Source organism: Mirounga angustirostris, unplaced genomic scaffold, assembly GCF_029215605.1.
Source record: "Mirounga angustirostris isolate CCGP_5_RB_7025 unplaced genomic scaffold, mMirAng1.0.hap1 SCAF_7, whole genome shotgun sequence".
Lineage (NCBI taxonomy): Eukaryota > Metazoa > Chordata > Mammalia > Carnivora > Phocidae > Mirounga > Mirounga angustirostris.
In genome coordinates, this window is record NW_026991715.1 from 86041047 (window position 1) to 86617762 (window position 576716).

The 576716-nt window shown below is 39.2% G+C and overlaps 1 protein-coding gene and 1 long non-coding RNA gene across 2 annotated transcripts; one reads left to right on the plus strand and one right to left on the minus strand.

The window, feature by feature from the left end:
• Positions 1–31181: 31181 nt before the first annotated feature.
• LOC129046483 (uncharacterized) lies at positions 31182–195555 on the minus strand. Its single transcript, XR_008507929.2, has 3 exons — positions 194771–195555; positions 186035–186221; positions 31182–31364 (listed from the first exon to the last, which is right to left on the minus strand). It is a non-coding gene; the product is annotated as an uncharacterized LOC129046483 (long non-coding RNA).
• Positions 195556–195754: 199 nt separating this feature from the next.
• MAN2A1 (mannosidase alpha class 2A member 1) lies at positions 195755–362703 on the plus strand. Its single transcript, XM_064596459.1, has 22 exons — positions 195755–196466; positions 219300–219557; positions 221888–222032; positions 235789–235960; positions 255603–255730; positions 264279–264452; positions 267200–267386; positions 271692–271869; positions 277692–277894; positions 280939–281121; positions 285443–285557; positions 286761–286828; positions 315129–315294; positions 316620–316838; positions 317605–317727; positions 321257–321371; positions 334519–334652; positions 337462–337603; positions 340298–340428; positions 347818–348012; positions 358219–358329; positions 359914–362703. The coding sequence occupies exons 1-22, from the start codon at positions 196332–196334 to the stop codon at positions 360064–360066; spliced, it is 3435 nt and encodes a 1144-aa protein (XP_064452529.1). The 5' UTR covers positions 195755–196331; the 3' UTR covers positions 360067–362703.
• Positions 362704–576716: the final 214013 nt, after the last annotated feature.

A 576716-nucleotide genomic window follows, 5' to 3' on the forward strand; every position in this document is an offset into this window, starting at 1 on the left:
ATTAGTTAATGATATATTACTATTTCTGATCCTGTCAGAAAATAGTAATATACCTTTTCCTCTTCCTGTCATGCATACTTCTAAATAAACTTACAGTTCACTCTAGATTTAATTGGACTTTATAGAGATAGTTATGATACATGTATAATAAAATAAACAATACTAAGTCCTAACTATAATTCTCGCTGATCCCCAGCAATACCCTTCATATACCCAAGTCTCCCACGCTATTCTAATCATATGTTCTACCTTCACTGCTTTCCATTACTTTCTTTCCTGGAAAAAGTATTAACCCCTTGTTTATCCAGGCTTAAAACACTAAATTTTTCTTCTCTGCCTTTCTTCCCTTTCCAGGTACCAATTGCTGCATAACAAACCACCCTAAAATTTGTTCGCTTAAGCCCACAACAATCATTTACTAATATTCTGTTAATTGCTCATAATGTGCAATTTGGGTACAACCCAACAGGGACTGCTTTTCTCTGCTCCACCTGGTGTCAGCGGGCATTGCCGAAGATAGCTCATTCTTGCAAGACAGCACTGGCTGCAGACTCGGAGCTTACCGGTCAGTTGGGGGCCTTTGTTTCTCTCCATGTCAACCTCTTCACAGCGTTTCTTGGGACTTCTTCACAGCACAGAAGCTGACTAACAAAAAGGAGTGGTCCAAGAGGCCTAGGAGGAAGCCGTAAGACTTCTTATGACCTATAGCCCCACCAGTATCAGAATGCTACTACCTTTGCCACATTGATCAAGTAAGTCACTAAGACCACTGGGAGTCACGGCAAGCAGAAAGAGTCTATGGAAAGAGTGGCAAAGAATTTGAAGACATTTCTAATCTACCACGTCCTATATGTTTATCCAAGTTCCGCTGAAATCGACCATCATGGCATCTCTCACATCCATTTCTCATGCTTTCAGCCACCCAAATCCTCTTGTGCAGAGCAGGCAAAAACATCTGCATTGGCAATGCCAATGGATCAGGAAGGAGATGATGTGGGACCCTTGCAGCAATGTGGTGGCCTCCGAACAGCCGCGGAGGCAGCTTTGATCATGTTGAGGCATGGGAGACATTACAGGGAAAAGACATTTTCAACAGAGGTCTCTACCATTGTCATTTTCATCTGTGTTCTTATAATCCTCTTTAAAATCACTTGCTAAATTCTCCCTTCTACTCTGTGGAGTGATTTTCAAAAACTGTATGTGGGTATTTATAAAGAAAAAAAAGTGGAGACACATTTGTAGATTCTTTGTTTTTTGGGGTTTTTTTTGTTTTTTGTTTTTTTTAAGTATCTGGGCTACTGAAAACAAGTTTTCCTCCTCTTGGAGTTCTAGAAAGGAAGGGAAGATTAATGCTGATTGAATTTATTAAATTCATTTGTGGTCAATGTATGATAGTTGAATTTCATTTTTTAATGTGCTATAGATATGTTACTCACTGCATAATCAAAGTAGATGGAAGCCTCATGCTCATTTTATAAGATGTGAAGTGTGATTTTTACTCTAAATTATTATGGACGTATCTCATTGTCAACCTTTGTTTTTATGGTAAGGTAGCAAGCAATAGCTACAGTTTATTTGTTTTTGTGTCCCCTTATTTAGGACTATGACCCTCTGTTACGACACTAGTCTTAAGAGGGAAATGATCTGTGTTACCATAGATCCCTATATGGTGTGGTTTCCAGGAATGCATTGTGGACATAAACAAGGACTGCCTGTACTGTTCCAGGAAACGGAAACGAAACAAACCAGCACTTGAGTGAACACTGAAATGTACCCCACAAACAAACACTGGATCAGAGTGCAAGACAAATAATGATTCTAACGGAACTTGGGAAAGAGCACTAAATGGGATTTAATATATTGCTCCCTAACTGATCTCTGTTTATGACTCTATAGGGGGCTAATTATTTTCCTTAATACTGTGGCAAAAAGAACCAGAGGGGACAGGAAGAGCAAGAGCAATTTGGCTCTCAGTGAATTCTCAATAAATGTTGAACTTCACTGAGACCAATTTAATACTTTTAAATGTAATAGAATGTTATTTATACAAATGACTTTTGAGCAGTATTTTCAAGTTTGAATTGGGTAGATAACTTCCTAAATTGATCAACTTATATCCAATTATTTTAGGAAAACATGACTGGAGCACACGTGTTCATTTTATTTAAATTTTACTTCCATTTGGGTCCATTTTAAAATCTGAAAACCTTAAAACTTTTAAACACTTATTTTTATTCTTTTTATTTTTATTTATTTACTTATTTTTTAAGATTTATTTATTTATTTGAGAGAGAGTACACAAATGGGGGGGCAGGCAGAGGGAGAGGGAGAAGCAGTCTCCCCACCAAGTAGGGAGCCCGACAATGTGGGGCTCGATCCCAGGACCCCAGGATCATGACCTGAGCTGAAGGCAGATGCTTAACTGACTGAGCCACCCAGGCGTCCCTAAACACTTATTTTTATTTAATATGCTGTGTTTACAATGCAATGCTAAGTGAAAACATTATAACTAAACTATATTTTCCAAATTTTCTACAATAATCTGAAAAATATTGTAAATAATTAATTCCATGGGCAACTCTTAGAATATATCTAACTGGCAAATTTGACCCAGAGTTGATCCTTACTTAGCATACCATATAAACCAGGAGCTGCGACATCCGTCTCCTCTTCTTCTAAACCTCAGCCACAGTTAAAGATCCATGTATTTTTCTAGCAGGTGGATATTTCCTAAAAGCAATTTTTTTCAAAGAAAGGAAAATGTTATCTCTTTCACACGAGCACTTTCTCCTTTACTGATTTTCATATTTCCTCCTTTTCTTACAAACTTCCAAGATGGGGAACAAAGTTGACATTTATATTTTGAAATTTTCTCTGGATCAGGTAAAAAAGCATGTGAATTGCATGATTTTGAAGAACCATGAGACAGTGGATAGATGCTTTAGGGTGTAGATATGTAGGGAGGGATAAAAATGTCTGTCTTGCTTCTCATAAAATATAAATGATTCACTAAAATTTTCCTCGCATTACTTCACAGTAACTGGGGTATAATTTATGGGATGCTGAAAGTAGAAAAGTTCTTGCACTTTGGTGGAGACTGATAACAGCATGGGAGAAGTGGCTCTTGCCATTTGATCCAGGATCCTGGAGAGCTATGGCTAAGATTTTTTTTTCCTGTTTATTCAGTGTATAATTTGGTATGATTATTTGTAAATCGAAGCCCGAAACTTATTACCTAAAAATGGTGTGTAGTGAAGGGAGCTTGGGTGGCTCAGTCGGTTAAGCGTCTGTGTTTGGGTCAGGTCATGATCCCAGAGTCTTGCTTGGGATCGAGCCCCGCATCAGGCTCCCTGCTCAGTGGGGTGTCTGCTTCTCCCTCTCTCTCTCTGCCACTCTCTCTCGGTGTCAAATAAATAAATAAAATCTTTTAAAAAAATGACGTGTAGTGGATATGAAGGAGAAAGAAGTGTGAAATAGAAGAATCTGGTCAGCAGATATGTATCTTTGTTGAACAAAGGGTATGAATATAATTTCTTTTTCTTGGCTGGCCTAGGGTAGCTGCAAGATGAATGGCTCTGATAGCCAAACAGATGACAGAAAATACACTTAAAAAAAAATCTTCCAATGATATTATAGGGCTCAGGTAACATAATGTTAATAGTCCACATGACTCTAGATATAGAAATACCACTGGTTCTCAAAAGGAAAAACTAAAATGAAAATTCTATTTCCTGCGAGAAAGTGCTAGAAGAAATCATTAAAAAAAACAAAACAAAACAAAAAAGGGGTTCCTGGCTGGCTCAGGCAGTAGAGCATGCAACTCTCAATCTTCGGTCATGAGTTTGAGTCCCACATTGGGCATATAGATTACTGTAAAAAATTTTAAAAACAATTAAAATATAGAACCCACTTCGCTATTTTTTATTAATATTGCTCCCTGAAAACAAAAATAAGATAGTATTGCACAAATGACTATAAAACTGTGAGGCCATTAGAAGTAGCTGAACTGACATGTTAGAATGTTTTTATTTCCTTAAAAACAAAACTTGAAAAAAAAAACAAAAATAAAACTAAGCTAGAATGTTGGAGCAAAAAGTTTTTTTCAAGTTATGGCACATTTTAAGTATATAATGAATACCCATATACTTGCTACTTAACTTTATCAAATCTCAACATTTTCCCTATTTGTTTTGTAAGAGAAATGATAGAGTTGAAGTTTCCTGTGTCTTTCCTTCGACCCTCTCCAGAAATAACATGATAGTGAACTTGATGCTTATTTCCAAGAATTTCTTTATTATTTGATAAATAAATAAATATCCATATACAACTTGTCATGTTTTTAAACTTTATATAAATTGTGAAATAATGTAACACTATAAAAACCATACTTACTTATCCATTCAACTATTTCAGAACATTTAGTTGTTTCCAAATCTTTGCTGTTACAAAAGATGTTGCCTCTGTTATATATCTAGAAGTGGAATTGCTGGGTTGTAGAATATGAGCATTTTGAATCTTCCTTAATATTGACAAATTGCCTTTGAGAATGATGACAAGTTCCATTCTGCCAGTAGTGTACAGGAGTTCCAGTTTCTACCCATTATCAGAAAGCTTAGAGTTAACAGATATTTAAATTTTCATCAGCGTGACAGGTGACTTTGTAGTTTTAAGTTGTACTCTTTTAATAATAGTGAACTTAAACACCTTTTCCTATGTTTATTGGCCATGTAGCTTTCTTGCACTGTGAATGGATTGTTCATTTTTCTATTAGATTATTCATTTAAAAAATTTACCTGTAGGAAGTACATATGTATTTATTTCTATATTGCATGTATCTGGGTCCAGGGCTTGTCTTTTCTCCTTGTGATATTTTGAAACACAAATGTCAATTTTTGTTTTGTGCTTTGGTATCTTATATGAGAAATTCTTATCCTGAGATTAAAACAAACAAACAAACCCACAAACACTTTATTTTCTTCTTACAGTTTTAAAGCTGTGGTTGAAAATACCTAGGTCCTTAGTTGTCCTGAAATTTGTTTTGGCTCATGTGAGATTAAGATTTAATTTTGTTTAAATTTAGTGTTTTCCCACATGAATAACCAACTCTGTCTTTGATTTTTGGGATGCCACCATGGATTTTTTTTTTCTTGGATTTCTAATTCATTTCATTAGTCAAATAAGGCAAGTTATTCCCCACCTCCATATTGTTCTTCTTAAAACTCTATTTTAAATCATGTGTTATTATATATGAATTATATGGATTATTATTTTTGGGTTTAATATTCACTCGTTAATTTATACAAGCAACTGTATTGGTATTTTGACTGGAATTGTCTGTTTTTTGGAATTGTATTTAATACATAGATTAATCTGGAGAAACCAACATTTGTATATTATTTAGTCTTTCCATCCATGAACATTGTATATCTCTTCATTTATTTCAGGACTTTTTAATGCTGTTTAATAATGTTTGACAGTTTTCTATATAAAGGCCTTGCACATCTTTTGTTAGAGTTATTCCTGAGTACTTTATACCTTTTGTACTTATAGTGAATGGGATAATCTCATATATTATGTTTTCCAAGTGGTTATTGTGAGTATACACATAGTAATGCACTTGATTTTTGTATGCTCATCTTGAGAAGAAAGTTTTAAGGCCAAGTTGCAATATTTACTAGCATAAATTTTTATTAAATAAATTTGACATTCATTCCAATTCAGCTAAAGTCATGGTTATCTAAAGATGAGTTAGTAATTACCTGCATAGGGGGAAAAAAAAAAAAAAAAAACCTGTCTAGGAGTGCTGACTAAAACATTGTGGATTTATTGCTTTAAGACTATTAAATGTTAACGGATCCAGTTTGGTAATGACTTAATGACTCCATCTAGTGGTAGCTTGAAGTTCTAAGTGTATTGGCAAATGCACTTCCAGGTTTTACTGGATAGCTACTTGTGTTTAAAATATGATAATAATCAATATCCTTGTTGGAAATGTCAAGAAACAGCAAGGATTAATTTGACACATCAAAATTAATTATGCATGTTGTCTTAAGTGCTGTTGACGTCTAGATTAGAATGAGGTATGTTATGGAGAATATTATGTACAACCTCCCATGCTGGAGCCAAATTGTATATATATAGATTTAATTTTATCATAGGTCATGTTCGAATCACGTTTTTTTTTTTTTTTTTAAAGATTTATTTATTTATTTGAGAGAGCGAGAATGAGAGAGAGTGCATGACAGGGAGTAGGGTCAGAGGGAGAAGCAGGCTCCTCGCTGAGCAGGGAGCCCAATGCGGGACTCAATCCCGGGAATCCAAGATCGTGACCTGAGCCGAAGGCAGTTGCTTAACCAACTGAGCCACCCAGGCGCCCTTGAATCACGTTTTAAAAATAACACCAACAGCTGGCCAGAGTCAACCCATATGACCCAATGAGGACTAATTTATAAAGTTAAGGGCCCTTTAAAATTAGAATTAGTTTTATATTTTACTAGTTCGAACTTTTTCTTTATGTAAGAAATAACAAAAATTTATGCACTGGGACAACTTGGTAATCATTTGAAGAAAGTATATTTAATTCTAAAATAAACTCAAGATGTATTTAAAATTTATATGCACACAAAAAGTTTTTTTTTTAATATTTTACTTATTTTTTATTTATTTATTTATTTAGAGAGCACATGAGTGGGGGGAGGGGCAGAAGGAAAGGGAGAGAGAATCTCAAACAGACGCAGTGGAGCGTGGAGCCTGACACGGGCCTATATCCCATGAACCTGAGATCATGACCTGAGCCGAAACCAAGAGTTGGATGCTTCATTGATTGAGCCACCCAGGCATCCCCACAACAAGGTTTTAAAAGTGTAATATTAAAGCTTACTTAATTTTGAAGTGGGGAAGACCTTTCTAATGATAGACGGAAACTCTAAGAGTCAAGGGTAATTAAAAACTTCTGTAGGCCAATAAAAAAAATTAAATTAAAACAACAGTGGCATATCTTTGGTAAAAATTTAGAAGTAATGATGCCCTGTGTTAATACAGGTTAAGAGTGAAGACATCAAGAATAGGCTTTATTATATTGCTAGTTGAGAATATACTTGGAATAAACTTTCTCAAGGGAGATTTGGCAATGCTATCAAAAGCCTTACAATATGCATAGTCTTGGCCCCAGAAATTCAGAATAAGTATAGGCATGCAACAAAGAAATGATTACAAGAACATTCTTTATAGCACTATTTAAAATATTTAAAAATTATAAAAAATATAAATGTCCATCAGTAGGAGAACTGGGAAACTAATTATTAGAGGATATACTTACTGTAGAATTCTATGCTATTATTAACCCTAATGCTATAGAATAATATTTAAAGACACTTAAAATATTTTTACATATTTAATTATGTAATTACACAATTAAGAGGAAAGTTATTCTCAGAATATAGTAAATGAAAAGCAGAGAGTACAAATCAGTATATTTTCATTTTTTACAGTATTTGTTTTTGTTCTTATGCAAAAAACAGAATTGAAATTCAAGAGGGTTTATATTCTGAATTGTGATGTTATGGGCTGCATGTTTGTGTCCCCCCCAAGATGTATATGTTAAAGCCCTAACCTCCAATGTGATGGTATTTGGAGATGGGACATTGGAGTAACTGGGGCTAGATGAGGTCATTGTAAGAAGAGACACCAGAAAGCCTGTTCTCTCTCCATCATGTGAAGACACTGTGAGAAGAAGGCAGCCATCTAAACTAAGGGGAGAGGGCTGACCAGGAACCAAGTTGGTCAGCACCTTGATAATGGGATTTCTGGTCTCCAGAACTGTGAGAAAATAAATTTCTGTTGTTAACCCACCCAGTCTGTGGTATTTTGTTACAGCAGCCCAAGCAGACTAATAATACATAAGAGGTGATAAGATTTTCTTTTCTTCCTTTTCCTAATTATCTGTATTTCCAAATTTTTTTCCACTGAGCATACTATATTTGTAATTTTAAAAGGTATTATAAAATATATTAAATAGGATTAGAGGAAATTTCCAATGCATACAGATTATTCAGAGAGAAACTCATCATTAGTAAAATCAGTTATTCAAACCTGGTTTGTGATTACCTTGCCATATCTTCACTAATTCTCTTCATACACTAATTATTTGGCCTACAATTAGATTTAACAAAACAGACTGAATCTTTTCTTAGCTATGAATGTCAAAGATTGATAAGGTTTCTAAATATACCACTGAAAAAATTTTATTTTCTTCCCAAATAACTACTCTACAGTTATTATTTGGGAACATTGACCATTTTAATCATTATATTTCCAATTAGAGTGAGTAATTAGCATTCTGTCTTGAATCACATGCCTAATAATGGTGAAATTCTTTATTTTCTTTGCATTACAAGGCATTTTCTAATTATCTTACCCATCCATCCTATTTTTCTCCTATGCCGTCAAATTTCTAAGAAACAGTGGTACTCCTTTCTATTTTGTTACAATTATATACAACCAAAAACCAGAGGTGAGGTCATGAGTTCTTCCACTGTATCTAGTACACACATACATGCACACCTACACACACACACACACACACACGCTCTCTCTCACCCACACTTCTATCAGTTTTATTTTTATCATCTCAATATCCCCTGCTAACACTGGGTATATGCTGGTATGCTGGGGAGGGGAGAAATGAAGGAAGTAGGGCTACATATTTGAAGAATGGCAAATTTTCTTTGTGGCAGCAAAAGGTTTGAAAAATCCTGGGATCTGAGGAATAAGGAGTCCATCTCCAGAGAGCTGAGAACTTGGCAGCAAGAAATTTCTCCTCTGGGACAGAAATCCACAATCAGTGTAGAGAGAACACTCAAAATGCTTAACCCTGTGATATACATTCATCACTTGAGCTACCTGACAGCTTTGAGCACTCTCCTTGCATTGCGATAATTTCCCACATTATATGTCTCACCTTCCCAAAGAGGAAGCCAAAAACTTGCAATCTCAGACTCCCTGAAGAAGGGGGCAGGCATGTGACCTAGCTTCCTCTAACCAGAGGAACTATCCTTTGGAGACAGATCTGGAGAGAGCATGTGAGGAAGCAGTTGCACCTCGGTTTGGGGGCAGGCCAGGTGGGGGAGGGATTCATTTCTTGCGCGCAGGGAATGGCAGTGCTTTTGGAATCCAGTTCTGAGCAGCACTGGTGCCAAGTGTCAGTGGTGTTTCTGCCAGAAAAGGAGTGGTTGACCATTGCTCATGGATGTTCAGATTTATTGTTGGATCCTCTGGCCCTGCCAGATATTCTGCAAACTGCCTAATATCCTTGCATCAATTCCTTTTCTGCTCAAATTTGCAGACGTGGATTCTGAAGATTGCAATTAAGCATTTTGCCCAATATATTATCCCAATCATAACACTCTCTCCCTCCTCAAAGCAAAACAAAACAAAACAAAGCCAAACCCTAGTAAAATTTCACTGTCCATTTTTTAATTACTACCAAGACCAACCAGATTTGTAGATATTCATTTGAAAATTTTAAATGTAAATCAGTGCTATTTATTTATTTACAGAGCTTTAGTAACTAAAAAAAAAAAAAAAGAAAGAAAGAAAGAAAAAAAGAAAAAACAAACCCAAAAAACAAGAAACAAAAACTCCAAAAAACTTTTTGGCCAAAGCCTCTTCTGTCTCTCTGCAGTGATCAGCAGCATTCTTTCTTCCTGTTGTCTTGATTCCAAGGATTCAAACAGAACCTGTGAAGTTGACAACTTCCTCCTTAACATATGTTTGATTTCTGCAAAACCTCTATTCATTTACTGGGTGCTTAACCACTTATTTCCCCGAAATTCTACTTCATATTGCATGCAATGTTGACTATCACATGAAAAACCTAGGGATCAGCCCGTGAAAATCTTCAGTGTAAACATAAACACCAGTAGGTGAGTGTTTTTACTAGGAGAAATGTGTATCCTGGGTGAAGGGCGAAAAGGACACAGCGGGAATCAACCAAAATACATTCCCACATGCAAGGGCTGTAATTAGTTAGAGACCACTGCATTCAACAATAGGTGAGCATCAGATTCAAGTGGTTGAAGTTAGATTTTTTCCCCAGCTTTACTGAGTTACATTTGGCATAAAACACTGCAAAAGTTTAAGGTGTCCAACATATTGATGTAATAAACATTTATATTGCAAAATGTAAAATTGGAATTTAAAGAGATTGTGGGTACCTAGTAAATATTTCATCATATGTTAGAGTAGTTATATCTCAAAAATAATTTTTATTTTCCACTTGGAATACTATACTACATAAACATTTATATTTTATGAGGGTTATTTTTAGCTAAAATTTATTGGACATTTAGTATCAGCCAGCACTAAGACTTTGTATCCTGTAACTCATTTATTCATCCTGACAGCATGAGGCAGATATTGTTAACCCTATTTTAGAGACAAAGTGATTTCCAGAGAGGTTAATTAATTATCCAAGGTAATACAACTACTAAATGACAGAGGCGGCACTCGTCTCTAGGTCTGTTAGACACCCAAACTTCCTATGCTGAATTATGAAGTCTATGCAGCAACACTGAAATATTGCTTGTGGCCTTATATTAAATGCCAAAAGAAGAGTAGAAGATTGTATACACGTTATGATGGAACAATGTGAAATGTTATACAAATATGGACAAAGGCTTGGAAGAAAGCATATGTCATTCGTCGCTTGCTTTTGTGTCCAAGAAGCTAAGAGAATCAGGAAATACACCTTAAACAAACAAACAAACAAACAAAAAGATCAAGTGTGTGTATGGGTGTTTATGCACAATTTTTAATGGGAAAAGGAAAAGGGGTCAGGAAACTTGAACCCATTTACTAAACACGTAGAATACATAGCTTCAGATCTCACAGACTGTTTTCTATGCAGTTGGGTACTGGGATTACTGGAGTTTTGTTTTTCCCAGTATTTTTTCTCCAAAGTTCTTGAAAGCTGCTATATTGCTTTTATAATAAAAAGAGAGATAAGAATAAGCCATGCACAGAAGCAGAAAGGTTCAGGATTTCAGCCCCTGAGAAGCGCTGTTAGTAAAGGCTGAGGAAACCGGGGTCAGTCCCACCCCCTGCCTCCAGGGCAACTGCTAAACTGCCCTCAGCCAAAGCCAGGTTTGGATTGAGAGTCCATTAGGTCACTGAGCAAACAGCTTTAAAAGTTCGTGCTGTCTCATTGATAATCAGGGACCTGCAGGAAGGTAAACATGTCCATGTTCCAAGAAGAGAAACATGTTATCCTAGGATCCTAGGGATGAACCCTTCTATGATTGTTGAGAAATTGGCAGTGTTTTTAAAATCAGTGATTGACAATCTCTTTACCTGTGGGGTTCCTCATGGTGCCTCACATCTAACAGACTGGCTTCCAGGACTAATGCATCACAAAGTTCTGCCACACGAACAGCAGCCTGTGCCCTCTTACTTTCTAATGGGTGAACAACAGAAAAAGAAATACACAGGTGAAATGTAAAGGCAGCTCAGAGAAGGGAGGGATGAAGGATCAGAGGAGACTCCCTGAAGTTAGGCCATGAGAGAGAATATGAACACCTGGGGAATGGGGTAAAGAAAGCTATTCTGAATGAAGAAAGAATAAACGGAGAGCAAAGACTCAGACAAAAGATAGTTCAAGGCAAGTGTTCCTCTGAAGCTTCGTCTATTGATGATAATCATAATTACCTGGAGTCTCAAAAAATGAGGATATTAGATGCCATATCGTCAGTTACAGATAGCTGATCCTTGCCTTCTAGTAGCTAATGCTCTTCAATAAACATAGTCAGGTCTACTTGGAAGAACGAACAGATATAAGCCTTAAAGTATTCATACTGCCTTAATAGGGTCAATGTTTTGGCTTGTGCTTTGAGAAAGGAAAACGGCGGCATCATTCAGTAGTTCAAGATAGTTTAGCTTGGAAGGAACAGAAAAATAGAGACAAACTGGATCACTGGCATCAACAGGCTAAGCGCATCCAGGAGTGGCCAGGGCTGAAGAACAGCTACCCACAAGGGGATATGGTATCCAGACTCCAAGATGCACCCAAGGCTCCCTGCCTTCTGCTGTTCACACTCTTGACATACTGTACAAGTGTTGGTCTGTGTGACCAATGAAACACCACAGAAGTAACAATATGTCACTTTTGAGATTAGGTTATAGAAGACAATGTAGCTTCTGCCTTGGTCTCTCTAGCTTTCTTGGATCACTTGTTTTGGGGAAAACCTGCTCACACATCATGAACCGTCCTTTGAAAAGATCCACATGGTGAGGAACTGAAATGTGCTGACAGCCACATGAGTGAGCTTGGAAATGATTCTGCACCCCTGGTTAGCAGCCTGAATTTGTGGAGACCTCATGAGAGACCTTGCGCCAGAACCACAAAGCTAAGCTACTTCTGCATTCTTGGCCCTCAGAAATTATGGGATAATAAATTTTTGTCATCTAAAGGTGCTAAATTTGAGAATAATTTGTTACATAACAATATGTAACTAATACCAGAGGAATGGTGGACACCACAGGCTCCTACAGGGAGGACATTCACGGAAGTCATGTGATAGAGAGGAGCAGGCAAGGCCCCAGAGCGGAGCATAATTTAGGGAGTCAGTGGGAGCAGGGAGAAGTGTGGGACTGACAAATCTGGTTCTATAACCTCAAAGATGGCTTGTTAAATGGATGAACTTATGTGCCCTAACTTCCCTTACAAACCTCTTAACCAAAGACCTACTATGGATCTTCTACCAGATTTTAAGGAGTGTCAGTTTTCTGTTGTTTCAGACTCTCAATTATAAACCAAAAGTCAGGTGACCTCAGAGATTCATACTCTCGAATGCCTGTCCTTGGCAGCAGCACCCCTGGAAGCAGGTGTGTGAGTGGCTCTGAAGTGAATCCTGACTACTTTATCTGAGCACAACTAGAGGTTCTCACTGGTGATTCTGGAGTTCCTACAGGGACTCAGACCTCCTTTTCATACCTAACATGTAGAGTAGCTAACATTTTAAATGGCTGTGCTACTGACCCTCTGCTAAACATCTCATATGAATTTTGTTATTAATGTTTATGACAGTCTTGTTACATAGCATGGTAATTCTCATTTTAGACATGAGGAAGTGGAGGCAAGAAAGGTTATACATTGTCCAGGGCTATATGGTTCTTAAGTGGCAGAGTTAAGGCTAGATGTGATTGGTCAGGCTGATGTTATTGTGCATGATCTTAACTACCATGCTGTTGATGCCTGGAGGAAGATTTCACCACCTGTAGATGTCCTGCTTTTAGATATGCAGCATGTTTTGGAAGATGTTTGATTCCTCACACAGAACCCCTCCTTCTTTCTGACTGATTGCAATATTCAAGCTAAGCAACCCAGAATTCACCTTTATCAAATCCACAGCTTAAAGCATTCTACTAAAAGAGAATAGTAAGTACTTCATTAAAAAAAAAAAAAAAACATAAGTGGGGAGAAAAATGGCTTTCTTATCAATGTCTAAATTTCTTACACCTCATCTAAAATTACATACTATGCTGTACCTCTTCACGCTCTTTCCCACTGCTGTTGGCTTTATGATAGAATGCTTTAATTTGCTCCACATATAATATCTTTGTACCACTGTTTTCTGTAATTTATACCACATGCTGTCCACTTTCTTGTACTATTTTATTCAGGAAAGCACTTTGGAAATCAGTTTATATGAAAGATGTTATTTAAAATGAAGTTGTATTGCAAGATACATTATTATAATTTCCTTCTTGCTTTGGTCCTGCTTCATCTTACACAGTTGCCTGATGTTTGATGCAGTGCTGAAATCTAAATGGGAAGAGTGTTTGGAATTGATGCTCATGTATTACTTATTTAATCTGCTGCCAGAGTGATCCACTGTTGAGTTTTCTGTTTTCAATCTCTTCCGAGGCCTGCTCTAACATCCATCTTACTTGTTTCTTGGAGAAAATCTGTATTATGTATATTGTTATAAGTGCAGTAAAAGTGGGCAAGTTATTTTGTTTTTTGGGATATGTCATAGGATACAACTTAACACTGAACAATTATGGGTAGTAGAAAAATTTGTCAGACCTCAATCATTCAGGGATAATTGCCTTAGGGCTCTGTTTCTGTTCTTTTTCCATTCTGTCCTTTTGTCTTTCATTCATTCCAATGTTTTACTTTAGCATTTTGAGAAATTAGACACAGAGGAAGAAAAATTGAACTGGTCACTTGAATGACTTTTTGGCAGCTCTTGATAAAGACACAACACCAAAAAAAGAAAAGATTACTTTGAGGACAAATGTGAAGCTGGTGCCTGAAATTTGCATGCTTTCTTAGATTTGTAATTCTCTGGATTTGAGTATACATATTAATCATATTTCAGTTACTGAATAAATATTGCCTATTTTGCTAGGAGGGCTATGTTAATAGTGAATAACAATAAAGATAACAATAATGTTATTATTTACAAGAAAAAAGACATTCTAATGTCTTTTTGGTAGAAAAGAGATACGCTAATAAGGTAGACAGTGCACAGGATTTTTCTGGGTTATCATTCTTCTGTTCCCTTGCTCCAGTCTCTAAGTGTTTAAACCTACCCTGTGGTTTAAGGCTTAAGGCCCCCTCCCTGCTCTGACTCCTAGAGCACTTTGTGGTGCTTTTCTGGCAGTGGATGTTTATAGATTATGCCCAAACCACAGCATGCACTCTTTGAGGGTTGACAGAGGTTTTGGTGATCTTTTGTTCTTTCCACCCCACTTGTGGAAAGGAGGTGTCAGAAAGTACTTTAAAAACCAGATTTTATTTTTTATTCCAAATATTATACAATTTATTAATAAAATACTATTGACATGCAAATAACTATAGATTCTCCCAGTTAGTCCTTGAAGTCAGGCAAGATAGAACTGGAGGAGGTCTTAGACCTCCTCCAACCAAAACACAGATTTCCTGGTAAGGCAGTGGTTTAGAGGTCTTGGGTGGAGACCTGCATCTCACATTTATTGTCAGCATGATCTTGGGCAAGCCATTGACCAACTCTGATTTTAAATTTTCTCTACTAAAAAAAAAAATAGAAATGTTTACCTTATACAGTTACTGTGAACATGAAATGAGGTGATGGATGCAGAGTGCTCTGTAAAAGTGGAAGCTCTCCATCAGTGTTAGTTCAAGAAACTAGTACTTCAAGAAGGTAAGGGACCACTCCAGGGTGTATTTGCCAGTTGGTAGCAGAGCCAGGTTTCTTGAGGTGGTACAGCATAATTAAGTAAGAACTAAATGTGGAGTGAGAAGGAAGGTATATTTCAAGCAGATCTTAGTTTTGCTTGGAACGTCCCCAGAATATCCTTTCCCCTTTGGTTGATGCTAACTTGAAATATAACAATTGAAGTTGAGAGTTTTGAAAAATAAAACTGACATCCAGGTACTATTACTCTTTGGCCTCACTTGGTTCGCGATAGGTAGACTGGGGATGATAGCTTAGACAGAGCATTGTGTCTATCGAAGCAGGTAATGCATGTGGAGGTATTTTGGTAAACAGTAAGGAGCTATGTAAATGTCATTATTATGGCCTCCTGCTTCCTGCATATAACTTTATATTGCTTTTCTCACATCAGGAAGAAGAAAAATAATTCTCATGCAAATTGCACATTAAGTCACCAGAAGAGCCTCGTATAAAAGTTTTGGGGAAATAACATTGATTTTTTTCCCCCCAGGATGATGAGGCCATTAAATCTTCTTTTCATGATACCCATTTCATTTTTCAAAAATTCTTTATTTTATTCTTTTATTTTTCTCTCAAAGACCATTACTGTATGTTTGTTATTATGTTTTGGTCTTGCCCTGTCTCCTACTGTTAATCATTTTTTCTGTTTCCTGTCACTAATCTGTACCATATACTCTTTTTTTATCCTACCACCTGAGCAACTCTTTCCCTCCCTCCACACCCACCAAACTTGCGGTGTCTTATAAATAAGTGCTCTGAATGAAGACAAATTCTTTCAGGACTTCTTCAGTTGCCCTTTGGGAAAATGGCTGAGATTCTGAAACTTGTGTTTCTCTTTAAGAGAATTATAATAAAAGAAAACTGTCCGGGATCGTAACTCTTACTCCTCCCCAATTTATGGAGCTCCCTCTGCAGAAGGAAAGAATCCATAAAGAATCTCAAATAAACACCTAATAAAAGAAATTTAGCTCACATTAAAATACTAGAATACCAGATGGTGGAGTTTAAGTATTATTCAACTACTGTTTATCCTACCCAGTGCTCATTTTAAATTCAACATTTTTGAGAATTATTCATGGAGCCACGGTTGTATTTCATGCAGATAACAAGGCTTAGTTTGGAGTGAATTACCAGAATGCACCCATAATTTCCATACTTCCTTGGTTATTGTTAATTTGGATTGCAACTACTAGTTAAAGTTGAGAGGATTTCGAAAGCAAATTGACAACAAGCTATCGTGGACAATAATTTGTTCAGCAATCTGCGGGGAGGGCAAATCATTAAATTTTACAGGGTGGAGGAACTCACCAAAGAATGTGATGTTCCATCTGCCAAAGCTGAAAAACACAACTGTTTGATGAGTGTGTTTCTTCCTCTGTAGCAGCCTGCCCACTGAGCAGGCAATTATTCTTGCTTTTATCTAATGGCTGTGGCGTAACTTTTAAGTGAAAGTAAAATGCAATTTCATCTTCCAACACCTCCCCAGGTGAATGGATAAAAGATCAACAGAGCTGTCTCTAACACAGCACACCTCCCTGTGTAAAGTCAAAGGGCCCTATGAATTGATCACTAGGACACACATGACAAGTGTAGATTACTGGACACCTCCCATGTCTGGTTCCCACCATACATTTGTATTTTATTCACCTTGTGTTAGGGAAAATGACAAGCTTTCCTCCTCCAAGTCATTAAAAAAAATATTAGGATACCTTTTAAAAGAACAACATCCATTCCAATGCTAAAAGCTCATGCTTTGACAGCTTGAAGAGTTTCCATCCCACATTTAAAATTAATCTTTGAACAAAAAAAGTTAAATTCAATATGACACATCCCCAATGCCTAAAAAAGCTTTTACATGGGAAAACAGGGCTTAAAAATCTCTTTCTAATTTTATCATTGAATTTTCCAAGTTTTGAGATCAACTGAAATTGAAGGGACTTTGCTAACAGTCATCCTACACGTCATCATTACTGCTCCCTATTGTTGAGCACTTACTATGGGCTAGCACACTATGCTGGGAGCTTCACACCTGTGGTCTCATTTAACTCCTACAATGAACCTGCAAGGGCTTCTCATTTCATAAATGAGGAATTCCAACTTGACATTGTCTGATTTCAGGGCTCATCCTTTGATCTATAACAGCATACTTCCTCCTTGAGGATAGTAGACATGAAATTATATATGAAAGTTAGTATTTACATTTTCTTTTCTTTTCTATTTTTTAAGAGATTTTATTTATTTGAGAGAGAGAGAGAGCAAGCACAAGCGGTGGGGAGGGGCAGAGAGAGAGGGAGAAGCAGGATCCCCAATGAACAGGGAGCCCAATACAGGGTTCAATCTCAGGACCCTGAGATCATGACCTGAGCCGAAGGCAGACACTTAACTGACTGAGCCACCCAGGCGCCCCAGTACTTACATTTTAAAAGTGACATCACAGAGAGGAAAGCACACTTTATTTTTTAAAAAGCTTAATGGCAAGTTTACCTTGGGTGCATTTTTATGCCAAACCCCACTCCTGTACCATTTGCGACACTATGGGGAACATGTAAATAGTAACACACTCCCATGGAAAAGCATATACTTTATGCCTTCATTGAATGGCTCCTTACGTTCTCTCTAAGCATAAAGTTATTCATTTGTAAGAGGAATGATTATAGTACCTACATCATGTTGGGAGGTAATTCTCTATGAGTGTCTTGCATTTCTGTGGGACCTGCCAGCAGAGGCACTGACTGCCTTTGTCCTGGCCTGTTTGTTCAAGGATGTCTGTACAGGAAACAGCCTCAGAAGATAGGGATAGAAGCAAAGAGTGGCACGATTGCTGTTTATTTTGAAATACTCAGTTTCCCTGGGGCGCCTGGGTGGCTCAGTCAGTTAAGCGGCTGCCTTCGGCTCAGGTCATGATCCCAGGGTCCTGGGATCGAGCCCCGCATCGGGCTCCCTGCTCGGCGGGGAGTCTGCTTCTCCCTCTCCCTCTGCCTCTCCATACTGCTCCTACTCTCTCTCTCTCTCTCTCTCTCTGTATCTCTCTGTCTCAAATGAATAAATTAAAAAAAAATTGAAATACTCAGTTTCTCTAAATTCAGAGTTCCTCTCCTATAATGCAACCCACTGTGTGTGCATGTGTCACCTGACTTTCTTTCTGTTGCCCTGTGGGCTTATAGAATTGGCCCAAGAAAATGCTGATATTCTGGTTTCTGCTCCTTCTGTGGGTGATAAAGTCCTTCATCTCTGACCCAAGAATCTTACGTCTTCTGCCAGCATCCACAAAACTGTGGCAGGCCATCTTGTTAGCTTGCAAGCAGAGTGACATCTCAAACCCTTCATAATGCTTGATACCTCATAGAGCTGTGACAATTAAATGAGGCAATAGGTGTAGAAAACTTGGTGACTGGCACATAGAAAGTATTAAATACATATTGGGTATTGATGGTATTACTGACTCAGAAGAAAACAGCACATCATTGGTTCATTAATAATTTAGGTATTTTGATATTTTATATGAATTAGTTTCAAATTGCTTTTTTATGTGATAAGCTAATAGTAACATTCTTTTATATATGCTATAGTTAACTCAGTTGGGACTCTTGGAGGGTCAAGTCAATTCTGCAAAGATAGGGTTGATGGATTTTTTGCCTCTAAAGGCTAGGGCAGTTGGTACAGAAATAACTGTGAAGGAATATTTTCCTACACTAAAAAGTGTAACTTAAATATAGGTCTCACAATATTATAATTGAACATTGGGAGAAAATAAACAAACCAATCATACAAATGGCATTTAATAGTCCACCAAAGTTTAATGACTCAAAAACCCCAAAGCCCATGGTTCTTTATGTACATGATCTGAGGAACCCTGAAAATATGATTTTTAAACATCTGTGAACCATATAACTTACTGGTGCAAAAATGAGTTAAGAAATACAAATGAGGGGCACCTGGGTGACTCAGTCACTTAAGTGACCAACTCTTGATTTCGGTTCAGGTCGTGGTCTCAGGGTCATGAGATCAAGACCTGCATTGGTTCTGCGCTGGGCATGGAGCCTGCTTAGGATTCTCTCTCCCTCTCCCTCTGTCCCTTTCCCCCTAAAAAAAGAAAGAAATACAAATGATAATGTAGCTCTGATAACTATGAAATCCGTCTGGAATTCCTTCTGTTTCTCTTCACAATTGATCTCTTTATTTTAGCTCTGCCCTTGAATTACTGAAAAAAGGAAGGTTTTGTTTTGTTTTTTAGTACTAATGACAAATTGTTTCACTCCTTATGACCCTTTCATGGTGCATCTGGTTTTACATGTTATATCTTTAGCAGTTTGAAGATTCTCTACTTTACGATTACCCTAACAGCCACCAATTACTTATGACTTTTGTTGTCACTGGTAGAGTTCTTCTATCTGTGGGTTACATTTACCTTTTCTCCAAAAGTGAGCTGTTTAGTGGGTGAAATTTAAGGAGAAATAGGACATTTGAATAATTTCAAAGTATCTCTTACCATAAGTAAATAAATACTTAATTACAAAGGGAGAAATAGTAGATGTGTGGGTGGGGACATTTGGCAGACACAGCCTAGATCAAGATTAACATCAACAATATATGATGTATTCACATCATGTACTCCCTGGAATGGCACAGTGATGACGGGCAGGCCACTTTTGTGGTATTCTTTCTAATGATGCATAATCTCAGTCTAAGCATGAGAAAACATTAAACAAACCTAACTTGGGGAACATTCTACAAAATAACTGACCAGTTATTCTTCCAAAACCTCAAGGTAATAAAAGACAACAAAAGACAGAGGAAATGTTAAAGATTGGAACAGACTAAAGATTTGACAGACAAAATGCAGTGTGGAATCCTGAGTTAGATCCTGGAATGTAAAATAAAAGGATATTAGTAGAAAAACTGGTGTAATCTGAATAAAGTCTGTAGTTAATTGCATTGTATCAGTGGTGATTTCTTGGTTTAGAGATAAGTACTCTTATCTCTTCAGGTTATGTAAGGTGTTAACATTAAGGGAAGCTAAATGAAGTGTACATGTGGACTCTGTACATTATTTTTCAACTCTTCTAGAAGCCTAAAATTACCTTAAAATAAAAAAGATTTTTTTTTGAAAAGAAAAAGTGAGTTATTTTTTAACCATTATGATAAAACCCTGGTTTTATTTTCCATGCTAGGAAATGAAGTTAAAAGGTGAAAGAATACAACAGATTATTCTTCATAAGAAGAATAATTATGTAATAGCATGGAGACACAGGATAAAATAAGGTCATTTATGGAAGACAGTCAGAAAAATGCATCACTTTATTTTGTTCTTTTAATGTGTAGGTGGGTGTATAGACATAGTTTGTCTCCCCAAATAGATTTTAAGACCTCCTACTCTATTTTCTCACTGTCTGGCTCAGATTTTATACATACTAGATGTTCAAAGAATGTTTGTTTTGGTTGTTGAGAATGATAACCAGTGCTCTCTGCTGGCTCAGATCTCATGCACTTTTTTTTCTGGGTGCTGAATATTGGCTGTATTGACTTTACAGTTGCATATTCAATATAAGGTCTGAGCTAACAATTTTTCTAAAAGAAAAAAAATTTTTCTTTTACTTCCAATTCACAATTTCTTTCAGCATTACCATTATATACACTTAAGAGGATGGCGTAAAACATTTTCTTTACCTAGTGACAAGAAAAATGTTTCATTTCCACTACTCAGTTATTTTGAATGTTCATGTTAATGAATTAAGGGTTGAAGTGGATAGGTGGGGTTTTTATGTTTATAGTGATGTTTTTGAGAAATTGGAAAAAATATGCAAATTATATTGATGTTCATACAAAGGAATCCTTATTCTGCTACCATCTCCTCCTTCAGATGTATTTTTTTCTTGAAACTCCAACAGTTTTTCATCATTTCTCATCACAAGACATTTTTTAAGGATATTCTGTCCATGTCACTACAACAGAGAGGGACAAAGACACGTGGCCCCTGACTTCAGGATTTTTTATAATTGAGACAATTTGGTGTCCCACCAAATTCTTCAGCATCCCCTTCTGAGACTATAATTGTGAAACAGTCTCCCGTATCAATCTGTCACTGATATCTAAAATTTCACCACTGAAATTTCATTCTGTAGTTGCCTCCTATTCAAATACAACCAAAACTTAAAAAGGCGATACACTGTGAATTATACTATTAAATACCTTCATTCTGTGGTTGCCTCCTATTCAAATACAACCAAAACTTAAAAAGGCAATACACTGTGAATTATACTATTAAATTCCTTCTAACTTAAAAAGGCAATACAATGTGAATTATACTATTAAATTCCAGCTAACATGGTAGCTGGCTGAAAGTCAATCTGAATAGGAAGAACTCAGAAAAGAGTGGGCAACAAGAAGCGAGTAGAAAGTGGGGAGGGTAGGCTAAAAGGGGTTTTAGAATTAATAAGACCCAAGGTTACATTTTGGCTTTTCCATTTACTAACTGGTTACCTTTGGATATATTGCTTCCTCTCTTTTTGCTCAGTTCCTCCATGTGTTAAAGTGGAAGTAGTTAGCTCACTTCCCTGAAATGTGTCCGATTTCAGTGAGCTGACAAATGTGAACACACCTAGGACAGCACCAGAACTGAAGCAGGTGATGAAGGATCTCTATTTTTTTCTTTTTAACTGAAGACAAACTTTGTCCTCTCCCTCATTTTGACTAACTCGGAGGTCTCCACACCACCCACAGAAGCTTAAATACAGGACCAGAGGCATCCTTCGAGCGCATCTCTTCACGAGTTTGGATCTTAGAGACAGAGTTCTGAGTGTGCAGCCTGCCATTGCTCTGCCTATGCAGAAAGCAAGTAAAACAGCTGCTCTCTCCTTCCCACCAAGGTGTGAGCTCATTTTCTTCCAACAGCCCTCTAGGCTGGCTTGACCTGGAAAGCAGTCAAGTTGGATGATGGAAAGAAGTTATCAATGACAGAAGAAAGTCTGTGTGACCCAGAGCTTAGGGAGGAGACCCAGATGATCACTAAGGATGACTTCAGTTGGGGGGGCCAGGCAAGGTGAAACTCAAGGGCTTCCAAGAGGCTGAAGAGATTTATGGGGAGGAGAGTCCTATTTTCAGTGTCTTTGGGGGAGATAATTGGTTTTTTCCATGGACCTGATATAGGTCATCTGACTTCCAAGCACCTCCTTCTTGATGTGGGAAGGTAAAAGTCAGGCTTCTGTTTGTCCTGCCTTGGTGCAAACACCATGAACACCCATCTCAATTTTGAGAACAATTTCTGAATAGCACTCTCTTAGCAGCTGAAGCTTTTCTTGAGAGCCACTTTTAGAATCCAATTTTGCTCTTTTTCAGTAAAAGGACAATTAAAAACAGCAACAAAAAGCAATGCTTATTTTTCTCTGAGGCTTTTCACTGAGGTTTACTTTATTCATCTGTTTTTATATATTTACTTCAATTTTGTCTCATTATGTAAAACAACACTAACCAGCATGCACTTCTGTCATCATCTGAGTGTTCTCTTCTTTTGGGATTTCTTTTAATGAGTATCACCTCTGAATAATATGAAAAAATAACCACCAAATTGAAGAAGCCATCAGAAGAAGCCCCATGTTATCTTCCATTTGTCTTCTATAATAGTTGTTCTCTATGCTTACGAGTGAGGATATGTCTGTGTTTCAAAGCCTGTTGGCAATGTACACAGTCAGTGTTATTACTTATTACATATTATTTTGACTCAAACAGCATTACCCAGCTTGATCACTGACCTTATTTACCAGGTACTAATACAAATTGACTTTTTCTTGATGTTTTGGGGAATACAAAAGATGGATTTTTAGGGAGTGATCTCCAAGCTCAGAGTTTATAATCTATGAGTAGAAGTAGGATACCTAGTAAGAAATTTAAATGTTTCAAAAAATCAAGTTTTGTCAATTTTGAACATATTCAAAAGTATGGAATGTGGGGTGCTGATGAGTCAGTCAGAGAGAAATTGGTAATAACAAGAGTTTTTAAAAATATACATTCTCCCTTTTCTAGAAATTCTACTTCTAGAAATTAAAATAACTTCTAGAAATTGAAATTCTTCTTCCATTGGAATAATTAGGTGTGAACATAAATTCATGTATAGGTTATTCACTACAATGTTATTTATAAAAACAAATTATGGAAAACATTAAGCTACACCTGGCAATAAATTATTGTACATTTGTTGAAAACTATGAAGCCATTAAAATGATAGTGACAATTATATTTAATGATCAGGGGAGATCAGGCCTGTCACTGCCTCCACCCCTCTTTACTCTCCTTTTCCTGTCAGTTTTTATTTGTAGTAAGGTCGATCATTTACAACATTGGGAGATTCTACTAGTTGTAAACTAGTTTGCTATGAAACACAGCAAAACTCCAACTTTTGTCCTCCCCAGAATTAACCACTTTCATCCCTTTCACCTGATTGTGTTGTCATTTAGCTTCCTGATGATAGTAGCATTCTTTGTTGCTACTTCTCAATTTTTTAGTTTCTGGCATTGTTAACTGACTCCCCATTACAGAAGATGAGAAAATATATCTCTTTCTCTCCTTCCTCCCTTCCCTCTCCACATATGCAGAGTCCTCTCATTTCCTTCTCCTCCAGTAGAATTATATTGTAATTTTGGTTAAATTAATATTACATATTAATACATTGTTATGACTACATACATTCTATTTCTAGCTGAAACATAGTGTAAACTATGAGCACCATTCTTTGCCTGCACAACATTTTGTTTTCCCTGGAGTTACAAGTGTTTTCATTTGCTTCATTTTTTTTTTTATGTGTGTAATCATTGTTCAACCTCTCTTCCACAATTGTCTAAATCTTCTCTCAAGAGTCTTCCTGAAAACTCTTCTCCTGAGTTTTCATTTCTGACTATAATATTTTTCATTTGTAAAAGCTCTTCTTTGTAATCTGAATGAATTGAATCTTTATTATAGCATCCTGTTCTTGCTTTTGCTTGCATGATCTCTCATTTCTGTAGATATTACTGCTGTTCTGTTTTTATTTTTAGGTTTCCTTTTTCCTGCACAGTCTCTGTTATCTCCAAGTTGCTTTAAATCTGTTTGTTTTGGTTTCTGTTTTTCAAATTAGATGCTGGCTTCCAATGTCTAATAACTCCTGGTTGTCTTCTATTATTGTTGTCTTCTTATATTTTATAAGATTTTAGATATAATTATATATGCATATATATATTATTGTCTTCTCGCAAGGACATATATTATCTTTTCATAGTTTCTAGTACTGAGTTGATTAATATGTCTTATGGATTGTGAATTTCATTGTAGGGTCATCAGGTTGGGCTATTTACTTGACAAGTTTCTGAAGTCAGCATCTTTAGAACTTACTCTTGTGTTGATATTGTTTTCAAGACCTTTAATTTCTTCTCTGGATGGTGAAAGCCTAGCTACAAGCATATGGGGAACTGAGTGGGGGAAGATGGCAAAATTTATTGAATTGTCCAATTTTTGATATAGTACTCATACCCTCAACTTTTTCTTTTTGTTCCCAGAGACCTCTATCTTACACATTTTAGAAAATAAACCTCCAGTCCTCAATAAACATAATGGATGTCTATTCAGAAATCTTTTTTTAAAAAATTTTATTTATTTATTTATCAGAGAGAGAGAGAGCACAAGCAGGGGGAGCGGCGGGCAGAGGGGGAAGCAGGCTCCCCACTGAGCAAGAAGCCCAATGCAGGGCTCTACCCCAGGACCCTGGGATCATGACCTGAGCCAAAGGCAGATGCTTAACCAACTGAGCCACTCAGGTGTCCCTATTCAGAAATCTTATATAAGAACAGAATTTGTCCAGGCATGTGTGTCTATAGTCTTGTCACATTCTGGGGAAAAACGTGCTTCAGAATTCCTAAGAGCAAATAATAGTTTAATAAGAGTAACGAAATTATGAAGCATCAAACCTACACATCAATCATAATGGTTTATATTCCAAACATAGAAAGTGTGAACAGCCAACTTCAAATTAGAAGGAAGTGAGGATGGGTATTGAGGCCCTTGCTTTCTCAGTACTCAATCCTGAGCATCCTATCCTTTTAAGAGAAGGTGGCCCAGTGTAACACGCCTCCCAAGAGCAGAATGCCTCCGTGTAAATTATATTCAATGGTCTACATTGCAGTGTGCTTCTACCCATATCACTTAGGTAACTTGGAATGCCTTTTCAGACTACCTCTCTGAGATCAAGGTGAACTTTAAGGTAAAAATACATACTTGCTTTCACTACTAAGGTAAAATTCATCCCTGGCATTCATCTACAGTGGCAGTGTCCCTAAAGCACTTTGTTCAACAGAATATTCTTTTCCTAGGGTCCTATTTATAAAGACATCAAAGAGTGGAGGGAAAAACATTTCTTTTCAACCATAGTGTGAGGCTTCTTTCATGTTCTAAAAGATCTTAACTTTTATTTGGGTTTGAGTATGGTTTTCTTTCTGATGACATCTGACATTTGAATAGGTCTTGTTCATAAAATATAAGCCACCTTCCATTTGACTAACTGGGGATGATTAATTTAATCAATCAGGCTTTCTAACATTTTTCCCTGTGAATTAAGTTTGGAACTTTGAAAAATATGAAACAATCAAGTACTGTTATTTGAAATAGATACAGTGTGTCATGCTGCAGTTTGGTTTATAATGGGAGATTAAAACTCATTACTGTAAATTATAGGAGTTTCCTGGCTGGCCTTCATTAACCATCTGGCTTTAAACATTGATTTGTGGTTACATACATTATTTTTAGGGAAGAGCACCTGATCTATCGAAAACATTTGTTTCATCTTGTTCTACATATTTTTAAAAGGGCATGATTCTCAGTGTTGTTAAAATCTCTTAGATCCTATTGTATCTTCATCTTTGACTTATAATCATATATAATTTATCCAAAGAAAATGCCAGTCACGTTATCAAGTCTTGGTCCTATATGCTTCTTTTCCTCAAGAAATTTTCTAAGTAGTGTAATAGGAAAAGAGAGTAGATGGAAGACAAATCTAATCCTATAGATTTCCATTCCAATGTAGTGAAAAATTTTATATACTTTCAGGACTTGGATGTTGAGGTACTTTAAGTTAGAGGATACTGAAATCATTCATTCATTAATTTAGTCAGCAAATGTTCACTGAGAACCTTTTAGGGAATAGGTGCTGAAAATGCTGGAGATACAACAGTAAATAACAAGGCTCCTCCTCCATGTAGCTGGACAACAAACACAGGAAAGGACAAATCATCTATAGATAAGAGTATGAAGGAGACAAATTGGACTCTGTAATAGAAAAAAATTAGGGGAGGAAGGCTACTTTAGATTTGGCGGTGAAGAAAAACCTCTCTGAAAATACAAGAACTGAGACCACGTGAACAACCAATAGAAGAAACTTCCCGGTAGAAGAGGCAATGAATTCCAAGGACCTCAGTCTGTAAAGAGCTTGATGTGGTGTGGGACAGAAAAGAGGCCTCTATGTTTAGAGCACCGTTAGTGCCAGCAGTTAGCGGTAGGGATGAGGTGGGAAGTGCTGGCAGGAATCAGATCCTATAAGGCCATGATAAGGAGTCTGGGTTTAATTTTCATTGTGACTTACATTTAAAAAATATTATTATGACTATGATGTAGAAAAACAATTTTAGGGTTGCCTGGGTGGCTCAGTCAGTTGAGCATCCCACTCTTGTTTTGGCTCAGGTCATGATCTCAGGGTCCTGGAATCAAGTCCTACGTTATAGGGCTCCCACCTCAGCGGGGAGTCTGCTGCTCTTTCCCTCTCACTCTGCCCTTCCCGCCACTTGCGCTTTCTCTCTCTCTCTCCAATAAATAAATAAATCTTAAAAAAACTCACAACTTTAGGAAGGTGAGAGTTAAAAGATAGAAACAACTTAGAAGGCAGTATAAGAGGCAAAGTGGCAGACAATGATAACCCAGCCTAGGGTAATGACTTGCAGATGGAAAGGGATAGACAGGTGTGTGGTTTTAGAAGGCGGTCAGGATAACATACTGATACACTGGATGTGAATAGTCAGGCAAGAATGGGAAGCAAAGATGGCTTCTAGGATTTTGGATTGAACCAATGAATGGATAAAGGTGCCATTTACTGAGATGGGGAATTCTGCCAGAGGAAAAAATGAGTGTACCAGGAATTCATTTTTTAACAAGATAAATTTTGAGGTGTCTATTAGGCTCTAAGATGAAAACAGTAGAAGGAAATTGAATATGTATTTTGAGGGGTATAAATGGATCAAGATAAATGAAGATGACCCAGGGAAGAGTGTAGACCAAGAGAAGAAGGCCCAGAATAAGTACTGCATTGGTGATGTTCCAGGAAGGAAACAAAAATCATGATAATTAGGATTACAGTTGACTCTTGAACAATTCAGGGGTTAGAGGTGTCCATCCCTGTGTAGTTGAAAATCCACTTTTAACTTCTGACTCCCCATAAACTTAACTACAAATAGCCTACTGTTGACCAGAAGCCTTATTGATAAGACAATCAATCAACACATATTTTGTATGTTATACATATTATATACTATATTCTTACAGCCAAGTAAGCTAGAGAACAGAAAATATTATTACGAAATGATAAGGAAGGAAGAATATATATACAGTAATGTACTGTATTTATCAAAAAAAATCTGCTTGTAAGTGTATTCATGTTCAAATGAGTGGTGTTCGAGGGCTAGCTGTATAGGGAACTGGTTATGCAGAAGCTGGAAGGCTGAAAGAGCAAAAGGAAGATGCTGAGGTGCCTCGAAACTAATGACCATAGGAAGCAGCTATTACCCTCAAGCTTGGAGGCCTTAGGGAAGAGGCACTTAACCAGAACCTTTGAGCTAGGAGGAGGGACCCTACAGATCTAGTGGTTGGGCTTCTGGGAGAAAACTCCACTCAGCAGGTGCTTGAACCCTGGAGGAGGCGCAGAGCCCAGTGGGCTCTCCCAGGGCACAGGAGGAGTAGCACAGTTGGTAAGGAGATCCCGTGTGCCCCCTACAAGGACTGCCAAGGGTCTCAGCTTGGCTGCTACTAGGCAGCTTGGTGAGAAAGGAACTCTGAGTGCTGGAAGAAGGTGGAAGTTGTAGCCAATTATTATTGTGGGCTATCATTGAAGATTGCTCACAGGAAATAGAAAAGAGGAGATAAACCCCTCCTCCTCTCCTAGCTGCTTCCAGTATTCCTCTGGTAACCCCATTGGTAGAACCTAATAGGAAGCCAATTGGCAAGGACATCTTGGAGATATAGTTTGAGTAATCCCAATGCACCAATAGAGAAGGTAGGCTTGGAGCTGAGAAATAGCTTCTGATTATTCCTTGATTTTCAGTGTGAGGTGACAATTCTGCTTTCACAGCAGGTAATGCAGTTCTTGCATGAATATAAAGTGAAGGCTGTTAAGGAAGCATTATCATACTGACTATCCTGCAAGAGCAAAGTAACACCTCCCTATCTATCGGCAGACCTAGGTCAGGCATGGTGTCTCACCTAGTTTTTCTGCCATGCTGAAACCAGAACATGAGTTTCTTACCTGATCCTCCTCTGGAAGAACTGGCCTAACATTTTCCTGGGCACTTTCCAGAAATATTTTTTGCATATATGGGAATCTTCTTTATTCACACATTTATTCAACATTTATTAAGAACCTACTCTCTGGGGGCACCTGGGCAGCTCAGTCGGTTAAGCATCTGCCTTTGGCTCAGGTCATGATCCCAGGGTCCTGGGATCAAGCCCCGCAATTGGGCTCCCTGCTCAGCAGGGAGTTTGCTTCTCCCTCTTCCTCTGCCCCTCTCCCCGCTCACTCTCTCTCTCTCAAATAATTAAAATCTTAAAAAACCTACTCTCTGTATTTGGCACAGCTCTAAATATTGGAGGCATAAGGATGAACATGACAAAATTCCTGTTCTTTTGGACCTTACATCCTAATTAGTTGAAGTGTGTGCAAGAGGGAAGGGTTGGTGATAAACCTATAGAACAATTTTTTAAAATGAGATGTTTTTAAGTAGTGCTATGTCCTATGAAGAAAATCAACCTGGGTAACTCAACACAAGTGATGGAGTTGGGGCACTGTAGCTATTACAGACTCCATTTCACAAACATGTTAGTAATATCACACAGTTCCCAGCAAAAGAGGCTGATTCCGCCAGTGAGATATGGCTACTAGCAGGTCGAAGTTCTCTCTAAAGAGGAGGGATTTGCAATAAAACCTAAAAGATGTGCAGAAGCCAGCCATGGGAAAGTCGTAAGACATTCAGACAGAAGAGATAGCAAGTACAAAGGCCCTGAGGTTGAAATAAGTCCAGCTTCTCTGAGAGCCTATCTCTCTTATCAGGGGGGAAAAGCCTGAGGGCAGTGAATGAGGAAGAGTGGCAGAATATCCCAGTACCCCCATTACTTCCTTTAGCAAAATATCTTGGAAATCAGTCTGTATCAGAACACCCCTCTTCTTAATGACTGCATGATATCCTATTGTACAGGCATAAGCATTTTACTATTGTCAGATGTTTAGATTGCCTGCATTCTTTTGTTCTTCCAAACAGTATTTGTGCTTTAATAAATATCATTGTACATAAGGTTTTGCAGTTTAGGGTGATTATATCTGTAAGAAAGCCCTAGAGATGTGTGTGCATTATAACTTTTGCTATGTTCACTTTATATTTTGGTAGGTATGTCCAAACAGACTTCTAAAAATTTTATCAATTTCCATTTCCACCAACAATAATGCCTTCACCCTCATCCATCCACTGAACCTTAAAATGTTCGGGTCTTAATCAGTCACATGAAAATGGTATCTCACTATAGTTTTAGTTTGTCTTATTTTCTTTGTTAGCGAGACCTAATTTATTTTCATGTGTTTAAAAGTCACTTGCTTTTCATGTATATGTGAATTCTCAGCTCATGTTTTTAGCCAATTTCCACTGGGTTACTAAGTTTATTTCTGTAATGACTTCACTACTGGTTGTCTCCTCCAGCCAAGCCATAGGGTTAGTGATTATGCCCATGAATGGGAAAGAGCAATGAAGATCCTTATCCTCGCTTACCACTCCCAGCCCAGTACACTATTACCTTTGCTACCAGTCAACAAATTGTTGTGGTAACTTTGGATTCTTCCCTGTACTCTGGGCTAGGAAGGTGAAACAGAATATTTCTAGTGGAGGGGTGGGGGTGGGAGCCAAGATTCTACCTCTCTATTCCCCCACCACCTCCAGGTTCTAAATCTTTGGCACAGAGCTGAGAAACATCCCCCACCTACAAGGTATTCTGAGAAAATCCAAATGTGATCACAGAGACTTCTTCCCAGTTCCATGTATTTCTCTTCCCTGACACAAATGGCAGAAGTTCTTGGTGGTAATTTGTCTCATGCTTGTACTTATGGCTGGATGAACATGTGAGAATGTTTCTATTATGCGCTCAATGTAGTTATAGCCATGAGTAATAGAATACAAATATGTTAATCAGAAGAACCAAGAAGAGTATAATATAGTATAGTACCTGTCTCAAAATCCTTCTGCATCACTCCCCTCTCCCCAGTTGACTTCCCTATTCAAACACACATACACAATTTTGTATACATAATGGAATCTATGTTTGCCATGATTTAAAAACAGTAATCAGAGAGACATTTTTCTCACCAGAAATGATTAAACAAAGATGCGTAATTCTGGAGATCAAATAATCACACATATGGAGTATTTTTCCATAGTGGAGACCCTCCCCCACCCCAGTTGATGTCATTGTAAATAAGCAGGTAGTCTCAGGTTTACCTAAATCCATTCCCATTTTCCCAAACTACAGATCGTATATGCTCTATCATATGAACTTGTGCAGAGAATCTGATAGGGATGAAAAGAACCTTTATAAAAAGGTAAAAAGTCATCTTTAGGGATTTCAAAGGCTTCCTTTAGAAATACTTTAATTTTAGGGCCTCTGCAACAAGATAGTCATGCTCTAAAATTTAGAATTACTAAGTGTTAATTATAATATAATTTACTCTTACAAGTTCTCCATTTTATTTCTTGCCTGTGTCTTACCTTTAATTAATGTTTCTCTTTGAGCTAGGAGAGCAGTAATTTTCTTGGCTGTTTTTTCACTAAGAGATTTGTTATTCTTTCCACATCTTGATCTTTAGCTTCGTAGTCTACTAAGAGAAACCTAAAAAAAAAGTGTTCAGAGTCAAATACAGGGATTCTACATTCTGAAATACTGTTAAAATATTGTCAATCTCAGAACTTCCCTGAGTCAGTGCTGAACAATATTTTCTATTTCCCTCTATGACTAGCATTAATTCATTCATCCATTTGTTCATTTATATATCTATTCATCCAACAAAGTTGTTGGCTTTCTATGAAGGCATTTCATTTATAGGAGAGATGTGGGAATGAATAAGTGTAATATAAGTGGTTTATTCTATTCCAACCTCAAACTGGCCCTGTAAGTTAGTGCTATGGTCTGAATGTTTGTGTCTCCCCGCCCCTCCCACAAATTCATATGTTGAAATCCTAACCACTGAAGATGATAGAATCAGGAAGTCAGGCCTTTGGGAAGTAGTTAGTTCACAAGGATGAAACCTCATGAATAGGACTGGTGACTTATAAAAGGGGCTCCAGAGAGCTCTTTAGCTCCTTCTTCCAGGTGAGAACACAATGAGAAGTCTGTGACATGGAAGAAGGACCTCATCTGACCATACTGGCACCATGATCTTGGACTTCCAGCCTTCAGAACTGTGATAAATAAATTTCTGTTATTTATCAGCCACCCAGTCTGTGGTATTTTGTTGTGGCTTAGTCTTGAATAGACTAAGACAATTAAGTAAGACATATGTTGTTACTCTTACTTGATAGATAAAGAAATGGAGGGTTATATGATGATTAAGTAAATTGTCCAGGGCCCTACAAATAATAAGTGTAGGACCAAAATACAAACCTAATTTTATAATTTCAAATCTGCATCTTTCTCATTGCCATGCCACATGGTGCAAATGTCCTTCCTTCAGAAGTTTCTGGAGGCAGAACTGCTGATATGGCTCCCTTACTGACCCTTGCCTTCTGTGTCATGAATCATGAAATATGTTCAGAAACAAATTCACTAAATAGACTAATATTATATTCCCTTTATCTATTAATAACAGAAAGACAAACTCATACTATACCCCAAAGTTTTCTATAGCTATGCTTCAGCAATAGCAACTTTAAAATCCAATTAAGTCCCATGCATGGAGGAATCAGACTCGTCCCTCAAGGCAAAGTAACACACATCTTCCCAATGATGTTATCTCTACCACACATTTTCCTTTCTTGCAACAACCCAAATTATCATGGCGTTCCATGCAGAGCCAAATTTTAATATACAGCAAGCCAAGTTGTGATAAGCTTGAGAAAGAGATAAAGCTAGGTGTGTATCACTGGCATAACAATACAAGCTGACTACTTAGGAATGATTTACCCAAAGGCAGAACTTAAAACATGGTAGAGAGGCCAGGCCTGGGTAAGGAGAAACACACACAGTTACAGTAATTGTAAACAAATAACATAAGGATTGGAGGGACTTCACACTGTACCTTCTGACTTCTGGGGTGATATAGGATATGATCTAGAACTAGACAAAAAGAGACTTCCACATCCTGGATGTCATTGGTCACATTACTCCAGCTAGACCACTGAGACTCAATTTTGGGACTTTCGTTAGGACCACCGGGGGAAAAAAAAATCCCTCCTTTTTATTCCTCCCTTATTCCTTCTTTCCTCCCTCCCTCCCCCCACTCCCTCCCTGCCTCCCTTCCTTTCTTGATTTGAAGCTGGGAGTATTTAAGGCTCTATAGAGTTTGTAAGGTCCACAGCACTGAAAACACCTAAGAGTTAATCCAATACAGAGAAAATCTGAGTAAAGGAATGGAGGAAAACTGAATCCCAATATTGTGTCAAACCCTGGACCCGGCCATGCCTGAAGTGAGAGCTACATACTACCTAGATAATTAAGTCAATAATTCCTTTTGTTGTTCTCTCTCTCTTGCTCTATTTCTTTTTACAGCACTTTGATGTGTGTTCCTGTCACTTACTTGATAGATAAAGAAGCTACTAAGAGTTCTAATTCAGGAAAACAGCAATCAACTTTTTTTCCAGTGATTTTGTGTATCTTTGTCCAAAAATTATAGGTTATTAGGGACAGTGACCATTTAGCCCCATAAATCCTTAGCTGTGCCGTCCACAAGATTCAACCTTGCCCCTTTCTTTGGTTTTTAGTGAACAACTGAAATATGTTTTGAGGAAACTATAGCCTAGAATGATTTAAAATTTTATTTCTTTTTTTTTTTTAAGATTTTATTTATTTATTTCACAGAGAGAGACACAGCGAGAGAGGGAACACAAGCAGGGGGAGTGGGAGAGGGAGAAGCAGGCTTCCCGCAGAGCAGGGAGCCCGATGCAGGGCTCCATCCCAGGATCCTGGGATCATGACCTGAGCCGAAGGCAGATGCTTAACGACTGAGCCACCCAGGCACCCCTAAAATTTTATTTCTTAATGAAAAGTAAATTCTATTATGAAATCCTGAGACCAGAAACAGTTAAATGCTTGCAAAGTTAATGGCATTTTCGGTTGCTGTAATAAAGTGCAATCCTTTATTTTAAAGATCACAGCCATTTAAAATGATCCAATAAACATGGTGCACTGACTTCATCACAACACTCTAGTCTCTTCCTCATAATCTCTTTCATCCTGCTTGTTTCCCTTGAAAAAACACTTTGGGTTTCAGGGAGATTTCATGAGTAAGTAGTTCTGTTTTGCATGGTTTACTTAATATTTAGAGCTGGAAAGAGAAGCATTGTTCCTAAAAGTAAAGGTCTGAAATCCCCAGGGTAGAAACACTTTCTTTTTTTTTTTTTTTAATGTTTTATTTATTCATGAGAGTCAGAGAGAGAGAGAGAGAGGCAGAGGGAGAAGCAGGCTCCCCACCTAGCAGGGAGCCCGATGCGGGACTCAATCCCAGGACCCCAGGATCACGACCTGAGCCGAAGGCAGACGCTTAACCATCTGAGCCACCCAGGCGCCCCTAGAAACACTTTCTAATTGGCTTTTCTTTTGCTCTTTATTCATTCACTCATTACTTCCTTCAACAGCAAGAACAAGAGAATTTTTCAGGAGCTGCAGACTCAATACACACAGCTTAGCAAGACATGTTCTCACTGTCTATAGGCAGAGAGGGCTGAGCAAGCCAAATATTAGAGGGCTTTTTGTTTTCCTTACTCTAAAAGTCTCAGTGATATTTTTATTGTTTTCATTTGAAAACTCCTAGCCCCCAAATGATAGACTGAATTTTGGGCAAGCAGTTTAAAGCAGAAACTAGTTTGCAAGTTAAAAACAGTTTACCCCTGAACAGTATGAGGGTTAAGGGCACCCATCCCCCACACAGTTGAAAAATCCTCAGAAATTTTGACTCCCCCAAAACTTAACTACTTAATAATCTACTGTTGAGAGGAAGCTTTATCAATAATATAAACAGTTGATTAACACATATTTTTATGTTATATGTATTATATACTGTCTTCTTATAATAAAGTAAGCTAGACAAAAGAAAAAGTTAGATAATCATATTAGAAAAATCATAAGGAAGAGAAAATACATTTACTGTGCTGTACTGTATTTTCCAAAAAAAATCCACATATAAGTGGACCTGCACAGTTCAAACCTGTGCTGTTCAAGGGACAACTGTATATTGATTTATCTGGTTTGGGTGACATATAAACATATATCTAATATTGCCCTGATGGGTAGGCTAAGTTTTAAAATAAAATAAAAAAACACTTTAATATTTTTTTAAAGTAAATGTGTTACCTATGGTAAATGCTAAAAGAGGTAGTAAGAAAACCACTTGTTAGGCACTAATGTGCTAAGTACTTTTATAAGTTTTTTCAATTAATATTCAGAACATTCTGTGAGGTTGGCACAGTTATCCCAAGGAACCATCCTGTTCTCTTGCTGCCCGCAGGCAGGCCCCATCCTCTGAGGCAGTTGTGAGGGCCGGGAGGGCCCTCTAGGAGGCCTGCATGTTCCAGACTCCTACAAGCAGGCACCAGGAAGGTGGGCACCCCCCACTTCCCAAGGTCCAGGACTCCTGATTTCTGGGGTTTCCTCCCGAGCAGCAGTGTGATTAGACTAGGTGGCAAAATGTAGATGTGCAACTACCTGATCTATTACTTACCTCTGCCTCTCACCAAACTCAGCCCTAAGAAGCCTCAGGTCATTAGTACCAGTTGCTCTCCCAGGGCTCAAGAACATGGTAACCTTTCCTGCATCATCATATTTTCCATCTTGACATATATCTTTGTGTATGACCTCATTCCCTTCCAAACTCTCTCCCAGATAATTCTTAGGGCAAAATGAATACAATTATAAGGAATCGTTTTCCTTGTAATGTTATCATGTTAAAGCATAGATCCTATTGTCAGGAGAGCTGATGTAGAGTATAATTATGTACTTTTGACCAAGACCTTTATTTCTATCTGGCCATAGACCCACTTTGCTCCTGAGATTTCCCATTGTGTGGTTAAAAGAATGCTGATCATATCATAGTTCTGCCTCATTCTTTTCTTGTCTTTGTCTCTCTCTGTGTTGATCTATGCAGTTCCTCTCCTTTAGTAGATAAACTGCTATTTCTACTAGTTAGCCCTAGTTATCTTCCTATACTACAGATGACTCCTCTGAGCTCTCTCAATAATTCTCATTTTACAAATGAAGACAATGACATTCAGAGAAGTTAGTTACATTGCAAGTAACACTAGGGCAAAGATTTGAATATAAAACTATTTGATTCCAAAGCCCATATGCTTTACTTCATACTCTATGGCTCCTCTCACGATTGCATCATTTGTGATTGACTTAGAAAATTAAATTGTAAGGGAATGGACTTTTGGATTATTTAACATGAATTATCCCCTATGGCCAATTATCCTGCTTTTGAACATTTTCAACAACATATAAATAAAATGTACATGTTCATACATTATAATATTTTTCATTATTATTATTTCACTTACAGACATCCAAAATTGATTTATTTTCTCCCCAGATTTTTAGTAAGAATCAATCATTTCATATAGTCTTGCAATTTTTAAGAAAATTATGCTGTTTTTACAAAAATCTTGTGGAAGATATTTTCCAGAGGAGAAAAATGAAGTGGTAAATAATATACAAGGTTAACTTCAGTTTCTTCAAAATAACTTCTGCCCTTGGTTCAATTTGTATAATCTTATTGGTGTTGGTATGTGTAAATACAACTATTGATGAAGTTCCTATGCCAGGTTCAAAGTGGCCAATAATTAGAGTTAGCACTACAAGTTGAGAATATTTCCTATGTTATCTACATTTTGAAGTTTCGCTTATGGTTTATTTTCTGCAAAGTTCTTCTTACTTTGATGGACAGGATTTTATTTTATTTGAGGGATTTTAGGATAATCTAATCTTATAAATGATTATTATTTTGTACCATATAAAAGAATATATCCTTGAACTTCTGTTTCTTTTAGGTGAAAGTTATTGCTAAAGTAGTTCTCAAGTTCTCAAAGTCAATAAACAGGATGTGTATCAATGTTAGTTATTGTCAATTATCTCCACCAAGTCTTGTTTTATTTCTAATTTATGCAGTTAATCAGACTGACCTGCTGGCAAACCAAACTGTGGAAGAACGTAGTTCTATTCATTCACTTACTACTCATTCATCCAAATGATCTGAGCACCTACTATGGTTTGGGCACCATGCTGGATCCTGAGAATAAAATAGCACACACGACAAAGTCTCTGCCCTCATGGAGTCCAGTTAGGAAGACAGATGACAAGCTAGTAAGCAAATATCTCACCCACTGCTTCCCACCTTGGAGTTGTAGAGGAGAACTTGAGAAGCAAAAACTGGTGAAAATAAAAGCTAAAAGTCCAAGAATCTAAACTGTCAGGGTCTGATTAGTTCGTGCTTCAAAAATATGGCCTTTGACACATATTACTGAATCTTGGCCTTAGCCCTTTTGATGTTTCATCAAAATAGCATTGTCTACTTTGCCTTGCCCAACAGAGTGGCAAACCTGACCCAGTTAAGATCAAGAAGCAGGCAAAATCGGCATTATGTATTTATTTGCTCATTCCAACAAACATGTTTCAGTTTTGTGAAACCCTTTTGGAAGGCAAGGGTTGTTGTAAATATTAGAAATTGTGCAGAGAAGGACTTCTGCTTCGGAGCAGTATAGTACTAATAACAGTAGGTCAATATTCTTACTCGAACAAATGGAAAATATTACAAAAATCATTTTCAGAAGTATCGGAGAGAGGTGAAAGCAATGAAGGCTAAGTGAACCAAATGTCTGGAGAGAGAGAGTGATCTGAGGTGATCTGATGATAACCAGCTGTTTTTCTCCTATGGCATTGGTCAGTTTGGGGAATGCACTGATGCTTGGGCTTGAGCAAGGCAGAGAGGCTCTGCAGGAAGAAGAGCAACCAGTAAAGCTTCTGGTAATCTTGGGGAGCACTAAAAACTTGAGAAGCCTCAACTATATGCCTGGTTCTCCCCAGAGTATGGGAATCTCCCACAGTCTCCCAGAGCTTAGAAAATAAATTTTCAGCAGGTAAGAGGTTTATCTCAAACACATGGCCAGTCTTCTGCTGAAGACATTTGTCAAATATTGAACTTGCATGTGACAGGCAAACAACAAGTAAGCTGAAAACTTCTGAAAAGCAGAAATATATCTCCTGCAGCCTTTCAGTACTGAAGAGGCCCAAAACCACCATGCCTCCAGTGAAAAGCCTGGGATAGCCTGGTGCCAGACCTGTGATTAAACCAGAAGTAGATTGAATCTTACTAAAATGTTACCCCAGTCTACTTCCTGATTGGATATATGTGATTAGGCCCCATTCTCTGCCTAATAGAGGCATATTAGTCTGCGTGGGATGCCATGACAAAGTACTGTAGACTGACTGGGTAGTTTATATAAACAAAAATTTATTTCTCACAGATCCAGAGGCTGAGAGTACAAGATCCAGCTTCTGGCCAATTCGATTTCTGGTGAGAATTTTCTTCCTGGCTTGCTGGTGATCTCCTTCCTACTGTGCCCTTATATGGCCTTTCCTTAGTACATGAGATCACGGGGAGAAGGGGGAGGGTTCTTTCTTATAAGGGCACTAATCCTTTCAGATTAAGGCCCCACTTTTGGACCTCATTTAATCTTGATTACTTTCTTAGAGACCCCAATTCTAAATACAATCACATTGGGAGTTACACTTCAGTATATGAATTTTGGGAGGACACAGTTCATCCATAGCAGGAGTAGAAGGAGAAAATTTTTCTTGTGGAATATAATAATATCTGGAACATCTATGGGTCTTTTATACACAGTATCCTATCTACAATCAAGAGTTACTACACGTGCGAAGAGGCAAGGTCATATGACCAATAATCAAGAGGGAAAAAAACAACAGAAGCAAATACACAGATGATCCACATAATTGAAGTTAGCAGATAAGAACTTCAAAACCACAATAACTGGGGACTTCTGGGTGGCTGAAAATACTGACAGCTGCCTAACTACTTTCCTCCTGATATTTTTTCCTCAAATGATTCCAAACAATAAGATAGGATATGTAAATCAACATAAAACAATATTCTCAGCATAACCTGAAGACAGAGAATGCCAAAACTTTAAAATGACTGTGACTAGAAAGAGAAAAGTCACCACATCCCAGTGCATGATCTCTCATTCTCTGGCTCAACCCCTACACTGTCACAAGGCTGAGTGAGCAAAAGCAGACTGAGAAATGCTCCAGGAAATCCAAAAAAGGAAAACTAGCAAGAGGGCTTAAGGTTCATCAGAAACTGCCATCAAAGAGACAAAGTTCGCCCTCTATATGATAATATGGTAACAGTGTCCAGACAGAGCATAACATGGACTTAGGGAAAGGACTTCAGAGTATGTGTGATTAGAAGGATCAAGAGTTACTAAAAGGGTATCATTCAAAACATATTGTTTAAGGGGGAAAAAAAAGAAAAAGGAAAGGGGAAGCACCCTGTAATTGGGTTGTGAAGGCAAAAAGAAGCAAATGGTGAAAAACTGAGCATCCTGCAAGATTGAGGAGAAATGCAACACTGAAGGACTTACAGCTCTTCCTCTAACTACTAAAACAAATCATCAGAATAACTTCTAAAGTATATGGACCTTGCTATATAGCTAGAAGATACAGCCATTAAGTGAGGAATCTTATAAATCACCTCAATACCATAAAAAATGAAAAGAAATATCATCAAATTCATACAGAGCCATTGCACAAAATGAGGTAAATTTTTACATATACCAACTGAGTAAGAACCCACCTCCCACGAGAAGCAGAAGAAATTTTAAAGTCAACACTCCAAACAGAATCATATATACTCACTCAAGCATTCGAAGATATAAGAAAACCATTTAAGTCAGAAATTCAAACATGAAGAACAGAAAAGGATGAGAATTGGAAGAAATAGAGAGTTGACTGAATTCAGGAAGGAAATGGATGAAAAAGACAAAAATATCCAAAAACTAAAAATGATACATTATAAAGTGGCCAAGGGAGAAGAGACTCACATAAAAATTTAATAGGCATAGAAGAGAGGAAAATAAATAAGAGAATAAAGTAAAAAGAAAGTAAAAATGGTCAGATAGAAAGTAATGGGCATGGAAGGAAGGCAAATGACAGCACAAAAAAAGAGAACTACAAAACCAATATCCTCTTAGTGATGATACAAAATACTAAATAAATATTAGTGAGCAGAATCTAATACCACATTAAAAAATATGCCATGAGCATATAGAATTTATCCTAAGAATGCAAGGTTTTAAGAAATTAAGAAATCTATTAGTATATGATACAAAGAAATTTAAAAATCACATGGTCATTTTCATTGATACTGAAAAAAACCTATTTTGAAATAAAAAACCCATTCACAATAAAAACACTCAAAAATAGGAAGTAAGGAATACTCTCTCAACAGGATCAAGTTTGTATGTGTGTGTACAGAGGGAAAGGAGAGAGAGAGAGTATACACCTTTCATATAAGAAAATAGGGAATATGAGAAACTATACGTGCATCTTCTAATTTCTGCAAAAAAAAAGGAAGTATAATTCTAATGTTAAAGAAACTGGTTACCTCTGAGGAGGTGCAGTGTGGAAAGGGAGTAGAAAGAATGGAGAACTGATACTTCCGCAAGTAGACCTTCATGTATAGCTCTGTACTGGAACCCAAGGCCAGACAGTTGGTTCAGCATAACATGAGGCCAACATCCAGGTTTTCTCCAGGTTTGGACATGGGAGGCCAGCAGAGATACCATATTCATTCCTTACTTTTGTGATTTTACATACCAACTATATCTCTTCATTTATAAAACAGCATGTAGTTCACTGGCTAGATTTTTTAACCTTAAAATAACTAATACCCCATTTAGAGCAATGGTTAAAAACAAAATCAATGTTAAGTACCAGATGAATACTTTTATTTCTAATCTGTCAATTATGAGTTTATAACTATTCCTTTTTGACAACTACCATGCACTTTTCACCGCTCTGGATAATCCAACAAATTCTTAGCAGGCTGACTTTGTATGGGGGTTAATGCAGGTTCCCCAGCCTCTCTGAGTACTAACTGCTCTTAATTACATTCAGTTTGTGATGAGGTAATGGGAGAAGGAAGAGGGGAAGATGGGGAACTCCTCTACCCTACATTTCATCTTTTGTCTGGGCCAAGCAGTTGCTCAGTTCAGGAGCCTTCTCTTTTCATTTGCCACGGCTTCCATTTTGCATTATTTGCTACAAGGACACGTGACCACCATAAGTCCTATGTCCTGATTATTCTGGTGTAACTCTATTTAAATTTTTTGGTTTTAATTTAAGCTTCTAATGTTACTTAGCCTTGTTTCCTTGGTATAAGCAAATGAATTAGAGCTGAATTCGAATTGTGACACTTGCTTACAGACTTCAGTTTAGTTTTGTTGACTGTTTCCTTTGCTGTGCAGAAGCTTTTTATCTTGATGAAGTCCCAAAAGTGCATTTTTCCTTTTGCTTCCTTTGCCTTTAGAGAAGTGTCTTGAAAGAAGTTACTGTGGCCAATGTTGAAGAGGTACTGCCTATGTTCTCTAGGATTTTGATGGATTCCTGTCTCACATTTAGGTGTTTCATCCATTTTGAGTTTATCTTTGTGTATGTTGTAAGAGAATGGTCCAGTCTCATTCTTCTGCATGTGGCTGTCCAATTTTCCCAGCACCATTTACTGAAGAGACTGTCTTTTTTCCATTGGATATTTTTTCCTGATTTGTCAAAGATTAGTTGACCATAGAGTTGAGGGTCCATTTCTGGGATCTCTATATTATTGCATTGATTTATGTGTCTGTTTTTGTGCTAATACCATGCTGTCTTGATGATTATAACTTTGTAATAGAGCTGGTAAAGCCTGCGGACAGACATTGCGATGTCCGCAGCTTTAGTTTTCTTTTTCAACATTCCCTGGTGATTCAGGGTCTTTTCTGGTTCCATACAAACTTTAGGATTGTTTGTTCCAGCTCTGTGAAAAATTCCAGTGGTGTTTTGATAGGGATGGCATTGAAAGTGTAGATTGCTCTGGGCAGCATAGACATTTTAATAATGTTTATTCTTCCAATCCATGAGCATGGAATATTTTTCCATCCCTTTGTATCTTCTTCAATTTCTTTCATAAGTGTTCTATAGTTTCTAAAGTATAGATCCTTTACCTCTTTTGTTAGGCTTATTCCGAGGTATCTTATGGTTTTTGGTGCTATTGTAAATGGAATTAATTCCTTAATTTCTCTTTCTTCAGTTACATTGTTAGTGTATAGAAATGCAACTGATTTCTGTGCATTGATTTTGTATCCTGCCATGTTGCTGAATTGCTGTATGAGTTCTAGTAATTTGGAGGTGGATTCTTTTGAGTTTTCCACACAAAGTATCATGTCATCTGCAAAGAGGGAGAGTTTGATTTCTTCTTTGCCAATTTGAATGGCTTTTATTCTTTTTGTTATCTGATAGCTGAGGCTAGGACTTCTAGTCCTCTGCTGAACAATAATGGTGAGAGTGGGCATCCTTGTCGTATTCCTGACCTTAAGGAAAAAGCTCTCAGTTTTCCCCCATTGAGAATGATATTCGCTGTGGGCTTTTCATAGATGGCTTTTATGATATTGAGGTATGTTCCCTCTATCCCTATACTCTGAAGAGATTTCATAAGGAAAGGATGCTGTATTTTGTCAAATGCTTTTTCTGCATCAATTGAGAGGATCATGGTTCTTGTCTTTTCTTTTATTAATGTGCTCTATCATGTTGATTGATTTCCGAATGTTGAACCACCCTTGCAGCCCAGGAATAAATCCCACCTGATCATGGTGAATAATCCTTTTAAAGTACTCTTGGATCCTACTGGCAAGGATCTTGTTGAGTATTTTGGCATCCATGTTCATCAGGGATATTGGTCTGTAATTCTCCTTGTTGATGGGGTCTTTGATTTTGGGATCAGGGTAATGCTGGCCTCATAGAACAAGTTTGGAAGTTTTCCTTCCATTTCTATTTTTTGGAACAGCTTCAATAGAATAGGTATGATTTCGGGGCACCTGGGTGGCTCAGTCATTAAGCGTCTGCTTTTGGCTCACGTCATGATCCCAGGGTCCTGGGGTCGAGCCCCGCATCGGGCACCCTGCTCAGTGGAGAGCCTGCTTCTCCCTCTGCCTCTCCCTCTGCCTGCCTCTCTGCCTACTTGTGCTCTCTGTCAAAAAAAAGAAAAAAGAATAGGTATGATTTCTTCTTTAAATGTTTGGTAGAATTCTCCTGGGAAGCCCTGGACTCTTGTTTTTTGTTTTTGTTTTTGTTTTTTTAAAGATTTTATTTATTTATTTGAGAAAGAGAATGAAAGAGAGCACAAGAGGGGGGAGGGTCAGAGGGAGAAGCGGACTCCCCACTGAGCAGGGAGCCTGATGTGGGACTCGATCCTGGGACTCCAGGATCATGACCTGAGCCAAAGGCAGTCGCTTAACCAACTGAGCCACCCAGGCGCCCCTGGACTCTTGTTTTTTGGGAGGTTTTTGATGACTGCTTCAATTTCCTTACTGGTTATTGGTCTGTTCAGATTGTCTATTTCTTCCTGTTTCAGTCTTGGTAGTGTGTAAGTTTCCAGGAATGCATCCATTTCTTCCAGATTGCTTAATTTTTTGGCAAATAGTTGCTGTTAATAATTTCTAATAATTGTTTCTATTTCCTTGGTATTAGTTGTGATCTCTCCCCTTTCATTCACGATTTTATTAATTTGGGTCCTTTCTCTTTTCTTTTGGATAAGTCTGGCCAGAGGTTTATCGGTCTTATTAATTCTCTCAAAGAATCAGCTTCTAGTTTCATTGATATGTTCTACTGTTTTTCTGGTTTCTAGTTCACTGATTTCTGCTCTAATATTTATTATTTCTCTTCTCCTGCTTGGTTTAGGCTTTATTTGCTGTTCTTTCTCCAGGTCCTTTAGGTATAAGGTTAGCTTGTGCTTTTGGGATTTTTCTAAGTTTTTTTAAAACTTTATTTATTTATTTATTTATTTATTTATTTATTTATTTATTTATTTATTTATTTATTTATTTTATTATGTTATGTTAGTCACCATACAATACATCATTAGTTTTTGATGTAGTGATCCACGATTCATTGTTTTCATATAATACCCAGTGCTCCACGCAGTACGTGCCCTCCTTAATACCCACCACTGGGCTAACCCATCCCGCCACCCCCCTCCCCTCTAAAACCCTCAGATTGTTTCTCAGAGTCCATAGTCTCTCATGGTTCGTCTACCCCTCCGATTTCCCCCCCACTTCATTTTTCCCTTACTTCTCCTAATGTCCTCCATGCTATTCCTTACATTCCACAAATAAGTGAAACCATATGATAATTGACTTTCTCTGCTTGATTTATTTCACTTAACATAATCTCCTCCAGTCCATCCATGTTGATGTAAAAGTTGGGTATTCATCCCTTTTGATGGCTGAGTAATATTCCATTGTATATATGGACCACATCTTCTTTATCCATTAGTCTGTTAAAGGGTATCTCAGCTCTTTCCATAGTTTGGCTATTGCAGACATTGCTGCTATGAACATTGGGGTGCATATGGCCCTTCTTTTCACTACATCTGTGTCTTTGGGGGTAAATACCCAGTAGTGCAATTGCTGGGTCATAGGATAGCTCTATTTTTAATTTTTTGAGGAACCTCCACACTGTACCAGCTTGCATTCCCACCAACAGTGTAAGAGGGTTCTCCTTTCTCCACAACCTCTCCAACATTTGTTGTTTCTTGCCTTGTCAATTTTTGCCATTCTAACTGGTGTAAGGTGGTATCTCAATGTGGTTTTGATTTGAATTTCCCTGATGGCTAAGGAGATGAACATTTTCTCATATGTCTGTTAGCCATTTGTATGTCTTCTTCAGAGAAGTGTCTGTTCATGTCTTCTGCCCATTTTTTGACTTGATTATTTGTATTTTGGGTGTTGAGTTTGAGAAGTTCTTTACAGATCTTGGATACCAGCCCTTTATCTGTAGTGTCATTTACAAATATCTTCTCCCATTCTGTGGGTAGCCTCTTTGTTTTGTTGACTGTTTCCTTTGCTGTGCAGAAGCTTTTTATCTTGATAAAGTCCAAAAGTTCATTTTTGCTTTTGTTTCACTAGCCTTTGGAGATGTATCTTGAAAGAAGTTGCTGTGGCCGATGCCAAAGAGGTTACTGCCTATGTTCTCCTCTAGGATTTTGATGGATTCCTGTCTCACATTGAGGTCCTTCAACCATTTTGAGTTTATCTTTGTGTATGGTGTTAGAGAATGGTCGAGTTTCATTCTTCTGCATGTGGCTGTCCAATTTTCCCAGCCCATTTATTGAAGAGACTTTTTTCTATTGCATATTTTTTCCTGCTTTGTCGAAGATTATTTGACCATAGAGTTGAGAGTCCATATCTGGGTTCTCTATTCTGTTCCATTGGTCTATATGTCTATTTATGTGCCAGTACCATGCTGTCTTGGTGATTATGGCTTTGTAATATAGCTTGAAATCGGGCAACGTGATGCCCCCAGCTTTATTTTTCTTTTTCAACATTTCCTTGGCGATTTGTGGTCTTTTCTGATTCCATACAAATTTTAGGATTGTTTGTTCCAGCACTTTGAAAAATGTCATTGGAATTTTGATTGGGATGGCACTGAAGGTATAGATCGCTCTGGGTAGCATAGACATTTTAACAATGTTTATTCTTCCGATACATGAACATGGAATGTTTTTCCATCTTTTTGTGTCTTCTTCAATTTCTTTCATGAGTGTTCTGCAGTTCCTAGAGTATAGGTCCTTTACCTCTTTGGTTAGATTTATTCTGAGGTATCTTATGGTTTTTGGTGCTATTGTAAATGGAATCATTTCTCTAATTTCTCTTTCTACAGTTGCATTGTTAGTGTATAAGAAAGCAACTGATTTCTGTGCATTGATTTTGTATCCTGCCACATTACTGAATTACTGTCTGAGTTTAGTAATTTGGGGGTGGAGTCTTTTGGGTTTTCCACATAAAGTATCACATCATCTGCAAAGAGGGAGTTTGACTTCTTCTTTGCCAATTTGAATACCTTTTATTTCTTTTTGTTGTCTGATTGCTGTTGCTAGGACTTCTAGCACTATGTTGAACAATAGTGGTGAGAGTGGGCATCCTCGATGTGTTCCTGAGCTTAAGGAAAAGGCTCTTAGGTTTTCCCCATTAAGGATGATATTCGCTGTGGGTTTTTCATAGATGGATTTTATGGACTTGGGGAATGTTCCCTCTATCCCTCTACTCTGAAGAGTTTTCATCAGGAAAGGCTGCTGTATTTTGTCAAATGCTTTTTCTGCATCAATTGAGAGGACCATATGGTTCTTCTCCCTCCTCTTATTAATGTGTTCTATCACATTGATTGATTTGCGAATGTTGAGCCACCCTTGCATCCCGGGGATAAACCCTGCTTGGTCATGGTGGATGATCCTTTTAACATATTGCTGGATCCTATTAGCTAGGATTTTCTTGAGGATTTTGGAATCCATATTCATCAGGGATATTAGTCTGAAATTCTCATTTTTGATGGGGTCTTTGCCTGGTTTGGGGATTAAGATGATGCTGGCCTCATAGAATGAGTCTGGAAGCTTTCTTTCTGTTGCTATTTTTTGAAACAGCTTCAGGAGAATAGGCATTATTTCTTTAAATGGTAGAATTCCTCAGGGAATCCATCAGGCCCTGGACTCTTGTTTTTTGGGAAGTTTTTGATCACTGCTTCAATCTCATTACTGGTTATTGGCCTATTCAGATTGTTAATTACTTCCTGTTTCAGTCTTGGCAGTTCATAGGTTTCCTGGAAGGCATCCATTTCATCTGGATTGCTCAGTTTCGTGGCATATAGTTGTTGATAATAATTTCTAATAATTGTTTCTATCTCCTTGGTGTTAGTCATGATCTCTCCCCTTTCATTCATAATTTTATTAATTTGGGTCCTTTCTCTTTTCTTTTGGATAAGTCTGGCCAGTGGTTTATGGATCTTATTAATTCTTTCAAAGAACCAACTTCTAGTTTCGTTGATCTGATCTACTGTGTTTCTGGTTTCCAATTCATTGATCTCTGCTCTAATCTTAATTATTTCTCTTCTAATGTGTGGCTTAGGCATTGTTGCTTTTTTAGTTCTTTAAGGTGTAGAGTTGGTGAATTTGGGATTTTTCTATTTTTTTGAGTGAGGCTTGGATGCTTATGTATTTCCCCCTTAGGACCACCTTTGCAGTATCCCATAGGTTTTGGACCGATGTGTTTTCATTCTCATTGGTTTCCCTGAATTGTTTAAGTTCTTTGATTTCCTGGTTGACCCAAACATTCTTGAGCAGAGTGGTCTTTAGCTTCCAAGTGTTTGAATTTCTTCCAAATTTTTTCTTGTGATTGAGTTCCAGTTTTAAAGCATTATGGCCTGAGAATATGCAGGGAATAATCTCAGTCTTTTGGTATTGGCTGAGACCTGATTTGTGACCCAGTATGTGGTCTATTCTGGAGAAAGTGTCATGTGCGCTCAAAGAAGAATGTGTATTCTCTTGTTTTAGGGTGGAATGTTCTGTATATATCTATGAGGTCCATTCGGTCCAGTGTGTCATTCAAAGCTCTTGTTTCTTTGTTGGTTTTCTGCTTAGATGATCTGTCTATTGCTGAGAGTGAAGTATTGAGGTCTCCTACTATTAACATATTGTTATCAATATGTCTCTTTATTTTGGTTAACAGCTGGTTTATGTCGTTGGCTGCTCCCATGTTGGGGGCATAGATATTTACAATTGTTAGATCTTCTTGTTGGATAGACCCTTTAAGAATGATATAGTGTCCTTCTGTGTCTCTAACTACAGTCTTTAGTTTAAAATCTAATTAGTCTGATGTAAGAATTGCTACCCCAGCTTTCTTTTGAGGTCTTTTGGCATGGAAGATGGATCTCCATCCCTTCACCTTCAATCTGGATGTATCTTTAGGCTCAAAATGAGTCTCTTGTAGACAGCATATGGATGGGTCCTGCTTTTTATCCAATCTGCAACCCTGTGCCATTTTATGGGAGCATTTAGGCCATTCATGTTGAGAGGGATTTTTGAAAGATATAAATTTATTGTCATCATGTTGCCTGTGAAGTCCTTGTTTCTATAGATTGTCTCTGTAAATTTCTGTTCTATATCACCCTTGGGGTCTTTCTCCTTTTATAGAACCCCCCCTTAATATTTCTTGCAGGGCCGGCTTAGTGGTCACATATTCTTTCATTTCTGCCGGTCTTGGAAGCTCTGCATCTCTCCATCCATTCTAAATGACAGCCTTGCTGGGTAAAGTATTCTTGGCTGCATGCTCTTCTTATTTAGTACCCTGAATATGTCTTGCCAGGCCCTTCTGGCTTGCCAGGTCTCTGTGGATAGGTCTGACGTTATTCTGATGTTCCTCCCTCTGTTTGTAAGGAGTCTCTTCCGCCTAACTGCCCTTAAGATGGTTTCCTTGGTTCTAAGATTTGCGAATTTTACTATTACATGCCGGGGCTTTGGCCTGTTTTCCTTGATCTTGGGAGGGGTCCTCTCTGCCTCTAGGACATGAATGCTTGTTTCATTCCCCAGATTAGGGAAGTTCTCAGCTATGATTTGCTCAAATAAATCTTCTAGTCCTCTCTCTCCACCCCCTCAGGGATTCCAATAATTCTGACATTGGAACATTTCATGGTGTCACTTATTTCTGTGATTCTATTTTCATGGATTCTGAGTTGTTTTTCCCTGACCTCCTTTTTTCCCTTTTTATCTATTAAGTGGTCTTCCAGGTCACTAATTCCTTCTTTTGCCTTGCTTACCCTAGATGTTAGATCATCTAGATTAGATTGGATCTCATTGATAGCATTTTTAAGTTCTGCCAATTCAGCTTTCATTTCTGCCCTTAGAGACTCTATGTTGCCATTAATCGATTTCTCCATTCTAGCTATTGTCTTCACAATTGCTAGCCTGAATTCCATCTCTGACGTCTTGGTTACATCTGAATCCATTTGTAAATCTGTGGCATAAGTCTTAATCTCTGAGTCTTTCCTATTTTGGGGGTTCCTCCACCTAGTCATTCTGTTGAGGGGTGGTTGAGGGAATGTATAGAGTCCAAATTATTGACCACAACCTAAGCAAGATGCACCTGTTTTCTAGGGACCTTAGGGTTGCTGGCCTCTTGTTTTCTCAGGCTGTCTTCTGGGGGAGGGGCTTGCCGCTCTGTTACTCAGGCAACTCTGTTTGGGCAGAGTTGCCCTGCCCCCTGTGGGGGGGATGCGCTCAGTGAAAACCAGTTTTGGGGGGCTTTTGTTCTCTGGCGGCTTTCCCTCGTGGCTTTCCATGTCTCTTCTGAGAGAGCAGAAGAGACGGTTCCAACCCTCTGCCTCAGAGCAGAGAGATTGCAGTCTGTTCCTCAGTGAGCTCTCCCGGCCACACTCTCTCCATTTTTGTCTGTCCTGCTATAAACTGCAGGATCCGGGGTTGTGCGCCCCTCCGCAGTGCTCCCAATCCTCACCTCCAGGTCGGGGCACATCTCTTCCCTTTGTGATTCTAAAACCGCCAGCTGCCCCCAGTTTGCATGCGCAGCCTCGCCGCTCCGGTTTCCATCTGGGGGGTTGTCCTAAAGTCCTTTCCCTGCAGCTACCAGTCTGCAAGTCTGTGTCCTGTCCCCAGCGCGGGAGGCTATCACTCACCGGCAGTGTAGGATCCCATCAGCCAGGCTCCCTCCCCCTGCCATTTATTCTCCGATATCTGCCCATGGAATCACGGCTCCCCACTTCGTACCTTGAAATCAACCGCCTGCAATATTCTGTTTGTAGAGATCCAGATCTATCTTCTTGCATATCTGGCTGATTTTGTGGGTGTTCAGAGTGGTCTGGTAGATATCCAGCTCAATTCCTGGGAACTGTTGGAATAGGGTCCCCTACTCCTCCACCATCTTTTCCCCCCTCTCCAGATTTTTCTAAGTTTTTGAGAGAGGCTTGGATGCCTATGTATTTCCCTTTTAGGACTGCCTTTGCAGTATCCCATAGGTTTTGAACTGATGTGTTTTCATTCTCATTAGTTTCAATGAATTGTTTAAGTTCTTTGATTTCCTGGTTGACCCAAACATTCTTAAGCAAAGGTGTCTTTAGCTTCCAAGTGTTGAATTTCTTCCAAATTTTTTCTTGTGATTAAGTTCCAGTTTTAAAGCATTATGGTCTGAGTATATGAAGAGAATAATCTCAATCTGTTGGTATTGATTGAGACCTGATTTGTGACCCAGTATGTGGTCTATTCTGGAGAAAGTTTCATGTGTGCTCGAGAAGAATGAGTATTCTGTTGTTTTTGGATGGAATGTTCTGTATATATCTACAAAGCCCATCTGGTCCAATGTGTCATTCAAAGCTCTTGTTTCTTTGTTGATCTTCTGCTTAGATGATCTGTCCATTGCTGTTAGTGGAGTGTTGAAGTCTCCTACTATAAATGTATTCTTATCAATATGTTTCTTTATTTTGGTTATTAATTGGTTTATATAATTGGCTGCTCCCATGTTGGAGGCATAGATATTTACAATTGTTAGATCTTGTTGGATACACCCTTTAAGTATGATATAGTGTTCCTCTACATCTGTTACTACAGTCTTTGGTTTAAAATCTAATTTGTCTGATATGAGGATTGCTACCCCAGCTTTTGTTTGAGGTCCACTAGTGTGGTAAATAGTTCTCCATCCCCTCACTTTCAATCTGGAGGTGTCTTTAGGTTCAAAATGAATCTCTTGTAGACAGCACATGGATGGGTCCTGCTTTTTTATCCAATCTGGAAACCCTGTGTCTTTTCATGGGAGCATTCAGCCCATTTACATTCAGAGTAACTATTGAAGGATATGAATTTAGTGCCATTGTATTGTCTGCAAAGTCCCTGTTTCTGTAGATTTTCTCTGTTTCTTTCTGATCTATGTGACTCTTGGGGTCTCTCTTCACTTACAGAATCCCCATTAATATTTTTTACAGGGCTGGCTTGGTGGTCTCATATTCTTTCAGTTTCTGCCTGTCCTGGGAGCTCTTTATCTCTCCATCCATTCTAAATGACAGCCTTGCTTTATAAAGTGTTCTTGTCTGCATGTTATTCTCATTTAGTACCATGAATATGTCTTACCAGCCCTTTCTGGTTTGCCAGGTTTCTGTGGACAGGTCTGATGTTATTCTGATGTTCCTCCCTCCATATGTAAGGAATCCCTCTCCCTAGCTACTCTTAGGATAGTTTCTTTGGTTGTAAAATTTGCAAGCTTCATTATGATATATCAGGGTGTTGATCTATTTTTATTGATTTTGGGAGGGGTCCTCTCTGCCTCTTGGACTTGAATGCTTTTTTCCTTCCCCAGATTAGGGAAATTCTCAGCTATGATTTGCTCAAATATACCTTCTAGCTCTCTCTCTCTCTCCACCCCCTCAGGGTTCCCAATAATTCGGACATTGGAATGTTTCATGGTGTTATTAATCTCTCTAATCCTTTTTTTTTTCATGTGCTACTAGCTGCCTATCTCTGTATTCCTCAACTTCCTTCCTTTCCATCAGCTTATCTTCTAGATCACTGATTCTCTCTTCTGCCTCATTTACTCTGACTGTTAGAGTATCCAGTTTAGACTGCATCTCATTCATAGCATTTTTTAGTTTGGCCTGTTTAGATCTCATTTCTGCCCTTAGAGTTTCTATATTATCACTAATACTTTTTTCAAGCTTAGCTATTGACTTTATGATTGCTATCCTGAATCTATCTCTGACATCTTGCTTATATCCATATCCATTAGTTCTGTGGCAGAGGACATTGTCTTTGGTTCTTTTCTTTGTTGAGAGTTCCTCCTTCTAGTCATTCTGTTGAGGGATGGTTGAGTGAGTGAGCAGAGTCCAAAATAGCAACCACAACTCAAGCAAGATAAACCCTAGCAAAATCTGGAGTGGTCAGAAGCCACCACTGAAAAACAAAGCCAAAATGAAACACAGGAATAAAATTAAAAAATTAAAAAAAGAAAAAGAAAAAAGGGGGAAGGGGGATTATAATCTCTCAGTGTGCAAAAGCAGGGTGTTCCAGTTGTTCCTGGGTGTATTTTGGTCTGTGTGTTAGAGGACGCTACATCACAAAATTGCAAGGAAAGTAAAACTTGTATATATATATAAAGATAAAATTGAATAGAGTGAAAAAAGGACTAAAACGATGCATATATCTATAAAAAATATAGGTGTGAAAAAATACAAGTTAAAAAGTGATTACGAAATATAAGTTGATATAATAAACATCTAGTTAAAATGAGAAAAGGGTAAAAAGAAAATAAAACAGAGAGGGGCGCCTGGGTGGCTCAGTTGGTTAAGCAACTGCCTTCGGCTCAGGTCATGATCCTGGAGTCCCGGGATCGAGTCCCGCATCGGGCTCCCTGCTCGGCAGGGAGTCTGCTTCTCCCTCTGACCCTCCTCCCTCTCATGCTCTCTGTCTCTCATTCTCTCTCTCTCAAATAAATAAAAATAAAATCTTTAAAAAAAAAAAAAGAAAAGAAAACAGAGAAAAAGTATAAGAAAAAGAAAAAAAAAGAAAAGGGACTTTTATCTGAAAAATAAAGAAGTTGTGAGTCAACACCTGGAGCTCAATATACTATTTGACACTGGTATTGGGATTTTACAGTCTTATGGGATCCATAGGATTGTTGTTCACCTGTTCTTCCAGCCTGTCTTCTTGGGGAGGGTCCTGCTATGCTGTTTCTCAGGTACCCTGCCTGGGTAGAGTTGCTTCACCCCCTGTCAGGGGCTGGGCTCAGTGGAAACCAGTCCTCTGTGTGGTTTTTTTTTCCCTGGAGGCTTTTCATGCCTCTTCCAAGGATCACAGCAAAAATCACCGCACTCAAACCCCTGGCCCAGAGCAGAAAAATCGCAGTCTGTCCTCTGTAATAAACCCTCCAGGACAGTTTTCACTTCCGAATGAGCCGCCAAAAACCATAGCCTCCCTTGGTGTGCGCCCATTGCAACCCTCTCAGAGGTAGTCCTAGGGGCCCGAGAGTGCCACTGCCCTTTGTGATTATAAAACCCCAAGCGGCCAAGGGCTTGCACCCACAACCAAACCTCCTGAATCATGTCTGGGTGCCACTCTAATGTCCTTTCCAGGCCACTACCACCCTTCATGTTTTTCTTGATCGGGTGCATGTTCCAGACTTTTTCAATCTTCTCAGGAAAAGAGCGAGTATAGACCGGCTTCGCTCGCAGTTTATGGCAATTTGAGCTGAGTCCCTTCCTGGCTCGCTAACCCTAACCTGCTTCCTAGCTCCACTGCTCAGGCACTCTGCTGGTTCAGGCTCCCCCTTATGGTCTGTGGCTGTTTGTATCCCAAGACCACAATGCCCTTCCTAGAATTCTGCCTTTTCATTTCCAGAGCCCCTTTCAGAGAGGGATGTCTCTCACTACAGCAGATTTCTAAGGGTCCCAATTTTGTACTCTGGTGTTATATCACTTTCCAGGAGCCAGCTTATGGAGGTTCCCTCCCCCTTCTGTTTATCTTCTGATATTTCCCTGCAAATTCATGACTCTGCACATCCTACCTTGCAAAAAGCAATCACTTTTCTGCTTGTAGAGATTCAGATATATATTCCTACATCTCAAGCTGATTTTGTGGGTGTTCAAAATGGTTTGATAGATATCCAGCTAAATTCAGGGGACCAGTTGAAACAGAGTCCCCTACTCCTTGGCCATCTGGCCTCTCTCCAGTTTGCTAGTATTTTATTGAGAATTTTTGCATCCATGTTCATCAGGGATACTGGTTTGTAGTTCTCTTTTTTAGTGGAACCTTTATCTGGTTTTGGTATCAGGGAAATGCTGGCCTCATAAAATGAATTTGGAAGTTTTCCTTCCATTTCTATTTTTTGGAATAGTTTGAGAAGAATAGGTATTTACTCTTCTTTAAATGTTTGGTAGAATTCCCCTGGGAAGCCATCTGGTCCTGGATTTTTGTTTTTTTGGGAGATTTTTGATTAGTGATTCAATTTCTTTGCTGGTTATTGGTCTATCCAAGTTTTCTATTTCTTCCTGTTTCAGTTTTGGTAGTTTATATGTTTCTAGGAATTTATCCATTTCTTCCAGGTTGTCCAATTTGTTGGCATATCGTTTTTCATAATATTCTCTTATAATTGTATTTCTGTGCTGTTGGTTGTATTTCTCCTTTCTCTCATTTATGATTTTATTTATTTGGGCCCTTTCTCCTTTCCTTTTCTTAAGTCTCAATAGGGGGTTATCAATTTTATTAAAATTTTCAAAGAATCAGCTCCTGGTTTCATTGATCTGTTCTATTGTTTTTTTAGTTTCTATATCATTTATTTCTGTTCTAATCTTTATTATTTCCCTTCTGCTGGCTTTAGGTTTCATTTACTGTTCTTTTTCTGGCTTCTTTAGGTGTTAAGGTTAGGTTGTTTATTTGGGGCTTTTCCTGCTTCTTAAGGTAGGCCTGTATTGCTATATACTTCCCTCTTAGGACCACTTTTGCTCTATCCCAGAGGTTTTGGATCATTGTGTTTTCATTTTCATTTCTTGCCATGAATTTTTTTATTTCTTCTTTGATTTTCTGGTTGGCCCATTCATTGTTCAGTAGCACATTGTTTAATCTCCATGTATTTCTGGTCTTTCCAATTTTTTTCTTGTGGTTGACTTCAAGTTTCATAGTGTTGTGTTCAGAAAATATGCATAATATGATTTCATTCTTTTTGTACTTGTTGAGGCCTGATTTGTGACCTAGAATGTGATCTAATCTGGAGAATGTCCCATGTGCACTTGAAAACAATGTGTGTTCTGCTGCTTTAGGATGGAATGTTCTGAATATATCTCTAAGTCTATCTGGTCCAGTGTGCCATTCAAAGCCATTGTTTCCTCATTGGTTTTCTGCTTAGATGATTTGTCCACTGATTTAAGTGGGGTGTTAAAGTCCCCTACTATTATTGTATTATTATCAATGAATTCCTTTATGTTTGGTATTGTTTTATATATTTGAGTGCTCCCATGTTGGCGACATAAATATTTACAATTGTTAGATCTTCTTGTTGGATTGTTCCATTATGATATAGTGCCCTTCATCTATTGTTACAGTCTTTGGTTTAAAGTCTAGTTTGTCTGACATAAGTATTGTTACTCTGGCTTTCTTTTGACATCCATTTACATGATAAATTTTCTTCATTCCCTCACTTCCAATCTGCAGGTGTCTTTAGGTCTAAAATAAGTCTCTTGTGGGCAGCATATAGATGGGTCCTGTTTTTTTATCCACTCTGACACCCTGTCTTTTGATTGGAATGTTTAGTCCATTTACATTCAGAGTAATTATTGATAGATATATATTTGGTGCCATTTTATTAGTTGTTTTGTCCTTGTTTCTGGAGATTTTCTCTGTTCCTTTCCTGTCTTTGTCACTTTTGGTCTTTCCTTTCCACTCAGTGTCCCTTTTAACATTTCTTACAGGGCTGGTTTAGTGGTCATGAACTCCTTCAGTTTTTGTTTTTCTGGAAAATCTTTATCTCTCCTTCTATTCTGAATGATAGTCTTGCTGGATAGAATATTCTTGGCTGCACATTTTTCCCATTCAGCATGTTGAATATATCATGCCTCTCCCTTCTGGCTTGCCAAGTTTCTGTTGAGAGATCTGCAGTTAGCCTTATGGGTCTTTCCTTGTAAGTTAGGGATTTCTTTTGTCTTGCTGCTTTTAAGATCTTTATCACTATATTTTGCAAATTTAATTACAATGAGTCCTTATAGTTCATGATTCTACTTGTCACCACCTTCTGAATCAGTGTCTGGAACAGGCTTATCAGCTTAGCCATGCTTATGTATTGTGTCTGTGCACTGGCCTCAGGGGCAACTAGAAAAATGTCTCTCAGGTGATTTCATCTTCTCTGAGGGGAGTTGAACCCTGGCTTATAAGATGGGGGTCTCCCAAAATAAAAGGGGCTCGGGTACTGGTTGGTCAAAAAATGACAAAAGCACACCACAGAATGTTAGGAGATGCAGTAATCATTGCATGAGAGAATGGCATGATGTTCCATGACCAGACTAGTTGGGTTAATGCTCTTTTCTGGTCTTTCTTCCAGCTATGCCACCTCTGTTCTTTACCTTCACCTCACTTAAACCTCAGTCCTTAGGCAGCTTCTTTCTCTTCTCACTCACAGGTGTACAGATAGTCCCTGATTTGCAATGATTCGACTTACGATTTTTTGACTTTACATGGGAAGTCATTCATATTCAGTAGAAACTGTACTTTGATTTTTGAATTTTGACCTTTTCCCAAGCTAGGGATATTTGGTAAGATCCTCTCTTATGCCGGGCTCCCAGTCATCCACATGATCACAAGGATAAATAGCCCATACCTTTACAACTGCTCTGTACCCATACAGCCATTCTGTTTTCTACTTTCAGTACAGTATTCAATAAAGTACATGACATATTCAACATGTTTATAAAGGCTTTATGTTAGATGATTTTGCAGAACTATAGGCTTAGGTAAGTGTTCTGAGCATGTTTCAGGTAACATAGGCTAAGCTATGATGTCTGGTAGGTTAGGTGTATTAAATGCATTTTCAACTAACAATATTTTCCACTTATGATGGGTTTATTGGGAGGTAATCCAATCTTAAGTTGAGGAAGATCTGTATAATGTTATGTTAGTGAGAGTAATGGCATTAGGCTAAGGATAATCTTGAATCTCCTCTAATTTATTAAAGGAAAAGGCAAATCAACTCAAGTTTGGTATGCATTATTATTAGCAAATATATTGTTGATTTTGATACATCATGAGTCATGACACCATAATGAAAGCATATTTTAGGCCAAATAGTATCAGAAAAACATTCTGCTCAAAATGTGCAGGTTGGAGGTAGTTCTATAAACAACATTAATGCTCAACCAAGGCCTCACTGAGTTTTGCTATGTCCTCTTTCCCTTCTTTACTTTCTGTTGAGTACCAAAGGCTATGCTATTACTAATATTACTTTGGTGTTGTGTCCACTTACATTTCTAGTATCTTTCTACATAATCTTCAATCAATTCTAAATAATTACAAATTTAAATACAACTTTAACTAGCCAACATTAATTGCTGCTTTCCTCAATTACAATCCTTCCCAAATGATTAAGTCCATAGGCTCGTTAATGTACAGTGCTTTCAATTCTAGCCTATTATGTCAATTACAAATCATTTTGTGATGTCTGGTGGAGCTGATTTTTGAGTTGTGCTATCACCTTATTAGCTTTTATCCTGTTAATGACCCTGCTGCCACAATTCTGACATCATTCAATATAAACGAGCTCTGCCTCCATGGCTTACCAGTGGAGTAGCTTGTGTATGTGTGCGTGTGTGTGCGTGTGTGTGTGTGTGGTGCGTGTGTGTGTGTTTGTTTCCCTTCAGGTAAAACCAAACAAAACAAAAAACCCTGAACACCTACTGCTTTGCTAATATCCCAGGTGTCTCCTATTTAATGGTTAAGTTGAGTGTACTGCCAGAGACTGATTGGTGCCTTCAACACGCTGGGGGAAATTCCACAGTATTTGCCATTGGCTCTCACCTTCAGAAAGATAAAGACATTTGTCTAAATTTAACACAGAGATCCCATGAGTACTCCTACCTCCAATTTGAGCCAGTTTCCTCCGTTTTTGACTTATATTCTCTGATACAGTTTAAATTTCTCCTTTTCACTGTAACGGTTTTTGGTACCTCATTCTGAACCCCCATTACCAATCCTTTTTTCCCCATGACTCTGCCTTGCATGGTGGATGAAGTGGACATCAGTAGAGCATGCCCACTACCATTCTAGGATGTCCTGTGACTCTGCCTATCCCCAGGTTTTATTACACCTAGTGGGAGAGATGCCACACCATCTCTCAATGCATTAATAGTGCTAATCTGGAGGAATTTGAAGTGCATCACCTCTGTCTTTTCTCATTTTCCTTTTGACAGTGTTTCTAAAGTATACAAAATGAAGAAAAGGGAATCAACAGAAGAAAATGCAAGTTGCTTATATAATCCTTAGGCTACATATTACAAGTCCCAAATAAAGGGGGACCTAGATGCATATTTTTGAAATTTAAGTTGTTCCTGTTTGCTTTAAAAACTTTAAAATTTATTAAATTTCCATATGTCAGGCATAATGCTATATTATTTCTGAATATACAATATAATGTAATATATTACAATGTAATATATTAATAGGAAATATATGATATACTAAATACACACACATATATAACACATATGCTGAACACACACTCATATATGTAATTTACTTCTTACAACAACTCTATGGTATAAGGATTATGGGAAATAGAAATTATCTGGTTTGAAGCAATCAATTTTACTGCCTAAAAAATTGGTCCCTAATTTGTATTTGATATTTGTGTCTAAATTACTCCTATAGGTTTTATTCTTCGAGATCCCCTAAAGGAATTGAATAATGTTAGGTGACCTACTAGAATGGCAGTTCTGCTTCTGGTAGCAGAAAATTAGGCTAGAATCCTCCAGAGATTTGACAGCAAAATTAGCAGCAAAGGGTATAAAAGCAGCAACTAATTCTGCTAGAAAATGAACAGAAGGGGAAGCACTAATCTTATTAGCAGTTATGTCATCAGTCAAAACAGCAAGAATGTAGGAATGAAGACTCTTTAAAAGAGTCCCTGTTTCTCCTCTTCTTTTAAGACCAATGGCAGGATAAAGAGTAATGGTAGCAAATAAAATTTAAAAGAGGTGAAAAGGCAGAGTTGTATGATTGTTCTGTCATATAATTCTACAAGAACTGTCCATGGCTCAAGAGTGACCTTGGGCATGGACAGCACTGACTGCCCAGATGCCACAAGCAGTTGTCACTGTGTTCAAATTATGCTGAAAGCTTTGAAGAATATTTCCTTTGTGTAGGGTTAGCCTGAGTGGGTAGGCTAATGGATTCAAATATGAAAGACATGTACCAAGCCCCAGTATTCTTTAGAGAAGGCAGTCTGCCTTGGGCTGGCCCAGCCCACACAGTCCAGAGGCCATGAAAATGTACCATCAACCATGGGGGTGTGTTCTGTTCATTGACCTCTATTCATAAAGACTATATGATTGGGTATGTGGCCCAGCAGGTGGGTCAGTGGGGGCACTTCATCTCTTCTTTAATTCAGTATAAGGTTATGAGTCAAAAAAACCCTAGAATTTGATGAGAAACCCACTTTTCTTAAAAGGGACCCAAAAACTATTTTTTAAAAAAGATGATCTCACACTTTACTAGTATGGTAGACCTAATCCTAGACTATGGCTAACTGGTCAAACTGTTTGTTTACATTGAACTATTCCCCCCAGTATGAATTGACCTGAATTTTATTCCTAGCTTTTAAGGTCTCTGGTCTTTCATCTATAAATTCTCCAAGTCTCCTTCCAGTGTTGACATTCAGATTTTGTGATTAATCAAGTCAGACTCACAGTAACTGGAACAGTTAAAACACTTAGATACAAGTGTTTATATGGAGACTTGTAAGCACATTTAAAAAATGGCACTTCTGAGTCACCAAATCCCATGACATTAACTTAATTTCTAACTAGACACAATCTCTGGTGAATTGATAACAGGGGCAATATGAAATTCACAATACAATCACTTTACCATTTTCACATTCATTGTTGAACCGATAAAATTTCATTTTCTTAAAACCTGTATGGTTGTTGATTTTTCCTGAACACAACTAAGGAATTCTAAGTATCAATATAGTAATTCAGGCTGAATGACAAAACAGTCTCATAGGATACCTTTCAAAGAAAACTGTGGTAAAGCCAGAGGTAGTTCTGGAGGTGAACAAATCCCCATCTTGCACTGTGCTTGGCACTAGAGAGCTCAAAAATGTATTTCTCTCCCCTCCTCTGCATTGTCTAGTTAATCAGAGAAAATCATGGGCTAAATCTTGAATTCTCCATAAAGCTACTCTGCTAAGGAAGTTTGCTCCAGTTTTTCAAGCCAAGGTGTGGAGACTGGGCTCCTATATTGGCCTACAATTGGTTTGTATCTTCTCCATATCCACTCCTATTTTATTTGATTTTTTAAATAATACCTTGATTTTCTTTCTGGGAACCATTCTTTGCAGACTCTTGGCCTACTGAAATTTAGGTGGCTGGTGCCAAGATGGACCCATGCCTGGCTAACCAGTAAATTCAAACACAATGATTCTTACCTCAGGTTACCTGGAACTCATTGACCCATAGACTTAGTGGTAATGTAATTTTATAGCCTCCATTTCTTAACAGCCAACAGAATTCTAGCCCTCTTATTTTAGAGTAAAGTCCTTTGCTTTCCACACGGCAAATTCCATTTCATGTGGTCACAGTACCACCAGTGTCATGGCATTTTTCATAGACAATAAGAGTCCCGTACTTGCCTACTGCTTTGATTTCTGAGCTCCCCTCAGGATAAAACACTATTGATTTTGAAGGTCAAAAAGGCTAATGCTTGGAAAAGAATACCAAGAAATATGCAGTTGGGGCAGAGCTAGCAGAAAGTGAATGGAAAATAAGAATAACCTTTTATTCACCCAAGAGAAGGGTGGAGAACTTTTCCTAGAAGAAAGAAGAGAAGAAAACATAATCATCTATAAAAGCCCACAGCACTGCTGTGAAATAGGAAGCATTAGCTGCTGTCATGTGTACACCATATTACTGAAAAAGAAAAAAGAACATTGAGTGGCAGACAAATATTCTTCTAGACCTCTCTTTCTTTTTTTTACATTTAAAAAATTTTATTATGTTATGTTAATCACCATACATTACATCATTAGTTTTTGATGCAGTGTTCCATGATTCATCGTCTGCGTATAACACCCAGTGCTCCATTCAGTATATGCCCTCTCTAATAGACCTCTCTTTCTTAAGAGAGGTTGTATAGCATAATGATCAAGGTCATAGACTCTAGGGTCAAACTGCCTAGTTCCAAGTCCCACTATGGGCATTTACTAGCTGGGTTATCTTGAGCAAGTTACTTGACTTCTCTGTGCCTCAGTTTCCTCATCTGTAAAGTGGAGATTATGACTATCACATAGGTTTGTTTTGTTTTGTTTTTAAGGAATTACTACAAGCAAAATGCTAACAGCAGTGCTAGGGATTTAATAAATGCTAATTTTATTCTTGTCAGGTAGCACTGAGTCCTCTTACTGGCTCTTTATATTCTCAAGTTTCAGGACCACTTCACAGCTCTTAGATCTATATCTCCATCTCACCCCACCTCAGGTCCTCCTCTCAGCTACCATGTTTCTGACAGTGCTGCCTTCATCTTCAAGTCTAAACTCAAAAGTTTCCATTCATCCCAAGTGTTCTTCCCAGTGTGATGAATCAAAGAGGGGTAATTTTACCAGATTCCAACCCAGGCAGAAGCTAGGGGATAGAGACATGTCCCATAACAATTAACAGTTGTGTGACTTTGGGAACGTTCTTGTGCTTTTTTTGTCTATAAAGTGGGTATAATTCCTCTGGTTGAGTCTATGCAGGACTGATGTTGGAGTCAGTTCCTTATAAGAAGTCCTCCTGGTATGGGGCTGCAGAAGTCAATGAGTTAGTGGATTCCTAAACTGTGAACTCACTGAGGTGAGGGCCATACCTTCCTGTTCACCATTGACTCTCCAGGCCCCACCAAATGGTTGATACTGAAATATATATTTGTTGAATATATGAATAAGTGGTTTAAAGATAAAAGAAACTTCAGGTCTAGAGATGACAATTATTTAATTGCCACAAGGCTAGTCAATCACAGGGATTACCCCTAATAACCACTTTTCAGTGGGCAAAAAATCAGGCCATATCAATTTCTAGGTCTCTAATATTGCTAATCCCAATTACTAAGTTGCCCCAAGTGAAAGCCACATGTATATGTTTATAATAATGCTTTCTTTTTAGTCTGTCCAGCTTTTTTATATCATGGATTAATTCTGCATGAAGGCATAGGCTTTTTATTTATTTCTTTTCATAGAAGTTCATTAAAAAAAAGGTAATTGAAATTGCTTGCATTGGGTTTAGTAACAAACCATGAAATCTTTTGGGGGTCATCCCATGAGTGCTTTTCTAATAGTTCTTTTCTTGGGCAGTCACATAGAGAAAAACATACTGTCTTTATGTGTTACATTTTTCTCTGTCTTTAATTTATTGGTAAATTTAGAACAACTTTTGGCAATGCTGACCACAGGTAATATTTGTAAAGCAAGATTGAGGTCTCATTAACCACTATATCATGAATTTACATTAGGTTTAGGAAATCTTATGAACATTTACAACATTTAGTTTTTCAATAACTTGCTAGAAGGAAGATATTGAATAATTAGTTAAGATATCAATGAAAACAGATTCAGTTTATTACTAAGGAAATAGTTGCTATACTCTCTCAGAGCAAACCCCTGTCTCCTGTCGTCTTTACAGTGTTCAACCTCTAGCATGTGAATCTGAGAACCAGGCTGCTGACGACTGGAATTGGGAAGATGGGGGCAACAAGCTGAGCATTTGGAGGGACATTCATTTTTTTTCAGCATTGGGTTTTAAAATCAATTTCCATAACTCTTAGAAGTAAATCAAAATTGAGTTTTATTCAGGGCAGGAAGTGATACAACTTATAAGCTTATCATCAATTAACTTGACTTTGGGATAATTTTCTTTTTGAGAACTTTTCTTTAAAAACAATGTCCCTGGCTTATTAAAAAGATAGCAAAAATAAGTTCTTTTGTAAGTCTCGGAGCATCTCAAATTCAGTTTGGTTTTGTGAAATTCAGAGAAGGGCTCCATTTACTGTGAAGTTGTGCCTATGCACAATGCCACAAACCAGGCAAAGAACTGCAAAATACTCTTATTTGCATAAATATGACTAACTTGGGCACCCCATTCCTCCATTGAACAATATTAAATACAAACTCAGTGCTTCCAGTCCCTGTAAAACATAGAAGAAAAGGCAGGAACCAGAATATTGATCTTATGTGATCCCAGTTTGATTTCCTACTGAATGTATAATTAAAGTCCAAAGTATGCAATACATAATTGCAATATTTATTCCTTCATCTCACACTTATTAAACTCTTACCATGAGAAAAGCACTGAAGTAAGGGCATGAGAGCAAGAATAAAATCCAATCTCCACCTTCAAGGTTATATAGCAATTACTTGGTGTACAGAAACAGTGTAAAACAAACAAACAATATTAGCCTGAATTACCAGATCACTAAATCCCTTCTTTATGCCTTCTGTTTACATACAGTCCAAGTGGTAAGAGCTGTTGCATTGTCTGAGCAGCCTTCCAATTATGTACTGGGGCTCTTCGAGTTCAGTACTGTTTACTAGGTTTCTCTTCATGGTGTGCCTGCTCTGCTGATATCCACCAGGGGCTTGCCCAAAAGAAGTTCAACTATCCTTTTAAAAAATAGTCTTTGGTCTCCAAGAAGCCCAGGCAGTCTGGGTCTCTTTGGCAGAAATCCTAGCTATGGCCTCCAGCCTTGGCCACATGCCTGATCACAGGCTTCTTAACTCCTCTGCACTCAGCCCACAGCTTACGAGCCACATCATTTTGCTTCTTACTTCCCTTTTGGCCCTGGCTGGCCCTGGCAAAGAACCTGTGCTGTGTTCTGTATCATTGTACTATTGTCCACAGCATGTCTGCCTTTAGCCCAGCTCCTTCAGCTGTCCTGATGCAGTGTTTGGGATGGTGGGATTGGAAGAGCATGGTTCGGGGATCAGACAAGAGGTCTGACCCATCTCTGTTGTTTATAAAAGCTGTGTGATCTTGAACAAAATAGTTAACCTCCCCAAACTTTAAAACATCCACTTTAACATAGATAATAGTTTTTAACTCCATCTGATTGTTATGAGAATTAAATGAGCCAATGTAGGTAAAATACTCAGCACAAAATTATGCTATATGCACATGAGTTAGCCCATTTCCTTCTCTTCCAGACCTTCACTTTAATTAGCCAATCTCCACACATGTGTGCCTGAACAATTTACCAGCTTAGCTCTGAATACTTATTTACTACATTTGTCAGCCAGGCTTCTTCAGGCCCTCCGTGGAGAGACCCAGGTCCCTTCCCTATTGCCAGTCAGGGAAGAGGGCAACTTCCATTACCAATGCAGTGTCCATGAAATAAAGTGTTTCTCATGCATCACTTTCTGAGCACAGTCAGGGATGGTTCTAATGAAGGGATGATGCATATTGGAATGAAAATTTTAGCTTAGACCAAGCCCTGATACACCTCAAGAACCTGCTGGAAAAGGCCAAGCCATGAGAAAAGGTTGTCTTTATTTTCTTTGGGTCCTCATCCTATTTCTCACAGCTAGTGTGACGTTGTGCTTGGCTGAGCCAATTCTAGAGCCAGACAGCCTGGGTTCAAATCTTGATTTTGCCACCTGTTAGCTGATGACTTTGAGTGATTTAATTTCCCACTTCTGTTTCCTCATTTGTAGTACAAGGATAGTATCTACCTCATAGGGTCATTCCAAGAGTCACAGAGTTCAGATTGACAAGCTGCTTAGAACAATGCCTGGGACATAGCAAAGACTTCGCATTTTAAAAAACAGAACAAATTTAAAAATGGAAGGTATTGAAACTGTGTCCCCAAAATATGAAAAGCACATGCATACACTGTTCTTTCCTTTTGCCTTAATTGAACCTCAGAAAGCTCTATTGGAGCAACTCACAAAAATTCTGCAGGATCCTACTCTTGCTATGTTTGCTCAAAACTGCACTGATCTGTGAATACAGCCTCAGTATGAGCTGCCAGTGCTTCCATTGGTATATGAAGGATGAGGGCTTCATCAAGTTAATGGATCATCCAAGACCTGGTTAAAGAAATAGTGCTACAGCAAAAGAAACAGTCAACAAAACCAAAAGGCAACCGACAGGATGGGAGAAGATATTTGCAAATGACATATCAGATAAAGGGTTAGTATCCAAAATCTATAAAGAACTTATCAAACTCAACACCCAAAGAACAAATGATCCAATCAAGAAATGGGCAGAAGACATGAACAGACATTTTTCCAAAGACATCCAAATGGCCAATAGACACATGAAAAAGTGCTCAACATTGCTCGGCATCAGGGAAATCCAAATCAAAACTTCAATGAGATACCACCTCACACCAGTCAGAATGGCTAAAATTAACAAGTCAGGAAATGACAGATGTTGGTGCGGATGCAGAGAAAGGGGAACCCTCCTACACTGTTGGTGGGAATGCAAGCTGGTGCAGCCACTCTGGAAAACAGTGGAGGTTCCTCAAAAAGTTGAAAATAGAGCTACCATACGACCCAGCAATTGCACTACTGGGTATTTACCCCAAAGATACAAATGTAGGGATCTGAAGGGGTATGTGCACCCCGATGTTTATAGCAGAAAAGTCCACAAAAGCCATACTATGGAAAGAGCCATGATGTCCATCGACAGATGAATGGATAAAGAAGATGTGTGTGTGTGTGTGTGTGTATACAATGGAATATTATGCAGCCATCAAAAGGAATGAAATCTTGCCATTTGCAACGACGTGGATGGAACTGGAGGGTATTATGCTGAGCGAAATAAGTCAATCAGAGAAAGACATGTATCATATGATCTCACTGATATGAGGAATTCTTAATCTCAGGAAACAAACTGAAGGTTGCTGGAGTGGTGGGGTGTGAGAGGGATGGGGTAGCTGGGTGATACACATTGGGAAGGGCATGTGCTATGGCGAGCACTGTGAATTGTGCAAGACTGTTGAATCACAGACCTATACCTCTGAAACAAATAATACATTATATGTTAAAAAAAAAAAAAGAAAAGAATAGTAGGAAGGGAAAAATGAAGTGTGGGAAAATGGAGGGGGAGATGAACCATGAGAGACTATGGACTCTGAGAAACAAACTGAGGGTTCTAGAGGGGAGGGGGGTGGGGGGATGGGTTAGTGCTAGCTCTTTGTATATAAAAGTTATCAAAAACCCTTTAAAAATATTTACTTACAGAAGGGGGATGGGCAGAGGGGGAGGGAGAGAGAGTCTTAAGCAGACTCTGTGCTCAGCATAGAGCCCATCGTGGGGCTCGATCTCATGACCCTGAAATCACTACCTGAGTTGAACCAAGAGTCTGACGCTTAACTGACTGTGCCACCTAAGTGTCCCTAAAAGTTTTTTAAAAAATCTTTAAAATAAAAATATTACCCTCTCCCAGGGCAATGCTTGGACCCATGACTGTTTTCTCTGTGTCCCCTTGAAGAATATGTTCTGTCAGTAACAACTATTTCTCAAAGCCCCCTGTTCAGGAGCCTTCTGACATGCTACTTTCCATGATCTTTGCAACAGGTGAGCCTTCTCCCATTTAGTTTACTTTGTCTCCTAAGTTCCTTTTACTTAATGTAGTGAGGAAGCCTTACCATGAAACCAGGCACAAGCCAGGTCTTGGGCTACACACATGAACTTGGTTATCCTGAAGCTTTTAATTTTGAGAACAAGAACCATATTTTCTTTGTTTTGTATCTCTGATGCTAGATCTGGTAAAATGGTTTTCACTTAAATGGACACTTGATCAACTTGTTAGACTGAAAGAACAGTTAACAGGGAGCCAGGAGAGCAGGACTCTGCTGGTAACAAGACTGTATCCTCTTGGATAAGTGACTTACATGTGGGGTGAATTCTGATTCCTTTCTTGTGCGACATTGGAGTTATCCTATGTTGCCTTAAAAACCCCTGCATCCTCAAACTGTCACTAAATAGTGTTTGTGAGAGTTGAAGATAATTGCAGGCAAGTACTTAATGTTAGGTGTCTTTTAAGTAAGGGTGTAGGACTTTAAAAATAAGATAAACCACCCATAATATCTCTGAAAGGAACACAGAAGTTTCTAGATCAGTTTCATAGGTTGCTTTTGAGTTATTGTAACTTCAGTGTTTCGATTTTTGTTTCAAAACTAGAAATATAACAATGAAAAAAGAGTTAAGGTGACACAAGGCAAAGGACAGAGTTAACATTGTGTCTTTTAAAACTGCTGATGTGAAGTTTTAGTTTCTCCTTTATAAATATTTGGTGACAAAGTCTCTTTTCCTCTTGAGTGAGGTAAATATGCCACTCATCCAAAAATGACTACACAGGGGGTGAAATTATCCATAAAACTTAGCTCAGTATGAGTCTGAAGTAATGACTTCCAAGGGCAATTAGGCTTATGAATCCAGGTTCTCCGCAAACTGTATGTATTTGCATTTACAGTTTAATTTGTATATATTAAAGGACTGATGATTGAAAAAAAAGAATATGTTGTCTAAATCATGTTTCTATGAGGAAAAAAAAAAAAAACCCACAACAGCCTAAATCCTATCACAGTAAATTTATTGAATGCAAAATGTGAAGGAAAATATATTATAGGTCCAATACTTCCTTATATCAATATTTAAAGTTGGGTTACAACCATACAGACTTTTAAGATCCCAAAAGATGATTTCATTAAAAAGCTGCCATTTTGCAGAAGTCTAGAGAAAATAAGTGATCTTCCCAAGGACACTTCATGAATTAGCTGGAATTCTAACACTCTTCTTTGGTAAATTAATCCCACAGGTTGTATACTCTGTATATGGAGCAAATGGACAGTGTATCTGTTATTTATCTTTTAAAGATACTCAGTTTAGAAAGCTCTCATACTTTATGAACTTTTCTTGTAGCCATTTATCTTAGTCAAGCTGCTCCTTATTAAACTAAATCCTTCATTTCTTCTTATGACTTAAACATTACTTTTGCCTTTAAGAGCTCTCCTTTTCTACCTTCTTCTCTTTTTCTTTTTCTGTATCTTGTATAAAACTTACCTTCACTCACTTTACTTATAATCTCACTAGAGTTGGTTCAACTGTCAGTGCAGTCCTGACAAGCTCTATAACATCTTCATTCAGGATTCTTAGAAGGATTTTATTTTCAATTTTGAAAGCTGGTGCATGTGCATTCATATCTGGTGTTTCTTATTTCAATTATTTTTGAGCTGCTATCAAAGATTTAATGTTGACTGTGGAAACTTTATCTCTTTTGTCTGACACTTTGAAGACAAATTCCCTCATCCTGGGTCATCATAGGAACTACACTATTAAGTCCTGGATGGAATGCTAGATATTACTTGACAGATTTGTTTGCTAGTGGTAGCCCTTCTGAGGGCATAAGGAGGTGGGGAGATAAACACATAAAATGACTGAAGGAGAAAGTAATTAAATTTTTGATGCTACTTAGGCAAAGAAAGTTGTTACATTAAGCTGGTGCAGATGGTTAAGTATCAACTTCTCTTGTTCTAAGTTGGTAAAACACATTCTCCCAGAAATATCAGAGAGGGAATCACTCTTCTTTACCCTAGCTTCTGCAGGGAAATGAAGTCATTTCCTACATCTGTGTGAACCTATAGTTTATAATGTCTCAGCTCCCGATACAGGCTAAGTGGTCCAAAAGAAAGTTAATCTTTGAGACTCTGACTAAATAATATGGTTCTAGAACAGTCAATGTCAAAAAGTTGATAGGGAGAAGTTCTGCTTCTGACAATGTCAGACCAGCTTCTATCATAGCAACCCTCCCATTGACTAAAGTTTACGAAAGCTGAGTAGAGAAAATGTTTGAAGGCATCCAAGAGCTCCCCCAAACTTTCTCTCCCTGCTTGAGGGGCTATGAGGCAGAAGAGAAGAGAAGCACAGAAAGAGTCTAACATTTGGTTGAACATTTCTCTGGAGCCATTTGTTGATTTATAAACAATGGCTGGAATGAAGAGAAGCTAAGTAGAGCTTTTGGCAGGCTCACAAGGCTGATGAGACAAACATTTGGGCTTAAAATCCACCAAAGAGGAGAGCCAATAAAAACGTTAGGCTTTTGGGGCGCCTGGGTGGCTCAGTTGGTTGGGCGACTGCCTTCGGCTCAGGTCATGATCCTGGAGTCCCTGGATCGAGTCCTGCATCGGGCTCCCTGCTCGGCAGGGAGTCTGCTTCTCCCTCTAACCCTCCCCTCTCTCATGTACTCTCTCTCTCATTCTCACTCTCTCAAATAAATAAATAAATCTTAAAAAACAAACAAACAAAAAAAACCTCTAGGCTTTTAATGCCCCCCCATGAAGCCTTAAACTTTGGGGGTAAACAAGAAATATACCTGCTCTCACAAAAACTGAAACCAAGATTTGAGTCATCTAAATCCCTAATTAGATTAAAGTGTCTGCCTCTAACCTAATTGCCTGAGAGAAGCTGAAGTATATTCTCTCTAGAAGGAAGGTGACATCATCCAGAGCCTCAAATTATCTCTAAAATCTTTCAAAAACAATGTCTGGAATTTAATTTTAAAATTACCAAGAAAAAAATATAGAATAAAGTCTTTTGAGCTTAAGTTAGGCAAATATTTCTTAGCTATGATATCAAAAGCACAATCCATCCAAGAATAAATTGATATATTAGAAATGCTCAAAACTGAGGCCTCCTACTCTTTGAAAGATGCAGTGAAGAGAATGAAAAGAGAAGCTATACAATGAGGGAAAATATTTGTAAATAAAATTTCTGATTAAAAAACTTGTATCCAGAATATGTAAAGAACTTTCAAAACTCAATAATAAGAACACAAACTATCCAATTAAAAAATGGGCATAAGATTTTAAAGGAGACCTCATCAATGACAATACATAGATAACAACTAAGCACATGAAAAATACTCAACATCATTAGTCATTAGGGAAATAAAGTTAAAATCACAATGAGATACCACACACACTAGTTATAATGGGGAAAGAAAAAAGACAAAACCAAATTCTTCCAAGGCTGTGTGAAGCTACTAATACTCATATATTGCTGGTAGGGATAAAAAATGGTACAACCACTTGAGGAAATAAAAAGCTTGCAATGTCTTATAAAATTACATATACACTTAAAATAAGACCTAGCAATCGTACTCCTATTTATTTCCTCAAATCAAATGAAAATATATGTTCACACAAAAACCTGTATGTGAGGGATGCCTGGGTGGCTCAGTTGGTTAAGCATCTGCTTTTAGCTCAGGTCATGATCCCAGGGTCCTGGGATCGAGTCCCGCATCAGGCTCCTTGCTCAGCAGGGAACCTGCTTCTCCCTCTGCCTGCTGCTCCCCCTGCTTGTGCATGCATGCTCTCTCTCTCTCTCTCTCTGACAAATATAAATAAAATATTAAAAAGAGAAAATAAAATACATAGTCAATTTCTTAAAAAAAAAAACCTGTATGTGAATGTTTATAGTGGCTTTATTTATAATCACCAAAAACTAAAGACAACCAAATATCCTTCAACTGGGGAATGGATAAATAAACTATAGTGCAATGGAAACTAACTAGCAACAGAAAAGAACAATCTAGTCACACTCACAACATGGCTAACTCTCAAATGCATTATGCTAAGGTAAAGAAGCCAGTCTCAAAAGGCTACATGCCATGTGATTCTATGACATTCCAAAAAAGGCAACACTATAGGGACAGAAACCAGGCCAGTTGTGATAAAAGAAGGTTTTGACAAAGGAACAGGGGCAATATGGGAGGATGGTGGAACTGAGCTAAATGTAGATATGGTGGTGGTTACATGATTTTACACGTTTGTTAAAACTCTTAGAACTGGACTTTCAATTCTGGGAATATGGAGTAAACATATTTTTCACTAATAACAATTAAAAACTCTGGGCTTTACACATAAAACAAACATAAGAAGACTAAAAGGTGAAGAAAAGCAGGCAGACTACCTAGGGACCTTGGGCCCCAAGGTATAACACCAGAAGACTGTGATAAGTTATGTGTATATAATGTAATACCTAGAGCAACCACTTAAAAAGCTACAGAGATATGCTTAAAAATACTTCAGTTAAATCAAAATGAAGCTTTAAAAAATGTTCAAGTAAAAAAAAAATGCTCAAGTAACACACAGGGAGACAGGAAAAAGAGAAACAAAAAACATAGTGATTATATAGAAAACAAAAAGTAAAAAGGTAAACCTAACTTCTAATATATCAATGATTACATTAAATATAAATGGTGTAGATACACCCATTAAAAGACAGAGATTATTCAAGTGGATTACAAAACATGACTCCTATGTTATCTACAAGAAACTCACTTCAAATACAGTAATATAGGCAGGTTAAAAGAGAAAAGGATGAAAAATATATAATGCAAACATTAATAAAAAGAAAACAGGAATAGCTATGTTAATATCAGGTAAAACAGACTTCAGAGTAAAGAACATTTAGAGAGACAGAGAGGGGTATTGCATAATGATAAAAAGGTCAATCCACCAAGAAGACAGAGCAATCATAAATGATATGAAGAGATATTTCACCAAAAAGAATATAGAATGGAAAATAAGCACCTAAAAATCATTCAACATTATAAGCTATTAGGGAAATGCAAATTATAATCATGGGATATCATTATATATCTATTGGAATGGCAAAAACAAAAATATAGTGACAGCATATAAATGTTGGTAAGGATACAGAGAAACTGGATCATTCATTCATTGCTGGTGCATACACTGAACAGTATAATCAAAAAGTGAAAAAAACAAACCCACAACCACAAAAGGAGACTTTATCACACATCTTTCAGTAACAGATGGAAGAAGCATACAAAAGTTAGCAAGAATATGGGCAATTTAACAACATGATTTATAAAATTGAGCTTAATGATATATCTAGGAAACTCTACCCCAAAACTGCAGAATATAAATTATGTTCTATTGATTTTGGATTCTTTACAAAATGAGCTACCCTGGACCATAAAGTATGCTTCTACAAATTTCAAAGGACATAATACTGAGCATATTCTCTGACTACAGTGATAAGCTAAAAAAAAAATCTACCTCAAAAATATAAAATCACCAAATGCCCAGAAATTTAAAGTATATTTACATATAATTCACTGGTTAAAGATAAGATGACAAAAATTAAAAAATATTTTGGATTGAGATATAAAATAGAGCATACCAAATCTTGTAGAATACAGCTAAAACTTATATTTAAAGGGAAATTCATAGCTTTTTGTGCATTATTGCAATGAAGTTAAGATTGAATATCAATGATTTAAGTACCTCAAAAGGTAAAGAAAAAGAAAAAACACCAAAGATAATCCCAAAAAGTAGAAGGAACAAATAATATATAAAAGTGCAAAAAAAAAAAAAAAGAATAGCAACAAATGCAATAATGAGAATAAACAAATGTAAAAGTTGGTCCTTTTAAAAAGGTTAATAAGAAAGATAAACCACTGGCAAGAATGATGAGAGAGAGAAAAAGATGCAGAGAGAGGGAGAGAGAATTTTGAATACCACTTGTAGAAATGGTGAAATCATTACAGATTAATCATTTGTTACAAACACATTAGAGGATCAACAACTTCTTGCCAGTAAATTGAAAAATCAAATAAAGTGGGAAAATTGACAGAAAAACAGAACTTTTCCAAAAATAATGTAAGAAGAAATAGAATTTATGAATATTCCTATATCTGATTTAATTAATTAAATTTCTATTTAAAAACCATCCCCAAGAAAATGCCAGTCAGAGATGGCTCCACTAATAAATTCTTCTAAACATCAAAGGACAAAGTAATTTTAATCTTACATAAACACTTCCAAAAAACAGAAAACAAGAGTCAATTTATTTTTTGAGGCCAGCATAATCCCGAGAGCAAAATCCTATATGAATATTACAAAAAAGAAAAATTACATCAATCTCTTTCATGAACATAGATACCAAATAATCCTAAACAAAATGCTAACAAACCAAATTCACTGATATATAAGAGGAGCCATAGAGTATGATTAAGAATATAAGTTTGGTCTAGTTATTCAAAATCCATCAGTATAATTAATTACATTAATAGAGCAAAGGAGAAAGATAATATAATACTTAATAGATGAATCAAAAACATTTGATGAGATTCAATACCCATTCATAATAAAAACTCAGCAAAAGAGGAATAGAAAGGAACTTCCTTAAACAAAGTTTATCTACCAAAAAAGCCTTCAGGTAGCATAATAAATAGTGAAAGAGAAAAATCATTTCCCTGAAGTTGGGAATGAGGCAAGGACATCTGCTACCAATACTCATATTAAGCATTGTCTTAGAGGTCTTACCTTGGGCAACAAGTCAAGAAAAATAAGTAAAGGATGTCAGGATTGGGAAAGAAACTATCATTATTCACAGTCAATATGATTATATGCACAATGAAAATCCAAAAGAATCTATAGATACACTATTAGAATGAATAAGCGTATATAGCAGTTTCTTAATACTAGAGCAGTATGCAAAAACCATTTGTATTTCTATATCTAAGTAGCAAGAAATTAGAATATAAAATTTTAAATAATATTTAAAGTAGCATAAAAATTCAAAGACCTAAAAATAAATCGAATGACAGATGTACTTCTGGGCACACACACACACACACACACATACACACTAAAACATTATTTAGAAAAAATAAATATGATGTAAATAAATGTAGGGATTCATCACATTCAAGCATTAGAAACCACAATATTGTAAAGATGTATATATTCTCCATCTTGTCTTCAGATTCAACGCCATTTGAACCCAAATTTATTTTTTTTGGTAATTTTTTTTGGGGGGTGAAAATTAGCAAACATCTTCTAAAATACAGGTGGAAATATAAAGGGCCTATGATAGCCATGACAATCTTGAAGAAGGCTAAAATTGGAGGACTTAAGTGAGCAAATGTCAGTAATTAGGTGAGTGTGCTACTAGTGCAAGGATAAATAGATAAATATGTGGCCATCTAATTTAGTACAAAGTTATCAATGTATGGTAATGGGGGGAAATAATCTTTTCAATAAATAGTGGTAAGTCAATGGATAGCTCTGAGAAAATGAGTCTTTACCTCCACCTCACATCTTACAAATAATAAACTCAAGATGGGTGATTGGTCTAAATGAGAAAGTTAAAAAAGAAGTTTTAGGATGATAATATAGAGAAAAATACTTTTATGACTTTGAGGGAGGCAAAGTCTTAAACAGGGCAGCAAAAATGGCGTCATAAAAGAAAAGATTGGTAAACTTGACTATATTAGCATAAAATTATGTTCATCAAAGGAAACCATTAAGAGAATAAAATGAACTCACAGAATGGGAGAATATATTTGCAGTACATAAAAACAAAGAAGGATTTGTAAGAGGATATATAAAGAAGTCCTACATTTCAAAATACAGACAAACCAATTTTAAGAAATGGACAAAACCTGAAACAGGTAATTCACAAAAGAGGTTATATAAATATGGAAAACTGTTTTGCAGCAGCTCAGTAAAGCTGAACAATTGCACATCCTGACTCAAATTCAATTCCTAGATATGTGCCTAACAGAAACACATAAATATGCAGGCTAAAAACATAGGCAAAAACAGTAACAGCATTATTCATAATAGTCCGAACCCAAGATAACCTCAATGTCCATCAACAGATTAGATAAATATATTGTAGTATATTTACATAAAGAAATTTTATGCTACGATAACAGATCTGTACCTCTGAAACAAATAATACAATATATGTTTAAAAAAAAGAAGAAGATAGCAGGAGGGGAAGAATGAAGGGGGGGAAATCGGAGGGGGAGACGAACCATGAGAGACGATGGACTCTGAAAAACAAAATGAGGGTTCTGGAGGGGAGGGGGGTGGGAGGATGGGTTAGCCTGGTGATGGGTATTAAAGAGGGCACGTTCTGCATGGAGCACTGGGTGTTATATGCAAACAATGAATCATGGAACACTACATCAAAAACTAATGATGTAATGTATGGTGATTAACGTAACAATAAAAAAAAGAACACATGATGTTCTGTGTAACAACATAGATTAATCCCACAAGCATAACGTTAAGGGGAAAACACACAAAAGAGTAACTACTATCTAATTCCATTTATATAAAATTTGAAAACGACTAATCTGTGTTATCACAATTCTGAATAGTAGCTATCTTTGAGGTGTCAAGGGGTTGGTGACTAGTAGGGAGTACAAGGGTTGTTTCTGTTTGTGCAGAGAAGGGTCTGTTTCTTGATATGGGGGGTAGTTACAAGGGTGTGTTCATACTATAGAAATTAATCAAACTGAATATTTATGATTTTTACATGCCATCTATGTGTGTATTCAATAGAAGTTTGTTTGAATGAGACTAATGGGAGACCTAGGTAGAAGCACTTCCCAATTAAAGGAATAGCAAAACAGTGAGGTTATTTTCCATTTTTAAAATCCAAATGATAAATAGCATCATCTAGATAAATTAATTAACACAAACAGACCACCTTATAGTATATATTACTTCTTTCATAGGAAAGGCAGGTTGTAAGTTAATAGCACATTATTGGAAAATACTTTTTAATATTTACAGTGATTACATTTCCTTTGTTCTTTATTGTGTCTCTTAAATTGTATTTAAGGAAGTGGCAGCTATTTCCTTGGGAACACTATGCTCTTTAAAAAAACTTAGGTATTTCTTGTTCAATTACATTTGTGCCACTACTGAAAGGGCCCCAGTAGATAAAACTTTACAGTGTCCCATATAGATAAAGTGTTTGCTTTGTTACAAGACAAAACAAATGTATTGGCAGATTTTGCAATTAGGCTTTAAATGTCCCTAAAATTAGTGGAAATTTTCAACAACTAGTTAGAAATAAATTATAAGAATTGAATGTAAAGATAGGAATAAAGACAGTGTAAAGAGGTCTTGAAGGATAAAAGAAAAAATTAACTAGGAAGAGATGATTTCTGTCATTTTCTAAAATTTCAAAAAATACATTTTTATTCTAGAAAACTTAGAAAATATATGGAGATATAAAAAAGAAAAGTCATTCATGATCCTACTACCCAGAGAGAAAAACCCACCCTATTCTTACCATTTATTTTCTGAGTCTGTATTTCAGTAGGCTTTTACTGTATTGTAACAAGTTTCTGTCCCATGTTCCCATCTTGTTATATATTGTCCTATATTTAATGATTTTTAATTCTCCATAGAATCAACTTGTGTGATTTTTTTTTTTAAACACAGAAATCTGGATCTTATTCCCAGCTACTGATGTGACTCTCCTCGGAGAGACCCAGGCATGGGTATTTTGAAAAAGTTTCACAGCTGATCTCAATGCAGAGTCAAGGTTGAGACTACCATTTTGACTATTCTTCTCCCTTTTATATAGATGCATAGGGTTCATCATATGCATGTACCATGATCTATTTAACTTGTTCCCTGTATTACCTGACATTTATGTTACCTTTTTTGGAGGGGGTGGGGGAAGAGTATTATAAATAATCTTATGGTGAATATCTGTGGATACATCTCTGATTATTTCCTAAGATTAGATTCTTAGTAGTAAAATTGTTGGTTCAGTTTCACTGTTGATTGCTGCATCAACATCTAGAAATATTTTGGCAAGTTATTCTAGCACCAGCATAGTATGAGATTTCCTGTCTCCTTGCACCATCATCAAATAATAAAAATTATAATTTTAAAACATTTTGGCCAATTTTATCATTTTGATGTATGCATTGGTTTATCAGTTAAGTTGAGCACTTTTTAGCAGTGAATTGCTTCTTTACAGCAGAAGCAATGCTTACATGGAATAAGACTTGAGGAAAAGCCTGAAGTTTTAAAGTAGAAATGAAAATGACTTGATATTCAATGTTCCAGATCAGGAACCAAAGCAAAACTTAGAGTTTTTATTGTGAAATCTAGAGTTATCCTAAATACGTTTTTTTTTTTAATTAAAGTTAATAGAAAAAAATCAAAGCACTCAAAGAAAATTATAACTTCCTAGTATATTCAACTGTGAATCAATGTCTATAAATGCACTTTGTGGATTATCTGTAAAAAATTAAAATCCAGGGGCGCCTGGATTGCTCAGTTTGGTTAAGTGTTTGCCTTCAGCTTAGGTCATGATCCCTGGGCCCTAGGATCCAGCCCCAGGTTGGGCTCCCTGTTCAGCGTGAGTCTGCTTCTCCCTTTCCCTTTGCCACTCTTCCTACTTGTGCTCTCTAGTGCTCTCTCTCTCAAATATAATAAATAAAATCTTTTTTTAATTTTAAAAGATTAAAAAAATTAAAATCCAAATGTATATCTGGACCATCATTTCATCTCATTCCCTATCTAAACATTTACTGAACACTGTATCAGTTGGAGTTCTAACAGGAGACAGAATACACATATTAAGCATAAATTTGAGGAGGGTTTACTTACAAAGGGCTTTTACAAAGATATGGGTAGGGTAGAAGGGACCAGTAACGGATAACATAGGAACCAGGGCTGGCATGAGCAGGGCTGCTCCATTCCCAATCCTGGACAAAGACAGGGTTAGTTATAGGGTACACCATCCTGAGAGATCAGTGATCTTTGGGAGAATAACCCAGCCAGTCCACAGTGGTCCACAACCACTTCATAGCAAAGATTCTAGAAAATAAATTCCCTGCACAACCTCACCTACATTCTTCAACATCATCCCCCACCATTCTCTCCCCAGCTTTTTGCATGCTGCATTTCCTCATTGTAGTCAGATCTCTGGCCAAGTGTTACCTCCTTAGAGAAGCCTTCCCTGATGTGCAAAGTAACCAGAACAGCCCTGTTCTCCCTCTCCCAACTCTTTATCCTGCTTTCCTTTACCGTATAATCCTTATTACCACCTGATACAGTACCTTTGTTTGCTTATTTCTCCACTGATTGCCCCCATCATCAGAAGGCAAGCTTTATGAGGGCATGAACTTTGTCTACATCATCTGTATCTTCAGGGCTTAGAACTGTGTCTGGCTCGTGGTAGGTTCTCAGTATTTTTCATCTTTGAGGAAATGCATAGTAAACTGCCATCGACAAAACAAAACAAACAAACAAAAAAACCCAAAAAACCTCCCAAACCCCTCATGAAATGTCATCATTATAACTGTGTAAATACACACATATTTTTGGATTATCCCATTTTCACTCAATTGCCTTTATTAGCACAAATAACTCATTTTGTATCTTAATTATATTTCCTGTGGATTTTACCTCCAATAAGTATTTCTAACCTGACCACTTCTGTCGTTACTGACATCATTCTAGACTAAACTACTATCTCCTGCTTGAACAAATACAATAGCCAATTGTTCTCCCTGTTCTTATCTTTCCTCTTTCAATCTTTGCATACAAAGCAGCCAAAGCAGGCTTTTAAAAATCTGGTATTTCTCCACTGCTTAAAAACTTCAAATGCTTCCTTCAGCTCTCCTGAAAGAATTGAACGCGTTTAGCCTAACCTAGAAGGACCTGCTTAATCTCACTCACCTGCTCCTCTCTAGTCAATCCTTTTCGTATAATGCTGTGGCCACACGTTTCTGTTTCTCAAACACCCCGAGCTTTACATCTACACGTCTCTACTACCTGCAACTACTCATTCCCCATGCCCTTCCTCTCTAACTTCTACTGTCTTTACATCTCACCTTAAAAGTGCCTTCTTCAGGAAGGGCTTCCCTGGTCTTGATTGAGCCCCTCTATCATAAGCTCCTATAGCACTTGGTAATTTTACTTCTTAAGATTTTTACAATTGTAGCTATATCATTATTTGTGCAACAAATTGTGTAGTCTGTCTTCCCCACTAGATCGTAAACTCCCTAGAGGTGGAGCTCGCCTATTTTCTTCCTGCTGTCTCCAACAACTAAAATAATGTCTGGAACGTACTCACTTAATTTTAGAGTTTCTCTTTTGAATGCATAATAGGGTTTATCTCCTTAAAATTCTTTCCTTTAAAGATGATTCAAAATGTAGTTTCCTTATATGTGAAACTGGCATTTAAAATTCAAGCCCGTGTATCAACTGCTTCTATTTTCTAGCACGGCAATTCTTATTAATAGACCTAGAATAAACATTTTCAAAAAATTCATGAATATCCCTTAATGGGAAACTTATTCTTCATGCATGTCCAGTTAAATTCTTGGCTCCTCAGGATAAGGGATGGGGGCATATGGCCCATGTCTCCGCACAAAGCAAAAATACGCTAGATAAAGCAACATTATTTTTCTTAAGGAATTCTTCTGTCATCCTAATGTCAGATGGTGATATTAGACAATTTTCCTGGTTGAAATGGGGTTCTGAACTTTATGGCTAGTGAGAAGGGGTTCCAAGGGCTGCTGCTAGCTCATGTAACTCCTTAGTGCCTTGGAAAATGGCACCCCTGCTCAGGATACTTTAATTCCACCTGTTAGCAACTGTTGTAACATGCTACTGATTTTGTTGAAATTTTACTGCCAGAATTGTTGTAATCAGTACACAAATCTGTAACACCCACAGTGTGAATAGTGTGTTATCACTGTACCTGCCCAAATTTCATGGTCGCCCTGGGAGGTGTACCAGATGTGGAATACAACACTAAAAACATGTTATCCATTGCATACTTGTGCAGTGGTTTTTCTTCACCAGTGAGTCAAAAGCACAGTAAATGTAAAAAATCTTTCTTTATGCTCATTGGGATTTTTCTGACGAAAGACAGTAGCCATATAGATAGGCCTTAAATATTTGATTTCTCTGTTCTCATTTCTTCTCAAACCCCATCAGTTTTGCTCAATTCCATTTTGCTCCACGTCACTGACTGATCTCTTACTTCACTTCTAGGATAGACCTAAATTCACTCTTTAAATTCATCCCAGAGGGCTTCATCTTTTCTGCCTTAAAGAAACGACAACAAACAACTCAAGTAGTCTCCTGGATAACTTAACAGTAAAATGCAATTAAATTTGAAAGTAGTTGCTTTGTTGGTATGAAGTTTTTCAGTTGCAATGAATTTTATCCTTTCATCCAGCATTTCTTAAAGTGGTTTTCTGTAGGATGATGGAAAAAATACTCGATAATGTAAAAATTAGGAAACTGCTGGTTCAGCACATTTAACATGTTTTGGAAGTTTTCTTATTTTTTTTTTTCATAGGTTTTACCTAGACCTTTAATTAAGTTAACGTGTTTGTGGATTTGAAGTGTTTTAAAACTTAGTTAAGCACGAATCCCTTGAAGCACCTGCTAACAAAACCTTGAAAAAAGTTGTGGAGAACGCAGGTTTGGGAAATGCTTTATTTTTTATTTATTTATTTTTAAATGATTTTTTTTTAAAGATTTTATTTATTTATTTATTTGAGAGAGAGAGAGAGAAACAGCATGAGAGGGGATAGGGTCAGAGGGAGAAGCAGGCTCCCTGCTGAGCCGGGAGCCCGATGTGGGACTCGATCCCAGGACTCCAGGATCATGACCTGAGCCGAAGGCAGTCGCTTAACCAACTGAGCCACCCAGGCGCCCTGGGAAATGCTTTATTGATAGTCCATTTTTGTGTGCTCTTGGCAAGCAGCCTACTGAAGTGGAAAGGCACTGCCTGACAACTAGGGGACCTGGTTTCCAGGCCTTCTTTCTGTTAAGTAGTTATATATCTTGGGCAATAAACTAAATTGTTCTAGGTCTAGTTTTCTTCTTTGCTGACTATCTGTTTAAAAATGTGGCAAGTCACTATTCTTATTATTCAGCAGTATATTAGTTTCCCAGGGATGCCATAACAAAGTACCAAAAACTGGGCAGCTTAAAGTAACAGAAATGTATCATCTCAGTTTTAGAGGCTGGAAGTCTGAAATCAAGGTACTGGCAGGGCCATGCTCTCTGACAGCTCTAGGGAAGAATCTTGCCTTGCCTTTTCTGGTTTCTGCTGTTTGCAGGCAATCCTTGGTGTTTCTTGGCTTAGAGATGCATCACTTTCACACGGCCATCTTTTCCTATGCGTCTTCACATCTTCTTCTTTCTGTGGGTATCTGTCTTTGTGTCCAAATTTTCCCTTGTTTATAAGGACACTAGTCATATTGGATTACATCTCACCTTAATGACTTAATTTTAACTTGATTACCTCTGTAGAGACCCTATTTCCAAATATTACATTTTGAGATACTACAGGTTAGGACGTCAATGATATCCTTTTGGGGGGACAATTCAACCCATAAGAAGCAGCCATAAACAAAATTTGTTTTTTTTCATCTGAGACACATTAAATTTACAGATTGTTGTCATTAGAAATTACACTTGCTCCCCAACTCTATGCTCCTTGCTATAGCCAGCTTCCATTTGTCTGCTTTGCCTATTTCTGGGCTAGCCTAACACTTTGCTGTATAACATATGGCCCCTGGACCAGCAGCATCATCTAGGAGCCTGTCAGAAATGGAGGCTGGTAGGCCTCATCTCAGACCTCTGGAGCCAGAATCTGCATTTTCAAAGATCCCCAGGGGATTCTATATGCACATTAAGTTTTGGAAGCACTGTTTTAAAGAATTAACTCCCATGAGATCAGTGGACTCCTAAAGGTGAAGCAGGAAATTGCCTCGTAAACCTCCTTGGACCCTGAAAAGAAGGAACCTGGATCTCCAGTTATGTTCCTTCTGCCTTACTTCTTCGTTGTCATCTGCTCCCCTGAGCTGTCCTGATGGTGTGGACCCCAGTTCATGCCATCTGGTTTCACTCCTGTCCTGGTATCCATCTTCCTCATTAGTGCTTTCTAAGTCTGTCCCCTTTCCTGGCTACCTTGCTCTATAGTCCACTGCCTCAGCGTCCCCATGCTGTAAATATAAGTGTCAGTGCACCTGGAGTAGAAGGCATCACAAAGCATGTCAAAGACTATCAAACAGACCTATCATTGTATCCTAAAATGGCAAAGACCTATCATTGTAACCATCCTCATTAGTTTCACAATGTGTATGATATCTCTTTCCCCCATTACTAATATAATCCACAAAACTAAAACAGAAGCTGCCCACCAGCTGGGCAAGTGTGTGATGTAAAGCAAAATCAAAATATTATGATATTGAAGTTATAAAAGTATGTATGTAATTATGCTGGCTTTGTTTTGCATTGGATTCTCTCCGAGGTAGAAAACGAAATCGCCTTCCTTCAGTAAAAAAGTAAAGTTCCATTTATTATAGGATACCATTTGTAACAGAAGTTTCAGTTAAATAAAAATCAAAGTGGCACAAAAGCAATCAATAAGCGATAGGAGGGAGACATGCCACTTTTATTTTATGCGTAAATTCTAATTCACTAATAAAAGGAAAAAAGGAAGACTAAATTTATTATACTTCATCATTACTTAAGTAAAGTGTTATTTTTAATAAAATTTTAGGATAAATTTCCAACTTCTCTTTTTTAGAAATTAATTTGGATCATTAAGATTTTATTACCTATTTATGAAAAGACATTTTTTTCTATTGTTATTAACATGTGAATCTTTATGTTTCAGAGTGGATTTTTTTTTTAACTAGGAATACTTATCATCCTTTTTTCCCTATTTTTTAGACAAAGCCAAATAATGTCTTATACTTAAAGGTATGCTGCCCTATCTATATGCAATCACATGAAATTGTTGAGCTTTATTTTAAAATTCTCTATCTGGTTGTTTTTCCCCAAGTCAATTTTGTTTTGAATGTGGGCAATATTTAAAATGGAGCTGTTTTCCTGAAACTCGATCATTAACAATCCTTATCAATGACATACAGTTAGATTGAGATGTTGATATCTAAATGGGAAACATTCAACAACAAATAACTATCTTTTTTATATAGTTTGTGTCATGCTCTTCCATTAAATGTGTTTTGGCTAGGCATACTAGAAAGAAAACATTTATGACCAGGGAAGTGCATGCACTGAAAACCAGAGCAGGCTGGAAGGAGACTGACATTTTACACTGAAAAGGCAAAGATTGACTCAGATGAGATAGAATTGGAGCTCAGTGTTACTTGTTCTGCTAGTAAATCACTTATATGGCTCTCGGCACTTAATTAACCTCTTTGGACCTCATTTTCTGTCTATACAGATAGGCTTCCACTTATGACAGGAAGGTGCTTTTGATATGAAATATGGAAATGAGCTAAATGAAAACAATTTTGGTAAAAATACTTTCCTATTCATTTATTTAGTCATTAAACAAACAGATTGAACACCTATCTATTTCCAGGCAACATCTCTGACTTGAGGAGCTAACTCATAATCTCAGGTATATATCATACACTTGGAACTGAGGGCAGTGCAGGGCAGGAGAAAAATCTTATGATACACAACTGGAAGGACCAGGCTACTCTTACTAGCTGGGTGAACCTTGGTACATCACTGAACTCTTCCACCTTAGTTTTCTCATCTGAAAAAATGAAATAATATTCTCACCTGCCTGGGAAAGAGAACTATAAATTGAAAGTGCTATATAATCATTAGTTGTTATTATTTTTATTAATTTGTAGAAACTTAAAATGTGCAAAACTATGTTACCAAATTGTCAACTAAAAGAATGACTGTAGCACTTTAAACTTTATCTTATAGTTAAAAAGGTACAGGCTGGAAATGAGAATTATTGTAAACACACTGCACATAAAATATGATATGGAAATCCATAATTGTAATTTCTCAATTCCAACACAGAATTTGATATAAATCTGGGCAATCACTCATCGCTTAACTACAAAGCCCTTTCAGATGAAAGGTTCTCTGTGAACTCAAAGTAATATTGTTGACAAGGTTTTATCGTCAACTCTCAATCCACAGACAGGGTGGCTAGCCCCTGAATAATATCTGTTCTCTTCGGTAGGTGCAATTATTTTGCATGAATATTGCTTCAACAGGAGTAAGGATCTATCTGCTTTTGCAGGCTGAGATAAGCTTCTACATCTGGAGAGGTCAGCTGTATGCTCTAAACGAGCCCTTACTGACTGTGGTTGGGCAAGGAAGGGGATACCTAGGAAAGAGATTTGTAAGTGAAATGGAAAGAAGGGATGGAGAAGCTTTGAAACCGAAGGGGTGTCCCATGTGAGAGGTTAGAGGAATTACCAAACCACAGGTCACGATCCAATAGCAACCTTGTACAGATCTCATCTCCTCTTTGCTCCTTGGTTTTCTAACATTAGTGAAACATTAGTAACAATAGATCATCCAGAGAAGTAAATGAAATGACAGGTAAGCACCGAGCACAGTACCTGCTACATAATAGGCACCCTATAAGATAACTATTCTTTTCCTCTCCTTCTTTCTCCTCCTTCTTCTTTATCATCATCATCATCATCATCATCATCATCATCATCATCATCATAATTATCATCTTATTCTTCTTCCTCCAGTATCAAATGGTTTGGAGCTGCCCTCCTTCCAGAATTCTGTGGTTAAAACTGTGCCTGTAGCCAATTTTTCTTGCTGCCAGGATGATGGCTTTAATTAATGTTCTAAATCTCTCAGAGATAATAATCTCATGTTATTTGTTACCTACTGAGTCTTTAAGGCTCTCTGAGCCTTTTCCCTATCTTTCATAGGGAAGCATGTGGCCATTTTTTCCTCTCTCCCTTTAATACATGAAATTATTAGCAACATTCATGACTCTGTTTCCCCTGTCATGAACTGTTTATGTGTCTTTGCATGATTTTAATGTTATTCCACCTTCTCAAGCTTGCCATTTATTATGAATGAAATTTCTACCTTTTGTAACCAGCCTGTATCTTCCTAATTTGAATTTCTTTTGGAATCGTTCTTCAATCAGCCCCAGATTTTTCTTTATGACATTTAAATACAACAGAGCACAGCTTTTATTTTTTCTTTTAACATTTAGAAAAAGATGTTTCTTGTAGAAGCTAGTGATTTAATAAAATATTTGCATTTTATTTAAGAAGTATTTGTCTACGCCATCCTTCTGTACTCTCATAATTAAGAGGTGATTATGAATTTCCCACTATTTACATTTTTATTAATTATAGAAATTATAGAAAATAGTCTATGTTGTCATTATTGTGTTCCTGCTAGAATAAAAAGTAAAATTGTGAAAGAATAAAGGATTTTTATGCAGGAAAAGGATTTTAGTAATTACAAGCTTATTTATGGTTGAGAATCTATTAAAAAATAAAGTGAAGCTGTATAAAAGAAAAAATCTAAGCAAGAAAGTTAGACATTAATCTGCACATTATAATTATAACTTAAATACCAATATATCCAGTGGCTTTATCTGAAAATATGAGTACTGTTTTCTATAGATAAGGTGGCTGTAATAATTAAGAATATTTATTTTGCTGTAGAATTCTGCAGTTCGAATGCTAAAAAAGAAAACCCAGGTATCATAATGTTCCTTCCAGAATCTTTTCTTGCAGGATATTTAGAGATAATTCTCTGAAAAGAGTAAAATCAAATTATATGCAAAGAAGAATAGAATGTTAGACTGTTGAGGAAAGACGTCTCATTGAGAAAGCATTTGTGAGGGTCTTGGCTGCACTTTGAGGGGAAATTTTTAAATTACAGTGTATAGGTGGATGGTCGTTACCACAAGAATAGTCAGTCACTGAGAAATATGAGCTAAAGAGAGGGAATTTCTTGGAGTCATTTACTGAAGTCAATACCATTTAACCTTAAAAATTAAGATAATCCAGGATTTATTCACCAGCTTATGAGTGGTAAGGATTGTATGATTGAAAGCATGGTTAGTATAGTAATGTTATTAGCAGTAATTGTTAATTATAAAAAAGAAAATAACACAATTAGTTTTCAAGATATTATTTTCTCCAGTCATGAAATAGATAAATACAAGGCAATCTTACCATATACAAAAATTTCCAGATAATCATGGGACCCCCCCCCAAATTCAAGCAAAAGGATAAGGGAGAAAGGATGTTTGCAATATAGACAGCAAATAACGAAAGTGGTTAACCATTGCTTAGAGCCTACTGCATGATGTAAAATGATAGCCTATCACAAAAATCCTAGGATGTCAGCGCTATTATTGTTCCTATTTTACAGAATGAGAAAACTGAGGTAGAGAGAAGTACTGTAACTTGCTCAATGTCACACATCCAGTTAATGACAGATACGGGATTTGAATTCTGGCAGCTTACACTCAGAAACCAGACCCTTAAATTCTACAGCATACTGTTTTCCAGGGAGCAAAATTCCAAAAAACTATTCATTCTGAAAAAGATAAATGTTTAGATGTTGGTTCACAACATAAAGCATTTTCTATAACATACTCAGTTCAGTTAACAGCATTAACAATTTTATTTTAAGAAATCCCAGTTCACATTAATTAGATTTGGTTGTTCAATAGTCTTTGCTGAATGTCTCCAGCCTGGGGTCACACCATGATTATTGTGTAGAGCAGTAATGAATGTTCAGGCCACCTGGAAGAACCAGTATACAGAGAAAATTTCAGGCCTTGCCTGGAAAAAGTCTTCCCATATCATCTGGGACTGGGTGGTCCCAGATGGCAACTATCCTGCTGTGCTTCTACATGGGGCCAAATCTCCACTGAGATCAGGAATCTATACAATCAGTCACTATATCGTCAGCTGACTCAATTTTGCTTAAAAAATTTTAAAAAATGATCTGGCACGACAAAATGTCCAAATGAAGTGACTCAACACTATTATTAAAGATCCAGGTTCTTTCTCTTTTGTCACTCTGCCATGCATAGTGAATTGGCTTTGTCTTGTCATAAGATAGGAGTTATAGCTAATCTGATAATGTCCAGAGAAAGAGAAAACCATCTTTTCTAGAAGACCTTTTCTCATGGTTTATTACTAGATCACATGTTTACTCTAGGCCAATCACTGGCAAGGGGAAAGGAGCTGCTATGATTGGCTGACAGAAGCCCTATAACTGGGGAAAGGACCTCTCCCTTTAGTCAGTTGGAAGAAGGATGGACACTCAAACACCATGATCTGTCAGCAAAGAAAAGGGAAAAGGATCATGGATGGGCCACCAACAGTGTGCACTAAAGAAAGATTGATTGCTCACTTTGAGACTGTTCACCTGTAAGTTAAAAAGAAAAAAAACCCCTACCTTCAGTTCCGAAAGATATATTCATAACCCTGTCCATCTTTCTGGTTATGAGAAAGGTTCACTGGTGTTTCCTGCATTCGGAGACATTTTTTATGTTGCCAGCTCTAATTTAACCCCAAGTTCTCTAACTTTGCAGGAAAAATATTTTGTAAATATGACACTCGAATACAGAAAGCAGAAGCAGGATGCACTGACTAATACCTCGGTAACTGAAGTGGGAGAGAAGAACCTGAAGTCACTCAGTAGATGGGTGAAATAACTCTGTAATGGATTGTCTTCCTTTCCCAGGTAAGTTCAAAATCTTATTCCAGGTAGGGACATGAGAATAGTGGAAAAAGCATAGAGTTTGGGATTTCCAGGACTCAAGTTCACGTCCATTTTTGTCTAGGTGTGTGTTCTTAACTGACACTCGATTAATTTCCCTTTCTCCATCAGTAAAATAGGAATAATGAAAATCTATGACAGGTTTGCCATGAAGCTCAAATGAGATATTATTTATAAAAGGCCTTCATCACTTAGGAATTCTGTACTTTCAGTTACAAGTAACAGAAAAATCAAAATTCCAACACTTTAAACAAAGAGGAGTTCATTTCTTTTTCTCATTACAAGACATCTGCAGGTAGATAGGCAGCTCCATGACATCAGTGTCTCAGGATCTTTTTATCTTTCTGTTCTAGCTTCCTTAGCAAGTCAACTAATTGCTTCATGGTCACAACATGGCAGCTGGATCTCTAGATATCACTACGAAGTTCCAGGCAGAAAGAAGTATGCATGAACTTTGTCCATTCCTTTCCTCTCAGAACTCTCTCAGCAGACTTTCACTTATATCTTATAGTCTCCAGACCTGGGTGACAGGGCTATGTCTATCTGCAAAGGAGGCTAGAAAAGCATCTGGTTTTTCAGCCTCTATAGTAGCAGAGAGCCAGGGAGAGAAGGAGGTTGGATAAGATAACAGTATCTGCCACAAGCATTTTGTAAAGTGAAAACTCTGGTTAAATGTTTAGTTGAAAGTTTCCTGGAAGTAAATCAGTCACTAAATACATGATGGATGAGAAATAGTAGAACAAATAATAGTAAGAGAAGGTTAAAATGTTAGCTTAGAAGGATGCCTAGTTTCTGTCAACATCACTGTGGTAAACACCACTAGGTCAAAATTGTTACCTCCCTCACAGGAAGACATATCCAAAACAAGCCTCCAAATGAAATGCTACAGAAAGCATGGATTAACTGGGCACCATTCCCTACTCTTATCATCATGTTTTACAAGCAGATGAAATCATCTGTGCCCTTTCCCACCCCCTGTTTAGTATTTGTCAGTAGAATGGAGTGTCAAAAAGGACTTACACCGCCTAAAACATTTAGAAATTAAAATAGTGTGCTAAGGTACCATGACCTTTTCAGTATGCTAGATTTTCAATTGTTCAGCATCCCTTATTCTTTTTCCTGACTCTTCTTTATGGGAGAAAAAGGTGAATTGGCACCTAAAGTATGGAGTACTCACAGGAACAAAACAGCACATCATTAAAACAATTCAGAGGAAATCCTGCACTGCTTCAGAGTGGCAGGGGAACAAAAGAGGGTAATTTCATTAATTGTGATGAGGCTGGGGGAATGGATTTAGAAACTTGCCTTACCAATTTTCCTCTAGTGTGCTTTATAGGTGCCCTGGTCTGCATGCAAACATCTATTCGTGTTCAAAATGTGACCCTTTCTATTCCAAAGAATAAAAACTAATAAATCCCCCGATGGTATTGCTAGTCTGCTTTTCTGAAGGAAAATGGTTGCTTCAGTGTCATTGTGGTTCCATGACATCTCTTGGAAGAAGCTGTCTGGGGATGCTCAAGCCCCTCCTCTGGGTTTCCCTAGCACTCTACAGGTGCTCCCATGTAGAAATTAGCACATGGTATTCCAAGTTTCTGTTCACTCAGTTGGTCTCCCAGATGATTCTGATATTCCTGGAGGGCACTTAGCACATGCCTGGCATACAGGAGGAATTCATGAAATGTTTGCTGAATAAATGCCACCCTGTGTCAAGGAGCAGGCCAAATCTGCAAGCAGAGGCTTTCTCTCCTGCTCATTAAAGGTTCTCCATCTCAGAAGAGCCTTTAGGAAACAGCAAGCATGTTCTATGTATGCCTGGTTTTGCCACCATTTTCAAGTTTGATCCCGAAGTTGACTTTGGTACAGTTCTCTCTATACTGCAGAAAATTGGGATGACTACCTAAGAGTTCCACAGATGCTAATAGCTCTATAGCCACTCTGTTATCTTTCTTACAATGAAAGAGGATACAAGGTGTCATTCTCAGATAATACTGGTAATTTTAGAAATCAAAATAAAATTTAGAAATCCAGTGTCTTACACTTGTATTTTTATCCTTCTCTTTCTTGATTCATTCCAGAGAGGGGTAGCTCCAGAAACTGAGAGCCAAGGATGGTTAGAAAGAGCCAGTCTTTTAAAAGGTCTTTGCATATTCACCATAGCTAGATATCTGAGCAGAGCAGGTACTGGTATATGAGACTGTATGTATTTAGGAGGGGGGAGAAAACACTATTTTTCTATCTGATTCTGTTAAATAAGAAAAGGGAGATGGGTAAGAAATAGCACGTGTGGCAGGGAATGATAAAGCATGTTATACTGGCTAAGAGTGAGGCCTCTGGAGTGGAAGGATCCAAGTTCAAATCCCATATCTGCAACAGTGGCTTTGTGACCATGGTCACTTAACTTCTCTGATCCTTAGTTTCCATATCCAGAGAATGGGGGATAATGATAGTATTTACATCACATGAAGTTGTTAGGAGAATGAGATGTAATGTATAGGGTTTGGCAATTGATAGTTTCTCAGTAAGCATTAGCTATGTGACAATGACCTGCCATTGCTCTTCTTAGGAGGTTGAACATTTAAAGGAAGTACAACGGTCAGGAGACCTGAGTTATAGACTCAAATCTGTGACAAACTATAGACACAATGCTGGGCAATTCTTAGGGCTTTAGTTTTCTCATCTAATAAATGAGAAGGATATGGGTGAATTATCTCCTACCTGATTATTCTGGAGTCTCTGGTTTCTAGAAACCAGTGCAAAACAATCTCAACACTTTTCTAAGTATGTTCCATGAGATTGGATATAGCACAGATCAGTTTCCTGGGAGCATCTCTCAACAGGTACAGGCTTCAAGTCTGCATGAGGTCCATGCCCACAAAAAAGGAATGTGTATTTCCAAAGCACAGCTATTAGTCCTGTCTGCCAGCCCACAAATGAGCACGAAAGACATTGAAAACAACTGTCCTAGCTGGCTCCAACCCCTCCACAGTCCTGAGAGCCACTATTTTTGGGTTCCTGAACCCAGTTCCAACATGAGTGTGTGTGGGGGGGGAGGCTTCCCACACAACACCAAGCAATTTTTAGACACCAGCAGGTTGTCTGAGAATTCAACTCAATTCTGACATTATTAATCCAGAGATAGCATCAGATTCCACAGGTTAAAGATTCAGTCCTACAAGACTCCCTATGCCCTACCTTCAGACACCAGTCCCAAGCCCAAGGTTATTATTTGTACTCCTGATGTTCTGACTATAAATCAGAAGCTCCCCAGAACTCCTTCTCAGGTTCAATCAATGAGCTAAAGCAGCTTACAGAACTGAGGGAAACATATGTACTAGTTTATTAAAGAATATGACAAAGGATACAGACGAACATCCAGATGGAAGAGATGCATAGGGCAAGGAATGTGGGAGGGGGTACACATAACTCCTAGCTCCTCCACATGTTCAACAACCAGGAAGCTCTTAAACTCAGTTCTTTTGGGTTTTTATGGAGGCTTCATTACATAGGTGTGACTGACTAAAACATCGGGCATTGGCAACTGATTCAACCTCCAGATGCTCTCCCTTCCAGACCTTCTCCCTTCTAGAGTTTGAGACAGGACTAAAAGTTCCAACCCTCTAATCAGGTGGTTGATTCTCCTGGCAACTGGCCCCCATCTTTAGGTTCTTTTAAAAAGTAGCCTCATTAACATAACAAAAGATATTTTAATCATTCTTATCACTTAGGAAATTCCAAGGGTTTTAGGAGCCCTGCCAGAAATGAGGATGAAAACCAAATAGATACACAAATTTCTTATTATAAATCACACTATCACAGCCACTTAATTCCTTCCAGACTCAAATGCCTCTTTTCCTTCGTCACTATCCAGGGACACCTTTCTGGTCATGCTTCACCTCCTAATCCTTATTCTATAAATCCAATCTCCCATTCTCCTCCTCCAAACTATTTCCTTGAGCCCTTTATAGCTCCTTTTCCATGGCCTTGAACCACCCACCTCCCTCCATCCTCAACTTCTTCAGGCAACCTTTCCTCAGTATTTTTACCTCCACTGACATTTGGCTTATAATCACCAAATCACCTTATAATACCACTTGTACTGCAACCTTTTGAGTGGAAGCTGCTTTTACTCTCCCACACCTGTGTAGCTCAGGATTGGGAAGGAGAGTCTGCGTCTAGTCCCATACAAATGAAAACTCTTGCCTCTATGAAGCTCCTGACAACTAGACACAATCTCTGTCTATGGCTTCCCATCACTCATTAATGGGTGATTTTGGCAAATAGTTCACGGGTCTCCCCCTCTACCCCAATTCCTGTCACCATTCTGCAGAATTCAAATGTGTATGTGGCTGCCTTGTCCAGTACACAGTTCTCAGGTCCAGGACTTGTGTATGCATGAACATCTCCTTCTCTCCAGCTGAGTCACTCAGTTCCATTTTCAGATCTTGTACCTTGTCATGACCTGAAATTTTGCCACTTCAGAAATTTCTAATTAAACCATCCTATGCTTCAATCACAACTCCTTGTTTTTTAAGATTCACTATATTTACTTTCTCTATAATTGGTCATCTACTTTATCAAAACAGCCAGCCCCTTGACCCATCTACTTTCTCTTTACTCACAGGCCTTTTCCTGCTTGACCTCTCTCCCAGTCAAGCTTTAAATTTCATGGTCCACAGTTTAAATCATTCTCTTGAGAAAATCCTAAGTACTTTTGTTGCAACCACCTGACAAAATCCGCATCCCAGATGAATTTACTATCTGCTGTCCGTGTCTATTCTTGAGCTGTTCAACACAGCTGTAGAAAAAAAATGATACAACCAGACAAACTGATATCAGCATAAACCCATGCTTTCAATCAATCAGGATAGACTAGGTTATGCTGTGGTAACAAACAAAATGAAACAAGATGAAGGAAAGCAAAACATCAACAACAAATCTCAAACATCAAGGGCTAGATACAGTTTATTTCTTGCCTCTGCTGTAAGTCCAGAATGGGTTGGCAGAGGTTCTGCTCACCTTGGTCATTCAGGGACTCAAGGGAATGGAGGGTCCATCTGAGCTGATGCTTCCATGGTCATTGTAACAGAGGCAAGGGGACATGGTGATAAATGCACTGGCTTTGAAAGGCTTCCATTCATCTTATATTGACCAAAGGAATTCAGGTGGTCATACCTGAGTTTAAGGGTCTGGAGAAGTGCAATCTTACCATGTGCCAGGAGGGAGAAAAAGCAAATATGAGTATTTATGACTGGCTAGTGACTGCCACAGTTATCAATCTCAGCTGCTCCTGATATTCTTAATGTTTCTCCAATTAGCTTGCTTTCTTCACCGCAAGGATTTTTTTTAAGGTTTTTATTTAAATTCCAGTTAGTTAACATACAGTGTAATATTAGTTTTAGGTGTACAATATAGTGTTCACACTTCCATACAACGCCTGGTGCTCAACACAACTTCCTTTATTCTATTCAGCCTCTGACCCTGCCTCATTCTCGTGCTCCCACAACTGTATATGGAGAGAAACAAGACTGGTCCTAGGACAGTGCTTGTGGAAATCTATCATCTCTAGTTTTCTCATCATTAACACTGAAATAGTAACAACTAGCAAGCTTACTTTAAGGCCAAGGAAGTGTAAAAATTAACTGAGAATGTATGTGCAAGTACTATGAAAAGTTAAACATTATATTTTGTATTGTAAGATATTATTATTATTTCAGAATACATAATATGCAAAAAAGCAAAAGGGGGATATTAGTATTACAATGATTTAGAATTTAAGTTCCATGTGGGCTGCCTTCTTTTGTTTGTTCACTGATGTATTCCCAATGCCTACAGTGTCCAACACATATTTGGCACTCAATAATTATTATTGAACAAATTTTTATAAAATATGTGATCTTATTAGTAAGATAGCATTGCTATTGTAGGATGTTATATTTAATTTTTTTTTCTAGTTGTGTTGAGAAGTAATTGACATACATTACTGTGTAAGTTTAAGGCATACAGCATGATGGTTTGATTCACATATTTTGTAAAATGATTATGGATGTTAAGTATTTTTTTTATCTAAGTTCATATACTAGGAACTATTACCTAGTTCTGTATACAATTGGATATTTTTTCTTTATCAACTATAAAATTAGGACAGTGTGTTGGGAAGTGTAGGGGACTGGTTATCTCAAATAAATTAGATCTAAAGTCTTATCTAAAGGCATTTTGGAAATAAAATTTTGCTTGTTCAATTTTCCATATTCTAAATGCTGTTCAAATTCATATGAGTTTTGCATGTGCATAATAAAATATTGTCATTATTATAAATTTAAAATGCATTATTTAACATACGGGAAACACTTGCCAAAACTGTTTTCATTATATTTTAGACAAGGCCAATACATTGTTTGATGTATGCCATGATAATTTAACAGGAAATATTTACAACTGATTTTTTTTTTCATTAACTGGATGCAACTCAATATTTACGCAGTAAATTAGTCATTTTTTAGCTTATATAAAATAATTCTTCATTTTTTAAAGTTACATTATATAGCAGTAGTACACATGACTAGATATGCAGTTATTATTTATTTGGTTTCCCTTATAAATACACTGCTTGCTAATATTTTTTAAAAACAACTATTTTTGAGTTACTAATCTTTGAAAACATAAGTCTGGGCAATTTTTTTCAACTTGCAAAATTCAAAAGGCCCATTTTTCCTTTTGTTGAAAACTTTTTTCATACATTATGGTTCTCTCTGAATGGACATTTAAGGCAAAGTGACCACCATAAATGAGCAGCCTTCCTGAGAAGTCACATCCAAGAGTGACAGCCACAGAACTGCTTGGTTATTACAGCAGAACTTTGTGCCTCATTGTCACTTAGGCCACAGATGTCAAGTCAGTTGGATTTATTTTGTTGCCAAATTCCCAAGAATCTCAGGATTCTCCCACTTCCCCACTGTTGCACAGAGATCATTGAGATGCTCCATTACACCTGCTGAGGGCAGCATTGATTATATCTCTTGACCAAATTCTCCTTATCAAAATGATCTCTTATGTTCTCTACCCTTACACCTTAGGAGATATCTTGATACTCATTAATAAGCAAAATCAAATTAAGCTGTTAATGAACACTTGATGCATTTCCCTTTAGTAACTCAAAACATGCCTAAGCATCTACCATGTGCAAGGCTCTGGGGTGTATATAAAAGGAGTAAGAAAAAGATTTCTTTAAGGATATCTACCTGTAGATTTAGGCAATATACAATTTTATTAGATTTTAAAAATTGAACTAAAGGTAACCAAAATTTAATGAGAAGATGTTATGGGTCAGTCATTGTCCTGGGATCTATGTATACACAAGTGAATAAGACTCATTCTGTGCCCTCAAGGAACTCATGGAACTATGGGGCATAAATGGCAAATTGGTGCCTGTAGGTCCATTCCTGCCTGTAGATTCCTTCTGGTTTTGATTGACACAGTGCTTTAGCAAATTTGAGACTAAACTTGAAATTGAGATTTCACATAAAAATCGGACTTTCCAGTTTCTACAGAAAAATCATAAGATCTGCCATCACTAGTCCCACATTCCTGGCACACTCCCCCAACAGCCTCCTCATTTTGACAGGGTATGAGTTTTCCAGTTGCCACAGTCCCCACCAGTCCCTCCTTCTTCCTGACACAGAGGTTGAGTCTTAGTGGCCATTTATCAATGAATTTCAAAAAACACTAGAGAAATATTTTTAAACCTATGCCTGTATCAAAAGTGGAAAATGAAAGGTCCAAAGGACCATGTTTTAAGAAAAATGGAAGGGAGCATATTCCTTTAAAGAAGTAAAAATAATCCAAGGTATTTGATGTGCAACTAGTAGGCCTTTGTCATTCATTTAAGTCACCTGCTTTACCTCCTTATGCATTTGGATTTGGGGCCCCTGGTTTAGGGGATATCAGTATAAAGTACAAGATGGGAGAAAGAGAAGAAATTATATGAGATTATGAGAAGGAGGGAGAGTGATAATTAGTGGGAAATCCAGAAAGGCTTCAATTAGATGGTGGCATTGTGGGTAGGGTAGTAGAGATCACTCAGAGAGAAGCATCATTTTGAAAAAAGTCCTGAACGAACCATGAGAGACGATGGACTCTGAAAATCAAACAGGGTTCTAGAGGGGAGGGGGGTGGGAGGATGGGTTAGCCTGGTGGTGGGTATTGAGGAGGGCACATTCTGCATGGAGCACTGGGTGTTATGCACAAACAATGAATCATGGAACACTTCATCTAAAACTAATGATGTAATGTATGGGGATTAACATAAGAATAAAAAAATTTAAAAAAAAAAGAAAGAAAAAAGTCCTGAAGGCAGGACAGCATTTAGTGAATATTAACGAAATAAATGGTAGTCAAAGTAAGCAGCCATGGAGTGGGGAGCGGTAAATGGGTGATAATACTGAAATTGTAAGATCTGATGCATAAAATATGTTTTTGGGGGCTTTAGGGAGACTAATGTTGAGTATCTCTTATCCTTCTGATAGCACTATCCTATAACCATCATAGATCATTTTTATTATATTTTTCAGGCCACCCTTGAATAAGGCTGAAATACCACTCCATTTTTGGGTGGTGCCAGCATACAAGGCAGAATCATCTCAAAATCAGGCCCAAATTGTGTCTTTATCGGCCAACTGATCATCAAGAATTCACCCAAGGACAGTAGGTGTGGGTCAAGGAAGAGATGACAAAGCAGAAGGACTAGGTGCCATGGAAATCAGAGCCAACTACTCATGTAGCTCATCTGTTTTCAAGGCTTTCTTGAACATGTTCTTGTTTATACTACTTCCACTTGATTATGGAGTGCTTCTGCCCATGCCCAAGTTTGTGACTCTGTGAATTTCACAATTTCCAGTATGTGGTGGGCAGCTCAGGTTATATGGTTGGTTGATGGACCATGTTTAGTTATTCAGTTTCTATTGGGCCCAGTTTTACTCCAAGAGTTATTTCTCAAAAGGAGAATTATCTGTGGAAGAGAACATGGTTTCACTTTACAACCCCAGGGTTGCATTGCTATTCTCTTATTTGGATTTGTTGGAGGCTTAATATAGCACTTCTACTTGCAACAAGTGTTCTTTATGGTTTGATATAAAGAAGAAAGCATTTGCCAGATCAATAGTGGCATACCTGATGCCAGAGGAAGAATTAATTTGCTCCAGAAAAAAATAGCACGTTTGAGGCAGTAATTGTAACTGGCGTCACAACCTGATTAAGTTTATGGTAATCTACTGTTTTTCTCCAAAATTCATCTTTCTTCTGCACAAGACAAATAAAGGAGGTTTATATGAATGTGATAGGAATTGCTACCCCTGTATCTTTCAAGCTTTTAGTGATGATATTAATCTCTGAAAGTCTCCCAGGATTGTAGAATTATTACTAATTTAATATTTTGATAGAAAGGGACAGTTCCAGGGGCTTCCTTTTGGCCCTTCCTATCATAATAAGCTCTCACTTCAAGGGTCAGGAGGTGAAGTCTGATCAGTTGCCAAATATGTTTTTGGAAAGGGGAAAAAAAACCCCCACAAAGCTAGCTTTACAGATCCCGTGGGCCCTGTGAGAGATGGATTCAAGCCAAAACTCCATTTATTATTTGACATCCCTAAGTCCTCACTCTAACTGGTGAATCCTAAAATTTGGGGGTTAATTTCAGAGCCAGTGTCCAAAAATCTGCAACTGTCTGGCTATTTTCCTTTCCCCAGGGTATATGATCATCCTGATGAATTGATACATTTCCTTTTGGGAAAAATTAGAAGGAAATTTTATAGTATTTTCTTGTTGTAGTCTCATTGGGTCCTTCCTCAAAAGGTCTTAGTCTCCCCTTCTTGTAAGGGACCCTGTTAACTAGCTTAGGCCTGAGAACTGATGAGTCGATGACTTTCTACTGTGGCTATTTAGTTCAGATATCTGTCCTATAGATTTAATTTTTTTAATTTTACAAATGAACCAAGACTTTATTAGGTTGACAATCCATTTAAGTTCCAGAGACACTGTGATCAGAAAGTTATTGCCAAAGATCTCTGTAGATAAAATCATTTAGATTAGGACTCTGGCCTGTTGTCCAGTACAATAATCTTGTCTGCCTGGTGGCTAAGTGCTGTCAGTTGGCCTCTGCAACTCCTGGTAGCCCTTCTGAATAGTGTTATATTATACTTCATTCCTAATCTGAAAAGTGAAAAATTGTCAAGGATGCTGGTGCTCCCCTCACTAATATATTCCTCAATGCCTTCATAAAGGGCGTGTCCTCTGGGCTCTCCTTAGGGCCATGGTAAGGGGTGGATGAGCCAGTCACATATGACTGATCCATGCCAACAATTTTATCTTTCTAATCCTTTGCATTTCTTCTTACTGCATCAATTTCACTTAATGAAGGCCACCGTTGGGTCCTCGTTTTAGTTAGCTAATCAAGCAAAACTCTTTATAGGGCTGTTCCCAGCCACTCAAACTAATCACTGAATCTAGAACCTATGATAGCTGTACCCATATTAACAAATTATGTCTCTTCTCTTGTCTATAACCATTAGATTCCATTCCCACTAATGTTTTCCAGGTTTCTGATATCCTCCAAGGGTCTGTTGAGCTCTGACTCTAGTTACAAATCCGGAGGCAAATAAGGGGTGGAGGTGGACCATGAAGAGAATTTGCATCCTTGTGAAAAGTAATTGTATTGGGTTCTTTAAGTTAGGGAAAGTTAATATTCTCAAACAGGGAAGAGAGGCAGCTGAGTGGGATTTAGGAGTTCAGGATTCTTAGAGTCACTGGAATCCACTCAAATGTCCTCATTCCAATTTTTGCTCTTTCCTAATCAATGCCCTCTTTTACATAAGAGACATGGCAAGTTTGTGAATTCCATTTGGGTTATAATTATGCAAATTACAGGATAAAAAAATTTATACATTATCCATATGGCTATAAGAGTATTTTTAGGACAATCTTAGAAGCTCTCTGGTTATCTGACTGTGCTTTGAGCTAAGACTTTGAAATCTTAACCTTTTATTTAGAAGTAGCCAACCCATACCATAGTCTTTACAATCCTTTTTTCCTCTTAAAATTCTATTGTAATAATTAGTAGTCTCTCAAAAGCTTTTCTACAGTAAGTACTTCATTCCAGAAAACTATACATAATTATTTTGCTACTGCTTTCTATGGACTACTAGTATCCCATTTTTCATTGTCATTGAAGTCTTCTTAACTGCTTTCCAATCTAAGGAAGTCAGATAACTGATCCCAGATTCCTGTCTTTGAGTTTGTGTGTCCTGGAATCAATTCTGGAACCAAACACTGTTATCAGTCAGGATTTTGCCAGGAAAGCACTCACCTCTCTAGTTTATAGAGGAAGGGATGATTAAATACAAAGGGAATTACAAACTTATAAAGCTATTGGGAAGACTGGGGCAATTAATGTTCATGGAAACATACTGCTGGCTTTGAGGAAATTTGGAAACCCAGGAATCAGAGTCAGTAACTGGTGATTACAGCTGCTTCCAGTACCAAGGTAAGTAATTCACAAGAGCTCACCCAGAAGCATCATGTAAACTTCATGTTTGCTGTCAAACCAGCCACTGCTGGGGAAGAATAATGGCTGTCCTCTGCTCTGCCTTCCAAATTTTGTGCAAGATGCCTTTTACTGGCAGAATCTAAGCAAGGCAGTGAGGGACCTGAAGCAATGTATTTTCCAGGCTTCCAGACCCTACTATATAGGGAAGAATTTGGGAGGCTGGAATCGCACTGAGTACAACAATCAACATTTGGCACAGTATATGACTATCAACTTCTCAAAGATATTTAAAATGTGGCAACAACAAATAGCATATAAACAATATTGTCTTTCCAATAGGTAGAAGATTATGGTTTTCCCATGATGTTTCTGTTTTTTCCTCACATTTCGAAACCACCTATTTTGAGGTTTTAAGATGAGACTAAGTAAGATGAGACTAAGTAGGTAAAAGACCTTAGACAGTGATTAGGGAGGGAGCTTTTAAGAAGGTCAGAGAGAAAAGCCTAAGAGTAGCTACAATATGAGAGCTTTGGATGGGAGGGGAAAATGACTTTTAGAAGCATTGCTGTGAATTATCTGATTACTTCATGGTGCTTGAGAAACACAAATAGGGGATTTTAGTTATTTTGAAATTCCGTTGGTTGCTGAATTTTGTTTGTATGTTTGTTTACAGCAGAGATTCCACAGATCCCTGGTGATCCCTGAGAGTCTTTCAGGGGGTTCTGTGAGATAAGATTATTTTTGTAACAATATAAAGACATTACTTGACTTTTTCACCATGATGAAATTTCTACTGATGTGCAAAAGCAATAGTGGGTAAAACCTCTGGCAACTGAGCAAGAATCAAAGCAGTGGTACCAAGCCAGGTGTACTAGTCTAAGTCTGCTGTTCTTCACAACCATGCACTTGCATCATAAAAATAAAATTAAAATGTCATTTTCATTTAATAATATCCTAGATGAAGTAGTGAAAATTTTATTTTATTAAGTCTTAATTCTTGAGTATACATCATTTTAATATTCTCCATGACAATACGAAAAGTACATATATAAAGTGCTTCTGCTGCATACCAAAGTATGATGCTGTCTTGAGGAAAGGCACTTCTGTCAATGAGTTGTGAGCAACTAGTCAGTGTTTTTCACAGAACACTATCTTTACTTGAAAGTACAACTAACAGACAAACTATCATTATTCAGACTCAAGTCTGAATAATGATCTGATCTTTAAAATGAATAAGATGAACCTGTCACTTCAAGGAAAATAATTTACCTGTATGTTGCCAATGATAAAACCCAAGGTTTCAAATAAAAATTAACATTTTGGAAAACTGGTACCTATGCTATGAGCTTGAAAGCTACCCAATATTCAAAGACTTTCCTAATGAGATTGTTGGTGTTGTTATGTATGTGATGTTTTTGTATTTGATAATGAGACGTGTCAACATTTGAAAGATTTGCATAACTCAGTGAACCAATATTTTCCAAATGATCAATACATGATGTTATAAAATCGTGCATGGGCTAAAGATCCCATTGAAATGCAAGACAGACCAGTGGATTTTAACTATTGATATAGTTGCCAATGCCACCTTGCAACTCATCTTAAGTACTTATCACTTGTTGAGTTTTGGTGTGGTATCATAGAAGAATATCCACAACCATCTGAAAAGGCTACTAAAATATTTCTTCCTTTTCAACCATATATCTGTATGAGGCTGGATTTTCTTTGTATATTTTAACCAAAGCAACACACTGCAATGGTGAATGGAGAATCCAGATGTCTTATTAAACCAGACATTAAAGAGATGTGCAAAATGTGAAACAATGCCATTATACTTACTAATTTTAACTGTATTTTAATACAGCTATTTTAATTAAAATATGTATTTATAGTAACATGCCATAGGTTTATCATTGTTATTTTAAATAAGTTCATAATCATTTTTGATCATTATTGTTTATATTATTATTTGATACACATTTGCCTCAAAAAGAGGCAAAAAGGAAGGCAAGGACAACCATAAGTATAAGTGGTTGACATTTGTCTTAATGGTATAGGAGTGCTCTCTTCTCCTCTCTCAATTACTTGATAATTGATACTGAGCATGAGATGACAGGTTATCTTTCTCAGGGGTATTTTATAAGTTAAGAGGAGATTCTTAATGATAAAAAACTATATTTTTTCAAATAATTTTTAAAAATTTAAGTGTAGGTGACACAATATTACATTATTTTCAGGTGTACAACATAGTGATTCAACTGCTCTCTACATTATGCTATGCCCACCACAAGTGTAGCTGCCATCTGTCACCATGCAATGCTATTTCAATATCATTGACTATATTCCCTATGCTTGTGTCTTTTATTCCTGTGACTTACTCATTCCATACCTAGAAGCCTACATCTCCCCCTCCCCTTCACCCATTTTGCCCAGCTCCCACCCCTTAAAAATGTCTCTTTTATTTTTGAACAGGATAAATAAGAGTAGATATAACTCACATAGACAAAAGATTCCTGGGGTCCTTCAATAAGTTTTTAGTGTAAAGGAGCCCCGAGACTAAAAAGCTTGAGAATCATTGTCTTACAGCAACACCACTCTAAGACTAAGCCAAATAGACTATGGCATTACATATCTTACCTAAAATATTGAAGTACATTTGTGTATAAGTTCTTCCCTTATGTTAATGTGTGTTTCACAGACTTATTGGTATAAAAAAGAACCTAGGATACTTCAAAACTTACTACTGATTTCTTTTTTAAAAAAATACATTGGGTCAGGGACGCCTGGGTGGCTTAGTTGATTAAGCGTCTGCCTTTGGCTCAGGTCATGATCCCAGAGTCCTGGGATCGAGCCCTGCATCAGGCTCTTTGCTCATCAGGAAGCCTGCTTCTCCCTCTCCCACTCCCCTCCCCCTGCTTGTGCTCCCTCTCTCTCTGACAAATAAATAAATAAAATCTTTAAAAAAATACTTGGGTCATGTCATATATACAAATTAATTTAGGAATTATGAACAGTAAGGCAGAGTGGGAAAGTATCTGACTTTAAAGCCAAATATAAACTTAAATCCTAGTTCAGCCACTGCTTTACTGTATTATCTTATACTTTTATACTCATGTTTAAATATACTTTTATTTAATCTCTTAGTTTTAATTTCCTTATTAAAAAATAAAGTTAATAATACAGACATTTCTTTATTTTAAAATAAAGATAACAACAGACCTCTGTGACTGGGAAGCAGAATTATGTTTAGATATTACTTAAAATATAGGCTAAAGTTCTGTAAGAATGAGACCAAAAATTACAGCAGTTGAAACAAGATAGTTTTTTTCTATCTCTGCTAAAAGTCTAGTCAGTCCAGAATAACCATATATTTCTGCACACAGAGAGTCAGAAGCCCAGGTACTTTTCATTGTGTTGCTTTTCCATTAGCTGGGTTCTTGTTGAATATGCATGGCCTAGCTAGTTTATGGACACATCTGCATTCCATTCAGTAGAAAAAGGGGGAGAGAGAGGTAATCTAGGATAAGAAATTTTTATTCAAGTGATACAGAAGTTGCACATGTCATTCTGCCCACAGTTCTTTTGAAAAGAACGTAGTCACATGGCTACCTACCTTTAGGGTGGGCTGAGAAATAGTCTCAAGGTGGGAAACCATGTGCTTCTCTGAAAATCCATTACCACCGAAGAAGGAGAGACTACATTGAGAAACATCTATCAGTCTGCCATAGCTAATGTATGTTAAATACCTTGTATAGTACCTACTAATTCATAGGTGCTCAGCAACTGGTATCTATTTTTATTTTAATACTATACACAAGTATATGCTTTGTCAAATAAGTTAAAAGGCTAACAGAATGGTCTTCCGAGAGAGCTTTTCAGCAAAGCCAGATTTTTAAGTGGAAGAATGTTTGGTACAAATATGCTTTTCTTGGTTTAATATGAAGGCTCCTAGATTCAGGTTGCACTTCTTCCACATTGCTGCGATGTCAGAAATTTTTACCATTAGGATCTAATTTCTTTGAATACACTGGGAGTGAATAATACATTGTTATTATGAGGTATTACTATCTGAGGATAAATTTATTAATTTCTTATCTCCTGTCCCACTCCTCTGTCTCTTTTGCTGTATTATAAAAATCTAGAAGAATTGATATGGAGAAGCAAAAATGTCCTAGTTGGGTACGAGAAGAGAGGAAACTAAGCAAGGAAAGCCAAAAACCTTCATTATAAAATCAGGGCAAATACCTGTCGGGATAAATGAGGGGCATAATTGATGAGTTTTAGTAGGAAAGGGAGCGAGTGTGGTTCTGACTCAGGGCCCAGCCCCGAGAGGGTATGTCTTTGTGAAAATGTAAGAGCATTAGGTGCTCCTGAGGGGAAGAAGGCAACAAAAAGGGGCACAAGAAGTGCTGATATCAAAGCAGCTATTTCACAATTTTTCCCAAGGCCAACCATACTTCAGAGACATGGCTGCAGCTTCATTTAGGTAGAGACAAATAAGGTATATGAAAACTCTCAGGGCTTCAAGCTTTTAAAAAGTTCGGTGCAATTTCTGGGCTTTTCAGTTATTTAATCAAGACAAGCAAGAGGGTTATAAATGCAACAACTTTGTGATTGAGATTAATGTGCTCAGAAGTTAACTCTTGCCTTCACAGGCAACTGAGAAGTGAACACTAGACATTAAACAGTCTCTAAATTAAATCTGCCTGATTGGTGGCCTAGAACAAAACATGGCTCCTGGAATTTAGCCTTTTCATGGTTGGCATCAGAGCTGGATTAAATCGTGGCCAGTTAGGACATTACCAACAGTTGCAATCTGTAAAGAGTGATGGAGCGTCACTAATAATGTAACAAAATGGGTAAACATGATGTGTTTTTTAACCAGAATTCCTTTTAGAATTTACTAGAAGAAATAGTTTGAGTGTGTTATATAGGGTTGATGTTAAACCAGCCAAAGAGTTTTGCTTAGAACTCTTTCTGTCTTCATTTAAGCCTACACCTCAAAAGCTGAGAATAACATAATAGGTTATAGGTGTCCAGTTGTGCTTACATTTCAAAATGAAGTGCTAAGCCAGCATGCAAAGAAGGTTGATCAATTTTGCAGGCTCAGGCAAACATCTGAGGATATAAACAGGTTTGAGTTGAAGATGTTGGACAAGAGGGGATTTTTTGGAGGAAGTTGTTGGAGTATTATGGTTATCCCATCAGTGGCAGTGTTGGTAGTGGTAGGGTGTGCTTGTATCTACCTCGAGGAAGAGGAGCTTCAGGAAAACTACTTAGAAAATTTGACTTACATTCCTGAGGTTTGTAGCGAACAGACTGGAAGAGTATAAAGATGAGAGATTATAGATGGTTTGCTGCTGTCAAGTGGTTAAACATTCTCTAAGCAGCAGCAGGTGGGTAAGAGTCACAGGGTCATTATGGAAACTGCTAGGTAGGCTTGCTACACTTCCAGAGATTTGGCTGGCAATGTGACAGTGAGCCCAGATGGATTCAGGTAGATTTTTACTACATGGCAAAAGCAAGGTCACCATGATGTCAGCTCCCATTTCTCTCTCCCACAGGACAAGGGTGGAGATGACACCAAATATGAGGAGTGGTAAGAGTAGTAGCCAGTCTGCTGCTAAGAAGCCAACTCTAAACTATAGCCAAGAAGTTTTATAGACTTACATAGAAGCCTACATCTGTACCAAAAGGAGGAAGGGGAGAAGTGGGTGGAAAGCCCTGCACTTAGCAGAAATTAGGAAGGTGGATGAGAAACGGTCTTGTGGTCTTGTGGCAGTCTCTCACAAGACAGGAAGGCAGATGAGAAACTGCATTGGGCAGCTCTTCACAAGCCTGCTTATCTCCCCCTTGCTCTGGGAGGAATAACAGGGCATTTAGCCAAGTCTTGAATCAGACTGGTCAAGCCTTGCTATGTGGCCTACACAGAGAACAAGGCTGTCAGGGTGCTGTAGTAAAGCTGTCTCCCAAGTCAGCCTTGATATGTTGGATAAAAGAAGGCTGCATTAGGAGTGGCTGCTTTGGATTGTGCCTTAAAAGACAGACTGGAGGATGGATACAACCCCAACAGTGGGACTACTATATTGGAAGGATGTTTCTTTTTTAAAGATTTTATTTATCTACTTGAGAGAGAGAGAGATAGCAGGAGAGAGCATGAGCGGGGGTGGGGGGAGGGGTGGGGGCAGGAAGAGGGAGAAGCAGGCTCCCTGCTCTGTGGGGCTCAATCCCAGGACCCCAGATCATGACCTAAGCCAAAGGCAGACGCTTAACCGACAGAGCCACCCAGGTGCCCCTGGAAGGAAATTTTAATTACTGATATTGTGCTTTGCCTAGAAGTTCCTGGAGGACTTTTAAAAAACATTATCTACAAATGAACATAAATGCTAAGATTTCATCCACTGGCAAGGAAGGAACTAGCCCACAGGAAGGATTTAAGGGACAGTGAGGAAAAGAATTACACTGTTTTCTCTTTGTATCATATTGGGCTCTAGTTTTTTTACTATCAAAGCTATATCAAGAAGTATGCATGAATAATAGCAGATGGTGACTTAAAAACCTAGGTGGGTATCCCTCTGCTTCGTGGGGGATGCAAGTCTGGGCTGGAATTGAATTGCTTAAAGAAATAGAGGAAGGACTGAGGCTGCCCCCCTCCTTTTCTACCCCCTCAACTCAAATAAAATAATATTTAAGAAATATAGATTTGAAGGCATGCCAAATTATTAGTCCGTTTGTGACAGCACATAAATTGGTCCAACCCTGGACCACTTCCTAGTTAGACTAAGAATCAGTCCAGTCTCAATGGAGGTAAATCTAAGTGGAATAGATTTGCAATAACAAGAGGTGGAACACTTCCTTTTCCAAGCCTCGCTGCCTTTACGAACAATTCACTTGGGCTTTCAAGAGCTCACTAGAGAATAGTATTGTCTTCCTGGATAGGCCACAGTTCCAATACAGAGATGGTTTATGTTTTATCATTAGGACAGACCCAGCAAGTTTAGTATCCAGAAAGTTTCAGTGTTTTTGAAAATATGAAACAACTTTTGTATATAACTGCAGGTTTCATATGAAGATACGGTTAACATGCTTTCAAAAGATAATTTTTTTAAACAAAGAGAAGAATTTGTTATAATCAGACACCATTCAATGGTTCTTAGCTCTGAAAAACTTGTCCCTAGGGAAACACTGGTGGATGATTCATGACTGAATGAGAACTAGAGCATTAGACCACTAAAAATAGTGCTTAAGGTAAGTTTCAAAAGATCTTGTCATTGTTCTAGTGACCAATCAGAATGTTATTCTCTTCATTTCATATAGCCAATATAAATATTCAACCTTTGTTTTCTAAATGCCAAGACTAATACACCTCTAAACAAATAGATGGTGGCACTCAGATTTCATAGAATGAAAGAACTAAAAAGAGCCTGGTGTAATTTTTTGGTTCATCCAAGTGAATGTCCCTAAATCAGGAATTTTCATGTATTTTGGGGACATCCTACACTTAATTCAGAGAATCAGAAAGGGCATTTTTAAATACCCACACTTAGTTTAACTAACTTTAAAGTGATGTGCTTTAATATACACTTAGCAAGATGATCAGGTGTAATAAAATAAAGCAAATAGTGAAGGTATCTTCCGTCCAAAAGGTTGGGTCTTAGCACCCAAAACCTGTCAGAGTAGAAAGTTGTCTACATATAGTTTTCAGAAATGGAGAGCCGATAGGTTCACTCAGCAACCCATTTCAGTAATGTATTCCATGTATGTTGGATAAGCAGATAATCCCCATGATAGATATTTTGTCTAGTGTCCCAAGTACTAAATGAAAGAGACATCATGTATTTCATATGAATATGATGGAGATAAATAGAATTTTGTTTAGAGTAGAATGACTCAAGGCAACTACCACATTCTTATAACTGGGGGTGAATGGGGCAGGATGGTGATGGTTGGACAAGGGGCAGGTAAAAGGGTTCCCATCAACTTGTGCTCACAAAGGTAGAGTTTTCTACACATAACATCCATTCAAAACTTACACACTACTACTAAAGCAAAACTCAAGAGAATCCCTTCCTTTCCTTATCTCTAATGTCAAATATTGCCTATGTGTTCCTTTCAAGGGTGTCCTTGGTGCTAATTTAAATATTACTGTTCCTATGTGTTCCTACCTGGATAGTTGGTTCTGGATCCACACCCACTTGGATAGCTCAGGACCTCTTCCCACTTGGAAACAATGACAAAGATAAGCACAAAGAATCATACGGACCTCTCCCCAAATAAAGGCTGTTCCTCATTGTCACTGCAAGGTGTTTGTAATCCATCTTATCACCTATCATCATACTCACAGTCTTGGTACAGTCCCAGCTGTATTTCTCCAGGGATCCTGTGGGTTTCCCTGTTGAATCTTCCTTAGATGTTTACATTCTGCTCTCTGCACCAAACCCTCATAGAACTGTCCTCCGACTTCCAAAAGAAATGCAAACTCACTATCATGATTTTTGGAGTTTCCCTGAATATCTGTGGGATCGCAGGAAAGGATCACTTTGTACACCACACAGCATTTTAGTGCCATCTGTCTGGACCCCTGGGTTGCTTCTGCTTTCTCAGCCTTTCTTCTTTTTTTTTTTTAATTTTTATTTTTTTAAAGATTTTATTTATTTATTCATGAGAGAGAGAGAGAGAGAGGCAGAGGGAGAAGCAGACTTCCCACAGAGTGGGGAGCCCGATGCGGGACTCGATCCCAGGACTCCGGGACCATGACCTGAGCCGAAGGCAGACGCTTAACCATCTGAGCCACCCAGGCGCCCTCAGCCTTTCTTCTAGTTGTCATTGGCTGCCTTTTCAAAGCCTGTGTTACTGCCATGTGATACTCTCTGTCCAGCATGGAGCCCCCAGGTTAGTTGTAGAATCCTTCAGACCCGTTTTGGCTTATTCTCAATACCCCTTTCTTTTGTTAATAGTGCCTAGATTTTCCTTCTCATACCCACTGCATGCCATTTTGGGCAAACTGTCAATCAAAGTGCCCTGGAGTCCCTGGTAGAAGGGCCTTAGGACCTAAGCTGGCTAATCAGCTGTTCTACCCCAGGATTTGAATCACCTGGAGCTGATTCATCCACACAGTTGCAGCCCCAAGAAACTGCTTATTTTCTTTCTAAAGCCTTTCCTTCAATTCTTTCACCTATGCCACTTATTTCTTTTCTACTTAAATCACTAGAGCTGCAACCAAAGGGTCCCAAGTGATACCAAAATATTGTCTACTTTCTTGCCTCAATTGCCTTAGAAAAAGCATTTTTTTCTGGAATTCTGGTAAATATTTTTTTCAACTTGTTATATAAATACTGCAAAAATTCTCACAGTTTCCAAATCTTGTAGGTCTTTTTCTTTCTTTCTTTCTTTCTTTCTTTCTTTCTTTCTTTCTTTCTTTCTTTCTTTCTTTCTTTCTTTCTTTCTTTCTTTTTCTTCTTTCTTTCTTTTAAAGAAGGGTAAGAAGAGAGAGAAAGCTCTTTCAACTATTTCTGATGGATTTTTCAGGGGCACAAGGGAAGGTCTGAAGTTGATACACAAACTACAGGCCAATACACTTAAAGTAGCCCACAAAGGCTTTAGTATTTGTCCAATATGGGCTGAGATGTGCAACTGAGATGTGTTCTAAAGGCATAATTCACTGAATGATGGAAAGATTTTTCTGGAAGTTAAACAGTGGTCTGAATGTAATTATTCTTTTATTTGAAGACTTAGACTGCTGGCACTCATTGTGGTGTATAGTCTTCCTATTTGTCATGTGATTAATCAGAACAACTTAACTGTACCTTCTACTCAGCTAGGAAAATGTATTGTTAATATGTTAAATATTTTATTGTCCTAGATTTCTTTCTATATAACTAGAACTCTGAGTAGAAATTATCAATCAGGTTAACAATCAGGAAAATCAAGTTCAAAGAAAATATTATGCAGTTCTCATCAAATGATCATCCAGTGTTTCTTGCAAATGTTAGAATTCTAAGCCAGAGTTTCATTTGGTCTTGCATCGAAAATAGAGAAATTTAACAGTATTGTTGGTCTGGCAGGTATCTTTAAGAAAATATTTCAGAGAAAAGAGATGTTTAGGAGACAAATATTTACATATGAGATATGGTTAGATGTAAATGGTGAGATAGTTATGAGATGGAGCAGGTTATTTGTGTTTTCACATATGGTAAAAGGCACACTATGAGGAAAAATTATTATATAAAGTATGATGTTCTCAATAAAAATGGAAATTTCTTTGAACTATACTTTAAGTTGGTCTGATATTGTCATTGATTATTTTGACTACAACAGAAGTGAGTTTTTCCGACTTAAGGCATTCTAAAGTGGTCTATAGGTTGCCATGGAAACTCCCCAAAATGTATTCTTACACCATTTGGGGGGCATTTCCGCTGTACCGGATTGACAAGTGCCTGATAGAGAAAGACTGTTCAGTTGGTGCCTTACCAGAGTAGTTTTGGATTGGACCTCAGAGGAAAAGATAATTATTAGAATGTATATGTTACATTGCATTTTCCAAACTCTTTTAGATACTCGGGTTTGGCATTCCTTACATTTATGAAGTAGGTCAGTATTATGATTGCCCTCTTTATTTAGCTAAGAAAACAATGAATTGTGGGCCTAGAAAGCAATTTTAGGCAGGGCTATAATTAAGCCATCAGGAATAAATCGTCCAGCATTTTATTCTGAGAAATTTCTAGCTTATTCACAACATCCTTGCTGAAAATAATTTTCCTTTATTCTTCAGTCTATATCTTTCCAAGTAAAATTCAAGTACATTTATTAACAACAATAACAATAAATAATATGATTTCCATGTATTGAACAGTGGGTATGTGCTAAGTACTAAACTCTTTTTGTACATTACATTACTTTTTCTCTCACAGAGTTCTGTGAAGTAGTTGTTATTGCCATTTACAGAAGAGGAATCTGACTCTGAGAGGTTAATTAACTTGTCCAAGTTCTCTATTAAGTGACAGACGTAGAATTTGAAATCAGATCTGTTTGACTCCTAAGCTTGAGTGCTTAATCATTTTGCCACACTTCCTGTTGCCATTTTACATTTACACCTAACATGCATTTGTTTTGCCCAGTGCTGTAGAAGTATTATATATGTAAACATGCTTTCGAAGTAGTAGTGACTAAAAAAACAGAAGTTCTGGGGTCAGAGAGCTTTGGGTTCAAACCGAGACATAAGTGGTTTGTAGCTACTGCTCTCTGATTATTGGAAGGATTTCATGAGATCCGATGACAATGCCAGCCTCAGGGCTTGGTGCAGGGCCATAGAAGAGGCAGTCAACCCATTCCAACTCTCACAAAGAAGAGTTATTCTCACCTGATCCATTCCCCTCACTTCAAGTAGTTAGCATTTCCAAAATGCAAATGAACATTCATTCACTCACTCCTTCATTCCTTCACTCAAAAAATGCTTACTGAATTCTTCCTCTCAGACACTGTCTTAAGTGCTGCTGATATAATAGTTAGTACAGACAAAACTCTAGCTCCTTTAGTGCCATTTTCCTTCAAAGATCCCGCATTACTTACAGGATAATATTCACATCCCTTATCAGGGAACGATTAGTCATTGTTGACTAGGCCTCTCTAATGGAGGGGTTACCATAGCGTCTGAAGGGAACAGGAGGCCTGCGCTCACCATAGCACATACCTCTGTGAATTGTGTAAGACTGCTGAATCACAGACCTGTACCTCTGAAACAAATAATACATTATATGTTAAAAAAAAGAAGAAGAAGAAGAAGAAGATAGCAGGAGGGGAAGAATGAAGGGAGGGAAATCGGAGGGGGAGACGAACCATGAGAGACGATGGACTCTGAGAAACAAACTGAGGGTTCTAGAGGGGAGGGGGGTGGGAGGATGGATTAGCCTGGTGATGAGTATTAAAGAGGGCACGTTCTGCATGGAGCACTGGGTGTTATACGCGAACACCAAATCATGGAGCACTACATCAAAAACTAATGATATAATGTATGGTGATTAACATAACATAATAGAAAAAAAAGAAAGAAAGAAATAGGAGGCCTGCAATGATGGGAGAAGCTAGGGAGGATGTGATAGACCTGTAAAGAAGACAAGAGACTGAAGGCCCTGCAGGACCATGGACTGCACTTCAGGAAGTGTGGATTCTGGCTCCAGCCGGGAGCTCTGTGTAAGTCCTTCTCTTCTCTGCCTTGGCTCCCTATGACTTTCTAAGCACCACGAGGGCAGGATTGTGGCACTCTTACCTGTGTATCCCTACTGCCTGTGCCTGTCCTGGCACATCGTAAGAGTTTAATAAATGTTCCAACACAACAGTCCTAAGCATCTGTAGAAATTTAAGTTTCTAAATCCACTTTGGGAAAGATTTTTCTCTTCCGCAAATGAGGCTATATAGATCCTTGCAACACGAAATGTGGCCCACCGATTCACAGCATTGGCTATACCTGGGAACTAGTTCAAAACAAAGAATCCCAGGCCTCACCCAGAATAACTGATTCTGAGTCTGCTTTTTAACAAGATCCTCAGGTAATTTGCATGCACATTAACGTCTGAGATGCAATGCACCAGATAATTTTTATAACTGATTAATAATTTTAAGGTAAAATATAAGCAACTCTATAATACTACTCCAGTAGTACCTGCTATTTTCATACAAATATCATGGGACAAATGTAAGGCCAGGGCCTCAATAAGCTGCAACAGGATAGACTCTGAAATCCTGTGAACCGCCGTGGAAATTTTGGCACCCAAGAGAGAAGGACTTTATAGCTCCTGACAAAGTTAGGAGGCTGTGAACAGAACATATTGCATTTGTCAACCTGGAAACATTAAAGAAAGTTTGTTCTTTTGTGCATTCATTTAGCAATAAGGTAAGGCTTGCCAGCTAGATTTATTGGGATATTGGATTTTATGTTTCTTGTATCGAATAATATTTTTGACATTGTTTATGTCTAAATAAATCTGTCTTCTATTTTACATCACCCTGTTGTATTGCTGCTTACAGATAAAGGGTTCAGGTAGCATAATTTGCTTTGCCCTTGGGATACACTGCCATACATTAAAACCCAATCACATGGTGACTACAGCAGAGAATTTCAATGTATTCTGAAAAGCTGCACAGAAATGGTGAATGAATAAAACTCAATGAGAAGATGTGGTTTCTGGTCTTGCTTTATCTAGTCTGTGTCTGGCAGGCACTGATTATCAGCAGATTCAAGCTCAAAGATGGTAATTTCATTGTAAAATCTATGCCCTAAATGTCCTACATATGATCTAGTCCTTGCAAACAGCCGCTTTGTAACACCCATGGCTTTATGCCCATCAATATCTATATGATTTTTATTATTTTTATGGTGTGTGTGTGTGTGTGTGTGTGTATACAAGACTTGAACCAGTAAGCAATAGCAAAAACACAAAAATACAATCAGATTAGAGTTTAAAAATAACTTAAAAATTTTGCAAAGGAAATAGTGACTATTGTATGGTATGTTAATGTAGGCCCTTCTTCGTGCTTATAAAAGTAGAAATGTACTGTCATTTTGAGCAGGCAGGATAAAATATGTCCATTTGTGTTACAGTCTTTATCCATTAGTCTGCTTTATGATTTGATTTCATGTTTTCATTGTTCCAAAGCAATTTTCCAGATTGAATCTTAAAAGGATTATAAACCACAAAAGTCACTTTAAATTCTACATGGAGTTAATACACCTACTGCAATTCTGTGCATTTGTCTTTTAAAATTTTATAAAGAAATTTGTTGACACTTTCCCTTTCACTGGTTTCTTACAATATATTTTGTGTGAAAATTTGTCAAACACTGATGCCTATCTTATTTGATGTTTTAAAACATGCTAGCCAATCAGCATAATTTCAAATGTCAAATATGATAGTTTTAAATTTTTTCTACATTAAAATACTTGTACATGTATTTGATACCTTATCTTCATTCCCTCTGATAATATATTTTCAAGGATGTTTTTCTCTATTTTTGTTAACATTTTAAGAATCTGTATGGCATGACAGTAACGGCTTAAGGGGAAGATAAGATTTCTTTCTTTTTCGGAGTGTGCTACTGTGATGTGTAGGAACTAAAGCCCAGCTAGTTTTTCTTCCCTAGTTCCATGCTGGCTTATTGTAACCGGACAAGGTAACATTTGTTGTAAGGTGTATGTAACCTAACGTTAACCGTGTGCTCTAAAGTGTTTAGCTACCAAGTGGATTCCTTAGTAAGACCAAATTTTTTTTGTCACTGAAGTGTTCTGAGCTATACCTTGATGTTTAAAAGAGAACTGTTGGTTAATACGACTCTCACCATCTAGGATCTACTTTTTAAATCTTCTATCCCCTGTAGTTATCAACTGCATGTACCAGGCCTCTAGAAACTAGTAGTTAAACTGAACCAACTGGATGGGAGTAACTATGTATAGGGCTTGTTTTCCAAAGAAGAGCGTTGTTTAGAGTAGTGAAATTCTAAGCCTATTTAGGCATGTTGTAAAGCTGTTCAAGAAGTAACTCAGTAAGTTCTGTAAGTGGAAATGTAGTGCTCAAGTCACATTCTGCTTTAAAAGGTTGTAACAAATACAAACAAATTTAAAAAAATACTACCTCAAACTGAAATCATTTGGTGATGCAACATAAATAAATAAAAGCTTAAGTTCAGAAAATAGTCATTGGAGATTGTTGGGTTTTTTTTCTTTTTTTTCTCTCCTGGGTCTCTCTGTCTGACAAAAGGATGGTTTTATCTTTCCTTTCCACTCTAAAAAGGACCCACAGTTGATAGCATTGGGGAATGTAACAGATCAGCCTTCTTAGCACCTCTGAAAGAATCTATGTTTGAAATGGAAGGAGGAAAATAAGAGTAATGAATCCTTCTATCTAGAGAAATAAGAGCAAGTGTAATAGTTCTTCAGCAGACCCAAAACATTTAGGCAAGTTGGCGAAGAGAGGCACTAATTTTTCCATTAGAAATTTAGCCTTTTCAGGGAGTCTGGGTAGCGCAGTCAGTAAGTTTCTGACTCTTGGTTTCAGCTCAGGTTGTGATCTCAGGGTTGCGAGATAGAGCCCCTCAAGGAGCCCTGTGTCGGGCTCTATGCTCAGTGCAGTGTCTGCTTGATATTCTCTTCTCCTTCTGCCCACACCCCCCCCAAATAAATAAATAAATCTTAAAAAAAAGAAATGTAGCCTTTTCAAAAAGAAACGAGTAGTTGCTGGTATCTCCTTCAATTATTCTCCTTTTCATAATTCAAGTATAGGAAATGGTTCTTACTTTTTGTCTGAGATCCCAGTGTAAGAGCTCAGACCAGGTATACCAGGAGGATTCAGCCATGCCCAGGAAGCAAGTGGATTTCTCAGAAGTAATAGAGGTGCCTCATGGGAATAACATCAATGGGAATAGGTGAAGAACAGAAGCTTCATGGGAAGGAATTCACTCGAAGGAATAAGAATTAAAGGAGACACATCACCTCTAAAGACAAATTTTACTTGAAATAGTTCATGTGTGTCATCCAGCTTTTCCTCTGGCCCTGCATCCACTCCTTTCTATTCTTGGGATTCGTTAAATTTGCAGAATAGCCCAGAAAGCACGAGATAGCCCTGCTTCTGACCTATGGTACAGAGGGGCACACAAATGGAGTATAAGGTATTTTATCCTCTTCAGCGAGACTAGTATTGGGTGATGGTGAGGTATGAAATAGACCACTGGCTATGAGTTCAAAGTAGCAACAAACTCTGCCTTTGTTGTAGACAAAGGTCATGTCATGTAGCCACTGTTAGAGGTAGATGAGGCCAACAGAGCTTCTGTCTCATTTTAGAGCTACATGTTTACATCTCTTACCTGATAGTCAGTTTGTTGAATATAGAGATATAATGAATTAGATAAATATTCAATCTGCACTAATATTTTACATGAGGAATAGGTGGACTTTAAGCATGACCAGTCCATTATAGATTTCTTTTATACTCTATTACCCTTGGAAAGAAACTTATCAGGAATAGTGTTAATTTATTTGTGATTTTACTGGCTTGCATTTAGCTTTCAACTCAAAAGATAGCAACCAGCCTTAGGCAAAATGTAGACACCTGGTTATCGATACAGTATTTGCACATTAAAACTGCTGTGAGAGTCAGGGTTGGTAGAAATGATCTGTAGCTAAAAGTTAAAGATTTCCAGCAGAGTAAAACAGAGTTGTGATCTATCCTCCTCCCTCTCCTTCTTTTTAACTTTTAATTATCTAACACCACTTTTGGAGGGGTTTACTGTAGTCCATGTAAGAGGGTACACTTCTCTCTGTTAATATTGGGGACAAGAAATTATCAATTTCCAAATTAACACTCCAGTTGCCTGACACATGCTGGAAGTGGGCTTTTACCCTTTCTTGGAATAGGTGATTCCAATTCTTCCAGTCTCTCTGATGGCCTTTTTCACACCAGTGCTACTAATGGTATCCAAATAAATCCCAACAGATTACATGACTAAAGAGGCAATGTTTGGGACATGATTACCCAATTAAGTATTTTTACTTGATAAAAGGTCTCTCTAAATAGGAAAAACTGAGCTTATTTTGTACTTTGGATTTGTACCTACTAAAAAATACATTGTTTTTATCAGACACTAATCCAGGAACAGAATATACCTCGGTTGCTTAGAAAGAAAAAAGAAAGAAAAAAAAAGAAAGAAAAAGGTAAAATTTGGGCAGTTGTAAAAATAACCTTTTTGATGAGTTTCCACAAAATATATTAACAAAATTTTTCTAGAAATGTGAATATTTGGTCAAAATCTTGAATTTACTACTCACTTTCCTATATTCCCACACTGTTCTACACATGTTCACAATTCAAAATTGCCCTTTCTCCACAGGACAAACATAAGGGTATTCAATTTTTTCACTTCCTGGTATGGATAGTGAGTTGACCAAACGTGAAGATCTGCCAGGATCATGCAATTGCCCTTCACACTTCTCTCATTCTCCATTGCCCAGCTGCCAGTATGAGAGCTAATGCCAACATGCCAGTCCCGGGAATACTGAGAGGCAAGTCTCTGCAAGTAGGGAGACGGTGAAGAGAGTTGCTCCTACCCAGGACACTCAGGAGAGCATGTGGTTGGCACCCACAGTTAGGACACCTGAGCTCACTTTGTTTTGTAAGGTGGACTTCAAGAGGAGCCAGTTCACATTAATGTAAGAACGTCATTCTTTACCAATTAGCAGTGGCCGCATTTCATTTAGCATTTGAGAACAAGTTTGTAAATATCTTCCAGGAGGCAGAAGCATGTACTACAGAATTCTCCATGGCAGAAACCACTGAATAGACAACAATTTGATATCCATCTCCTAGAGGCATCATCATGCTCGGCCTTGTTCAGGGCTAGATGGCTCTCAAAATAGTATTTCAGTAGAGGTAGCATTTTAGAGCTAGGATGGGAAGGATGCTAGATCTTATTTGGTTCTATCTCCTTATTTCACATCTGAAGAAACTGAAGTCCACAGAGGCTGTCTATGTGCTGAGAATTAAATAAGATAATTCAAGTAGGTTGCTTACTGCACTGCCTAACACATAAGTGTTCAACAAATATTGTTAGTGTGGTGATCCTTAATTTGCTTTCTCTTTGGTGCGCCTGGGTGGCTCAGTCATTAAGTGTCTACCTTCGGTTCAGGTCATGATCCCAGGATCCTGGGATCGAGCCCCACATCGGGCTCCCTGCTCCGTGGGAAGCCTGCTTCTCCCTCTCCCACTCCCCCTGCTTGTGTTCCCTCTCTCTCTGTCTCTCCCTCTGTCAAAAAATTTAAAAAAAAATTTGCTTTCTCTTTAAACATACATCATATATATATATATATATAAAATGAACTTCTTTTAGATCTAGTCAGTTACATGGATGTATCACTATTTTTTAAATAGTTATCAATTGATGGACATTTAGGTTATTTCTAATTTTTTTTCCTTTTCAAACAATGTGCAACAAACAATCTTAAATATGTATCTTTCCAAACACATGTATTATTTCCTATAGGTTATATCTGAGAAGTGGTATTGTCAATTGTGTACATTTAGATTTTAAAAACTATTGCCAATATTTTTCTAGGGCTATTTTACTAATCTCTACTCCATCAACCACATATAGGAAGATCTCCCCACGACCTTGCCTGCACTGGCTATGATTAGCCATTTAAAGTAGAGGGTTAAAAAAATGATGATTTATTATTGTTTTAATTTGCATTTTTACTATTAAGATAGAGCCTCTTTCCATGTTTGTGCAAACATTTGCATTTTTCTGTTTATTTCCTACCATATCATTTGCTTATTTTTCCACGGAGTGTCTTTTTCTTATTGATTTGTAGAAGTTATTTATTCAACAAATTCTAATTGAGTGTCTGTATGTGCCATATGTTGTTCTTGCACTGAGGATATAGCAGTGAACAATGGTTACCATTTATTGAACACTTAAAATAAGCCAACATCAAGCTAAGTGATTCTCACAAAAATACTATGAGCTGAGTAATGTTGTTATCCCCTTTGGGCCATTAAACTGAGATTTGGAGAGGTTATATGACTTGTCTGGGGTCATGTAGTTTGTAAATGGCAGAGCGAGAATGTCAACCCAAGGTTGATTAAATTTCTTCAGGATACCAGGAACTCTGGATGAGGATAGACCCAAGAACTTAGCCAGAGGGAAGGTGGCCTGGGAGACAAAGTTCCCTGCAGCACAAGTACCTCAGTTTAAAATGCATTCTAAGAACCATTAGGGAGTAATGCTGAGGATGGCCAATTAAGGACATTAACTCTTTGTTACAAGTGTCACAAATATTTCCCCCAGTTCTGCTGCTTGCGAAGGGTTTTTGGAGTTCTTGAAAAATTTTAGCACAGATGAAATTAAAAGATTATGTCATCATATCTGTCAGTTATTTTCCTTCATAGTTCTGGATTTTGTTTCTTATTTGGAAAGGTATCTCCCAAATACAGATTTTCAAAATTTATCTAATATTTCATTTTAATACTTTATGACTTTGATTTTTATTCTTGGATATTTAATTCATATGGCATTTATTTTGGGGCTGAATGTAACCTCAAATAATCCAAATAAACCTTTCTCTAAGTAGAAATGAACTTCGTCTCATTCACTGCCTTTATTACTTGTAGTCGTTAATTTATTTGTTGCTTAAAGGATTTCAGGTAGAGAGAAGGATATATAAAGGGATTAATAAAAAGTATACTTGAAAGGATTTTGATATTTCAGTTGCTTTTGAGATTTTAATGTGTCTTTCTATAGCTGGGCACACTAGTGAGCAAATGTAGAAAGGGCCAACAATCAGCAACAGGTTGATTTCTTCTTGGACCAGTATGGTGGAAGAGAAAGAATTTGGACTTTGGGATCAGACAACCTGAATTTAAATCCTACTTACATTACTTATTAGCCCAGTGACTTTTAGCAATTATTTAAGCTCTATGAAATTCACTGTCCTTGTCTGCAAAAAGGGAGTGAGAAATATCTAACTTGTAAAATATCCACCTTATTGATCACCTTAAAGGTTAAGATAATGTATGTGGGTGGTGGGGAGATCCATTCAGTACTTGGCCAATAATTGGTTCTCAATAAATACTAGTTTTAGTTATGTTTACTATATTTATTGTCATGTTACATGTGATTCAGAAATTTGTCTCCTAATCTACCTGATGTCCTTGACATTAGACAAGAACATCAATGATTATATACTTAATCAAATAAATGGTTTCATACATACATTTCTCTTTTAAGTGATGGAAAAATCTATAACACCTTAAAAGTTCTGGTGCTGTGAACAATTAGCCTAGTTGACATGCATGTAACAAATGTTAAGGGAGGAACCCATTAGAAGAGGGACATCAGTTAAGTGGTGAAGAAGGAAACAAACACCTTAGGGGAATAAAACACATTCTAGATCATATTGTTAATTTCTTAAGTAACTCCCAGAGATCCATACTAAAGCTAAATGCAAAAGACCACATCCCAGGCATTCAACAGATTATACCTAATGGTGGGAGGCTATATTATTTGTCATTTAAATGGAAATAATCAGAGTACATTTGAGGAGAAATGGTGGGGGGTTTCCACTTTCACCAAATGTAGAATAACAGAAACAAGAATTACTCTCCCACATGAAACAAAAAAAAGGGACAAAATATATGAAATGATGGTTTGCAAGACTCTAGATATAAGGCAACAAAGGGTAGTAATGCTTGAAAGATGGGAATCAAATAGGTGAGCCCTAGAATTGCCTCAGCTTAATGCCTTAAAGGTGTTTTCAGGCTGTTGTGCAGGGAGAGGAAACCCAATTAGATACCTGTGGCTCCCTGGAGTCAAAGAGATGGAGCTGGGTATCCAGAGACATCAAGGTAACTGGTGGTCACAGGACTGAGTATCAGAGAAGGAAGAGCTGCATAGAGCAAAAACTCTAGTGATACACAGAGGGTCTGCCTCAGTTGAAGTCTGAGCAGAGCATGTGTGTGCAAAACTACCTGAGTTAAGAGAAAGAAACAAAAAATATTAGTGGCAACTGCCTGATGCTCACACAGGGCTGGGGATAATGTCTGTTCTTACCAGATTGGAAAACCTCATGGTTTTCATGGGGAACTAAATACAGTACACAGAAAATTTGGCCTCAGTAGTAGAAAACAAATATCCCTAGACTGAACATTATTCTAGATCTGTCTAAGAAATATTAAAAGCAAGATATGAAAGGATAAAATTATTTCCAAATAACTACATTCCAGAGTAAAGCTCGAGAGTATTTGTAGGCATACAAAAATATCCAGCATCCAAAAAGGTAAAATTCACAAGATCTGGCATATATAAAAAATTACCAGACATGCAAAGAAACAGGAAAATATGAACCATAATAAGGAGAAAAATTAATCCACCTAAATTGACAGAGAACAGACACAGATGCTAGAATTAGCAGATAAGGACATTAAAACAGGTATAACAGTATGACATATGTTCAAAAAGATAAGACATAAAAAAGACCCAAATCAAAATTCTAGAGATTATAACTACAATGTGTAAAATAGAAAATATACTAGATGGGATTATTGGCAGATTAAACATTGAAACAGAAAAGACTAGTGAACTTCAAGTCACAGCAACAGAAACTATCTAATATGAAACATAGAGAAAGGAGAATTTTTTAAAACAGGAGCAGAGTATCACTGACCTCTGAACAACTTCAAGCAGTCATATACTGTATAATTGGAGTCCTGAAGGTGAGCGTGGAGGACAAAAGTTTTTGAGGAAAAAAGGGCTGAAAAATTTTTAAATTGGATGAAAACTGTAAATCCATAGATCTAAGAAATTCAGTGAAACTTAGACACAAGAAACATGAAGAAAACAACTAGAGAAAGCAGCCAGAGAAAGAAGTTATGTTACATACAGTAGAACAAAGATAAAGATGACTGAGTTCTCACTGGAAATAATGCAAATGAGAAGACAGTGGAGCAACATATTTGAAGTACTAAAAGAAAAAAACTATCATCCTAGAGTTGTATGGTCAGGGACAACAAGTTTTCAAAAAACAAAGGCAAAATAATATTATTTTCAGACATACAAAGGCTAAAAGCCTTCATCAGCAGACATACTCTTACAAGAAATTTTAAAGACAGCACCCAGGTATATGGAACTAAAGATGTACAAAAAGGAATAACACTAGAAATGATTATTACATGAGCAAATATTTAAAATTTATTTCTTTATTATTTATAATCCCCTTAAAAGAGTAATTGACTGTTTAAGCAAAAATAATTACAAAGTAGTGTGTAGCTTATAACATGAGAAGTAAAATGTGTGAAAACTATAGCACAGAGACCAGAAAGGAAGAAATGAAAGTGAGCTGTTGAGAGGTTCTCATAACACATGTGAAGTGGTATAATGCCAATGGAAAGTAGACTGTGACAAGTTAAAGATGGATACTATAAACCCTAAGGGAACCACTAAAATAACAAAACAGAGAGTTACAGCTAATAATACAACTAAGGAGATAAACTGGAATCATAAAAAAATTAAATAATCTACAATAAGGCAGAAAAAGAGGAAAAGAGAACAAAGAAGAGGTGGGAAAAATTGAAAACCAATAGTAAGACGATATATATAAACCTAACCATATCAATAATCACATTAAATGCGAATGATCTAAATATCCAATTAAAAGGCAAAGATTGTTAGACCCAAATAAATGTCGCCTATGAGAAACTTATTTTATATATAACAACACACATAGATTAAATGTAAAAGTATGGAAAGAGACATACCAAGATAAGACTAAACAAAGAAAAGCTGGAGTAACTACTACCTACTATACTACTATTCATTAATAACAAGTAAAGCAGATTTCAGAGCACCAAAATACTAGCTGGGATAAAAAGATCATTTTGTAATAATAAACGGGTCAGTTTGAGATCACCTGACAGTCCTAAACATTAATGAATCTAATAACAGTGTCCAATATATGAAGCAGAAACTTATAAAACTTCAAGGTAAAATAGAAAAATCCACAGAGTAGATATATTTTTTAAATTATTTTTTATTTTTAAGTAGGCTCCAATGCAGGACTTGAACTCACAACCCTGAGATTACCTGGGTTGAGATCAAGAGTTGGACGCTTAACTGACTGAGCCATTCAGGTACCCTTATAATAGATAAAATTGTGATACCTCTTTCTCAGTAATTGATGGAACAGGAGGACAAAATACAAGTATTCAAAATATTTGAAAAACAGTATATTACCCAACGTGACCTGATTGATATTTGTAGAACAGTAAGATACACATTCTTTTCAAGTGCACACAGGACATATAGACCATATCCTGGGCTATAAAATAAGTCCCCATAAAGTTAGAAAGGATTCAAGTAATACAAAGTGTATTCTTTGACCACAGTGTAATTATATGAGAAAGCAAAATATCTCTGGAAAGTTACCCAAATATTTGGAATTAAATAAGACACTTCTAACTAACCTATGGGCCAGGGGCGCCTGGGTGGCGCAGTCGTTAAGCGTCTCTGCCTTCTGCTCAGGTCATGATCCAGGGTCCTGGGATCAAGTCCCACATCAGGCTCCCCGCTCCGCGGAAGCCTGCTTCTCCCTCTCCCACTCCCCCTGCTTGTGTTCCCTCTCTCTCTCTGTCTCTCTCTGTCAAATAAATAAAATCTTTAAAAATAAATAAATAAATAAATAAATAACCTATGGACCAAAGAAGAAATCAAAAGGGAAATTAGGAAGGTTTTTGAACCAAATGAGAAAGGAAAAAGGAAGACATTTTAATTTGTGCAATGCCATTTACAGGGATATTTATACCACCATTAATCATCTATGTTATAAAAGAGAAGTATAAGGTGATGGATGTTAATTAGACTTGTTGTGGTGATCACTTTGCAGTATATACCAATATTGAATCATTATGTTGTATACCTGAAACCAACATAATGTTATATCAATTGTATCTCAATTTTTAAAAATTTAAAAATTATAAAAGAGAAAAGATCTCAAATTAATGACCTCAAGTTTTACCTTAAGAAGACTAGAAAAAGAAGACTGATTAAATCTCAAAGGAAACAGAAGAAAGGATATAATAAAGATCAGAGCAGAAATCAATAAAATAGAAAACCAAAAATGATAGGAAAAAAATAACTGAAATCATAAGCCATTATTTTTTAGAAAAGAACAATAAAATTGATAAATCTCTAACCCCATTAATCAGGATTAAAAGAATATAATCAATGAGTACCAATTACAAATACCAGAAATGAAAGAGAAGCCACCATCACAGATTCTGTAAATATTAAAAGAATAATAAGGGAATATTATAAACAATTTTATGCCAATAAACTAAGAAACTTAGATAAGACAGACAAATTCCTTGAAAGACAAGGCATTCCTTTAGCCAAGGAAAAACACATAACCTGCATAGACCTATATTTATTAAAGAAAAGAAGAAATAGATTGGGTAATTAAAAACCTTCCCCACCCTGCCCCCTTGTAACTTCAGTTCCAAATGGCTTGACTGGTAAATTCTTCCAAATATGTAAGAAGAAATAATGCCAAGTCTGTAAAAACTCTTCCAGAAAACCGAAGAGGAGGTAATTCTTGCCAATTCATTCTATGAGGCAGCACATGATTTTGATACTAAAACCAAAGACATTGCAAGAAAAGAAAACTGCAAACCCACACCCCTCATGAATATATATGCAAAAATTCTAAACATAATTGTAGCAAATCAAATCCAACAACAGATAAAAAGAATAATATATCACTTTCAAGTACAGTTTACCCGGGAATGCAAGCTTGGTTTAGCATTCAAACATCAATGTGTCTTTTTAATGAACTTATTTTGTGTCACCTCAATAGACGCAGAAAAAGTATTTGACAAAATCCAACATCTATTCCTGATAAAAATTCTTAACAAACAAGAGGTAGAAAAAAGCTTCCTTTAAAGGGCATCTACGAAAAAAAATTCACAGCTAAGGGTGAAAGACTGAATGCTTTCCCACCAAGATCAAAAACAAGACAAGGATATCTCCTCTCACCACTCCTATTCAATATAATACTGGAGATCCTAGACAGCGCAAGAAAAAAAAAATGTGTTTAAGTATATACTGCATGATTCTATTTATACAAAGTTCTAAATCAGTGATTGCCCAGGATTCTGCCTGAGACCATGTGAAGTAGGAGGGAGGGATTACAAAGGGACCTAAGAAAAATTTAGGGGGTGATGGACATGACAAGTTCATTACCTTGATTGTGAGGATGGTTTCACAGATGTCTGTGTATGTCAAAGTTATAAAATTGTATGCGTAAGTTACATGCAGTTTACTGTATATCAATTATACTTCAATAAAGCTGTTAAAAAAAATAAAGGGATGGACAAAGAGGAAAAAAGAGAAAGGGTTATAAATTCAAGGATCAGAGTATGGGGCAAGCTACTGGGGTGGTCTGGATTAGGAAACAGAAATGAATTTATTTATTAATAAGCCAGATTGTCTCCAGTGTCTAAGTAATTCTCTAATAGGAAGTTAGGTGTATAGGGTTGAACATTATCTTTTTCTAGTCATCAGGGTGCCATTTAGTGGCTCTCTAGAAAACCAGCTATAATTGCAGTAATGCAGTAATTGCTCAGAGCGGAGCCAGTGACTCCCTGAGGACTCAGCACAGCTCTCAAGACTTAGAGCATCTGACGCTCAGCCAGAGGTCTGGGCAACATGCAGAGACAGTGACAGGGAATCTTCAACATCCCGTCCTAGGGAGAACCTGGCCTAACCCAAAAGTATCACCAATTTCCCAGGTTTTCCCCTGTATCTGGACCCTTCCTAAGTCGGCCCACTAGGCAGAATTAGCAAAAGTGAGGGAGGTGGCAACAGCAGTTCTCACTGATCAACATTTACTGAGCACCTGTTCTGTCCCAGCTGCTGTGCTCAGAGCTTAGAGTGCAGCCCCTTCTGCACAGGCCCAGGACCACAGCTAGAGTCTGTGCTGTGGCTTCTGAAGCAGAACATACTCCTTATCATAGCTGTCTCTAGGCACTCTGTGAAACTTTTCTTAGCCAGGTCTTTCCCAAGGTTAAAATATGGAAATAAGTACCAAACTTATCACCTTATCTCAGTAAATCTTACCCATTAAACTTGACTTTGTGGCTATCTGTGTGTGTGTGTTTTAGATATCAACTACTGGGTTCTTCCATGAGTCAGACACTGTTCTACAAACCTTATGTGGAGGCGCCTGGCTGGCTCAGTCAGTGGAGCATGCAACTCTTGATCTTGGGGTCATGAGTTCGAGTCCCATGTTGGGTGTAGAGTTTACTTAAAAAAAATAGTAAAAATAAAAACTTTATGTGGATTAACACATGTAATCCATGTAACAACCCTGTGGGGTAGGTGGTATTACTATCTTCATTTAAAGATGAGAAAATTGAGGCATAGAGGGGTTAAGTAACTTGTCCAACTTTTCAGTTAGTAACAAATGAGGAAGCCAGGATTTGAACCCTGGTGTTTTACACATGAGCCCCTGCTCAGTTGATCACAAACTATTACAGCTGAGTGAGGGTGAGGACATGATTGGTTGTGAGCCAATCTACTTTCCAAGTGAAAAACATTCTGTTGTGTGGTCACAGATGCCTTAAAATGTTTGCTTGTTGGTGACAAGCAGTATCAAGTGAAAGAGACAGAATGGCTCATTGTAAAGCTGTTCTGACGATTTGGAAAACAGCCCCACTGCTCAGTGAGGGCCAACATTGCCATCTCACCCAGAGGGCCTGGGTTGTCCTCCCTCTCATCTCTGCCCAGACTTTGCCCCTGCAAGGAGTGGGGGCTGCAAGGTCAGTGGGAAAGGCAGGCACTGGGGCATCAGCCAGTGGAGAATTGCTGCCCATTGCCTAAAGCTGCTGGAGAGAAACGGGATGGAGCTGAGCCTTGTTCTCAGAGGCTCTAAGGGAGGAAGACACAGGAATCAGATTTTAAAACATAAGAAAGAATTAGAAGGAAATGCTCCAATATTTCAAGAGCAAGTTTGTCTAGTTGGTAGTATTATGGTTATTAAGGATTTTTCCCTCTATATGTTTGTATTTTCCATACTTACTAACTAAAACCTATAGTTAATTAAATAACCTTTAAAAATATAAATGATAGAAAAATATAAGTAAGCATTTTCTGGCAGAGCTGCCAAAAGACAGAATAGGCTAGAAATATCAACAGCAGGACTTAGGAAACACACACACACACGCACACATGTGGTTAACTAGGAGGGATAAAGTTTGAATGGGCCCCATCAGAAGTAATGAGATTTCTTTCACAGGAGATAGTCACACATAGGTCAAATGACCTCTTGATGGGGATACACGAGAGAAGATTCAAGTATCTGCTTGGGGAGTCAGTCTAGGACCCTGCTACCCAAAATGAGGTCCATGAACTGGCCACAGGCATCTGCTGGGAGCTTTGTTAGAAATGGAGAATCTCCGGTCCTTACCCCAAGCCACAAGAATCACCTGAGAAGTATTTAAGTATTTGGCCTGGCTCAAACCTGGGGGCTTCCTATCCTATAGTGCTTGCCAGGGGCCATATTTAGGAACCCCCAGACTAGATGACCTTTCAGAGCTCTTCCAAGCTGAAGAGACTAAGAATCTCAGCTTCCCAACCTCAGTGGGCCATGCCCTAAGAACCAGTTCTTACTCCTACCCTAAATGCCAGAATTCTGCCAGCCCTAGCCACCTTGGGCATCCTCTGCTCTTGGGGCATATTTGGGGCTTTGATCCTTGTTAGGCAGACCATCTAGCCTCTACTCTCCTGGCAACATTTACTGTCTTCTCCTCTTGCTCCATCTCTCTGTCTGTGCCAGCCCCTCACTCATGGGCTTACTCATGACTTCCCTTTGTACGTTTAGTTCTACCTCAGTCCCATCTTGCAATCTTATTGGGGCAGGAGTGAGAGCTACAAGCTTAGCCCCAAGGTCTGGGGGAAGGTCTGGAGGTGTCTAGTTACATCTCCCACCTAGTTCGTGATATTGGAGGGGGTTACCCTACTACTAATCAGAGAGTCATAGCGGTGACCTATGAATACTTGTATTGCCCCTTAAAGTGGAGCAAGTGCTAACCTACCTTCTCTCTTATTGGCCCATATGACTGTTCCTGTGTCTGGTCCTGAGTTCTGATTGATTCCTTTTCTTGGTCTTCCCCAAAAATCTCTCCAGAACCCAAAGTAAACTAGTCATATTGGAGCACCCATCCTGCACTGGAAACTTTTATTTGTTATCACATTTAATCTTTGCCCTCACATTAAGGAAAAGTTATTAATGGCCCCATTTTGCAGATGAGAAAAATCAAGGCCTAGTAAGATGAAGGAACATGTTCAATATTGTACAACCAGCAAGAGGTAGAAATTTGACCCCAGAGCTGCCTGATTCCAAATTTCTATGTTCATTCCATTGTCCCATCCACCAACCTAAATTCCTGTTGGCAGCTGGATGACTTGGACACCTACCAGTTCTTGCCAGTCTAGCTCCACGGATTTAGACAATCCTGTGTAACAAGATGGAGACATTTTTGTCTGCCAAAATTCCAAGGCTGGGGGACTGTGAAGGACAAAGCAACCTGCTGGGGCCATGAGGTCACACGTCAGAGTTCAGGCTTCAGAAAGCTGCAGAGTATGACACAGCAGTTCTAGTAGAAGAGAAGGACTAGAATGGCTAGAGAACAGGAAGCTGGCAGGTGGTTACACCCTTCATGGAGCTTGTCATCTATCTCTCTCACTGGATTAGAAATTCTAGGAAGATAGGAATTTTGTCTTTCTATCACTGCTATACCTAAAGCACTTATGACAGCAACTAAAACATAGTAGGGACTCAAGAAATGAATGGATGTGGTTGTCCCTTGCCCTCCACAAATATCCAATAAAACTACAAAAATTATGATGTACTCTGTGTGATTGGATTTCTTGAGAAAGTTGATGAGGGATGAGGTATTGCACGCAGGTTAGAGCCATGGTTTGCTGAGACATGGATGCAAAGGAGTAGAGATAGAGAGAGCCATAAAAAATAAGTCTGGAGATGTATAGTAGTTGTGTGGTGGGTCCTCAATAATCCCTAGTTGTGAGGGTGGATATTTGAGGAAAGTTTACCTAAATCTCAGACAATAGGAAACCCCCAAATGACTCCTGAAAGACCTCAAAGAGACAAATGCTCCAGATGATGACTATATCCTTCCTAACTTTTAAATACCAAAAAACATCCTCCCCCTGCATGTATACTGGGCAAATACCAAAAGTTTCCAATATGGGGACAGAAGCAATTTTCACTTAGGAACTAGGTCTCAGTTTCCCTGTTGTCCCTACTGATGCCCATTCTTCAGAAAGGCTAATTTAGGTTAATGGCTGCCTAACTCTAGTCCATAGGGTCTCGTACTCAAATTCATGTTGTCCTTGGGGACCCACAATATTTTGAGCCCAAAGAATCCAGGACTATGACACAGACCCTTATTCTCCTATGGCTTTTGTCTTGGCTCCCACAGTCCTGATTGATGGCCTATCTGCCTCATCTGCTGCCCACAGCTGGGTTACAAAGTAACCCAGGGCTCAGGGGCACAGGCTGCAGATCTTTCTCGCCCATCTTCCATCTTATCTCACAATCATCAGTGCACCAGGCTTGCCCTTCCCCAGGTCTGTGAGTGGCTGGTGCCACCCCCCGCATATTCTTCACACTTTCTACGCATACACTTAGCATGGGCTCGATAAATGTGGCTGACTGAGGAGATGCTGGATCACTCTGATTTTTAAAGTCCTGTTGGGCAGCAGTTGTTATCACTTAACCTGACTCTAGGTAGGAGAATCCTGAAAGGATGGTGAAAGCTCTAAATTTCCTTAGTTATGTTTCTGCATAATTTTTGTGCTATTCAGAGTTTTTTTCTGCACCAGAGGTTCTACTCTCACTTAAATTTGGAGAGACCTCAGTAAAAAAAAAACAAAAAAACAAGGTAATAGAAACACATTCCAGAGAAGACTAGAAAGATAGTCCACGGCTTTGAAAAAGGAGAGAAATCATTGTCTTTTTTTTTTCCTTCTTATATCCTATATAATAGGCACACAGTGATGACAAGCAATAGCAATGTTAATGAGATTAGGTGTAAACGATTAACTATTGTGGACTATTACTATGGTTATTGTGATTTGCATAGCTCTACTGTTGATGCCTAGCAATTAAAAGATTCAAACTAGATTTTAACCATAAGGTACTGGGTATTAAGGAAAAAAGGCACATACAGGAAAGCAGTAAAGAGCAACTGAGTTTTTAAATTATGGAAGGTCTTTGAACAGGTGTGCTTTCTGAGGAGCTATGCAGAATTTACATGTGGGTAGGTGCTCGCAAGCATGGCAATGTGGCGGAGGGTCTTCGTGATAATAAACTGTAGAGTGCACTGAACACTGTTCTTCCTATTGCAGACAGAAGGGGGAGATTCCTGTCCTCAACCTGCATCATCCTCATCCTCCATCTCCTGGCACCCCATGACTACTCTGAAATGCTCTCTTCCCAATTTTCTCTTTCTTACCTTCCCAATTTGCTCTTTCCATCCCTGCTGCCCCCCTTCCTTTCTCTCATCCTTGAAATACAGCTGCTTTCCACACTATTCTCAGCCCTCTGTTCGTTTCTTAATATACCTTCGCTTAGAGACCTTACTCACTCTCAAGGGGTCAGCTACCATTTCTGAGCTGCTAACTCCCAGACCTTTATTTCCTCCCCTAGTGCATCTTTCCAAGCAAGGGCACACATTGCCTACCTGATTTTCTACTTCATTTCCAAATGATGCATCACTTAAAGCTCAGGATGCTTGAACTTTGTCCAAGCTAAGTTCCTTTTCCCAAAGTCTCTCTTTCCAAGTACGGTATCACCATTCCCTTAATTCCCAGCTGTCCCTCACCCTCCATATCTAATCAGTCATCAAATGGCATGCCTTTGATCTCCACAATTCTTTCATCTAGCCCATATATTTATGCCCATTTGCCACTGCCAGAGTTTGGGAGCTTAATCGTTTTCTGGACTATTAAAATGGCCTCTTAATTGATCTTCCTGCCCTTAATCTCATACTGCCTCATTCCAACCTAAAATCTGCTGTCAAATTAATTTTTTTCAAATACTTCTGGGATTGTTTCATTTCAATCGGGATTGTTTCAGTTCTTATGGCTCTTCATCATTCATTGTCTAAAGAATAACTCATGCAATCATTCATTGAACAAATATTTACTGAGCACCTAATATGTGCCATGTTGGGATTAGGCAGTGAGCAATATGGAAAAGATTCTTGTTTTTGTGGCTTTTGAGAAGGTAGGCAGTAAACAAGCAAATAAATAAGATAATTTGGTGCTATGAAGGAAATGAAATGTGGTAATGGTAGAGAGTGAGTTGCTGGATAGAAAGGGAATTGCTTTCACAAGTTGGTCAAGGTAGACTTTTTAGAAGAAATGACTTTGATTGAAGACCTACATAATGAGTAGGACCTCAGCATCTGGAGATCTGGGGGGAAAGCATTCTGAGTAGGGAAAACAGCAAGTACAAAGGACCTCAGGAGGGAAGGTGAATTATTTGTCATTCTTGGCCTTTCCCATGTTGAGCCAAGATAGCTTCTTAGTCTAATCTCATATAACAACTCCACATGATTCTCAGGTTCCAGCCAAATCATCCTTCATACTGTTCTCCAAACATGCTTTTGTGTTCCTGCCTCCATTTTTCCCTTTCATGTGGAAAGCCCTGCTCTTTCCTATGACTATTGAAATCCAGCAAAAACCCAGTTAGAGGCCATCCCTTCTGTGAAAGCATCATTGATCACCCCCCCAGCAAAAGTCCAGTTTTTCCTCATTGAAATCTTATTGCACATGTTGGTACCTCTTGTGTCTTACTTGCCACATCCAGATGGTGCTAAAGGAGGCTGCATTCCTAGAAAAGGCATGTGATTTGAAGTACATAAGATGAATCTGAATTTTCTCATGGAGACTGTGTCATGATGATGGTTATTCTCCCAGTCAAGGACTTGATCATTGGAATATAGAGAAATGTTCTGAAATAATAAATTTGAGGAACTCTAGTAAATCCATATGCTATCTCAGAGCTATTCAAACTTTATTTTTAAGCTCCCTGATAATATATACCCACATTTTCTACTCTATAAAGCATAAAAGCAGAATCAGTTTCGTTGAATCAGGGAAAGGAGACCCAGGAGCCATCCTGCTCAGATTCTTTGCCCTCTGCAAGAAGGATCCTCCATCTCTACCCCTCACCTCCACCCTCTGAGTCCCTGAGAACTTTGTGGAACCCTAGGGCTTCAGGAGTCTGATTCAATGATGCACAATCTTACCCAACATAAAGCATATATAAATCAATTCAATTACCCTCATATTTTAATTTTCTTTAGAAGAAATTTAATGGAGGCTTATACTCCCATCTATATATCTATATCTCTACCTGTGTCTACCTACCTATTGCTTAGAAAGGCAGCTGAAATGGATATTAATTACTTTGATCATAGTAAATATTTCACAACATACACATATGTCAAATCATCAAGTTGTGCATCTTAAGTATATATAATAAGGGGAAAAAAAGAACAAAAAGGCACTTAATACATGGATAGTGTAGATAGTGGCTGCTGTTGTTTCCACTGTTGTCATTGTTATTATTCCACAGGCTATGGCCGTAAGATACGAGGCTTTGGGCTGCAACCATCTTGCTGCCTCAAGGGAAGCCAGCCAGAGGGTGAGGCCAGCACAGAAAACAGTGAAGCCCAAGAGTCGGAGAACTGAGCCCAAAGACATGATCTGAGTCTCTGGACTAAGCCCTGCCTGAAGCCAACCTTATCCCTAGACTTTCAAAGATGTGAGCTGATGAATTCCCTTTCTTATGCAATTCCCTTAGGGTTGTATTTGTTATTATCTGGAGGGAAAAGATTCCTTATTGGCTCACTGTTTTTTGGTGGCAAAGGAATAAACAACATTTTGAATACAAATGTGGGAACCAGGTGATCTTCTAGACTCTGTTAGTCAGATTTGTGTGTCATTATGACCTTATAGATACGTATGACAGGTTTGTCCCCTTTGGATGTGGAAACTGAGGCTAACAGGGATGAAGTGATTTTCCTAAGGCCTAAAGCTAGTCAGGGGTGGATGTGAATCATCCACCCTCTGACGCCAAGGCCCGTTTTCTTCGGCCACAACTTTTACCTCTCCCCAAAGGAGGAAGAACAGATAAGACCCCGAAGGATAAGTGCTCCTTATTTAGGTACCTGAAAAGAACTTGGAATGAAATTTAAATCTTCCTGATTTCGATACTGCCTCTGTATCATACAATAAGACTCAATTCCAGGGACAAATGCTAGTTAGCAATCAAATGTTTGGAGAATCAATAATCTAATTTTTAGAAAAGGAATTAATGCCATATTTAAATTTTTAGGCTCAGATCTCATTTTCTTAGAGCTACCTTAAGCCAGCTGAGCATTAAAAATAGAAAAGATTATGAAATTAGTGTGCAGGAGTTTTTTCCTTTCTTTTTCCCCTTCCTACTTTTAACCCCAGGCTCTGGGTGGGTGGCAATCCTAATTAGGAAATGATTACCTTTCAATTAATTGTAGATGGCCACAGTCATACTAAAGGTTGTAATCCACAGCTCAATATTAGTACCTTGGGCCAAAATTTTATGTTGGCAAATGTTCCTGTGGTGAATTGTGATTGTCCTGTTTTTAATAGTTATTTTCCTTCTGCTCTCTATAGAATTAACCTCTTATGAATCCACTCATAAACTGTTAGAAAGAAATTTTAATTGTGAAGAAAATTATATGGATTCTGAGCTACTTCATGACACGTACTCTGCACATACAATTCTCTACATGATGATGGAGGGCCCTCGTTTGAGAGCAAAGCTCTGCCCATTACACTGGGTTGAAGGCTGCTAGTGATAAGGAGGGAAGTTTGTGGTAATTCAAACCTTTCCATGAAAAATCTCCAGGATTTCTGCCACTATAGTTTTGCAATTCATTATTCCTGCTGTCACTTGTAATACTTCATTTTTACAAAAAGCACAAGTTGCAAACTCTCGTCCATTGCTAGTATAAATTCTTTACCCCACAATATTCCTAGTGAGGAAAAGATTATTAAGGTTGGTTTCCGAAATACAAAGATCATGAAACAAAACATAAAGATAACTTTAAAAGTAATAATTTATAAAAAGAAGTATTGATAGGTGCATTTTTCTAGGATGTGTAATTAATCTTCCAGCTCACCTCTCCTGATTATGTTTGGTGTTAATTTTATCTATGTTTGTTGTTTAAAAGAATTGATTTTGCATAAAAAGGCAACAGAAGAGGAAGAACTCTGTCCCTGAAGTTGCTTTGGGGCATTTATTTGGAGATACATCGGATAACACTTTTAGCAACTAGTTAAGGTATGTTTTTACCATAATCAAAATTCTTTCCTCCTTCAGCGCAAAGGAGGGCTTGTGGCAGCGGAAACCTTGGAGAGGGTTTCTGGGATACTTTGTACCACTTTCTTACCTAGCGTTTAGGACAAAGAATGTCACTTCGCCGTGAAGCCTTTGGAAGAGGGAGACCTAAGGAATTGTCAGCCTTCCCCCTTCTCTGTTGAAGCTTATACCAGAGAGGTGGCACACTGGATGCAGCATTGTGCTTTGGACGCCATTCCAGCGCAAATAAGAAAATGGCATGGTTTTACCATAACCCATTATGCATGTTCACCAAAAGCCAACTTGCCGTGCAAACTGTACAAAAAGGTCTTTGGGCAATCCATTAGAAAAGGTAACTGAAGGTAAATTTGTTAAGTCGTGCTCCCTGGACTCTCCTATTAGGCCAACTCCTCTGTCTGTCAAACAAATGTGTCCACATCTCTGTAATCTGGCCCGTCTGCCTCATCCAGGGAGGGGAGCAGTTTGGAAAGTCAGATGGCCTTCTTTCCTGGACAGTGGATTGGTTGATACTTCATGGCTTGCCTTGACTTCCTCTACCTTCTACTCTGGAAGCACAGTCTGTCTGTAGACCAGAGATAGGCTATGGAAGGGCCTCTAACATGGTGGTTTATCCCTTCCCTCCGCCAGGCCAACATAACAAAGAATCCCTTAAACTATTCTTAGTTCTTCCCCTTAGATTCAAGTAATATAATCTACTGGACATAATCACATTGTGGTAGGTGTCTCTAGTCTGCTTAACTTGTCCCCATGCCTCGTCTATAGGCATGGGCACACATTTCTAACCTTCTGGAGAGCTGTACATGTCGACTCTCTATCGGTTGTTGGCAAATTCTCCATAGAGTCCCTCATTTATATTCTTTTAACCCCTTCTCCACTCCCCAGCCCAAGTGTCTGCTTCCTCTCCTTCCCCGTTGTGTTTTTTTGGCATTAGGTTTAGTCATTCTTAACACAAGATAGAGTGGAAGGGACACACAGGATCTAGACCCTGGAGGGGGAGTGGGTTATCAAGTCACCTGAAGCTGAAATATCTTTCCAAAAATCTTATTTTTCACACTGTGAAGGTCACACAGACTTTTTCTTCCCCCCAGCTACTTCCAGGCTATCTTAGCACATGAATATATATCTCTGTACATGTCCAATTAGCATAGTGACCATCTTTGCATATTTCTGCTGCTATTCTGTAAGTGTTCCTATCTATTTTCATTTGTAACTGTCCCATTTTCTTGCCCGTGTATTTTTTTTCCCTCCATTAGATTTCACACATCTAAAAAGAAGAGGCCGTATCTTCTATTTCACTTTAATACCCTAAATTCTCTACAAAGAGCCTTAATGGACGCTCTTGGCTGCCTGATATGACTTAACAAATAGCTTTGAATCTGCTGGTGCCCTGGGCTTTGCACAGGAAGCTTGTCACATGGAGGTGCCCCCTTTGACCTTGAGCAAAGCTCTAAATCTTAGTCAGCTGAGTGTTTTCCTTTTATCATAAAAATACCACTGCCAAGGAGTTGTGGCCCAACACAGACTCAGGAATCAAACCCCAAATCTGACCCCACTGTTGCTGTTGAGAAAAAAAGGAATGCAAGTCACACCCTGGACACTGGCTTTCTAGCTCTAGGGAAACTGTGTGTAATGAATAGTTCCGCTGACATAGATTCGACCACTCTCTTCCTCTGTGAAGAGAATGCTTGCCTGACAGGCTCCTGATGAAATGCTTTTTGTCCCTTTCTTGTATTCTAAAAAATAAAACCAAGGCCATTCGCAGAATAATGACATCAAAATAACACTAGGCTTGTGAATGAGCATAATGAATGCAGAGAAAATTGCTGGCAATTAAGTCTGAAACACTGTCCTTGTCTTTCTAGGCATAGCAACGCCTTTCCCAAACAGCTTTCTTCCTCCTCCATCCTGCCCAGGTTTTTTGAGGACATTTAGACATTCGGTCATTTTAGCCTTTGCTATGCTTTTTCCTTCTGATTTGTTGAGGAGCTTGTTGTTTGCTCTTTTAGTGTTACAACTCCTTTCATGTATTGGGATTTTCAAGGAGGATGTGAATGATCCCAGGGAGGACAATGTTTCGAAAGCTCCTAAACTGAGATAATGATGACACTAGGGTGAACCAGTAAACAAAGAGCAAAAACTAAGCTCAGGTTTTAGGGAAAACTGGCATTCAAAACTTGATACAAAGATCTGAGGTCAATCAGGCACTCAGAAACCCAACATGGGTTATAGTCAGTGTCAGGCGATGAGGAATACAGGTCAAGATACAAATGGCCTCAGGTTTGATGATGGGGGATATTGGATTGGATGTTTTATTTTGACTGATTATATTTTGTAACTAAAGTGGCAAATGATGGACTTTATTGGTTATCAGATAAGCACAGTTAAGGAAAGTTGGAGACACATTTCTTTGACTTTGTCTTTGGATGAGGCTCTTGAGCTTCACTGGCTGTTAATCCATGAAAAGTGATGGATACCTAGAGTTATAATTTTCTTTTTTGTTTAGAAGAGCATTGTCTTCTCTCCTCCAAATTCCCCTTTTAATTTCAATATAACTACCTCTCCCTTGCTTACGTGTAATCTTAAAGGGAAATTCAGCATCTATTTATGAGAATCAGTTCCCCCAGTAAGGAGGAAATTCAGACTTACTCTATGTTATTGAAGGCCAGAGAGAAGGAGTCCTTTTATAACACTAATCTTGAATCTACTTTAAACCTCATTGCTATTTTTTTCAATGTATGCTGATATCCCTTGACCTACCTTGAATTATTATTTTTTGTTTCCATGCCCTTACCTACTTTGACGTGAATATCTGTGCTTTTCATATCTTTTGATGCCCCTAATGTCTGAAATCATACTGAGAATCTTTACAATTTAATAAACAGAGAAGTACGATATATTTACCCTGTCGCTGTAGATACTCAGGTCTATCTCACAAAGAAAATGAATTCATCTCTAAGGTTCAGGGCTTCCCAACTGCTTCAAAGTCATGCACTCATATGCATTGATGTGAATATGTATATATACATACAGGGCTTAAGAAATAGAATCCCCTGTGCACTGCTACAGCTGGGTTCTGGACTAGTGAAAACGCAGCTGGGAATTCTTTTCAACTCATAATGGGCTCTACTCCAAGCTTCAACCATCACACTGCTTGTTTTAAAACACTTATTCAACTCCTAGGGAACATACAAATTCCTGCAGGGAGTAGTGGGGAAAGAAGAAGGCACAATCCTGCCTGCCAAGGTCTAGAGGGCATGAGCCAACCTCTCATAAGGGATGAGTTAGAGCAGAAGAAAGAGTCTGGCATTTTCTTCATTTGTTCCACATTGTACTCTGGCAGTAGCTAAAGTCAATACCAAAAGTTGGTTGACAGTAAAGGTGGGGTGGGGGGGAGAAAGGTAGTTTTGATTATTTGGTATTAATAATGACATCCCAAATATTTTCCACTACATTTCCTTTTAAAAGAAAAGATTCAATTGAGAAAGAACAGTTAAGGGGCGCCTGGGTGGCTCAGTTGGTTAAGTGTCTGCCTTCAGCTCAGGTCATGATCCCAGGGTCCTGGAATCCAGCCCTGTGTTGTTGGAGTCTGCTTCTCTATCTCCCTCTTCAACCCCCACCCCCCTGCTTGTGCTCTCTCTTTCTCAAATAAATAAATAAAATCTATTTAAAAAAAAAAAGAACAGTTAAGTTAGTTTGAAAAGTTCCCTTTTAAAGGGAACAAAAATTTCAAATACAATAAGAGTTAAGTAAATCCTATGCAGAAACCAACACACACAAACATCAGGCTTTTGAACAAATTCCTATTCTTAGAAAGGCAAAATGTTCTCAGGATAGTAAGGGATTCGTCCACAAAATGTCCTTTCCCTCCCTAATGTATTCTGTTTAATTATGAAAGCAGATGTCAGAAGGGGTTTATAAATGTTAATTTTTGCTCTGGATACTTCAGCTTCTATCTACCCAGGTCTCTCTTCTTTTCTGTCCATGCCTGGAGTCATTGGTCAGTCATATACTCACAGCTTTTTAGGGGACAGCAGCCAAATTGGGCAGTGTGCATGTGGATATACACATAAAATTCAAGTATTATTGTCAGCACTAAACTTTGAAAGGATGAGAAACTGGCTCCAGGCCCTGTCATGACTTGCAATTGGTCTGTTGATGCATAAACTTTGGTTGGAGAAAATAGGTCCTCTGACAATAATTCTGAACATTAATTTTAAGTGCTCTCCCACAGATTTATTTAACTTCCAAAAATACCATGCTTCAAATTAATGGTCCATTTGTTTGAACAGAATGGATGCAAAAACGGTGAAGATGATACTCCAATTCTCAGCTCAGAGGCAGGGCACCTGGTTACCTGCTAGGTTATCCAGGGAAGGGGAGAAGAATGTGAACAGAAGTTAGCATCAACATTCTTCACCCCAGAAACAGAGAACTGCAAGTAACTGAATCAAGACAAGTGGTAACACTTTTTAAAACATAAAAAAAGATGTGTTTAAAGTTATCTTTTGCTAAATTTACCTTCTAATGACTTTGCAGAGTTTATTTTTGAGAAATTGTCTCCCCTATTCTCCCTGCTCTCCAAAATTGAACAGCTTATGCTAAGAGCATCCGTTTCCTTATTGTGATTTAGGAGTTATCTTTGATAACAAAACTGTCCCTTATTCATTCACTCAACAAATATTTATGAGTGCAAATTACTGGGCAGCTTCTGTGGCATATGTTAATGAAACAACAGGGAGTGCATTAAGACCCAGTCCCTGCCCCTACAGGAACTTAGAATCCTGAGGAGAAAGACAAGATAAGAGATGACTGCAATAGAGAAGGATAAAGATCACTGTGATGGTTAATAGGGTACTTGGGAACACATGGGAGGGAAACCCAACCCAGACACTCGGGTATATTCTGGAGGAATAGATGGGTAGACTAAGACCAGAAGAATCAGGAGTTATGGGAAAGGAGTTCAAAGTTGGAGTATGTGGGAGAATTTTTCAGGAAGACAATGTGCTCAGTCATGGATGGCAGTGAGGAGTGAGTTTCCCATTAACCAGAGCAGCCAAATTCCAATCATTGTTTTTGTTCACATTCTCCAATGTAAGAGAGGTCAATAATGAATATTTCTACAGAGTAGGTAAATATGGAAAATGACTTGGTTTTGAACTTGTACCCATGGAGGTAGGCACACCAGGGGGCCATTTTGCCTTAGAATGGGATTTCATGTAAGAATATTACTTGCTTGTTCTTGTGACTGTTTTTGATAACTGGCAATAATAGCCTGTAACTTTACTTTTGAATGGTACATACATTCATGTGGTTGATAATTCAAAAAGAACCAAAAGCAACATCATAATATATATAACGGGATAATGGGTGCTGCTTTTGGTTCTTTTTGAAATATATATATATATATATAATATATATAACATATATATAAAAATATATATAAATATATATATAAAATTCTATACATATATATTGTGTATGTGTGTGCATGTATATATGCACCCTTATTTCCTCAATAGTAGATGAAGATCATTCTTAATTGGTAAATTAAACAATCCCTCATGTTTTTGTAATGGTTTCATAGTGTTCAGTTTTATGGATATACCATATAATGGTACTACTATATAGACATATAGGTTTATCCAAATTTTGATCTTACAAATAATTCTGTGGCAGTAACCTTGTACATTCCTGCAGGTTAAATTTCTAGAAGGTGACTTGCTGGATCAAATGTTATGTGAATTGTAATTTTGTTTGATATTGACTAACTGTCATCCATAGAGCTATGTCAACTTATACTCTCATCAGTAATGTACAAGAGTCCATGTTTCCCCACAATCTGCATAATATTTGGATATTTACCAATATGGTAGATTTTTAAAATGACCTATCAGATTAATTTTAGTTTGCATTTTTTCTTATTATAAGCGAAGTTGAGCATTTTCCTTCTTTTCTAAAGAGCTACCTATATGTCTTTTTTGGGAACTGTCTTACATAACCTTTGATCCCATTTCTACTATGTTTTGAATTTTCTACCCATTCAAGGAGCTCTTTATATAAGGAGACATGAAATGTATGGCACACAGTTTTCTTTTACACTGCTTAGTGTGGGTCTAAATACTTTTGGGGCCCAAACTTATTTTAGGTTACACCCCAGTGTAGTAAATGGGGTCTTAAGCACCAATTCAAGTGATCTAGGGAATTCAAAAATGCTTCCTAAGAAATATGCTGACTTGGATTTCAGATACTCCCACCCTTCTACATAAAGGAGAATATGACTTATTTTCATCATAAAATATCCTTACCCACTATTCAACTACATGGTTTTCAAAGCCAATGAGTTAGCAGTGACAAGATCATTTCATTCAGGCCCTCCTAAGGAAGTAGAAATTTGGTGGGCTTAATACCAGCTCCCATGAGGAGCTGTTTGAAGGTAATGTCCTCAAAGTGTGAGGTACGATAAGGTGTAGGGGCAACGCTATCTGATTGTTCCTCTAGCATCGTATTCTAAGTTCTGTCTGTGTGTCATTTGAAGACCTCAGGACTATTCACTAAAACCATAGCCCTATAATCCCTTTAAGAACTGCCTTCATTGCAGTGATAGTTTCATGGGTATATACTTACCTCTAAACACATCAAGTTGTATACATTAGAACATACAGGATTTTGCATGTTAATTATACCTCAATAATGCTTCAATAACATAGTTTTTTAAAAGCTGCCTTTACTTTGTCATCAAGCATGAGAATTTCTCTCAGAATCTGTGCCAGGAAAAATTCTGTTTCCTAAAGCACTAATTTGTTTCTTCCTTTTAGGGAACTAAAGTTTGAATTCTACCCCCACCCCAAATCTCTTCTATTTAAATGCCTTAAATTACTGTTCTTGCTATTTATGATTATTTTAATTTTTTGTGGAGGAGGGGTGATCCAACTAACTAATAACCAACCAATTTCATCAGCATTTCTCAACCCAATTTGTACATTAAAATCTTGAGAGATTCAACACCTCCCCATGACCCAGACAATTCAATCAGAATATCTGGGAGTGGGTCTATTTAGAAGCTGCCCCGGTGATTCTGAAGCTCTGTGAGGCTGGAGGACATGTGAACTAACTAAACTTAGGTAAAGCTGTATAAGCAGAATAGAAACTGCCCAGTGACATCATTATTTCCATTCTCTGTGCGATTAGTAAAACTAATAGCAAATAGGTGTTGAAGTAACACTCATAAGTTTGAAATGATATTGGGGGTGGAGAACTGGTCTCTCTCTTTCTCTCATTCACTCTGGAGTGCTGGAAAGGAAGATTCATGCAAAATTTTTCTATAAAACAAGAACATTTCCTAGAAAATCTGACTGAAGAGTTAATATTGTCCTGGGCTTTTTGAGGTGGGATTTTGTCATTTCACCCTCCCAATTGGGAAAGCTCATTAAAGGCAAGGATCATGTCTTAACAGCTTTGTATACTCGGTGTCTTATGTCTTGCCAGGCATATAGTCTGTACTTAACAAATGCTTGTGAAAGGAAAAAGGAATTAAGTTTACAATTGTTGCAATTACCCAGGAATATATTGAACATTCCGTAACTGTTTTGTCATTTTATGCTGCATTTAATCACTTAACAATAGAAAGCCTGTTATGAAAATGAACTGGTCTTTAAAAATCACCTAAGTAAATATCCTATGAAACAGACATTAAGGTATATATACACAGAATAAAGACAGTCTCAGTAACTGTGTTGTATACTCCATCCCACTCCATATATGTATTTATCTGTTTTATCTTGTTCTCATCACTTTTATGTTCATTTCTGTAGGAAGAAAGTGAATCAGTGTGGGAGGAAGGCTTTCAGAAAGAAAGAGATGTGGGTGGAAAGAGATGCGGGAAAGGAAAAACAAAAGGAGAGGGATAAAGAGAAAGGAACAAAAGTATGAAGTAAGAATTAGTTCTACACCATATGCAATTAATAGGTGAAAAGTTGAAAATAACGTTCATGAAATTTTTCTATAGTTATTGTCCCTTCAGATAGAGATCAGGGATGGGGTGAAGAGAGCAAGAATGTAGTAAAGGGGCCTTGACCTATAGAAAGGGAGCCCAAATCAACAACACAGATAGCATATCATTTAAATCCACTTCCCCTGGCATTATGGCTCCACAGCCCACCCCATCTCTACTAATTCAGGAGAAGTTCACTGAGTACTTAATATTTGCAAGACATGGTGCTTATGTGAATATGAAGAATATATCAAGATGATTGCAACAGGAATTCTGTCCTCAGAGATCTTATGTTTGTAACTTCAACTATAATTTAAAATAAAAAGTAATATTTGTCATAAAAGGTACAGATACAATGGAATTGTATAAGAGGGATAGATTCTCCACTGAGAATTAGCAACCTTTTTGATATTTCCTTTTCAAAGTGGTATTATCTCTAAGTGTCTTCACTTCCTAGAATCAATCTATTGTGCCTAAAAGGAAGTAACACATTATCCTGAAGTTATGGATAAGGTACCTCCCAATTCCTGAATTCCACATAATTATCATTAAATAGTGTTTTCTAGGTGGCCAGATATGTATGTCATAGCTCTAGACTGTTAAACACACAGCCCTTGTCTTTAGGGAGTGGATAACCTCTGTAGGACATCAAACAATATATGAACATACCATGTACTGTATATATGATGGTGTCCCCTGATTATTTATAGGAAACGAAGTAAGAACTGACATGGACATCTTTAGAGGTTCTTCCAATCAATTGGAGTATAATACAGGAGAGTTAGAGCCAGGCTTGACACCAAAGGAAATCTTACAAAAGAGTTGGGATTCAGTTGATGCAAAGGATGGAATGGAACTAACTTCAAAGTACCAGAGTACCCCAGTAAATGAAATAAGATGTGAAGGCTCATGTTCAGGGGGGGATGAAAAAGAAGGACCCCCTTTTTTAAATCCTAGATTGAAATAACATTTGATATATTTGTAGAATGTATAATTTTGTCATTTATCATTAATGATAGACTTGGAAAGGGCTACTGTGGGGCGCATCTTAGGATTGCACTAAGAGAAATTTGGGAGCTGAGAGGAGCCTGTTATTTTGATATGTGGCAATCATCTTTTCTCATTATCTGAAAGAAACAGACATCTGTGGCCAGTCCGATAGGAAACACTGATTCTGAAGTGGAAAAGGCCAGGACCTAGAGGTATTCAACTCGTCAAGTTCTATGCTTAGGTACTTGCTTGCTTTTCACTTGGTTTCAAGTGAAAAATTCCTTTTGAAAAGAAAAGAAAGAAGAAGGAGAAGAAGGAGGAGGAGGAGGGGGGTGAGGGGGAGGATGGGGAGGAGGGGGAGGAGGGGGAGGGGGAGGAGGAGGGGGAGGAGGGGGAGGAGGAGGGGGGAGGAGGAGGGGGGAGGAAGAGGAGGAGGAGAAGGAGGAGAAGAAGTGCTTCTGTTTCAGCAAACCGATGGTCTGAAGATTGATGGATGGATCTCATTTCAGCCAGTTCATCCAGGGAGCAAGATATGGCACTCAAGGTATACAAAGCTGGATGACTGGAAGAAGAGGCAAGGACACTGAGTCTATCTTTGCCAAGTGGCCAACACTAAGCTGATCTGAGCTAAGAGAGGGAGGAAAAGCCTAAGAGGAGCAGTTAGAGGTGACTGGTTCATTGGAGCACATTGGTCAAGGACTTAAGGCTGACATAGTAGGGAGGTGCAAGTGGGCTCTGTGGAGTTATTGTTAAGGAGAAAAGCAACATGGTCAAGGGCGGGGGGAGACATCCTCTTGGCAGCAGCATGAACCTTTACGAAGCAGTCTACTAAGGCAGAGCATGCAAATCCTGTGAACTGCTGCCACAGATCTGGCTGAGCTGGCTCCTAGCACTCCATATTGTACATGTCATTGTCAATTTGGTAAACCAGGTGGTGACTGTAGCCACCATTTCAGGGGCTCATAAAGTGAAACTGCATTATAATTTCAGCAGTGTTAAGAAAAACTGAAGGTTTCAACAAAACGAAACCCTGGAACTATAGATATGAAGCTCTATCTCCCCTGAAAACAGCTTTATAACATATAAAACCAACCTTGCTTTCTGCAATTAAATCAGGACAAGATAAATGTGTCTATTCCTTGATGTAGCGGCCTTGGAGCATCTAAATGGAAACACTCTAACAAAAGTTTATCTCAAATACTGACCAAAACCTTAGTCCTGGCTGCAGTGAGAATGGTGAGCAACAGCCCCAAGCATTCAGTCTTATCAAAAAAGAAACTTCTGTGTCAAAATTTGGCAATGAAGAGATCGGGATGAATTGTGAGAACTGTGGGATGAGGAAAATACAATAACATCTGGACTGAGCCCCTCCCCTCACTATCTCAGAGAAGTTATTTCTGATCTCTTAGTCAAAAGGTCTTCTGAAGACCTCCTGATGCCTCCATCAACCCATCTATAGTGGCTGGGAGATGAATAGGTTGGTCTCCAATCTTTCCTTCCCTGAGAGCCGCATGAAAGAGAAGGGACATCACTGTACTTCTCACACTGGAACTGAGCTCTTTAAGAATAAATCCCTTTTTAATCCCTAAAAGAAAGGAAAAAAAAATCTTTCAGCAGCCATAAAGGAAATCCTAAGATGTGCTCAGAAAGAAAGGCACTCCTAAAAAAAAAAAAAAAAAAAAAAAAAAAGAAAGGCACTCCTAAGAAATGCACCTCTTAGCACTAACACAACACCATCAACATGGATGGAAACCTGATTGCAATTCCCACGAAGCGTTTTCCATTTCCACAAGAATCATGATGTTTCCAAGCTTTGCCTCCCATAATGACTGTATTCCACAAATTTCAGGCCCAATTCACATGCATATCCCACTCCCACCCTGTCCCCTCAGCAGGGAACTAAGGATTGATTGATCCTTATTTCAGTCAGTATAGTCAGGGGACAAGATGGCACTTGAAGAACAGAAGCAAACAATCATCAAGCCATCTTAATCTAAAAGAAGCTATTAAATTGGGATCAGCAGGGTAGTCATTTTCACGTCCACAAAAATCATTTAGCGTCTTTATTTACTGAAGGGGAAAGCCAGAATAGAAATTGACACTGTAAATTTACACTGAAATTCAGCAGTCAAAAATGGAATTCAATCGCTAAATTCATTTCCTGTTGTTCACGTTGGCTTAGAAATACCACCTTGTACTATTGCTGGGAAAAGCCATCTCTTTAAAAAACAGCTACTGTTCTTAGACTTCAGAAACTCACCCAGCCATATGTCAATGGCATGGACTTTCCAGTAAGTCTCTGTTTGAGTTGGTCTCAGTTTGAGTCTCTGACTCATAAGCTATTAGCTATATGACCTTGGGCAAGTTATACGCCTCTCAACATCTCAGATTTTTCATCTGTAAAAAGGCAGTTTCTTCCTACGTGTGTTGGGAGGAGAAATTCAGATAATGGTTATAGACAGTGGTATCTGGTACTGGGAAAGGGCTCCATAAATGTAGATGTTAGTAGTAGTACTGCTCAGTTTCTCAGGCCAAGGATACGTAAAGTAGGCAGCATTGGCCAGGGCCGAAATATTCAATTTACCTTCAGTTTTGTTTTGCTTGTTCCACTTTCTGAGAATGAAAGGACATTAGTGAGGTTTTTGAAAAAATGGATACAATTTTTTTTTCTGTATGCAACTGCTACCCTCTTTGTTTGGCCATGAACACACTACCACTGTGAATAATGAAAATTCTATAATGTTTCACTCAACTTCTGCCTCTTGGCAGCCATGACCAAAATCACCCTGCAGCTGTCATTTACAACAGGGATCCCCAGCCAGTCACTCGCAGCTACCCTGCTGTGAGGGGCAGCTGCTCAAGAGTATTTCAAGCAGGAAAGTGACAGAGCCAGATGCTATCAGGAATTCCTCAGTGAGGTCAGAGCATTAGAAAACAGTAAGCCTTGGCCCCCCAAAAGGATGGGGACTCCTGCTTCCAACCCATGCCAGGCGACTAACCATATGATCTTCCTGAGATCTTGTTAATTACAACAAAGGCCCAGCTACTTTACAGTGTTTGGAGATCTACAAAATTAGGAGGAAACTGGTGAAGCACAATGATAAAGTTTCAAGGGAAGGTGATCTGTTACAACAATCCTTTAAACCTTCCCTGTAGGAGTTCAGAATTTTAAAATGCAATTATGTAAGTGATAATAACGCATAATTTGAACTTGCATACAACTCCTTCAAATACATAATACATAATTCTCTCCTTAAAATGCTCTGAATTCAATAGCCTATTTGGGAAGTCTAAGATCTTAATGTTTCTCTCGAATTCTTCCCCCACTAGAATGGGAAAGATGTTCAGAAAAACATTTTTCATTTGTTGTTTGAGAAATGCTAGTTTCTTGGGCCACCAACAGGTGTTACACAAAATGTGTGTCCAAATTTATCTGAGTAATATAAAATTTAATAGGATTCCTTATCACCAAACCTCCAGAGCTTTTAATATGCTGATGTACACTGTGTATAACATTTCAAAAAATATGTTTTATGAGGGGGGTCTGGGGAGGCTTAAAGGGGAGTGGAGTGAAACAGCTACAGGAATGTGTTTTCTCTGCAGCATATTTTGGGAAATAAATGTAGCCTCAGACTATAAGCATCTTGAGAACAGGGGCAATATTTCATTTTTCTTTTTTACTCCTAGACCCTAGCACAATGCCTGGCAAAGCATTAGTTAAATGAATTAATAAATGCTAAGGCGATTCTTCATATTTGTTGATAAATACTTATGCAACAAGGAGGAGAAAATAGTTTCAGGTCAGGCCAAAAGAATTGATGCTAAGATGTGTCACCTGATGAAGGTCACAATCAATTTTATAGCAAAATTAAGTAAATTAAGTGATATTAGAGTAAATATAGACTAATTCAGAAAAGAAAAAAGACACTGATATGTCAAGGAATGAGAACATAGTCACATATCTAGTAGAACAGAGAAATTAATACAGGAAATTCAATAAAGGATGATTTTTGCAAATGAGTTTTATAGGATATTGTCTTCTACCTGCCTATGTTCTGTTGATGGGAAAGAGAGACCTAAAAGTCTGCCTTGCCCTAAGGTAGGATACCTTCTTGTTCATCTTCTCTTATTCCACCTGCAGCACACAAAAAAGTTGAAGCAGTCTCTGCAGGTGTGATTGCCCTATAATCCCTAGTGAATAGATGCCAGTGGGAGGAGAGCAAACAGTCTGAAGGAGGTACATTTCTCCATCCTAGCCTCCCTTTTATGTCCTGACACACAACAGGGCCCACACCACACACCTGGTCACTGCTGCCCTGTCTGCAGCTCTTCCCTAACCCACATGGCAGTGTGAAGACCATCTGGACCACTGCTTGAAGGCAGTGTGGATAATGAGTGCCCCATAGAGTAGCTGCAGAAATGATAACGAACACCAAATCAGCTGCCAGGGTGCAAGCTGCCAAACCTAGCACCTGCTTCCCAGAGAGACTTTACGGGGATGCTGGAGAGAAGAGCTGAGGACCTGCTTATACCTGGCAGGATACCTGATACACCAGGAGTTACAATTTTTCACCTATCAGTTGGGGGAAAAGACCAAACAGTTTGATAATCAACTATGCTCACTCATTTTCTCAAAACTGCATATTGTTTATTCTGAGACTAGGCTGGTCAAGAGTTTTTGGTAGGCTGATAAATTATCAGCATCTTGTGTTGAAGGCAAAAAGGTGTTATTTGGGTAAAGTAAGATACTTAAGTTGCAATTCTTCAGTGTACAAAAATACCTTTAAATTTCTGGCAGAATATCTATAATATCTCCTTTTCCTATGCCAGCAGCTGCTGCATTTTAGGTGCTTTCCTAGGGATTCCATGTGGCCAAAAAATACAATTACTTTTCAGTTACTTCAGAAAACTTTTTTTTTTTTTTAAAGATTTTATATATTTATTTGACAGAGACAGAGAGAGCAGGAACACAAGCAGGGGGAGTGGGAGAGGGAGAAACAGGCCTCCTGCCGGGCAGGGAGCCCAACGTGGGACTCGATCCCAGGACCCTGGGATCATGACCTGAGCCGAAGGCAGACGCTTAACGACTGAGCCACCCAGGTGCCCGACTTCAGAAAACTTTTAAACAAACTGTTGGAAAATGTCAGAATCCGAAATAAGAATCTGCAAAGAAACTTGTTTCAATCACATCCATTTTGGCGGCAAGGTGCAAGCTTGGTGATTCCATCTTGACAGATTGTGTTTCATTTGCCTTGTAAGCACCGTGTAATTTATGTCTAGGGTTGAATTCTATCAGTGGAAATCTGAGCTCTGTGGGATTTGCTGTCGGACTGCTCTCTGTGTGTAAGTTACCATGTAAGGCCTAGGATCTGTCTTCTGGTCGAGCCTACTGTTCTGTTAGATTAGCAGCATACAGAATGGTAAGGACAGTCAAATCTCCAAACTGATCTCATATAATTACAAAGTAACAGTGGGCATTAGGGACTTCTAGCAAACCTTTATAATTTCCGATATGACTGTAGACTTCTATTTTAAAACTGGAAGACCACTGTCCTTAGTAAAGCAAAGGGCTATGCTTAAAGAACCAGGTGGTCCCAAGCCCTTAGCTGGTCTCTAAAAAGGAAGAGAAAACAGATTAAGTGCCTATCACATGTGATTGATGTGATTTCAAATGATCACCTTGATGATCCTATTTAATAATCACAAACCCCTGAAATGTTGGAATTATTCTTCCCATTTTCCAAGATGGAATATTCAGATGCTAAGAAATTCATTCATGTGACATAAGTCATACAACCAATGTATTATGTGGCAGAGCCAGAATTTGAAGCCAGATCGGTCTAAATGCAAAGTCCAGGCTCTTTCCACTAAATGACCAAAAAAGACTACATTAATTTGGTCAGTTCATTAAGATGGTATTTGAGATGCTTTTGAGCTATTCTGTTCAATAGAAAGTTATCAGCACAGTTTACTGACTTTCTTACTATCCACACCTCTAACTGTGGACCAGGCAAGGGGAGAAAGCGTACAGGACTGTTTTTGTGCCCACAATTCTAGTACACCTTGAAGTGCACTGGGATGGAATTTAGGCAGCCTCCACAGAAGACCACCTTAAGGCAGATTCCCCATTAGCATTGGGAAAATGTGGCCCATTCAGGTGAAGCCCATCTTCATCTTCCATTCTATGCCACAGTGAAATGGGATGGATTTCTTTCAGTCCCACTGGTGCTCACCATGACCTGTCTCTCCCACCAACTGCCCTGCTGAGCTTCCAAGAACATGGACTGCTTAATTTCACTATCAGGGGAAAGCAAACACGAGTTGCGAGGGAAGAATATGTCCTTCTTTTCCCCTTGGAGCCCCTGGAGATTAACGGTGTACAGTCTTCAAAACAAGCCCAAGACCATACTGGCAGAACCTGAAGCTCATATCACGCTTGAGCCTGGGGCATCCTGCCAGAGGAGAAACTTGAAACATCTTAGAAGAAAGTAAACAGGATATAGTGATTCATTAACTCACACTTTGTCTCACAAACAACAATTGTTACTCAGCTGTACCTGGACCAGTTTAGTAAGAAATACAGTACACCCTTTTAAAGAACATCTCGGCACTCTGACATTTCTACCATCCTTTATTAAAGTATTTATTTATGACAGTTACTATGTGCTAGTAGGCACTGTTTCAAGTACTCAGTGGATATGCAACAATGAAAAAAACAATGAATAATCACTGAAAGATATTCATGAAAAGAAAGTAATACAAATTTGAGTGCATGCTTTAATCACAACTACCTAAGACGCATATACATCAAGCTAAAGAATGCAGTAACAGATATACAACTGAAAATAATTATATCGGTATCCAGTTGATTTTTAATTTTTTTTTCAAAATTTTCTTTAATATTGGTTTATACTGAGTTTATAATTTAAAGAAAGCACAAAAATAGGAAAATAAGTTAGACAGCAGAGTTAAGTTGTTTGAGCTGTGTTTTCGTGGGTCTCTTAGGGTTTTTTCCTAATTTTAATTGGGAACTTAAATTCCTTGAGTATTAAAGCTCAATGTCATTTGGGATAAGGGTTGGAGATGGTGTGGCAATAAATCTATAAAGAGAAAAATCTAGCTTCTAAAAGAAGCACCTACTAAATCTTGATGCTCATTTGTTATGCTGTCAAACTGTAATTCCCAATGACAGGAAGGGAGAAAAGGAAAGGAATTAGATCCTATAAGCAAGAATTAAAAAACAGGGTTATGAATTAAAGTATATTCACATATACTCTTGTCCAAGGGAATTTATTTGAGATATAATTTTAGAACTATCATAGTTTGCCCAAAATATCCTATAATGTATTGTTTCAGAAGAGCCTGTGTATGTTAGTTGTACTATTTAGCCAGTTGAACATTTAGTAGACATCACTGGCGAATAGATGGTGACAAACTATTGCTCTGTAATATTAATACATTAATGTCACAGTGAAACTATGCTTTCTCTCCTTCTCTCCTCACCACCATCTTTTCACCTGTCTGAATATTAGTTTCTATTATAGAGATGGATCATCCTTGAGGTGACCAAGCTAAATCTTTATAATCACATCCAGATTGTTGCCTTTTTTTGGGGGGGGGGGTCATTATTTATCCAGTAAATGTCTTAGAGTACTGAGTCTTAATTATACGTTCTGTATTAAAGAAAGAATTAAATATATCATTACCACTAATTCATGTGACCAATGTCTCATTAGGAATTTGCAACATTTTCTGATTACCAAATAAATAATTTCCAATTGAGCAAGTCTTCAGGAACTTTGATGCAGTACCAAACATCACTTGTCATGTTTTTTCTTCTTTAGGTGAGCAAAAAGTTTTGTACTATCACTGAAAAGCAATCTGGTGGTTCACTTTACTGCATCTAGAAAGAATTCAGCCTCATACCGTGGTTAAAAAATAAAAAATAAGTAAAATATACAAAACGAGAAGAATCTCCATGAGTAATTTCACACATGCTGCTAAGTACTGCGGAGTATTGCCAAGACTAGCCTTTAATCTCTATGGGAGCCAAAACAGCTGTAAACTCTTATTTGCTGTCAAATGTCTTTTTCAGGGTTATTAGCAAAGATAGGAGATAAGAAATCCTTCCAAGTTCCCTTACTTTATTTTTTGACCTGTTTTTCTTATCATTACCACTTTATAACTGCTGATAGCTTAAAATGTGCATATTTCACCAGGCCCAAGCAAAATTATGAAGTGGGATTCATGAGGCTTTGAATTTTTTTTTTTTTAAGATTTTATTTATTTGACAGAAAGAGAGAGAGAGCAGGAACACAAGCAGAGGGAGTGGGAGAGGGAGAAGCAGGCTTCCCGCTGAGCAGGGAGCCTGATGTGGGGCTCGATCCCAGCACCCTGGGATCATGACCTGAGCTGAAGGCAGACGCTTAACGACTGAGCCACCCAGGCGCCCCGAGGCTTTGAATTTCTTAGTGTTTTCCTCACTCTGCTTTCTAGGTTTGCACCTACATTTCCTTCCAGCAAGTTTCTGGCCCCCTGAACCCCTGGCAGCTCCTGCCCTCTGTCCAAACCACTTAGTAACAATTTTAAGGACATATTCTCAGCAAAATGCAGACCAGTGTGATCTACCGACCCACATTCATGGGTCATCACATTACTTCTCTCAAGTAAGGCTCTTACATGAAAAACTGGACCGAAAAGAGTAAAGCTAAGCTGGGGAGAAATCACACTTACTAAAGTTGTCCATCTCCTGAGCGGGGGTCCACTTGTAGATCATTAGCAGACTCCTAGTGAGCTCTAGCTTTTCACTAGAGCTCCCCAGATATGCTTGGCTGTATTATTGGATTCCCTTGCCCTCACTTCTGTCACTCTGGGCAAAAACAAAAACCCACATTACCCTACAGTTTGCCAACCTTGCTGCTATCCTCCTAATGCTGGAAACACCCTCCTAATTTTAAAACCCTTTCGAACTTGTAAGGAGTAAGTCCCACTGTTAAATGTGGGAGGGTAGGGTGGGTGAGGTGGGGGCTAGTATCTCCACAGCCTGGAGAGCGGACTGTTAAATTTTCGGGAATTTTGAGAACCAATTGACATCACCTTGGCAGTTTACAATCAGCCACAGGTGGAACTATTTACACCATGACCCGACAAATGCTACACAAATTAGCTGTCCCCACCCCCAGCTGGTGTGGGAAGAGCCAGGATTGGCAGGAATAATAAGCAGTGGTAATATTTCCTCATCACACCATAAACTCCGAGTATCTAGCTGTTATATATTTACGTTGTTCACTCTTATATCCCCCTTGCCTGGCATGTTAGGTCTTCACTAAGTATTGAATGAATGAATGAATGAGTGAGCTGGAGACAGAAGAGATTTTTTATACAGTAAGTACATATTCTGGTCTTTGTTGAAATGTCAAAAAAGTCTAGGCCCATTCCCCCTTGGCCCCTCTTTGACTATCTATTTAGAAGTGCTTTTTTAAAAAAATTTTTTAGTATGTTCAGTTAGCCAACATACATCATTAGTTTTTGATGTAGTGTTCAGTGATTGATTAGTTGCATAAAGCACCCAGTGCTCATCACAACACGTGCCCTCCTTAATACCCATCACCTGGGTACACCATCCTCCCCCCACCCCCCCTTCTGTAACCCTCAGTTTATTTCCCGGACTCCAGAGACTCTCATAGTTTGTCTCCCTCTCTGATTTCTTCCCATTCAGTTTTCCCTCATTTACCCTATGGTCTTCCATGCTATTCCTTATGTTCCACATATGAGTGAAACCATACGATAATTGTCTTTCTCTGCTTGACTTATTTCACTTAGCATAATCCCCTCCAGTTCCATTCATGTCAATGCAAATGGTGGGTATTCATCTTTTCTGGTGGCTGAGTCATATTCCATTGTATATATGAATCACATCTTTATCCATTCATCTACTGAAGGATATCTCAGCTCCTTCCACAGTTTGGCTATTATGGACATTGCTGCTATGAACATTGGGGTGCACGTGCCCCTTCTTTTCACTACATCTGTATCTTTGGGGTAAATACCTAATAGTGCAATTGCTAGGTTGTAGGATAGCTCTATCTTTAACATCTTGAGGAACCTCCATACTGTTTTCCAGAGTGGCTGTACCAGCTTGCATTCCCACCAACAGTGTAAGAGGGTTCCCCTTTCTCTACATCCTCGCCAACATTTGTTGTTTCCCACCTTGTTAGTTTTTGCCATTCTAACTGGCGTAAGATGGTATCTCATTGTGGTTTTGATTTGTATTTCCCTGCTGGCTAGTGATGTTGAACATTTTTTCATGTGTCTGTTAGCCATTTGTATGTCTTCTTTGGAGAAGTGTCTTTTCATGTCTTCTGACATTTCTTGACTGGATTATTTGTTTTCTGGGTGTTGAGTTTGAGAAGTTCTTTATAGATCTTGGATACCAGCCCTTTATCTGTAATGTCATTTGCAAATATCTTCTCCCATTCTATGGGTTGCCTTAGTTTTGTTGACTGTTTCCTTTGCTGTGCAGAAGCTTTTTATCTTGATGAAGTCCCAAAAGTTCATTTTTGCTTTTGTTTCCCTTGCCTTTCGAGACATATCTTTTTTTTGGAGATGTGTCTTGAAAGAGGTTGCTGCCTAGTTCTCCTCTAGGATTTTGATGGATTCCTGTCTCACATGAGGTCTTTCATCCATTTTGAGTTTATCTTTGTGTATGGTATAAGAGAATTGTCCAGTTTCATTCTTTTGCAAGTGGCTGTCCAATTTTCCCAGCACCATTTATTGAAGAGACTTTTTTCCATTGGATATTTTTTCCTGATTTGTAGAAGTTTAGTTGACCATAGAGTTGAGGGTCCATTTCTGGGGTCTCTATTCTGTTCCATTGATCTATGTGTCTGTTTTTGTGCCAATACCATGCTGTCTTGATGATCACACCTTTGTAATAGAGCTTGAAGTCAGGCATTGTGATGCCCCCAGCTTTGGCTTTCTTTTTCAACATTCCCCTGGCGATTTGGGGTCTTTTCTGGTTCCATACAGATTTTAGGATTGTTTGTTCCAGCTCTGTGAAAAATGCCAATGGTGTTTTGATAGGGATGGCATTGAAAGTGTAGATTGCTCTGGGCAGCATAGACATTTTAATAATGTTTATTCTTCCAATCTATGAGTATGGAATGTCTTCCATCTCTTTGTGTCTTCCTCAATTTAATAAGTTTTGTAGTTTCTAAAGTATAGATCCTTTACCTTTTTGGTTAGGTTTATTCCTAGGTATCTTATGGTTTTTGGTGCTATTGTAAATGGAATCAATTCCTTAATTTCTCCTTCTTCAGTTACATTGTTAGTGTATAGAAATGCAACTGATTTCTGTGCATTGATTTTGTATCCTGCCATGTTGCTGAATTGCTATGTGAGTTCTAGTAATTTGAGTTTTCCATATAAAGTATCATGTCATCTGTGAAGAGAGAGTTTGACTTCTTCTTTGCCAATTTGAATGCCTTTTATTTCTTTTTGTTGTCTGATTGCTGAGGCTAGGACTTCTAATACTATGTTGAACAATAATGGTGAGAGTGGGCATCCCTGTTGTGTTCCTGACCTTAAGGAAAAAGCTCTCAGTTTTTCCCCATTGAGAATGATTTTTGCTGTGGGCTTAAAAGTTCTTATGGTAATTGCCTCCTAGCCTATTCATCCTGTCACTTTTATTCTTGGAACTGGAGTTCACCATTTGCTCTACCCCCTACCTCACACCCATTACCTCACCCATTTCTTTCTGTCACATAATTTCATGGATATCCTACATAATATGTTCAAAAAAGTCAGGAAGAAAGAATAAAAGAACATTAACTGTCTTAGTCTGTTCAAGCTGCTATAATAAATTACCAGAAACTGAGTGGCTTATAAACAACAGACATTATTTCTCACAGTTCTGGAGGCTGGGAAGTCCAAGAGCAAGGCACCAGCAGATTTGTTGTCTTATGAGACCCCGACTCCTGGTTCATAAGCTGCCATCTCACTGTGTCTTCACATGGCAGAAGGGGAAAGAGAACCATGAAGGGTCTCTTTGATAAGGGCACTAACCCTATGCATAAGGGCTCTACCCTCATGACCTAATCACCTCCCAAAGGCCCCATCTCCTAATGCTATCACATTGGGGATTACATTTTAACATACAGATTTGCGGGGGACATAAACATTTACTCCATAACATTAACTTGTCAGGAAACCTGCCTACTAGCCTCAGATCAGTTGTATGATATCTGTATAACCTCAGGAGAACATGTAACTCTTAAATCTTTGGTGTTTTCATGTGTAAGTGAGAATGTTATTACTGCTATACTTATTTCAATGAGTTCATGATGATCAAATAAGATGATGCATGTAACAAGGCTTTGTAAACTGTAAAATGCTCTAGAAATGTAAATTTTTGTTAAAGGTAGCCAGATGCAATGAAGTAATCGCTGACTTCAGAGACAGACAGAATTAGATTTGAAATCCATCTCTGCATTTCCTACCTTTTTGACCTTAAGCAAGACTTTTAACTTTCCTAAGCCTGTTTCCTCATCCATAAAATGGGAAAAATGACATCTAACAGGATTATTGTCAGGCTTAAATGAAATCATGTAAAAAAGGGCCTATCACAGTGTCCCAATAATGTCTCCTTCCTTTTCCAATTTCCTAGCTCAAATGTCTTTGGGATGATATTATTATCATTGTCATTAGTCCATCATTAAGGTTTCCCTGTTCTTAAGGGAGAACAATTTATATTTTACTGGTTAAGGGGAAAGCTATGGTGCCAGATCCCCTGGCTTCAAATCTTGCCTCTGCTACTTGCTAAGTCTGTGACCTGAGCAAATCACCAAACTTCTCTGGGCCTCCACTGTTTTTCTACTTATTATAGTACCTACCTGGCATGATCAAGCATCCCAGCTTACCTGAGAATAAGGAGGTCCCTGGGACACAGGGATTTTCATTGTGTAACCAAGAAAGTCCCAAGCAACTGGTGATGAGCTGGTCACCTCCATAACGACCTCACAGGACTATGATAAGAATGAAGGGAGCTGTAAGTGTGAAATACTTAGAACAGTGGCTTGCAAGGAGTAGGTATTAAGTAGGATCTTTAGTTATCACACTTATTTCTCCAGCTATATTCCTTTGGTTCAAAAGTTGAATAGTGAGATTTAAGGGCACAGTGACAAACTGTGGTAGAGAGGGTCAGGAATAGAAAGCTGGAGTACAGCTGCCTGCCCAGGCCTGCTGCTGACAATGTTCTGAAATGTCCTCAGCTTCACAGGGTGAGTGGCAAAGGGGGGTGGCATGTCAACCACTGACCAGTGACTGTCCTTCTGATCACTCTGAACTTGCTGCTTGAAGGGAGGAGAGAGGTCAGGGAAGAAAACAACTACCTGACTGTTGGATGCTTCTGTGAAGACTGACCAGGGCCTGGAGGGTGAGGGGAAGTGAAGCCAGGGAAGGGTTTCAGTCCTGCTTTCCCTATCCTGGCTCCAGACAGGGCCAGCAGAGGGCCTGGACTGTATTTTTGATGCTGTCCTTTGGACACTATTGTGGTGACTTGACGTGTTAATTCTGAGCTTCTCTCTGGGTCTGAAATCAGGCTGCCTGGGTTCCTGTGTGCCTCTGCCTCTGCTTGGTGGGTGACTTCAGATAAGCTATTTAACTTCTAAGTTCCTTCATCTGTGAAACATATAATAACAGGATCAACACCATGAAAATGTTGTGAGAATTAAATGAGATAATCCCTGTGATGAACTTTGCTCACCGGCATATGGGAAACTCTCCATAGTTACTCCCCTCAGTGCCCATTTATATACGGGGTTGCTGAGGGGAAAAGATGACTCTGAGGTGTTGTTTCATTGTTATGCTTATTATCTGCAGATACTAAAGGCTTCTCTTTAGCTAACTAAACTTACACATATTTATTCACTCAGTCTTAACATATCTCTGAAATTAGAATGTTAAAACTATGACTAAATATTTTTCTAGGCCTAATGCTACTTGAGATGGAAATCATGTGTGGTTTCTCCACCTTGTTAGAGTTTGTTTGCTTTTTGTCAATAACCAGTAAGAATTTAAAATCTGTGCTTCTGAAAACTGGTTCCAGGAATTAGGTTTTAGTGTGTCATCAGTTCTCCCAGAAAGAATGCCAGAAATGAACATCAAACAATAAAGTTATATCTTGCATGTTTAATTGCTTATATGTTTACTCAAATCACTTTTCATACTGATCAAATTCCCAATCCCCACTCTTATTAATGTTTCAGAAGCAGTTTTAACTGTGATAAGGAAGTCAAACAATGCCTGAAATTCCTGCTTCTACTTTTCCTTCCTTCGTGCTCTACTGGGTTTGGCTGTTTGGCATTCTCTAGTGTTTTTCCATGTGGAAGATCTTGCTCTTGGAAGCACGACACGAGGCAAGTCTTTCTCCTTCAGACAGACTGGTGCTGGCAGAATTCCGTGCGCTCCTCCCTCTCCCACCTCCTCTGTACATAAGGGGACCCACTAAGGGTCCCTAGTAAAGCTCCCGGGCCCAGACCCTATCACCAGGAGTAGCCCTCTGCCCTCTCCTCTCACATACTCCTACTCTTAAATAAAAGGCCTTCAGGTCATATCACTGGTGGTGGGGGGGTGGGTTGTGAATCACAAAGGGAAAAAATCTTCTGCCCTTAGGCTGCATGGTCTTCCCAGAATTCACGGATTTGCATTGTTAATTTGATGTTTCAGTATATATAGCCAAGAAAGAAAATATTAAGTTTATATATTATGACCCTTGACAAACTGTACCCTCTGAGTAAATGTAGCTAAAAATATATTTTAAAGGTAATGTTTTTTTTAAGATTTTTATTTATTTATTTGACAGAGAAAGACACAGCGAGAGAGGAACACAAGCAGGGGGAGTGGGAGAGGGAGAAGCAGGCTTCCTGCCGAGCAGGGAGCCCAATGCGGGGCTCGATCCCAGGGCCCTGGGATCATGACCTGAGCCGAAGGCAGACGCTTAATGACTGAGCCACCCAGGCGCCCCAAGTAATTTTAATAATCATTCCCATTTCTGCTAAGTCTCTGAATTTCTTCTAGTCCTAGAGATGTTCAACCTGTGGTTTGGAGGTCAAAGATTGTTTACCTCTGAAGTTTATGGTATCTATTTTAAAACTGGATCCACTCATCAAACAGTAGACCAAAAACCCGTGTGGGTGTTACTCTATGTATATTAAACCTAAGTTTTAAAATAAGGGGAGAAAAGTCCCAGAACAGTTAATTTAGGACCTCTTGGTGATGGGGCCTGAATATGAATATATTATTCAAAATGCTCCAGGTGATTCTTATGTGCAACTAGGGAGGAGAAACATTACCTTTTAATATAGGAAGGCCAAGGGTAGTTTGGGTACAGGGTTTGGGGCATATTGGCATCTCCTAATATTGAACTCCTACCCTCTATCTCTAATAGTATGCTACAGAAGAGTCAATAACGCCATTCTCTTCTAAGCTGGTTGGGACCCCTCACCCTTTCTCACCTAGACCTTTTAGAACCTTAAGTATGAGTTTGTGAAGGGTATTTACAGTATTGTTACCTGGTAGCAATGACCCCAGATTATCTTTCCTCATTCATTCCCACAGAATGGACATTTGCCTTATTGTGAGATATAAAAATGTACTGAAAAGTTGAACTTACCCTGTTCCTTTAATCAGGGACTAAAATTCCTATTTTTAATCTCAGTATAATTAGTTTGCATCTCTCCTTTTCTTTGCCCTGTTCCCCTTTCTTGTCAGCCACAGAAGCACTGCTCCATGGTACACTTAGAACTAAGAAAAAACTGGGGCGCCCGGGTGGCTCAGTCGATCGAGCATCCGGCTCTTGATTTGGGCTCAGGTCATGATTCCAGGGTTATGGGATCGAGCCTCACATGGGCTCTGTGCTCAGTGGGGAGTCTGCTTGGGTTTCTCTCTCTCCCCCTCTCCTTCTGCCCCTCCCTCCACTCTCTCTCTCAAGTAAATAAAATCTTTAAAAAAAAAAAGAAGTAAGAAAAAAACTGAATTTCACACAGGAAAGAATGAACATGCCCACCATAGACCATAAAAAACATGACTGGCAGCTTCCTGGCCCAGTCCAGAAACCAGAGTGTGGCTTGCACCGAAAAGGACAGAGTAACTTTCATCTCTTCCCTCTGTACCCTACTGGCAGAAGGTTTTTGAAAAAATGACACTGATCATACCATGTCCTTGATCAGAATTTTCCCATGGTCCCACTGGTTGCAGGATAAAGTACAGCCTTCACATTCCACCGCTAAATGGCCTTACTCCTCAGGTCCACAGCTACTAATTCTAGCCTTATTTTCCACTATTTATCAGCACTACTCCTCGCTCTTCCTGAACAAATTCTTCCCTTTCCACTCCTTTTCCTTCCCTGTCCCTTATCCTTGGAATACCCTCCCTCCCATTCAACCAAACCTCCAAGTGACCTCTTCCTTTCCTAAAAGTATAAGACTATGTTCCTATGTTCTTATACTTCCTTTCCTAAAAGTATAAGACAAAGCAGTGCTATGTGGTATTTCTCTACCACTGAAAAGAAAAGACATTTTCCCACCAGAATGAGTATGGGCTTTGAACTAAGACAGATTCACATTAAAATCCCATGACCTTCAGCAAGTTTTGTTATTCTTTACCAAAAAAAAAAAAAAAAAGGAATGATAATAATACTTCTGGGGGAGGATTGCTGTAAGAATTATATGAGATCACATGTGAATGTACTTAGATGATCAATACATATTTAGCTTCCCTTTACCACTCAAATAGCAGTGGTCTCTTTTGGGGTTTTTGAGAGCATGTCTTACTGTCTCTATAACAGCATAGGGTCCTTGAAAACAAGAGCTTTTTCTTAAACTTATTTGAATATTCTTTAACACTTGCACACAGAAAGCCCTCCATAAATATTTTTGATGGCTGAATAAATAAATAAATGTATTTTCTGATCCTCTGTTGGGTAAAAGTTAATGGAGAGAGATGTGGAGGAAAGAGCGAGCCTACTTAAAATAAGTGTCCTGACAAATGTTATGATGATTAGCATTAATGATAATTATGGAAAATGCATTAAATAACATATCCAGGGCGCCTGGGTGGCTCAGTTGGTTAAGCGACTGCCTTCGGCTCAGGTCATGATCCTGGAGTCCCGGGATTGAGTCCCGCATCGGGCTCCCTGCTTGGCAGGGAGTCTGCTTCTCCCTCTGACCCTCCTCCCTCTCATGCTCTCTGTCTCTCATTCTCTCTGTCTCAAATAAATAAATAAAATCTTTAAAAAAAAATAAATAAATAAATAAATAACATATCCAGTCAAATCCTAGCCTATCTAGGCTTCATGGGTATGGACATGAGGATTTTAACTTCACAAAGAACCATTAAGCTTCTGTTCCATACAACAGCAAAGAGGTACCCAGTATCACACAAAAATAAATTCACTGACATTTGATGTCCTTACAGTTGCGATATAAAGAATAAAATAGGCTCTTACAGTTGCCTATTTAAAACTTGCCTTTAATAAACTGCCTACTACTGTGTAGTCCAGATGTCTATTTAGTATATCAATGTAAAGAAATGCTTTAAATTCCAGGAAAATAGGGAGGAGGCACACAAAAGGGATGCTTTATGGAAAGTCCAGGCAGGCTTGGTGTTTCTTTCAGAACAAGGATAAAACACATTTTTTTAAAAATGATTCTGTATATAGGAAGGATGTTGCTTCACTATGAGATGAAGAACTGTTTGACAAAGAGATGATGCCAGAAGGTTTCTATTCCTTGGGAGAAATAGCTTTGCCCTCTCTCAAGAGAGAAAGAAAGAGGAACTAGATGTGATGCTTTTGAGTGTTTACTGCTAACACTGCTAAAAAAAATTCATAGTCTTATTAGATGACAGAAGAACAGACTCAGTTTTGTACTGCAAGGAAGGAACAAGCCACTTATTGATGTTTAGGATCCATCAAGACTTGCAGGTACATTGAGACTCTTGACAGATGACCTTGAAACAAAGCAGTGCTATGTGGTATTTCTCTACCACCGAAAAGACATTTTTGACAGCTGAGAAATGGTGACCAGATCTTGAAGTCATTGTTTTTCTCTTAAAGGTATTTGAAATATAAAACTTAAGAGAGAGGTTACATCTTTGCTGGGCTTTTCAAGAGCCTAAGGTGATATCAAGATCCCGCAGATAAACAACGACTTCTCATCATTAAGTTTTTAAGAAAAAAAATTATAAGATTTAGTGAGGATTAAATTTAGAGCACAGTTTAACAAATGCCTCACAATTTCACACGGACAGGTATTTATGCAGTTGGATCTTTCTTGCCATATCTAATACTGATGGGAAAAATACAGGTTCACATAAAAATTCCTTGATGTAAATGTATGATAATAGTATCATTGCTCTTCCCCCAGCTAATGCTCTATTGGGTAATCAGTATGACCAAACTTAAACAATGCTGCATTTTATAAGCACCTTCAGGATGTGTTTTACCTAGTTTATTCTTTCAAGTGTCAAATAACCATTTTAAAAGAGGGAAAATCACTGTTCATATTAATGATTGATATTATAGATAATCAATGACATATGATTATTTTTCTAATAGGTTAGATTTAGAGTGGAAAGGAAAACTGAAGGGAAACAAAAGAATAAAATTCTAGGTTCTATCACTCTCACCAAGATACAAAACATTTAATGAGAATCAAGTTATAGGGGCACCTGGCCATCTCAGTCAGTTAAGTTTCTGACTTTGGCTCAGGCCATGATCTCAGGGTCCTGGGATCAAACTCTGGGTCAGACTCCTGGTAGGGCTCCTGGTAGGGCCCCAGGTCAGGCTCCCCACTCAGCGGGGAGTTTGCTTGTCCCTCTCCCTTTCTCTGCCCCTCCCCCAGCTCATTCTCTCTCTCTCAAATAATTAAAAAAAAAAGAATCAAGTTATAAACAGTAATGTTAACTGTTATCTTTATTACCAAATATGACTGTTAAAGTTAGAGACTTTTTCCTGTTTCTTTCTAACATAAGCCTGACCATGAGATATAGCTGAAGAAAAATATCCTACAATATCTTACTATCTTACGGAAAGAAAGCTTTTGCTGACACCATTTAAGAAATGGGTACCCTTTCTAAAGCATAAGCTATGCTTCTGAACTTTTACCTTGTAATGTGCAAGTAAACAGACTTAGTAAAAAGACAGAATATAAAATGGGAATTCATATTTTAATGTTACTCTCTTATATATTTTTCTTCAATCACATAGCTATAATTTTGAGGCCATATTGTTTCCCTAATCAATAAAAGTGAAGGTGGAAAGATTTTTGAAAAATGTTATACCCAGAACTGATCAAAATGTATTGGTCTTTGTTTCACTTTAATTATCCCAAATCAACACCTTTGTCTAGAAGTTTCTATATATTTTTTATCCTTTTAATCTCCCAGGTACTCTAATTGCTTCCACATTGTAAAGAATGAACATTGTCATGACAACTAAGAGGAAACTTTGCCACCAGAAGTTTTTCAAAATACAGTGAAATACTTACTGTTGGGCTTTCTAGTGTTGGCTGAGATTATAAAAATGTGCTTTGTGCCACCCACCTCAATCTAGATCAAAGTATTTTGTCTGCTTACATCAGGAAAAGAGTGTTTGCTTTTAATTTTTGTGTGGGTTTAGTTGAATATATTTTTGTTACAGTAATGGTACATGGAAGGAAAGAATGTTTAAAGCAATAAAACCTAATTTTCATGGGTAGGGAAGGTGTTGAAAATGCAGTGGAATAAGCATGCAACTGGTCTTAAAGGACATGGAGCTTCAAAAACATATACCAAGTTATAAAAAATGGGCAAGGCTAAACAATAGGGTCTAGATTTGCACTCTTGGGTGATAAAACTATAAAGCAAGGCAGGGGATAATTATAAAAGTCAGGGTAGTGACTGCTTTGGGAGGATGGAATGGCTGAGGTTGAGACAATTCATATGGACAGGCTTCTAAGGTGACCTGGGAGGTGGTTACAAGGGTGTTAGTCTTATGATAATTCATTAAGCTATACATTGATCTAGCTTTCTGTATCTGTGTTTTATTTTACAATAGTTTTTTTTTTTAAATGTAAGGGTATGCAGCTTTATTTTATTTTTTGCAGGTTTAGGTTAAGAGCATAACTGTAAGCTATTTATAATTTGGAAGAGTTTTTTTGGACTTAAAACAATACCTCTTCTGTGGCACATCTCAGAATTGCACAGAGAAGGTTACAGTTCAAAGAGAAAGATCAAGAAGAAATACCATAAAGAGAAGGAAAAACCCAATTATTTGAAAATAAAATTTTAATATAGAATTGCCTTTAAATTATTATTATTCAGTGTAATGATTTTTTTCAAAGAGATACATACTGAAGTATTTATAAGTGAAATGATATAATATCTGAGATTTGCCACAAAAATGATCCAGTGGGATGGCATATGAAAAGTGGGGTTACAGGTGAAATCAGAGTGCCTGCATGTTGATAATTGCTGAAGCTATATGATGGGTGCATGGGGGATTATTATATATTGTTCTCTACTTTTGTCTATGTTTGAACACTTTTATAGTAAAAAAGTTTCAAAAGTAAAGTAAATTCTAAGGTATACAGTGAGAGCATACATACTTTATAAAATACCTTCAGACAACTGTAGTCTATATGGAGTTTGTACCATGCCAATTTTATATAACTGAATATAACTATTTATAAAAATTCAAACAGAACTATTTTAGAGATTAGCCCTTCATTTGGGACTAGTTCAATTACAAATTAGCGATTTAAAATAATTGCAATTCAATGGCTCTATAACTGAAATGAAATAAACCCAGGTATATGAGCAGGTGGGGAGGTTGGTGTTTCAGGCATTCAGAGAATCACAGCATTATTGCTAACCCACAATGAGGACAGCAAGAGAGACGTGAGCAAAGGCAACTGTGCACAATTAAAATGAAGTAGAGAACTGAATTAATTCCTGACATAAAGAGGGGAGAACCGGAGGACAGAGATTATTTCTAAAGAAATTGCTTTTTTTCTTCTCAAGATATTATACCTGTTCCATGGAAATCAAATCAAAGTAGTTTGTTTTCTCTTACATACTGTCATTTACTTTAACATAAAATGTTAAAGCTATAAATAAATTTGCTATAACTCACAATCCTATATTCTTCCTGTTAAAATTTTGTTCATTCTTGAGCTAACAGCTCCTCAATATAAGAAAAAGCATCTTCTCCTGGATCAAGATAGTACTCATAGCCAGCTTTTTTAGCTGCTTTCCTAATTACTGCCATTTTCTCTACAGATCAGTGTCCTCTAAAGGACAGAAAAATAGTTCACTAAAAGAACACCCATTCCTAAACAGTAATCTTTTCAGATGAAAAAACCCTTTTCTCAGAGCATCTTTCCCAGACATACAAAGCACATAAACAAGTCCTAGAAAACAAACAAACAAAAAAACCCTTTAATTTGGAAATAATTTCAAACTTATATAAAGATAAAAAGAATATTACAGAAAATACCAATATTCATTTTACCCAGTTTCATCTATTGTTAGTTTTTTACTCTATATGCTTTATCATTTGTTCTATATTATCTATCTATATACAGTGTATGTGCATATATATTTTTCCATGAATAATTTAAAATAATGTGTATACATCAGGCTGTTTCCCCCTAAATACTTCAGTGTATATTTCATAATATTAGGGACTTTTTTTAAAAACATCAATAACCACAATGTAGTTTTCAACTTCAGTAAATACAACAGTGAAACAATACTTTTACCTAGTCTACCATCCATATGTCCATTTTGTCCACTAACACAATAGCATCTTAGTAATGTTTCGTTCCCTCCAGAATAGGATCCAGTCTAGGATCAAATATTGCATTTAGTTATCAGCCTTTCACTGGAAAACTTCCACAGGCTTTGTGTGACTTTCATGTTATTAATTTTTTTTTTTTTGAAATATACAAAAATATACACTGTTTCTCATTTGGGCTTCCTCATCATTTAATTCAGGTTATACATTACTGGCCAGAATATTGGATAAGCAATGTTGTATCCTTTTCAAGATATCACATCTGGAAGCACATGATGTCTATTTGCTCTTCATTGGTGACGTGAATTTTGATTAAATGGTGAAGGTGTCCTGGTATTTGTGTACTACATAGTTACTATGTTTTCCCTTATAACTAACAATCAACCTATGGGAAATTTCTTGAAGACTATGCAAATATCCTGCTCCCCATCAAAATTAGCCCTATATTTAGAATCCATTGCACATTATACTGTAAGCAAGAGCCCTTCCTCTCCCTTATCCATTTATCTTATTCTCAGTATGAACATGTAGATTCCTAGCTTATAATTAATTTATAATTCATGATTGGACTCAGTTATTTTGGCATTAACATTGTCCCAATTTGGCCAGTGTTAGACCCTTCGAACTAGCCTCTATCATTTTTTAAAATCACTTCCTTTATTTCTGGCACAACAAAACGTTGTAGGTTCATTTTGTACCTTTTCTGCTCCAGTCTTCTGGTATTTCTCTAAGAAGCCCTGGTTCCTTTTGAGAAAAGAATATTAGACACCGAAATATGCATGCTCAGTGTACTCCTCTGAGGCCTCTCTGCTTGGCCACCCTCTCACTGCCTCTTCACATGGTCACTCCTCTGCTCACTCATCCTCCTGCTGTCTCTCTGTGTGTCCTCATCTCCTCTTCTTACAAGGACATCAGTGAGACTGGACCAGCGCCCACCCTAATGGGCTCATTTTAACTTAGTTAGCCCATAAAGATCCTACCTAGTCTTAGGTACTAGGGGCTAGGGCTTTACCATAAGAATTTTGAGGAAACACAAATCAGCCCATTATAGCTTCCAATGTTTCATTTTGTAAAGATAGGTAGGTATGTGAATGAATGCTTTCTTGTTTCTTACACAAATGGTAGCATAGTATTTATATTCTTTTGCGCTTTTCTGGCTTTACTCTTCTCAAAGGCATTTTTATGAAACACAGTTTTGAATTTTAGTATCCATTATGTAACATCTGTTACATATGTTCAATAGATTTCCAGGAATTTTTATGCATTTACAATGACTGCATGGATTTTAGCCTCATAGAAACTGTGCTTGGGACTAGAGAGCAGGGAGTCATTTTGGATGTTTGGTCTACCAAGGGGTCTTGTGAAACAATAATAACTAGGTGCAATAGCTTAATCCATTAAGGCAGATATGAAATAATTAAATCGCAGAATTGTTGTGATTGTAGCCAGGCAGTATTTGATAGTGTGACAAAAGAAGGAGTATTGTAGCCAGTGATTCTTGCTCAGAAGGAGAATCTTTTTCAGGTATGAATGAATATTTTCTGTCCAAAAGTCAGCATGGTCTGTATAATCCTTCTTACTATCACCACACAGCAAAGAGAGAGACAATATAGAAATAAAAAAGACATCCCTCAACCCCATCCCCACCCCCAAAATATCCTACAGATTAAATTTGGATTGGTACAATAGCAAATTAGGAAAAGCAGTAGCTCACGCAATAGAAATGTAGTTGCTAAAGACCTTATACCTAAAGTCTAAACATACATGATTAATACACAGAGACTAAATTATCTTTGCAAAGGAAACTATCTGGCATAGTAAAAAGTGTACATGGGTTTTAGTCAAGTGTCATTGGCCACCCAGCCAAACCACCTTTAGGTGTTTGGAGAATCTGCCACTGTGTGTATGAGTCTAGTGGAAGTCAGGACCGAGATTCCCATGATGGAATAAAAAATAAAGAAGCTTCGGGCGCCTGGGTGGCTCAGTCATTAAGTGTCTGCCTTCGGCTCAGGTCATGATCCCGGGGTCCTGGGATCGAGTCCCACATCGGGCTCCCTGCTTGGCAGGAAGCCTGCTTCTCGCTCTCCCACTCCCCCTGCTTGTGTTCCTGCTCTCACTATCTCTTTCTGTCAAATAAATAAAATCTTAAAAACAAAAAATAAAGAAGCTTCTTCACTACTACGGACTGAATTGTATCTCCCCCAAAGTTGATGTGTTGAAGCCCTAATCTCCAATGTAACTGTATTTGAAGACAGGGTCTTTAGGAGGTAATTAAGGTTAAACGACATCAGAGTGGGGCTCTAATCTAATGGAACTGGTGGCCTTATGAGAAAAGGAAGAGAGAATGAGAGAGAGAGCGAGAGAGAAGGAGGTCTATCCTGGCCCACAAGAAGAGGTCATAAGAGGCTAAAGTGAGATGGTAGCTGCCTACAAGCTGTCTACAATCCAGGAAGAAAGGTCTCACCAGAACCTCAATCAGCTGAACCTTGATCTTGGACTTCTAGTCTCCAGAACTGTGAGAAGTAAATTTGTGTTGTTTAAGCTACCCAGCCTGTGGTATTTTGTAACATCTGCTTACATATGTTCAATAGCTGAGCTGACTAATATACTTGCTCAGACCAGGAGATGCTCTCCATCTTCAGATGCTCTCCTTCTGGAGCAAAGGATGTAGAAAAGGCACAGATGTAGAAATCTCATGTTTAGGGGAGCCTGGGTGGCTCAGTCGGTTAAGTGTCTGCCTTCGGCTCAGGTCATGATCCTGGAGTCCCAGGATTGAGTCCCACATCGGGCTCCTGGCTCAGCAGGGGGTCTGCTTCTCCCTCTGACCCTCTCCCCTCTCATGCTCTCTCTCACTCTCTCTCTCAAATAAATAATCTTTAAAAAAATAAAAAAGAAAGCTCATGTTGATGCCACAGCAGTGACAGAATTCTAACCAGACCCTTCCCCTGGCATTTAAAAATTTGTTATTTATTACATGTGCCACATATAAACACAACTATGCAAAAATGCAGAAATGTAATCATATACGCCAAGTGTGCTTTTCAGTTTTTTGTTGTCCTTGATTCTATCATCCCTTATGCTGCCCTTTGCCCCACCCCAGCCAAACACTTCTGGTGACAACCTAGACTATATCCTTCCATGTTTTTCTCTGTATCATGTAGTCATACGTGGACAAATACATATTCATATTCATATATATATGAATATGTAGGCTCTGTGATGTTTTATCAAGATGGGATCATATTATAGATACTTTCTTGCATCTCGCTTTTCTTACTCAGCAACTCCTTATGGAAATCTCTCCAAACAATCAGTGAGAGCTCAATTCATCTTTATTAATGGCTGCATTATATTCCATTAAATGCATCATAATTTATTCAGCCATTCTCCTTGATGGCCATTCACTGTGTCCATTTTATTTTCTATTATGAACAAGTGGCATGACTTGGGCTAAACTTCTGACTGCCTAGCCTCTTCCTGTGTTCCTCCAATAAGTTTTGGGCCCACTTCTCCAGCATAATATGACATATTTTTTAAAGGGAAAAAAATAATAAAGGGAAAAAGTATATATATGTAATTTCTGGAAGGATATTCATAGACACTGTGAGGTCTCTGATATTCTTCCAGTAGGTTACTGTTGTGCTTATGTTAAGCAGAGTCAGAATCTATCATTTGCAACCCAGAAACCTAAATGGTACAACAGTATTCTCATCTTATTTTTTGTATTATCCATTATTATTTGTAATTATTATTATTTATCAATTACTAACCATGTGCCCTCTTTGAGCCCTTACTTCCTTGTAGAATTATAAGAATCTGGTAAGTACATGCAATGTGGTTGGTACAGTGATCGATATATGCTAGGTTCTCAGTAAACGGTAACAAGAATCATCATTAATAGTAAGCTACTAATAACACTTTAAGGATATGAAAGAGGATGAGTGGAAGATAGGCAAGAAGGTGAGGGTCCAAATGGGACCAGGCTCAAGTCTTCACCCCTCTTTTAATGAGAAGGATTTGGGGTTATTGAGAGAACTATATAGTATTTGTATGTCTAGTTACCTATTTATGATCTCATATACTAATTCCACAGTCTGGATTCAGACATTCTTATTTTGCCTTTTGCATTGTCACTACAAAGTTTTATGTTACAAGAATCCCTTGTGATATTAACATAAATACTGAGAGGAGTGAGTAGACACATCTGATGACCACAGGCACGATTTGGCCCAGAATGGGTACTGCAAGGAAGCAGCTCCTATTACCCCAATGCCTATCCTTTGCAAGTGCCACATGTTAAATTACCATGTGACACACTCCAAAAATGTATCTATCCCTTTGAATGTTTCTTTACCATGTAAGGGTATAGTTGCAGCAGCTATTGCAATGAAAAGAATGTCTACATTTAGATGTCGATATTTTAGGTGGGTCATGAAATTAAATTTCCCTTCAGTAGTGAGCATATGTTGACAGTGCATGGCAGAGCTGTGTGTGTGCGTGAGTGTGGTTAGGAAGAAGGGAAGAAGCCTTCTGTCTTTTAGATGCATATTCATAGGGAAACTCATAAAGTTCTTTGAGAAAAGTTCCATTTATATATTTGATTCTTGATAATTAAAGCAATTGACTTTTTGAAAAAAAATCATTAGTTTCACAGTTTTCCTTATAATTTAGTGCTGTTAACACATGGCAACTAATGTGTTTAAGGTATTATTTAACATTTATTTTCTGGTTGTTCTATTTTAGAATTGTTAAATAAATTTATTTTCATTGAAAATTATTTCTCTCACCTTTTTGGACCAAATAATGATTTCCCTTTATTAAGCTTTCAATTGTTTCTTTGATATATTTGCCATTTGCCATTAATTATCCTTGCAATTTTTCATTAACTTTTTTTTTCAGTTTTAAACTAGTTTACTATTATGGTAATTCATGCTCAGGGCTAAAAATTCAAACAATATGATGGTGTATAAACTGAAAAGCACAAATATACTTCTCACCACAGTCTCATTCTAGAGGTAGTCACTATTTACAATCTCTTGTGTACCCTTCCAGAAATAATTTTATGTGTATGTAATTTCCCTTTAGAAGGGATATGTAACTTTCTTAAAAAGATTTTATTATTTATTTATGTATTTATTTATTTAGAGTACATGAGCGGGGGGAGGGGCAGAGGGAGAAGGAGAGAGAAAATAATCTTAAACAGACTCTGCGCAGGGTGCAGAGCCCAATGTGGGGTTCGATCTCACAATCCTGAGATCATGACCCGAGCCAAAATCAAGAGTCCGATGCTTAACTGACTGAGCCACCCAGGTGCCCCAGAAAGGATATGTATATGATGCTATTATATAACTAGAATTTTTATTTAATAGCTATCTTGAGTACCTTTCCATGTCTTGACTATCTATGTATATTATATATCCTCATTGGATATCACATATTCACATATTCATGTGATTTCTGTAAAATATTTATATACATTATATACATTTGGTGCATGTATGTTATTTTCATAGCTGATTAGTATTCTATTGCATTGGATGTATTATAAATTTTAATTTTCAACTTACATTTAAAGTATTTTGAGGGTTTTTTTGTTGTTGTTAGATTACTTTTAACAAATGATTGACATCAATTCAATTGTCCATCTTATTATTGAGTCATGGACATCAACTGATCAGAGGAAAGACTTGAAATTCACCAATATCCAACCCATGCCAGCCCTGTCAGAACAATAATTCCTATTGTGCTTCTCTAGCAGTATTTTGGAAACCAGTTAACTAAGCAATAACCTTCCTAGAAGCATTACTTTTGTCAGTAAAAGTCACTTACACTTTCATTTCTGGGTGAGAGTTTGCTAAGATTTAAGGAAGTTGATTATTTTAATGGTCAAGTATATAATTTTCTTTCTGATGACAATGAATGCTTACCAGAAAGGTGATGGATCAGTAAGATCTCAACTGAGCCTGTATACATTGCCTAATTGTTCATGTGATTCCCATAAGAAATGCAATAATAACAGCAAGATAATTCAGGGTGAAAAAGGGAATTCAAAAGTTCTCCTACGATATGTACCAAGTGCTTCCCATTTATCTCATTTATTTCTTGGAGTTTTTTGTTGTTACTGCTTTTGAGATTTCAGTAAATCTTTTAAAAGATTTATTTATTTATTTATTTATTTATTTATTTATTTATTTATTGAGGTGGAGAGGGGCAGAGGGAGAGAATTGTCAAGCAGATTCCCTGCTGAACATGGAGCCCGATGCGGGGCTTAATCTCAAGACCCATAAGATCATGACCTGAGCCAAAACCAAGAGTTGGACTCTCAACCAACTGAGCCACCCAGGCGCCCCTTTAACAATTTTTTTTAATTGCCATTGATTTCTTACTTTTCTATTAATGGATAGATTTCTCTCTTTTGGTTGATAACCCCATTTTGAGGTACCTACAAACATTAAGCTAACAGTGAATACAAATAAAGAATACAAATAATTTTATCTTTAAGTTTCTGAGTTTTCTTTTTCCTTGTCTCATTTCATGAATGGCTTCAATTTTATAACGAGTCCCTTTTTCACATTTTGATTGTTTATTTCTATTTATTTTGAAGTCATCACTATTGCAGATATCCCACAATGCATGTATTACCTGAATTCCTTTTATTCTCTTTTTTTATTTCTTACTTTATCCCTTTTCTGTGATATAAGTGATTCCTGATGCAGGATATTCCTGTGCCTTTTTGAATTAACCCAGCCATTACACATTCTCTAGTCACTTCTCTATTTTACTATCAGCTCTGAAATATGCATTATCTTTTGTTTCTTGACTATTCCTCCATTCCTCTGCAGCAACATGTGAAAATCCTTGGGCTGTGGGGGGAAGAAAGATATGCCACCAATACAAAAAAATGTATTTTATTTAGATTGACTGTAGATTTTCAAGGTATTTTCTTCTTTGTGTTCCCTGTACTTTAGAATAAGGCCTGATACTCAGTAGGCAATCGATAATTGCTCACCAGGGCATTTATGTGCTTTTTGAATAGATCCAAACTGCTATAAGTGTAACTGCAAAATTATGTTTGGTGATGGAAAAAATCAAAAAAGAATATAGAAAAATAATAATTAATGTGTTAGGGTGGAGGAGTAGCAGGTGCTTTGCTGCTTATTTTTATTGTTTGGTATTACTATACTGCTGATAGAACAATAAAAATTTCTGTTAGAGTTCATCTGTTACAGGTCTGTGTTTGAATTCAGCATTCCCTCTTCTTTTACCAATGACAGAGCACACTGTGGCCTGTCTCTGACTCACCCTCAACATATTTTGATACAGTAAAATTTAACTGAAAAGAGCATCCAGATTGGTGTTAAGGGTAATGATAAAAATAAAAGCCAATATTGCGTATTCACCCATAGGCCAAGTATAATATTTAGCACATTGCTTGTAGCACCTCATTTAATCCTCTTGACATCATTAGGAGGGAGTATTATCATTGTCTCTATTTTACAGATAAGGAAGAAGAAACTCTGAGAAATCAAAGAACTTATTTGGGAATACCCAGTATCCTGGGTCTATCTCCAAAGTCCTAGAGTAACTATAGTTACTAGAGTAACTATAATGGAGCCTGATATGAGCAGTTTGGAAAGGGGAGCTGGTAGGCACATCTACTTTGCTCCAAAAGGGCTTAATGGGGTTGATTGACTATTCTTTGTTCAAGGGTTGTAGTTGCTATGTCAGCATTTGTTTACCCAAAACCCAGATAAATCAGAATATAAGTGAAGTACAAATAGGGTAGACCCATGAAGGGAATTATTTGCATGAAAGACAAAGGTATGGGCTGGGGAAATAAAATAAATAAATAAGGAAAATAATAACCACATTCTTATTCTCAGTAATAAAAGAGTCAAGACTGCAGGTTTCACTCACTTTCAGGCTCATCATTCAGCATCAGAGGAAAGTGTCTGTTCAGATCTGTAACAGTCCCTGGGGTTCGAGGCCAATGGTGTTACCAGCAAGAACGAAGGGGCTCTTTTGCACCATCTCACTAGCTTTGAGAACACCATTTCCTGAGCCACATTAAAGATGACATATGGACCAAGGGGTAAAGTGTGGGCAAGGGACCCCCTACATTGTAGCCTTAAGAGTTTTGTTGCAGGAAACCAAAGCAAGCAAGAAAAAAAAAATGGAGATGACTCCTTTCCTGAGTCATCATGTGAGATATCCCTAGTGTTCCTTATTGGGCTATTTCCAGTGTTCAGAACTACCTTCCATTCCTCACTGCCCTTCTGACTGCTTCCCAGAGTCACGCCCCACTGGATGAGGGTCAGCCCTACCAGAATGCACTGCACTATACCCAAGGAACTGCAATATTTTATCATTTTTGTTATTAAATATTGTTGCTCTATAAAGATAGTGAACTCTTCAAAGGACAAGGACAATATTATTTTTTGTCCCTTCAGGAGGGCTTAGCAAAATGTTGGCCATAGAGCAAGCAGTTGATAATTCCTCATTAACCTAATTTGACATTAGTTTGGTTCTTATTGTAAGTAACTCAAAACTTTACAAGGTTGCTGAAAGGTATAAATGAAAAGAAGAAATCCCTCCTTCCTGGCTATCACCAAGGACAACATTGCTTAGAAAGGATTAAAGCGTTTTATATCTCTCCCAACCATTTCCCTAAGAAGCAAAGCCAAGCCTGTAATGCTGATTAACAATGTTAATGTTCTTCTGTAGGCGGACAGGCAACTCAGAGGCTTGCTTCGCACCTTCCCCCTCTTCCTTAGATAGAATGACTTAACTCCTCTAATTTTCAGAAAGAACAGGAGAGGAAGAAAGAGACTGAGACTTATTTACAGCTATGTAGACTCTACCTGGTATACACATATCCTACAGGAATTTAGGAAGCAGTGAACTTTAAACTGTAACAACAACAATCTAGTTTAACCCTGTCTACCGTATCAGAATAAATTAGGAACCAAGAACCGAAAAGAGACTTGATGCTTTAGGCCATTTAAGGGCCTTTTTGCTGAAGTCAGTGAAGTTTCAGTATCAGAAATAGCTGCAGCCTCTAGATCACAGTGACTATAAGAAAAATAAAATAGCACAACACACCTGGCAGATTATAGTCTTTCAGTTCAGTTGTTTATTTATACGTTACCATGTACTTTCTTGACTAGGAGACGCTGTCTCTCTTGAAAACATTTTATGGCCAGACCTTAATCCACTGCCCGATTTCCCTGGTGATGACTGGGTGTTCATTAGCTTGTTTGCCTCTTGATGGAAATTAAATGGTGGGATGACTTGTGCTTACAACTAAGTTTAATAGAGCCTATTTATCCATGGCAACAAGGAGTGAGCACTGGTCCAGGAGTCAATAAGTTTTAGCCTAATTCCTTTCTGACTTTTGGCAAAAACCTCATCTCTTTGGGCCCCGTTTCCTTACCTTACCCATAAACGAGCAGGTTGGGCTAGATGTCTTAGAAGATCCAGCCCAACTCTGATGTCTTTGCTATCATCTCTGAGAGAGTGGGGTGTGACACAGAGGTATCCATCCAACTGAAAACCAGAAGACATGGCTTGAAGTCCCTGCCTTGCCACTTAGTAGCTCGTTAAACTCTTCTGAACCTTAGTTTCTTTCATCTGTAAGGATCCATTCCAGTTCTAAATTCCACAATATTCAAGATATTGCTTATCGAGTCTGAAAAATCACAAACATAAGATCTCAGAAATTACCTTTAGGATTCTCATACTGCAACATACTGTAGCACATAAACAACCCAATTTGATCATCAACCACCAGCATTTATTGTGCAAGCAAAAGGTTTATCATCACCGCCTTGCAGGCGTGAGAGGATGCATATTTTCAAACACCATTCAGTAGAGGTGGCTTTACTTGCCCTGTCGTAACTGAATTTTAAATCACTGTTAGTACTTAGCACTAATTACCACCATGCTGTCTGGTTTTCACGAGGTTAAACACTGTGTCAGGTTGATAAGTTATGTATTTTTAACAGTCTAGATTGCCTGCTTTCTATAGAATGGTGCCACTGGCAAACAGCCAAACAGATTGGTACCTTCATATGATTGGCCATTGGAAAGCTACATGCCCATTGAGGTGCTTATGTAGCCTGCTTCCTGTAGTATGTCCCACTTTAGGGTCTGGCCAACTCATTTCCTTCCTCTTTCAGGAAATAAAGTATCATTTTTCGTACCAGCTTGATTCTGGACCAGGCGGTTGTCTGAGCTGTGAGTGTGCTGAGCAGAGAAGGGCTGCTTCCAAAGAGGTATCTGTAAGATGCAGACGGGGCTTGCATTGCTCTGAGGCGCTGACTTTGTGCTCATCATTCTCCATTCTCTTACTGGCTTTCCTGTAAAAGCCAGAAAGAGAAGTGCTGGCTGCCAAAGATGGTTTGAATCTTTATCTGGCAGATGCCAAAGTCAAAGAGGGAGGAAAAGAGATAGACTGTAACATTTACTGAGCACCTCCTATTGTTGCCAGTCACTGTTTAACTCATTCAATGCTCATGAAGTGACATTGGACATGATGGAATCCACAAGCCCAAACAACGTGGTCAGCACTCTGTCTCCATCTCCCAGCTCTCCTTTTCCCTGTTTGGCTGTTCTCACGTGGGCTCTCTTCGTGCAGTAGCAAGATGGCCACCAGGAGCCCGACTCTCATGTCCTCTTAGCTTTGCAAGCCCATGGAAGGAAGACTTCTCCTTCCCCCATCTGTACAGCAATCTTGGGGAGATTCAGATTGGCCTTATTCTGTCACATGGTCATGATTGAACCAATCACCCCTCTGAGGCATGGCAAGCCTGTTCAGGAATCAGCACGGTACAGTGGTGGCCAGCCCCAGCGTAGAATGGGGGAGAGATTTCTGTAAGGAACCAAAAGAAGAGGAGTGGCAACCCTTGTTAGAAAATCTCTGTCTGTCAAATAGCTACCCCAGACCACTGCAATGAGCTACGAAGGATAATGCTGGTTGAGTTGTCACTTTGAATGCTTCCTCTAGAAGAACTGAATCAAGAACCAAAAGGGAAAGTTAAGAGCCATATACCAAGTCTCAGTGCACACATGTATTACTATACATTTATCAGACAAGCTACATAAATCTTTTTTCATCTTTTTTTCCCTTTTTTCATCTTTTGATGACTCTTGTGCAGAAATGGCAGTTAGCTTTCTCTTGGATACGTATGCAGTCATCTAGATTTAAAGGCATATGGTCTATCTTGGATCGTTTACAGATTGCAAGATGGCTCCGAAGCCAAACTTGCTGCTTATTTCATGCCCTGCACATTTAATTACCGCTTGATGTGAATGAAGCATTTTATCCGAAGATACGTGCTGCTGAAATTTTCGCTGGGTTGAGTCATAAAACAGTTTTCAACAGATTGAGGCAATCTTAGAAGGAAGTTTGTGGAGAAAGTTGGCTTGAACTATCCCACTGTAAATCATAAATGTTTTGAATCAGTCTGATCACTGCTAGATAAGATGACAAATACAAGTGATCCTAGTTTAGTACTTTTCTAGAAAATTCTAAGGCTAAAAAGCAAAATTACTCTATTGGGGTTAGTCAGTATTGGTAAATGGTTAACTATTAACAGGTAGGTTCTGAAAGAAGGAGGGAATTTCCCCCAGCCACTTCCTTTTTTGGGTTACACTTTAGTTTGGCACAAACTAATTTTTCTGCAGTACAAGTTGTTTTAGTTCTACTCTTTGGCTTTTCTTCCATGTCTTCATGTGAGTTCAACCATCCCTCAAACTGGTCTTCTTAGGTGGTACTAGCCTGGGCACGGAAGAAGCAGTAACTGGGGAAACTGTATAACCTGGTGTTTCAGCAGAAGAAGAGCTCATGAGTTCAGGTGGTTCTGTCTCATGGGTTGCTCTACCAACTTCTAATTATTTAAGCATAAATGTAAGGAAATATCCAGGCTTATGGTGAGGACTGGGTAAAACAATCCTAGTAAACTGCCACAGTATCTGGCCACTGTCCTTCATATCAAGTGGCTACTGCATCATTGTTCACATTCAAGGCTCCTGTCTGTGCACATTCTTCGTATTGAAGCACTTGAGTGGTAAGGGGTAGTTACTGGCCACTTCCGGCTCCTGTATACCTCCTCTGCACAAGCCTCCACTTTTTGCTTCTCTGCTGCCTTCCCTCCATGCAATATAACTCGGTCAAAATACGAAGAAAAAAAAAGATTTTATCCAGGCTCTGATTCTGAGAAACAGACTGGAGAAAGTAATTTTTTTTACTTCTTTAAACTCCTCTAAAGCACAGCATGCTCTCTCCCTGCTTCTGAGTCTTCACGCAGGCTGTTCCTTCAGTGAGGAACACTTTTCCTCTTGTATTTGGTTCATGAGCCTTCTCACAGTCAAGACCTTAGTTTACCTTCCTTTCTCTCCAGAAAGCTTTGCCTGACTCCTGCCCCGAAGCCAGGGTTCGATGCTGCATCTACTAGGTCTTCTCTGCCTCCTAGCACTTTAGACTCCCTTACCATAGCAGTGTTCACAGCAGTGTTTACCTCGGGTGACTGACTCTGGTAGAGACTGCAAGTTCTAGGAAGGGCAGAGATCATGTCTGCCTCATTGATCCATATTGATCATTGTGCTCTTGGCACCTAGCACAGTGCCTGGCCAAGAATAGGCACTCGATAAATGTCCCTTCCTTGGAAACACATGTCAGTTCCTTTTCTGGAAGGGGCTCAAGGATCATTTGCTCTTTTGTATTTCCTCAGTTATCTGTCTCCTGGAGCAGCGCTGCTATTATGGTGGAAATGTCCAATGGCTGTGCTGGCTAGCAAAGTAGCCACTAGCCACATGCCACTATTGAATGTGGGAAATGTGTCTAGTGTGACTGAGGAGCTTACATTAGTTTAATTTAAGTAGCCGTATGTGCTATCGTTTCAGCCAGCACAGTCCAAGAGCCTGTTTTTTTTTTTTTTAATATTCTTTTTTTTTTTTAAGGTTTTTATTTATTTATTTGACAGAGAGAGACACAGCGAGAGAGGGAACACAAGCAGGAGGAGTGGGAGAGGGAGAAGCAGGCTTCCCACTGAGCAGGGAGCCCGATGCGGGGCTTGGTCCCAGGACCCCGGGATCATGACCTGAGCCGGAGGCAGACGCTTAACGACTGAGCCACCCAGGCGCCCTGAGCCTGAGGTTTTATTAAAGGTTTCTTTCCAGGAGCTGTAACTTGAGGAATTTTCACTTTTTGGGAAGATGGAATTGTCACAAATCCAGAAGACTGGAAATAGCACCAAAGTTTATTTAATGTTTGGAAACAAGTTCCCAAATAACACATAACGTTGCATAACTTGTTGGGTGATGTAAGCATCTGAGTTTTTGGCGAAGCAGCACAGTGTCTGGGTTAGCATGCCTCTCTGGTACCTCATAGCTGTGTGATTCGGGCAACTCACTTGACATATTTGCCTATCAATTTTCTTATCTATAAAATGGAGGTGATCAGTTTCTCCCTCAAATTGTGTTAAGTGACAGTGTGTGTATATGTGAGTGTGAGTGTGTAATAAAGTGTTTAGTATAGTGCCTGGCACATAGTATGTTCTCAAAAATGCTAATCACCATGACTGATTATTCTATTCTTCCATTTCTAAATCAGCATGGCATTTAGATATACAGAGGTATATGTATATGTGTCTATATACCCCCCGCCCCAAATATACCCACTGCCTTTGCTTCGTGTAAGTTTTGATCAGGCAGAATAGGCATGTGAGTGTGAAGTGCTAGGAGAAGATTAGAGAATATGTGTGATAGAGTGTTAACCTGGACCATTATTAGGGAAGGTGACTCATTTTAGAAAGGTAAAATATCTTGAAATGTTATTTCTTTTTTTTCTTTTTTTTTTCTTTTTTCTTTTTTTGATATTCATTGACTTTTTTTTTATTCTTATGTTAATCCCCATACATTACATCATTAGTTTTAGATGAAGTGTTCCATGATTCATTGTTTGTGCATAACACCCTTGAAATGTTATTTCTAAAGAGCAACAAAGTTTGAAGTGGGAGTAGAATTACTGCCTGCAGAAAGGCTTTGTTGCCAACATTTCTATGTTGCTCCATTTGTGTTCAACTGTCCAGGTTGCCCTTTTGCCATCCTCCCAATAGGCAAAATGTTGAGTGGGTAGCTGCCTTGTACCATGCACCAAATGGACTGAAATGAGCTGAAGCATTGAGTCCAAAATCCAACCTTCAAAAGAGTTTTACTACTCAAATCAGTGTGCTATACAATGTTTGTGTGTTCTTAGTGTCCCTTTGCTCCATTATTAGGAAACAATGTAAGCAAGGGTGGGAGACAGAAAGTTTCTAGAATTGGTAGCTGATTTGCAAGCCCGAGGAGTCTGCATGAAAGGCAGCAGTAAAAGTCAGTCATCAGCTCTGATATTTATAGTGAGGGGGAGGAAAGAAAGAAGAGAAAGCCATGAAATGTTATCAGCAAGTCAGAGAAATAAAGCTATTCAATATAACTCATACCTTACTACCTCTTCTTCATTTTTTTTTTTTTAAAGATTTTATTTATTTATTTGAGAGAGAGAGAATGAGAGAGAGTGAGTACATGAGAGGGGGGAGGGTCAGAGGGAGAAGCAGACTCCCCGCCGAGCAGGGAGCCCGATGCGGGACTCGATCCCGGGACTCCAGGATCATGACCTGAGCCGAAGGCAGTTGCTTAACCAACTGAGCCACCCAGGCGCCCCCCTCTTCTTCATTTTTTAAAAAAATTTATGTATGCTGTATATGTGGGGTCTTTTTTTTTTTTTTTTTTTTAAGAAATGGAAACAAGAAACTGTCCTCCCTCTGATCAATGGTGTGTGGTAAGTTACTATATTCTTTTGATACAAGAAATTGAAATGAACTAACCATAAATGCAGAATGAGGAGATCTAAAGAGCAATATGAGGCTTCCTTTGTTGTTTTCTTTGCTTTAATTTTATGTCAGAAGTTGAGGAATCACAATGAATTTCAAATAACCTGCCTGGTCCCAATACCAAACTGTTGCATACTATTTTGCAACTTGAGATGCATCTTAAAAACTATCTTTTAAAATACATTTGGTAGGGTGAGAAGACAGAAAAAAACAGAGTTCTCACATGATATTAGAAGAATATCTAGCAGCTTGCAAATTAGGAACAATACAATATTGTACAAACAGCAAGCATTCATTTTATTGTCAATATTCACAAACAAAAAAATAGCAATAGTCTCAGAGGCTATGAAAACTGTTGAAACCACTGAAATGCCACAGAATTGGGGAGTTTTAACATGCCCCCATGAATTGTCACTATTGGAAGTCCAGAATTATCTGGACTTAATGCTTGTTTTTGTAACTTGGATTTATTATTATACTGGGAGATTAAACCATGGTGTTTGGAATTCTAATTGACCCTCCACGCTTGGAGATTATACTACCTTATACTACTGAGCAACTGGAAAGCAGGTAAGCATTTTGGGGGAAATATGCTCAAATATTTGACCAAACTCCCCTTTAAATGTCTTCTTGGGTCTCTGAAAGGCATTCGTCTTAGAACTGAAACTGCTCCTTGGATTAGAATGAGGTCCCTTTGGGAAGGCTTATAAAAGAATTTGCTTTTGCAAGGCCACTGGGTTCCCACTGCAATTAACCAAACCAGCGGCAGGAACAGAACTTAAGAGTCTGAAGGAAGAGTAGCTCTCTCTGCGTGTTATTTTGCATGTGAGAGAACTGGAACCCCAGAGGTTGGAGGCCTTGCCCAGCCCACACAGTAGTCAGGGGTAAGGCTGGTCCCAGAATGGCACTTTCTAATGCTCATCTAGTATTCCTTTGACCACAGCATGCTCCCTGGAATTCTATGGTATCCAGCATCTACTCCAATGCCTGGCACACAGCAGGCTCACAATAAATGTGTATTGACTAACTGAATGGCCTGAGAGCCTTATATTTTCAAGAAATCATTTTAAATTAGTTAAAAGTGCTGAATAAATCTGGTTTTGGGAGACACTAGCCAAATGCTAATGAGACTATTATGAACAAGAAGAGGGGGTAATTGGCGGCTCGGTCAGTAAAGCATGCCTTGATCTCAGGGTCATGAGTTCAAGCCCCACATTGGGCCTAGAGCTCACGTTAAAAAAAAAAAAAAAAGAGGGGCTACTGAATAAAAGAAACAGGAGGAAATAATTAAACTGTAGCCTATAGTAACAGGTGAAACTTACCTCATGATGGAGAGGGGCTGGGAAAGGTGGTAACTTGTGACTATATCAGAAGCATTAAAACATTCTTGGCTATGATGCAGAAAAACATAGTGTGAGATTCCTTTCCTTTCTGCTGCTATTCAAACAGCAGGTGTGTGCTCAGAATGGTTCTTTTAGAGAAAACAGGGTGAAATTTTGACATCAAAAGGTCTTGAGATAACCACAGTAATGAGAATGACCACTGGGGAAAGAGCATCCCTCTTTTGGACTGAATTAGAATATATCTATTTTGAGCATTTTTATTCAAAAAAATGGAAATTTTGCTTAATTTCCATTTATCCTGTTCTAAGTTTACCAACCCTGCAAAGCAGAGGTATGATTGATCTTAAAATGTCAATCTCTCACCTAAGGAGAGGAAGAAAAGATTTATTTAAAGAATAAAATGTCATAGGGGTTCTTAGGAGAAAAGCTCCTCGGTTTGGATTTTGTCTTGACAGCCAGCCTTCCAAGTGAGTAATTTTGCCTCTCCATCCATCTTGTAGCAGCTCCCCAGATAGCTATGAGTGCAGACATCCACATGAGCAAATGTTTGCATGTTTTAGGCTCCTTTTTGGCAGTTCATCTACCTGGGCACTGACTTTCAGGAAAGAGTTCTTGTTACCAAAAGAAAAAAGTCCTCAGAACTTTGGGAAGATAATAAAACTCTACTCTTGAATACACTCATACCAATAAAAACTCATCCACTAGGCTGGGTTTGGGATAAAGGAGCTAGAACTCAATGTCTTTGGTTTAGTCCTAGGGGATTCAGGCAGCCAGTGAAACCTACAATTTGGAGAGCTCACCTGAGTACAGTTTAAAGTATGAGTGGGTATCAAAAATGTGAATGGATTCATCAGAGGGCCTGAAGAATTCTCAGCATCTAGATGCAGTCTGCACTCTGAAGGTTTAATATATGCATTATGCTGTATATCCATCATTTACAGCTGTGCCTGCCTGGCACATCAGAGGTATTTGATGATTATTTTGTTAAAATAATTCAGCATTAAAATTAGAGAAAATCTCCCACTGGTTTAGATATGGACAGAAATTTATATTGCTTATTAAAATGTAGCCATTATTTCATGACCCTGGGAACTAAAAATAAAACAAGCAAAAAATGAATTGAAAAACACCTTGAGGTGTTGTCTAAATTGGCCTTCTGTTTCAGAAAAAAAAGTCTTATTCAAGTCACTCTAGATTAATGAATTCTATTACTGAAGATCCTTAGATGGAGAATGGCAGTATATAAAAGTCCAGTGACTGGTGCCTTGGTTTTCTTTGTGTGAGGGCAAATTCTGTATTTCCCAGATGATGGGCAGATTAATGGTACTCCTTGTCATTGCTCTGACTGGCTGTAGGGATCTCTAGTCATCCTGACAGCCTGGAAAACTAGGTTCCTCTCCTCATCCTTGCAGTCATTACAGAGGAGCAAAAGGCAGAAAGAAGAATCCCCCTCATAGCAGAAAATCAGACCAAGGAAGAACCACTCTAAAGATAAGAATCTACAGCCTGCTCTCACTCTTAGGGAGCCTGAGGAAGGAGCCAGTCTCTCTAAGGACCACCAGGCTGCCAGAACAGAAGTCTCATTTGTCCTTTTAAAGATGGGGAGGGAGAAAGGGCATAGGTGAGAACACAGCTGTAGTTGGCTATTCTGAAACAATTTGGAGAGTACGGCTCTAAGAAAGAAAAAAAGGGAAAGGGAGCCTACTATGGCCTGAATGTTCGTGTCTCCCCATAATTCATATGTTGAAATCCTAAGCCCTAAAGGTAGGGCCTTTGGTAGGTGTTTAGGTCATGAGGGTACAGCCCTCATGAATGGGATTAGTGCTCTTATAAAAGAGAGCCCCCTTGCTCCTTCCACCATGTGAAGACAAAGAAAAAATAAGAAGTCTGCAACCTGGAAGAGGGCCCTCACCCAACCTTGATGGCACCCTGATCTCAGATTTCCAACCTGTTCGTCTGTGAGCCATAAATTTCTGTAGTTTATAAGTGACCTAGTCTGTGGTATTTTGTTGTAGCAGCCTGAACTAAGATACGGCCCAACTAAGAATATTCCTCATTAATTTTCTAAAGAGTTAGTCCACCAGGAAGCCAACTATTCTTACTTTCCAGATAAGGCAAGTTTCATTCATTTATTTATTCAAATTCAGTAAATAAATATAGTAGTTCAGACCAATATTATGGATTGGCTTGGTAAATACCTCTCTGCTTCTTAGCAGAGAATCGAGCAAGAAATTTACATGTGACTTAAGACTGTTCTAAGTAACTTTTTTTTTAAAGTTTATTTACTTAAGTAATCTCTACACCCCAACTCATGACCCCAAGATCAAGAGCCACACACTCTTCCGACAGAGCCAGCCACGCACCCCATAGACTGTTCTAAATAATCTGTAGGTTACATAGTTCCGTGCTTATGGTCTAAACATATCAAGGACAAAAGGAATTATCTCAAAATAAAATCACCCTTCAAAAATTATTAAAGAGATCTGGAAGATGTTAAATTGAAGCTTAACATCAAGTCAGGGTCTGAATATACCAGAACTGCTATGTCTTAACAAATTTACTCCCCTAGGGGCAACATAATATACATAAAACTGAAAATGCACAGGCCTGCCGTTTGCCAATGGCTGTAGGGAAATACTCTAATATATTTGAAATCTGCCAAGAAAACAGTTTACCCTTTCAGTTATGTCTCATTTTATGTTTTTGAATTTTTAATAAGTTTTATTGATTCTTGTTGACCATTTTTCTATGACACACTGAGAAAATTGTTTTAGAATTTTCTCTCTAAACACCCTCCATAAAATTTAATTATATTGCTTTTCATTTGTATAGTTCTTGGATGCTATTTTCCCCACTTTGTGTCAATGACTCATCATAGGAAAAAAAAAGGTTCCCATCCATTCCTTACTTGGTATCTATATGACTGTAAGGGAAGACATTGGTTTTATCCACAAACTACTGTAGCCAGATTGTTGCAGAAATATGAATTAATTAATGCAGAACTGATGTAACACTGTTACCAGGAACCAAAGAGTTAAATTCAGGATCCAAGGTAATTCCTATAAATGAAAGTGTTTGGTATTTGTGTCTGAATCATGGTGGCGTATTAAAGTGTAAGAGGGAGGGTGGGATGGAGAGACAGAAAACCTCACCACAGCACATGGAAGTTTCTCCTTAGGAGAGCCTTGTGGCTCATTGTGCCTGTCAAGTAGGCTAATGTGCCTGTAAATTTCCTCTGACAGAAAACACATCACAGCAGCACCACCAGAAAACAACACAACCAAACTGTGGAAGACTGAAAGCCCAGCGCTTTCAAGGGTGATCAGAATGTAACAGAGTAAAAAAATACAGTGCATTGAAAATAAACAAAGGCTGGGAAGAAATGAGATCACTTTCTAAGAAAAAAGCATTTATCATTTATAGGCCAAAGGAAATGCTTCTCCCACAGCCATTTTTTATGTATTATTTGGCAGTCTCAGTTCAAGGTCAAAAATATCAGAGGGCAAAAGAAATAGGACTCAAGATTTAAGATTTGTCATGACTGGCTTTGTAATTGCATAAATATTAAATATGTAGAAATAATTGTAAGCACATTATCTCCACATCTCCCCATGTTGCTTTAATTTTTAATGTAATCTTTTATCCGCGTTTTCCTCAGCTGGCTGTGGATTTGTGATTTGCATAGCTAGAATGATCTGGTGCCATCAATTTAGTAATGAAGTCACTCATTGAGCAGAAGAGGCTTCTAAAGATTATACAAAGCTGTAGGAAAGAAGGGTGTGGAAATGAAATTTTATGTTTCAGGTAAATGGGAAGTTTATTTTACAGCACATTTTCCCATTGTACATCTATAATGGCCACTTTAAAATAAATTTGGAAAACAGAGAAGAGGGGGGACAAAGCATCCACATTTTCATCATCCTAACTTATTGGTGTTGTATATTCTGGTCTTTTATACCTATGCACATATATTTTTAACACAGATGTAATCACTATGTGTGTGTTTATAAAATTTTGTATTCTCCTTTTTTCTCTTATTAACATAGTTATCATAACTATAACTTTTATGATTGTAAAATAATAATAAAAAGAAAAGTCCATAATTTACTCAGCCACTCAGTTTCTGGTGTCTAGCATAGCAGAATGGTTAAGCAGCTGACACTGCAGCCAGATGAATCAAATACCAGCTCTGCCACCTAACTGTGTGGATCTGGACAGGTTAGTGAAGGCTGCATCTCAGTTTGCTCATCTATGAAATGGGGATAATAACAGTGCCTCCATGAGAGTGTTCTGGTAAGAGTTAAAGGAAATAATCCATGAAAAGCACCTAGCCTGGCTCTATTATACAGGAAGGACTAAAACAAAGTGTTATTGAAAACAAGAAAGTCAAATACATTACAGTATGTTTCAAAATTAACAAAAAAAAGTTTCAGTCCTACAGAGTCTCCTGAGACCTTGCCATCACCCCACAAGTTCCCTTGTGCCTTTTACTAGTAACAACTCCCCACCTCCACTGCTAACCAGATTTTGATCGTTAACATTTCCTCACTTTGCTTCATGCTTAACATATGTTTCCTGAAAAATATAGCTGTTTGGCCTCTTACTGAACTTGATGTAAATGGCATCTGTCTGTCTCTCCCTCTCTCTCTCCTTCTCTCACACACACATATTCACATACACAATATCATTCTGTATTTAGGAGGCATATAATCCAAGGCTTGATTTTGTTGTGATGAAGAAAGGTTTGGACAGGGAGCCAGAGAGCTTGGCTTCTAATCCAGTCTCCATGAGATCCCAGGCAAATCTTTTTGCTTCCCTGGGGACTCCATGTAAAATGTGTGCATGTGCTAAGTGTCTCTGAAGCTTTGGAGTACTAAATTGTTAAGCCTTTCCTATTTGAGTACTGTGTTGGCATATGAGAAACCAGAGCCAAAGAGAATCCAGAGAAAGACCTGGGGCCTGCTGGAAATAAGCCTCCTCTTCCCCAAAATCATGCCAGTAATAGTGTCAGCAAACAAAAGACTATAAAAAAAATGAAAGTGATGATCCTACACCACAAATAATTTTCTCTTCTCTGATATGTGCACATTTAGATATATTATTGGCCTTAGTGATCATGTGCATGGACATTTTCCCCAAGATAAGTCATAACCATAAAGATTTTAATGTCAGGAGTTTGGAGATCAAATAAATAATTACATATTATAGGTTTTCCTGGACAGAGTCAGTTTTAAACATCTTCACTGATTCTAAGTATTTCTTTTATGTATTTCTGTATTTGCGTCTGGATTTCTCCCAATACTGCCCGTAGTAAATACTGCAGGTTGGCTCACTTAATGTCCATTCCACCCTCAGCTTCTGGCGTCTTTCATAATGCAGAGACTGGAAGCTTACAACAGTTTCTAGACTTCTTTGCACCTAGAGCTATGGATATGAATTAGGTCTGCAATTAGATATATTCATGCAAGATTTAGAAAACATAAGAGAAGTTGGGCCATCTCCCTGACCACTCTTGGCTGTATTTCCCTAATAATTAAAGTCACTGAAACATTTTTCTGAAGCAGTGTTCCATGGCCCATTATTCAGCCCCCTGAAAGACAATAAGCAGTTGGGACAGCAGTAGCTTTCTGGCTCTGCCTGCTATCATAGGGTTATGTTACTGATACTCATATTCTAAAAGTCCTCAGCAGTCATAGCTCCGCCAATAGGTCAACTCTGTATTGTACTGGAATCATTGATTTTCAGAGGCTCTGTCACTCACTTCTCCAACCCTGATCATTCATTTTTGTAAGCACCCTCTATTAAATACTTTCCTTCGTGAAAATACCTAAAATTATTTCTATTTGTTTACACTGAACCCTGACTGATATACATCCTAATTGTTACTTTAGAAAATCTGTTCACAAGGTATAAAGTATCATAACTGTAGAATGCTGTATTGAAAAGAGAAGTTTCGAACCAAGAAAAAACAAGCTATACCATTTAGTATCTATGTGTCCTAACATGTTGTCTAACTTCTCTGTATCCATGTCCTTTCTAAATAAAATAGATACTAACATACTAATCTTACAGAGTTGTAAGAATTAAATGAGGCAGCACAGGTAAAGCACCTAGCATACACTGGTCATTCATTATATAGAGTTTATTTCTTTCTATCCCCATATTGGACTTTCTTGAGTAATTAAGATGATTAGTAAAATAATTTTGGGGGAAATTCTCTTTAAAGGACTTATAAAAAAACACACTCTTATAGGAACATAAAGATTCACAAAGACAAGAGGAATAGCTTTAAATGCCATTCAAGAGCAAACAGACTTCTATTATGAACCAGAGCAATCCATTATGAGTACTACCAATTCACCCCAACTAGTGGCTCAAGGCCCAAATAATCATTAATTCATTCAATGAATATTTATTAAGCATTGACATTGCTAGACATGACTTTATTCATTAAGATACAGTGATAAATCAAAAGGTCCCCAACTTCCAGGAGCTTGCATTCTACTGGAAGAGACAGACATAAAGTAAGTCAATAAATAATTTCAAATAGTGAGAAACACTATGAAGAAAAGGCACTCTTCCTTTAGCTCTCTTTCCCTTACCTTCTCAGAAGTTTATTATGTTACTTGACTCATCCTCATTCTTAGCTTCATGGAAGGGAAAGCATAAGGAGGTGAAGATTATGCCAACAGTGTCATGATTCTCTTAGGCAGACGAGTAGTTTCAGGATCTGTGAAGGGTCTGGGGCCTGTCACTGTTTCATGGATGCCAGAAGAAAACACGAGATGCCTGGATTAGAGACAAAAAAGCATGTCAAAGCAGCATAAGCATGATATTGGTGTTTCCCATATCTCCCAAATCCCAGAGGGTCTAAAGGAAGGGGTCCATATGGGTGCCATACACATAGCGGATTTCTGTCATAGGCCAAAGAATACCGAACTTGGAGAATTTACTGCTTTTATAGTGTTTGGTAAGCAAGCCTGCTCTTGGTTTGGGAGAAGATACTACTTGGTTGCTCAAGGTTGCTCACTGCAAACACAATCCTGAAATTGACCCAAGTAAAGAGTAGCCAGGGGTCTTGCACTCTTGGCACACACAGAAATAATGTGTAGAGGTGCTCATGGCCCAACGGATAGGAGATAAAGTGATTGCACCCTCCAACCTCTATAGTTTTATGCAATTATAAGTATAAAATTTTCTTAAGTTCTTAACCCCTTCCAAACCTTAATCTTAGATATGATGTAGTTAGGCAACTGAAGAGTTCAGTCAGACTTAGAATAGCAGTTGGCACGGGAAGAAATAAATTTTCCAGTTTTACCAAATATAACCTGAGGCTCTTGTATAGACATAGACCCTCTCATCATCAGAAGAATGGAGCCAGACCTCATACCTTCCAGAAACCTCACCCCAGGCTCTATTCCTGTTCAAGATTACATTGATTGCCCATTTTAACAAACCTCAGATGCAAAAATCTATTTCTGTAGGTAGGGAAAATAGTGTATGTTCCTACCCCAAGCACTCCTCACATGGCCATTGTTCTTGCATTCTGATGCAAATGGCTCTTGCTAGATCATCCTCACAGCTCTCTTTTCTTGGGCTCTCAAGCCATGGATCAATACCAGGGAGAGAAAATTGTAGACTTCCTCCATGACATATCAGTGCTGTCCAAATTATCCATGTGAACTCCATTATCCACTTCCTGTAATGATTATTTCAAATGTTCTCTACCCTACTCACTTCTTCATGGGACCGTTCTTCCCCTTTCCCAGAGAAAATGGAAAGTAACTGGGGAATGCTCTCTCCGTATGTCATTTGTTACCTCTTGTAATCCTACAGCACATGCTGAAAAATAGCCATTACTATCCCAATGTGGCATGTTGGAAAATGGAGCTTTGGAGATATATAACTTTCCTAAAGTCACAAAAGCTATGTGTCCTGGAGAAGGAACCAGATTGAATCTTTATGATATGGGCCCTGCCCCCATGCAGCTTCCAGATAAGGTAAAATAAAACTTCTCGTTTTTTTAAGTGTTAGTGTAAAAAGTTCTAGCCTCCTAAGCCACAGAAACATGTGCACTATAGAGAATGTTTGCTTTTACTTTTCCTAGATACATTTTCTCATATCATAATGATTAGATCTGTAGCTGTTTGTTTCCCTAATGACAGAGCTAATTGCTCTGATCCAAAGGGCGAATAAAACTCTTATCATCCCCAAAGCAAAATATTATATCCTGGGATAGGCACCTAGGTTAGTTCTGAAGGTGCTGGGGAGACTGGAGTGTTATTTTTATAGTTATTTAAATTCCAACTTGGAATGAGGCCCTAGAGCTTAGAAACATCTGGAGTAAGGAGGAGAGACTTTCAGGAGATGAGGAGGAACAGTTGCATCCTTTATCTTTATAAACACAGAAAAATCACTTCTTGTCCCTTGTCTATAGAGTATCTGGCCACTCATGTAGAAAAATTTTCATTGGCTTTCATAATATCACCCCAAGGGTAAGATCTGGAGCAAGGTGGGAGAGTGGAGCATGCAGTTCTTATTTATTCTGGGGTAGTAAGAAATCTGCCTCTGATCCAGAACATCTCATATGCTCATTCAAGGTAAAATGAATAAAGACAAATATTTAAAACACAATACTAGGGGCACCTGGGTGACTCAGTCAATTGAGCATCTAACTCTTGATTTCGGCTCAGGTCATGGTCTCAGGGTTGTGAGACAGAGTCCCGTGTTGGGCTCTGCGCTCAGCAGGAAGTCTGCTTGGGATTCTCTTTCTCCTCTCCCTCTGCCCCTCCCCCTGATTGCATGCATGCTCTGTCTCTCTGAAATAAACAAAATCTTCAAAAAAAATCCCACAATACTAGACATTTCAGAGAAGGGATAAGAACACAAATGCTTCCAGACCATGAAACAAATAGTTATAACAAATACCTGGTAATATTTGAAGAGATATAGTGTTTGAGCTTCTTTGTGTAGAATGAGTAGAAGTTTGCTGGTGGACAAGGCTGCTGAAAAGCATTCTAAACATAAAGAATTGTACCAAGGATCTGAGGTGCACCTTTGTTCAAGTTGTTATAATATTGGGCCTTTCTTCAAGGTACTTTATTTCCATATATCACAAAATTGTCATATTAATTTCATTAGAATAAGATATTCTACTGCCATCTTCCAGAAGATAGTTCTAATAACAAATTGACAATATCAGCAATACATACAGCATGTCTTAAAGATGTTCTATGTATGGTTTGTACAACCATACCCAGTGGCCCTGTCTGCTTGGCTCAACAGGAAGAAAGCAAATTGTTCAACATGACTAGCGTGAGGACTGTGTGTGAAAGTGCAGGAGTAGGGGAATAGGCTGGATAGAAAGGCAGAGGTCAGAATTTGAAGAAATTTAGGGTTCATACTAATGTGATTAGAATTAGATGTGAAAGTGCTGGGAAACTACTGATGGATTTTAGGCAAGAACTAATGGAACTGACATTTTCATAAACCTAGAGCATAGAGCATTGGAAAAGTGGCAAAAGTAGGGTAAGATTAGTCGGGAGACCTGGTAAGAGACCAGAAGACCACAGGAGCTCTATGATAAGAAAGGATAGGGAGAAGGCTGATTTCTTTGGCCTCAGAGGGACTGGAGGCGGGGGGCGGGGGGGGGGGGGGTCTTCTTCCTGTCCAGAGTGATTCTCTCCTCCAGAGCTATTGGTCCCCATCACTGTACCTTCTTCTCTACCACCTTGATCTTTCACTTAACTCTTCTTTTTCCTGTGTCTTCAATCTCTCTCTCCACTTGTTCCAACCCTGCAGGCTTTGGTTGCCCTAATATGCCAAAGTCTTGATTCTGCTCCCCCTGTTTTTCTGCACAAGTATTTCCCCCTGTATTAGAATGGCTTTACTCACTCTTCAGATTAGGAAAATACTACCCTTCTAACAAGTGGTTGAATAGCCCCTAAGCAGCAGTGTGGTAGCTAATAGAGCCACAAGGATCACTACTGAAGCTACTAGGTTGGCTTACCACACTTGCAGAGATTCAGCCAGTAAGATGACAATAGGCTCAACTGGATTAAGGTAATTTATTACTTATACAGCAAAAATAGTATCAGCATGGTGTCACCTGCCCACATCTCTAGTCCCACAGGATGATACTGAACTGGAAGGACCTAATGAGAGAGACAGGAGTGATGAGTTGATCTGTTCCTGAGAAGCCATCTAAACTATAGTCTGACAGTTTCTAGATTAACACAGAAGCTTGAAGCTTTAATTGAAGCCGGGTGAAGTAAGATGGAAAGTCCTATGCCCTGCTGAAACTAGGGAGCTTGATGAGAAATGGTTTGATAGAAGTCTGCTGCTCATAAGAAGCTTATCTCCTCTTGGTCATGGAGGAATTGCAGGGCATTCCACCAAGACTGATCAGAAGTGCCTTTGTGGCTTATGTGAAGACGTGGAAGGTCATGTGGTGGCCGGGCTGTACCCCAATAACTCCACCTCTGACCTTTCATGTATTGAAGTAAGAATTATTTTCAGGAGTTTAGGACACCCATGAGATTACCTAATTAATTGTAGTGATTGATTATAGGGGCTTGGACCAAATATTTTCCATTCATTTTAGGCCACAGCAGATGAAAGTGACCGTGACTATGACTCCTATCAAGATGGTCAGGCTAACTTGAAGGATAAATTGTAAAAAGGCTCCACATCCAGAGCCAAGATGGTTAAGTATGTTTCAGGTGTTGTTGAGATTGACCTGAGAAAGCCACACTGCTTTCTAAGGTAGAAGATAATTGTTCCACCTTTCCTGATTCATTAATCTAAGTGCAGTAATAGGTGTTGGCATTTGAATATATTCTCCCTTGAATGCCCAGCAGGAGGTCCAGGGCAACATGATTGTTTATTATCATTTGCATTAGAGATTTTACACTGGTTTATGTTTGTCAGGCAAGTATAGGTCTGATGTCCACATAAGTACCCTACTGGGGGCATAAACTGTATTAGGAGTATAAGTGCCATTTATGACAACAAGGGTGGGTCAATTTTGTGTCCCTTATGGTGGACAAACTCCTTGTTTAAAGCTAAATAATCTCCTGCAAAGCAGGCTGCAGTGCTGCTTCTGCAGAGGACAATCTGGCTATGAGAGCCAACCAGCCTAGCCCTTATTGTATAGACTGTTCCAGGTGAACTAGAGTCTGCTAATACAGAAGTTTGTAGTGACTTCGGTCATGGCATTTTGCTGACATGGGGGTCAAGGTTTAATTCTTCAGTGTCTGAAGGAAAAGCTGTTAAGTTTTTGTCAGCAGGGTCAGGAGGGAATGATAGATGTAGCAATCAGTTAAATTCAGCAGTGGTGCTGGTCTGGAAAAAGCATACAAGAGAACTTTTTTCTTAGATGATAGGGAGAGACCACAAGGGAGTAGGCTTGTCGGGGGGGACATATTAATATCCAGAAAGTTAATCTTGTTCTGTCATCTCAGGTGGAGGTCATCTATCTGAAAGGGCAACAGTTTTTAAAGTCTAAAAACTAAGGATCTAAGTCCTAACATCTAGGACTCTAGGATTTAAGTTAAAAATGGGTTTTCAAAGATTTATTTATTTATTTATTTAAAAAAAGAATGGGTATTCAAGTTTACAAAGGCATTCTGAGATGATAGACCAGGCCAGGTGTCCTATAAGTGAGAGGCAAGAGAGGCTTAATGATTCTTTCCCCAACCCCTGACTTCCCAGGGTTTAGAGTATTCCTCTCCTACCAGCTGGGCTCTTCATTTCCTTCCATAGCCACATGATTGGTATAACCAGTCTCTGCAGCAATCACTTTATTCTTTTTTCCAATCCTCATCATTTCTAACCCACACCATTTGCTCAGATTCATCTCTCAGTGGTTTTTTGTTTGTTTGTTTGTTTTGTTTTGTATAGCTTGTAGCATCCTAGAACTTGTCCCACCCTAAAGGTGGGGACTTGCCAGGACCACTTTAGAGTTATCATCTCATACTCATGATTTTCTTCTGTGCTCTAGTTCAAATATATCTTACCAAGGCATCTGAAATACCTGCTACTTCCAGTTCATCAGGTCCAACTAGCATAATGTTGTCATTATGAACTACCAGAATGAACCAGTGTGATGTTTTGTGGAATGTCAAGAGGATCAACATTTCTGTAGACTACATTAAGGAGAACTGATGTGCCCCTGAGGTAACCATGTGAAGGTATACCATTGGCTCTGTTAGGTAATAGCCAACTGCTTCTGCTGGTTTTTATAAATAAGTATAGAGAAAATGGCATTAGCAAAATCAGTAGCTGTGTAACAAGTACCAGGTGCTGTGTTGATTTGTTCCAGCAAAAATACTGCACCTGGAACAGTGGGCCCAACTGGAATTACCTCCTGGTTAAGTTTACAGTAATCCACATTTTTCAAGATCCATATGACTTTTACACTGGCCAAACTGGTGGGTTAAATGGGAATGTGATAGATATCACCACCCCTGCTTCTTTCAAGTCCTTTCTGGTGGTATTGTTTCTGGTTTATGATCTTGAAAGATAGTGAAAATTCCAGGAGCGTCCCACTTGGCCTTCCTACTATAAAGGCACCCACCTCATGGGTTAAAAAGCCAATGTGGGGATACTGTCAGTTTTAGAATTGAGAAAATAACCACAAATTTCGTGTGTGAATCAAATGAACTAATAGAACCAACATGAGCTAAGACTTCATCTAACTACTGACCAAGGTAAACTTTAACTTTGGTTGGAGCATAAAAGTGGCATTTTGTAGTCTTAGGGATTAGTATCAGTTCAGATCCAGTGTCTAGTAAATCTCAAAAGATCTGCATATTTCCTTTCCTCCAGTGTACTGTCACTCTAGTAGGTGGCTACACAGCTCTTTGGGCAAGGCTTGGGCGAACATTTAAAATGTGTTTCGTAGCAATGGTGCAGGTCCTTCCTTTAAAAAAAAAAGAATTGGTAAAATTATGTATTTTATATAATGTATTTAATCTAACCCATTATATCCAAAATATCATTTCCAAATATAAGCAATATGAAACATTGATATATTTTACTTTTAACAATTAAAAAATAGATGTTTATTATGACATTGTCCATAATGGCAAAAATCTGAACATGATCTGAGGGGTCCATCAATGGTACTACTGCTGTGATCTGTGCAAAGTCCCTCCTGAAGGAGATGCTCCTTCAGTCAAGGGCTTCTGGGTCTGTGAACTGGTTTAGGTCTGAATACCGCGTGAGAGGCTGTGATTGTCCACTCTGCTGACTCAAGTTAAATTTTACCTACCTTAGAGCTATTATAAATAACAAGCAGTACTCTATTAGGCTGGCTATGTACTTTGTTCCTAGGGCATCTCTGTGGACTAAGGCATCTGATTGCCTATACACACCTGCTGCCCTTTAAGGCAAATGTACCTACATCATATTTGGTGGTGCCCTCTGCTATTCTCAGGTCCTGTAATCTCCAGTGAAATCCAGAAGCCCATCTCAGTGGTGGCATCCTCTGTAGTCATACATGGCCTACAGAGGGGAACATCCATACAGATTTTCAAAGATGCATGTCTTCCTCTCACTAATTTATTTCTCAATTTTTCAGTGAAGGGAGTGTCTCTGGGCCTTTGATGGAATGCAGTTGAGGATGGGTATGCAGGTAGTATATGGTAAATCCAGTATAACATTTCCCTAAGTCTTTGGATTCCCTGTTCCACATGTCTGGGAAACTTGGGCACCTCAACCTCACAAATTGGGTCCAGATTTCCATCAATCAACCAAATAAGCTGTTAGAACCACCTCTAGCTGCATAAGCTGAAACATATAATTAACACCATAATAATAAATTTGGCTCAATACAGTGTTCTACAGTGTCCTCCTTAGTCTAACACCCTGAGAAGCCACTCCCAAACATGTTCTCCAGTTCTCTATGTATCAACAAGGTAAGTCATTTCTTCTGCCCATGTGTCAGTTTTGGTGTTTAAGTTATTGCTTCCTTCTCCACAGTGTGCACCTATCCCCCAGAAGCATGCTGAGATTTGACCCTACTTAAGAGTATAGTGGCAATAGAGGGTGATTGTGGTGGGTTTTGAGGAGAATGTGAATTCTCTCTCAGGGGATTGTCCCAGGTGAGGTTGTCACAAAGTTTTCAAGCAGAAGAAGCCCACCTCCTCAGACAAGGGAGGGCAACCTACTTCCACTGGTAAGAGAGGCCCAGAGTGACTTAATGGTTCAAGATTGCCAGTTTCATCTGGGTCCAACCCATTCTGAGTTTTGAAGTCCTATTATTTAATCATCAATACCCTTTTACATGAGAAAGTTGGCACATCTGTGAATTCAACACAAGCTGTAATTCAGTAACCCGAAAATTAAAATTTTGTGTTTGATTTTCAGAAGTACCATTTTTGTTGCTACAATAAGAGCCTCTTTTAGAATTGCTATGGAAGCTCTCTGGTTCTCGTGCCATACCTTTGATTTGTGTTTGTCATTTCTCTTTGTAAGTATTCAAAGGAACTCAAAAGAATCCATCTCACACCACAGTCCTTATAGTCACCTTACAGCCTTAACAGTCAAGTGTCATTGCCACTTGGGCCCCCCCTCAAGGCACATGCTTCAGTTGGCACTTCATCACAATCAGCCACAGGCAATTGATTAATTGGAACGCCCTGTGTGCCATGAATCACTAGAATCTTATTTCCCTTTGGCAAAGAGTTCAGCACTGAGCTCAAGCCAAAGGCCCAATCAAACCAAATTCCTAACCCCATCTTTCCAAGGCCATCTCTTGGGGTTATAGGTAAAGCTTAATACAAGTAAAAAAGCTTAAGTGAAACAATTATAAACTATAACAGAGAATTAATGAGAGATTCACTAGTGGAAAGACAACCCTAGGGAATATACGGATAGCAGTTATAAGGAGCTAACCTCATAACTAATCCCTGGGCTGGGAGCTTTAGTTTCCCAAGAAGGCTCCCCACCCCCTCCTGACTTTATTGGAGAGGGAGGAGTCCTCTCACTCTGGCTCGCTGAATGGCAGAGAAGTAACACGTGCAGAAATATGTCCTGTGGAATTTACTACAAATCTTGTCTCTAGAGAGCCTGGAAAGCTGTTCATGGGGTAGTGGCTCACCTTACCACCTCTACTACAGAACCACTAGAGTTAAGGCGGGGGGGGGGGGGCGGGGGGGAAACTTCTGACCTCCCAAGCATTATTGGAATTTGGCACTGGAGAAAGCCAGGTACGCTGCAAGCGCCTGCCTACACACACACCAAAACCGGCAAGACAAACCCTTTTCTTCCTGTAATGTCTCTTCAGCGCCCTCTACCGACAAAGCTTCAGCGGCTGCTGGCAAAGGAAAACTTACTTAAAAGGGCCCAGATCCATTTTCACAGTGCAGTCAAAAAGGGCGGATTTGGAACAGCGCGGCAATAGAGCAATAACCTGCACAAGCATCACTTCTCAGGCTCCACTCAGAGACTCTGTAGCCAGAGGTCGTTTGGCAGTCTCCTTTCCCTCCGTTTCACCAAGAAATCACCAAAAGCAACAGAGGAGAAGATGAGTCTGAACAGAATGCAAAGGCCCTTTCTCTATTTCTACAGCTCCTCACCGAGTTGACATCCCAGGCACGCCAGGCCCGGTCCTCAAGGACAGGAAACCTGGGCAGCGAAAAGGAAGTGGGGAGAGAGCTCAGCCCCTGTGGAACCGGAGTGCTGGCGCTGGCAGGCCTCTGAAGGCCTCACCTCCACCTAGGCTGCCATCCGGTTCACAAAAGCCGTCTGAGGTCTTCTCCGCCTGGGCGCAGGGAGACGGGCGCGGAGCGGGCCCGATGGGCGGCGCACTGTGATTGGTCGCCGGAGGCCCCGCCCCCGCCCCGGCGCGTCGAGAGAGGGCGGGGCCAGCCGCCTGTTCGGCTCCGGCTGCGGGCGCCTATTGACCCAGCAGCCGCGGCGCCGCGGCTGTCTCCTTCTGCTCGTGGCGGGCGGTGTAGGCGCGCCGAGTGGCGCTGGAGAACCGGTGCTTCCCTTCGCAGCTGCCGCCGCCATCTCCGCATTTGCGGGGCGGGAAGGAGGGAGGGGACTCGCGGCTGCAGCTGGAGCGGGCTTCTCTCCGGGGACGCTCCTCTCCCTGCTCTCCTTTTCCTCCTCCGCGCGCCGCCGCCGCCCGCCCCCTGCGCCCTCCTCGCGCAGCCCGGGTCCGGGAGGGGAGAGGAAGGGGCGCTGGGGGGCGGGAGAGGCCGGCGGGCGGGCGCGCGCTCGGAGGAAACTCCTGCCGGATCCGTTCGTCCCCGCGCCCAGGGTGCACCCCGGCCCGGCCTCGGCGGCGGCGGCGGCGACGGCGGCACCGGCGGCAGCAGGAAGGCGCTCTAGCGGGGGCGGCGCCGCGGGGGCGGATCCGGCCGTCCCGGCGCTAAGTTGTGGGGCCCGGCTCCTCCCGACCTGGTTCCTTTCCCCTGGGCTGTTCGGACCCAGCTCTGTGCTGTCGACCCCAGAGCCGCTGATCCCGCACCTCCTGGGTGAGGGGGACACGCCTGCCCTCGTCGAGAAAACTTTTCCTGCTGACTCGGTCGAGGCGGCGGTGGCAGGAAGTCCGGACAGCGACCTCTTCTCCGCCTGCCCTGCGCCTGCCGGGTGCGGGCGCTGAGCTCGAGATCAAGTTTGCGGGGGCCCCTTCCGGGCTGCAGGCGGGTCCCGCCTGAGGAGGGACGCCCGACCCCAGGGAAGGCGGTGGGCCCGGGCGAAGGCCGAGGGCGTGTGGTGGCGCCGGAGACAAGGTGCGGAGTGCGGTCGGGATCCGCAGCCGCAGCCAAAAACGCAGAGAGCAGGAGCCCCGGAGCAGGGAGCCTCCGGCGGCCGCCTGCAGGAGTCCACAGTCAGCCTCCTTCTTCGGTGAGGACAGTGTCCTGGCCCCGAGTCTATCGAGGAAAAATGAAGTTAAGCCGCCAGTTCACCGTGTTTGGCAGCGCGATCTTCTGTGTGGTGATCTTCTCGCTCTACCTGATGCTGGACCGGGGTCACTTAGACTACCCCAAGAGCCCGCGCCGCGAGGGCTCCTTTCCCCAGGTGAGCTCCGGCGTGGGGCTCCACGAGGGTAGGCGTGGGGGCCCGCAGTTCCCCGCTGCTTCGCGACCTCTCCCTCTTGCCGACCCTCTGCGCCGGGGCAGGGCGAGGCCGAACCGGAGGAGGATCCGAGCCTCCCCCAGCTGGGGCTCTGCAGCGTTGGGACGGCGGTGACCGCGACCCGGGAGCCTCCTCCTCCCGGGCGCGCCGAGTTAACAAAGTGCCGGGCGGCATGCGGTGGCGGGATCGCGCTCAGGGGCAGTGGCCATGTTCCCGCACTCGCATTCGGGCCTGTTTGGGTGGCCTCGGGCACCTGCCGACTGGAGAACCGGCGCAGCGCCCGATTACCGCTGTTGGGCAGCCCCTCGGCCCACACAGGGTTAAGCTGCACAGACCCCCTGAGCGCCCCCAGTCGCGGAAATTGATCAAACAGATCCCATCTGGTCTGTTTTTTTCACCCCACTGTCTCTCGAGAAACAAGCAAAAGTTTATTACGTGTTGCAAACCTCTTAGATGTGAATCTGTAGGGTTGATTTTAGTGTCGTCATTCTTCAGCTATTACATAGGGTTTGTTTGGAGCAGACGTGGGAGCCCAGTAGGGAAGCGCGTGTTATACTCCAGCCGGAAGCTGTGGGGCGCTCAGTCCTGCGCCCAGTGGTCAAATTCTCCATCGAGTTGGGAAACCACCCGTCTTAAGTCTTTTATATAAAGTTACTAAAAATAAGCAAACAGACACTTGGCTGTGTTTGGAAAGATGCCGTGCCGCGTGTGAGATTTGTTTCAAGTTCTTTGCCCATGACCTGTACTCTTCAGAAATTTTAGTAAAACTGGGTGTTGTGTAGTAACTAACCTCTAAAGAATGAAATTGCAGAACTCAAAACCGAGACAAGCTGATCTAACAACTACTTGACTCAGAGATATTGAACAAGTTGACGGAGTTTTTCTTCCTTTTGTGACAGTGTAAGTGACCAGAGAGTATCCTTGCTATTTGTTCTTGTGCTAAGACAAAAGGCTTGAATTTAATTGAAATTAAGCTACTAACTTTACCAGAATTCGGAAAGTGAAAAAAAGACCTCTTTGTGGATGCTGTCATCAATACAGAGCCTTCAAAATATTTTGCAGGTGAAAGGTGTTAAAAATATTGTTGTAAACGTGTGTCAAAAATTTTTAAAAGCTTTTTCTCTTAATATGATGGAGGAAATATAGTGAGATAAGCAGTATGGAATGTCTTTAAATCTTGACTTTAGAGTTTGTCCAGTGCTTGTTGATGAGACTGCATAAAAGTTTAAAGTGGGGTAAACCCTCTGAAGCCATAGCAAAAGGAGTTCTAAGCCCTGCTTAACATGTTGCATAATTTGGTGGCTAAACTTGCTGTGATTTCCCCCCCATCACATTTCCAGAATTTTCTTCGTTACAGGAAAAATCATAAAAGCTGATACATTTTACTTAAGCTGTTATCTTGGATAATATCCTTTGGCTTTGGCTTGATAATCACTTGAAATGATTTATGCAAACATCTGGGGCTGGGGTTCTTTGGCAACCTTGACATTTTACTGTTTCTAAAGAAGTGAGTGACTCATTCAGTTACTGGGAAATTTTAGGCAAAGTTAATTCCAGTATTTTAATATCCAGCCTTAGTCCTCCTCAGGGGGCTTAAGTTCTGCATAGAGCAGAATGCATTTGATGGAAAGTGACAGTGGCTGCTGGAAGAGAAGGCTCTTGTCTGTATTCTGTTTTGTGTGCAAGGGGAGAGGATTTGGAAGGTGGAGCTTTTTATGCTTAAGGTTGACATTCTCAGATTTTCAGGACTGGATTTTCGGTTCAGGAAGAAAGCACTTTTTTGCTGATTTAGTTTTGGAGAGCCACTGAATCCCCAAACAGGTGGACAGAATAAGCACTCTGTAAACCTAACTCTTACATGCCTGACATCAACCTTGTGTGTCTTACAGGACAAACCTGATCCCCACCACCCGGTAGACGAGGAAACTGAGGCACAGAGAGATTAACTTGCCCAAAGTCGCACAGCTAAAAGCTGAGATATGAACAGGTGGCCTTTGGAGTCTAGGCTTTCAGCCACTGTATTTATTTATTTTAAGATTTTATTTACTTATTTGACAGAGAGAGAGAGATAGCGAGAGCAGGAACACAAGCAGGGGGAACGGGAGAGGGAGAAGCAGGCTTCCCACCGAGCAGGGAGCCCGATTCGGGGCTCAGTCCCAGGACCCTGGGACCATGACCTGAGCCAAAGACAGACGCTTAACGACTGAGCCACCCAGGCGCCCCTCAGCCACTTTACTATACTCTTAGTAAATCTTTGCCTACTTTTTAGGTCCCAGTCTGCCTACGGAAAAGATCTGGTGTGGAAGATAGAACATGTTGCTCTGTGGTTCCTTAGCTTATCGCCTTTTTTTTTTTAAGGAACTTTCATTATGAAGCTCTAACGGATGTGCTCCTTTTTCTGAAATGTTTAACATTTGAGATTTATACCTCTCCCAGAATGTCTCGTCGCTCACTTTAGAGCTAAACATTGTAGTGAAAACCATTATGCAGCACAGCATCCAGCCTTTTGAGTTGGTTTTTATTTTTTTATTACTTCTAAATCCCGTGTAAACTTTAATTTGGTGAGAACACCACACAACAAAACTAGCTTGCAATATATTCGGTGAATTTGAAGCAAGCTAGTCCATCACTGTATATCATTTTTGGTGTCTAGTAGAATGATTTATCTAGAAAGGGATTGATTTCCGCTGAATTTTAGTTTAGGATTTAGGATTTTAGTTTAAGTCAATGTGGAACCTTCAGTATTATATATGGTCTAGCTGGTAAGCAGGATACGTTGTAAAGCCATCCTAGATTGAGAGCAGCCTGTTTGCTGTTATTCTGGCTTTCATTCTTTTCCCTTCCTCCTACAAGTCTGTGTTTTTCACCACTTGGCCAGACTCTGGGGTGGCAGTAGGCCCAACTCTGGGTGCTCCTGTTTTTCCCCACCCTGGAGGAACAGCCTACTCCTGACATAGTCTTTGGAAGGCTTTTCCCTTTGCTCCTCGGAGGAATTCCTTTGAGGCTTGGAGGCAACAGGCAGCCTTGTCTGTGTTAGCTTCTGTGTATATTTCAGGGTTAATAAATCTCAGCTAGAAAAATTAATAAAAATTACACTGCAGTTGAGAGGCTGACCAGGGCCTAATTCCCTAAAGATGCTTTGAGGTAATATAAGAAACTGAATAGATGGAAAAGAGAGACATTGTTAAGGTCCTGAAATTCTTCATCACTTCTTATAAGCAGATTTCACAAGTTGTTTATTGTCTACATTGAGTGTAATAGATCTCTTATTAATGTCTTAAGTTTGGATCTGCAGAATTAATAAATCAGATCTTGTATAACAGATGATCAATTTTTAAATAGTGTAGACTGTGACCATAGGGATTAGTATTAACTCTTAGAAGTGTCTTCAGAGATTGGAACTCTGATAGAAAATGTGAAAGTGAAGTTCAGACTTCATCTTTGCCAAGATAACAATTACCAAGCAAGAAAGTGAGAATGTCTTTAAGATATTTGATTAAAAGACTTTGGACTGTGGAGACTTTTATGCCTTTTGGAATTTTTTTTTTAGAGGTGGGGAGGGGTAAATGGAGGGAGAGGGAGAAAGAAAATCTTAAGCAGGTTCTGTGCCCAGTGCAGAGCCTGACACTGGGCTTGATCTCACAACCCTGAGATCATGACCTAAGCCGAAATCAAGAGACGGTCGCTTAATGGACTGTCCCATCTAGGCCTTTTGGATTTTAACTTTCATTGTGAATAAACACATATAAAAATATGCTTAAATGTTTTACACCTTTAGTACTTTTTAAAGAGTCCATAGTTGATGCTTAATAAAAGTTGACTTTAGTCTTCCAGTTGTTTTTTCTTGCTTTCAGAAATCTGAGAATCTTAAGAATGATATATAGAAAAACATGCTCTTCCTTGCTTCTCCATACTCTAGTGCACTCCATAAACTATAGCACTTGTCACTGGAGTTTGGGCAGGTGTGTGTAAGGGAGTTAGTTTCATTGTGGAGGGTGTAATGTTTGAGATCTGTGACTTTGGCAAGTGATCGAACTCTGACAGTGGTGGCAAGCAGGCATTGAGGAGGAAGGCAAGAACATGGAAGCATCTGGAGAGGCTAGTGTCCACCACCCCCTCTTGAGGTCAGCAATTCTTCAGGACCCCTGCCCAGCGTATTTCACCAAGACCCAAGCTCACGTCCTATACACCAACTGTGACAAGAATGCATCTAGTCTGAAGGCTTACGTTTATTATTATTATTATTTTAAAGATTTTATTTATTTATTTGACAGGAACACAAGCAGGGGCAAAGGGAGAGGGAGAAGCAGGCCTCCCGCAGAGCAGGGAGCCCGATGCGGGGCTCGATCCCAGGACACTGGGATCATGACCTGAGCCGAAGGCAGACGCTTAACGGCTGAGCCACCCAGGCGCCCCGTTGTCTGAAGTTTTCTTAAATAAGCTTTATTTCTGTTAATTCTGATGATTCGAGTTATTGCATTTTGTATTCCTTCTTGAGAAAAAGCAGGAACAGAAACTGGAAAATAAAGTGGACGGGATTTCCCTCTTGTTCAATTCATTTTGTTTTAAATAGCCTTTTTTAGAGAAAGGACGATGGAAGTGGGGTAGGAAAAGAATGAAGTTCTTGGCAGATGTTCTCCTTCCTTCCCTTTTGTCCCCAAGGTCTCTGGTCTTGAACTCTGCCTAACTCAGCTAACTGTGGGCCAAATCTGGCCTACCACCTGGTTTTGTGGGGCCACAAGCTAAGAATGGTTCTCATGTTTTCAACTGGTTAAATATTTCATGACGGGGCCACACTCATTTCTCTACAAATCGTCTCTGGCTGCTTGTACCACAAGAGTTGAGCAGAGCTGAGTAGTAGCCACAGAAACTCTCTGGCCCACAAAGCCTAAAATATTTGCTGTCTGGTCCTGGACTGAAAAAGTTTGCCAGTCTCAGATTTAAACTGTATTTCTCTATTATTAACGTTAGAGGCAAATAGTGTGGTTAGATCCGTTGAAGCAGAGGCGTGTATTGAAAACAAAATTCTTGTCACCTGGTTATTAGATAAGCATTAGTGAAACTTAGTTTGTGTTTTGAGAGTGTGGTTTAAAACTGGTGTTATATACATGTTTCATAGATTTCCAAGTATCCTTGGGGAGCCTCTGTGCTGGAGCATGGACATGCTTGACATGTTTAATTTATTTCCCTTCTATCACCTGCAGGCTTCCCACTACAGGACTGCTCTGGGATGGAGGGTTCTGGGGCACGAACTCTGCAAAATTGATCTATAGTCTCAAGATTGAAAACCATGACTTTATTGCATTTTGGATTGGCTGTAATTCACAGATGGGCTGAATTCTGAGCCTAATCAGACAGCTTGGTTAGTTAGGGTTGTGGAAGGAGAGCCTGGGTCCATCAAGGATGGAACTTGGCAGTCCTCTCTGGGACCCTGAAGGCTACTCAGCTTGGAGGCAGGGAACTACCAGGATGTCTGCAGGGGCACTGGACTGCTACTCATCGAAGAGTAATTAATTTCTGCTAATTTTGATCCTTCTTCATGCTTCCTGAAGATTATGTGTGACTTTCTTCATTCCTTTTGGCACAGGCCACCACCCCATTTGTGTCCTCAGAGATTTTACTAGCATCATTAAATTGCAGTACACTTAGTCCGAACAAAAATGAGTGTAATGAGTCTCATTGAGTGGTGTTGCAGTTTTTAAGTATTTTTTTTCCATTTTTAAATGTATGCATTTCAGCATTTTTCACATGTGTGTGGTTTTCTCACTGGCTTCCTTTGCAGGTAGTCACCTTTGGGAGTCAAGAGAAATGAAATGCCTTTTCCAAGGGCAGAGCAGGCACCAGATGTGACCTAGTCCCACCAGTGAACCTCATTGTCCTGAATCAGGAGCCTTGAGAGCCGGGGAATTTGCCAGTGATTTTTTTTTTTTTTTTTTTTTCTTTTAAACGTGTTTTCTTCCAGGACTGATTGTTTTGTGATGGGAAGCTCTCCTCCTTCAGGGTGAGGCTGTACTTTGGGGCTGAAGACAGACTTTGCAGCAATTCACCCCTGTTCCTTCATACCACAAGTATGAAAAACTGTGGGATTTGTGGGTCCTGGCCTTTGTGGTAACATTTTTACCTGTAGAACATTAGAAGATGGAAGCCAGAGAATAGGAGTTATTCTTAGAATTACTTTCTCCCTAAAAAAGTTCCGAATTTGCATTTTGAGACTCTATGGAGGTAGTCATTCTCTTAATAGTCACCAGCTTAGAAAAGTCTAAGATGACTAAGATGACCCTAGAAAAGTCATAATATGAGAAAGTCAGATATAGAATTTTAAAGTAGGGAGGGTCCTTCCAGATCAGATAATTTAGTCTTTGATTTTTCAGAGAAGGACACTGAGACACATAAACTGGGTTTCATCAGTTTGCCCTGGGTCCCCTAACCTAGCATACCCAGGGTATGCATCCTGGCCTGTAATTCAGTGCTTTCTGTTGTTCTTATTCGGTATATATTTGAGAATTACTTTGTGTTAGGTACTGTGGAAATTACAATAGATGTACTAGATAATGTTTCTTGCTTTGCAAGAGCATCTTAGTTATTTGAGGCGGTGCAACTGTCATTTGAAACAATCAGAGACAGCTGAGTGTTACTTAATTACTCATTAAAAGAGTTAATGTTAAAAAGTTAGAATAGTGTTTGGCACGTAGTACGTGTTCAGTAAATGCTAGTTATTGCCAGTGAACAGATTTATGGAGTAACCATTGTGTACCAGGTATTTTTGTAGGTTCTGGGGATATAGGAGCTAAGAATAAAATAAAATAAGAGTCCATGACCTTAATTCTTATTCTTGGTATAAGGGCGGAGGCCTTAAAGGAAATTCAGCACAAAGTTCTGGTAGTGGCCTGGCTCAAGTTGACTAAAGGACCTGGGGCCAGAGTTCGGCTTTTCTGATTGGGTAGGACTTTGAAGGGAGAAAGAATATTCCTAGTGTGGAATATCGAGCTTAAGGCTTGGGTCATGAAGGAGCCTGGCACCATGAGAAGAGGTGAGGAGATTGGTTTGACTTGGAATCTTTGGTGCATGTAAGTAGTTGGGAAAACATGGTAGGTAGTTTGGGATCAGATTGTTAATTGCCCTGGGAGTCAGTCTGAGAAGTTATATGAGTCAGATGATAGTGAGCCATTCAATTCAAAGTTATTGAGTATGTTAGGAAGCTGCTTGAGAAAAGTCATGCTGGAGAATTAATTTCATAGAAAATTTTAGACCTGGAAGGGGAGCTAAGAGTATTCAATCTAGATTATTCTGGTAGCAGTGTGTAGGAAGACTCAGAAGCAGGAAGGCAGCTGAGAATCTGTTTAAGGTAATACAGACATAAGGCACTAAATCCCTATACCAGTATCGAAATGGCTAGAATCAAGAGGAGGAGGAAAATGTGCAGATATTTTGTAAAAGAAGCATCAGGGCTTTTTAACAGATTTTTATAAAGGGTAATGATGGGTGTGACTTGAATGAGACAGTTTTTCCCACCTTTTTCATTTGGGGCATTTGGAGAATTAGCTTATACCCTTTGCAGAAAGGGATAGTTTGGAAGATAACCTGGTTTGGGGAACCAACCTCAGGTTCATGTATAATTAGCCAAGTGGGCTGCAGTGCCTGAGTGAGAGGTGAAGGGAGATGCTGATCTGGTAGTCATCAGCATAGTTGGAGTGGATGAGCTCACTCGGGACTGTGCTTTGTGAGAAGAGAGCAGACAGCCAAGGAACATTTCTTACAGCCAAAAGCTGCGCTTCTCGTATTAAGATGATTGTGTAGCAGATGCTAATAAAATGAAGCAGCTTGTATTCAAATTGTCAGAAACCAGCTCATTGATCAGCATACCTAAGAAAAGATAAGACTATCATAAGGAAGGATTTCAAAGAAGAATTTCAGTAGGAAACTAAAAAAGACCCTTCTCATTTTGGACCCAAATTACAGAGTGAAATGATTTTTTTTCTAGGTTATAAGAACAGAAAATAGATTACTCGGTGTGTGTGAGAGAGAGAGAGAGAGAGAGAGAGAGGGAGAGATGAAGAGAGATGGATTTATTAAAGATCAAAAGGCAACACTTGAAAAAGGGGCTTCATAGCTCAAGGTTGTTTTGAAGATCAGACAGATTTCTGAGTACCCTCAAACTGCCTCTTGTTGATAGTAAAGAAGAGCCCTTCCTTTTTGATTAGTGGCTGACCACACCCCCCCAAACTGAAGAGATAAGAACTGTCTATGGCCCAAGGCCAACTTTTGAAAACTTGTAGGGCCCAGTGACAACAACACTTAAAATACAGGATATTTCTTACAACTTTTAGGGAAAAGATCTAACCAATAATTGTTGAAGAGGAAGAAAAAAAGACTTAAGAAGAACCCGAGAAATTTGTATCCTTAACTCATCTTTATAGCTGATTGTATGATACTTAGAAATCTGTTTTCATTATATTTTTACATATCCTATTGTGCCTTACTATTATGTTTATTGCTTCTGTGGTGTTTACCATGCCCCATCTTGCTCTTGTAGATTGAATGGTTCAGATGGACTTTTATAAAGTCTGTAGGAAAGGATTTGTGAAATTTGAGAGTCTTTGCTGCTTGAAATGAGAAGTTAGGAAATTCAGAATTTATAATAATTCCGATGGAGCTTGCCTAGACACTTCCTTTCTCCTGTCTGTAAGGAATAGAATGGCTTTTTCAGGAAGTAATTAGTATAAATAACATAGGAGGTAGCCTGATTATCTACTTAAAATTTAGCACTGTCTTCAGAGGACCCCAAAACTTTTCTGTATGAAAAACAATCTTAGATATGTCAGTTGCATTTATTTTAATAGGCTAACACTGTTTAGGTTGATTTGCTTTTTCCACTACCAACAATTGTTCTCTTTTTACATTAATGTGTTTCTGAAAATTACTTGGGTAAACGTATGTTGATGGAACTTTTATCGTCAGATCCTAAAATACGATATATGCCATTCATCCATGCAGAATGAGTTTAGGTGGTATAAATAGTACATAATAACAACCCTTGTGCATAAGGGCAGGCATATCTCAAAAAATGTAAGATTAGCAACATAGACCAGCAGCCATAGACCAGATGACATAAGACAGCATGACCCTGGTTCCCTGAGAATTGTTGCCCTCTGAAAGCCTATCCTGTGAACGTTCATGCATGTTCTTGGGTGGGATACACTGTTGACTATCTCAGAGTGCTATATAGAAGAATAGAAGTACATTAAAAATATGTCATAGAAGTAAAATTAGCACGGTTTTCAAAAAAATAATTTGCAAAAAAAAAAAAAAATACAAAGAAGGGAAATGTTCCACAGAACAGTTTGGGAAGTGCTGGGTTAAAGAATTTTGTTAGTCAACACCTAATTTGCTTAGCACCACTTAATTGCAGTTATTAAATGTATTTGAAAGTTGTGAAGCTGCACTGTGTGAAAATAGTTTTGAATCGAAACATAGTGTGCTTACAAGCCCTTGTTCTAATAATTGTTTTAAAAAAGATGGCTGTTTTGCAGCATCTCGATTTATACACAATAGCGTGGTGTCCAAAACGTGGCCTCAGCTGGACGTGGTTTTTGTGCAGCTGCATTGGGGTGGTGCGGGTGGGGGCCTCATAGTTCTAATCTCAGTTTACATCTGGAAACTCGTAGGGTGGGGACGGAGCTGTGTCCTGGAACCTGGACACAGCGCCAGCAACTGGAGTCCTGACCACATTTTCAGAGGTGGCGAGAGGATGGGGTTCACAAAGGTAGGGAAAACTGGCGTGGCCTGTTGTCACTCTAGGTCAGGGCTGGGAGGCACAGTGATTCTGACAGTTGCAGAGCGGTTATCCAGGGGCAGCGTCTGAGTGCTGAGCGTTCCCTGCCAGGGCAGGGCATGGTGAGCTTGAAGTCCCAGCTCTTCCCTTCACCGTCTCTTGGCACACTTGTTGTATACCTGCATCTGAGTAGCCTCTACTGACGTCACACGGAGGCAGGTGTGAGATTGATGAGTACTGATTTGCCAAGGCAAAGCCATCGCTCCCATGTTTTGGCTAGCTGTTATGTAATTAAGTGCTCTTTGTGCTCATATGGTGAGTACATTATTTCTTTGAACGGACCAATGGAAGCACAAAGGCAATTAATACCTTGGAAGAGATTCAGGCATGATAAGCTTCAGGTCTGGAAAACACCCTTAAAAGGTCATTTGTCACTGTGGTTTGTGGCTTGTTACAACTTGGTAGTGTTATATGCATGACTGTGGCCAGGGCCTCAGCTCACACTCTTTTTGGCCTCAGCACTACACATCTGAAGGGGTGGAGTGGTCACTTGAGGGTTTTCTTGTCATTTTATGAAACCAAAATGCCTTCCTGTTAAGTGCCTGCAATCTGACTGAATATAAATAGCAGGATTTTTCGTATAGTCGAGTAGCGGCTGCCTGACTTGGAGCTACTGCAGTAACGGTGACACCCCTGCTGGAAATAAGGCTCTTTTACCAAATCACTGTTTTTATATTTAGCTTTCATACAGTGGTTCTTACCCGGGGATGTGTGAGAATTGCCTGGTGAGCCTTTTACAATTATTAAAGGCAGATCTGTGCGCTCTCTGTAGGTAATCCCCATTTGTCGCCACAGCTTTAAATTCATATTTGCACTGACCACTCAAATAGAGATTCTCCTGACTTAGAAACGTAACGTCTCTACCCGACGCCACCGTTGAGCTGCCTGATAGTTCCAAAACAGAACCTTTGCCCCTCCCTCTGCTCCTTTCCAGGGACTCACTCCTGATTTCCCTACAATGCCACCCATCTTCCCAGTTGCCGCAGTAAAAAAAACCCAAAAACCGCAAAGGCTATTTTTCTTCTTTCCCTGTACCTCCCTTTCCTAGCTTATCTGTCCTGTCCCATCCTTTTGCTTTCCTCCACCGCCTTGGTCCAAGCCACCACAGCATTGACTCCCGATTGCCCCACCATAGCTCCAAAGTATCCTTAAAACCCTTTTTATTCATTCACCCTAAACGTGTCCAAGGTGAAGATGTTGATGTTTCTTTCCTGGAAAAATATTTTTAACTATTAAGTTTTTTCCTACCTCCTCTGTTCAAAGATAGGTGTAGAGCCTCGTGAGACCAAAACATGCCCCTGGGAGCCAGGTTGTAGAGTCACACGCTCTCACCTCTCATTGCTCCATTGCAGGGGCTCTCAGCTGCTGAGGCTCACAGCTCTCCCGACTCTTCTGATGGGGATTTGGACAGACTTCCTCTAAGAGGGCCAGCCAGTGGAAGCTTTATTTATATAGGGTCAGCTCTTTACTGCATTTATTAGTTTCCTATTGTTGCTGTCACAAAGCACACAAAGTGGCTTAAAACAAGAAAAATATGTATCTTCCAGTTCTGGGGATCAGAAGTTTGAAATGGGTCTTATTGGACTAAAACCAAGATGTTGGCACAGCTGTCTCTCTTGCGGAGGCTTTAGGGGAGAATCCATTGCCTCATCTTTTCCAACTTCTAGAGGCTGCCTGCATTCCTTGGTTCCAGGCCCCCTCCAGCATGGCATCACTCTGACCACCTCTTTCTTCTTTGTATCTTCTTTGACTCTGATTTCCATCTCCCCTATTTCCCTTATAAGGACCCATGCGATTACATTGGGCCTGTCAATATTCTAGGACAGTCTCCCTATCTTAAAACCCTTAAGTTAATCACATCGGCAAAGTTCCTTTTGCCAGGTAAAGTAACAGAGTCACAGGTTTCAGGGATTAGAACCTGAACATCATTGGGGTGGCCATCATTCTGCCTACCACACCAGGCACTATTTAAACTGATTAGTATGTGCTCACTAATTTAACACTCATAACCACGTTATGGGTGAGGTATTATTCATTACAGATGAGGAAACTGAGACACAGGAAAGTTATGTAACTTGCCCAAGGTTTCATTGGGGTAGTGGAGCTGTAATTCATATTTGGCTTGGCTTCATTTTTTATCTTATTTTATTTTCCAGCTTTATTGAGATATAATTGACGTAGAACGTTGTATTAAGTTTAAAGTGTACAGTATGTTGATTTGATAACACTTACATATTACAAAATGATTATTACCATAGTGTTAGCTAATACCTTCATCACGTCACATAATTACCATTTCTTTGTTATGATGAGAACATTTAAGATGTACTCTCTTAGCAACTTTATGTAATACAGTATTAACTATAATCATCATGCTGTACATTAGATTCCCAGAACTCACTTACCTTATCATTGGAAGGGTTTTCTGTGGGTTTTTTTTTTTTGATAGAAGTTTTTACCCTTTCATCAGCATCTCTGTTTCTCTCCCAACCTCTACCATTCTGTTGTTTCTTTGATTTCAACGTTTTTAGATTCCTCATGTAAGTGATATCATATAGTATGTGACTTTTTCTGTCTGACTTATTTCACTTAGTGTATCCTTAAGATCCATCTGTGTTGTCATAAATGGAAGATTTAATTTTTTATGGCTGAACAGTATTCCACTGTGTGTGTGTGTGTGTGTGTGTGTGTGTTTGTATGCATACATCTACTTGCAAAGAGTATCTCTTTCCATCCCTTCACTTTGGGTTTATGTGTGTCTTTTAAAGCTGAAGTGAGTCTTTTATGGACAGCATACAGCTAGGTCTTGTTTTTTGATTTTTGTTTTTTTTAAAGCTATCCAGCCACTCTTTGTCTTTTGAGTGGAGAATTCAGTCCATTTACATTTAAAGTAATTATTATTATTTTTTAAGATTTTATTTATTTGCGAGAGAGAGAGAATGAGAGACAGAGAGCATGAGAGGGAGGAGGGTCAGAGGGAGAAGCAGACTCCCTGCTGAGCAGGGAGCCTGATGTGGGACTCGATCCTGGGACTCCAGGATCATGACCTGAGCCGAAGGCAGTCGCTTAACCAACTGAGTCACCCAGGCGCCCCATTTAAAATAATTATTGATAGGTAAGAACTTAATGTCATTTTATTAATTGTCATCTGGCTTTTTTGTAGTTTCCATGTTCCTTTCTTCCTCTCTTGCTGCCTTCCTTTGTGACTTGGTGATTTTCCATAGTGGTATGCTTTGATTCTCTTCTCTTTATCTTGTGTGAATCTGCTGTAGTTTTCTGCTTTGTGGTTACCATGACACGTACATAGAACATTTTATAGATATAACGGTGTATTTTATAATAACTTTGATCACATACAAAAAGCTTACCCTTTTACTCTTTTACCCTCCCTTTTATGTTTTTGATGTCACAACTTACCTTTTTCTATTGTGTATCCATTAACAAATTACTGTAGGGCGCCTGGGTGGCTCAGTTGGTTAAGCGACTGCCTTCGGCTCAGGTCATGATCCTGGAGTCCCGGGATCGAGTCCCACATAGGGCTCCCTGCTCAGCGGGGGGTCTGCTTCTCCCTCTGATCCTCTTCCCTCTCATGCTCTCTGTGTCTCATTCTCTCTCTCTCAAATAAATAAATAAAATCTTAAAAAAAAAACAAACAACAAATTACTGTAGTTGTAGTTATTTTTAATACTCTTGTCCTTTAACCATTTTACTGTAGAATTAAATGGCTAACACTCCACCATATTAAAGTATTATTTTGAATTTGACTGTATATTTAACTTTTACCAGTGGGTTTTATATTTTCATAGATTTTCATGTTACTAATGAGTGTGTTTTATTTTAGCTTGAACTGTTTTCTGCTTTCCTTGTAAGGCAGGTGCTGTGGTGATGAATTCCACCTTAGCCTTTGTCTGTCTGGGGAAATCTGTATGCTCTTGTAACTCTGAACATCTTTAGAACATTATTTTGAATTATTTGTTGGGCAATAGCTATATTTCCATTTTGGGGGGACCAGTTCCTGGAGGTTTACTGTATTCTTTTGGTAGAGTCATGTTTTCCTGAGTCTTAGTGACTCCTATAAATTTGCACAGGTGTTTATGCTTTTGAAGAAGCAGTCACCTCTTCCAGACTTTATGGACTGACTTTGCTAAGGGAAGCCTTTCACCTGTGCGGGAGAGGGGACGTTGGAGCATGCTAGTGATCCCAGCATGTCCTCAGGTCTAGCGCCTGTGACTCCAGTTCTAGTGGTGCGGGGCACCAAGTGCAGGGGCATGTGGCAGCATCTCTTTTGAGGGTGGCACGATGTCTCTTTGGCTCAGGTTGCTGGGGTCCATAGCTTTGACAACTGTGTGGTCCTTGGCAAATGCTCCAGGGTGTCAGCAGTGGCTGCAAGGGCTGCTTGTGTCCTCATTGGCACCTCCAGGCCCGGTGGCTAGGAGCTGGGGCAGACAGCAGTGGTGGCCAAAGCTGGTTGTGTGCACCTACTCAGCTGTAAAGGCCTGTGTAGTGGCAGGGGCTAGTTGCACAAATACATGTAGTGGTGGGATCCAAGGCAGGCAGCAAAGGCTGGGGCCGACTGTGGGTGCACTGGTTGTTGATGGTATTACCATGACTGCTCATTCTCACCATGGGCACACAGCAGTGGAGGCTGGTGGTGGAGGTCAAGCAGGGGATGTGTAGTTGCGCAGCTGGAGTGTCTGATGCCAGGTGAGCATGATGGTGCAGGCTAGTGACAGAAGACAGGACCTCATCCATGTTCACAAGCAGCTGTGGAGGCCCTGGCTATTGGCTTGCTCTCCTGTCGCTGCAGTCTCTTCCTGAACGTGTGCAGGCAGTGGAGGCTGGTGACAAGTGGCAGGTTGGCAACCTGCAAGTGCATAGCTCGAGGGGCTAGCTCCATGGCAGTGGGGATCAGCCACTGGGATCTGGGCTGGAGTCTTGCACTTGAGCAGCCACAGAGGCCTGGGCTGGCTGCTGGCGTGGTTCCTAGGTTCCAGAGGGGCTGAGTGGGGAGAGAACAGGACGGCCACAGGTTGGTGGCATCAACAAATGTCAATACAAGGGGTGGGTGAAAACTGGTAAAATCTGCAGGGATTCCATGGCAGCTGTGCTGGCCATTGGTTCCTTCACTGGTGAAAGCTGCTGGGTTTGTCTGTAGAGCGGGTCGCTGAGAACCATTCTTGTTCGTGCTGTGTGGCTACCATTGGTAGCGCCTGCTTTTCTTCCTTGTTCCTAGTTGTCTCTGTGTGTCCCTTTGTGTGGTGCTCCCAGCGGCAGGGGAACCTGTTTTATCCTGCTCTTCTTTCCTAGCAAAGGTAACTCTTTCTGGCTGGGGAGTTCCCTCTTGGCATTGAGCCTTGCCGGCCTGGGGGATGGGATGATGCCGGCAAAATGAAGCAGTCTTTTTTTTTTTTCTGTGTGGTTATTTTCAGGTTTTTTGTCCCACTGTGTTGCTGAAGTTTTGTAAGTAGACTCCAGAGCTGTCCCACAGCTGTTTTTGTTCATGGATAGCTGTTTCATTGTTGATCTTTGTGGAAGGATGGAGGTTGGGTCTCCTTGCAGCCATTTTGATGACATTACTCTTGGCTTGGCTTTAGGGTCTGTTCTTCATCACAGTTGCTCCCTGGAAAGTGGTACCCTTTGAAGTGATTTTAGAAAGCCAGGGGCGTCTGGGTGGCTCCGTCGGTTAAGCGTCTCGTCTGCCTTCGGCTCAGGTCATGATCATGGGGTCCTGGGATCGAGCCCTGTGTAGGGCTCCCTGCTCAGTGGGGAGCCTGCTTCTGCCTCTGCCTCTCCCCCTGCTTGTGTTCTCTCTGTCTCTCTCTCACTCTCTCTCTCAAATAAGTAAATAAAATCTTTAAAAAAAAACCCAAAGTGATTTTTAGAAAGCCATACTTTTATTGTAGCAGCAGAAGAGTAACGTCTTCTTGAATGCCTACCTGGTGGCAGGCCTTGTGCAAGTTCTTTTCAGCCATTCCAAGCAATGGGTATTAGCACTGCATTTTGCCCATAAAAGAAACTGAGGCCCAGAAAAGTTAAGTTACTTCCTCAAGGTCACAGTGCTGCTAGTAAGTGCCAGACCTAGGATTAGAACCCACATAGTCTGACCCAGAGCTCTTGTGCTTAACCATCTAGCTAAACTGCTTTTATCTTTTTCTGGTAAGAGGAGTTATTAAAAATAAAGATAATCATTATTTGCAGTTATTAAAAATAAAAATGTGAGGTATAATATCCTAAAGCATGAAATGGAGGAGTATGGTACAAGGATGATTAAGAGATTTAATATCCACTTAAGCAGATTATCCAAGGGTGCAGGTTTGTGATTTATGTCACCCTCTAGGGTAGTGTGGGGGTGATTTGCCAAATGGCTTCTTGGCTGGTATATCTTAGATATTTCACTGACATGCATGAAGTTGGAGATGTAGGTCCCAAACCTGAATGATCACCAGAGTCACTTGTGGAACATAACATTGTAGTTTCTGTGGCCCTTTCCAAGATTCCAGGGTGGATCCCCAGGATTTGTAATTTTTTTTTAAAGATTTATTTATTAGAATGCACACACGCATGCAGGGAAAGGGGCAGAGGGAGAGAATCTTCAAGCAGATGCCCCCGCTGAGCATGGAGCTCGACTGAGGCCTGATCTCACGACCCTGAGATTATGACCTGAGCCGAAACCAAGAATCTTACGCTTAACCTACTGAGCCACCCAGGCACTCCTGGGATTTGTAGTTTTGAGCAGCCTTTCAGATGCTTCTGATGGTTACTATTAGAGCCTTTTACCCAGTCACATTGGTACATGGTGGGCACATTTTATGACAGAATCCAGGTCCAGAGAGATCTTGATTTGATGGAGTGATACACTGAATTTAACAACATCAAGAAGGGGGAAAAGAAAGCATGGATGACAGGTGGTATGGAGCTAGAGTTTCAGACGTATATACACATATGTATTCCAGTAAAATTTTGTTTCTTTTGAATCTTGCCATTGGTGATTATATTATAAACAATAATTCATCTATCGTTCTCTTAACTAGAAAACTTGATTTGGTTGAGTGAAGATCTTTTATCACTACTGTGGTAGGAAGAATTTCAGAATCAGCCTCAGGTTCTTTTACCAAACCCTCTTCATCCCCTGCATCAGTTGAAATTAGAGCCCAGTGAACCCTGATTACTGAGAGTAGTGAACGTTGAAACTTTTGGTTGGACTGTACAGAGTCCGTAATCTTCGCCTGCCCTGGAAGAGGAGCCGCATATTCTGCCCTACTCACAAGGTCATGATTGTCACTTTGTGGCCAAACAGCTCAATTTCTGTATCATTTCCCTCTCAGTCAGTGAAGATCACCCTATAATTTAGGACTTTCCTTCTCATTCTTACCTACTTTTTGGGTCACAGAGAAGATTTTTGTGAATTTTCTTTCTTAAAAAAATTGCTAGAGTGTTTTATTTTTATTCATATTATTTTGGTGTAAGCTGTGTGCCAAAAAATGACATTTAATACTTTCTTGTCTTAGAAAAAAAAGTTTCATGTTTTTTTTTCCTCCCCCCCCGCCCCCCAGTAAATATTTGCAGTTCTTTTGTGCATGAGGCATTGTGCTAAGCATCAGGGTACAGTGATGAATAAAACAGCTGTGGTGCCTGTTCTCAATATAGAGGTTCATTTAGTGATGAAGATGGAGAAACAATACATGAATAAATAGGTAAAAAACAGCTATGGAAGAAGCAAAAAATAGAGAATAACCTGAGAAGGCCTATTTTCGGTAGGATGGCTAGGGAAGGCTGCGCTGAGGTAATGTTTCAGGTGAGATTTGAAACGCTGTATAAAGGGAGAACATGTATGAAGGTCTTGAGATGGGTTGAGGAGGAACTGGCTTACAACTGAGATGAGATCAGGGTGAAGCTACTTTGGGGGAGGGATAGATGCAGGTGTTTATTGATTGTAGTAGAAGTGCAGTGAGAAACTAGCACTGGATTGTTAGAAGGATAACGCATCTGTGTGGGGCATGGTTGAAGGGTGTAAGCTGAGCACTGGGAAATTAGTTAAGAGGCTGCTGTGTACTAGGCAGGAGAGGTTGCTGGAGGCTTGGATCAGTGTGGTTGCAGCTGAGAGGGAGAGACGTAGAATGATTCAACAAGTATTTTAGAGGTAGTAAGGAAAGAGCTTGCAGGTAGGTTGGATGTATGAACACGGTGAGGAAGGAAGAAGAATCAGTTATGCCACCAAGATTTTGGGAGTGACCAACTAGATGGAGATTAAAGCTACTTACTGAAGATTTGAGGATTGTAGAAGGCTTTTTTGGGGAGGGTATCTTTTGGACATAAGTTTGAAACCAAGTTGAGGAGTGGAATAGTTGTTAGGACAGATGGGTTTGTTTTTCAGAGAAGAGGCTTCAGCTGTGGATAGAAATATAAATGAGACATCAGTACAAAAAAAATGGAATTTAAACCCTGGAGTGGATGAGATAATTTAAGATAGTATAGGGAAGGCAGAGGGCTCAGGTGTTAACCTTGAGGCAGGCACTCTGTCATGTAGATGCTGGGGGGAGAAGGAGACTGATAAACAGGAGGCAGGAGGAACCCCAAGAACATGCAGGGCTGGGAGTAAGTGAAGAAAATGTTGCCAGGAGGAAGAAGTGGTCTAGTATGCTAGATGCTCCTTGAGATGATGAGTAAGGGGAGGACAGTGTTTGCTTATCATGATTAACAACATGGAAGCCTTTGGGGAGTTTTGCAGGAGTTTGGTGGGCAGATGCTGATTGGAATAGGCAGATGAGGGAATGGAGTTTATAAGGAAGGGGGGTGATGAGCACAGACTGTTGATAATGTCTGTATGTCTGTGAAGGCGTTGGGGCCCGGGAAGGGAATCGTGGGGCTAAGGGAAGCATTGGAGTTTGATTTGATGTTTTAGATGGGATATCATGTTAAGTTGAACCATAGGAAATTGGTGAATTTTACTATTTTGATTTATGAGAATGACAAATTTCATATAGCTTGACCTGAAGTTACACGTTACACAATTGAGAATGAGTTACTTTTAAAAAGGGAGTTTGATGAAGCAGTGTTGAGAGAGTTTTAACCAAAAGAATACCAGCCTTTGAGCTGTTGAGAGAGATGGGTTTGGAGCTCACCAGTTAAGTGTTGGCCTTTGAAGTGGGGAATGGGAAGGCATGCATTTTTTTTTTTTCTACTCTAACAGGAAGGAAGATGCTGATGTGCAGATTCAGCCGAGCTTGAGTGATCACAGTGATGCCAATTCCAGCAGCTAGTGCTTACTTGGGGCAAATAATTATGTCATAAGCTTTCAGATTTAGCTGTAGGTGTACATTGATTTTGTTCGTAGGACTGAGTGGGTTCTGATCCTGTTTTGCCTGTAGTAGGCTCTAAATTTTCTCTCTCAAAAGTCATTTGTATGAGTGATATTTTTTTTTTGCTCAATTTTTCTCTTTCATCAAAAGCAAAGTAAATCAAATATCATGATTTCCTTCTCCACTCCTCCACCGTGCAACACCATGGCCTCCCCATAGAACTGATTAGCAAATCAAAGAATAAAATGGTTTTCTCACAAATGATTTTCTTACCCTACAGAAAATTGTCTTTTTCAGTATTACTCTCAGTATTCCTTGACTTGTCAGTGTAATTGAAACATTATCTATGATTTCTGTTACTTTAATGCAGACTACAAGCATATCCTTTTAAGGCCATACCACTCTTCTCTGTCGTATATACAAAATTTGCTTATGAGGTGTGTATATTTCAAGAATTTCAGCCGTTTGAGGGGAGATTTTATTCCACTGCATAATGTAGTAAGAAAAATTATTTTCATTAGACCATTCTGCTGACATATCCCCAGACCACAATTTTCTCCATGGAATTAGTAATTCGGTATAGAATTCCAGGTACTGATCATTAATTGTATCTTTAAAGCTACAATGAGATCGAAAGTCATCTTCGGTGCCTGCCGGATTGTTTTTCTCAAAACATCTCTCTCCTGTAGTGTTTATTTTGAATAATGCTCTCATCCATGGGTTATGGGACTAAGGCCATTGTAAGAATATTCCTGGATAGAGCCCTCTTCTTTCTCAGTGTGTGCTTGTTGAACTGTATGCATGGCTCCAAAATTATCTTCTCCTGATACAGAAAGGTCTGGAGAAATGCAGGCACCCCTGTATTAATTTGTACACTGCAAGTTTATCAGATGATAAAACCGGCAGCATCTTAAAAGCTCTAGGGTGCTGGTATTTTAGACTAAGTTTTACTTTATGGAGGAGGGTAGCTTTACTAGAGGCAAGACAAGTCAACATGTTCTAATTCTGCTTGGAATCAGAGGAACTTGATTTACTGTTGTTACCTGCTGTGGTAGAAATTGCAAGCATCACTGAAGTAGACTTGTATCTTCAGTATTGGAAATATTCAACAGAATTCATCAGAAGTGATTTCAAAAAGCTGTGGTCTCGGTGTTTTGATAATAAGTGAAGAAAAGTTTTTCCCTTATTTCAGACAGCCTTTGATAGCATGTCTGTTTAGAAAAATAAATTTAGATGAGTTAGCTGCATGCCTGACTCTCGTATATTTTAAGCTTCTTTGGGTGAGCTTTGGGTCATGCCAAGGGGACTCACTTTGGCCTTTCTGCTGAGAACCACTCAACCAGCATCAATGTCTGCTGATGAAGAAGGGTTTGTAGTATGATACTGCTCAATAGCTTTGCTGACCTGGAATCTACATGGTTCAACCAGCTCCTCTTTGAGCCCTGAACTGGTGTTGCACTGATGCATCCTGTTTCCTTTGCTGTGCCGTGTCTAGTCATGAACTGATGCAGGTTCTCTCTTGCTTTTCACTAGAGGAAATGGGGCTTGTCTTACAGGATGAGTTCTGTGTTAAAACCTTGTACTTCCGGCTTCTGTATAATATGCTGATAAATACACTTCAGAGTTCTACCTCTTGGAGACCTAGCATGCCACCCCAGAGGAGATAGTTGGCTTATAGGACTGCGGTTTTGACACACAGGGTCTGTGTCTGTCCCATGCCTGTAAGTAGGCCTGGGAGAGCATCTTTCAGGTGTGTGGAGGCCGTCTTAATGTTTCTTTTCTCTAGCTTTGGATATTTGTCCCCAGTGTCATCTTTTCTCCCACCTCCCTCCTCCCCACAAAGATAATGGCCTGCTGACTTGCTTCTAATTTTGGATACTTCTTTTCTCATTCCAAGATACCTTCTCTAGCCCCTTCAGACCTCTGTCAGTTTCCCACAGTTTGCTCCAGGGGGCTTCCCCTGATAGACACCAGTCTGCTGACCTCTCCCCTCCCCTTGTTGAACTGGCCTCTAACCCGGAAGTAGAGTCCCTTTTCCCTCCTGGCTTCCCTATTACAAAGTCAGCAGCTATTCATAACAGACGAAAGAAGAATATAAATACCCATGACCAGTTTTTACCATCTTGATTATGGTCTTCCACAATTTTTTTTTCCAAAAGGATGATACCAAATTACTATTTTTTTATGCATGCTTTTTAAACTTTTTCTCTACTGTATCTTCTGAAAGTACCTTCCCATATATTTCTGTTTTTTTTTTTTTTAATTAACATAATACATTATTTGTTTCAGGGGTACAGGTCTGTGATTCACATATTTCTGTTTTTAAGGAATTAATATTTCTAAATTTTCAGTGACTGAAAACATTTCCATGATATAGATGTACCATTTGACCAGTTCTTTACCTTTGGACATTCAGGTGTTTTTTTTCCCTTCCTCTTTCTTACTGTCTTCCTGTTACTTCATTCCTTCTTCTTTCTGTCTTCCTGTTATTTACTGGTGGTAGAACTTTTGTTTTTGGGTGTCCAGAGTTATTTGTTCGCTGGGCATAGAGTTATTTTATTAAACCCTAGTGTGGACTTCGGGTAGGCTGTTGCTTGTGAGAGTGCCACTTTTTGTGTTCAGGTATGGACCCATATCTTATGTGTATCTGTCTTCCCAGCATGTAGCATTTGCCTGGTACAGTGGGTGCTCACTAAGAATTATTGTTGAGTTCCAGAAATATAAGGGCCATGGGACAAATATTTAAGTATTTACCACGTATTTAAGGCCCTATATATAGGATGAACAAGACAAAGATTGTCCTTGCTCTCATAAGCTGAAATATTATTCTCTACAACAAGGTTTATGTTATAAAGATGACAAGCCTCTTAATGTGAGGATCAATTAAAAAACCTTAAAGTTGGGGCACCTGGGTGGCTCAGTCGGTTAAGGGTCTGCCTTCAGCTTAGGTTGTGATCCCAGGGTCCTGGGATCAAGCCCCACATCAGGCTCCCTACCCCTCCCCCTCCACTCCTGCTCTGTCTCTAGCTTTCTCTCTGTCAAATAAATAAAATCTTTAAAAAAAAAAAAAAACCCTTAAAGTCACACAATGTAGGAGAAGCAGTCTACGTGACCTATAGCGTGGTTACTTTTCATGCATGTGGCTAATTGAGGGTTGACTAATTGATTTTCCTGTAGATGATATTTCTTATTTAGGATTGTCCACTAGGGTTACTACAATGGAATGATTTTTTTCAGGTGCATACTTTTTGACCCTTTCAAGTAACTAGAATCAGTTAACTAAAATTTAAAATTTCATACTTGAACATAATATGTTATACTTAGCTATTATAGAGAACTCAACAGATCTTTTAGGATTGGGTTTGGGGGCAATAGGAAATATATCCCAAAATATTTTTGGTTTTTCTCTTGCACATTTTAAAATATGATTAAACAAAGATTGCAGCCACGGAGATTTTTTGTTGTAAATTGGTGTTTCAACACTGCCAGCCGTCCACGCTTTTTGTGGTCCCACTTATAAAAGTGGAAAGTGAAGGGTGAGTGGCTGCCCTCTTGGGCAGGCACATAATTTGAAAAAAAAATGTGTGTGCCCCAGCAGAGCTATATTAGAGTTTCATATAGCTGCCTTTTTCTTTTTTATTGTAGGGCCAGCTCTCAATGTTGCAAGAAAAAATAGACCATTTGGAGCGTTTGCTAGCTGAGAATAATGAGATCATCTCAAACATTAGAGACTCGGTCATCAATTTGAGTGAGTCTGTGGAGGATGGTCCAAAAAGTTCACAAGGCAATTTCAGCCAAGATGCTGGCGCACCTCTTCTGCCATCAAAACAGTTGTCCCTTGTAGTGGACCCTGAAGACTGTTCGTTTGCTTTGCAAAGTGGAAGTCGGAATTCAGATGTGCAGGTAATGTATGCATTCGTTAATGATCATTGGGATTTCCTTGCTTTTCTTTCTTTTTTGATCTGGTGTCTGCTTTAACTTAGTAAGTTGCTTAAACTCTGGATTCTAGTTTCTGTTTTTGTAAAGTGACTGGATTAGTCACATGACCATTAAAGTTGTTTTTAGTGATAAAATTCTGTAATTCTTTATTTCCCTAATTATTTTTTTTTTATTATTTTATACTTTGTGATTATGGCCTTTTTGTATGCTTTTTAGGTCTTATTTTGTCTAGTAGATGAAGACTTTTAGAGGTTTAAATTTGACCAAAGAGATTTTCTTATCTTCCTATTAAGAGTATAAGAAAAGCCTTATTCTTACTATATATCTTTTATACATTATAGGTTTCACACAATGTAGGGTTCGATACCTTCTGCTGAATATCTCTTTGTGAGAGAGGGAAGGGAAATATTCTAGAGCTGTGCTGTTCAGTATGAAAGTCACTGTCCACGTGTGGCTCCTGAGCACTTGAAATGTGGCTAGTTTGAATTGAGATGTGTTCTAAGTGTTGAAGACTTACTATGAAAACGAATACAAAATACTTTGTTTCATTTTACATATATGTGGAGATAATATTATGAGTGTATTGGATTAATTTAATTAATTAATTTAAAAAAATTACGGATTTGCCTTGCATTCTGTTTCTCTTGGATAGCGCTTTTCTAGAGGGTGGTGGAGTTGTAAACTAGGATAAGAAAGGACTTCTGCTTTTCTTAAATTTAAGGTGTGTCAAATGTGCTCTGTTCTGCCAGTTAGCAGAGAGCTGTGTTTAACCTGTACCTTAGACCTGAGCTCAAACTTGGTGACGAGTCTGTACTCGTCAATTAATTTAATTTAATTTAATTTAATTTTGTTGGACAAAATGGGTTGGCTCTGGCCTTGCTTTGGAGTAGATGTTTCTACTAACTTCTGGGGACAGAGAATGTGATAGGATCTTGAAGCCCGTGGCTCACAGACCAAGCCAGCAGCTGGAGACAGAGTTGGCCAAGCCTTGTGCCCATAATCTTATCAACTAGTGTGTGGTCAGGTTCCCACACTATCAGGATTCTGTGCTGTGAAGGTATATCTATTTTTGTGAGTCTTGGCTTTGTATAGGTTTTAAATAAGTACCTTTTAAAGGAGAACAACAAAACTCTTTTTGGAGGGGGTTGTTAAATCTGGGCTGGACAGAAACAGCCGTATTGCTGAAGAACTCCAGAAGGCAGGCTGAACGAGGCAGTGGGGTACAGGGCGAGCTGCAGGGCCGGAGAAAGAACCAGAAGGAATAACAGAGACTGTTAACACATCCTCCTTTCCAGCTGGTTCCCTTTATTGACTCATCCTTGGGAGCATTTTATTTATTAAAGTCATACATTCTGAAGTGAGAGATATGTTGTTGCCTTAAAATACTTTGCATTCACTTTTTACATAATTTGCTCGGTATCTTTAAGTTCTTTTGTAACCCGCTTATATATTTTATAATATATAGTGATTTTTATGTAATTAAAATTTTATATATAATTTTTACATAATTTAAATTTTACCAAAGTCAAATTTTGGTAAAATCAGTTTTGTGTTCTTTGTCACATTTAGTATTATAGAGGATATGAAAAATACCAGCTTTTAGGTTTTTTTTTTTCTGCAATATTTTTTCCTTTGTGTCCAAAAAGATTATTACCTCGGACTACTACATTGGAAACATAGAGAGCATTTGAACATTTAAAAATTTCCATTTTTACATGATTATGCCTCATTGACTCAGTTGTAGTTTTAGTTTTAGAATGAAAAAGGTGAACATAACATTTGCTAAATGAAGGAACAGCTGTAGATGCATTTCCATTCAGATACAGATTTTAAAATATATGTGATTAATTGTAAAATAAAGACAACTCAAAGTAAAAAAAATCATCAGTATTGCTTGTGAAAATGCTGAAATATTTGGTCATAATCACATTTCATCAAGAAATTTTTTCTTTGCTGTTTAGTTCCTATCAGTTTCCACTAAAATGTATTAGAAGAAAAGCAGGGCAAGAAGGAATTGAATGAAATTATTTTTCATTAGAAGCAGATGGAGGAGGGGCTTATTTATCAGGATAGTTAAGTAACACAGTAGCATTTTAAGAATTTGAATGGTAATTAAATGTTTTCTGCCTTAAACTGTTCAGTTAATGTCTACAGAAATAGTTTTATCTAGTAAAATACATACACAGTGACTAGCTTTGAGCAAATATTTTCCAACATTAAGTTCAAATTAAAAATGGTAATACATGGTTAAATTTACTCTTTTTTCCCCTATATTTTGTCTTTTGTATTTTTAGATGTTGGATGTTTACAGTCTAATTCCTTTTGACAATCCAGATGGTGGAGTTTGGAAACAAGGATTTGACATTAGCTATTTATTTAATGAATGGGACTCTAAGCCCCTTCAAGTCTTTGTGGTGCCTCATTCCCATAATGACCCAGGTAAAATTTACACTTCAAAAAAACTACAGGTTATTAAGCCCCTGTACACACAGAGTATTTTAATGAGAATCTGGTAGAGCTGATTTCTCAAGTTTTTGAGACACTATTTGCTGACTTGTTCCAGCAACGTATTCCTTTTATTTTGAGTTTTTATCAATTTATGTGCATTCATGGATAGTACTTGTGCGATGTGAAATAGTAATAAACACAAGAAGGTCTTTGTTTTGGGGATGAAAAGTTGAATTCACTTAAGGTGCTGACTGTTCATCGTAGTTACTTCTTGTAAAATACTGCGTGGGAGAATTATTATTTTGTGTTCATAAACTGTGCACTAAAAAATGCAGAATTCTCATGGGAACGTTTGAATCTTTAAAATGGAAAAGCAGTGTAAAGTGGTTAAGAGCCTTGGTCAGGTGGACATGAGTGTGGAGTCCCAACCCCATGGTGTGAGACAACTTTAGGCAAGTTACAGAATGTGAAAGTAAGTATTTTCGCGGGTAGAATCGGAATAAAGTATCTACTTTATAAGATGAGTTGTAAAAGCGTGATGCATGGCCCCGGTAACTCCTGTCATTATCATTATTGTTATTATTTCATATGACAGCTTTTGTTATTTATTGGGGCTGGAGACCTTTTCCTCCAAGGTAAGGGAAAATTGCTAAAATTACAGTGGGAAATATGATTCAATGTATAGATTTGTTAGTGTGAGTACACTGGCACAGAGTAAATACTTCATGAATTCTGTTGCAGAATTTTTTGGGGAATGTACTTCAAAAGGCTTCCTTTGAGGACTGACTTACGCTTCTATTTGTTACTTTTCTCAATTTTTCCATTTCATCATTACTAATCAGAGGCACCATTATTCACCTAGTACTTTGAAGGTTTTTTTCTTTACTCCCAGCATTCATTTATCTCTGACTTATATCCTTTCCCATTGATTTATTGGCATATGTTCCCTTCTGTTTCTAAGACAGTAGAACTTGTTGCTTTAGGTCTGGACACATGATTTGGTGAAGTTGTGTGTGTCTGTGTGTGCGTACACACGTGTGCTGCTTTGGATGTGAAAGGTACTCGGACAGTTTGGATGCTGAAATGTTTGAATTTCCATAAAACTTCAAAATTCAGTATGTACAGAGGTCTGAAATATGTGAAATCAATATTATTTTGGAAATTTGTGATGAGCATATGTCACACCAGCTTCTGACTTGGTTTCTCTGTCTTTGGTCTTAATGTCTTTATCTTTTCTTACAAATACCCATCCATCTTATTAACCTTTCCTCTTAAATGTTTTGCATCTTCTTCCTCCTTAATCTTAGCCTGTCCCTTCAAATCCAAACTCCGATGGCCAGGCATCATGGAAAGACTGCAGGGATCTGGAGCCAGGCAGAATGAGGCAGGCATCCTGGCTTGGCTGTATACTGGCCCCAAGTCCTTTGGGCACATTTGTGTGTCTGTCAAATGCAGATCATATGGTAGATCATCTTAAAGCAGGAGTTAGTTATCAAGTAAATACAAAAGGTGATGAAAATCACACATAATTAAAATTCCTTTAGCTATTTACTTACTTGTATGCCAGATTAAATAGTACATTTGCATGTAGGGTATGTGTACTGAAAAACAGGTCTTTGTTTATATCTAGACTTACAGTGAGGTGAGGTGCTCACACTTGATACGTGGGATCTGAGTTTGCCTGTAGGACTACAGATGATTGATTTTCTCTGTAAATCTCATTCACTCTGAAATATTCCCTTATTGAGTGAAATGGTGGCAGAGCCCCTGTAGTATTTAAATTGTTCTCTCCTTTCTTCTCTGCCAGTTCATTTCTTGTCTCTTAATTGGGTGTGTGATGTGATTCCATTGTATCCAGTTTCTTATAGGGTCGTCAATACACTTTGCAGTATGTCTTGCAAGTCCTCATGTGAACCCATTTCTCCAACCTTTTAGATTTTTTAAAGACTTTTATTGTCTCTTCCCCTTTTCTGCCATCCTCAGTTTCCACCAGTCTCATTTCTTGTAATTCTAGAACACGCACGCTTAACTGTAATAATAAAATCTGTGGTTTACCAGGCAGTGTGCCAAATGTTTTATAAACATTGAGTGCTCAAAACAACCCTAGAAGGTGAGTGCCACTATTCCTGATGAAGGCGTTACCAACTTGTCAGACTTCCAGGGGCAGTAAGTGGCACCACAAGAATTCCTTGTTACTTTACCTGGACCTCCCACCTGAGTACACTCAAGGGACAGAGAACATGTGCCTCCTGTTCAGTCTGTCTCATTGCCTAGCCCAACACGTGGCATATAGTAATCGCTAAATAAGAGACGAGGCCTTCCTGACCTGTCTCCATGCCCCTCTGAAGCTTCTTGAACCTTCCATACTTGCACACAGGCAGAGATGTCAACGTTTACAGCACTTCTGCCTTGTCTCCTCACTAGAATGCAAGCTCAGTGAGGGCTCACACTTTGTCTTATAACCAGCAGGTCACTAATGCCCAGAAGAGTCAGCAGCACATGGTACTGACTCATTCGGTTCAATAAAATAGTGAACCAGGGAATGTGATTCTGCAGACTCAGATGAAACATTGGACCTTGACATTCACATTTCTTTAGCTTCCCTCCATCTCTTCTTCCTGTTGTCTTATTTCTGTTCCTTAAAAAAAAAAATATTTAAAATGTGCTTTGTAATTTTAAATACAAACAGCAGATGATATGAAGCTCTTCAAGGGCAGGGATTACCTATGCCTTTGAGATTTTGTTTGTTTGCCCTAGGGGTTCCCGCTGTAGTTAATGTGTTGTTCCGTGGGGAGATTTCTCTAATCATTGGTCCTGACTGCTCTAAGTGAATCTGTCTGTTGGTATCTTAGCAACCAGAGTTGAGTCTTTTTGTCTTAGTAAAAGATGTTAATGACCCTTACCCTCAGGCCCTCCTCCACTTGAGGAAGAAATAATAGTCTGACACTGACCTTTTATTTTTTTATTTTTTAAAGATTTTATTTATTTATTTGACAAAGAGACAGTGAGAGAGGGAACACAAGCAGGGGAAGTGGGAGAGGGAGAATCAGGCTTCCTGCCGAGCAGGGAGCCCGATGTGGGGCTCGATTCCAGGACCCGGCGGATTATGACCCTAGCCAAAGGCAGATGCTTAATGACTGAGCCACCCAGGCTCCCCCATGGACTTTTTGAAAGCGAAAGCGATAGCGATTTTTGCTACCAAGCAAAATAGAGAACAGAACCGCTGGCTTTTCTTGATAATTTTCACCGCTCCTTCACAAAAGTAGAGTTTAGGTAAGCTAAATTATTCTGTGAAGAAGTAAATCATTCAGATCATGAAGAAACCTCTTTTTCAGTGGAAGAAAAGAGATAAGTGTGTGCGCAAACATTCCAAGTCAAAATGTGACTCTGTAATGGGAAATCTTTGTATAATACTCCTAAATGAATGTGCAGTTAGGCGGTTTACTTTCTAAATGAGATTTATAGAGATTTGTTTGCATTTTCTGCAGCAACAGTTTAAAACAAACTTTAGCTTAGTGGTTTGTTTCATCGGAGTTTTGTCTGTTGGGGATAGGAATGTTTGAAATAGACTTATGAAAGATTCCTATATTGAGTTCCCTAACTTTAAGAATTCTGTTGCTGTGTTTTTATATATGTAGGTGTTTTTCTTTTTGGATCGAGTTCTGATATCTCACAAGACAGATAAATTTCAAATTATGTTTCGTATTTTAATTCCTAATCATGCCTTCTTCCAGTCTATGAGGACATGTAACAATTGTCATACAGTATTTTGTATGGTTTACATGAGTTAAAATTGGAAAGGAATTGTTAAGTAAATGCTGATAACTTTGTACTGTTACACTTTTGAAAAGTTTTGAATCATAGACCATGAAATTAAATGTTAGTTGATTGATACATGTTCATGTTATATTTAATAAGCTGATTAAAACAGCACCTTTGTATCTACAATCTTAATTCTTTCCTTCCCACTACTTAAACTGCCGAAATATTTAGTTAATTTTCCTTCAAAAAAGTCACAGTGTATAGAGAGTAGATAAGGTATACTAAATGGAAAGTTGGACCGCATATTGTTAGTTAAGCAATTTGTAAGATGAACATTAGAAAATAATCCCCCATGTGGTATGACTCTGAATCAGAGAGAGACCTAGGCACAAGAGCCACAGTGGAAAATCATTTTATTTTGTGCATTTGCAGTTGTTTTACAGAGTTTTTATTGATTCAAATGAGTGAGTAGGATTTTTCACTTTTTTTTTAAATTAAGGAAACAGAATTTTGCATTTAGCATTATATGATAATTTGAAATGAGTGTATGTACCCTTATTCTTTTTTTTTTTTTTTTGAAGATTTATTTATTTTAGAGAGAGTGGTATAAGTGGGATGAGGGGAGAGGGAGAGAGAATCCCAGCAGACTCCCTGCTGAGCGCAGAGCCGGACTTGGGGCTCAGTCTCACGACCCTGAGATCACAACCTGAGCCAAAATTAAGAGTCACCCTTAATCGTCTGAACCATGTAGGTGCCCCTGTGTGCCCTTTTTCTTAAAAAAAAAAAAAAAAAAAAAGCGAGAGAGAACAAAAACGTGAGGAAATCGCAGTGTGGCATTATTTTAAAGGTTTTCTGCTCATGTATTGTTCAGCACAATCAGAAGAAAAGAGTTCTGGTCAGCCATAGTTGGGTAACACCCAGATGGGTGAAAGCAGGGGAAACTTGCAACTCCATCTGCCAAAGGAACCTGCTGAGTGGAAGGAGATGGTCAGGAGAGGGCCATGTGTTTGTGGGCACAGTTTGCGGAGCACTTTGTTCTGTTTAATAATTGAGGGATAAAATGAGTTCTTCGGTTTTGGCCACTGTGATGGGAAATTTGAGTTTCTGGAGCTAAAATGCATGAGGAAGAACTGAGTGAGAACTGGTATTCATTGCCTGTCTTGTATCAGGGGAGTGTTTAGTGTGTGTTGCTTCATGTAATCCATTCTGCAACCCTTAAAACTGGTAAATTAAACCCCATTTACCAGGTGAAGACAGTGAGGCTAGGGTCGGTATACTAATGTCTTCGAGATCCATCAGTTATAAATTGGCACAGGATGGCGAATTAAAGCTCAGATTTGCCTAATTCTGAGATCTCTGTTCTTTCTACTTACCATGCTGCTTCTCAAGATATTTTATTTAGTTCAAATGATTTTCTTGCTTTATGGGCGTTAACTAATTTGACACATTTATCTGAACCTTGGGTTGTTAATAGAGTTGCCAGATTTTTTTTTTAAAGATTTTATTTGTGGGCGCCTGGGTGGCTCAGTTGGTTAAGCGACTGCCTTCGGCTCAGGTTATGATCCTGGAGTCCCGGGATCGAGTCCCACGTCGGGCTCCCTGCTCATCAGGGAGTCTGCCTCTCTCTCTGACCCTCCCCCCTCTCATGCTCTCTCTCTCTATCTCATTCTCTCTCTCAAATAAATAAACAAAATCTTAAAAAAAAAAAAGATTTTATTTGTGGGCGCCTAGGTGGCTCAGTTGGTTAAGCGACTGCCTTCGGCTCAGGTCATGATCCTGGAGTCCCGGGATCGAGTTCTGCATCGGGGTCCCTGCTCGGCAGGGAGTCTGCTTCTCCCTCTGACCCTCCCCCCTCTCATGTGCTCTCTCTCATTCTCTCTCAAATAAATAAATAAAATCTTTATAAAAAAAAGATTTTATTTATTTATTTTAGAGAGTGCTCGAGCAGGGGGAGGGGCAGAGGGAGAGAGAGAAAATCCCAAGCCGAATCCCCGCTGAGCGCAGATCCTGACTCAGGGCTTGATCTCTCAGGACCCTGAGATCATGACCTGAGCCAAAACCAAGAGTCCGATGCTTCACCGACTTTTCCATCCAGGAGCCCCTTGAGTTGTCAGATTTAACTTTATAAAAAAAAATGTAAGTTAAGTTTACATTTCCAATAAACAATAATTTTTTTAGTGTGTGTTCCAAATATCATATGGAACACACAGTAAACATTTATTCATTATTTATCTGAAATTCAAATTTAACTTGGCATCCTGTATTTTATCTGGCAATCTTAATTAAGAAAATATTGGCATTAAGAGTTAAATGTTTACACAGCACTTTAGAATTATCTTTTTAAGCGATCTCTAAAATTGGTGTATTGAGGTTCTTTTTCAGAGGGAGAGTGCTGATCGTTGCGGCTCTCACTGGACTGCATTCCTTAGGAGCATATATATCAAGTAGCACCTAGAGATGTAGGTGATCATCAGACATGTCCCCACCCTCCTATTTTGGTTACTTTTGTCTGTCTGTCCAGTCTGGGTGCTTCAGAGCTCACCGATGTGCCAGTTATACAAATAATTGCTACTGCTTATGAGACTTTACTGTGTTTTCAGGCACTGTTCTCTTCACGTATTAAATCCATTACTGCTCTCAGCCACTTTATGACAAAAGTCCTATTATTACCCTTATTTCACAGATGAGAAAACTGAGGCAGAAGAGAGTCCAAGTAATGTGTTGGTGGCAGGGCTGGGCTTGAACCCAAGCTCTGGACTCGGACTTGTAACCACTATTTAATATTGTTTCTGGAAGGTAATACTTCTGAAACCACAGGCAGAGCTTCTAGGAAGAAGGTCTTCTAAGTGTTTCCGTGTTAGATGTCATCCACTTTAGTATGATTAATCATATAAAACATTTTATGAACTATCTTGCAAAAGTAGACACCTCACCACACTGTTTCCCATCCTTTTTTCCTTCTGGTCTATCCTTATTGAAATGGATGTTCCTGTCCTTAAATACTACTTGAGTACATGAGATGGTGAGTGGTTTTCCTCATTGCTGCATATTTTACAATTAGCAAGTCATTTAGAAGCAGTATTTTCCAGCTTTTGAATGGTTTCTTTTAGAAACTGATAATTTGCCCCACATTTGCCCTGACTGTAAGGCTAAATAGCCTCATATCCTAAGAGTAACTCCTCGAAGGAAGTCACTTTTACTTTTACTTCTAATGGTTTCTTTCATATTATAGACACTTTTCATTTTTTCAGACCACTAAGCCCTGTTTGGGGAAGACGTAGTAGGCCTAAAGTGTCCTACTCAGTGTGAATTGATGCTCATGGATGGAGTCCTTAACAAGGGAGGGAAGTAACTTTAGCCCAGATTTAGAAATTATTGTGGAGGTTGATCTCACAATGGCAGGTGTCAAATATCGAGGTATGCAGGTCTTTTAAAGGGCATTTAGAAAAGCAATATAGTAAGGGGTCACAATTGGACATTATACATACAGCTGCAGGGTGAACAAAACCCCAGCTGTCCTAACGGTAATGCAGATGGCTCCCGTGGTGTGGGATAGAATTTCCAGTGAGGGCATCTTACATGGGTTCAAAAAGTGCTGTATCTCAAACAGCTTCGTGGACGTGAAGCTGATATGCTTTGAAAACTATTAGATGACACTGAATCACCTGGGAAAAAGGTGAGGTGATTCTGGAAACCTGAGTTCAGAAGCATTTATAGGATTCAGCAGGCTTCTAGGTTTCCAAAGACTCACAGGTCTTTGGAAAACCTCAGCTTCATCTTTGAGTCTCTCTCTCGTCTCTCGGGAGCTTCAGTCAGTTAGCATCTTCTCTTCATTTTGCCTCCTTGGTGTCATAAACGTTTTCCAGCAAAATTTTTGCAGTGGCCTCATTTCCTGTTTTCTACTTTACCATCTTCGTCTATCCTTTACACTCACAGCACACTCATTTTTGAAAGCACAGATCAAAAGACCTTAACTTCCTTCCTCCTAATTTTCAGCAAGAATCAAAAACAGTTTAGAAGATTTTCGGTGATCTGACCCCCACTTCTGTTTTTATTTCTCTCTGTACTCCCAGTGTGTAAGCTGCCACGCAGCCATACCCACCTGCCTTCTCCCTGAAACTGACACAGACCTTTGTGGTTTTGTGTGTTTTCCACATGCTCTTCCTTCTGTTTGGGAACTACCACCTTTTTCCTCTATCCAGATGATGACTATTCTAAGAATCTCTCTTCTGTCCTCCTGGTAGGAATCCACCACTTCTATATTCCCACGGCATTTCGCTCATATTTCCACTGTGGAATCTGTTTTCATTGATTAGCTTTATTGCTTTGCCTTATTAGAGGCTTGGTTTGTGTTTGAATGAATAAACTGGAACAAGACGTTGGTGAAAACTCTTTCACAGTTTATCAGGGCAGGGGGAAACAAGCTTGACTTATAATGGAAATGTTGGAATTAAAATTAATCAGCAGCGGATTTGAGTTATGATAATACCAGTTAAGATGGTGCGTGATACCTTAAGTGTAAGAGTGGCTATTGCAGTCAACTATGGAAGGATTTGACAAGTGATGGAAGAAACCTGTTGATCATATGTTGATAGACAATAACTTCATTACTAAAATAAAGAAGCTTTCTTATTTTATAAACCTTTATATTTGTCTCTTAATTTGAGACTATTATGTTAAAACAGAAGTAACCTGAAGCTTAAGTTATAGTTTTTACATGTTTATTATCTGGATATAATTATTTTTGATTCAAAATTTACTATGCTCTCTTAACATTCAGTACCTATTTAACTTTGAGTAGAATAAATGTAGTCATTAAAAAAATCATTATTGTAGCAGTTAAAATCACAACAGTGTAGCAATGATTTGAGGGGATGTGTGTTTTATTTATTTTTTATTTATTTTTATTTATTTATTTTTTAAAGAATTTATTTATTTGAGAGAGAGAGTGAGAGAGAGAAAGAGCACAAGAGGGGGGAGCGGGAGAGGGAGAAGCAGACTCCCGCTGAGCAGGGAGTCCGATGCGGGACTCGATCCCGGGACTCCAGGATCATGACCTGAGCCGAAGGCAGTCGCTTAACCAACTGAGCCACCCAGGCGCCCCCGAGGGGATGTGTGTTTTAAATTATCTTAGGGCTGACAGAGCTTTTTTAAATATAAAATAGAACCTTAAAAGATAATGACCAAAGATTATTAGGTTAGCATCAGAACAGACAATGAATGCATTAGAGCTAATTGTGTATGTGTGCAATGTCTTTTCCTTTTGGTTTCATTTCCAGTTGGAGTAATAAATTCGTATTTATATTTCATATACCTTTTTTCCCCTATCCTTTTGGCCGTGCATTTCATTCATCTATCACATACTTACTGAATTCTTGATGGTGTAGGCTTCATACTAGGTGCTGGCTTCATGAGAATTCAATGCTTTGAAGTTCGGGTTATAGGTTCTCAAATTTGTAGGAATTGGGGCAGAAATACCTGGAGGCCCTCAGGCCCTTTGTATAAACATTTAAAAGTTATAAATCAAACTGATACATTGCTAAATAAGGATAGGTCTTTTCATCCTGCCTTGAGAAATAGCACCATTATCAGGAAGGCCATGTGTGGGTTGAGATCGATCAGGCTCCAGTTCTCTACTGGAATGTGTTGGTGCATGTGGGAAGAGCCAGCCTATAGTAGCCCAGCCCTGTCTCCCAGAAATGGCCCTGTCCTAAACCAGGCCCTCCTTTGCAGACACCCCAGCACTCTTCCCACACCCCTGCAAACTGCATTCCCCCTGCCCATTGCTCAGGCTAGGGAGGTTACCACCTGCAGGTCGACTTCCCTATAGAAAAACCTATAGAAGGCCCTTGGTGGGCTCTAGAAACTGGCTTGAGGCTGTTTGAACACAGATTTCTGGGCCCTGGTACTCAGAAGGGCAGGTCAGGGCAAGTCAGGGCAGGCTCTGGGTGGGCAGGTTCTTTGCTTTGGGAATTTATTGTGTGAAAAGAATGTGGTCAGAGGACAAATAGGAAGATCCCTCAAGTGACCAGGGCTCAGGAAGGGATCCCCTTGCCCAAGTGCTAAATTGGTGCTGTGTATGCCCTTGAACCAAATAAAACTGAGTGTTCCTTGAGAGGATCAGAGTGCCACAAAGTCTTTAGATTTTGAAGCAAGATCAAGAGTCAAATTTTAAAAAATAGTGTTTTGTCAGTGAACAATTACGAGGTGCTTAATTGTTCACAAGCATTAAAAATAAGCATTGGGTTGTCAACTTTATTAGGCTTTATATTTTAAAACTTAAAATTTTTTATGATAAAATAGTGATAGCAAACTTGGAGTTATGCCTGCTTTAAAGAACTTCTAATTATGTATTCTTTGTTTTAGATATTTCCCCACTTACTTAAAAATGGTGACTAGCTGTTTTATGGGTTAAAGTGTTGTTAGAGGGGAAAAAGAGTAAATGGAAAGGTATTCTTCGTGCTATTCTAGCCCTGGTTCAATTTCCAAGTGTATTCAAGGGAAAGAAAAAGGCTGTGAATTGACCACTTAAGTAAATCAGTTTGCAACTCAATGTCCTAGGATTATTAAATCCAGAGGTAGGAATATAATTTTATGTCACAAAAAATCATCCCATACAACTTTTCATAAAATACTGTCTTTCTGATTGGTCTTATGTTAATATACAATTGTAGTTTTACAGTAATTGAGGAAAAGAAAGAGCCAATTCAGTGTAAAAGGGAATACTTGATTATTGTATAAGAGCAATAAAAGCTAATTTACTGTTATATTACTCCATATTGAAAGCTGCAAGAGGCTATCTTTTAGTTCATTCTTCATTAATTGTGTTATATTGTAGTGATATTAGTATCTATTATAGATGAGTTTTATGGAAGGCTTTTAAGTTGACATCTCAGCATGTATTTTGGCTCACGTAAATATCTTTGACATATTTTCTGCATGATTGTTGAAGGGCAAATGAAGTGTTGAAGGCAACATGGATTAATCAGTCACTGTGATTTCTTTATGAAAACTCCTATGATAAACTATTCTTTGAAAGGGTCTTAGCTAATAACAAATTATAACTGATGAAAACAAGTAATTGTACTTAAAAAAGAAAAAAAACCCTGTTACTTATTCAGCTTCATAAAGACAGTTTCTTCTAAATTTGCTTTCTATGCTAGATTACTAGAGTTTTATTATTAAATTAATTTTGGAGTCATTCCATTGTTAATAGCTCTTTTCTTTTATTGAGTTAATAGCCAAATAATTAGGGCTTAGTTTTGACCTTTGTTAAAATTTAGGTAAAACACCTATGTGTGATGTCTTAAAGACAATAATTTGCACAGAGCCATTTCAGGAATTTACATGGTCCTCACTGCACATGTATAATAAGAGCATGATGCAGAAGGAGAGGTCACTTCCAAACATTTGATTTTAGCTCAGTCTTGCAATATGGAGGTAGATACATGTTAAATTAAATATTATAATGGTCCTTGGTAAAATAAATTCTCCCCACAGTGCAATCTTTGTTTTTCGGATGGTAATAACACTGATTTTTTCTAGGGCTAAATTAGTTTGCTAGGGTTGCCATCCCAAAGTACTACAGACTGGGTGGCTTAAGCAACAGAAATTTATTTCCTTACAGTTATGGAAGCTGCAAGTCCAAAATCAAGGTGTCAGCAGTGTTGGTTTCTTCTGAAGGCCTCTCATCTTGGCTTGCAGATAGCCCTCTGTCTTCGCCTGGTCTTCCCTCTGTGTATGTCTGTGTCCTAATTGCTTTTTCTTGTAAGGACATATTGGATTAGGGCCCACCTTCATGACCTTATTATACCTTAATCACCTCTTGAAAGACCCTGTCTCCAGATACAGTTGCATTCTGAGGTATTGAGGTTTAGGATTTCAACATAGGAATTTTGAGGGGACACAATTCAGCCCTTAATAGGGGCATAGAATGAATTCTTTGCAAACCAAAGTTTTGGGTTACCAATATGTTTAAGATGTGGAACAGTTTATTTAAATGTTTTAAATAAATGTGCCCTTTTCAAAATTTAGTTGTTAGAAATATCTTTTATTTCCTCTTTTACCTGTTTTGATTGTAGAGATGGGGAAGGGTCCATTAAAGACTGATGAAGGTGATAATAATAATAGCAACTAACATTTATCAAGTCCTGTGTTATATCCTGGACTCTGGTCTGAGCACTTGATGTTTTTTTGTCTTGGATGTTGGCATGGTCAGCATTAGCAGCGAGTTGGAGCATGCTAGGGGTAGGTTGGCTTTTCTTTGCTTGTCCTTGGGAATCCAGATGTGGATCTTGGCTTTGCGGTCTGGGGCAGGAGTCCCAAGTTTGTACCTTTGCCAAGCAAGATGGGATTCTTTGCAAACCACTATTTCATGAGCTATCTTTGAATTTTCTATATATATAGGCTTTTTATTTAAACATGGAAAAGTTAAACTATCCATGTAGTATTCTTTGGTGACTTTAAAAATAACTTAAAGGTGTCCCAGATCAAGAAAGTCCTCGTAAAGAATATTTTACACTGAATTCCTCTTTGGCTTCTGGCTTCATACCTGTTGCTTTGTACATGCTCACTAAATAACTATGGAATGAATGAATAGATTTTAGTTAAAGCAAAAGGGAGAAATACAGAGTGTCAGTGCCCTTTTCAGAAGCTCATATTTACATTGTCAAAATAGTTGCATTGTCTTCTCTGCCCTAGCACATTTTATTATCTTCCAGCTAATACAGTATATTTCAGATATTAATTATAAACAAAAGAACTAACCAGTTGACCCCTTAATAGTTTAGTCTCCTCACATGTTTGAGGTTTGGAAAAAATAGAGCAGTAGTTTAGCCTGGATGTATAGAAACTCCTATCTCTCTATAAGATTTCATGGATAAGAGGTTGTTCTTTGGAAGGTCCACGTGGCCAATAGATAGCTGGGTATGATTTTGCCTCAGCAGCTCATCATGTTGCTTTAATGCTCTGCCAGATAGGGCTATGTTTGGACCTATGGGTCTTGTTAAAAATGTTTCTTTATAGGGATGGGGCACCTGGGTGGCTCAGTCAGTTAAGCGTCTGCCTTCAGCTCAGGTCATGATCCCAGGGTCCTGGATTCGAGTCCCGTGTCAGGCTCCCTGTTCAGCGGGGCGTCTGCTTCTCCCTCTGCCTGCCACTCCCCCTGCTTGTGCTCTCTTTCTCTCTCTCTGTCAAATAAATAGAATCTTATAAAAAGATGTTTCTTTATAGTGAAATTGCAAATATCTTTAGATAAAACTTCCAGGATATTTGAGAAAAGTCTGAGAACTAAGTCCTCAGTATCTACAATTTTCTTTTGAAAAAGACTTGACATACATGTATATACACTTGTGTTGTTTGATTAGTGTCAGTTTGTGCTTCCAAAAAATGGAATAATTTACAGCCTTTGGAAACTAATGCCCGTTCTTGGCAGAATTCTACTTCTCTGTATTCATAATAGTGCTATTAATTACCTTACTGCTTTGCTGCTGACTTTTAGATATAGTTTATACTTTTCTTTTTCTTAATTTAACTTACTAAAATGGGTAGGGAGTTTCAGATGTGGTATGAAGGGATACAGTTTTCATTACATTATGAGTAGTACTGCCAGCTTGTTAACGCTGTTCAGATTTTTAGAATTAAAGCAAATTCCTTAAATTAGAGATAAATTATAAATAATTGAATTCAATACTATAATTACTAAGCATAAATAAATGCTTTTGGGCCTCAGGTCATTTTTCTCATTTTTTCCCTCATTTCTATCTGAATTTGTGCAGTTTTCAGAGTGTTTTGTCATTAGTGACTTTTTGAGTTTCGTATCCATTGAAATGGAATTTCACCACTTGAAACATTTCTGAAATTTTTAAATGTGTCTTAATATGAATGAAACATCTAAGGGTATCCAAAGGTGATGCAATGGAATGTGACTGAGTTGAAGTCAGACATATGAATCAGACCTTTGTTGTATATTTGTGTCTTGATTTAGGTTGGTTGAAGACTTTTGATGACTACTTTAGAGAGATGACTCAGTATATTTTTAATAACATGGTCATCAAGCTGAAAGAAGACTCACGGAGAAAATTTATGTGGTCTGAGATTTCTTACCTTTCAAAGTGGTGGGATACTATAGATAAGCCGAAGAAGGATGCTGTTAAAAGGTTTGTTTTAAAACTGTTTTTTTGTTTATTTTTTTGTTTTTGCAATTTGGTAATATTAAACATTAATTATACAGTGAAACAAGACTTGAATTTTTAGAAGGTAAAAATTCTTAGCCTTATATCTGAAACTAAAATATTTCTTCACATCCTTTTTTCCCTGATTCTAGTTCATCTCTGAAAAAGTGACTTGAAACTTTTCTGTTGAAGTTCTTATGTTCCAACTTTGTCCCGGAGATTGAATTATTAGGTCAAAGGGGCTTAATATTTTAAATGGTTTTTGAAGCATATAATCAAAGTGACCCTTGGAAAGATTGTTTCAGAGTATTCTTCTATCTTCCATATAGAATTGTACCAATGTCTCTGCCTAGTTGGCCACCAGTATAATTTTTTTCTAAAACTTTGACCAATTCGATGGTTGAAATATTTTAATTTGGATTTTTGATTACTGATAATGTTGCATATTTTCTCAGTGTGGTATGATGAGAGAATCTGTTCCCTATGTGTCCCTCCCTTCTGCTCCCAAGAGTTTAAGGATTATCATAGCATGAATTGCTTTCTTTTATTTATTTAATATCACATATATAGCACTTACTGTTTTAATGCCTGTTCTGAGCACTTCACAAATGATAACTGATAATCCTCGCAGCAGTCCTGTGAAGTAGGTACAATGACTGTCCTCGTTTTACAGATAAAGACACTGGTTGTCCGGGGTCACCCAGCTGGGACGCGCCTCGCTGGCGTGCCATCCGGGGCCGCCTGTCCAGCCCCACAGGCTCTTCCCTCCCATGCTGTGCTCTGCTGCTGCCCTAAGATGTAAATTGTCTGTTTTTTTTCCTACTTATTTGAAGTGCCATCTTTGTTGTATTTAAATATGCATTGATTTCTGGGTTTTCTGACCTCTTTCATGGACTTTTCTGCTTGACTCTGATTGTCGTGGCTTTAAGATCTGTTTCATTAATGGGCAATTTAAATCTCCCTTTGTCTTTCTTTGCTGAAAAATTCTTTTAATGAGTGACCACTTAATTTTCCCAAGGAGCTTTAGAATTAATTTGTTAAATTCTTCCTACCGTATCAAAAAAGAAAAGGATTTTGATGGAAATTGACACAAACTAATTTAAAGATAATTTGGAGGGATTTGGTTTTCCATCATTATCCATCAGACCTTTTTTTTTTTTTTTCTTGATAGGGCACAGCATTCAAAAACTTTGCTAGTGATACACACACACACGCACGCACACACACAGAAGAGATGGGAACCTAATAAAGATGCTGGTAGAGATTTATGTATGTTAGGTGGTTAGAAATAACATAAATGCTACAATAAAAGACCTGAAGTTTATACTTGTAGACGTGGATGTCAGAAAGAGTACAGATTTTGAGTTAGTGCAAAATGGTAGAAAGTGGGTTATCTGAAATCTGACAGGAAGTTTTTTGGCATATGTGGATGATTGTGAACACAGAGAGTGAATTGAAGTAGCTGGTAGACCTTGGAGGGTGTGTGTGTGTGTGTGTGTGTGTGTGTGTGTGTCTTGTGTATCCCTATGTGGCTGGGTTCAACTGGGTGCAGTTTTCTGCCTTCTTCACTTCTGTTTCTCAGGGACAAAATTTCACTTAAGCAATACAAAATTTGCTCCCTGATATAATCATTCACTTTGGAATAAATTTTTGTTTTTGAAACAAGCATTTATAGCAGAAATGACTATACCTATTTTTTTTGCCACTGTTCCCCTGTCAGCTCCCTTTTATTTTTAGGGATTTTATTACTTTTTAAATTTAGTACATAAGGGTTTGTGCCCGATCTTTGCTTACTAGCTCATTCGGTCATGCATTCTGCAACTGCCCCAATGGATATCTCCAATGGGGCAAGAGCGACGAGGTTTGGGTACTCGTGAGCTGAGTATTTCTTTTTCTTGATCATAAATTCTGACTCTCATCACTGACAAATAATTATCTTTTCTCCTTTTAATAACTAAAATTACTATAACTACCACTCACTTGTAGTTTGTTTGGATTTGCCTGATCTCTGTGCCCTTTTTACATTAGAGGGAATTCATTTAGAACAGTAGTTCAAATGGTTAGGCCCTGGAATGAGGCTACCTGGGTTCAAATTCTGGCAACTCCCATCTATTGTGTGAACTTTGGGCAAATTATCTAACCTCTCTGTGTCTCATTTTCTTTGTCTAGTGAGGATAATATTGGGACCTATTTTATTTGGTTTTTATGAAGATTGAATGAATACAAATAAATGCTTAGCCCAATGCCTGGCATATTTTAAGTCCTTAATAAATATTAAAAGCTCTTGTTATTTTAGTTTTTGTCACTTTGAGTCTTTCTCTTGGACACTCAGTGTAGAACTTTAGTTCCGAAGTCATCCTTTTTTTTTTTCTTTTAATAAAAGAATTTAACTGTAAAATATATGCTTTCTTTCTTAAAAAAGCTTTTTAATGTATTGCTTCAGTGAAGATAACCTTCCCCTCCACTTCCCCGCTCAGACATTTTTAGGATTTTTAAAATTTTATCCATGAAATTCTAAATTTTGACCGTGTATCTAGGTATAACTTATTATTAAACTTTCCATCTGTCAATTCAAACATATCTTCGGCTTATGTGTTCTGCCCTTACTATATACTGTTTTTATTTTCTCTGGGGATTAAATTTTCTAGTTATTGAGTCTCACTTATCCACATGCATTTTTGATTTCTTTGTTATATTTACTGTGTTTGGGAGATTTTTCTTCAGGGTTTTAAAGATTTTCTTAAAGATTTTTCTTAAGGGTTCTTTTTTTCCCCCACTTCAGATTCAGTTCTTTGAGGGTATGAAACATGTTCTTTTCTGGCTTTGGTTTTAACTGTTTTTGTTTGCTTGTTTGTTTTTTACCCCTCAGTTCTGCATTCTTTATATGGTACCCTGTAAGTCCAAGTATTTTTGTCCTTTTTATTCATCCTTGAACAATAACAGATGTATATACACCTAGAATTTGTCCCAAAACAGAGAGTGTAACTGGCCTCGATTCCTTCCTGTTCTAACTAAATACTTTGTTTCCTTGTTGTGGGTGTTAGTTCATATTGACTGGCCAGCGTCCATTCCCCCTGGTTTCCTTTTGGGAAATGGCCTCTCACACATGTCAGATCCTCCATCTTCCAGCCTCAGGTCAGACAGGCCAGCTATGACCTGAGCTCGGCTAATCAGTGTATTACTGCCCAGCATTCTGAGTCGTTAGAAAGTGAAACGAGGGTGGACAAAAGGAAGCAAGGGAGGCAGACGTAGAGGGAAGGTTGCAGGTCATCCCTCACAGCCCTGGTGCGTTCATAAGACTCTTCCTGTCCTGGGACATGGTCCCTGTGATCCCTGTAGCATGTCCTCTCATTTTCTTCCAGCCCTTCGTTAAGCTTGGACTTATAGTCCTCAGTTTTGTGTGTCCAGGAGAGTCTCCCAGTGCATTTCCTCTCTGGAGTCGGCAGGTGTTGATGGCAAACAAGAAAGCTAGCTGATCTATTCCCCCTCAGATCCTTTGTTGGAGAGCTGGATTCTGAAAGATTGCATGAGCATCAGGGACCCAGCAGCTGGAGAATATGTCCCTGTCATGAAAAGGAGTGGCCGAGGGGAAGAGAGTAGCTGGGGCTGTGGGAAGATGGGGAGATTTATGAAGTGTTTGTTCTCTGCTGGGTGAAGCTGCGGAGGCCAGGATTAGCTTTCTCCATTCAGCTTTCTCTTTTGTGACGTGTAAGCCAAGTAAGAGCTTTGGCCTGTCTGAAGGTCCTGCTTCACAAGAGTATAGGAGACTAGAGTCCAGCTACCTCCGAAGGAAAGTGGGCTTGCTGCCTGCTGCTTTTTGTAAGGTGAGGCCATGCTTGTTTCCTCCCAGGATGGCTGCATTAGGGAGCTACCCTCTGCAGCAGTAAGGACCTTGGGGTTGAGAGGCTTCTCTGTAGGATGAGCTCTCAAAGAGCCCTCAGGTTGAAGTATGGAGATAGTGATTAGTGTCTGTCCCAAGATACAGCTTTGCTTCAGTCCTTGGCCCTCCAAATTAGGGGCTGTTGCCCAAATCTCTCAGAGTCCTTTCTCTTTATGATTTGAGACTCCATGTTGATTTTTCTTGTAGGATGATGGCAAGTCAGTACTTGAATTATTTTAGTTTCATCTATGTAGTATCTGTCAGAACCGCCGCCAATTTTATAGCATGAGGATAGTCCCCTTCTCCTTATTCTAGCTGGGTGCATATCTCTCTCCCTTTTTCTGCTCTGTTGGCCATTTTACTTACGTTGAGCTGTATGAAATTGCCGGTATTTCACCATTTTTGATGTACAAAAATATCAATTTCATGGGATTCAACCTAAGATTAAGGATAGAAAATGGTAAGATGTGGTAAGGAGTGGGAATACAAATGAGAATCTAATGCTCAATTCATTGTCTTAAACTTCTTTTGACAGATGCTATTTTGGCAGTGGGAAATATTCTGGAATATAGGCCTGATCTTGATGATACCATTTTGCTTGAAGAAAATATTGTTTTTGTTTGTTTGTTCTTTTTGTTTTGTTTTGTTTTAAGATTTTATATTTATTTGAGGGAGAGATAGAGCACAAATGGAGGGGCAGAGGGAGAGGGACAAGCAGACCCCTCTGCTGAGTGGGGAGCCTGACAAGCTCAATCCCAGAACCCTGAGATCATGACCTGAACCAAAGTCAGACGCTTAACTGATTGAGCCACCTAGGAGTCCCAAAGAAAACATTGTTTTTTATAGCAAAGTTAAGGCAAATGAATTTTGTTTCTGGTCAAGCTTTGTCAGAGTTTTCTCCCTTCTTGGCATCATCATACACTTTTATTCACTTATTACATTTATCTGTGGAATTAGGGTCATAGCATTTTTTCCCCTACTTACTTAAACATAACATTCTTAGTATTTCTTGCCTAAATGTATGTTTTGGGGAAAAATTAATAGATGTACAGGTGTGCTTTCAGTATTTAAAATTCTGAGCTTGTACTAAGTGGTGTTAACTGATAGAATTTTTTTGACTGCTAGTATAATGCTTATGCAGTGGCTTATTTTTTCCTTTTTGAAGATGAGTCTATGGATTCTATGTCTGTACCTAAATTTGCAAGCTATCTATTGCAGAACAGAACCTGTTAATTCCAGCAGAGTTCCATGTAAGCTTTTATTGTCCCTGAAGAATACCAATTGATTGTGGGAACTTAACAGAAACATAACTCAAATGATCCCCATAATCTATTCTAGCAGTGACTTGTTTGATTCTCACCCCCTGTGGCAGCAGTCTTCAGCTCTATAAGCTTTTAAAAATGAGAATCTAGTTAACTAAAGGGAGATCCATGCAAACAACATCTAGCCTTTTGTGTGTGTGTGTGTGTGTGTGTGTGTGATTCAAAGTAATTTAATCAATTATAGTCATGGTGCCTACTTGTAACACATATCCAGTGGATTTAAAAGAAACTTCCTCCCATTAAATAATCAACACATTTTCTGTCTAGGCTTGTTTTATTTTTGAAAATGACTAGGATGTTAACATTCTTTTTACTTTTTAGGCTTCATATTTGAATATTCTTCAGCTAAATGCAGTTAAATACTGCATGATGTTTATAATACATCAAAATGTGAATCCTTATTCAGAATCAAGCAGCTGAAACATTAACCTTAGCATTTCTTTTGACTAGCACCCAGCATATTACATACTTATTTTTTTCTCTCTGGGCACTGAGACACTGAAACAGTTTTTACGGTGCATGTGCTCTTGCTGTTGAGACTGGTGTTCAGTGAAGAAGCTTAATGAGTTGTTGGAACCTAGAACAGTTTGTGTTCACCGAAGTCTTGACCAGCTTCTGTGTGGATATTTTGGTATGAAATAAGGCTTCATATGTGTGTGGGGAGGAAAGGTATCATCAGTGAATGGTTATTGAAGTGATGGTTAATGAAAATATTTTATCTTCAACACATTGCTGGGTTTCATTGCTTTGCCAAGAATGCACAATCTTTTTTTTTTTTTTTTTTTTAAGATTATTTGTTTGAGAGAGAGCGCATGCATGAGAGAGAGAGCACTAGCTGGAAGGGGGAAGGGGCAGAAGGAGAGGGAGAAGCAGGCTCCCCGTTGAGCAGGGAGCCCAATGTGGGACTTGATCCCAGGACCCCAGGATCATGACTGAGCTGAAGGCAGATGTTTAACAGACTGAGCCACTCAGGTGCCCCAAGAATGGAAAATTTCTAATCTGTCATTCTCTTACATCTTTTTTCTTAGGTTTATATTTAAGTGAACCTTGTACCCTATTTTCTTAACTATCTGTTTGCTTATTGAAATCAGAGAAATGGGGGCACCTGGGTGGCTCAGTTGGTTAAGCGGCTGCCTTCGGCTCAGGTCATGATCCTGGGGTCCTGGGATCGAGCCCCACATCCGGCTCCCTGCTCAGTGGAGAGCCTGCTTCTCCCTCTCCCTCTGCCTGCCTGCCGCTCCCCCTGCTTGTGCTCTCTCACTATCTCTCTGTCAAATAAATAAATAAAATCTTTTTAAAAAAAAAAGAAATCAGAGAAATGGTTGAGATCACTTTCTTAAATAATACAAATCCAAACTTATTGATGTGCATTTCAGGTTTCACTATAAAAATGTACTTTTAAAGTTCTCATACAGGTTAATTTATTATACATTTTATACAGGTCAAATTTTACGGTACTTGACCGAAGGCTGCTGTGAAATTTGCAGAGCAATAAGAAGTTACAGTGTGTCTTGTGATGTTCAGAGTAAATTGCAGATTTGGATTGAGTTTAGAGGCTAAAGATACATAGCATTTAATCAAAGGAATCAAAGCAATTCACCGGTGTCTAAAATAATTTTAGTTCTCATAGTTGAAGCAGCAGCATATGTGTATTTGAAGAAGTATGTATTTCACCCCACTTCCTCCACTCCCAGTTTATTTCCAATGAGGCAGCTTTGTGCAGCTTCCACCCCTCAGCCACTTCGGCTGCTGGCTTCTGTCTACCTCATGGATACTGGCACAAGCCATGAGGGACTTCTCAGCTGCTCCATCCACTGGATGTTGGCGCCGTCCCCCTGAAGGCTTTCTTTGCAGCATCAACACTGACCACTTCACTGTCCTTGAAATTCTTTCTTTTTTGTCTTCTCTGACCCAGAGCTGTTTGTCTCCTGTTTCTCTTCCTGCCTTGCTGAGCATGCCTTTTTCATCCCCTCAATTTCCTCCTCTGCTCACTTCCTCCATGTCCCTTTCTCGCCTGTGGGGTCGTACCCCTTGCTTCTCCTCTTCATCCTGCAGGCTCATCCACACTGTTATTTTAATTACTAGGTGTTTGGGCTGCTTCCAGATCTAGAGTGCCAACCTCAACTTCTTTTTTCCCTATTTAATGACAATAGTAACAGCTAACACTTCCTGAGTGCTTAACGTATACCAGGCATGTTGTAAGCACTTACATGTATTTATCCAGTCAGTCCTATAGCTTTCTTAGGAGTTAAGATGAGTTGAGTTTCCTTATGAGGAAACTGAGGCAGGGGTGTAAAGGAACGCACCTAAGATTCTCCAGCTAGTGAATAGGTCATGAAGACCAGAGCCAGGCAGCCTGGCCCCAGAATCAGTGCTGTTAAGTATTGTGTGCTCTGCCTTTTCCATCTGCCATTCAGACCAAATCCAGTCAGTCCCCTACGCCTTGTCACTTACTCCTCTTTAGTATTTCTGTGCTCTGGACCCCAGTTCCAGGCCCATTACTCTGTGTTTCCTGCTATTATGAAAACCTCCAGCTGGTCTTCCTGTGTCTAGCTCTGTCTCTTCCAGGTGTCCTCCATTTCTCCCACAGAGTTAGGTTTCTAATGTATCATTCTGTACATGTCACTTCTTGACTTTAAAACACTTCAGTGATGCTTCAGTGTCAAAAGGTACAGACCCATCTCTTGTCTGGCACACACTGGCTCTTGCTCTGATTCCTCCCTACTTGTCCATCCTTCCCTCTGATCACTTCCTGCCTCACAGTCTATTCTTAGCCCTGCTGAGCTGCGTGGGTGTCCTCAGACACATGTTATTTCTTGTTTAGGAATTTGCCCATGAGTTGAGCTTAGAATTTTTTTTTTCCTTTTGTGCAATGGATAATCTCAGTCTTATTCATTTTTCAAGACTCAGCTGAAATATTACCTTATTTCTGAAGCCTTCCCTTATTTACTCCATCATTCATTCAACAAATACTGTGCTAGACTCCGGGGATACAGGAGATGAGGAAGACAGACCTGATAGTAGCAAAAGAAACAGTCAACAAAACCAAAAGACAACCAACAGAATGGGAAAAGATATTTGCAAATGACATATCAGATAAAGGGCTAGTATCCAAAATGTATAAAGAACTTATCAAACTCAACACCCAAAGAACAAATGATCCAGTCAAGAAATGGGCAGAAGACATGAACAGACATTTTTCCAAAGAAGATATCCAGATGGCCAACAGACACATGAAAAAATGCTCAACATTGCTTGGCATCAGGGAAATCCAAATCAAAACCTCAATGAGATACCACTTCACACCAGTCAGAATGGCTAAAATTAACAAGTCAGGAAAAGACAGATGTTGGAGGAGATGTGGAGAAAGGGAACCCTCCTACACTGTTGGTGGGAATGCAAGCTGGTGCAGCCACTCTGGAAAACAGTATGGAGGTTCCTCAAAAAGTTGAAAATAGAGCTGCCTTATGACCCAGCAATTGCACTGTTGGGTATTTACCCCAAAGATACGAATGTAGGGATCCAAAGGGGTACGTGCACCCCAGTGTTTATAGCAGCAGTGTCCACAATAGCCAAACTGTGGCAAGAGTCAAGATGTCCATCGACAGATGAATGGATAAAGAAGTGGTGTATATATATACAATGGAATATTATGCAGCCATCAAAAGGAATGAGATCTTGCCATTCGCAATGACGTGGATGGAACCGGAGGGTATTATGCTAAGCGAAATAAGTCAATCAGAGAAAGATAATTATATGATCTCACTGATATGAGGAATTCTTAATCTCAGGAAACAAACTGAGGGTTGCTGGAGTAGTGGGGGGTGGGAGGGATGGAGTGGCTGGGTGATAGACATTGGGGATGTATGTGCTATGGTGAGTGCTGTGAATTGTGTAAGACTGTTGAATCACAGAGCTGTACCTCTAACAAATAATACATTGTATGTTTAAAAAAAAAAAAAGGCAGGAAGGGAAAAATGAAGGGGGGAAACCGTAGGGGGAGATGAACCATGAGAGACTATGGACTCTGAGAAACAAACTGAGGGTTCTAGGGGGGAGCGAGGTGGGGGGATGTGTTAGCCTGGTGATGGGTATTAAAGAGGGCACGTACTAAATGGAGCACCGGGTGTTACATGCAAACAATGAATCATGGAACACTACATCAAAAACTAATGATGTAATTTTGGTGATTAACATAACATAATAAAATAAAAAATAAAAATAAATAAAATAATAAAATAAGGGAAAAAAACATAGTATCACAATAAAGTGTTTGCTTCTATGGAAGCAAGAAGGGTGTCTTGGGAGGCTTCCTGAAGCAGGTGGTATTCAGGCTGAAACCTGAAAGGGGTTATAATTAGCCAGTTACGTAGGGGGTGGGGAAGGAATTCCAGGTTATGAGAGCAGAATTGTGATTATGGGCCAGGGATTATTAGCAAGAGCTTGGCATGTTCAAACACCCAGAAGAAGTTTATGAGGCTTCAGCAGTGAGGAGGAAGGTGTGTGTGCTCGGGCTGGTTAATGTCTGGTCATCAAGGAGATGCAGATTATAACTACTACAAGATTCTATCCCAAACCCTTTAGAATAGCTACAATCAAAAAGCCTGACAACACCAAGAGTTGACAAGAATGTGCAGCAACTGGAACTCTCATATTGCTAGTGGGGATATAAAATGGGACAATTGCTTTCTGAAAAGCCACCAAAGTTTTCCAAAGTAACACATACATAATGAGACCTAGGAGCCCCCTGCTAGGAATTTACCTAAGAGAAATAAAAACATGCTCACAAAAAGACTTGTTTAGACATTTTCATGGTGATTTCACACTGGAAACAGTTCAAATGTCCATCAGCAAGATAATAGATGAAAAAAGGCATATTCGTGCAGTGGAATTACTGCTCAGCAGTGAAAAAGAATGAATTACTGAAATACATGGTAAGATGGATGAATCTAATAAACATGTTAAGCAAAAAAAGCCTGACAGAATAATAAATATTGTGTAATTTTACTTTATGAAGTCTAAGAGTAGCTAAACCTATCTATTATGATAGAAATGAAGTAAGAATGTCTTTCTTTTTTGGAGCAGTTGAGGCGGGAGATAATTGGAAAGGGGCATGAAGGAACTCTCTGAGTTAATGGAAATAGTCCATATCTTGTTTTTGGTGGTGATTACAGGGGTATAAACACTTGTCAAAACTGATCAAACCAAACACACGTGTATTGTGTGTTGATATCTCAAAAGTCCTTTAAATACAGTACAGCCATAAACATGATGATAGCTCTGTTTATTAACATGGAACGGTGTGCATTGGTATAGTATTAAGTAAAAGAAGGTCAAAAACTGTGCCTACCATAACCCCTTATGCATTTATAGCAAGATAGTGAATAAATTTTTGAATTTTATTCTTTAATCTCATATATATTTTGATTCATTATGAATGAGCATTTTATTAATTTGTTTTGGAAAATGATAGAATGAAGTAATATTCCCTATACAGTGAAATATTTAAAGACGATCCTCTTTTTTTTTCTTTTCTTTTTTCTTAAAGATTTTATTTATTTATTTGAGACAGAGAGAATGAGAGAGACAGAGAGCACATGAGAGGGGGGAGGGTCAGAGGGAGAAGCAGGCTCCCTGCCGAGCAGGGAGCCCGATGCGGGACTCGATCCAGGGACTCCAGGATCATGACCTGAGCCGAAGGCAGTCGCTTAACCAACTGAGCCACCCAGGCACCCTTGTTTTCTTTTTTCTTAAGTTTTTGTTTAAATTCCAGTTAACATACACTGTAATATTAGTTTCAGGTGCGCAATATAATGGTTCAACACTTACGTGCAACACAGAGTGCTCATCACAAGTGCATTTCTTAATCCCCATCACTTATTTCACCCATCCCTCCACCCTCCTCCCCTCTGGTAACCAGCAGTTTATTCTCTATAGTTAAGAGTCTCGTTCTTGGTTTGCCTCTCTCTCTTCCCCCTCCCATGATCGTTTGTTTTGTTTTGTGTCTTAAATTCCACACATGAGTGAAATCGTGTCATATTTGTCTTTCTCTAACTTACTTCGCTTAGCATGATACGCTCTGACTCTATCCTCGTCATTGCAAATGGCAAGATTTCATTCTTTTTTATGGCTAATATTCCATTATGTATATATATACATATATATATGACGGCTTTATCCATTAGTCAGTGGACATTCAGGGTCTTTCCATAATTTGGCTGTTGTTGATAATAGTGCTGTAAACTTTGGGGTACATGTATCCCTTTGAATTAGTATTTTTGTATCCTTTGGGTAAATGCCTAGTGCAGTGCTGGGTTGTAGGGTAGTCCTATTTTTAACTTTTTGAGGATACTCCATACTGTTATGCAAACTGCACCAGTTTGCATAAAGAATATCCTCTTATTAAAACTTAACAGAAATGGGGGTCCTTGGGTGGCTCAGTCAGTTAAGCATCTGCCTTCGCCTCGGGTCATGATCCCAGGGTCCTGGGCCCGTGTCAGGCTTCCTGCTCAGTGGGGAGTCTGCTTCTCCCGCTCCCTCTCCCTCTTCCCCCGCTCATGCTCTCTACCCCCCTTCTCTCTCTCTTGCTCACATCAATAAAATCTTAAAAAAAAAAATGATTAATTGAGCCATCTAATATTGGAAATATTCTTAAATAACATTTCATGATTATTTTATGCTATAGCTATGTTAGTTTTCAATGTTTAGGAGAAATCGGTATAATATTTATAGTTTAGAAAAAATTTTTCATTTAATTAATGTGTTAATGTAAGTCCCAAGTGTATAAAGGGTACACAGTGAAAGGTAAGAGATGAACCACTCTTGTCTCTTTGCCATCTAGTTCTTCCCACAGAATGCAGCTGCTGTGAACTCTATTATAGATATACAGGAAAACATATGTACATATACCTGTGTGCAAATACATGTTTATTATGCAAATGATAGCATGGCATGCACATTGTGCTGATCTTTTTCTGAATGAGTCTTTTTTTATTGTAAAATATTCATAACGTAAAACTTAGCATCTTACTGATTTTATTTGTACCATTTGATTGCATTAAGTACATTCACATTGCTGTGCAGTCATAACTATCATCTGTCTCTAGAACTTTTTCATGATCTCAAACTGTAACCGTACCTGTTACACAATAACTTGCCATTCACCTTCCCCGTCCTGCCTCTGGCATCACCATTCTACTTTCTGTTTCTGTAAGTTTGACTACTTTAGGTACCTCATATGAATGGAATAATACGTGTCTTATTGTGTCTCGCTTTGATTTCACTTAGCATAAAGTCTTCAGGGTTCATCCATGCTGAAGCATGTATCAGAATTCTCTTCCTTTTTTAAGGCTGAATAATGATATTTTATTGCATGAATATACCACATTTTACTTATCCATTCATCCATCATTGGACATTTGGGTTGTTTCTATCTTTTGGCTATTGTGAATAATACTGCTGTGAACATAGGTGTTCAAATATCTGTTCAAGTCCCAGCTTTTAATTCTTTTGTGTGTATATCCAGAAGTGGAATTGCTGGATCATGTAGTAATTCTGTGTTTGAATTTTTGCAGGACCCCTCATGTTTTCCACAGCAACTGTACCCCTTTACATTGCCACCCACAATGTTCAATAGCTCTGCATCCTTGACACCTATTTGCTGTTTTTTTTTTTAATCTAATTTCCATCCTAATGGATATTGTACCATGCTTTTCAATCTTAATATATCTTGGAGAACCTTTCAGGAAAGAAGAGCCCTTCTTTTTAAAGACAGTATAAAAATCTACTTTTTTGACTCTTCCCAGTGGGTGACCATGTAGTTTTATTTCTGGTCTTTTGTGAATGCATGGAATGTATCTTTATATTTAGTGTGTATAATGCTTCTTTTTATTTTTATACTTTATTTTTTGACTTAATTTGAATGAACATGTATAAAAGTGTATATGCATTTTACAATTTGATAGTTACTGCCAGAAATGTGTAACAATACCGATTTCCATACATCTTTGACCTCATAGTATGTTACACAACTTTTTGATCTTTCCAATATGATAAATAAAAGTGACATCTTGAAGTTTTAATTTGCATTTCCTTATGAGTGAGGCTAAATTTCTTTTCATTTTTGGGAGGCCATCATTTCTGAAATATATGCTGCATATTCTTTGTTCACTTGTCTTTTGAGTTATTGGTATCCTTTTTAATAGGAACCCTGAGTGTTAAATGGTGAGGAAACTAGGTGTGACTCCTGCCCTCACGGAGCTTACAGTCTATGGAGGGAGAAAGACAGTAAACATATAGTGTGTAATTAAGTTTTGTGATAAATGTTATAAAAGGAAAGTTTTGGGCTTTATGACAGATAACTGTATAGGTGGCTGAGCTTTAGACGAGATGTGGTGGCTAGGAAAGGCTCCAGGTGGATCCACAAGAGCCGGTGAGGCAGGTGTTGGGAGGGAAAAGATGCCAGGCAGAGAGCGCGTGGACAGTGAAATGAAAGGAGTGTGGCTGGAATGAAGTGAGGAAGGAATGATGAGAGAACACATTTGCCATCTGTCCCTCACGTTCTAAATCTTTATATAATTTATTTTAGAAAGAGAGAATGTGTGAGCAGGGGGAGGGGCAGAAGGAGGGGGAGAGAGAGAGAATCTGTAGTAGACTCTGCACTGAGATCAGAGCCTGACCTGGGTCTCGATCTCGCCACCCTGAGATCATGACCTGAGCTGAAACCCAAGTCAGATGCTCAGCCAGCTGTGCCACCCAGGCGCCCCCTCGTGTACTATAGTTTTAAAGACAGGCGTCAACAATATTCAGAAGTATACGATGAATATCCCCAATTAGTATTCTATGAGGGGTCTTAAAACAGGTTTTATTTTTGTTCTCATATATTAGGTACTTCCCATGAAAGGCGTATGAATCAGGCACATGATAAGCAAATGTTTTTAGGCTATTAATTGATTTGTTGGGAGCCTCCATCTTTTGAATTTTCCACGTAACTAAATTTTTATTTAAGAATGAATCCCTGTACATCATCTTATATTATTTCATATTTCCCCAGATGTGTGATTACAAATTCAATTTGTTTTCTCATGTGAAATTAATTTGTGGTTCTTTGAAGCTGGCTAAATGATGCATTTTTTACTACTAAGTTATCTGTAACCATTTCCGCATTAGGGAAAAAAGCTCTTTGAGTCTATCTTTCTATGTGTGACCAAGTTCCAAATGTGTGATGAGTCTACAGAGGGGAAAAAGTGACACTCAGAGAAAATGATTTGCAGCTTTGTGTGGTCAGCAAGGACATTCTTAAGTGTAAATTCTGCATCTTAGGCAAATTGAGCTGTGACAGATATGCTAAGCCTAATTTTGATCGGTTATTTTGTTAAGCTTATTATACCAAATTCCTAGGCAATGAAATAGTAGAAACAGAAATGTGTAATGCTGTTACCAGTGGTTACAAGTCAGCCATTTGAAAAAGTGAAACAGGAGTGTTGTTAATGTTGAAGTTAGTGCCTGGTTTCCTATTTTCTGTATGTCTATATTCTTCTCTTTCCCTCCCTTTCCCTGTCTTTTCACTTTTGTTTCTAGATCTCATGTTTATTAGGAAATACAAGGAAAAGTGTACATGCAAAAATTTTGCCAGAAGCCAGTCTCTTGGCAGAAACGATGAATAGATCCGATGGAGTGGGCATGTCTTTTTCGATTTTGTATTCCTCTGGGCCAGAGAGATAGCTCAGTTTTGCTTGTTGAGCACTAAGTGCATGGACATTGGAAGCACCTGTATTCTAAGTGACTTTTTCTGTAGCTGTAGGTACTTCCCATTGCTTGATTTTTAAAAAAAAAAAAATCAAAGTCTCAAATATACAGTTGCGGTCTGTCTTAATTTTATTTTCATCATGTTGCTAACAGTGGCAATTTATAAATATATAAATAATATATACTTAATATATAATATATATTTAATATATATTTATTTTATATATTATATATAAATAATATATATATAAATTAAAAAGCCACCTTTTTGTAGGCTACCATAGCCTTTCTATTATTGCTTATAAATATTTTTCTAAGTCTTTCCTGAGGTGGTGTTTCTGTAGACTGGCAGTTCTACTTTTTGTACTTGTTACTAAATGATGAAGATCATTGCTGTGTTTCTCAATCATCAGGTTAATGTTTTCCTCGTGTTTCTTTGGACCTTTTTTGTTTTTCTGTCATTCATGAGATACTTAACTGCATATATTCTAGAATACAGGCATATACATGGGAATTTTGTGCCCTTCTCTCTTCTGCAACTGCTGTGTGTGGGTTTCTGGTTTGGTTTGGTTTTGGTTTTGGGGAGTGTTTTTGCCTAACACAGTGAATATTTAATATAAGACCACACCTTCCTGCCTCTAGGAGTCTTCCAGTTTATCATCTGGTTTTCACCATTCTTATGTATAGACTAGGAAAACCAGGCAGTTCAGTGGAATAGGAGTACTCACCAACCTGATTGTTTGGCCAGGTGTCTAGTCATTGTTATATTGCTTCGTACTTCATATCATGTTTTTTTGTTGGTTTTTTTTTCCGTTTGGTTTTTCTTCTGCTTGGTTAGAGACACTATCCTACGAAAAGCTAAAACCTGTGTCCTTTCTGGCCTGCGACTGTGACATTCATGCCTGTTGTGACCTATTCATATAGTTTTTCTTAAAAACCTATATGAGCATGCTCTTTCAAAGTATCAGTCTTTTGGCTTATATGACATAATAACTTGGCTTTCTTACAAGTTTGTTTTAAATCCCTCTGAGTGAAGCTTTTATAAATAAAACTATATCCCATTCTTTTCCAGTAATGTAATTTGCTATTTTAATCATATAAATATTTAAAAAATTTATTTCTCAGCTTTATATTCTGGCCCACCAATGTGTCCTTTTCTGAGTAAGTCGCAATTACATGGTAGCTTTTTAACTGTAAAAATGCCTTTTACCAAGTGGGAGCGTAGGTTGCACCTCATTACTGTTTTCTAGAATGTTTCAGGCTGTTTGCACAAATTTATTCTTTTTATCTTTCACATTTCTTATTGCCTCTATTTCCTTTTATATTTTCCTTCTGCTTGGTCCTTGACTCTCCTTTTGATTGTTTTCTCCTCACCTCCTAGCTTCTCTGTTTCCTCTTTGTTTTAGTCCCTCCAAGCTTAATTTTTCTATCAGCCTCTTTTCTTGAACTTTTTATCTTCGGTTAGCTCCTTTGGGGTGTCTCACCATCCTATCGGACAGCCTTATCCAAATTTATATTTATGATCCCAAAGTGACCTCCCTTCTCACCTCCACTGTGTGTGTCACACTACGGTGCCGTTAGACACCAGGAATTAACACCCAAGACATACGTGCTTTCGTCCTTTGTTCTATTGCCAGTCATTGCCCAATTCCCATGGATGATTTTTCATGAGACACCTCCTTTCTCTCCTTCCTCTTCCATATTTCCTACCACTTTCATATTTTTTAAAAAGATTTTATTTATTTCTCTGAGAGAGAGAGAGCAAGCAAGCAAGCAGGAGCAATGGGAGAGGGGCAGAGGGAGAAGCAGACTCCCCTATGAGCAGGGAGCCCGACACGGTGCTTGATCCCAGGACCCTGAGGTCATGACCTGAGCCGAAGACGGACACTCATCTGACTGAGCCACCCGGGCGCCCCACCACTTTCATATTCTGGGTCGTACCACCTCACACCCAGATTGTTCAGACCCCTTTCCACCTGGCCCCTTTCTGTCCAGTTTATTTTGCATATGTCTGTGAGCTTCATCTAATCTAAAACTTTCTGTCAATACTGACTTTGAGCCGAGAGTCTCGTTCAGTCATTCATCATTTATCTCACAACTGTCAGAATGCCCCTTACATGCCACACACACTTCTCAGTGCTGGGTGTGGATAAGTGAGCAAAACAGCAGGTGCTAGGGCGCCTGGGTGGCTCAGTTGGTTAAGCGACTGCCTTCGGCTCAGGTCATGATCCTGGAGCCCCTGGATCGAGTCCCGCATCGGGCTCCCTGCTCGGCAGGGAGTCTGCTTCTCCCTCTGACCCTCCCCCCTCTCATGTGCTCTCTCTCATTCTCTCTCTCTCAAATAAATAAATAAAATCTTTAAAAAAAAAAAAAACCAAAAACAAAAACAGCAGGTGCTAGTCCCTGCTCTCTGGGAGCTTACATTCTGCTCTCATGGTGGGTGGGGTTGAGGAGGGAGAGGGAGGAGACATACATGGAAACGGAACAAGGTAATTCTGGTTGGTGATAAATGCTATCGTGTGAGAGTGTGGTAGTATGGTGGGAGAACTGATTTAGGTTGGGTGCTCAGGGAGACTTCTCTGGGCAGGTTTTATTTGGGCTGAGACATGAGGACACCTGGGACCAATCAGTTTGGGAAAAATAGGAGAGAAGAAAATAAGTAGGTAAAAAAGATCGTGGAAAACATTTTAATGCATGGGAGGCTTTTCATGCCTTCCCAAAATTGACAAGTCAGTCTTTAAGATAACCATTGCATTCGAATAAGAACTCAATACTGATCACAGACATCTGGGGCATCATGGGGAGGAGGAAGGGATAGATTGTTTATAAATGGACCTGGGGAAATTAGTTAATGTATATAGTAGGTATGATTCTTTGCTCACTTAGCTGTTTCTTGGAGTCCATTCATGCCTGGGGATAGGGATCATGTAGCAAAATAAAACTGAGATGAGAAATTCCATCATTGGAGTGTTTTTTTTTTTAATTTTAATTTTTAGACTTCTTAATCTGTAATTTCTATTAACTGTTCAGAAGCAGCAAAGACTTTGTTTTGACCAATTTATTTCTGAAATTTTCCAAAAGATCTCTTTACTGGAGTGCTGAGATAAGGAGCCACGTTTCTATATTGATGGCCAGAGTTTAAATCCCAGATCTGTCCTGACGTCTCAGGCTTCCACGTACTGGTCATAAGACTTAAGAGCTGGGTCTGGGCCAAGGCCTCCAGAGTGTGGCTAAATCTGGCAATCACCAGAAAGATAAGAAAGAGAACTGACTGGAAGCAGTTTGACAGTAAGAATAGGATAAAATAGCCTTGGATTTAGTTGTGTTCTTAAAGAAATGTGGGGTTTTTTTGTTTGTTTGTTTTTGGAGATTCCCAGTTTGTATATTGTTAAGTTCTTGATTTGGGCCTCTGAGAATCTAAGGTTTGACTGGACATTTGGGTTTTTTTAGACACTATAATGAGCCATCATAGTGTCCATGTGAAATTATGTTAGTTGGTGATTCCCATGGCAATACAGGATTAAATTAACATTTAAAAATTTTATACAAGGAATTATTCATTCATTTTTAAAATTTGTGTCCATTATCCACTCTCTCACTGGTTGTATGGTTATGCATATGTTTGAGTAAATCAGATGTTGTGTTAATGTAGTGGATTCTGTTATAGGCTTTGTAGGAAAACGTTTATCTTCTATGCCTCTGGGCTGCTTCAACAAAATTTGGCTTGGTACTCGGCTGTTCAGGGTAGGTATCCGGTGATGTGTATCCTTATTAAAGCTGCTTTTCTTTCTGGAATTCTACACAATTTCTCAAGCCATCTTACTGCAGACTGACAAGTCTATGGCATTTAAGGTGTTTGCTTAAATTCTTGACCTCTATACTTCCTCAGGTACTTCTTCAAATTTTTAATAGTCTGCGATTTTGGTTTTTTTTTGGAGGAAGGGATCTTCTTGTAACAATTCAGTTGTTCCAGGGGTGGGGAATCTAGTTACCTTGTATGGCATTATGGCAAAGGAGTACCCAATGGACAGATAATGGTAATGTTAGAGCTTTTCACTCAGTAATGTAAAATAAACTATATAGACACATTTTAACTGAATCTGGAGCAAAGTGCTTTATAATGTTTTCTGTATTCCCAGAGGCATATGTTATTTACTGGCTTTACCTTTATTATTACTACTTTTGTGTAGTTTGCATGATTAACTTACCATTGTCAGAAGGACTAAAATAAATATTGATATTCAATATAGGTATATTGAAACAAATATCATGCTTAAAACGACAGCCCTCCAGTAAACATTCAGGACATACTGCAAGTAAAGCACTTTGCTAGGTGCTTTGTAAGATTCAGAAATAAATCAGATGTGTCTCCTGACATCAGGATCTTTGAAGTTGTCTGGGAGATTATAACCTTATGAAAAGGAACTTCCAAAGTGACCTGCAGAGGCTTTGCCTAGGAAGGAAGGGTCACACACACACGCTTCACTAAGGATGTTTTATCACCAGGGCCCCAAAGTTGAAATTTATTCCCTGGTTTAAAAAACTTTTTTAGTAACTCATGTAAGTAATGGTTATACTTGCTTAAGGGCTGTCCCTGATGTTTACGCTATTTTAAATCTTTTATTTGAACTTTTCTTGTATATGTTATTGTAAACTCCTATATTTATTTTCTCTCTAGTTTGCTACAGAATGGTCAGTTTGAAATTGTGACAGGTGGCTGGGTTATGCCTGATGAAGCTGCTCCACATTATTTTGCCTTAATTGACCAACTAATTGAAGGACATCAGTGGCTGGAAAAAAATCTAGGTATGTATTGACGTCTTTCTCCTTCATTTGGACTACTTTGGGCAATTAATTTTGGGGAACATGAGATGAGGCTCTATTTTATTTTTTTAAATAACTGATTTTCCCAGTATTTTTTTTATCCTTCATTAATTTATGATGTTTCCTCCATCATAAGCTAAGTTGCATAAATATAATGTCACTTTTAGTGTCATCTACTTTGTAATCTATTATTTTGTGTACTGTTTTTATTAATTTTTAGAATAATTTTCTTCTAACAGTATCCCATTGGGATTTTAATTTTATATTAGTTAAGACTGTTGGTTAGAAGAGGCAAAAACCTAATTTACTTGCCAAAGAAAAAGAAGAACGAAAGGAAGGTATTAGTTTTGTCATTGAGAATTCAAGAGGTACGGTAGGTTCAGGTAAAGTTGGATTATATTGTTTGGACACTATCTCTTTTGGCTCTGCTTGCTTGCTTGCTTATTTATTTATTTATGAGAGAGATAGAGGGTGGGGGAGGGGCAGAGGGAAAGGGAAAGAGAGAATCTGAAGCAGTCTCCATGCCCAGCATGGAGCCCTACTCGGGGCTTGATCTCACAACCCTGAGATCATAACCTCAGCTGAAATCAAGAATCGGATGTTCAGTCGACTGAGCCACCCAGGCTCCACTTGGCTCTGCTTATTTTTGCATGGCCTTAGTCTTCTCCTGGTTCTCTTCACATGGTGAGTAAGAGGGCCATAGGCAACTAGGATTCTCATCTTCCCAGTCAAATCAGTAGAAGTTTTTCTTAATGTCTTACCTAATTGTCTCACTTTGGATTAAGTGCATAACTCTGAGCCAGTTTCTGTGGCCAGAGGTATAGGGGCTGAAATCATCAAGCCCTAGTCAGTTTATTGGAAATGGTCATGCGGGAGAGGGGTTTGTGGAAGGCATGGTCCGCTCCACTGGAACCATGTGAATAGGTCCTCCATGGGAAAGAGGGATCTTGTTACCACAAGACATGGGGAAGAGGACGCTGCCCTGATAAAACCAGGTGTTCACTACAACTGGTAAGAACATGGGACTCATTTAAATCTTTGCAGTACCTAGTATTTGCATCCTGCAATGTGGTATGTAATTCTTTTCAAATATTTCATATCTGAGTACAATTTTGTAGCATTTAGGAAATCCAGGTCCCCAGACACCAGCCAAGGGCAAACCTTCCAAGCAAGACCTTTCTAAAGATAGCCCTTTCAGACCTCCTGTGTTATCTCTTTTTTGTGTACAGGCGTGATATCTGCAGCTTATTCTAATAACAACAACAATCACACCAATGATATGGCAAAAGAAAAAGTAAAGCAAATATGTTAATAATTGGTAAATCTGGTGGAGGAGTTTATGGGAGTTCTTCATATTTTTCTTAAACCTTTTCTTTTAAGTTTGAATTATTCCAAAATATAAAGAAAGAATGAATGGGGATGGCAGGGATTTTATCTCTAACACAGAAAAAAATTTTAAATAGGAAAAAAATAGAAATGCCAAGAAGTAAGTCCAATAAAAACATCTATCCTTACCACACAGATACTGTGGAATTGTTTCACTGTGTTTAAACTGTGTAAAAACAATGTAGTTTATGCTAATCACAGATGCTACTGTGATCATGTATTGAGTTCTTTTCCTTCTGGAAGTCCAGAATCTTAATATGTACTGCTAGGCTGAGGATGCCTCCATGACCAGCCCCCAACAAATACCCTGAACGCTGAGTCTCTTCAGGAACTTCCTTGTTTGATAGCATTTCACTTTTGTCACAGTTGTTTCAGTTGTTGTCACAACATGGAGGGATTGAACCCATCCTTTGTGACTCCATAGGGAAAGGACTGTTAGAAGCTTGTGCTTGGTTTCCCGTGGACACTGTGCCCCCTGTGCCTTTTCCCTTTGTGGATTTTGCATTGTGTCCTTTCACTGTAATAAGTCATAGCTGTGAGTATGACCATATGCCGAGTCCTGTACATTTTCTTAACAGCTCACTAAATGGGGGTGGCAGACTTAGGGACCCCCTACACAGTGCCACTTTTCTTAAATAATTATGTTCTAAACCAGGAATATTTCTTTTATAAACTTCAGTTTGGGGATTTTTTTCTTTATGTTTAGCTTTTATTGACATATAAGTTCTATGCAGTGCAACATGCAAATCTTAACTATAGAGTTCAAGTTTTGGCAAATATATATACCCAGTTAAGCCACTTTTTCATCACCCCCGAAAGTTCCCTCATCCTCCTCAACTCTCCTGCAGCCAACTGCTCTCTGATTTCTATCACTGTAGATTATTTTTGCCTGTTTCAGAACTTCGTATATATGGACTGACTCCTTTGGATCCATCAGTTTTTGCTCAGCATAAATTTTCTTCTTAAAATTGTATTGTCTCCAATATCATAAAATTTATCCACCTAAAGTATACAACTCAGTAGTTTTTAGTCTGTTCACAGAGTTGTGCAACCGTTGCCACCCTCTATTAGAACATTTTCAACATCCCCAAAAGAAATCTCTTACCCATTAATAGTCACACTCCTTTCTTGACTCCACCCTTCCCTGCCCCAGGCCCATGCCACCACCAATCTACTTTTTTTTTTTTTTTAAGATGTATTCATGTATTTTAGAGACGGGGGGGGGGGGGGCAGAGGAAGGGCAGAGGGAGAGAGAGAATCCAAGTAAGACTCCCCACTGAGTACAGAGCCTGACATGGGGCTCAATCTCAGGACCCTAAGATCATGACCTGAGCCTAAATAAGAGTTGGACGCTTAACCGACTAATCACTCAGGAGCCCTCTCACCTGCTTTTTGTGTGGATGGATTTGACTCTTCTGGACATTTTACATACACCGAATCATACAATATGGCCTTTGTAACTGGCTTCTTTTACTTGGCACGATGTTTTCAAGTTCATTCATGTTGTAGCATGTATCAGTGCTTCATTCCTTTTTATAGCTGAATAATACTATTTTGTTTGGAAAGACCACAGTTGTTTCTCCTTTTTTCAGTTGCTAGACATTTAGAGTGTTCCCCTTTTTGGCTACTGTGAATAATGCTGCTATACACACTTGTGTAAGGTTTTGTTTGTTTGTTTTTTGTTTTTTTTTTCCCCAGCAAATATATTTTTTTAATTTAAATTCAATTAGTTAACATATAGTGTAGTATTAGTTTCAGGGGTAGAATTTAGTGATTCATCACTTGCATATAACACCCAGTGCTCATTACATCGAGTGCCCTCCTTAATGACCACTGTCCAATTACCCCATCCCCCTACCCCACACTAGCGTAAGTTTTCGTGAGGACATAGGTTTTCATTTCTTCTGAGTTTATACCTAGGAATGGAATTGCTGGGTCATATGGTAGCTCTGTGTTTAGCATTTTGAGGAGCTGCCTAATTGTTTTCCATAATGGCTGCACCATTTTACATTCCCCCCCAGCAATGTATGAGATTTCTAATTCCTCTACATGTGCAACATTTGTTATTGTCTTTTTTATTTTACCCATGCTAGTGTGTATGAAATGGTCCCTCATTGTGGCTTTGACTTGCATTTCCCTAAAGACTAATGATGTTAAACGTTTTTTCATGTGTGTATTGGCTATTTATATATCTTCTTTGGAGAAATGTCTGTTCAAATTATTTGGCTATTTTTACATTTGGGTTCTTTGTCTTTTTATTGTTGACTTGTAAGAGTTCTTTGTATATTCTTGACGCTAGTTTCTTGTCAGACAATGATTTGCCAATACTTTTTTCCATTCTGTGGGTTGTTTTTCAGTTTCATGAAGGTGTCCTCTGATGCACAAAAGCTTTGATTTTGATGAAGTCCATTTTAGTTTTTCTTTTGTCACTTGTGTTTTGATGTCACAGCTAAGAAACCATTGTCTCACCTAAGGTCATAGGATTTACTTTGTGGTTTTTACCTAGGAACTTTATGGTTTTTAGCTCTTACATTTAGATAATGGACACATTTGAGAAATGGAATATCTTTTTGTAGCTTTGGCTGCATTTTGTAAATTCATGTTCTGTTTTGTTTTTTAAGCAATTTAGAACAACAGCATGTTGTTTTGGATACTTTATATTTGGTCATGGAATGCTTTTTAAATTGTTTTTTGTTAATTTCTGCTTTTGTGACCTGTTATGCAAATATGATCATTATAAACCTTCTGAAGTTTGAGTTATTAAGATTATCTTTTGCCCAAAATATCATAAACTTTTTGAAGTTTGAGTTACCAACATTGTCTTTTGCCCAAAATACCTGTTTTTCTAACTGTTCCCTGACTTCTCTTAAGCTTTAATATTAAATGTACTTGGAATAATCCAGTGACTAATTATATTATTCATATTACTTCTCTTCTAATTTTTAAGTCTGTTAGGTTTGTCAAAAATTGAGGGGTGTATTTTATTCTTTTTAATGACCATTTCTTGTCATTTTTCCTAACAATTTTTACTTTATTATGTATTTTGATGATCTTGCTTGATGGCACAAAATCTTTTTCATGATCTTTCCTGGTATTATTGGCAGACATACCCTTTATAAAACTTTGGCGCTTTTTTATGCTGCGCTTTTACCTAAATTTGCCCCTTACCCCTTTTAAAACAGTACTTACCATACCAAGGAAAACCCTAGTGGGATACTGGGGTCCTTTCTAGGTCTCTGCCTAGCTCTCACCTCCTTTCATGTCAGAGTTTTAAAAAATATGGTTTACATTCTTCCTTTTCTGTATCATCACCTCCCAGGGACTCTTAAGTCCACTGCAGCTAGGTTGCTGCTCCTGTGGATCATGTGAGTTTGATAGGGAAAACATCCCTAACGTTGCTAAAATCTGACATCACTGTAGAATTTGATGGTGATTTTTACTCTCACTTGTAAGCTAATTCCGCCCTTGTTATTTGGGACATTGCAATCCTTTATTATTTTATAACTTAATTTTGATATAATTTCAAACTTATAAAAAGCTGCATGACAGCTGGGAAGGGCTCTTTCATATGTCCTGTACTTAGATTCATAATGCATGTTTTTCTGAACTATTTGACAGTAAGTTGGAGGCATCTTCTTTCTTTATCTTCCAATACTTCATTGTGTGTTTTCTAAGAAAATAAGGACATTTTCTTCTTAATCTCAGGAAACAAACTGAGGGTTGCTGGAGTGGTAGGGGGTGGGAGGGATGGGGTGGCTGGGTGATAGACTTTGGGGAGGGTATGTGCTATGGTGAGTGCTGTGAATTGTGTAAGACTGTTGAATCACAGACCTGTACCTCTGAAACAAATAATACATTATATGTCAAAATAAAAGAAGATAGCAGGAAGGGAAAAATGAAGGGGGGGAAATGGAGGGGGAGACGAACCAGGAGAGACTATGGACTCTGAGAAACAAACTGAGGGTTCTAGAGGGGAGGGGGTGGGGGGATGGGTTAACCTGGTGATGGGTATTAAAGAGGGCACGTATTGAATGGAGCACTGGGTGTTATACGCAAACAATGAATGATGGAACACTACATCAAAAACTGATGATATAATGTATGGTGATTAACATAACAAAATTTAAAAAAGTTAAATTAAAAAAAAAGGACATTTTCTTATATAACCAGAAGAAAGTTATCAAATCCAGAATGTTAGCAGTGATATAATGCTGTAATCAAATTCATAGGCTATATTCAAATTCTCAATAGCATTTTTTTTTTTTTTAATAAAAGGTGCTTTTTTTTTTCCCTTGAAGTCCAGGATCCAACCATGCTCATGTGTTGCATTTAGTTATCACATCTCTTCAGTCTCCTTTAATCTGGAACAGCTAGCTCCTCAGCCTTTTTAAAAAATTTCTTGACCTTGATATTTTTGAGGAGTGCAGGACTTTGTTGTAGGAAGTCCTTTTATTTGAGTATGTCCATTTCCTCACGATTAGCTTCAGGTTGTTTTTCCTTCCTTCCCTCCCTCCTTCTTTCCCTCCTTCCTGCTTTCCTTCCTTCCCTCCCTTCTTCCCCCCTTCCTAACCTAAACCAATCTACTTTTTTTCTTTTTAAAGATTTTATTTATTTGTCAGAGAGATAGAGAGCACAAGCAGGGGGGGAGTGGCAGGGAGAGGGAGAAGCAGGCCCCCCGCTGAGCAGGGAGCCTGATGTGGGACTCGATCCCAGGATCCTGGGATCATGACCTGAGCTGAAGGCAGTCGCTTAACCGACTGAGCCACCCAGGTGCCCCTAAACCAATCTACTTCTTTTGCTCGAATATCACTGCAGTGATGTTCTGTTGGCCTCAGTGCATCCTGTCAGGAGGCACATGATGTCTCCCTGTTCTAATACTGGTGCTGCTAGCCTTGGTCAGTTGCTTAATTTGGGTCTCTTAAGTTTCTTTGCTGTACTGTTACATCTTTCTTCTTTAATTAATAACTTATTTGTGGGGGACACATTGAGATTAGCTAAATATCCTGTTCCTCATCAAACTTGCCTGTTGTACTTTTAGGATCCATTGATGGTTTTCTAATTCTGTCATTCCTTCTATAATTATTAGTTGGCATTCTACTGAAAGGAATATACCTTTCCTTTTTGTTTTCCTTTATTTCCTATTTCTTTTTTTATTTTCTTTTTATTTAGGGCTCATGGAGCTTGTGGCTTCTTATTTTATTCAATGGGTTATAACCCAGTACTGTCATTGTTTATTTTGATGCCCCAATTGTCACACATTTGGATAGTGGAAGCCCCTACAGGCTGTCTCCTGAGTTATTTTAATATGTTCCTATGATTCTTTGACCATTTCTTTACTTTATGCTGTAAGTATATGTTCCAGGCTTTTTTTGTATTTTCCCAGCCACCGTCCTGGGATGAGCCATTTCTTTAAGGTTATTTTTAATAGAGCATAGTGTTTAGAAGTCATCATCTAGAAGCTAAGGTGTGCTCATTGGTCCTGAGGTGTTACTGTATCTAGGCCCTCCTGGGGCAGAGCTAGAAAATGGGTGTGGGTGTGGGTGTGGGTGTGTGTTACAAAACTGTAAGTTAGTGCTGATACCTCCTATTTCAAGTCAGGGTTCTAAAGTACATTCTCTCTCCCACATTTACATATTTGGTAGTTCCTTAACAGTGTGAACCCTGGCTCCCTGGTCTTAATTTGCTCAACCTTAGAATACATGAAAAGTAGTTCCAGAATTGTTAAACCATACCACCACAAAAAACCAAAAATACTAAATTGAGTGTGATTCAGTGAAACAACTGACAGCACAGAAATATGAGCTAAATTGGGTGGCTCAGTCAGTTAAGCATCTGCCTTTGGCCCAGGGTCCTGTGTTCAAGTTCTGTATCAGGCTCCCTGCTCAGCAGGGAGTCTGCTTCACCCTTTACCCCTCCCCCCTGCTCGTGATCTCTCCCTCTCTCTCTCTCTCAAATAAAATATTTTTAAAAAAGGTTTCTTTACAGTTTTTAGAGGTGAATTACATATGTGAAACGCAAAAATATGTGATCAGTTCTTTGAGTTTTGACACATATTCTTGGTCCTCTGAGAGTTCTGACTTTTTCTCCTCAGTCTCCTTTGCTGGCTTCCCAGCTCTGTGTTCATCTTCAAGATTGTTCTACAGAGTTCTTCCCTCCCCTCCATATTCTGATACTCTGTGTTACACCTATTTGCATGATATTCTGTGCAGTCAGGATCAAGATAAACTCATTTTTGTAATCCTAGAACCTCTCATAGTCTAGGTATATGGAAGTGCTAACCAGGTGTTTGAAAAAAATGCGCATAGTAATACTACGTCTATAGATTTCTATAGGTTGCATGTACAAGTTTGCTTTTGAGTATCCTGAATAAATAAAAGATCAGATTTGTATAATGCCAGATGACTAGTCTTCTTTCATTAATTCCAGTCTTTACATTTATTATGTTTATTTTTTACATTGTACCCTATGTGAAATTGAGCTATATCTTTAGTCAATGGCTCTTAACAGTTGCTGTTAGTCAGTTGTGGAAAATTCCATTAATCCTTTCTGGGTAGAGAGAAAGTACCAGCATTATATTATATTACAATTTTATTATATTTCACTAAGATTTAATGAAATATGGTGCAGTTATTTTGGTCACTTCTGCTACTGTATAAAAAGATGATTTGAAGCTATTGTGAGGTATGAAAGACAGCCTGAAAATTCCTTAACATTGGGATTGAGGAGTCCAGGTTGAAATAAGTTAGCTTACTTTTCCTTATTACATAGCAAGTTGCTGGGTTATCCACCTCAAAGGAAAACAAGACTGTGAGGTCTTAGAAGGATGGGGGCTAGGTCCTGTTTGTTTCTCTAGCTCCATTAAATGGCAGGAGCTTTCTAGTATCTATGAGATGGCAGAGTGCTGATTTCAGTGCCAGTTGATTAACCTCTAGTGCGATTCCTCTGCCTGGGAAGAAGACATGGCAGCGGCAGCATCCTCCCGTCTGGGAGCCCTGCTGGGAACGTATGCTAAAGGGGAATGCTGGGCAGATGCTTTGTCCTCAGACCCAGAATACCATAGAACTCTGATGGCTCTGAATGGATTGTGACTTCTTTTCGTTTCATTATCAATTTAAAAAATAACACTTATTTTCTTTATCGACAGGAGTGAAACCTCGGTCCGGTTGGTCTATTGATCCTTTTGGACATTCACCAACAATGGCTTATCTCCTCAAACGCGCCGGATTTTCTCACATGCTTATTCAGAGAGTTCATTATGCAGTTAAAAAACATTTTGCATTGCATAAAACGCTGGAATTTTTTTGGAGACAGAATTGGGGTACGTAGGGTGTGATGAAAGTGGAAGATCTCACTTGACCTAGATGTTATTTCATAAGGGTTATGAACTCCTCCTGTTACGGGCTTTATTCAGAGTGTCAGTCTTGATAATTAGGTTGCTTCAAGATACACGTTCTTACGATTTTTTTCCCAGTGTATTGGTGTTAAGATTCTCTTAAGCAGTGGTGAGGATATTTATCTATAGAACACTGTGGATTCTTTTTTATGCCTAAAGGAAGTAAATAAATGTAAGGAATTAGTCTTTTGCAAATAATGCTTTTACATGCTTCTGTTTTGAAAAGGACTTGTTTTATCACAAAGTTGAACATGTGTGAGAACTTATATCCAGTCCTTTATTTCACATTCAGCCTGTGTTTCCTCCTTCTGTCTTTCCTGTCTCTGCATCTAGTAAGAATTGCCTTTTAAACCATTAATCCTGTCCTCCTGAACAGCCCTCCTATTACCTGTCCTGCTTGTTTTCACGCTGTATTCTGTGGGTGCACAGGTGTTCCCAAGGTCATACTTCTACAGCTCTTTGCTGAGGGGTGGGAAGGAGACAAGATTTAGGCTTCTTGAGAGGTTTTTGCCTTTCCCAACCCCCATTTAATTCAGAATACCTTATTATTTCTTTTTCTTTATTGAGTTCTTTATTCTGGGCCATGCATTGTACTGTATGCTTTGTATCTGCTCTCTCACTAGATCTTTATCCTTTATCTTCTCTTCTCTCATTATCCCTTTTAAATGGTGAAGAAATGGATGCTTAGAGCTGTGAAGCCTTTTGCCAAAGTCGTACAGGTAGTAGGTACAGAGGCGAGATCTGAATCCAGCTTTGTGTAGTTCAGAAGCCCAGGCTTTTAAGCCCCTGCCATTCACTGCTTTCCCGGTACTGGGCTTTCAGTAAGATTTCATCCACAAAAAGGGTTTCGTTGCTAAAACAATGTTCAGAAATTACTGCATTGCATCATACTTGTTTTTCTGTGTAAGTTAGATCCCCCCTTAAGTGTTTTCAAAAAATCGTTTGTGAATCTAGACAGTAACTTCCTGTTACGTACTGCTGTTTTTTCAATAAGGAAAGAAATTAACTATATAATTTTTTATTCTGGAAATTAAAACCTGTAGGGAAAACGAGAACTTGTAGGGGGTTATATCCTGTATAGTTTGATCAAATGCAAAGAGCATATTAATTAAAAAAAAGGGATTGTTAATTTGAAGAGGCCCTACGTAACAGTATTGCCTACATTCAAATTGCCCAAAAATACCAGTCAGCAAGAAAGTACTGAGTACTTTTATGTACTTAATACCATGCTTGGAAGAAATACAGAAAACTTCCTTGCCTATCAGGAAATTATAGTCTTAATTTGATGAAAGACAAGACCAACAGCAGCAGATAAACTGAAACGTGTAAATGAGCTGCTAAATAGTATGGGTGAGGCGAAGGGGTGGGGCTGTTGAGTGTCTGATCTACGGGAGAAGGGAAGAAGAGTTGTCACTGAGGGCCTCTGTGCGGTTAGCAAGCATTAGTGACCAGCATCCGTGATGTCACACTCGAGTGTGATTCAGTGAAGCAACTGACAGCACAAAAATATACAAATTATAAAAGCTTTAAATTTTGGAAAAGAGCTGGTAATTAACTAAATGGAGTATGAGATAGAACTGGAATATGTTAGCACTTACCAGATAGATTTGAACATGTTGCTTCAAAATTATGTTTTGGAACTCATTTGAGCTTCTTTGTGTGTTCTGGTTCTTCATGAAGGAGGTATTTTCATTTTTTAAAACGTGCGTGTTGCTTTTTTGTTTTCGTTGTTGTGTCTGTCTTTGTCATAAAAGCAGCACATAACCCATTGCTGAAAAGTAGAAATCCACACTTTATAAATAAAGAGGGAGAGGTATTTTCAGGTCAGGAGCCTAAAGGGTAACCATTTTTAACCCTTGCTCAAGTCCTCCATCACTGGGTGGTAGGCTTCTGACCTCTCAAGGGCAGTGATAACAACACTTGCTGGCATTGGGGATTTAATTAAAGACAGTTCTGCATCAGGAACCAGTGCTCCCTTTCAATATATTTTTTGTTTGCTTCGTTTTTATTCTTGGGTTTTTTTTGTTTGTTTGTTTGTTTGTTTTGGTTTTAAGAAGTACTTCCCCTTGTCCTGTGCTGCTTTCTTGGTGAAAAGTCCCAGTGGCTCTTCATTGGTGAACAACGGGGAGACTCTGTGAACTCTTCCGGTTGCCCTTTCTTCTCCTCACAGCGAGAAATAGATAGGAATTTGCCCAGCATTCTCACAAACCTCCCTACTTCTTCCTTTCCTCCTTTTATTCTCTTCCTCTCTCCTTCTCTCCTTTCCTCTGCGGCTAGTGTCATGGTCTTCCCCAGTGTGTCCCGTTACTGATGTGGGAACAGATGTGGCAAGGAGCTGGCAGCCAGGGATGGACACAGCCCATATTTTTGGATGAGCCAGGGATAACTTTTGCTTCTGTTCGTTTGTATCTTTCCAGGCCAGCATACGCTGGTCCGTGATGGGTCTCTGCTCAGTTTAGATAGAGGAGGTAGAGAGAGACTGAGATGTGAGTCTCTTCCTTCAGGCTGGTGGTCTTTAAATGCCACTGGAGTTTATGTATGAGTAGTAGTTAAGTAGGTTGTAGATTTAGGGTGGAGCTTGCATTATATATGTAGAAAGTACTGGCATTTTGAACAGTTTTGGGAAAACACAATTTATAAATCCAGGTTTGTCTGTTGGCTCTTTATTTTAGATCTGGGATCTGGCACAGATATTTTTTGCCACATGATGCCTTTCTACAGCTATGACATCCCTCATACGTGCGGACCTGATCCTAAAATATGCTGCCAGTTTGATTTTAAACGGCTTCCCGGAGGCAGATTTGGTTGTCCCTGGGGAGTCCCCCCAGAAACAATACATCTTGGAAATGTCCAAAAGAGGTATGAAAATATGCATTTCATTAAGACAGCATCTTGAGCAAAGCAACAACTCTGCTGCTCTTTGCTAAAGGGTTCAGTAGCCAACATTATCCATGCTCAAGGTACTTATTCAACCAGATCTAAAGCAACTTAAAAATGCAGAGCTTTGACTGTGCCTTTTATGTGTTATAACTTAATGGAAAATGAACAACAGTTGATCAATATACAATGGAGAACCTATAACAGTCTGTTATTACCCTCTCCTTTGCCCTCATTATAAAAGCCTTCTGCTGCTTTTGATTGATCTCACATACTTTAGTTGATAATAAAACTTCTGGTCTCTATTGTATACATTGGTAAGAAAAGCAACCCAACTGCAAAAACAGGTTTATTGAAATGGAACACATAAAGAGTATAATTATCTGTTCTTTTAATACAATTTCAATAATAGTGGATGCTGCCCAGCTCTGATGAATACACTCTTTCGATCATTCTGATATTTTTGACTTACAGACAATTTTTAATTAGGAATATTTATACTTAAAGATAATTACTTAAATAAAAAAGGGATGAATCATTTTTTTAGGAAGAAAATTATGCTCATGACGGAAGCATCTCATTACCTATACTTGTCATTTGTTTGCTTTTAAAGTTTAATTTCTTCACTTAAAAATTACTGGTGTATAATGCCTTTAAATAAAACATTGTGTTGCAATATAAACCACTCACCTCTGGCAGAAAAATGATACAGGCTTTTATTTTATTTTTTTAGATCGATCGTGTTATTTATTAAACACATGAGGAGATTTTTGAGAGTGAGGGGGGTAGCTATAAACAGTTAAAGTAGGATGACAGCCATAAATTCTGCAAACCACAACATTCATTAACTGTTTTTAAGACCCTGGAATTTCTGGTTTCTGAAAACCTACTCTGCCTAGGTTCTTGTACATGTTATCCTTAAAAAATTTTCAATAACATGATGGCAACACGAGTGTAGGAATATTTTTAAACTCATCATATTGTGTACACTAATTGTATAACAATAATTATGTGCAATTTTTTTTGCCATTTCTAAGTTTGATGGTTTTTGGGAACTCCACGCTCGTGTGAATTGCTAAGAAGAAGCCAGGCATCCTGCGTTCCACAGGAGGGTTAAATGGGCAAGGATGAGGCAGGTCGGTAGTTACCAAGCATGGCTGCCCACATTACCCAGGGAGCTTTCAAAAAATCTCCAGCCCAACAAAATGAGAATAGGGTGCCAACATAACCATGCCCCCAGGTGGTTTTGAAGCACAATGATAAAGCCTTTTAAATAAAGTAAGATCTTTGCACTGTGCACTATCAAGTCTATTTATTTTAAAAATTGCTTCTTTAAAAACTGGAAGGAGAAGGTGAGATTGAGTCTCTGCCTTGAGTCAGTCCTTGTGGCCATAAAATATTTCATTGAGGGTCCCTCACTCTGGCACACACAAAAGTATTTTAACATGGCAGCCTTCTTGAAGCCTTAAATCGCTTCCAGCAAAATCTGATTTTTATAGTTCTTTTGAAAAACTGTCCCAAGATTAGGGATCAACCTGGTTTCATTTTATTGGTTCCTACAGCAGTGAAGATCAGTGAGGAAGAGTGAATAGCGTGCTTTCTGGGCTTAGGTTAGTTAGGCGGAGGAGAATAATCCAGTGTATTATGTGGCAAAAGGTATAGAGCTAGGCAGCATACGCTGTTCTGTAGCTCAGGGGGTCAGAGATAGGGAATTTCTTTGAAGGTAACCAGATGCTTTAACTGGGGACTCCCAGTGCACCAAAGACCTTGTGAGGCTCCTCTTTTTCTTTTCTTGGGTGTTGCTGAGAGTACCTGTTTAAAGTGCATTATTGGAGGGGGGAAGCTATTTTGTGTAATCCTTTTGCTGTGTCCCATCTGACACTACAAAGATTGCCCCCCAGGAACATACCTTGTGCTCAGTCAGTTCCAGTGAATCTGCAAGTGATTTCCAGGCACCTGGGGGCATAGAGATGAAAGAGTCTATTTAATACTTATGTAGATTTTTTAAAAAACTTCTTATAATTCTTGAAATCTTTACTGGTTACTTCACATCCAGATATCACCGTCCTTTTTACTTTGTGATTAATGGAGAGCAAACACGGGCATTCCAGCTTAGTGGCACTTGATTTTTAATACCCTAAAGAAAATGAAATTTAACTACAATTTACAGGTGATAAAATTGGTACTGTTTAGTTCAGCAGGTTCCTCTACTTCGCAAATAAAGAGGTACCATTCTTTATCACGTTGAGTTTTTGTTCTCATACAACGTATTTTACATATGATGGTGATTTATGTGTCAAATGATACAGGATGTTCTAGGAAATTTTTTTTTTTCTTGGTTCTAGTTAAGTTGACATTTCTAACCTGGTAGGAATGAAGAGCAGATTGCTGCTGCACATCTTCAAGTGTGATATTGGTCATTTCATTTGGCATTAGTGTACAATGTATTTAGTGAATATCCACTCTCTACCAGGTAGTATAGATTGGTCTCTTGAATTCCGTGTTGACACCTTCTGAGCAGGAGCTTGGGAGTTAGGACAGATGCTGAATGGAAGACTCACATTTAATGTTTGTGATTCTTTCCTCTTACGTGTCATATGCATATACACACAAGATATGGTATATCTAGTAGTAAACCTTGGCATTCATTTAAATGATCACTTATCCTTTTCTGTGCTGGTTGCCTAGGGGAATCTGATTGGATGCTCAGTCACAGTGTATCTTTCTCATATCTGATTTATATGTTTGGTTTTTTTCTCTTATTTTTCTTTCTATTTGATTAATCTCATTAGACATGTATTTTTTAAATTATAACTAATAATCCAAGGTTATTTTTGGTTAAGTGTGGAATATTAGTAAATTATTAGTAAAAATTAAGTACTCTACTGAACGCTAATCTCAGAAAACTATGTTATGTAAGAACATTATGGTTATATTTTACTCACCAAGTTATTGAATTTTGCTAATAATTTAATATTTGCAAAGCAGTTTCAGAGACTATCAGTATAAAAAGATCATGTGAATTTCTAAATTTAGTTAAATGTTTTTAATTCTATAAAATACTTCGTTCCATTATTGATGGTCTTTGAGTTTCTTTCGTAAGTTTTTATATTGTGAATTGGAACTTCTCGATAACCCTAGAAATGAAAATTGGAATACTGGGTAAAAAGCACATTAGTCATTTATCACTGATTTCTTAAGCTTGGCATTACAAACATAGAGAACTATTCTGAGTTCTTCATCCGCTTATTTAATTTCATTTTTATAAGCCATTCCTCTTAAATACTTTGTATTCCTAGACTTCCTCAAATGGTACCCCAGTTCAGCATTCAGCAGTTCAACCCCAAAGGTTTTCTGCAGAATACTAGAATAATATGAAATATAAAAACACATCAGCACATTTAGTATTTAGCTGACCTTTGGACTCATGGGTTAGATCTGAGGAAGGTAGAAATCAAAAAAGCTATTTGATCTCCAAAACTTTATCTGTTGATCAGCCCTGAGAAGGACACTGACAGATATCCAGTTTATTGATGGCAGGTGTTAAGTGAGTTGTTTTTCTTCCTTTTGAAGAGGAAATCAGGTTCTATAATTGGTTTCATTCAAACTATTAATTTTTTTATGTGTAATCAGGCAAGTTTAGATCAAATTAGAGAAAGGCATCTTGAGTCAAAGCCAACTTCAAAGTTTATATAGATAAGAAATCCCTATTGTCTTCTTGGACTAAATTATTTTAAAATACAGGCAATCTGGGATCCAGTGTCTATGGCCGGGCTTCAGGAGGCCATTGATGTTCCCAGTAATTTTATGTCAAAGTTGGTATGTGACTTTATTTCTCTAAGGATAATCCATTGGAAAACTGTGGGTTTTTCTTTCTGGTAAGAATTTATGAATATATTTTTTAAAAGATTTATTTATCCATTTTAGAGAGAAAGAGCAGAGGGGAGGGGCAGAAGGAGAGCGAGAAAGAATCCCAAGCAGACTCTGCGCTGAGCACAGGACCTAATGCGGGGCTTGATTTCATGACTTAAGAGACCATGACTGAGCCAAAACCAAAAGCCTGGATGCTCAACCAACTGCGCCACCCAGGCACCCCAAAATTTATGAATGTTTTAAGTGGATAATGAAAATTAGTATAGTAGTTTTAAAAAATCTGCCTTATAAATCATACTAACCTAGAATACAGGTAAAATATACAACAATTTCTTTTAACATAATACACTTTTTAATGAGTTGCCCCATTGTCCTTTTCTTAGTACTATTCTTATTTTCCTTTTTCTTTTGTAGGGCTGAGATGCTTCTAGATCAGTACCGAAAGAAGTCAAAGCTCTTCCGTACTACAGTTGTCCTGGCCCCACTAGGAGATGATTTTCGCTACTGTGAACGCATAGAATGGGATCATCAGTATAAGAATTATCAGCTGCTTTTTGATTATATGAATTCTCATCCTGAGTATAATGTTAAGGTAATTTGAAAATATTTAATTATGATACTGTATTTGAAGTTGAGCCTTCATTATTAAATGAGGCTAAAACACAACAGCCTTAGTTTCTTTGTCCCACATCCCAATATTTCCTAGAATATGTAGTTTGTATGTAAGAGTGTAGTTCTTAAAGAGGAAAATTATCTAGTACTATAGTTGCATTTCTGAAGTTGTCCCTTTCCCCCCATTCCTACAGCATTAAAGAGACTTTACTTTTATGTAGTTGTAAATATGCACCTACTAAGTTGTGATCTTCAGTTTTCAGTGATATCCTGTTTTTCTACCAGCATCAAAAGTTTGTTTCTCTGACGGCTGCATCCTTGTGATTTTAGTAATGTGACGGGCAATGCAGATGAACGTGTCATGAATTTTGCAAATGAATGTCTTGTGTCCAGAGAATACACTAGCATTCTTTCTTAGTTGAGAAGACTTCCAAAATTAATCATTTACCTGTAGTTCTTTCTCTTTTTTTTTTCCCCCTTTTGGAAAATTTTGAATGTACCCTAAAGTTTTGAGAACAACTTAAGTACCCTTCCCCTGACGCCCGCCTCCCCATATCCATAGCTCAGCTACCACATTGATCAACTCGAGGTCACTCTCACTTCAGCTGTGCCTCACTGTCCTCTCTCACCCTCTCCCAGGGATTATTTTGGAGGAAATAGTAGTCATGTAGTTTCATCTGTAACCATTTCAGTATGTATCTAAATGATAAGGACTCTGTTTAAAAATGCAATCATAATGCCACTATTATACTAAAAAATTAACAATAATTCAATATTATCATATATCCAGATAGATTCAGATTTTCCTGATCACATACAGGCATTTTTTTTTAAGCATATGTTTCATGAGTCAGGATTCAAACAAGAGTCCTATATTAGACCCTATATGAGAAAATTACCCAATGTGTTTATTATATTCACATACTAACCTATGAGACAGTAGAATATTTGTGGAAATACTACAGAAAGGAAGAGATGTTACTGTTTAGGAAATTAGAAAGCTGATGATAGGTCACATTTTATGTAGGGAGAATTCAAGTTTATTAAGTAAATGTAAATAATATTAAATAGTTAAATAAACTTAAATAAATTGCCAGGTGTATTCAAGATACTTACAACTGAATTTCTACCAAATTATGAACTTTAGGTCTATGTTTAAATCATCTCTATAATCTCCTCAAAGATGAAGCTGATACACAAACATTTACTTAAGGGATGGCATATGCAGATGGGTATTTTATCCCTAAGTACATCTTCCTAGTGAATGGTTTTGAGATCCATAAAAGGATCTACCACTCATTCTAAAGAATTAAAGTACTGATTTTTGTATTTTATCTATTTCCTTCTTTGCCCAGTAGGGCAATTTGTAAAGTCACTTTAAAAAGCATCCAACTCTTGATTTTGGTTCAGGTCATGGTCTCAGGGTCACATACTTAAGATTTCCTTCTTGTATCATTTCAAAAGAAAAAACACTAACCATGATGATAGAAGGGAAAAGAAGGTTACTTTTGTAAGATTTGGCAATGATTTGAATGAGCGGGGGTGGGGGGCAGAGGAAGGGGAGAGAGAGACTCTCAAGCAGACTCTGTACTGAGTGCGGAGCCCAATGTGAAGCTCATTCTCATGACCCTGAGATCATGACCTGAACCAAAATCAAGAGTTGGATGCTTAACCAACTGAGCCATCCAGGCGCCCCACAGTATATTCATTTTTAATACTGTATATTATCTTTAATATCCATTTGATAAATACATCACGATTTGTCCATTGTATTATTGATGGACATTTGGGTTGTTTCCAGTTTTTGTGTATTACAAATAAAGCCATTTTGAATATTTTGTGCATGTTTTTATATACATGTATGTAAATTTATGTGGGTATAAATGGGATAGAAATTTTTGGTCACTGGGTATGCACATGTTCAACTTCAGTAGATATTGCCAAATGGTATCCCAAAATAGATGCACTAGTCGTTGCATTGTATGACAATTTCAGTTGCTGTACTTCCTTACTCAGATTTTTTGTTAGGATTTTTTTTTCATTTTTATTTTTTTATGATCGATATGATGGTTTTATTTTATATTTCCCTGGTAGTTAATGAGTTGAACCTCTTTTCATAAGTTTATTGCCATTTAGGTATCCTCTTTTGTGAAGTGACTATTTAAATCTTTTGATGACTTTTCCTTAAATTGGGTTGTCTGTTTATTTTGTACCATTTATAACTCTTTTATATATTTTGGTTTGAGTCTTCCTTCAGATAAAAGTTATGCAAATATTATCTCCCACTATGTGAGCCTGTTTTTTAATTTCTTTCTTAATGCTGTCTTTTGATAAACAGAAATTCTTTGTTTTAATTAAATCTAGTATAACAGTATTTTCCTTTCCATGTCATGTTCTGCTTAAGAAATTTTTGTTTATACCCCATAATTATGAAAATACGCTTCCTATGAAGCTGTCCTCCAGAAGCTTTATTGTTTTACCTTCAATATTTAGGTCTGTAATCTGTTTGGAATTGATTTTTTTGTGAATTGTATGAAGACAGGGATCAAGGTGCATTTTTGCCCATATGGGTATCTACCACCATTTATTGAAAAGACCAGTGTGCCCACTTTACTGCAGCATCATCTTTTTCATTAATTTTGAGTGAAACTATTTGTGTGGCTCTTGTATAGACTCTATTCAATTTTGTCTATTTAGTCTCAGACTGTCTTAATTACTATAGTTTTAGAATGGATCTTAATTTCTGATAGCATAAGTCTTCTAATTTTGTTTTCTTTCTCAAGATTACATTGGTTTTCTTTATAGTTCTGTATAGGTTTAAGATCAATTTTTAAATTTCTACCAAAAAAAGTTGGAATTTTGATTGGCATTGCATTGAACCTATAGATCAATTTGAGTACCGTTAACTTCTTTACAAATATTAGGCCATCCATGAATGTGGTATATTCCATGTATAAAAATACAGTTGACTTTTGCATTCTAACCTTGTACCCAGTAACCTTCATGCATTTCCTTTCTTTCTGGAATTTTTGTCACTCAAGTGTTGGCTGCTTTGATTGTCCTTAGATACCTTCAAACAAAAGCTTTTTTTCTCTCTGTGGTTTATCTAGTATCTGTTCTCTGTAGGATGTTTGAAGTTATTTTGTCCAAGCCAGAAGCTTCAGTTTATTATTTTCTTTTAATGAAAGGAAAAACCCAAGTAAGCAATTGAATTTAGATGGCTAAAAAATTGACATTGTACCAACCAAGCCAGTCAGTTTCCCATTGGTCATCACTTATTTAACAATTTATGTATTTTTCTCATATGTTGCTCTGATAGAGGAGTTTGATTATGTTTAAGATTAAGGTTATGTTAAAGATATAATTTGTTGCCTTTTGAAGTAAAAAACATCTACTTTTTTTTTTGGTTATTTGGAATACGTACTTTGAGCTACCAAGAGACTATAGAAAAATTCACTCTTAAATAATTTCTTTTGAAACTACTCTAGGATAGATACAGGATTATATATCAGTCCTTTGAGATTGAATTAAGTTTGTGAGAATGCTCACCAGGCTACTTAAATGAACTTTGCCTGGGGCAATTGCCAAGAAGGAAATACTTTCATCTTGGCTAATACCAAAAATTAGTTACAATATTCTAAAAGGGTATACTTTGTTGTTAATATTAACTCTGTAGCATGCCACAGTTCCCTAAAATCTGAAACTGAAGGGAATTTTTGTTATCTCATAGAAATCCCTTTTTATATAGATGAGAAAGTGAGTCAGAAATTTAGATTGTTGAATATTTTTGTACTTTTATCAGTATACTTCCCTGAGCTTGTCTGTACTATTGGGCCTGAAGTTAATGCTGTATTTCTTTGCATTTGTGACCCTCATGGTTATACACACACACACACACTTATATTCTGCTTCTTAGAATGTGTTAAGTGAGTAATAAATAACACTTAATTTTTGAGTACTTACTATTTGCTATTAACGTTTTCTTTTAGAGAGAGAGAGAGCATGCACTTTGGGGGTGCGGGGGCGTGGGGATGGGGAAAGGGAGAGAGAGAATCTTAAGCAGGCTCCATGCCCAGCACAGAGCCCAATGTGGGGCTTGATCTTATGACCCTGAGATCATGACCTGAGCTGGAACCAAGAGTCAGGTGCTTAACCAACTGGGCCATCCAGGCACCCTTGCTATTAACTTTTTAAAGTGCTTCACTTTAGTTAACTTATTTAATTCTCTGAACATTTTCTGGTAGGTACTATAATTATCCCCATTAGAGATGAGGAAACTGAGGCACAAATATATTAACTTGCCCAAGATACATTGTATTTGGTGAAGCCAAGATAAGACTAGGTAATATTGTTGAAAATTGCTTTTCTGTGATGTAAACATAAGGATTTAGAAATAATTATCTATTTTGCTGTTATAAAATTTATTGTGTCACAGGTACATGATAACTTCTATTTGTCTTACTAATATCATCATGTTTCCAGCTGAAATTTTGCCTTTGCAATAGAAAAATGATAGCTAAAACTTAGACCATTATTTCCCAGTTGTGTTTCTAAGCATTTTACTTAGAACCCTATTAGCTGTAACACAGACACAGAGACAATATATAAATATGCTCAAAACCACATTGTTAGGTAAATGGTAGAGATGGAATTCAAACCAATGCTATCTGGATCCAGGTTCTGTGCTGTTCTTAACCACTCTTCTAGAGTGCTACTCACTGTTTTTAACTACTCTTTTTTTTTTTTTCTTAAGATTTTATTTATTTGACAGAGACACAGCTAGAGAGAGAACACAAGAAGGGGGAGTGGGAGAGGGAGAAGCAGGCTTCCTGCAGAGCAGGGAGCCCGATGTGGGGCTTGATCCCAGGACCCTGGGACCATGACCTGAGCCGAAGGCAGATGCTTAATGACTGAGCCACCCAGGCGCCCCTGTTTTTAACTGCTCTTAATTATTTTTCTGCCACATTGAATCAAAGTAGCTTTTAGTATCTGTTTGTGTGTGTGTGTGTATCTGTGTGTGGTAGGAAACAACAAAAATAGCATCTTAATATTCAAAGAAATATATTCCCTGTTAAATTCTCTGTTTATCTCTAAAAACACTGCCTTTTAATATCTGTTTACATGGTGTGGTATAATACTTCTTTTTTCCTTTGATTTATGGAATAGCTTGGGCTCATAAAAATGGATTTATGTTCTGGTAATTTAAATCATTAGTCAAAAGACCTTTTCATTTGAGCAGTCAACCTTGCAGTTCTTGTCACTCTTTGTGTTTTACTTCTATTCAATGTTACCTGCTGGTAGAGAAAGTCCATTTTTTTAATGACCTGCTGTTCTTAAAGTCTCCCTTATGAGAGCTCAAGCAAGGGGGATGGGGAGGCCAGGGGAGTGTATGTGCATATGACATATGAAAATACTTAATGGTTAACCAAACTGTATGTAAATGTTTTATTTTTGCTGCTTCCTCCCATCTTTTATTCATCTCTGAATTATTCTATTCCCTGACCCTTGCACACTTTGAAATTCTGGAGATTGGTAAGGTGTTTTCAGATCCACAGATTTGTATATCTCAGTAGTTCTTCTAACCCCTTAGGGGTGTAAGTTTTATTTTAGTTTAATTTGGGACCTGATGCAAGTGAAAGAGCTACTGTATATTTTTCCCCCTGCTTTTGAGTTTTGTAAAATCTGAGCTAGAATTTCATCTTAACTGGAAAGCGCATCTTAAATATTTACTGTTAACTTTTCCTTTTAGTGCTAGAAGTAATTTTAAGGTAGAGATGAATAAGTGTCACTTTTTTTTATTAGATACAGTTTGGGACTTTATCAGATTATTTTGATGCACTGGATAAAGAAGATGTAACCATTAGAAAGAATAGCCAATCCATGTTCCCTGTTCTAAGTGGAGATTTTTTCACTTATGCTGACCGAGACGATCATTACTGGAGCGGCTACTTTACATCCAGACCCTTCTACAAACGAATGGATAGGATATTGGAATCCCATCTAAGGTACAAAATTTACGTTTAGAAAGCTACATTAATTATTCACCTTTTTTATGTGATCATAGCACATAGCATAGCATAGAGTTTTGCATAATATACAACATGTATGCAGTATTGGGATGTGTTTAATGTAATTGTGAAATTTTAATGCAATCAGAGCTATGTCTCCAGTGCATAATCAGATTATTATATGGGCTTTTGTTCTGAAAAAAGCAGTTTATCTGATTAGACTTTCTCCTGTATCTTATGTTTTATATGTTTCTAATTAATTACTGGTATTGTTTGCACACCGTGATAATATCCAGTGGCATTGTTATGTGTGTCTGCAGGTCAGTAGCCAGACAGACTAAATTGCTGGAAACAAGCAAGGGTCACAAGGAACAAATAGGGCCTCTCTGTGGCTAAAATGTGGGCCTCAAAGTACACAATCTAAAACTAATGTATTTTATATGTGGGAGAACTTCAGAGGCTCCACCTCAGTTCTTATTTATTGAAACATATTTCTATAGGTGTGATTCTCTGCTTAGAAGAGCAAAACTTGAAAGAGATGAGAACTGATGGCGGCAGAGTGATTGGCTGAAAAAGCATAGTGACAGGGAGAAGGCAGAAAAGTCAGGAGAAAACAAAAACGCTCTAACCAGCGTTGTCCAGTAGAACTTTCAGTCACTGTCCAACAGAACTTTCTGCAGTGGTAGAAATCTTCTGTTTCTGTTTTCTGCACTGTTTAGTATGGCCACTTGCCACATGTAAGTGTTGAGCACTTGAAATGTGACCAGTGTGGCTGAGGAAGTGAATTCTTAATTTCCTTTAATTTGAGTTGATTTAAATGTAAATAAATAATCACACGTGGCTAGTAGCTATCTTTGTGGGTCCTGTTACTTTTTGGTAAGGATGAACCACCCTGGGGGCTCCTGGGGCTCTTTCTATGTGTGTGTAGCGTGGGAGCTTAATTCATTTTCATGATGAGTTCACTTTCAGCTTAGTTCAGATCATGAATTCATGATGATTAATTTTCATGATGAATCTCAGTATTAAAAATAAAAAGTCATGTTATATCTACCTTCTTCTGTGTACTGGTAGAAATAGTACATTTTGGAAAGCCCTTTTATAAAGATCATGAATTTCTCCCAGAGTTGTACTTTGGTATAGTAGTGTGTTTTTTTTTATTTTTACTGTTTCGTGCTGTCAGCATTATTTCAAAAGCCTGATCTTTGCCTTTTTTTTGGGGATATTCACAAATGTGCCAGATGGATACATATTCCTGTATTTGTAATAAAATAGTATTTCTATATTAGAGAGATTGATGCATTCTTGCCCAATAGAATATTAATTCTCTATTATGTTACTCTAAACTACCTATGATAAAAACAGAGAAAGTACTAAGTAATGTAGAGATTCTTTTGGACTATTGCACTTTTTTAAAAGTGTCAACTATTTTTTAGTGACAAAGAGTTACAAATATTGATTCAATTTTAATTTATTGAACATATTTAAGGTGAAGTACTTAGTGTGAGTAATAATATATTTTGAAAATTCTGCTTTAAAATAAAATGGCAAAAAACCATATAATAATGACAAATTTCAAAATGTAATCAACTTACTTGAAAATAAGTTTATTGTCTGATTATAGATATTTCATCTTGATGCTCATTTGTAAAACATTTGGATAGGATAGAAGAGTATAAAGAAGAAAATATTTTTTAAACCCCCTTTTTACATTTTGGGATATCTATATGTATAGGTACTCTTTGCAAAGCCAGGAATATGTGCTATGGGTATAGATGAACATATATACACAATTTCTTTAATTCAAACTTAGTGTTTCTCCTGCCATGAATTTTAGAAAGATTAGAATTTAAAGGCAGAGATTATTTAGTATCTTCTAATTATTTCAAAATTTAAAACAATTCTTTTTTTTTTTTAAGTACTTTAAATTTATCCTTTTCCTTATATTGTGATACATTTTCAAGCTGCCTTGGTTTTCTCTCCATCCTTCTTAATATGTTTGGCATAAAGAACCTTCTTAAACTTTTTACTTCATCAAGCCATCTCTCTTTTTTTTTAAAGATTTTATTTATTTATTTTTAAAGATTTTATTTATTTATTTGACAGAGAGAGACACAGAGAGAGAGGGAACACAGCAGGGGGAGTGGGAGAGGGAGAAGCAGACTCCCCGTGGAGCAGGGAGCCCCATGTGGGGCTCGATCCCAGGATCCTGGGACCATGACCTCAGCTGAAGGCAGACGCTTAACGACTGAGCCACCCAGGCACCCCAAGCCATATCTCTTTTTAAAGAACTTTTTCGAAACCTGTCTTGAACCATATCCTCTGATGAAAAAAATAAAGCATGAAAATGATAAGTCCCCATATTCTTGCTCAGAAACTACTCGTAAGCCAAAGTGTTTTTTCTTTAAAATAAATGAGAAGCGACAGCATATGTTTTATCACCTTTCAGTTTATATTGTTACTTTCCCTCTAGTTGTTGAATGTTCTCATTCAGCACAGAGACTAGCTGTTGTCACTGAGCTGTCAGGCCATCGCTTTCTGCCTCTCCTTCACTGTTAGTCTCCCACTCATGTGACCATTTCTGCACCGTCTCTCCTTTAATGTATGTATGTGAGAGTGAATGGCTTTCTGGTGATGAAGTTCCTGGTATGTGTCTGGGCTGATCTTGGAGAGGAGAAAGGGCAGCAACCATTATCCACTTTTTACTGCTGTTTCGAGCTTTTTTTTTTTTTTTTTTCACTATGTTATACATAAGTACACCTATCTCGCTGCCAGTGGGTACTGGCTTCTTTCCAGGACCATCTAGAACAAGGGTCCTTTATATCAATTTAGACATGATGTTCTCTGATGATTGATAATCTAGATATATTAGATGGATACCTAGATGGTTTTATAGGAATGTTTATTATCAATATCTTTTTTATCAATTGTGCTGAAATGTGGATTTTTTAAAAAACGCATTTAAAAATTGTATCAGTACCACATATTTTAAATAGTAAATGTTTGTTTTGAAATAAGAATTAATGACTGTTTTATACAATTAGGGCTGCTGAAATTCTTTACTATTTCGCCCTGAAACAAGCTCAGAAATACAAGATAAGTAAATTTCTTTCATCATCCCATTACATGGCACTGACAGAAGCCAGAAGAAATTTGGGACTGTTTCAACATCATGATGCTATCACAGGAACTGCAAAGGATTGGGTGGTTGTGGATTATGGTACCAGGTAATATAATTATTAAAAAGTGATTATAAAACAATTTTTTTTAATTTTGGGTCATAGGCTTATATCTTTGATGAAATTGTTAATGTACATCAGACCATATCAATAATGACATCCCTTATAAGTATTGCTATAGAAAAACAACATCAATATTCAAAGCATTTTTCAAGAATTCTATTGAGAATGTACTAGCTGTCCTAACTTTTTATTGCAGTGCATTTCTGCAAATGGAGTAGTAAAACATTATTATAAAGCTGATTCTGTTTTCTCCCAAGTATAATGTGGTAATTGGGGTTACCTTGTTGACCAGGGATTTGGTATCAAATAAATCATAGCTATAATCCAAGGAGATAAAGAGCCATACTTGATTGTATAGCAGTTTAATTTCATCCTATTTCATATCCAGTTGTTCTCAGCCTAGAGGATAGCCAGGAAGTAGAAGAACTTAGAAACTTTGACATATATAGATGATATAAGGAATTGGGATGAGAAGGGTTGGCCTAGGTATTGATATCAAAGCCATCTTCAACTCTTAGAAGGTCTGTGAGATGAGTGAGGGAGGGGAAGCTCAGTTATTTTCACATTGCAGGATTGGAAACAGTGAGTACAGGCTTTAGCTCAGAACAGCAGGAGACTTTGTAAATAGTGCTTCCCAATAATCAAAAGGCTTACCTTTTGTGATAGTGAGATTTCCATCATCATCATGCCCTAGTTTGGGTAACCATTCATTAGGATCATTGTAGAGGAGATTCCCATGTTGGGGAAGGAGTTTTGACTATTGTTTCATTATGGCTTAGTTATTTATTTATTCCAGATTTTTTTCCTATCAATAATGGTGTACTTCAATAATATTTTAAAATTGTTAAAGTGTGCTCTGATTTTCTTATAATACAGATTTAAGAAGTGAATCTCTTTTTTTAATAAATGCTCCCTCCCATATGTTAAAAGTGTATACAACATATAAAGTCAACATTACAGATTGATCCACAACTGATATCACTAATCATTATAAGTGTTAATTAAAATTTTAGTTATAGTATTTTGACTGCCTTTCTAGATATTTGAAAAACAAATTCTTGAGGTTTCATTAGTTGACTTGAATCCTTGAAAATATATTCATGGTAGCATCTTGAATATCTTCTCAGTTTTCTTGTGGCAAATGTATTTGGCATCTGTTGAGGTTGAGCTGGGCTTAAAATGGAAAACATTCATTGGCTGATAATGATAATTGGTTTTTCTCCCACAGAAGGCATTTTTTAAAATAAGGTCAGATCCTCCATTTTTTTCCTTTTCACCTGCTCCTGTCTTCTTGGTTTATTGAGTTTAAAAGTGAGGCTTATATTCAGAAAAGAGTTCCTAAGGGGAAATGAAGAAGTCATTCTCCTATACTGTCTACCTGCTCTCTCTCTGGCTGCCATATTGAAAGAGACTTGAGTACAGGTCATTGAGTTTTTGCAACTGAACATTTTCTATCTCATAACCTTTCCAGAAGGGCTGTCATTAGTTCCTCCATATGTTTGGTTATGCTTTTAGCTTATAAAAACATCACCATACAAAATTGCATCTTAGAGAAAAAAGACAATAATTCTCAAATTATACTTGACATTTGTAAATTTGCTTTGCGAGCACTTCGCACTTCATTGAGAAGTCATACACAATTATCAAGTCATTAGCATAGACATTTTAAGTAGGAAATTTCAAAACACAAGTTAGAGAGTTATAAACAAAGAGGCAGCTAGCATTGGGTGCTCTCTTGTTCTTAGACTGTTGACTGTTTATTCAAATGTTGGCAGAAGTGTCCCTGTGAACAAGTGTATGAGTTAAGGATTGCATTTGGCTGCTAGTAATAACAACTTAACTGAATAAATCCTATCCTACTTATTTTTATGCCACGTGGAAGAAGTCTGCAGGTCCCCAGTTCAGGTATAGCAGCTCTACAGTGCCGACAGGGGTCCAGACCCTTCTAGCTTTCTCTTCTGCCATCTAAAGGTGATTCTTACTTAGAGTACTGCTCTCAACAGTAGATTGAATGTTTATATAATTATCACCTGGAGAGCAAGAATACATCATGGCTATTTGAAGGTTAATTCTAATCATGGCATGAAAAAATGAATTAGAGGGGGACAGTGTTTGTGATGGATGTTCAGCCTAAAAGTGGATAATGGGGCTATGTGCAAGAGAAGAAATGGTAATGAGATCAGTTACAGAAATATTTAGAATTCTGCCTATTTCTATGTTGTAGGTAAGGTAGGTAGGAGAAAAAAATGAACAAAGGGTAAGTATGAGGGCCCATATGTATAGATCAAACTTCACTGACAAACATGATAGTATCTGCCTGAAACAGTAGTAATGATACCAGAGTAGAAAACTGTGATTTCTAAGTGATGGTCCGGTTCAGTGATAATAAAATACGGGCATGTTAGAAAATTAGAGGCTCTGGGAAATCCCACAATGATGAATTGTTGAAACATTAAAATTTTGCTTTACCCAATGTTTCCCAAACTTATTTACTGTGTTTAGTCTTGTTTTGCTTTAAACAGAATGGCTTTATGCATCCTGAGAAAGCATTTGGGGAATACACTACCAGTACTTAGTGCTTACCTCGTTAGAAGATTGTGCATGTGCCTTTAGGATACAAACATTGATGTGTGGCATTCCCTCAGTTTAAGCTCCAGTGCACTGTAATACATATAAGGTTTTAGCTGATGGAGAACATGACTTTTTTTTTTTTTTTTAAGATTTTATTTATTTATTTCACAGAGAAAGAGACAGTGAGAGAGGGAACACAAGCAGGGGGAGTGGGAGAGGGAGAAGCAGGCTTCCCGCTGAGCAGGGAGCCTGATGCGGGGCTCGATCCCAGGACCCTGGGATCATGACCTGAGCCGAAGTCAGACGCTTAACGACTGAGCCACCCAGGCGCCCCTTCTTTTTTTTTTTTTTTTTTTTTAAGATTTTATTTATTTATTTCACAGAGAGAGAGACAGTGAGAGAGGGAACACAAGCAGGGGGAGTAGAACATGACTTTTATTCTTCAGGTTCTGACAGCCTAATAAAGATAGCCATGTAGATAAAAATAAACTTAAATCGAGGGGCTTGTTCCTATAACTGAATTGTAGTCATTCATATTGTCTTTTAGTCTGGTGAAAACACTTGTTATCACCTAGGAAAACATTTGAATAGACTAAGAAACTTAGCTGGATGATGGCCTGAACTCACATGCAGAAGACTTTAACACTATGTATGTATAACACATTTGCATAGTTAATTAACTTACTGATTGTGATCACTTACATCTTTGAAAGTAATCTCAGTGCTCTGCAAAAAGAAGTTATTTTTAATTCTCTTAAACATTTTTTTGTCGTTGCATGCCAACAAAAATGTTCTTAACATGTAGGTCCAAAATTGCGTCCTGTATTGGGGAAAATAATATAATCACTCTATAAACATAATAGATTCAATGGCTGATTGAAAGCATGTTTAGCCAAGTTTTTCGACAGATTTCTGCAGTGGCTTTACTTAGGGTTACCTGTTCTATAAAGCTTTAAAGAAACAAGATGGAACTTGAAAAAAAAAAACCTTCAAATTCTTTTCCCACGTGTAGTGCTTCAGCAATAGTTGATACTGTACCAAGATTATATTCCAGAATTGATCTTGAGTAGGTTGATTCATACGCATCTCTTTGGTTCCTCAGACATAAAAGTACAATTGGAATACAATTAACAATTTTAATGACCAAGAAAAGTAACAAGGAGAAAGACAATTTCATTATCCAGACCTGTGAAAACTTTCTCTTTTTTTGAACAAGAACATGAAACTAAAATCAACAAAATATTTATTTGAAGTTTTCAGGAATTTGAGTTTTTTGAAGTATGTATACTGAACGAATATTCTTGTGAGTGACAGTTAATCTCATGCTTTCTTTTGCTGTTTCAACATTTGTTAAAGAATTTTCTAAAGTAAAGGACCAAATCACTTTTTTGGTAACAAAGCCTTAAAGCTATTGGAGTGATCATGTTGAATATTCTTAGTATTTGGCATGATACTTGTAGAAAGTATCGGTAGTTTGATTAAGCTTACACGTTTCAGATGTATACAGAAAGTTTTCTATTTTAAATGAATCCTTATTAGTGAAATCTTTTGACTAACCTTTTTTTCCTAAGTACTTAGTTCTGGGCAAAGAAGAGTCAGTTCCTTATAGCTTCATTATAGGTTTCACTTTGTGAATACAGGATGATGGTGGTTTGGCCATTATTAAAGAAACTGAAAATATTGTATACTGATGTTTGAATTGCTTCTCAGACCAGTAAAAATTTTTGGTTCACAGACTCTTTCATTCATTAACAAATTTGAAGAAGATAATTGGATATTCTGCACTACTTCTTATTTTGAAGGACAAAAACTCGTACAACTCTTACTCTTTTGATAACCTCCTAGACATGGTTAGTTGCTACCTTTTATATTATCATAAAAATGTGTGATTCTTTTGTTCTTGATTCAGAAAAGGGGGTGAGAAGCTGAAAAGAAACCTTGAAAAATAGTGATTTCCTTATACATGATTTGAAAGAATTTGTATCATTTTATATGAAATACCTATGTGTTCTTCTTTCCTGTAAGTGTGTCTGCATTTGATTTATGGTGTATATTTTGTTCTGACTAAATCTAAGCATGAAAACTAATGAACTTCATTATGTGGAACATACAGCTTTGAGAACACTATTAAGATGATACTGTAAGGTAACTAGATGTTGTAATTAGTTATTTTGCTTGGCTTTAATTAGAACCCCTGAATTGTCTTCTGGTTTCAGGATGAGCCCATGGAGCGCTGTGAGCAGTGCTCAGATGTGTGTAACAGCAGAGGAGCAGTTGAGGAATTAAAGACTAGCTATTAGCCCCACCTCTGTACCTGATTGCATGGGCCTGAAAAAGTTGCTTAACATCTGTGAGCCCTCATTCATTTATCTGTTAGATGGGATGATTCCTGCCTTGGCTTGTATCGTGGTTAGGATCAGGGGAGCCAATAAAACAGAACATACTCTGAGAGGAAGAATATACTCTTCAGCAGCAAGGAAGAACAATGGGAAAAAATGGGGGATTGCAAACCTCTTTAGACTTCGATTTGGCAACTCAGATGTTTTAAAACTGTAATATTTTATCATTAGAGTCTATTGTGAGTCATAGGCTTTGAAATTTTACATGTAATTGGAACTTACACATCTGGAATCAGAGATAGTAAGTTCAGTATTTTCATATACTGATGTTTGCAATCAAATTATGGTTACATATTTTCATGTTGAAGTAAAAAATCCAATAAATGGACATACATTGCTTAAGGATATGAAACCTATGATACAAAGGTAAAATAGTGAAACTTTTTGCAAAATGATCTTTAGAACTTTGATTTACTTGGTTCCTAATTGGACTCTAGTAGTCCGTGTAACACATGCCATACTGAAGTCTAAAGACACACCCATAAAAATGCACACACACAAGAATTACTTATTTTGAACTTTGATGGACCTTTATGTAGCTAGAAGGAGGACACCATTGTGTCCTTTTTAGGATTTTTGTAAGTACTATTACATAGCTAGTTTTGAAACTTAAGTTTTAAAAGTAAAATAAAAAATTTTTGTTTATTTTTACAGGATTTGAAACAAAACTCACAAGGTTCTCTACCACAAAAAACTGTAATAACACTGAGTGCAGAGCCAAGGTAAATACATAATTTCTCATACACTTTGCTGCTGTTCTGACTTGACTTTTTTGCTTTTCATGTTTCTTTTCCCTAGCCAGGATATACTTTGAGGCAGTATTTTGTTTAATAAATTTATTAATTTAAAAAAATTTTTTGAAGAAATGGATTTTTCTCCCATGACTGTCATGTTCAATGTTAATAGTTAACACAGTGTTTGATACATTAATTGCTGAATGAACAATTATAACAATATTTTTTTACAGATATTTGGTATGGGATCATAAATATGATTTATGATTATGTTTTTTCTTAACCCTTTGTTAACTTATCTTTTCATTGATCCCTGATCCCATTTTTAAAATGAAGGAAGAAACTTAATTATGAAAAGTTCCTACTATAAATTGTTTACTAGATAACTGTCATTGTGCTGGCCAGACTGTCTCATTTTGGCATTGTGGATTTATGTTAAGGCAAATGGGAAGGGTGTTCAGTTGACCTGAAAATGGGGTGATTAATTGGTGGCTGCCTCTGATTTATAAAGAAATGTTTTGTGTTTTTATTGGTAATCATTTAACCAAGTCTTCTGTTTTAAATGACCAAATATCACTAGGTCAGTACCCACTATCCCCAGATACACAGTATATTCTTATATAATATAACTTTTTGCTATCTAAATTGAGAAATTTAGTATGTACAAATTGTAGGATAAAAAAATAATTGTAAAGGATAATTCATGATTTTAGGTATTCTTTATTAGAATTATTTTAAAATAAATGGAATCAAAGTATTACAGAAAATTTACAATTGCTAATAAAATTGACATTTTGGTTACTCAGAAAATAAAGCCTTAGTTTGCTAAATCTCTTTAGGAAGTAGAGACTTAAAAATGTATACAGCTCATACCTTAGAACAAGAAGACAGGTATTTTTTAGTAACACTGAAGTATCACTAAAGTAATGGTAAAGAAATCCTACATTTCTTTCTTTTGGCCAGAAAAAGAAGGGATTAACTGGAAAAGACAGTTTAAGTCTCAACTTTGAAGTCCTGTTGCAGGCTTAACAGCTTTCAGGTTGCCAAGTCATAAGAGAGTAATGATACTCCCATTACAAAATGTTTTCTTTTGTCTTAAAATATGTAATATTTTGATGTAGTTGAGGTTGTATGGCTGTTCCTTAAATATTTTGCGCCTAATAAACTCTGGTATTAGGCATAATCCCCCTTTTTCTATTTTGGTAGGGGAAGATCTTTGTTTCTGCTGACTGTAAGAATGCCTTATGCTTGCTATAAGTAATTTATGCCCCTTCCCCACCCCATTAGTCTTCCTCTGGGTGAATGGTAGGGTGGGTGGGATAGAGCCCTAATGGGTTACAAACCCTATGGCTTTTCTTCTTCCTCTATTGTCCTTGCTTTAGCCAGGAGTAAGTGGTATTTTAGCTCTACTTATGCTGGAGGAAGAAAGGAGATCCAGGTGTATTAACTAAGAAGAAATATATTTTGAGCTTTAATATTGAGGAGTTTTAATTATACATCAACGTAAATAGCATTTTTGAGACTATTAGTAAAATGATTGCTTTCTGATATTTCCTTTTAAACAGTTTGTATTTAAATAGTGTTCTCATCTTAATATTACTCCTTCACAGTTCTTTTCTACCAAATGTCAGTGCTACTACTGTTTCTGTAGTTAGGTGAATTGGGAATACTTAGGATTGTCAAGTTCTTATTTGTATCTTTATTATTTGTTTTGTACTTGAGGACCTCATGAATAGAACTACTTATACTTCTGGTTTTAAAATCTATATTTTACTTGTTAGCCACAAATAATCTGAACTGATCTCTCAACAAAATCAGAGAAGAATGGAGGAATGACAGTGGCCTTTAAAATGGAAATTTCATAGTTTTATTTAGCAGATACTGAAAGTGATATCATTGCACTTCTCAGTCTTGAAGTTGAAAGTTTCAGGAGTATGGTCATGAGTCTTTCTCATGTTCTTCATGAGTCCCTATATAATGATCTAAGGCTTAGCATTATTTTGGCGATAAGAATAATTCTTGTTTGAGCAACAATTTATTAATCTAAATAAAACATGCATTCTCAGTGAGAGAGACATCCTCCTTAGGAGGGTAAAAATTGGTTCTTGGGGAGTTTGAAAAAAAGTATTTTTTTAAATATATAAAGCTTAAAAATAGTACTCAATAGTACAATAACAGATATACTTTTAAGTGTTGTATTAAAATTGTATGGGGGGATGATTAACAAAAAATGTCTAAAGAGTCTTTAAGGAGTTATGTGAAAAGTCTGAGAAATACTGATCTAACTCACACAATTTCATAGCTATTTTTTTTTTTTAAGTTTTTATTTATTTGACAGAGAGAGACACAGCAAGACAGGGAACACAAGCAGAGAGAGTGGGAGAGGGAGAAGCAGGCCTCCCGCTGAGCAGGGAGCCCGATGTGGGGCTCGATCCCAGGACCCTGGGATCACGACCCAAGCCAAAGGCGGACACTTAATGACTGAGCCAGCCAGGCGCCCCTAACTCACACAATTTCAATAATACATGTAAATGAATTTGATCATGCTGTTTGGCAACATTAGTTATAGCTATAACCTAACATAAGTTAGTTTGGGAGTCTTTAAAAAGGAGTGGCTAATCTGCTCATGGGGATGTGGTACATATCTGTGAGCCTGATTGAGTTCACAAGGTTGGGTAAGCTCTGTAGTATATGCATTCATAGTCTTTATGTGGAAAGAAGGTATAATTGAGAGTTAAAAGTTAGGGCACCCTGAACAAGTCATAAATTTTCTAGCCTTAAATAATCCTTTAATGTACCGAGGTATTTCTTTTCCTCCAAGGCCCAATTGTAAAAAAAAAACTGTAGTACAAAGATTTACAGGATTAGGGACGTGGAGGACATAGAGGATGGAAGGTAAACTCCTAGGACAGGCAGGGATTTCAGTCTTCTTTCAGTGTTTAGTACTTGAGGCAGGATGGAAGCAAATATCACCGCAGCACAGGACGCCAAATCATGTGTTTTGACAACGTGTGAAGGAACTTTTTTTTTTAAATGTGGATAATTTGAAATGCCACGGAGTATACAACTAAAATCTGAAACTTCTGTAAATCTGAAAATTTAATTTTTCAAGTAGAAAACTTTTAGTTTGAGAGCAATTTATTCAAACCCATTACAAATTTACCATTAAGTGCTTTTAATGTTTAACAAGGCGTTTATTGGTAAGGGATTTTTGGCCAGAAAAAAGAAGGGATTAACTTCAAATGAAACCACCAACCATGTGGAGACACAAAAGAAGTCCTTGTTTTCGGGGCTTGGGTGACTTTAGAGTATCAAACAGATATTAAAAGTACTCAGTTCCAGAAAAGGCACTCAGTACCTCCATTGTCATGTGCTTGTTGTAATGGTTCTTCCTGGATGGCTGCCCAGCACCTCTAATTTAATTTCCTCTTGTTTTCTCCATGTGTGCTTTCTTTTTGGATCCTAATCTTTATTAATAGCATCATTCTCTTTTTGGTTGTCTAGGTGCTGAAAAATAGTCTTTATATGGAAAGCAGGTACAATTAAGAGTTAAGAGTTAGGACACCCTGAACAAGTCATAAATTTTCTAGCCTCTAGAACCCACTTTGACTTCTACCTTTTCTTGTTCTTTTAAGTTTCATCAGCTGGAAAGTGTTTTGGATTTTCCCCTCTGCTCACCTCTGACATTCTTCGTCTCCTGTCTTCCTATTACTTTCTGGTTTTAAGGCCTCTATTATGATTTTTTTTTTAAATGTTTTACTTGAACTACTGCAATGACTTCCTGCTCTTCTGTCTTCAGTTTCTCTCTGCCCCTAATTTATTGCATGTAGTTGTCACAGGAATCTACCCATAGCGGAACGCAAGAAAGACACCTGGGTGGAAGCAGCAAGGCTTCTAGGACCTAGCCTCAGAACTCCTAGAAGGTCCTTTCCACTACATTCTTAGTGAAGCAAGTCACTAGCGTCAGCCAAGATTCAGGGGGAGGGAATTATTCTCCATTACTTGAAGGGAATGATGGCAGTCATCTTTGGAGACGGTCTACCACAGTTTATCCACTGGCCACTACAATTCACATACAATTCACCATGTGCACAATATTCCACCTCCTCCCGTGATGCCAAAGTGCCATCCCATTATGGTACTGGCCTCAAATTTTCATCTAAATCAGATCCAAAATGACTCAATCATGTAACTGGGAATTGATGTTTTCTTATTTCTCTCAGTATAATAATTATTTGAAGTTAGTTCTGCTAGACTGTAAACTCCTTGACAGTAGGAACTATTTCTTTTATTTATTTCTCCCACCATGCCTGTGGAATTGCAGTCAACATAGTAAGAATTGAATAAAGACTTGTTGAAATACAATTAATTACTGATTGAAGAGACTATTAAACTTCAGACACCAGATATGCGTAGACATTCTATGTGAAGATGTGGTATCCTGGTATATCTTCTCTCCAAATAGTTCTTTCATCTAGTATTTGGAGTTTGGATGCCAGAGGGCTTCTGAATACACTAAATAATACTACAAGCAAAAATAAATAACAACTCAAAGCTTTGAATTTGCTCAACATTTGGACAACTGTTCATTGGAGATTATAGAGTTTCATACCATGGGACCTGAAAAATTTTAGGTTGCCTCTCAGCATCATTGCATTCTTACAGAATTACCTTTGTTGAGATTGCTTTCTTGAAGGCTCTTTAGAATGGGTGGGTTCAAAAGATACTCCCAAATATCTAAATGAGTTGACTTGATCAGATGACTTTTTTTCTTTTTTAGATTTTATTTAAATTGAAGTTAGTTAACATACAGTTTATTATTAGTTTCAGAGGTAGTATTTAGTGATTGATCAGTTGCCTATAACACCCAATGCTCATTACATCAAGTGTCCTCTTTAATGCCCATCACACAGTTACCCCATCCCCCCCACGTCCCCTCCAGCAACCCTCAGTTTGTTCCCGGTAGTTAAGCATCTCTTGTGACTTGCCTCCTTCTCTGTTTTTATCTTATTTTATTTTTCCTTCCCTTCCCCTATGTTCATCAGTTTTGTTTCTTAAATTCTAGATATTAGTAAAATCATGGTATTTGTCTTTCTCTGACTAACTTATTTCACTTAGCGTAATACACTCTAGTTCCATCCACATTGTTGCAAATGGCAAGATTTCATTCTTTTTGATGGCTGAGTAATATTCCACTGTGTGTGTATGTATGTATATATACATACACATCTTCTTTATTCATTCATCAGTGAGTGGACATTGGGGCTCTTTCCGTGTTTTGGGTACTGTGGACATTGCTGATCAGATCAGTTTTTACACACAAGACTTTCTGTTGTTGCTGACTTAGAGTATTTGCCTGATTCTGCATTTTGTGTTTTTAATGTTGTTATCACAAACCATTCTTCTCACAGTAATTATCTATTAGTGTAATGGAATTCAAGACTTTAAATCATTTTTTCATCTGTTACCATATCATCAGTGTATTTTTAGACCAAATCACACTGTATCTAATCTTCCTACCAGTTGTTTAAACGTAAGTTTTAAATGAAGTAACCAAATTCACAGCTGTACAGTTATTGTTTGGAGTGGAATTTCTAGGGAAATAGAATTCTCACCATTCAGATTCTGGCAGTGTTATTTATTATAATATAGACCTGGTAGAGTCATTTATAGCTCAAGAACTGAGCTGAGATTCCGCTACTTGAACGAAAGTGGTTCTAATCTGAGCACGTGGCGTCTCCTGAGAGAGCTGTGAACGTCACGATGCACCTTACTTTGTACCTGGTGGTTTTTCTTGGGGGAGCTGGAACAGTGTTAGCAGTGATAACTGTGATGAGTAGTGTAAGAACTGTGCTTTATTGCTCATGGATCGTAACAGTGTGAGCTCAAATCTTGTCATGCACTAGAAAACTAGTACAGAAATGTCTTCACATTAGTTAGCAGAAAAACAAATGTACAAAGTCACAGAGATTGAGGGTTTCTGTCCTTGATAATGAAGGGCTGCCTTTTAACATTATCCCAAGGGAATTTAAAGTAATAATAGAATACATGATTTGACTAGGATTTGACACTCTGGATCCTCTGCAGGTTCTGTTATTATGAGAGACTTTAGAACTTTTCTTTTAATGGGGCAATTGTTAACTGAGAGTACTGGAGATTCTTAAAAATAAAAAACTGAGTTCTAGTCTAGTAGAGGTCTGTCTGGGTATTAATAGCATAGTCTATTTAAGAGTTAATGCTCATTACTGGTTTTGAAGGCGTTCCTAAACTCTCCTCTGAGATGCTTTTTTGTTTAAGTATTTCTTGCTTGTGAAAGGTGTTTGTGTGTTTTCATCTATGTTGCATCTGAGTTACATTTTATTCATTTTGACTTGTTTCAAGATATAGATTGACCGGTTCTCCAATTGTCCAGAAACACGTTTCAGCCTGTGTGTAATGTGGGATATTTTTAGAAAGGATGTCTCACCCAAAAGACTTGAGTAGAATATAGTACATTACTTTAAGTAACCAAAAACTTCCTAGGGAGTTGGAGATACTTTCAACATGATATATTAGTTAATTTTATGTTATAACTAGTTTTAGAGCAATCATGTCTGGATCACAACATCAAATAATCTTATCTGGTGTTTGCCATTCTAAATCAGTCATTCGCAGGCTTGTCTTTTGCCTGACTTTTTTCAAGGAGATATAAAGGTCTCTGGGGGAGAGAATAGAAAAGGCCCTACCTTTCCCACAACAGTCTCCCTACCCTTAACATTTCTATTTATTTTATGATATCAGAAATGATGAGTATTAATTCCAGAAATACTGTTTCAGCCTTACATTGACTTAGATGAATAACACCTATTCTATGAAAAAACAAAAAAGTTGACACTTTGTTTTATGTGATGGCAGACTAGGGACTCTGAGACTGACTCTCTCAATTTCCTATTAAAACTCATGAAAACAAAGATGATGATCAACAATCAGAGGAACACCAAATCTTGGTTTGACAGTCAGCCTATTGCCACAATTTAAGATATCCACAAACTATAAAGTTGATCAACTGGACTGGAAAATACAATTACTCACTGACCAGTGGTAAACAGTTAGAAATAATAGCTACATTGCAGGTCTCTAGAAGCAGGTGTGGAGATTGATTCCTTTTCCTTTTTATAATGTCTACCCCCAAAGCTTTGAAATTTGTGTACCTACCACCTAGAACAGAGAACTAATATTTTAATACAGGGACAGGGCTACTTTTTGAGGCTGTTAAGGAGATAAAGTAACTATTCTTTTCATTCTCTCTTCCTAAGATTTCTGTTAACCAATCTCCATTTAATTGGCCAACTAGATCAACTGATTCACTCCATTCCTTTTCTGTGCCCATGATAGCCTGACCTTGTCCCTAACAGGCCACTAGCTAGGGAAACTGGTACAATTCTCTCCCTCTGGTCTTTCCGTTGAATTGTATGATTATCATGAAACAATTATTTATTCCCAGATCAGTTGTTCTTGTTATTTTTCTTACACAATTTGATTAATTTTTATTGAACTGATGAATTATACAAAAGATTGGTTTTTTTTAAATGAAGTTGGGTTCTTTAGAAATTTTCAACAAATGTGAGTCACTGGTGAGATGCCTAAAAAAAATTGGGAAGAAGTCATAAAGATGTAGAAGCAGTCTGTACTCATATGGCTTAATATTTTTTCAAGTGGTGAAATTCTTGGTCTGCTTTAGAAAAACCTAATCTGGAAACCATACATGATTAATCACATGCATGGTTATGCAGAAAATATGACACAGGACTCCAGTTAGTGGTCCCATAGTTAAACCAGAAGCTTTGCTCTTAATATCAATAGATTAGGAAATGTTATATATATAAGTATATATAAAACATATATGAAAACATGAATTATTAAGTCATATGTGTGTAACTTAAAATTGTACTACTTAAACTTTAACTTTCAAGTCAACTTTATCTCTTTCAGTTAATAGGTCTATTGCCAGCCTTAATCACACTTAAAAGAGGGCTTCCATTGTGTCTGTATTTCACAACCAATTTGGAGACCGAATCTGACAGAAATAAAATAGGCAGGTGCAGCCACTCTGGAAAACAGTATGGAGGTTCTTCAAAAAGTTGAAAATAGAGCTGCCGTACGACCCAGCAATTGCACTACTGGGTATTTACCCCAAAGATACAAATGAGGTGATCCGAAGGGGTACGTGCACCCGGATGTTTATAGCAGCAGTGTCCACAATAACCAAACTATGGAAGGAGCCAAGATGTCCATCAATAGATGAATGGTTAAAGAAGAAATGGTATATATATGTGTGTGTGTGTGTGTGTGTGTGTGTATACACACACACACATATACACACATACACACACACACAATGGAATATTATGCAGCCATCAAAAAAAAATATCTTGCCATTTGCAACGACGTGGATGGAACCAGAGGGTATTATGCTAAGCGAAATAAGTCAATCAGAGAAAGACATGTATCATATGATCTCACTGATATGAGGAATTCTTAATCTCAGGAAACAAACTGAGGTTTGCTGGAGTGGTGAGGGGTGGGAGGGATGGGGGGCTGGGTGATAGACATTGTGGAGGGTATGTGCTATGGTGAGCGCTGTGAATTGTGTAAGGCTGTTGAATCACAGACCTGTACCTCTGGAACAAATAATACATTATATGTTAAAAAAAGAGAGAGAGAGAAAAGATAGAGGGAAGGGCAAAATGAAGGGGGAGGGGGGAACCGGAGGGGGAGATGAACCATGAGAGACTATGGACTCTAAGAAACAAACTGAGGGTTCTAGAGGGGAGGGGGGTGGGAGAATGGGTTAGCCTGGTGATGGGTATTAAAGAGGGCACGTACTGAATGGAGCACTGGATGTTAATATGCAAATAATGAATCGTGGAATGCTACATCAAAAACTAATGATGTAATGTATGGTGATTAACATTACATAATGAAATAAAAAAAAAAAGAAATAAAATAGGCAGAAACAAGTGGGGAACTGATGGTAGAGCACTGACCTAGGGAAGTATCCGTTCAAGGAAATTACTATTGACAGTGGCATGGGCCAGAAGGATACCCATGATAGTCTTTGCTGAAGAAAGAATCCCTCCATTTGTTCACCAGAGTTGGCATAAAACAATGAATATACAGGCATAGCCACCTTGGATGGTAGCCCTTTGGACCTTTGCAATCAGGCTGGCTCTATGCATGTGGACTTACATTCCTTATTATATATTTTATATATTATATAACTTACTCTTCTCCATCACTGCATTTTTCTTCCCCTCCTTTAGGCATTATTAACAAACTGGTTATTTAATTTATTTATTTCTTGCTGTCTGTCTCCCTTGCTAAAATATTAGCTCCATGATGGCAGGGAACTACCTTGCTTTTGAATCCCTTGCCAAATACTCATCAAATAAACTAACTCTAGGTAAGAGAGGGGCTTTAATGCCAAAATAAAGACCAAGAGTACCTTTAGCATACACAGGGTCTGGATATCTGCTTCTGTGAGGGTAAGTAAAGGGAAAGTTATCCTAGCAAACCTTTGCAAAGGCTCTACAGAACGACAGAAAGTAGCGCTACATGAAGACTCAGAAGAACAATTTACCTTTTAAAATGATTTATTACAGAGACCAGGAAAACATTACAAAAAAACCTCTTTGGAGTTCTCAAAAAATTTGAGTCATGATCTCTAAGAAATCTGAAATGGGAAACAAAGAGCCGAGATGAAAAACTGGTGAGATGATACGGGGAAGGGACAAAAGGGAAGGTTATTGGTGGGGGCGCGATGAGTGAGCATCTTTACAAGTGATACTGAAGAGTGAGGCCGACATTGTGAAAGAGTGTCCAGTGACATGAAAGAAAAAAACCCATGAGATGCTTTGCAAGAATGCAGAGAAAAGGAAGAGGAGTGGAAACAACAGGAGAGAAGATGATTGGTATGCAGGATAAGATTTTAACAAAAGACAGTGATTTTCTTCAGGAGAAAAAAATGGAGCAGAGACAATGATCAAAGACAGAACTGATGAAAAGTTTTCTGAGCTGAGAAGGTCTGACTTTATAGATAAAAGGGTTAAGTTCTGGGTAATACAAATGAAAAGAGGGTCACTCCTGTTATGTCTTGGTAACTTAGTCCAATTAAAAGGAAAGGGACATATTGTAGAAGTACCCAAGCAGAAAGATATATACTGTGTAATATGGAACAAAAGCTAAACAGACTTAGGTTTCTTCTCTGTAATGAGAAGACTATAGAGTTTTTAAATCATTTTATACTCACAGTTATCTTTTATATGTGAAAGCAACAAAAAAAGACATTTTCAAATATGAAAACACAAAATGAACCATGGGTACTCTTCTTTCTGAATATTTTCTTGATAAAGTCAACTCAGCTGACTAATATTTGAATCAAAAGTAAGAAGGCCTTGAAAATAATGAGACATCGTGAAATGCAGATCATGACTGGAAATTTGGTTACCGGAACTGAAGCTAGGTATGTACTGTAGAAAAAGCTACAGGAATATAGATCTGTGACTTCAGATTATGTTAACATCTAAAAGAGGTGGAGAGTCAAGAGCATATAAGAGATCTTAAATAAGTAATTGTTTTGCCTCAGGAAGATTTAAAAGATAAAAGCTCCTGGTGAGAGTGATATTTCCTACTCAGTTGCCTTCATTTATTGTCCATGTACTGGTGACTCACCACATCCATATCTCTTCTGAGAAAAGTTTGCCAAGTTCTGCCCACAGGCCAGATAGGTAGCTCCATCGGGATGGTCCACCTGTACCTCCATTTCAGTGCGTATAAAACTGAACTCCTGGGGCGCCTGGGTGCCTCAGTCATTAAGCGTCTGCCTTGGGCTCAGGTCATGATCCCAAGGTCCTGGGATCAAGCCCCACATTGGGCTCCCTGCTCAGCAGGAAGCCTGCTTCTCCCTCTCCCTCTGCTTGTGTGTGTGTGTGTGTGTGTGTGCTCTCTCTCTGTCAAATAAATAAAATCTTTTTTTAAAAAATTTTTTTAAATTAAAAATAAAACCGGATTCCTACTCTCTACTCAAATATTCTGTGGTCCTGAGCTCCTTAATAAAATTTCAGCAGCATCATCCAGTTACCTGGGCCTCAATTTTTGAGTGATCATGTATTCCAGTTTTTCATTAGTGTCCCCTTCAGTCCCTGCTCATCTCTGTCTCTTTCACTTTCTCCTTGTACCCAAACAAATACCAGGTCTTTTCATTCTACTTCCTAAACGTATCACAGTTTTGTCCGCTTCTCCTTAACTTCAGTACCAGTGCCCTCCTTTAGGTTGCTACTGTCTCTCCCCTGAGTGATGGCGACACTCCTGTAACAGGTGTCCGTCCCTCCCTCATACATTTGTTGGAGGAATTAAATAAGGTTACGTATATGAATTTTATAGTGTAGAATCTGGTACTTAGTAGGCATTTAACGGATACTAGCCATGATGTTTCAGCTGCTCAAAACTCTTCTTTTGTCCACTGCCCTAAGGCTAAACTTACAGACTCTTTAACTTGAATTATGTGTCTACATTTTGGTTTCTCTAGCATCGTCTTTCACATTACCCCAGCCTGCACTCTGTGTTTCAGCCCTTCAACTATCAATTCTCTTAACATACCATGTTCTCTTACTTCTAGACCTTTGCTGCCTGGAAACAAAACAAAAACCCCCTACCAGCACATCCCCAGGCGCGCACGCACACACACACACACACTCTCTTTGCCTGATTGACCCCTGGTTATCGTTTAGGACTCAGCTTAAGTGTTACATTCTCTGGAAACTTTTTCCAGTATACTTGAGTCATATTAGGTGTCGTTCTTGTATGCTCCCATGGGACTGTGTGTCTAACCACTGTTGTCCCACATAGCACATGTATAATATTCCTATGAAGATGCTTGCTATAAACCCCGTGAAGGCATAGGTTGGGTCTTATTCATCATTCTTACATGACACCTAGCAGTCTGTCTAGAAAGTAACCCAGTAATACGTGCCAGGAGCATTCAAACTAGGCATTGCACTGGAAAAAATCGATCCTGTGTAGAGATGAAGAGAACTGTGGGCAAAACCTTTCTCTCAGCTTTATCATCTGAAAAAATACTTTAAAAGACTTAAATGTTCAATAATAACCATCGAGGAATTGGTCAAATAAACTATGTTCATAAAATTCTATATAAAGTTAAAGAAGATGCCTGTGCTAGCATGTATTTTGTAATAAAGAGCATAGGATTGGTAAATTCTGAGGCTTAGCTTAAGTTTTTATGAAATCTGCCTTTCACATTCCATGGAGAAAATAAAGAAGACTCGCCTGAATTAAAGAAGTTATGAATGGTTGAATGAAATAAGAAGTACTTGGTATACAAGAGATGTTTGCTGATTGATCATTAAAAATTGTGGTAGAGAAGGTGACAATTATGAGAAGTTACGTGTAGTAATTGATAGGCAGTTAAGGACAGATTTAAAACTAAGCATCCCTCTGAGGAAAAGTATGTTTGTAGTGATCAATCTTTATGGGAAAATTTTTGCTTTAGGAGAATCATCTTGCATTCAGTATTACCTTCTTTTAAGATCAATAGGAGTTTTGGGTACTTCAGTATAATTTGTTGTGGGTATAGTGTTTCGCTTCAGATTGCATTCAACTGCATGTAACAAAAAGCGTGCTACATTGGCTTCCCAAGAAACCAAGTTTCAAAGTAGTAGGTAGTCCAGGCCTTGTGATGTGTTCCATGAGGTCATGAAAGGACCAGGCCCCTTTTACCTCTCAGCTCTGCATTAGCCTGTGGTGGTTCTCATGGTTTCAAGATTGTGCCTGGTTCTCCAGACATTGCATTGTGTTCCAGCCAGGAAGGGGTAGGAGGAGCAAAGGATGAAAGTTATACCACTTGAGTCTGCTGACTTTTATTAAATTGAGGATACAATAATTTTCTGGGAAGCTCCACTTGCTGAATTCTAATTATATTTCATTGGCCAGAACTGTGTCACGTAGCCACAAGCATGGAGAATCAAGGGCTTTTTTTTTTTTTTTTTTTTTTTTTTTAAAGCTACGATTACTGTCTTCCTGAGTAAAATTGAGTTTCTGTCAGGAAAGGAGAATATGGGAATGGCTATTGGGTAGGCAACTAGCATTATCTACTCATTAGGTTCATTAACTAGACGACTCAGGCCAGCTACCATATTTTCTGATCATGGACTACTCTTCCCTGCCCTCTTCCTCTCAGACTGGAGTTGTATTCTGCACACTGTGGAAACAGGTCTGTGCTGAATAAATCAGTCCTGGATGCTAGAAGCTTCTTAAAATCCTGTTCTCAAGACTCTCCTACCAGTTAGGTAGTAAAATCATATCTAACACAATTATTAAAGAAACAGATTTTCCATTTATTCTAAAACCAAAACATAATTAGATATTATAAAATTAAGAATTGGGATAGAGATAAAGTAAAAGCATATATGTCCTGTTGGGATTTGGGGTATTCATATATAAAGAAAATATTCTTAAATGTTTACTGTTTCTTAGTGACCTATTTAGGGTCATGTTAAAAGATACTTATTCCTTGGTTCAGATAGTCAGCCATTCAGTGACAGATTTATTTTGTGTTCCTGCCTTTGTCGCACTGTGCTGGGATATGTTCATGTTCTCCTTCCCCTTTCATTTCTTGTGTTTTTTTGTTTTTTTGTTTTTTGTTTTTTTCTTTTTCTTTCTTGTTCAGAACCACAGATAGGGTGTCTTCTATAAGAAGTCTATGCCTTGGACTGCTTGTATAGCCTACCTTTAAATAAAATCCTCAATCCTTTACCTGAAATCTTTTGTGAATTCAGAATTTTTATTTTCTAGGAACATAATATGCATATATGGCATATTATTACATAAATATTTCAGTCTGGGACAGGGCTCATTAAATAATTTAAAATTTCTGAATATTAAGATCAAGTGGAATAAATAATTTTATGTGGCTTCATGTCAGTTCAGTTTAGGTTTTGCCACCAAATGAGTTTTGAAAAAACCTGATTTTCAGAATTTTTCAGATTTTGCAGATAGAGACTGTAGAGCTATATAATAAAGGTTTGGAAGAATTATGAAATAATTAGTTTAAAGTAATTAGCAAATTCCCTAATAAAGGCACAGTACAGGAGAAAGCACCATAACTCTTCTGACTTGCATTGGATTGTTACTAGCATCATGCTTAAGTGCCTCAACTTTTCCTCTTTGTCCATCTTCCCATCCCTTCCAAAAATTGAAAAATGTCTGTCTTTCAAGAAATTTTTGCAAGTCAAGTGGTGCTGACTTTTCACCCTCTGTACCACATTCCCGAAGCACAGAGGTATTTAAGTGCTAACTTTTCTTCTTTATAAGAGTCCTTTCCTTGATTCTGCTTGTCTACTAGTGTTCTAGCTTCTTGAATATTCATTAGGCTTCCTCGTTATCAGAATTAAAAAAGAAATTCTTACTCCTTTCTTGCACCTCCTGAAAAAATACTTTTTATGGTTTTGTGTTAGGCAGTTTAAAGTTTATGATAGGCAGCTTTAAATAATATAACTATATTTATTATATATACATTTTTACTGTCACTTAGAAGTTTGAAGAAAATATTTATCAGTAGGCTACCATCATTCTCACATACTGATTTCTGAAAGATTTACAACGTGGTCAGAGTTTGTCTCCTTAGTGCTTTCAGGGCATGATATCTTAAATCATTCTTTTCATTAATTTTATGTGAACTTGAAAAGAATCTTCCTTCCCAGGCCCTTATAATTAGTCTACTGTGATTTTGTTCCTAGGTACAAAATTATTTTAGATTTTATTAGCTTTAGATTTTATCTGTGGAAGTGGCTGAACAGACTGCATTTAAAATGATAGTTTTAAGTTTTATTTCTTGAAAAGCAATGGCAAAGTAGTTATGTGTTCAGTGAACACCTGCTAAATTGCCTGGTTAGTCTGTGTTTTAATTGCCTTTTTATTGTTTATACTTTAAATCAAACTTTCTTAACTAGCTGTGTGGTTCTAGTTTGTTGTCAGATTATTATACAGTGAATTAAGTTTATACAAGGTGTTTTAGTTGTGTGGTTTGTCTAATGAAATCAAAGCGATTTTGTTTGTTGCTTCCAACATCTTGCAATTACCTCATCAAGGATCATAATTGGGAGAGTGCAGAAGATGGAGAGGAAAAATGTGTGCCCTCTGTGTGTTGGATTATGATGAGATATTTTGTTACACTGTGAAGGCAGAGTTAGCATGGGGACTACCAACTGTAATCTGGGAAGGATTATAATCATTTCCAGTTATGATATTTGGAAATGCATAACTTGGTAGAACCTAAGAAAAACTTGGGAAAGGAGATGAGATAGTGGCAAAGAAAAGCTGACGTTAGTTTTGCTGTATCTGCCAGGTAATGCAAATCTTGAATGATCCTCTTCTGTTATTGCTGTAGTGCCAGAGGTTTTCCCCCCGTTAGTTGGAACTGTGTAATGCACCATGAAAGAGAGAAAGTAAATATCTGGACTACGAGTCATTTTTAAAAGTGATTTGTATTAGGGTTGGGCAGGGGGGAAGTGATGATTAAATGAGAGTCCTTAGCTGTTCTGTTTTGTTTTGTTTTCTGGTTTCTTGCACACTCAGTCCTCTGTTCTCTCTCTTCTTTCCTCCCCGTGTCCATCATGTCTTCTGAAATTGCTGAGACAGAGCTAATTAACTCAAAGCAGTTCACAGCATAGACTAAAGTGATATGGCGTATTTCAAAGTCTTCTGTTCTTCTGAACCAGATTTTTTTTCCTTCTAAATGCAGATTAATAAAGCGTGCACTACAAGAGGAACAAGGAAAAGGATTTTAGTGAAGGTATCCCGATCCTGAAAAAGTCAGGAAGGGCTTCAAGCCCATCTTGGACTTCAGAACACTTCACAACTTTGTGGTAAAAGAAAAATTTTAAATAGAGCCTTTGGACTTATTTATTTCATCCTTATTTGGAGAGCAGCATTATTTTATTATTTTATTTTATTTTAGGCAAGAATATTGTATGTGAAATTAGGCTACTTTTCAAAGTAAAACATACCTGGGTTTTAGGGGTTTTTTGTAGGTGCTTAAAATATACTCAAAGTATTATAGGTAGTTGGATGGCTTGTGTGTTTTTCTTCGAATCGTGTTCTTTATCCCTTGTGACATTGTGTTTGCCTTCACTGTAAGTGATGTTTTCTCTAGTGTTTTGTATCTTCTTCAGTTGGTTCATTGGATTGTAGAGTAGAATGTCTTTCCCAGGACCAATACTGTATCTAAAAGTGTTTTGAAAACAGAAAGTGGTTTGTGTTTTGTTGTTTTCATCATTTTACCTCTTATATGATGGCTCACTTGCATGGAGAGACATAGCACCAATATAAAGTTTTTTTTTTCTTTTTTTCTTTTCACCTGAAAAACCTTACACAGGATAGATTTCTGTTGTTGACAAAGATCTACAAAGGGAATACAAACATATTTGCCGTGTCTGTCTTTAGTAACAAAACAACTTTATTTTACTGCATTAACTTTTAAGGTCTTTTTATTCATGAAAATCAGCCTGTTTATGTACAACGTGTTCCTCCAAAGTTACAGCATTATAGTTATTGGAGAAATGAAATTTTCTCCCAGTAGATGAAAATTACATTTTGATTGAACATCATTCCTTATGCAGTCACCCATAAATATAATGCCTTCTGCTGTCTTTTCAGAAAATGGCTACAGATGTGATTTCTGAATTGACAAGAAAATAGAACATCTTAATGTTTTAGGTAAAGCAGATGGTATTTTTGTTTAAGGCAAAACTCTCTCATAGTGAAAGCAACTTAATTGGTGACAAGACTCTTAGGGTCAGCCAAATTATGTACAGCTTTTGTATCTGTTTCTTATTATTGCTTTAGTACCAAAGGTCTTAGAATAGTTGGAAAGGAGTATTTATCCTTCTTATTGCTGTTTTCTCTTATGCCCTTAAAATAGATGTAAGGTTTTTCAGGCCTGTTTTATTTATAAAAGTTGTAAAATTGCATGTTGATTCTACTTTGGTTATATTTTGGCTTTTAGAAGTGCTTTCCCCATTCCTGAAATATGTAGTTGTACTTTTGACAGTTAACGCCTTATAATATTGAGTTGTAGCTATAATGAGTATTTGCAGCAATAAATTCTGATAACATTTATATACTATTTCGTTTCCATACCATTGAACTTTGGGCAGCTTTCATGGTCAGGTGCCTAAAAAGAGCACCGTATTGTGAAAGGAGCTCTGGACTGAGAGTCAGGGGCTCATTCTAGTCCCACCTCTGGCACTAACTAGCGTCATTTTTTTGAAACCTAATTCCATTTGCTACACGTGCTGGGAGAGAGGGATCCGAAGTAGGTGATAACTAGAGTTGCATCTAGCTAACAGTGGTTTTCTTGTCTGTTAACACATAAATCGTATATAAAGCATTCATTTGGATAAACACTACGAAAGGAAGTTTTTACGTAGAAAACTCAGCTGTGGAAATTAAGCCAGCTTGTCCAATAACTGGGACATAGGAAACTATTTTCCAGAATAACACCACAATTGCAAAATGGAGACTTACTATAGCAATTCCTTTCCTACCACCTCTTATAAAGAGTTAGAACTTACTGAAAGAACAGCTTGTGTTGTCATTACAGCAGCTCAGGAAGGTAGCCTCGATTTCATCTCAGAGAAACTCCCTTAAACTGCAGTCCTGCCATTGGAGGTGATTAGAAGGTTTCCGAGTGAAGGCTCTTTATGGGGTGAGTACAGAGCACTCTGATGAAGCAGCAGACCGAGAGCCTTGGGGACATGGGGACTCTGATGGGACTCTGAGTGCTGCGGACGGCCCATCTACTTCTAGCGCACACACTGGAGGGAAATAGGACCACCCTCCTTACCTGCAAGGTTCGGTTCCTTGGAGCCTGACTGCTTGAATTTAAATCCTGGCTCTCTCACTTAAGTGGCTCTGTGTCCGTGAGCAGGATACTGAACCACTCTACACATCTGTAGATAGGTATGATTCAGGATGTCACAAGTTAGTTGTGAAACTGAGCGGAGTTAATTCAAGTGAAGTACATCCTGAATGCTAGGCAGTGTTCCAAAGGCAAATTAAGTGCAGCTGCTGGTGTAGTCGGTATTGTTGTTATTACCATTTTGGCTGAAAAACTCTATACCACCTGCTGAGTCAAATTTACTCTGAGTTAAAAATAGCAAAATTATTTCTTTATGGTAAAGTGCTATTTATGAATTACTGCGTTGTCTATTAATATTATAAACAAGCATAATTCTCTACTCAAAGTAATATTTTCTAACAGACAGCTTTCTAGAATACTTACTTAACAATCACATACTTTTCATCTAAACCAAGAACTTGGATTAGAAATATTTTGTGGAATCCTTGGATTTGAGATAGAAGGTATTCTCAGAAATTAAATACTTAGTTGACAATAGCAATTTTAGGTCCCGCTACCATACCGTTTCATGAAGGGCAGCTTCACATTTGGATTAGAGCACATATGCAGTGCATTTGTGCACTTTGCTTTTGAATCTTGTCCTTGCAGAAGTGACTGTTCATAGGATGATAGATTCGTAATATTTTTGTCCCATAAATTTTAAGAAATATATTTCCTATAGTTAATTTAAGAAATTAACTGTAGGAAAAAAATGCTGAAATAATGTGTTAGGAAGATCAGGTAACATTTATCCCCTACTTGTATTCAAATATAATCCTAATTTTCATTGTAGAGAAAAAGAGTGTTCTGTTCCTTACTGTTCAATTTTTTTGCCTCTTAGATGAGACCGTATTTGCTACTTAATCAACTGGAAGCTTTCAGAAAACATCATTTTTTATTTTTCCCCTTACAAATATAAATTCCATTGTCTGGTAATTGAAGAGAAGCAAGACTGTTATTTTTTTTTTTTTTAAAGATTTTATTTATTTATTTGACAGAGAAAGACACAGCGAGAGAGGGAACACAAACGGGGAGTGGGAGAGGGAGAAGCAGACTCCCTGCCGAGCAGGGAGCCCGACGCGGGACTCGATCCCGGGACTCCAGGATCATGACCTGAGCCGAAGGCAGTCGCTTAACCAACTGAGCCACCCAGGCGCCCAAGACTGTTATTATACAGTTTCTGGAGAAACTTTAATGGGGAAACAGTTAAATATTTGCCTACTTAAGAAGGCCTCTTTTATAAAAATAGAAAGGTTTTTAAACTGGGAGGCCTTGGAAAGTATATGAAAAATCTTGTGCATGTGTGCATGTCTCCAGGGAATGCAGTCTGTGTGAGGTAGTCAAAGATTAGAAAATAAACAGAATTTTAAAAGGCTAGGAATAACCACCTTAGTCACTGTAAGGGACTGTCAATCATTTGCTTTTCACAAAGTACAGGTTCAGGGTTTTCGTTGTTTTCTTCGTAGTGTTTGCTGTGAGCACCTGTGCTGAGACAGTGGGGTTGGGGCACATCAGGCCTGGTGGTCTGTGGATGAGGAAGTGGGAAGGCATCCTCCCTGGGAGGGAGGGTCAGACAGCTGGATACACTTTATTTCAGTCTTTGCCTGGGCCCAGGTCCAAGGACCCCAAGTTTTTCTCATTGATCTTTGCCCCTCTCCACCCAGCCCTCAAGATTTTCTTGTATGCATTTGGTGGTAAAAAGTCTTTGTGCTACAAAACCACAGCTTAGCCCTCATTTTCAAGAGGAATAGTATAACCTGATGTGTTAGTCTCCTCCTGCTGCTGTAACAAATTAGCACAAAGTTAGTCTCTTAAAATAGCACACATTTACTGTTTTACAATGTTGGCGATCAGAAGTCCGAAGTCAGCTTCACAGGCCTAACGGGTTGGCAGGGCTGGTTCCTTCTGGAGGCTCTGAAGGGAGAGTCTGTTTCTTTGCCTTCTTCATCTTCTAGAGGCCACCTGCATTCCCTGGCCTGGGGCCCCTTCCCACATATTCCAACCTCTTGCTTCTGTTGTCATGTGGCCTTCTTCTCAGTTGGACCTTCCTATATCTCTCTTATAAGGACCCCTGTGATTATATTGGACTCAACTGGATAATCTAGGAAATCTCACCATCCCAAGATCTTTAATTTAATTGCATCTGCAAAGTCTTTTGCCATATAAGTTACTCATAGGCTCTGGGGATTAGGATGTGGACATCTTGGGGGAGGGGGGAATGGTAAAGTATTCTGTCTGCCATACCTTGAAACCTGATTTTTGTATTTCCAATGGATAAGTAGCTCCTGAATTTGGGATAATTAATTAAAAAGCGTCAGGATAAATCTGTGCAGATGTTCCTCAGGCACCTCAAATTCAAGAAGTCTAAACCTGAATTTATCACCTTCATCTTAAAACTTCCTCCCACTACCCATCCTTAGGTGTTCGATCCTGGTTATTGGCACTCCTATCATGTCTATCCCCCCCTAACTGGAAACCAGGAGCTGTAGATTTTTTTTTTTTCTTCTCGTTTTACTCGGCCTTCTCCAAGGAATCCAAAAAATCCTACTGATAAGATATCCTGCCTGTTTCTCAGATTTGTCCCTCTTTTTGTATTTCTACCACTCCTGTAACTTCGGTCTTCACCTTTCCTGCCTGGGTTATTATAGCTACTTGGTTGGTCTTCTGCTTTTAATCCTGACTCCTTAAATTCTTCCTCTACCTAGCAACAGGAAATATCTATTCAAAATGAATCTGACCATGTTAAACCTTCCAGTCACTCCCTGTAACTTATATAATAGGGTCTGTGCTCCTTATAATGATTTAAAGACACCCATTCCTCACTATGACTTGAGATTTAGCTCCCTTTCTAGCTCATATATTGGCGCTTTAGAGGTTCACTTTACTGTGTAGATTTTAGTGGTATTGGATAGCTTGTATGTCCTGAAAATAACATCCTTTTTCTTGTATCTGTGCTTTTATTCTGATAGTCAAACTACCTAGAGCATATTTCCCTATTTTCCTTTACCTGGCTATCCCTCCCTGCCCTACTTTTTAAAAAGTTGCTTGTTTTTGTTGTTGTCATCATATTTTCTGATTACTTTAAAAATAGGTACTTTTTGTAGAAGAGGGTTTTACATCCAGAAGTATTAAAAAGTAGTTGCAGAATATTCACTCATAATACCAGAATCTAGAGGAAGTACCCTGTTAATAGTTTAACTTCTCTTCTGCTGAATGTACTCTGTTGTTAAATATATCTGCAGAACTCTTAGTTTCAAATATTTCTCCTTAGAGAATTTCATTCTGTTTAATTTTAATGTATTAAGTTTCTGTGGTGAAACTGTTCATCCTTTCACCTACTTACGGAAAGTCTTATCAGTTAAACTCCAGTATCTGGAGCATGTGTAGTTCTCATTCTTTTGTCTTTTTCTCCTTGGTGTTTAATGATGAGGCTCTGTCTTCTGGGATGTCTTGAAATTTTGTATTAAGTGGTAGACATTGTGTATGAAATTTATGTAGTCTCCAGAAAATATTTTCTTCTGGAAAGCGTTCAGTCTTCCTCTAATCAAGCACTGTGCTAAACTGAGGCTAATTCATGTCTTGTTCATCTAGCTCTCCAAGTTTTCAGCTAATAGTCTTGTATATTCTGTGGGCCCTACTCCCTGGTAGGTTCTGAAATGTCATGAGGGGGCATGTGTGTGGCTCAGTTGGTTGAGTGTCTGACTCTTGGTTTCGGCTCAGGTCATAATCTCAGGGATGGAGTGCCACGTTGGCCTCTGCCCTCAGAGGGGAGTCTGCTTGAGATTCTCTCTCCCTCTCCTTCTGCCCCTTCCCCCCCCACTCTCTCTTTCAAATAAGTAAATCAATCTTTACATAAAATATCATGAGATGTCTCTGCTCTGCAACCTTTCATCAGCTTTCTGTTGAGGGTTTAAGCTTCCCTTTCTGTACAGCAGCCCAGTATTTGCCATGTGTACTGATGAGAAAGCTACATGTATACTTGAAGCGTCCTGAGTCCTCACCAAATGCTTTTCAGCCACTCTGCTCCCACAGTGACCCTCCTCTAGGCTTTGCATGGAACTCAGCCATTCTCAGGCTGAGAATTGGCATGCCTCAGGGTAAAATGGCTAGAGAAGAAAGCTCACGTCTCTGAAGTTCTTTGCACCCCTTGGCAGTGTTCTCTGTTGCCTGCAGACAATTACTGCATCTTTCTGGGTTTTCTAGTTGGCCGGTAGAAGTGGAGCTCTTGCCTGTCAGCTCCTCTGTCTCTCTGAGAGCCGTGTCTCCTAGAAGCTGAATCAGCCCTGATTTTTCAACTTCAGTCTGACAGTTGAAAAAGGTTCACTTTCTCTACTTGTATCTGTGCTTTTATTCTGATAGTCAAACTACCTAGAGCATATTTCTATTGATTTCTAAGAGCACTTTACAAATTTCCCAAATTTGATTTTCTTTTCTTTTTGGATTCTTTAACCTTATTTTTAAGGTAGAAAATGCTTAAGCTTTTGTTATCAATTCTGCTAGCCTTTCACTTCACTATTTTTGTACCGTTACGGTTAGAGAGACCCTTTGTGCCACAGAGGACATATTTATCTTTTTCTACTAATCTTGTATCATTTTTAATGTTTCTACATTTTTTTAATCTAGAATCAATGTTGGCATATTGTTTTAATGTGTCTGTTTAACCATTTGTCTTGCCTGTCTATTATTATAGATATAGAATTGTTTTCTGCTCTTTCTCCCAACAAAAGGATTTCAGTGAGATTTTGATTAGCATTGCGTAAGATTCATGAATTAATTTTGGGATAGTTGGGGTTTTTCGGCAGTCTTTTATTTTTCTCTCCTAGGCAAGTATGTCTCTCCGTTTATTCATTTTTATGTCTCCCAATAAAGTTTTGTCATTTATGCAGTCATTTTGTGTAAAATTAATGTCCTATTTTGAATACTCTCCTGATTCTTAATCATCCTGCCACCTTTTTGTGTGCATCACAAGATGCTCTGTGCGTACCTTTGTCTTATTACCTACCCTATTGTATTGAACTTAACAGTTTCTGTCTCTCTCTTCTAGATTATAGGTGCTTCCACGACAGGGACTATGTAATCACATTCATAAGTTTGTAACTATACAAAACAGGAGGTATCCTTCTCTCTGTCCTTTTATTCTTTTTAAATTATTCATACACCATGTGGTTACTTTGTACATGTGTGTATTATATGCACCTGTGTGTTTATTTCCCCCCTCCCATGTTATCTGAACTCTTGTTTCAAGGAATCTTTGTTATCACATACGTAGTTTAGTTAATTTCTGTCATTTAGATTTTTATATGCCTTACACAGAAAAGCATTTAAGGCAGCTCAGTGACCTGGGTTAATTAAAACATTCACTCCACCATCCAGTGTGATTCATGTACCAGAGTCCCTGGTCAGGACGCCAGGAGGATTTTGTGAGGAAAAGGAGAGATTTAATTGCTCTTGGGATTCTACTTTGTGTCAGGCCTGAGCTATGTGATTTTCCGAACATTTTATCATTTAACTCCAATAAGAGTCTTATCTCCTGATTTTATAGATGAGGATATTAAGGCTTGGAGAAATGAAATACCTTGCCCAAAGCCTCTCAAATTCTAAGGCCCGTTGTGGGGTTTTCAGCTTGAATTTGTTCGATTCCAGAACCCAGGAATCACAGAACTCTGTGATTTTTGAGACCTGTCATATGTCAAAATGGCTTTTTGTTTTTAATATCTTGATTCTTTTCCCCTTAGTGACTAACATTGTAAGCATTATGTTTTAGATAGAGAAAACTAGGTGGACTATATCAGAAAGACTTCAAGTCTAGAAATTGAAATTTTTATAAACATATAAATCTGTATATTTCCACATTCAGAAAATTCTCTTAAGTTTACTACTTTTCTTTAGATTAGGCTCCACTGATGAGGCTACTTAGGGAAGATGAATATATTCTTATTTGAAATGAATTTTTTTACTATGCTGTCATTGATTAAGAATCAGACACACTGAGCTCTAGTCTGCTTTATTCTTAACTTTCTCTGTGATCTTGGATCTGTCATTTCTCCTGTCTTTGAAAAGGGGTTAATTATATAGCTTGTCGACCTTAAAAGCATTTTTTTGTGGAATTAAAATTATCAAAATGAAAATGATCTGATAAAATTATAAAGCCCCATACCAGTAGGCATATTTATAAATGATACATTCTCCTAGTGGGATTTTTGTGCATTACTCATTTATCAACTATTTGTTGAACGTTATTCCGTGTCAGGTACTACACTAGGCACATGAAGTTACAATGATTTTTCATATGACCTGGTGCTTTGCTTACTTGATTTTAAACTGCACTTAAAGGGGACTTGCAGATACTTCTCATTTTTATCTCCCTTACACAGTCTTAAATATATGTAATGCTTTTTAAATGTTTTCCTTGAATAGTGTTTTGCTTACCTCATGTCGTGAGGTCATAAGATGAGCTCCTTAGTATATATTGCAAGATTTTTTCTGTTCCAGTGTTCCAGTTTATAAATTTTCTTTTACAAATATAATATATTGAAATGCAAACAGCTTTCTGTGAATCCCAAAGAAAGAGGCTCCATGAGGATCTTTGGCATCAGTGAGGAAAGAAAATTCTCCACATATGAATTTGGAACTAAGGAAATTTCTATAGGAAAGCCCAGTTGTCAAAAAGGTACTTAATGAGCTTGACCTGTGAATAAAATGATTAAGAAGATGGCCAAGGGGGTAAGGTCAAGTTCAAAGCCTTATTATGGCACTTTTTTGCTGGGCGAGTCTTACCTGCATACCTAACCTCAGTTTCCTACCTGTTCAGTGGGAAAGATGAAAGGCTGTACCTTATAAGTTGCCTGTACAGGCCCAAGGGCTGGGCCGCACAGACAGGAAGCATGCTAAGTGATAACTCCAACGTCACTCTGACCATGAGGCATACTCCTTCCACTCTGCCCTTCATCCAGTCCTAGAAGGAGGTCCATGTGCTCCTAGACTCTTGTTCAGAGTTGGCACGAATTAGATTTGCCTTAAAGAGAGAGTGCCACAGTCATCTTTTTTAACATGGCATGAATCATTTCTACAAAAGGGATGAAGGAATTCTAAATATACTCATCCTCGATAGAGTCTTCAAGGACAGAACCACATTTACGATGGAATTCTAGTTCTTCCATAAAATGATTCCCAATTTGACATAAAGCATGTAGATGTCCTTTCATTTTTCTCTCAGAGTAGATCATAGTCTGTCACCTAATTTGATGGGCAGGTAGCATATGAATGCTTTGCCTCTGTGAGGTGAGGGTTGTTCCTTGTACACAGAGAATTGAGATCATTGCTGTAACCCCAGGTTAAGGGGGCTAGTGTCGTAATGAGAACGAGAAGGCTGGATGTGACCTGGTGATAGATGACAGGAGGAAGCTAATGTAAATGTGGGGAAAATCGAGGGGGAAAAAGTTCGGAGTTTCCTTTACAGTTACTTACAAGGTAAAATAGAAATTAACTGTCCCCATTTTTAGGATATAAGTATTACTCTCCTCTTCTTTAGTGTGAGTCAGATATTATTAATTTTCAGTAACTGAGTTTGATATTTAGGATATTGAAACCTATTGGTTTCATTCACAGCTGATGGGTTTAAATGGACTCCTATTTAGGGATGTTGGCAGTATAACAAATATTTGACTACCAAACATAATAAAAATGAACATTTAGTTAATTTTTGATTGTGTACTTATTTCCAAAGGAAAATATTTCATATGTGATTCTCCTTTCTCTGTACTCTACTTAAAATGTATGTAGATGAGAGTTGTGTGTATGTCAGGTAAATTTATGCTGTGGTGCGCTTGAAGAACATGGTGTGAATCTCTAATTATGTTAAAAAAATGATTTTCTTAGTGCAGCATTATACTCATTATATACTCTACACATTCCATTTTTGAACAGATTCCTGGCATGATAATTATATAATCATTCAGTACAGTAGAAACATCATTATGGTCACATACTAATTAGCTCCTAAAATGAAACAAAACAGAACCTAGTTCACAGCTTATTATAAAAAGTGATTTAATATTATATAAAACTAAATGTATGGTTAAAATTATTATTTGCTTTAAATGTGAATCTTTTTCCCCTATGGGACATGGGAAGGAATCTGTGTTCTGGATGCTTATTACCTAATTTATTGCTTGGGCACATGTTACATTTTATTATCAGAGCCCTTATGACTAGACCTGTGTAGTAGAGCATCCAACAAACTTGCCAGTAGGAATTCTAGGCTCAGTACCTGGATGTGCCTCAGGGCTTCTGCAGAATCAGGATACTGGCCCGAGTCTTCAGACCATATTATCTCTAAGCCTCTGGGAACATGGGGTTAAGCAGTAAATCACTCATTTCTGGGATGCTGGCTTAAACATCTTTGGTGCTGAGGATAGGTGATCCTCAACTGTTTTTCTTCTCCACGTTGCACATTAGGAATATAGTATTGTCTTGCTGGTAACAATGAATCCTGGCAGTTGTGATTCTCCAGGTGTGTTTGTGATGGGACAAGTCAGGTGACACGTAAGCTCTGGTAGAGGGCAGTAGGAGGGCACCAATAGGTTGGCAGATCCCTCAGGTAAGTCTGTTAAGCATTGCCCTCACTATCCTTTAGAATTGCTTCTGTGGATAAAATAGGGTTTTACCCAGTATGTCAAGACTTCAGTGTCCTTTGAAAATACGTTTTTGACTACACAGCTTCAGCCACTCTTCTCTCGCACATCTATGGAATCTCGGTGAACATAAGTGGTGTAAGCTAGTTTGTGTGATCCTGATGCATACTATAAGCCATTAGGAATTAGAGACATTTTTATTGCTGTGTTGTCGCTTTTGGTATCTCAGAATACTATTTCTATCATAAGAGCTTCTCCTGATAAACCCTTTATAAGTCAAACATTTTATAGATTTTATGCTACATGCTCTTTCTTTTCTTTTGTGTTTTCCTGTTGTCCTTCACTTTAGTTTTGACCACTGCAGGTATTAATTTTACTTCTTATGCGATTTGCAATGCAATTGAAATACACAGAACACACGTAGAATAAAAGAGCACGACTACGCCTTCTAATGCACTAAATACACAATACTAGCTGGTGTCTGCCATCTTTGATGTAGCTGCTATGGGTCAGGGGGAGACGGGGTTGCTATTTGACTATTCAGTTCTGTGGTCCTGCAGTTACAAAATTGTATAGGAAACCAAAATATTTCAATCAAGAAAATATTCACTAATGAATCAGTGAGTTATATTATTCAAACATCCTCTTTGAAATATCTTTTGATTTATTTGAAGATAATCTGATTCAAATTGATCATAAAGTAAAATCATAAATCTTTCAAAGACACTGTTTCATGAAGTCTGTGATATGATGGTCTAGAACATTTCTGCTCACAGACAAAGCCATGAAACAGTGAGGATCTCCAACTAAGAATTCTTTGAATATCAAAGAAATTAAGAAGAGGACTTTAGGAAAAACGATGAAGTCCTTGAATATTTTTTACAAATGTAGTTATGTTTAAAACCATCCTATAAAAATTAAATGCGTGAAGGTGTCATAATGTGCTAATATAAAATATTGTTGGAAAAAGTCTGCCAGAAACTCCAGTTCATTCATTTTTTTGCTCATTCTAAGAATTGCATGTAGTTTTAAATAATTGTCTAAACTTATTTTAATAGTGTGTGTTGTCCTTTTTCTAGCTAGGCCCAGTCAAATCTTTTTTAGCACTATTTGTTATAAAATTTTAACACCCTTTTTAAGTGGAGCTACTTGAAATGATCTTTTTTCCAGAACCAACTCTCTTGGGGAGTAAGGACCCCATGTATATAAAATAAATGTGTGATTCTGCATAGATAGCCATACATTTTTGTTGTCTTTTAGTGGTCTAAAATGAATGTCAGGATTTTAATTGAAATTAATTGTGGCTAAAGTACAAATAGGCAATGTACGTTTTACTCAGCGAGCTTAGGCAGGGATCAGGAGATTAGTTGTATCAAGCTGATTATTTTAGAAAGGCTAATAAAACCATGTGTTATATAGGTCATTTTCTGGGCCATGGAAATAACTTTATTATAGTTCTATTAATGTCTTCCATTTGTATAACATTTTATTCTTGGAAAGTGAATCATTATTTCATTACCCTTTGTAGTGTGTGTTATTTGTGATGAAATTGCGTGTTCTCCAAAAATTTTACCAGAATGTGTTCCTTATAAGTCCTCTCCGTGTGTTGACTCTATGTCTACAAGCTGAGTCTTTACACATAGTGTAAAAGAAGTAGAAATACTGTTTTAAGACCCGAGTAGTGAAGCAGCTGTTTTTGCAGGTATCTTGTGGTCTGTAATCCTTCAGAACAAGACCGAATCTCAGTGGTCTCAGTCTATGTGAGTTCCCCCACAGCACAAGTGTCTTCTGCTTCCGGAAAGCCTGTGGAAATTCAGATGAGTGCAGTTTGGAATACAGCAACTACTATTTCACAGACAGCCTATGAGGTACGTTTTTGCCATAGAACTTAAAGAGGCACCATTAAAAAAGCATAGCCAGTATGTAGTTTATATATGTATCCATGCTCCCTTGAGTCATCACATTGGTGTATGTGAAGTGGTTAAAGTTGTGGATACCAGGGGATTTAACTGACCAGTTAAATGACACTAAAGGAAAAGAGATCCTGTGTTTCCTAGAATACTAATATCTTCGTTAGTGTGTATATCACATGTTATTATTAGTATGTTATTAGCATGTATATTGTATATCTTTGTAAGTATTGGAACTTTTTCCTGAAGTAATGAAGTCATCATTACCTAAAAAATTTTGAAATTCTTTGTTTAACTCAATTCAGTAACAATTATGCACACTGAAGTTGAGATAAATAACACCTTTTCTAAATAACTTAGGTCCTTTCAGCGTTTCATTGCAAAGGTGACGTGACACACCATAAAAGAAGGACTTCCTAAAATAGAGGAAGGTGCTTTTTACCTGAGATACAAGTGTGGAAAGCCTGGCCTGAAGTAATAGACATTTTTGGAGAAAATTTCTTAAAGTAATATTAAACTGGACCCCCGCATCACTAGAAAAGTCGAATTCTTGGAGTCTCGAGTGCAAATTAAACTGTACTTCTGAAGACGCAGCCAAAAGCTAGGAACTCTAAATGAGAATTACTTTGCTTGTTAAAAGCCATTGCTGGCTGCTTTCATAAATTCATAATCCTTTAGTTAGAAAGGAGAAGATAATAGAAGTTTTGGTCAGATGTTACAGGAAACAGCCTATCTAGAAAAGGGAGGAATAGCTCCTAGAAGGCAGAGGTCACGACTTACAGTGTGTGTGCATCCTCTGTGCTTTGTGCATTGTCTGCTGGACCCCAGGCATTCGATGGCCACTGTTAGCCTGCCTAATATTTATAGTATTACATTTACCACTTTTATTTTTAATGTACTTGAAACCATAGTATAAAAAGGGTCCTGATAATTAGGAAAAATCGTTGTTCACCTAAAGCTCCTACCTTCATGAAGCATTTTCTCCTCTGAGCATCCATTAAGAGCACCATAGGACAATTGAGGTTGCTCGTATAATTTCATATATTGAATGAAAGCATTCATGCCTTTGATAGTCCTACCAACCTGAAGTTATTAGATTCCCTGGATAAACGGAAATGTGGATACTCTACCCATAAATTCTCAAAACATCTTTAAAGTAGAGTATTAAATTCTTTTTAAAATACGGTAGTTTTTTTGTTGTTGTTCTTACTAGATGTATAAATCTTTTTCTTTCAGTAGATTGCATTTCTCTTTAAAAAAATTCTCTCCTCTGTCTTTTAAAGATCTCCTTCCTAGTGCAGATGCCACCACTCGGACTGAAAGTGTATAGAATTTTGGAATCAGCAAGTTCAGACCCACATTTAGCTGAGTATGTGCTGCATAATGGTAACGTAAAAGATAAAGGAATTTTCAACATGAAGAATGTAAAAAGTACTGAAGAAGATATAACTCTAGAGAACTCCTTTGTTAAACTTCGGTTTGATCAGTCTGGGCTTTTGGAGGTATGTTCTGAATAGTTTTCAAATTCATGGAAGGCTTATCACTTTTATTATAATATGTGCAGATTATGTATGCAGAGGGGGGAAAGTCGATGCAAATACTTTGGGAGAAAGGATGGATGAGCTATATGTATCTGATATATGTGGTCCACTGTGACCACTTGCTCCTAACAAGGGTGGTCTGTGGGTGGTGCTGCTCCCGTGAACTGTTACTGGTCCACAAGATAAGTATAGAAGCTGTAATAGTTGAGAAAAATGTTTGTGGAAACTCTGAAAGCACAATGACACAATAAATTTATGCCTACTGAATCTAATAATAAAAAATTTGAGTGTATATTTGGTATATCACTTTAAATTTAATTTTTCTAGTAATTCACTCTTATTGTACTTCACAAAAATATTGGTCCATGCATACTGGAAATAAAAAAATAAACCTGTTTCTTCAGTACAGAAAGTTTGAGAAGCACTGGTCCACATCTTTTAATTTGTGTATCTCTTTCTTCCTTAATGAAGTGTGTTCTGACTTTTTGTTTCTATTGTGAAAGTTTTAAATTCTAAGTATTAGCTATAAAAGTATACTTTTAAATATAAGATTTTGGGTGTTCATCCAAGAATCGTGAACATTAGAGGCTGAATGTTAGCATTTTTCTGTCTGTCTTGAGGTTTTTTGGTGTTTTTTTTTTTTAATCAACATATACATGGAACCAGATGCAACATCATTAAAATCTTAATATAGTAAGTTGCTTTTAAACATTGTTTTTATCCTTAGGAAATGATAAATAAAGAAGACAGTAAACATCATGAAGTAAAAGTGCAATTTTCATGGTATGGAACCACCAGTAAAAAGGACAAAAGTGGTGCCTACCTCTTCTTACCTGATGGGGAGGCCAAGGTAAGTGCCAATGAACTGAGCTGTGAATAAGCATTTATTGAAAGAGTAATGAAGAAAAAAATAAGTTCATCTCATTATTTTGTCATCTGTTAGGTATAGATGAGTTGGTTCCACTATTATATTTCCTTATTGACACTTGGCAATCGGTAGTCGTGAGTGTTAGGTAAACAAATAATTTTTCAGGGTTGGAATTCATTAAGGTGCTACAATGAACAGTTGCTCTCCATGGAAAGAAGCCAGATTTGTTGGAGGGTTCAGGTGCTGTTGTGGTGTTCTGTGTGGCACAGCATATATACAGAGACAAATTATCTAGCCATAGGAGAAAAATAAATTGTCCAGTGGGCCATTTTTCTCCTTAACTTTCAGCACTTTAAAAAACAAAAAGAATTTTCCCTCCCCTTGACTGTAAAGGTGTAATAATATATACAAATTTTGGCACATTTTTGAAAATGCAGAAAACTGAAGAAAACAATAAAATTTACCAACTATTCCAAAGGCCATGCAAACCACTGCCAACATTTTGATGTATTTTTTATTGTCTTACTATGCATATCCCTTTCTCTCCCATTTTCACTGTTGTGACAGTGCTCACAATCAAATGGTATATTCTTCGAAAACACATTTTTAATATATACTGTTGTGATTAAAGGTCTGAGGGTCCAATGTCTAACATGGTGACTGTAGTTGATAACACCGTATTATATGATATGCTGAGAGAGTAGAACTTAAATGTTCTCACACACACAAAAATGTATATATATGTAAAAAAAAAAAAAAAGAATTTCCTATTGTTGCATATGTAGATTTTCTCCCAATACTTCACTACTGTAACATTGTGATAAGCTTTCTTTGTAGCATTCTTTTTATGCAGTGGTGATTATTTCCTGAGAATAACTTTCTAGAAGAGTTATTTTGTGTCAGTGGATGAGGCCTTTAAGACTTGATACATACTGGGGCGCCTGGGTGGCTCAGTCATTAAGCATCTGCCTTCGGCTCAGGTCCTGGTCCCAGGGTCCTGGGATCGAGCCCCGCATCGGGCTCCCTGCTCAGCGGGAAGCCTGCTTCTCCCTCTCCCACTCCCCCTGCTTGTGTTCCCTCTCTAGCTGTGTTTCTCTCTGTCAAATAAATAAAACCTTTAAAAAAAAAAAAAAAAGACTTGATACATACTATTTCTCTGTCCTCTAAAGTGACTGCATAAATATTCGCTCCCACCAGCATTTTTGAGAGTAGCTCTCTAATATACCACTCCAAGCACTGAGAATCAGCCATATCAAAAGCTTTACCTATAATAATGGGTGAAAAATATTTTACTGTTAAGTTTTTGTGATTATTAGGGAAGCTAAACTTCATACATTTATTTCTCTCTCCTATATCTTTTGTGAGTTTCATATATAAGTTCTTTGACCATTTTTCTACTGGTATGACTTACGGATCTATAAGCATTCTTTATATATGGTAAAAATTAATCCTTTTTCCTATATACTGCAAAATGTTCCATCAGTGTGTCATTTAATTTAATTATGTTATGCTGTTATAGTATTTTTTTTTAATTTTTGTGTAGTCAGTTCTGTATTTTTTTCTTTAGAGCATCTTCCTTTGCTTTTCTACTTATATAGGTTTTCTCTACTTCAAGATAAGTTAAATATTCTCCATATTTTGTTGCCTAGAAACCTGTCTCCTGCAGAAGTTACTGTTGTTCTTCAATTTCGAAAAACCTGTTAACCAAAATCAAATAATAGATTTTATTTTATTTTTTTAAAGATTTTATTTATTTATTTGACAGAGAGAGACACAGAGAGAGAAGGAACACAAGCAGCAGGGATGGGAGAGGGAGAAGCAGGCTTCCCGCTGAGCAGGGAGCCCGATGTGGGGCTCGATCCCAGCACCCCGGGACCATGACCTGAGCTGAAGGCAGACGCTTAACGACTGAGCCACCCAGGCACCCCAAATAATAGATTTTAAAGAGTAGCATTGACCGTTCTAAGGAGTCTAGTTTTTTGTTGTTTCGATTTTTTTTTAATCAGTGAGGAATTAAAGGTAAACTACAGCTCATAGTAGCCGTTCTAGGAAGGGTAGTGGATCCTAAGTATAAGCTGTATCAGTCTGTTCTCACTCGGACAAGAATTTGGGTTTTGGGGATATTTTTTTTTTTTAAGATTTTTATTTATTTATTTGAGAGAGAGAGTCAGAGAGAGGGCACAAGCAAGGGGAGCAGCAGAGGGAGAGGGAGAAGCAGGCTCCCTGCTCAGCAAGGAGACCGACGTGGGGCTTGATTCCAGGAACCTGGGATCATAACCTCAGCCAAAGGCAGACGCTTAACCGACTGAGCCACCCAGGCACCCCAGGAATTTGGTTTTGATTGACTGTTCTTATACCAAAGAAAAAATGAAAAATAGCAATACTTCTGGAATATTATGCATGGACAATTGTGACTAATTTATTTAAAATTATTCTATCTTTAAATAGCTCTAATATTAAATTACAAAACCAAGAGAATTATCATATATTTACAAAGAGAAAATAAAAGACTATCAGGGAGGCAGGTAGGTGCATCAGAAACAGGTAGGGGCCCAGAAATCCCCATGCCAGCTTTCATCTTCTTCCCTTACTTTTTAGCTATATGGTAAAATTAGGTCTAAGAACTTTGTAAACTCTTAATGCATTATATTAATTTCAGAATATTTTTTCTAGAACCAGAGAGGTACATTTGGAAGAAAATTTCACAGTTCTGAAAATCTGATGCTACTTAAGTAGTTCGCAGTGCAAGCCTAGCTCATCATGCCATTGTTGAGCTTCTGCAGCCTATAATGCTTAAGAAAATATAATTCCTTCAAAAAAAAGAGAGAGAAAATATAATTCTTCATAAATGCTTTCAATGTGTTCCTATGTCACAGAAGTTATGTTCTGTTCCTGATTTTTCTTGACAGCTAGATTTGAAATGACGAAACCTTAAACCAGTGGTTGCCATAGTTTTTTCAAGTTTGTAAATTTGCTTTATATTCAGCTAGTTCGTTCTAGTAAAAGGGCAGTGTGTTTTATAGACTAGTAAACCTAACTGTGATTAAGCAATTCTCTGAATCCTGCTTTCTGTTTGCTTAGATGACTCCCTGTGGTCATCCTTGCCACCTGCCCAACCCCTGAACATTAGGGGGCCACGGTTATAATAAACGTTTGCCTGGGAAAATGTCACTGCTGTAAAATGAATGATATTTCTAATAAATAGCACATGGACAATATAGAAGGGTTTTAATTAGAAATTTTTATAACTGGGAGGAATGTTTGTAGATCACCTAGGCCAGTCAAGTTGTAAACATTTTTATTTTCTATTTTCAGCACTTTTTGTCTAATGAAAAACCTTATACTCCATTTTTATAGCATGCACCTGTTCTGATACCTTGTAAGGTTTTGTTTTCACTTGAGATTGCAAATATCAGGTGGTATGTATTTGCCATTTGGGAAATGATAATAAACATCCCTTGGAAAAGTTAAAAGCTGAAATTTTTTCTTAAAAATGTCATTTCCTCCTCAGCCTTATGTTTACACAACACTGCCCTTTGTCAGAGTGCAACGTGGAAGGTTTTACTCAGACGTGACTTGCTTTTTGGAACATGTTACCCATAGGGTCCGACTGTACAACATCCAAGGTAAGAAAACAAAGCAATAGCTGTGAAACATGTACTCTGGTTCTGGAATTCTTTGTGTGTCGTTTTTAATAAACTAGCAATTGGTTTTTTGTGTGGTTTTTTTTTGTTATGTTATGTTAATCACCATACATTACATCACTAGTTTTAGATGAAGTGTTCCATGATTCGTTGTTTGTGCATAACACCCAGTGCTCCATGCAGTACGTGCCCTCTTTAATACCCATCACCAGGCTCACTCATCCCCCCACCCCCTCCCCTCTAGAACCCTCAGTTTGTTTCTCAGAGTCCATCGCCTCTCATGGAGCAATTGGTTTTTGAACATGGTATTTATGGTGGCCTTTCTTAAACTTGTCATTATACTCACTGTGTGGTTTAAAAATATACTTAGCCTTTTGATAATCAGAAATGGTAAAACATTTAACTCTACATATGTATGTTCTTTCCCTATATATATCTCCTCTTACCTCTCATAATATTTGTCTTGGTCATGAGTTCATTAATTGGAATCTTTATTTCTAAGATCTAAAAACAGTGGGGTTTTTTGTTGTTGTTTTAATTTTACAAAATGGGAATTCTGTCAAATACGGCTTTCAGTTAGTAGATCATTGACCGTCTCTGACATGCACACACACCCCCCACTTATGGCCTGCCTTAAATACGGAATGTATTACAATAGCAGGTGTTACTGGAATTTAACTTTCTTTTAAGAAAAACGTTCGTTACTAGTTCTTTCTGTTTACAAGTCTTTACCTGGGAGAGTATAAAATCGGGCGATTGTTTACTGCTTTTAGGATGGGACTGATGAGCAGCATCTTTATCAACCAAGTGACAGTAAATAGGCTTTTAATCCTCTTAGGGACTTAACCATGGGCAGTGGTTCTTGTCCTTCCTTAGGATTTGGATGGAGCCGTGGCTCCCAGACACCCTCAGAGTTGCACATTTATGTTGGTTCGTGTTGAACTCACTTTTTTTAGAATGGAGTACTTTTCCAACCACAAATTTAATCCTAGTAACCAGACCACTTAACCATGATATCAACTCTCTTAGAAAAGGACCTCATAAAAATGCCACTTTAGATTCTTCTTTGCTGTTAGCTAGGCTGAAAAAGTTAGAAAAGGAAATATTGTTTCCTTGAATCTTTATACCAGTAGATAATAAAGCGTTTGAAAACTAATGATAAAATATGTGGGCAGGCGCTGTTTGCTTTTTGGGTTTTGTGGGGAAGCAAAGGGTACTGTGTTCAGGGAATGTTCACTTTGCTACCTACAAGAAAGTCTGTGCTTCTGAAATAATCTTTTATTGAGTTTTCTAAAATCTCTGGTAAGTCAGAAACAATATTTTTGACCATCCTTTTCTACTCTTGCATAAGCCATTGTTCAACATCTCTGAGAGCTCTAAAATTACACCTTCAGCTACGGCCAGAGGTTTCATTTTATGGGTAGAAAGTAGCATCCCCATCACACAGGAGATGTGCTTATCTGCTTTTAGATTTGCTTAAAAAACTGTTGTTTGTAATGGAATGTTTCTTCCTTGAGTACAGCATGGCCCCCACTTTGGCCCAGGCCTGTGTCATCAAGCATGGTTTACTGTTGTTTTTCCTTAGGTCTACTTAGGAGGTAGGCTGTGTGACAGAGTTAATGCTGAAGCAGCTCGCCAGAGAATTCCTACTTCTCAGTCAAGTCCGTTTGCTTAATTGCTTTTCTTTTTGTTTAAATGAGTCTGTCACCATCACTGCAGCCTCAGAGTTTTCGCAGGTTGTCCAGGGAATCTGGAGCTCATCACAGAGGATGGTTTCCGTAAATTAGAGGGCCCTCTTCTGCTGCTGTGACTATAAGCTTAGTTTGCCGTCATATCCCAGTGGTTGATTTGGAAATTAATAGGCTCTGACTTGCCTGTGTACTCAACCCAACAAACATGCATTTACCAGGCCCTAAAAGCTTTTCTTTTCTCCTCTTTCCTTCTCCCCAGCTAAGCAGTCCAAAATGCCCAATGGCTGACTAGTAGCCCCTTTGCAGAACCAGGAACCACCAAGATTTAACTGCCTCCCAGCCCTCCAAGGTGACAATGCCAGTGGATTGGTCAGTTAAGAAAGAGAAGTTGTTCTCAACTGGACGCTTAGAGTATTAGCATAACAAAAGTAATAATAATAATAAAATAAGAATACAGACCTCGAATTGCCTCTGGATGTCACAATGGGTGGAATAAACAGGGTGAAGCATTTGGATGAGATTTCTGTAGCTTGAAAGCAGAAAGCTTCAGAAGTTGGTGGGAAACGACAGATAAATAAGTTAGGTATAATGTGAAGTTAACTTAGAGTGCTTCTCCAGATGGATTTTACTGTTCTTGGCTTGGATTGAACCTGAAACCAGCGTGTATAACCATTTGAAGTGACATAGCAATCTTTATTTTTGCTCTCTCAAGCCCAGAGTGTTTATATTTTTTGTTTTTTTCCAACATGAAAGCAATCGGTGGGAGATGGAGATACCAGTTCACCTGAAAGGCTTTCATCCAAACTCTACATCCTTCTATGTTTGTATCTGAGCCCCTCTCAACAAATCTCCCTCTTGGAAAAAATAAGCCCCGTTGTGGAGAGAGAGCCTCTTCTCAGTCGCCTTCCTGACCTCCCTCCATCTGTCGTTTTCTTTCACATACCGGTGCATGAAGGCTCAGGTTGTCTGGATCCTGGCTCATTGGGGTTTTAATTAAATCACTGGTCGAAACCTAAGGAAGAGATGTGAGGTCTTCAGGGTGTTTGGATGTCGACGAGTTCAAAATGCCTGAATGGGGTCTGGTTATGCTGCACCAAAGCAGCCATACTGTGAAATACTTGAAAGCTCTTCGGTGTTTTAAACTTCGGCCTCATGTAAACCAGGTATCTGGGCGATTGATCAAAATCCATGGACAGGATGTAGCTTTTCGTCTTAGGTGTAGAGAAAACATCAGCCAACTTCCATGCTTTTGTCGAGTGGCTTGTGTTTAATATTTCTTGAAAGAACGTAAATACCTACTTTCAAATTTAACTTTCTAAATTGTCTTTGGATGTATGCTAATTGTGCCCCCTTTAAATAAACTGACCAGATGCAGTTATTCGGATGAGTATTAATGAATAGAGCCTGTTTGTTGTTAGTACCAAATTTATGGCCAGAAAAAAATGGGGCTTGGGGGAGAGAAACTATTAATATTTTATGATTAGGTACTATAATTGTATTAGGTTACTAAACCATTAATTAAACAAAAGATTTTATTACCTCTCAGCAACAAGGATAAAGAAACAGAAAGAGTTGATATTATGGAATATCTGTCTTTATTGAGAGTCTATATTAAATGTCTCAAATTCAGTTTACTTGAAATATTCTTTTAAAAAAACTAAAGTAATACAAACCTGATAAAGTATCCTTAAATTCCTCAGTCTCTATTTTAGTTACTCTTTGACCCCAAAGTAACCTTTGGCTCCAATTAAGCTTTGAGAGAAAACAAAAGCAAGAACAGAAATCAAACAGCACTTCCCAGATTATAAAAACTGTGTGGTCATCATTGATTTTGCAACAAACTGAGTTGGGAGGCGTAGGTTCAACCAACTTTGTTTTTTTGTTTTCTGTTTTTTTCTTGGTGTTTTATATTTAAGTTTTAGTGTCTATTTGTGTTCTCTCCAGATTCTGAAAATGGTCAGAGGTGCAGTTTAGAGTCCTCTCTTAACATCATTTAAGCTATTAAAAAACACTCTTGTGTTTCTTTTCATTATTGTTCAAACATTACATTCAAAACGTTTCTAGAAATATTAAATTAGAGGAAATCTTGTGCTCACTAGCTTTAAAAGCTCTACAAGATCAGAGGGATTTGAAAGAGTTCTAATGCAACACAATGTATCGCCTTCTATCAGGTTAAATAAGAAATCCATTTTGTAGCACCCATAATTTAATGAAATGCCCTTTTGGAACTATTTTTTTTTTAATTTTTCAAAGATTATATTTAGTTTGTAGAAAATAACATTTTTCTGGAGGAAAAGATGGGAGAAGTGAGGATTAATTTTTCTTGTACTATAATCATCTTTCATTAAATTGAAGCTTTTCGTGTCACTAAGGCTACTTTAGCTTTTTTTTGTTAATCTTGATTTGGAAGATAGAATGTGATACAGGCAGAAGCCCCTGTATCCCCTTATGTTATATTTGTTTCATCACAACAAGTGCATACCTTGCAGTGACATCATGATCAGTAAGTGACATTTGCTAGCTGTGGCTTCATTTGTCTTTGGAGTTGTAATTATTAGACTTTGGTGCCCTAGTTTTTTGACATCAACAGCTACTTTGAAGAATGAGGTTGCTATGGGTTACCAGTGTGTCCTGTACATTTTCACTAGCACAAGGTTCAGGTTCCAGATCGGTTAAAATATATACCTTCAAGCTTCCCCCCGCCTCTCCGCCCCAGGACTACGTTCTCCTAGGCGGGTGTTTTTGAATGAATGAGTATGTGTGTAAACCATGTTTCAACCCTTAAGAGAAATATCTAAATGCAATACTTTTGCCTATTTTCCACCAACATACTATAAAAGTACTATATGTAATGGATCTTGCTAAAAGAAAGCAAGTAGCCTGGAGGTAAAATGTAATGAACTGCCATCAAAAAGTATGGAAGAAAAGACTTTCCTTTGGCTGCAATGACTGAGTAATTTCCTTGCATGGGCACATTTAGCATTCAAAAAGAGGTCGCTTAGTTTTTCTCTGTTTTGAATATGTAATGTGATTGGATTCATAACATGACCCTTGACTTTTAGAAAGTCAAAATGAACTTCATCTAGTTAAACACATAAGAGAATCACACTGGGAATTAGAGGTCTGAATCCTCAGTTGTGCCTTGAAGCCAACCAGTGACCTTGAGTTTGTCCTTAGATTTCTTACGGACTCAGTTTCTTAAACTGTAGAAAGACTAGATAGATGGCCAATTAGGTATAACCATTAAAGAGTCTTCACAAAACTTAGTATTACATAAAGTCTCTGTTGTGCTTAACTCCTTGCTCCTAAATTCATCTTCTAAGGATGGTTGAATCTGGGCCTTCCATCCCTGGAGTCCTCCTCCTTGTAAACAAGGTCTCAGAGCTTCACTGAAGTTGTTTTTATTTCCATGAAAAGATTCATGAGGATATTAAAATGGTTTGCAATCAATCTCTCATTTTTTTCCCAGGACTGCGTTCCATATTTAGTTAAGAGTAAAAAGCATTAAGTAAGTTATGGCTAGGCAGACTTAGGTAATTCAGACATTTTTGGAATACCATAATATGCAATTGACTGCTAAGGATTTTTCTTTCCTGTTAATTGTAACTTTTAAAAATTGAAATAAGTAGCTATGTGTCGAATCTGATTATTCCCTACAGGCATGAAAGAGGAGGTTATTTTAAGGGACTATAAGCACATTCTGGCTACACAAATTGAGAACTCAGAGGTTATCTTGGGGGCTCGTTGACAGCAGCTGCTGTGTTGAAAGCATAGCTTCTTAGCAGGGAAGCATCCTCCCCCACAAATAAGTGTTGTACTAAACTCAGATGAAGGGCAGGGGGATGGGAAATATAGGGGGAGTATGGTGGTTAAGAGCTCAGACTCCAGAGTCCACGTACCTGCATGTCATCTCCAGCTCCTATCCCAGCTCTGCCGCTTACTAGCTAGCTGCTTGACCTTGCACAAGTTATTACCTCTCTGTCCTTGGTTTTGTCATACTGAAAAAGGTGACAATAATAGAATCCACCTCACAGAAGTGTTGGAAAATTAACTGAGTTAATATACATAAAGCCTGGCACATATTAAGTGTTGTGTCTCCTTAAGAGGTTGTGTAGGCTTTGGGCACCTGGGTGGCTCCGTCGGTTAGGCGTCTGACTCTTGATCTCAGCTCAGGTCTTGATCTTAGGGGTTGTGAGTTCAAGCCCCACATTGGGCTCCGTGCTGGGTGTGGAGTCTACTTAAAAAAAAAAAAAAAGAGGATGTGGGCCAGATGAATTAGACATAAGTGTTACAAAAGACAGTAGCCATTGAGGGTTGGGGGTGTTGGGGAAGATTTGATAAAGGAAGTGAGCTGTTGAGATGCTATGTCTTAGAGAAATGTCATTTATATAGGCAGAAAGGAGGGAAAGAACATTACAAAGCGTGAAGTGGGTTTTTTTTTAATCAGACTCCTTTGTTCCTATTAGAATTTGAAAAACTATTACATATATTTAAGTTGGCATCTAGTTTTTATACATTTAAAGAATTGCAGATGTTTTTTTCTGGAATATAATAAATATTGACATTTTAAAATAAGCATATCCAGTGAGTAGCAATTTGATTTCCAAATCATGCATTTTTAAAAAGGCCTGAATAAGATCTTTAACAGTCAAATTTCACATCCTTATTTTCTCCTTGAACTCGTATTTCCATTCTACTTCCACAGAATTTTATCTTAATGTAATATTTTTATGCTTGAGAGTCTTGTTATTCATCAACCTTTCATTACTCTTATGAAATACATATGTATGTGTATATTAAGTTTAAAAATTCTATCATCCTAAAAGTAAGTATTAAGTTTTTTCTGGATTGAGTTATAAAGATTATTAGTAGTATACAGTTGATCAAAACAGTCCCTGTATAGGGGCACCTGGGTGGCTCAGTCGTTAAGCGTCTGCCTCCTGTATATTGCCATTTTGGTCATTTATTTCATGAACTTTAATGGAAACTTTTCGCTCAGTGGATGAATCGTTTCTACCCTTTGTATCCCCATATGTTCATGTATCCATTGGTGAATGTTACTTATTGCTAGAATGAGATAGGTTTCAGCATCGATTTTCTTCTTAATTTTTGTTTTTATAAAGGTAAGGCCAAAAAATGATGCTACCATAAATAGGTGGGAATGGAAGGAGTTCTGTTATAAGAATGTCATTCAGTCCCTTGAACTCCTTATGAGTTATGGTCCATAAATCACAGAATTGTCTATTGTCAAACTTCAGTTTCAATCAATTATTTTTAATGATCTACTGCCTGACAAATTGATTAGATACACCTTCAGTTTTGTTGAAGGCAAACAATAGAAAATCACATGTTTTGGAAAATATTTGTTACCCAGCCTTAAAGTTCAACCAAACACCAGTATTGCAAATTGTCTCTGTTCAGCGTCCACTGGAGTTAGGATGAATGAGTGGTATGCTACTGATTCTTTTTTGTTAATTCAAGAGAAGGAACGGTAAAAGTGTGATTTAAAAAAAAAAGAAAAAAAACAAGGAAGAACTGCTTGCCTCCATGGCAAGATCAACTTGAGAAGTAAGAGTACACAGAATCCAGGCTTCCTGCATTAAGCTACGTTGGAAAGGAGCATGTTTGGGAGAGCAGGAAGTAGGCAAGTTCAGAGTGACTGTCAGTGTGGAGAGTATGCGAACAGACCATTATGAGTGTTCTAGCATTCTTCCCTCACTTGTCCTGGACCAGCCCCAGCTTGGATCGTTGGGAAGGGAACAGGAAAGCTCTACAGTGTTGTGAGCTGTTTTATTCACTCCCCGTGGAAGTGCTTTCGTTAGATCTTGTCTGTTTTGGATTTAAAAAAATGTTACTGATGTAGATGTTGTATTCCTTCCAAGAGAGAGCTTCCAAAAAACCTATTGTTTCTTTTTTTTTTTTTTAAAGATTCTATTCATTTATTCATGAGAGATAGAGAGAGAGAGCAGAGGCAGAGGGAGAAGCAGGCTCCCAAGGAGCAGGGAGCCTGATGCGGGACTCGATCCCAGAACCCTGGGATCATGACCTGAGCCGAAGGCAGACGCTTAACGACTGAGCCACCCAGGCGTCCCAAACCTATTGTTTCTTAAAATCAATGCTTAATAGGACAAAAAAAAAAAAGACAGCTTTCAGTGTTATTGTGTGTTTTTTTCTATTACTAGGTCTTCAAGTATATTGTAGTTAATTGGTGTCATCTTTAACCAAAAATTGCAATCCATGGAATCAAAATGCTCTACTTTTCCTATTATGCATTTACTTTTGTGTCATTTTAAGAATTACTGAAATGAAAAGCCTAAAATATGTAGACTAGTGCCTTGCTCATGATAAGTTGATCAATAAGTCGTAGTAGTTATTTATCAAGTGCTTTAGAAATGAAACGAAGTGGTGCATCATCATTTTCTTAAATTCAAGACTTGGAATGAAATTTACTCAAATTTATATTCATGAAAGCAGATGTTAAAATTTTCACTTGTGGAGAAATAGTCAATATGAACATTTACAGACCTGGAAATCAGCAAGTACCTCAGAGGATAAATTAGATCTTACAATGGATAGGCAAGTTGAATAAGTCAACATGGACAAAAAGGTCATCTAGTTATGGGAGTTATTACCATTTTTATTCTTGGTACTTTCAGATATGAGTACAGTTTTTAAAAATGATAATATTTGCTTTTTTAGAAACATCATCTCCATATTGGCCTACTAAATTTATCATTGTTGCGAGAATTGTCGTTTATGTGTTGAGTGAAGCAGTGTGTATTAGTTAATAACCCTAAGTGTCAACTCCTGGTTAAGTTGGGTAAGTTTGGGGGCGCCTGGGTGGCTCAGTCGTTAAGCATCTGTCTTTGGCTCAGGTCATGGTCCCGGGGTCCTGGGATTGAGCCCCGTATCATGCTCCCTGCTCAGCGGGAAGCCTGCTTCTCCCTCTCCCACTCTGCCTGCTTGTGTTCCCTCTCTTGCTGTGTCTTTCTCTGTCAAATAAATAAAATCTAAAAAAAACAGAATAAGAAAGATAATAATTTTTATGTATACAAATAATATATATGTATACTCTTTTGACAAAAGTGTCACACATTATAGTATATGTATATAATGTAAAATCCCTCTAGAATCTGTGCGTGGTCCCTATCCACTACTCAAGAGAGGTAATCAAATACCTGTGTGCACCCTCGGATCACTTGCATTCTCTCTCTCTATTTCCTCTCTCTCTCTCACACACACCTCTCTTGCATGCATATCTGCAGAAAGGTATAGTATTGTGTTTGGTTTTAGCAAAAAGTTCATCACACTGTACAAACGCTCCATTCACTTCTTGCATCAGATATCTTTCTTTGCCGGGGCAGAGAGCTACCTCATTCATTTGCTACAGAGCAGTCCAAAACGTGGATGTACTGGTTTTATTATTCATTTGTCTGTTGGTGGGCATCTAGCCTGTTTGCCCATGTTTCTACCCTTGGCACCAGTGCACAGTGAACATGCTTGTGCTTGTGATTAGTGTTCATCTTAGGTAAATACGTGAGATCACAGTGTCTTTAATTAGTATATATTACTTTATTGGCTTCTAAAGTGACTGTGACATTTTTAAAGAAAAGATTTCGGATTGTTTTGAAGAAGTTTTGTATTCTGGCAAGCCTGTCCCATAATTATTTTTTATTATTTTTATTTTATTTTACTGATAATATATTTGTCTCCTTTAGGTAGCACTTGCAGCATATCAGATCCCAGATCAGTACCCTCTCCCTTTCTTAAAAAATAACCTGGAGGTCTCCTTTCTACTTAGAGTCACTGCAAAGCTTCTCCAATCCATGGTCCCAAAGTAACTTTAACATTCTCTAGTGGTCAATTTGCCAATGAGACATGATGGCCGAGAGGCTTAGTGCTGGTTCTGTCAGCCTTGTGATCTGGGGCAAGGTATGTTCTCCTAGGCTTAGGGTCAGGATTGAATGAGTTACTGTATGTAAAGCATATGGCGGGGCATATGGTACATAGCGAGGACTCAGTAATTGTTGGCTGATTCCTCCATGTAGCTGCTGCCCGTTACTCAGCAAACACTATCTGCCTATTATGTGCTGGGAGCATAAAGATAAATAAGACATGGTCCCAGTGCTTGAGGAGCTTACATTCTACATGCATGTGTTTGCTCAAAATCTAAGTACTTATTCCCTTCTTTCTATTTAAACTCTGTCCATGGCCTAGTTTGCTTTCCTCCCATGTCAGCTGACTTCTGCATCATGAAGGACAGCCTCTCACATCTTAACTCATTCTCTTTAATGGTGATTCAGCACCTACTACATCCCCAAATTATTGTTAAAAACTGGAATGCAGAGATGGTGTGTAAGACAATCTGTAAGGAGCTAACAGGCTCCAGGGAGGAGAAAAAAAAAACAAAACTTCAGAGTTCTGCAAGACTCTTTCCGCTTCTCTATGATGGCTTTCCACCTGTGGACTTGCTCTGTTTTTACCTTGCATTGCCTCTGTTAATAAAGATAAATAATCTCCATTCTCTCTTTCTGGGGACAGAATGTGAGGTGTTAGCAGCAAGGGAGTACTTAATTCTCTGTCTTTATCAGTGACATAACTCTTTGGACTACGCTTGTTAGGTAGGAGCTGTGTTCTTTCCCAGGACTGAAGAAAAACCAGAGGGGCTTAGAAATTCCTGGCCATCCATGCCCAGGTGGAACCAATTTGGTAAAAGAACCTTTTGCTGCAAAGATTCTGCAGGTCACTGAGACCGATCGGTTCATACCCATGCTTCCTAGGGAGTTCTCCCCTCAATCCCATGAGCTTCTTTGGGAATGGCGCACTTAAGGGAATTCTTGACCTAGAGTAGGAAAAGGTAGCAGTCCTTTATCCCCCTCATGTAGATTCTTCTTTAAAAAGTAATAAATTACCTTTGATAACTCAGGGATACCTCCTTGCTTTGATTACCATTACAAGATTTATTTGGTTTGTTCATAATAAGTGTATTAGGTTTGATCTTACTTTAAAAGCCTGTCCTGGCACAGATGTCTTGCTGAACTGTGAATGGACATCGAGGCTCCTTTTAAAGGAGACTTAAGCATTTGTTGCCACAGCCGGATCTGAGCATAATACTGAGCTCAAGAAAGATCATTTTCTCAACAGAAATAATTTATTATTGCCAGAGGTAATGTGAAATTATTTATTTTTTCTTAAAGCATGTTTTTTGTAAATGTTTTCCAGAGATACGTGACTTGAAATTAATGACACTCTCCTTTGTAAAGACTTTATTTCATTTCATGTACTCTATTGACCCCCTGGGAGAATATCCAGTCTAGAGAGGAGAAAACGGACGTGGTGCCAAACAGCCATGAATGCCTCCAGTAGATGAGGTGTTCTCCTGAATGCTTCATGGGGGCCTTCATCCCTATGCTGTATTTTGTGTTTGTTGGCATCTTTGGTTCATTTGTGGAAGCTTATCTGTTAGAATTCCATATACGTTTCATTGGCTTTGAAAGATATTGGGGTTGACATAAACCTACTGAAAGGAAAGTTTGCATCGAAAGTAATACATTTCCTAGTCAAAGAAAACACCGTTGTTCTGGCATCAGTGGATGTGATTTTTGTTTTCTTTTAACTTCCCAGTAGTAGTGAAGCTATTTGGGTCAGTTATCTGGTAATTGTCAGAAGGAAAGTTATATGTATATTTTACTGGTTAGTGGTTCAGACTGGCCATAAAGTGGGAGGGAAAAGAAAAGGACCTTCTTCCCCCACACATGAGGTCATACTGCTCATCACAGCTTTATGAACATAGTAAGAAACTGAAGTCATCTCTGACTGAGGTTGTCGAGTTGGAGGAGTAAAATCTCCCAGAAAAGAACTTCTGTGAGAATTCTGAAAAATCTGTTGATGGAAGCTTCTGCCCATTTAGTATTGTCAGCATATTACTATTGATGTCTTACAATTTCCGGTGTACTTCTCACATAAACCTATAGTGCCTCAGCTAGCTGCATTTTCATTATTTTCCACCAGTCCCACCGATTCAAACTTCCTTCCTTTAACTGTTTGCTTTCATCTTCTCTAAGCCCTGGGGATTCTTCTTGGCTTCCAGAAAAAGTCCTCCTTACTCCCTTCTCCCACTCCCCATTTCTCTTTACATAGCCTTCTTTGTCTAAAGAGTGTCCTGGTGATCAGCACGCTGTGACAGAGTGTGTGTGAGGCCTGGTGGGTAACGACTGACAACTGCAGGTACGTGTCCAGGGCTCTTAGAACCTTAAAAACCTTCTGCCGTATGAAATAGGATAGGGCCAGTCTTTCTTCTTTTGATTGCTTGCTTTCCTGATTGCTCTTTTGTAGAAGATCCAGTATCTCTTCTACATACTCAGTCTGTATTAGGAGTGTTGGATTTCTCCATAACTCCCCTCTCCGTCTCGGAAATAGACCCAAGGCTTCACTCAGGACCAGAAGATATAGTTAGGGTGGCATGACAGATAGAAATTAGTGAAAAGTTTAGGCTTATCCAAAAAAATAAATGTTTGATACATCTGGGACTTCTTCAAGCTGTCCTCTGCTTTATATAGCAAAGGACAAAATGAATCACTCCATAACAAGGGGTCCTAAGAGATACCAAACTCAATTAAAATTGATTTAATTTGGGGCACCTGGGTGGCTCAGTCGGTTAAGCGGCTGCCTTCCGCTCAGGTCATGATCCCAGGGTCCTGGGATTGAGCCCCGCATCGGACTCCCTGCTCGGCGGGAAGCCTGCTTCTCCCTCTCCCACTCCCCCTGCTTGTGTTCCCTCTCTCGCTGTCTCTCTCTGTCAAATAAATAAATAAAATCTTAAAAAAAAAAAAATTTGATTTAACTTCTGGGGAGCTGTCCAGATTATACTCCACAAATACTAATATGATAATATCCATTTTAGCCATAAAGCATCTCACTGGATCTCGTGTCTCTTTTCCTAGATTATAGATCATGGGCAGTAATAGACTGTCTCTTGAACCAACAGAGTGTAGATCTCACTGCTTCAGATTTCCAGCACGGAAGGCGAGCCATGAAGAAGTAGGCTCACATGGCTCTGTTGGAGAATGGCCATACACGTGACAGGCGGCCTGGCCTGGAGTGGGGCTGACCTTTTCTCATTTAAAGTTCTCTTTTCCCTCCAGAACTCATTGGAGAATCATTTGCATGTTATATTTCATCTGTGTTTATCTCATCCCAAGCTCTTCATCCTTCTGTTGAGTTACATGTTCTCCGGAGTAAATGTTTTCTACTGTCTGACAGTGTAAAAAAAAAAAAAAGAAAAGAAAGAAAAAGGTGAACGGTGGCACAGTTAGCATGAAAAATGGTGAAGATAGGAATAGAAAACGGGAAAATGTATGTCACTCTGGAAGTTCTGTACAGTATAAGAAAAGTGGAGCAATCAATTTCTATTAACATATATATTCTTTTAAATTTAGGAATAGACGGACAGTCTGTGGAAGTGTCCAATATCGTGGACATCCGAAAAGAACATAACCGTGAGATTGCAATGAGAATTTCTTCTAGCATAAACAGTCAAAACAAATTTTATACTGACCTGAATGGATATCAGGTAATTTTCCCTTAAAATGTCTAAGTAATAGCTGTGTTAGTGTGTAACTTTTATATATGGTAGTGGGCCAGTTAATTTTGGATCCTTTGAAAAATATGCATAAGTTTACAAATTATTTCTAAAGGAAAACTGAATTTTAACAGGTACTTATAGGTTCTATATTCAACCAGATGTCCAAAGTTAGAACAGATATTTGAGAGATTGGTTTGTAGAGCATCTGATTTACGGAGGTAGTTTTTTCAAAGGCAGATTTGGTGACCATTTGCATGTTAAATGCCTTGACACCAAAATATATCTGAATTTGTTTAATAGAAAGGAAACATAATTAGGGATTGGTGGAGTATGTATTTTTCCCCTCATAAAGAAATGGTATGTGTGTATTTAATTTATTACATATATACTTTTAAATGTATAATGTAATAATGGGCTCTTTTAAATTTCAGGAAAGCTCTTTCCCTCTTTTTATCAATAATGTATGTGTATTTACCTTTATGCACACACTTGTGTACATATACATAGACAAAGAAATACAAGCACATATATAGAAATGTGGGCAGGTATGTATTTAATCAAAATGTTCACAAAATAGTTTGAAATAGTAATGAGAAAATTGACTCAATTTTTTTTCAGATTGTTAGCTCTCTAATTTAATAGGGCTCTTTTGATTGTTACATAAATTTCTATATTCAGAGTATATGTGTGTGACAACATAGCTTTGAAATACTACCACTAAAAACATTAGCATGTTTTTGAGACATTAGCATTTTAGAAATTTCTGGCTATGAATAGAAATAATTTCACAACAAATGCTTTTACTTTGTCTGATTTTCAACTGGGATGAGTGGAAGGGGTTGTGGTAATTTTCTCTTCTACAATTTCCTGCAAAGGTTAAATTTAAACCTTTTCCAAAGCATAAAAATTGCATTATACACTTTGAATTTACATGTTAATTCTACCACAGCTGTTTGGTTTTCAAATGAAGCCCTGACTTTATGGTGATTCATTTTCCTTGTGTACAAAAGAAACTCTTTTCTTAAAATCTTACAAAAGCAATTATTTGTATGTGTGGGTGTATACATGAATGAAAAAAACTTAGTAAAAGTGAATAAACATGTGAATTTTCTTTTCAAGGATCGAGCATTTGAATAAATGGGAAAATATTATTTCTAATCTTCTAAATTTCTAAATTTATGACCTAAATATTTCTGCTTCTAAAATAGGCCATTTTTTAAGCCTTGGAAAGAGTAGTCCTTGAGCAAAACTAGAAATCTAGACCAACAGGTAGGGAGTGAGGGTGGCAGCCCTATAGTCATGACAGTGTGAATGTCCTTTTCAGTGAGTATACAAGTTAATTTGATTGGGAAGATCCAGATTGGAAAGGAGAAATGGAAAATTCTTTGAAACTCTCTCTTCTTTTTTCTTTCTTTCTTTTTTTTTTTTTTTTAACATTTTGCAATTGTTTCTTCAGGTTCATAATTTCCTGGGCCTGTGATACAAATTACCACAAAATGGGTGGCTTAGAACAACAAGAATTTATTCTGTCATAGTTCTGGACACCAGAAGTCCAAAATCAAGATGTCTTCAGGGCCACACTCCCTCCAGAGGCTCTAGGGAAATACTCTTCCTTGCCTGTTGGGGCTTCTGATGGGCTTGTAGACCCATCACTCCACTGTCTGCCTCTGCTGTCCCAGAGTCCCTGTCGTATTCTCCTTGTGTTGCCGTGTGTGTCCTTTCGTGTCCAGGTTTCCCGCTTAGAAGGACACCAGCCCTTGGATTAGAGCCCACCCTAATCCACTATACATTATGTCTGTAGAGATCCTATTTCAGAACAAAATCACATTCACAGGTTATGGATGACCATGAATTTGGGGGACACTATTCAGTACAACCAGTAAGTTAAAGGATGCACTACAGGGTTGTTGTAAAGATTAAAGATCATATTTGTGAATGCCCGTACTTTGTCTCGTTATAATGGGCACTCAGTACTATTACATTAACTTTGTACTCCTTTTCTTCTTGAGTGTCATGTCAGACTTGCATGAGCTGAACAGGAGAGATGTCATTTTTATGTGGTGTGAATAAGATACCTCATAACAAAGTCTCTGTTTGATGTTTCCTCCTGAGGTTTGAGGGACTCTCCTCAGCCCCAACCAGCTTAGTGAATTTTCGGTCAAAAAATAAAATAATGTATTTCATGCATTCACATACTAGACCAAGAAAAGTTAAAATATGGAACTACCTACATTGACACTAAACAGGAAGAATAAGCACTGAAGAGTTTTTAAATATAAATATTAATTTGATTATTTTAATGTAATATGTTAGAGGATTTGATAAGGGGATCTGTGGTATTTATTAAAACTGATTCAAGAATTATAAGAGAGATTTTTTGAAAGGGGATAGAGAGCTATTATGCTTAGCATTCATTACAAAAGCAGTATGTTAGATTTAGATGAGAAATGAATACTTAATACCTTTATAATTTGTTTTATGCAAATATTGGAAAGCTAGAAGACTTTTGTTAAGGATTTTTATTCTGAATTTAAATAGGAATGCCTATTTTAAGAACCTGGATAAGTTCTACCTTTCTCACCTAAAAGTTTTCTAAGATCCTCCTTATTTTTTTTTTTTCATATTGTTTGAAAGAATGTTTTAATTCCTAAATTAGCTCTTCCTTTGAACAAGAAAGGAAGCTATACCTTTTTCTTTTTGGAAGAAAAGTCATCTGTAGTCAGTACTAATTTTTTAAAGTACATCTGTAAATATCCCTTGATTTCTTTTTTTTAAAGTGAACTGTTTGGTCTTATAGATTCAGCCCAGAATGACGATGAGCAAATTGCCTCTTCAAGCAAATGTCTATCCGATGACCACAATGGCCTATATACAGGACACCAAGCATCGCTTGACATTACTCTCAGCTCAGTCTTTAGGGGTTTCAAGTTTGAAAAGTGGTGCGTGTTGTTTGGATTCTTTTTTGCTCTTACAAGTTTCAGTTCCAAATGTATAATTTTTCTGTTGGTCATATTATTATCATCTTCAGACACCAGCTATTAGTTAATTTTGGTTTTGTGAGGATAACATAAAATAATGTATTTCTTCAATCTTCTGATGAAGAATGAGGGACCTAAAGCTCCATGAAACCATGGCTTCTTAAAGATAATTTTTCTCTCCTGATACGTCATTGTTTGCACAAGCCTCTGTCGTTGTCATAATGGAATGGCTGTGGAAACCCTCCCAGAAGCCAAAGAGGAGAGGGAGCTGGGGTAAAAGTTAGAAATTCCCAGAGTTGCCTAAGTTCGCAAAGGCGGGACGTAACAGTTCAAACCTAGGTCCTTCTCTGAATCGTATCGTTCTAGGGCACTTCTACCCGAAAGAAGAAAGGGAGTTGCAATGATACAGCTAGGCAGATAAAGAGGTGACAGACACAACTTTAAGGATTCCAAAAGATAGAACAAGATGGAAAGAGAAAATAAATCGTAAACACAGATTAATTTTTATAAAACCTTCTATGGAGAGGCGTATGTCCTTTATAATACATATTTTTTCATTATCATTTATATGTAGTCAAATTGCTCTTCTTTCTTACATATTAAGAGTTGCTAAGACAAATGTCTTAAGGAGCCAGGCAGATAATAAAGGTGTGCAGGTACCTGACGTACCCTTTGCCCCAAACCCACTTTTTTAATTGGGCATATACATACATTCCATATGTCCACCCACACAAAAAAGCATACTACTCATCTTTTTTTGTGGCTTTCATTACACAGACTCATGAGATGATGCCATAAAGACATTAACGCTGTTAGAAAAATAATAATGGCCTCACATCAGGGATGCAGCGGGGAGTGGTGGGGCTTCGGCAAACTGGGGCACACCATTCCCAGTGAACGGTGGGGCAGCCGCTGCTCAGCGCCAGGTTGTTGTCACCATGGGGAAAGGGGCCCAGGGTTGCCAAATTTTTCTGCTTCTGAAGAGCCCAGGAGTCTGGAATTTTTTATGTTTTTATTTTTATTTTTTTTGGAGATTTTATTCATTTATTTGACCGAGAAAGAGAGAGACGGCGAGAGAGGGAACATAAGCCGGGGGAGTGGGAGAGGGAGAAGCAGGCTTCCCAGGGAGCAGGGAGCACGATATGGGGCTCGATCCCGGGACCCCGGGACCATGACCTGAGCTGAAGGCAGCCGCTTAATGACTGAGCCACCCAGGCACTCCATATGTTTTGATTTTTAAAAAATTAAGTCAACTATTTATAGATTGGACAACTTCACATAAAATTCCTAAATGTGGTTTAGGGACAGAGGAGCTTTATTTCTCAGCTTGCCTTTGTCAAGGGAAGTGACATAACTGTCTACTCCATGATTGCTCCAGTCCTAATGTCTAGTTCCCTATTTAAGGACCCAGCTTTGAGAATTTAAGGCAACGTTTAAAAATGGGGGGCTCAAGAGTCACACCTGGCCCAGGTGCCCCTGCTACAGACAGCCAAGCACCCTAGCATTTCAGTACCTACAAACAGAAGAACAATTTGAGTACAGCCCAGGAGATTTACTGAGTGTCACTTATTATGAGGGCTAACATTTGGAGGCAGGGAGAAGAGAGAAACTGCCAAGAGATTGATGTACTCATTTGGGTGTGACATGATCAAGCTCTAGATGGCCAATTCGTCCCAGTGCCTGAGGAGCACATTCTAGACAGTTGTGTTCTAAAATAAATATGGAGGTAGTAACAACGAAAATTCTGACCATCACTGGCAGTTTTATGTACTGGGTACCTAAATTGAGAAGAAAGAACTAAACAGAGTTGGATTGACTGTGTAAAAATAATAGTTATTAAAATATTTTATGTATTGCTCTTTTATGCCAAAAGATCATTTAGTACTGTAACAAATGTGAATGAGTGGATGGATGAATATGCATATATTTTTATGTATGACTAGGTTTTTTTTTAGTGTAAATATATGACTGTGGCTCTGGGTGGTTTTTTGCTTTGTTTTGGATAGGGTTTTTTGGTTTGTAGTCTCATAGCCTAATTCTTAGCTTACAACTTAACCTAGAGGAGGTGTGGAATTACTGCACAGCCAATGAAGGAACCAAATATGACCTCTTCTTGAACTAGAGGAGAGAGGATAGTTGATGCCACTAACTTAATACCAGGGAGGGAAGGGGGTACGTGCTGGGTGTCTCCAAATCCTGGGGTTTCTTCAGAGAATCACCAGATACCAAGTAACCAAAACGCTTAGTCTTTCAAATCCTTTTTAGATTCCACACATCTGTATTTGCCTTGTTACTCCAGGTGTGATGTATGTTTCCTAATGAACCTCGTAAATGTTTTTAAATTCCAGGTGCTACCACTAAAAATTTTAGAGGACATAATTTACTCTTCAGATTAATTCTTTTTAAATTTCACTTAAGTTTTGATCTGTCTCATTTTTAAATTTCTTACCAAATTTTACCAGACATTTATGAAGAAGAACGGAAATAAAGTCCTGTTTTTTGCATTTATCCTAGCTGTTTTGAGAAAGCCCTTGGTACTTTGGGCTATATGGATCTGTCTCCTTGTCTTAAATCAGGACCGTGCCTAAACTTATGTGATTGTCACTGGATGTTTGTATTAAATAACTCTGGCCAGTTTGTTTGTTTGTTTGTTAGGTCAGATTGAAGTTATCATGGATCGAAGACTCATGCAAGATGATAATCGCGGCCTTGAGCAAGGTGTCCATGATAACAAGGTTACAGCTAATTTATTTCGAATACTACTGGAAAAAAGAAGTGTGAATACGGTAGGAAAAAAATAATAACTCATACGTTCTGATGTTGTTTGTTCTTTGCCACCCAAAATTTGAAATTATGACTGTCCACTTTTTTTATGATTTTCAGTTCCCAGGATTGAGATATCTTTATAATAGGTGTAGCCTATATTGACAAAAAAGAGAACTTCAGTTACACATATGTCAGATTTGCATTTAGGTCATCTTATTTTTTATTTTTCCTTATTATGTAGATGTAAAATGTTAAAGAATCAGTTTGGGTGAGGTTTTCTGAGATTATTTTGAAAGAAAATAAGAGTTGAATTTAAGAATAGAACTTAATCACATACTTAGATTAAGTTTGATTAGTAAAATTTATGGGAAACCTTAGTGTGCTTATTCTAGTCTTAGACTCCTCAATTGAAAATGGATTTACTTGTCTATCTTCTTGCTCAGTTTTCATTTCTCAAGACAAAACCTCAGCATTCCATTAAAAAAATCTAGCTAAAGCTCAGTTGGATGTAAACCAACATGACAATACGCCTCTTCAAGGCTACACAAAAGTCATCATCACAGTCCTCCGTGCTTTACTGATTTCCCACCTCAGATGATCTGTACACAGCCCTTTTTTTCTCACTCTGCTCTCCTTCTTTCTTCACTGATCCATTTCAGATCTTTTCTACTCTTTTTAGCTGGTGGCCTCACCATCGACTTCACATCTGACAGGGCTCTCTGTTCTAGGTATCAACCATCTCCTCCCACCCTTTCCTTCTTCCCTCATGTTGCAATAGAGACATTTTTACCTTCCTTTCCTCCCAGGCCAGTACCTCCACTTGTCCTTGCAACGTACCCCAGCGCCCTCCTCAGCATCATCATCCTCCTTCCCTCTCTCTGCCCTTCATAGCTGACATTTCCCTAGGAAAGAAACCCTTTCTGCAGGCTTTTAGACACTCTTCATTTTCTCCTATTAAAAATAAAAACCAAGGGCGCCTGGGTGGCTCAGATGGTTAAGTGTCTGCCTTCGGCTCAAGTCATGATCCCAGGGTCCTGGGATCGAGTCCCACATCGGGCTCCCGGCTCAGCGGGGAGCCTACTTCTCCCTCTGACCCTCTCCCCTCTCATGCTGTTTCTCGCTCGCTCGCTCGCTCTCTAAAAAATAAATAAAATCTTTAATAAATAAATACATACATACATACATACATACATACCAAAAACAACCTCCACACAGACTCATGTCCATTTGCCCTGCTCTCCCGTCCTGTCTTCCACACCCAGTTGAGCCGCTTTGGAAGATGGGTTTATTTCATTGCTTCCGTGTCACACTCAACTCATTTCAGATTTGCTTTAGCTTCCCCCACCACACACACACCCTTGCCAGTGTCACGAGATCCACCATCTTACTTCACCTTGCAGCAGCATTCGACACTGACCATGTCACTTCTTAGAAGACAGTCTAGCCAGGGCTTCCGTGGTGCCATGCTCATTTGGTTTTCCTCCTAGCTCTCAAGTGGTTCTTTATCTCTCTGATGGTTATTAAGCCATTAAATGTCAGAGTCCTCAAGGGTTGGCCCCACGCCTTCTCCTTTTCTCGTTTTATATGTTCTCCCTCTGCAATCTCTCCTACTCCTGTGGCTTTGGTGACCACCTCTACGCAGATGAAACCCACACATATATTTCACCTCTTACCTGCAGACCCATCTACCTAGCTGCATCCTGCTATTCAGACCCGACATATCCATGATCACTCTCATGATCTCTCTTCCCTTCCCCCCAGACCTGCTCTTTTCTAGTGTTTGCTCTTTCCGGGACTAGCACCACCTTCCATCCAGTGCCACATACATAGCAGTCATCTCTCATTGATACTTCTCCTTTGCCTGCCCCTTTCTTAAAACAATGATCACCAGTGTTGACTATCTTTTTTTTTTTTTTAATCTTTTTTTTTTTTTTTTAAAGATTTTATTTATTTATTTGAGAGAGAATGAGAGAGAGAGAGCAGGAGAGGGGGGAGGGTCAGAGGGAGAAGCAGACTCCCTGCCGAGCAGGGAGCCCGATGCGGGACTCGATCCTGGGACTCCAGGATCATGACCTGAGCCGAAGGCAGTCGCTTAACCAACTGAGCCACCCAGGCGCCCCACCAGTGTTGACTATCTTATTGCCTAAATATTTCAAATCTATAAACTCGCTTATTTTGACCACCGTTATCTAAACAAACATCATGTGTTTCCTGAATCATTCTGCTCTTCTTTTCCTGCCATATTTGTTCTCAAATCAAGTAAGCAAAGTGATTCATCTTTTCAAAATTCAATCTGACCTCACTGCTCCCTTCTTAACCCTCAGGTGTCTTCTCATTGCTCTCCTAGTAAAAGCCAAAATCCTTCCCATGGCCTGAAGAGCCCCTCATGATCTGGGCCCTGCCTGTCCCCCAGCTTCATCCAGCATGACTCGTGTTATTTCTGCTCTAGGCCCACTAGTTTTCTTTCGGTCCCAAGTGCTCCCTACGCACCTGGGGCCCACAGCACCTTTGCATTTGTGGTTTCATTCTGTGCCCAGGGAACTCTTCATAATAGTTCAGGCCAAAGCTGCCTTGGTCAACTGCTTTTTCTTGACCAGGCCAGATCACCATCCTCAGTGCCTCCTCAGAATTGCACATCTGTCCTCCGGGCATAGATGTGATTATATTTGATCATTGTCTCTCTCCTCTTTTGGACCATAACTTCTTGAGAGTGGGGGCCATGTTCCTCTGCTTCTAGAATTGTTCCTGGTAGAGGAAGCACCCGATATGTGTTGCATGAATGAATGCACAAATGCATAAATGAGTGAGCTGTAATAGCGCATGGTGCCACCGCATTTATCCCAGCCCCTGCTTACTGCCTTGTCATACTCGGCATGTTCTCTTCCCCTGCTCCATTCCAGGGACTTGTCTGCTTCATTTTTATGTACCCCACAGGGCTCCTTGCCTGTGGTAGCTATTCTATAAATAAAACACTGGTTGATTGAATGAAATGGCAACAGCTCATTAAAGCCAAGAATTCTTTCAGTATCTAGAATCTTTTAGGAAAAAAGATTTTAATATCCATTTTTAGATGTCAAGATTTAAACCAGTTCTTGGGACTCATGGTTTAAATCAATTACTGACAAGATAGCTTAATTTGAGGACTAAAACTGCACAGGAAAATCATTGTCTGAGTGCTGGCAGCTACTGTCTTTTTCTCCTCCCGAAAATGTCTCTGGCTTTTATGATTTTTTTTCTCTCTATATAGACACTAATTTGCAAAGCTTCTATTAACTATGGCAATAAGCATTTTCATGTCAGATCTATAAAGCTTTCACTTAGAAGTGAAATAATTTGTTTATTCCCATTCAAAACTCCTTGGATAGTAATTGATTGAAATTTGATCCAGTGTTTGTATAATCCTATGTTGGTTAAATTTTTCTTTTTGCTCAACTATAGATTCTTGGACTTAAATCAATAGTTTCTTTTAAATAAAAAATGAACTAGAGAAGAGAAAATACATTTTAATTTCTAGTGCAATTGATTAAAAAGGCATTTGATTAAGGAATGTTCCATCTCCTATAACTTAAACTTTACAGAAAGTGTTTTTATTTTCAACTCAGACTCTCATGTTTAAGATGTCGATGGTAGGAACCATGGTGAGGAGACAGTCTCTGTACAGGAAGGCATTTTAGTAGAAAGTCTTCAGCCTGCCAGAGCCTCTGGGAGGAGTTATCTGGGTGACTAAGTGGAACCGAATCCTGTTCGTGAGTGTTCTGCAGAGAGGCAGTGAGAACAAGGACTGGAATGATAATTGCTGTGAGATGTGCAGATGCCCAGTGGGTTACTGTAGCTATGTGAGGTGGACTATCATCCATGTATAATGACCAATGGAAGCAGAAAGTGGGAATTGTCTCTTTGGCATTGACCCTTTAGGTTTTGTTTCTTTGACACTTACTCTCCCTATCCCTTCCTGCTGAAGACTGCTATAGGTAGAGGGCATTGAACCAGGAATTAGAAGTGCTGGGAAGTGTTCAGGTATTACAGTTGTGTCATTTTACCTGTGGATACCAGTTCTTTACATGTCAGGAAAAGGAGCTAGGAGAGATCAGATGAAAAGCTCAAATGCTGACAGGGCTCAGAAAAGTGATGGCATGAGGGAGGTTGGTCAGGTTTAAGGGCAAACGCGTAAGTGAGGTGATCCCAGGTCTGTGATGAGTGAGGACACATCCAACCAAGGAGCTACAACTCAGCTGCACTTGAGGGAATATGGGGGCCCAGGGTGACTTGGGTTTCCAGTGTTTTGGGTTTAAAAAAAAAAAAAGTTACCTGTTTTAGGGAGTTTTTTTGTTGTTGTTGACAACTTCACTGTGAAATCTCCTGGATTTTTTTTCTTTTTTGAGAGTTGGCCAAAAAACAGACAACTTTTTAATACCATGCAGACCTATCAAAACCTATCTATAGGCAGATTTAGCTCACAGATCACCAGGCTTCACCTCTGCGCTAAATGAGATATATTTCTAAATCTTATGATTCATTAATTTTCATCAATTATTTCTTCTGTCTCTTTTTACCGCATCCTTTCCCCTACTGTATTTTTCTCTCCTTTATTTATATTACATTTACTTGCTGATAGATTAAGTTCAAAAAAACATTTATCAAGTTCTCACCATGTATCAGGTCATACTGAATAAGCCAAAGTGACTCAAAATATCATCTCTTATTGTCTTAGATAATTTATTTAGCAAGTTTTGCTGTAGATGGATGGAAACCTTTGATGTTTAGGGATCAGATAACTTAAATGGGCTTCATGAAGGACACCATGGAGCCTAGCAGGAAGTTCTGATTTATAAAATAAGGGCTGGAACCCAATGGAGATCTCAACTTCTTGTGGTTTGGATCAGAATGTGCTATAAACTCTTTATAATTTCATACAGAATGCAAGGAGAAAGCTAGATCTGAACAGCTTGAAGCCTTCCAACCCACAAGGAACCAAATAATGTTTAGAGTAGTATATTAGTTACTGCAAGGCTGGAGAATTCATTTACAGCTTAAAATTTCCTATAGCAAACATGTGTTATAAGCTTTGGGTTTATCATAAAGGTTACAGTTAAAAGATTACCTTTCCAGGAGATTAATCAAAAGGTGATAATTCACCAGCTAAATATCTTGTCGAGCCCCTCGTTGCTATAAACATGTTAAGAAAGTGCATGAATCATGGAACCTTCTGTGAGATTTTGTCCCACCCTGCCTGGCCAGCTTCTAGCAGCGTTATTTGTTCGTGGTGCTTTTATAGCTCTGAACCACAAATCTTCCCTAAACTTCTCTCCCTTATCCTGCTTAGGACAGTAAATGGCACAGTTCTTGAATTCTCGAAGCACTTACAGTCATGCCATTGTTTCCTTTGACGAGACTTAGCATTAACATGTTTCTGAGTCTGAATCATTTTCTTAATCCAAAACTAGTTAAAGGATGAGACTCAGACATTTGATTCCAAAGGCAGCGGTTTCTTCTACAAGGTTGGGAGGATGTCTGGGGTGATGGTTCCCAGCACGTGTCCACAGAGCTGTGTCAGACTGACCGAGATTTGAGATTCACTCTGGGGGCTGTTAAGCTTTGGCTTCCTAGGGCTCACCCCTGGAAATTCTGATTAAGTGGATTTGGGTTAGGGTTCGGGGATCTATGTTTAAAGCTCCCCAAGCCATTTTTATGTATGGTAGGTTGCAGGGGGGCACTGAGAGTCAAGGGAACTGGTGTGGTTGGGAGGAAGAGTATATATGCACATTACTGTTTGAAAGGTATACATAATCCATCAAGAAGTATCCCATCTATTCACTGAAGTGTCCAGGGATTCCTCCAAGAGCATAGAACAAAGCCAGAGAGCTTTCTCTGAATGTTACTTGACCTAGAATGGACTTAATGCCTTCTGATTCTGATACGGCAGGTGTCTTCTTTTCTGTTGGGATCTTTTATCTTTTATTATTGAAAAGTGATTTTGTCAGCAATCCTGACCTAGATTATGAAGTCCTTTGATCTTGGAGTACATTTAAAGTTTCCAGTTGAAACTGTTCCCTCAGTATTCAACAACATGCATTAAATTTCAGTATTGTTGGTGAATATTATTATATATGCTTTTTTAATCTTTCTTTTAAAAAAAGAGTGTGGGATGGGTGCATATTTTATTTACAAGTCGTTTAGACCTTGTGTCAGTATCTCAATATGCACTGTCCCTCTACTGCCTTTAATTTTTTTCTTTCTCCATAGTCTGAATTGTAATGACATCTACAGTTTGCTGCTGGCAAGATGCTTGTCACTCTTTGCTCAATACCCTCTGTTCAGTGCTAATCTGACATTCTGAATTTTAAGCCCCGTATCTCCTATAAATCCTATCTTTTCGGCCAGATAAGTAGTCAAGCCTTTTATTTGAGCCCTGTATTGCAGAAAGGATGCAAAATCAGAGGATATCAGTGAAATGGACAGTTTAAAAATAAGATACAAAATTAAATTTGTTCCACATGTCACTGTTGATCAAAAAACCTTTCTACATAAATTATTTTCTCTTCTCAGTGTTTTTCTCTGTGTGCTCTTATACCTTAGGCATTATTGGTTAAGATTCTACTTAGTCATCGATTTAGTTAATTGAGTGTGTCATCTACCATATGCCTATTGCCAGCCCTGGCAGACTTGTTTAATGTTTGAACATGCAGAACCACTTGTCTTTAAGTATATACCATAGCAATGACTAAAGTACTTTTAAATTCTACTGAATAATTGTGCACTAGGTAAATATGTACTAACTATTATATAACATAATTTAACAGTTTCAGTTCAGTGGGAGTGATTTACCAGATTTAACAGATGATATAGGTATACTCCTTGTGTTATTTTAAAAACCTTATTTATTTTGAGAGTTTTTCCCCAAAAAATCCTGTCATTGGGTAACATGTATGGAGCATAGCTTCAGACCACAAGATGTTATGGTCTAGTTGAGTGTATAAATGAAACCATGAGTATATGGTGGGTAAAACCTGAGGGAGAAGAGATCACATTTGATGATGTGCAAGATGTGTGAATATCCCAGCCCATCTATTTAAGAATTTTGTGGTAGGTTGAGAAAGAGTTTCCGTAAAATGTTATGCCTTGTCCTAAAATGTTTTTTGGAAAATGTTGTCAGGATTTTTAGTACTAAAGCAATGGAAAAAAGATCTTTCTAAACATGAGTTAGGTGGACACTGTTCATTTTCTTGTATTGCTTACAAATGGACTTGGTAATCTCTGTGTTGGCTAAGACTGTTATTTACAAAATATAAAATTAAAATATTTGTTTTTGTTTATATTTCTTTTCTATTTAAACCCTGTCAGGTAATTCCATTAATATTGTGAAAACTGCATATATATAACACTTAAGCATTTCTGTTTTTTCTTGATAGGAAGAAGAAAAGAAGTCAGTCAGTTATCCTTCTCTCGTTAGCCACATAACTTCCTCTTTCCTGAATCATCCTGTCTTTACAATGACAGAAAAGATCCCCGTGCCCACCCTTCAGCTGCTAGGTGAATTCTCTCCGTTACTGTCATCTTTGCCTTGTGACATTCATCTCGTTAATCTGAGGACAATACAGTCAAAGGTATATCCCAAAATGTATCTATAAAGAATTACTTTTTTGTGATGTATTTGATATAAGGGGATGAGAAGCAGAAAGAACTGCAGCTGACCCTTGAACAGCATGAGCTGGAATTGCACTGGTCCACTTACACAGATTGTTTCCCATAAACACACTACAGGACTGAAAATGTGTTTTCTCTTCCTTATGATTTTCTCAACATCATCTTTTCTCTAGCTTTTTTTATTATAAGAATACAGTGTAACATACATATAACATACAAAATGTGTGCTGATCACCTGTTCATGTTATCAGTAAGGCTTCCAACCAAGAGTAGGCTATTAGTCGTTATGTTTTGGGAGAGTCAGAGTCATGCGGATTTTTGACTCGGGGGAGGGGGATCATCGCCCCTAACCCCCTGCACAGCTCAAGGGTCAACTGTACTGTGGGTTTTACCTGTGCCTCAAGGAGCCGTTAAGAGGACTTGGCCTTTAGGCAAAATCATTCTACCTTTCATTTGACTGTTGCTGTGTAGTTTAGAGCATATCCCACTACTAATTTATGTTATTCCCGGAAAAGTTCTATGTGGTGAGAAGGTCAGGGTATATTATCTTTGTACAGATAAGAAAGCAAAAACTGGCCCTGGGGTCACATTATAGTAGGTGGGAGAACAGGCCGTAAGATCAGCTCTTCTGGCATTTTCCATTCATTTCTCCTTGTTAGCCAGTGTTTCTTGAGGAGTTAGAGAATTAAGAAGCATAGCATTTAATTATTTCTGTATCAGAGGCCTTGTACATTCATATCTTTCTCTTGAAAATCACTGCAACTCAGATGTTTGCATTGAGAAACCCAACTATTTAGAGACATCCAAAGATATACTAGAGGAAGAGAGGGGAAGGTTTTATTAGATTTGGAATTTTAATTCAGTTAGACTGCTTTTGTTTACATGTATGCCTACTTTTAAAGTCAGAGATTGCATTTGAAAAGAATAAAAATTAGACATTTGACATCATTTTTATCTTTTGTAGAGCTGTTTTGTGATATTGTGAATTGACATATGTGTAGCTATAAATAGTCTTAAGTGCTTAGGGATTCTGCAGGGAATGTAATAAATGGTCTGAGTATGAAAAGAAGAGAATGCTCATGTTTGAAGACCACATAAGAAGAGAAAAATGTTTCGTTTAAGCACAAAGAACTAAAGCAAACCAAGTAAAGTAAGGATAAATGCCTGCAAATTTGGACATATAGGGCTTTTAAAACTGTATGACCAAGAGAAGGAACTTAGGCCTATGTAGGAATATCCATGAGGCTTATGATAATGAATACAGGTGAACACAGGAGGCCTGCGTATATCTGCATGTGTCAAAAGCCTTGTTTGATCATGCGAACGAACCAGGATTTATTTCATGCCTACTACATGCCAGTTATAGCTAAAGGCACTAGGGATACTGTCATGAGCAAACCAGACAATCACCCCTGCGTTTCTGAAGCATGGATTCTGGTGGGAGGAGAAAAATAAGAAAAAATAAGAGAAACATATCATGTGTTAGATGGTGATAAGTGTTAGGGAAAATAGGGAAGGATGGTTCTGGAAGATGATGCGAGTTTGCATAGTGTGGTTGGAAGAGGACCTTGCAGAAAGGGTGTTAATGGAGTAAAAATCTGAAGGAGGTTAGAGAGTAAGTGACTCATGCAGATTTCTGGGGGTAGAGTGGTCCAGGAAGAGTTACAAGCAAGTAGAAAGGCCTAAATGTGGGTGCCGTGGTGAGAATAGAAGCTCCATGTGAGCTGGTCTTTTCTTTGATTCCTTGCTGCATCCTGTTGCCTAGAAGAATGCTTGCACGTAGAAGGGGCTCAGCAACAATTTGCTGATTGAGCGAATCTCATGAGCTCTGTTTCTAGGATTCTGCTAGTCTTTTGTGGGTCAACTTTTTGACTCATGGAAAGAACACACCAGCGATGGATAGCCTCCCTGAGCTTTTCCTCTCATTAATTCATAAGCCAAAGGGAATGAGGGGATGGGAGGGGGGTACTAAAGACTCTGAGCCTCAGGTTGCCACCTCTGGGCATGATGGTAGAGGACATTAGCAACCTAAGGATCTGAGGGCTTCTGGGGCACATGGCGGCCACTGTTCCTTAGCCTCGTTTCTAGATGACTCTTTCCCATGATTGTTTTCTGGAAGCAGATCCAGTTGTCTGGAGTCAATGAATGTTGCTATTCAGTTGGTTCACACTCTGAAGAATTCGGCTCCGTGTGGTCTGGTCTCCACTCATTATGTCCGCTTGGCTTCCCCTTGTTCCTCACACCCTTCAACAGGTGGCCCACCTCCACTCCCTGATGGCTGGCCGAGTGCCGACTCAGCTGCCCGTTATAAAATGGGGCTGATATCAGATCTGCCTGCTGCGGGTCTGTTGTGAGCAACACATAAACTAATGCTTGTGAAAGCCCTTTGGAAACAGAAGTGCTTTATAAACATACGTTGTCCTGATGGTGCTTATGGTACTTGCCGGCTCAGGTGCAAACTAGGGTTTTAGCAGAGGAAATAGAAAGCAATTTAACAATTTGACCAGGAAGAATAAAGGCTGAAATATTATGTGTAACCATAACTAGCACACTGGCACATGATCAGAAGTCGGTATTATTGGGGGCTGTTTTACTTTATCCTATCAATCAGTGCCGGTTCCTGTGTTAGTCTTTGACTCTTAGCACATATTTCTAACAGTTGGTTAAAAGCTCACCGGTAATCCAAGGGAATTGATTTGTCCATTCAAAATCACTTCTTTAAAGAATTGCATTCTGTCCCTTAACCTCTGATAATAGGAAAATAATCATTGAAAGAAGCTGACGTAGGTATTGAATCAAAGAAAGCTCGGTACTTAAAAAGGTGTCAAGTGTAATTTCATGGTTACACTAAAAGAAGACAAAAATCACTTGGAAGAAATCCAGAAACCAGACCTCAGCATTTTGGATTGTATCCCTATTTCTGTGTGCTGGCAGCTCCAAACATATAATAATGAATTGTTCCTCTGGAGGTTGCAAAGCATTTTTCCCATTGAAGTAGTGTGAACATAGCTCTCAGCTTCCAAGCCAGACCAGGGTCTCCACTGGCCTGTATGTAAGTAAGCATTTTCCTAACTACCACCTCCCACAAGAAACGTGTCTGAGAACCACCTTCACACGACGGAGGCATGTCTTTGTTTCTGCCGCACCTCCTCGTCGGCAGCGGTATGGAGGAGGCCCCTGCTTGCCCAGCTCCCGGGTCACCGTCTGATGGTTCCTCAAGTTCTAAACGTCACATGGGCAGCCTGACTCCTCAGGGAGAAAGGGGTTATGGACTCGAGCAACAGTGAGAGAGGCAAGGTAGGGTTGGAGGTGTTGCTAACCCACCAAGGTGCTGCAGCATTTCCAGCTACCAGTCCTCAGAGTCCTATGTGTCCAGATCACACCGGGGAGATTTTGAAATAGAGAAGACTTACAAATTTCCCCATCTCTGAGATTCTGATTCCCTAGGTCTGGGGTGGGGCAACTTAGGAATCAGTAATTTTTAAAAACTCTCATGATTCTAGAAATTACTGTTATCTCCATTGACTAAATTGGAAAAGTAAAAGTTAGAAATTAAATGACTAAGGTAAAATTACACAGTGGTACATGGCAGAATTAGGGCCCACATGCAGGTTTTCTGAATCTGGGTGCTGTACAGGGCCTCAGAGGGTGGCGTTTGACTTCTTAAGAGTTACTAAATCAGTTCCTCGGAGTCCAGTTTTTCAGGAATTATTCTGTACTGGTAGATGAGTTTATGGTTTTATATAAGCATATGTTGCTCTTATTTTATATGTTTTTGGAAAAAACTGATTGCATGTCATCTAGTTGCAGTCAGAGGACGATGGGAGCAGGCATCTCTTAAACCCTGCCTCGCAGCACCGCCGAGTGTGCCAGTGAAGTCCCGTCTAGCAGTGAACTGTCAGCCTTCTCCTCCTGGAGGCTCGGCCCCCCTCTCTTCTCTTTACCATCTCCTTTTCTTGTACTGTCAGAAGCTTGAGATATTAAAAAGAAGATTCTGTAAAGGCTTGAAAGCTGGGGAACAGGAGCACCAGTGAAGTGGTCGGGAACAGGAAAACCATGCCATCCTCAGGAAAGGGTATTGATTAGGGGGGAAGGGAGTCTTGGTAGAGAGGATGCTGGGAGAATCTCACAGGGGCACGGATCATCGGTCGGGGTTCTGTAGGCTGGAGAGATAGCTTCAGCCTGGAATGCAGACATTCCAGGGACCAGAAGGAATTTGATTAAGCCATTTAATTAAAGGCTTCATGGAGCCATGCTGCCTTGATGTTTTGCACAATGATACGTTGTTCGACCTTTTTCTTTCCCCCAGATTATTTCCACCTCTTTTATGTTCAGATGTATTTTTATTTAATTCATTTATAGATATGTATCTTTATATCTGTATCTACTTCTCTCTCTGTGTATTACATTTAGCTCTATCTCTGACATTTTATTCTGATTTCTGCTTAACCATTTCTTGCAAATAGTTAAATATTATCATTTCAACATCACCACTTACTGAATAAGATTTTCTCTCTCCACTTGTTTACACACCCCCTTTTCTTATAAGAGGTAGTTTAAGGTTTTTACTTCATTTTGCCTTTCTTAGAAGAATTGATCGGTGCTTTATTAATCTCCCTGGCTTCTGGAAAGGTGAAAATTGTGGAGAAAATTTCCTCGTTGTACAGCCCTTCACCTTCTCTGTTCTTTCTGTCATCTTATCTTGTTGATCGAAACAGGATAACTGTTATTGGACATTTTAATGAATGCCCTGGAAAATGAATTCCTATTGGTTACTTCCTGTCTCAGGACTTAAAATGCAGTGTGCAGTTTTCCCACCTTTCCAGTTGCCAGAATACAGGGAAAGATGGATGTCAGTTGGCATTTTCAAGGAATCTGGGCAGGTTGGAGAAATTTCTCCACCAGCTGTTTAGCCATGCCTTAATCTGTATGGACCTTAGACATTCTTTGAGGAGGATAGAGACACATTTCTCTTAGGGAATCTAGTCGAAGTTATGGCTTCTCTCTTCCACAGAAAAAAAGGGTGCACACATAACGTTGACTACAGTTTCCAGGAGTGTGCTTATCTGTGAAGCTCACCTTATTAATGAGCAAGTCAGATTTCTTTTGGTGTGAGACGGGACGGTTACAGCTCTCTCTTCTGGGTTCTCACCCATGGTCGATGGAGGGACACTTGCCTGCTGCTCTGCTTATGAGACACTGCCGTGTGCATATATGATTTTCAGAATGGCTTTAAATCCCGTTTAAAATGGAGCGGGTGGGTGGAAATGACAGTGTCCATGCCTTCCTTTCTCAACTAATGTATGTTCTGATAAGTCGTGGTTTTAGGCTGCTGGAACCTTGGATTAAATACTCCCTTTTTCTAAGCTCAGATCAGAGAGTGAGCTCCTTCGGGTTATAGCCTTTTCTTCTGTTACATTAAAAGTGATCTTTCTCTTTCCCCTCCTAGCGGGTGTCCTTGAGCGCCAGTCCACAGCTAGCGCGAAGGCAGGGGGGCGAAGCTGGTAGAGCACTTTGGAGTCCCGCTGCCTTTGTTTGAGCACATCACCTGTGCTTACCGGCCAGTTTGCTTAGCACACAGCCCCTCATTCTCCCATTTGCCTCATTCGCAACGTGGCCATGATAACAGGACACACCTCAGAGGTGTCCTAGGGATCAAATGAGTTAATGTTTGTAGAGCACTTAGAACAGTATCTGGCACGTACTAAGCACTGAGAGCGTGACGAATGAAGGTTGTCAACAGTGAGAGTTCAGTCATGAGCAGTGGTGATTGTTGCTAAAAATGAAATAAAATGTAGGCACTTTTTTTTTTATAAATTGGAGGTTGAATTTTATTCCCAAAGTAAATCTCGATGTCACCTTGACTTGTATTCCGTATATATTTTTTGAAAAGTTAATAAGATACCTAAAATTGTGTGCCGGGCATTATGCTGAGTGTTTTCTTTGTAAAGAGAGCCTTATTTAGCTCTCCCAGCAGTACTGTGAAAGTAGGCAATATTGTGCCCCCCTGTTAGAGAAGAGGAAACTAGCTGACCTAAAGATGGTAGGTAGCTTTCCCAGGTCATGCAGCCAGTAAATGGTGTGCTGAGAGGCGCACCCCAGCATGTTGACTCCAGATCCCCGCCCAGAACCTTCTACTCCTCTTGTATGGAAACAAAGGGGAGTGAGAGTGCTGAAAATGTTAGGGAATACTCTGCCTGTTTTTCTCTTGACCACTCAGTTATGATGGGACACCCTCAGAAGGATCCACCATCTGTGGGAAAGGTCATGAAGGACTAATGTAGGGTAGGTCAGTGATCATTGCTAGTTGACTATGAGAAGGCATGCTTCATGATTGCAATGCTCATGTGCACTTAAATATAATACAAACTTGTATACCACCTCCACTGTTTCAAAGGCTGTTATGAGATGAATTGAGTTCTTCCGTGAGAAGTATTCTGTACAGGGTCCCACACACGGCAAGTGCTCAAAAAGTGTTAGCTGCGATTACTGTTACTGTCATTGTGGTTGGGACTTGATCCTCAGAGGGGCACTTCACGAGTCTCCCGAGTTTTCTGAGTTCTGAGAGGTTAAATGACGTATCTGCAGACACAGGACTGGTTCGTGTGTTTTGCCCCCAGTCCAGCTTCTTCTAGCCTTGATGGCGTCGTTCTGCCAGCCGCACCATCTTCCGTGCCCCCCCCCCCACCCCGTTGCCAGAGAAACCTCCCGGGCCCTGCTTAGCCTCAGAGCCACAGGTTGCTTTATCCCCTGGAAGTAAGTTCTGCGGTGGATTCTCCAAGTGACTTCGGAACACCCAGGCCTTCCCGAGGGGATTCAGTCTCAAATGTGATCTGAGCTGTAAACAGAGACACTTGATTTGAAGTTCACCTAGCATAGTGCTTGGTGCAATTTCAAACTTGGTCAATTTTCTTCCCTCCCCCCTCCCCCCTTTTTTTTTCTGAGGTCCGGATAGTACTCATACATTAATGAATATAAAAACAGGTCTTTCAGAGTCTGTTTACTCTCCTCGAATGAACAGCATCTTTTTTGTGAAGGTATCTGTTTTCTTGCATGCATATTCAAGTTAAATTCACAGTTTCCCTACTTTGAAAAACAGTTTTCTTGGAAATAAAATGACGAGACAGACTTTGAAACTGAAAAACTGCTGCTTTGCCTCAGGTATTTTTGCTTGAAAACTGATACTTTCATGAATATTTAATTTTTAAAAACTTGGACAAGATGATTGCTATTTCAGTTGGTGTTCTGGTCCTTACGAAAGTGATGCAGTTTTGGTTTTTAGAGAAAGTGTAACATTTTTCCATCAGTGAAAATTACTCTTTATGACTTCAATTTCTACTTTTGCATTGTTTAAATCTCTTGTAAAACTAATGGCAAAATTCCAAAGATGCTTCCTTTTGCTTTTTTTTTATTATCACCTCCAGTCTGGTAAAGGCCTCACACATTCATTATTTCAAGAGCAGATGTGTTGCAGGAATTTTCACAAAGCCTGCTGTCTGGTGGTTTTGTAAGGATGGTTTAGTGAGTTAAAATGGCTAAATGCTTCAGGTTATAATGATAAGTGCTTTTAAAAGAGCCTCATCAATAGACCATGTAAATAGTGAATCTGAATTGGGACTTAGTCATGATTTTGTTATGTTATGATTTTGATGCATAATTGTTGACATACAGTTTGGAGGGTCTCTGATTCCTCAGCTACAGAGTTATAATGTCACTAAAGAAAATTTGTGAATAAAAAATTAAGTGAGCTATTGGGAAAATAATCACCAGTACTTATCTGATAGATTACAATGACAGAAAGAATAATGGCTAAAATGTACCAAGGGCTTCCTCTGCTGCAGACACTGGGCTGAGTCTCTGTTACACAATTGAATTTCATCTCCATTTTATGCTACAGGAGAAACCAGGTTTTGCTAAAAGCATCTAGGAAATTGCAGAGCTAGGATCTAGATGTCGAGCTGCCTGACTCCCAGCCCAGGTTCTGATCCATTTTCTGTAGCTTCTACACCAACACATTCTGTCCTATAAGCAAAGCCACCATACCTCATATTTTCAACGTCTTACTAGACGCCATGACTCCATGAAGAGGGGAAACCTGCATTAGGTCCATTTTATAGGCAAAGAAACTGATGCTTAGGTGATCAGTAACTATTCCAAGCCTATACACTTAGCACACGAGAGACTTGTCCTTGTCCTTCTGGAGACCTTATGTATGTGATAAATGAAGGATTTTTTTTTTTTTTTTTTTTTTTACTGTGCTCTTTTCATGCTCTTTTGGGACTGTGTGAAACACCTTGAAATTTTATTTTTTTATTTTTTTTTAAAGATTTTATTTATTTGAGAGCGAGAGAATGAGAGACAGAGAGCACGAGAGGGAAGAGGGCAGAGGGGGAAGCAGACCCCCCGCTGAGCAGGGAGCCCGATGTGGGACTCGATCCAGGGACTCCAGGATCATGACCTGAGCCGAAGGCAGTCGCTTAACCAACTGAGCCACCCAGGCGCCCCACCTTGAAATTTTATTAGAAAACATTGTCATATGATTTAAACTTGCTATGTTTATCATGTTGGTCCTGTGATGACTCAGAATTCCTTAAATGACTTTTTCCTCTCCCTTCAAACAAAATCTTAGCAGTACCACTGCAGAATACCAGTGTGAAATATCATAAAGCAGGTTATTCCAGCCAAGAATCCGAGGTGAGGCCAGCTTTAAATTGTTGAGGCACATTAAAGTCAAATCAGTGGTGAGAATGCTGACAGCTCCTCCTCAGAAAAGATGTCTCTGTGGCACATTTAAAAATCATATCCCCCAGTGAAGATGATTAAGAACTTGGACATATTCGTATCTGTGGCCACAGAGGAGAAAAAGGGATCATTTTCATCACAGGTCAGTGCTGAGCACACTGAACTCCTTTGAATAGCTGTCCCTTTCTTAATTCGTCCAAGGATTCTTAATTTATTTTGCTTATTATCAGAAGCGTCTCCCCCCTTGAGGAAACATAAAATTTATTAAGAGAATTGTAACTTAAAATATTCAGAGCACTCCTGGCATCTTTACTTAAATGGATGCAAGAAATTTTACTGCAAGAAAGTATATATCGATCCCTGTAGCTGACTTGTCATGTTTAGTATTTTTCTCTTTGCACAAGAAGAATAGCTTCTGTAATGTGAATTTAAATGATACATCAAGCTAATAAATGTGGTTGGCCTAGCAAGTGATAAGCATAACTAACTCAATTTAAATGTCTTTTATATAAAAATAATGAACCAGTGCATTAAAGATTAAAAATGTTAATGCAATTAGCAAAAATTAGCATTCAGTAAAGAAGTGTGTTTCAGTTTTGAGATGGATGATACATCATTCAATGACCAGATAAGGACTAAATTCAGGTACACTTTATTCAGCTGGCGTGTATGTTAAAAACCAAATAAATAAAAATTAAATGCTTTATTTGCCCCTTTGCAACGACGTGGGTGGAACTAGAGGGTATTATGCTAAGTGAAATAAATCAGTCAGAGAAAGACAATTATATATAATCTCACTCGTATGTGGAATTTAAGAAACAAAACAGGATCATAGGGGAAGGGAGGAAAAAGTAAAACAAGACAAAACCAGAGAGGGAGACAAACCATAAGAGACTCTTAATCATAGGGAACAAACTGAGGGTTGCTGGAGGGGAGGGGTTACAGGAATGGGGTAACTGGGTGATAGACATTTAGGAGGGCACGTGATGAGCACTGGGTATTATATAAGACTGATGAATCACTGACCTCTACCTAGACATGAAACCAGTAATACATTATATGTTAAGTAATTGAATTTAAATTAAAAAAAAGTAAATGCTTTATTTGAAGAAACTTTGATAAAACAGTATGTGGCATGTAGACAAAAGGACACCCAGGTCCTTGGGGACTGTGCCAGAAACCAGGGCATGAGGTGACTTAAAACATATTGTCACCTGCCTCCTTGTGGGGGAGGTAGAGGGGATGTAGCAGGTGTGACAGTGAATGTGGGACTGGAGGGGAAATGAATTTTCCTGGCTTCACTGCTAAATAAAGTGAGCATTTTTGGTTTGGGGACGCTGACTTTAAAACAGTGGAGTATACAGTGGTGTCGCTATTTGCCTTAATGTCGCTGTGGCGTCTTGTCACTCTATGCTCATCTGCAGGTGGATGGCAAGCATTCCGATGAGGCAGCCTTGATCCTCCACAGGAAGGGGTTTGACTGCCGCTTCTCGAGCAGAGACACGGGGCTGCTTTGTTCCACAACCCAGGGAAAGGTGAGCTGAAAAGTGGTTTTTGCTGGTTGATTTCATGTGCTTTGAAGTCCTTGCTTTCTGCTAATCATTCTGACAATAAGATAATGTTTCATTGCCTCTTCGTGGACTCATTCCCTTCAGCTGCTGTAATTTAGCTCAAGTCTCTCCATCTTAAGAAAGCACTTTCTCAACCTTCGATCTCTTCTCCTTGTCAGCATCAAAATGCACGTCTGGAACATGGGCACGTGTAGGGGCAACATTCTCCTCCATTCCTAGGCCTTCCGTTGCCAGCCGACAAAACATCCTCTCCCCACCCCCCATCCCCCAATATTCCCTCCTCTCTCACACATGCTCATGTAGGATCTAGGTCCATGAAGTCTCAGAGGGGCAAAAGCAGGTTTTATAATAACTAAAGGTGGGGTGGGGTGGGGTAGGGAAGTGGTGACACTGGCCAGTCAGGGAGTTTCACCACGGCCCCGAAGCAACCTTACTTAGCTCCAGTCAGTTGTTGTCCCAGGGGAAATGAGGGTCTAGATCTCCTGATCAAGACAGATTTGCATAGGAGTCCTCACCGTGCCAGCCAAACAGGTCTTCAGGCTGACCTGCCGGCTGCCCAGTTTTTCTGTCTCCTTTGAGCTGGTCTTTCTGATAGTTCCCTCAGGCTCTCCTTGGAAGGAAATGAACCTCCAGCCTTCTGCCTCTGGCTCTGAGCAGGTTGTGCTCAGAGAAGACAGCTTCATGGCACACAGGCAGGTCTGCCCCACGGGGCAGCTCAGCTGACCCAGCTCTTCTCCAAAACCTCACAGATAACACAGATCAGACTTAAGAGATTCATTTCCAACCCTACCAACTAGAATGTGCATAGGGTCTGAAAAGGAGAGAAAAGACAATATGGTAGGGGGTCAAAATCCACTTAGGCAGATAAGCTTCTTCATTTCTTGTATCATGCCCTCCGTGGAATTGGTGCGAAGAAAGCACTGACGGTTTTGGGTTTGTTTTTCATGATATTTACACTTTACCTTATTACTGATGATGTGAGTGTACTTGGTTGTAAGCATTTGTATATAGACATTAAGGCGTCAAGTTTTAAGGGGATTATATGGTCCAGAGAGACATGGGATGAGGGTAGTACTTTCTCAGCAACCCCCCAACCCTGAAAATGGGACTCACTGACATGAGGAGCCTGTGTCCTTTCTCTCAGCTCTTTGGGAACAAGAAGAACAACAACTGTTAGGTGTAAATGTTGGGTGTAAGAGGATACGGATGTTTTTAAAGCTTGCTGGCTCATAGATGTGTTTTCTTTTATTGAAAAAGTGGCCCCTGCACGTGATAAGTTCTCAAGAAATTCAGAAGAAGAATGTAGAGTGAGCTGTCCTCTCCTGGTTACACTTCTCCTAGGTGTCCCTCCCAGGGTGGTCTGTGTGTCCAGGCACGCATAGCTGTATCTAATCTCCTTCCTCTTCCTCTTTTTATCATTAAAAGGAAACTTCAAATACACTGTTTTACTCTCCTACTATTTTCCACTGAATAAATATATAGATGTGCTACTAATCTTTCTTCAAAGTTGACCTAACTGTGCAATTTTTTTTATCATTTATTTTCTAGATTTTGGTACAGAAGCTTTTTAGCATGTTTACTGTCGCAAGTCTCATACCTTCATCATTATCCTTGATGCATTCACCTCCAGACGCCCGAAATATAAGTGAGATCAACTTGAGTCCCATGGAAATCAGCACATTCCGAATCCAGTTGAGATGAACCTGGCTTTCAAATTTGGATTGGGAAGCATTGTCTTTTATACACTTCTTGGTTTGACGTGCAATAAGGAAGCACATTATTTTAGCTTCTGGCTACTGTGAGGACATGAATTCTGTGATTGTTGTTATAATTATTATTATTATTATTTTTTTTTTACTAGTACAGAAAGAAAAAAAAAAAAGCCATGCTATAGCCAGTTTTTCTTTAAGTTCCATCCATGAATCACCACCATCAGTATGAATCGATGCAACAATGAAGGAAGAAATGTCTAAAACAACCTCTCCACAGATTGTATCTCAGGTTAAATGCTAACTAACTATATCTGTGTCGGGAGTTGTGAAGAGATTGTTATAAGTATTCATGTTGCTGATCCTTCATTAGTTTTACAAAAATACCCATTTTTACCAAAATGGAATAAAAAGCTGAAGGGTAATAGCTAATGGCCAAAATGGTTGCAATCGTTCATACGCATTCGAAAAATTTTGTGTATTGAAATATGTGGAAAAGTGCAATCCATCAACCCTTATGATATCTGTACATCATTGATCTTCACACCTTTTTCTAATGTACCACTTGACCCCTCCCTTCTCACTCTTTGTATTTCCAGAAATAGCAGATTTTGAATCATTCAAGAGTAGAAAAAGAGGCATATTTTCATTACTTGACAATGTGGGATAGGTGCAATTTATTCCATTGTCACTAAGATAGAAAAAGCAATCCCATAGGTACCATAATCTCTTTTAGGTACCACAAGGTGTCTTTTTACACAGCTCATTTGAATACAGATGTTCGGAGAGGGGTTTTCTATTTTAAAAATAACCATATCAAAATAAATGTGCCTTATTTTTTTATAAGTCTTGTTAAATCTTTTGGTGTCCATATGACTGAGGAAGGGGGAGAGGGCGGGTGTGGGGAGGAGGTGAGTACTTTCTATGACACGTAAAGTGTTATCGGTTTTGCCTGACAATGCTGGCCACATTCTGATCTGTTTCATTAAATTTGTGGTGATGTTATTCTAAACATTTTGACTATTTGAATGTACTGAGATGTCAGAAAACAAAACAAGGAAGAAAAAGTACTGTTCATTAAAATCCGCTGCTGCCAAGAAGATGGCAGCTTGAAGCAAGGATTTTGTGACATGCAAAATCCATACACTGTTTCCATTTCACAGGAGGTAACTCTATGAAAGAATGCTTTAAAAGGGACCCTGTTTTGAAATCCACTTATAGGTAGCTCATCCTGATTTCTTTTATTAAAGAACATGTGTGTTGAGTGAATTCCAAACTTTTGTACGTGCTAACCTCAAAGTGAAGTTCCAAGCCTATGTGCCATTACAGTACTTTTGATAAAATTTATTTGGGATCATGATTAACATGACATTAACACTGAAGCAACATTAGAAACATTTAGAATATTCAGTTTTAGGATAGAAAGGATTCACTGAGTATGTACACTTTTGAAAATTCTCTTTGTGTTACCTAATAAATTTAGTATTCTCTGACTTTAAACTTCCTTTTACCTCCTGCCATTCCAGCATCTTTATAGAGAAGTTGAAACCTAATTTCTGTTTCACCAGGTAGTCTGATGATCATCCTTTTTTTTTTTTTTACCAAGATGCAGCTCTTACAATTATTGCTAAGTTAAGTTCATAAATTTTTTTCGCCTTTAATAATTAAGGAAACAATACTGGTGTTGATGAAGATATTATAAGGGAGTAATTTCATGCAATAAACATGTACTGTAAGTTTCCTTCCTCATTTTGGGGGATAAACAACTAAAAGAAAAAAAAAAAACACTTCCTTTTTGTGGACATCTATAGATGTTAAGATTGCCAGAAGCAAATCCCAGGAATAAGATCAGTATTTTCATTGCATCTTAAATGTAAAACCTTCCTTTGGGAGTTCACTGTGTTCTGTGGTTAAGTGGGTGTGCTTAATCATTCTGGAAATTCTGATCAGTTGAAATAAAAAATCTTGATGCAATAACAGTGGTTTTGCCACTTCTGGTTGTTTGAGATGGATCTGTCCCATGTCAGTCGGGGTCTTAGTGTGTGTTGCCACCGTTCACAGGTAAAGCAGAAATTCTCTTTAAACCAGCAAATTTCTGCTTTTTATTTTTAGAATAAATCATCAGGGAAATGAGGAGAGGATGCTTTTGCTTTGGGTTGTGGTCACGAACTGATTAATTCAGTGTCTCTGGCACACCTAAAAACCATACATTTCAGTTGTGATCTCGGTGGCATATTTGTTTGCTTGGGTTTTATTACATTTGTTACCGCAGATGTTCAGTTGAGCGAGTAGGTCATTCCTGTGATTTTTTTTTTTTTTTTTTTTTTTGGTAATTTGAGCTTTTACCTGCAGTGTTTGAGAACTCGGCATTCTTGTTTTCTTCAAATACTGATTAAAATAAAATGCTATAAAATGTGTTGTGAAACATTTTAATTACCTTCCCATGTCTTTGTTGTACTTGTGTCGAAATGTTTTCACATTCCTTTGGAAGAAAATCTTTGCTTTCATTTTGATTATGTTGCTTATCTTGGAATCAAATAGGTTTTGATATTTTTCTCTTGGAAGATTTTATATCTTTTTGGGAATATGTAATATAAGATCTCTAATAAAAGATAAATCTTACCATCTACATAGTCCTCCAGAGTGCTGCTTAAGTCTTATTTTGTAAACAACAAGAATTAATACATTTTGAGGGGTAGGGTGGAAGAGTGAGGGTCTGTTCTTTGTTCCTTCAAGAATGAATCACTCCACCTTCTGCCCAGTGCTAGTTGGGAAATACAGTTTTAGAGAGCAAGTGGCAGGCGGGGGAGGTGATGAGTTCGTCTGGGTTTGTGGCCACCTTTTGAGTTTGGGGTGTAGGAACCTTCCGGACAGTGTGGTACCTGTGGGGCCTTCTGAGCCAATTGGAGGAGCAGGGTCTGGTCAGATTCCGTATATTACAGGACAATAGTGAGAGGAAGACGACACAGGAAGCCAAGAAGTTTCCTGTGAGCTGATCAGGAGGGAGAGTGGGATCTGGAGGCACCCTGCCGGCCCCACCCAGCGCCCAGGGCGGTGGCTTTCAGAGACTTCCTTCAAAGCCGGGAGGTGGGGCGGCTGAAGGACAAATACGCCGGAGGATCATATGGGTTAGCCAGGCAAGTGAGCACATGCTAACTAGGGAGTTTGGGCTTGTTTTGGGTGACTTAGTACAGAGGCTAGTCAATTTGTAGTATGTATGTGCCAAACTAAAAACTTGAGAGAGAACTATCCATAAGCATCTCATTAGCATATAAGGAAAATTGTGTTTGGCTCCATCATATTTGATTATCAACATGTCAAAATAATTTGACTATCAAGACTTGTAAAGAAAAACGTAGTTTAGGTAGGTATCTGCTCGCACGACTCCTGCGAACCTGTGAGCTGCAACCAAGGGAGCGTGAGCGCGACTGGCCGGCTGAACGGGCGGCCGGACGGGGAGTGGCCGAGCATCAGCAAGGCCCCCGGCTGAAGCGGAACGAGGAGATCGATTGTGCCCGGTAACGAACGGTCGAGGGTCGATGGAGCTCCAGAGACAGGCAGAGCCAAGTACGAGATGATGTCATCCAGGATCTGTCTTCATCTCCTGGTTTGGCTTTCCTCTCCGCGGTTCTCATTCCCACGCCAAGGGCTCCACGTTTGAGGGCAAAATGGCTGCGCCAGACCCAGACTCGCGTCCGGCCGGCTGGGTGCCCCGCTGAGAGAGCGCCTTTAATTATTCAGCCAATGTCCTGGCACTGACGTCACTTCCTCTGGCTCATATGCTGATGACCGTGGTGAGGGCAGCGTTCGGCTCACACGAATCACGCGGAATCGCGTGAGTGAGAAATAGTCCTCCCCCTCCCCAACGTGCACACCCATAGAAGATGGGATTCTACAACCAGAGAAAAGAGCTGGGTACCTTGAATACGAGGTGGACAAAATACAGTAGAAACACATCGCGGAGAAAAACCAAATACACAGATTTGAAGGAAGTAGCACACCCAGTTTCAGTTCCAGGAAAGTTCCGTAGAAGACATAGATTTGAGATAGTTCTTAAAAGATGCATTTGATTTGAACAGAGACAATACGTGTGTTCCTTGGAAAAGACAGAATAAGGAAAGATGGTAACAGGAGGTGTAGAGAACTAGAAATAGTTTCCTCTGCCTGGAGCAGCGCCACCCAGTAAAACTTTCTTTAATAAGGGCAAGTTCGTTATCCATGGGCTGTCCCATAGAGTAGCCACTAGCCACCTGTGGCTTTTGAGCATTTGAGATGTGGTAGTGCAACTAAGGAACTGAATGTCTTATTTTAGCTTAATTAAATTTAGCAACATGTAGCCACTGTTTCAGTACCGGTCTGTACATGGTATGCACAGGACAGTAGTAGGAAATACAACTAAATATGTAAGTTAAGGTCACATGTGCTAGAATCCCTCTACTGAGTGTGGTTCAGACCAGAAGCTGTGACATCACCTGGAAACTGGTTAGACAAGCAGAATCCCAGGCCCCACCTCAGACCTCCTGAGTCACAATCTGCACTTTACAAAGATCCCTAGAGGATTCACATGCACACTAAAGCACTGGCCTAGAACATTCCCAGGGAGTAATTTCTCTCTGCTCTTACCGAACTTTTCCAAGTAGCTCTTGACCGTAACTCCTATACCTCACAGTCTCTAGGAAGCATCCCATAATACCTGTCTACTTGTCCCACTGCCACCCAATTCCAAGTCACCTTCGTGCACCTGGGACTCTGCCTTACAAAAGAGTTGTAAGAGGGCTCCTGCCCCTTATGTCTCTTTTTTTTCACACAGAAGCCAGAAAATAAAAAGAAAGTAAAATTTGAAAAATATCTTCCCTCTTGAAAACTGTGTGTTTCCCGTTACACCTGGAATAACATACAACCTTTCACCATGGCCAGAAGCCGTGCCTGGCTTGGTCCGTGTCCTTCTCCTTCATCTCAACTCTGAGAAGGGGGCGAGGGTGTTTAAGAAATCCTTTCCCGACCCAAATCAGCTTTATCTCCCACCACGCCCCCTTCTGACTGTTGTCTAGGATCCTTATGGGTCTCTAACATGCCAAGATTATCCCTCTTGGGGGCTTTGTACTTGTTCCTTCTGCTTCAAACTTGCTCTCAAATCCTCCCCTGGCAGGCACCTTATTATTCTGGTTTAATTCAAGCATCATCTTCTCAAGAATCTTCCTTGACCAGCCAATTTAAACCAGTCCCACCTCCACTCCCTCACTGAGTATTTTTATTACACTGCTTCCTTTCTGCTTAAACAGAGTCAAATTTGAAATGATGTAGTTTGCCTTCCCCACCAGAATATAAGCTCTCCTGAAGGCAAGAACCCCAGCATTTATTCAGCATTGCATCCTCACACTTGGAACAGCAGGCGTTCGGAAGATATTTGTTCAATAAATGAATGAAAATATGTGTAACACCAGTAAATGTTGTGAAACAAGAATTATAATTTTCAGAATTACAATTTTTCCAAATCCCTTACATCTTAACCTGCTCATGTTATTTTCCTGCTCAAAAGCCTTCAGGAAGTTCCCATTACCAGAAATTAAAGTATAGAGGTTTCAAACTGCATTCCTAATCTCCCTGAAGTATGTGACCTCCTTATGGAAGATACTATCGTTGCTTAATGACCAGTCATTGCCCCTCTGCCTTCCATGCTAATAAACCCTGATTTTATTCATAATCAGATACCCAGGAGCTTCAGGATGTGAATTGTTCTTGATCTAAATTAGTCATGAGAATTTTCTTCTCCAGGCTGGATGATGAATTTAGAAATTGGCATGTGACACAATTTTGGCCAATGGGAAGTCAGTTGGGGACTCCTGGGGGAGGCCTCCTTCCTCTTCAGAAGGAGGGAGCATCTTACCCTCAGAGCGCAATGTTTAAAGGTAGTATTGGTGTAAGTGTTGATGCTTGGGCTGCTGCAGCCACTTTTGCAACCTTGCAGTGGCAAGCCTGAGGACAAAAGTCAACTAGACGACCAAGTCAAAAATGAGTAGAGCCTGGGTCCCTGATGATATTGAGCAGCTGAATGAACCAACTCCAACCTTCTCGTTATGTGAAATAATGCCACCTTGCTAAATGTTTAAGCCATTTGAGCTTAGTGTTTTGTTAGAAAGAGCTAAAAACACTTAAACTGGTGGTTCCCACCACTGCCCCAGTGCTGTGCTTTCTCCGTTAGGTACTTTTCTGGACGGGGGCGTGTGTACTTGCACAACTAAGACTCGGTCGTAGTAGGTTCCTCAGAACACATCCTCTTACGTTGTCCCTGCTGCTCCCACCACCTTGCATATTTTGCTCAATATGTTTAATAAAATTGTGTTTAATTAATTATATCGTGAAGGAATTTTTTTCAAATGTAAGGAAGAAGAAGGTTTTTAAAAAATGATAAGTGAGTTAAGGATGTGTGTACTAGCAACTTGCCCAAAGATTGCAAAGTTCCTTTGGCACAGAGTCAGATTCACTTCAAGTGTGGGATTGGGGCTGGCTCCTGTGTACCGAGATGAACCTTCCAAATGTCAAACAAAATCTGGAAGGCAGAGGAGAAAAGGACCAAGGGGTTGGGGTGGGAACAACGAGTCAATGGGACTAGCTCCTTTGAAGTACGCCAGCTAACGCTTTAAATATTTTAGTATTTTTTCCCAATAAATGTCTATCATTGAAAGATTATAAGTGAATTTCTGAATCTCCGAACAGGCAAAGGAGGGAAATTGGAAGAGTGCTGTTTAAAAGGGCATATTTTAAGGGCTTTGGATGGAGCCTAGTGTTCTTGGCTCCCATGCTCCATATAGCTTCCCAATTTTTTTATTCACAAGCTTAGCCTTGGGGCTCATTTTCTGGTCCCAAATCTGAGTAGCGTTGCTACCAAGCAAGATGTGTCTCTAGGGTCTGGATGTATAAAACTCTTCACTAAACCAAAGGTAGCCTTCGTTGGTTGGCTTTCAAAGCATGATCTGAAGTTTCAGCAAGGTCTTTGTTTTGGTCCAAAACTCCCCTCTGGAGCAAAAGATCAGAGCACTTGCTTTTCTTGAGACAGATTTCCTTGCCACACGCAGGACTGAAATCATTCTGGGCTGCCTGTATGGAAGTGAGTTTTCAAGAAAAACAATTTGACTCATTCATTTGTCTTCCTAAATGGATTTTTAAAGTGCAGTTAATAAGATTACTTTGAAGTTAAAATCTATTTTCTTAGGTAAAAACTACAAATTAATCCCATTTAATTTATGGGGCTCCCCTTAATAGAGCCTGAAGGTAATCTGTTTTAGATTTTGCACTGAGCTTTCAATAAACATTAACTGAAGTTGTCATTTGGGCAGGGTACCTGTGCTAGGCTCCGAGGGAAAAGGATTTTAATAATCTTACCCTGTGGTCTAGTAAAGGAGAGAAGAAGTCCTATATGGAGTCAAGAAGCCATACGATCAGAGAGCAAGGGAGTCACCTCAGCGCTGACTGCACGGGTGATGGATATTTGGATACAGGGGAAGGAGAGTTGGCTTCTGCCCCGAGTGATGCAGAGGGACAGCAGGGAGGTGGGAGGCTCTGAGCTGAGCCCGGAAGGATGGACGCATATCACCTACCAGGTGTGGGAGAGGAGGTGGCAAGGCACGAACGGCACCAAAAGTAGTTATCTCAAATCTGGCGGAAGTTTCATGAAGGGAAATCACTGGAAGTTAGACTGGAAGTGTCTTTGCTGAATTTAAAGACCCTCTGTAATGTGTATCTAAGCTTTGGACCCCACCGAAGAGGACGGATATGTGGTAGTGTGCCCATGAAGGTTGATTTGTTGGCACATTGAAGAAAGTGAAAGGAAAGAAACACGTGTGTCATTTTCAGGAAACTTTAATGCAATGTCACATAGTTGCCAAAATTGTGAAGAAAAGGACACCTGTATCTCTGATTTTGTGATACTTTTTTTTTTTTAAGATTTTATTTATTTATTTGACAGAGAGAGACAGAGCAAGAGAGGGAACACAAGCAGGGGGAGTGGGAGAGGGAGAAGCAGGCTCCCCGCAGAGCAGGGAGCCCGATGTGGGACTCGATCCCAGGACCCTGGGATCATGACCTGAGTTGAAGGCAGTCGCTTAACCAACTGAGCCACCCAGGCGCCCTGATTTTGTGATACTTTTATTGGAGCCATGCGCTGGTGCATTAAGGCAATTATGAAATGGATATTTCTTATATATGAACGTGTTGACTTCAGAGCTCCGTGGCAATGATACGGTGAAGACTTCCAGTGTTGAATCCAAGCTTGGACAGAACAATTTTACAGGGTATTTCATTAGTTTACAGTCAATCTACTTCAGGACTGTCTCTAGGGTTTAATTTGTCAACCATAAATTCAGGAATATTTGTCACCTAGATAAGAGGTTAAAGAATTAATGAGACACATTATTAAATACTTTCAGCTTTAAAAGGGTTTAGTATTTTAAAGTTTAGTAGAACCTTGTCATAATGCAATCTCTGGGGCCTGTGTCATTGAAATGTAATAATGATGAGGTTTTATAATTCAGTAAAAACTACAGCAGGTGAAAGATAGCCCACCTTATCCTGAATCCCACCCTATTTGCATGAGGAGAGATGAGTAAGGTTTCAACAAAGCTGAAACCCCAGTTCCTGTAGCTTTCACAAGCACTGGAAAGATGGAGCTCTGTGAAGTACAAAATCTCGAATGAGAAGGGAACAGAAGGGGCAGGGTGGCACCAGCAAAAATGACTGGTCTTTGAAACTATGCACCTGGCTTCATTAAAATCTCTAGAAATAAACAGTGAAAGTGAAAGCTGTTCAATATTTTAAAAGAAACTACCTATTTGAGCACCTGGTGTCAGGGAGCCAGGAGGCTGTTGGAGCTCAGAACTTACCAGGGTTCCAAATAGAAGACACACTGTCTATCTGAGGCATACGGAGCCCTGGGAGCTCAGAGTGTGATGTTACCATCTGTGTGATTGTGATGATCAGCTACCCGATAATGTCCGTGAAGCGTGGGGGGCTCATGGCAGTGGGCACATTTTGGTTTGTCTGGGGCAAGGGAAAAAGAAAGATCACTAAATGTTGATTCCTTTGTTTCTCTTCCTTTTTTTGGAAGGTATGGTAAAAAGTAAACTAGTGGTAAAATAATAATAAAAAATAATAATAGGGGTGAATGGGTGAAATAGGTGAAAGAGATTGAGTATACTTATCATGATGAGCACTGAGTAATGTATACAATTGTTGAGTTACTATACTGTATACCTGAAATTAATATAATAGTATGTTAACTGTAGTGAAATTTAAAAAATAAAAGGGGCACCTGGGTGGCTCAGTTGGTTAAGTGTCTTCATCTCAGGTCATGATCTTGGGGTTCTGGGATTGAGCCCCATGTTGGACTCCCTACTCAGCAGGGAGTCTGCTTCTCCCTCTCCCTCTGCCCCCCAATCCCCCCACTCAAGCTCTCTCTCTCTCTCTCTCAAATAGATAAATAAAGTCTTTAAATAATAATAATACTAATAATAATTGCCAACATTTATTGAGTGTTATGTGCCAGGTGCTATAAACAGATGACCTACTCACATCATTGAAGCCTTACAACCAACCTATACATCTATACTGATTATTATACCCTTTTTACAGAACAGGAAAGTGAGGCTTAATGAAACTGGACTCCAACCTTAGTCTATATAGGGGCCTGAGAACTACAGTCCACAGGCCAAAGCTAGCCCACTGCCTGTTTTTGTAATTAAAGTATTATTGGAACATAGTGATGCCGTTTGTTTACATATTTTCCATGGCTGCTGTACGGCTACACAGACAGAGTTGAACAGTTGTAACAGAGACCATATGGCCCCCAAAGCTGAAAATATTTACTAATGGTCCTTTAGAGAAAGCATAGAGTCCACTTGGTGTAGAATCCCTAGAGCTGTCACTCCAGGGAGTATTTTAGTTACAAGAGAATGGATGGGGTGCCTGGGTGGCTCAGTCGATTGAGTGAGAGACTCTTGGTTTTGACTCAGGTCATGATCTCAGGGTCGTGGGATCAAGCCCCACGTTGGGCTCCGCAATCAGTGTGGAGTCTGCTCAAGATTCTCTCGCCTTCTCCCTCGCCCCACTTGTGTGCATGCTCTCTCTCTCTCTCAAATAAATAAATAAGTAAAATATTTTTTTAAAAAAGAGGGAGAATGGAAAATGTATCAGTAGTGGAAAGAGCACTAGACTGGGAGCCTGTAAAAAGTGGCCATGGGACCTTGGAAAAGTCACTCCACCTCCTAAGAAATCTTTTTTCTGATCTACTAATTAAAGCCACACTGCCAAGTTTCCAAATTAGAAGGTGTCCTAAACACTTCTTTCTGGTTTGCAAAAAGCTATTTTAGCAGATGAAACAAAATGCATTTTTACTGGTTCTCCATGGCAACGCTCACAGCCCTTGCCAAGTCACCTTTTGAAGTCCTATTTCTCCATGTTTTGGTTATGGCACCTTTGGGTAGCTAGACGTTTGGGAATGGAAATAGAATTATCTGTTTGATGCAAAAAATGTATTTTTGTTTTGTTTTCTTTTTGTGAGCACCAGTATTTGCTTTTCCTGAAACAACCTAAGCCTGAAGCTTTCTCTGGAGGGGTAGATGACTAAAGTTGAAGAGCAATATGAAAAATCCCGAAAGGACTATGTGAAAACCATTGAGTTTTACCCTATGAATGAGCACTGAAAACTCCTACACAGCATGGCTTCAGATGAGTGCAGGTGCCCCTGGGACAGGAGATTCTTCCATTGAAGGACTAACACAAGAGATCACTTTAGATCTCAAGAAATCTTAATCTTTGGCCTTCTGTGGTTAAATTCAGTCGTGCTGTAGCTTTGCTCTGAAAGATTGAGGGAAAGGTCTGCTTAGGAAAATACAGGCTGCCCTTGTGAGAAGCTCCCAAGCTGTTGCCTTTTGCAAAGAGGATTTGATGGGAAGGCTGGTGTTGAGATCTTTTATCTTGTTCCATGAGGCGACATGGTAGTTTGAAATAAGAAACGTGCTACTTTGGTGATCCTGTCTTGACTCTTTTCTATTCAGGGTTTGAAGATTTGGAGTGGGAGCCAGAAGGAGATAATTAAATGTAAGTCTTTGAATTCAACCTCAGTCAAGTTTGAGTCTGAGAGAAGCTATATGAATATTTTAGGAACAGCAAAATGTCAGAACTTCATGTGCATCATTCGAAAATGAACTTCCATTTGGCTAATATCAGCTGTGGCCTGTTGGGTCTCAAGCTGATAAAGTACTGCATGTTCTGAGCTTGCTTTGCGTTTACCTCCTTTTATGATACAAGGCATTTGAGGTGGGTTGAATGGTGGCTCCCAGAAAGATCTTGTCCTTATCCCAGGAACCTGAACATGTTACCTTATTTGGGAAAGGGGCCTTTGCAGATATAATTCAATTAAAGACCTGGAGATGAGATCATTCTGGATTATCCGGGTGGGCCCTAAATCTAATGACAAGTACCCTTAATAAGAGCCAGAATAGAAAACACAATGAAGAAGAGGCAAGGTGACGTCAGAGGCTGAGACTGGAATGACGCAGCTGCAAGTCAAAAAATGCCAACTGCTACCAGAAGCTGGTGGAGCCAAGGAAGGGTTCTCCCCTGGATCCTCCAGAGGGAGTGCAGCCCTGCTGACACCTAGATTTCAGACTTTTCTGGCATCCGGAACTGTGAAAGAATAAATTTCTGTTGTTTGAAGTCACCCGGTTTGTGGTAATTTTTACCACAGCCTCAGGAAACTAATAAAGAGTTCTCAAAACACATTTACCCAAGCCATCCCACTGCCCTCTGGAGAAGCGCGCGGGGGCTTCTCGGGTCTCCCTGGGACCCTGTCTGAGAATGAAGGGCTGCGGGATTATGTTGACTTGTGACAGACATGGTCCTGGACCAAGAGGACAAAGGCACAAAACTAGACAAGAGGCCTTCAGTCTTTGATTCATTTTGTAGGATGACTTCCCCACTGGCAGTTCAGAATACAAGTTGGACTAAAAACAGGAAGATGTTTTCACTGATTTGCCACCATTTACCACAGAATGTTACTCATCTAGTTTCAGTCCGTTCGAGTAAAGTCTTTTCAAGATGAAATCGCTGGACACTTGTCAATAATAGAGAATACAAATAATTCTCACTTCTCAGGAACATCTAATTTTTAGAGCACTTTTAATACACAGACCAATTTGCACCCTCTCGTCTCACAGTAACTCTGTGAAGCAGGTCAGACAGGTATGATTATGGATCTTTCAAAGCTGTGCATCTCAACGTTGGAGAGCTAGTGAAGGAAGCCAGATTGGAAGATTATTTTTCCTGATCCAACACCCTGCTCAGTGGCTTTCTCTTTAGGGAATAACTGCGCTTAACAGAGACTTGGCAAATTGACACTATATTTACCTAGAGATATCCTTGCATGAGACCAGGAAAAAAAAAAAAGAAAAAAAGCTTTAAAGAAGAAAAATAGAGATTTTTTTCCTTTCACATAACAAAACATACATATAAAATATATACATGTGTCCTACATAGAACATGATAAAGATTGCTTTCACATTGGTGGTAAAGAGGTAGATCATTCAATAAATAGTAGGGTGTTTATTTGGAGAAAAATAAAATTGCATATCTACCTCAAACACACATAAAAATAATTGGCAGATGAAAGATTTATTGCAAAAATTAAGACTATAAATATAATAGAAGAAATGCAGGAAAATATCTTAAATCGTTGGAGAGTAAAAGCCTTTCTATGCATGGTATGAACTTGAGAGCAAAAAAATAAATGAATTTAATTATAAAAGTTAAAAAATTGTATGGCCAAAGACACCATCAATAAAGTTAAAAGAAAAAGAAAACAAATTTATTCAACACTTTTGAAGCTATTTATTCAAGTATGGGCCAGACACTGTAGTCGGAGCTGGGAACAGAACACTGAATAAGACAAGTGCATGTCTGGGGTGCCTGGGTGGCTCAGTCGTTGGGTGTCTGCCTTCAGCTTGGGTCATGATCCCAGGGTTCTGGGACTGAGCCCCGTGTAGGGCTCCCTGCTCAGTGGGAGGCCTGCTTCTCCCTCTCCCATGGCCCCTGCTTGTGTTCCCTCTCTGACTGTGCCTCTCTCTGTCAAATAAATAAATAAAATCTTAAAAAAAAAAAAAAGGACAAGTGCATGCCTGACCTCATGGAGCTTGTGATCCAGTGAATGAGGAACCCACACTGAACAAATACCTTTGAGTGTAATGAGTATCATAAAGGTCAAGTCTGATTGCCATGGGAAAGTATGATGTGGATGAGTATTGACAGACAAGTGTTAACACCTCTAATGTATAAAGAACTCATGGAAATCAGTAAGAAAAATATTAGTATAGAAAAAAAGACAAAAGATATACAGTGGAAATTCCCAAATGAAGAAATATAGCCCACCAATAAACATAGGAAAAGATATTTATCTTCATGAATAATCAAATGTATGCAAATCAAAGGTAGATATAATGTTTTACCTATCAGATTATCAAAGAATAAAATGAGTTACAATAGTTAATGTTGTTGATGTTAATGATGAGATGTAGAGGATTGGGCACTCTTGCATACTTCAGTAGGAGTATAAATTGTAGAAAGTCTGATATGCATATGAACATTTACTATTTAAAAATCTGTTACCCTGTCTAATATGTTATAGACTGAACATTGCTGTCCTCCCCAAAATTCATATGTTGAAGCCCTAACCTCACAATGTGATAGTATTTGGAGATGGGGCCTACGGGAGGTAATTAGTGTTAGATGAGGTCACGAGTGTAGAGCCCCATGATGGGATTAGTGCCTTCATGAAAAGAGACACCGAGAGCTTGTTCTCTGCTCAGACACACTCTGCAGAAAGGCCATGTGAGGTTAAAGGGTACTGTAGAGGATTATGCGGCAACTGATAGGGAGATTCTTACATATAGACATGGATATATGTCTTAAGATATTTTGTTAAGTGAGAATTATAGCTCAATATGTATAACATGATCCATTTATGTAAACAATATATATAAAGATGGATATATACATTTTTATGCAATGATTTATAAAGTGCTAGGGCGTGCCAAGTACTGTGATCAGCACTTAGCATAATTTATCTCATTTTTTTTTCCATATAAGAGCCACATGTGGTAGGTAGTATTATTATTCCTGTTTTACAGATAAAATATTGAGGGCTGAAGTTAATTTGCCTTGTCACACAGCTAGTAAGTGGCAAAGCTGGAATGTGAATCCATGCTCTTAACTATTACACTCTGCATGAATGTTCAGAAAGGACAAATACTAACAGTTACTGTCATAGAATAGGAATGGGAATAGGAATAGAACTACGGATGTCTTAAATTTTTTGATATTAGTTCTTGTGTTCACTGGTAATATGGCATTATTGTTAAAAATTCAAAGGTACTTCTGCTTTTGGAAGAAAAAGACTGTATGAGAGCATTCCATGACCTTTGTCTATCTAGGAAACAATGTTTACAGTCAGTAAACTGTTGATTGCTGTCACATTAATGCAAAATACACTGAAAGCTGTCATTTAGGATCACTTCTTAATTAATTAAGCTGTTATCAGAAAACCAACTCAGTTTATAAATGAAGGAAAGAAAGCTTTAATATAAATTATTTTTCTATAAAACTTGCAAGACAGGGAAAACTATAAAATGTCAAAGCTTGGAGTAACCACCATAGAGTCCCCTAAGTTTTCATTAGTCAAAGGGATACAATTTTCCTGCCAAGTCATTTGAAAGGCATAGTTGTGGCTTGGTGAAAACACGTTTACAGTGGAAATAAATTAGATTGAATTAAGTTAACGATTTGGATTTAAATCTTGGCCCTGCCCTTTTACTAGCTAGTTCATTAAATAACAAATTATTTACTCTCTTGAAACCTAGCTTTCTTCATATTTAAAATGGGGATGTTAGTCCCTAACTTTCTGGGTTTGCATACATTAAACCCTCCGGCACATTGCCAACCACTTAGGTGCTTAATAAACATTGGCTCAAGTAGAGAGTTAAAATTGGTCACCTCAGATTTTTCTGTCCTCAGCTACACTAGTCCAGAAGGAAGGTGGTTTTCTCCCACTCACTAGCAGAAGCCGGCAACAGCACCATCCGGACTGGATGTTCATCACTATGGTAACAACCGTGGTCTCCCTGCTTTCTGCTCAGTGTTTGTTCTCCCATTTTTCTCTCTTCTCAGAGCCAGACTCAGCTTCATGGCTCCCACTCAGAAGTCCTTTCAAAAAGAATAGACAAATTATAGCAAAGGGAAATTGGACATCATCTCTTATTCCCTCAAAATAAGATACTGCTATAGTACCCCCCCCCCTTTTTTTTGGTAAGAGGAATCTAAATATGGTACTTCCATCCTTGTAACAACACAAGATTACCTCGTTTGATGAAAATATAAGCAGGAGACAAGATTTTTGATATTCACTTAATCCTAACGGATTTGCTGACTACTCTTTAAAGCCCTAACTGTGAGAGCAAAGACACAGATACAGGAATGCAATCAGTGGATCGGAAGGTCTGTGGACTGGCTGGCTTCATTGAAAGAGAAGGTTGACTCAGGTGCAGAGTGGGATATAAAGCTGGAGTGCTAGTTTGGGGCCATGTTGTCAAAGAGTAGATACTACTCATCTTGTTAGTTTCTTGAAAGAAGTCATCTCTCATTGTACCAGTTTTCTCAGTAATGATACCTAGAGTACTGTACTCTGTATGTTTCTATGATTCTTGCATCTGCAAGAGACCCTGAAGTAGAGAAACTCAACAATGTTTGGTCTTAAGTTTGCCATCTAAGGCCCTAGGTGCAATGCTTACACTTGCATAAATTATTTTCTTCCTAGCTTCCTGTTTCTGAGAGGCAATCTATCTAGATTATTGTTTTTACAGGAAAAAATATTTATGCAAACATTAAACTGACTTTTTTTCATTCCCAGAAGTCATATTGCTGTGTGGCTTGGCACTTATTAAATCAATGGGCTTCATCATTTCACAGGAGGTTGGAACAGAGAAGTCATTTCTTGGCCTTCAGTGGGAAAACATATTTTTAAAAACTCACAGTGAGACTGTAGTATTGAAATCCAGGCTTTGTTGAGAGGGGAAAAATGTTGTTTAAATTTGCCAAAATTCCTTTTATAAATCGAATGCTAAGCCTAGGGAATCTGGGTCACTGAATTTTATTATAAGCCATAGTGTAGAGGACTGATATATGCTTTAAGGGCCATTTCTACCTTGGAGGAACAGGGAAAACCCTTCATATTTCTGAGAGGAGGTGGCTGGGAGGAGAAAGAAGAAATACATGTCATTAGACATGAATATCCCAGCAGTCTGGCCCCCCTTGGGGTTGTACTTTGTTGGATTCTGTGGTGGAAACATGTTCCAGAACAGTGGGTTTATCCTAGCATATATTTCAGAGCCTCCCCACAGTTGGCATGACACTACGTCTAACGTGGTGCCAGACAGGATTTTAGAAATGGCTGAGGGAGGTGTCTAGGGGGCTGAGCTTTAGATATCACCCCATTTCTTCATATCCTACCATATGCCTTATCCTTGACAGAGATGGGAAAGGAAAGAAGCGGTGGACAGAAGAGCCCGAGCATCAGAAAGAAGGCATTGCATGTGTGACCTTACAACTAAGGCTGTGACCTCAGCAGAGGGTGCCCATGTGGCATTTGAAGGAACCAGGTGAGGAGAAGCATACTTCAATGGATGCAACTACTGTCACATGGGCGACAGACCAAACAAGTGGCAGCACATCAGAGACCAGCAAGGATCCAGGGGATGGCACATGACCCTAATGACACTTCTTTTCTGGTATGTGGTCACACACAGGTGTACCTTTATGTCCAGATGCCAACTTGAGCAGGAAAGAGGGCAGGACAATACTGAGAGGAAGATCAAATTTTGAACTCTCTAGGATGGAGGCATTTTTAGATAGCAAATAATTAGAGGATCGAGAAAGTTTATTTTTACTCAGAGTGTGGTTATTTTGAACCCTCTACAGCAGCATTCTTAACCCCACAGAGAACTTCTTGGAAGAGTTCTGGAGGAGTAAATGTATGTTTAGTCTTAAATAATAGAGAAAAATTAGCCACTCCTAATGGTTGACCTAAGGATATGATAGAATCATAACATCTCATGGTTAAGGGAGATCTTTTAGTTTAACCATGTAGTTAACCTGTACCAGTGAAAAAGTGAGTGTACCAATCAATGTGCTGCCAGCAGCATGCCGTGATGTACCATGATGACTGGAATCCTTGTTGTCCAACCCAGTACCCAGTGAATATGGATTTCAAATGAAAATAGATGTTACTTGAGCACATTTGGTTTTTGAAGGCATGGTGCATTCTGTGAAGGCTCAATAAATATTGAGTAGAAGAGGGTAACTTGTAAGAGACCTTAGAGGTCATGTATTTTAATGTTTCTCTGGATCATCTGCATTGGAATCCCCTTGAATGTGTTCAAATGCAAATTCTTTGGCCCTACCCTTTATCTGCTGAACAACAAATCACTAGGGATGGGCTTGGGGTCTGCAGTTTATATAGCAGATTTGCTTTATGCCCCTCACGCCACTGATCTATCCAACCCCTCATTTAGCAGATGAGGAAACTGAGGTGAAGAGCAAATGGGTTGGTCTGGATCATTCCACCTGTTAGTGAAAGAGCCAAGATTGTATCTAATAATGCTTGTTGACAGTTCATTCATGCAAGGAGTCAGTTTCTATACACAGTATGATGAAAGAGGAGGGAGAGACAGTGGGGATCATTGCATGAGATACACCAGGCTGGTTGATCTTGGCTTGTAGTCACATGATGCTCCTTTCTCTCCCACACTCCACCTCCATGACTCTCCTAAAGCTGTTGTTCATATGGTCATCGTTCGTGTGGATCTGACTAGGTCAGTAAACTCTGTTAGCTAGGAGTTACAGTCTCAGTCCAGTGATATAAGAATTTCGATGATCGGCACATTCCAGTGATGAGGTTCCAGAAGAACGGACTTCTTATCCAAACCCATATTCAACTCTGCTTTGTACTGGGAAGGTGATTGCCTGCATTATATGGGAGGTACAGGTGGACCCAGAACCAAGACCAGTCATCCACTGGAGGCTGAGAAAGGAGGTTAGGCTTTCAGCCCAGAGATGATTTCTTTTCAAAGGCACAGTTGCTGTGAACCATTTGCTGTCATCAGAGGCCCCAATGGTTCAATCCTTCTTCTTCTTTTTTTTTATATTTTATTTGTTTGTCAGAGAGAGAGTGAGAGAGAAAGAACAAGCAGGGGGACTGGCAGGCAGAGGGAGAAGCAGGCTCCCCGCTGAGAAACGAGCCCCATGTGGGGCTCAGTCCCAGGACCCTGGGATCATGACCTGAGCTGAAGGCAGACGCTTAACCAACTGAGCCACCCAGGCATCCCTAGTTCTATTCTTCTATTGTCCTAAATACAATGCAGATTTTTGTCTTTATGTCTCCAGCAGATATTCAGTCTTGCCTAATTCCTCTTCTCCGTGGAATGCTTGCTCATTTCTAGAGTTGTTCTACGACCTGCTTTTGCCTACCTGTTTATATGTTTATGTGCATTTTTATGTTATCATTGTCATTGAACAAATGAGACTTTTAAGGAACAGTCATAAAGTAACTGAAAAAAATTTTTTTCTCTTACAACTACTGCAGCAAACCTACTTCAGGGACTGGCTCTTTTCTGTCCCCTGATGAAATCACACATCAGAAAATAAAATAGCCTTTCACTTCCAGAGTAGTGTCAATTCTGCCACCTGGATGTCTGTCCAGTCAAAACTTCAAAGTTTATTGAAAGTTATATTCTCCCCTCTTCCAGCTTTGGCCTGGCAGGGCCCAAGAGGAGGTGAGCAGGATGTGATTGGCTCCCTTACTCTGCAAGCTCTTCTCTGCCCTCCTCCCCAACTCTCGGACAAGAGGGAAGGAAGAGAGGCCAGAACTGGCATTAATCTGTGGTAGACATTTAAAGTTTACTTTGTCCTGGAACATTTTCCTGGGTTCTTTGCGATCATCCATTGCTGGGAATCTCTCACCAACCTTTTCCTCCATATGGGCACATGCTTTTGTTAATCATTATGGCTTCCTTCCCCTACCCCCTAGGTATCTTGTGTGCATCTCCATCCTTGAGTGCACCATCTTCCCAAAACACAGCCCATTTTTCCTTTAGCCACCTGTGGCACCAGCCACATAGTTAACTCGTCGATTTCCCTGGCGCTAGTTGTGTGCTAGCTTGGTGTCGGAGATCACACTGAAGCTTCGACTTGTGGTCTACTTTCAGCCCCCTCACTAGACTTGGAGAAATGAAACACAGCAACAGCAGACAGCAGAAAGCAACACTGATCACTCTCCCAACTGGGGTTGGAGAAGGCACAGGGTGTGGGAAGGGTTGAGACTTAGCGCTGTGGCAAATCTTAATTTTGGAATCTGAGAACAGTTTCCAGCTATCGTCCTAGAGCTCAGACTCAGCCGAGACTGAGTCCCATTTTATCTTCCTGTGGTGTTCAGTTGGCAACAGATCTGTGCAACTGGGGTGTAGTGTGGTGAAGACATAACCTCTGAGGGTTTATCCTCCTGCTTCCTTATGTTTGGAACCTTCTCCTCCCCTCTTCCACCTCTTAAGTGCCTTTTCCTGTGAAGTCAACTGCACAGCGCCTATTTTGTACCATTATTCATTCTTTGATTCTGTGACTCTCCCCAGTTTGATATTTCCTTGGTTGATATCTCCCTACCCTTAGACCTGAGGATTTTTAGGTTTTGTTCCTACTGACTATTCAATTCAAGGCTCCTATTAAAAGGTAAGAGTTATAGCTTTTATTTATGTATTTTTAATTGAAAAAAATTTTTTTAAAGATTTTATTTATTTGACAGAGAGAGCACAAGTAGGCAACGGGAGTGGGAGAAGCAGGCTCTCCGCTGAGCAAGGAGCCGGATGAGGGACTCGATCCCAGGCCCCCGGGATCATGACCCGAGCCGAAGGCAGACACTTAACCAACTGAGCCACCCAGGTGCCCGGAGTTACAGTTTTCAGAAAGGAACATTAGGGAAGTTTTTCCAATACCCTGGGCTCTTGGTCCCCTAAGTACTTGCCCTGCAGTCCTTCCACAGAGTCTTGTTCACTTCAAGGGAACTCTGCCTGCTTGTAGGCACAGAGAGACCCTGTTGTTTGTTGCCTACAGAAGTGTGGTATCAAGCATTAGAAGGGATCATGCTGTGAACTCTATTTGCCAGTGTATTTCAAGCTTGCATGTATGTATTTTTTTCCACTTCTTTACTTGCAGTCAAAGAACAAACAAAAGCAAACTTTAAAAAATGGCTTTGGAAAAAAAATTAAAAATAAAAAATGACTTTGGTAAAACAACACAAAGCAAGCATGGCCATTTTTTTTCAGACTAAGATTTTTTTTTTTTGAAGTATTTTATTTACTGTTGAAAAGAAACTAATAGAAATAGATTAAAATAACGTAGATGCAGAGCTAGGAAGATATTAAAATCAACAGACTGCATTATATTGTTATCAGTGATTTATCTGGCCACATGACAAACGTTATAAATGTTTCAACTTTCCTCTAGACCCTAAAAGGAATGTTTCTTCACATTAGACTAATATACTTAGGAAAATAATTTGAATTTAAGAAGCTAAATATTTAGAACAATTTTGATTAGACTGTATATTAAAGAGGGCTTATATATTCATCATTAGTAATTCCCAGTCTAATATTGCCAATGAGGAAACTCAGAGCTGCCATCTAGAATTCTAAAATATCACTTGCTGATAAATGTGCAACATAAGCACCGTAGCTCAACAAAATGAAGTGCAATTTTCTCTTCAGTCAGAGAAAAGAGCAAGTTCAAGATTAGTTATGCATTAAACAGTCCATTTGGGGAGGCTAATTAGAGAGAGAAGACCTTGAAATAGAAGTCATCAGAAAAAGCTAGCAGATGAGTATTTTGGAGACTTAATTTGTCTTTTGTCACAGACAAGAACACCTGTGAAAAGTGCAAGCTGCCCTCATCCAAACTCTGGTTATGAGGTTCAGAAGGTTTTCTAATCCTAGAGAGGAAAAAAAAGCCAAAACAAAACAGTAATAGTTCAGGAGACTGTCTTTAGGGGTACTAGAGCCTTTTGAGTTCAGGTTTCCAAATCGGTATAATAGGCATGCAAATTAAATGCCCCCAAAAGACATGAGCACAGAATTTGGATTGTTCTCTTTTCCCCAGGACTTTACAAGGAAGGACTGAGAATGAAGAGGGCATATAGTGTTAGGACAGTCACATTTTTCAACAGGAAATCGAACATGTGAAAAAAAGTATCTGAATTCTATGCCATTTAATTGCACTCGGATCAGTGTAATTCTCACTCCCACCATATACCAATGCTCCAAAACTACCCCAGTTTTATATCACATATTATTTTTTGTAGTACATTAATCAAGAACAAGAAAGAAGTAATTCTTGTATAAGTTGGAATCACGTTAGTATCATTAATGTGCGAATTTCCCAGAAAAATCAGATGGTATTTTTAAACAAATTTGTGTTGGATGATCACTATCTAGGTTTCTCAGTATTTTCACATAAAAGGGCAAGGGAAAAAAAATGTTTTGGAGAACGGTAAGAGTGTTGATTGTTCATTATGAGGGGTGTCTACCAGAATTAGAGATCTCTCCTATGAAGTATGTCCGAGCAGACTGTCCTAGGCCTGTCTTTTCTAAAGAATGGACAAAAATGCCTTCAAGAAAAGACCAGAATCATAAATTAAGAGCTTTCTTTTTTTCTTAGACGCTATTTTCTGAAGAGTTGGCAGCCCAGCCCTGAAGCGAGATAGGCCAGAAGTCCAACTCTTAAACTTTATCAGTGTCAAAAACTCTCCGATGATCTATTAAAATCTAAGGTCATGTATTTTCTATTCAGAAAAACTATTTTTATTGTAAAAATGAACTAGTTTTGTTCTTCCTGTGCAAGTAGCGAGGCTCAGGAAGGTCCCTTGTGGTGATTACATAATGAGGCTTCGTGCATGGCTGACCTTGCCCACTCCTCTGAACCCGGGGGCAGCAGCGCTTAAGGGCCAGAGAGTTGCTTCTGGGTCGAACAGGTCAGTGCTCTTCCGCCTCTCCTCAATCTTCCTCACCTTTGTAGGGGATGTAGCTTAGTCCCAAGAGGCAAAACAGCCCATTGACCTGAGTAGTTTACTGCGCGTATATGCTTTTTGAAAAAAAGCTCCAAATCTCCTCAGTCTATGATCTCACCCACGTGAATCACCTCATTCATATTTAATTCGCGCAACCAGAGAAAATATTCAAACTATTTAACGACAATAAGGCACCTTTACGGGTAATTCCAATGGCACCCTGGAATAGTGTTGGAGCAGGGCCCTGGAGGCCCCTCTGCCTTTAGCTGGAAGATTACGGAGAAGGCAAGTAGAAACCATGGGGACACTGGAGGGCCGAGGGCAGCCGTTATTTGCCAACTGGTACTGAAGAATTTCAATATTTTAATAATCAATACAGCCGTACCAGTATGTGCCGTCTGGATAGAAGCCCTGCTCACAGCACTGTGAGGTGGAAATTATAATCGCTCCTTCAGTTGAGGAAACGGAGACCCAGAAGGTTAGGTATTTTTGTCGTGGTCACTCAGCTAGAGGGAGACAGGGATGGGGGAAACCTGGAGGGCAGCCTGGCTGGTAAGACTCTACGTGGCCTCTCTGTGAGCCAGGCCAGCATTTGTCATCAGCTCCTTAGTGTCAAGTCTGGTGTTAAACCAAGCTTGGATACGTCCTCCGAGGCTTCCTCGTTCTGTGAAGTTGGCCTGGCCGGAAAAGGCTGCAAGGAGACCAGGGAACTGAGCGTCTACAGAGAATGTCCCACCCCTACCTCCAGCAGCTGCAGGAGCCCATGGCTGTATTCAGGCTGTGCAAGACCCCACGGTGGCTGTGTGCCTGAATAAGAGATGGGAGTTTGAGGGGCCATCTTTTCTGAGGTTGCTTTGGGAACAGGAGGCTTAAATACAGTCCTCTTATATATACTTTTTTCCTCCTCCGTTTTTCTCTCTGAAGATCAGGGAAGCGTATGAAGGAAATGAATTTTCTTTTTTCTTTTTAAAATTTCTTGAAATTAAAAAAAAAATTGGTATTGCCTGTAAAATTCACATATACTCATTGTAGACAATTGAGAAAAAATGGAAGGCAGTTTTAAAAAATACTTATGCTCAAAAAAAATTACTTATGCTCCTATTGCCTGCTATTTTATTTATTTACATACATAGTCTTGGAATCATACTTAACGTTTTAAAGTTGTTTTTAAAATTATTAATTTTTTAGGGGTGCCTGGGTGGCTCAGTCAGTTAAGCGGCTGCCTTTGACTCAGGGCCTGATCCCAGAGTGCTGGGATTGAGTCCCGCATTGGGCTCACTGCTCAGTGGGGAGTCTGCTTCTCCTTCTCCCTCTGCCTGCCGTTCTGCCTACTTGTGCTCTCTCTCACTCTATCAAATAAATAAATAAATAAATAAATAAATAAATAAATAAATAAATAAAATCTTAAAAACATTTAAAATTATTAGTTCTTTAAAGCTATTTTTGAAGTAGTTTTATGAACCCTTCCCCCATTTTATTACATTATCTTTGAAATTTATTTGATTACTCCTTTATTGTCAGACATTGAGGATACATCCAGTGTTTCACTGTTCTGCATGAGACTCCATCTAAATCCTGATAACACGACTCTCTGACTCACCACAGACTATTTCCTTAGGGAAAATCCTAAAAACTGAGTTGACCTGAGTAGATTACTGCACGTATATGCTTCTTGAAAAAAAGCATTGAGAGATTGTCCTTAAGGGCCCTTTATGATTTTTGTTTTTCTAGTTTCTTACAGCCCTTGGCCCACGGTTATAATCATGATAGTGCTTATCTTAAGTTTTTCCTTTAACTTCTTTATATTACAGAACTTATGTATTGAACTAACATATTTCATATCAAATAATAGCATTCAGTATATTGTTTACCAATTGAGAGTTGGTTTTTTGGGGGTTTTTTTGTATAGAAATGTTTTCCATTTTATGACCAATTCCACTACCCTTTTCTATTTTAATTCTTACATTGGTTAATTCTTTAAAAGACATTCCAAACATCCCATCCAGATCTGATAAGGATTAAATATTTTTCTTCTCATTTGTCCGAGGCTGATTTTTAACATTTGACTCTAAGCCATTAGAAGTTTTATTTGATTAAGGTAATTTTTTTTCTTCAAAATAATGCTGTAGTTACTCCAGCACTGTTTATTGAATATTCATTCTTTCCCCCATTAAGATATGATACTACTTTCCTCTTACACTAAATCATTACATATACAAACACGAAATATTATATATATAAACCAAGTATTGGTTTCGTGGCAATCTGTTATGTCCTATCAATGTACCTATATTTCCTCGAAGCAATACATACCACTTTGTTTATTGAAACAAGAGTCATAGGATTACCATAAAAGAATTACTGTCCATGCTTGAATTTTCATTTTTAAAAACCATTATATATTTTAAAGAACTAAAAAAATAACGAAGAGATGTATGTACATAATTTATTTATGCATCTTCATTACCAAAGGCTTTCAAATATTTTAGACAAATGTAATATAGCACAATAGAATGAAAAATTTAAAAATAAGGTAAATTCAGGAGTCAGGTACAGTACTCTAACAGTGATACATGCTTTGCTACACCCCACCCCCAACCCCCCACCCCCCACCAGGACCTTTCCAAACACCGTCTGTAAACTGCTTCAGTGCTTGTTTTCCTAACCTTTGTGACAGGCATAGTGCTTGGAACAGTAGAGGGCTCGAAAATTATAAAAAAAAAAAAAAAAGAAAAGAAAAGAAAGAAGGAAGGAAAAGGGAGGGAAAGGGGAGAGGGGAAGGAGAGGACTTTGAAATCAACACTGGCTGAAGTTAGCACTGACTTATTTTATACTTTTTGATGCTATTGTGAATGAAATTGTTTTTCCCGATCTCCTTTCCAGGTAGTTTGTTATTATCGTATAGAAAGGCCACTGATTTTTGTATATTGATTTTTGTATGCTGCAACTTTACTGTATTTGTTTATTTGTTTTAATATTTTTTTGTGTGATGTCTTCAGGATTTCTTATATATAAGATCATGCCTTTGGCAACAGGGACTCTTACTTCTTTCTTTCTGATTTGCGTGCTTTTATTTCTCTTTCCTGCCTAATTTCTCTGTCTAGGACTTCCAGGACTGTGTGGAATAGAAGTGGCAAGAGCGGGCCTCTTTGCATTGTTCTTGGTATTAGTGGAAAAGCTTTCTGGTTTTCACTTTTGAGTATGATGTTAGCTATGGGTTTTTCATGTATGGCTTTTATTATGTTGAGGTACATTTCTTCTATACCTAGTTTATTGAGCATTTCTATCATGAAACGGAGTTGGATTTTATCAAACACCTTTTCTGCATCTATTGAGATGATCATGTGATTTTTATCCCTCATCCTGTTAATGAAGTATATCACATTAATTGATTTTCATATGCTGAAACATCTTTGCATCCCAGGGATAAATACCACTTGGTCATGGTGTATGATCCCTTTAATATGCTGTTGAATTTGGTTTGCTAGGATTTTATAGAGGATTTTTGTATCTATGTTCATCAGGGATATTGGCTTGTAGTTCTCTTTTCTTGCGGTGTCTTTGTCTTTGTCTGGCTAGTGTGTTTTCAGTTCAGTTATCTTCAGCAACCTGATTGTTATTTGATACTTAAAAAACATCTTTTCTGTTTGTTGACATTTTCACTTTGTTCATGCATTGTTCTCCTGACCTCAGGAACCATCATTATCATGGTTATTTTGAATTCTTTATTAGGTAAATCATATATCTCATCTGATTATGATCAGTTTCTGGAGATTTATCTTGTTCCTTTTGTGGGGGGGGAACAGAGGGGAGAACATATTTCCCTGTCTCTTTATTTTCCTTGACTCTCTATGTTGGTGTCTGTGCATTTTATAAAATAGCCACTTGTCCCAGTCTTCATGGACTGTAAAGGAGAAGACCCTCAGGGGCGCCTGGGTGGCTCAGTCAGTTAAGGGTCTGCCTTCTGCTCAGGTCATGGTCCTGGAGTCCCAGGATCGAGCCCTGCATCAGGCTCCCTGCTCAGCGGGGAGTCTGCTTCTCCCTCTCCGTGTCCCCCTTCCCACTGCTCATGCTCTCTCTCTCTCCCTCTCTCTCAAATACATAAATAAAATATAAACAAAAAAAAGAAGAAGAAGAAGACACTCAGCAATATGTCCAGTCAGAGATTCTGGAGCCCTCTCAAAGCTTAGTGCTTATCCAACCTGTTTTCTTTGTTCTTAGCAGCCCCCAGGCATCCAGTGTGTGCCAGGTCCTGTCAGTACTCGGAGGCAGACGAGACGGAAGCCAATTCCTCAGGCAGCCCCCAGAAAAGTTGGATTGTTGAACACTTCGTCCAACTCTTTCCCTCCCCCAAAGAGAAGCTGGGATCTGAGGGGTTTTGCCTGTTTGTTCTGGGTTGGCAGGCGTGGCTGTGGTGACTAGTTGTGTGCTAGATCGCAAGGCCGTCTTTGTTCTCTGTAGCCCCCAGGGGCTAGTGTATGTCGGGCCCCATCAGTGCTCCGAGACAGACGAGACTGAAGCCAGTTCCTCAGGCAGCACTAGGAAAAGTTGGGACATTAGATGTGCGATTGGACTTTCTCCCTCCTCAGGGAGCAGCTGGGGCTTAGGGCCTGCTCACTGTGCGCTGAGCCTGAGGGGAGAGCCGTGGTGCGTGCCCTCCCGCACACCCATGCAAACTACGACTTTGTTCTCTGTGATCCCAGGGGACTAGCAACTCCCTGCGAGAGGCAAGATACAAGCCAGACCCTTGGGTGGCACTCAGCAGAGTTGGGACACTGGACGCGTGTTCCAACTCTTTCGCTCCTTAGGGAGAAAGTGGGCGCTGGGAGTTCCTTCCTCATCATATGGCTCTGGGCTCTGTCCCAGGAGTGGGGATTCTGGTGAGAGAGTGTTCTCTGTTTTCCAGACTGGCTCTGATGTGGCTGGATTGGCACTTGTCCGGGGCGCGGGAACCTTTCCCCTGGGTTCTGGGCTTCTCATGAAGGGCATTGAGCCACGTGCTTTTGTGAATCGTTGTGGCTATGGAAGGTGGAGTATCCGGGGCTTCCTATTCCACCACCTTCGTGATGTCAGGGGAGCCCCAGCCTGTCCTTCTAACTTGTCCCTGGAACCATCCAGGGTCCCAAATTCGGTTCCCACCACGCAGTGCATTAGGAATGGGATTTTAAGCTCTTGGCTCACTGTCCCCAATCCCAGCCCTGACAGTACACTGTATATGCTCATAGTAAATGGCACCAGATGATTTTTATTGTCAAAGTGATGGAATTTTAGGGACAGAATCATTTCCAGTTAATAGTGTGACATTAGTAGTTGATAGATTTAGCTTCAGCCTCAGAAGCTAAGTCCAGCTCACTCAAACTGCCTTCAGCGATGCTGTAACTTAGCTCAAAAGGACCGTTTGGGAAGCAGAGCTGCCAGCCACTTGCTCACTGCTCCTAAGATAAGGGAGGCCCATTCCCTTTGCTTATTCTCTGCCCATAATGTGCTCACAGCATCTGTCAGGACTCATTGCTTACAAAAGAAAAGGACTTACCTTAAATCAGCTTACACATGAAATGAAACTCAAAGCAACTAACTCATGCAACTCGTGCAACTAAAATGTCTAAGGAAAGTTGTCTCAGGGCTCAAACCAAACCCTGTCACCAAGCCTCGGTTTCTCTCTTTTTCTCTCTCTTCACCTGTCAGCTCCGTTCTTGTGTGTTGGCATTAATCTTAGGTAGGTCCTTCCCACAGGTCTTTTTAGCAGTTCTTGCTCTATAGCCTACCAACATGTTAACCCCAGAAGAGAACTTCCCTTTTCATTTTATTTTCCTTTCTCCTAATAGCTTATAGGCCAAGTCCCAAAATCTGAGTGAGACTCAGTGGTCTGTCTCAGAATCACTCACTCTATCCAGGGGGTTGAAACGCTCTCATTGTCCATTCCTGGAAATTTAGGGTTGGGATCAGCCCTGGCCCAACTACATGGATTGAGTGTGGACAAGTGTGGTTCCCTAAAGGGAAATAGAGTCATGGAGTTAAAACAGGAAAGAGTGGATATTGGGCAGATGTAACGGTTAATTTTATGTCAACTTGACTGGGTCGCAGGGTGCCCAGATATTTGGTCAAATTATTTTGGGTATTTCTGTGAAGGTGTTTTGGCATGAGATTAACATTTAAATTAGTAGATTGAATAAAGCAAACTGCTCTCCCTAATGTTGGTAGGCATCACTCAATCAGTTGCAGGTTTGAATTTTAAAAGGCTGACCTTCCCCCAAGTGAAAGAGCATGCCCTTTATCCCAATACATTTGACCTGGGACATTGGCTTTTCCTTGTCTTCAGACTCAAATTGAAACGTCACCTCTTTTTGGATCTTGAGCCTGCTGGCCTTTGGATTGGAACTTACACCATTGGTTCTCCCTTCAGACTCAGACTGGAACTATCCCATAGGCTCTCCTAGGTCTCCAGCTTGTAGACTCACCCTGCAGATCCTGGGACTAGACAACCTCCATAATAATATGAGCCAATTCCTTGTAATAAGTATCTTTTAAAAAATATGTATTTTATTTATTTATTTGAGAGAAAGAAAGAGAGAGAGAGCATGAGCAGGGCGAAGGGGAGGGGCAGAGGAAGAGGGAGAAGCAGACGAGGACAAAGATGCAGGGCTTGATCCCAGGACCCTGAGATCATGACCTGAGCCAAATGCAGCTGCTTAACCGACTGAGCCACCCAGGCACCCTATAATAAATATCTTTATATTTGTAGATATATCCAGTCGGTTCTGTGTCTTTGAGAAACCCTGATTAATAAAGCAGGCAAAACAGTAGAAACTCTCTATACCCTTCATTTCCTCTCTAAACCCCTCTGGTTGTTTTTGTTGTTGTTGTTGTTGGGTGTGTGTGTATGTGTGTGTGTGTGTGTGTATTTTTTAAGGCCCATGTTCTGCCTGCATTCTCTCCTTCCTGTCCCTGAAATACGTGGGTGGCCTAGTCCAGAGCTCATCCTCAATCTCTCCTTTAAAGTCCTCCTTTGTTTTATTCTTGAAGAACTAGGCGTCACCTACTTCATAGTTTCACAGGGCACTGGAGTTCCTCGCATCTGCTCATTCTGTTTCCACATAGACTTCTCTAGCTTCCCTACCTTTAAGGAAGAAAGCACACTTTCTTTTTCTGTGCACCTACTATGTACAAAACACTGTGTTAAAATGTTTTCTGTAACATGGATAGGAAATACTTGCTTCTTTCTCACCAACAAGGCAAGAGTCAGGTAATCATGGTTTCCTCCTCCCCTCTGCTAACCTAGCTTTCTTATTCATCTCTGGTCAGGCGGTTCATGATATTTTTAAAAGTTCTACTTTGTCCCCAGCCCTGCTGTTAGGGTAGTAATTAGGTTCTATGACCAGCTGCAATAAAGCAGAGAGACGTCTGGACAGAGCAGTGGAATTAGCTTGAGTAGCAAGTTACTGGTAAGCACTGTGAGAGTTGGTCCCTCAGGGTGGTTAGAGCCTGCTGAAGGAGGGTCAAGACCAGAGACGGTGTGTTGTGCCTGAATGGGGAGTGACGTCAATTACAAATGTACCAGCAAGACCCACCCCCAAAACGTCTGGTTTACCTTGTAGCAGCCAGTCTGGCATGCTGTAAATGATCACAAGGCCCAGGATCAGATCTGGTGCCACCATTGTCCCAGTGTGAGATCATGGAGAGGCCACTCATGTTTTGGGCTTTGCTTTCCCCTCTGTGACTTGAAGATAATGCGTCTTCAAGGCTGACTTTATGGTTGTGATAGCTCAGTGCAGTCCCTCAGAATCCCATGCTTAGAATGGCTCCATACTTGGGTTAGTGCTCTGCTGTCACTGTCTTGAAATTCTTAATGACATTTGAATAAGGGGTCCAGCATTTTCATTTTGCACTGGGCCCTGCAAATTATGCAGCCGGTCCTGTGGGCCAGGTCAGTGGGCACATAGTATCCCTAGGCTTCTTCTATGGACTGAGGAACCCCAAACCCTATTAGTTTGGGAAAAAATAGGTTAACTGTTAACAAAGCTAAGTAGGTCTCTGTGTTGGAGGACATCTCAAAGTCTTTAGCATGTTAATGTGCTTTGTCATTTTCCAGGAAGGGGATATGAAAGTCATTTTCGAAACTTATTTGACCACAAAGCCCCTCCACTTTTTTTTAAAGAGGCATCTCACGTAACAACTATTACACATCCTGGGGAATATTGACCTCTGTGTTTGCTTAGGGGGCTGTTATCTCTAGCAACCTTGACTTTTTTGATTTTTATGAGTCATGTGTGGAGGGTGGAGGTGGGGGGTAGGAAATAAAGCTGGAACCAAGGAGTGAGGATAATGCTATTTCATGCCCCACGACTCTGTTGCAAGGAAGAGTTATGCTGTTCTAGTCTCCCCGAAGCCCAAGTAGACCCACCATTTTTTCTCCTCTGAATCTTTGCTTATGTTGTTCTGTCTGCTTAAATGCCCTGCTCCACCTTCATCTAGTAAATTCTTGTTTCTTTTTCCGAAATACATCTCAAATTTATCTACCTTTATATCTCCCAGCTTCACCCTTATATAAAATACATTGTCACAAGTGGACTAATGCTATTGTCTCCCAGCTCAACTCCCGGCTCCAGCACATTCTCCACATGGGACTCTGACTTGACTTCTCTTTTCAAAATGCCAGTTGGCCTCATGCCACTGCCCAGCTTAACACCCTTCAGAGATCCTGCTATAATTAGGAGAAAATCCAGATGCTCTCCCATGGCCAAATGCCTGACAAGACCTGAACCTCACCTACATCTCCAGCCTCTTCTCCAGCTGGCCTGCCCATTGCTCCCATTCTCCATCAGCGTGACCTTTTGAGTCTTCCTTGATAACCCCCAATTCTTTTTCTTTTTAGGAATCTTTTTCTTACTGCTCACTGTATCAAATGCTAACTCCTTATCTATGTTGTCTTCCCTGACTTTTTCCAATCAGAAGCAAGTCTCTTTTGTCTAAATTTCTGTACCTCTTTAATGTACTCCTTTATAGCTCTCACCTCTGCTTCTTAGTATTATTTGTGGGTTTACTGTATCTTCCTAGTTCCTCAAGTTCCTAGAGCAGTATCTCACAGATCTTTTTATACCCCAGCTATGCCTGGCACAAAATAGGTGCTCCGTAAATTCTGACTGAGTTGTTTTGAATAATTGAAAGAGCTTTCAATAAAATAAGCAATGAAAAAAATGTTAGAGAGGTTTATTTAAAAACAAAACCACAATAAGCACTGGACTCCTTGCCAAAAATGGGCATGCTTCCCGGACGTTTTAGAGGTCTTGGAGGATGGCCTAAACACCGATCTCCACTGATCCAAATCAACTTCATTAAACACTCCCTGGGCCTGGGAGATGAATGGCATGGGAACCAAGTCCTGACAGGTAAGGAGAAGAGATCTCCTGCCTCCAGGTGTTCCTGGCCTCAATTAATGGCCCTGCCACAGAAACTTTCAAGGAGGAAACTGCCATGGTCATGGAGGACCGAATGGTGCCCTTTTCCGGATCTTTTGGAAGTTCCCTCCACCTTGGGAGGAAGCCTACATATGTGTGCATGGGTGTGATTGCAATGAAGACTTAGGGAAATGGGAAGGTGTCCGTTCTGGCCAGAACACTCAAATGTGAGTGATCATTACCACCCCGAGTTCATTTTGTTTTATCTGTAAAAGTAACAATACATAACTCACAGGGTGTGGGAGTATTAATTAGGACAATCTATTTCTTAACTTTATATACTTATAATAGTGGTAAATACATGTTAAATTCCTTCCTTTCTCCCCTTCCATTCCAGCTGAGAGCTCTACATGTGACCTCCAGGGTGGACCGCTTCAGGGTACATAGCTAGAATTTGTGGAAAGGGGAAGAATATATCTATATATGTATATATAGATATAGATATAGATGTGTATGTATGTGTGTGTGTGTGCATTTGGCTCATGTATATATGTTATATAAAGGGAAGTTTCTATTTGCTATGCATTTTGATATAGTAAGTGAGCAACAAAATGATGTGCAATTAGCATCTGTTGCGTTTGCACCCACAAGAGAATGTGTTTGGACTTTTGATCTCAAAGGGGATAGAAATGAGTTGCTAGACTAATATTAGTCTGTAGGAAGAAAATTTCTACAACTGTAAAGGGGCAAACAAAAGTAAAATTTTCTTACTCAAGCCAGGAATAAGAACGCATTTAATCTGAGGCAGATTGATGAGCAGCATAGAAAAATCAGAATTTCTTTTTTTTTTTAAAGATTTTATTTATTTATTTATTTTTTTGAGAGAGAGTGAGCGAGAGAGAGAGCACAAGCCGGGGGAACAGCAGGTAGAGGGAGAAGCTGACTCCCCGCTGAGCGTTTTGAAAAATCAGAATTTCTTGTTTAAAGTTTGCTCAATAGCCAGAGTGAGGCATTTCCACTAGTAGATACAGAAACATTTTCCGGTCAGTCTCCAATATCTATTAAATGGGCATGGGAAATGAGTACCTGTATTAGTTTGCTAGAGCTGCTATAACAAAGTACTGCAAACTGGGTGGCTTAAACAATAGACATTTATTGTCTCATAGTTCTGGATGCTAGAAGTCAGAAATCAAGATGTCAGCAGGATTGGTTCCTTCTGAGGACTGTAGGGGAGGGATCTGTTCCAGGCTTTTTCCCTTGGCTTGTTGATGGCTATCTTCTCCCTGTACCTTCACATCATCCTCTGTATGTATCTGTCTCCATGTTGCTCCTTTTTATAAGGACACTAGTCATAGTGGATTAGGACCCACACTAATGTCCTCATTTTAACTTGATTACCTCTATCAGGACCCTATCTCCAATTTGGTCACATTCTGAGGAACCGGGGATTAGGACTTTAACATAGGAATTTGACGTAAGGGGAGGGGATGCATTTTAATTGACTTTCATAACAATTTTAAACTTGAAAGTCTCTGTTAAGATGCTATGCTCCTAGCTCAGCAAATGAGCAGCCAAGTCATAAGACGGTCATTTTTTGGCCTCTGATGACCAGTTCTGGATGGAGGTATGGAAAACAGATTACTTGGAGACAGAACACTTCCAGGAAGAGCTCACTGAAGGTCAAGGACGTACTTAAAACAGTTAGCATGATGTGATGTGACAGGCTCACGTGTGGACCAACTGATGCAAAAGCATGGAAGACCACTGAGGCATGCATCTCCTGGAGGATTATCCCCACAACAACCTTACTTCAGTTTTCGGGAAATGATGCTTCTGGCACCTGCTCTGTGTGTCTGGCATAAGCTAATCTCTACCTGAAGCATTTCCTCCATTGTTTCATTATAAATGGGCAAGAGATCTAGAAAGAAAACCAAAATTACAGTAAACAAACAAACATAAAACCCTCAGAAGATCATATATGTACAGGAATAATAGATTGAATTTGAGACAAATAATAGATGCAATTTGAATGACAGCTGTCGTTGAAAACAGCTCTTTAAAGTTTTAACTGACTTTTAAATGGCATGTGAACTGGATAAGCATTGTGGGATTTTTTTTTTTTTTTGCATTTCTTTTATAATTATAAGATGTGGAAAATAAAATGCATATTTGTTTTGTCGTTAATGTTGTTGAAAAGGACACAGTGTCACAGAAGGAGATTCTTTCGGAGAAATTGTCATCTGCCCTGACATTCAATACTCTAACAGCAAACAAGCAAAGCAATAGGGAACTGATGTAACAAGTTCCAGGAATGAGGCGTTCTTGACTCTTCTCTTCCCTGGTGTGTCATGATCCAGGGAATGAAAAGAAATTTGACCCTGGATTAGTCCCCTCCTTGGATTTTCCTTCCACCATGTTCTCACACGCTAGGACCAGCTGCCCATTCTGAGCTCAGGGCAGCCTCTTCGGTTGCCTAACCTGGCTTGTCAGGAAACCTACCCTGCCCCTCCAGATTGGGCCTGGCTGCTCTATTCTGTACCAAGTACTGGAGAATAGTGTCAAGTTCGTAGTAGCCCTGGTAGTTCCTAGATTCCCATCCTCTCCCTGCGGAGGTCAAACCAACTCTTTGTCTGTGGCCACAACATGCATTTACAGCAGCACAGTGAGGGGCTTTGAATCGGGCTGGCCCGGGAAAGCAGTAGGGGTGGATAGAGCTGTCTTTCCTTCTGGGCTGTCTCCATCTGTCCCTACCCTTTACATGCCCCACCCTACTCCCAAAAAGTAAAAAAATCAGGATGTTTTTCACTGTACACATTGCTTTGTGTTTTAATAAACAATTTGCAGTGAAAAAATATTATATTAATTAATATATATAATATAATATATAATATATATCATATATTATATAAATTATATATAATATATAATATAAATTATATTATATATTATATTATATTAATATATAATATAATATATAATAGGGGCGCCTGGGTGGCTCAGTCGTTAAGCGTCTGCCTTCGGCTCAGGTCATGATCCTGGGGTCCTGGGATCGAGCCCCGCATCGAGCCCCGCATCGGGCTCCTGCTCGGTGGGGAGCCTGCTTCTCCCTCTCCCACTCCCCCTGCTTGTGTTCCCTCTCTCGCTGTGTCTCTCTCTGTCAAATAAATAAAAATCTAAAAAAATATATATATAATATATAATATAATATATTATATATAATATTATATTAATATATAATATATATTATATATTATACATAATATATTATATTATATATAATATATATAATATATTATATTAATAAATAGTTAATATTTCAGAGCAACCTCCCCAACTATTTGTTTCCTCCCTCCTCCATCCCACTAACACCGTGGCACAGTGGCATAAGGTCATTTATTAGATGAGGCCATTTATAAGATGAAACAATGACGTTTCTTCAGAGTGGAGACCCATTCAGTCACTGAGGGAAGGCACAGGCCAGTAATGGGAAGAGCATGCGTCCTGCAAGCATTATTAAAGATGGCCGGGCGTCGGCACAGCAGAATGTCAAGATGTCTTTGGCGAAGGGTTTTAGCCTTCTTTTAGCAACGAGCAGATCACCTCATGTAAAGACAGGACAGAACCCTCTGAAATCTTCCCTGGAGCTTAACCAATGGATTTGAACATGCTTATAAAAATGACTGCATAAATATTTTTCTTTGCCCATTTCAGCGCATGCTAATCAGAAAGGCTCTCTGAAAACAATATTTTTATCTGTACCTCAAATTCATCCATACCCATTAGCTGCTCAATTACGCGAAACAAACTTTTAGTTGCATGCCAGGGGCTTAATTTAATTTGCCTGGGATAAGCAGTTGGCTATAACTGTGAAACCCTGTGTTTTTTTAGAAATTAAACCAGAGTAGTGAAGCAAAAACTTAAAACAGTGTGGAAATTGAAGCAGACCATAGTTCATATTGTGTGGCAATGCGAAGCGATTTAGTAAGCAGTATGCAGGTATGTTAGTCACATCCTCCCGACTTGTTCACTTTCCAGTTACTGCTTGTTCTTTCTGTTGTTTTTCGCTCTAGTCCTGTGGATTCTAAAGCAGAACAACTCAAGTGACATCAGTTCATGAAGACAAAAGCAGCTTTTTTTTTTTTTTTTTTTTATTGTGGCTGGGTGGGTGTTTAGTTCAAGCAAGAACAGAGCAAAATAAAAATGGTCTTTATAAATCCTTAGCCTAATGTAATTTTCTTGGATTCAAAATGTAAATTCTATTCAATCACTTTCCAGTCATCATAGAATGTACTTCAGCATTTCTAGATAGTGAGACACTTTTGGCCTAAGTGCAAAAGGGGAAAAATTTAACTTTGCAGAAAACCGTTCTTTTGTTGCTAATCATCAAAACAACATCCACGATACACAATTCTTATAAAATGGAAGTTACAAAGTTGATCCTTCCCGGCAGGTGAAATAAGTATATTTAGGTATGAGGCACCTTCCTGGACAAACGACGGAATCCAGAGCAAAGCCTCTTTCCATGGCGGGTCTCTCACTGTCACACACGTGGTGTGGAAAAGCAAGAAGAACCGCGGATGGGGCATCGCGGGCTCAGGGTGTGAGTTCTGCTCTGACACTGCTATTAGCTGCCTGACCGCAGGCAAGTCACCTGACCACGTTTTCTGTCTGTCTCCTGATCCGTGAAAAGGTGAAAGGAATACTGTGTGATACCGGCCGCAGGTTGGTCTTCATCAAAGGAGAAAAAGATGAGTGTGATGACGTATGTCAGGGGGCAGGAAATAGGGCACGGGGGAATGTAGCTTCAGAGGAATTTGGAAGGGAAAAGCAAAAGGGCCGGACTTCGCGGCTAGTGAGGAGGATGCGCAGAAGAAAAGCCTCGGGGAGTGTGAGCAGTGAGGAGCTGCAACGAGAATGGACAAGACACTGCAGGGGTGGGAAGCGTGGAGCTCCTTGAAGGAGATGGGTGGCATCTTCCGCCTTGACTGTCTTTGCAGTGTGCACCTTCCGCAGACTGTCCCGGCTCTGCGTCGGTGAGAGCGGGTTTTAGGAATCTTCGTGGAGTCAGAGCCAGGGAGGAATACGGGGAACAACTGCATTGTGTTGAGACGGAGTCCCCAGCCAAGCCTGGTGGATGGGAACAGTCCATGCAACCACTGAGAGTGATGAGGTGACAACTGAAGACACAGAGGAAAAAGGAGAGAAAGCCACTGGATGCCAGTCCCCTGAGATTCTCCGTGTGCTGGGTTTATCCAACAGGGAAAAAGGAATAGAGGGAAGCGATTGGCTGGTGATCGCTCATTTGTAGATTTACTGGCTTAATTGCCAATGAGGGAGCGAGGCTGCTCACAGGTGAGGTGCCAAAGTGAGTAAATGTGAGTTATGTTAAGAAATTAACAAAAGATGAATTTTAGGCAACGTTCTTGAAAACACGGTCTGGCGATAAGATCCACTGGACTGTGAAATAGAATTTCAGTGGGAACGGGAGGGAGTGCCATCATTTAAGATATTTAAAACAAGACTAGCTAAAGCATCTGCTAGAAACTTATCCAGAAGGGAAAAATCCAGACCTGGCAAGAGATGAGCTAGCTGATGTCTGGGAGCTCTCACACCTCTAGTTCTTGATGTTGAGAAGTTGGGGTCGAATCCCTGAACATTTTCACAAATGCATTTAAGACTGGGAGCTTTGTGACTCATTAGTCATTGTGGTAATCTCTAGGATTCAGTGCCAGCTGTGGAATTTCAAGCAGATGTGGCAAAACAGTGAAGATCACCTTTCAGATTCATAGCCTCTTCGTCTCTCACTCTGGTTCATCTTTGGGAGAATATAAGCATATTTTTAAAGGGCAAGTTAGGTAGTGGCAGAGATATAAAAGAAAAAAAAAAAGGAAAGAGAAAAATCTGTTTGAGAAAGAAAGCTTCCAACTTCCTAATTTATATTAAGGAGAGGAAAACTGCCAATGCCAGATTTGAGTACTGTGGACTATGCCTTGATCTGACCATTATAAGACTGTGCCCAACTCAGAACTATTGTCAACTGCTAATTATGCATTTGAGCATTAGGCCCAGCAAATTGATAATTCCAGACCATCTCCCCTCTGCTGTCTAATATGTTTCTAGCGTGTCCCTTGGCTCTTTGTTAGCAGAATGAACTATATCCTTGATAAGACGGTCATTTGAGAGGAAATGCATCTGGAAGGACTGGCAGAAGAGAAGAGATAGGAGTGCTCCCTTGGTAAGAGTAACGACCATCTGTCAGCTCTGAGTCTCTGGGCTAGGCTAGCTAGGGAAAAGACAGGTGCAGATCAAAGTGGAAAACACTCGTTTTGAATGAATTTGTCAAAAGTTTGCCTTACTTAATTTCCAAAAGATACTAAACCAATGGCTTTGAATTGGCCTCCTGAGAGAAGCATTTCCGTTGCCTACCACTGAACACATGGTGTGTGGAAAAGCAGAAAGAATCAGGGATGGGGCCTCAGAAGCTCAGTGTATGAGTCCTGGCTCTGATATTTATATTAGCTGTTTGATTTCAGACAAGTTGCTTAACCATATTGTCTCAGTTTCCTGTTGTGTGAAAGGTGAAAAAAAAAAAAAACAAAACCCTATCTTTCATAGATAGCCCACAGGGTTGTCTTTACTGAAGGAGGAAAAAAATGGAAGCAGCTCGTATATGTATTCTGAAAGAAAAGCACTTGGAGTAGAAAAATGTGTCCTATCAAAGCCAGGTCTTCTATCTATTTAGGAACTGGACTCACTTAAACTCCAACAATTCCTTATTGTCTTAGCCAGTTTGGGTTGCTATAGCAAAAATATCATAAACTGGGTGGCTTAAACAGCAGAAATGTATTTCTCAGAGTCTGGAGGCTGGGAAGTCCAAGACCAAGGTGTTGGCAGCTTCAGTTCCTGCTGAGGGCCCGCCTCATGGTTTGTAGATGGACTCCTTCTTGCTGTACCCCCACATGGCAGAGAGAGGTAATTTCTCTCATGTATCTTCTTAAATGGGCACTAATCCCATTCATGAGGGCTCCACCCTCATGACTTAATCACCTCTCAAAGTGCCCACCTCCCAGTACCATCATATTAAGGAATAGGGCTTCAACATGGGACTTTTGGGGAGACACAAACATTCAGTCCATAGCATCTACCATCAATTTTCTCCTCTCTACTAGATGATTCCCACAGGCTTGCACTTATAATATTTCTCATCGTAAAACAAACCACATGGACAAAAAACTTCTTTGAACCCAAGTTTCACGTCTTCCTCCACCTACTGCCTACTTACACTGCTGTCTTTGACAACACAACACTCCCAGAGAGTTGTCTGTACTCTGCTTCCACTTGATCAATTTTCAGTCCCTTTTTTAACTCATTCCCTTGGGTTTTGTCCTCACTACTCTTTGAAACCATCATGGCAAAGTCATCAATCACTTCCCTATTACCAAATCTACTGGTCACCTGACAGCCCTCATCTTTTGTGAACTTGCAGCATCATTTGACATACATTTTCACTTCTTGTTTTTGAAACACTCTTCACTGGGCTTCTAGCCATCACAAGTGCCTGATATTCCTTCTATAACCTCAACTACTTCTCAGGCTTCTCTGCTGATTCCACCTTTTCTTTCTGACCACTATTCTGGGGTGCTCTGGGGTTCACGTCTCAGATCTCTGCTTTATATCTGTAGGTGATTGCATCTAGTTTCATGGCTTTCAATATTATGTCTCCTGTCTCCAGCCCCAGCCCTTCCTCGGGGCTCCAAACTCACATCAAGGTGCCTTGCTGGCATCTCCAATGTCTAATACATTTCTCAAACTCAGCATGTCCAAAAAAATCTACTCAGGTATTCAGGTCAAAATTACAGGAGTAGCCTTTTAATCTTTTGCTTCCTTCATTTCCTAAATCATATGCATAAGCAAGTCCTGTCCACTCTTCAGGTTACATCTCAAATCTAGCTACTCCTCAATTTCAAGATGATTATTCTTTTGCTTCACCATCTGCTCTTATTTAGGGCAAAAGCCTCCTAATGGATTGTCTTGCTTCGGTTTGAGACTGCCCCAAATCCAATCTCCATACCACAGTCTCAATGATCTTTTGGAAACCTAAGTCAGATCCTGTCACTTCTCATTCAAAATTCTCTAACACATTACTATCACATCTATGGTAAAATTCAACTTCTTTATCAGGCCAACAAGTCCCATATAATTTGGCTTCTACCTACTTCTCTGATCTAATTTCCTACTTCTGTGCCCATTACATAGTCTGTTTAGTCACGTGAGCTTTCTTAGTTCCAGGAATATGCCAGGCTTATGTCTTCCACGGGATACTTGCAATTTCTCTTCCCTCTGTCTGAAGGGTTTCTTCCAGATCTTTACAAGAGTTTTCATGTAGAATCTCTCCCTGACCATCCTATCTGAAATAGTCCTTGCCCCCCACTGTCTTACCACAATCCTTCAACCTGATCGTATGTTCTTCAAAGCATCTATTAGTATCTGAAGTTACACCTTTTTTGTTGTCACTTGCTTTTCTCTGTCTACCCAATAAATGTAAGTTCCTGATTTAGTTTACCATTGGATCTTCAGTACCTAGAATGAACATAGCATACAGTAAGTTCTCTGCTATGGTATGAATGTTTGTGTCCCCTGTCCCCCTGCCCCCCTACCCCTCACCCACCAAATTCATATGTTGAAATCCTATCCCTCCCAAATTATGGTATTAGTAGGTAGAGCCTTTGGGAGGCAATGAGGTCATGAGGGTAAAGCCATCATGAATGGAATTAGTGCTTTTGTTAAAGAGATCCCACAGAGTTCCCTCACCCCTTCTACCATGTGAGGACATAAGGAGAAGGTCCTGGCTATGAGCCAGGAAGAGGACCCTCACCAAAATGTGGCCATGCTCCTTGAGCTTGGACTTCCCAGCCCCCAGAGCTATGAGAAAGAAATTTCTGTTGTTAAAAGCTACCCAGCCTGTGGTTTTTGTTATAGCAGCCTGAACAGACTAAGATATGCTCTACAGCCATTTTTTTTGCACCTTGTTAATTCACCACATCTTTTACATTTCTTTAAAAATTATTTTGTTATGTTTGACTTTTGGTACATAAGGAGACTAGGTCTTCTTTATGGAGCCAGAAGATGCCTGCTGTATTGGCTAATTCCAACATGTTATTCTTTATTCCAATAGTTGAGTAGCAGTATTTGTTTAGTGGCTGATTCTTTATAACTCCTGTGTTTTTTCTCTCTAAGGACTTCTAGATATGTCAGTGTACATAGATCACAAGCGGAATTGACCACTTGTATGTTCTTTGGAATTGGCTTTTTGATGAAACTATAAAAAATCTAGGTTCTTCTTCTTTGGTCATCTTCCTGAAACACAGATGTGTCAGTATGGGGATGCAGGTTGAAGCAATTAGACTTTAGAATAGAGGAGAGTGAGCTGACAAAAGAGTAAGCCATGTTGAGGCTTGGTCCCAGCATAGCAAAGAAAGCAGAACTGAGGGCCTGGTGCACAGATGGATATGATAGCTTGAGGCAGAGCAAAGAGGTCTGGTTGCTGGAAGGTGGGAGGCTAGTGAAGGCCAATGGCGAGACAGGAGAGGTGATAATGGGACTGAGCCAAAGGAGCAGATAGCAGTCTGCAAAAAAGAGGACATGGTGGTGAAGGAGAAACAAACTTCCACTGGGGTGTCCCTCAGTTATCTCTTTCTGGAGTACTAACCACATGCTTCATTTAACTTAACTGATCATTTATGAAAAGCCTACATCTTCCAAGCTTTGTGATTGGAAGCTAAAAGATCCATTCTGTGTCGTCCAAGTGCTCACACTCTGATGTGTTCTTTGTCCTCGATAAACCTATGTACGTAACAAATCTTCATTACACTAAGGAAATTTGGTTTAATTTCAGAAAGATAAAGATAATGGAAATTGGTTGAGATTAGGGGACAAAAGGAAGGTTACACAGAAAAGAGAAGATTTGAGGAGGTAAGGTGCCTCCTTGAAAATAAAGAATTGTCTTTTTTGGTTTTTCATTATTATTTCAGTATTTATCAAAGGCTTCTTCAGTGTAACTAGTGCTTCACTGTCAATAGGGAAAATTTCCCCTTTTTCTCTTTTGCTCACATCAGCAAAGGAGCATGGATGATGAAATAGGAAATCTGAAATCAGTTAGATAGACACATTATGTCCAAGAGTGTTTGAAAAATTTTATACAGGAGAATTTTGAATGTAGGCAAACGTTTAGAAACGCTGTTCTTATCTTCTATGCTCTTCTTTCCCCCCCCACTAGGACTCCTTGGAGGAGTTTGCATGACATTCTGTTTGACGTAAAATCAGCATGTGTCCCAAGTAAATCAACAACAGCTGTTTTAAATAGCAGATTGTATCCCAAAATATCATTATGAACCAGGGGAAGAATTGCTTGGATCCTTATGTTTTCAGATTACACTGATGGATCCTAGCATCTGGACATTGTGGCCATGGGTAGACAGAGTTCAAGTTGGCTGAGAGATGGTGAGCTATTACACAGAAAATGTGACCTTTGGGGGAAATTTCACTGTGATCTCAGGGTTAGAGATGCCAGCAAGAAAGGAGCCCAGCTACATTCCAAGGAGTCATGCTTCAGTTAGTTGAAGCTTTTACTTGGAATCTTGGGGATTTCTCTGAATGGGCCAGCAAAGCAGTTCAATAACAGATGGTTCCCCAAAACACCCACATCAGTGTTCTAGCAAATATTCAGTACCCTCCTCCCTCCAAGAATTTGTTATATAATATGATAGGCTAATTGTATTATGCAATGTCACAGAAAAAGTTTCTGTTCTATGACCTAAAGAATGTTTTAGACTCAGGATAGAACCAGCTCTACCTTCAGTCTCTCGCATTGCCTCCCATTAGTTGGGATTCCTTTGACAGTGACTGTGGCACTGCTCTCTGCTTGGATATCAGGCCTAAGAGAAAGGGTTAGGCATGGTGGTGGTGGCACATGCATATCTCAGGAGCTTCGGAGCAGGCCCAGTCCATCTTACCCATGTAGGCACCACTTCCCTGGGGAGCCTCCCTTCTGCCTTACTTTGTAGGCTTGCTAAGGGACATTGCACCAACTTCCACTTCTAAGAGCTCCCTCCCTGCATGAGCAGGCTTGTCCATTGGGCACAATTTTATGAGGCCCTATGTCACCTCATACCTATGAGGATAGCTACTTTCAAAAAATCAAAAAATAGCAAGTGTTGGCAGGATATGGAGAACCTGGAACCCTTGTGCACTACTGATAGCAAGGTCAAATGGCACAGTTCCTATGGAAAACAGTATGGTCATCCCTCAAAAAATTAAAAATAGAATTACTATATGATTTAATAATTTCACTTATGGATATTTATCCAAAATAGGTGGAAGCAGGATCTCGAAAAATGGTCTACACACCCACATTAATTGCAGCAATATTCACAATAGCCAAAACGTAGATGCAACCCAAGTGTCCATCAATGAATGGATGGATAAATAAAATGAGGTATATACCTACAATGGAATATTACTCAGCCTTGAAAAGTAGGGAAATTCTAACATAAACTACAGCATGGATGAAACTTGGGGACATTATGCTAAGTGAAATAAGCCAGTCACGAAATGGACAAATATTGTACAACTCCAATGGAGAGTCGTTGCTTAATGGATGTAAAGTTAAGATTTTGCAAGATGAATAGAGTTCTGGAGACTGGTTATACAACAATGTGAATGAGCTTAACACTATTATACACTTAAAAATAATTAAGATGATAAATTTCATGTTACATATATTTTACTATCACCAGAAATTTAAAAAAAAAAAAGATTAAACAAAAAAAAAGGCTGTGTGAGTAGTCTCATTATCTCATGGAACTGCCAGATTTGACCTTGTGCCCCAGATTCTCTGTGACATCACACCTTCTGTCTTTGGACTGACAGCCCTAGAAAGCTGGACCCTTGGCCAGAGCGAGTCCACCTTTCCTACATATACTCCCAGCCTGAGGACAGTCCCTTCCCAAGCCCCCACACTCAGCCATTGGCAGGGTTTGGGGCCCCCTGCTACTTTGGGATAAGGTTTGAATATATCTCCATTGCTCATAAACCCCCAAAGACATTAATGAGAAACATCTGTTTCTATCGCTTATATCCAAGTTTCGCTTAGTACAAGTAAAAACGTGAATCCGGAAAGTTCACTGGTCTAGCTTGTGTTTTCCCACTGATTTGGTGCCCTTTTATTTGAAATGCTTGGTGGGGTACCTGATGAAATGGTTGCCAGTCCCAGACCTCTCTTGCCACAGAGAAAATGAATCTGGGGAACAAAATTATTTAAAAATTATTTAAAAATAAAAAAACAAAATATTTAAAAATATTTACTGTTAAAAAATAGGAAAAAAGCTCATAAATTTCAGTGCTTCTAGAATGGCTTCCAGTTAGGTCCAAATCATACCCACCCTATAAGGCTCAGCTCAAATGCCAAAAGATCCTCTGAGTCAGAAGTGATCAATAACTTCCTCTTTTGAATTCCCATAGCATTTTATCTGAAACTCTCTTAAGACCTTTATACCTTTTATCCTAGATTATGGTTATGGATCTATATCCATCTTCCATACAGACTCTATGTTGTGCAGGCTACTGTATTGCTGTGTCACCCACAAGGCCCGTGCATGAAAGATGCTTAATATATATTTGCTGAATACAAAATATAGAAATCCTTGGGAAGGTTATGCTAACTCTGCAAAAACAGATTGAAAATGGCAAAATTTCTGGTCCCATAGCTCCTGGGCAGTGCAGATATCTTTGGCCAAGGGTGGTGGGCCCTTTCTGGTTCTTCCCACATCACCCTCCCCAGGCAGCTGAGACTCACAGGAAGCCTGACTCTAAGTGTGAAGTTGTTAATGAGACAAATGCAAAGTGATTTTGACCATGCATCCAAGTCACCATGGAATCTAATTAACAAGCGTGGTCTTGACCAACACGTGAGAACGAGAGTTCATGTGCGTGCTAACATTGCCAGGGAGATCTTTCTGAGGAAAAAGGAGTCTCACCGAGTGACAAAAATGGTCATTTCACAGAGAGAAGCAGCCCGATTGTTTTAATGGAGCATATAGGCAGGGAAATCTGTTCGGCCTGAGAGACCCAGACTTAACTCTTTCAAGTGAGCAACAAAGGACTCTCCAGCTTTCAAAATGCATTCTTCTGTCTGGAACTCTCTCCTAACTCATGCCCAAGGTCAGACGAAGGATGGAGCTACAAATGGAGTTACAAAAAATTTATTATCAATGCTGCTACTTTTCCCTTGGAGGTTAATTTCTGTTCAGAATCCTCTTCACGGAAGAGCTTAGAAAAAACGCAAAAGAGAATCAATGGGAACAGCATCCAAATTGCTCTTTCCCTGGGAAAGAGCTCTTCACAAACCCTTCATGGGACACTCCACTGAGCAAGGCATTCTTGCTCTTCCCCCCCACCCCATAATTAACGGGTTATGCAGCCATGTTACCTGCCCTTTCACCTAGATCCTGAAGTTACTTTTAGTGCCTACCAAAAACAGTGAATATGGAGAACATGTGGTTCATGCCTTCTGGTGTACTGTATTTACTGTGTGATCTTGAACAGCCAGGGAGTATATGGATGAGTCCCCATGACTGGCACCTCACGAGACTTCTTCTGGTATGTGGTATGTTTATTTCACCTTTATTAGCCAACTAAATGCTGCTTATATGTGCACAGTTTTCACCATTGTTCAATATTTGAGTGTCAACAATAAACCAAGTATTGAATATACATTTAGATAATGCTTCTACCCATAAGGATGTGCATGTGTAGTGGAAAGCAAAATGATTACTAAAAAATTGCAATGCCTAGAGGATTAGGGGAAGTATCTGCGTCCATCCTAGTTCCCTTTCCCTAGAGGAACCTGGCAGAAGCCTTCTTTCCTCACAGATGTCCTCCATTCCCCACCCGCCAGCCCAGCCCTTCTTTTGCTCCCACATCAGGTATGCTTACAGACTTGAGGACTGGCTCTAGCTCTTCTGAATTCCTGAACCATATGTTTAAATTCTTTGTTTTGAAAAGTGCTGAGTGGTTCTACCAGAAACAGAGATTCATAGCCAAACTCTACAGTAAGTGCCCCCCTGCTTTGGGAGGTGAAAATGATGATGTTCAGCAAGAGCCAATGTCGCCTGAGTATAAACTAATTATGGGATAGTCACAGACCTAGAAAAGTGTGTTTGGGTATGTCCTGTGATCTAACATGTATGAGATGATCCAATGGGTCTTGGGGTTTTTCCAGGGGAAAATAAGAAGGCTCTGGAGCAGATTTATGTGGGAACTTCCATTTCCTCCTTATTAATCCTTTCTCCATCAAAATTTGATCTGATTCCTGAAAATAAGATAATAATCCTAGAATGTTCCATTCATTAATTTGTCTTTCAGGTAACATTTATTGAGCATCTGCTCTGTGCAGATATGGTTCTCCAGACAAACAGAACATATATATACTTATGTTTATGTTTAATAAATATATATACGATTTCCAAAGAAGAATTGGTTTCCCATGATTATGGAGGCTAAGAAATTTCACCATGTGCTGTCTGCAAGTGGGAATCCCAGGAAAAACAGTAGTGTAAATTCCAGGCTGAGTCCAAAGGTCTGAGAACCAGGAACACCTGATGGTCTAAGGTCCAGTGTGAGAAGACTATGTCTCGGCTCAGCAGTCAGGTAGAGAGAGCAATTCAACTTCTTTCTGCTTTTTGTTCTATTTGGGTCTTTAGTGGGTTGGTTGATGAACACCCTCTGTGGGGAGGGCAATCTGCCTTACTCAGTCTACTAATTGAAATGCTCATCTGTTCTGGAAACAGCTTCACAGACACATCCAGAGATGATACTTAACCAGGTACCTGGACATCTTATGGCTCAGGCAGGTTGATACATAAAATTAACCATCACAGCAGGTCTTTGCTCTGGGTATAAATAAGTTAGAGTGGGGCCTTATCTTCTCCCTGCCTTTGTGTCCCCAACACACACTGATCTCTCAGATCTGAGCTCAACAACTACCTCCTCCATAAAGCCTTTCTTGATTTATTCAGCCACATTTGGATGCCCCTGCTCCAATATTCTCCTAACCCTTTGTATACACAATCTCATAAACTTGCTAAGAAATATGTCTCACCCCCAAACCATAAGCTCTTTGAGAGCAGAGGCCACATACTTTCATTTCTCTATCCCCATCATCTTCCACAATGGCTTGGTAGGTGCTCCACAACTATCCGACAATTGAATAAATAAATAATTAAATGTAGAAAATGACGAATACGGATAAGTGGCAGCTGTTGTTTATCGAGTGCTTCTTCTATGTCTGGCCTTGTACTAAGCTTGTTGCATTTGTTACGTCATTGTTATTTCCCAGGGGACAGATGAGGAAACTTAACTCGGAGAGGTTCGTTGTCTCGCCTGGTTTGACACAGCTAGATGTGATGGAGTCAGAATTGGACTCAGGCCTGCCGGGTTGCTCTTAAATGCCACGTGGTGCTGTCCCCGTGGGGACTGAGTTGACCGACGAAAGTGAGCCTATAATTGAGGATGCTGAGGCTCTTTTTAAAAGCAGCAATCAAACCCACATGTAGTATTGCACATGGCTTGCCCATTATTTCCGATTCTGACCTATAGCCTCCGAGGATGGTTTTAGGAGGAAACAAAACCCTGGAGCTGAATGAGCAGAGAGCAGGCAGTGCCTCTTCTTCAGAAGTTAGGTCACTGAGTAATGCACAGTGTTTAATTGATGCCTGATCAAATTCAAATCTCATTTGAATGTGGAAATTAAAGTTCTCTACAGTGAATTCTGAGGGATTTTGTCAACATGAGATAACTCTCTTCCAAGATAATGACTAAATTTAATCTCACATAAGCCTGATAACAGGCAATTCTCTTGACAACCGTGGAGCTGCTAGGCTGGTGTGTGAGTCGTGAGGAGCTGAATGGTGTGCAGAAGTCTTGGAGTGTGGTGTGTGAGGGAGGCGGTGAGCAGATAACAGGGCATTTCTAGGAAAAAGAAGGCCCGAGTCAAAGAGGCCTGGCTAGGCCTCTTAGAGCCAAGAGCTCTGTCAAAGGTACACACAAAGATATTACTGAAGTCTTAGAGACATTTTTGGATGTGTTCATTTCTATTTTTTTCTCTCTCTCTTTTTTTTAATGCTATGTTCCTCTTCCCCAACAATGCTGCCCCTGGGAATTGGTTTGTCCTCCTCAGGGTGAAATAAAAGATATAATATTTCCTCACTTCATACCCCAATCTAGAAACACTTGAGCCTAAACATATATTGTCCATATGGATTGAGTACAGGGAAATTAGCCAATGACTGAGGTCCTAGGTCCTTCTAAATTTACTTTTAAAAAAATCTAAGTCCTCTTATTTGGACTCTGCTAGAATCTGACTTTGAATGGATTTTCTTTCTTTCTTTTCCTCCTCAACCCCTGCGAGTGATCAGTGTGTCCGAGGCTCAGGAGGGTCCCTGTGCCTTGCTTCCTAGGGCAGGTGGAAGGTGGGACTGTTGACAGGCCACAGCCAGGCATGACTGTGTGGGTCCTGGAGAGTGAGGTGGGGGTGGGGCGTGCTGTCTTTCTGTTGTTTAGGGCTTTTTATCTGTGAGGGTCTACTCAGCTAGCTCTACTCAGAATTTCATTTCAAAGCCTCATTTCCAATTTCCCCAACTCTCTCTCAACAGGGCCTGGCCCTCCAAGGACACTCAAGGTGAAGCAAACAGGAAGAGTCCTTGTGATCATTTCCAGTGATTACCAGCTTCCTGTGGTCCATCCCCGCAGCTGCAGGAGGCTCATGGTCCTGTTACCCTTTCTTGCAGTTGGAAGGAGCCAGATAAGGCCTTTGGCTGCCAAAACGGGAGACCCAGAGCTACTCCACGGTTGGAACTAAAGAAAGATGATGCAATTATGGATTGGAAGGCACCACGGTTTGTACCACTGACTCCCTCACTGAGGGGAGGATTACACAGAAATAGACAGCAGAGACATCCATATGGACAAGGCTTGCCAGACCTCCGTCGGCTGACCAAGGTCACGTGACCTTTTTGTGACCTTTGGAAATGACAGAGTGCTGTGTTCTCTTGACTCGGAGTATGAATGGTAAAGAGTGTGAAACCATTCCCTGGGATGTGTATTGTCGCTGTTTTATTTATTTTTCTTTCTAATCAGTCATGGAAATCCAAGAGTGTGCTGAAATGATTTGGGCTCTAGGAGCTTATAATATGGAGGGATACAGCGATAACACACACATAATAATGGAGAACAATAGAAAGGAGTATAAAATGTCTGCAAAATTGTGTGCAGCCATCTGAAAGGGCTGTAGGAGGAAACTTGAAGGCTCCAGTAGGTAGCCAAGACAGGCTTTGAGAAAAAGTAACTAAAGCTTGGTCTTAGAGAATGTGCCAGATTTGAGTAGGGGGAGGGAAGGACATTCTGGAGCCAAGAACGAAGGGGAGGCTTACAGAAGCTTTTGTTCAATGTTAAAGTGGAACAACACTAAGCCACGGAAGGACAGGCCGTGAGGGTCTTTGACTGGGCGCCGAGTTCCTGAGGGCACCCTCGTTGCAGGTAAATCAACTGTGAATCTCCCGCCTGTCAAGGGTCCGTTGGGTGACCCCTCAAGGTCACCAAGCACCATGGTGCCAGATTGCTGTGGTGTATCTGTGCAGCTCTAGGCTCAAAGCACTGCTCTCTTCACCACCTTGCTCTTGCTCCTACTCCTAACCCCTCTGAAGCTTGCCAAAGCACAGGTGTGCTTTTGTTTTGATTACAAACTCGGAGAGTGCTTGTGGGACTTTCTGAATCAGGAGGCTGCTGTTTGTTCTGCAGCTGCTTCTGTCCTTCCCACTGAGGCCTGAGCTGTTGGGGGAGGGGAGCCTTTGGCTTCAGCGGTTTGGGTGGGAGGTGCCTTTTCCACTGTTGCTTCCCACCTTCCTCCCTTTGGAAGCAAAGGCTGCTGGCCCCTTTCAGAGAAGATCAGGAGCTTCCTCCTAGTCACGGATGGCTCTGCAGTGCCAAGCTCTGACAGGAGGTCACGGCTGCTTTCAGCTAAGCATTAGCCCTAATGGGTTTGGCAGGATTTTAAGATAATCAAAACAAAGCAGGTAAAAAGGTCTGGAGGAGGAGGGATATGGTGACTGCCTGAGCTGGGATCACAGGATCTGCCCTGCAGCCAGGGCCCAGAACAGCTCCAAGGCCTGATGCCAAGGGTCTGAGCTGAATAGAAATCTGGAGTGGCTTTATCAGAGAAATTAGTCTGTGATTAGAGCTGAAAAGAGTCACGAGTCTTAACTTGTATTTAGCCCTCCAAGGATAAGGTGTCCCAGGTGGGACTGAATCATTCCCTCTGGCTCAGGCAGTCCGCAGAATGAATGGGGAGGCTTATCAAAGAAGGGGGGGTGGGGGAGATGGGGCAGATGGGCGATGGGGTGTCTCAGAGGAATCTGGGAGTGGACATGCTTTGGCTTTGCTTGGGGAGGTTTCAGTTCAGTGATCATATCCTAGAATATGTGTTAGAACGAAGGAAAGACACAACTTTGACCAGGTTGGGTATTGAGCTTCTCATAAAATTAGAATAGTGAATAAAATACCTTTGAAAGAAAGAATAGGCCTTCAAGGTGGTGGAGAGCAAGGGAGTTACCCACCTATCTTTCCTTCTGGCTTTGTGTCAGGGGGATTGTGTTCTAGCCCCTGGCGCTGAAGCCTGGTGTGACCAGGCGTGACCGCCTGCTCATGGTAGGGACTTGGGCTTGCTTCCTTGTCCCTGACCCCAGGGCAGAACTCAGGGACACTTCAGGGGATCCGCAGTAAGTTACAGTTTGAGACCAGCTAGGGAGTGAGGCTGTTGTCAACAGCCATCTCTGGTTTTGCCCCCACTTCTGCCAGAGGCTCTCTCCTTCAGCCCTGGTGCCTGTCTTCTAGCTCCGCATGCTTCTGGCAAAGAGAGCGTTGAAGAGATTCTTTCAGAGGCAGCAAGAGGATCTGGCTCTGAAACGGGCCAGGCATTGGTCAGGCCAGGTGGTGGGCAGGTTCCCAGCCCAGCATGGCCCTGAAGTCTGGACTGGGCCCTGCCCTCACTTGGCCAGGGGTCTTCCTCAAAGGCTCTTTGTGACTGCACACAAACCAGGCAGAATGCTGGACTGATGCTAAGAGAATGGGGCTCTTGCCTGAAACCAAAGGGAAGAACATGTGGCTAGGCTGGGGCCCAGGGCAGGCCAGGACCAGCACCTGGAAAATGCTCAGAAAGCAACACAATTTCTTTCTCTCTTTGTTTCACTCCAGGACTTGCCAGGCTCTGGCTCTCCACCTGCCACTGTGCTTCTGCTTTATTTTTTCTCTCTGTGCACCAGTGTTTGCTATTTCTTGAGCACGTGGCGGAAGAGCGCCACCTCTTAGCTCCCAGTTTTGCAAAACCCTCAGTTCTGCTGAACTGAGCCGGGCCTCTCAGTGCCAATTCCAAAGTCACAGAAAGGAATCTGATTAGTTTAGATTAAGTCCGTGCGGGTAAAAGGGTTGGGAGAGAGGGATGTGATGATTGCCTCAGTTTGGGTCATACTGTATACCTAGCAACCTGGGGCCAGAGCAGCTCCGAGGCTATGGTCATAGGGTAGTGCGACAAGGGAGGGAGAAGGAAGGGGTGTGGTACTAGAAGGTGGTCATAAAATATTATGCCTGCCTGGACCCTCATTCACTAGGGCTCAGAGATGTGTATTTATATGTGTGTTTGTGTGTCGTGCGTGTGGTCTTATGGTTGGACGCAAACCTCCAAAGTGCCTCGCACATCAGATAGATAACCAGAGAGAGGGGGGAAAGTTGGATCCACCTTTTATCTAGAAATTTCTTTTTTTTGAAGACACCTCTCTGCTTTAAGTTCTTCATTAACATGGCCCTTTGGAATCTGGAGATTTGGTCCCAGATTATGTAATCATCCTCTGTTTTCCCTGGGTGGATAAACTGATATATGCTGGGGAGCCTTTTGTGAATTTACATTTCCTTTAATATGCATTGGGCACAGATGGTTACCAGGTTGTCTCCGATCCATAAGTCGTCTTTCATCAAGGGCTGATCAAAATTTAGTGCAAGCAGGTTTAAAGGGACAAGCTTTTAGGCTTGGAAATGTGCGTATAAATAAAAATGTTCCTGCAGCGGCTCCATTGTTAATGAAAGAAAAATGATCCATGTCCTCTTCTGGGATAGCGGAGTCTCTGAATATATTTATTTCAAGATTTAGGTGCTGGGGGGACTGGCCACAAATCACAGAGCAACCATTAATGAGCCTCTGTCCCTACCTGTTAAGCTTATTAACTGCCTCTTACCTACAGTTCTATATCCCACCTGGGGAAACAAAATGGATGCTTTGGCAATACAACGGCTGAAAAATACAGAAGTTAATCAAAAGCACAGGGGGGGCCTGGAAATTCAATCAGAAGACATGTGCTGTGTGAGATTAGTGGGGGACCCGCGGGTTCTTGGGAGGAAGCCTCCGACGCAGTGTGATCTGAGATTTAGCTCATTAAACCCACCGGTCCTTAAATCAGTGACTCCTCGCTAAGTGCATGCAGAGGACATGAAAGGCACCGTCCTTGCCCTCAAGGAACCTGCATGCTAACTGGGTGGTCACGTGCCACATACCTGAAGCAGAGGCATTCTGATGGCAAGCAAGTTCAGGGCAGTTAACGCAGAGTCTGAATGAATGAGGGCTCACGTGATAAGAAGGAGAGTGTGGTCTCCTGGAATGAGCCCTTAGCTGGGACACGGGAGACTTTGGGTTTTGCTTTGGTTCTACCACATGATAGTGTCTGTGCTATTTATTCATTCTCTCCCAGGCTTGGTTTACTCATTGATAAAATAAGATTTTGAACTCTGCCATTGCTGAAGAGTATTCATGAAATGCACTTTTTTGTTTCCATGAGACAGGAGTAGGGGCAGAAAATTGCTCAGAGGAAGGGAGACTTGATGTGAGCGTTTAGCAAAGTGTAGGATTTAATTCACGGAGAGGAAGGAAGAGCCATTCTTAAGGATGCTCTTACGCCAGGAGCCCAGAGGTCCTGCGGTGTGTGTATGCAGAGGGAGGGTGGCACACCTATGGCTGTATTCTCTGACACAGGTTTTAATCTTCCCCGTCGCCTCCGCACTTCTTGCTACTAACAGCCACAGCTGTCTTTTTTAAGTGATTTGAAGGCAGAGATAAATACTGGAAACTAAAAAGCCTTCACTCTATGATTAATTAAAGGAATCATCTTAAATTTAGAAAGTTGTTTAAATAAAGGAAGACACAAAATTGCATCAGTGTGCCTCCGTACGTTAATTATGGCGATTTTTCCTTGTTTCTGTGCTCCTGCTACAGCCACGGCCCATCTATCACTTGGTTTCCGGCGTCATGATCAATTGACTGTACCATAAACAACATGTTGTACATGTGGCAAATGATAACATCATTTGACTCGACACAGGGTAAAAAAACTCCCACGTTTTCATCCTTCTCGTGTCTCAGAAGAGAAAAAGGACAGCCTTGAATTAATTCCTTACTTAGAGAGTCAAGCAGACATTTTTTGCAGACTCTAGTGGGGTAAAGAAGGGGGACCCAGCTGCCCCAGCGCTAGAGCCACTAAGACGGCGGCTGCGGAAAGGAGAGGAAACCTGTGCCCACCCCCCACCCCCTGCCAGAATAGCTCCTGGCGCGGAGTAGGCACTCAGTTGCTCTATGTTAACCAAACCACCCGTCCTCATTTTAGTTTCTCTGATGTAGGTGGTAAACTTCAGAGAGAATTAATATTCATCACCAGAAGAGATGTTTTTACCCTCGCAGAATAGCAAATCTTCTGTTTGTTGAAAATAAGTAAATATTGAAGATCTCCTAAGGAGGAAGCACTTCACTGACACCCAACTCCTTATGGAATTAACCGATGGTCTTCCATTTCTTCTCTTCTAATACATGGCGACGGCAGCTTGGGACACCCTGAATACACATAGTCAGTTGGCCGCTCAGCATCATGCCTTTGTGCTTCTGCTCCTTCAGTTAGCTGTGTGCCCGTGTGCTTCCAAGAGCCAAATGTGTTTGCTTCTGAACTTCTTCCATCTAGTTGTCTTTAGATTGTATTACATAAACTGATGATACCTTTAAGGAAAGAGAGTTTTCTTGATGAAAAATAAGTTGAGTGCTTTGGAGGAATTCAAGAAAGTCAAGTGCTTTAAAAATCTATATGAAATTAGTGGGCGAGATACCTGTAAATGATTGAAAAGAAATAAACATCTAGGAGAAAGACACTTTCAACTTTAAGGAAACTGAATCTGGAAATAATTGGTGATGTATGGGTTGTGTGAGTGTGCTTGATGCAGGAAAGACAATGTGCAATTCCAATTGGCAAGCACTCAAAGAAAGTACACATAAAGTTTCAAGAGAACAGAAATATTTAAGCCATGTATATATACTTTTTGAAGATGTCTTACTGCCTTCCTAAACTTTTTTCAACAGATTTTTCCTGATTGGTAGGAGCATAAGAGTGCTACTAAAAAAAAAAAAAAGAAAAGAATAAATTCAAAAATATTAAGGCCACACAAAATCAGCAGTCTATGTTTAGTGAAAGCACAGTGATTTACAGTCATACCCTTGGAGACTGCACTAAAATGGGAGCTTAGCCAAGCACCCCCAAGTGAAATGTGATCTGAGCCAGTGACCTTTCATGGAAGGGGATGGTGCCTTCAATAACAAATCCATCTTGCAATCACCTTGTTGTCTTATATATATCTCTTGCTCTCTTCTTCTCTATTTATGTAATGTTTTACGCAAATGTTTTATTTGGAAAAATTTTCCAACTTAATAGAAAAATATAATGTCATGAACTTTATATACCTTTTGCCTAGATTCACAAATGTTAACATTTTGCAATCATTGCTTTGTTTCTCTTTCTGCAGAAATTCCCACCACACTTCTACTCCTTCTCCCCTTTCCCTCTTTCTCCTCTTCTTCCTTCTTCTTATGAAGCTTGCTAAAGGATTTGAGATGCCATGATGTTGACCCCTGAATACTTCTATGTGTATCTCTTAGAAACAAAAATATTCTTTTACTTACTCATCATATAATGATCAGATTAAGGAAACCTAACATTGATATAATATTCCCTAATATACAGTTCATATTTAGACCTCATCTCAATCACATCTCTTTTAAAAAAAAATTTTATTTGAGAGAGAGAGAGTTCGAGCAGGGAGAGAGGCAGAGAGAGAGGGAGAGGAAGAGAATCCTCAAGCAGACTCCCCACTGAGTGTGGAGCTGGACACGGGGCTTGATCTCATGACCCATGAAATCATGACTTGAGCTGAAATCACCTGTCAGATGTTTAACTGAGCTACCTACGTGCCCCTCAATCACATCTCTTATATCATGTTTTCTTTATCCATGATCAAATCTAAGATCACTCATTCTACTCATTGGTCACTTTTCATCTGGAATAGTTCCTCAGCCTTTAGTTGTCTCTCATGGTCTTGACATTTTGGAAGAGTACCTAGATAGTTGTTTTGTAAAATGCTCCTTAATTTGTTTCTCTGGCTTTTTGGCAGGAATACTATGTAGGTAATACTGTGTCCAGCCTAATGCATCATACCAGGAGGCCCATGATGTCAGTTTGTCTCATTATTGGTGATGCTAGCTTGGATTGTGTGGTTATGGTGCATCCACTGTAAAGTTACCACTTTTTCTTTCTAATTAGTATTTGGAAACTGTATAAATATCCTGTTTCCCATCAAACATTTACCTAACTATTTTATCATCCTATGATAATTCTTTTCTGAGTCAGTTATTACTGATGGTTGCCAAATGTTGTACCTATTTCTCTCTACCTTCCCACTTCTAAATGGAGAAATCCAAGTACTTGCTAGAATTTGGAGGTGAGGATGGAGAAAAACAAAATGTATTCCTTCTTCACCCCCCAGTTGGCCAGTGAAGCAAAAATGTATTCCTTTGGCTATTCCCTGTGCCCACAGTTGCATTCTAGATTCTTGGGCATGTCATATCCTTGGATGTCCTTCCCTCCTTCCTTGGACAAACCCTACAGTTTGTCAGTGCTTTTAACCCCTTTGCTCACCATTCCTAATGTTTCTGCAATTTCTTGTGTCCAGCTTCAAAACATGGGAGATCAGCAACTTTTTGTTCAATCCATCCAGTTTTTTGTTTTTTGGGGTTTTTTTTTTTTTTTTGAATGGAGTAGGAAGGGGGAAAAGGATACTGGTAAAAGCACCATATCATGAGGATAAAGGAAGGGAGGGAGAAGACCCTCAGATATCTGTCCTCAGTGGAATAACTAAAAAACACAATTGGATGTCTTGCATGACAAAGGTGAATCTCCTCATAGCATGGCATTTCCTTCGATTACCTTCTTATGCTAAATGAGTGTCTGTCTACTCCCCAGCCTTGACTGACTTCTTTGCTTCATTTAATGCCTACATGTACGAGTGCCTGGCTTATTTCATTCACATCTCACAATAACCATATGCCATAAGTACTACTGTCAGAGTCTCCATTTGACACAGGAGAAAACAGGCTTGGAGAGGTTGGCCTAAGATCACGTAGCTGATAGCCGAGGCTGTCTATTTCCAGAGGCCACTCCTTTTGCCACCATGTTTCCTGAGCAGTGAGAAAACTAGGTGGCATAAAGCTCATGTACGTAAGTATGGAATTACCTTCTGGCCCTCCAGCCAGAGTTTACGGACTACATTTCAAACAAAACTATGCTTTACCATGAAATCATCTTGGTGATATGGTTTCCCCTGATGAGTGGCAACTCTTCTCAAATCATGGTTGATTCTTATGAGAAATAACAATGGCCACAGTGACAGATGGCTGCTGGAAAGGTCCCAAATGGCCCACTACAGAGCAACTGTAGTGAACATCCTGACACACCCAGCTTAGAGCCGTGAGAGATGCTCATGCACAGATAAAACTGAAAAAAGAAGAAAATCATGCCTTGTGTTCCATTAATCTCTTCCGACCAAAAAAAAAATTACTTTTGTGAATCTGCTCCTACTCTGATGAGAACAAGGTAGGGCAGTCTGGGGAAAATCACTCCATCATAGCTGCAAAATAAGGAAGCAGGATTCACTGGTCTCTAAAAGGTCCCCTCTAGTTTCATGAATCTAAACATGAGTTGTTATTGTAATCATCTAGTTCTAGAATATCAATAACTTCTTTGTTTATGTGACACATAAGCATGACCTACACTGAAGTTAATCTTGATGTTCAAGCCACAGTAAAATTCTTTAAGACAGGGGCGCCTGGGTGGCTCAGTTGTTAAGCGTCTGCCTTTGGCTCAGGTCATGATCCCAGGGTCCTGGGATGGAGCCCCGCATCGGGCTCCCTGCTCAGCAGGAAGCCTGCTTCTCCCTCTCCCACTCCCCCTGCTTGTGTTCTCTCTCTCTCACTGTGTCTCTCTCTGTCAAATAAATAAATAAAATCTTAAAAAAAATAAAAATAAAATAAAATAAAATTCTTTAAGACAGTGCTCTCCTAATTGCTTCCTGGAGCAGACACTTTTGGTGAATAAATTCTCCCAAGACTAGGAAGAACACTGACATCATTACCATATTCAGAAGACAAATGCATCACCTCATGAAAATGTTAATGGGCAGCACTAATTGGAAGCAGAGGTCAGGCTGGGAGTTCCCTGTAGATCCTGCGAGCCCCCAGAGGACTCTGGCAGAGATAGGGCACATCTTCTGAGGTCTGGGCGGGGAGTGTTTTAAGCCCCTTAGACTTCCTGACCCTTTTCCTTCCCTTTGCTCTGTGTCTGCCTTTGTTCTTGGCTTCTACCTCCTCCCTGCCTCCCCCTCTTCTCTTTAGTAGCTTATTCCTCCTCTCTGCTCTGCATTTCTGGCATGAATGTTAAGGATCAGTGATACAAAGGAAAGAGAACAAAACCAGGAAAAATGTTGTCTTCAGAGGAAGCAATAATGAGCCATCAACCTGAAAGTTATGTAAGAGTAGACTGTAACATCAAATATAGGGCATATCTTACGTGAGGATTCCCCTGCCCATGTCTCTGTCTTGCTGTTGTCTTTCCTTGGAGAGGTCGATTCACAATGAAGAAAAGAAAAATACAAGCAATAAGGATCCTAGCTTAATTTCAGCTCCACCCTTGCTTTTACTTCTTTTGTCCCCACTTGAAAATTATGCCATCCTACTGTATTTTACTTGTTTCTGTTAGCTGTGTCACACTCTTTCCAGAATAGGACGGAGTCAAACAACAGCAAGCATGAACAATCGGTCTAGTTGTGGAAAAGCAATCAGTGTGTTTCCGTTACTCATAATGATAATCAACAGTTACATAGTACGTACCACTTGCCAGGCACTGTTTTATCATTTCATATACATTGACTCACTTGATTCTCCGACACTCCTGTGAGTTCAGCCCCATTATTGTCCCCTCCCCACATTTTGAGGAGAAATTGAGACCTAGAGCCATTAAGTTGCCCCTGCAAGGTCACACACTTGAGAAGTGCTGGAACCACAACTTGAAATCATATATTCTGAGTCCAGACACCAGGCTCTTGACCACTGTGTGGTGTTGCCTCCTCTGTGTAGCTAACAGCCGTGTGATGAGCGAAAACACGAAGGAACCAATCTGTGCTCAGGGCCAGCTATTCTGAAGGTGGTGACTATACACAGCTACTCTTCAGGGGCCGTAATACATGTAGACTTAAATACCACCCAATTGATTTTTCCTAAGCCCCAGGAGATCTAACTAGAGATTCCAGCTTTGACATGGAATATTGGTTCGATTTCGCAAGAGTTTTCTATTGGTCTCTTCTGGTCATTTTAAACTCTGATAACAAATACGCTTCCCTGAAACCCTCCCCTTTCCTTAGGCATTTTGAATGTCTCATCTTCCTCTTCTTTATCTCTATGGCGGTCCCTTGTCATACCTGCAGCTTTTTCTACCTGACAGCAAGTAGTTTATTTGCCTCCAAAGCAGAGCCATCGAGACTGTTTCAACCTGAAACCTCTTTTGGCTCTTTGGCTAGAGAGCAAAGCTTGCCTGGCACAGAGGCCCTCATCAGTGGGGGCTGGTGGCTCCCGTGTCCCTCTGAGGAATGGGCATGGAAGGATTTCCTTGAGATGTCCATTCACTTCAAAGCTGAACTGTATTGCTCTGTCTGTGGATATTGTTCTCCCTTGATGTAAAGTTCTAGCTAATTCCAGGTCTTCTGATGTTCTGATGGTTAGCTCCTGGTACAAGGAAAGAGATGCACATTTTCCTTTGAAATCCAACTGTCCATTGGCTTGGCCCTCGCCTCAGCCCCAGTCACTACAACCAGTGGTGGGTTTCAGGTGTTTTTCAGTCTGCCCACAGTGCTTTTAGCTAGGGGTGATGGAAAGCAGGGACCAAATAAAAATGTTGTGTTGATACATGTCATTTGTACAGAAGGATACATTTGTTGGCACTTAAATCTTTTTTTTTTTTAAAGATTTTATTTATTTATTTGAGAGAGAGAGAATGAGAGACAGAGAGCATGAGAGGGAGGAGGGTCAGAGGGAGAAGCAGACTCCCTGCCGAGCAGGGAGCCCGATGCGGGACTCGATCCCGGGACTCCAGGATCATGACCTGAGCTGAAGGCAGTCGCTCAACCAACTGAGCCACCCAGGCGCCCTGTTAGCACTTAAATCTTAACCAAAAAATAGCTTTAGGAAGCTGGGATCTGCATGATGGGTGGAAGCCCATTCTTCCGTTTGGAAATCATGAAAAGTCAATTTCAGACTTTCTGTTTGTAACGATATCCCAACGGTGTGGCTTCCGCTCAAGCATGCTCATTGTGAGTGGCTGTACTGGTTGAATTGTTGCTGCCCATGTTCTCTGAGGGATGGTTGCTTGGGACACAAAAATGGCTCCGTGAGGTGAATTCCATTCCACCGACAACGTTTGTTTTATTTATTTATTTATTTATTTATTTATTTATTTATTTATTTATTTATTTATTTATTTATGTGAGTCTGTCCTTACGCACATGATTGTGTGTAAGGTGGCCTATAGGAGGCCCTTGACTATGTTTTTTGCCTTTCCCACCTTAGTTAGGAAAACTATTCCCGGTTTTCCTTGGCTCATCCAAATTTACACCTGTTGTCCCGGCATTATCATGAATAATGTTCTTTTCCCTCTAAAAGTCATCCCAATTTGGACGGTAGATGATATGGGTATACCACTTCTAGGGAACCCAGAACAAATATCCCATGGAAAACCCGCTGTGGTAGAGTTGAAAAATGAGGCTTAGAACGAAACAGCCTCTTTGAAACCCTGGGTTTTCCATGGCTGATGGGACAATTTAAATCTCTCTGAGCCCTAGTTTCTACATCCAGAGAATAGAAATAATAGCACCTCATAGAGTTTTTGTGAGAATTAACTGGGTCAACGTATTTATGAAAACACCTAGACGTGTTCATGAAACCCCCTAAGGAGTTATGACGTTTGTTTAAAGACACAGTTTTTCACCTGAGGTGAGGGTAGGGGTGGATTGTACCTGGCTGTGGTTTAAGTGAAGTTTGGTGATGGAAATGGGGCAGAGAATTCAGTGAAAGAAGAAAGCTAGGAGGTAAGAGAGGAAATGAATAAGAAGTAATTCTAGTGCAAGACCCAAGAATGCTGATTTTAAACATAGTATGGAAATTGTTTCCAGTCAGGGCTCAGCAGTAATTGCACACCGACCCTCCCTCCGGGGCATGGTGCAGGTTTCTCGATGTATTTCATGTCTTGACGTTTTGATGCTTTTCTATGCTCCAGCCCCTCTCTCATGTTCTTTTGAAGCAAGCTCGCTTCCTCTGAAAACACGGCATTTCTGTGGAAAGGCTTGTGGGGGCTCTGAGACTTGAGTCTCCAATAACAGAAAAGAATTAATCTGCAAATAGAAGAAGCCAGATTGCCATGCTGGGGAGACCAAGAGAAAATGTGACCCAGACCCAGCCATTCCCAGGCACTTGGTTTCAGCTGGTTAAACATGAATTACAGTAAGTACAGTGACAGGCATCCTGCGTCTGCAAGAGGTAAAGGTCCAGACACAACCAGAGTCTACATTTCTCTGTATCTATGACCCATTGACTGCTTCAATTGGAATAAAGATAACCGCCCAAGAAGTGAAAGCCTTCAACATGTCTGTACTTAATCGTCTCATCATCAACGTAGTGCATGTTTATTACGGGAAATATATCTCCCTTTCTACCATTCATGTGCAACCACTGTGTTGGCATATTTCATTTGGTCATATTTCTACAATTTTGTATTCCTTTTTTTTTTCTTTTTGCTCACACTATGTTATAATGTTACTGCATTACAATTCCACTGGATTAATTTTCCAAAGCTTACATAATTATTCTCCAAATATTAGGGTTCATTTGTTTCAAATTTATGAAATACACCTGTTTGTGTACAAATCCTTGTCTGCATTTGGGATTATTTCTTTAGGATAAAAATTAAGGAAGAGGAAGTAGAGGGACCCAGGTATGAACCTTTTAAAGTTCTTTATGTATACTGAAAAGCTGAGAAGCTATTTTAAAATACTGCTCAGTTCACAACTAATTTAACGTTCTTTTCAAAATCATTTTAATGATATGTAGTAGGCATGAAGTATAATCACTGTAATTAATCCTTACAGCACTCTGTAATGTACGCTAGTCAAGCCAGCATATAGGTTAATCTAGATTTCAATATAAAAATTCTGATTTCTTCTATACTCAATACTGATGATATGCAGTATTGAATAACTAGAATAATAGAGGTTGATTCTATCATTCTTATGGTTTCTCATGGTCTGATGTTTTTCTGGGAGTCCTGATGGTACCTTTTCTTGCTCATCTGTGTATTCAAATCATTTTAAAAGCCAAGCTGGCAGAAGGAAGGGAGGAAGGGCAGACATTTCTTCCTTTAGAAACAGCTTAAGAAGTCACGGGTGGGCTACGCTTCTGGTATTTGCAGCATGTTTCGGCATAAATTGTGGAAAAGATGTTTTAGTTTTAAAAAGAATGATTTTTGTATTCTGTTAGCTTCTGTGGATGAGCATTGTAAAAATTGGGCAGAAATCTTGAAATGGATTTCCATAAGTGGGGGTTCAGGATCTGTGTTTGCTTTATGTCTCCTTGAGGTGAAAGCTCAAATCCAAAATGACAACTTCCAACTCTCTGTGGCTCTCTCAGAACTTACTGGCAAGAGAGAAACCTCTCTCCTGCAGAAGAGAATAGCACTCTGAATTCTTTCTCCTTCTCTGGCCAAGAGAGAAGGGTCCCTCAGAGCCACGGTCAGGCCTCGGACTTGGATCATGATGCCATGTCTGAGAGCAAGGGTCCCGTCAGGCCCAGGCCCTGTGTTATGACTCAGTGGTGCATGGCCAATGGGGAGACTGCCAACTGACTTTCTCTGGGAAATCTAACATTCAAGTTTCTACTCTTGTGCAATGAGAGAAGTGTGCTAGTTTGAGCTCAGGCAACTTTTGGTCAAGATGGATGTGTTTAGAGTTGATTTTGCCACTTTCTACAACTTCAATAGCATTTTTACTAACATTGTAAACTTCTTTCCCCCGGCTTAAACATCTTCAGTTTCTTCAATAATTATTCTGATACTGTAGCTTCTAGAACTGCCTCTGGCCAGCCTCCTCCACAAGACCACCAAGCTTATTGGTCTCATCTGGAATCTTTCTTGAAACCCTTTTTTGAAGTTTTTTTTTTTTTTTGAAGTATTGTATCTACATTAACAAAATCCCTCATGTATCATCTAGTGTCGCTAGCCCACATTTTAATAGTGCAGTATATTCATGTGATCAGGGAACTACTATTGAGACAGACCAAAGTTAAATTGCCCTCCCCCTATACACACATATTACTGTTTGCTTATCATAGATCTGTTGTCTGCTATGGCCTTGGGAGTTACTACCAATGCAATCTCAAGCCTCTTTATTCTGATCTTGTAGAATTGCCTTTTCTATTTTCTATTTGTTTGGATACAAGACCTTATATCTATATCATCTCAAATGTATCTAGTTTAAGTTTAAGGCCTTAGTATCATACTATGTACCTAGAAGGTGCTTAATAAATGCTTGTGAACAAAATGCTCAATACATGCTCTTAAAATAATTAGGTGACCACAGAGTCCTTCTGCTATTGTTAGAAGTAGTTTTAATTTCTCTCATCCTTTCCTTTTCCTTGTCATTGTATTTTAAGTTCTTCCTGAAGTTGTTAGTGAAGAAATCTATTTCTCTTTCATCTCCCTACTTGCATTAACGGAACACCAGAATTTGTCTCTAATGGTCCTAGTACCACATTTTAAAAGAAAGGAAAAAAGGGAAAAGAAGAGAGTTAAGGATGCATTGCCATCCTTAATAATACATGTTTTCTGTTCTCTGGATAGTTTATTATTTAGAAATTGTGGACTCTGGTATCTTTCCTATAGCAAAGAGAAACAACAAAGGGTAACTCAGGATGATTAGTATGCAAGGGGCTGATTCTGGGATATTCACGATAGCTTGTCCTTTCAATGTGTCTTCTTTTGACATCTTCACCCTGGGTATCCTGGCAACAGAGCACTTCACAAAAAACAAAAGTCCCATAGACACTGTTTGCTGAATTCCATCAGAATAATAAAAAGACTGTTTTATTGAAGCATTTGCTGAAGACAGTAATTTAGAAAAATAGCAAGACTGCAACTAAATGTACTTGATTCAGAAGTGACTGACACAAGGAAACCTCAGTCCAGGGATGGTGTCCTTGGGTCATATAATTTCTCAACCATTTGCAGGAAGACAGGAGAGTGAAAAAGAGATGATTTATGGGCTAAGATGCGAAGTAAACCAACATGAATGTACTAGAGTAAGAAATCCCTAAAAGGGCCTCAGTGTGTAATGTGGGGCACCTGTCTCCACACAAGCCAGAGAGGTGTCTTCGCAGCTTGTGTGAATAACCTTAGAAGAGTCCTCTGCCCTCTGCCTGGGAGGCTTTCCCTCCCCAGCGCCCCATCTGCTCTCTGCTAGAGTAGTAAGCTGGCTTCTTAGGGCGGCACACTGACTCTTTCTAGGCCTTTGGGGATCCAATCACCTTAGCAAGACGTTTGGAACCTCTGATCCATTTAGTGCCATGATAATGCTATCAGTGATTCCCTCTGGGCCTCAACAGGTTAATTAAAGCACCTCCCTCAGACTCCAGCTATCCTTGCTTAGGCACTGGAGAGAGAAGGTAGCAGTGCATGAGCGGATGGCTTATACGCTCTCACTTGTCCTTATAGTTCCCTATCCTGTGACCAAAGGTTTCCTGCATTGGTGTGGACACCGTCTGCTCTTCCTGAGGGCAAAGTGAGGATATGTTATCCTACCCCAAGGTTGTTTGTCTTTGTTGAACTGAACTCAGAAATCACAAGGGAGGAGTTTGGGGCTAAACGTTTAAGCTCCTCAAAGAATAGCATCCAAGCAGGCCGTGTAGTAGAATGAGGGCATCAGGCCAGTCTGCCCAGCCTAAGAGGCCCCTCCTCGTGCCTGCTCTCTTACCACCCCCATCCCCATCCTCAGAGGCTGCTGCTGACAGCTCTCTTGTGCCGTGGGAGCCTGAATCCCACCCCTACCCCTCTTCCGGGCCACAGCTGATGGGACCAGGATCAGACCCCTGACCCCATCTGTCTGGTCAGCGTCTCTGACCAGGGAATTTGGAAATGGAATTCAGCAATACTTCTCAGTTTAGCAGTGTTTTGACCTGAGGACATTTGTGCTTGGAGGGCCAACTCATGTGGGTATGCAAGAGCAGACAGAAATGACAGCCACACATCACAGCTAGATGAGAGAACATGAAGAGAGGGAGGGAGGGAGAGAGAGAGATGGTGGGGGGGAGAGAAATGGAGGGATGGGAAAGGAGTGAGAGAGAGAAAAACTGTCTTGAACCTTGGTCTCTTTCTAAGTTCAAGATCCAGTTTCTCCTGTGGTTCAATTCTACTCATTTCCCTTGGGTTCTATGCAAGACTTATACCAGAGACCTGATTCGGCCTAAGCTAATTTGAGTGGGTTTAGCTTAATTATAATTAAAAAAAAAAAGCTTAACCAAGGCAAACTGATCAAAGCAAGCTTCAGAACTGGAACACAGGCCTTCTGTCCCCAGGAGGTCCTGTTACCCGCATTACCAGACCTTTTGTCTCTTGCTCAACTCCAGACTACAGGGGAAGAATCTTTTTCCTTGACAGCTCAGCTGTGTCGTGGTGGGGCCAGAGAGCACAGACTAGAAATCATTCCCTGAATGGGCCTACCCTCCAGCCCTTGGCCCCAGATTGTTTCCAAACTGGACGATCTACCGACACCCAGTGCTCATCCTCACTAAGGCTAGAACAGAAAACTGTTCTAGGCTGTGGTCCCCTCCACATGCCCATCTGAATGGTATGTCTGAAAAACTCTTGGACTCCTGCATTCCTGATTCCTCTATGTGGCCTCCAACCAACTCAGGATCAGTTTCTGGTAACCCATACCTGGGAGGCCTCAGGTGACCAAGGTGATGGCTTCTGTCCCTTTGGAGGGGCCACTTGAGAATCACTGGAGGAGAAGAATCCCAGAAGGGCCTTCACTCGCTGCTCTGAGATGCCCGCTCTTGTTCTTTTGTGATTGTAATGCTTTTAGGGTGACTGAGAGCTGACATTCTGAGAGAGGCTAATTGCTGGGGGCAGGCGGGAAGCAGGAACAAAACTGGGCTTCTGATCATGTCAACAGTGTTTCTGTAGCTTCTGCTGTGGGAGGGCCCCTCTCTCCAGGACAAGGCAGGCTGCATGCTTTGGGCATGAATAAAAGCCATGTAGTGATCCAGGTTTGATCTCTGCACAGAGGAGCTTCCTGCGTAATTTATGGCTTTAACATGGGCAGTCGTAGATTTCTGGGCAGAAAAGGAGGCTGACATATTCTTGTGGAGCAAAGGATAGCATCATGGAGATAAATGGTCCTCAAGAAGCTTCTGACCATTCCCATGCTAATCAGAAAAAAAGTCTAAGTGATGCTGATTACACTTTAAACCATTTTGGTGGGGGAGGGGCTAATTTGACCTGCCCAAACCCTGGGCTGGCTGCAATTTCTCATAGGGCATGAGACATGGTTAAGAGGGGTAGCTCTAGTCCTTTTGTGACCATTGTCACAGCAACAGTTTCCTTCTCTTTGAAAGATGAAGCAAGTTCTATTCGCAGAAAGCAGTGTGTTGCTAGGCAGAGCCGGGGTATATCAACATCCAAATGGACTGGAGTCTGAAATTATTGTCCTTTCTCCATGTCAGGCATTACCTTCCTGGCCTCCCCTTCAAAATACATGCAAGCACGTACAAACACACACTCGTGTTCACACGCGTACGCACATACATACTCATCCCACAGTAGTAATCCCTTGGATAAAATAAGATTCTCAAACTCATGTACTATTAGGATGAGACGGGGCTTTAAAGGCTGTGCTGGTTATTTATCTCTGTGTTACACGTTACTCCAAAGCCTAGCAGCTAAAAAGGACAAACCCTGATTATCTCACAGACTCAGGGGCAGGAAACTGACAAGGCTCAGTTGCCTCTGGCTCAGGGTGTCTGATGAGACTGTAGTCAGGGTGTCAGCTGAGGCTGCTGTTGTCTCGAGGCTCGAGGCTCAACAGGGTGGGGAGGATCTGCTCCGAGGCTCACTTAGAAGGCTGTTGACAGGTCCTGCGTGCTCACTGGCGGTTGGCCAGAGACATCAGTTCCTTCCACAAGATTTCCACAGAGAAGCTGGCAGCTGGCTCCCTCCAGACTGAGTGAGCAAGAGGTCAAGAAAGGGAGAGAAGGCACCCAAGATGGAAGTCATCTACTCTCGAAAGTGACTTCCCATCATCTCTGCTGCATCTTATTCTCCAGAAGCAAGTCACTAAATCTGGCCTGTCGTCAAGGAGAGGGAATCACACAAGGGCATGGATATAGGGGGAGTGAGTCATTGGGGTTTCTTTTAAAGCTGCCTACCTACCACAAGGGCCATCCATTTAGACCCTCCAGGCAACTGCTGCATACCTCTTGTACCGGAAGCAGTCACTTTTGAGGCAGATTTTTCCATTCGGGACTTTTAAAATTCCTGAGATGGAACCCTCAAACCTATTTTCTTATAGTGGGCATGTTTTGCTTGTGACTGCTCAGCTTTCCTTTCCTTCCCGGTGCTGGCACTTCGCTTTTCCTTTGGAGGCTTCCTCTTCTCCTCTCTTTGGTCTAGTTTCAGGGTGGGCATAGGACCCAGCTATGGACAATCAGAATTTTATGCCTTCTTGATCACAGAAAGGTACATTCCTCAAATGGATCCAGTTTACATACCCTGAGATCTCTTTTTACCATTTCTATGAACCTCGTCCTTTCTCTACACCCACATCTTCAATGTGTTCTCAAGCACCAGCCATGGTCACTCTTCCTCAGACCACTCTTGGGCTATGCCAGCCACTTTGCCCCAGCCATAGACAACTGGAGGTGCCAAGGAGTTTATATTACTCACCTCCCTCTTTTTGTTTTCATTTTTCATGATTTTGACCAGTTCTCTAAAAAGAAAAAAAATTGTGCTGTAAGTCGCACATCCTACACGTCACCCATTTATATGTACGATTCAGTGGTTTTTATGTATTCATAGATGCGTGCAACTATCACCACAATTTTAGCACATTTTCATCACCTCAAAAATAAAACACATACTCTTTAGCTACTAACCTATCCACCCTCCACGCCTAAGCAATTGCTAATCTACTTTCTGTCTCTCTATATTGGCCTATTCTGGACATTTCATATGAATTGGATCATATGTGGTATCCTGTGACTGGCTTTTTCACCGAGCATAATGTTTTTGAGGTTCACCCACGTTGTAGCAGGTACCATGTTGTGTGCTTTATTTCTTTCAGTGCTTTATTCCTTCTGGTGGTCAAAACTCCATTGGTTGGATACACCACATTTTGTTCATCAGCCAGTGAGCATTTGGATTATTTCCACTTTTTGGCTACTATGAATAATACTGCTCTAAACATCTATGTATGTGTTTTTTCTACAGACAAATGTTTTCATTTGTATACATACTGAGGAGTAGAATCGGCTAGGTTATAAGGTAACTCTATTTTAATTGTTTAAGGAACTACCAGACCATTTTTTAAAGTGACCACATACCATTTTACATTTTCCTATCTTTAGCGTATTCTGAGGGTTCTGCTTTTTCCATATCCTCACCAACATTTGTTACTATGTGACTTTTTGATTCTAGTCATCCTAGTGGGTGGGAAGTGGTATCTCATTGTGGTTTTAATTTCCATTTCCTTGATGGCTAATGATGTGGAAAATTTTTTAAATGCACTTATTGGCATTGGATATCTTTCATGGAGAAATGTTTATGGAGGTCCTTTGCCTATTTTTTAAATCGAGTTCACCCACCCTGTTGACACTTTGGCGTGAGAATGTGAAACTTAGCTGCCATCTCTTAGGCTGAGACAACTCTGAGGCATGACTTTCTCTCCACAATTCTAAAGAATCAGGTATAAGCCAAGACTCTGAGACTTTTGACTTCTTCCCTTCCCTATCAGACCCTCTGGAATATGTGGTGTTTTTCGAAAATGACTGCCTTCAGTTCCTTCCCTGCCTGTATACATGTCATTCCCCGACTGAGAGGCAGAGTGTCTGCCTCTACCTACTTGAATCTGAGCTGACTTGTGACTGCTTTGTCCAACAGAATACAGCAGAAGTGGTGTTACCCATTTCTGGACCTAGAATTACGAATGCCAGCAGTTTCTACATTCTCTCTTGAATAATTGTGTAAATAGTCCAAGTGGTGGTTGGAATCTTATCCATCCTCTGGGTTTTCCAAATTTTACAGACCAATTCTTTTTATTTCACTATAAAACATTTTTTTCTCGTTATAAACTACAGTTTCTCATTGGGGCAAATTGGGAAAAAGAAATACCCAAACAGATATGGATCAGGGCAAGGAGAGGGATGAATAGGCAGAACACAGAGGATTTTTAGGGTAGCAAAAACACCCTGTATATACCATAATGATAGAAACGTGTCATTGCACACTTTCCCAAACCCATAGCCTGCACAACACCAAGAGGGAACCCCAAGGTAAACTATGGACTTGGGATGGTTAAAATGTGTCAATGTATGGTCACCAATGATAACAAATGCATCACTCTGGTGGGGAATGTTGGTATAGGGAGAGGTTATGCTGGGTGGAGGGAGGGTATGTATGGGAAATCTCTGTACCTTCCCCTCAATTTTGCTGTGAGCTTAAACTGCTCTAAAAAATAAGGTGTTTTTTTTTTTTTAAGCACACATAAGATAATAAAAATCATTGGAAATATACTCCTTAGTGATAAGCACTGCTAACATTTTGCTGAATATCCTTGCAATTCTGCTTTGCTAATAAATCCATAACTAGCCATCATTTGTCTACCAATTTATCTTTATGTGTTTTATCAAAAATATTCAGCTTGATTTATTGGTGCCTTTCCAAACTCTGCCAGCTTTCTGACCAGGGTCATTATTCTCCTGGTCTTAGAAGCCTAGGACACTCTGACAAAGTATTATAAGGTATGTCTTGACTTCAAGAATTATCAGTTAAGGGCGCCTGGGTGGCTCAGATGGTTAAGCGTCTGCCTTCGGCTCGGGTCATGATCCCAGGGTCCTGGGATCGAGCCCCACATCGGGCTCCCTGCTCAGCGGGGAGCCTGCTTCTCCCTCTCCCTCTGCCTCTCTCCCTGCTCATGCTCTCTCTCTCTGTATCTCTGTGTCTCAAATGAATAAATAAAATCTTAAAAAAAAAAAAAAGAATTATCAGTTAAGAAAGAGAGCTTGGAAGAAAGCATTGTGGAAGAGGGAGAGGGAAGAAAAGCCACAATTTCCCCCTAATTAGTATTAAAATCTCTGATCCTTAGCATACCCAGTGTCTCCATCTTTTAATGCTCAAAACTGTTGTTTTGTTTTTTCATCTTCAGAGGACCCACTTCTGTTAAGGAAATGGAGTGGATGAGCTACAGAAAAAGTTCTCCACATGAAAGCACTTACTCAGCAGAGGCCCCATTGCCTAAAACACAGTAGTCTTAGATAAAAGAACAGATAACCAACACATATCTGCGAGTTTGAGATGATGGAACTTTCAGATAATGAGTTTTGCTTCAGGTAACACAGGGTGAAATAGAATCACAGAAGATGGTTCTCAAACACTGACTGTAAAGCCCGGGGGCAAGTTGCATAGATGGGAGGGGAGGCGCCTGGATAGGTCTCGGGCTGTGGGGGCTCCTGTGGCTGCTGGATGTCCCAGGGAGGAAAACAGCTAGGCTGTCCGCCGCGTGTCCTAAGTGAAGCCCAGGGATCATTTGCAGCTCTAGGGTTACATAAAATAAAACATTAGATACAACATCTGCTCTATTAGGATGGTGAAGGAGTGAGCACAGACCAGGGGAAAGGATACGCTGACAAGTACAAACTATGCGGTGGCTATGAAGAATCAACAGAAAATTGATTTGCAAATATATCTGTACTGGGAATCATATAAAATTCAAGAAAATCTGTTTTGCCACCTTCTTGAGACAGCATAAATAGATAGAGCAAATGAATAAAAGGTAACGAATCATTTGGGGAATGTAGTGGTTACCTTCTCTACCCTATGAATATTGAAAATGTCATTTGTTACAGCCAATTTGGACAAGTGGAAGCATGTGGCTCCCACTGAAGCATCTGCTTTCCTTCCTTGCTCTTTGGGCATGAGAAGGCTGGTCTCTTTTTCTTTGCTGGAGGATGTTGGTTTTGAGGCTTGCCAACACACCCTACACTCCCATGTCTGTTCGATGGCAGTGTCATATTTTACAGGTTCTTATAACTTATTATGTCCAAGTTTCCTGCCATTAATCACCAAAGTCTACCATTTTCACATTTCTGAAATATAATTTAATCCCTTGAAACAAACCCCTCTCCCTGGCTTCTTAGTGCTGAAAAAGGAATTTGTATTTCTGGCAAGTTGTCTGATTGAATGCAGTCCACCATGGAAGAATAGCCCACTCAATTCTAGCATCAACTCTTTTTTTTTTTTTTGCCTAGAGTGAATGCACTCTGTGATTGTTGCAGCATTAATTAGAAAGACCTTTGACTTTATTAGATAGCAACCGTTGACCTTGGTTGGTTTCCCACACTGAACTGAGTCCAAATGCCTGGTTGAAAGGCTGGCTGTTGTGACAAATTTCTTGACCATGCCGGTTTACCACAACTAATGCTAGCATTTGGACAAAACAATGTCCGTACCCCGTTACATGCAAAGATAACAAATGCATGTTAAAAAATAGTAAAATGGAGATGAATTTCACATTTAAGGCTCTTTCTATGGAATAAATAATGATCATAAATATTAGAACGTACAGATTTGAATTCAGATAATAAAATACAGGCTACATGGTTCTTCCCCTCATTGGTACTGCATATCCATGTACGTGCTCATGAGGTGTCTATGACAGTGTACTAAGATAGTATTAGCAAGGAGTAGTCAAGTTCTGATAGGACTGTGGTGGTAGAGATACAGAAGAGAGATCTGAAGGACATTTTCCATAAAGAATCCCCAGGAAAGTAATCCTATGTAGAGGAAGAAGGATTTGGATAACTGAGCTTTTCCTCTTGGGGACAGCATTAACTGAGTGCTGGGAATGTTGGATTCAAGATGCCAATTGACATGAAGGAAATGAAAAATTAACTCTTTACCATAATAGCCCTTATGGAATTAAGATGCCTGTCTGAAGATGTCCCCTCTGCCCCCTAGAAAAGCAGGAGTGAGTCTTCGGGCTGGAGTTGGGTGTGGGATCCAGTGCCTGGACTTGATGTGTGCGTGTCTCAGGTAGATTTAAGAGGTAACATCTGGGGGAAAGCATACTGAAGAGCCAGGGGGATAGCTAAAGCTATGTTTGAACTCATTCCAATAAACCCCATTGTCGAAGAAATATCATTCTGTTTTCTGAACACCAACTTGATTTGGAACCCTGCGTGCCCATTCCTGGTTCAATTGGTGGCACATTCCTTCTCTGTCATTGGGGTTCCTTCTCCCCCTTGGGATTGCACCAAAGCCTGGGGAGGGGTATTGTACATGTTTAATGCCTGCAAAAGAAAAGATCTCTGACTTTAATTCCACTGTATTCACTGCTGGCATCCTCGCTCCCAAACCCTCACTGTCTCCTGACATCTGGTAGCTCCTCTGTTTCCACATCACATGGGATGTGGGCAGCTTTGCCAAAGCCAGGACCCTCTGTGCTTAGGGTTCTGCCCCCTTGGGTGCCCATGGAACCATCTCTTTCTGAGGTCTTTGTGCTGCAAGGTGCCACCCCAGAACAAGACCAGGTAGTTCTGCTGTTGCTCTGGGTGCCCCCCCACCCTCTTGCCCCAGCCCAGGGGAATCCCATCCTTCACTTGCTACTTTTCCCAAGCCCCTCTACTTCTTCCGGCAGACCTCCTCCTCCTCCTCAGTGGGTTTAGGATTAAGGAAACACAAACCAGAAAATCCAACAGGCTTCTTGTTTTGCACTTTGCCATGTACCTGCCCTAAGGCAATGAATCAAAGAGCCAGCTACCTGCTTTGATGAAGAAAGAAAGAAGGGGAAAGCACAGGGAGGGCAGCTACTTAAATTAATACTTCAAAATATGATGGCGGCTGCTTCAGTCATGAACCTGACGGGACTAGGCTGAGAGGGAAATTTCAGGCTTGAACGCCAATGCGATGAAAAGCCTGGTGAGCCCACAGATTGCGGGCTTGGAGAAACAAGTGCGAGGTAGAGCCTGAAATAGTTCCTTCAGCTGGGGGGGGGGGGGTGTCCCGCTCTAGCATCTCTTTGCAGGATGTGTAGGGTTCCTTGGAAATGCGGGGAGAGAAAGCAGCATGAATTTTTCTTTCTGTATTTCCTTTTGAAAGAGCTAAGGGAGTAGAGGTTTCCCCTCAAAAGGAAGTTGGGTTTACCCTACTTTCTGCACATTGATTGATCTGCGCTTGCATTTCTGCTTCCTGGTATGCCTTGTCTCTCCCAGGCCCTGGCACTCAGTAACCCAGGGCAAAGCAGAGTTGGAAGGCTGGAGTGAGCAGAAGGGGAATATTCGTTGATCCACTGCTGGGCTGGACTCAGTTATTGATTAACTTATGGAGCAGAGAAGACACAGCCGATGGTGCTCTTTCAAAATAAATCAGTATTCTGGGCACTGAAAGGGAAACCAGGTTTGAGGGAATTGCAAAGACAGGCTGAAAAAAGATCAAACCACAGAAGGTCAGGTACCACCAAGAGGTTGTTGGCAGAATGAGGTAGCCTTTTTACTGAAGATTGTAGGCAGCTAGGGAAAGACGCCCAGGGAGATGATCTATTCACAGCTCCCTCATTCCAATGTGGCCTGCATCTTTGAGTCCACCCAGAAAAGATCAAGAGGAGAAAGAGCTGGGAGGGGGACAAAGTGGCTGCTCAGCTGGCACTGATGGAAATGGTGATGGCTGATGAAGGGACGGACGCAGCAGAGCTGAGATGACGTGGACATCATCACCCTGGGGTGGGCTGCAAGGTGGCAGAAGTGTGAGGGACTGCCCCCCTTTCCCTGCCAGGAGTTGTCAAGTGCTAGAAACATCATGGTGGGCTGGGGACAAGTGTCTTCATTCGTTTGTGTGGGCATGGCTGAGGGTGGGCGGGTAATGTGGAGTCAGGCATGGAGGGGGCCCGGTGGTGATTAAGACCGCAGGAGTGGGGCACTTGGGTGGCTCAGTCAGGTAAGCGCCTGCCTTCAGCTCAGGTCATGATCCCAGGGTCCTGGGATCGAGCCCCGCATTAGGCTCGCTGCTCAGCCGAGAGTCTGCTTCTCCCTCTGCCTGCAGCTCCCCCTGCTTGTGCTCTCTCTTTCTCTCACTATCTCTGTCTCTGTGTCAAATAAATAAATAAATTCTTAAAAAAAAAAAAAAAAAAACGCAGGAGTGGACGTAGCCCCTCACGGACAGCTTGTGTCTCCTTGCTCCGCCTTTGTTTTCTCACCTGTGTTACGAGGATGCCGGATGGAGTTGCAGTATTAAATGAGATCATGTAGTGATTTATTCATTATCTCATTCATCTATTTTTTTTTTTCTGGGTAGTGAGGATATCAGTGTAAAAATAAAGTCTCTGCCAACACGGAAGACACAGACAATAAACAACTCAACATAGGAATATAGAAAGAGGGTCAGGTCCTGATCAGTGATCAAAGCCAAATGAAGCAGGCTGAGAGGGCAGAGTGAGGGAGTGTTAGGGAGTGCCTCTTGACCAAGGAGGTAATGGAGGAGATGTGAATGAGCAATGGGAAGCCAGGCCTCTCTCTAGGGGAAGAACATTCTAGGCTGTGGGAACAACAGAGAAAACCCTGGGACTGGAACAGACTTGGTGCACTTGGGAAATGACTAAAAGCTGCTAACAAAGGGAAGAGTCATAGGAAATGAGGTTAGAGAAGTGGCCAGATCATGTAGGGCCTTGTAAGCCATGGGAAAGACTTAGGATATTATTTTAAGTGTGATGGGAAATGCTGACATACGCAAAGCTTTTGATAAAAGCGTATATGAAGCACTTAGTGTGTGTCAGGTTCTGTTCTCGAACTTCACTAATTCAACCCTCACACGACCTCTATGATGGGCTCAGGAGGTTAAGTGACTTGCCGAAGGTCACATGGCTGGCAAGTGGCAGAGCCAGGATTTGAACCTCGGCAGTGTGCCTTCAGGTTAATGCTCGTCACATCCTCCCTCTGCCCAACGTCTGCCACATAGCAAGTGCTCAATATATGATTATGCTGCTGCTGTTAAAACCTCTCAATGGCAAAACAAACAAACAAAACCAAACCCTTAATGGCTTCTCATTTTCCTAGAAAAATATCCATACCCCTCAGTAGGGTCTGCCTGTTCTGGCTCTGCCCACCACTGCGGTTTCTTGTCATGCTGCCCCCATCCTCAGTCGCATCTTCTAGTTACCTGTGATCTGGTGGTTTCTTGAGCATTCCTAGCCTTTGCCCTCCCTGGGGCTTTTGCAGAGGCCGCTGCCTCTGCCTGGAATGTTCTTATGCCTCGGAGCCTTGCTCAGTGTTGCTCACTCTCTTCTCAAATGGGACAACTGCCTGCACTTCTAATAGTTGGCCTACCCACCCTGTGATTTTCTTCGTTGGTTTCTTGTTTCTTCATGGCTTGCTACACTCTGCGATGATTTCATTTGTTTATTTACTCATTATTTTTGTTTTTGTATGTCCCGTCCACTTGACTCCAAGCTCCACGTGAATAGGGGCATCTGGCTTATTCACTCAGTATCCCTAGGGCTAGCACTCAAAACATATTTTTTGAATAAATGGACAAGTTAATATTTTATGAGTAGATTTTATGGGAAATTTCAAATGTTTTTTTTTCTTTTTAAAACAATATATCCATTTGGAGATGGCATGATTGAAGTGTCATAGTCAGTTCCATCAAAGTGTTCGTGGTTTTTCTTTTCTATAGATAAGACGGTTTTGAGTTTTGCACAGTTGCAGGACAAATAGAACTTTGACTTGCCTTTCATAATTTACATCGCTAATTTCATGTATTATTGACAGTTCCTTATGTTGCTACTGGTTATAATTGGTTTCTTTCTAGTGGGAAGTATTCTAAAAGTCAAGAGGCATCAAAATAATGATTCTTTTTTAGCCTAAGTGGATAATATTTACATATAAATATTTTAAAATATGGAAAGTTACATGAATATACATAATTCTTTAATTAATCATTAATTAAGGCATTAATCCAAACAATAATTGAGCACATCTATGAAACAGACAATGTGCTACATTCTGGAACACAAAGATAAATAAGTCAAAGTCTTTCTTCCCAATGAGTTTATAATTTAATCGGAAAGGCAGCTAAACATAGTTAAAACCCAATTCGACAAGTTCTATGCTAGAAAGAAGCCTAATATACAAGAGTATGTGAGAAGGAGTACCTAATCCTGGGCAGGGGGCATTTGTCAAGGAAGGCTTTGTGGGCATGCTGCCTGAGAAGAAAGCTAACGGGGTCAGAAACGGTATTCCTGGCTGAGAGAATAGTGTGTTCAAAGGTACAGGGGTGTGAGGGGGCCTGGAGCATTCTGAGAGCTGCAGACAAAGCAATTAGAGTCCATCCTAAATGGATATCCTTAAAAGGCTCCATATTGGTAACGAGCACAGACTCTGTCATCTGGTTCCCAGATTTCTCTGCATGTTTACCCCCCCTTTCCCCTAATAGCTGTTTTTTCCCTTCATTCAGGGTTATTCCACAGACTCCCTACCTATTCCAACCCATAAGCCCTTTTTTATGATGTTCCTAATCGATCGTATCTTTCCTAGTCTCTTATGCTTTTTGCCACCCTTCATTGCCCGTCTCAACTACTGCCTCTTCCAGAAAGACTTCTTTAATTGTAACCTGTCCATGGTGATCTTTCCCAGCTTTGGAATGATTTCATCCTTAAAACAATACCATTAAAAATCGATTCCATCATCTTTTAATTATCTCAAGCATTAAATTTGCATTCCCAACTCATTCATGAGTTTGGCAATGGTAGGTACCCCTTTGTGACTTTGTTTATCTAGCTCAGTGTAGGGCATGATGAACACTCTTGGACATACTACAGTTTGATAGATGTCAACTGATGCTTTTTTACCCAAAGGCATTGTATGCTGATTGTTGTTTGGAGTCCCTAGCCTCTTGTACCTGGGTGGTAAAATGGGCCAGTTTTATTCCTCCTATACTGATGTGTCCTGTGACCCTGGGCAATTAAAAAGAATCAACTAGATCTGTATATATCAATATGTATACATCATCAAAACACAATGTTGATTGGAAATAGCAACTTGCAGAATGATACAGGATGATACCATCTAGGTAAATTAAAAAAAATAATACATACTATACCATATTTTTTAATGGTCATATATATATATATATTAGAGTATAAAAAATGGGCTAGAAGTCTATACATGCTAATTCATGCTAATGGATTCAGAGTGAAGGGTCAAAGAAGACTGCAATGTGATCTATTTTTATTTTACAAAATAAAAAATCCAAAGCATATAAGACAAAACATTTTCAATAGTCAATGCTATTTTTCCAATAGTTAATATGTTGTGGGATTGTTTGTTGTATTATTTCTCATGTTTTTTTCTAAAGGTTTTTCTCAAACACATAAATATATATGCACACATAGAAATTGCATATGTGTTCAAGAGCTGCAACATTTAGGAGGAACAGAGACGAGGAAGGTAGGGCTATAGCTTGAACAGCTCAATCACTGTGAGGAGAACATTTTTCTTGTAAAATAGTCAAGCCCCTGCTATTTCCGCATTATTGTGCCTTGTAGCTCAGGAGACAATTCTAGTAAAAATATATTCTGTGGCCTTTGCATGGTCTTTGGTTTTACTGTAGGCTTCATGAGATAATGTGGGATCTGCTCCGGAGGACTTCAGTTAACTCTGTCTGAGTGAACTGAAGCTTTCTCTCTGCCTTTCAGGTGAGGTTAATGGACATTAGTTTTACCAGTAGGTGGACTATATGGGGCCTGAATTTTAATGCCTGAGCCCCTGACATTCTAAGGTGAATACTGACTCCGGGGAGTTACAAATAGGTAGAAAGCATCAAGAGGCTGATCATTAACATTCCTGTAAAAGCTGAGAGGGTGGGGTAGGTTGAGGGGTTCGGCAGTGATCTAGAGCTCAGAGGACCTGAGGACATCACCAACTTACAAGGTCTGAATTGCTCTCACTTAAACTCACATCAGTGGAAATGATGGGAAGACTTTAAATGAACAAATTGAGCTGATTCAACAAGATTGTGTGACCTTACAACCAAGTTCAGCCTGAGGAGACAATAAAGAGACAAGTGAATCCAAAAAGGAGCACCCAGTTGTTTTAATACTAACTCAGAGAGAGGGAAGTTGATTTGAAATCCACGTCTGCCTAGCTTCCAAAGAATAGGTCTCGAAGTAGGCATTTAAAAATCTTTTTAAAAATTATGCACGTGAACGTGTGTGTGTGTATGCACACGCATCCATATTACATGCACACATAGCCATAAGCATATACAAATGAGATATATACATATGTCATGATAATCTATAAATATATACATTTCATATATATAAAATAATAGATTATAGGTATATAGATCCCAATACATCCGTTCCTCTGATCAAGAAATGGAGTAAAGCAGCAAGCAGCCCATGGTAGATGCTAAACTGCAGGTTGCTATTGTTATTATTAACCATAATGATAAAATTTGTTGGCCATTAAGCTTAGGGAAAAAAGTGCACAGAGGCCCAGGTAGAGGCAAAATAGTCCGACCTAGTGTGAATACATGGTTCACATGTCAGCAGCACAGAGGTTCCCTGTGGAGACGGCCTTCCCTTTGCTGTTGAACAAAGGTGGTGGGGCTCTGCAGTGTTTGTGGCAGTGTCTCCAGCTCTGACACTAAGCCTGCAAGGTAGGGTGCCCATCACCATTCTAGAGCTTCAGAAACAGAGGCTCAGTGAAGATAAGTCCCTTTCCCAAGGCTGCAAACCAATTAAATGGTGGGTCTGGGATTTCAGTCCCCGCGTCCGTATTTTGTAATGTGGTTGATCTGAAAGCCCCTGAATGGTACTCGAGCAGACAGACCTTGCAGGGCAGCTGGAGTGACCCTGCTCCAGCTCTGGAGTGTAGACCGTCTTTGGCCATTTCTCCATCTTGGCCCCTTCTCTTGTGTGTCCCGAAGGTACCCACGCCCTGGGCCGCTAGCAAAGGGTTTTCTCTTTGAATGAGTGGTTTCTGTTTGAGCAAAGATTTTCATTCCCGAGGGGAGCGCATGCGCACATTGATTACCATGGATAGACTTGCAGAAGAAAGAGAGCAGAAATGATCAGCTTTCATAGCTAACATTTATTTAGCACCTACTGTGTGCCAGGTGCTGTTTTCAGTGCTTTCCATGTTTTAGTCTCTCAATTACTTAATCCTTATGATAACGCAATTAAGTAGATACTATTGTTATCTGATTTTACAGTTGAAGAAACAGACACCAAAGTCACAGTCTTTCAGGGGCAGAGCTAGGATTTCAGCCCAGGCAGCCCAGCACCAAACTTCTTGCACAGTGGAGGCAATAATTGCTATTTATAGCCCTGCAGGTTTTATATCGTGGTAATAGAGTTGTGTACAAAGCAAAATGGCAGTTAGCAGAAACAGTTCCCTCTACCTCAGCAACCCAAAGGCTCTGCCGCCCAGAGTTAAAGATATGCTTCTTCTACGATTGTGTCACTGGCATCTAATTTTAGAGCAGTTAGGTAGCAGCAGGGATTCTAACCCATATTTACTGAAATCAAATTAAATGTCTGCTCATTTTGGTATCTTGGAAGTATACCTTGCTTTAACGATATGCTAAGTGGATACAATGTCACAGCAAGATCACAGAGTATACCATCTTTGTTAGCTATACATAGGCAGGCTTTTGTGATGTTATTTTTATGGGAACTCATGTTTTTGGTTGTTTGATTTATGCATACTCCAACTTCTTTTATGCTCTACATTTGGCTTGTTTTCCTTTCGCAAATTTGCCTTGCTTGTAATAGGGAGTGTATTTTGGGTTCAAATGGATAAGGTAGCCCAAGACATTCCAGGCCCCAGGAGTTCTCAAATATTCTAATGTTTTCTAGTTAGAGAGAAAGAAACAAGTAACAAGGTAATAAGAAGCACTCAGGAGAACACACAGCTGCTAAATTTCATTCTGCTTGTTCTCATTTATAGCATATTCCTAGAGATCTGCAGTGTTTAACTCCTTTCTGTGCTACAGAGATTGGTTGGGGACCTGGATTTCCATCCTTGACTGCAGAAGCCATTGGCCTAACCCTTTCTACCAAATGGACAGGTAATTAATTCGTGGTCCAGATGACAGAATTCTATACTCTGTTATATAATTGTCCAGAAACATGTTCAGGAAACCACATGAGTTTTGAGAATACCATCTTTTATTAGGCAAATCTGAATCATGGAGCTTTATTCATTTTGATTCCATAATCTTTAACTTAAGATCACTGCGTCTGTGGCGCCTGGGTGGCTCAGATGGTTGAGTGTCTGCCTTTGGCTCGGGTCATGATCTCGGGGTCCTGGGATCGAGTCCTGCATCGGGCTCTCTGCTCCTTGGGAGCCTGCTTCTCCCTCTGCCTCTCTCTCTCTCTCTCTGTCTCTCATGAATAAATAAAATCTAAAAAAAAAAAAAAAAAATCACTGCGTCTGGTTTAGCCCACCGACAGAAGGCCTTGCCAAACGTATAGATGAGTCCAGGCCTAGGTGAGATGATGATGTTGGTGAACTTTTTGGTGTTGAACTTTTCCAACATGCATATCCTTTTGCTGTCATGTTGAGGCCACATCTGGTGAATCACACCTATGGCTTCACCTTCTTACTCCTATCACATTTGGGGCTTGTGAAATGATTTGAGAAAATCACTTGCGGTAATAGGTGATTGACTGATGAGATTTGTTTGTTTGTGTACTTATATTCTGGGACATTTGCATTTTAATAGAACTTCAGTCTTCATCCAGAGGAATTAATGCATTCTAGAAGTAAGGAACTGGTCAAGCAAGCATATTTCTGAAATTGAACATTTCTTTCTGGTATCTGTGAACACATAAATGGCCACTTTTACTGCATACTTGGGAGACTGACCGTGCATATTAAATGTTCACTTGAAGAGAAAAATAAAATGTGTGCCAAGGTTTTTTGTCAACCACCAAAGGCAAATGATGAGAGTAATTGTAACTTGTTCTTAACTACAGTGCATCGACACAGTCCGATAATACACATGCTTATAAGAACTAGAAATGTTATTTTACAGATAAAGTTAACATTAAAATACAAATGTCTATAACTTGAACTTTGCACTACTCTAAGTACGGTAATAAAGCTGAAAGGAGACTGAAAGGTCAATGTTTTCAAAGTGTGGTCTGTGTACCAGCAGCATCATTACCACCTGGAACCTTATTAGAAATATGCATTCTTGGGCTCCACCTGAGAACTAGCACATCAAAAACTCTGGGGGTGAGCCCAGCAGTCTGTATTTTCATAAGCTCTCTGGGTGTTTTCGGGGGGGCAAATTATGCCCAGAGACTGAGATCTGTCTGTGCCAGTAATTTAGCTAACACAGGTTTACTGAGGGAATTATAATTTTTAATAGTAACATTTCACAAGCCAAAAGCATAGAAGGTAATGTCTCTTCATGAGCCAATAAAGGAATAACACTCCAAACCAATGACAGAGTAACTGCACTATTGTTCTAGGCAAAGAGGAGATGAAAGAAAGTCCAAACTTAGTTGAGGTGTATCTTTCTCTATGGTCGTTCTCGGTAAAATCAGTCCTTCCAACTAAAAGCTGTGTATCGGCTTCTGCCTGTCCCTTGCTGTTGGGGCACTTCTCTAGTGGGTGATGGCATGCGTTGGAAGGCAGGGTGGGCTGCTCTAGAGGTTGCTATTACTCCACTGACCCCCACGTGTCTTGCACCACTGCCTATAAAGAGTAGCCTTGCTAAGCAGAAACAGATGTCCCTCCCCTCCTGAGCCTCCTGCACGCTTTAACACCGCTGCAGACCGAGGGAGGCCTGGCTACAGCTGGAGCAAAGTACCTCAAGATCTTTTGGAGAGCTGTTTACATCAGTAGAGAGTGGCCTTGCCCAGACAACACTCTCGGTAAGTCCTCGTCAATTCTCGGTATTTAAAATTTAAATGTGCGTTAAGTCATGGTAGCTCCTCTGCACAGTCATATCGATAAGCGTTCAGCAGGACAACATTTCTGCCCATGTCATCTTGACATGGCCTCCTCAATTTTCCCTTAGATCAAAACAACTTCACTTAAGCCATAAACGAGGAGATCAAAACAATGTCACTTAAGTCATAAACAAATGGATTTGAAATCACAACAAACCAATACACAACACTGGGTAATTTTGATGCACCCAAAAGTGTGAGAAGCAGGGTTGTAGATGCTTATGTTTGAACGCATCCTAACTCAGATGAGTCAATTGAGGCTCAGAAAGATTAAGAGGCTGAGCAGGGCTGCTGATTTTTACCATCCCGAGAGAAGTCCGTTTGGCTCATCAGTCTGGTTGAGTGAGGTTTGGGCAGCGTCTTTGACTGACGGGATGGTCAAATCATTTCCTGATTGTGCAGCTTTACCCTTTAAGGCTGGGGGGTGAGACTTGAACAACTTCAATCTCTCAGAGCCTCTCAGGGATCAGGCTGATCCATATTCACTCTCTTTAAAAAGATCAGCATTCATTTTCCTTTAAAGTTGGGGTTAGTCTGCCTGAGTTGCATACAAATAAGATGGATGAATTCATTACCAAAAGCTAGATTAAGTTTTGCAGCTGTTCCGCCTGGGGATCTAGTAGAGAGAGGGGCCAGCACAACCGAAAATCCTTTACTGATCAAGGCAGTCTGAAAATGCAATCTTACGTGGTAAGTAGCTTTCAGAAATACTGAAATGAAGTGAAAAATTAAAATGACTTTTGCCTAAACATGTGGGGAATGGGGAAATCCTGGGGTGCCACCAAACATACATCAGAGCTGTGGAATGCAGATGGTGCCTTCTCAGCTGGCTCACCTCAAGGGGAATGGAACTCGGGGATATGGGAAAGAGGATTCACATTGAAGATTTCCAAGGGGCTGTGTACATTTCAGGACAAGTACTGGTGTGTGCCACTTCAGTAAACTCATTTATCTCTAAATCACAACCTCTAAACTAGGCAGTATCTTGGAACTACTTTCTTTCTTACCTGGTATCCTCAGAATAGGAATGTCGACATGTGCATTCATCCAGCCCTTCCTTCATGAATGCAGCCGTTCATCCTGCCAATATTTTAAAACTATCTACTATGTGCCAGGACTATTCTGGGGTTGTTTTTTTCTTTCCTTTCTTGCCTTTTATTCTCTATTGAATGAGTAATTTTTATCTTCTATTTTTTCCTCTACTAATTCGGAAGTTACATGTGCTGTTGCTTTCTTTTAGTGCTTTCCCTAGACTTGTACCAAATATACTTAAATCATTGAAGTTTAAAAGTAGTCAGAATATTGACTCCCCTTCCAGTAATACCAGTTCTCTTTGAAGTTGAATTCCATCTGTCCCCCTCTTGACTTTGGTTATTGTGTTGTGTTTTTAAATCTATTTTTAAAAAGTTAACATTATTATTACTGCTTTATACAATCAATGTTGATTAGTACTGGCTCGCTTTAGTCCATCCTGCATCTCAAAGCTTACATCTAGAATCACTTTCCTTCTGCCTGAAGTACCCACTTTAGGTGATCCTTTAATGGGTCTGTGCTAACGATGAACTCTCTAGGTCTGTAAATGTCTTTATTTTTCCTCTTTTCTTTTTTTTTTTTAAGGTTTTATTTATTTATTTGACACAGAGAGAGAGAGAGCACAAGCAGGGGGAGCTGCAGTGGGAGAGGGAGAAGCAGGATCCCCACCGAGCAAGAAGCCCAATGCGGGACTCCATCCCAGGACCCTAGGATCATGACCTGAGCTGAAGGCAGACGCTTAACCGACTGAGCCACCTACGTGTCCCAATTTTTACTCTTTTCTTGAAAGATGTTTCACAGGATATAGACTTTTAGATCCGCAGACATTTTCTTTGAGGACTTCGAAGGTGTCATTTAGGACTCTACTGATGTATTGAGAAGTCAGCTGTCTATTTCTTTGCTTATGATCTGAGTTTGTTTTTTTTCTGACATCTATAAATATATTTTCCCCTTGTTGATTTTCAACAATTATACTATAGTGTATTTAAGTTTGAAATTTCTTTTAATGTATTCTATTTGGGATGCACTAGGTTTCTTGAATCTCTGGATCGCTGGCTCGGATTAGTCCTTGAAAGTTTTCAAATAGCATCTTTTCAAATATTCTCCTGACCTCTTCTGCCTCTTCTCACCTTTTAGTTCTCCAGTATTTTTATCTTGTCATTACATTTTCTACCATCCCTTGCCCTGTCTTCTGTGTTTTTTGCTGTTTTTTTTCCTCTTCACACAGCACGCAGGATCATTGTCTTATTTTATTTTCCTAAAATATAGAAGGCATTCAGCAAATTTTAGTTGAATGAAATGAAATATTAAACTTGAAAAAATGTTCTTACTACGTGACACTAGTTTTCTGTAAGACATACCACTTGAAAAACCTGATCTGATATAATCCTTTCAATTTTTGGTGGCAAAACCTGAAGCCTATAGGGTCAATGACTTGGCTAAGGGTAAAGAGCCAGGTAGGGGCATATCTGGTCCTAGAACTCAGATCTGACTCTAAGTCCACTGCTCCTTCCAGTCCACCACACCATTTGCCATTTGAATCCAAAATATTACATTTTCCCTCATGAGAAGTTACATTAGTATTTTTAAAGTAACCCATTTCCTCTAGTAATGACTAATGGGAAATAAGGCAATCAGAAGTGAGGTAGGAAAGGACAGCGGGTGGTTTGAGAGCTAACCAAGGAAGGCCTGGACAGCTTTCAGTAAGATGACTCACTAGCGGTGAGCCTTCAGGTAAACAAGCATCTTCCTGTTCAGTGGCTGGCAAGAGCCACCCGTAGTGTAACAGGTAAAAGGAGTAGATTTACAATGAAATCTTGTCTAGAGTAAAGTGATGGAGAATGTTTCAAGAAGGATAAGCACTTATACTAATGTCTGAATAATTAGCCCTAGGATAGGGGCCCCTTCCCACAGTTCTAAGAGCAGTTGTCTGCTGAAATTAGACTCTTCCACCTGAGTGAGAACACAACTGAAATTTGCTAAAGATCTGTGAATGCGGTTTGAGGGGAATCTTAAGTGATGGGGAAAGTGGGAATGCAGAGAAAATACAAGATAAACCCAAACACCCGCAACAAAAAGTATATTTGTGTGTGGGAGTGGGGAGATGGAGGGAAAATGAAATCTTTGTTATTAGCAAAGACTACAAAATGGTAGCATTTATAAATGGATAAATCGATGTAATAGCTTAAAAGTTTTTTATGAAAATTTGGACTAAAGCAAGCATCCCAGAGAATAGCTTTGAGAGATGGCCATATTTTGTATCCTTTCATTTTTGGCTATTTCAGCACATTTTTGAGAATAATATTTAGTCATATACTTGATCAATTCTCCCCACTTCTGGTAGTTCCCAATACAAAAGTACAGAATGTTAAAAACAACAAAAAAACACAAGGTAATAACTCTATGTACTCACTTTCTTGCCATCTTCCCATCCTTGGCTCTGAAGCAGTAATCACTTCCATATACCTTCTGTCCAGTTCCTCCCAGTTGGCCTGTATAGTACATTGCTTCACAGACACAATCCAGAGCTGCATGATGATGGGCGGGGCGGGGGGGGGGGGATCCTTTCATGTTCATCTTCTCTCCTAGGTTTGAAACAGTAATCATTTCCATAATTTTTATCCTTCCTTCCTGTCAAGACAAACTCACTAGTTCCAAGGCTCAGCCTAACATGGCCCTAAGAGCAGCTCTCCGGAGAAGAGGGACACCCCAACTTGTACAGCAAAGAGGAATGACTAATGGCTGGAGTGGGGGGACAGGGACAGCATCCAAGCTTACACCACAAACTATAGATATCCTGGCTATGTGCTTCCTGCCTTTATCCTCAAAGGGACAAAGCAAAAGATTCAGACCAATATATTCTCTCCTTTTCAACCCAATAAAGAACATCATCCTATCATGAAATGATAAGATCTGACGTGTTCTCTGAAGACCATCTCTTTCCAGGCAGTCATCTGCATTAAAGCCATCTGTCAGCTCCTCTTGCTTATTAGTCATGTCCCTGAGAAACCAACTATAGTATCTACTAATCCTGAAAGGTCATGAAATATTATTGATCAGAAATTGGAAAGGATGACACTGAGTTGCACATAGTCTCCATCCTTACAGTGTGGAGTAAAACAAAGCATGGAAAATTTGACTAATTTTTATCAGTATAGAAAGCCAAACAAGAATAATCATCCCTCAGTATGTATTTTTTTCTATCTCTCTCCCTTTTCTTCTGGTTAGTTGGTTGGAATTTTAATCTGTTTTGTGTCCTGAAACTGATCAGGATACATTTTTTGTCCTAAATATTTTTACTTGCTTGCTTGTCATAATTGCTGTGCACAAAGAGGTGATTATTCACCCAAATCATTTAATCCTAATCCTTTTCCAAATCTGAAGTTTAGGAGAGTGTTTTGAAATTAGCAGGATAGAAAGAACACTGGCGTTTTAGTCTGACAGCCTAGCATCGAGATCAGTTCTTATACTAACTCACCCTGAAATTTGGGTAGGATATTTTGACATGATTTACTTTTTTATGTATAATTTAAAATGAAATGACCTAATATATTCATTAGTTCAGTCATTCAATTATCCACCCCCCCATCTCTCCATCTATCCAACCAACAATTTGTCCTTTCAAAAGACATTATTAGTAACATGGGCTAGGAAGTAGGGATAAAGCAGCAAACTAACCAGAAACTGTCTGCCCTTGTAAAGCTTAAAATCTAGTAAAGGAAAATAAAATAGGTTATAAATAATTAAGCTATACAGTATGTCAAATGATCATGGGGGTTATGGAGAAAAATTAAGTAAGAAGGGTGCCAGAGAGTTGTGATTTTAAGTTGAGCAAGCAAGGAAGACTTCCCAGAGAAGGTGGCATTTGAGCAAAGACCTAAAGGAGGTGAAGGAGTGAGTCATGCAAATACCTGGGTACAAAATGTTTCAACCAAGGAAACCAAGTAAAATTCCTGAGGCAGAAATGTACCTGCCATATTCAAGGAGAATCCAGGAAGTCAGTGTGGCTGGCATGCCTCGAGAAAGGGCAGAGTGGCAGAAGATCAGAGAGATAGTGGGGGCTGATAATGGAGGGTCTTGCAGGCCATTGAAAGGATTTTGGCTTCTTTTCTGGAGGAGACAGGGAACCATGGGAGATTTGGGGCAGGGGAGTGACATGATCTGACTTAGGTTTTGGGTTCTGTGTTGAGAACAAGCTGTGTTGAGTGGGAAGGGAGCAAAAGTAATGGTGGAAGCCAAGAGACTAGTTAGGAGACTATTGGTATCATCCTGGGCCAGGGGAGTAGCAGTAAGGTGGTGAGAAGTAGTAAATTCTGATGTGTTTTAAAAGTAGACTCAGGTAGATTTGCTATTTAGAAAGGAAAGAAAAAGAGAAATTAAGGATATTTATAGGATTTGGCCTGAGGGATTTGAATAATAAGCTGTCCAGTACTGAGATGGTAGAATGGAGCCAACTGGGGGAGGAGCAATTTGATGGGGCAAATAAAGAGGTGGGTGTTGGACTGATGAGTTTGAGATGCTTGTTTTCCGTGCCTTGAAGAGGACCACACCTGGAGCCAGACACACTGAGTCCTTGGGGCTACGGAGCAAGTAATAGGCAGAGATGATGGAACGGCCATCCCAGCTCTCAAAGTTCTTACTCCTTCCGGATGGAGACAGGCAGGAAGACAGATAATCACAGCCAGCAGGCAGACTAGCTAGACTGCAGGAATAAGTCATTTTTACCCAGAACTTTCCTTTAGGATACAAATAAGTAGCCCTCCATATGGTTCAAACTTTTAATCACTTATTCAGCTTTCAGACTAGGCACAATCAATATCACACCTCATCTGATTACAATCTCTTTCTTGACACCGTTAGAAATAAGACTGGAAAAGACCTCTATTGCCCTACACACACCTGCAAACCACACTTTGATGGGTATGTGATTATATACCTCTTTGAAAAAAGTTTCAAGTGAAATCAAATCCTCCTACTGATATTTCTGACCTTCACCTTTTTGTTCTATATATTTTTGCCCAATCTTTTCCTGAAACTAGGAATTGTGCAGATTAAGGTATGTATTCACCAGCATGCTAACGCAGAAAAGAAGTTGTTTTGCCACCATGCATGATTACCAGTGGGACCATGTGTTATCAGAAAATTGTCTAAGATTGGTTTTGAATGAAATTAAGGGGTATCAAAAATATAGTTATTTGGCAATTTGTTTTATTTTATTTAAGATTTATTTATTTGAAAGAGAGAGAGAAAGTGGGGGAAGGGGGAGGAGGAGAGGGAGAGAGAGAATCTCAAGCAGACTCCCTGCTGACCGTGGAGCCCAACATGGGACTCAGTCTCATGACCCTGATGACCCTGAGATCATGACCTGAGCTGAAATCAAGAGTCAGATGCTTAACTGACTGAGCCACCCAGGCACCCCTAGTTAAGGCAATTTAAAATCAATGTCTAAGACTGAGTGAACACCTATAAGAATTAAAGAAATTGTGCTGGGTGGTAGATTATTGGTGTTTTATTTTTCTTTTTTCAAAGTTTTAAATATTTAAAACTTACAGGAAAAAAAACATTGCCATGGTTGTGTATTAGATTGATATCATGTGCTTGAATATTTGATTTAAAAAGCATCTATTTTCTATTTTTAAAAAATATCTTTTATCTTTCTTTCTTTTAAATTACATTGTAAAGCTAGTGTACAACGTGTTTGTGCTACAGGCCATTTTTTCTTTGTTTATTACTATGCCCACAGTTCAAGTGAGCTGACAATGGGGGAAAAGAATAGGGCTGGCTTGTCCTGACAGATATCAACATGACATAAAACCACTCATTTGGGCTTCTTTGGGTATCCTATTCACTCAGCTTCCTCCAGGAAGAGCCTTGGAGGGGCATGGTGGGGGAAAATATGGGGCCAGTCCTCAGAGAGATGAAAACAAACACACACAACAGTTGGATGACAAAGACCCTCGAGACTGAGCTGCAGTGGAATGATTTGGGATAGAGGTTTGGCAGACGTATTTTCCGATCATCAATTTAATTTCCTGGAACCTCCAGGAAGAGGATTAAAAACTTGGTCAAGAGTAGGAATAATAAAAATGCATCTTTTTAGTTTCCTGGGGATCTTCTGCCCTGTGGGTTTGGGGGCTTGAGGTTTTAGGGAGTCTCTGTATCTGTCTTTGCATGATGCTTACAAAACTACTTTGACTTTGTAGACTCAGACCATGATGGGGCTCACTGCAGAGAGAGAGAGAGCATGTGTTGGCCACCTAAGTCTAAGGCTTGCTCCAAGGTCCAAGGGACCAAAGTAGATACAGGGAACAACTGTTTGTTTCCATACAGCATGTCTTCTTCTTCTTCTTCTTTTTTTTTTTTTAAAGATTTTATTTATTTATTTGACAGAGAGAGACACAGTGAGAGAGGGAACACAAGCAGGGGGAGTGGGGGAGGGAGAAGCAGGCTTCCCGTGGAGCAGGGAGCCCGATGCGGGGCTCGATCCCAGGACCCTGGGATCATGACCTGAGCCGAAGGCAGACGCTTAACGACTGAGCCACCCAGGTGCCCCCAGCATGTCTTCTTTATTAATAGCACCCACTTCCCTTCTCTGGCCTGACCAGTGGGTCTGTGAACCAAACCTATATAATCAGTGCTCTTTGCTGAAGTTGAAAGGATGAAAGGAAGAGCTCTCTATTTACGTTGGGCCATGACCTGCAGAGATATGACTTCAAAGCTGCCAGATCCCTCACAATGTGGAAAAGAGCTGATAGGATGAAGTCAGTGAGGACAGAAAGATGAGAAATGGGTAGAAGAGGAGTGGATGAGATGGGGAGAGGGTGTAAGCTAGACAGTGAGCTATGCTTTACCTTATTTCAGTCCTGTGTTCCTAGGGACATTCTACTCCTTCCTTTCTGTGCTTTGGTGCTATGATCCAGTAAATCACCTTTAAAAATTTTTTTAAATTCTTTGAATCTTGTTTCTGTTATTTTCAGCCAAATAGTACAGATAAATACAGGGGAATGCATACTTTGTTCTAGAAGTCTGAATCCATGTTTCCAATACAGGCAGAGGCAGATGAGAGAGAGATTGTGCATATGGCTGGAGGTTTTCTGTTCTGATTGGTTTTTTCTTTCCCCTCTCTCCCTCCTTCCCCCACTTTTTCTTTCTTTCTTTCTTTCTTTCTTTCTTTCTTTCTTTCTTTCTTTCTTTCTTTCTTTCTTTCTTTCTTTCTTCTTCCTTCCTTCCTTCCTTCCTTTCTTTCTTTCTTTCTTTCTTTCTTTCTTTCTCTCTTTCTCTTTCTTTCTTCTTTTCTTTCTTTCTTTCTTTCTTTCTTTCTTTCCTTCCTTCCTTCCTTCCTTCCTTCCTTCCTTCCTTCCTTCCTTCTTTCTTTCTTTCTTTCTTTCTTTCTTTCTTTCTTTCTTTCTTTCTTTCTTTCTTTCTTTCTTTCTTTCCTTTCTTTCCCTCCCTCCCTCCCTCCCTCCCTCCCTCCCTCCCTCTCTCTTTCTGAAAGTAAGCATAAGAGGGCAGAATTAGATGAAAACCCCTATAGTAGCGGAGGAGAAATGGTAATTAACTGAGTTAATCACATTTACTGGAATTACTAATAACTATTTAATGTATAGTGTCCAGTTTAAGTGAGGATTTAATGAAGTAGAAACATTTGGGAGAGGAAGAGAGCTAACGTTAAACTATGCCTATTACATCATCAACACAAGCTAGACACTCTATATCCATTACCTTGTTTAGTGTTTATGAGAGGCTTATAAAGTAACTGTATAAATTACATGTACTTTATGACCTACCTTAAGTGAAAAAGAAAACTTACTGGCTCTCATAATTGACTAACTCCAAGAGTATAACTGTTTTTAGGAGGGGCTTTATTCAGTGCTTAAGTGATGTCATCAGATCAATTTCTGAGTCAGGACCTCTGTGTTGGTAACTCCTGGTACCTGGAAACCATGTGAGTCACGCTCCCTGGAGTTGGGCAGCTGCTCCGGCTCTTTTTCCTCATGTTCCCTTCATTCTTAGGCTTACTTGGTGGAGCCTGGAACTTGAGGCTCATATTACACCAGCACCTGTGAAAGAGAGTCGGTTTCCATTATAGTACAAAAGAAAAGTCCTAGAATTTGGTCTTAGCATTTCTCTGCAATTGTGAAAACAGTTAAGATTATTATAGTTCCTTGGAGTCAGACATGTTGACATTAAATCCTGACTCTGCCATTTACTGGCTGTGTGACCTTAGATATGTCCTTGACTCCTCTGAATCTCAGAGATGGCCAGTACCTTCCTGCTAAAATTTGATGCCAGGCATTTGCTATCAGAAGATGAAAGTTATATAACCTGATTTGTTTGCTATGTCTTTTTGAGATCCTAGCAGCCAACACTTTGGTTCAGGAACTACAATACACTTCACTCAGGAAATATGGTTCCTTGATTCTTCTGCTTAATTCAGATAGATTTTATTTTTTTCATCTTTAAATTGCCTTTGATATTTATTTCTAGCAGTAGCCAGAAGACAATCTACTGAAAGAGAAAGGTTATGGTCACCCAACTTTTGCCTGAGAAGACTTCACTCTGCTGTTTTCTTTCCAAGTAGAAAGAAGCTTTTACTAACTCATACTAAACTCCTCTCCTTTCATCAAAACCTGAAACTTTTGTGTAATTAGAGTACCCACAAATTGTTCTAACACTGATTTTTATTGTGTACAAGTTTTATTTTAAAGGATCATGATCTTTGTTTTTCTTAGATTTTTAACTTCCTAAAGGCTGCATAAATAATAGCTATGTATTAAAAATTAGACTCCAGTTTGTCATATGTGAAATTATACATGTGGAATTATACAATGTGATTGACTCTCCCTTGTCTAATGTACCCCTCCTGCCCATAGAAATTTCTACCTGTCGTTCCCTGACCAGGGATGTCTTTGATGCTCAGTCTGTCTGACAAGTATCCTAATGTGGGGTAATGCTCCTTTTGATAGGACTACCACAGATATTTAGCACAAACACATATGCTCTTGGGATACACTTCTGGAAAATTAGAGGAAATTTAGAATTTGTCATCTTAGATTCCTTTTGAACTGAGTTTGGGTTATGAGAACACATACTTATCAACAAGGCTGAAGTATCCAAAGCACACTGTGAAGCTGGAAACTTACAGAACATTTATGTCGCTCAGAGGTGGAGACACCGTTTCTGCCCACTAAGGCATCCTCCTGCATAAACGCCTCAGGGAATCCGGTCCTGCAAGCTTGGAAGATTATCTTTCATTGTAAGAACTTTCATGTTCTTAAGATACAATAATATAAAAAGAGGAGATCTTCAGGCATCCTCCCCCCCCCCCCCCCCCATGATAGAGTTCTACATCACTGACCATGTTGCACACTTTGAAACCAGGCACATTCCCCTGTGGAGAACACAGGCAGATTTTTGCCAGGTGCTTAAGGCTTAAAGGAGATAGGAGAGCTGCCCCCAAATATTTGAGGAGTTGTCAGGTGAAGAGAGCCCCCAAGGACTGAACTGGAGGTAGAACCAGTGGATGGCAGATTTTTAGGGGGGCCATTTTAATGAGAAGTTTCCTAAGAATTCTAACTGTTCAACAAAAGAACAAGTTTCCCCAAGGTCTTCAAGTAAGGACTCTCTGATATTATTCAGGTTAGAGAGCAGAAGAAAGAGGTTCAACCTATGGTTCATGGGTCCTGAGGATGTCCTAAAAAGAAAGGAATCAAAATAATTTCTTGGTCCTATTGGATAGACTGACATTCTGAATTGTGAAGAAAATTGTTTATCCTGTCCCAGTCTCAGAATCACCTCCACACATTTTTTCCTCCAAAGAGTGGAATATAAATACTCGAAAGGGCATAGGGGATATGTAGGAAGGAAACATAAAAAAAGCAAAGTGAGCCAGTGGGCACTAGAATGAAATCTTCGCCATGTGGGTATTGTGACCCAGCGTTGCCAAATTTCCTGAAGTTTCAGGGAAAGCAGGAAATAGATTTTTTTTTTTTTAACATGTGAAAGCTCTTGATCTTTGAAATGTTGGTAACCAGAAACATTCAAAACACAGTGTAGGACTGAGGGTGGGGGGTTCAAACAAAATTTGTCTGCAAATCAAATTTAGCCCTTAGGCCACTTTCTTGTGACATCTGGAACAAGCAAAGAGATAATAAAGTGAATGAATAAGGAACTATCCTGGTCACTAATGAGAGCACAGATGAGAATTTGTGATTTCTCAGTCATGTATCATTAACTTTGTCATCGTTTGTGTCATGTAATGTCTTGATCATGGGGCTTGGCTCTACGAAACGTATCTGCTGTCCTCAGAGCAGGACAGATATCTCAAGAGACAATATGACAGTGTAAAAATATTCTAGGTACACATATATAGTCAGGGCTCTTCTGTAGAACATCATCAACAGTGTACCATATTGGAGGTATGACGAGGCAGTGCAGTCAGAGAGACTTGAGGTAATATTCCTATGACCCTCCTCTCCATCTGGTGATCTTGGGAAGATCACTTAACCTACCTGAGTCCCAGGTTTGGGGTCTGAAAGATGGGGAAGATGATACATACCTCATAAGGTGGGTGTGGGTTTGAGTGGAAGGAGGTTTATGAGGCACCCAGCAGAGGGCTGGATGTAAAGCTAGAACTCAAGGAAATAACTTCCCCAGATTTTTCTCTGGGGTCTTCCTTCTCACTCATTTAAGATGATTTTCTATAGAAAAATATAAGTATTGTCTGAGTTCATCCAGGAAAAACAAATAAACGAATGAATCAAACAAAAACAAACAACATAACCAGCATGACTCATGTGATGGTTAATTTTATATGTCTTGGCTGGGCCACAGTGCCCATATTTTGTCAAACATTATTCTGGATGCTTCTGTGAAGTTGTTTTTTTGGATAAGTTTAACATTTAAATAGGCAGACTTTGAGTAAAGCAGATTACCTCTATAATGTGGGTGAGCCACACCCAATCAGTTGAAGATCTTAATAAAACAAAACCTGACTTTCCCAGAGCAAGAAGGAATTCTGCAAGCAGAGAGCCTTTGGGATCAGACTGTATATGTATACAATATATGTGTATATATATGTATATGTATGTCTATATTCACCCTGTTGGTTCCACTTCTCTGGAGATCCCTGACTAATACAACCAACGCCTCAAGCTGCAGTATAAGATGTATGAAAGGGTAATTAATTCAGGTAGAAAGTGGTGATAAGTTATGCAGGGGCTTTGGTTTGTGATATTTTTGTGTCTTGAACTGTGCACCCCCAGGGCCTATAGTCCTGGAGGTAGGGCCAGACTTGCCCAGTGCCAATTGCTTTGTTAGCGTGACTTCACTAAAAATCCCAACCCATGGGAAACACAAATGACAGAGTTGCTGCTGCTGCCCATTGGATGACTCACCTTTCAAATCCTCCTTCCCAGTGCTGGGGAAGGAGGAGAATTCCTGCTCCTTCTGCTCTTGATACTTTCTATCCTGCCACTTCATAAAATGCTCTTAATGTTGCTGGGAAAGGCAGTGTGGAGCTGAGCTAGTTGGGATTACACTTGCTCACAAAGTTCTCCATTGGAAACTATGGGAGAGAGAAATTTAATCACTGCAGAAATTTCATGTGGTGTCCTTTGGGGCCCATATTGTCATGTTTCGTGTTTAATAGACCTCAGGAAGTGACAGTGATACTAGTGGAATCTGGCTTATTCTGATTGTATGCAAAGTAAAAACGGGCACAGGCAGACAGTCATCTAGAAATCATGCCATTGATTAGGTGCTATGACATCACAGGGTGGGAAAAAGGCAGCAACTGTACCATCATCACTAAATACGTCTGTCCCACATCCACACCTACGAGGCATGGCCAGGTACCATTTCACAACGTATAACCTGCAACAGGAATGGATAGTAACACAGAGCGTTATTCCCACAGTAAACAGGATTACACCGATCAATATTTATTCTGCAATTTAGGGAGACTTGAACATCCATTGTGTGGGAGCTGGGCAGAGAGGGAGTTGGAGGTGGGAAGGAGAACTTTAATTATTTAATTATTTTTCTTTCATAAAGCTTTTAAAAAAACCAGAAGAAAGTATTGAGATGGTCATCACTTGGTACTTGTAATAGAGAGAGGGTCTGAATCTCTTAATTGAGCCATAAATGGTAAGCAGAATTCCAGAGACAGCACCTAGCCTTCCGTTTTGAAAGTTGCTAAAATCTGGTGGGATCAGGGCTCCCTTAATGTGACATGCAAGACCTTCTACTCCCACTAGGACACCTTCTGGGTTCTCTGAGAAGGGGCACCCTAATTTGGATTCAGACCTCTATTAACTGAAAGGTCTGGAAAATTGCTCCCACTGAAGTTTGACAGCACATTATCATAAAGCAATGCCTAGTCACCATTTCTAGGTTAAAACGTTGTTAAATAGATTCTTCACTCTTTCTTCCTTATCATGCTGCTTTCACACAAATTTCATCTCCCATTTATAATTCCTTCCTCCTTAATTGCCTCCCATTATGTCAAGATTTTTCAAAGGTTTCTGTCTTAGGTTTTAAAAAAAAAAAATTCTTCCATTCCTTCCCAATTACCATGATATTTCTTTTCCTTCAAATGTTGCTCACCATTGTGGCATTAGTCTTTTAAAATATACATTTCAGAACCTTTTATTCACGGGCAACAATGATCTCCATTCAAATGTCTTCTCGTATTTTTTATTTCTTTGCAAGAGTGTAAAAGAAGAAAGAAAATAATCGAATCTGACATTGGCTTCCCTCTCCCCATCACAGTGCAGACGATCCACTTCCCGTGTGCACAAGCCTGCACACCCCGTTTTTCCCCGGGCTCTGTCAATAGCACCCACCATTCATCAAGTCACCCAAGATAGAATCTCCCAAGACTGACACTGCTCCCTTGTTTTCCAAGTCCTCCGTGACTCTCACTACTTCACTTGGTACACTCCCTGGTGTCTCTCCTATCCACCCCCAACCCTGTTGCCACTGCCCCCATGTAAAGATCCTGGTGATCTCCACTCCCCAACCCCCCCACCCCGGACTATTTCCGTTGCCTCCTATTTCTAATCTCACCTCCTCAATTTATTCAATAAATATTCATGAGATCCCTACCATCAACTGTGTTGGGGTGTTCATCATGTTGGGCATGACTGATAATCAGTACCCGAATGGACTTTATGGTTAACAAGGGGAGGGAAATGTGAATTACATGATCACAAAAATATGTAAGCATAGAATCTCAGCTGCCGTAGTACCCCCCCCCCCCACCAACCCCAAAATCTCTTCACAGTGTTTAAAACCTTCAGTATCTTCCCGTTTCCTTTAGGATAAAAATTCCCAACCTAGTGAAGCATGGCATGTGGCTCCTTCATGCTCTGGTCCCTAAGGATCTTTCTAATCCTTTTCCTCAACACCAGCATCCTCCATCTTTCCCCCAACACCGTGACAGTTCACCAAGCCGGCCAGACCATGCCTCAGTTGCCTGCTTTTGCTGATGCTCTTTCTTCTGCTTGAATGTTCTCCTTCTTCTCAGCTAGGCTAAAACTGATGAATTTTCCCAGAATCAACTCAAACATCAACTCTAATTTTTGAAGACCTTCTTGCCTTCCTCATATCCTTTTTGCATCTCCAACATGTGGTACGATCTAACTTTGTGACCCTCTGTGCCTTATTTAGACGTGGGTCTCACCCCTGTGGCACTTCATTGCGATTGCACATTCCTGTGAGCCTCTTACCCAGTAGATTAGAAATGCCACGAGGTCACAGATCCTGATTCATTCCTCATCTCTGCATCCTCAGGGCCAATTTTTATGACTGACACCCTGCAAGACAGTTAATCGCAAATGAGTATGTGAATGAGTAAATAGTTACCAAGATGAAGCAAGTGCTTGTTCTGCACATGTGTTTTTCATCCTGCCATCAACCCAAAAGGAAGGGCCTTCCATTTACAGATGGGGTCATCAAGTTAAAAAGCCCCAGCTTACACAAGTTGTTAAGGGATGGAGCTTAGCCTTAGCCGTGAGCAGGAATGAATGATTGAGAGAATCAATGACTAAGTGGATGAATTCAGAAAACCTACAATAACTTCATGAAATTCAATTGTTCTTTCTTCTGTCACCGTGGAGGAAATTATTTGCAGTGGGGACTGCTCTGACTCTAACCGACTAGAAATGTGGGCAAGGCCTTTGGTCTTAATTTATCTACAAGGAGACTGTGGTGTACCCGTCACAGGTTTTCGGTGCGGATTAAGTGAGATCAGGCGCGTAAGGTGCTTTTTGCGGTGGTAGGCACGAGGTAAGGGCTGGGTTGAGTGGGAGCACTTGCTCTTATCTTCAATCATGCTAGGCTTTCTCTTTTTTTTCTTCTAAAGTTTCAAAAAGAAGAGTACAGAAAATAATTACACAAACCTCCATGTGCGGGTAACAGCCAGACTGAACATAAATTAACAAAGTACAAATCCCTTTTACAGGGAAAGTCGTAACATAATAACATTTTACAGTTATTGCTGAAATCTTCCTGTACCTCCCTTCTCAGGGGTAAGGCCTATGCTGACATTCCAGCTTACTCTTCCTATTAATTACTTTTTATACTTTTGTCACACATATGTTTAGGGAAAAACAATGTATAGAGTTTTTTTGCATGCTATTAAAATTTGTGTAAAAGTATCATATTCTATATGCTTTTTTTCTGCAGCTTGCTTTTTCACTTTATACTACTGCATTTTACCTGTTTGGGCACATATATAACTGGCTCATTCATCCTATTTTGTGAATATGGTACCAATTTGTTCATCATAAGAGTATATATTCGTAAATACACATTTTAAAAAATATTGGCTGTTGAACAAAGCTCACTGAATATCCTAATGCATGTCTTATTGTGTACATATGAAAAAGTTTCTTTTTGTCCCTTCTTAGCTAGGATTTTGGGAGAGAATTAAAGCCTCCTGCTCTCAAGCATCCCTCATATGTAATGAATGAATTCCTCCTATGAATCTAGAATGGAACTAGCTATGTACCCCGGGTGAATGGAGAAAATTGCTACCCAAATTATTTTTTTATAGGGTAGTTTTCTCACAGAACCCTGATTGGGGGTTTATACACAGAAGGGGAAATACTAGATTATAGGGTGTAAATTGGTTCAACCATGTGAAATTGCCAATATATAATCACTTTCGATCTACAAAAATAGCAATTTTATATGACTCAACCCACATGTCTTTAACTCTGAAAAATTTTGCCTGATGAGATGGCATTTTATTGTTTATGAGATGCTATTTTATTTTTTTAATTTGTATTTACTGGATTACAAGAGAGTCTGAGAATCTTTTTATATACTTATTGACAATTTGGCTTTTCTATTTATTATAATTTTTGCTTCCCACCCCCCCCGCATTTCTCTAACCTCTTGCCTTTAAACATACATGTATGTGTGTGATAGTAAATATCTTCTCCCTATCTTTGGGCCTTTAAAAATTTTGTACATGGTATCATTTTATGCAGAAGTTTAAATTTCACTGTAATCAAAACTGTCAATCTTTTCCTTTAGAGGTTTTTCTTATTAAGACTCCTTTTCTTTGAGGTCAATATATATTCTCTGTATTTCCTCTAACAGTTTCAAAGTTTTGCTTTTTTACATTGTTTCTTAAGATATTTAGACTTTAATTTTCTGTCTGTGGGATGAGGTAGTGATCGAACGTAAGTTTTTCCTACCACCCCACCTTGCCTCCTCAAACCCACTCATGATCTAGAAATTAAAGAATTAATATCTGGCACACCCAGGGGCTCTGGGATCAGTGCTAAAGCCCTTCTGTGTGATTAGTGCCCTTACTTTTTGAATATTTGCACTCCCATTCCTGCCAATACTCACTATTTTCAATGTGATAGTTTAATGATTTCTTTATATGTGGGAGAAAAATTACTTATGCTATGTTGTTTGTCTTCAAAATTGTCACACATCTTCTTTGCTTTTTGTTCTATGAATTTTTAAGATCAGTTTATCAATTAAGTTCCACCGAAAAAATCTTTTGGGATTTTTAAGAAAATGCTTTATTGTTTGGATCAAAACAAAAAATGGGAATGATAATTTTTTTGTCCATGTGTCTTTTTTAATCTGGAGGTCTTCTCTCCTTTCTTTTTGTTTCTCTTGTAATTTATTTATTAAAACAACAACAACAACAATGTTCTGTGAACTGTTGAGTTTCTCATGAAAACACAGACTGTTGGTTCCTGATTGCATTTTCAAGGCATCCTTCAACATGTCTCTCTGACCCTGGTATTTCCTATAAATTGCTAGTTAGAGCTAGATGATTGATCAGCTTCAGGTTTGACTTTTTTTTTTTTTCCAGTTGCATGACTCCATCAAAGACAGGATTATAAACTTGAATCAAGAAACAGAAAGTGTTGTTATTTCTCCTGCATCATGTTACCAGCTTTGATGATTGTTGCTTAGATCCTTAATTCAACGGAGGGTGAAAAATGGTGATATTCTAATTCTATCATTCTTTCTTCATTTACTAGCTGGAATACATCCATTGAGAAGAGCTTTCCTTTCTCAACTATTATTCTGAAATGCAGTTTGTATAGATGAGGCAAGCTGAATTCTTAACTTTTTTCTCTCTTTCATCAGTTTCCAAAACTATGGGTTAGTTACCTAGCAGACCTCAAGGTGATCTTTAGTATTATTTTTAACTCATGGCTTTAAATGTATTTGATATGTCTTAGTCCATTTCATTTTATTGTCATCATTGATGTCTAAATTGTCATTGAACAATCATAGTGGCTCCATCGGGGCTGGCTTCATCAGCGCATGGCCTCTGCAGTCCCACAGGACCCCACACTTCAGAGGGCCCTGCATTAGTTTCCTGTGCCTGCTATAACAAATGACTATAGACTGGGGGTCTTACAACAGCAGAAATTTTATTTTCTCACAGTTCTGGAGACCAGAAGTCCAAGATCAAGGTGTTGACTGAGCTGGACTCCCTCCAAAGGCTCTAAAGGCAAAACTTTCCTTGCCTTTTCCAGCTTCTGGTGGCTCAAGGTGTTCCTTGGCTTGTGACTGAGTGACTCCAATCTCTACTTCTGTCTTCATGTGGCACACTCCTTTCTATGTGTCTCTTACAAGTACATTTGTCACCACGATAATCCAGGATGATCTCATCTCAAAATCCTGAATCACATTGGCAAAGACCCTTTTACAAAAGAAGACCACATTCACTAGTTCTGGGGGTCAGGATGTGGCCACATTTTTTTGGAGGGCTACTCTTCAACCCACTATAGACAATATGCTTGGTTTAATTTCAATGTAGCTAAATTTTATCATTGTTTTTCTCTAGGATTAGTGCCTTTTGTGTCCTATTTTTAAAATCTTTGATTATTCCTAAATCATGGATATATATTCCATGTTTTCTTCAAAACCTTTTGCTTATTTTTGGCATTTAGATCCACAATCCATCTGAAGTATTTTTTGTGTAACGTGGGAGATTGAGTTCTACATTGGTATTTTAGTATGTAGTAATTGACCTGGCACAGTTTTTGAAAGATCATTCTTTTTCTTGCACTACAGTGTCATCTTCAGAAGTCATGTCACTGAATGTGTGTAGACTACTTACTGACTCTATTCTATTCTACTGGCCTATCTGTATGTTATAATTGTTTTTGATATCTTTTGGTATAAGATTCCCAGTGCTCATCTTCTTCAATATTGCCTTGGTTTTGTAAGGTCTTTGCACTTATCTGTACGTTTGAGAGTGTATATGAAATATAGAATTTAGAAACCTGTTAATTTGTATAATTTGGGGGGATTTTGTTTGGGAATGCATTGTATCTGTAGATTAATTTTGACATTACTGTCACATTCACAATGCTGAACTTTACAAAACCTGTCTGTGATAATCTCTCCATTTATTTAGAATTTTATTTTGTTGTTGCATGATTCGTTTTAGTGTAGAAGTCTTTACAATTTTGTTAGAAATAATTCTAGGCATTTGATATATTTTAGTGCCACTGTAAATAGTATTGTTTGTTAATTTCTATTTTGACTCATTTGCTGTTAAATATTATGTCAAACGGTCAAGCAGTTGCTAAGATTTGCTCGCCACTTTTCAATGACTTTGATCAGTAAGGAAATGAGCCAAGCTGGTTGAAGACAATTTATTACTCACAGCACACATTTACGTGACTTTTCTTAGCTACCCCCTCCCCTACCCCCATCAAGTTCATGGGGGTGAGGCAGAGTGGGCCAAGGGGAATTCTGCCCACACAGGTCTGTGGGCAGATGACAACATTGACCATTGGAAACTCCCAATCTTATGAGGCTGCTACAAACCTGCCTGTTCTCCCTGCAGGAGAAAGAGATTAGGTTTATTATCCAGGAATGTAAGCAAATGGCTCCAGAGAGATAAATCTCTATATCTCTCTAGAACCATATATTATCTCTTCCTTCCAAGGCCTTTGCTATTCACACTTGCCTCCTTGCTTAGAATGTCAGGACTATACAGAAATGAAAATATTCATGGAGGATTTTCATCAAATCTATATAAATTCACTTAAGAATTCTAATTATTGGTGGATTTTCAGTTGGTTAATTAGTTGAATTTTCTATATACACAATCATATCTTCTGTGAATGATGGAAGTTTTATTTTTCCATTTCCAATCGTTAAGCCTTTGATCTCATATTCTTGCCTTACTGCATTGCTTGGAATCTCCAATCAAGGTTGCATAGAAACAGGGATAGTGAGTCTCCTGGTTCATCCCTCACTTCAGGGAGAAACTATTCATTATATGTGTTGTTAGACTGTAGATAACTTATGTCAGATTCAGGAAGTTCTCTCTTTTTTTTAAAGATATAAATGGGTATTGAATTTTCATGAAATGCTTTTTTTTTTTTGCCTCTATTGACAGATAATTATATAATGTCTCTATTTTTTTGCTCTTAATATGGTAAATTACACTGATAACATTTTTGAATGTTAAAACACCTTTGCCTACCTGAAATCCCATTTGGTGGTGATGTATTAACCTTTTTATGGGTGAGATTTTCTAATATTTTGTTGGGGATTTTTGCATCTAAGCTCATTAGATAATATGGTCTATGATTTTCCAGTCTTGTAATGTTCTTGTCAGATATTGATTTCAAGGTTAGGCTGCCCTCAGGAAATGAATTTGAAAGCATTTACTATTTCTCTTCTCTGGAAGTATTTGTATGAGTGTTAATTCTTTAAATATTTGAAATAATTCACAGTGAATCCATCCAGACTTGGAGTTTTCTTTATGTGGGAAGGTTTTAATAATAAATTCAATTGCTTTAATAGATATCAAACTAGTATTTCATTCTTTTTTTTTTTTAGTTTTGATCAGTTCTCTTTTTCAAGAAAATTGTTTCATCTAAATTTTACAATTTCTTTGAATTTTGTTCTTTCTATTTTCTTTGGGGTTGCTTTGCTTTATTTTATTTAGCTTCTTGAATAGAAAGATCAGATGGTTGATATTTTTTAAAGATTTTGTTTGAGAGAGAGTAAGAGCACCCATGAATGGGGGGGGGCAGGGGCAGAGGGAGAGGAGAAGCAGACTCCCCGCTCAGCAGGGAGCCGATTGGGACTCCATCCCAGGACCCTGAAATCATGACCTGAGCCAAAGAGAGGTGTTTAACTGACTGAGCCACCCAGGCACCCTTATTTATTTATTTTAAAAGTAAGCTCTATGTTCAATCTGGGGCTAGAACTCACAACCCCCAAGATTGAGAGTCTTAGGCTCTACTGACTGAGCCAGACAGGCGCCCCCAGATAGTTGATTATTTTTTAGCCTTTTCTTTTTTAAGTATATATATATATATATATATATATATATATATATATATATATTTTAAAGATTTTATTTATTTATTTGAGAGAGAGAATGAGAGAGAGAGAGAGCATGAGAGGGGGGAGGGTCAGAGGGAGAAGCAGACTCCTCGCTGAGCAGGGAGTACGATGCGGGACTCCATCCTGGGACTCCAGGATCATGACCTGAGCCGAAGGCAGTCGCTTAACCAACTGAGCCACCCAGGCGCCCTTTTTAAAGTATATTTTTGAAGATTATAAGTTTTCTTTTGAGTACTGTTTTAGTTGCATCCTTCAAGTTTCAAATTTTGATAAATCATGTCTTCATTATCATTTAATTTAAAAATCTGTTCTGGTATCTTTCATGTTTTGTTGGAGATGATTATCGATAACAAGCCAGGATGGTTGACCCTGGAGCTGCACGTGGGCAATTAGAGGCTCCAGACCCTCCTCCCCTGCCCTTGGGAATGCTGGTTCCGCCCACTATTTTCACGGTGGGAGCCATTTTCAAGGTCGCAGCCTTGAAAGAATACAGTGTTGTTCAGACTCTGGGGGACAGTGTCTGTGAGGGAACCCAGGTAAGGCCTCCATATAAACTTTAAGATTCTGGGAGGTGGTTGCGGAGTTGCATTCATCTTATGATGCCCTCAACAAACATCGTAAATTCCCTTGCTTATAAAAATGGCCACCAATCAATCAATGTGAAGTGGTGTGCTACTTTCTTTGATCCCCTTGCCCCTGTGTACACGACCAGTCTGCAAACCAACAGTTTTCTTTTTGATTGATGAGTATTTACAAGTATGCTGCTTAGTTTTCAAGCAATGGAGGATCTTCTAGTTATCTTCATGTGATTTTTTTCAAGCCATTTGATTTATTTCTAGCTTGACCCCATTATGGTCAGAAAAAAAAACACTGAAATTATTTAAATCCTTTGCAGTTTGTTGAGATTTGTTTTATGGGGCAGCATATGGTCTGCTTTTGTAAATGTTCCATCTGCTCTTAAAAGATTTTGTATTGTTCACTTGTTGGATGCAATGATCTACATATATCAGTATCCTTACTGATTTTTTTTAGCTACTTATTCTATCACAAGATTATACAACTAATTCTCCTTTATTTTGCTAGATTTTTTTTTTTTCAAATGTAAACCTGTTATTGATAGCCAAACTATTAGTAGGTATTTGGAAGCTCTGTTGTTGAATGAATACAGATTTAGAACTATTATATCTTTCTGGTGGATTGGCTCATTTATCATTATAAAATACCCCATTAATCTCTGCTAATGTTCTTGCCTTAAAATTTTCTTCATCTGACTTTGTATTTAGGTTTCCATGGTGTATCTTTTGTTTTGCCATCCTATTGCTTTCAACCTTTTCCTGTCCTTATACTTCAAATTTGTCTCTTGAAGCAATTTAGAGTTAAATATTGCATTTTTAAATCTAGATGATAATCTTAGTCTTTTAATGGTAGCATTAAGTCCCTTTATGCTAATATGATTGCTAATATGATTACATGTATATTTGTGTTTAAATTAACATTTTATTTGACCTCTGCTTTATGTTTCTTTTTATTTTTTTTAACTCTCCTTGGATTAATCAAATATATTTTTATTATTTCTTTTCTCCCTCTATATAATTTATTTTTTTCAATTTCTAGAGATTAAAGCATATATACTCATTTTGATATAAGCTAGTATTACTTTACCACTTCCTTAAACCTGTAGAACCTTAGAACACTTTAACTAATACACCCATTTCTGTATTATTTTTGTCATTCATGGTTTTTTTTTTTTAAGACTTATTTAGAGAGAGAGAGAGCCAGAGCATGCGCACTCACACGCTTGAGCACGATGAGGAGGAGGAGCAGAGGGAGAGGGACAAGTAGACTCTGCGCTGAGCCCCCAGCCCCTGGCCCTACCTGTGGGGTTTGAGCCCACATCTCTGAGATCATAATCTGAGCTGAAATCAACAGTCGGATGCACTCAACAGACTGAGCCACCCAGGTGTCTCTAGTTTTTTTTTTATTATTATTATTTTTATTGCAGGTCTACTGGAAATGATTTTTTCAAAATTTGTAATGAAAATTTATTTATTTTGTTTTGTTTTAAAATATTTTTTCTGGATATAGAATTTTAGGTTGGCAGTATGTCATTCCTTTGTTTTCTGGTTTTCATTATTTCTTTTGAAAAATAGCTTTAATCTTTTCATAGCCACCTTTGAAGACAAAATTTCTTTTTTCAATCTGAATAGTTAATTTTTTTGTCTTTGTTTTTTAGCACTTTTTAAATAGCCTGATTTTTTTTTAAAAATTTTTTTCAAAAGGATTTTTATTTTCTTCCCACTTCCCTCTTCCACTAACCTAAGGTAAAGATAATGTCCTTTAAACATTTTGGGAGACAAAAACTTAAATCTCTGGATTTGATGTTTAATTTGTGGGTAGATTTTAAAAATTTTCTGATATGATTTCTTCAATTATTACTGGATAACAGGTTTTTTAGTTATTAAGGTATCAGTTTTGGCAATGTATATTTTTCTATAAAATTATTTCATCTGAGTTTTCAGATTTATTGTTTGTTAAAAATGTTCTTAGTATTCTCTCCCTTTCTCCTTCTGTCCCCCCTTCTCTCTTTCTCTGTATTTTCTTTCCTTCTTTCCTTCTTTTTTTCCTTTGTAGCTCAGTTGTATGGTTATAATTTTTAAATATATTTTATAAAGCATTTCTAATAATTTATTTTGCTAGGGAAGACCATGTAACTTCAGTAATTTTAGTAACTTAGTAACCATGTAACCAACTGTAACCGTGTTGCTGGAAAGTCAGACCCAGACAGACTCAGTAGAATATTTTCATGTTATTAGGAAACAAAACACAGCCAGTTGTATTACTTTCCCGAGACAACACAGTTCCTTTTGTGAGATGGTAGTGGCTTATAATTTATTTATTTTTCTATCCTAATTCTATTTTTATTGCTCTACATTTCCATCGATGTTTATTTTTCTTTTCTGTTTTGGGGAGAATGCAGGGTCATTTTCAAATACCTGCCATCTTAGGAAAAATAATTCACTTCTGGCCATCCCAAAAAATTAAATAAGAAACAATAAATATGTCAAGATAAGTATATTTCATCCAAACAGTTATATACTGTAGAGATGTCATGATACTTTTCTGATCTATTGTAGTATTTTTAGCAAAATTTGTCATGCAGTTTAAATAACTCTTCCTTGTTTGTACATGAGAATCCATCTGCATTGTCTTTCGTCTCAGAGACAACTTTTTAAAATACCTAGAATGGAGCTGATTGTGGGCCAAAGGCATGGAGACAAGTTACCTAGTCATTATTTTCCTTGGCTATGCCATCTTAAACCTTGCTCTCCTAATGATGCAGAAATGAATCCCTTCAAGAATCATTTAGGGACTACTATCTTACCAAAATATGAAAAATCCTATTTTCCTGCTTCTTGACATATCTCTTCATTTTTGATTGGATTGTGGACAATGTTATGTTGATATATAGTTTATTTTTGTCTTCCTTTAAAAAGTTTAATAGGCAAATAAGCTACTTTTAGATTCCTTTGAGAATTATTTCAAAGCTTTTAGAGTGTATCTAGAAGAACTTTTGTTCCAAGGCAACTTTAGTCCTATTTTTAAGGAGTGACACATCTGTGATCTCTACTGAATCCCTTGGTGATCCCTCTACACTAAATACCAAGATTCAAGTATCTCCCAGAATCTGGGATTTAAGAATTGTTGAACTTACTGCTTCCTTACTGGCAGTTGTTCTTTACCTACTCTTTAATTACCCATTGGAAGTCTCAGTCAATGCATGTACATCTTGATATGCAGCCAAAGCCCCAAGAGGACACCTGTGCACTTATCTGGAGATCATTCTCTGCATGGCTTTCTGTTCTGCCCCACAAATCTCACTGCATCAGCCCCCACAGCCCTTCTCTGTTTTCCCAACTCAGTGAGACCACCATGGTTGCTTGGATTTTTGTCTTCTTGAACCACAGTTTGAAAAGTGCCTCCTTGTAGAAAGCTAGGGATATCACAAGGCTTAGCTCATTTGTTTCTCGTCTTGTGGATCACAGACTGGGGCTACTTATGTTTAATATCTGTGTATAATTGCTTCATATATTTTGTTAAGTTCTCTAGTTGTTGATGGAGAGCAGCAAGTCTGATGTTCGTTTCTTTGTCATGGATAGAAGCAGAACCATTAGCCAGTATAATTCAAAGTTAACTAAGAATTTATTTTTCCTTGACTTGGGGAAGGGAATTCTGTTACATTCTCCAACAATAATTGGAATACAAAATGCATTCCACATATGATACAAAAATGTGTGAACCTTAATAAAATTCATAGGTCAAACTCCTTAAAAATGATTTCTTGCCTCTAAATCTTAACAGGTGCATGAAAGGATTTCTTTCTCCAGTGAATGGCCATCTAAACTTTTTTTTTTTAACAGAAGGCCAATTGTTAGCAATAGAATGGATATTGATTGAACTCACTAAGTATTTCCCTTAGTGAACTATTAAAGAATTGATAAAACTAGAACCATGTTAAAAATGTACATGTACAGCCCAGAGAACAGATGGAATAAATAACAGAGGAATTTAGAAATAATTTTTAAAATCTTTAGTGAATGTTTTTCTCATGCTTCAGAATTGCCAATCATACTCTCTAAATCACAGTAATATTGAACTTAAAATAAAATCTGGTTTGCATATCTTTTCTATCTGATATGACACACTGTAGTTAACATGCCATTTTCAAAAACAAACATACCATTAAATAAATTGAATTAGTCATTCAGATAGCATTTACCTATTTCCTGAAACATCCAAGGAGAGAAAGAGGAGTTGAAGATGTAAAACGATAGCCTGGCTCTTCCTGGATTGCTGTAGACCCATACCACACTATTACACTCTGGACTCCTTAGCTGTATCAGTTAATGTCAGTGTTAACTGACAGGACTCTATCAACAATGTGTTCTTGATTATCTAGTTGACTTAAGGGCTAATACATGTTGTTCTCTTTTCCCTATTCTTCTAGCAGCCTGCCAAGGGCTTCTCATCATACAGACGCTAAGGGTTGAAGATCCCTATTAAAGTGATGGGCTCATGGGGATAAGTTCCTGTCTTTGTCCATATCAGCCTTTTGGTCTTCCTCTCTCTGCTTCAAGGGTTTTCCTTTCTCCACTGAGAATTTTTATTCCCTTGGCTTCCTAACCCTTTCACTGCATAACTTCACTCACCTTTCTCTCCATTCTCTGATGACAATTCCTGTTCTTTGATCTCTTCCTCTTTCCCCTAGTCATTCTGAACCTAGAATTTGCTTCACTATGAACTCTAGCCTTGCCATGAACTCTTTGCCTCTTTTCAGGGTCCATCCTCCCTTTAAGCACCCTTTGTGTGGACTTGTGTACTATAGCCATTCACAGAAACATTTACCAGAGTGTTCGGAAATCTCAGTCCTCACTGGATCGAACTTTGGTGCACTGTCTGGTTTTTATGTCTGATCTGTCTTCTGAGTATTGCTGAGGAAGGTCTTTCCTGCACACTCATGTTCTCTCGTTGTAAACTGGTCCTCACAGCTCTTTGGGAACCTATTTATTCATCTCCTTTTTTGACTGGCAACTGTATTCAGATACTGACCCTGCTACTGATTTCCTTATTCCTAACAAATGACTTGTCTCTCACTTTAAAGATATCAGATGAATGAACGTAAATTCTCTCAACTTTCATTTTTCTTTGCCAATTTCTCTGCACTGTTTCCCATTTTTTCCTTTCTCTGCGTGTGTGAGAATTATGGCCTTTCTCATTTCTAGGGATAGATCCTCCATCTGATGCTCAAGTCCTTACAGTCTTTAGAAACCCCTCTTTTAACCCTGCTGCCATCTCAAGACAATACTTTATCTGTATCTCTGCTTCTTGAAAGCAGAGTACATACATACTTACTATGTCTGCTTCCCTGTTTGCTTGCTTCTTCATCCTTTGGTCACCTGGTGGGCTCTAAGCCATCACATATGATTTTTATTTGTTATCATTGGTGCTAGTCACTTTCCCTTCAGACTGTTTTCCTTCTACTTTTTTAGAGCCCGAATCTTCCCTGACTTCATGCAGGAATCCGTGATGGCCGAGAAGAACACTAGCAGAGTGGCCAGGACAAGGCTGCGATGCAATAGGCTGATGGTTTTGATGACTGTGGTGCTGACTGGGAGTAGGAGGAGTAGGCTCTTAGGTAGTCTGGAAGACCATCCACTGAGGTAAATTTCAAACCTGAGGACATAAAGGAAGGATCATAATTGGAGTTACAGAGCCAATAATTTAGAGTTGGGAAGATTTTATCACAGCAAAAGCAGCTGGAATTGGGTGGGGAATGTGGAGTTGGGGGAGATCATTCTGAGTGACAGCTTGCACACTGGCTGGTGTTTGAGGATGGCCTTTGTGAGCTGGCAGGGGCAAGATACTTGGGCAGGCCAATCTGGTTTGAAGGCCATGGATGGATCTGCCACTTGACTTTTCTGAGACTCTTTCATGGGCAGGGTTGGGATGGCCTCTCCTTATGTTTTCCCAGTGGAACTCCTTGATGTGGTCTAGTGCATTTTTAAAATAAGACTTGTTCCCAAATAAGTCCTTTAGCCCCTGTGCTTTTGGTTGCTCTAAGCATTAGTGAGTTAAAAATTACTATCACTGCCTGATCTGGGCCCCTACTTCTGGTTGAATGCGCTGAATGTGGGTTTATATAGTCTTTAAAAGACAACCAGGAGAGACTGAGATCAAGTTACAGTGAAGGTGCAGACAGTTTGTGATCGATACTACACGCTCACAGGGATATCTCCATTAACACCTCAACTGAGGATGCTGTGTGCCTCAAGGAGACACACCAGGGAAGGGTGTCATCCATTACTGATCTGGACAGTGGTGGGAGAACTGGAGGGATTGGATTAGATGGCTAATTGGGCTCAGTGTGAGGTTTTATTCTACAGCACTTCCTTGTGTTCTGGGTTTCTCTATTAGAGGTAGGGCCTTGGTTCACTCACTTCCAAAGATCTATAAAATCTGGCCTCTACCTCATTGGCAGGAACTAGCATTCACTGACTGGGAGTCTACAATGGAACCTGACTGCATCACCCTTTACCCATGGGCAGCATTTAAATGTGAATGATGTGTTTGTGTGTGTTTAGTGTTTCATGATTTTTTTTCAACTTTTTGCAAGCATTTCCTGTATTATCATTGTGCTCTTTGATAGCAATGACCATGATTTCTTCATTCAAGTGAGAATTTATAGTAGCTCTGACAACAGTGACTTCAGTGTTCCATTGGTCATTCTGGACATGGGGTTTGTGTGCATGAGTGTGCTGTGATTTGATCAGAGGTAAAGAAAATAACATTACTCTCCAGTTAAGCGCACAGGCGACTTCTGTTTTTGAATTTTCAGTCTTTGTGTCAATTCGTTTCCTTAGTAAATACTATTGCCCCCACACATTACTACATAAACACATGAAATGACTAAATGACTGTTTGATTGCCCAGGGCTATCTAGTGGTCCCATTGGATTATTTTATGTCCTTGACTTAATTTCAGTCATTGCTGGTGGTGCTGCAGGTTCTCCTGTTCCCTTTCCCTTACCATTGCCTTGCATTAATTTGATTACCCAAGGTGGCTTTGTTGAGAGTACTATATACAATAAGGTGCATTATTAGCAGTCGTTTTTAAAATCATTTGCACACAAATTGCTATGTCAGTGCCCCATAATACTGTTGACTAGTTCTATTCTTCGCAAAGTTCTTTTTATTCCTTCAGAAATAAGTCATAACTCTTAAGAACTTTGGCTCTAAACTAAAATATGAGCCAGCAGACATCATACTAGAACACCCTCCAGGGTAATAACATTATTTCCATCATAAGGGGACTGTACATTTAACAGTCATAAGAAAAAGACCCGTTCCTCATCTCAGAGTTGTGCTCCAGTCTTTTCATTTTAAGTTTTTCACTCTGTTGATGAGCATGAAGCTTGTGTTTGAACTTAGAGGGACATTTCTGAGGACATTTCTTTGCTCTCTAATTCCTGCATGAGCTGCTTGTGTCAGGCATGCTATCCTGACTCTTAGTTTACTGCCTTCATTTGTCCAATCTTGCTCTCTCAGTCCCTTTAAAACATCTAAATCCTTGAAATCACACAGTTCTGCTCCTACTCCCCTTTCCATATGATAGTATCAGAAAACTCGAAGTGGAAATACTTTCCTTTCTAGGACAGTCTTCGGGTATCAGTACAGCAGGGGTTGTGGTCATGATAATGTGCGAAGTTTTGATGAATTAGATTAAATTTCCTTAATTTGGGTTTCTTGGGCTGGCTATCTTCCACCCATTGTGGGCAGAAAGCGGAACAACTTCCTTCCCTAGGTCAGGAACCCATGTCAGGCAAAATATCTTTCTTCAGCTTTGGGGAGTAGAGACTGAGAGAATTTCAATTTGCTTCAAGATGGCAATCAGCTTGTGCCTAGTGGGAAATTGCATTTTTGACACTTTTGTGAAGATCAGATCCTGCCTTGAGTTGCTTTCTAATAATAGGTTCCATTTATTGAACTCCTACTCTGATCCAGGTCTATATAAAAGTGCTTTACATATGTAGCAGTTGTAAATTTTGGTCTATAACTCAAATGGGCAAACATAGATCTGTTTTATTGAGATGTAATTCACCTATCACAAAATTCACCCTTTTTAAAGTGTACAATTCAGTGGTTTTTATTGTTTTCACTAAGTTGTACAAGCAACACCACTATCTAATTCCAGAAAATTTTCATCACCCCAAAAAGAAACCCCATGCCCATTAGTGGTCACCCGCTATTTCCCCTTCTCCTCAAACCCTGGTGTCCACTAATCTCCCTTCTGTCTCAATGGATTCACCTATTTTAGACATTTCATACAAATTGATCATACAGTATATGAGCTTTCGTGTCTGGCTTTTTTCACTTAGCATAACTAGTTCATTCATGTGGTAGCGTGAATCAGTACTCCATTCTTTTTTATGGCCAAATAATATTCCATTGTATGGATATATCACAGTTTGTTTATCCATTCATCACTTGATGGACATTTGAAGTCTTTGCACATTTTGTGGAAATGGATAATGCTGCTATGAAAAGTTGTGTACAAGTTTTTGAACATTCATGTACATATGTTTTCATTTCTCTTGGGTGAAGTGGAATTTCTGGGCCATATGGTAACTATGTTTAACTTTTCAAGGAACTGCCAAACTGTTTTCCAAAGCAGCTGCACCATTTATATTCCATCAGCAAAGTATGAGGGTTCCAGTTGCTCCACATCCTCTCCAGTACATCATTATATTTATTATAACCATCCTCATGTGTATGAAGAGGTATCTCATTGTAGTCATGTCCCATCATATGGTCTTCAAGTCAACTTACTTTCTACTGTAAGCTTCCACCCTGCCAGGCTTAAGCTCAGTGATTTTTCAGTGTTTGCTAACTGAGGTCACATCAAGATCTTGGGAGGCTTACATAATACCTGGATTTTGGCAGGTGATGAACAAAGCTGTCTGGTCACTTGAATTACCCACACAAATAACTCCTTAACATCCAGAGGTTTGGTCCACATGGCCAATATGTGTATATAGTCATCTCTGCCCCTCTTAAGACACACAAACCTTTCGTGAGGTGGCCAAGGGTTCCGTCTGCATATGGGCATCATGAAGCCATGTATTGCTTTGTTTTACTCTGACCATAGTGAGCCTTGAGTGGTTGAGCCTGAGTACGCATTCCCCACTCCCCTAGGAGATCTCTAGTTCTCCTCTAATCCCAAAGGTATCTAGCCTGAGGGAAATTTTTTCCCCTTCACGTTTCTCCCACCAAAAAAGTCTCCCCCCCCCCACCACCGTCAACTCTGGGGGTTAAGATTGCATAAACAAAAGCCATGAAGGCAAAGGATTTACAAGCAAAAAAAGCCTAGAGCCCACTTCCTGCTTTGAGGGTAGGAAATGAAACATTTTAGGGTAGGATAGGCCTTCATCTGGCTTCCTTTAAACGATACTATGCAGATAACTACCTAATCCCTAGACAACTAATGTTGCCATCTCAAAATGTTACCTAGTCACTTAGGCAATTTATAATTGAATTCTCACAACCTCAGGAGTAGGGATTATTACCCCATTTGCAGATGGGGAAACAGTCTGATAGACTAAGTAGCATATTAGGCAGATAATAAATATTGGTGTAATGAATTGAACTTAAACAGGGTTACACAGTTCATAAGTGATAAAACTGGGAATCACACTTGAAAATTCAAGCTCTCCACTCAGCGGCACTATTTAAAATTTTAACTTATTTGAGAGGTTGGCTCCAGATGGCTACTTGTAGTCTAAGAATGAATTTTGCCACTGAGTTCCCTAGACAGGAGTAGTATTCTTTTTTGTGCTGAAAACAAAGATGATCAGTTGCACTATAGACGTGAATTGGCAGCCTCTCATGTACTGCTTCAAGTCAGGAAAAGTGTAACCAGTCGTGTGTGTAAAAGTCATGGAAACTGGATTTTTGTTGTGTGGTGGTGGTGGTGGTTTCAGTCTCCTAAGAACAGACTTTGGCACCAAGACTTGATTTGCAGAAGGCCGAATTGAACCCAGTCTAGGAAGAATTGAGTGTGGCAGGGGCACCATTTTCCATTTGAGCGGAATGACTATAGTGGTCACTGGAATTGGGCATGTTACTGTTTTCTGAGACATTTTCCTGTTCCCATCCTCCCAGTAGCTGTGGCCTGTGAGCTGTGTCCCACTGCACTTGGATCAGAAACTACACCCTTTCCTCAGCTTTTCCCTACCCACAGGGAGGCCACATATTATTTGCACACAGGTGAATTTACCTTTTGCACATGATACCTTTTCTTTCAATACTTTTATTCCATGTGGTTCCATAGGCCCTCCTCTGCCTGTATTTCTCCCTGATTAAAATGTGTGGTGTGCCTGGGTGGCTCAGTTGGTGATGCCAGCATCCTGGGATCCAGCCCCACATCAGGCTCTCTGCTCAGCAGGGAGCCTCCTTCTTCTGCCTCTGTCCCTCTCTCACACCCCTCTCATACTCTCTCTCTCAAATAAATAAATAAAATCTTTTAAAAAATGTGCTCCTCACGATATTTGCAAATGACATATCAGATAAAGGGCTAGTATCCAAAATCTATAAATAACTTATCAAACTCAACACCCAGAGAACAAATAATCCAATCAAGAAATGGGCAGAAGACATGAACAGACATTTTTCCAAAGAAGACATCCAAATGGCCAACAGACACATGAAAAAGTGCTCACCATCGCTCGGCATCAGGGAAATCCAAATCAAAACCTCAATGAGATACCACCTCACACCAGTCAGAATGGCTAAAATCAACAAGTCAGGAAATGACAGATGTTGGCGAGGATGCAGAGAAAGGGGAACCCTCCTACCCTGTTGGTGGGAATGCAAGCTGGTGCAGCCACTCTGGAAAACAGTATGGAGTTGAAAATAGAGCTACCCTATGACCCAGCAATTGCACTACTGGGTATTTACTCCAAAGATACAAATGTAGTGATCCAAAGGGGCACCTGCACCCCAATGTTTATAGCAGCAATGTCCACAATAGCCAAACTATGGAAAGAGCCTAGATGTCCATTAACAGATGAATGGATAAAGAAGATGTGGTATATACATATACAGTGGAATATTATGCAGCCATCAAAACAATGAAATCTTGCCATTTGCAACAATGTGGATGGAACTAAAGGGTATTATGCTAAGCGAAATAAGTCAATCAGAGAAAGATAATTATATGATCTCACTGATATGAGGAATTTGAGAAACAAGACAGAGGATCATAGGGGAAGAGAGGGAAAAATGAAACAAGACAAAACCAGAGAGGGAGACAAACCATAAGAGACTCTTATCTCAGGAAACGAACAGGGTTGCTGGAGTGGAGGGGGGTTGGAGGGATAGGGTGGCTGGGTGATGGACATTGGGGAGGGTATGTGCTATGGTGAGTGCTGTGAATTGTGTAAGACTGATGAATCACAGACCTGAACCCCTGAAACAAATAATACATTTATGTTAAAAAAAAATGTGCTCCTCAAATTGCTATCATCAGTCATTCACATCTTCCATCAATTCACCTAAACTACCAGGGGTGTGTTTATATTTTGAGAAGCTTTATCTTGAATCAGGGGGAAAAGACTTTTATTTATTAACAAAATTTTAACTTCAGTGGAGCAGACTACCTTGTGATTTGATTTTCTAAAATGGGGCTTATGTTGGGGGTTGCGATGAATGCTAGTATTTAGAGAAGACTTAAGTCCAAGCCAGGAGAGAACTAATGCTTTACATGTCTTACTTCATTTAATAAGAACAGCCCTTAGATCTAGGCACTATTGTCATGTTGTTTTACAGATGAGGACATTGAGACTTAGCAATACTAAGTGGTTTTTCCAAGGTTACTTAATAAGTGATGGGGCTAGAAATTTGATGCAAGGATTTCTGACTCCAAATATTTTCTCTAGTTGGCTGTTGACTCCTTTCATGCTGACTTTTGCGATCTCAAAGACCAGAATATTGTATCTGGAAATTAATGAATTCCCAGTAAAGACAGAACAGCTGTGGATCAGGTAGGAGAGGTGTGGAATATTATATAAAAGAGTTGCATAAATACCTATTATGACTGAATGTTTATGCCCCACCCCCAAATTCATATGTTGAATCCCTAACCCCCAATGTAATGGTATTAGGAGGTGGGGCTTTTGAGAAGTGATTAGGCTTAGATGAGGTTATGAGGGTGGAGCCCCAATGATGGGATTAGTGCCCTTACAACAGGAGTAAGACACCAGAGTTCTATGTCTTCTCCATGCAAGGATTCAGGGAGAATGCATCTGTTTGCAAGCCCTCACTAAGAACTGAATCTGTCGACACCTTGATCATAGACTTCCCAGCCTCTAGAACTGTGAGAAATAAATTCCTGTTGTTGAATCCACTCAGTGTGCAGTATTTTGTTATAGCTGCCTTGGCTGACTAAACCAGTGCTCCATCTTAAAATATCACCAGCCCCAAGCTCCTCTTAGCTCCCCAAGGAATCATTTAGGATTATATTCGTGGGTGCCAGAAGGCTTTGGATTTTAAGAGTTCAGATTCCCATGTGCTTGCATATTTTTGTGTATCTTCGTATTAGAGACCATCATGCCTGTAGCCACCGCCAGCCAGCTAGCTGCCATTGTAGCTGGGATTAATAAGAACCAGCGCTGAAGAAATGGAACACAGACAGACTCACCTTCTGAGGCACGAGGAGGTAGAGGGTGAAGGGAGTACAAGGACCGGTGTGTGGTGCATCCTCCAGGAGGCTGCCCTCCACCCTATTGAGTTGTCTTTTTTTTTTTTTTAAAGATTTATTTATTTATCTGAGAGAGCTAGAATGAGAGAGAGAGAGAGAGTACATGAGAGGGGAGAGGGTTAGAGGGAGAAGCAGGCTCCTCGCTGAGCAGGGAGCCCGATGCGGGACTCGATCCAGGGACTCCAGGATCATGACCTGAGCTGAAGGCAGTCGCTTAACCAACTGAGCCACCCAGGCGCCCCGAGTTGTCTTTTGACACAGACAGTTGCCAGGGTAGTCTGAGGGCTGACAGAAATAGGAAAATTCTGTGGACGTGTCAGGGAGAAGGGTCGCCTGCCTTGCAGTGATCAGAGTAGAATCTGTCATTAGTGCTGTGGTTTATGCCTAAGCAGAGAGGTAATTTGGGGAAAGGCAATGTAATTATTATTATTATATTGTCAACCTTTCCTTGTTTTGGCTTTTTTTCATTCCACAAACAGACTCAGTTCTCCATCCTACAGAAAACTCCTTTGTAGGCTATAGATTTATCTCCCTTTTCCATAATTTCCCCCTACTTGCTTACTTCTCTTTGGACTCCTCGTCCCCTTATAATTGGGCTTCTGCCTTCACTGTTCTACTAAGGTGTATTTCACTGAGAGTATTCAGAAGCAAAGCACAATCAAACTCCCAAATGTTCAAAGGACATTTTTCCACCTCATGCCACCACACCATCTGCAGCATTTGACTCTCTGGATTGTACCCTCCTTGAAATTCTATTCCACCTCATATACTGTTGTAGTATTTTCTTCATTCTCTTTTGTTCAGCACATTCATATATGTATTCATTCTCTCTGTTAGTTTTCTAGGGCTGCCATTACAAAGCACCACAAACTGGGTGGCTTAAACAACAGAAATTTATGATCTCGCAGTTCTGGAGGCTGGAAGTCTTAAATCAAGACTGCTCCCAGGGTTGGCTCCTTCTGAGCTCTGTGAGGGAAGGATCATTCCAGACTTCTCTTCTTGGATTGTAGATAACCATTTTTTCTTTGTGAATCTTCATATTGTCTTCTTTCTATGCATGTCTGTCTGTCTCTGAGTCCAAATTTCCCCTTTATATAAGGACAGCAGTCGTATTGGGTTAGGGCCCACCCTAATGACCACATTTAACTTGATTACCTCTGTAAAGATCCTGTCTCCGAATAAGGTCACATTCCAAGATACTGGCAGGACTACAGCATATCTTTTTGGGGGAGGGGACACAAGTCAACCTACAGCATTTAATCAGCTTGGTTTGGTTGAATGTAATTTGCCTGACATTGAGCTAGGAGCTGGGTGTTTGGATCTGAAATGACCTAGCACCTACGCTTGGAGGGACTCAGAGTCTAGTGGGGAGATAAACCTAGACCTCAGGTTGTGTCTAGAGCTTGACAGATTTTTTAAAAAAATTTAGATTTTTAAAAGATTTATTTTATATGTAAATTTATATATAAATATAAATTTATTTTATATTTATTAAAGAAAAGATTTATTTAAAAAATAAAAAGATATTTCCTCTTAATTATGGGAAAAATCCAGTGACACACACATGGTCTTATTAGTTCAGTGTGTGGTGTGTGTGTGCCCCTTTTTGAACCAATTATTGTGACCAAGAGGCCCACATGCTCTGACTAGGAATGGATCAGGTGCCTGATCCTAGAGCTAGAGGTGAATAGGTGAGTGCTCAGCACACTCTACAGTGGCTTTGAGTGCAAGGGAGGACGCTCCCAAAGGAGAACTGGGGATAGAAGAATGATTTCTGGGAAGGCAAAAACAACACAGGTCCTCATTTCCAAAAATTGACTTAACCACCAAAGAACTGAATACCTCAAAGTAAGTATTCTTATAACTTACAAGAGCTGGGCCATTTCAGTTTACATTATCAAACAGTTCACTGCTGGTTCAACCTAATTCACCCCCATCCTTTGCTCTTCTCAGTGGCTGCTATGTCTTTTCTGCAGCATGGCCCTGCTGATTTCTTGTTCCTTTCCCCCTTTTTTGGGGGGGGGAGGGGCAAAGGGAGAGGGAGAGAGAGAATCTTAAGCAGGCTCCACACCCAGCATGGAGCCCAATGAGGGGCTCGATCTCACAACTCTGAGATCATGACCTGAGCCGAAATCAAGAGTCATATGCTTAATCGACTGAGCCACCCAGGCATCCCATCTTGTTCCTTTCCTTTTAACCAAAGACTATCAGGAGGATGCTTTTCAAAGCAAGTATCTAAACTTTGGACTGGGAAGGTATGATTGGTTTGTAACATTTTAGGTGATTTTACGTTGCCAACAATTTCCCCTGAGTTTTTAGTTATATATGAGTGTCAGTGTTGGCCCTTAGAGATCCTGTGGGAATATAGCATGTCCCCTGTGACTGCTAAGTGGGGTGAACTACAGGAATATGAGGCCCCAGTGAGCTCAGGCTGCCTTTTCCATCCTAGTGCAGTTCTAACTAAGACACTGGCCTCTACGTCCCTAAATAATCCCAGTCTTGGAAATTACACCTCTCCCCACGTACCACCATCACAATTAGCATGACTTGAAGCATTCCAGCTATGGTTTCAAAATTCAGGCTTCAGGGAAAGAACTGCAGAGACTTCCTATGGAGGGTCCTCATTTATAGAGTTTTCTCTGCCTGCCCTGATTGCAAAGCCCCAGTGAGAAAAAACTTCGTTTTATTATGGGGAGTTACTGATGCTAATATATGGCAGTCAGTGTTGTTTGCAATCTATTTAAATTAAACGTTATTTTATACTGGCTCCCTGAAGAGTCTGTATCACACACAAAAAAGCACAATTTCATAAATCTAATAAACAACTAAACAAATACATGCCTTTGCGCATTGATACCGCTTGGAATGGCTGCATTTTCCTATTTGTTCTATATGATTGCAAAGACAGCTATTTGTACTTATTTGTGCATGAGTAATTCCTGTTTCCTTGGAAGTAAAGCCAAAGGCAGACATTGGCCGCTTCTCTGAACATCTCTGTGTGTACACAGGGATCTATAAATATGAATGCTCCTACTTTCAGAGTTTGAAAATAAAACGACCAAATATTTTTTGAATGAAACTGGCCTTGCTTTTAATTCATACCAGCTCTCTGGAAAACATGCTAATAAAACCACTGTAACCATCGCGTGTTTCTTTGGAAACATCAGCGTAATTAGCCCTTTCAAAAAGGGAACAAAACTGTATTGGAAACTTCAGTTTGAGATACAGTGAAGCCAAATACAGTATCTAATTACCGTGATGTGTTTTTTTTTTTTTTCCTTGTGCTTTGATTTCCTGGCAAGTCTTTATTTTAGGCCTTTGTTCCCCTTGCGATGATTGTGATAGTCTTGGCATAAATTTTGCCAGCTAGGTGAGAAACCTCCATTCTGGTGGGTATTCCTTGTCTTTCTTTCTTCCTTCCTTTCCTTCCTTCCTCCCTTCCTCTTTTTGTAGGATATTCTTAGAAGTAACCAAACAGGCGGTGTGTTTAGAGGGTTAGCCCTAGAAAGTCAGGGGTCCCTCCTGAGCCAGGCTCCAGACAGACATTTACATCCCTCCCTGTCGTCTGTGTCCCCAAGACACTCAGGCCCTTGAATCTCCTCTTCTGCCTGGTTGCAATCCCTTCTGCTCAAGGGGAGGTGTGGGCTTTCAGAATAAAGAGAGATCTTGGAGGAATCTGGGAAGGCTTCGAGGGGCACCTCCTGGAAGATTTGAGCTAGAATCCTTACCTTCTTCCTCAGCCAGCTTTTGTCTTTTCAGCTTTGTCTGTGGAATGAAGTCTTTTGTCCCCCTGAGAAAGGAACCCCTCTGTGAGCAGGATGGGGAAACTATTTGTGCTTTGGCAGTCTTCCTCTGGGGGAAGGGAACTAGAAGAACAAATAACAAAAGCATCATAAATAAAGCTGATGAAAGCTGGGATTTCCAAGTGACTGCTCAGGTGCTCATAGGGCCTCCTGGGGTTGAGTTAAAACACCTGGCTTTGCACCTGCCTTAATGACTACACTGAGGGAAGAGTTGTTCTGGCTGATTGAATTAGATCTCTCTTCACTACCTGATTTGCCCCAAAAGCATGAACTGAGTGGAACAGTGAGGATCCTCAATACTCCAGTCTCATTTCACCATCACAATACCTAAGTACTCCGGATTCTATTATTATGTGGATTTTCCGTCTTTGCCATAGCGTGGAAATGAAGGCCCATACTACAGATTATGGACTGTAGAGGAAATACAAGCCAGTAGGACCATTTGCACTTGAATTCCATTTATAGGAACCCACTCCTTTAAAGTTCTCTTTGTAATTATTTTTCTTCAAATATGTCCACGTATTGCAAAATTTTAAATGAAAATTATGTTTGAAACCCGTCTTGAGACACAAAGTACCATCAATAGTAATTATCTTTCCTCTGGAAATGATAATAGGTGTGAGTAAGGTTTTCTTACTGGTAGCTTCTGAGGCACTTGGGATAAATCTGAAATAATTTACCATGATTTCCCAAGATTTGAGTACTGGGCCCTGCCTAACACTTAGCCTCTTCTTTGTTCTCATGTCCTAGTTCCCACGGTTTTCCTTCAGTGCCTGCAGGCCACCCTGCATTGTCTTTCTTCTGGGAGTATGTGCTGTTTCCTTAGCCTGTGCACTCTGTGTCCCACTGTTGATCTGAGAAAACTCTTCTCACTTTTCAGATTTCACCTTAAACATCATGTCCTCTTCTGGACCATGGAAGAGGTAGGTTCCCTTGTGAGCTGTGCCCTGCACTAGCCTTGGCATATAATAGTCACCCAGTAAATCTGTGTTGGATAAATGTATGCCTGTGACAGGATCAAGAATTTACTGTAGGTAAAACTGGATTCTGAATCATGTCTTTGTGAGAATTAGGGTGTCATTTTCAATGTAATTAGCTCAAAATAGGCTCCATTTTCTTTCAGGCATGACCTTAAGCCTCATGGATTGCTCACAGTGCCTCCTGGTAGTTCTTTCCAAGACCACCAGTGCGAGCCTAGTAATAAATATTCAAGAATGGGCTTTGGCTTCATATTCATCCTTTTCTCTGGTGTGTGTTGCAAACACTGATCTTACTGCCTCCACCCTCACCTCCAAACTCCAGGATATTCAGTTAGGTCTGGATAGAATGTTCCAGAAGTTTTTATGGGAAAGTGAAGTATCGACTGAGCAAAGAATTCTTAGTCCCCAGTGATTTGATTATAATGACACTAAACTCCCAAGAGGTCTAGAACATAAGGAAGTCAAACTTTAGTAAAACCTGTGCATCAAACTCTTAGGCCCCTGGAAGGCTGGCATGGAATGTTCAAAACCTGAGGTTTCGCCAGGCTTGTGTCTCCATGCTGACCTCTTCCACAGCAGCTGCCTTGCTCCAGTCCCTGGAGTCAGGCTGGGAGGCCTGGGCTTCCCTTTTGCTGGATGATGAGCCATCCCAGCTGTAAAAAGATTCAGTTTCCTCCTGATTTAACCTTAATGCTTTCTTAAATCTTTGCTGTGTGCTCTTGGCATCATCAGAACTTTTCACTAGTAATGCCTTTTTATTTTGGACCATTAAATTGTTTGAATTCTAATCAGCATTTAAAAATTATTTTATTAACTTTTTAGCTTCTAAAATGTTTTTGAAGCATGTGAGTCTTGAGTAATCTGAACATAGCCTTAAATCTCCATAGGTGATGCTCACACTGAATCAAATGATGTTTTTTAATGGAAAGTTATACCTTTGAAAATTTACATAGGAAATAATTTTTTGATCAAATTAAGGATATGCATTGTAATAATTTACTTGGAAAGCACAAAACCTTACAGCAATAGGAAATCTTCCTTTTCATTTCTACCCCCTGCTTTCCCCACCCAAGCTTATCCCAGTATTAATATCTTCCACAGAAAGGGAACTGATTTATAACTTCATCATCTTTGCAGCACTTACTGAACTTGCTCAGAGAAGTTAGAATCTTTTCAGGCTGAGAAAATACACTTTCAGACAAACATTAGTTTACCAGCAAAGCATTTCCTAGGAATGAAACCCACCTACACATTAAAAAACATTGAACAAAAATTTCTTATGCCCTCATACTTTCCTGAATTGGTTCTAGCCATGGAAGGTCAGAACAACAGCTTCAGAGATAACCAAGACATGGCAAAGGGTCTGTTGATGAAGTCAGGAGCTTTCTGGTTGAATGAGCTGTCCTCTGGAGCCATTCCTAATCCTCAGCATTGATTGAGCATTGCCTGTATGCAGGCTACTGTCCTAGGTTTTAGAAGGCTGCAGAGTCCTTGCCCCAAGAGCTCATTGCTTCTAGTTTTCTGAAAGCATTTAGAGTAAGCCTTTTATGAACACAGATCATAGGGTTGTAAAATGAGGTCACATACAGCAAGCTCCTGAGGGTGCCTGACACAACCTCCCTGGGTTACTCTGAAGGGCGTAACACCATTTCAGAGATGAAGAAAATTTTGGTTTATGATTGGAAACACAAGCCTGAGGAATATCTCAAAGTGAATGTATGAAGTTGGCAGGAGCTACTTTGGCCTTTGTTTCAAGTCTCCTGTTGTATGAGTTGCAGACTGTCTCTGAATTAGCTCATTACCACAGTGGTATCTGGGTTACTTCACCCCTTTTTTCTCATTTTAATCATGATAGAGTGCAGCCAGAGTGTAGGGACGGTTCCTTAGCATAAGGAGGTCAATTAAAAAAAAATCAAAATATTAAAGAAAGGTACTTTTTTTTTTGACTTATGAAAAATTCAGGTTGCGCAAGACCTTCTGGAATTAATTGTGTAAGTTTGTCAGTGTCTGGATTTATTCATTCATATCCTGCCTTTTTCTAGAATGATTTCAAGTAGACTAAAACAATACATGAAATATATCAAAATAACACAGCTGAAAGTGGGATAAAAGGAGAAATACAGATGGGTGAACACAAACTGGTCTTGGAATAAGCCTGGAGACACATGCTATGGAATCCACCATACACCTGTGAAAGGTGGGCTCTGCTTGTGTCTATGATTCCTGACATCAAAGGAGCACAGAACAAATGACAATTGCCTTAGAAAAAAACTTCCATTTAATTACCATCTCTTCCTGATGTACTGAATTGAGTTGTGTGGGCTGGTCCTCCTCAGGGGTAACTAAGTTGACAGACTGTTTTCTATTTTCTGTCTAACTGTTCAAGAGATTGTAAGCTCTTTGGGGCAGCAGCTCTTTCTTTATAACTGTGGCATCTGACAGAGTTCCTAGCACATGGTGGGTGCTGAGGAAACACTGGTTGACAGGCTGAGTAAATGAGGAAATTAAGAAATGTGAACAAGTGATTTGCCAATTTGGAGCAAGGGTTAATGATTTTGTTTGTTGATGACTAAGTGACATTCTTGGACTCCAGCAGATTTTAGTTTGTAACATTATATCTGGAAGAAGGGTAGATTTGCAAATCAAAGTAAATATATTCCTAGAAACCACTTGGCAATTAATAGATACCAGTCACTCTCAAAATAAAAACCAAATGCATAGAAATATAGCATTTTAATACCTCTTAAGAAAACATTAATAGAGCTAGTTTACAGTAACTAAGTTATTTTTAAAAAAGAGAAGGAGGCTGTTAAAACATGTTTAAATTTTCTAGAATACAGAGTTGGAAGGAACCTTCCAGAATGCTTCATTTACCCCCATTTCCCACCCTTGTTCTGCAGATGAAGAGATAGACCAGATACTTGATGTTTCTTGCTCAAGTTTATGCCAGGGTCAGGATGGGGCCTCTGAGTAACTTTCCATTTGATCAACCACAGCCTGACCACCATTCCCTTATACCAGTTTGGTCAAGTGATAAGGTTGTCTCAGAAAATAAAATTGAATAAAACATCAGGAATTGCATGAGGTGATACTGAAAATGAAAGGGTCTGTGTAATTGTTTGGCAAATTTTAACAGTGGTAATATATCAAGATTTTAATTTGCCTGGTGATGTATCTGCTCACCCATAAGGTGTATCCGGCTTGAGTTTGATATGATTTACTACTGGTGGTGATTACTTTGATTCAATAGCTGATGTATATACAGAAATTCAGGAACAGGTGTTTGTGATTCAGCAATGTCTCCAGCATCTAATGCAGTATGCAAGTTAGCAGGTCATGTATCATATTTATAGGAACTCCATTACATTCATAATAGGCTGAATTTTTGCCCTGGGCAAAATCTTGAAGTTTATCAGTGAAGTTACTACGTATTCATGGCCGTGTACATGAAAGTTTGTAAATCTGAATTTAAATTTTTTCCCCCTTGTTCTTTCTGAATTATCTTGCTGTCTGAGAAGGAAAGCATTGAGTCGCTTTTACTTTATAAATTCTTAGCTTTGTTTTCTAGCATCCCAATGGTGGGAGGTAATGCTTTAGAAAGTGTTTGGAAGTGAGGTTAAATGAAAATCTTGGCACCTCTGGAGAGGGGCCAGTAGGACATTGAGTAAGGCCTAAATAATGCCACTAGATGTTGGGATAAAGAGCTCATTCAGTCTCCTGGGTCTGTAGACCTGTTCTTGCTTCAGGGCTGTGAACAAGATGCTAAAATAGATTGCTGATCTCTTGCCTCCGGGAGCTGCATCAAGGCTTAAACTTGATTTAAGCACACAACACCTGGAAATATTTTTATCCTCTTCACTCCAGGCTGGATTTGAACTGCTGACTTGGAGATGAAGTGTTCTACAGTTCAGATCCAATCCCTACAGTCAATCAAGCTCCTTCCTCAGACATTTTCTATTGTGCTGGGTCCTGAAAGGTGATATTAAATGGCCCTGAGGAAAAACAGGATGTTGTTGCTACTGTTGGCATTGATGGTAATATTGACATGTTATAATTTGGCTAGAGTTCTTTTATGAAAATAAAAAGTGAAAATTAGCTTGTATGCTATAAACCCAAACCAGAAAGACAGACCGTGATCTATACAAAGAGAGGACAGTTTGATTATACAGTTCTGCACAAAAGAAACAGATAAATTTTCCTGAAGAGGCTTGCCAGCACCACTCTTCATAAATGTGTGTTCAACAGATAGTCTAATGGCCTCATTTATAGTAGTCGGACATGCTGGTTTTCTTCCACATTATTTACCCTTCCGCTGAATTTTGGATTAGACAGTGAGATGGCATTTCAATCCTGAGGGCTGCTTGTCTTAAACATTGCTTCTGTCTTCATGACAAGTGTTTTACTGTCACTTCTGACTGGATTCCTATTTTGTTTAGTCAGTTGTCTGTCTTTGTAGAGTTCGCGAGTTTCAGCAAAGCTTCTGAGAATAATTTTTAAACCTTTCAGTTATCATGGCTCTTCAAAAATGAACTCTATTCCTTTATGAGTGAATAAGACAAACTAGAAACAATCCTGTGACTTACTCCTGTGCATTGGAACACAATAATTTACATCCATATAACATTTCCCTTGTGCATATTAATCCATAAAATTTACAGTCACTTGGTTAAATAGGTAAGACATTTATTCATTCATTCATTTATTCATACATTCCTTTATTTATTCAACACTGATTGGGCACTGGGCTAGGTTATAGGGATACAAAATATGAAAAGGAACCATCCTTGTCTTCTAGAAGCTTCTAGATGTTCTCTTCCATTGGGCGCTAACAAAATCTAATACCGTAAAGTATGTACAAAGTGTAGATGGAGAGACAGGGAAGGATTGTTAAAGTCTATTGGGAGGAACAAGAAAAAATTTCATAAAGAGCAAAACTTTAGGGTAAGATGTAAAAAGAAAAATGTTTTCCAGACTGGTCAAGGGAGGATGTTGAAGTAGGGGTGCTATTACCATTGTTTTATAGATGAAGAAACTGAGGCTAACAAAATTACAAGACTTGCTCAAGGTTATAAACCAGTAGATGAGAATTCAGGTACTTGAACTGAGATCTTCCATTCTGTTTCCATTACAACCCAGTCACCAGTCAACAACTCAGTATATAGATTTTTCAAATTTTCATAATTCTATAAGAGCCAGAGTGCTATATATATTCATCTTGTTTGAGTATATAAAGACATTGAAGTCTAAGAGAGAGAGAGAAATCTAACTTATATTTGTAATTTTTATTTTGTATATTATTTTTACTGATGTATGAACCATCATTAAGTGTAAATCTTAAGTGTATAACTTGATGAATTCTTATAAAAAAGATGTACCCATAATCAAAAACTAGACTACTACAAGCCCCCCACAGCCTCCCTCATGTCAACTCTTAGTAATTTTACCCCTATAAATTAACCACTATTCTGTCTTCTATACAAATACATGTTTTTGAGTTTTATAAAAATAGAATCACATAATATGTAGTCTTTTGTGTTTGGTTTTTTTTCCTCAACATTATGTTTGTAAGATTCACCCAGGTCACAGCATGTAGTAGTAATTTGGTTTATCACTGTTCTATAATATTCCATTTGTAGGAATATACCACACTTTATTCATTCTATTGCCTATGAACATTTGGGTTATTTCCAGTTTGACTATTATGAATAAAGCTTCCAAGAACATTTCATCTGTGTCTTTATACACATATGTGTACATTTCTGTTGGGTATACTTCTAGGAGTAGAGTTTCTGACTCATAGAAAATGTATATATCCAACTTTAGTAGTTACTGCCATGTCGTTTTCAATTCAGTCTAATTTTTCAATGTCTTTTATTATGGCTAGTAATTTCCCTGTGTCTTGTGTAATAAATCTTTGCTAGTCCCAAGGTCTGAATATGTTCCCCTATACATTCTTCTAGAATAGTTGTTTTGTCTTGCACATATAGGCCCAGAATCTCTCTGGAATAGTTTTTTGAGGATGATGTGTAATGGAGTGAAGGTGTGCTTTTTCATCATATATATGTGTAGTCGATCTGGCACTATTAATTGAAAAGATCATCCTTTCATGACTTTATTGTTTTGTCGATACAGTGGCACTTTTGTCAGATATCAGGAGGTCATATAAGTGTGAGTCTAATTCTGGATTCTCTATTCTGTGTCAGTAGTATCTAATTGTCTATATATATGCCAAAACAATGCTTCCTTAATTACTGAAGCCTTATGATATCTTAATATCTGGCACTATAAGCCCTGTCATTTTGTTGTTGTTGTTCTTCAGGTAGTCTTTCCTGTTCTTGTCTCCTGCCATTTCTACGAAGAAAGCTGCATTTTAATTAGGACTCTACTGAATCTGGGAAGAAATAAAGTTTTATAATAATACTCCATCCATAAATGTAATACACCCTTTTATGTATTTAAGTGTTCTTAAATTTCTTTCACTGTGGTCTTTACTTTTCTATGTAGAGGTTTTACACAACTTTCTTTTCATTTATTTCTAGGTATTTGAGTATTTTTTTTTTTTTTAGAGACTGAGCCAAGGTCGGGGTGGGGGGTGTGCAGAGGGAGAGGGAGACAGAGAGAAAATTAAGCAGATTCCATGCGAAGTGTGAAGCCTGATGTGGGGATCAGTCTCATGACCCTGAAATTATGACCTGAGCCAAAATCAAGAGTTGGACGCTCAACTGACTGAGCCACCCAGGCGCCCCTTTAGGATTTTTGATGCTATTATAAAAGTTCTGAATTAAAAAAACTTTCCTAATTATATGCTGCTGCTTCTATCTGTCTATCTATCTAAACATATAAAATGTACTAATTCTTAATACTGAGTTCAATTCATTTATTAATTCATTGGCTGTAGTTTAAGAAGTTTCCAATGCACATAATTATGTTATCTGTGAATAAGAACACTTTCTTTCTGCTACAGACTAAATGTTTGTCCCCCCCCCCCCCCCGCAAATTCGTATGTTGAAACTTAACCCTCACTATGATGTATTAGGAGGAGGGGCCTTTGGGAGATGATTAGGCCATGAGGGTGGAGCCCTCATAAATGGGATTAGTATCCTCATAAGGGAGATCCCAGAGAGCTCTTTCTCTCCTTCTGCCATGTGAGGACTCAGTAATAAGACAGCTGTGCACGAACCTGAAAGTGGGTCCTCGCCAGACACCAGTCTGCTGGTGCTTTGGTCTTGGACTTCCCAGACTCCACTACTGTGAGAAATAAATTTTTGTTGTTTATAAGCCACCTAGTGTATGGTATTCTGTTAGAGCAGCGTGGATGGACTGAGATGCTTTCTAGGACTTAATATATTGTATTTTTATTTTCTGTTGCACTGCCTAGCACCTCCAGTAAATGAGTCAGGGATAACTGACATCCTTGTTTTGTTCCTGATCTTAGGCAGGGAAATTTTTAATATGTCACTATTGAAACTCCTAATAAATGTGACATTTGTTATAGGAGTCTTCCATGACCTATAATCAGATTGAAGATATTTGCTTCTATTCCTAGCTTGCTAAGAATAGAGTACCTACAAGGTAGATAAATTGCTCCTCCTCCTTTGGGGAGGAGGAGATGAAAGTTGGCAAGAAGTTCTGGAAATGTTATTCCAATATGGCTGAATCCTGGCCAGTGGCACATGGGGGAATGGGGAATTTGCCCATAACAAAAAAGTAGAAGAAAAGAGGAGAGAGCAGGCTAAGTAGATATAGACAAAGGAATTTCTTCTCTCTTTGATTTTCTCTCCTAAGTCACATTTCTCCTATCATGTGCCCCTCACCTGATTTGACTTCTCTCACCATTCTTTTATCTTTTTTTTCTCCTTGATTTCCATTATAGATTGTAGTTCACGTATGCCCTTGCTATTATAAGCAGATATGCATCCTTCTACCCATTCCACTGTTCCTTTTAGCTGGGAAACCACTTTTAAATTTGTAGTATGAGTGACTGGTGAGCACCTCAGCCAATCCTGTCCCATGAGCCACTGCAGCAGATGTCTCTTGACCTCACCTTTAGGGCAACGAGGTAAGCTCTGGTGCTTCGTAGCTCCCCTCTGGAACTTTCTGCCCCAACCTCTCACATTTTCTAGTAACAGCTGTGCTGTTGGAGTCTTGGTGATTAACAAAGTATCAAACCATTCCCCTGGAACCCTCTAGAATTGCCTCTCATGGGAAATCTGATGGATCTCTACTTCACAGATGGTTTATCAGTACATCAAGTAATAACTTGCTCTTCTGTCTCCATTCTCCTGGGTACATTTTAGAGAAAAAAAATCTCCAGGTCATATGATAGGTGTTTCATCTTTGTTAACACAGCACCTGGTAATGAATCTTTATAATATTAGCTGCATGCTGAACCAGCCCTATCCCCAAATTCACTCGGAGACTCTATAACTCCACATTTGCTTTAGCTTTCTTATGAAAGCTCGAGATTATTTATTTTCTCTGTGTATATTCTTGGCATATTTCTGCCTAGAGGAAGAGCAAAATCAATAAGTCCTACAGTTTTATTAAGTTTCTTAAAGAGCACGATATCTGATCTGCTGGCTTGAGTTGGTTAATCACTATCCTGTATGAATCCATCTTTGGATGGTGTTTTTTTCCCTGCATGTTTTTCAGTTGTCTTTAGTAATAGTGTTGTCTAACTTGCTAACCTTATTTATTTATTTATTTATTTATTTTTTAATTGTTATGTTAATCACCATACACTACATCATTAGTTTTTGATGTAGTGTTCCATGATTCATTGTTTGTGCATAACACCCAGTGCTCCATGCAGAACATGCCCTCTTTAATACCCATCACCAGGCTAACCCATCCTCCCACCCTCCTCCCCTCTAGAACCCTCAGTTTTTCAGAGTCCATCATCTCTCATGGTTCGTCTCCCCCTCCGATTTCCCCCCCTTCATTCTTCCCCTCCTGCTATCTTCTTTTTTTCTTTCTTAACATATATTGCATTATTTGTTTCAGAGGTACAGATCTGAGATTCAACAGTCTTGCACAATTCACAGCACTTACCAGAGCACATACCCTCCCCAGTGTCTGTCACCCAGCCACTCCATCCCTCCCACCCCACCCCCCACTCCAGCAACCCTCAGTTTGTTTCCTGAACCTAAGAATTCCTCATATCAGTGAGGTCATATGATACATGTCTTTCTCTGATTGACTTATTTAGCTCAGCATAACACCCTCCAGTTCCATCCACGTCATTGCAAATGGCGAGATCTCATTCCTTTTGATGGCTGCATAATATTCCATTGTATATATATACCACTTCTTCTTTATCCAGTCATCTGTCGATGGACATCTTGGGTCTTGCCGCAGTTTGGCTACTGTGGACATTGCTGCTATAAACATTGGGGTGCACGTATCCCTTCGGATCCCTACATTTGTATCTTTGGGGTAAATACCCAGTGGTGCAATTGCTGGGTCGTATGGTAGCTCTATTTCCAACTTTTTGAGGAAACTCCGTACTGTTTTCCAGAGTGGTTGCACCAGCTTGCATTCCCACCAACAGGGTAGGAGGGTTCCCCTTTCTCTGCATCCCCGCCAACATCTGTCATTCCTGACTTGTTAATTTTAGCCATTCTGACTGGTGTGAGGTGGTAGCTCATTGAGGTTTTGATTTGGATTTCCCTGATGCCGAGCGATATTGAGCACTTTTTCATGTGTCTGTTGGCCATTTGGATGTCTTCTTTGGAGAAATGTCTGTTCATGTCTTCTGCCCATTTCTTAATTGGATTCTTTGTTCTTTGGGTATTGAGTTTGATAAGTTCTTTATAGATTTTGGATACTAGCCCTTTATCTGATACATCATTTGCAAATACCTTCTCCCATTCTGTTGGTTGTCTTTTGGTTTTGTTGACTGTTTCTTTTGCTGTGCAAAAGCTTTTTATCTTGATGAAGTCCCAATAGTTCATTTTTGCCCTTGCTTCCTTTGCCTTTGGTGATGTTTCTAGGAGGAAGTTGCTGCAGCTGAGGTCGAATAGGTTGCTGCCTGTGTTCTCCTTTAGGATTTTGATGGACTCCTGTCTCACATTGAGGTCTTTCAACCATTTGGAGTCTATTTTTGTGTGTGGTGTAAGGAAATGGGCCAGTTTCATTCTTCTGCATGTGGTTGTCCAATTTTCCCAACACCGTTTGTTGAAGAGACTGTCTTTTTTCCATTGGACATTCTTTCCTGCTTTGTCAAAAATTAGTTGACCATAGAGTTGAGGGTCCATTTCTGGGCTCTCTATTGTGTTCCATTGATCTATGTGTCTGTTTTTGTGCCAGTACCATACTGTCTTGATGATGACAGCTTTGTAATAGAGCTGGAAGTCCGGAACTGTGATGCCGCCAGCTTTGCTTTTCTTTTTCAACATTCCTCTGGCTATTCAGGGTCTTGTCTGGTTCCATACAAATTTTAGGATTATTTGTTCCATTTCTTTGAAAAAAGTGGATGGTATTTTGATGGGGATTGCATTGAATGTGTAGATTGCTCTAGGTAGCATTGACATTTTCACAATATTTGTTCTTTTAATCCATGAGCATGGAAGTATTTTCCATTTCTTTGTGTCTTCCTCAATTTCTTTCATGAGTATTTTATAGTTTTCTGAGTACAGATCCTTTGCCTCTTTGGTTAGATTTATTCCTAGGTATCTTATGGTTTTGGGTGCAATTGTAAATGGGATCGACTCCTTAATTTCTCTTTCTTCTGTCTTGTTGTTGGTGTATAGGAATGCCACTGACTTCTGTGCATTGATTTTATATCCTGCCACTTTACTGAATTCCTGTATGAGTTCTAGCAGTTTTGGGGTGGAGTCTTTTAGGTTTTCCACATAAAGTATCATATCATCTGCAAAGAGTGAGAGTTTGACTTCTTCTTTGCCGATTTGGATGCCTTTGATTTCTTTTTGTTGTCTGATTGCTGTGGTGAGGACTTCTAATATTATGTTGAATAGCAGTGGTGATAGTGGACATCCCTGTCGTGTTCCTGACTTTAGGGGGCAAGCTCTCAGTTTTTCCCCATTGAGAATAATATTCGCTGTGGGTTTTTCACAGATGGCTTTTATGATATTGAGATATGTACCCTCTATCCCTATACTCTGAAGAGTTTTGATCAAGAAAGGATGCTGTACTTTGTCAAATGCTTTTTCTGCATCTATTGATAGGATCATATGATTCTTGTTCTTTCTTTTGTTAATGTATTATATCACGTTGATTGATTTGTGGATGTTGAACTAAACTTGCAGCCCAGGGATAAATCCCACTTGGTCGTGGTGAATAATCCTTTTAATGTACGGTTGGATCCTACTGGCTAGTATTTTGGTGAGAATTTTTGCATCCATGTTCATCAAGGATATTGGTCTGTAATTCTCCTTTTTGATGGGGTCTTTGTCTGGCTTTGGGATCAAGGTAATGGTGGCCTCATAAAACGAGTCTGGAAGTTTTTCTTCCATTTCTATTTTTTGGAACAGTTTCAGAAGAATAGGTATTAATTCTTCTTTAAATGTTTGGTAGAATTCCCCTGGGAATCCATCTGGCCCTGGGCTTTTGTTTTTGGGAGATTTTTGATGACTGCTTCAATTTCCTTAGTGGTTATGGGTCTGTTCAGGTTTTCTATTTCTTCCTGGTTCAGTTTTGGTAGTTGATACATCTCTAGGAATGCATCCATTTCTTCCAGGTTATCGAATTTGCTGGCATAGAGTTGCTCATAATATGTTCTTATAATTGTTTGTATTTCTTTGGTGTTGGTTGTGATCTCTCCTCTTTCATTCATGATTTTGTTGATTTGGGTCATTTCTCTTTTCTTTTTGATAAGTCTGGCCAGGGGTCTATCAATCTTGTTAGTTCTTTCAAAGAACCAGCTCCTAGTTTCGTTGATCTGTTCTACTGTTCTTTTGGTTTCTATTTCATTGATTTCTGCTCTGATCTTTATTATTTCTCTTCTCCTGCTGCGTTTAGGCTTTATTTGCTGTTCTTTCTCCAGCTCCTTTAGGTGTAGGGTTAGGTTGTGTACTTGAGACCTTTCTTGTTTCTTGAGAAAGGCTTGTATTGCTATATACTTTCCTCTTAGGACAGCCTTTGCTGCATCCCAAAGATTTTGAATAGTTGTGTTTTCATTTTCATTGGTTTCCATGAATTTTTTAAATTCTTCTTTAATTTCCTGGTTGACCCATTCATTCTTTAGTAGGATGGTCTTTAGCCTCCATGTATTTGAGTTCTTTCTGACTTTCTTCTTGTGATTGAGTTCTAGTTTCAAAGCATTGTGGTCTGAAAATAGGCAGGGAATGATCCCAATCTTTTGGTACTGGTTAAGACCTGATTTATGACCTAGGATGTGATCGATTCTGGAGAATGTTCCATGGGCACTAGAGAAGAATGTGTATTCTGTTGCTTTGGGATGGAATGTTCTGAATATTTCTGTGATGTCCATTTGGTCCAGTGTGTCATTTAAAGTCTTTATTTCCTTGTTGATCTTTTGCTTAGATGATCTGCCATTTCAGTGAGGGGGGTGTTAAAGTCCCCCACTATTATTGTATTGTTGTCAATGTGTTCCTTTGCTTTTGTTATTAATTGGCATATATAATTGGCTGCTCCCATGTTAGGGGCATAGATATTTACAATTGTTAGATCCTCTTGTTGGATAGACCCTTTAAGTAGGATATAGTGTCCTTCCTCATCTCTTATTACAGTCTTTGGTTTAAAATCTAATTTGTATGATATAAGGATTTCCACCCCAGCTTTCTTTTGGTGTCCATTAGCATGGTAAATGTTTTCCACCCCCTCACTTTCAATCTGGGGGTGTCTTTGGGTCTAAAATGAGTCTCTTACAGACAGCATATTGATGGGTCTTGTTTTTTAATCCAATCTGATAGCCTGTGTCTTTTGATTGGGGCATTTAGCCCATTTACATTCAGGGTAACTATTGAAAGATAGGAATTTAGTGCCATTGTATTGCCTGTAAGGTGACTGTTACCGTATATTGTCTGTGTTCCTTTCTGGTCTATGTTGCTTTTAGGCTCTCTCTTTGCTTAGAGGACCCCTTTCAATATTTCTTGTAGGGCTGGTTTCGTATTTGCAAATTCCTTTAGTTTTTGTTTGTCCTAGAAGCTTTTTTTCTCTCCTTCTTTTTTCAATGACAGCCTAGCTGGATATAGTATTCTTGGCTGCATATTTTTCTCATTTAGTGCTCTGAATATATCATGCTAGTCCTTTCTCTAATAACTTTCATGCTTTCTTCAAGCCCAGCTAGTATCTTTAAAGTGATGATTCTGAACTCTAGATCCGACATCGTACTAATGTCTGTATTGGGTAGGTCCCTGACAGTCGGTATTACCTCTTGTTCTTTTTTTTGAGGTGATTTTTTCCGTCTTGTCATTTTGTCCAGAGGAGAATAGATGAATGAGAGAAAAAACTGCTAATAGGGTAACAACATCCCCAGAAAATATATTGTAAACAAATCAGAAAAGACCTGAAGCCAGGGGAAAGGAAAAGGAAAGAAAGAAAAAAGAAAAAAAAAGAAAAAGAAAAAGAAAAAGATAAAAACAAACAAAAACAGAACAAAACAAAAAAAAAAAACAGAATATGATTAAATATGATCAGGCTGGTGCATAGATCAGTGCCACACACTAGATTTTGGGTGTATTTTGGTCTGTTCGAAGAAAGTGCCTCCCAAAATTTTAAAGAAAGAAAAACTTATATATCTACAAAAATAAGGGTTGATATGATGAAGGGATGGAATATGACTGTAAAGATGAAAATTATAAAAAATCTTATAAAAGGAATTGATAAGAAGTTGTTTGAAAAAAGAAAGAAGAGGATTTAAAAAAAAAGAAAAAAAAAGAGAGAGAATGTGATCAGGCAGGAGAGTAGAACAAAACCATACACTAGAGATTTAGGGTATTTTTTGATTCTGTTAGAAGAAACTATCTCAAAATTTTAAAGAGAGAACAACATATATATATATATATATATATATATATATATGCCAAAAATACGGGTAACTACTCTGAAGGGATAAAATATGACTCTAAAAATGAAAAATAAAAATGTTTTTTAAAAAAGGGATTGATAAGATGTTGGTTGAAAAAGGGAAAAAGAAAAATTAAAAAAAAAAGACAGTTAAAAAAAATTAACTTTGAAAGACTACAGAATCATGGTAAAAAAAGCAATGGATTCTATGTGCATTATTCCCCTAGCTCTGGAGTTCTGCCATTCTCATTGATCGGTAAACTTGGTCTTGGCTGGCTGTTCTCGCTGATCTTCTGGGGAGGGGCCTGTTGCCGTGGTTTCCAAATGTCTTTGCCTGAGGCAGAATTGCCCTGCCCTTGCCCGGTAGGGGCTAAGTAATGTGCTCGGGTTTGCTCTCAGGAGCTTTTGTTCCCTGCGAGCTTTCCGTACAGCTTTGGAGGCGGAGAGTGAAAATGGCGGCCTCCCAATCTCCGCCCCGGAGGAGCCGAGAACTCAGGGCCCCGCTCTTCAGTGAGCCCCCAGAGAAAAGCCGTCAGTCACTCCCGTCTCCCCGGTCTCCGGCCGCACTCCGTGCTCACCCGGCCTGTGACCGAGCGTTTCTGTCTCTGGCACCCGATCCCGTGTGGAGTCTCCAAACCCAGCAGATCCATGCGGTGCGCACCTGGCGGAAGGTGAGTCTCCCCGGATCTGCCGCTTGTTGGGTCCCTGCTGGAGGAGCAGTGGCCCGATGGTGCCACGGATCACGGTTTATGGCAACCCCGAGATGAGAGCCCGCGCCTGGGCTCCGCCTCTGCAGCCGGCTTCCCCGCTCAGATACCTGGGAGCTCTGCCGCACTCAGGCACCCCCGGTCTTTCTGTGACCCCGAGGGTCCTGAGACCACACTGTCCCGGAGGATTCCACCCCCCGCTTAGCCACCAGAGTGACGTCCCCTAGCGGAGCAGACTTTTAAAAGTTCCGATTTTGTGCTCCGCGGCTCTATCACTTGCCAGATGCGGCCGATGGAGGCCCCCTCCCCTGCCGTCTATCCTCCCGAGTATCACCTCAGATTCACTTCTCCACACGTCCTACCTTCCAGAAAGTGGTCACTTTTCCGTTCAGAGAGTTGTTGCTATTCTTTTCTTCGATCTCCTGTTGAGTTTGTAGGTGTTCAGAATGGTTTGATCCCTATCTAGCTGAATTCCTGGGACCAAACGAAATCCAGGTCTCCTACTCCTCTGCCATCTTGCTCCTCCCCCCTTGCTAACCTTATTTAAAGAATAATTGTTGCTCCTAGCAGCATGTCAGTGCCTTTGGGTGTAGCCCAAAGCAGCCAAAGGTAAAGAATATTTTCCTACATATACATTCTTTCACCTTTAAACCTGTTGTAGTATCGTTCAGTTTCTCTTCTGTTTCTTCCTATGGGTCTAATTGTGGCAGTCTTAGCTGCTACTCAGCCTACCCCAATTTGCAATAAAAGTCAAGTGAGATAACATGACATGTATCCAATTTCACTCTAATATGTAGAGTCATGTACACAGGGCTTGGGATAAACTAGTCTGTCCCCAAGTTACTATGCTCTACTGGGGGAAATCATGTAGCAGGTTGAACAGACCCTTCAGTCTCAGCCGGACTCTCAGGGCTGCCTGGAGTCATGCCCCACACAGCTAGTCAGCAGTGCTCCCTTTTGTCTCAGTAACTATTCCAAATGTTCACCGCTTTCTTCATATCCTTTCCTCTGCCCTGTCTTCTCTTGTTCTCAGCATATGGACCTTGCCTTCTCATTCTTTCAGAAAAAAACAAATAACTCACCCCCACAACGCAAAACCACCCATAAAATGTATTTCCATCAGGACCCCCGGTTTCAGTCTTTCCTGTTTTCATGAAAGACTGTCTGTCTCACTGGGAAAGTCTGATTCATCTACCCGACCATCTGCACTGGAGTCTGTCTTCTTCCTTGACAGAGACCTTGGGCCATCCGTCATGTACTTTATATTGTTTGCTCCCTTCAGCATATGAACATGCTCTTTATAATGATATCCTCTGGCCCCGTATCACCCTCTAGCTAGTGTTGTGTATCTCTTTTCATTTGCAGCCAAACTTCTTAAAGAGCCATTTACATTTCCCATTTCCCTTCCTCACTGGCCATTTACTGCTCAATGGACAGCAATTTGTCTTCTATCCCCAAGACAGCAATGAAATTATTTCCACCAGTTAACTTCATATTTTTAAATCTGATGGATATTTTCTTTTTCCTCTAATTATTTGACAGGGTTAACGATGTCTTTTTCAAACTCTCTTCTTTTACCTTTCATAACATTTTTCTCCTCTTGTTGTCCTATTATGTCTTTGGACACTCCTCTCAGTCTCCCTTATTGGCTCCTTTTCTTGCAATCCTTCTAAATGGCAGTGCTCACAAAGGTTTCTTCCCAAGTGTGGGTACATTTTTCCACACTGACTTCTACAGTCACTTAGATGTGGCTGACTCAAAACTTTAAATATACAGCTTATTCCTCTCTGCAGAGTTTCAGACTCACATTCATTTGATTTTCTCTTAGTCACCAGAATTCAGCATCTCCCAACTAGTCTCATTGTCCTTGTTCCTAAGCAGGCTGCTTCTGTATTTACCTTAAAGAATAGCACCCAGAGGCCCAGAAGGAAACCTGAGTCATCCCTGAATTTTCCTTCATAGCCAGTATCTTTGTATGCTTTATCTCCTAGACATAAATCTCTGTGTTCTCATTGTCACTGTTTTATTTCACCTAATTGCCTAGCTTTCTAGCTGGTCTTTTATTTTTTTAATTTTTTTCAAAGATTTTATTTATTTATTTGACAGAGAGAGACACAGCGAGAGTGGGAACACAAGCAGGGGGAGTGGGAGAGGGAGAAGCCGCCTTCCCGTGGAGCAGGGAGCCCGATGCGGGGCTCGATCCCAGGACTCTGGGATCATGACCTGAGCTGAAGGCAGATGTTTAATGACTGAGCCACCCAGGCACCCCTCTAGCTGGTCTTTTAAAAATTCAGTCTGACCCCAGAAAACCTAATACACTTACCTTTACTAGAATGATGCTTCTAAAATGTGGATCCATGTAAATTTTGCTAAAACTTATCTATAGAACAGAAGTAAGTCCAATAAATATTGTGACCTTTTTTTTTAAATGGATTTTAAAAGGTGACTCTAAAATAGATAAAGAATAGCAAAGAGCTAAGAACACCTAAAACATTTGTGAAGACGATTAGGATGGACACACTTGGTTTATTGGCACCAAGGTTTATTCTAAAGCCATAATTAAGGCACTGTGTTATTGCTTCATGGATAGACAATCAACAAGTGATACATAATAGAAAGCCTATGAAGAGACCCACTTACAAATGGAACTGTGATCTTTGACAGAATGAATTAGGGAAAATGGGAACTATCCCATATTTCAAGTATGAGGAATTGAAACAAAACAGGGATATATAGATTATTGAAGGGCTGGAGGGACAATGGTGTGGGCCACAGCAGTGCCATTAGCTTTGCAATTCACAGCTACAGCCATCCAGAGAGTCAATATTTGGCTGCTACTCAGAGGTCAGCAAACTTCAGGACACTCCTACTGAAGTCACAGTGTCCCCAAGACTGGTGACTAGCATAGGAATTCTGAGTCCATCTGGCTCCTGAAAACCCTCCTGTGGACCCACATCTGTATTTCCTTTGCCATTGTTGCTGGGAGTGAATTGTTTCTACCTCCCCACTGTCTTCCAAATTTGCATAAGTGCATTTCTCTGAGAGCATCTAAACCGCATCTCAAAGCTTGCTGGCAAAGAAGGTTGGAAAAGTCAATTCCTAGGTTTCTAGCCTTTGTGGTACTGGGGAGAGCAAGAATAGGAAATCAATAGGTGCCAAGAGCCACAGAAAACATCTAGCACAGGGAGCATTGATGATCAATGAAGAAAGGAAGAACTGTTCAATAAATAGTGCTAGGACAACTGGATATCCATTCAAAAAACTGAAATTGGATTCCTGCCTCTTGCTATACCCAAGAGTCAACTCAGAGAGAGAAGGACTTTGCAAAAAGAAAAACTTTAGGAAGAAAATATAGGAGGATATTTTTCTAGTTTTGGGGTAGGGAAGGTTTGTCAAACAAGATACAACAAGTTCTAACCATAAGAGAAATGATTAAGTCAACTATATTAATAACTTCTGTTTACCAAAAAACATCATAAAGAAAGCAAAAAGACAAAGTGGTTGAACATATTCATCTCACATATAAGCTACAGAAGTTTAATACCCAGAGTATATTAAAAAAAATCCAGGGACACCTGGGTGGTTCAGTCAGTTAAGTGTCTGCCTTTGGCTCAGGTCATGATCCCAGGGTCCTGGGATCGAGCCCCACATCAGGCTCCCTGTTCAGCGAGGAGCCAGCTTCTCCTTCTGCCTCTCCCCCTGCTTGTGCGCACACTCTCTGTGTCAAATAACTGAATAAAATCTTAAAAAAACAAAATTCAGTCAATAAGAAAAACACATGCACACAAATAGAAAAATGGGCAAATGACATGTAAATATATGGCTAATGAGCATAAAAAGGTATTTAATCTCTTTAATAATCAGGGAAATAAAAGTTATGATTAAACTGAAATATTACACATATTATATTGGTAAATTAATAAGTAAATATCGAGTCATCCTGAATTCTCCTTCTTACCCACCACATCTTTGTATGTTTTATCTCCTAAATACAGCCTAATTGTTTTTTTTTTTCATTTTTATTCCCATTGTTGCTGTGTTAAATCACAAAGTATTGGTGAGAATGTGGATCAGTAGGATTTCTTATATAATGGTCTTGAAGAAGTAAATTAGAAAATCACTTTGGAAAACAATTTGGGATCAGCTTGGGAATCTGAACATGGAAACACCATATAACTGAGCAACTTCATGCCTAGTATAGACTCCAGAGAAATTCTTGTATGTGTGCTCAGAAGGTAGGCTCCTAGGAAAGAGTTTGTAATTGCCAAGAGTTGGAATTGTTTAGAATGCATTCTTAAAAGAATGGATGTATACATTGTGCTACATTTACATGATGGAATATTATATAGCGGTGAAAATGAAGGATCCATAGCTCTACTCAGTAACCTATAAATCTTAGAAATCTAATGTTGAATTTTAAAAAAAAGTCTTAAAGACCGTAATCAGTATGACACCATAAAGATAATGCTCAAACACAAAAATTAGTATGTTTAGATATGCATACACATTTAGTAAAGCTATTTTTAAAATGCAAGGTAAACATAGACACAGAATTCAGAATATCTTTGGCTTAGTGGGGAAGGGATGAGATGAGGTAGAAGGGAAATACTTATTCATAATGTATTCACGGGATAGTAGGTTCATGAGGATTTCCTGTCTTATGCTTTTCAACATAATAATAATAAATATTATGTTATTATGTTAATAAACTATATTGTATGTGTCAGAAATAACACTAAAAATTTAATGAAAAATAATCCATATTCTAAGATGTTGAGATTGTTTTAAGAGTAAGAGCTATCATTTTAAAATATTGCATTTTTGATGTTGAGTAAATAAATTATATTAAAAAAAACCTGTACTCTATTGTATATCTCCATCACACAGATGACCACAGAATTGCTAAAAATATTAATTTTAGCTCCATGCCAGAATGGCTTACCGCCCACCAAAACTTAGAGTACAGAAAGCAAAGAACTCCCTGAGTTACTAAACTGGAGGAAATGTAACATACATTGAAAAGCACCTGGGGATTTTATGTGCTAACATCCAGCAGGGGAAATAAGCCTGTGAAAATGACAAAGTAGAGTCAGGATCAATCACTAAGGGTTTCAGTTTTTTTTTGTTTTTTGTTTTTTTTTTAAATCTTAGTGCATTTCACTATTGGAAGTAGTGGGGAAAAAAGCAAAAGGAAATAAAAGATGAAATTCCTCATTGTCTCTCTTTTTAATCCTCCATTATCTCCCTGTTTCTTTTTGGACAAGGTTCCAGTACCTTAGCTTTACACACAAGACTTCTCCTCTTAGGGGTTCTCTCATTTTTCTGCCTGTCCTGCTTCATCTCCTGTCACATTCCTGACCTCCTTCCGCTCATACCCTTCTGGTGAGCCAAATTCCACGTCCCATGGATCCCTGAGTAGTTCCTCCTGTTTTATGCCTCTGTGCCTTTGTCCAGGCTGTTTGCTCTTCCTGGAAATCCCATGCTCTCCTTCTTTCCCTCACTGACCTCTCACTAGGACGTCTCGACTGACCCTTTACTATGAGGCTCCCCTAGGCCCTTATGCGTAACTTCCTCACCATAGTTACCATGCTCCCATAAAAGTTCATTTTCCTGTCTTCCCTATTAGACCTTAAGCTCTTTGGGATCAAAGATTATATCTTTTTTTTTTTTTTTTTTTTAAATTACATAGTGCTACCTGGTACTTAACCACAGTGCTTTATAGTCAGTGATGTTAACTGAATCAACGTGTGTGGGGAAAGTACTATTTTGGGCCTAAATTTCTTCACTGCATTGAGCTCTCCTCCACTGCTCTTCCTGAGGTCTGGAGGACTCCTTCCACTCATCTTACCTAGTTAACTCTTTACTCATTTTCTCAGGAATCTTTTATCTCCATAACTAGATGGTTTTCCTCCTCTATGTGTGCCCTTCATAGGACCACTTATTACTCATTGCATTTGTACCTTTATATCAATTTGTATCATTCTTTGAATAATGTCTGCTTCTCCCACTATGCTGTAAACTCCATGAGTGTAGGGACTCAGTCTGCTTTTGTTCATTATTGCACTTCTATATGGCATAGGGTAGACTTGCAATAAGTACTGACTGAATGAATGAACTATGAGCATGGTTGGAATTCAGGACACCAGGGTCATGTCTGCTGGACTGGTAGGCGACATATAGTCCACTCTGTTACCTGAGTGCATGCACAAGGGGGATGTGGCCTGTTCAAAGCAGGTTTCCTTGGGTACCTAGAGGAGAGGTGAAGATGGAGAATACAGCACCGTACTTGTTTCAGGTACTGCTCTCCCTTTCTGGTCCATGGACTTAGATCTGAGTCTAAAGGAGAGAAGATTTACAGGCAGAGGGTGAAGGACCCCTTCCCATGAGGGAAACTCAGGTGTATGAGATAGTCTGCTGCATGGCCTAGAGGACAAAGTTGCACATGTTCGAGGTGAGGAGGAAATTGTCTGGCTGCTACAGAGTCCATTGTGGTGCTTTGGGTGCAGGGCGCCTGAATTTGAGTATTCCCTCTTTGACAACGGGTACAGCATCAATGGCCAGACACTCCTTTCAGCTGGCTTTCTGGGGCAGCTATCCCCAATAAAGATGGCGGGGGTGGGGTGGGGTAAAAAAACACGTGTACTCCTATGACATAGCCTGAAGCAGAAATCAGTAACATTCCAGAACCTTACGAATGCTGCCTTTGCGTGTAGAGTATACAGCCGTGGAATTAAAAGGTTTTCAAATTTTAAAATTTTGGATCCCTTTAAGTCCACAGGTTGCTCGAGGCCTGGCAAAGTCAGGATATGTCATCGGAGTTCTCTGTGTTTCCAGGTAAGAACTAGGGTTTCTGAATTATTTGAAGTTTTACACTGGATGTAGTTTCTGGTCTCAATCTGTAGTGATGTGTCTTACTGGCCACTTTACATAGTTTATAGTCTGACTTGTAAAAAGAGCCCTTTAGTTTGACCATCTGGAAGTAGTACAAATTATTGATGTTAATTACTTCTCTTCCATATTCTATTTTTGTGATCCTCTCAGTTTTCAGCCTTTGGTGATACATATGACCATCATTAATATTTCATGTCACATAAGATGGCCTCTAGGTCTTCATTAAGTGAGCTTGTATTGCCAAATAAATAGTTAAATCTGGGAAAACAAAGGCTTTTATTGCCTCAGACTTTTTGTCTGAACTGGCTTATATTTTCCGTATTATCTTCACATTGAACCTCCTTTTATTCTTAAGCCTTCAATTACTCTGGAAGCAATCTTTATTATCTGTAAGATACTTGACAGGTACAGACTCCTTCACACGAGAACTTCAATTCAGTTACCAATGACAGTGCCTCCGTCCTGCAAACAGAGGCACTTCACTAGATTCAAGAGAGGAAACCTGAAATGTGTGTGTGTGTTGGGGGGGCGGGTACCACCCTGTACTTAAGGTGGCTTGGATATGTTTCTGGCTCTTCCACTGACTCTCTGGGCCTCAGAGTTTTCCTCCATACAATGAAGTTGATGAATATAATGTAATCAAGCAAAGAGAACAGCTCAGCACTCAGTAGTAGTAGGAAGATCAGGGCAGACATTGCAAAAACTCAACAAATACACACCAACACACCCCGACATATATGCAGACACCAAGTATGGGGAAGGCCTGATGTGAATCAGAAGGTGGTGAAGGACGATGTGGCCCAGACCTAGAGAATTTCTGCAGGGCTAAGTGGTCTTATGCTGTTGCCTTCTCCTTTAGCTTCTGTCTGCAGAAAAATACTATGTTTAACCTCATTCTTTATATCTCTTCTCTCTCTCCATCACTGACCTGCTTTCTTCCCTTGGCATCTCTTTAAGAGAATACTTTCCATTATAACCTAGACTTCTCTCTTCTCACATATTTGAACCAGCAGCCTCAAGTAGTTTGGGTAATGCTAGTCCTGGTTTAGTTCGAAGGGGTCCTTGTGACCTTAATTAACTCCATTTTCATTGTGTCAGGTCATCAAGCCCAGTGCCTACCTTCAGAAAATCCAGTCACAGTGAACTCTGACTTCTTGGTTCTTTCCTGAGTCCAGCAGTCTAGAATTTCAGGCACGTGAACATTAATGTTCACTAACACTCAGATTCATAAGCCTCATGGGGGACTCGAGCAATGAGTAGGAGATAGGTAGGTTTCCTCTTATTCTTGTTCTGTTCACCGCTCCAGCAGGGAAAACTACCAGCCTGCTGCGTCTTAGATTGGAGGACTTTCTTTAATAAGTGCGTTTGAAGATAAACATTAATTTTTTAGAGTTCACATTACCTAAACCCACACTGAAGAAGGGACAGTTCTCTTCTTACCAGCCCTGTTCTTACTCTGCCAAGTATTGGGTTATTGCATGCTTAGTCTTGGATCTGGAAGCACCAGCAAAGTCTCAGAGTTGATTTAGTTAAATTATTTTAATTTTAAGCATCTCTCTGATGGGATATATATTGGTACTTTATTTTTTTTTTATCAGTTTCTTTTTTTTCCACTTTATCATCTAATATTTTTCTTTACAACAAATGGAAACATGATATAAATGTTTTGTTTTTTTTTTTAACCAGCTTGGTTTTTCACATAGATAACATTCTGTTCCAACAATTTTCTGTGCAAGTTATGGTATTCCACTGATGGTGTTTTCTATATTTATTTATCACATTCTGGATTGTTGACCATTTAAATATTGGTACATTTTAAAATCTATCTTTGGATATGTAATTTTGATATCCACCAAGCAATGTACTATGGTGTCATCACTTAGATGATTCATGTTATGTAATTCCTGTGTTTGACTTATGCTCACCAAACATTCTGAGCTGTCTCACATTATTGGCTTCAGCTGGCCCAGTGCCTCCACTTTTAAATGCAGACCTGGGATTCCTTCCCTTTCTTGGTCACCTCCAGAAAAGGGAAACCCATAAACAACTATAATATTTCAGGAAGTCTTGAATGCTGACCTATCTCATAGGACCCAGGATGAGAATTCAGTTTTCTTAGTATTCTTCAGTTTCCCATTCTAGAAACATGGCATATAAAAACACATCTCTGCAAACCCATAGGTGACAAACCAGTTGTATTAGTTTCCTAGGGCTGTTAGAACCAAGGACCACAGACTGGGTGGCTTAAAACAACAGACGACTGAGGGAGAATCTATTCCATGCTTCTCTACCAGCATCTGGTGGTTGTTGGCAATCTTTGGCATTCCTTGGCCTCCAGGTATATTATTCCACTCCCTACCTCTGTCTTCACATGCTATTCTCTTCTGTGTGTCTCTGTTCAAAATTCCCTCTTCTTATAAAGATCCCAGTCAAATCAGATTTAAGGTTCACCCTGACCTTGGGGCGCCTGGGTGGCTCAGTCGGTTGAGCATCTGCCTTTGGCTCAGGTCATGATCCTAGGGTTCTGGGATTGACTCCTGCATTGGGCTCCCTGCTCGATGGGAAGCCTGCTTCTCCCTCTGCCTGCCGCAGCCTCTCCCCCACTTCCCCTTTCCCTCTGACAAATAAAAATAAATAAAATCTTTAAAAAAAAAAAAAGATTCACCCTGATCCAGCATTACTTCATCTTACCTTGATAATATCTACGAAAATCCTATTTCCAAATAAAGGCACATTCACATGTTCTGGGTAGACACAAATTTTGGGGGGACAATATACAGCCCAGTATGCTAACCACCAAACTTTCATTTGGCTTCTCTTCTTGAGGGCTCCTCTTGAGGAGGATTTTATCTTTCCCAGTTTTTAATGGATAACTCCTATAAAAATTAGAAATAGATTTGGATGTAAGTCAAAACACAAAGAATAATTTTTTCTTATTCTCTTTCTGTCTCTCTCTTTTTTTTTTTTTGGTACGTGACAGGAAGTGTGGAGACAGATAGTGCAGAGCAGGTACTGTGGTTCACGGTGCCAGGTGGGAGCTGGATGCTCCCTGTCTTCCTGCTCAGTCGCCCATAGCATGTGGATTTTGACCTTAGGCCTCTGCCTTTGGTCACAAGATGATGATGACTTTACATCACAGTTGAACAAAGGGTACCCGATGACTGCTTCTTTTTACAGAGCTTTCCTAGTAGTTCTATCCAGGGCGTTCCACTAAGATCTCATGGTTCAGAGCCAACTTATTTGCCAGGAAGGTGGGAAGAGCTTTTTTTTTCTTAAATTATTATTATTTTTTAACAGGACAAATTACTGCACTAGAACAAATGATGTTTCAGTTGGTAAGGAAGGAGGGAAAATAGATAATGCAAAAGTGAACTAGTAATGTCTACTGTATCTCCCAAAGTCTCTCAGAGCCAGGACTCTGGTCCTCAGTGAGGCAGGAGGGTTGTTAGGACTGGTCAGTGTCTGGATGTGTGCACAGACATGCACCCATGCAGTATAAACCCAAGACTGACTCCTTCCTGATCCTGGCCAGAAATGCTTTTACCTAGTACCAAACAACAGCTTCTTTTACAAGCTTCAGAAACTGTCACACTGTCACAGCTTCCTTATGAGGTTTGTGTTTTGTGGATATATAACACTGGCTCAAAACCACAGACCTAAATTACTGGTTGCGTAGTCTTCTAGTAAATGTGTGTTTTACAGGTGGTTGAGCCAGCCGCCTATTTTGGACATTTACATTCTGATGTATTTCTTATCAATTTTCTCTTATGTAATTTTCTAATTGGGTGACTTTCAAAGCTTCCTGTGGTCCTGTAGGACTCAATTACTGTGTAAAGCTGAGATGTTTAGAGGGGCTTGATTTTATTAGGACTGATGTAAGCCTGGGTGGGATGTATTGACTTGTTCTATGTGGGTGCAGTGCTGTTGTATGCTGTTGGCATGCTGTTTTAACAAGGAGGCAGGAAGCAATGGCAGAATATCAACTGATAGATGATGGGAGAGTAAAGGGGAGAGAATATTCAATAGCCTTCCTCTTCAGTTTTCCCTTTTTGTCTCCCCATATGCTTGGCTTTGGGCCGAGTTGCCCTTCCCCGTTATTACCATTTTACTTACCCCTAAAATGAGCCCAAAGGTCTTAGTGGGTAGTTAATTCTTTAAGACAGATTAAAAGAAAAAAATCCGTCTCAGCCACCAACTGCATTTCATCTCCTCCTCTCTTCAGCTCCTTTGATTCTGACACAACCAGCTGACCTCATGCTTCAGACTTGGGCTCTGGCATCCAACAGACGCTCGGCTTTTCTGTATCTCTTTTCCCTTTGTTCCCGGGCATGTCTGCTAGGGACTTCTAAGGCACGAAGAAACCCAGCATTGCACCTTTTCCCAGCCCGCATGCAGCATACTAATGCTCGCTCCCCGGATGCTTGTAATTGCAGATATGGACTGTTTATGTCAGGGATGAAAGTGGGTGAACAGCTGCAGCTGCCAGGCAAAAGATAATGCAGAAATGAGAATGTCAGAGCCGCTTTCTTGGGCCTTAAATTAACTTTGCTTGTTTCTCTTCCCTCGCTCTCTTTCCCATTCAGTCTTCCCACCCTAGAGTTCCTGGCATCCTTCTCAAGACTTTCATCCCCTTTGCTGCATGAACTGAGTGGGCTGTTCTGGAAGGTCTGGCGGCCCCCACAGGAGGGGTGGGTAGAGTGACGGTGTGGTGGGGGCCTGGGAGCTAGAGGTCGGGCTAAGAAGGCAAAGCCACAGAGTACTGAGGGCAAGAGTTTGTCAGGGATCACAGCACCTCGCTACAAGCGCTGATTAGGACATGTCCGAGATTATAATTCAGTTCCCGGTTCTAATCCTTAGCCACCATGTTTTTTTGTTTTTTTGTTTTTTTTTTGTTTTAGCCACCATGTTAAAAGTATATACAGTGAGGCTAGTGATGTTATGCCTGCCTGGAATTTTAATACTGGCTAGTTGTACCTGCCCCCGGGGATTAAAATGAATGACGCATTGCACATGCAATGAGTCATTCTCCATCCTGCTCCTCTGCACAGTGGTAGCACAACTCATCTGTGCACCCCTGGCTTGCCGGTCTTTAATTCTTGCTTCGCCATTCCTCTCCCCCCTTATCTTGCAGGAGTTCAAGTGGCTATTTGTTCCTCTCTGTGCCTTGCAGCCCAGCACTGAGGTAATTCACCCTTCCTCTCCTTATTGACAGACACAGACATCACTCTGACAGTGAAGACAGATTAGCTAGCTGCCTTCTGCCCGAGCCTGACCTGGCTCCATGTGGGAGACCTGGCAGCAACCGCTTTGATAAGCTCCGTGGGCCCTGCGTCAGTGGACCATCCATTGGTGCTCCCAATATATGTGCTCTCCCCGTGATCTGGCCCTTTGACAACACCATTTGTTGTCATCGATTTCTTGATACTTGGAAGGTGGGTGGAATCCGCAGGCAGTTTCTTAAATCTTAGAGGAGGAAAGGCGGCATACTAACCCTGGTGGGACCTGACAGTCTTTTCTGGCTGGAAAGAGGCCCATCTAGGGTCCGAGTAAGCACACAATAGTCGGATCCATTTATTTCAGCAGGTATTTATGGAGAAGTTGCTTGGAGTGAGACATGATGCTAGGCAGGACAAGGCATCAAAAGATGAATGGGACCCAGACCTTTGCTCAAGGCCTAGCGAGGTTTGAAGTAAGACATGTTCACCAATAGCTCGCAAGTCTGATATACAGCAGCAATTCTATGGTCCCTTGGGCTTTGGGTAGGCTGACAGACGGTAGGTTTGTTCTGACTGGGATAAGATCTGGGAAGTTTTAGAAGGCAGTAAAATGGGGAGCAGGACCATGAAGAATGTGCATAGCAGGAGTGTATGTATGGGCATGTGGTAGGGAGGAGGGTGGATATGAGAAAGGGTATTACAAATGAGAAATGCAGAAATAAAAACTTTTTCTAGGATTGAATTCCACATATGTGTGTGTCTTAGCTTGAGCTCTCACAATAAAATACCATACGTGGGGGGCTTAAACGACAGAAATTTATTTTCTTACAGTTCTGGAAGCTGGAAGTTCAACATTAGGGTGCCAGCATTTGGGTTCTGGTTAAGTCTTTCTTTTTGGCTTGCAGTTGGTTGCCTACTTTCTGCTGTGTCCTTAACATGGCAGAGAGAGAGAGGAGGGGGAGAGAGAGAGAGCACGCAAGAGCGAGCACAAGAGCAGGGGCATGAGCGTGAGCTCTCTGGGGTCTCTTACAGGGGCACTAATCCCATCAGACTAGGGCCCCATCCTCATGACCTCATCTTACTCTTACTACTTCCCAAAGGATCCGTCTCCATATACCTTCATACTGGGGGTTAGGGCTTCAACATAGGGAATTTTGGAGGGATACAAACATCCGGTCCATAGCAGTATGGTTCAGAGATGCCAATTTCTTTATTTTTTAATATAACTTTTTCCAATGTCTTACATAAAATAACCTAGACTATCATGTAGTCAACATAACACTGTTCTTTACTGTACATTTCCGTCCTCCCATGCCTTCCTTAGCTTTTGTTTTTAGAAAGCACTGCTCTATTCCATGTGTTTTGGAGTTGCACAACAGTGATGGGGGGGCACTACTTTGCTCTCTCTGGTCAACGTCTCTGGGTCTCGGTTGCATCACTTGAAAAATGAGAGTGGCACTAGGTAACTCCATGGGCAATCTAATTCTTCTCTCTTCTGCCCTTTCCATCCATTCTTCCCTTCCTTTCTTCTCCCCTCGTTTCCTTTCTTTCTTGGAAAAAATATTTGTTGAACACTCACAAAAAATTCACTGGGAATTTAAATAAAAAAAATTCACTAGGTATCATGCGGTAGATAAAGTGAAAGTGCTGCCATGATCATCTTGTCCAACATGGTGCAGGTGAGCTTTTTGAAAGGACACATTGGTTGTGAGGCACCTTGTCTGACTGCCTCTACTTTGTATGCAGAGCTGGCCAAGGCCCTTTTCCTCCATTGTCCACACCTTCTATCCCTCAGTCTTCTTGTGCTGGTCCTCTAACTGGGCAGAAAGCTATTCTAGCTCATAAGGAAAAAGCCAAGAGAGCCTTCTTTCTGTACGTGTTGAGTTAATAGATTGGAAGACCCAGGATCTCTTCTGATGGTCTGCGTGTTCACTGAGTAAGAATACTCAATTTCTCCATCTGCAAACTGAGAAATTAACCTCCGTCTATTAATTATCCAATAGCAAGTTTATGCTGACAATGATAAAATATTAAGAAAACACAGCCTTTATGGGTCCAGTGGCACAAACGGGACACGGATACTAAGGATATACCTACTATGTGCCTGTGAGTGAGTTCTGTTGGAGTTAAAGCTACTAGTGGCTGGTGCCACTAGTAGCTTTATTCCCCTTTCCCGTCCCATGATACTCACCTCCTAGACATAGGTGGGAGACCTTTAGGTTCCTGTACATGAGTTTTCTAGTTAGACAGAACTTGAGTTTCTGGCATCTTAGGACTTTTCTGAACTGTCAAGAGGTGATTGTGCTGATTACTACTGCTCTCCCTAAAATGGGTAGTTCTCAGTACATTGGTGTCATTTCTACTCATTTAGATAAACTGAACTCAATTAGCAGGAAGGCTTGAGAATTCCAAGAGATTTTCTTCCCATGTTTGGCAAACAAAGTGGAAGGGCAAATCCACACAACAGATCCATGATGGCACATCTATCAGGCTTTTTGTTCCTCACATTGCCCATCTGCTCTAAGTTGCCCCATGGGAGCAGACAGCCATTAGAGGCCTCTCTGTCCAGATCCTTCTCCCTGTGGAAGGATGACTCTAAACAGAGTTGGGTTTTACTGCCATCAGTTGCTGAAAACTCAAGATTACTGGAGGCTGTCTGTCACCTGCACCCAGGTCTCTTTTGGCACCAGTAGTCTTCCTGTTTTGGATCACTTCTCACTGCCCAAGGTTATTATGCCCTGGTTACTCATTATCCATAGTAGAGCTCTTTCCAGCTCACTTTACTTTGTATCCACTCTTTCATGGCTATTTTAAACACACAATTACTAGGCAAGAATAGGTGGCTTTGAGGGATGATGTTAACATCAACACCTGGTTCTCACAGTAGCATGACAGCGTCTACCTTGCAGAATTACAGGTTCGGTTTTGATAATATGGTTTCATCTGGTTTCTTTCAGGAATCATTTGAAATTTTGTATACCCATGCACATGCACACACACAATTTTTTTTCTCAGGAGACCACAACAGTGACCATTTTTGTTTAACAAATTAGAAATGACGTCACATCTCAGTGCCTATATAAGCAGTGAGCAAAATCATCTACCAGGTAGTTTTTGCTTATACAGAATCTGATTATTATTTTTAATAACAATAATGATGATAATATCATTTATTGAGCATTTGTTATATGCTGGACAAGTGTAAGGTATTAACTCATTTAAAGACACTAAATAAAGCTGAAAAAATATGTAGGCAAACACTGTGTGTCCACTGATTCAGATGATCATCAACACTATACTTCCTTGGAAATTAATCTTTCTTAGGTTGTTCAGGATAAATTCTTTTTCTCTCTCCTTTTGTCCCCCACAGGACCTAGAAGTAGGCTGAGCAGAAAGGGCTTCCCTGAGAAGTCAGCACAGCACGTGGTCCTCTCCCTCTCTGGGAGGAGCCAGGGGATCTTTGTTCTTCTCCCATCCCTCATCACTGGTGCAAACTGACATGTGTGTCTCCTCTCCTTAGTACCCCTTTATCTTCCCAAAATCTAGCACACTGCAAAGTGCAGTACAAGTTTAGTGTTGGAATTTGGCAAATTTGGTAGAGTCCTCTGCTTATGCACCCTTGGTGTCCTTGCTACTATCCTTGGGGTTTTTAACCCAGATAGATGATGTGGAAGGCATAAACACCTGAGTCAACCCACATAGGAGTTAGTGTGTGGACAGTCCTTCCCCAAAACTCCAATATTCTCTACCTGTGCTTTCCTCCTCTTCTACTTACTAGGATGCTTGTGGCTCCTACAGGGTTGAGATTAGGGAAAGTGTGGGAAGTAGGAGGTAGGTATATATATTCTTGCTGACTGACATTGGCACAGTGTGGGGCACATCTGTGGAGTTTTGGGAGGCCTCCCCCACTCTGTCACTGAGAGATGCTGTCCTCGCATTTCACTTTGGTATTGGCAAATGAATTCTTCAGGTAAGTTACTTCTCATTCCTTCCTCAACCACAAGGCATGCAGTAACATGCTTTCAGCTTTTCCTTACTGGGATTACTTTACCTCTACAAGTGGCCTCTGGAACAAGATTTAAGACAACCTCAAGCCTGCCCTTCCTGTGCATGGACTACTTCTGGTCCAGAAAAATCTTGTCCAATAAATTCTTTGTTCATGAAGGTCTGGGAAGGGCCTCCTTGTCATCAGCTTGCTGAGTGGCTGGCTACCCACAGTAATCCCCCTTTAGCTTTCTCAGGAGTGATTGAGACATCAGGCCCCTTTGCCCCTAAGCCTTTTAAGACATGGATTCAGTTTCATGCTAGGGGAGGGCATCTTTAAAGACCTTTTCACTGTTTTGAGCAAGAAAAATGTGTCTCCTACTCCTACATCTCCCCTACCTCTCCTCAAAATTCCCTTCCATTATTTCCACTCTTTCTCAGCCTTTCCAAATTCTTTTAAGGATTAGAAGTAGATGTTCATCTAAATATCCCAAAACTGGTTCTCAGCCACCTACTTAGAAAGCTTTGCTTTTGCTTTTTTATGGCTCATTTTGTAGGTGGGGTCGATCCCACATCTAAGGGCCCCAATCAAAACTGTACTGCAATAGTTCCATTTGAACATTTTGGTTCATCTCCAACTAAACAGAATATTGGCAAAAGTTCTGGCTCATCAATTCATAGGTGCATTCATGTAAATAGCTAACACATACAGTAGAAGATGCTCAGCATAATTATATAATCTTGGAAATGTGATTAGAGCAATTAGATATCATGCTTATTTATCATATTGGTGACATGTAAATGATTGATAGCAGCCAGTGTTAGTGGCATCTAGGAATATGATACATTGTTGGTAGAGTATGCATTGGTATAGTCTTTTCTGGAGAGCAATCTGTCAGTCTCCATTAAGATAAGAAAAGTGCATGTTCTTTGAGCCATCACTTATATACCTCACTTTGCACCCTGTACATACAAAGACAGGCTAAAAGACATTCGTTGGACCATTAATCAGAAGAATAAAACGTAGAAACAATGCATCAATGGCAGAATAGGTAAATTAGCAATTTCCAAACCCCCCTTGAAGTTATTAGTGTAATAATAGTGGAAGTCATGTGCATCACGTCTATGTTACATCTTTTAAAAAGTAGATGTACCTTCTCTATGCTCTTCTCCTGACTGGATGCAGATAAATAGTAAGACCCTCAGAGATGTCCAGCCACCAGATGGAAGGAGCTTGTTTCCTGAATGGAGGAAAGCTACCTGTCAGCCTGCAGTACTTTCAATGGGCTGGTAGGTGAATAAGACACAAACTTTTATTGTACTAAGCCATTGATATTTTGCGATTTATTTGTTAAAGTAGCTACTGTTACCCTAATTAAAAAGATACATAACAGTTAAAAAAAAGGGAATAGATTACTATGTAGATTACTATGTCTTGATTGAATTTTATTTCAAAGACATATGTGAAGAAAGCATATGATAGTATGTATATTAAATAATACATTGCCTAATACATGTATAAATGCATAAAAAAAGTTCTGGAAGGTAAACACCAAACTAATAATAATGGATTCCTCCAAAGAGGGGAGTAGGATCAAGTATTGTGGTAACTGGGGACTTTTGCTTTGTATTATTGAAATTTTTATGAGGAGAATGTTTCTTGAATTTCTTGTATAATTAAAAATTATAAAAGAAATTGGATTGGCTCCCTGGGCAATTGCTTGGCTTGAACTGCTCCTCTTTGTTTCTGTTCTCGTTTATGTGAGGGAAATAGATAAAAACTTTTCATCCTGCCCTGTTCACCGATATCCCATAATCATTAGAGATTATTGGGAATAATTCCCAAATTAGGGTTTTTTGGCACAGTTATGAGGAAATTTATCAAAACTTTAAAAAACCCACAGAATACTCTAAAAGAACTTAGAAGAAAAAGGCTAACAAATCAGCTATGAGAACAAAAATTATAGGTAAATTTAGGAATATTTTGGTGGGACTGTTGATGGAGCACTAGTGAATTCATAAGTATGTCTTTTAAAGAAAACTAGATTCACTCAACTGTCTCCTTTGATAATTACAAAAGTGATCATGTGACATCACCTTTCAGCAAGCTATGATGACCTAACTCCTCATTTAGAATTCAATATGATAAAAGTATGGTAATAACAAGAGCACATTTCCTGCTGTTGGCATCCAACGAGTCCTTTGGGTGTGTCTTCTAAGAGAGTAAGGGTATCTATCTCAAGTGTCCAGCCACGAGTGACCCAGAAAACAGCAGTAACAAAGTGCCTTCTCTCCTACTCCACCCCTCAGCTTTTTATGCATTGCTTCCTTCAGGCCCGCCCTCTCAGGCTGGATCCTTGACACATTTACACAACTGTAATTGGTGCCTCTTTGGCTACTCCTTCTGTTACCAAGGCAACTGCCTGTCCTTAGGCCCTTTGGAAGAAAACACCATCAGAGACTCTTAGAGGCTCTGTGGCTTGGAATAACCTGATCATTCTCCCCCAAGCACCTTCATGAGGTTTCGTCTTCAGATCCATGCCTTAGACACTGCACGCCAGGTCCCAAGAGTGAGGGAAGCTGTATAGGTTTCTCCCCCTTTTCACTTCACTTTCCTAAACTGGATTGGATTTGACTTCATACTGCCCATTTCTTTTCCCATTCAGGGTTTCATTCTGGAATTCCTGCCCCAGCATTTAGTAATATTCAGATAGAAAAGACACAGCAATATCTAGCTCTGGGAGTTTTTGTGAGAAGTGGAATGTGTATCGATGTGCTTAGCAGGAACACCATAATGTTACTTTCTTTCCCTCAGTTTCTCATTTCTTATATTCTGCAGGTGTTTATCCGTGTTACAAAATACCGGCCAGGTGGGATTTTAAGTGGGGAGTTTTAGAATGAATGCCAGGAGCTGTGCTTCATGGGAGATGGAAATGGCTCAGTCTGGGAATGATGAGGTTGGTGAGGGTGTAGGGGCTCAAGGGGGAGTCAGGAGTTGGGGAAACCAGGAAAAGACAAATGCTGACTGTGGAAGCTCACTATGCCAAGGACCTTCTCCCATCAAGAATTACAGCCTGGCAGTAAACTTAGCTTCCATTTGATTCTAGTACATTAAAGCTAAAAATCAGGGCAAAAGAAGAGCAGCAGAAAGTCTTACTCCTACCCCACTGTGTATATGATTGCTTTCTAGTGCGAAGAGGGATGGTGAACAGAGCAACCAGAGTGATGGAGGGCCGAGCGTCAATGAGAAGATGGATGGCTGTATTTCTGTAAGTCATACTCTCAGTTGGGGAGGTGTCTTTGCTCCACTCAGCAGGACTCTGCTGACCTCATTCTCATTCTGCCAACAATTTGCTCATTCTTGCTATCTCCAGTCTGAGGCTCACACGGATCCGATATGGGGCCAGCACATAGGCTCCTCCATTTCCTTTCTCCTGCATCCTCCTCCTGCTGTGGAGAGGCAGTCTTTTGTCTCATACCCACCTGCTCCTTTCCTTCTCCTAGTACAAACTCTGCCTCCCTTCTCCCATATATGAACCTCCTTGCTTTCCAGAGCCATTTCTGAACCATAGATGATCCTTACGCTTTGAATGCTTCCAGTGATGACACTGTCGTCTCCCACTGCCTCTGCTTGTTTCCTTTTCCTTAGTAATTTTAATGCTTTGTGCAATTCTTTCTCTTCTGCCATCTTGGGATTCAAGTTAATGACCCTTAATCTCATCCTCCTTGATTCAGTTGAATACTAATTTTGTCCCTATCTCCATCTGTCCAAGTTTTATCTGCTCCAGGGTCAACTCAAAAACTCTCTCTTCACAGCCTTTCCTGATTCTTGCAGCAAGAACTACTAGTTAGCAAATTTCTCATAATTATTTGTATAATTATGCATTTTTTAAAATTTTTGATCTCAAATAATAAAGGTTTCCCTTTTTAAAAATATGATATTTAAGGACAAGAACTGTGTTTTACTCATATTTGTATTTCTACCAACCCTATTCCAGAACCTCATTTTACACTTGGCATGCAGAGTGCACTTAATGTTAATTTGAAGACAATGATGACATTTGCTTCCTTATCTTTTCCTATTACAGTTGCCATAAACTATAAGCCTTAAACCGCAAGAATTCCAGGAACTCCCTGGATCACTTGATCACTCCTATAATGCTGTTTTTAATTATTCAATAATATTTTAAAGTATATCTTGTATGTTGAGCCCTGTCCTAAATTGTGGTGAATGAGTATTCTAACTGGCCAAGAATGAAGTCACTTGCCCATCCCTCGGCTAGGTAAGGGAGGACCCATCAGCCCACTTGAACCATGTCGCCTGACCAGGCTTGTAAATTAGGGGAAGCGTTGTCCCTAAAGAAAGATCTTGTGTCCACCACATTTCCCACTTAACTTTTTCCTTGTCTTCAGACCTGTCCCTTTTAATCCATCCTGTAGCCCTCCTCTAGAGTAGGCTAAGTAGCAATTCTGAACAAGTCCTATTTTGTTCAAAATCCTTCAGTAGCTTTCTGCGTGAAGTTCAAGTACCCACTTTAGCATATATGGCTTTCCTGGGCTTCCTGTTTCTGAAGCATCATCTCCTTTCACTAAGCCACATGTATGCCCACCCTTTAATCATGCCAGCCTTCTTTTAGTTCTTAAACCTGGCATGCTATCTTGAGCATCTGTGATTTCTTCACTTCTTATTTTTTTCTTTCTAAAATGGTTTTCTTTTCTTTTTTTTTTTCCTTTTTTTTTTTATTTTAACCTAGTATATTAGCCAGCTCAGGCTGCCATAACCAAATACCATAGACTGGGCGGCTTAAACAACAGACATTTATTTCTCACAGTTCTGGAGGTTGAGCAGTCCAAGATCAAGGTGCTGACAGATTCAGTTCTTGATGAGAACTCTCTTCCTGGCTTGCAGACAGCTGCCATTTCCCTTTGTGCTCACATGACCTCTTCTCTGTGTGCACTTGGAGAGGGGAAGAGAGCGAGAGAGCGAGAGCAAGAGAGCGAGAGAGCGAGAGCGAGTGAGCATGAGTGAGCTCTGGTCTCTTCCTCTTCTTCTAAGGACACTGATCCCCCCGCATTATAGGGGCTCCACCCTCACGACCGCATCTAAACCTAATCACCTCCCCCCTCCTAATACCATCACAGTGAGGGTTAGGGCTTCAACATAGGAATTGGGAGGGGGGCGGCAAACATTCGGTCCATAACAACTAGTAAACTTCTCACTCTTAAACTCAGTTTAAGGGTCATATATCTTGGCAGTCCCTCTTGACTTCCCTATTTAAATATCTCCTCTCTGTTCTTAGATCATTACATGGTTTGCTCTGTCATAGCACTTCTCACACCCTCTGTAATAGAGAGCTTACACATCTACTTTCATTTTACTGTGGGTCCTTTTGTCTTATTCAGTTTTTATATCCACAGCACAGACTGGAGCCTGGCTTCTGTTAAGAACTTGGTAGCTTTAAAGGATTTAACTCTCAATATTTTTTAGGCCCCTCCATTAAATCCAGAAAAAATAATTGCTTCATTTATTTATCTTCCTCACTTTCAGAAGTGTTTACATTGGGCAGATGTATTATTTGATTCTGGAATTTTGTGGAACTTCCAGTTTCTGTTTGGATGAATATTCTGCTGCGAGTTGGATGATGATTAGTAGTTGCTGCTGGGCTGAAGCACTTATAAAATGGAATGATATTCATGATTCATTTGCTCCTCTGTCTAGCACGCTGTGTTGTGAAGTGCCATGGGTAGGGGCCACATCCTATTCATGGTTGCCCAGCCCATACCTGGCACACAAAAAGTATGCAGTGGATGTTGATTGAATGAATACAAATACCTATCCTGTTTTTCCAGCTAACCTCTCATCTCCTTGTAAAAGTATTGAAGTCAGCTCTCCTGTTTTCCACAGTCTTTAGATCCCACCTCTCTGTATCTTTAAAGAGCTGCTGTTTTTATAGTTATCCCCATCTTCTCTAACCGGGAACTCTAGACACTGGGAGGACGATATGCTCTGTGCTTATGATGCTCCACCAGTGATGGGGTTCAACTGCAGGGCAGGGGCGGCCAAATGAGAGGAGGTACCAGGAATCCCATGTGGCAAATTCCTGTCCTCTTCATGTTAGGTTGTGTAAGTGAAGCCCCAGTGTAGTACACTTGGGGATGTGGTACAGGAGGCTCTTAAAGTCAGGATAGGATAGAGGCTGTGGGCACCAGGGTCTTTTTGAGAAAGGCTTTGTGGCTATCCCTTGCTCTATTGTTAAGGGTTAGGAGATAACGTGAATAAATGAAGGGGCGCTGGAACAAAAATCAAAAGGTCAGAGTCTTAGCATCAGGTTTTTTTTTTTTCCTGCCTACATGCCAAATGCTGAGCAAGTGCTAAGTCCCGTGAGCCTTGGTTTCTGTATCTCTGGTGTGGGATAATCATACTTGGCCTCCTTACCTCACAGAAGTGATTCCAGGCTCAATGAGATAAGGGCTATCAAACCAACTGCAAGTCGTGAATAGATTTATCAACGGTAGGGGTTATTATCACGATTACTTTACAGAGAGGTGATATCCTCACGTAATTCCCAGATACACAGAGGTGACTAGACTGCCTACTTTGCTAGATCCTGTTATGACCGGTTTAACTCTTCTCTTTGGAGAATGGATTTCATCTCCCTCAACAGTCCCAGAGAAGAATTAACATGTGTGCTGTGCCAAGTGGGACTAACCCTGGTTATGGGGATTTTACTCCTTGTTGAGAAGTCAGGCAGGAGAGTGGAGGAAGTATGAGAGGAGCCTGCAGACCAGCAGCCTCTCACAGCTCCATTTCACTTGGCACTATTTTTGGACAAGCCCCTCTATGTTAGAAAGTCACAGTTTTCCTCTGAAACCCACCATCTCAAGCTTCTCCTCTCAGAACAGTCATCACGTCCATCCCTTAAGATTTATTGAGTACATGATTTTGCCAAAGAGTAGAGAAATACAATGGGGAACAAACAGATGGGTTTACAGAGTTTATGTTCTAGTGGAGAAAATGAACAAAAAACAATTATAGGTATTGGGGAAATATAATTAAAAAACAAAATCTTCTTCCAACCTAGAAAACCTTCCCGCAAAGGTAGTAGAGACAGAAAATAGTTTTATTATTGAATAAATATTAAACCAGAATGAGACATGCACCACAGGCAATCCCCTAGGAGACTGTAAAGACAGAAAGAAATCTCACCCTTTCAGTAGCCAAGGGGACACAACCCATTCATACGTGTTTTCAAGATAATAACTAATCCTCAAGTAAGAGGGCTTGACAGCACCATTTGTCATACATATTCGTCTTAACTGTACGTGGTAATTAGGGTGACCATCTGTGTTAGCCTATCGGCTTTATCCAGAAGAAAAATTTCTTATTCCTTTATGACATGGGGTGATTTTGCAACGTGGAGCAAAGTGCCCACCAACATTAGGCTCCTACCCTCCCATAAAAACTAGGAGATAGGGGTGCTGTCTCCCTTGATGTTTGTATTTCAAAGAGGTAGCTCTCAGGTGTTTGAGAAAGAAATTTTTAGGTTATCGAGACGCACCTGACGCGGGGCTGGATCCCAGGCCCGGATATCATAACCTGAGCTGAAAGCAGACAACTGACTGAGCCACCTAGGTGCCCCATGGCCCTTTTAGTTTTCAAAAGGTTTTATATACATTGCACAGAGAGGAGAAAGTGCTTACAAGTTGTCTAAAGTGAATGGTCCAAGAAGAAGGAAGAGAGGGAACTCTCTGCCCTTATTTTCAACAGGGAGAATTAAGCCTCTTATTTCGAATTTTTTATTTGTCCCTACACAGGGAACTAATGAAAGAATTCCAAAGGTAGACAAATGTTCAACTCAGAAAGACTGCACTTGGGGTTTACTTTTTTTTTTTTTTTACTGATTTGTGAGTGCTCACTCGAATTGAGGTTAATATTTATCCGTCGTAACCTGCACATATATTTTTATAGTATTTCTTTTGTCTTATAAGTTCATGGTATATTTTACTGCATAAAAACACTAAGACTCCCTACCCCCAAAAGCTGGGCAAGAAGCTTCAGTGAGATTCCGTTTACTGAAAGGGTTGAAACTTCATTCTGTAAGCAAATAAGGGCCAGAAACCAGAGGGTATCCCTCAAACTGGAGCTTGTCCTGACTTTGGGCTTAGGGATTGTTGAAACAGCTGACAGTGATCATAATCATGTTTTAACTTGATAATGTTTCAGCATTTTAATCTCAGCACTTTGAGAGTCCTGGGACAAAGTAGGTTCTCAGTAAACCTTGGTTGATTTGATGGATAGCTGAATTGTCTAAAGACAGAACACCTAGGGAGGGATGAGTGTCATCAGGGTCAGCCGACGCCTCTGCAGATTCCCCCAGATAATTAGCTCACGAATACTGATGCATTTTCCTCTCCTCTGCCAGCCCTCGTGGGAATATCTGAAGAGCACTTGTAACATAGACTTAAGGTTAATGAGCATAAAGCCATATTAATTAAGCTGGCTAAGCTTCCTTCCTATATTCTGCCAAATTCTAGAACTTCTGCTGGATACATCTAGTCTACAGTGGCTGAATATGAGAGGACCCTTTCTACTCTACCTCCCCCAACAAAAGGCATGCCTTCCTGATACTTGGGTTTGATTCCCCAAATCTCTGAGGTCAATCAGTTTTGTTGACAGTAGGTAGATATACACTGCTACCCTACTGGGGTTTTCAGTGGTAGATGGCTTGCTTCTTTCTGTTCGTGATCACCATCATCTTTCTCACTTTCTCCTAGATACTTTTTCTCTGCTGCTTAGGGTCCATTCTGGCCCTCTCTGTGACTGCCTTCTACCCCCAGGAGCCTCTGGGGGTTTCTCTCTCTCATCACTTCTCTGAACACCAACCTCCGTTATATGCCACACTCTATTGCAGCCGTGTATGCAAGACATGCATTTTACTGTGTACATGTATTTAAGATAATAGAGGTCATCACTGATGTAGAATATGACACTGCAAGTCGGCAGTGTCCTGCTTCCTCAAGGAATCCTCAGATATGTAATTGTGTTTTTCTGGATTCAGCCATAATTAATCATATTAGCGATCACGAAAAAGGAAGATCATTTTTCACTTTTGGGAGGCACGGAGCCTTTTGAACTATTGAGAAAGAAGAATTCCCCAGAAGATAAGAGGAGCACCATTTAATACAAGGAAACTGCAATTCATATAAAGCTACCCTAGGAGTTTATGAAGACTTAGGCAGTGGCCAAGCTTTAAACATTTAAACATTTAGTTAGCTAGCTATTTGGCATTATGCCACTTAAACATACAGATGATTGATTTCATTTTTAAATCACTTGACCACATCATCCTGATGTTTTGGCATTTTGCCCACAGCCTCAGCGTGCAGTGCTTTCAAAGAGAGCTCTTTACTGCCGTCTCATGGTGAACAAATGAATGGCTGTGGCTGGGAGTTAGGAGACAATGCTGGCTCTCCCACTCCGCAGGTAAGTGTGGGTGAATTCCACAATCTCTCGGGTGAGTTAATTTGTGTGGGCCTCAGTTTCCTCTTTTGAAAATTGCAAAAGCCTGCAAATATGGAGCTGACTGGCAAGGAAAATCCTCAGGACTCTGTGAATAACTTAACATAAAGCCATACATTTGGCCTCTGTGCTATTTTCATTTTGACTTCTAATGTACTCCCTGCCTCACAGGGTCAAGTGGTCGACAAGAAGTTCCATGTCATCCCTATGAATGCAGACACCTTTATACTCTCCTTGTCCCAGGGCTTAGGTGTCCCTTCTTTTTGGGAATCCAATAAAGGTATTCTTCATGAGGATAATTAAAAGCTTTTGCCCTCAACCAACACAAAACAGGCTTTAATCAAAAAATTGAATGTGGAAAAGTTGAATAAATCAGGTACAAACCAGGATGCAGGTATGGAAGATCAAAGTGGAAATTACCTCTGCCGGTCCCTTGAAGAGCAAATTGTTTTATTGACTTTTCTTCAGCATAGTTCTTGTTCCGCCTTGTAGGGTTTTTCTTCTTTGCATTTTTTTTTTTTTAATGGAATCTGATGATCTATAAGGAGAGGAACAAAGACCTTTGACTAACACAGCCTCTGACTAGCTAGAGGCAGAGCTAACTTTGATATTGTACTTTCTAATTACAGTGGAGACTTTCATGGCCTCCTGAGTAAAAGCTAGCTACTTTGAAAAAGTAGACAAGGGTGTAGGCAAGGAAACAAGGGCATCTCAGGATTCCTGGAAATAGGAGCCCGAGATGCTTATGTCGGGAGGAATTGCTTGGGCAGTATCTGTCCCTCCCCAGACTTGAGCCTTCTGGGGACAGGAGGAGATGTGGTGAGTCCCTTTCTGGAGGATCTCTGAGGAACACATGGGGCCTGAACAAGTCTCGTTTCACCACTTAATCAGCCAAAGGGATATGAGCAGCAGTGCTTTGCCTGGTAGTTATGTAAGATGAAAGGAGTCTCAAAGTCGAATGAAACTGTATTATTCAGCTGCTTTCATTCACTCTAAAGACATCCTATTCTATAGGTTATGCATGAATTTCTCCCATTTGCAAGAGTAAAGCACAGTAGCCAAAAGTCATCAATGTTTTATAAACTGTGACTAATCCCCTACATAGTCTCTCTCTCTCTCCATTCCCCCCCCCCACTGTTCAGAGTTTTTTTTTTGTTGTTTTTTGGGTTTTTTTTTTGTATTTCCTGATATTTAGCTGCTACTTTTCTGTGTTATTATTATTTTTTAAATCACTTGAGACCATGGCATACTATGGGGTTTAGGATTGATAAGGTTATTAGGAAAGCCTGCTCTCCCAAGCCTTTAGATTGCTTTGAAATATTTTGCTTGAAAATAGCAACAAATAAATCTGAAGCTCTGCCTTCTAGAAGGAGCAGCAGTGCATTTCCAGGGTCCTTTTTGCTTTTACTGAGTGGTTGCCACCCAAAATAGTGGCGGGCTCATAAATGTTTAGCAAATCATGGTAATGAATGTGGCAAGGACAGACATAGCCAGTGTGTGTTTTTTTAATCATGCATCATTTAGGACAAAGATGACTCTTGGATGTTTTGGCAAATTAATTTTGAGAAGGGAGAGAGCAGCTGGGCTCTAGCCCACAGAGCTACCCTAGCTGTATCTGCTAATAAAGTTGCTGCCGTCGCCACCTCCTCTCAACGCATGCATGGAACCGGAAGGCACAGGGAGTTCTCTGCTGTTTGCCTTCAGGGTTTTGGTTGGAGCCAGGTCAGTCCTTCTCCCTTGTTCTCTAGATTCCAAGAGTTCCTGCTGTGCTGTGTCAGCAACTTGAGTGCAGCGATTGATAAGCACCCCTTTCCAACAGAGTCATTCTCTACAGTTTACAATGCCACTTTCTTTGAAATTTGATTAAATACGTACTCTTAGACATTTCTACAATTCAAACGTAATTCCTCCCCATCGCGCTTGTACGTGTGGTATTTTCTGTGACGTTCCATGGAAGGTCTTACATGGTGATATTTCCTAGGTGTTGATTTAGAGATAAATAGTCTGAAAGAAAACCACATTCGAAGACAGTTCCAAATTTAGTTAGTCTTCTAAGAAAACATCAGATGGGAAATGGAAAGAGTAGGAGATATAAGTTAGAACACACATAGATGCGGTAAAAATCTTGCTCGGTCTTTGTCGTTCTACTAGCCTCTACGCTAAGGGCTGATGTTAGCCCCAAACTCTGCATTAAGTCTCCTTTCCCAGCCAACTGATAGCCCCAGCACAGCCAGCACACCCGAGCCACCAGGTTTTTTTTCTTCTACCCACTGCCTCGTTCTGTTCTGTTACCATTCAATCCTTTATATATATATACGTGCATACATACACGTATATATATATACACAAACACATATATACATACACAAACACACATATATATATAGGATATATAAATTATGTAATATATATAAATCAGGACTATATCTTGTTTTGGTGCAAACCCTCTTTCCCTTGATTTTTTTTTCTAGTTCCACCTCTTAAGCATTGCCAGAGTTCCCCAACACTTAATCCCAGGAACCATCCTTGCTCTGTTGTTTAGAGGAACAGAATGAACCAAATGGGCAAAGCCAGAATTCTCTTTTGCAGGAGAGAAGAAAGGCTGGGAATACTTATATTTTAATATATTTTTTAATGGTTACGGTTTTATCGCTGGGTACACATGACCTTCTTCTAAAAATACATTAAAAAATCGTACCATTTTCTGCCTTTCAGAAGAGCTGTGGGGCACGGGGAGTGGGTGAGGCTGGGGGTTAGTTTCAGGTGTTTCGTATAGTGAAATGCGTCTACTGAGACATTGACGACCTGAGGAGGAGTTAACAGAGAGACAGGAAGAATGAAGGCTTTTCATATCATTTAATAATGTCATTTAATACTAAAACATTAATTTTTTATATTTTGATTGATGAATAGCTCTATGACTATCTTCATTTGTAAGAGTTGAACATTTTAAATAATTTATACTTGATTTTATATAAGAAAACAGAGAAGCTAAGTAACTGGTAAGGTGGGTTTGGTGCCACGTTGCTCAGACTGCCCAGGCACACCCCGTGCCTACCTCTGTAGCCTTTAATAAATGGCCAAACAGAACTTATCCTAGGGCTGCCTTTGGTGGGCTGTCAGCCATTTTGCCCCCTCTGCTCCACATTTATCTCTATTAGAGACACAGACTGGAAAGTTGCCACTGGCTTCTGATGTCAGATAGTGTGCCATCCAACTACACATTAATAAATAAGGACAGAAAATAGAATCACAGCTCTTGGCCTATCTGTGGCAGACAGACTGGCCCTTAGGGCGTGCCCGGTTTCTGGAACAAATTAAAGAGATTACTATAGAATTATGGTGAGCAGTGTTCAAATCTGAGCATCTGCTATTTTGTGCCCAGTACTGTGCTAGATAAAGATAATGGAAAACATAAAAGAAAGAGAAAAATAACTATGATCGGTTTTAGAGCCATCTGCAATTTTGTAGGGGAAACATGACAACACACTGGAAATAACTAATGGATAGTACATAGGCGCAGTGGGTAAGGTTCAAGGTGTGTAGTTCAGATAATGTGCATTAGAGTTTTGTAGTACACGTTTCTGCTTCAACAACTCCATCGTCCACGAGCCCTGGGAAATAGATAATGTCATTCCATGTTTACATCTTCAAAATCTTTAAATATGGCATGACTATCAGCATTGAGTCAAAAATTGGCCAGTAATACGTTTCCACATTTACTTTGGACTCATAGATGTACAGATGAGTTAGAATTGGCACTGAAAAGAATAGTGTGACCCCTAGAAGTGTCTTTGCCACTTGCTGGAAGGCTTGGGTCATTGTTCTTCTTTGGTTCTAAAATGTCCAATGACATGGCATGACCCAAATGGCTAAGCCATTCATTCATTCAGTACATAATTAGAAGTTGCTACTATGTGCCAGGTTTTTTTTGCTAGCTTTCTCAGATTTCAAATTCTACGAAGATACAGCACAGAATTTAGTGTCAGGAAATCTGGGTTATAATCCTGGCTCTCTCCTTAATTTATAGTGAGGCAGAATGAAAGTCAATTTACCTACCTTGGCTTCAACTCCACATTTGTGAATGAGAAATTGGCTACATCTGTTGTTTATAGACTGTGCTCCATGGAGTTCTGTGATTCCTTTCTCAAGGTTGCCTAGGGGATATTCTAGAACGGTGGTTGTCAACCGGGGGAAGCTCCTCACCCTTCCCTTCACTCCCAGAGGACATTTTGATGATATCTTGGGGAATGTGTTTGCTTTTGGCATCTAGTGGGTAGAGGCCACAGATGCTGCTAAAAATCCTACAATGCATGAGGTAGCTCCCACAACAAAGAATTATGTGGCCCCCAATTTTCAAAAACACTCAGGTGGAGAAACCCTACTGTGGGAAATGTGTAGGAGCCTGAGCTGGTGGGGCTCTGGGCCCCTAACCCACTAACGCCAAAGCATATCTACATCTATTTGCTGGGTACAGCAGGCATGAATTTGACAGGCAGTGAACAAATGTGCAAACTTGAACCTTATGTTCTATAATTGAGCTTAAATTATATCTTAATCCCCCCACTTTGGTTCTCAGTCGACTCAGTTCACACAAAGGTATTTCAAGGTTCTGCTCCTTTCTCTTTTTCTCTTTAGCTCTGAATCTGTCTCCGGGGCTTAAAAATCATCCTGGCATTGGAAGAAGTGCGTGCAGGTCTAGTCCACTACCCTCTCTGCTAGTCTTCAGCCATCAGGGTTTTTGTTTTGCTTTTGTTTTAAGATTCCGTTTGTTTAGAGCAGTTTAGGTTCACAGCAAAATTGAAGGGAAGGTATAGAGATTTCCCATGTACCCCCCTGCCCTCACACATGTACAGTCTCCCCCATTATCAACATTACCTAGCAGAGTGGGGTATTTGTTGCAATTGATGAGCCTACACTGACACATTATAGCCACCCAAAGTCCGTAGTTTACCTGAGGGCTCACTCTTGATGTTGTACATTCTGTGGGTTTGGACAAACACAAAATGACACATATCCATCATTACGGTGTCATACGAAGTGTTTTCAATGCCCCCCAAAATGCTATGTTCACCTATTCATCCCTCTTCCTCCTCAACTTCTGGAAACCATTGGTCTTTTTGCTGTCTCCATAGTTTTTCCTTTTCCAGGATGTCAGAGAGTTAAAATCATATAGTATGTAGCCTTCTCAGATTGGCTTCTTTCACTAAGTAATATGGATCTAAGCTTCCCCCATGTCATTTCATAGCTTGAGCTCATTTCTTTTTAGTTGTGAATAATATTCCGTTCTCTAGGTATACCACAGTTTATCTATTCACTTACTGAAGGACATACTGGTTGCTTCCAAGTTTTGGAGGTTAAGAAGAAAGCTTCTAGGAACATCCGTGTGCAGGTTTCTGTGTGGACAAAAGTTTTCAGCTTGAGTCATCAGTTTCTCTTGCTGCTCTTGTCCCTGACCTGCCATAACCACTAGCTCAAGGGCCTCACAGCATGCACAACAATGTGCTCTAATCAAAGCTATGTCTGGTTCATTCCCTCAGCCACTTGTGTTCCCATTTGGGGGAGTCATTGGAGATTTTCAGATTTGTTCCCTTACCCTCTGGGCTGTGGAGCCTCCAGGCAGGGCTCTCTTGGATCCTTTCTGCTTATCCCTGACCTGCCACCGTTTCTGCTCATGGATCTGGTCCCATGATGGAGAGGGGGACTTCTCTGTAAGGCTTCCCGGCACCCCTCATGGGGCTCTGAGAAGTGGGGTACATTTTTCTCCAGCTCTCAGACCCCTCCAATCCTATCTAGATTTCCTTTGCAGGGACCCCCACCAGCAGCCATCTATTGTTATCCCCTCCACTATCCTTTTCTGCTCCCAGCTGGGTTGAAATTTATCTCTTTGTAAGCGTGGAAAATGGCTCCTACGTAATCTGGCATTTTTTTTTTAACCTTATTGTATATATATAAAATTAATGCTAGCATTTTTTTCAAAACTGCCATTTCAGTAAATGCTTTCTTTCAAAATCCTTCCTCTTGAAATAGAAAAACTTTGTCTTTTAAGCTATTAACTCTGCCATGAATTTCAAAACCCTAAATGTAAGAATTGCCTTCTTTGAAACCCGCCAGTATCTGGCCTCTCCTAATGATATGGAATGCCACTGATTCAGTGGATAGCTCCAGTTTCGGTGTGCTTTTAAAATGTGATTTGCTGCTTAAAAAACGAAAGGAAAGAAGGAAGAAGGGGAAAAAGGAAGGTAAGTGAAAGGAAGGGTTGAAAAACCCTGAGTCAATGGTCTTTATTTGTATTGTTTCATCATAAAGTGATCTGAGTATGTTAAGAGTCTGGGTCTCTTATCTGAGCCTATTACTCTCTTTCCTTGATGATAATGTTCTTCCCTAAAGAGACCATGGGAATAGAGGCCTCTGGAGTTTCTGTAAGAAAGCAAGGAGATCCACATGGAATTTTTCCTTTGAAACTCATTGTCAATGGGAAAAGAGGATTGGATAATTAGAAACATTTTACATAGACATATGGCTAAATACTACTCATGTGTTATTCCTACGCAGAGTATTTTTTCCTGATCACCTGGAAATATTCAAAGAGAGCAAAATTTTTTTCCTAAATGGGAAAAATAATATAATTTCCCAAATTTAGGGATTAAGGAATCTATCTCCCTGAATTTCTTTTTATCATCTGTCCTATCAATCTATCATCATATACATATTGAGTATTTGGTATAGGAGGTAATTTCTGCCTATTATTGAGGAGACTAAGATGTAAATCTCCAGTGGTGGGGCAAGAGTTTATTTGAAAGGCATTGCGTTTCATTCATTCATTCTAAGAATATTTATTGAAAGTACATTCTAGTCCTGCCTGGGTTATTAACTAGTGACATAATTCTGAAAAAAGTCACTTAATCCTTATATGGCTCAATTCTTGAATCTTTAAAACTAAGGGCTATTTCTGTGGTTCTATTTTAACAGAGAGGTGTACCTTTTTCTCCCACTAGCCACCCCAAGATACACACAGCTTTCATAAAACCTAATGTGCACATGAATGTAACTCCTATGTGCACATGAATGTAACAGTTAATGATTTAAACTGTCATTGGTTAAGTACTCAATCGGTTATTTTTCACCCACGTTGTCTTACGTAGCAATAATTATCTGATCAACTGCACAGCAAGTAACAATTACCAATCTAATAAATGTAAGCCATTGGGAACCCAGGAACTCAAATCCATTTTGACTACAAATAAACTTTCTGTATTTCAGATAAAGTCTAAACTATAACATTTATATTTTTATTTGAAGTAATTTGACAAATAAGACACTTCAGCTGAAAACAAAGTAAAACCAATCTTATTTCCCCTTTTCTTTCCATTTAATTTTCTAAGTTGGGCAAAATTTAATCAATGAAGGGTCATGTTGAAAGCTAACACATTTATCTGGTGGTCAGGTTTCTGATTAAAGAAGGAACACTGAACTTGTCATCAGGACAACATTCTGGGAAATGCAGCTGTTCAGTCATGTTGCATCTGCTATTGGAATCATTTATTATGAAATTCAGTCATTTAAAAGAAGGTGTAGATAATTAGATTTTCACCTCAAAGCTTTGCTGTCTGGTGGGAGCTAACATTTTAAATTGAGGGGACTTTGGGAAGGGCACATTTATATGGGAATTACTAGGGTCCCAAGGAAAAATAACGTACTCACCATTGCTAAACCTCCAGGCATGCTACCAAAATGCCTCCCTGGAGGTTTTCCATCTCTGTTAATGTTCATATTCCCATCTCTTCTTGAAAAAAGGACTATCCGGTTATTGATACTGGGTGATAATTCTCTGGGTTCACATGTTCACATTTACCTTTGAATTAGAGTAGCTGATAACTCTACTATCCACTGACTGTGTAACTCATTTTCCCTGAAATTCTGGTTTAAGATAAGACTTGCAGTCTCCAGATGGAATAGGTGCTTGTGTTTAAAAGTCTGTGCGTGTGTACTTGTGTATGTGAGAAGCAGAAATAGTGCATGAGGAGTGCAATGCAGGTCTTGCCATAGATCCCATTCTTACCCTTTCTGCAGTCTGAAAGATTGATTGTAATGCCAATCCCAAAGCTGGCTCTAGTTTGGGTTATTATGAAATGCTGGCCAAAGCATTCACTTACTCTTTCTTCCTTGCCAAGGTATTTGATGAAGACAGTGATGGACTCCAGAGCAGTTTCTGTTGATATTAGTCAACACGTGGTAAAAGCCTAGTCTAGTACATTTTTTTTTGCAAACATGAACAAGCCAGGAGTTTTGCCCTTTAAAAATTCACATGGCTTTAAGATGAATAAATAAAAATAACTTGGGTATGTACCACTGTCATCTGAAATTTCATTTATAGCAGATACTGTTATGGTGTTTCTGTTATTACAGATTCAATATTGACTGGAGTTGCCTCTAGATCCCTATCACCTAGCTATTATGTAGGTGAGGAATATAATCCTTGGCTAGGTCACTCAGATGCTTCTGCTTTACAGATTCTGTTCTTAGGGAGAACTCTGAATGCCTCAGTATTTAAAGTGAACACAACCAAGAATCATCGTTTGAACCAATAAGACCTAATCTCTGGAAGAATATGACTACAATTGTTTCTTCTCCCTAAATGTTCATTTACTCAGAAGAAGCACGGAAGAGAGTTTATGGATCATTTGAAGCATATCAGGATCTGTTTAATGTGGAGCAGCATTGGGGGCTGCATATTTTTGGTTGTGAAAAGGAAATTAATAAAAGATGGAGATGATCATGGCTTCTGTGGAAGTCAGCTTGCAGTACAGGTATGACTGCCTCCCCCCGAGGTTTACCAAGTGAGATAAGCTCAGCTGCTGATTGTCTTGGGGTGTTTTGCAAAGGCCTGTCACAATGCAGTGTGATGAGTATGTATCAAAGCACCATCCACCACCACAGGTCCAAATATTCTGATACCTTGTATTTCTGTAGCACCTGGCTCTCGGGACCTCACAATGCTGACACACAACATTACTCGCTGATTACAGTTCACAAGCCCTGGCAGCAGTAGGGTGACCGCTGTGCAAACCCAGCCCTAACTGCCTGCTCTGAGTGTGGAAACAGAACAATACTTGGAAATTCAGCCCCGAGTTTGAACTTGAAGTGCAGTGCTGCATGATGAATTAAAGGCAAGGACGCAGGGCGCCTGGGTGGCTCAGTTGGTTAAGCGATTGCCTTCGGCTCAGGTCATGATCCTGGAGTCCCGGGATCGAGTCCCGCATCGGGCTACCTGCTCAGCAGGGAGTCTGCTTCTCCCTCTCCCGCTCCCCCCTCTTGTGCTTTTTCTCTCTCTCATTCTCTCTCTCAAATAAATAGAATCTTAAAAAAAAAAAAAAAAAAAAAAAAGGCAAGGAGGCTTGGGCTGGCCAGCTTAAAGGGCTTTTTCTCCAGAGCCACATTAAGTGTAAAAATTAGGTTCAAGGATAGAGTGATCATGGTTAGTAATATTAAAAAAAATGGCTGAGTGTATGGATTATTATTAAGGAATAAAATGAGAAACCAGTTATCAAGAGAAAGATTGTCTAGCTCGTGGATTCAGTCTAACCACCATTTGTTTCCTGCATGTCAGTGGCTCATCAACACACAGTAAAGGAACTATGCTTATTTTAATCTCTATCATGCCATAGCTCTACTGTGGGAGAGAAGTGTAACAGAGGCAGGAGAAATTTGTGGCCCAGGGAGCATCATATACGTCCAAGCTATCTGGAACTGACAGACCTCCCAGTTCAGCAATTTAGCACATTTATTGGGAGTAATGGAATACACCTCTATATCAGAGGGATGTGTACTCAATCTTTTGCATCGTATTTTCTGGATATGAGTATCAATGTTTTCACTGACTATGCTGTGAAGCATATGGGGTCCTCAAAGCCCAGAAAAACGTGTGGCTGTGATTTCCACTTAACAGTAATGTCCCTAGTATAGAGGCTTATTTACAACAAAGTAATGATACTGAAGTTGCTACCTCCCTCCCTGCTTCCGCCCACCTTTTTTCCTGGCATCTGGTACATGGACCAAGGGCAGTGATTCCTTCTCTTCTTTTATTAGCTTGGCCTGATATTTACAGGTGGAATGATAATCATCTTATTTTCATATGTGAGAAAATCCAGGTAAACCTTCAAGAACCAAACCATCATTAGGACATTAATCCATATTGAATAACTTGCCAATATATTGTCATCACTGTCAGAAGGAAAGAATGAATTGAAATTCATAACTATGGGTCATTATGACGAGTGTAGGGACATTTTAGTTCTTTTTCTTCAGTACTCAGAATGAATGAATGTATAACAGACCAAAGATCATCTTAGACCTGGACAATTGTGACTTTTGCCATAGGCTCAGTGCTTCAGTGGAACCCTCTCTAGTCTTGTTCTTATTGCTTCACTTCTGATGAGGAGAGGAGTGCCTTGGGGGCCAAGGGAACATGTCTGTTTAAAACCTACTCTCCTGTTGTAGACCATATTCTGGGTACCCACAGTCTGGTATTGACTGGCCCCAGATCCACTTCCAGTGATTTTGTGTGCCTTTTTCTAAGACTTCTCTGAGGACAAAGGACAGTTGTTTCAGGGGTGTGTGGATGGAGCTTGGATTTCTGGACTGCACATTCCGAGTATGCTTGTGAGGTCCTTCACCATGCGATTGCTAGTACGAACAAGACGGGGAAGTGGATGTCCTATGAGCTGGGTCTCTATTGGTACTCTTGCCCTGTACCCTGCAAATATTAGGTGTGGGTTAGTGTAGACATGTGCCAAACAACCTAGTCCCCTCCACCATATCTACCAGTATACCTCCACAGTGAATTTTAGGCTTCTGGCTATATAAGTAAATTTTTATTTTTTCTTGATTTGCTTCAAAGCTTTGGCCCTCTTCCTTTTTGCTAAAACCCAAAGGCCAACCTCAGATTACATACCACTTTTTCAATCTTCTTAAATCTTTGTAGGGACAAAGAATGCTGAAGGCAGCACACATATACTCAATCAAGAAAGTAATTTTGGAAATGATGGTCTGCACAAATGGATAAGGCAATTAGGTAAGATGCCAGTAGGCATGCTTTTAATGCTCAGGGTGAAACTATGTTGAGGGATTTTGTGTGTGTTTATAACTGATTGACCCCTGGCCTGCTTTAGTCCCTGCTTCTTGGAAATGATTTTCATATCCCCTGTTTTTCATCAGTGATTTCTTTCCTTTCCATATGGCAAGTGTGAGTCTGGCAAGGCTCAGTATCAGCAGGATTCTGAGATGAGTAGACAGAGTAGCTGTTGTGGGAATGGGTGTAATTTCACAGAAGCTAGCCAGGTCTGTCCTCCTCTCAATCTAATACCTCTCCTGGTCTGTAGTTCATGCCTTACAAAGTAGGGTTGGGGCTGGGCAGCAAAGGGATAGGAAATGGAAGACTCTGGGAACTTGAGAGAAGGGAAGAGGGATCAGTGAAGAGGTGAAAGGTACAGCAGAGAGATGGCAACTAAACTTGGTCTTTTATAAAAAGTTTTAATCAAGGAGAGGCTTGGCAAAGTAAATACCTGTTTACAGATTGTATCATAGGCATTTAAAATCATTTCTTAGGGTAGATTCCTCAAAGTGAGCATAGATGGGTCAGAGGTATCAATATTTTGAGGCTCTTCATATCTATGTCAGATTGTAATCTGCACTCCAATTAGAAGTGTCTAGGGTTCCTATTTTATAGGATCTTTGCTGGTGTTAGCAATTACTTCTTTTTTATTATTTAAAAAAATGCTTTGCTTCATAGCCAAAATGTTACCTTCCAATTTTCATTTTATTTTCTATTATTAGTGAATCAACTAGTTTTCAATATGTTGCCTTGTATTTTCTCTTTTAAAATTATTTGTTTAGGTCTTTTGCCCATATACGTATATTGGAATCTTAGTATTTTAGTTAGATAAACCTTCCTTTTAGATACCAAATGGCGCAGCTAGCATATATATGTACGAAAGAGCATACCATGGAAATAGTACAAAATGATAAGATGGCAAATGGCACAGCTAGTGTATGTATGTAAAAAGTGACCGGTGTAATGTGTTTTCAACCCAATGAACTTTTTTTTTTTTTTTTTTTTGGTGTGTATACCCAGGCGTGCTCTTTTCTATTTTATTTTTAAAAAATTGGTTTGTGATATTACGGTAATTGAGTGATTTAGGATGAGGATACAACTGATTTTGTCCCATTACAAGACTATATTTAAAGGCTGATCATTTAAAATCCAGCCAGAAGCTACTGTGGGTCATCAACTGAATCATAAATGTAGCTAATTCTAACTTGTTTTTAAGTGAGCTAACAAATGTTTTTCTTGTAAGCACTGATATGTGATACATATAAGCTGATTTTCTCAGCAGCAGAAAAAAAATTCAAAGAGCTTTTTGCTCCTTTGGGAAATATTACAGAGAGATCTGTTAAGAGAGAGCTCTGGAAGCTTGAGCCAAAGGCTTTCCCTTGGTCCCCAGAGACAGTGGAAATAAAATGGCCACTTGAATCACAGTCTCTATTTGCTATAGGAGTTTACACTGAAGCCTTCTTTCACGTAATTTTCTGGACTAGATTATTTCTAAATCATTTTTTTTTTTTATTTTAAAAGAGTAACCCATATACCATGGGTGAAGAATGGGAAGACATAATAAAATGTACTTGTATCCCAGATTAAATCAAACTTGATCTTTTCTGAGTGGTTCAAGAGGTTACTCTTTTCATTCATTTATTCATTATTCAATTAGTAGTTATTGAGCTCTGTGCTTAAGTCATGAAGCTAGGTGCAAAGGGGATATAAAAACAACTCAGGATCCTGCCTCACCAGCATGTGTGGTTGAGTAGGTATGATGTGGCACATTCTTAAACTGAAATAATCTAACTGAAATTGATAACCACGGAAGAGGTTCAGCCAAAGTGCCCTGGATATTCAGTGTGGGGAGAGCATCCAGATATTCCTACCTTGACGAGACTTTGGAACTGTTGCTTAGTGTTCCATTTCCTTGTGTTGTGTAGTGGGAGGAGCTATACTGCGAATAGCAGGACTCCCTGGGTGTGCAGCGCCACTGCATTCCTGTCCAGCAGAGGATCCCTCCATGGTTAAAGGAGGCAATTGAGGTTTTGTGGCAAGGTAGCATACTTTTCTTCTGCTTTCCATTTGGGATATTATTTCTTACCCATTGAGTATAATCTGATGGTATTGAATTAGTGATGATGTCCTTCTTAACTAAATTTGACACATTAACTAAGCTATGCTAAACCTGTAAATCTACTCTAGAATTTGAAATCTAGAATAAAGTGACAGAATTCATCCTCTTTGGATTATTACTACAGTTCCTATTTCCAGTCTTGGTTTCTGCTCATTTCTGAGTCTGGTGCTCTAAACTTTCTGAGGTTATTTTTCAAAATCTTCACCTGAGGGAGGTTAGCTTGAGTTGAGTTTTTGGTACTACTATATGGAATATCTGTTGTTTCCTCTTCCAGACACATTTTGACTGTTCTCCGCCCTGCTGTGTGTCTGTCCAGGAGGCTGACTTGAATGGATTATATCAAGAAGTTTCTCTTTACTTCTGGTTTCTGGTTGGGTTTTGACAAAACGGAGTTTGTATAGGAGAACAGAAGAAGGAGAGTGCGATCATATCTCTTTGTCCCTTCCTTGTGAAGTCGACCTTGGGCTGCTGTTTGTCAACTAGGTTCTGACTATAAGGGATGAAGAACTTCCATGTTAAGTAAACACAGAACACTACCAAATCTCTTATGCTAAAGTTAGGGAATTGGTAGCGAAGTAGTGAGACCCTGAGTATTGAACGAGATTAGATATGAGCAAGACTGAGAAATTTTTACTTCTGATTTTCCCAGAGCTCCCTCTTGAAGAGGGAGCCTGTTCTCATTCCTTTTCCATTTGAGGAAACTAACTCTCCTCTGCTTAAAGTTTTTCAATGACTGCCCTTGAGATAGTGTTTCAATTGCTTCAGAAGTTGATATCCATCTTCTTGGGCCTTCACCCCCTGCACATTTCCTTGTGGTCCATGAAAAGAGTTAGATCCCAGCATTGACCAGGACTGCTTTAAAAAAAAAAAAAAAAGCCTATATACTGTAAAAGTAAATGGCCTTATAAAATGAGTTTGGAAGTATTCTCTTGTATTAAATTTCTTGAAAGAGTTTAAGAAAGCTTGGTGTTAATTCTTTCTTAAATGTTTGGTAGAATTTACCAGTGAAGCCATTTGGTCCTGGGTTATTCTTTTTGGGAATTTTTTTTAAATATTGATTCAATCTCCTTATTTGTTATTGATCTGTTTAGGTTTTCTTTTTTTTCATGATTCATTCTTGTTAGGTTGTATGTTTTTAAGAATTAATTTCTTCTAGGTTATCCAATTTGTTGGTGTATAATTGTCCAAAGTATTCTCAGCATTACCCTGATATCAAAATGAGACAAAGATATCACAAAACAAGCAAACAAACAAATTATAGGTGAATACCCACAATGAACATAGATGCAAACATCCTTGATAAAATGCTACATTAAAAGGATCATACACCATAACCAAGTAGGATTTAATCCTGGGATTCAGGTATGGTTCAACATACACAAATCAACTAATGTAATATACCACCTTAATAGAATGAAGGGAAAAAATAGAATAAAAGATAAAAACTACATGATCATCTCAATAGATACAAAGAAAGCATTTGGTAAAATTCAGCATCCTTTCATGACAAAAATGAGGTGTAGAAGAAATTCACTTCAACATAATCAATTCCATATATGAAAATCCCACAACTAATGTTACACTCAGTGGTGAAAAATTAAAAAGTTTTTTTCTAAGATCATGAAGAATGCAAGGATGCTCACTCTCACTATTTCTATTAAACATAGTACTGGAAGTCCTAGCCAGAACAGCTAGAAATAAAAGGCATACAAATCAGAAAGAAGTACAATTACCTGTTTGCAGATGGCATGATCTTATATATAGAAAACCCTAAAGACTTCATGAAAACGAAAACAGAATTTGATAAATTTGTAGGATACAAAATCAGCATGCAAAAATCAGTTATGTTTCTATACACTACAAGGGAATGATTCAAAAAGGAAATTAAGAAAGCCATGCCACTTATAATAGCACCAAAAGGAATAAAATATTTAGGAATAACCTTAACCAAGGAGATAAAAGACTTGTACATTGAAAACTCTAAAACATTAATGAAAAAAATTAACGATACGAATAAATGGGAAGATATCCTATGTTCACAGATTGAACGACTTAATGTTAAAATGTTCATACTACCCAAAGTGATCTACAGATTCGATGCAGTCCTTACCAAAATCCCAGTGACTTTTTTTTTTTACAGGAATAGAAAAGCAAATCCTAAAATTCATATGGTAACACAAAAACCTGAAATAGCCAAAGCAATCTTAAGAAAGAAGAGCAAAGGTAGAGGCATAAAAACAAACATATACCAATGGAACAGAATAGAGTCCAAAAATAAACCTATGCGTATATAGTCAACTGATCTTCAGCAAAGCTGCTAAGAATACATAATGGGGAAAGGATTGTCTCTTCCACAAATGGTGCTGGGAAAACTGGCTATCCATATGCAAAAGAATGAAATTGGAACCTTATCTTATACACAAAAATCAATTCAAAATTGATTAAAGACTTCAACATAAGAAACTAAAATTCTTAGAAGAAAACATAGGGGAAATCTTTATGGTATTGGTCTAGACACTTATTTCTTGGATATAACACCAAAGACAAGTGGGATTATGTCAAACCAAAATGTTTATGCACAGAAAAGGAAATAATCAACAAGAGTGAAAAGGCAACTTATGCAATGGTTGAAATTATTTGCAAACCGTGTATCTGATAAAGGGTTAATATTTTAAACATATAAGGAACTCCTACAACTTAATAGCTTAAAAATAAGGTAATCTGATTTTAAAAGGGCAAAGAACTTTGAATAGACATTTCTCCAGAGAAGACATGCAAATGGCCAAAAGGATATGAAAAGATGCTCACATTGTTAATCATCAAGTAAATGCAAATCAACCCACAATGAGATATCAGTTAACACTTAGGATGGTAAGTTAATTATTATCAAAAAACAAAAGACAATAAGTGTTGGTGAGAATGTAGAGAAATTGGAACACTTGAGCACTTTTGGTGGGACTGTAAGATGGTGTAACCACTATGGAAAATAGTATGGAGGACTCTCAAAAAATTGAAAGTAGAATTATGCTATGAAATTTGCTAGAAAATACAGTAGAAAATATGATCCAGCAATCTCACATCTCTCTGTGTGTGTGTGTGTGTGTGTGTATGTGTGTATAAAGATTTATTTATTTTAGAACAGGAGGAGCAGAGAGACAGGGAGAGAGAATCTCAAGCAGACTCTTCACTGAGCACAGAGCCCAATGTGGGGCTTGATCCCAGGACCTGAGATCATGATCTGAGCCAAAACCAAGAGTCAGACGCTTAACTGTACCACCCAGGTGCCCCACATCTGACTATATATTGATATCAGGATCTCAAAAAGGTATCTATACTGCCATGTTTGCAAAATTATTCACAATAGCTAAGACATGGAAATAACCAAAATGTTCATTGATAGGTGAATGGATAAAGCAAATATGGTATATAAATACATTATTCAGTCTTAAAAAAGAAGGAAATCCTGCCATATATGATAACGTGGATGAATGTGGAACATTTTACACTAAATGAAATAAACTAGTCACAGGATAACAAATGCTGCATGATTCCATTGCTGTGAGGTATCTAAAATGCTCAGACTCCTAGAAACAGAGAGTGGAATGGTGGTTGCCAGGGGCTTAGAGGAGAAGGAAATGGGGAGTAGCTATCCATTGAATATAAACTTTCAATTGTATAAAATGAGGAAGTTATAGAGATCTGCTGTACAAAATTCTGTGTATAGTTAACAATACTGGATTGTGCACTTCAAAATTTGTTAAGGTAGTTCACAACTGTTCTTAACACAATAATAAAAAAAGAAAGAGAAATTTATTTCCAAACAATATATTTCATTATCTGGGAAAATATAGCTGTAGAGGATATTATTGAGACAAGTGGCAAATTTCAGATACAGATAATGAATTATATAACATGTATCTAAATCAAATTTCCTAATTTTGGTAATTGTATAGTACTTATGTAAGAGAATGTCCTGCTCTTGGGAAATACATATTGAAGTATTTTGGGGTAACAGTGCATGATGTCTGCAGTGTCCTCAAATGGCAAATAATTTAGAAAAAAATAGGGAATGAGGATATGTTTATGTAGAGAAAGAGGAACAAAATTATGACTTGGATAAAAGTTTAATTCTCGTTGAATCTAGGTAAAGGTTATATTAAAGTTCTTCATACCATTCATGATGTATTTTTGAAGTTACATCTCAATAAAAAAACTAAGTGAAAAAGAAATACAGTTGCAGAAAACCCCACAAAACAGCAAAATGGCCTTGCCATTCTCTATCATTGGGAACCTGAAAAGTAAGCTATGAGTGAATTCTTGGGGTGTTTGAGAAACACTGATAAAATATACTCAGAGAACCCACGAGCGCCTCTGCACTCCAGGAAACAAACTGAGGATTACAGAAGGGAGGAGGGTGGGGGGATGGGGTAACAGGGTGATGGGTATTAAGGAGGGCATGTGTGGTGATGGGCACTGGGTGTTATATGCAACTAATGAATTGTTGAACACTCCATCAAAAACTAATGATGGCTAATTGAACATAATAAAAAAAATAATGAGAAGGATAAATTCATGGAAGTGAGTACCCACTGGAATTCAAAATATAATATTTTGGCTTCAACACTTGGTAGAGGCATGAGTAGTTTGCTGGATTGACTGATCTAAATCTGTACCCAAAGTTGGCTTACAGTTAATAAGGTTAAAATGCTAGCTCTTCCCCATGCCTGCATTCTGAAGAGGTAGGATTCTGATGTTGCAGGAAATAGGAAGCCGGAATGGATTTTTTATATGCAACCCACTCAGCCACTTTCGATCACCACTCTGGGAGAATGTGGAGGGTACTGCCTTCCCTGAAGCATTAGGAAATCATTGGTGAGGAGAACACCACCATTTTTGAAGATTTCTGAATTGCCAGTTCTCTGTTGGTCATATACAAGGTAGAGACATTTTAGTGGATTTGGGTTTTTTATCTCAATGGGAATAATGTCATATGGAGTTGTAGAGAACAGGTCGTAATGCAATTACTACAATAAAATCATGTCTAGGGCGCCTGGGTGGCTCAGTTGGTTAAGCGACTGCCTTCGGCTCAGGTCATGATCCTGGAGTCCCTGGATCGAGTCCCGCATCGGGCTCCCTGCTCGGCAGGGAGTCTGCTTCGTCCTCTGACCCTATCCCCTCTCATGTGTTCTCTCTCTCAAATAAATAAATAAAATCTTTAAAAAAAAAAAAAATCATGTCTAAAATGGTAATTAGAGGATTTTGACCTGCAGGAATTTCTGGCAATTTCTCCTTAGAAATGATATAGATGGGCAGCCTAATAGAATGCTTTTTGAAACATTTGAAACACATAGCAAAAAAAGGGGGGCTGCTTAGGAAGAAAACAATTACCTAAAGTGGGATTTATCCATTTCCTAAGTCAGTGCATAGCCCCAGAGTCCCTTGAGTGAAGGTGAAGTAAAGTCCCTTTGAGGAACAACTGTGAAACAAACCCACAAACCTTTTTTCAGATATTCCTAGAGCCATTTTCCAGGGTGACTGTGCATGCAGGAAAATGGAACTCAGCTCTTCAGGGTTTATTGGCTTAACCAACTGAGCCACCCAGGTGCCCCAGGCACCATTTTCAAGGGACAACCAGCAGTCAACCTGGTGGCATACTAGCTATATTTGACCACTCTCTAGATAGGGAGGGCATAGCTTTCTCCTTACAAGGGTAGATTCATATTTCAGGAAAGCTCAACCCACCATCCATGTGTCTGAGGAATGTTTTCTTCATTGTCATGGTTTACCAAATTACATCACATCTAGCAAGGGTACACATTTTACAGTAGAGTAAGTGCAGAAACACAGGCACACACCCATGGTCTCAGCCCTTGCTTTGCTGAGAAGCACTTGGCTCCATAGAATGATGGGATGGTCTGCTAGAAGTTCATTTACATTTCTAGCTAGGAAACACGTTGTGAAGTTGGGATGCTGTGTGATAAGATGCAGATACCAGAAAAGCATTGCTCTTAGTTACTCATACACTAGTTTCTCTGTTAGCGAGACTATGTGCCTCATGGAACCAAAAAGTAAAGAAGAGAGGGTCTTACTGTTACACGTAACAACCCATTTGGGAAACATTTGCTCCCTATCTCTGCAATTTAGGCCTTGGTGGGTTTGGACAGCTTAAAGTAGAAAGGAGGAATTATTTTACCAGCAAGCAGTCATTGTTGTGATGTACTGGATGTTCTGGTCATTTTGGTTTCCTTGTGGCACAGAAGAGCATCATTGTTCTGTCTGGGGTGATTGTCCCAATTACCAGGAAGAAACATGATTTCTGATAATCATTGAACAGAGAGTAGAAGGGGACCCAGGGGATTTGATCGGGAATTTCTTATACAGTCAACAATCTATACTCAATAGTTCCGGTCAATGGAAAACTAAAACAATCCAATTAAGACTGCTAAAACCTTAGATTTTGTAGAACTAGAAGTTTGGGTCACACCATCAGGTAAAGTTTTTGCCTAGTTGAAGTCCTGGTGGAGATGACGGAATCATGGGATGGGATGGGATGAAGATTATCAACTCAGGTTTTATGACTAGCTACAGAAGCAGCAATTGTAGCAGTTATGTTTTGTTCTATATTTTTTTTCTTTCCTCCCTTTCTCCTCTTCTTCATTTGGTGGACACAAATGGTGACTAAGATTTTAGGTTTGAGTGGGACTTAATGATATCAGCCTTTTCTAATGCTTTAACTAATGAGATATTGTATAACATCTGTATTGGGGACACATGACTTAAAAACTTCTTTTTAACTTTATTGAGGAAGAATTGACAAATACAATTATATATACTTAAAGTCTTCAATGTGATGACTCTTATACATCATGGACTGATTACCAAGATCAAGATCATTAATACATCTATCATCTCACATTATTTACTCTTTTCTTTCCTTCTGTGGTGAGCATGATTAAGATCTACTCTAAGCATCTTTCAAGTATACATGTATTATAAACTAGACTCACCATTGCTATGCATTAGAGCCTCAGAACTTACTCTAAAACTTATTACTAGAAACTTATACTTACATCACCCCATTTTCCTCTTCTCCAGCCCCTGGCAACAACCATTCTACTGTTTCCAAAAAATTGGCTTTTATTTATTTTTAGATGCCACCTATAAGTGATACATACCTTATAGTGTTGGTTTTTCTCTGCCTTATTTCACTTAATATAACCCCCTCTAGTTTCTTCCATGTTGTCACAAATGGCAGGATTTCCTTCTCTTGTAAGTCTGAATAATATTCCATTATATATCTGTATCTATATATGTCACATTTCCTTGATCCATCAAAGGCCATTTAAGTTTTTTTTCCATATCTTGGCTGCTGTGATGAACATGGGTGTGCAGGTATCTTTTTTGAGATGCTGGTTTCACTTCCTTTGGATATATACACAAGGATGGGATTGTTAGATCATATGGTAGTTGAATTTTTAATTTTTTGAAAAAAATTGCCATACTGTTTTCCATAATGGATGACTCACTTCTTATCTGGATAAAGGATAAGAGTAGATACTGGTGGGGTAAAAAGGTAGACCATTCTAAATATCTTCTGATATCACCCTAGATTCTCTTCATTTTTCTCCATCCTGGTCTTTACCTCCAAAGGCTATGGATTCCACTTTGGTTTTACCACTGGGAGTCTCTGTAGGATTGCTTCAGGTGTTTGGGTCCCTTGACTAGGAGTGGCATCTTTTATACAGCTCTCTTCTTTTGGGTTCTATTAACCCCTCTCTTGTTACTGCACTCTTCCTTTGTGGTTCTTCTACACTGACCCACAGCTGTGTGAATAGCATTTTGACACTCCTTGGCATATTCCAGAATATGTTACCATTTCTTGTTGGGACCCTGACTGATATAGTTGCTTAACACAATACAGTGGCAAATAAAATGAACCAAAATCCAAGTGTGCATTTGTCTCCACTTATGTTGACATTGTAGTGATGACTAACCTTCTGAATCATCAAAAAGTGTAGTAAAAGTTTAAGATGTGAAACACTTTATGATATCCCATGTTTAATACATAGATGTTATTTTAGTACTATGATAAACTTTAGAAATATTTTATAACATTTTAAGGGCTGAAGAAACAGAGCCAGAAATATTAAAACACTTAGCCAAAATGATGAAGTAGTACCAGAAATGTGACTAGAATCTTGTACTGTTCTCAGAATAACCGCTATTCTTTGGCTTGTGCAATATCAAAACTTGGCATTTTTATTTATCCTCATTAGCAAAGCTTTTCCATAATTCATTTAGATCAGTATGTCCTATCTTTATGGATATAATACAATTTATACAGTCAGTCACTGGAAATGACTTCACGGAATCCTTGACAAATTTGGTGAATTTTAGATTGTAACTTTTTGTTTTTGTTTTTGTTTTTTTTTTCAAATTATACACTGAACTTCTTGAGGTCTAGACTTTGATTTTGATTTCTATACACTTAATGCTTAGTACAGTGTCTATCACTGGATCTGATAGTGTCTATCATGGAATACTTCGATCTATTCACTATAATAGGTTGCTTAATAAATAAGTGTCCATCATTAGCTGGGTAAAAATTTAGAGAAGTCTTTTCTGAATGGCCTGCTTTCCCTGAATATCTTTAAATGGTACAAAACCTTTTAAATTTGTTTTTCTGGACATGTTGAATATGAAGTCAAGAGCCTGTGCTTTTATAAAGTGTCTTTTTTATCTTCAAAGTTTAGATCACACAGCTGCAGTCAGCATTGTTTTATAACCAGGAGCATACCTTCTCATTTAAGCTCCTCCTCACTCCCCGGGAGCTTTCTGGGACTTCACCATCAGCTCTGTAATTATAGAATCAGGAAGCACGTCTTTGAAATTCAGAACTTGCTCTTCAGGTGGTCTGTTGGGACATCCTCAGGTATTTATGTATGATGAGCTTTATTGACAGAATCGCTTCTACTTTCCTAGATAGACTGAGAGCCTGGCCAGGGCTATACAGCCAGTTTTTTGTGTCAAGGACACTAGCGAAGAGAGGCTGACAGACCTGTGGGAATCCCCTGAGGATGTGTGTTCTGGAGACTGACCCAAGCCAAGGTCATTTGCAGCCTGTCCCTGCAGGTTGGCAGTGATATCCATGCGCAGGAGCTTTACAACTGAAGTTGTTAGAATAGTGGTAGGATATCTAATATGGTTCAGGTCACTTAATTATTGAACTTTTCATCTTCAAATGAAAAGGAATAAAATGAAGTCTTTAGACCCTGTGCATTGGACTACCAGATGCAATTTCATTTAGTGATATTGTGGTATTGAATCCACGTAAGAATGTACGTGTGAACATAATGGAGAGAAGGGTATATCACATTAAAATTATAACAATCCAAGAGGCTGGAAGAACACACAGGTTTATTTTTTTTTTTCCAACCATCTCTGTACTGCCTCTTAAAATAAATAAGCTTGCTGTGTCTCCTCAAGGCAGCTGCCAGTATTGTTATGTTTCTACAGAGTCCTGAATAAAGGAATTGCTCGTTCTTTTCAGTTTTCACTTTGAGCTGTTAAATTACATCTTCAATGAAAGGGAAAATGACAATTGCTAAGAAATGACACAATCCTTTGACTTCTTTATTTTCTTAGCCTCATGCCATTTTGGAGTCAGCAGCTGAGAATGGTGGTAGAGATTGGAGGGCATAGAAGGAGGAAGAGACTAGCATTTCCAGGCCTACTGGATTTTAAACACCATCATGTGGATAGGTGTTAATGCCTGGAGAAAACGAAATGACTCTGAGTATTTGCAAAAGAGAAAAATAAAGTGTGTGAAAAGTCAGTGAGGGAGAGAGAAGTTGTTTCTGCTTTTAATGTTTGATCACAGAAGTCGTCAACCTGTGGTTTATATCCACTTGGATTTTAGGACGTCATTTTTGTGGCATTTTTTGGGGGGGTATGAAATGAATATTGCTACTCTTGCATAGAATTGATACGTACAACTCAAATAATCAGGACAAATCAGAGTCTTATTTACACCTACTGCTGTTTGCTTGGTTTGCCTTGGTAATTTTCAGTAGCCAGAGGAATTGAGTGAGTTAGAAATATGATGTGCTGTTGTATCGGAAATGAGGGAAGGATGAAGAATGGAAGGAGAAGCTTCCATGGTGGCCGGTCTCTGGGGAAACCTTACTTTCTCTCCTACTTTCCAAAGACATCTTTGTCTTCTGTTTTCTCCTCACGTTCACAGCTCTGCACGGTAGACCTTTGTAAACAACAGCCAGTCTACATCTTCTCTGTGGATTTGGGTTTCCTTAGAATGCCAAAGGCATAAGGGGACTAGGTAGTTCTGACACAGATTCCTGGGCTGGTTGCTATTAACAAACAATTAGGTAGGTGTAACAACTGATGTGGTTAAAATATCACCTCAGAAAATGTCCCTGCCCAAAAGAGAGAACAGTGAGTTCGTGAGTGACTTCCTCTACACACATACCAGGGGCTGTGAGATAGTCCTACTGGGCAGAGAGAATATTCAGTCCTCTGTGGTTTGCAGGGAATGGCTGTGATGTCATTGCCTAGCAAACAAGAATGTCACCTGTGAATGAGTCAAGAATCAACACATCACTCAGCTCAACCAAGTCAGACCTGTGATCTCTGGAGACTCATACATCCCAGACACAATTTCCTTCTTTGCTGTAAGTCAGTCACTATGTGAAATTGTGTTAATTCTTCTAAGCCCCTAGAGTCAGGTGGCAGTGCTAAGAGAGTATCAATAGAGCTTAACAGAATGTCAATCTTACAGGGAATGAGCATTTTTTTAGGGGAAAATTTGGTTATTCCCTCATAAAATAGAGAATCAGGGGTCCTTTGCTATCCTCTGTCTATTCTTTCTACCTCATTTTTCACTCAATCTTTTATTGATCCAATATTTACAGAGAACCTACTTTGTCACACCACTGTGCTAGTCACAACGTATATAAAGACAAATGTGATGTAGATAGAATTTACGATTTGCCTTTCCTGTGCTTCCAACCGTACACCTACTTCTATATCAAGAATGCTTAATCTCAGCTATGTGGTCAGTCAGTTCCTGAAGCAGTCTGCAAAATTGTATGTGTGTATATATGCAGAGAGGATCCATAGTTTGCATCACATTTTTAAGTGGGCCTAGAGAATAAATCTTCTATCATTATAATTGTTTCTGGGAATTTGAGTAGATAAGGGGATGTATTTGATTAAATTGGCAGATTTTAGACATTGGATTATACATACAAGCCAAAAATTGTTAAACTTCAAGATGAGAAGAGCTCACAAAACAGTTGTGCAAGCGTGTCTAACTTCTGCAGAGCAGAGAGAATGTTGTTTGCACCTTTCACTGGTCATCTGGGGCTTTGTATAAGTGATTGCTCAACATATTGCACACATAAATACTGCAAAATGAAAGAATTCGATTCACCATCAGCCACTGATCTACTTTTTACAAATCTAGCTATTTTTGGTCATTTTATAACTTTGACTTTTTAGAAATTAGGATGTTCTTTGAAGTATGGGATAGAGTTTTGCTACATTTTACCATTTAGGTATATTTATTGTTGTGATCTATTTTTGACTACTTAAAATATCATGTATTTTAAACTTTGCAGTGTAAATCAATGTAATTTGGGATGACAATCAGCAAATTACTGAACTGGGTACTTTGCTGTCAGAAAAATAACCATTGTTGACTTAATGGTAGAAAAACTCACAAATTATAAAGTGTTTCAAATTTTATTAGCACTTTTATTGACATTAAGTTTCATGACAACTGTATTAGATAAGAACTGCTATCCCTGTATTACAGACATGAAACTGATGGTTAATTGCAATCCACCTTCTTTGAAATTATTAGCTATGCTTGAGTATTAGATAAGCAAAGCAGATGTGTAGAAAGTCCCCTTATTACTTAAATCTAAATATAACATTTGTCAAATGTTTTATCTAATGTATTAAATATAAATGGCTTTAGTGCATGCAAAAATCATTTTTCAATAGCTGTGTCAACACAATCTTTTTTTTTTTTTTAAAGATTTTATTTATTTGACAGCGAGAGAGGGAACACAAGCAGCGGGAGTGGGAGAGGGAGAAGCAGGCTTCCCGCGGAGCAGGGACCCCGATGCGGGGCTCGATCCCAGGACCCTGGGATCATGACCTGAGCCGAAGGCAGACGCTTAACGACTGAGCCACCCAGGCGCCCCGACACAATCTTTGATTAATAAATGTGTAGTCAGTGTTCCTTATTGAGGACATTTACCTTTTATGCCTTTGTTCTGTTAGATCAGAATGTTTCTAGATTCAGCAGTTGCCTATCCCAGGGTTTTAGAGTAGATAGAAATGCTAGTGGTATTTTTTAGGAAATAAACTGCTAACAACCGGCTACTATTTGCCAGGTGTACAGCAGGTGCTTTACACACATGAACATGGACTTGTAAGAACAAGCCTTTGTGGTAGAAAATATTTCAGATGAGGAAATTGGTGTTCAGAAAGTTGAATAACCTTTTTAAAGTTACTCAGTCCATGAGATGTCCACCTGGGATTCCAATTTAAGTCCTTTTGATTCAAAAACTCACCCCATTACCCATGAACTCTTCTAGGAGCAAATTTGGAGGAAATACTGAAAAATGAAGTTAACTGCTAGGGCTCTCACAATAGTTACCTGCCCACTGGGTCACATGTTCTCCTGGAGACCAATAAAGGAAAGGCAGTGCCAGCCCAAGCTGATAGAAATGGACAAAAGACATGCCTGTTGCTGATTCGTTAATCCATTTGTTCCCAGGGAGTCGATTTAATGGTGGCACAAACACAGTCCAAATGTGAAGAACTGTTTAGGGTCTCTCCAAGTGAATAGCACTATTAGCTTTGACTAGAGATGAGCAGAATAAAGGTGGCAAATATCTCTGCTCCTGTTCTTTGGCTCTGAAAGTCATCATCCCCAAATCATTGAAGCCTCGGTGAATTTTAACACTACCTTCTAAGAGGATTCCTGTTTGCTGAGGGTGGAGACACTGAAGCATCTCTTGAATGACCTTGAATAGCTGTATGAGGTTTGCAGAATCAGTAATTCCACATTTGAGTCTCTGACTGTATCCTTTAGATGATTTAGTGTATATGTGTGTTATGTGTGTTTGTGTATCTAGGTACTATTAACACATAAAACATATGCCATGTATCAAGGGCTAACATTCACTCAATACTGTATGCCTCTGGATATGTTATATTTATGATAGCTAATCTTGATATTAAATCTGTAAGACATTATCATCCCAATTTTACAAATGAGTAAACTGAGTCTCATGAAAATTAATATTCCCTAGACCTAGTACAATATTGTAGTCATCTGTGCTGCCTCAGATGCTAAATGCATTGTCTGTTGCAGACCCAGATACATACACGTAAACACACTTATCCGTAAGTGTGTCAGGGACAGAACTTTTAAATTTATATTTCAGAATAATGTCGTTAGAATAAGCAATAGTACTATATGATAAAAATAATTTCTTTAATTTTTATTTAACTAGTTTGCCTGAATCCATAGTAGAGTAGCCAAAAACATCATTGTCAAATTTCAGTGATTAATTTGACATAGAAAAGTTGAAAAGGAGATTTTAATAATAATAATTTAAAAAACCCTCTCCTTTTTTTTTAAAGGGCAAGAAGAATAAGGGATATTTTTGCCCTGTCATCTCTGTGGCCACCAGTGAAATGTAAAGGTGCTTATGTGACAGGTATAGTGAACTAATGTTGTGCTGTAGATTCTATGACAGAACCTGTAATTACATTTTCTCCTTTTATTTCTTTAGAAAGAGGAATATAGACAACTTTCATGTGTGAAATCAGGTAACAGTAAAACTTTGTCTCAGAGATCTGATCACACAGAGAAAGTATTTGATATTGAGTGTTGGAAAGAAGGTTTTTAATTTTCACTTATATTAGGGGCAAGACTGAGGGGAAAGTCCCTGAGCAAAGTAGGAAGAAAGAAGGCCCAATTTAGCCTGTAGTGGACAAAGGAAGAATTTCATCATTTAATTTGTTAACATAAAGAGACAAACTGCCTGATTACATGAGCACGTACCATTTATTTTCTTCACTGTTTTGGTTAGCTGTGGAAAGATGTCTCTTTCCAATACAGGCCATGGATTCTCTGGGCTCAAACAAACAGGAGCATGAGTGGCAAACCTAAGGGCGTGAAGAGGTAGGACAGGAAGCAGTGTAGGGGAAGTCGAGAATCAATTCCTTGAGTAACCAAGTGGGCCTCCTCCGCCTTGCTCTTCTGGGGCCTGTGGTCTTTCTGAATAGAGAAGATCAGTGCCCATCTCATGGACAGTACAGTAGTTAGCTAGTGGCCCTGCTCATTAACCTACCTTTAGTGGGTAGCTGCTGTCTATAGAAGGATTAATTTATTATTTCATGGTGTGAACATTAAAACAACACAACAAAAACATCCTGTCCAAGTGGCATCTGATTCTGTTGCACTTATCTGTCCATCTTTCTTTTCTTTTCTTTTTTCTTTTTTTTCTTTTCTTTTCTTTCTTTTCTTTCTTTCTTTCTCTTTCTTTCTTTCTTTCTTTCTTTCTTTCTTTCTTTCTTTCTTTCTTTCTTTCTTTCTTTCTTTCTTTCTTTCTTTCTTCTTTCTTTCTTTCAACTGAGAGAAAGAGAAGGGGAAGGAACAGAGGGAGAGGGACAAGAAGACTCCGCACTGAATGCAGAGCCTGACATGGGGCTGGATCCCACAACCCATGACCTGAGACGAAACCAAGAGTCGGACAGTCAACTGACAGAGCTGCCCAGGCGCCCCTGTTTTTCAAAATAATCAGTGTTTGATTCCTGTAGCTTAGAGTTGGACATATCTCTGGTTCTTGGGAATAAATCATAATTATTACCACCACATATGGGATGCCAGACACAGTACCTACAATATCTCAATCTTCACAATATTCTTGTGGGATGGGTATGGTATAATGTCCCCTGGTGGTTAAGTGTGGACTCTGGGGTCCTTCGTGCCCTCTCTTTTGGCAAGTGACTTAACTTTTCTAAACCTCAGTATTTTCATATGTAAAATGAGGATAACAGCAGCTGCCTTGTAAAGGTGACCTGTGAAATGCCTAGCACAATGCCTGGCACGGTAGAAACTATTCATTGTTAGTTTTTATGAGAAGTACGGAAGGTTAAGCAATTTAGTCAAGGTCACAAAGTTAGTATGTGGCAAGGAGAGATTCATATGTAGTTTTGGTTGGTTCTAAATCTCCTTTTGCTCCTGTACTACCAATCACATTTGTTTCTTTGTGTTTAAAAATAAGACCGTTTCTTCTGAAAACCAAACTTCACATGCGGAGTCATGTTGGAGATAGAAGGATGCTTTCAAATCGTCCAAATTCCAGATCTAGGTTAGATATCAGATGCCATACTTGGCCCCAATGCTAACTGAGAAAGAAAGAGACAGAAACAGACACAGAGAGAGACAGAGAGAGAGAAAGGGAAGGAGGGAGGAGGGAAGGAGGCCCCTACCTTTAAGAGTTCAAATTTAACAAACAAATCCTATCCTAGGGCCCAAGGATTCATTAGAAATGAAGAATGAGGAACAGAGTCCTCTTAACTAGGCAGAATCCTTAGGAGTATTAGTGATGACTCTTACAGTTGCAGCTGACACAAATCCACTTCTAACTACCTTGGGCAACAAAAGGGAGTTTGATGGAAGGCTTTGGGAGTAAGTAATGTGCTCACGTGTAGAGTTGAAAGGGGGTAGTGATACTACTGTGTTCCAGCAACAATTGGAAGCAGTAACCAGATGACACCAAGACTCCTTTGGGATGTTTTACATCAGCTTCAACCTGCATTTCAGCTGTATTCTTATTTTTAAATACAGACTTGCAGAGACCATGGCTGCTGACAGTTTCCAAGTTTCATGACTTGCAGCTTTCATCACTATAGAGTCTAAATAATCAGTTACCATTTCAAATCCCAAAGAGGAGCTCTGGTTGACCCCACTGAGGCCCACCACAAGGTCTATGGGACCATGGCATTAAGAACCATTTAGAATTAGGGGCGCCTGGGTGGCTCAGTCGTTAAGCATCTGCCTTTGGCCCAGGTCATGATCCCAGGGTCCTGGGATCGAGTCCCGCATCGGGCTCCTTGCTCAGTGGGGAGCCTGCTTCTCCCTCTCCCACTCCCCCCTCGCTTGTGTTCCTTCTCTCGCTGTGTCTCTGTCAAATAAGTAAAGGAAATCTTAAAAAAAAAAAAAAAGAACCACTTAGAATTAGAGGAGGAGCAACTCTGTTCTACAAAGTGGGGACTTGCAGATAGACAACTCTCCAGCTACCTCAGGAAGCTGGAAAGCAGAAGGCTATTTGTGTTCAAAACGGGTTCACCAAAGTGTAAACTTATGATATGTGAGGCATACATATGGGCATACATGTTTAAAATATGTGTGTGGGGACTCTTTTCTAAGAAAACTTAAAACACCATACTACTCTTGAGCAGATTTTCCTAAAATGCACGGCAATCAGACTATCCTTCTCATCTCATTTTGCAATCTTTTATTCTTCTAAATGTATAATGGAACTCTACAAGAAGCCAGGATATTTGGGGGAGATGGAGCTTTAACTTTTAAGGCTAATGGTAAAAAGCACAGTTACATTCTTCTAAAACATGCCACTGAGATTTCAGATCCCAAACTTGATCAATCCAATAACATACTTGTTGAAGCTTTTCTATTTATTTGAAAGCACACACAAATGACCCCTGATTTTCTCTTTCTCTTTTTCTGTTTTTGTTTAATTCTTATCACTAATTACCTCCATTATGGGCATATAAAATTGGTGTTTTCCAGAGCCCCAGTTTACTCCAAATCTATTATATATATATATATATATATTTTAAAGATTTTATTTATTTATTTATTTGAGAGAGCGAGAAAGAGAGAGAGAGCACATGAGAGGGGGGAGGGTCAGAGGGAGAAGCAGACTCCCTGCCGAGCAGGGAGCCCGACGCGGGACTCGATCCTGGGACTCCAGGATCATGACCTGAGCCGAAGGCAGTCGCTTAACCAACTGAGCCACCCAGGCGCCCCTCTATTATATTTTTAAACATGAGCTTTCCCCCAATGAAAGTATATTAGAGTTAAAATGTGGTCACTTCTTTTTCATCTTCTTCCAAAATGGGGATATTTCCCCAAAAGTGTTTGTTTTCATCCTTTTCTCTCTCTCTCCTTTGGTAAATGTATTCGCTCCCATAGTTCTTTTACCTTAATATTGTTGACTCTCAAATCTACAATCCCACCTTTTCTCTGTCTTTCATTTCCAGTTTCCTATGAATCTGTCTGCATCTACAACTCAAGATGTGCAGGGTAGAACTCATTACCTGTCCTCTACAACCTGTTCCTTCCTGGGACTTCCGAAAAGTAAATGACTACTAATTGCTCAGCCACTGAGACTTGAGTCATATTCTCAAATGACTCCTCTGTCACCCTACCAACCCCAGTCAGCATCCAGTATCTTACCAATTCTGGTTCTTGTTCTCCCAGTTCTCAGAACCCTCATTCAGGTCCATATCTTTTCTTGCCTAGACTTAAAAAACAAAAAACTAAAAACATTTTTATTTAAAATAAGTTTTTAAGCTTGGGGTGCCTGGGTGGCTCAGGTAAGCATCGTCTGCCTTTGGCTCAAGTCATGATCCCAGGGTCCTAGGACAGAGCTCCACATCAGGCTCCCTGCTCAGCAAGGGGGGAGTCTGTTTCTTCCTCTGCCCCTCCCCCTGCTCATGCTTGTGCTCTCTCTCTCTCTCTGGAATATAAAATCTTTAAAAAAAATAAGTTTAGGCTTACAGAAAAGTTATGTAAATGATACAGAGAGCTCTAATATCTCTCACTCAGCTTTCCAAAAGTTGACATCTTGTCTAACCATGAGGAATTTATAAAAATTAACATTGGTAACCATATTATCAACTGAACTCTAGCCTTTATTTGAATTTCACCAGTTTTCCCACTCATGTCCTTGATCTGTTCCAGGATCCAGTCCTGGATCCACATCACATTTAGTTGTCATGAATCCTTCATTCTCAACAACCTGTCACACTTCCTCAGTCTTCCCTCATCTTTTATGACCTTGACACTTTTGAAGACTGTAGGACAATTACTTTGTACAATGTCCTTTCATTTGGATTTGTTTGCTTGTTTTTCATGATTAGGTTGAGGGTATGCATTGTGTTTTAGCCTGTATTTTTGCAGTCACCCTTTAAATTGGTTCTTTGCTTCTAGTTTCCTTCCAGTTTCTTTATCACATTGCATATGCAGTTATCCTTTTGAAATATAGATTTATCTGTGTCCTTACTCCTGCACAAAATAACTTTTAGGGACACCCAATCATTTTTTAGATGAAGTCCACATCTCTTAGCCTGACATTCAAGGCCTTGTATAATCTGGTCCCAAGCCACATTTCCCGACTACTCTTGGCTCATGCTAAACTGGTGATCCTGAAGGCAGACTGATCTGACTTTTCCATCTTCTGTGCTGGACTCTGTGGCTCTGAGTCTCCTCCTCTTCATGCTTACCCTATATGATATATATTATTATTATCATCCTCATTTTACAAACAAGGAAGCCAGAACTCAGATCCATAAACTTCCCCAAGGTCAACAACCGGACTTGATATGCAAACTCAAGATTACTTCCCCTTCAGAAGTTTAACCTTCAGGGGTTTAACCTCTCTGCTGTACTGTAAGCCCCTTTAGTAAAAACTCTGGGTCTTACTCATCTTGAATTTTCTCACAGAATCCAGCACAATGTCTTGTTCATAGTATGGCTCCAATATATGTTGGCTGAATGGATGAAGGAGTAAATATTGAATTTCAGGATAAGAAATGTACCATTGTGATTGTGAAGGGTGCAAAAAGAGAATCAGAAGTTGCTTATATCAGCATTACACCCAGATAAAGATTTATTGGAATGTGTATTGTGCACCAATCCTGTTTCCTTCTTAGCGAGGTGCATTCCAAAGCTGCATCTATACTTTCTCTAGTCATCTTTGGAATTTAAATTATTTATAAGAAGTCTGGGTATTTTCTTAATCTACCTTTGAACCAAATCACACTCACTCCCAGCACAGTCCTTGCTGTGTGACTGGCACCTTGGTAACTGACAACAGAGTTGCCATATTGGAATGGAGAATGGGCTTGGAATTTGAGAGCTCCAACAGAAAGATCCCTAGACCTCTCTGTTCAGGCAGGGAGCAAGGGAGCTGCTGGAAAGAGAGGGCCTGATGGTAAAGTATTTTGATACCACTACAGGGAGGTGACCCTCTGCCCTTTCCTTTGTATGCTAGATTGCATTGAAATGCAGTTTCTGTGTTACTGGCCTTGGGCCTACAGAGGCTGTGAGCACAGCCATTGTGCACCTCTTCAGCTACTGGAGGGCACTAATGTTTCCCTCAATTTTGATTTGTGTTTTAATTTTCCTTCAGAGAGCACATAATATATTTTCAGGGCTGGTTAATTCTCAAAACCTCTGGGTGCTATTGAAAAGTGGCATTTAAGTCCTCTGCCTCTGCTTTTAAAAGAGCAATGCATTCTCATTTTCAAACTCTTTTAGGTATCAAAGACCTAGCGAGAGCATTATAAACGCTGTCCTCTCTATAGTACCTTTAAGGACAAATCTGTTCCCCAAATTGACAGTGTGTTGACACTGGGTGAGAGAGAGCATTGTACAGTATATTTTACATCTGTTCAGTAAATCACTTCTTTGCTTTTGTTTTGTTTTTTTCCCCCCAAATAAAAACTTGTTTGGGAATCTGTTGGCAGTGACATTTCTAATCGACCAAAATCAAATTTTCAAAAGTTACTCTTTTCCAGTGGAAAAAAAGTTCATAAATCCATATTTAAATGAGATTTGGTTTTGTGCTTGAGGGAGAATAATAGTTTTCTTTTTTACTTCATCATTTTGAATTTTAGAAACATGAACTATTATTATTGATAAAATGGGCAAGGTATGTTCATATTCAGTCTAAATATCATCAAACTATTTGCTTTAAAAGATGAACTATAATTGATGACTCAGTTGTTGGAGCTAACTCACTCCCAGAATTGCAAAACAAGGATGAATGTGCTTCCAATTATGCCTCATTTTCACATTAAACTAGGTTAAATACCATTCAGCAATCATTTGCAGGTTCTTTCTCACAAATACCTGTCAATTCAGCCTCTTCTTTTTACCCCATTACTGCTTTGATGATCCATGTTATCCTCTTCTCTACTCTGTACTCTGTCACAGCCTCCCATTTGGTCTCCTGCTTCTACCCTTGCTTTTCTCCTATTCTTTTCCCATACCCCAGCCTCATCACCCTAACAAAATGCAATTCTGATTCATGTCATACCACTGCTTAAAACTCTCTGAGGGGTTCCGGGCGCCTGGATGGCTCAGATGGTTAAGTGTCTGCCTTCGGCTCAGGTCATGATCTCAGGGTCCTGGGATCGAGTCCCGCATCGGGCTCCCTGCTCTTTGGGAGCCTGCTTCTCCCTTTGCCTTTCTCTCTCGCTCGGTCTCTCATGAATTAAAAAAAAAAAAAAAAAATCTTTAAAAAAAAACTCTCTGAGGGGTTCCATTGTTCTAAGAAATAAAGACCACAGTTCTTTTTCTTTCTCCAGCTTCATTGTGATATGATTGACTAATGAACATTGCATATATTTAAGATGTAAGTGTGATGTTTTAATATATGAACACATTGTGAAATGATTTGCCCCCAATCCAGCTAATTCACCTACCCATCACCTATTTAACTTTTTTTTTTTCTTTTTTGGGTAGTGAGACTATCTAAGATCTGCCCTCTTAGCACATTTCAAGGATACAATGTATTATTAAATATTAAATATAATCTGCATGCTGTGCATTAGATCTCCAGAATTTATTCACCCTAGAACTGAAAGCTTGTATCCTTTGACCAACATCCTCCTATTTCCTCCAGGCTCTGGCAACCACTGTTCTACTCTCTGTTTCTTTGAGTTTAGTTTTTTCAAATTCCACATTACAAATAAAATCATGCAGTATTTGTCTTTGCCTAGCTTATTTTACTTAGCATGATGTTTTCTAGGTTCATTCATGTTGTCGCAAATGACAGGATTTTCTTCTTTTCATGGCTGACTGGTATTCCATTGCATATGTATACCCCATTTTCTTTATCCATTCATCTGTCAGTGGACACTTAGGTGGTTTCCAAATCTTGGCTATTGTAAATAATACTGCATGAACATGGGAGTACAGATATCCCTTCAAGATACTATTTCATTTCCTTTGGATGGATATTCAAAGGTGAGATTGCTGAATCATATGGTTATTCTATTCTTAATTTTTTGAAGAAACTCCATTGCTTTCCCTAGTGGCTATACTAATTTATAGTCTCACCAACAGTGTTCCAGTTTCTCCACATCCTCACCAACACTTGTGAATTTTTGAGTTTTTAATCATAGCCATCCTAAAAGGTGTAAGAAGATATATCATTGGTTTTTGATTTGCATTTCCCTGATGATTAGTGATGTGGAACACATTTTTATGTATTTGTTGGCCATTTGTATGTCTTCTTTGGAAAAATGTCTATTCAGGTCCTTTGCCCCTTTTTTAATCAGTTAATTTGGTTTTTTTGCTATGTATGAGTTTCTTATTTTTTAAAAGATTTTTATTTATTAATTGTCAGAGAGAGAGAGCACAAGTAGGCAGAGCAGCAGGCAGAGGGAGAAGCAGGCTCCTCGCTGTGCAGGGAACCTGATGCAGGGCTCGATCCCAGGACCCTGGAATCATGACCTGAGCAGAAGGCAGCACTTAACTGACTAAGCCACCCCAGGCACCCCTTGTATGAGTTTTTTAAATATATTTTTGATATTAGCCCTCTCCTGAATATATGATTTGCAGATATTTTCTCCTATTCTATAGGTTGCTTTTTCGTTTTGTTAATGGTTTCCTTTGCTGTGCAGAAATGTTTTAGCTTTATGTAGTTCCACTTGTTTATTTTTGCTTTTGTTGCCTCTGCTTTTGGTGTCATGTGTGAGAAAATTGCCAATGCCAGTGTCGAAGGGCTTTCCCCCTATGTTTTCTTCTAGGAGTTTTACAGTTTTAATTGCTATGTTTAGGTCTTTAATCAATTTTGAATTGATTTTTGTATATGGTGTGAGATAAAGGTCCAGTTTCATTCTTTGGCATTTGGATATTCACTTTTTCCCAATACATTTACTAAAGAGACTATCCTTTCCCTAGTGAAACAAATAAATAGAATGATATCCCATGATCACATGGATTGGAAGAATTAATATTATTAAAATGTCCATACTATCCAAATCTCTCTGCAGATTCACTGTAATCCCTAATAAAATTCCAGCGATATTTTTCATAGAAATAGAAAAAAAAAATCCTAAACTTCACATAATACTTGTTTAGAACAAAGCACCTAATTAAAGTCAACTTTTTTGGGGGGGTGCTGCTTAACTTCAGGAATACTGACCTGATTTTGATGTGTAAGGTGGAATGTTTTTCCATTTGTTTATTGGTTCATTCAACACATGTTTAATGAATGCTTACTGTATGCCATGTAGTATCATCAGTGCCAGAAATGAGAGCAAAAATAGAAATAATTGCCACACAGTACCTTAACATTTTCCAATTGCTTGCACATAAATGAACTTGTTTGATTATTAACACAACCCAATGAAGAGGAAGCAGGAGTTTCTGGCAGTATAGTAGGGTCAGTATTAAAAATGGTAACTTTGAAGATCAAGCTGGAGAGGGATGCAAGTTAAATACAGAACCAGAGTGACAACCTGGTGACTTAGAGAGACATGGCAAGGGTGAAGAGTAAAGAGATGAAAGACACAGAAGGGGAGGGCAGTGGTCAGAGACGAGAATATATCAGTCTCACTATATCCCCAAAGACGACGGACTCCAGAGGCTCTTGAGTTTAATGGCTCAGGCTGCCTTATAAGTAAGTGGCATTTCCATGGTGATGATGGGGTTACTTGTAGTTTTCTGGAAGCTTAAGTGTCACATTGAGATTCTAGTGTCCCAGGGAGATGTATGGCCTGCTTCATAGTCCACTTCTTAGCCTGGTCTGTTTATAAACTCTAGCAGGAGTTTAGACACAGATAGGAATATGGTAATGGATTTTTATTGGTGTTACTCAAAACCCAGGAAATCAAAGAGTTAAAATTGCAAGTAGCTTAATCATCAACTCACTTTCATTTTAAATTTCACATAACCTCCTTTTCTCAACTGATAAACATCTATTCCATTTTAAATCTCTCTAAGCTCTTGTGAGTGGTGGGGAGAAGTACTTTCTTGAAATAGGCAAGTTTACTCCCATGACTCGATGTGTAGGAAAAGTAAATAATATTCTAATGTCAACATTTAGGTAAATGACTGTATCCAATAACATGCTGACAGTATACTTTCTTTACTTAGTGGAACTCCCAGGGTGATACAGACCTATTAATAACAGCCTTGAGTTGCCTCTAAGTTGTCTTTTTGTCCAATCCACAGTTGCATAATTCAGACCACATTTGCCCAGTTCATCGATGAGTATGCCGTAGAGAATGAGATCAGAGTCTCAGTAAAATTAAGATATATTATCTGTATCCATTTTTAGGATGCCCTACTCTGTCAGAGAACATTAAGGTAGCCTCACCAAACATACTCTAAACATTACCCTGATCTTATTTTTCTCAAAGTGTCCAAAAATGGGTCTTAAAATGATCTTTTCCAGTATCTTTTCAGCCTGGACCATCAAATAAATGCTCAAAATTAACTTTGCCCTTTTTTGGGGGGGTAGAGAATGTGTGCATGCACATGTGCAGGGATGAGGGGGCAGGGGCAGAGGGAGAGGGAAAGAGAGAATCCTAAGCAGGCTCCATGCCCAATGTGGAGCCAGCACAGGGCTCGATCTCATGACCCTAAGATCATGACTGAAGCCAAAACCAAGAGTTGGACTGAGCCACCCATATGCCCTTAAATTAATTTTGTCTTTTAAACACTTGTTCCTTTATGTAATTGAGGGACCCACGAGTGAATTACTAACCTAGAAGACATGGGATTTACTAGAACTTTTCTCTGAAATTTTCCACCTGTAGATTTCCTCAGTGCCTAAATTGAAACTTTAAATGTTGCCCTTTATATACAAGGTTGTCCCTTCCATACCTTTATCCATGGAGACTGAACTCTGAGTTTGTTTTCTCAGTACTGTGTTACTAAATTTGCTCTGGTCCAGCCGACATCTTTTGCTCAGTATCCTTTTGACCATGATGCATTGGTATGAGATGGTTAGTTAGATTTCGAGGTGTCATAGATAATTCTATCATGATACAGGTAGTGGGGCTACATAGAGAACCTGTGACCTAGATTATGCAGGCACAGGTAAATTGATGCACTAACCACCTAAGCAAATCACACATAGGTAAGTTATCCCACATTAGGAAAGGAGAATGACAATGTTTGCCCAATAAAGTATGAACATATCCAATACGTAATATGTATAAAGAGCCAAAATTAGTAGACAATATTCTAGGAATAAGTGTTTATTTTTTTAATGTTTTTAAAAGATTTTATTTATTTATTTGACAGAGGGAGAGAGCACAAGCAGGGGGAATGGCAGGCAGGGGAAGAGGGAGAAGCAGGCTCCTAGCTGAGCAGGGAGCCCAATGTGGGTCTCCATCCCAGGACCCGGGGACCATGACCTGAGCCGAAGGCAGACGCTTAACCAACTGAGCCACCCAGGCGCCCCAGAATAAGTGTTTAAACCAAAATGCTTAGAATCAAGTAGAAGAGACCAGAATAATATATGTGAAACAAAGAAAAACATACTACATCAAAAACTAATGATGACTAACATAACATAATAAAATAAAATTAAAAAAAAATATGATGTATATACTCAAGTGTCACATAGAGATATTCTAATAATACTGGCCAGTTTTTAAAACATCGAGGAAGGAATGGGGTTGGTGTAATGCAGGCAGCAGCTTCACAAAGGCAATATGACCTGTACACCCAAAGAGGGAATAGAATTTATTCAAATATAAGGGAGTAAGAAGAGTCAACATATTTTACTATGGAAACAACTGTTTTGTTTTCCTTCTTATTTTCTGCTTTCTTAGAGGGATCCAACCCATTCTAAGGGAATGCACTTCACTGCACACAACCCACCAACATGGACAGAATGCAAGTATTTTCCCTCACCTCAGGGGAGTGTTTGGAAACACTCTCTTGGAAAGGAAACTAATTTATTTGGTTGCTAATTATTTTGGCTCTGGTTTTAATGAGTCATCCATTGTAAAAGATAAAGAGGATAATAAGGTTTTTCTCTGTCTCTGTTTCTCTCTCTTTTTGGTAAAGTGATTAAAAAAAAAAAGAGTATGGACAAGTATCATGTAGTGTTTAAGATCATGGACCCTGGTGCCAGACTATCTGTGTTTGTATCCCTACTTATTAGATGTGTGACCTTGGGGAAATTGTTTATCCTCTCTATGCCTTAGAGTCCTCATCCATAAAAAGAATAATACCTATCTTAAAGGGTTGTAATGAGGATTTAAATAGTGGTGATTATTATTGTTATTATTATTTATTGTTATATTATTATTGGTTTGGAATCCTGAGAAGAGATGGGGAATAGATGGTATGGACAGATGGGACCACAGAGACTTCTAAATGATTCCAGAGAAATTGCCTAGGAAGCATGTATGTGTGTGTGTGTGTGTGTGTGTTGGGGAAGGATGGGCTGCGCAAGAGGCAAAGTGTTGCCTGGAGTGTCTGTTGAGTGCATTAGAGAAGGACTCCATGAAGAACACTGTTTTGGTTCCCAGTGAGATTTATCCCCAGCAGGCAACTGCCTTGTCTATGTCTAGTAAAGAATCTACTTTTGCCTTTACCCAGGACCCAGCCAATTGATCCTGCAACCTCTGAGGGAAAGAATATTACTGTATCCGCTGTTTTCATCAGTGTTTTCTTTATCGTTTGGTAGTCCAACAGAAGCAAGGGCCATTAGTACCCTTAGAATTGGGTTTGTCTCCACCCAATTACCCTAGAGTGGACAACTATGAACCCTGCAAAACAAACAAACAGTAAGCAAACCGACCAACAAAAAACAAAACACTTATTTCAAATGCGGGTCCCTTGGATGTGAAAACATTGGTGTGGGGCATTCCTCTAAGCCTGTACGTCTACGGTGTCTGAACTGGACGAGTTTAAGACCCTTCATCTGGAATAGTGTTTAGTGAACACCTCCTGTTACAGATAGCAGTCTTGAAATTGTGAAAGGGCCCATTTTTAAAAGAACTACTTGTGCCGTGGAAGAAGCCCCTCAGACAAGAACCTCAGGTAGTGCTATGCAGTGTGGCGCTGGGACCAGCAGCATCCATATCAGCTGGGAGCTTATAAGTTGTGTAGAATCTCAGCTTCTGCTCTAGATCTACTGAATCAGAATCTCCCTTTGTTTTTATTTTTTTTTATTGTGTTCATTTAGCCACCCTACAGTACATCCTTAGTTTTTGATGTAGTGTTCAGTGATTCATTAGTTGCGTTTAACACCCAGTGCTCATCACCACACGTGTCCTCCTTAATACTCATCACTGGCTACTCCATCCCCCGACCCCCTCCCTTCTGTAACCCTCAGTTTGTTTCCTGGAGTCCAGAGTCTCTCATGGTTAGTCTCCCTCTCTGATTTCGCCCCCTTCTGATTTCCCTTCCTTCCCCTGTGGTCCCCCATGCTATTCCTTATATTCCACACATGAGCAAAACCATAGGATAGTTGTTTTTCTCTGCTTGACTTATTTCACTTAGCATAATCCCCTCCAGTTCCATCCATGTCGATGCAAATTGTGGGTATTCATCCTTTCTGATGGCTGAGTAATATTCCGTTGTGTATATGGACCACATCTTCTTTAATCCATTCATCTGTTGAAGGAAATATCGGCTCTTTCCACAGTTAGGCTGTTGTGGACATTGCTGCTATGAACATTGGGGTGCATGTGCCCCTTCTTTTCACTACATCTGTATCTTTGGGGTAATCTCCCTTTAAAAGGTCCTGGGAGATTTATGTGCATGTTCAACTTTGGGAAGCTCTACTCCAGTGGACTCATTGGGTCACACACCTTTTTAGAGTATCTGACTCATTACCCTGGAGTAGCAAAACATTGTGAGGGACTCTGGTTGATCCTTTCTCCAAATCCAAGGAAAATACCCCCAGAAAGCAGAGATAATGCTAATAAGCATGACAATTACAAACAGATACTCTTCTTTGAATTAGCAATTGAAGAAATATGCAAAGAAATGTGTGCAGTTCTTCATTTTAAGACCTTTTAAACCCTCAGATGACTTGAAGTGAAAGATGCCTCTGGAATGCAGCATAAAACTTAGATCCCTTAGAAATTTAGATCAAAGGTGAGAGTCATCAAAGTGTTTGTGGCCTCACAGGCAAAAAGACATCAGTTGTGAAATACAAGAGTTGTGTTGACACAGGTTTTGTCCCTTTGTGCGTCTTTATGAAGAAGAGTGCTTCTTGAGGCTTTGAACCCTCGAGGCCTGCCAATTTGAGAGGAAAAGGTGGCATTTTCCTTTAAGCTACAGGTTGCATTCTGTTCAGATCCTCAAGCATCAAGGTCAGGCCCTGTTCAGAATAACTGAATGCTAATTGACTCGCTGAGAATTAATGTGCATTATCTTGTTTACACCAATGTTCTGCTGGCAGTTTGTAAATCATTCTCTCCGGCAGGCTCTGACATGGATTTGAAGTTTGTTTCTGTTTTATAAGAGTTGGGTTCATCTCTAGCTATGCTAGAGGGTTAGAGAAATTAGATGGAATGAGAGAGGGGGGACCTCTTCCCTGCACACTTCTGCATCATGAATGATCGTCACAATTGACAGGAATTGTAGAAACTGCATTTACCTCCAGGTAAGAGACAGACTGGCTGGGTAATTATGCTAACACTTTCCAGGGAGATATTTTGTTTTTGTTTTTTACCTTTGCTAAATGTATATAGGCTCCTGCTTGCTTGAGCATCCCCTTGGCAACTAAACAACACACACAAGCGCGCACACGCACGCAAATAGTCACAGGCTGGCTGGCACACTCATAAAGACCATCAAGGTGACCTCAGTGATTTGTATGGCTACCCCTTGCCATGGTCCATTTCTCAATGCAGTGGGCAGTCTTCCAAATACACAGCAGCTGTCTGTGCAGTAATCACTTCGACTTCGTTGAAACCCCAAGCAGGAGATATACAGTTCCCCTCCATCTTGCTCTGCTTTCGGTCTATATTAACTGTCATCCCACTGTTGTTTATTTTTCTTGCCACTAACTGGCTGTGTAATTTTGGGCAAGTCACTGTGCTTTAATTTCCTTATCTAGACAATTAAAGAGTTGTCCTCTTTAGCTCTGGCCAGGATTTCATGCATTTTCCTTTGATCCTAGGAAGCAAAATGGTTGCCAGCACCTAGGCAGCTCATCTTGGACCTGAAGCCTAGAGGAAGCTGCAATGCTAGAGGGAAACTATTTATAGAGGCTTTGTTTGGGACTCTGGATCTGTCTCTGACTCAATATGCTTCTGACCTTCGGCAAGTCTGTTGGATCTTCAGTTTTCTCATCTGTAAAATGGAGATAGATCTCCTGGCTTGCCTACCCTGCAGAGCTATGATGAGACAGTATACTGCACTCAGGAAAGTGCCATATAGTGCAGAAGGTAGCAAATTTCCAGGCTTGTCTGATCAGTCCTAGTCACCAGGGAGACAGCATCAAGGGGTCCTGGCTGCTGAGGGTCCTCAGCCAGAGCTACAGTGAGTGTTCAGCTCAGGCCACACAGCAGAACCCCGTAGAGGTCCCATGCCCTGCCCACCCTCAGTGTCACCTAGTCAGAACTTCTGGGGAAAGTCTCAGGCATATGAAATAGGCATGAAGCCAGATTTGGGAATCACGGATCTGGAGAGAGGGAAATCTTACTATTTTCTTGATCTCAAATTTTAATATTGATTGTATATGACAGGATATTCCTTCTTACCTCTGATGTCCGAAGTATAGTTCAGACAGGACAGAGCTTATAGGGGGCTCTTCTGCTGTCGCCTTCTCCATCTTGACAAATACACCTTCCAGTCCTGATTCATGATTTTCTTGCCCATATACTAAATGGAAGAAATCTCTGACACTGCTGTTGGAAATGAACTTCCTGAGAACTGTACATCTTTTGGGAATGAGGCAAGGTTCAACTTGAGCTATATTTAGCCCTCTCAGAGTCCTCCTTTAAACATTAGCTAGGGCCCAGTTGAACTTTATCTTTTGCCCTTTGGAGCCCTGCAGCCAGTAGTGAGGATGATAGGAGGAGGAGAAGAGCAAGTAGAGAGCAGCACAAATAAATTTCTACTTAGTTTGTCACCAGTTAGAGTCTGTCTGGAGCTGACACTAGTTAAGTTCTGTGCCTAGGGAACAGCTGTGGGATGAGTTTATGCAAATTGCTTCACCAGTGACAAAGGCTTAGACTTAGTCCTTCCCTTCACTGTTTGATCCAGTCCCAGCGTGTCTGGGAATAAACTCAAGCTAGATATTTCAGAGCCACAGTCAAAGGCAGGTGCCGTTAAGGACCTCAGAGGAGGTGGCAGGGGTGGATGTATGCAGAGAAAAAAATGACCCCATCTAAAATATATGATTCAAAATTAAAAAAGCAAAGCAAATTCTCAGGAGGTAGACTTTTTGTCTTTATTTACCTCACTTTAGTTTTTCAGTGAAATGAGGTAAGAACATCTGTCTCCGGCTAAACAGGAACCACATTCTTTCAGGTAAGAATGATAATGCTGGGGTAACATGTTTTTGCAAACTTGCCTAAAACTATTTCTGGGGTAATGGGCTTTCACCGCACCTCAATTATGGCTGTTAATAGCTTCTTGCTCCTTCCAGCAGAAATGCACTAGAGCTGTTTTCAGATGTGTGTTCACTTTGAGGAAAAGAACAACAGAACCTTCTCAGAGAGAGAGAGCAAGCGAGGGAGAGAGAGAGAGAGAGAAAGAGAAAAATTAAATCCTTTCTTTAATCTGCAGGAAAGAAGAAATTACCTCAGTGCATGTTCCTGCTGCTCTAACCAGCAGTCCTGGGGAAAAGCTCCTTTCTGCATGACTGAAAAACATTTAGGACACAGAACTTGGGCTCCAACTCCTTTGTATTTCTCCGGCTACTTTAATACAGTGAGCTTTGGACTCCAGGGAGAAAGTCTAAAAATACTAGATCCTATTTGTTCAAAAGCAAGTACTAAAGATGGAAAAGGCCTGCTTTTGCCTTAAAGGAAGAAAGGAATATAAAATCTTAATGTTTTTATTGTTAAACTCTAAATCAAAGTCAGACCTTGGAATATTGTTCTTTATTTTTATTTTAATAGGCAATGTGAAGACATGGTAACACAAATTCAAATAGTACAAAAGGAAATATATTGTAAAGTTATTCTCCCCACCAGCACTCCAGTTCTCTTCCCTGAGGCCACCTCTGATGCTCTTTTCTTGTGAATCCTTCCCGGAATGTTCTCTGCATATCAAAGTGTGTGTGTGTGTGTGTGTGTGTGTATGCACATTGACAGAGCTCCCTCTCCCTTCATTTAACATGAATACTTGGATTGTGCACACACTCTCCTGCCCCCTTGCTTTTTTCACTTTCAAAGATGTCTTAGAGATTATTTCATCTCGGGTCATAGAGACCAGCCTTCTTCATTTTAATAGCTCTATAGAAGTCCACTGAGGTGTGTATCATAATTCATTTAACTAGCTCCCACTGATGGGGATTTAGGCTCTTGTGATTCATTTGCCAGTCTAGTGTTGGAATGAATATTCTTATATCTTAAAGTATAAAACATTTTTAAATCATAAACTGACATAATGTAAATTGATTCTTACATCTCTCCTCTTCTGTGGGTGCAAGTTTCTCCTAGGCCTGGCAGGAAACTTCAGCAGACCTCATTGAATTTATTTTTGAAATATTAACTATAGATCAGAGTGCCATGCTGATTTCTGGATGTGGGATTTCCCTCTGATTTAGTTTAGCTGGTACCAACCTAGCCCGGGAAGAGAGTGTGAGCTGTTTCCACAAAGCTACTAGATCAGTTACTAAGCAAATAAGACCCTCTCTGCTACAATAGTAAGGTTACAAAAGTCACCTTAACAGCCTGAGGAAATAAATTCCAACAACAGTCTAGGAACCACCTCTGACTCAGGGCTTTCTGGATGCATAGAATGTCTGTCTCTGCATTGATAAGGTCATACATATGTATGTGCCAGAACTCAGGGCTCCCTAGGGCTCTGGTTTTCAACTCTGAAAAAACAGAAATTGGAACACATTTGGAATGAGACTGAAGGCTCTGGGAATATTGGAGCTTTGTACTTTTATTTTTTAAATAGCAAGCATGTTTTGGGGATGGATAAATAGGGATCTAGCTACATAGGGATGGTGAGGTAATCCTTCTACCTGTCAGATGCAGGGCCATGCAAAGAAAAGCTACAAGCTTCCTATTCAGAGTAGAATTGCTAGAGAAGATTTGTCCTTTGATTTGTTCTTTGGTTGATAATGGAAAAGGAAAACAATATTGGGAAGGGGGCAGGCAGTACCTAGGTAGTGAGAAGAACACAGGTGGAGAGTTACATGACCTGACTCTATTAGTTCAAGTACCGCACTATTTCAGTTAGGACCAAGTTAGAAAGCGCAGGTCACACTTAAGTAAAAAAAGGAAACCTGTTCGTTCTACAGGATTGTTTTGACTGGGGTGTGAAAAGCATCAATGCACCCAGTCTCTCTTCGTCTTTCAAGCTTTTGTTTGCTCTGTGTTGCCTTTATTCTTAGGCTCCAAATGGTGTACAATGGGTGCCAACAGCCCCTGTCCTGAATCTTCCCAGGCTCAAGGCTGCCAGACAGAAAAGCTCCTTTTTCCCTAAGAGTTTAAACAGATGACTAAAGATCTAAGGTCAGAGTGCTCTTACCAAGTGCCTTGGGGAATGGATACGGGGTACCCTTGAATTCATAAATGCCCCAGACGTCCTCTCACTAATAGGCATGTGGTTTTGGTTCACTTCATTTGTTATTGTCTGACTTTCCTTCTTTGTAAAATACGGTCAGACTTGATCTTCTTTGTGAACTCCTCCAGTTCTAAGCTAATTTCCTTTCTTCCTTGCATCCTTTGCTTTTTCACATTTATTGAGCATTTATTCTAGACAGGCAATCTCTTGGTTCCTGTTCTCGACTGTTTGTATTTTAATATGTACAAGAAACAGATATGTATCTAAAAACGTGTCACCTAATAGAAGTAAGCATAAAGAGCCACGGGAACACAGAAGAGGGATCAGTTAATTCACTTGTGATCATAACGTTTGAATCTAGTTTGCAACTTGACTAGACTTCAACAGGTCTGAGGGGCCAACGTTAGGAGGCTGGATATATGGAAGACAAGGGTGAAGTTGGAATTCCTGGCAAGCAGGAAAATGCAGTGGCAAGTTCATCCATACTTCCGTATTGAGTTACTAGAGCCATCTACACTGTTCCTTCTGGCAGTGCCCAAAGATGGTTGAGGACAGTATAGAGACAGATCAGAAGGCACTAACCAAATGAAGAGTGGACAAGCATGATTTCTGAGCATCAAGAAACTGAGTTAAGAAGTAAATGCTGAAAGATAATTAGGCTATCCTATCTATAATTATCCTATGATTATTATTCTAGTAAGAGATTGTCAAAGAACAAAACAAATCTAACTTCGTCAAGCCCAACTAAACCACACCACCACCGTCACACCAGGAAACAACATAGCAAGTTGTACAAAGTTGGAAATCACTTGACAGAGGAGATTGGAATTTTTTTCCCCCAAATCTTGAAACCTAGGAGAGTCACCCTTGTGATGGATTGTGTGTTCATACCTGAAGTCAGAGGAATAAATTAGAAGACCTCTTAAAGCCCTAGGGTCCTCACATTCTAATATTTGGCTTTACCTCAATGGCTGTCCTATGAAGTGACTTCACCCCAAAGGAAAAATTGCTACTGTATAGTGGTTGCTGCTGATTAAGGGGACATGGGCCTGGGAACTGCTTTAAAGAATACAAAGAGAATTCCATTCTCTCTAAATTGGGGCAGAAAATAACAACCAGAATTATCAGAAAAAAAGTTAACATTTATGTTCTCCTCGAGCATATTCTCCTTGGGAATGCCAGAAGGCATCCTGGGGAGGATCACTGCAAAGACAGGAACTGTGGGAACAGAAGGGAGTTAATCAGGGTTGAAAGATTGAGTCTTCCACTCTGACTTCTCTTTCTAATCCAGTTCTCTAAAGCACATTCTTAAGAGAATATATATATTCCCTTTTGTAGGCAGAGTTAATTGCAGTTTTATTTAGGAATAAGAGTGCCTTACTTTACCCTTTAAAGTTCCTTCTAGGACAATTGTGATTCTATTAGAATGCCTTAGGCATTAAATAGTGTCAGGAAACTAAATATGTGTTCTTGGTTCTCACATAAAATGGAGAAAAAATGTTTCAAAGAGAAGAAAAAGAAAAAAAGGAAGTCTTTCCTATTCAGTGTTTACTTTTTACAGGAGTACAAATATTTAGCATTGTTGTGATTTTCACACTGAAGACGAATGTCAGTTTACTGCAAAGATGTGAATTAATTCTTGAAGTAAAGTCTAATACTCAAAATGAATTTTCGAATGCATATTAGGAAAAGCATGCTATACTAGGCACCATGGAGAACGTTAAAGACAAAATCACCACAATGTCAGGGGGTTTCTAGACTAACAGGAGATAAGGTTTAGATTGATGTAGGCACAATATGCTAAGAGACTTCCAAGGAAAGAAAACTCTTTCAGAATTAATTCTAAAGATGGAAGTAAAATTTTGTGTGGACCCTGAAACAAGGGTAGATTTTCTGACAAGAAAGCAAGCAGGCGAGGGTTTCAAGATGGAAGGAACATCGTGAGCAAAGAGACAGGTGGGAAGCACAAGGGCAATAGCAGGTTACACGTGAGTGGGTGCGACTTATAAGGACTTAACTAGCAGTAAGAAAGGAATAGCAAAAAGCTATGTGGAAACCTCTGGTTTACCTTTGGGGATGGAAAAGGACTGACCCATCAGGAAGCATGGACTGACTGGCCTTTGTGCTGAGCTCTTGCTGCTAGACCATTATGCTGCACTGTGGTAGAATGGAGTGGGGCTAGAAGAACTATAAAGGAGTTGGCTCTCTGGGACCATCAGAGTTCTTATGTTTGAGGCACATTCTAATAATTGTTTGGGCTTTTATTTATTTATTTATTTTTAAGATTCTATTTTTATTTTGCGAGCGAGAGAATGAGAGACAGAGAGCATGAGAGGGAGGAGGGTCAGAGGGAGAAGCAGACTCCCTGCCAAGCAGGGAGCCCGATGTGGGACTCGATCCCAGGACTCCAGGATCATGACCTGAGCCGAAGGCAGTCGCTTAACCAACTGAGCCACCCAGGCACCCCTGGGCTTTTAAGTCATTTTGTCCCTCTAGTACAAACTCCTGGTCACACTGTAAACATCAGCTCCCACTCCTCTCCTGTATGATAGGAATAGTGTCCTTTCATTTAGTATAATCTTTGTCATGTGCTCTGACATGTGATCACTGATTCTCAAATCAGCCTTACAAAGTATATGTTATTATCTCCATTTTGTAGCCAACCAGACTGGAGCTTACAGAATTTTAGCAGCTGTCCTCGAATAATATGGGTACTAAGGTCAGAGCTAGGACTCAAACTTGCCAGCCATGTGAATGATCCACCTTTGAAGTGGATGCTCCAGACCCAGTCAAGCCTTCTGATGAATAGAGCCCTACCTGAGATAAGACTGAAACCTCATGAAACACCCTAAATAAAAAGCCAAGTTCTTACTGGATTCCTGTCAAAAAGAAGCAGAGATAAAATGACTGTTTTTGTTTAAAGCCACATGAACTATCCTAAGGATATCAGTGAGGCCTCTTTCCTCAACCATCCCTGTTCTTGTCCATTAGGCTCACAAAGTGCCTATTGTGTTAGGGTTAGAGGTTACCTTTCCACTCAGCAACATGGATTTCCACTCACCAAGGCTGACTGGGCTATAGCCACTGCAGAGTGTCCAACCTGTCAACAGCAGACCAACACTTAAGCTCCTGTGATAGCACAGTCCTCCAGGGGAATTAGTTAGCTGGTCACATAGGACCACTTCCATTGTGGAAGAGACACACGTTGTTCTCGTTAGGATAGACGCTAACTCTGGGTACTCATTTGCTTTCCCTGTCAGAACTACCATTCATTGCCTTAAGGCATGTCTTATTCACTGTCATGGTGTGTTAGTTTTCAGTGTTGCATAACAAATTACCAGAAACGTATTGACTTAAAACAACACTCATTTATTATCCCATGATTTCCGTGGGTCAAGATTGTGGGCATTGCTTATCTTGGTTCTCTGCTGTCTCAACAGTCTGCAAAGTGTCGTTAGTCTGTGTTTTCATCTGGAGGTTCAGCTAGGGAAGAATTTACTTCTATTCTCGTTTGGCTTATTACTGGCTGTCATCTGGAGGATGATCTCAGGTCTTAGAGGTTGCATGCAGTTTCCGTATATGTGACTCACTCTATAGGGCTGTTCAAAGTATGTTTACTTTTCAAGGCCAACAGGAGGATCTCTTTCTCCAGTGTGTTAAGATAAATCTTACATAATGAAATACGATCCTGAGAGTAATATTCTGTCACCTTTGTCATATCTGCAAAGGCCTTTGCATCAAAGGTAACATATTTATAGGTTCTGGCATTAGAATGTGGGCATGTTTGGATAGCTATTATTCTGTCTACCACAGGGGCTTCTAGTGGTAGAAACCTTGGATGCTGCTACACTTCTTACCATGAAGAGAACAGGCCCCAAAACAAAGAATTATCTGGCACAAAATGTCAATAATATTGAAGTTGAGAAGCCCGCTTTTAGGGTAATTTGTTATATGGCATTATTAAGGCATTAGCTGAATAATGTGCTGATAATGATGATTCCATAAAATTCTCCCAGTCCTTAGTGAATGTTGCAGGAAAAACAAAGAATTAAGAGTCATCAGACTTGTTTTTAAATCCAAGATTGGTCATATATTAAGTATCTGGAGGGGGTGCGTTGGTGGCTCAGTTGATCAAATGTCTGCCTTCAGCTCAGGTCATGAGTCTGCCTTCGGCTCAGGTCATGAGTCAGGCTCCCTGCTTAGTGGGGCATCTGCTTCTCTCTCTGCCCCTCCCCCCGACTTATGCTCTCTTTTTCTCTGTCTCTCAAATAAATAAATAAAATATTTTTAAATAAATAAATAAATACCTGGAATACAGAAAATCTCCCCCTAAATCTCAGCTTACTCATTTATAAAATGATTTTCTTAAGTGAGTTTATGTTCATAGGTGACCAACATCCTTCTTCACCTACCCTTTATTTTTTCAGATAACCCCAAGTCTCTGTCTGGTCTGGAAAATGAAGTGCTCTTTTGAGCACATAATCTTGCCTAGAATATGCAAAGCAGCATGCAGTTTCAGCTAGGCATTAAGAACTCCTCTGACTGAGACCAAACAGAATGAAAATCTGGGAGGAGGCTCTTTGGACTTTGGGCTTTTAACTCTCAAGAGCAAGAAAATTTGATTTTGAAGTTTAATGTTTTTGGACTTGAATGTTTTTGGACTTAAACTTGCAAGTAAATTTAATCTCTGATCTTTTCTCTCTGGGAATTTGATAATAGGAAGCGGTTTATATTGAATCTGGGTACATCTCTATGTTGGCATTTTATTATTCAAGTATCTTCATGTTGGCATTTAATCTCATTGTAGGATCTTTGATATGCTGTTTTGGATAATGTTGCTGGAAGTAACTCGAGAACCAACATAGAGAAGAAAAAGACTTTTATTTTCAGCCTTGAGTACACAGTGGAATTGATTTAATTAATCCTCCTTTCAGACCAATTCCAGAATATACTGGAGTCAAATCTGAGCTGTCCACAGGTGTCCCCGGATAAAACACACAAGAGCAGTGGCTGGCCTTAGGAGAGTGGTCTAATGAAGATGGGAGCAGGGCTCTGCCCTGAAGGTTTGCTCTTCTGCCCTGAGAGGTAAAGTTTCAGCCCTGGTTGACCACCGGCTTAATGATTCAGCTCAATAGTTAAGAGAATGAAAAACTAGTGAATACAAGTAGCAAACACTTCTTCTCAACTCCTGACATTTTCTTCCATGAGGAGGGAGCAGAGATAGTGTTATTCTCATTCTTTCTCCTTTATTCCTTCCACCCTAGCGTAAGGAGGGAGAGTTCATCATACATTTTAGATATAAGTCCTGTGTCTTAACTGTGATTTCATGTCTTAACTCTCAGTCTGTGGTTTGATTTTTCATTCTCTTAACAGTGACTATCACAGAGTAAAATTTTTAATTTTGATGAAGTCTAATTTTTAAATTTTTTCCTTTATGGATCATGATTTTAGCATAATGTCTTTGGGGCTCTTCACCAAACCTCTAGGTCATGAGTATGTTTCCTTTGTTTTCTTCTAAAAGTTTTATAATTTTATGTTTACATTTAGATCTGTGATCTAATTTGAATTAGTTTTTGTATAAGTGAGAAGTTTAGGTCAAAGGTCACATTTTCTTCCTGCATATTGATGTGTAATTGCTCCAGTACCATTTGTTGAAAAGACCCTAATTTATCCATTAAATTTTTTACATCTTTGTCAAAAATCAGATTGCCACATTTGTATAGAAATATTTCTGGACTTTGTCTTCTGTTCCATTGACTTGTGTGCTATTCCCTCACCAGTAATACTCTATCTTTGATAAATGTTAGATTCACTTCCTTCAACTGTTTGTTTTTTTTTTTTCAAAGTTGTTTTAGCTATTCTAGTTTCCTTATTCTTTCATATAAATTTTAGAATCCGTTTGTTCATATCTACAAAATATTATTCTAAAAAATGTATTATTCTAAGATTTTAGTTTGTTTTCCAGGAATATGTAGATCAATTTGGGGAGAATTGACATCTTTATTATGTTGAATCTTCTAATCCATGATTATGATACGTCTCTTCATTTAGGTTGTCTTTTATTAGAATTTTAAGGATTTTAATAAGAGCTCCTATACATTTTTTTTAGATTTATAGCATTGGTATTTAATTTTTTTTTGCAACTATAAATCGTATTATTTTTAAGTTTCCAATGATACATTGCTAGTACATGTGATTGATTTTTGTGTGAACTTTTATCCTATGATTTTGTTAAACCCAATAATTCTAGTAGCTTTCTTGTAGATTCTTAAGGATTTTTCACATTGTTAACCTTATAGTTCTTGAGTCAGGGAGTTTTGTTTTGTTTTGTTTTTTTCTGTATGAATCTTTTTTTTTTTTCCACTTAATCAGAGTTTTTGACAGGCTTGTCAGATTTACATTAAAAAATTGGACTTCAGGGCCTTCCAAGATGGTGATATCTTGGTCAACTGCATAGGCTGAAACTCTGAACATTTGTTTCTTAAAGATAAGAGTGAGCTGGAAACAGTCCTGTCCTCTCGGCGTGAAGCCTTGTTTGAATCCTCCTTTTCTTTAAATAATTAAAGTTCTCTTGATTTGCTAGTGTTCCTGGCATTGTGCCAGGGGATAAATTAATTCCTCCATGGGATAAAAATACCTAAACATACAAGAGGAAAAAAATGTGGCCAAATCCTAGGAGGGACAACATACTCTAGGCGATACATAGAATCGTAAGAGATACATATAGTGAAAAAGTCAGATATAGACTTTAAAATGACTCTGTTCAATATGTTTAAGGAAATGGGTGAAAATTTTGAAAGAGGACAAAATAATAAAAAGTAGTAAGTTACAGAATTGTAACTAAAAAAAATACAATATCTAAGTTTAGGAATTAAATGGATGAGTTAAAAATACATCATTTAGAGTTGAATAGACAGTAATGAATTGGAAGACTTTTCAGAAGGAAATATCCAGAATGAAGCATGCAGAGGCAAAAAGAGGGAAAATACAAAAAGTAGCATAAGACAAAGAGGGATGCATAAAAATTTCTAATAAAGGTTTATACTTCTAGGGCTCCAGAAGGAGAGGAGAGAGGAAAAGAACAGGAGCAATAAAAAAGAATTGTTTTGAATTTTCTATGAAAGGTGAAAGACACCAAGCCACAGATTCAAGGCACTATGAACAATAAATAGGACATACAGCATAGTAAACCCACTAAAACCAATGAAAAAGTAAAATCTGTGAAACAGCCAGGAAAAAAAAAGATAGTTTATCTAAAAAGACGCAACATTCAGAATGTCAGCTGACTTCAACAGAAAGAATAGAAACCAGAAGGAAGAGAAATATCTTCAAAGGATTAAAATAATTCATAACCTAGAATTCAAAGTCTAGTAAATCTTCCTCCAAAATGGAGAATTAAAGACATTTGCATTTAAGCAAAAAACAGAGTATTTAATGTGGAATACACCACTAAAGGGATCATTTGGATTCAAGGTTTGTGGAACCTAGAACTCATCAACTCATTAACTTTGGGTCCCTTTTTAAAAGAAAAAATTAAAATTTGATTATAAAGTTAAGTTAATAAGTAAAATTTATTGGAATAAAAATAAATAACAAATAAATGCTTTTAAGAAAACCAAAAAACCCCAAATATCCCCAAGTCCAAATTTTGTATTTAAATTAAATAACTACTAAACATGTCTATAATCCTCCTTTTAAATATTTACTTGCTGCACCAATTTTGTCTATTGTTTCATTTAGAACACTAGATATTATCAGGAAAATGTGCATCAAATACTCTAAAATTTGATCCTTTCTGTTGATATGCATAAAACATCACACACAAATAAACTTGATGTTTGTATATTACCGATGTTTATGCTCCACAAACATAGAAATTCTTATACATTTTACCTTACACATCTCCCACCAAGAAAGAAAATGTACAAAATGTTTATTTATAATGCTCTCTTTTTAAATGTATTCTTGATAAGAGAAACCTTTTGTTTTTATTAACCATCGTTTAGAACATAATCTTCCATTTATGATTTTGCATGTCTGATGAATCAAAGAATTTCCCACTACCAACTGGTGGTTTTGAACATTTCAATATTTTCTTTTTCTTTCTTTCTTTTTTTTATTTATTTTTGCATAACCACATATCCCGAATGCAGAGCACCATAGGATGTATTCTTGTGATATAACCCTGGCCTTCCATCTTTGTATCATGATGCCAGGCGAATCAGCAAAACAGATGGTAGGACTATCCCTAGATGGTTAGAAATTATTTAGCTATACACAGAAGTGACAGTGAATCACAAAAATAGATTCCACTAAATCCAAGCTAAATGTATGTGCAACTCAGCCTTCTCTTAGCTTGTATCCAATCAAGTACTATTTGTTGTGAAAGGAAGTTTGATGGGGAGGGAAACATGAGTATAAGAGTCTGTGGTCTTAGCTCATTTTGGCTAAAACATCTTATTGTGCAAATTTTATAAAAGCATATAATCATGTGGACATACTAGAAAGGGCCCTTACCAGTAAGATTTTCTAAAACTTACATTTCAGTTCCTTCACAGCAAATCAGCCTCTGAGAAAGCATCTTCTTCAGGCACAAAGAAACAAAAACAAAAACTTGGTTTTAGATGGAAATTCTGACATGCAGGGAAGAATGAAGAAGCAAAAACTAGTAGCTATAAGGATGAATCTAAGGAATATTACTACATAAAACAATAAAATTAAGTCAACTGTCATTTAAAACAGGTAGAGAATTAAAGTACATAATAAGAATAGAATATAAGTGAGGAGGAAGGAGATGTAGAGTTATGTACTAAAATTCCTGAGTTGTCTTGGAAAAGTGGTGGGAACCAGTAGCGGGGGAATGTTCGACTTTAATAAGTAAAGGAAGCATGTTTTAATCTACTGAAATCATTGAGAGAATAGTAAAGGAATGTACAGCTACTGAGTTAATAGAGTAAATTGGAATATTAAAAGATACTAGGCAGGAAAGGAGAGAAAAAGGAACAGAATGTAGGCAAGACAAATAGAAAACACTAAATAAGATGTAGATTTAGTTACAAATGTATCATCCATGATTAAATGCAAATGAGCTCTCCGACACCACAAGAAAACAAAGACTGTGAGACCAGGTTAAAACACAGTAACCATATGCTGCTTACGAGTGATGCACATAAACTAGAAGATAGGGAAAGTTTGAAAGTGAAAGGGTAGGAAGAGATATGTAATTCATATGCCAACAAGAAAACTGGTCTTACTAGATTAATATCAGCCAAAGGCAAGAAACATTATTAAAGACAAATTGGGATATTTTGTAATGATATTAACTTCACCAGGAAGCTGTAATAATTCTAAGTGTGTATGCTGTATAAAGCAAATATTGACAAAACTAAAAGGAAAAATAGACAAATCACATTCATAGGGACATATTTTAGCATACCTTTCCAATGTATATTTAAGAAAAAACACAGATCTCAAAAAACAAAAAAGATACAAAGCAAAAGTGAGAATACTCACTGAACTTAGTTTATAAAGCTAGCCTGACAGGGATTATTAAAAGAAAAATTATAGGTCAATCTCACCCATAAACATAGATGCAAAACTTTTAAATAATATGCTATCAAATCCTATCCAGCAATACATAAAAATGATAATATACCATGGCTAAGTTGGCTTTATTTTAGGAATACAAGATCTGTATAATATATGGAAGCCAACCAATGTAATTTATCACAGTAACAGAATAAAAAAGAAAACTCATATATAATCCAAACAGACGCAGAAAACACTTTTGAAAAAATATATTTTACATTCATTATGGGAAAACACGTAGAAAACAATGACTAGAAGAGAACTCCCTTAATTCTGATAAAAAATAATTTTAAAAAAGACATCAATTTTAATGCTATTGATTCCTCTGAGATCAGTATCAAGACAAGGAGGTCCAGTAGAACTCCTTTCATTCAGTATCATTCTGCAGGTTAATGCCAATAAATTGTAGCATGAATGCATAAATAAATGATGGGATTGGGGAAAAAATAAAATTGTTATTTACAGATAATGGTTGCATTTCTAAATAAAATTTAAAATTCACTTGTGAAGTTTCAGAAATTTTTTGTTGGGATTTTGATTATGATTACAGTAATTCTTAAAATCAGTTTGTAAAAGGCTTTACACTCTTGAGTGTTCCAGTCTATGAAATGTTTTACTTCTCCATTTATTTAGATCATATTTTATTATTAGTTCTGCGAATTCTTGCTTTGCATATTTTGAGAGCATAATTTTAGATACATATAAATATTTTCCTTGCATACTGAATTTATCATTTTGAAATCTCTCTCTGTATCTCTAATAACACTTCCTCTTAATGGTATAATTTCTTGGATATAATCTAGCTACATCAGTTTTTCTTTTCGTTAGTATTATAGGGTCTTTTTTTTTTTCTTTTCACATTTTCTGTATCTGTGTTTTAGATGTCTCTTGTAATCACATCAGGCTGTAATTTTCGTTAGTCTGATCAAATTTTTCTTAAAATTAAATCACTTAGTCCATTTATGTGTAATATAATTGTTGATATATTTGAATTGAAATCTGTTATTTTTTAAAGTGCATTCTATTTGCCCTCCTTGTTCTATATTCCTATTTCCTTTCTTTTTTTGTTCTCCATCATTATTGAAATATAATTGCCATATAACATTATGTAAGTTTAAGTTGTCCGAAATGATGATATATGTATATACTGAGAAATGATCACCACAATAA

Coding starts and splice junctions, on each gene's coding strand:
- MAN2A1 (XM_064596459.1), top strand. CDS start 196,332: ATGAAGTTAAGCCGCCAGTTCACCGTGTTTGGCAGCGCGATCTTCTGT. Junction 271,870..277,691: donor ATCCTGAGTATAATGTTAAG/GTAATTTGAAAA, acceptor TTTTTTTATTAG/ATACAGTTTGGGACTTTATC. Junction 315,295..316,619: donor TTTCACAGACAGCCTATGAG/GTACGTTTTTGC, acceptor TGTCTTTTAAAG/ATCTCCTTCCTAGTGCAGAT.